At 44.9% G+C, this 576,716-nt stretch overlaps 1 protein-coding gene across 1 annotated transcript; it reads left to right on the top strand.

Annotated features, from left to right (window-relative positions):
* The first annotated feature begins 96,199 nt into the window (after positions 1 to 96,199).
* AR (androgen receptor) lies at positions 96,200 to 571,374 on the top strand. The gene is made up of 8 exons (XM_029607286.1): positions 96,200 to 97,746; positions 332,868 to 333,019; positions 442,128 to 442,244; positions 517,202 to 517,498; positions 523,639 to 523,783; positions 544,534 to 544,664; positions 553,243 to 553,400; positions 565,183 to 571,374. The coding sequence occupies exons 1-8, from the start codon at positions 96,659 to 96,661 to the stop codon at positions 565,336 to 565,338; spliced, it is 2,244 nt and encodes a 747-aa protein (XP_029463146.1). The 5' UTR covers positions 96,200 to 96,658; the 3' UTR covers positions 565,339 to 571,374.
* The last annotated feature ends 5,342 nt before the right edge of the window (positions 571,375 to 576,716 follow it).

The raw sequence follows: 576,716 nt of genomic DNA, 5'->3' as shown, positions 1-576,716 counted from the left end.
CTCTGGAATGGGTATCTCCCCAACATCCTCTTCAGTAAACACCGAAGCAAACAAATTGTTTAATCTTTCTGTGATGGTCTTATCTTCTCTAAGTGTCCCTTTAACCCCTCAATCATCTAAAGGTCCAACTGACTCCCTCACAGGCTTTCTATTTCGGATATGTTTTAAAATGTTTTTACTGTGAGTTTTTGCCTCTACGGCCAACTTCTTTTCAAATTCTCTCTTAGCCTGTCTTCTTAATGTCTCACATTTCACTTGCCAACGCTTATGCTTTATCCTATTTTCTTCTGTTGGATCCTTCTTCCAATTTTTGAATAAACATCTTTTGGCTAAAATAGCCTCTTTCACCTCACCTTTTAACCATGCCAGTAATCGTTTTGCCTTCTTTCCACCTTTCTTAATGTGTGGAATACATCTGGACTGTACTTCTAGGATGGTATTTTTTAACAATGTCCACGCTTCTTGCATACTTTTTACCTTTGTAGCTACTCCTTTCAGTTTTTTTCTATTTTTTCTCATTTTATCAAAGTTTCCCTTTTGAAAGTTTAGCACTAGAGCCGTGGATTTGCTTACTGTCCCTCTTCCAGTCATTATGCGATGGAGAAGGTACAGAGAAGGGCTACCAAAATGATAAGGGGAATGGAACAGTTCCCCTATGAGGAAAGACTAAAGAGGTTAGGACTTTTCAGCTTGGAGAAGAGACGGCTGAGGGGGGATATGATAGAGGTGTTTAAAATCATGAGAGGTCTAGAATGGGTAGATGTGAATTGGCTATTTACTCTTTCGGATAATAAAAAGACTAGGGGGCACTCCATGAAGTTAGCATATGGCACATTTAAAACTAATCGGAGAAAGTTCTTTTTTACTCAACACACAATTAAACTCTGGAATTTGTTGCCAGAGGATGCGGTTAGTGCAGTTAGTATAGCTGTGTTTAAAAAAGGATTGGATAAGTTCTTGGAGGAGAAATCCATTACCTGCTATTAAGTTCACTTAGGGGTAGATTTTATAATTTTGCGCGAGCACGTACTTTTGTTCACGCACCAGGCGCGAACAAAAGTACGCTGGATTTTATAAGATACGCGCGTATCTTATAAAATCCGGGGTCAGCGCGCACAAGGGGGTGCACATTTGTGCAACCTGCGCGCGCCGAGCCCAGCGCGTGCTGCCTTTTCCCTCCGAGGCCGCTCCGATTTCAGAGCGGCCTCGGAGGGAACTTTCCTTCGCCCTCCCCCCACCTTCCCCTCCCTTCCCCTACCTAACCCACCCCCCCCCCCCCCCGGCCCTATCTAAAGCCCCCCTTACCTTTGTTGGCAGATTTACGCCTGCTGAAAGCAGACGTAAATCTGCGTGCGCCAGTAGGCTGCTGGCGCGCCATCACCCGACCCGGGGACTGGTCCGGAGGCCTTGACCATGCCCCCGGGCCGGTGCCACACCCTCGGGCCCGCCCCCTAAACGCCACGTCACGCCCCCGAAACGCCACATCATTCCGCAACGCCCCCCCGACACGCCCCCGACATGCCCCTTTTACGAAGCCCTGGGACTTACGCACGTCCCGGGGCTCTGTGCGCGCCGGCGGCCTATGCAAAATAAGCGCGCCGGCGCACGAGTACCCTGCACGCATAAATCTGGCCAGATTTACGCGCGCAGGGCATTTAAAATCCGCCCCTTACAGAATAGCCACTGCCATTAGCAACGGTAACATGGAATAGACTTAGTTTTTGGGTACTTGCCAGGTTCTTATGGCCTGGATTGGCCACTGTTGGAGACAAGATGCTGGGCTTGATGGACCCTTGGTCTGACCCAGTATGGCATGTTCTTATTAATTTAATTTGATCATATTATGATCACTATTGCCAAGTGGCCCCACCACCGTTACCCTCTCTAACCAAATCCTGTGCTCCACTGAGAATTAGATCTAAAATTGCTCCCCTCTCTCATCGGTTCCTGAACCAATTGCTCCATAAAACTATCATTTATTCTATCCAGGAACTTATCTCTCTAGCATGTCCGGATGATACATTTACCCAGTCAATACTGGAGTAATTGAAATCTCACATTATTACTGCACTACCAATTTGGTTAGCTTCCCTAATTTCTCTTAGCATTTCACTATCCGTCTCACCATCTTGGCCAGGTGGACGGTAGTATACTCCTATCACTATACTCTTCCCCAACACACATGGGATTTCTACCCATAAAGATTCAATTGTGCATTTAGGCCTGGATTTTCTAAGGTCACAGACCTTAGAGAATCCCGCGGTAATGGGAGGCGGGGGGCGAAGTGGGGGGGCGGGCCTGTGAAAGTCGTCAGCGATCGCACCACCGTGGTGTTATCGCTGCCGGCTTTCGCACCCAATAGCGCCTCTGTGAAAGGTGGCGCTATTGGGCGCGCTACTGACGGAGATAAGGTTTCCTACTTTTTCGCCATCAGCGGTCGTCGCAGTGTCCGCCCTGACACCGCCCCAACTCCTCCCCTTCCAGTGCGGACTCTGCCCCAATTTAGCTATGACACGCGAAAAGGGACTTTTTGCAAGTGAAAAGTCCCTTTTCGCATGCGATCCCTTTAGAAAATGACCCCCTTAGTCTCATACAGGATGCTTATCCTGTTGGACTCTATGCCATCTTGGACATAAAGCACCACACCGCCTCCTGGATGCTCCTCTCTGTCATTGTAATATAATTTGTAGCCTGGTATAGCACTGTCCCATTGATTATCCTTCTTCCACCATGTCTCTGAGTTGCCAATTAAGTCTATGTCTTCATTCACTGCTATACATTCTAATTCTCCCATCTTCTTAGACTTCTGCCATTAGCATACAAACATTTCAAATTGTGTTTTTTGTTTGTATTTTCATTCTGCTTTTTAATTGATAGGGATACATTGGAAATTTTTAGCTCAGGCGACTATTAGTTACAGACACTTAGACTACTTTTCTTATTATTGGAACCTCACTGTTTGGATGCCCTAATTCTAATGCATCATTAGTATCCTCTAAAGATACCTCCCTCCGAACCATGCGCTGCTGAGTGACTGTCGGCTTTCCCCTTTGGTCTAGTTTAAAAGCTGCTCTGTCTCCTTTTTAAAGATTAGTGCCAGCAGTCTGGTTCCACCCTGGTTAAGGTGGAGCCCATCCCTTTGGAAAAGACTCCCCCTTCCCCAAAAGGTTCCCCAGTTCCTTACAAAACTGAATCCCTCTTCCTTGCACCTTCGTCTCATCCACGCATTGAGACTCCGGAGCTCTGCCTGCCTCTGGGGACCTGCGTGTGGAACAGGGAGCATTTCAGAGAATGCTACCCTGGAGGTTCTGGATTTCAGCTTTCTACCAAAGAGCTTAAATTTGGCTTCCAGAACCTCCTCCGACATTTTCCTATGTCGTTGGTGCCCACATGTACCACGACAGCCAGCTCCTCCCCAGCACTGTCTAAAATCCTATCTAGGTGATGCGTGAGGTCCGCCACCTTCGCACCAGGTAGGCATGTTACCAGGCGATCCTCATGCCCACCAGCCATCCGGCTGACTACATTCCTAATAATCGAATCACCAACTATGATGGCCAATCTAGCCTTTCCCTCTGGGGAAGTAGCCGTTGGTGTGAAAGGTCAATGCACCACCTGGAGAGCAGGTCCTTGCTTCAAGATCCTTTCCTGCTGCACCAGGTTGATGGTCTCCGATCATGAGACCTTCTTCCTCCAAGGCAGCACCAGGGTTGCCAGTCTAAAGTTGGGACTTAGCTACTATGTCCCTGAAGGTCTCATCTATATACCTCTCTGTCTGCCTCAGCTCCTCCAGGTCTGCCACTCTAGCCTCCAGTCGGTCTAAAGACTCAAATATTGGAAGTTTTACTTGACACATGCAGGGCCTTTGAGATGCTTTTTAGCACAGGACATGGTTCTTTTTATTTGCCAAAATCCAGTGATAATTTTCTAAAAAAGGTAGAAAGTCAACAGCAGCCTCCACCTTTCTCTCCAGCAGCAATGGGAAAAGGAAACCAGTTCTAAAAGGTTCCAGATCAATGATAAAAGGATCCAAGTTGGTGACCTAGCATAAAACCACCATATTCTGCTGGTTTTATGGCATTGAGTAAGGCTGCAAATATAGCGAAAACCTCTCTTAGTCCCTGAGGAAGACGGGATAGTCGAAACACTGCCAGTGTCGGGCTGATGGCTCCAATTTCGCTATTATGAACAGCTTGTATAAGAGAAGACAACTTCTAACTAAATAGAGTTAAGTACAAAATAATATCAAAATTGGCAAAACATGGTGACCGCACAAGAGAGTGCTATCTGAAAAAGACCATTATTATTTTTTAAAAAACACCTTCGGTGGAGGGATATGAGTCAAGGATAAAAAACTATGTTGCTGAAATATAGAAAAATTAAAAATAAAAACGGTATCCGTACCAATAAAGGCTATCACCTATTTATGGTAGAGCCTAATCAGTAATACCGGACATCCGTGTACATAAGAGAATATAGTGTCTTCTGTTTGTTGATATTTTGTTAAATTAAGAGAGGACTCATTTTTGGGTTTTGTCAGTTTTTGGTATAAAACCACTACTGCCAAAATCAGAGAATATCTCTTGGCCATAAATGTTTCTGGTCCTGAGTTTTGTCGAATTGAGCTCGGGAAAGTAGGGTATTAACATACCTGGGAACTTTTGACTTCCAGTCACCCTGAGATTACCATGGATTAGCGAGGGTTGGGGTGGGGAACGGGAGGAGGGCAACTGCACAGTGGGACCAGATGCTCACAAATTTGCTAATGTTCACACTTACTTTCACTGCTCATTCTCTCACATTCTCACATCCATTTACACCTTTACTTCTGCCAATCTCCCACCAACACACACACACACACACACTCACTCACTTACTCACTCACATCTCTCCCTCTTCCATACACACATGCCCACTAGGGATGTGCAGAAGGTACGGATTCATCCGATTCGGAATTCGTATTCGTCAGGGAGGAAATACGTTGCATTCGTTCAATGGCAGCCCCGATCCGTTGATACATTTCATTCGTTTTCCAGTTCCCATTAAAGTCAATGGGTGAAGTATTTGCAGCCTATTTTTGGCTGCAGAATTGGGGTTTTCTTATCAATTTTGATGAAACTTCTGGGGAGCAATCATCAGAACAAGAAAAGAGCTCCAAGGTACTTAGACTGTGGCATAGTGGCACCAAAGTGGCATGAATAGCCTAAGGTACTTTAAAGGGGCAAAGGGGTACCAGGAGTGGCAAGAGTGCTTTAATAGAGATGCAAAGCAGCAGTGAGAGTGTCAAAAACAAACCACATTTTCAAAATAGAGCACCGATAACAGATGCATGAACCCTCGAAGGCAACGCGACATGCAAAGCGGCAAGACAAGTGGCATCAACATCCTACAGCACAATGAAGGGGGAACTTAGCAAGCAGAAAGACTAGCACCAACACACTGAGCAACCATGATAGTGGCAAGAACACCACGAGGAGTTGAGTGAGTCATCCGATGTATGGCAGCAAGGCAGCGTGGCAGAGGATAGATACAGGCTGGCTATACCCGGGGAGAGTTCCCTTTCCTTTGCGCAGGAAAGGGCTCCCTAGAATGGGTTTGCCCCTAGAATGGGGTGTTTCCATTGGCATCTAGTGAGCTCTCGCTGGTCTTTTAAAATCTGGTGGAGTTAGCAGATACACAAACGAGAATTTTCAAGGCCGAGACGGAGGAGGTTTCCATGTAAACAGCAGTTCAACATAGGTCAGAGGGTAGATATAGGCTGGCTACACCCGGGGAGAGTTCCCTTTCCTTTGAGCTGGAGAGGGCTCCCTGGAATGGGTTGGCCCCTAGAGTGGGGTGTTTATGTTGGCGTCTAGTGAGCTCTCGCTGGTCTTTTAAAATCTGGTGGAGTTAGCAGATGTACAAATGAGAATTTTCAAGGCCAAGGCGGAGGAGGTTTCCATGTAAACAGCGGTTCAACATGGGTCAGAGAGTAGATACAGGCTGGCTACACCCAGGGAGAGTTCCCTTTCCTTTGAGCAAGAAAGGGCTCCCTGGAATGAGTTGGCCCCTAGAGTGAAGCACAAGCCTTCAAAGCGTGGCGACGTGGAGCAGAGTGCCATGTGAATAGAGGCTCAACATGGGTCAACAGAAGCTAAGAGATAGGCTGGCAGTGGCTACACCGGGGAGAGTTCCCTTTCCTTTGAGCAGGAAAGGGCTTCCTTGGAATGGGTTGGCCCCTAGAGTGGAGCATGAGCCTTCAAAGCGTGGTGAAGTGGAGGAGGCCTCACTGTGAACAGCGGTTCAACATGGGTCAACAGGTACTAAGAGATAGGCTGCTACACCCGGGAAGAGTTCCCTTTCCTTTGAGCAGGAAAGGGCTCCCCAGAATGGGTTGGCCCCTAGAGTGGAGCACGAGCCTTCAAAGTGTGGCGACATGGAGCCGGGTCTCACTGTGAGCATGGTCTCACTGTGTTTGCCACAGTCTAAGTACTTTGGAGCTCTTTTCTCGTTCTGAACATGGGTCAACAGGTGCTAAGAGATAGGCTGCTACATCCGGGGAGAGTTCCCTTTCCTTTGAGCAGGAAAGGGCTCCCTGGAAAGAGTTGGCCCCTAGAGTGTATAATGGTACAAATTGTTAGGATTTAATCATTTGCAAACAGATCATGACATCATAAGCAAGACGGAGGACATTCTCTTCTCTGCCCTGAAACTAAAGAAAACTGTTTGTTTTATTTAAGGATCCATGCTGTAAAGGATTGCTAGTTTGAATTTCCAGAGACTGAGGTTTCCTTTTGCAACGAGGGTTCAGCCATTAGGACTGGACATAAGGCCTGGACGAACAGGCACAGAAATCGAGGATAGAGGTCAAACCCACATAGGGATATAAGGCCTGGACAGACAGGCACAGCATTCGAGGACAGAGGTCAAACCCACGTAGGGACATAAAGCCTGGATGGACAGGCACAACAATTGAGGACAGAGCTCAAACCCACGTAGGAACATAAGGCCTGGACGGACAGGCACAGCAATCGAGGACAGTGGTCAAACCCTTGTAGGGACATAAGGCCTGGACGGACAGGCACAGCAATCGAGGATAGAGGTCAAGCCCATGTAGGGGCATAAGGCCTGGATGGACAGGCACAGCCATTGAGGATAGAGATCAAGCCCACCTAGGGACATAAGGCCTGGACGGACAGGCACAGTGTTATGGTTAATGGTTTTTGGGTGGATCCTTGGTCACTGTGGCAGCTGACCACGCCCACAGGGGGCAGTCCTGTGAGGACAGACAAACACAGATTTGAATCTTTTATTAGACAGTTTAAGTGACCACCAGTGGTGGCAGTAGTGAGTAGTGGTTGTAGAGCCCGGCTGGGAGCGTCTCACACAGAACGCTGGAGCAGCGGATCCTCTGCACGTCAGTGCTGTAGTGGAAAGAGACTGAGAGTTATGAGCACACAATAAGATTAACATTCAGAGTCCCAATGTAGAAATAGGAGAGGCTCCGAGACAGGGAGAGCAGACCCTTGAGGAGCGAGTATCTGGTCCCTTAGAGCAGAGAGACTCGGTAGCGTTGTACTCACTTAACAATAACAGAGATTCCACTAGACGAGAGGTCTGGCACCGGAGTAGAGAGCAGGCCCTCGAGGAGCGAGTACCTGATTCCAGTGAAGCAGTACTGTGGAGAGAGATGGTATCTGTACTCACTAATGGTAACTGTAAGTTAGTTCTTCCAAGTAGAAGGGAAGAGGTTGCAGGCAGCGACAAGGGAACATGGGCCCTCGAGGAGCGAGTACCGGTTTCCTGATAGCACCTGAAAGAAGCAGAGAGGCCCCCGAGGAGCGGGTACCCCATTAGAGACCCCGAAGGGTAGTAAGAGTTCCAGATAGCGCTGGATTGGCAGAGTAGCTTAGGAACGGAGATCGAATCCCATCCGTACAAATCCTGTTGCTAACTCAACGAGCTAGCAAATACTGTAGACAGATATACCCGGAAGTCGTGATGTCAGAACAGGGGGACACCCCTGAGGTTCTCGACAACGTAGAGTTAAAGATGAGAACAGCGTGTGCACTCACGCCCTAGAGGTACCTTGAAGGAGAATGGCGGGAGGCAGCACCAAAGCCGGTCCGGGGACGCCGGAGAGAACGGCAAGCAGACGCCGCGGCAGCCATCAGTCCAAGGTGAGTGGGAGGAGCCGAGAGTAGAGAGAGGTAGGCGGGGTGAAGCCGTCAAAGACCGACGGACGCAACACACAGCATTCGAGGACAGAGGTCAAACCCACGTAAAGACATAAGGCCTGGGCGAACAGGCACAGCATTCAAGGACAGATGTCAAGCCCACGTAGGGACATAAGGCCTGGGCGGACAGGCACAGCATTCAAGGACAGATGTCAAACCCACGTAGGGATATAAGGCCTGGATGGACAAGCACAGCAATCGAGGATAGAGGTCAAGCTTACATAGGGACATAAGGCCTGGACAGACAGGCACAGCATTCGAGGACAGAGGTCAAACCCACGTAGGGACATAAGGCCTGGACGGACAGGCACAGCAATCGAGGACAGAGGTCAAACCCTTGTAGGAACATAAGGTCTGGACGGACAGGCACAGCAATTGAGGACAGAAGTCAAGCCTACATAGGGACATAAGGCCTGGACGGACAGGCACAGCATTCAAGAACAGAGGTCAAACCCAAGTAGGGACATAAGGCCTGGACGGACAGGCACAGCAATCGAGGACAGAGGTCAAACCCTTGTAGGAACATAAGGCCTACAACGGACAGGCACATCATTTGAGGATTTCCTTTGTGCAGGTATGTTATGGTTTGACCTGTCACTTCTTCCTGAACTGGTTCACTGCCAGGAAAATGGCATTTTTTCATTTCTGAAAGATAATTCAACAGAGGATGCTTTTAGAGCAATAGAGACTGCCATTTGTGAAGCAAGAACTGAGCTGGAGATTATTTTTCAGTACCCAGTGGACAGTGAATGGACAGGCACAGCATTTCAGGTCAGGTACCTGTGCTGCAGTGCTTATATTATCTGGAGCATAGGAGGCAGTTGGAGCTGTTGCAAGGCTTTCAATTGCTTTTATTCATCTTGCCATTCACAGGGAAAATTTGGAAACCCAAGCAAAGGCAGGTTTACTTTCAAAAACACTAGCATTTCCATCAACTCTGGTGCCAGCTTTGAGCGGTGAAGGCTCATGATATCCCCTGTCATTGAAAAGACACGTTCACTGGGCACACTGGTTGGTGGACATGACAGTATTGCTGAGCCACTTTGGCTAGGTGTGGCCAGACAGTGGACTTGTGTGCCCAATATGCCACCGGATCTGTCTGCATGTTCTCTGTGGATTCTGAGAGATACCGTGTCACTGACAGCTATGCTGGTGTCTCCTTTGCTTGGGTGAGTTGAGAGTCGCTCATGCCAGTTGCTTTCTCTCTAGCCCGTAGCACAAAAGATGAATCTTTATGGGCAACATGCCTTTGGCATTCTGAAATGGAGGAGGAGGAGGTACTAGTTGTCACTGACAGAGTGCTGCTCCTGCTTGGGCTAGCACAACTCTCTGAAGTGCCCGCTGTTTCCTCCTCTGCTTCAAGCCTAATCTGTCTCTGCCTATGACGCTCCTGTTCATAGACCTTTGCTAACAGCAGGTCCTTCACCAATAGGAGACAATCATATTTTAGGGCGAGTTTCCCTTTCACATGGGGATCACAGACTGTGGCGAGCATGTATGTGATCTCTTCTGTTAAAGGCCGTAATCTCTCTTCCACCTGCTGCTGCAAAACGTCCAGACAATGCAGCACCTCAACTGTCATTCCCTCTTCCTGTTTAAAGGCCTCCAAATTTTCATCCAGGAAATTAACTATAGGGATGATGTCAGCCAAGGTGGCACTTCTGGAACTCAGCTCCTCCATGACATCCTTAAAGGGCTGCAGGATTTTTACCAGCTGACTCATGACTAACCAATCATGATGCCCTAGGGGATTCTGCACACCTATGTCCATTGAACCAGAAAGTTCATGAAGGGGTGTCTGTAGCTCCACTAACCTCTGCAGCATCTTAAAGGTGGAATTCCACCGGGTGGCAATGTCTTGAATGAGACACTTGTGAGGCATCTCCAAATCAGTCTGCTTTTGTCGGAGAACCTGCCCTGCCTTCACACTTCTGTGGAAGTGCGCTGCTATGTTCCTGCACTTGTGTATTAAGTCCTGCAGGTATCCATTCTCTTGGTGCTTGGACTCCAACCCCAGTGCTGACTTTACTACCAGGTGCAGAGTGTGCGCAAAACATCAGATGTTCTTAAAGCGCCCCTTGGTTATTGCCTTAACCATGTTTGCACCATTGTCTGTGACAAAGAACCCTGCCTGAGGATTCCTTTCTCTCTGGTGTAGTTGCCAGCCCTCCAGCATCTGTCTGATGCATGCTAGAATATTGGCTGCGGTATGGGCCTGGTCCGTCAGGTGGGTGTGCAGTAAAGCCCACCTCCACCCTGATTCTTGTTCAGTAATAGAGCTGCTACCTGCCCCTGCCTCACCCAGGTCCCACCAGTATGCTGTCAGGGAAAGGTAAGAGTGTGCAGCATTCATGGCGGTCCAGATATTGCAGGTGAAATGCACACTCCCCTCTGCCTTAGCTAGCAGCGCTTGGATGTGACTGCAACACTGCTTGTACAGGCTGGGGATGACCTTTCTGCTAAATGTGGTTCTGGAGGGGACTTTGTAATTTGGAACTACGACCTTCAGAAAATGCTTGAAACCCACATTCTCCACTATCTGCAAGGGCTGGTCATCAAGGACAATCATTTCCCCAATGCTCCTGGTTACAACTTTTGAGGCTGCCTGCCTCCTACCCCGGGATAGCATTACCGCACTCCACCCCATTTCCTCCATGGTGGGTTGTCGCTTCTGCCACATGTCAGGGGGTTGATGGCCTGCCACCTGACTGCTAGAAGGGGCTAAGGCATGGGGTGACTCTGCTCCTTTTCAACCACTTTACGCTGCTTAGAAGGGGTTTCCGGACTGGCACTGCCACCATCCCCAGATGGCAGTACTGTTGTTGGGTGTTGCCTCTTCATATGATGCGTCATGCCAAAATTAGATAGATGTCCCATTTGCTTGCCTCTGCTAATAGCCCTGCCACAGTAATTACACCGAGCAAAATGCAGGTCCTCCGTCACTTTAAACTGGCTCCAGATCGCAGATGTCTTTCGTGATCCTCCCTTCTGTATAGCCTTGGGGGTGGATGCTGGCACTGGAGCTGAAGTAGTGGGTGCACCCTGAGAAGCAATGGCAGAGGCCTCAGTCACACTCTGTGCCTGCGCTGACTGCTCTTCCTCCTCCTCATCATCATCAGTTTCATCTCTCCCCTGCTGCACTGAAGTGGAGGCTAAGACAGGACTAACTAATCCTCCTAAAACTTCGTCAGCTATTACTTCTTCCATTTCTGATGAGAATCCCACACAAGATGATTCTTCATTGGAATCAGAAGCAAACAGTGCCTGCGCTACATTGTCAACGCTAAGTTGAGACTTCTGTCCCACTGCTGCTTTTGGGTGTTCCCATTTTGTCTTGCATGACTCAGCCTCCCCTTCCCTCACCTCCAAAGCTACAGCGATGCATCATGTTTAGATTTCATTTTTTTCTGGATGGAACTGCCTGCCCCTCCAAAGAGTTTAGATTGCAACAGATCCCTTTTTAACTTTAATGGGGGACTGGCACTAGTGTCTTTTGAAGTGCCTCCTCTGCCAGTTCCAATCACTCGACCACATCTAGCTTTCCCTGACATTATGGATTTAATGTCACTGCCTAGTGCCTACTGGCTACCCACGGGCACAGTGCCTTGATATGCACTAATGTAATGTATGTGCACACACCGAGCTTGTAACTACAAAAGAGGCCCACTGGGGATTTGGCTTCAGAAAGCAGCGCTCTCCCAATATACTTGAGTCTGCTAAACTGCCTGCCCACGGGCACAGTGCCTTGATATGCACTAATGTAATCTGTGTGCACACATCGAGCTTGTAACTACAAAAGAGGCCCACTGGGGATTTGGCTTCTCAGACACCCACTGTCCCAATATACTTGAGTCTGCAAAACTACCCAGTGCCTACTGGCACTGATGCCCAGTGCACAGAGAAACTGAGTGAGTTCAATTAAACAAATGTAGTTAACAAAAAAGCTGAAATTGTTGGCACAGCAGGAAAATTGATGAAATATATTTTTCAATGGAAATTCTAGCAAACTAGCTAGAAATTGAATATATCTCTCCCACCCACAACACCCAAATGGTGCTTGCAACCTACCCCAGGGAGTGAATTAAACAACAAAATGCCACTGCTAGCAGCTTCTCTCCCTGGCACAGAGAGCCTGTCTCAGATCAACTAAAAAAAGTGCTTAAAAAAAAAACAGGGCTAGCTGGCACTGCAGCCAAATGAAGAACAAATATCTTTTTCTATCTAAGTAACTAGCCTAGCTAGCAATTGAATACAGATTTGAGAACTCAGACTAGCTCTGAGTGCAGCCACGTTCCGCAGAGACAGACCACCTCCCGGCCTCCCCAGATCACCCCTGCAAAGAAAGTGCATGCACGCCGCATGCTTAAATATATATAGTGCTGGGTCATCAGGAAAAGCATCACCGACCACTGAGTGAGAGCGTGATTGGCTGCATTGCAAAACTTCTTATCGCTGGTCTCCTTGCCAACCTTGCCAATTGTGGTCTCCTTGCCAACCTGTCTGACCCACTCTGACAGGGCTGTGAGGTCACTGATGTCTCACAGGAAAGGGCAGGTTTTTGGCTATGGATACACCTAAATGGCGTTCTCCAATTTCAAATGGCGGCTAAGAAAATTGCGCGGCGCCAAACGTATGGAACGGATGATATGTTATATTAGTGGGGAATCGCGATACGTTTCGCGACCCCACGAATACAATGAATATGGACATATACGTTGCGGATTGCCAATACGTTGCAAACGAATGCATACCCCTAATGCCCACTCACTTTCACACCCATGCTCACTTGCACTCAGCTCTCTCCTACTCACCTACATACACTCTCAGATTTCTTCTTCCTACACAAATACACACTCACTCACTCTCACAGACATGCTCATTCATTCTTTCTCCCCCCTTTCAAAACACACTAGCAACAGCAGACTCTTAACTTGGGCTCCTGGAGCAGCAGCAGCCTCTTCCTTCTCCTCCCGTGCTGTGGAAGTGGACGCCGCCTGTTTCTTACTCCTCATTTCATGCACGGGCAGGAAATTGCAATGTCGATTGACCAAGGCAAACAGGATGGGGCGGGCAAGTGACTGGATACAGGAAACAGGCTGTGCAGGAGCAGGTGGTGTCACGAGGAAGTGAAGTTAAGAGTTGAAAAGGTCCGGAGATGGTAGAAATCACTGTCGAGTTCCTCCTTATTCAGCCGTGCAAGACCAATGACGTTCCTTTCTTCTTTCCGGGTCCAAGCAGATTGGTTTTGCTGCAGCACCCGGAGATTTCCGGTATTGGCCCGGAGACCCGGTAATTCTTTCAGAATTCTGGAGTCTCTGGGCCAAATCCGGAGAGTTCCCAGGTATGTTGATTATCATTCATATATTCGTAATCATTGTTTTAATCACCAATCCATCACTATTATTCAATTCTCTATTATGCAATCTATATTATCAGTATCAGTATTTAATATTAATCATCAATTCATCAGGCAGACCAATGAAACCCTGCCCAACCCACCCACCCTGAGTTGAAAGTGTGCTCTTACTGTGGTGTATATATAGTCATCGTGTTTGCCTTATAGTTTTCTCACTCTCTCTCTCTCTCTCTCTCTCTCATTCTCTCATTGAAGCTGTTGAGTGCTTTGCAGCAAAATGGCAGCTGCTCAGAGTGAGTACGCTCATTCTCCCCTGCACACTTCCCTGAAAGCTGAGCGGCCTCATGGCATGCATGAATTTGCAGTCTTGCTTTCATTATGGAAATCAGAATTACAAGTGCATGTATGCAGGGACATAAAATCAGGAATGGATTGGTGTTAGGGTGAAACCCAAGCAGGGACTTAAACCAGGATCAGTCCCAGAGTTCAGGCAGGAGTGCTAACCCTCAGATTATCTGGGGTCCTGGTAGGGCCGGTGGGTGGACTAGGCACACTAGGCAATCGCCTAGGGTGCTGGAAGCAGGAGAGGGCAGAGTTTTTAAATGCAGAGATGCGGCGTGAAGGTTTGTGGTCACGGCATGCATGGTAGGTGTTCGAGATGCTTTCTCTATGTATAACAGTGTGGCCTTTTATTTTCAGTATGTGGCTATTGTGAGCATGTGGTACCTAGAGAGAGAGAGAGAGAGAGAGAAAGAGATTTAAATAGTAGACAACCAAGTGAACAGTGACTTCATTGCCTAGGACGCCAGCAAACCCCAGCACCGGCCCTGGGTCCTGGAGCAAGGAAAAGCATCAGAGAAGAAGTGTGTTCAGGTAGTCCCCAGAGCCACACCTCTAGGTATCAGGTATTCTCTGGGGTCCAGCCAAAAAAATGTTGCAGAGGAACAAGAAGTTGTTTGCAGCAACCCAAAGACTGACTCACCCTCTTGCTATTGGATTTGCTACACGTTGCCAAACCTTGAGTCTCCAGACTCTTTATGCCAAAACTTTGATTCCAGTCTGCCACTGCAGTTTTATAGTTTAAGCCTTTCAGTTCCTTCCTGCAGTTTTACCAGTTCCAGTGCTTACTAGTTCACTGATTTATAATGGTTCTAGTTGCATGAATCACAAGCTATTAAAAAATAATCCAAGTGAGCAACAATTATCGCCCCCTTATCATAAACCTCCAAAAAGGAATCAGAGAGGGGGGCTGAGGACAGAATCCACTTTCAGAGATTCTCACTCCCCCAGCTCTCAGAAATATTCCATTTAGAACAATCATTCCCCATTCAGAATCAATGTGAACGTGCTAGCAAACAGCAGCAGCCTAATTGCCATGTTCAAAATTACAATACCAATATTCATAGGCCTCCTATGTACACTTTGTAACCAAGACACTTAAAAGGCCAAAAAGTATGCTTCCACTGGCAAGATATGTTAATCAGCTGGGATCCACAGCTCATTTTCTCACAGGCGCCTGACTGAGTATAGTACACTTACCTCGCATGCAAATCCTCTTCTTCCCCGATACAGTCATAGTCTTCCTGCAAAGAGAAACATTTAAAACAAAAACAACATGGACAATTCTTAGGGCCCTTCATTTTCAGTTTAAACTGATTTTCACCCTAATTTTAGGATGATTAAAGGACCGCCACACTCTCCCCCGGGTCCGGGTCATCGCCATCGACTCCTGATGCTGCCGAAGCTTTCCCTCTCAGCCATGCGGCAGGGCGCCTCGCTTCATGGCAGGACGCTGCCGACGTGCAGCGTGGTCCCTTACCCCACCCCCACCCCCCACCCCCAGGCGCGCACGCACCCAATGTTGCCATATTTAAAGGGCCTGTGGTGGGAAATCCCCCACAGCGCCCATTGTTGACCTCACAGGCTCAGACCTATAAAAAGGCCTTCGCTCTCCTTTCCTCGCTGCCTCCCCAACAGGTCCTCCCTACTATTCAGTATTGCGTGTCGCTCCAGCGCCCTTGTCTTCAGTTCGTCAGTTTTTCAGCATCTCCTCACTTCACACCAGTTCTTCTCTTTGCCTTCCTGCCTGCCTATCAGTCCCACCTTTCCCTTCGGACAGATTCCTGATATTGACCTCAGTCTAACTTCTGGACACGCTTGACTGCCGCCTGCCACCAACTTCTGCCTGCCTCTGGATACGCTGACCGCCACTTGCCACTGGCCATCACCTGCCACTGGATACATCTGACCTTCGACCTCTCTGACCCAACTGCCTTGATGGGCTTCTCCATCCTCAGCAGAGGCCCCCCCACCTAAGACCTGCCAGCCCGGGCACCCAAAGGCTCAACCCGAGGGGAACGTGGGCTGGTAAAGGTGAAGCTCCAGTTGGGCCTCTGCCTTGTCCGGCTCTGCCTGCTGATGGTGGCCTAAGGGTCCACGTGCACAACACTAGCGAAGTGACAGAGTGAGCAAGGGAGGTTGGGGGAGTGAGAGAACAAGTAGAGGAGAGGTTGGAAGGGATGAGAGACCAAGCAAGAGAAACTGGTGAGAGAGAGAGAGAGAGAGAGCAAGGAAGGTGTGAGAGAGAATATGGGCTGGAAGGGTGAGAGCAGGGGACCTTGGGGGATGGGTGAGAGACCAGGCAAGGGGAGATAACAAGAGAAGCTGGGGGAGAGAAAGAAAGAACAGAAGGTTGGAGAGGTGAGAGCAAGCAAAGGGGCTGGAGTTGAGATAGTGAGCACTTAATGAGAAAGAGAGAGGGCAAAAGTGACAGAAGAATAACTCTAATATGAGGGAGGCACTTCATCTTTTGATCCAGATGGAAGTTCTGGACCTGGCAGGCCTATCTGTCCTATTAGAGGCAAGTGAAACAACCTCATCATTTTTCTTACTATATGAAATTTAATTTTTGGATGTTTCATCCAGCATTAGATGGCTTACTGCATTTTTTTTTAGAATTTAGGTAAAATAAGTCCTTTCCCCAAAGAGCTTATAATAAAAGTGGGTACCTGAGGCAACAGGAGGTAAAGAGAACAATTTTCAAAAGATTTTATTTTTGCCCTGCCAAAAAGGTGTGGACCTGCGGGTCAGGCAAGCTGGCAGAGGTGCTGGTATTTCATTTTGAAATCCCTGAATGTGAATCATGGTGCTAACTGGGGTGTCTGCAGGTGCTATAATGCCCGTAGCCAAGGAGTTTCACTTTGAAAATGTGCTTGCAAGCCCATAGGGTACAATGTGCCTGTGGGTTGTTAAAAAAACGTGCCCAAGGTATGTCAGTGAGGGAGGTGAGATTTGAACCCTGGCTTCCCTGATTCTCAACCCACTGCTTGAATCACTAGACCACTCTGTTTAAAATTAGCATGCATGTCTAATTTTACTTTGTACTTGAGGTGCCAGGGTTATAGCTGCTCCTCTTTCCCCCTCCTCAGTTTTCCTGGGGGAGGGAGGGTCACTGTTACTTGCACAGGGCGGCATTATCCCTAAAGCTGGCCCTGCATGCCCTTCACTTTTTCCATAAGTTTTCTACTACAAAACCAGGTGGAAGCAGGGTATGACTGTGCAAGGTCGTCTGGAAGTTGGGTCCCCGTGCTTGCCAACTCTCTGGGCTCTCTCTCTCTCATTTGTTTCCCTCACTTGCTAGGGCGAAGCTGTTTATTCAGCTTCACTGCCACCTTCATGCACTCCTATAATTTTAATATATTGTTCCAACTCCGGCGGCTTTTGTTAACTCAGAGAACGTGGAATGCCAAAAAAGATCCTCTAAAGATTAAAGAGTAGGAAAAAGTCAATTTTTACAAGCAGACAAAAATAACTTACCCTTCAAAGCAATCTGAAATCTATTCCTTAGCGTTCTGCTGCTCTCATATCAATTTTGACAAGTTTCACAAATATCATTGGCCAGCTCATTATCAGAATTGATCCAGCTTTTTCAAAACCAATTTTTGGATGGATTTCTCCTGACCCTTTCCTTCAGACTTCTCATCTCTTGCTTAGTATCTGCCGTGTTAATATCTGAATGCGGGGGCCTAATTTCTCATCACTGGCTGCATCTGATTTTGAATTCTCTGTTCAGGCCTGCACCTTTTCCAGCCTCGCCAATGCTGAACCGCACTAAGGGAGGAATTTCAAAGCATTGTTCACGTTAAGAGGCCCCTATGCAATGCATATTGTCAAGGCCACAAATTACGCAAGTATACGTGTACGTGCAGGAGTAAAAAAAAAAAGGGCGGGGGGCAGAGTTGGGGGTGTCGGCATTTTGGGGCGGGGGCCAAACTTTACCCATGTAAATCCGTATTTTGAATCCGACGGCCGCAGCGTGCATCAGGCTGTTAGCTGCGTAAGTTTACTTCTGGTGTAAGTCTGCGTAAATTTCTGTTTAGGCCTAAAATGACTGGGTGAGCGATTCTGGGTTAACTGGGGGGGGGGGGGGGGGAGTGCAAGTTGAAGAACCAGAGAGGTCCATGGATGACCTCCAGAAGGGCTGGGCAAACTGGTGGACTCATTGGTGAAACTGGGAATGGCCTTCACGCGATCATGTTTTAAAATCCGCTTACCTGGGCGCGTTAAAGCCGACAAAGTCCTAAGGAAGATACGCAAAGTACGTTAGCTCGAGTAACCGCCTAAAATTAGGAGCAGACATGTGCGGTAGGCAGATTTTAAATCGTACGCGCACAACTGCACGGATGATTTAAAATTCCAGGGTATGTGCGCTCGGGCACCTGTGGGCTTGTTTTAAAGTTACCGCTAAGGGCACTGTCCCGTCTTGCTTTGGTGTCATTTGCTGCTTGTGAGTATAAAAACTGTAATCAGTGATCTTGCAATTTGTTTCTCCCTTGCCCCACCCAAAGGCCCCCTCCCTACCAGGGAACTGCTTTGAATGTACAGCACTGGCAGCTCCTTCCTTCTTTTCACTTGGATTGTGCTACATCATATGGAGCTGGCAGGAAACCCTTGGCTGTTCCTTTACTTGGCAGTTTCTGTATTATAAAGGCTGTAAACCACTCACAATGGTGGGTGGGCAGGCTACACATATTTTAAATAAATAAATAAGCCTGATCTTGGCAGAGAGGTTTTCCCTACTAAATAGAGCGGTTGACATTCAACAATACTTCAGGCTTCCCTTACTCAGTATTAAAGACTTGGAATTTGGCTTAAGTTCCAGTAAAGTTTGATATTAATATAAGACAGTACACCATAAAAATGATAATAGAAGGGGGAACAGGACAGCTCAAGGGACTGGCATGAGATTACAGGGCATTTCAACTCCAGATCACAGGTTCATATTCGATTCAGGTTGCTCATGACCAAAACTCATTCAGAAATGGAATGAGTTGGTGAATTCAGTCCAGCCCCCAGTGGCCATTGGTACATATCATTAAAGAAAATCTCAATTTGTCATCACTGTTGCTAGCTTTAGTAGAGACCAAAGACTGAGAGATTTGGAGACTACACTAGGCTCTCTCGTCTCTAGATGAGCTGTATTGAAAGGGCTGTGTGGTGGGCTGCCTCGTCTAAACCTGCTCTATGCTGCTGGGGTAGTATCTGTATGTGTGAAGCTTGCTGTGCTGCTACCTGTGCCGTACCTGTTCTGTGAATAAAGGGTTGAATTCAGTTTTCAGTACAGTTAACCCATCATCTTTTACAAGTATTACATTACAGCAAAAGTAATAATTTGATAGACTTCCTTTCAGAGTCTGGGCACTCCCACCCTGTGTATCTGGGCACTTTCACCCCGTGTATCTGAAAGTGTTGTTACTATCACACCCCCTCCAACATTAATAAGATTAGTCTGTTCTTAGCTTGTGGAGCCCTGTGGGTGTGAGGGAGACTTGCTATATTTTATGCAGTGCATTTATTTACTTTATATATTTAAAATCATTTATATTCCATCAATCTACAACTCTTGGTGGATCACATAATTATGTACACAATCTTTTACCTCAAATACATACACAATTACATCTTAAAATGACAAAATAAGCAACATATCAATTAAAATCAGAAGTAACATCTTATAAATAAAACAAATAAACAACCAAACAATAAAAAATAGACAAAAAATCTACATACCTGTTCTCTGCCTCCCCAGATAATAGTCATAATATGTTTACTTTCAAACTATTTACCAAAAACTAATATATAAAAATGGGTTTTAAGTTTTATTCTAAAATGGACTAAATCCTGTTCTTCCCTGATATCGGAAGGAAGATTATTGTGATTATTCCAAAGAATACACCCTGAGACCTTAAACATCCGACTTTGAGATTCTGTTAAACATATTACTCTCATAGAGGAATTTATGTAAGTAACACAAATTAATTTTTTCTTGGTGTTAATCCTGATAGGATTCCCTGTCTTTTAGATTAGATTTGGGGGTCAAATTCCCATTGCCAGAATAAGCAGCAAACAAAAACAAATCTAATGAGTTGGTGCCCTAAAATTATGGAAGGTTTAGGAGTTATGTCTGTACATGTCTCTCCTCAGTTGTACATTGCTGCCACATTGTTCAGCATAGGCAGATAGTTATCCTGCAATCTCAATATATAGCCCTGGTGTTCAAACCTCCATCTCCGTACAACCTAATCCTTAAAGAATGTACTGTATTTCCCTTAAGACAGCAGGACTAGACAGACCAGGAAATATTGGCATGAGCAGAAGAGGCTAGAGCCCATGGCAGGGTCAGATTTAGGATTTGGGTGCTCATAGGCAAGACTGGAGAGTGGAGGGTGGGAGACCCTGGAGATCAGATAGTAGGTGATGTCCCTCTACCCCTCCAGGGTTACAGAGTACAATAGCAGTGCCCCTTTGAAGTGGACAACTGGAGCAGGCTCCTCCTTGGCACTCCTTTTTGGCCTTTTAAGGTAGTAGAAGAGGACTGGAAGGTTCATCTGCATACTGCTCCCAGCATCCCCCGGGAGAGGACTCCAGAGGACACAGTGAGCGATCCAGGCTTTGAACTCCACAGCCCCAGCTTCCAGAGGCCCCACACCCTTTGCAGTAGAAGAGGACCGGAACAACTTAATGGTGGTTGAAGAAGATTGGTAAGTACAGCTTTGGGAAATCTTAGGACTTAAAAAGGTTTGGAGAGAGGTGAAATAGTGGGATATATTCTTTAGAGCTTGTGTGTATCTGAGATAATAAGCAAACCAGAGGGAGTTAATTTTAGTGTCTGTCTTTCCTACCCACCCACCCCTAGCACAACCCTTGATTTTTAGGTAAGAGACACTTTCTCATTAAAAACCAATCTGGCTCTTATCTAAATCATACTATTACACCAGCCCTTATTGAGAGTTTAATCATCCCCTTGTAGGACACTAGCAAATTAATAGTAAATACACCTGTAAATTTAAAGGACTCTAATTCTAACTCCCATAGTAACCTAAACTTAACTGGGAACTCAACAAAAGTAAGATGAAGGCAGCAGTCCAGCAACAAGAGGGGGGCTTTCCAGTCTTTTGCAATTAGTGTCACATGTATGGTTTTTTACATGCCGGTGAGATTGTATGTGTGTACCCGGTGCAAAGAGCTCCTGGCTCTCAGAAAATGAGACCAATCGCTGAAGGCTAGAGTGGCAGAACTGGAGGAGATGAGGCAGACAGAGAGGTACATTGATGAGACCTTCAGGGACATAGTAGCCAAGTCCCAAATCCAGTCTGGCAGCCTCCATGCTACCTTGGAACAGAAAGGTCTCCCGGCTGGAGAACATCACCCTGGTGTAGCAGGAAGTGATCCTGTAGCAAGGACCTGCTGTACAGGTGATGCGTTGTCCTCTTGCACTGAGGACAAGTCTCCCAGGGCTACTGCCCAGGAGGGAAGGGTTAAGTCAGCCATCATAGTTGGTGATTCGATTATTAGAAATGTAGATAGCTGGGTTTCTGGTGGATGTGAGGACGTGAGGACCGCCTCGTAACTTGCTGGCCTGGTGCGAAGGTGGTGAAGCTCACATGTCAACTAGATAGAATTTTAGACAGTGCTGGGGAGGAACCGGCTGTCATGGTACATGTGGGCACCAATGACGAAGGAAAATGTGGGAGAGACATTCTGGAAGCCAAATTTAGGATTTAAGGTAGAAAGCTGAAATCCATAATCTTCAGAGTGGCATTCTCTGAAATGCTCCCTGTTTCACATGCAGATCCCCAGAGGCAGGCAGAGCTCCAGAGTCTCAATGTGTGTATGAGACGATTGTGCATTCCATTTTGTAAGGAACTGGGGAACCTTTTGGGGAAGGGAGAGACTTTTCCGAAAGGATGGGCTCCATCTTAACCAGAGTGGAACCAGGCTGCTAGTGCTAAAGTTTAAAAAGGAGATAGAGCAACTTTTAAACTAGAACAAGGGGGAAAGTCGACAGTCACTCAGCAGTGCATGGTTCGGAGGAATATATCTTTCAAGGATACTAATGAAACAGGAGTGTTGGGGCATCTCAACAGAGGTTCCAATAAAAGCAAACATAGTCCTTGTGCCTAAAAGTAAAGAATTACCTGACCTAAAGAATTCCAAATTATCCCTATCAACTGAAAAGCAGGCTGTTAATACAAAAAACACACTTTGAAATGTCTGTATGCCAATGCCAGAAGTCTAAGAAGTAAGATGGGAGAGTTAGAGTGTATAGCAGCAAATGATGAGATTGACATAATTGGCATCTCAGAGACCTGGTGGAAGGAGGATAACTAATGGGACACTGCTATATCAGGGTACAAATTATATTGCAATGATAGGGAAGATCACCTTAATGAAGGTGTGGCACTTTATGTCCAGGAGGTTATAGAGTCCAACAGGATAAAGATCATACAAGAGACTAAATGCTCAGTAGAATCTATATGGATAGAAATCCCATATATGTTGGGTATGAGTATAGTGATAGGAGTATACTACCATCCACCTGGAAAAAATGATCAGACAGATGATAAAATGCTAAGAGAAATCAGGGAAGCTAACCAATTTGGCAGTGCAGTAATAATGGGAGATTTCAATTACCCCAATATTGACTGGGTAAATGTAACATCAGGACATGCTAGAGACATAAAGTTCCTGGATGGAATAAATGACTGCTTCATGGAACAATTAGTTCAGGAACCAATGAGAGAGGGATTTATTTTAGATTTAATTTTTAGTGGAACGTAGGATTTGGTGAGAGAGGTAACGGAGGTGGGGCCACTTGGCAATAGTGATCATAACATGATCAAATTAGAACTAATGACAGGAAGGGGGACAATAAGTAAATCTGCAGCTCTAACACTAAATTTTCAAAAGGGAAACCGATAAAATGAGGAAAATATTTAGAAAAAAACTGAAAGGTGCAGCTGCAAAGGTTAAAGGTGTTCAACAGGTGTGGACATTGTTTAAAATTACAATCTTAGAAGTGCAGTCCAGATGTATTCCATGCATTAAAGGTAGAAGGAAGGCAAAACGATTACTGGCTGCATTTTTCATTGTAACGAACCTTGTAATTAATTACCTACCTATATCAAAATATTTAATTGTTAATTTTATGATTCTAAATTGTATACACTTGTGAATAGTTGATCCCAGGATCTTAAATTGTACCTTCTTGTAAAAGGTTGTCACTTATCCCTTGGCCCCAACTCCCTTTACGTTCCCTTCCCCCTTCTCCCTTCCACGTTCTCGCCTCCCCTCCCCCACCATCCCTTTATACATTAGTTCCATGTTCTATGTAAAGCCTGTTCCTGATTTCTGTTCCTTGTCAACCGATGTGATGTTCCCAATGATCATCGGTATATAAAAGCTGTTAAATAAATAAATAAATAAATAAATAAATAAATAAATAAAAGATGAGGTGAAAGAGGCTATTTTATCCAAAAAACAGCCTTCAAAAATTTGAAAAAGGATCCATCTGAAGAAAATAGGAAAAAGCATAAGCATTGTCAAGTTAAGTGTAAAACATTGATGAAGCAGACTAAGAAAGAATTTGAAATGAAGTTGGGCGTAGAGGCAAACCTCATAATAAACTTTTATAAAAATATATCCAAAGCAAGGAACCTGTGAGGGAGTTGGTTGGACTGTTAGATGACCGAGGGGTTAAAGGGGCTCTTAGGAAAGATAAGGCCATTGCAGAAAGACTAAATTTATTCTTTGCTTCTGTGTTTACTAATGAGGATGTTGCGGAGATACTGGTTCTGAAGATAGTTTTTAAGGGTGATGAGTCAGATGAACTGAAGCAAATCACTTGAACCTGGAAGATATAGTAGGCCAGATTGACAAACTAAAGAGTAGCAAATAACCTGGACCATATGGTATGCATCCCAGGGTTATGAAGGAACTCAAAAATTTCAGATCTCTTATAACCTATCATTAAAATGAAGGCTGGAGGGTAGCCAATGTAACCCTAGGAGCGATCTGGGAAACTAAAGACCAATCAGCCTGACTTCAGTGCCAGGAAAAATAATGGAAACTATTCTAAAGATCAAAATCACAGAGCATATAGAAAGACATGGTTTAATGGAACACAGTCAACATGGATTTACCCAAGGGAAGTCTTGCCTCACAAATCTGCTTCATTTTTTTTAAAGGGGTTAATAAACACGTGGATAAAGGTAAACCAGTAGATGTAGTGTATTTGGATTTTCAGAAAGTGTTTGACAAAGTCCTTCATGAACGGCTTCTAAGAAAACTAAAAAGACATGGGATAGGAGGCGATGTCCTTTCGTGTATTACAAACTGGTTAAAAGACAGGAAACACAGAGTAGGATTAAATGTTCAATTTTCTCAGTGGAAAAGGGTAAACAGTAGAGTGCCTGAGGGATCTGTACTTGGACCAGTGCTTTTCAATATATTTATAAAGGATCTGGAAAGGAAAATGATGCGTGAGGTAATCAAATTTGCAGGTGATACAAAATTATTCAGAGTAGTTAAATCACAAACGGATTGTGATAAATTGTAGGAGGACCTTGTGAGACTGGAAGATTGGGCATCCAAATGGCAGATGAAATTTAATGTGGACAAGTGCAAGGTGTTACATATAGGGAAAAACAACCCATGCTATAATTACACAATGTTAAGTTCCATATTAGGAGTTACCACCCAGGTAAAAGATCTAGGCATCATAGTGGATAATATATTGAAATTGTCAGCTCAATGTGCTGCAGCAGTCAAAAAAGCAAACAGAATGTTAGGAATTATTAGGAAGGGAATGGTTAATAAAATGGAAAATGTCATAACTGTTACGTAGTGGTATGTTTAGTGTGACCATGGGCCTCAGCCCGACCCCAGACGGATCCAGGACCGAACCGAGGGTTGACGGCGTATTCCAGCATGGCTGACGGTCTTACCCTCTGCCAGGCCTGCAAGCTCCCAAGGTCAACAACAGGATGATGTTGGAATGTGAATGGTCCTCCGACCATTCCGAGCCCTTTCGGACCTGCCGCTTGGATCGGCATGGAGCAGCAGGCCTGGCCTGAGGTCGAGGGCAGACGGAGGCCTTGACACGAAGACATGACACCAAGGTTGATGCGACGGCATCACAGACGAGGGTTAAAGCGAAGACATGACACCAGGGCTGATGCAGCGGCATCAGAGACGAGGGACTTGACGAAGTCCAGACGAGACGAGAAGCTGGAAGGAAGTCATTGGCATTGTCTCTCAGGGTGCCCTACCCAGCTCACCTTCATGGGCGGACCCAATGGGCTGGTCACGGACCACCCTGTCCCACTGCGCGCCCTACACAGCCCGAGGAGGCTGGTCATGGACCACGCTGAGAACGGGACGAGCGCAGGGAAGAATCCAGTCGAAGTGGGACTCCGACGACGAAGCCAGATGTCGCCCGAAGCACCACAAGGGCTGGCAGGACATGACGGCTCAGGAGCACAGGACACCAGTCCACTGCCGGCATCTCCCATGACGAAGCTGCGTCACCCGGAGATCCACAGCCGGCAGAACAGAAGGCTCCGGAGCACTGACGACACAGGAGCAAACCACCAAGGAAGCAGGAACATCAGGAAGCGGAGGATCAAGACGAGACACCAGGACACCTGGACGAGGACCTCAGCACGAAGACATGATTCAAGACACAGATGAGACGAGGAGCTTCACGAAGAAGACAAAGGCCTGTCGGAGCACTGGACAGCCGGAGCTTCCAGAGACGAAGTAACTCCGATGCAAGGCAAGGCTGACTGGAAGTTGAAGTCTTTTTATAGGGCTGCAGACCGGCGACTTCCTGGGAGGAGTTTGGATGGCCCACACCTAGCTGGCCCTATAACTGCTGCGGGCCGGCCCCTAGGGAGAAGGGCGTGGCTCAAGGCAGGAAGTCCATGCAAACACAAGCAGCCTCAGGCAGGCCCCAAGAACACCGAGGCCTCCCAGGCCCTGGAGCAAATCCTGGACAGTTCGCAGGCGAGACCCCGGCTTCGGAGCGGCTACCAGGAAGAGGTAAGGAGCCTCCTGTAGCACCGCTACAGGAGGGTTCATAACAATAATGCTCTGTATTGCTCCATGGTGAGACCATACCTTGAGTATTGTGTACAATTCTGGTCACCACATCTCAAAAAGGAGAAGGTACAGGAGAAGGTACAGAGAAGGGCAACCAAAATGATAAAGGTGATGGAACAGCTCCCCTATGAGAAAAGGCTAATCAGATTAGGGCTGTTCAGCCTGGAGAAGAGACAGCTGAGGGGGGATATGATAGAGATTAGAGATGTGAATTGGTTCCGGAATCATTTCCGGTATCGTGTTCGTAGAACCGCGGGAAATGAAGACTGCTTTTTTTTTCGGCTGTCCTGAGCCAAACCCCGCCCCCCCCCCCCCCTGACCCTTTAAATCTAATTATTTAGAATCCCCCAACCTCCCGACTCCCCCCCCCCCACCAAACCTTCCTAAAGTACCTGGTAGTCCAGCGGGGGTCCCGGAGCGATCTCCCGCTCTCAGGCTATCGGCTGCCAGTAAACAAAATGGCGCCGATGGCCCTTTGCCCTTACCATGTGACAGGGGCTATCGGTGCATTTGGCCGGCCCCTGTCTTAAAAAATGGCATGGGCCATCCATTGCTCCTACCTGCTGGACCACCAGGTACTTTAGGAAAGTTTTGGGGGGGTCGGTAGGGTGGGGGATTCTAAATAATTAGATTTAAAGGGTCGGGTGGGTTTGGGGTTTTTTTTCTGTGTGCCCTTTCTTCCCCCCCCCCCCCCCAAAACGATAAGAAAACCACACGAAAATTTTGTGGGGTTTTCCTATCGCTTTCGGGGACTCCTCAATACTTGATGGATTAGAAAATATCGTACGATATTTTCATCCATCAGAAAAACGATACACATCCCTAATAGAGATCTTTAAAATCATGAGAGGTCTAGAACCGAAAGATACGAATCAGTTATTTACTCTTTCGGATAATAGAAGGACTAGGGGGCAGTCCATGAAGTCAGCAAGTAGCACATTTAAAACTAATTGGAGAAAATTATTTTTCACTCAATGTACAATTAAGCTCTAGACGTTTTGCCAGAGGATGTGGTTAGTGCAGTTAGTGTAGCTGGGTTTAAAAAAGGTTTGGTTAAGTTCTTGGAGGAGAAGTCCATTAGCTGCTATTAATCAAGCTGACTTAGGGAATAGCCACTGCTATTACTGGCATCAGTAGCATGGGATCTTCTTAGTGTTTGGGTATTTGCCAGGTTCTTGTGGCCTGGTTTGGCCTCTGTTGGAAACAGGATGCTGGGCTTGATGGACCCTTGGTCTGACCCAGTATGGCAACTTCTTATGTTCTTATAGGTATTTTGTGCCTTCAAAAATTTGGCAACCTAGGCAATTACCTACGTTGCCCAGGGCTTAATTTTTGGGGAAAGGGGGGGGAACAGAGTTCCAGTTCTTCTTTTCAGGCTTAAGATTCAGCGCAGCAGGGGTGCTTCCCCTCCAGGTAGCTTGCAGAGAAGAAGAGAAGAGGGGCTGAGCCTGGAGCACACACAGAGAAGAGAACATCCACTCTGCTCCCTAATCCAGCCCCCTCCTCTCTTGTTCCCCCCTCCACCCACTTCTCCTCCTGTATTGCAGGGGACAGAGGGAGAAGCAGACACTGTGGAGCAAAGAACAGACACAAAAAAAAAAGATTTGACATACTTCAAGTTTGAAAGTTGTGAGCAGGAGTGCCAATTCTCGAGGCTTTCACCCTGGTCTTGATCAATGGCATTACTACTCACAACTTTCAAACTTATGCTAATTCATCCTCTTTTTGTGTCCATTACTGAGGGCTTCATTTCTGGCAGATCAGCCCAGAATGGCATTCTGCCACTTTTTTTTCTGGAACCCGAGAAAGTGGAGCAGCGCCGGCATTGAATATCAGTTCTGGCTACCCTGAGAAAACAGAACCGAGCCGGTAGCTGCATAGATTATTAATGGGCCCCCCCCCCCCCCAGATCTTGGAGGAAGCAGAGAAGAACAATGAGCTCTGGAGTTCCTTATGCTGAAAGAAGGACAGCGACATGGCTTTGATTTGTGTGTATGAGAGAGAGAGTTCACACCTGGCCCTGGTCCCGCCCCTTTGCCCAGGATATATCTGGCCCTGCCCTCGACCATTTTACCCTCTCCTGTTCCACTTCCTTTCTGTCTACAAATCAAGCCCTGATGTTACCTATGCCTAAAACCCAGGCCTGATTTGTGGATGTGTTGGGTGAAGGATGCTATGGTTATTATGGATTCCCTAAAAATCATGACATAAAATGTCCCTGAACAAGAGGTTTCCCCATCCTCAGCGTTTCCTCTTTGTATTTAGCTTTTACTGTATGTGGGAGGAGATGCCCAAGAAGGGGGTGAAGTGGTCGAGCAATCAATCTTGCTCAGCTGCTGTACAGGCCGAGGTGCATGATGCGATGCGGGAAGTTCATTAACTGCACAATAATATTATATAAAGGGGATTTCTCTTTATCTCTGAAGACCAGCATGGGTTATGTGACTGTGCTCGGATTCTTCCAGAGCCTTATGGAGAGGCGTAAAAGCCTTTGGCTGCTCACATGCAGAAGTTGCTCTGCAGCCCCCACTGCTCCCCTCAGTTTCTTTTTGTCTGCTGGAACTGCTGGACTCATTTTCTTCTCCATGGGCCCCAGAGAATTGAAGAATAGATCTTTTTTCTCAATGTTATTCTGCCTTTGGCCATAAAAAAACATCCTCGTTCATTCTCTAGTTACATTTTTGGCACTTTTTGAGAATGATTTTCAGTGCTGCTCATCTGATAATCACCCTCCCTCTCCATGGCTGAAAGTACATGTGTAGTTCCTCAAGGCGTGGTTTTAGTCAAAATTTGAGGGGGGTGGGGGTGGTGTTCTCAGGGTGTAATCAGAAAATGGCTTTTTCAGGTATATGCACATTATTTTCCATAGAAACTCCAGCCACACCAAAAGCAGGTACAACATCCACAGATACTTTGTACTGAAGTAAGTTTCACAGGGAAACTGCACAAATTTGATGCAAATTCCACCACTAAAATGTAACCTCAGACGTTGTTCCAAAATGGATGGTTTCAACATTGCCCCCCTAAGTTTCCTTTTCATCTTTGATGAACCCACTGAGCTGGAGGTTAAGTGCTGAACCAGAGACTCTCTGGGGCTGAAATGCTGGACCGTAGTCCCTCTGAGGCAGGGCCGTTGGGCCCAAGTCCCTCTGAGACAAAGCTGTCATACCGGAGTCCCTTTGGGGCAGAACTGCAGGCTTAGAGTCTCTCTGGCACTGAAGTGTTGGAGCAGAGTCTCTCTTTTGCTGAGGAGCTGGACCAAAGTCTTTCTGGAGCTGAAGTGTTGGGTCAGAATTTCTCTTGCACTGAACTGTTGGGTCAGAGTCTCTCTGGCTCTGAACTGTAGGACTGGACTCCTCCTGGAACGGAGCTGTAGGAGTGGACTCCTCCTGGAGTCTGCCCAGCAACCTTCCTCTTTCTCCCCCCCCCCCTCCCCCCATCTTAGGCTATGGGAATCCTCTTCCATCCAGACCAATAATCTTGCTACCTCCCTCCAGCCCATCAGCCATGGTTTCCAGTTCTGAATTCATGTTGTACAGCACAACACATAGCATCCCCTCATGATCATAGCCATGACAGTGCAAACAGCATGGTTCCAAAAGGTCCCCACTACTTCAAGCATCTAAGCCCATTATAATTATTTATTTAATTAAAATATTTTTAGCCCCCTTATACCACAAGTGAGATAAGTGGATTACAACACACAAAAAATAAAATACAAAAAATATGATCACAATCATAATAATGTATTAATTTCTTAATTTATAAATCACTTTCCAGATCTTACAATAAGATCTTCCATAGCGATGTATAACAAAAACAAAATACAATGAATACATATATAAACAAACAATATAACTATATACTAAAACCAGTCTAAAACAAAATTCACATTCATGCTGCTGGTCTTAAATAAAAATAAAACTTGGAACTCGGAAATCATCAACCAGGTCTTCCACTTACGATGAAACCACATTAAATTAGTTTCTTCCCTGATAGACAAAGGCAGGTTATTCCATAGTCATGGAAAATGACCTATTTTGCAACTTCACATACTAAAAAGTTCTCGGGGATGGAATTTGCAGTCGATGACAGTATTGTGAACTTATTTTCCTGGTTGATGATTTCCAAATGAGCCTCAAAGACAAATGAGGAGGACCAATGCCATACAAGATCTTAAATGTGAGTACCAGTAATTTAAATTTACATCTTAACCTCACTGGTAACCAATACAATTTAGTTCACAGAGAAGTAGCAGATTCCATCTTGAACAACCATTAACCATTCAGGCTACCATATTCTGAATCACCTTCTTGTCAAACTTCCTGGAAGACTCCATTATATAATGTTACTATAATCCAGCACTGCAATGACTAAAGATAACGCACAAATTTCAAAGCAGCAAAAGTAAAAAATGTTTTTTATTTATTTATTTATTTATTAACTTTTCTAAACCGAAGTTCCTGTATGACATACAAATCACCCCGGTTTACATAAAACTGTAACATCGCTCAAAGGCAGTACATAGAACAAGTAATACAAGAACTGGTACAACGGAAACTCAAACTAAATATTCTGTAATATATTATGAATCAGTCCCGGGGACTGCCAATAAACATAACTGGAAGAGTATGTACAGTGATACAAGAAAACAGGTAAAATAAGCGGGTAGTAGTTACATACGTATTAGTTACATATGTTGGAGTATAGGATGAGTAAATACTTTGGGTGAATATCGACCAAGGGGCAACATAAGAGGAAGATAAGAAGCAACATAAGAAACCAATCCTGATTTAGAGAGCATGAGAGGGCTTTGATAGTGGGAGTCCGTGAGGAGTTTTGGTGACCCCTTGTAAGTTGATTAACATGTCAGTGCGAGAAGACCATAATTAGAGTTCGATCTTGGCTTGGAAAACTGGGTCTGAATAAGGTGTAGAAGAGCTTGGCTGAAGGGGATCAGGATACTATGCACAACTTTAGGAAATAACAATGTATATTGAAACATAGAAACATACATAGAAATGACGGCAGAAGAAGACCAAACGGCCCATCCAGTCTGCCCAGCAAGTTCTGCTTTTTTTTTTTTCTCATACTTATCTGTTACTCTTGGCTCTTAGTAACCTTTTGATTCTATTTCCCTTCTACCCCCACCATTAATGTAGAGAGCAGTATTGGAACTGCCTCTAAGTGAAATATCTAGCTTAATTAGTTAGGGGTAGTAACCGCCGCAATAAGCAAGCTATTCCCATGTTTATTTGTTTACCAAGACTAAATAATTCAGACCTTGTTGGTTGTTTTCTGTATATAGATCTACTTTTCTTCATTCCCCCTGCCGTTGAAGCAGAGAGTTATGCTGGATATGCATTGAAAGTGAAGTATCTGACTTTCTCTCCTGCCGTTGAAGCAGAGAGTTATGCTGAATATGCATTGAAAGTTAACTATGAGACTTTCTCCCCTGCCGTTGAAGCAGATAGCTATGCTGGATATGCGTGATGTATCAGTCTTTCTCCCCTGCCGTTGAAGCAGAGAGCTATGCTGGATATGCGTGATGTGTCTTTCTCCCATGCCGTTGAAGTAGAGAGCTATGCTGGATGCATTGAAAGTGAAGTACCAGGCTTATTTGGTTTGGGGTAGTAACCACCGTAACAAGCAAGCTACTCCCCACTTTTTTTTTGTGAATGCAAATCTTTTTCCACGTTTCCTCTTGCCGTTGAAGCTTAGAGCAATGTTGGAGTCACATTAACCATGTGTATGTTTATTGAATAAGGGTATTATCTCTAGGCAGTAGCCGTCATTCCCACGAGCCACCCACTCTTCATTCACGTCCTCTAGACTTTATGGATCCACAGTGTTGGACATGCCAGTTCCTCAACCAAGGCTGTGTTAAGTGTCAGGGAAAGCTTGGATGACAAGCCAAGTTTTTAGGGTTTTTTTTGAAAGTCAAAGGGTATGGTTCTGATCGTAGGTCTGGGGGAGCACATTCCATTGATGGGGGCCTGCTGTAGATAGGGCGCGCTTCCTTAGGGCTGTTTTCGCTGGAGGGGCATACAGTGTGCCTTTGTCTCACCAGTCATAAATGCCCATAAGCTGTTCATAGAACAGAGTTGATGTGGCTTTCCATTGACCAACTTGAATCTAATCTAACTCCTAATGACCTCACTTCATCAGTGGGAGTCACTGAAAGACCATCAATGGTGATCACATTTTTCTCCAATTTACTACCAATCTGCAGATTCTCTGTTTTTTATAGAGTTCAGAACCAAAACATTTTCCCTCAATCATATGCTAACAGCAATCATATAGTTTTCAAAATTAGAAATAGAAGGTGCTGTATTCTGATCTTAAGGAACATCAATTTGAATGTCATTGTGACCCACCCCGAACACTGGAGGGGTGGGATATAAATACTCTAAAATAAATAACTAAATAAAAAGAGAGAAACCAAAAAAACAAATACCTCCCAAAGGGGCCAAATAAACATTAAACAAAAGAAGTGAAAGGGAAGAACTCATAAATAAAACATGAGCCTAAGAATATAGTGCCTAGATATCTAATCCTTTACTATTTCCCCAAATGCCTCTTGAAATAACAGGGCCTTCACTTGTTTCCTAAAAATAGCAATATCAGTAATAGCCTGTAAAGCAGATGGTAGTCAATTCCAAATTATATAGACTGAGGAGAATTATTATTAATTGTATTTAATATATAGCCTTGAGTGGAACCAGAGGGCCATGGCAGCTCAGGATCTTTTATACATGAGCTGTGAAAGGCTTTCATGCCTTTACAGAAAGCTCTGGAAGAATCCATTCATATGATGCCAAGGGCAGTCATGTAACCCATATATGTCTGACTGGTGAACTGCTGGGTTTTTTTTTTTTGTATCTCCTGCTCCTTTGTACTTCAAGATCAGTCAGAACCAGGACTGGGATCTGGTGCCATGAGCCTCCATTTGCAGTTTATTTCCCCTGTTTCATATTCTCACCTCCCCAGCCAACTCAACTGGTCTGGTCATTACAGTGACACTCCTGGGCCATGTACCAGGGCTCCTTACAGAGCCCTTCAATTGTGGGATCTGAATTCTGTCACATAGTGTTCACACTTAAGCAATGACCATGCCCCACAGGAGCTGTGAAGGTTCTCTCTGCAGCATCCCTAGTCACTCCATGGAGTGGAAAACCCGACTTGTGGATTAAACTGGGGACCATCTGCATGGCATTGGCCAGCCCTTGAACAGCTGGCAAGAGAACACTTGTTACAGTAAGCAACTTTGCTTTTTCTTTATAAGAATCCCCAAAACATAACAGAATCATTGTCCTCCTCAAGCAAGCATACATTTGGGTTCAAGTCCCAGCTCTGGCTTCTTAGTCTGACCGGGTCTTGGCATTGTTGCTGAGGTGCAAATCGTAGTTGCCAGCAAAGGAGAGGTTGAGTAAACACCGCTGTAAAGCAACACCTGCTGACGACTCAAAGGCCATTGCAAGAGCACTTGAGGGAGCTGCATCCCTCTCCCTCAGACACAAGACCTAAAGTAGGATCTGGCCTTATTATAAGACACCATGTTTCAGACAACAGATAAAATGCTGGAGGCAACAACTGATGACTCTGATGAGGGCTGGATGGAAAAGTATACAGAGAGAAAACCTCTCTGAGAGATTAAGCAGAAAAAAACAACACAAGGGTTTTCTCACTGGAAAGAAAAATGCAGACCATTATGTGATGTATCACAGATTCAAGAGAAACTGACTGCTGTGTACATCATGAGCAGAAAAATGATGGATGCAATTGTAAACAGCTTTTCTTGGCTTCTTCTCCACTCAAGATCATGAAAGATTGACAAAAGACATCACATTTTGAGAAATTATTTCCCAAGTAATAGAGAGTGCTTGGCAACCGTCTGGGTGATAAAGACATTCAGTAGCAGTCACCCGAATTGGTTTGTACTTCACTCTGGTTCCGAACCACTGCACTCCTGTCCCCTGCAGAATTAGCAGACAGCAGATCATGGATGCTTGTGCTTCCAGAAAGTATTGCTCTTCTAGGCCATGTATGGGCATCCCAGCAGGCTGCCCAAAAACACTGATATGGTGAAAAGTAGGCCTGAGCTACTTTTGCAACTAAGGGTGAGTGACAGTATTTGGTACAATATATGTGAGCGAGCATGCAAAGGGCCTTGAACAAGGCGCAAAACCATTAAAGGTGGATTTTAAAAGGCCGGCACGTGCCAAAACCAAGAGATACGCAAACATGCCGGGCTGGTTTGCTCTGAGAGGATTTTAAAAGCCACCCCGAGTATATGCATATCTCTCCCTGTGTTCCAAAAAAGGGGTGGGGTGTGGGTGTGGTCTGGGCAGTGTATGGGCATGGGCGTTCCTGGATTTCAACTTCAAATTAGTGCATAAATACTTACGCACACAGGCGCGCGCCGGGGGACCCCTGCCAAGGAAGTTTACTTCTGCTGTAGAGGACGTGTAAGTAATAAAATAAAGATAAATAGATCAGCGGGGTTTTAAGGGTCGGGGGCTAACAGGGGAGAAGGGAGGCTATTAAACTAGGGGGCTTTGGAAGTCCTATCCCTTACCTGGAAGAACTAGGAACAAACTGGAAAACTGGTTATGACGTCAGCGCGTGTTTTAAAATCTCCCCCACTTATGCGCTAGAAGTGACATTTGCGTACAAAGGTGCGCGTCCACTTGAAATTTTGCGCACATGAGTGCAATCAGGCTGTTTTATAAAATGCACACATATAACACACGTATATTATAAAATGGCCACGTCTCTGGGCACGGGCTGACAAAGGTGCGCACATGGGCGCCTGCGCGCCTGTTTGAAAGTTACCGCCTTAACCTGTAGGTACTGTACTATTGGGGCTTGTGTGGGGGGCTACACTATGACAAGCAACACTATTTTATTTCACCTCCCAGCTCCATTAAACCTCCCTAACATTTCTTGAATCAATGACTATTTTTTTTACCACTGTGCATTCTTGCCTTGGGTGCCACATATGACCTTACAAAGTCTGTGGTAGACAGTGAAATACTACTGCAATGAAGGCGTGGCACACAAGGCAATAAATGACTATGCTTTGTTGCCAGGCAGCTTTGTTACCAGGCAAGGTGCCGTTGGCAGGACTACCCGGAACTTCAGCCTGTTAAATGAATGCATGCATTGCTTTGCTCTTGTGTCCTGAGATCTGACCTTTTGGAGATGACCCAATGGCTCCATGGTTAGTGCCCTGCTTGCACTGCCAAGGGAGATACCTGAGCAGAGGGATGAGAGAAGCAAGGTGTTCTGCTTGCTCAGCCTCAGGAAGCTGAAATCGGGGAATGGGGTAGGGAAACCAGTAAAAATCATTTCAAGCCCCGTGGGAGAAATTAAAACACTCTCTCTCCTTCCTCTCATTTATCACCCTCAGGCGTTTATCTGGGGTGGCGCTATGTCGGACTGGGACAGTACAAATACTGATAGTCTCTCTCTGACGAAGGCTAGGATCAGGTTTCCATGCTGAGGGCTGGGATCGGCATCTTCCTGTGCTCAACACTGCATCAGGGTCTCCATGGGCTGAGAATTGGGATTGGGGTCTTCCTCTGTTGAAGGTTGGGATCCAGTTCTCGGGTGGGATTGAGGACTGGGGTATCCCTGAGCTGAAGGCTAGGTTTGGAATCTCCAAATGCTGAGTTCTGGGAATGATAGTCCATGTGCTCAGGACTGGGATTTGGGTCTTCCTATGCTAGAATCAGGTCTCTCTGTGCTCAAGGTTGGGATGCTCTCTGTTATGAAAGTTAGGTTCAGCACATGGAGAATTAGGATTTCTTTGCATGTGGAGCTTGAAAGAGGCTACTCAGGGCTGGGATTAGGGTTTCCCTGTGCTCAGGGCCAGGATCGGGGGTCTCCCTCTGCTGAGGACTGGGATCAGAGTTGCACTTTGCTGAAGGCTTGAATCAGGACCAGATATAGGTATAGGCAACAGAGACAACTGCCTAGGGGGGCCAAATTTTGAAGGCACCAAATACAGTATCTGGGCTGAAGGAGAGCCTGCTCCCACTTGCTTTAGGGCCATGTGTCAGTGTTACTTCAAAGGGGCGGTACTATGGCACGCTGCATCCTCCCTGCTCTCCAGGCAGTTTCCCCTCCCCCTGCTTTCCAATCCTGCCCATAGGTACCACCTCCCCAGACTTTGAAAGATTGAGGAAGCGGTGTGCCCAAAGACAAATGGTATGTAATGGCAATTTACAAATCTAACCCTATAAGAATAACTTAAAAGAGTTCTGAATTACTGGTGTGGCAGGTAAGTTTACACATTTTTCTACTTTTTTCCTGCCTTTGCCCCACTGCCGTTCTGCTTTCCCACCCCCAACCTAGCCCCTTGTAGTCCCCTTTTTTTACCCCTACTCCTTTTAATGGCCTCATCAACTGGGCCCTAGCATCCTCATTTGGTCAGCCCCTCTAGAATCTACCCCCTGGCACCTTGACCCACCCTTTATTGTCCCTCTCCTCAAGGGTCCCAGTGGCCCCTGTAGCCACCTAGGCAAAAAAAAGAGGATCATGTGGGGGGGGAAGAAGGGCAGCAGGCAATGGGCAGCCATGGTGACACTATCCTAATAGTGACAGAGACTTTGCATCAAGAGGAAGCTCGAGGAGCTGATGTTCCACTCCACTGCATTTCCTCATCAGGTGGTTCTGACTGTTGAAACTCATAGATGAAGAGACAGAACTAGATCCAAAACATGTGCTCTCACTTGTCACAACTTCTTCCCAATAAAAGCAGAAAGGTCTGTGATCTGCAGCAATGGCTTGTATCAGCCTCTCAATTTTCTTTTTGCATTTTTTTCTAAAGTTAATTAACAAGATGAAACATTTCTAACCCAAACCTGGCCGTTTTGCCTCACCTTGGTGGTGTGAAAATGAATGGAGACTCTTCTGAAAGAAAGGACAGCACTATCTACAATCCAGGGGGTTGCTGGACCCGAGGCAGCATGGATTCACCAGGGGAAGAGGCCTGTCAGACAAATCTGATTTTTTTTTTTATTGGGTGACTAGAGAATTGGATTAAGGAAGACCGTGATTTATTTGAATTTCAGCAAAGCTTTTGATAGAGTCCCGCATAGCAGGCTTGTGAATAAAATGAGAAACTTGAGAGCCGGCGCCAAGGTGGAGGAGTGAATTACAAACTGGTTGACTGACAGGAGACAGCATGTAATGGTAAATGCAACCTACCCTGAAGACAGATCGGTGTTAAGCGAAGTGCTACAAAGTTAGGTTTTGGGACTGGTTCTGTTCAATATTTTTGTGAGCGACATTGTGGAAGGGATAGAAAGTAAAATTTGTCAATTTGCAGATGATACTAAGATCTGCAACAGAGTGGTCACACCTGAATGAGTAGAAAGAATGAAAAGTGATTTAAGAGTGGTTGAAGATTTGGCAGCTGGGATTCAGTGCCAGGAAGTGTAGATTCATGCATCTAGGGTGCAATAATCCAAAAGAGCTGTGTGTGATGGGGGGTGAGAGACTGATGTGCACAGACCAAGAGAGGGATCTTAGGGTGATAGTGTCTAGAGATGTGAATCGTGTCCTCGATCGTCTTAACGATCGATTTCGGCTGGGAGGGGGAGGGAATTGTATCGACCCTTTAAATTAAATCCCCCACCCTCCCGAACCCCCCCCCCAAATGCCGCAAATCGTTTTCCGTACGGAAAATGGCGCCGGCAGGAGATCGACTGCAGGAGGTCGTTCAGCCGGGGTTCCGGACCCCGGCTGAACGACCTCCTGCAGTCGATCTCCTGCCGGCGCCATTTTCCGTACGGAAAACGATTTGCGGCAGGAAATCGCTCCTGGACCCCCGCTGGACCCCCAGGGACTTTTGGCCAGCTTGGGGGGGCCTCCTGACCCCCACAAGACTTGCCAAAAGTCCAGCAGGGGTCCGGAACGACCTCCTGCAGTCGAATCGTGTTGGTCTATGGCCGCCGCCATTTTGCAAAATGGCGGCGCAGAATGGCGCCGGCTGAAGACAACACGATTCAATTGCAGGAGACCGTTCCGGACCGCCGCTGGACCCCCAGGTAATTTAAGGCATTTGGGGGGGTTTGGGAGGGTGGGGGATTTAATTTAAAGGGTCGGGGGTGGGTTTTAGGGTGTTTTAGTGTGCCGGTTTTCCTGCCCTCCCCCTTCCCCCGATTTACGATTTTTTGAAGATAAATCGGGGGAATTGGTATTGTATCGTGGCCCTAACGATTTCTGACGATTTAAAATATATCGGACGATATTTTAAATCGTCAAAAAACGATTCACATCCCTAATCGTGTCTGCTGATCTGAAGGCGGCAAAGCAATGGGACAAGGCGATAGCTAAAGCTAGAAGAATGCTGGGCTGCATTGAGAGAGGAATAACCTGAAAGAAAAAGGAGGTGATGATGCCCTTGTACAGGTCCTTGGTGAGGCCTCACCTGGAGTACTGTGTTCAGTTCTGGAGCCTGTATCTCAAAAAAATAGAGACAGAAAGGAGGCAGTCCAGAAAAGGGTGACCAAAATGGTGTGGGGTCTCTATCAAATGACTTATGAGGAGAGGCTGAAGGATCTAAATATGTACACCCTGGAAGAGAAGAGGTGCAGGGGAAATATTATACAGACCTTCAGGAAGAAGGACCTGGAACGCTGAGGCAACTTGCTCTACTAAACAGTAGTCGACCTATTGCTGAGGCAAGGAGGTTCTGCTGAGCTGGCCTTTTATAGGCCCTTGTTGGTGGTCATCATTGGGCACCGCTGGCATTTTCCCACCGTGGGCCCTTTAAGAGGAACAACACTGGGTGAACGCACACCCTAGGAGGGCCTGGAGGAAGTAGTGGCGTTGGAGGCAGGTTGAGCGCGGCGACCTGCTGCGCATCTGTTCGGGGACCTGCCCTAGCATCGTAGATTGTTGCTTAGGGTTCAGGGCTGGAGGTAAGTCCAGCGATCCGCCATCCTGCCCCATGGACTGCCAAACACAACATACGGAAAAAATGAGGAGGACTAAAAGAGTAAACAAATTCAAAGGGGCATGGGATAAACACTGCGGATCCGTAAAAGCTATAGTTGGAAATGAAGGAAAAGGTGCATAAGGGTAACCTACACAGAGCGACAGTTACTTCCATAAGAAACTTGCTGGGCAGACTGGGTGAAACATTTAGTCTTTTTCTGCCATCATTAATATGTTACTACTCTATCTCTTTATTCTGAATTTCTCTTCTAAGTGTGGGGAGAGCAGAGTAACAGATTACAATCTGTGCAGCAAGTGGGGACATGATAACAACTCTAGGGTGTCTTAGCGCCAGTGCTAGTTTTTTTGCTGCCTTGCATGAACAATTATTGTGCAGGGTCAGTCCGTGGTAGAAGCTGTGAAATCTCGCTGCTCCTGTCATGAGACTGGCCCTGCAGCAGCAGGTGATGACTTCAGTCAAACACCGCTTCTGCTGCTCCTGCTGCCGGCTCACGCAGGAGCTCAGCATGTTGCTAAACTAGATTGGGCAGGGTTTTGGGTTACCACTGGACAATATGATACCTAAAACTGGGATGCTAAGCCTCCCTTTTGGGGTGACACTTGCCACCCAGTAGCGACTCCTATGCAGCCTTTTCTCTACTTTGGCCGCTGGTAGAATGGGGTCATCCGGGCAATCCTGCAGCTTCTGCTCCACTTTTCTGGTGGCCTCAGGCCACCTCCCCCTCAGAGCCGTTGCCCTGTGCAAGTGCATGGCTTGCACGGTGGGTTGCACCAGCCCTGGCCTTAATGTATGTATAACTCAATAGTCCAATACAAATGCGTACAACATACAAAATCTAATATAAATGAAACGTATACATATAAAACTTCAATGTCTTTTTTGTATCTTCAGCATCTTTTATATAGCTTTTTTTTATAGAAGAAGGACCATCATACCATGCTGAGGTATTTGAACTTGAAATTAGTTCTATGGTTATACCAGCCTAGGGTCACTTATAATCATCGGTCCTAAATGTCCAAATAGGGAAGTACAGAGCACTTTTCCACTGGATTGCTTAAAGGAAGTACACTTTTTGTTTTCTAAATTAAGCTTTAAATACGTGTGATAATTGCAAAAAAATGTGATTATTCACGGACATTTGAGTCCGATGAATATAAGTGACCTAGGCTGGTATAACCATAGAACTAATTTCAAGTTCAAATACCGCAGGGTGATATGATGGTCCTTCCTTTATGAAAAAAAAAAAAGCTATATAAAAGATACAAAAGACATTGAAGTTTTATATGCATATTTAATGTATGCATGCCAGGACTGAACACAACCCAGCCTCCACCAAACACCCCCCGCACCGCAGTCTTTCATCCTGCCACAGCCCTCCACAACCTCTCCCTCCCCTGCCGATTTTCATTCTAACCTAGTCCTCCATCCCTTCCCCCCAATTCCATCTGCCCATCCATCATCTCATCGCTCCATCTCTCAATGCCCCACCTTCCATTCCATCCCAGCCCTCTCAATCTTTTTTTTACCATTTTATTTTTAAAAATTATTCATCTTTACACTAGATACATTTTAAAGAAATATGAAACAGAAAACACAATGAAGAACTTGTAAATAATCTAATAAAAAAGAAAGTTTCCTTTTGAAGAGATCCAAGAAAAATAAAAATAAATAACAAGGAATTAGCTTTGTATGGCCAGCAATCTGTTCTATTTTTTGACCTGACCCAGTTGCCTGATTTTCTTTCGAAAGGCCAGCAATTGTTGCAGGCAATTTCCACTGACTCCTTAATGGAGAATTGATTGGCACGGAATAGCTTTGTCTTTTGTATGTTTTTCTGAGAAATTGCTTGACTCTTCTTTACATTTATGTGGCTGTTTTTTTAGGGAAGTTTAACCAGCTTGTCTATTTTTTTTTTTTTTTTGCTAATTTCCTCTCCATGCTTCATCCTATCCCAGCCCTCCACCTCCACCCCCCTCTTTCATCCTGTCCCTCCCCTTCCTTGTTTTGTCTTCCTCTCTTATTCCTCCTCCCAAGCCTCCATTTCCTTCTTTCATACCCAGCACTCCATCTCCATCTCCCTCTCCCTTATTCCTTTTCTCAGCATGCCAGATTCCTCTCTTGCCCTCATGCACTCTCCATTTCCTCTTTCTCTTGTGATAACACTAATAATCTGCAGTCTCGGGAGCTCAGGGACCTGGGGCAGACAATCACACTGCCTTCTCCAGGCCTACCAGTCTCCTCTGCCAGTACTCCCCCCCAGCTGCCCTCTTATGCTGCTCCAACAGCCAGGATGGTGGCCTCTCCCTAACCTCCAAACTAGGCCCTCTACCCGTGCACGATTTTTACACTCACTGCTCTAAAAGGCAGCTCACAGACCCTCTATACTTATTCATTAGTAGAATGCATTGTATAATTTTTCTGTAAATCTACCTGGTCTGAATTTTAAATAGACAAAACAGGAAGTCTCCTAACATTGGGTTGCTGTGCATAAAAACATCAAGGAGCTGATTCAGATTCAGATAACTTTATTGGCAAAACAATTTATCACACGTTGCCAAAATAATATATATAGTAACATAGTAAATGAGGTTACCCCTTCTCTTCAATTCTATCCTTTAGCCAGTAGGGGATGCTCTGGGTTTTATCCCATGCCCTTTTGGATCCCATTAATATTGTCGTCTTCATTATCTCTTCAGAAAGAGCATGCCATACATCCACCACCCTTTCCGTGAAGAAATATTTCCTAATGTATCCGAGTTTTTCTCATGATTAAAATATAAGGGTAGGAAAGAAGGGAAAAAATTGCAAAATGGTAATAAGTCAAGTAAAAGTACAAGTTATGGAAATTACAGCATTAGGGACAGGTCTCAGGCTCTGGTGCTGGTACGTATCGTATTTACTGAGGCTTTTCTCCCGTCTGTGTGTATGGGGGGAAATACCTTGGTAATTCAGGCTGTAAGTTTGCTATTAGTATGTAGATAAATTTATTCAAGAAATAGACATTGCTTTTGCAGTCTGCAGTCAATCACTGCCCAAAAGGACTCAGAAGTTACATGGACTGAGAATTGAGGCTTTGGGAAAAATTGATTACTTCTGTCTCCTTTTCTTATATGCAGACTTCAGCTGTAAGTCGAAGAGGTAGAATGGTTACTGTATAACGGAGGCTAGAAATAGTTCTGAATATTTTTCTATCTCACATGTGCAACTTTGCCCTGCTGACCGCATGGAAAAGAAACCAAGCCAAGACCATACATAGCTGTGACAGCTCTGGTCAAGCCAAGTCTGGGATTGATCTTGAAATGGGCACAGAGGCTTACACAATGGGCTCCTGAATTTACTTGCTATGTTAGACTCTCTTTCTCAGCAGTACTTCCATTTTGGCAGATGATAAGGATGCATTTCATGTCTTTATGTGCTACCCCTGGTGAGGGATGAAAAGTGTAGTTAAAGACCACATAATGAGAAATCAGAGCTTATTGTTCTGTAAAGTAGTGGTCAATGGGCCCAATCTAATAAAACAGGAGTAAAAAAGTCAGATAAATTTTAGCTTACATTTTCTGTACTCACACACTAAAAAAAGGAGTCAACTCTTGATTCAGTAAGCTAATGGTATAATAATGAATCAGGAGTTAAAAACTGCACAGAAACCAAATATGTGCACATACAAAATGTGCTCAGTGCACATAAAACACGGCATACATATAAATCATGGTTTATTTGTGAAAAATGTTTTCTGCACATAAATTATGATTTATGTACATAATTTATATTTTATGCAAACATGATTTGTGCACGTAAACAATGGAAAAGGTGCAATAGACAAGCACAAAGTGCTTCTCTTGGCACAGACAATTATTAGCACTTTTCCCAAAGAATAGAAAGCATTCTATTTGCTTTCTTGGCAAATTCAATGGAGAAATTACCACCTACCTGATAATTTCCTTTCCTCTAACGAAGGCAGGCCAATCCCCATAAGTGGGTTATACACCTCTACCAGCAGATGGAGACGGAGTGAAAACTGATGTCATGGACATATAGCCCTGCCCCGACATCAGTCTGCCAATATTCTCTAAAAAAGCCAAACTGTGGACAAACTGATTATACTTGAAAATGATTATTACAATCAACCACTCATGTTTCCAATCAATAGAGAACACTGAGCTCAGACAAAACAATGAACATTTATTAAACTGAGGGTCTGGATAAATCACTTATCAATCCACCAACGAATAGCAGAAACAACACTCTGCATCTCCTGCACCTAAAGGGTGAACCAAAGGCAAAAATCAGCAGCCGAGGACAGGTCAAGGATTGACCTGCCTTTATTAAAGGAATTTATCAGGTGAGTAGTAATTTCTCCTTCCTCTACTCTTGGGCAGGCCAATCCTCACAAGTGGGATGTACCAAAGCTACTCCCAAACAGAGCGAGAGACTGCCCGCGGTCCAGTCAATACCGCCTGCGCAAATGCGGCATCCTCCAAGCCTGAACATCCAAGCAGTAATGCTTGGAAAAAGTGTGTAAAGACAACCATGTCACCACTTGGCAAATCTCGACAAGAGGCAATAATCAAATCTCCACCCATCATACTGCCTGAGCCCTTGTGGAATGCAGTCTAATCTGCTTTGGCAAAGGAATCTCAGCATCAGGAGCGGATTGGCCTATCGGGGGATCGGGCTTCCCCCGGTGGGCCGGTCGCTCCGATCACATGATTTTTTTTTTTTTTTTTTTAAATAGTGACAGCTGCGGCCCGAAGAGAAACCTGTGGGCAAGGGCCGGTGGAAGCACTAGGCCTGGAAAACAAAAACACAATAGATGCCTCAGTCTTATTCCAGTATTTATTAGAACAGAGATGTGCTCAATAATTGCCCGACTCAGGCCGAGTTTCGCAGCTCGTTGGCCGCTGCCTCAGGGGCTTGAACACTTCAAATTCTAGGTGGAACTTCACACAATAAGTTTCATCATTCAATGTGAAACTGAGTGCGGTTCACCACCCGAAACATTGATCATACAATTGCTGTACGTCTGATGAAACTTATTGTGTGAAGTTCCACCGAGAATTTGAAGTGTTCAAGCCCCTGAGGCAGCGGCCAACGAGCTGCGAAACTCGACCTGAGCCGGGCAATTATTGAGCACATCTCTGTTCTAATAAATACTGGAATAAGACTGAGGCATCTATTGTGTTTTTGTTCTCCTGACGGCTATCATAGATCGCCTACCTCTTTGTTTTTTTAGCACTAGGCCTGGGCCTGGGCCGCCGTGAGCAGTGGTATCCCGAGGGGAGCCAATGCCCCCGGGCGCAGGGAGGCTCATGCAGCGCAGCGATAGGCAGGGCCATGGTGAGGCTCACGTCAACACGGCCCGAAGAAAAAGATCGCGTTTAAACGCGCTGATGCTCCTCCTCCTTCCTGCCTGGGCGGCCCCGGAAGTAAACGTTGCCGGAGCCGCGTGGGCAGGAAGGAGGAGGCGCATCAGCGCGTGCAGAAGAGGAGCAGCGCTTACAGGTCGCCGCGAGTCGCAGCGGCCCGAGAAGAGGAAAAGGCCCGGTAGCAGGGCCGCTGCAGAGCCCATCCTGCGGCGACCCGCGAAAAGGAGGCCCAGAGGTGAGAGAGAGGCTGAGGGTCTGTAGAGTGTGTATGTGTGTGTGTGTGTGCGTGTATGAGATGAGTTGAGAGATTGTGTGTGAGAGTGAAGACCTGAATGTTTGCAGAGACAGCATGTGAGAGCCTGTGTGCGTGTGAGAGAGAGAGCATGTGACAGTGAGAGCCTGTGTGTATGAATGATTGTATGAGAGAGAGCATGTGACAGTGAGAGCCTTTGCTTGAGCAAGACAGCATGTTGGAGTGAGAGAGAGCCTGGGTGTGTGAGAGTCAGACAGCATGTGCCAGTGAGAGACTGTGTGTATGAATGATTGTATGAGAAAGAGCATGTGACAGTGAGAGCCTGTGTGTGTTTGTGTGAGAGAGAGAAATGCATGTGAGAATGAGAACCTGACTGTGTGTTTGAGGGAAGAAGATGGAGAGAAAAGAAATAGAAAAAAAGACAATATAAAAGGAATTGGCAAAAAAAATAAGAAAGGGAAGGTGGAAAAAAAGTCTGTGACCAACCAATTAGAAAACTAAGATCAGACAGCAAAGGTAAAAAAAACAAAAAACTTTTTAGTGATTGGCATATGTTATCTTTGGGAATGAGCAAGAATAGCACTTTCTCTATGCGGATCTCACAATGTACGAGATCAGCATGGAGAAAGTGGAAGCCCACGGGGCCTGTACAGAGGAGGCAGCAGAATGGGCTTCAGTGTCACTAGCAGCAATCGGCACCTCCCCAATAGCCATGTGGCAGCAGTGACGGTGGCAGCAGAGGAATGAGAGAGGTTCCAAGGATGCTGGCAAAAGAGAGGGGGATCTGCCTTTAGTGTGTGCATGTATATGAATGGGACTCTGCCTGGGGGTGTATGTGTGTGAATGCATGGGTGCCTGCCTGGGGGTCTGTATGTGTGAGAATGAATGTGTGCATGCCTGGGGGATGGGGAGGGAGTGGTGTGAAAATGAATGGGAGCCTGCCTGGGGGTCAGTGTGTGTGTGTGAGAATGACTGGGAACTTGCCTGGGTGTGTGTGTTTGTGTGTATGTGAGGGAGCCAGTGAGTGTGAGAGCATGAGTGTATGAGAAAATCCAAGGGAGTAAGAGTTTGTGTGTGTGGGGGTGTGTGTGGAGGGGGAGAGAGTGTCTTAGAGCCTGAGAGTGTGTCAGTGTCAGTGAGAGCGAGAGGTTATGGTGGATATAAGAGCATGAATGTGTATGTATGTGACAGTCTATGTGTGAGAGAGAATGGACATGTGAGTATGTATGAGAGAGAGAGGATAACCTCCTAATCCTCAACAATATCAGGGTGACTGGAAATCAAGAGCTCCCACAGAAGTTGCAGCAGGGGCTTTTTAAAATCCTTATTAGTTTTAATTATTGAATATTATTTGATGTCTGCTCTTTTTGAAATATTTTATTGGTGTTATATACAAATTTTTGAAAATTTCCCTGAATTAAATTACTGGAGGTTCTATTCATCAGCAGTTTTGAAATATATATTTTTAGTATGATTTTCCTATTGTGATGTTTTATAGTTCTTGATTTTATTGTTTGATGTTTTATGAGGAATGATGGTATTTTCTGTTTTTCCATTGCTGCATTACAGTCTAACTTGTTGTGATTTCCAGTTCAGTTTGTCTGTGCATTTCTGTGTATATTTTATGGTCCCTTTATTTTGTATTTGGTGACTCACCAAATTGTATGTGTAATTGGGTACCCATGGGCCAGTATGGAAAAAAAATCCCCCGGGCCACTATTTTCCCACAGTCCGCCCCTGCTCAGCATCCACATAAGCGGCTGTAATGACTTCCTTAACCCAATGGACTATAGTTGCCTAAGTCGCTGGCTCACCCTGTTTACCTCCACCATGGAGCATAGTCGATCAGACTTCCAGATAGATTCGGTAACCTCCAAATACCACAATAGATGCTACTTGACATCCAAGGTATGCAAAAAACAATACTCACTTTCTTCTCTGTCCCTCTCCAACGTGGGCAGGGAAATAGACTGATTCAAATGAAAGTCAGAATCCTCTTTCGGGAAGCTGCACCATTCCCAGGGTCACACACAGAAAAGGCTCATGGCAAGAAAGAGCCTGCCATAAGGAGAGGCTCCATAGCGGCTGAAAAGAAATTCAGGACCAGATTAAGGTCTCATAGAGGAACCAGTAGTCACAAGAGAAGATGAAGATGCTTAACTCTCTTTAAGAACCGGGACCCATCTGGATAGGAAGATAAAGGCCTACTGTTGACTCACCCCCTATAACAAGCGAGAGTTGCCATTTGAACCTTCAAGGTGTTAAGGGCCAAACCTTTACACAATCCTTCCTATAAAAATTCCAAAATTAATGAAATTCCCACTTTGAGAGGCTGAGAACCTCGCTCCTCACACCAGGCCTCGAAAACTCTCCAAACTCTAATGTAAGCCAGAGACATAGAAAACTTCCTGGCCCGAAGCAAAGTGGAAATCACTGCAGTAGAGTAACCATGCTTCAACAACTGAGCCTCTCAAGGGCCAAACTGTAAGACAAAATCAACCCAGATCTTCATGGAAAATGGGTCCCTGCCACAACAAATCTTTCTGAAGCAGCAGTCTGAGGGGACTGCCCACCAGCAGTCTCTGCAGATCGGCATACCACAGCCTCCAGGGCCAATCCGGAGCCACCAAAAGTACGGTGTCGTCCTGACTTGCAATATTCCAAATGATCCTGCCTATCAGATGCCAGGGCAGGAAGACATACAACATCCTGCCTTGTGGCCACACCTGAACAAGAGCATTGATGCTCAGTGCCTTTGGATCCCTTCTGCGACTGAAGAACTGTGAAACTTTCATGTTGCCAGAAGTTGCCAGCAAGTCTAGGTATGGGCATCCCCAGTGCTCCACTATGAGCTGAAAAGCTTCCTCTGCTAACTCCTACTCTCCTGGGTCCAGGATCTATCTGCTGAGTAAATCAGCCCTTACATTGTTCTTTCCGGCAATGTGGGAGGCAGATATGTCTATCAGATGTTGCTCTACTCATACCATTAGTGATTCTATCTCCTCCGACACCTGTTGGCTTCTGGTTCTGCCCTGGTGATTGATGTAGGTCACTGTCATCACATTGTCCAACATTATTCTGACTGCCTGAGCCTCCAGATGCTTGGCGAATCACAAGCACACCAGCCATACTGCCCGTGCTTCCAATCAATTGATGCTCCACTGCCTTTTCTCAGCAGTCCAGCAACCTTGCACCAGTAACTCCTGATAGTGAGTCCCCCAACCCAGGAAGCTTGTATTTGTCATGAGCACCAACCAATCTGGCATTTCCAAGGAAACTTCCTTCCTGAGATGATCCACCTGCAACTAACACTGCAATTGGACACTCCAATGGTAAGTGAAGTCTCACTGCATAGTCCTGCAACTGCAGACTCCACCAGGAAAGCAATGCATGCTGAAGAGGCTGTATATGCACCCTTGCCCAAGGAACAACCTCCAATGTGGCTGCCATCAAACCCAGGACCTGGAGATAAGACCACACCATCAGGCGAATAGTCCTTTTCAGCGCTTGAATTTGAGCAATCAACTTCTGAATGCGACTTTCTGGCAGAAAAACTATGCCCTGCTTTGTATTGAAAAGAATGCCAAGATACTCCAGTGTCTGAGACAGCTGCAAGTTGCTCTTGGATAGGTTCACCAACCAGCCTAGATCCTCCAGTAGGGAGACCACCCTGCAAGAAGCCCAATAGCTTTCCTCCATGCTCTTGGCTTGACTCAACCAGTCATCCAGATACGGGTGAACTAGGATGCCGTCCTTACACAAGATTGCCACTACCGCACCATGACTTTGGAGAAGGTCCTGGGCGCAGTGGCCAGCCTGAACAGCAGGGCCTGATTAACAAATAAGCACCGACTCCACGCCTCTTCGACTTCTCAAAGGTCCACCTAAGTCCCAGCGGCCTGGGTCCCTAGGGGCTCCTCCCGGGGGGACCACGGGCTTCCAGCGGCGAAGATCTGGCCAGCTCTTACTTTAACTCCGCCTCGCCACCCGACGGGGGGAACCCGAGGAGCCATCTTCTCAGGTCGTACCAACTCCCCATCGGTCCAAGGGTTCACATCTCGCCTGGTCATAACACTCCCCGCTGCTGGGATTTAAATATTGTAAGCTAAGTTCTTAAGAGTTCACGAAATGCACTGTTTGCGATATGAATTTTATTTCTAATTTTATTTCTAATTAATTTTCACATTTAGGTAGATTAGCATAGCCTTTAATGTTTCTCTATTATTGAGGTTTAAACATGCTATGCCATTCACATACACACTATAGGTGTTCTAACACATTTAATATATGTGCTTTGTTTCACTGTTGTGAGGGATTTTTCACATTTTTATTTTTACTCATTAGTTCACTTATTTATATTTATTCACGTTTTAAATAAACACTTTAATCAATATTAGTCGGTTATTATGAATACAATTCATTGATTTTTTAATATGGAGCATAAATTACTCTTGCTGCAGTATATGACCAATGCGTTTTTTGAATTTAGGAACCAATAGACGCATTGTATTTACAAGATTATGTTTCACTTTAAAAGTAACAAGGTCAGTCTATACACAAGTACAGTCAAGTTGATTTAAATACATTTTCATATAAATGACAATTCATATTGAAATTAATTTTTATTCATTTATAATTTTTATTCATGTACATTCTTACAGATTTAATACTTTTGCGGATTACGTATGCACAAATACAATTGACAAACAAGCGTACGGCTTGTTCAGCCACCTTGAGTCCATAAATGTATATCTAAGGTAAAAAACCTTCTCAGTAAATCATATTGATAATTGCATTATTATACAGAATCATTTTTTATTTCATAAGTTAAATGTAAATTGATTTTTTGACTTGGGCAAATTGCAACCGTGAAGATTTTTAATACTGTTTCATCTCATATGTCACCATTTTCAAAATGCTACTAATTAAAATTTTAAATTTTTTATTAAATTTTTTAAAGAAATTTTGTTTTGTAGTTTAATATTCATGTTTTATATTTTGGAGTAATTAGTATTTATTATTATTTTTATTGAAATATTGTTTTGTATGATTTAATTTTAGCCCCTGAGGCAGCCGTTGTGAGAACGGCGAAACTCAGCCAGAGTCGGGCTGTATTATTTTAGATACGTCTCCACTTCAATAAAGGAATTGAAAAAGACCAAGGCATCTATTCTTCGAGGAATGGCGGGCAGTGGCTTGAGGGAGCACAACATCCCATCAGAGATCCTACTGACCATAAGAACCTCGAAGACCTCAGCCGAGGCCAACAGTTGAACCCTCGCCAGGCCGCTAGTCGCTGTTCTTCAGCCACTTTAATTTCATCCTTTGATACAGAGAAGCCTCCAAGAACGCCAATGTCGACGCCCTGTCCAGGGCCTACAAGACAGACGATGTCCCTACCACACCTCAATACATTCTCAACCCTGCAAAGATCCTCCTGACCGCTACCCAGACGGTGCCACAAGGGAAGACGGTGGTACTCTTCTGTCTTTGACAGAAGGTTCTGGCATGGGTCCACAATTCTCTCACTGCCGGGCATCCTGGAAGGGCACTTACATTGGTGCTGCTACGGCGATATTATTGGTGGCCGCAGATGGAGCAAGATGCCCGGGTCTACGTCTCCTGCCCAACTTGTGCTCAGCAGAAATCCTTGCCTGGGTGCTCCTGGGGCCTCCTACAGCCTTTGCCCATGCCCAAGGAACCATGGACCCACATATCAACTGACTTTATAGTAGAGCTTCCCCCGTCGAATGGCAACCATGTCATCTGGGTGGTCATCAACAGATTTTCCAAGATGGCACATTTCATCACACACCCCAGGCTTCCCTTGGCTCCCGAGTTGGCTCAATTATTCACACAGCATATCTTCCGCCTCCATGGGCTGCCCCAACATATAGCCTCCGACCGAGGGACTCAGTTCATGGCCAGGTACTGGCACTCATTGTGCAAGAAGTTTGGGGTGCAACTTGACTTCACTTCAGCATACCACCCCCAGGGAAATGGGCAAGCCGAACACACCAACCAGACCCTGATGATCTTCCTCTGCTCGTTTGTCAATGACAGACAGGACGACTGGTCCTCCCTGCTACCATGGGCAGAGTTCTCACACAACTTGCACACCCATTCGGCGACTGGTTCTTCACCCTTCCAACTAGTCTATGGGCGACAACTGGTCCCAGCGCTACCTATGCCGCTCTCAGTGCCCTCTTCCATGGCTCAACTCACCGCGCAACAACTCCATTCCCTCTGGAACAGTACTCAAGATAACCTCCAGTGGATAGCCGAAGCAGCCAAGAAGGGGGCTGACACCGCCACCCAGCTCCTCTCTATCAGGTTGGAGATTGAGTATAGCTGAGTAGCCGCCACATCCACCTCCGGGTACCCTCAATGAGGTTGGCTCCCAAGTACATTGACCCCTTTGCTGCTACAGAGCGTCTAGGACCGGTTACCTACCGCCTACGCCTACCCTCAACTTGAAGATCCACAACACGTTTCACGTCTCCCTCCTGAAACTGCTAGTTTTATCCTGGCCCCATCGCAAGCTGCCAGAGCCACCGGATGTCGCATCTGAAGAAGACCAGATATACCAGGTGAAGGAGCTTCTGGATGTGAGATGCCATCACGGATGCTGGGAATACCTGATCGCCTGGGAAGGATTTGGACCTGAGGAGAATACCTGGGAACCCACCTCGAACATCCTTGAGAAGGTGCTCCTCCAGCAATTCCACACAGCTCACCCCTGTAAGCCTGGTCCTTTTAAAAGGGGGAGTAAAGGTTGGGATAGTTAGGATCCCCAGCCACTGCCGCCTGTAGCCGGGTCCCCTTACCTCCCCTGGGAGGCTCCCAGGTCTGGCTCTCCCCCATCGCTGGCCAACGCGGCTGCTGCCAACCACTACCGATGTGGCCTGCCCTCGCGGTGCGGCACGCCGCCATCCCAGCCTCTGTACTCTCTCCCCTAGGCGCACATGCATGCCATCATGCTTAATTTAAAGGGCCCACGGCGGAAAAGTTCCCCGCAGCCTATGAAGATGATGTCAGCCAGGGCGGATATATATACCCGGCCCTGACTCCAGCACTGAGTGCATAATCTGCGTTGTTCCTGATCCTGCATTCCAGCCTTGCCTTCCTGATCCTGCATTCCAATCCAGTCTCCTGTTCCTGTGCTCCTGCCTCGGTTCCGTTCCTACTCCTGCCCTTGAACTGACTTCTCAGTTTTGGACTTCTGCCTAGTACTTCATCTACGCTTGACCTCCGCCTGCCCTGACCTCTAGCTTGTTTTTTCATCCTGCCTGCCTACTGCCTGTTCTGACCTCTGGCCTGTTCCTGGTTTCGTCTGTCTGCTGCCTTGACCTTGCCTACCCGACGCCTTGCTGTCTTCACCTTGGACTCCTCGATGTGAGAGACTCGTACCTAAGTCCTGCCGGCCCCGACGCCCAAGGGCTCAACCTGCGGGGAATGTGGGCTGATAAAGGTGAAGCTCCAGTTGAGTCTTCTCCTCCTCACCCCCTCTCGACGATGAGGACCACCAGGGGCCTTCCCTTGGTGGCGGTATCAACCTCGTCTCGGCTCAAGGGTCCACATAAGCAACAAAGTTATTAGGTAATACATTTAAAATAAGAGAAAATATTTTTTTAATGCAATGCATAATTAAGCTCTGGAATTCTTTACCAGAAGATGTGGTGAAAGCTATTAATGCAGCTACATTTAAAAAAGGTTTGGACAAGTTCCTGGAGGAAATGTCCATTAACCATTATTAAGGTAGATTTGCATCCACTGTATATTCTTAGGATAAGCAACTTTAATCTATCTACCCCTTGGGATCCTGCCAGTACTTGTGACATGGCTTGGTCACTGCTGGAAACAGAATACCGGGCTTGATGGACCTTTGGTCTGACCCAGTATGACAAGTCATATGTTCTTATGGTCTCAAGCTGGATTACAAAAATGTAAATGAGCAGAGGCATCTGAACAGCTCACAATTAAAATCAGAATTTGCCATTAAAGTATGTTGCAGAGTGCCCTATAGAAGCCCTCAAAGCACTTTAATAGGCCAGTCCCAGCAGTCTGGGCCCGGTCCACCTTAACACAGGGCATTCTAGGTATAGGGTGTCTCTTCTGAGCAGGAATAAAGGGTGCGCTCAAAAGGAGAGCAAGTCAGGCCCTGGGGAGAAGGAAAAGGCAGCTCCTTATAACATAACTGACCTACTGAAATTGTTTTGCTGATGTACTGCAAGGTAAGCAGACTTGAATTATGTTTGATGTGTGAAGAATAAAGTTGTGCAAGAGGAAACTGGAGTCCAGACTGTGAATCTGTCCTCCAGCCAGCCCTAGACTGAGCATATTCTGGGACATATGGTGTCAGGTCAGGAATTTTCTTTTTATAAATTAAAGTTTATTGCTTCAAAAATATTTCAAGATAACAACATAGCAGTATTATCCCAATCCATATACATGTGGAGCAATGAGATTTTCAGTACAATATATACTCCATCAACCCTTTCCCTTCACACCTTCTTCATCCACAAAACATACAGTACAAATTATGGAAACATTTTTACTGATTATCAATCCTGATTGCATAGCTTAAAATGTAAAATCATATTAAAGCTAATAATTATTCTCAATAGATAACCTTTTGATAGTATTGTAGACCATTTCCTTCCCTCGTATATAATGAATATGCATCAACCCAGGCTCACTTATAACCTTTATACTTAAATTGAACTTTAAATAAAATAACAGAAGGATTTAAGCAACCACTCCTTCTAAGAGCAAGTTGCCTGCCATCGCACAGTATACCTGTCTTATTATGATACCTATTTATTACCAATATATATTTTATCTTTTAGTTTCTGTGAAACTAAAATTGTTTGTATTTTGTCAATTTTTGTTTTATTATGTATGTATACTTTGTACATCGCCTAGGCCTACTAGTGTTAGACGATTAATAAATTTTAATAAATGAAATGAAATGGGTCCCAGATCCGTTCAAATTTCAAAAGGATGCAATTTTTTATGGCAGTCAACTTATTCAAAATATTAATTTTCTCAATTCTTTACACTACAGCCCCCAAAGGAGGAGTATCTACAGACCTCTATAGGAATGCTATTTCACATCTGGCTGCAATTAAAATTTGGGTTTTGAGACTATTCTTCAAACATCGAAATGAAGAATTCTTGCATTTAAAAGTGAGAATTTACCCTGATGTGACTAAACAAACACAGAAGAGGAGATAACAGTTCCTTTTATTAAGACCCAGAGTCCTTTAGATAGGGGCTTCATTTGTCCTGAAATATCCCTGTAAATGTATTGTAAAATATAAGGGTCATACATATGTTTTCTTTTCACCTCCTCAATTAACCTTTTTCTTATGTGATAAAGTAACTGTGTAGTTTAATGGGGTTGCTCTTTCCTCTAGGTCAGTGAGTGCCCTATTAAGTAAGGTATACTCTCTGGTTTGGCTGCCTTTCCTAAATTCTATTGTGATTCCTTTCTTTATTAAAGTTTTGCTAATTGGATCCTATATTGTGGACTTGTAGAATTGAAGAAATATGTATTTAATTTCCACTTTAAAAGATATAAGTATGCTTATTATTGTTCTTCTTTTCTTTTTCTGATCAAGATTGTTTTCTTGAAAATTTGTAACAAATTTATAGAAATAAAGAATTAAAAAATGTGGTGGATCAAGGGCCAATGAGAAACATCATCTAAATTGCTAGGAATATTCAATAAAGCACTCGTATGTTATAAAATCCATTGGCCATGTATACATGCGCGCTAGATTTTAAAATCTGTGCAGGCATGTGCGGGCGGTGCACACAGGATGGGGTGAATTTTAGTTAATTATGTGCGGCGACGCAATCAGGCCTTCCCAGTTCCCTCCCAGTCCGCTCCAATTAAGGAATGGACTGGGAGGAAACTTTCCTATCCCTAACACTACTCTTCCTACCTCTTCCCCTCTCCACCCCGACCCCTAACCTAATCCTAATTATCCCCATTTTATTTGTTTTTTTACTTACTGCCCCATCGGAGCAGAAGCAACTTCGCTAATGGCTGCTGTCCCGGCCAGCCTCTGTCCCGCCCCTCCCCGCCCAGACCATGCCCCTCGGCCTGCCCCTTTTTCAGGGCACAGCACTTGTGAGTGTACCGGGATTTATGCGCGTGGCTGGGCCTTTTTGAAAATGCGCGCAGCACACGCAGAGCCTGGCAATTCTCATAAGTCCCGATTTTTACGCCTGTGGCTCTTTAAAGATTCGCCCATAAGTACGCCATTGCTTCCAAACTCTCAGAGTGGTATTAGTTGGCAAAGATAAAATATTAATTTGTCTCCATGTCAACCTTGGTTGCCAAATCATTATCCATAAATGCATGCGTCCCACCAAACACTATTCCATCTTTACCCACTGCTTTTGTTCCCCCCCCCTTATTCCAATCCAAGATAGCTCTAAATTGAGCCACAGCATAGTACCACCCTACATGCGGAACACATAATCCTCCTCTCAATTTAGGTTGATACATTTCTAGATACCCTAGGTAGTTCCCTTTTCCAAATGAATGCAAATATTCTCTTTTGCCACTCTTAATAATAGCATTCGAGAGGCGTATTGGCAACATTTGAAAAAGATAACATAATCTCGGGAGAATATTCCTTTTCGTTGCCACAATCTGCCCCATCCAAGATAAAGAATATCTCCTCCACTCTTTCAAATCCCAGAATATAGTCTGTATTATTGAGGAATAGTTTAATTCAGTTTATCCAAATTTTATGGTGAACTTTATAGCAAAGATCCCTCTATTACACACATTGATACCCAGATATTTAATTTTCTTTTTGCCCATTTAAAAGAAAAATAGTTTTGCAATGGAAGGATCTGAGCTTCTAAAATGGTAGAATTGAGAAGCTCAGATTTTTCCAAATTTAGCTTAAACCCAGAAGCAGTACTGAACTGACTCATCTCATCCACTGCCATTTGTAAAGAAAGATTGGGGAACATCAGCGTAAATAAAATATCCACAAAAAGCGATAATTTGTAAGTGTAAACCCCCATGTGAATGCCCCATATAACTGAAGAACTGTGTATTCTGATCCCCAAAGAAATAAAGCGAACAGCAATGGTGAAAGCGGACATCCCTGCCTGGTAACATGCTGAATTAAAAACGGAGCAGAATATCCCCCATTGACTTTCATATATGCTGTAGGATAGGGATGGGCAATTCTGGTCCTCCAGAACCAGTTGGGTTTTCAGGATATCCCTAATGAATATGCATGAAATAGATTTGCATACAACTGAGACAGAGTGCCGAAATTGCCCACCCCTGATCTAGGGGTATTGTATAGTTGGCGAAGCCAAATTAGAAAATAAGACCCAAAATTCATTTTCTCCAAGACAAAACCAAAAGGACCATTGGACCATATCAAAGGCCTTTTTGGCAACCACTAAAAGCAACATTGCAGGGATTTTATTCTTTTTCACCCACCAAATAATGTTAACAATCTTATACACATTATCTGCAGCCATTCTACCAGGGAAAAAACTTGCTTGATCAGAATGAATTGTTTGTCTTTACTTTTGTTAATCAATTTCTCAATACTTTAGCAAGTATTTTCAAATCAATATTAAGTAATGAGATAGGTCTGTAAGAACCACATAATGTGGGGTTGTGCCCTGATTTAGCAAGAACAGAAATGTCTGCTAAATTTGTTTCAGGTAATAGAGTATTGTCATCTCTTAAAGAATTAAAGATCAAGATTGGGAGCCATATTTACCTTAAGATCTTTAATAAGCTGTTATATTTCAAAAATGATATTTCCTTGTCAACAAACTCCTTATCCATATCTGATATTCTGGGGATATTAATAGATCTTAAGTCTATAGCTCAGTCTTGAATAGAGGGATCTTTGCTATAAAGTTCACCATAAAATTGGGAAAACTGCTGCCAGATACTAGCACAGGATATAGCAAAATTACTTACCTTGTAATAGGTGTTATCCCAGGACAGCAGGATGTAGTCCTCACATATGGGTGACATCGGTAATGGAGCCCTATACGGAAAACCTTCTGTCAAAGTTTCTATGAAACTTTTGACTGGCACCCAGAGTGCCTACTGAGCATGCCCAGCATGCCATGATATTCCTGGCCACAGGGGTCTCCCTTCAGTCTGTTTTGTAGCAATTAGTGTTAGCCAAAAAATAAAATAATAAAACGTATCGTACCCAACTCCATGGGGAGGTGGGTGGGTTTTGTGAGGACTACATCCTGCTGTCCTGGGATAACACCTATTACAAGGTAAGCAATTTTGCTTTATCCCAGGACAAGCAGGTTGCTAGTCCTCACATATGGGTGATTAGCAAGCTAGAGGCTGAGTCATTTTGTAGTGAAAACAACGGTGAAGTGTTGTTGAAAATGAGTCAGCCGAAAATCACAGCAGGTTGGATGTAGTAGGAGTTGGGATTAAGTTGGAAACAAGTTCTTTAAGACAGATTGTCCATAGGCTGAATCTTGTCTACCTTCTTTGTCTAAACAGTAGTGAGCTGCAAAGGTATGAAGAGAACTCCATGTTGCCGCCTTACAAATGTCAAGAATAGGTACAGAGCAAAGGTGTGCTACTGAGGATGACATTGCTCTGACTGAATGTGCTTTTACTCGCCCTTGAAGAGTAAGGCCTGCTTTCTCATAACAAAACTGTATGCAATCTGCTATCCATTTTGACAAAGTATGTTTACCCACTGCTTTACCTGGTTTGTTTGGATCATAAGATACAAAAAGTTGATTGGATTTCCTTTGGACTGCAGTGCGGTTTAAGTAGAAAGACAGTGCACGCTTACAGTCCAAGGTATGTAAGGCTCTTTCTCCCTGGTGGGAATGAGGCCTTGGAAAGAATGTTGGTAAAACTATGGATTGGTTCAAGTGGAATTCCGTGACTACCTTAGGAAGGAATTTGGGATGAGTACGGAGGACCACTCTGTCATGTAGGAACTTTGTAAAAGGTTCGTATGTGACAAGTGCTTGTAGTTCACTGATTCTTCTAGCTGATGTAATGGCTATGAGGAATACAGTTTTCCATGTAAGAAATTTTAGGTCACAGGTATCTATGGGTTCGAATGGAGAACGCATGAGCCTGGTTAATATTACGTTTAGGTCCCATTGTATGCTTGGGGGATGAAAAGGAGGTTTAAGGTGAGTTAAACCTTTCATAAATCTACTGATGAGAGGCTGTGTAGAGATAGGTGCGTCTCCCAGCTTGTTATGGTAAGCTGAGATTGCACTCAAATGTACTCTTACAGATGGTCTGAAGACCAGAATCTGAAAGATGGTATAGGTAATCTAGTAGTGAGGTAGTGGGGCAAGTGAAAGGATCAACAGATTTCTGAGTGCACCACAAAGTAAACCGTTTCCATTTGTAGGAATAATTCTTTCTAGTGGAAGGTTTATGTGACGCTATAAGCACTTGAGATATAGTGGTTGGGAGGTTGAGTGGTTGTAAAATCAAGCTTTCAACATCCATGCTGTCAGGGATAAGGATTGAAGGTTGAGATGGCGCAACCGACCCTGTTCCTGAGTTATGAGATTGGGAGCTACTCCCAGGCGAATGGGATTCCTGACTGAGAGGTCTAGCAGTATGGGAAACCATACTTGTCGAGGCCAGTATGGGGCTATGAGAATCATGAGCCCTTTGCTTGTTTCAGTTTCACTAGAGTCTTGGTTATGAGCGGTATCGGTGGATACGCATATAGTAGGCCTGAGTTCCAATGGCAAGCAAAGGCGTCCTTTGGTAGGCTGTTCTCCTGCCGTAGCAGCGAGCAGTAATTGTTCACTTTGTAGTTCAGATGAGATGCAAAGAGATCTATTGTTGGTTGACCCCAGCGTTGAAAGATCTTGGTTGCTATCGCTGGATCCAAGGACCACTCGTGTGGTTGGAACTGACGACTGAGGCGATCGGCTATTACGTTGTGGATGCCTGCTAGGTAAGTGGCCCGTAGAAGAATGGAATGCGCTAGGGCCCAGTCCCAAATTTGTGCTGCTTCTTGGCAAAGGAGGTAGGAACCTGTTCCCCCTTGTTTGTTGATATACCACATGGCTACTGTGTTGTCTGTTTGGATCAGAACTGTCTTGTGTGAAAGGCAGTCCTTGAACGCATGCAGCGCATAACGTATAGCTCGAAGCTCTAGGAAATTTATCTGAAAAGAGGCTTCGGTCTTTGTCCACGTCCCCTGGGTCTTTAGATGACCAATGTGCGCTCCCCAACCTAAAGTGGACGCATCTGTAGTTAGTGTTACTTGTGGAACTGGTTGCTGGAAAGGTAGACCTTTGAGCAAATTGTTCATTGATGTCCACCAAAGGAGGGAAGAACACAGTTCTTGAGTTATTTGAATTTGAGAGGACAACGGTTGAATGGCTTGAATCCATTGTGTTTTGAGTATCCATTGCATTAGTCGCATGGTCAATCTGGCCATGGGAGTGACGTGAACTGTGGAGGCCATGTGACCGAGGAGGGTGAGGCACTGATGAGCTGTGACTCGAGATTGAGTTCGGAGAGAGTGTGCCATGAGAATGAGTGTATGGGCACGGTCTCTTGGAAGAAATGCTTTTGCTATGATGGTGTTTAAATCTGCACCGATGAATTGAAGAAGGTGAGATGGTGTGAAATGGGATTTCTGATAATTTATGAGAAACCCCAAGGAGTGAAGCAAGTTGACTGTGAGCTTGAGGGAATTGAGTGCTCCTTCTTTTGTCTGACTCCGGATGAGCCAATCGTCCAGATAAGGGAATACATGCACCTTTTGTTTGTGGAGGTGTGCCACCGCCACCGCCAGACACTTTGTGAATACTCGAGGTGCTGAGGCTAGGCCGAATGGGAGCACTCGGTATTGAAAATGTTGTCCTTCGACCAGAAATCGCAAGTATTGGCAATGAGGAGGAAAGATGGGAATGTGAGCGTAGGCGTCTTGAAGATCCAGAGCAGAGCCAATCCCCTTTTTGAAGAAGAGGTAGCATGGTGCCTAATGATACCATCCGGAATTTTTCTTTTTTGAGAAATTTGTTGAGATTTCTGAGGTCTAGAATAGGACATAGGCCTCCTGTTTTCTTTGGAATGAGGAAATAGTGGGAGTAGAATCCTCTGCCCTGCTGAGGCCCAGGAACTGGTTCTATGGCCCTGGCTCTCAGAAGGGTGGATAATTCTGTTTTTAGAAGTTTGGAGTGGTGGTTCACTGTCCAAGAGGAGATTGGTGGAGTGTCTTTTGGTACAGTGAGAAAATCCGATCGGTACCCGTGAGCTGCAATGGAAAGTACCCATTGGTCTGTAGTTATGGAGGTCCAGGCGTGATGAAAAAAGGCTATGCGACCTGCTACTGGTAGGTGTGGGTGTGGATTGACGGTTCTGCTCTCTGAGTATCTTTCAAAACCCCGATGTTGATGCAGTCTGAGGAGGGGGTTGAAGCCTGGAAGGTCTTTGCCTAGACTGGGGACGCTGAACTGGGCGAGATGGTCTTGCACGGCTGGTTGGAGGATAGTAGCGTCATTGGCGGTAATATGGACGCCTTGTATCCCATCTGGGAAGTCTCCTAGAAGGGGGTTGAGACTCCTGAGGTATTAAAGAGAGCTGCTTTAGAGTTTCTATATGCTCTTTTAACGTGCCGACTGCTTCTTTCACCTTGTCCCCAAAAAGATTGTCTCCAAGACAAGGAAGGTCGGCCAGTCTCTCTTGTACCTCTGGCCTCAAATCTGATGCCTTGAGCCAGGCCCATCGACGAGCTGTAATACCTGAAGCTGACAGACGAGATGCTGTTTCAAAACTGTCATAAGTTGCCCTAACCTCATGCTTGCCTGCTTCTAGGCCTTTATACACCAGTTGGATAAAGGCTTCCTGGTGCTGATCAGGGAGTGTCTGGGTAAGCTCCTGGACCTGCTTCCAGAGATTACGTTGGTACTGGTTCATGAAGAGTTGATAAGCTGCAATTCGAGATACCAACATAGATCCCTGAAATACCTTACGTCCTAAGTTATCAAGGAATCTATTATCTTTTCCTGGTTGCGTGGAGGAGTGAGTTTTCACTCTTTTAGCTTTTTTATGAGCGGACTCAACTACCACCGATTGGTGAGGTAGCTGAGCCTTTTGGAATCCAGGAATTGGTTGAACCAGGTACGTCGCATCTGATCTCTTGTTGACCGAAGCAAGTGATCCAGGATGTTCCCACATTCGGTACATGAGTTCCTGTAGTACTTCATGCACTGGCACAGCCAAAATCTCCTTTGGAGGATCTATGAATTGTAGAACCTCCAGTGTTCTTTGTCTGGAATCTATCTCAGACTGTAGTTGGAAAGGGATAGTCTCCGCCATGTCCTTTACAAAGTTGGAAAATGATAAGTCTTCCGGAGGAGACTTTCTACGGTCCTCAGGAGGTGATGGTTCAGAAAGCATATCTTCCTCTGAAGAGATATCTGTGTCAGTATCTGTGCCCGTATCCCTTGGGTGGAACACTGGTGGTGGCCTTGCAGGCATCGATGGTGGAGCTTTTGGAATTATTGGGAATGGAGGAGACTGTGGCTGGTGAGGCCTAGGAACTCCTGAAGGTCCTGGAATGGGTTCTTCGTCGATGTCTTGCGGCTTCCTGGACATGGCATCGATTAAAGTATCCAGTTTCTGCATCAGAGGGTGGAAAAAAGATACCTCTGAGGCCGGCATCGACGGAGTCATCGGTGGAATCGACACCGGAATCGAAAGCGGTACCGATGGCATCAGTGGCGGAATCGATGGTGACATCAGCATTGACGGTACTGGCTCCGATGGCACCGGAGCTGGTGTCGATGGCAAAGTCGGTGCCGATGGCTGTAATGGCATCGTATCGATGAGTGCTTGTCGAACCGCTTGATGGATATATCCATCAAGTTCAGCCCGCATAGCTGATGGAATCAGAGCAGCTATGGGGGAGGCGGTGATGGCGATGCCTGTACCTCCTCAGAGCCCTGAGGAGGTACGGTACCCTGCACTGGTATCGGTGGGGATCGCCCTGGAATCATAGGCCTCGGAGACTCTGCGCTCAGCCGAGCTTTCTTAGCGGAGGAGGCCGATTCCATCGATGACGTGGCGGGCACCGGCTCGATGGCGTGCGGGCGTCGATGTCGATGCCGATGCTTTTCCTTCGACTTCTCACTGCCCGATGTGGATGCCTTGGACGATGGCGAGGGGGAGGGAGTAGAAGCATCTCCGGCCTCACCTGGAAGTCGTTTTTTAAGGATTACCTGACGTATCGACCCAGAAGGAGAAGGACTGGGCGGACATCGATACTGTTGGGAGCAATTGAATCTTAAGATGGTGCTCCATCTTCTCCATCCGGAGTCGACGTCCCTTTGATGTCATCTCGGCGCACAAATTACAGGACTTGACGTCGTGTTTTTCGCCGAGGCAGAGCACACATTCCTGGTGCGGGTCCGTTATGGACATATTTCTAGTACAATTCGGGCATTTCTTAAAACCCGAGGCCATTTTAGTCGGAAGCCGTTGACGACTATGGCGCGAAAAAATGGTACGGAGCCTTATTGTCCAATTCAAAATACTCCTGTTTAACTATGTTTAATTGCATTGATATACTGTCTATGTCTAATAACTTTAATTTATCCCTTACTCTTAACAATTTAGCAAAGATAGAAGGGGAACACGTGTGTTTATGCGCTTTCTCTAATTCAGCCAATTTGCCTAGAAAATTCATTTTCTTTTCCATTTTTTCTTTTCTTTTTTTTGTAGGAAGCCCTGGATATTAATCGACTCCTGAGAACTGCCTTCAAACGTGCCTAAAGAAGTAGAGGAGCAATATCATCACTATCATTGTTCATAATATAATCATTGATATCATCTGACAACTGATTGCGAAAATCTTCATCTGTTAATAAAGTGACGTTAAGTTTCCAATATCGACAGCCTTTGTCTAGTTCTTCCAGTTGCAGATCCATCCTAATAGGAGCATAGTCAGACCATGTAATCAAACCTATCTCCACAATTACAACTTGATTAACCAAAATCTTTTATACCACAAACATATCGATATGGGAATAAGAATTGTGAGGATGGGATTAAAATGTGTAATCACGGGCTGATCACCTCACTTGTTGTTCTCATTTCCAAATCATTTATAAATATATTAAAAGGCATCAGACCGAGAACAGATCCCTGGGGCTCTCCACCTTTTTCTACTGGGAAAATTTACCATTTAACCCTACTCTCTTTTCTATTTTTTAACCAGCTGGCAATCCACAACAGGTCACTGCCCTCTATCCCATGACTTTCTAATTTCCTAAGAAGTCTCTCATAAGGGACTTTGTCAAATACGTTCAGGAAATCTAGTTACACCCTATCAACTGGCTCACCTTTATTCACATGTTTATCTACGCCTTCAAAAAAATGTAGCAAATTTGTGAGGCAAGACTTCCCTTGGCTAAATCCATGTTGGCTTTGTCCCATTAAACTATGCTTATCTATATGTTCAGCAATTTTGTTCTTTATGATAGTTTCTACCTATCTGCCTAGCACAGATCAATACAATCAGACTCACTGGTATGTAATTTCCTGGATCACCCCTTGATCCCTTTTTAAAAATTGACATTACATTGGCAACCTTCCAGTCTTCAGGTACCATACATGATGTTATTGATAGTTTACAAATTTACAATAGCAGGTCCACAATTTCATTTCTCAGTTCTTTCAGTACTCTGGGCCATGTGATTTGCTACTCTTTAGTTTGTCAATTTGCCCTAGTATATCTTCCAGGTTCACTGATATTTGTTTCAGTTCCTCTGAATCATCACCTTTGAATTTCATTTCTGGCATGGGTATATCTCTGAATGCCAAAAGTGCTCACAATGTATGAAAGAAGCTTTTTTTTAAAGTTGACCAGTCATAATAGGCTTCATCGTAGGAGCAAGATTGCTTTATGACTCCGCCTTATTTTTAATCATTGGTCAGATATCAGTGACAATATATATTTTCAAATTTGCTCAGTGAACATAACTTATCTTAAAAATCACTGCTGTTTCCATAGCTCTGAAGCCTTTGGTTCTTAACACGCCCGACATGGGTCCATGTTTTGAACGATGCCGTTCTTTGTCAAGGGCTTAATAACAGCATCTACGAAGTAGAAAGAATATATTATCTTAAAGTTTTATGTCGGGCGTGTTAAGAACCAAAGGCTTCAGAGCTATGCAAACAGCGGTGATTTTTAAGATAAGTTTTATTCACTGAGTAAATTTGAAAATTAAAAATATATATATATATTGTCACTGATATATGACCAATGATTAAAAATAAGGCAGAGTCATAAAGTAATCTTGCTCCTACGATGAAGCCTATTATCACTGGCCAACTTTAAAAAAAAGCATCTTTCATACATTGTGAGCACTTTTGGCATTCAGTTTGTTGCATTAGAATCTGCCATAGCGCTTAAATTCAGACACTGAGGATCACGTGATTTATAGATAGGTATATCTCTTACATCTTCCTCAGTAAATACTGAAGCAAAGAATTCATTTAGTCTCTCTGCTATGGCTTTGTCATCCCTAAGTGCTCCTTTTACCCTTTGATCATCTAATGGTCCAACGGACTCATTTGCAGGCTTTTTACCTCAAATGACCCTGAAAAATTTTTTATTATAAGCTTTTGCTTCCATAGCAAGCTTCTTTTCAAATTTTCTTTTTGCCTTTCTTATCAGTGCTTTGCATCTGACTTGCCAATGCTTATGCTGCTTCCTTCATTTGGATCCCCTTTCCATTTTTGAAAGATATTCTTTTAGATATTATAGCCTCTCTCACCTCACCTCACCTCACCTTTCAACCATGCCAGTAGTCGTTTAGCCTTCTTTCCACCTTTTCTAATGCGTGGAATACATCTGTTCTGGGCTTCCAAGATGGTATTGTTAGACAACATCCATGCCTGAGCTAAACTCTTAACTTTTGCAGTTACTAGGGATGTGAATCGTTTTTGAACGATTAAAATTATCGTCAGATAATTTTAAAATCGTCCAAAATCATTAGATACGCGATACAATACAAATGCCCCCGATTTATCGTCAGGGGCATTTGTATTGTATCGTTAAATAGGGCGCGGGAAAACCGGCACACCAAAAAAACCCTAAAACCCACCCGAACCTTTAAAACAAATCCCCCACCCTCCAAAATGTTTTAAATTACCTGGGGTCCAGTGGGGGGGTCCCGATGCGATCTCCTCCCGCTCTCTGGCCACCGCTGCGTTGAGAAATGCCCGTCGCCCGTATGACATAGTGAAGGCAAAGGTAGCGCCGGCGCCATTTTGAAGATTGGCAATATGGCCCGCGTGCAGGAGTTGGCTCCCAGACCCCCGCTGGACTTTTGGCAAGTCTTGTGGGGGTCAGGAGGCCCCCCCCCCAAGCTGGCCAAAAGTCCCTGGGGGTCCAGCGGGGGTCCGGGGGCGATCTCCCGCATGCGTGTCGTCGGGAGCCAGGAAACAAAATGGCACCGGCGCTACCTTTGCCCTGTCACATGATAAGGGCAAAGGGCCACCGGCGCCATTTCTCAATGCAGCGGTGGCCAGAGAGCGGGAGGAGATCGCGTCGGGACCCCCCCACTGGAACCCAGGTAATTTAAAACATTTTTGGAGGGTGGGGGATTTGTTTTAAAGGTTCGGGTGGGTTTTAGGGTTTTTTTTGCTTTGTGCAGGTTTTCCCGCCCTCCCCTGATTTACGATTTTTAACGATTTTTAGAAAAAAAAGCCTCGACAATCAGATTTCCCTCCCCCCCAGCCAAAATCGATCGTTAAGACGATCGATTACACGATTCACACCTCTAGCAGTTACTCCTTTCAGTTTTTTCCTAACCATTTTCCTCATTTTATTTATTTATTTATTTATTTAAAATTTTTATATACCGGCATTCATGTTGCAAACACATCATGCCAGTTTACATATAACAGGGGTGTACAGTGAACAATTCAATAACCTATTTGTGTAGAAGGAAGCAGTTACAAATAACAAGGTAATAGAACTGGGAGGAGAGAAGAAAAGGGAGAGAATAACATTAGGTATAGGTATTTACATTAGTAATAACATTTTTACATGTGGAAGTGGTAGAATCTGGCTGAATAGAATTAATCGGTGTCCGGGAAAGCTTTTTTAAACAGCCAGGTCTTGAGTCTCTTCCTGAAGGTTGGGAGGCTGGGCTCCTGTCTAAGGTCCGGTGGGATGGAGTTCCGTAGAAGGGGGCCGGCTGTTGAAAAGGCCCGATCTCTCAAGGTAATGTGTTTGGTAGTTTTGGCTGGGGGCACTTGAAGAGATCCTCTGAGTGTGTCTCTTGTTGGTCTGGAGGAGTTATAAATTTGGAATGGGACTTGTAAGTCGAGTGGGGTGAGTTGATGGATGGTTTTGTATTTTATGGAAAGAGATTTGTAGAGGATTCTAAAGTGAACAGGCAACCAGTGGAGATCTTTTAGGATTGGAGATATATGGTCCCTCCTCCTGGAGTTTGTCAGTAATCTTGCCGCAGCGTTTTGTAACATCTGGAGGGGTCTAGTATAGGAGGAAGGTAGGCCCAGAAGGATAGAGTTACAGTAATCGATCTTAGAAAAAATGATGGCTTGTAGAATGGTTCTGAAGTCCTGAGTGTGGAAGAGTGGTCTAATTCTTTTCAGAACTTGGAGTTTGTGGAAACAGTCCTTGGTGGTTCTGTTGATGGAAGCTTTAAGGTTCATCCGGTTATCAATTAATACTCCTAGATCTCTCACCTGTGTAGTAGTTGGGATAGTTGGAGGATTAGAGATGGCATTGTTATCTGGGGAGATGAGAAGCAGTTCTGTTTTAGAGGAGTTTAAAACTAGGTTTAGGTTAGCCAGGAGATGTTTAATTTCGAAGAGGCAGTTTTCCCAGTGAACCAATGTTTTTGTGTAGGATTCTTTAATGGGTATCACGATCTGGATGTCGTCGGCGTAGAGGAAATGTTTGAGGTTAAGGTTGGAGAGGAGTTGGCAGATAGGTAAAAGATAAATGTTAAAGAGTGTAGGTGACAGTGAGGAGCCCTGAGGGACTCCTATGGACGCGTCCATTCGTGAAGATTCTTTGTTTTGTATCTTAACCTTGAAGCCTCTGTTGGAGAGAAAAGATTTAAACCATGAGAGAGCGGTGCCTGAGATACCTATAGAAGCCAGAATGGAAGTGAGAATGGAATGATTGACCGTATCAAAGGCGGCTGATAGGTCCAGTAGAATTAAGAGGAAGGATTGGCCTTTGTCAAGGCCCATTAATATGAAGTCAGACATGGAGATGAGGAGGGATTCTGTGTTCAGTGATTTGCAAAATCCGTATTGTGATTGGAATAGGATTTTGTTTTCTTCTATGTATTCGGAGAGTTGAGTATTGACAACTTTTTCTAGAATCTTGGCTATGAATGGGAGATTGGCGATAGGACGGAAGTTGTTGGGGTCTTTAGGATCCAAGTTGGGTTTCTTGAGTAGAGGTTTGATGGAGGCCAATTTGAGGTCGTCAGGATATAGTCCTTGGGAGAGTGAGCAGTTTATGATGTCCGACAATGTTTTAGCGATGGAGTCAGGGATGGCCAGGAGCAGTTTGGTGGGGATAGTATCCAAAGGATGGGAGGAAGGTTTCATTCTTCTTATAAGAGTTTGTATCTCTAAGATAGAGATGGGTTCAAGTGTTTCCAGACCATTGTTGTTGAGGGATGACTGTTGAAGAGACTGGTAAAGAGCAGGGTCGGTGGGATTAGAAGGCAGATGAGTTAGAAGGCTGTTGACTTTGTTGTGAAAATGAAGAGCAAGTTCTTCAGCTTTGGATTGTGCTAGGTCGTTGGGAATCTCCTGTGGGATGATTTGGGTGAGATTGGAGACATAGGCGAAGAGGGCTTTTGCGTCGAAGATTAAGTGGTGAATCTTGGATGCATAGTAGTCCCTTTTGGATTTAGAGGTAGTTGACTTGTATTGATGGAGGGTGGCTTTGTAGATGGATCGTGTATTGGTGCTTGGGGATTTGCGCCAGTCGCTCTCTTTCTGTCTTAGATTTTGTTTTAGCTTTCTTAGTTCTTCCGTGAACCATGGTTGTCTTTTGGAGGCGTTTGGGAGTGATTTTTTGGTTGCTAGCGGACATAGCTTGTCGGCTATGGAATCTGTGATGGCTTTCCAAGAGCGGAGAGCTGTGTTCGGGTTTGAGAGATCAATGGATGTTGAATGTTAAATGGATGTTGAATGTTAAATGGATGTTGAATGTTAAATGGATGTTACATGGATGTTGAATGTTAAATGGATGTTAAATGGATGTTAAATGGATGTTGAATGTTAAATGGATGTTGAAAGTTAAATGCTGTCATAGTAGATTTTTTTTTTCATTCCCTCCAGTTATTAAGTGAAATTTGATAATGTTGTGATCACTATTTCCTAGGGATGTGAATCGTGTCCTCGATCGTCTTAACGATCGATTTCGGCTGGGAGGGGGAGGGAATCGTATTGTTGCCGTTTGGGGGGGTAAAATATCGTGAAAAATCGTGAAAATCGTTAAAAAAATCGAAAAAATCGAAAAATCGAAAAACCGGCACATTAAAACCCCCTAAAACCCACCCCCGACCCTTTAAATTAAATCCCCCACCCCCAAATAACTTAAATAACCTGCGGGTCCAGCGGCGGTCCGGAACGGCAGCGGTCCGGAACGGGCTCCTGCTCCTGCATCTTGTCGTCTTCGGCCGGCGCCATTTTCCAAAATGGCGCCGAAAAATGGCGGCGGCCATAGACGAAAAAGATTGGACGGCAGGAGGTCCTTCCGGACCCCCGCTGGACTTTTGGCAAGTCTCGTGGGGGTCAGGAGGCCCCCCACAAGCTGGCCAAAAGTTCCTGGAGGTCCAGCGGGGGTCAGGGAGCGATTTCCCGCCGCGAATCGTTTTCGTACGGAAAATGGCGCCGGCAGGAGATCGACTGCAGGAGGTCGTTCAGCGAGGCGCCGGAACCCTCGCTGAACGACCTCCTGCAGTCGATCTCCTGCCGGCGCCATTTTCCGTACGAAAACGATTCGCAGCGGGAAATCGCTCCCTGACCCCCGCTGGACCTCCAGGAACTTTTGGCCAGCTTGTGGGGGGCCTCCTGACCCCCATGAGACTTGCCAAAAGTCCAGCGGGGGTCCAGAAGGACCTCCTGCCGTCCAATCTTTTTCGTCTATGGCCGCCGCCATTTTTCGGTGCCATTTTGGAAAATGGCGCCGGCCGAAGACGACAAGATGCAGGAGCAGGAGCCCGTTCCGGACCGCTGCCGTTCCGGACCGCCGCTGGACCCGCAGGTTATTTAAGTTATTTGGGGGGGGTTCGGGAGGGTGGGGGATTTAATTTAAAGGGTCGGGGGTGGGTTTTAGGGGGTTTTAGTGTGCCGGCTCACGATTCTAACGATTTATAATGATAAATCGTTAGAATCTGTATTGTATTGTGTTCCATAATGGTTTAAGACGATATTAAAATTATCGGACGATAATTTTAATCGTCCTAAAACGATTCACATCCCTACTATTTCCAAGTTGCTTCTGCACTGTTACCTTTCACACCAAATAGTGTGTTCCACTAAGGACTAGGTCTAAAATAGTTTCCCGTCATGTTGATTCTTGTACCAGCTGCTCCATGAAGCAGTCATTTATTTCATCTAGGAACTTTACTTTTCTAGAATGTCCTGATGTAACATTCAGTCAGTCAGTACTGGGGTAATTATTACTGTGCTGCTGATTTTGTTAGCTTTCCTAATTTCTTTTAACATTTCATTGTCTGTTAGATCATCCTGGTCAGGTGGTCGTCATTACTATTTTGTTCCCTTTTTCACCTGGAATTCCTATCCATAAAGGTTCAACATTATATTTTGTTTCCTGCAGAACTTTTTATCCTGTTTGACTCAATGCTCTCTTTAATACAAAGTGCCACCCCTCCTCCAATTTGATCCATCCTATTATTACCCTGGTATCACAGTGTCCCATTGGTTATCTTCCTTCCACCAAGTCTCTGAGACACCAGTTATATCTACCTTTTCATCCAGTGCTATACACTCTAACTCTCCCATCTTATTTTTTAGACTTCTAGCATTTGTATATAGACAATTCAAATTATGTTTCTTGTTTGTATTAACAACCTGCTCATCAGTTGACAGGGGTAATTTGGAATTTTTCTGCACTTTACTTAAATGTATCTGATCCCCTTTGGCATTTATTGCAACCTCTCTACTGGGATGCCCTAATTTCCCTGTTCTTTTAATATCCTTCAAAGATACATCATTCCAAACCATACACTCCTGAGCGACTATCAGCTTTCCTCCCTCATCTAGTTTAAAAGCTGCACTATCTCTATTTTAGAGGTTAGTGCCAGCAGCCTGGTTCCAGTCTGGTTAAGGTGAAGCTCATCTTTTCGGAAAAGGGCCCCCCTTTCCCCAAAATGAAGCCCAGCTCCTAACAAATTTAAAACCCTCTTGCTTGCACCATCGGCTCATCCACGCATTGAGACAATGGTGCATTGATCATATATCAATAAGATCCCATTGTTTTATTAATAATTTAAGTTTAGCTCTAGGCTTATTCATTAGCATCCCCCCTCCAGCTGAATTATCTAACATAGGAAAACGGATTATATTAAAATCCCCTCCTACTATTAAATGACCCCCCCCCCCCCCTTGGTTTCAAGTACCTCATCTATAGTTGCAAAGAAAACATCATGTTCTGAATTAGTGCATAAATATTGAGCAGAGTATATACTATATCTTCCACCTCAAATTGTACCAGCAAATATTTCCCCTTAGGATCCACATAACTCATCCTGATTTGGCATATAAAATCTTTTAACAAATAATATTCTATCCCCTACATACTTTTCTTCTTTAGTAGCAACTGCAAAATACATATGAGAAAAATTATGTCAGTTCAACAAGTACTCATATCTATGGTATGATTCAAATGAGTTTCCTGAAGCATTGTGATAGATGCATAGGAGCTTTGTATTTCTGTTTTAAATAACTGTCGCTTTCTTGTGATATTTAAGCCTTTCACAATTATGGATAAAATTCCCAACTTGGGAGGTAATTTTCTAAAAGGATCACACACGAAAAGGGACTTTTCACGTGTGATACCTAGATTGGGGCGGAGTCCGCACTGGAAGGGGAGGAGTCGGGGCGGTGTTGGGGCGGACTCCGCGACGACTTCGCTGACGGCAAAAGGTAAGACTCCTTATTGCCGCCAGTAGCGCGCCCAATAGCACCACCTTTCACGGTGGCGCTATTGGGTGCGAAAGCTGACAGCAATAACACCAAGGTGGTGCGATCGCTGCCGGCTTTCGCAGGCCCGCCCCCCGCTTCGCCCCCCGGTACCGCGCAATTGTCAAAGGCCTGCGATGTTAGAAAATCCAGGCCTTAGCCATGGTTAAATAAAAATAAAACCAGAGCCCTAATCTCTTCCAAATGTCCAGTCCTTCCCATTGTTTAGCATTATATCAATTATTGAAACTATATGCCTTTAAATCCAGTCCCCATAGAACTAGGAATTGTTTTACCAGCATTCTTACATTCCTTCTTAGTGCTCTAAACCTCAAATAAATTCCCCTCCCCCTCCTCCCTCCCCCAATCCCTCTTGTAAACGTCTGCTATTACTCCACAGAACTGCAGAAGCATTAGGAGGTGTGAACATAACCGATTACAGCTCAAGCTTCCCCAAACATCATATCCAAGATAAATACTATAGAATAAACACCACATCTTAATAGGAAAAAGATCAGGCCATATTGTTATCGAGCCAGCAAAACTTCATAACAACTCAAGATTGAATATTACATCTTAGTCTATGTCCTTATTTCTCAACCAGCATTGTCCTTAGGGAGATTGGATTCCCCCGACTGCCTTCTCAGCCTTCGACCCCCTTTCTCCATCCTTTGCCAGCGGGGAATCATCCTTTGAAGCTGTTGAATTTATAGACTGTTGGGTTACACTTGTAATGGCGATGACAGTTTTTTTCAAAATGGCCACCACCTCCTCGATCAAATTCACTTTGGACGTAGTTCCTTGGATCGTCATGGCCAGCACAAAAGAATACAGCCATCAGTAGTAGATTCCTTCTTTGCAAGGCACTGATGTTATGTCCTTAAATTCCATCCATTTTTCGAATAGTGACCGGTGACAGGTCAGCAAATATAGCTACATTACTTGATTCCCAAGCCCATTAAATTTGCTTTTTTGCTGCCGCAAAAACTTGCTCTTTAATAGCATAGCACTGGAAACATACAATAATGTCTCTGGGCTTGTTTGCAATTTTTTGTCCCAAAGATTGATGCACTGTCTCCAATTCCACTTTCCGGATTCCAGTTTGCTTTTCCACTGTACAATTTTGTTTCAGCAAAAACTCACAAATTTTTGGAATCACCTCCATGCAATTCTCATATTCCTCAACTTCAGGAATTCCGCAAAAGCGCAGATTGCAGCAACGCACTCTATTTTCCATATCTTACATTTTCTCACTCAGCTCAGAATTCTCGGTCACTAGTTTATTATAGTGTGTCTGCAACGGCTTAATGCTGCCTGCTTAAACCTCCAAACTCACATCACAGTCCTCAACCCGACGGCTGATATCTGTCATCTCATCCCTTAATTTGGACATCATATTCTATATCTCTTTTTTGTTATCTTTCATGGTTTTACATAGATCACAAAACCAGTCTGAATTTGGCCTGGGTTGGAATATTACTTACAGCCGCCACTCAAGCTACAGTCCCCTGCTCACTCTCCTTTTCCAGAAGAAGTGCGCTCACACCCTCCTCCATTTCTTTGAGTGTGTCAGACTCCGCAATAGCCTTTACATAAGAAAATTGCTTGAAATCTGGTGCTTTTTTTTTGGATGTCATCTTTGCAATAAAGGATTTCTGAGGTTATGGTCATATGGCCAAATAAAGGATGTGGAAGATATCAACAGGATGAAGCTGGATGGGAATAGGAGCTCAGTTCTTATGCTGCCATCTCAGCTGGTGACATCACATCCTCCAGGTCGGGGATTTTCTGCACTAAGCGACTGCACAGGCAGATGTCCAAGCCTCCTAAAAGTGTCTATAAAGAAAGGAATTTGTAGAAAGTAACTGTACAGACAGGATTATAGACACTGCTCTGGCAGGAACTCTACTTCACTGAAGGAAGAGAGAAATTACTTTTGGAAAAAGTGTTTGCTCTTGTTGAGACCTTGACGTGGGTGTGGACCCTTGGCCTGAGTTGGGATTGATGCCACCTGGGAGGAAGACCAGCCACAGGTTCCCATCGTCAGGAGGTGAGGCCAGCAGGTGACAGGGGCCGGCTGGCTGAGGCTTCACCACTACTAACCCCGTTCCCCGCAGGCTGAGCCCTTGGACTCCAGGAGCCGGCTGGACTTAGGTGGGCCCCTGTGATGAAGTTCCGACGAGTGATGATCCGAGTCCTGGGCAAGCTGCGAGCAGGAGGCATGAGGTCCAGTCCGAAGGTCCTACGCAGGCGATGAGCAAGAAGCGTGAGGTCTAATCCAAAGCCCAGGGCAGGCAGCAAGCAAGAAACATCCGAAGTCAGAGGCAGGTGGCGAGCAAAAACCGTGAAGTCCAATCTGAAGTCAGGGCAGGCGGTGAGCAAGAAGCGTGAAGTCCAATCCGAAGTCAGGGCAGGCGGCAAGCAAGAAGCATGCAGTCCAATCCGAAGTCAGGGGCAGGCTGTGAGAAAGAATCATGAAGTCCAATCCAAAGTCAAGCCAGGGGAATCCGTCCGAGGGAGAAGGAACAGAAGCGGAAACGAGGCTGGAAGGCAGGAGCAGGCACTGGGAAGACAGGAACAGTCACTGGGACGACAGGAACAGGCACTGGGTCGAACAGAACCAGGAACGCAGGAACAAGCATGGCCCCACAAGGGATACCCTGAACAGACCTGTTGCCAAGTCATCAGGGGGACATCCGCTGAAGGTTTTTATGAGGAAGAGCCCCTGACGTCAGCGAGGAGGGCTGACAGCAACTTCCTGACGAGGGCTCTTTAAATCTTTGCTGAAGGAGCATGTGCGCTCCTAAGGCAGGAAACAGCTGGGGGCAGCGCCGATGGCTTCCTGCACGCCGGAGGCCCTGTGCCGGCATCGGCAGCAAAGGGGGCTTTCCGGCTTCTGGGAACCACACCAGCCCAGGCCGTGAGTACAACAGCTCTAAGCACTGCACAGAGAAACACTAGTGCAAAAGCACACTGAAGAGAATTTTTTTGAGAAAGTATTTGCCGTAAGCAGCAGAAGGATGGTTTTTTGGATAAAATAGCCTCTTTCTCCTCACCTTTTAACCATGCTGGTAATTGTTTTGCCTTCCTTCCAACTTTCTTAATGCGTGGAATACATCTGTTCTGCGTGTCTAGGATTGCATTTTTAAACAATGTCCATGCCTAATGAACAATTTTAACCTTTGCAGCTGCATCTTTCAGTTTCTATTTTCCTTTTTTTTTTTAATCAAAGTTTCCCTTTTGAAAATGTAGTGTTAGTGCTATAGATTTACTTATTGTCCCCCTTCCAGTTATTAATTTAAATTTGATCACATTATGATCACTATTGCCAAGTGGCCCCACTACAGTTACCTCTCTCACCAAATCCTGCATTTCACTAAGAATTAAATCTAAAACAGCTCCCTCTCTCATTGGTTCCTGAGACAATTGCTCCATGAAGCAGTTGTTTATTACTTCCAGGAACTTTATGTCTCTAGCATCCTGATGTTACATTTACTCAGTCAATATTGGGGTAATTGAAATCTAGATGCAAAAGAAGAAGCAGCAACCATACACATAGGTAAGTCACACAAAACGCTGGTGCAGGATAAATGTTAAATCACCATTTAGTGATGTACTTTAATAGATTCCAAAATCACAAAGTGAGAATGTTTATATCGGCAACTCCATAGCTTCAAAATCAAACCATGTAAAAGAGGTCCCCCGACACGGACCCGTGTTTCGCCAGGCTGCGTCGGGGGGGACCAAGGGTACAGTCAAATCTAAATGTAAAAACAAATCTATATTAGAATGGTGATAATGGTGGCTACATAGTAACAAACGTAACAAACATGTACATACCTTTAAACAGATACCCGGAGCGCGCAGGCTCTCACAGGTGTCAGCTATTTAAACATAGAAAACGGCGCGAATGCAGCGACTCACGCGAGAACTGTGAAAGGTAACAGGTGTCAGCGGATCCGTCCCGTTAATGTCCCCATGGCAACCTAGTAAAACAGGTTCCATTCAATCTCCTTATTCAGACCTTGCGGAGCCACTGTATTTAGTGTAAAAATCCACTTCTGCTCACGGCGCCCGAGGAACATAGAGAAGTCACCCCCCGAGCCGGGCGTGAAACCACCTCAATAACCGTGAAGCTGAAATCAGAAATAGAGTGGCCGCAATTGATCCAATGGGAGACCAGGGGTTCATCTACTCTATGTAGGCGGATGTTCGAACAATGTTCAATCATGCGGGTTTTTAACATCCGTGTTGTTTTACCTACATAGAGTAGAGGGCAAGGACATTTAACAATATATACCACGCCTTTGGTGAGACAGTCAGAAGTAGAACGGAGTTTAAACAGTTGCCCAGTAGTGGGATGCGTAAACCCGACCATTTGTTCAGTATGTCTGCACATAGTACAATGCCCACATGGGCCATGTCCCCCCGATCTTTCGGGTAGAACGTCATATGAGTAGGAATGCACTAGTCTATCCCTTAAGTTCCGACCACGCTTATATGTAAAGCACAGGGAACTATGTAAAAGTTCTGTCAGTGCTAAGGCAGACCAATGTCGTCTCATACTGTATACTTCCTTTCTCGATTATGGGGAGCGCTATTGCGTCCATGATGAGACGACATTGGTCTGCCTTAGCACTGACAGAACTTTTACATAGTTCCCTGCACTTTACATATAAGCGTGGTCGGAACTTAAGGGATAGACTAGTGCATTCCTACTCATATGACGTTCTACCCGAAAGATCGGGGGGACATGGCCCATGTGGGCATTGTACTATGTGCAGACATACTGAACAAATGGTCGGGTTTACGCATCCCACTACTGGGCAACTGTTTAAACTCCGTTCTACTTCTGACTGTCTCACCAAAGGCGTGGTATATATTGTTAAATGTCCTTGCCCTCTACTCTATGTAGGTAAAACAACACGGATGTTAAAAACCCGCATGATTGAACATTGTTCGAACATCCGCCTACATAGAGTAGATGAACCCCTGGTCTCCCATTGGATCAATTGCGGCCACTCTATTTCTGATTTCAGCTTCACGGTTATTGAGGTGGTTTCACGCCCGGCTCGGGGGGGTGACTTCTCTATGTTCCTCGGGCGCCGTGAGCAGAAGTGGATTTTTACACTAAATACAGTGGCTCCGCAAGGTCTGAATAAGGAGATTGAATGGAACCTGTTTTACTAGGTTGCCATGGGGACATTAACGGGACGGATCCGCTGACACCTGTTACCTTTCACAGTTCTCGCGTGAGTCGCTGCATTCGCGCCGTTTTCTATGTTTAAATAGCTGACACCTGTGAGAGCCTGCGCGCTCCGGGTATCTGTTTAAAGGTATGTACATGTTTGTTACGTTTGTTACTATGTAGCCACCATTATCACCATTCTAATATAGATTTGTTTTTACATTTAGATTTGACTGTACCCTTGGTCCCCCCCGACGCAGCCTGGCGAAACACGGGTCCGTGTCGGGGGACCTCTTTTACATGGTTTGATTTTGAAGCTATGGAGTTGCCGATATAAACATTCTCACTTTGTGATTTTGGAATCTATTAAAGTACATCACTAAATGGTGATTTAACATTTATCCTGCACCAGCGTTTTGGGTAATTGAAATCTCCCATTATTACTGCACTGCCAAATTGGTTAGCTTCCCTGATTTCTCTTAGCATTTCATCATCTGTCTGACCATTTTGTCCAGGTGGACGGTAGTATATTCCTATCACTATACTCCAAAAGGAGTCAAGGAAATAAATAACAATTCATCTCCTCTTTTGGGTGGGAAGGGGGGACTCAGTATGTTATACTTGTGGATTGTAATTTGCATCTTACTTCAATTATGTAAGAACTGAGTGTTGGTTATGCTGAAGTAATTGCTATATGCATTACTGAAAATAAAATTGCAATTTAAAAAAAAAAAAATAGAATAAAATGCAATGATCATAGTACAGATCCCTGAGGCACTCCACTGTTTACCTTTCTCCACTGAGAAAACTGATCATTTAGTCCTATTCTCCATTTCCTATCTTTTAGCCAGTTTGCTATCCACAGGAGGACATTACTTCGTATTCTATGACTTTTTAATCTTCCCAAGAGTATCTCTTAGGAGACTTTGTCAAACATCTTCTGAAAATTCAAATGCACTTTATCCAACATCTCCCCATTAACCACATGATTCATCATCCAAGTATACAACCATGCAGGTGTACAGCAGATCATGAAAGTTCTTGTTGACCATTTTTCTGAAAACCGCCAGGGCATTGCATAATGTCCATCATGAGTGTTAAATGGGGTTTCCCATTCATCACCAGCTATGATGCGAATATGGTTGTATGCACCCCTGAGGTCAATTTTGTGAATATCCTGGTGCTCTGTAGGTGATTGAAGAGTTCAGGGACAAAGCAAGGCAGAGACAGGAATGCTGGGAGCAGGAACACAGCAACTCACACTCTCTGAAGAGCAGGACCTGTCGCCTGAAGAGCAGGCGAATTGGAAGCAGAGAGGCAGGGTTTAAATACCTGCCTAGCCTGATGTCATCAGCCCGGGCTGCGGGGAATTTTCCCACTGCTGGCCCTTTAAATCCTGTGACTTGGCATGCGCGCATGCCTAGAGAGGAGACCAAGAGGAGCTGGAGTCGGCGGCGTTCGGGGCGCCACAAGAGCAGGCCACAGATGGGGTCGGTGGCCAGGAGCAGTGGCAGCAGAGCCGGGCCTCCGGACTGGCTCAAGTGAGGGCACCTGGCCGTGGTCCAGCGCGGCTGGGATTCCTAACAAGGGCAACCAAAATGATAAAATGGATGGAACAATTCCTCTATGAAGAAAGGCTAAAGAGGTTAGGACTCTTCAGCTTGGAGAAGAGAAGGCTGAGGGGAGATATGATAGAGGTTTATAAAATAATGAGTGGAATAGAATGAGTAAACGTTAATTGGTTGTTTACTCTTTTGAAAAGTTCAAAGACCAGGGACACACAATGAAGTTACTAGTTAATACATTTAAAACTAATAAGAGAAAATATAGGCCTGATTTTAAACTCCCCTGCACGTAAAAAAATGGGGGTTACGCGCGTGGCTGGGCCTTGTGCGGGCTGCGCAAATTTTAGAAGCAGCCCAGCTGCATGCATAAACCCTGTTATGTGCACAAGAGCCAGGCCTCTATGAAGGGGCAATCTCGGAAGTGGGGTGGGATGGAGCTGGAGGCCGCCGGTACACCAGCTCAGGAGCAGACGTAAGTGTAAAAACAAGAAACCCCTAGGCATAAGAGCAGAACCGTGGCGGCGGGATGATGACTTGTCTGCGGGGATCCATTCCCCATGGGCACAAGAGAAGAATCACGGCAGCGCATTGAAGATCTGCCCATGAGGCATCCTCGCCTCCCCCCTTCGTGGGCTGAAGAGGAGAACGATGATCGGACGGCTTGGTGAAGACCAGGCTGAAGAAGGTCACAGGAGGCGAGGGAGGCACGCTGTGAAAGGGAAGGGAGGAGAGGTGAGAATGTCTCACTCCCTTACCTCTCTCCTCATCCCTTACCTTTCCATCTGCCTCACTTGCTCAGCTTCCCTTTCCTCTTACTGAGAAGGGAGGGGAGGAAAAGGGAACTGAGCTAAATAAGTGGAAGAGAAGGGAGGGGATTGTGAGAGGGAAGGGGATTAGTTAGAGGGAAGGAATGGAAAGGGAAAAGGGAATGGAGGAGGAGGGAGAGGGGAGAGAGGAATTGAAATGGAGGAGGGAGAGGGAAGGAAAGGAAGGAGTGGTGAGAGAGAAGTAAAGGGGTGAGTGGATGAGAGGGAAGGGGGAAAGGGAAGGGGAGTGAGCAAGAGGGAAGGGGCAGGAACAAGGTAGGTAGTAAGAGAATGACTGAGACTGCTGGGGATGGAGGGGCAGTGAAGGGTGAGTGTGAAACTGCTGGGGATGGGGGCAGTGAGGGTCAAGTGTGAGGCTCATTTTTCTTGTACATATGAGTATAGGCATGTGTGTGTGTGTGTGAGAGTATATTGGGGGGGGGGCTGGGTTAGTGTGTGGGTGCCTAAGAGAGAGACCTTGTATGAGTGGAAGCCTGAAAGCGAGAACCTGTGTGTGTAAGAGAGGGATAGCATCGCCCCTCCTTCAAGACTGAGAGCCTATTGGGTATATTTGTGTGTAAGAGAAGGTGGCGCGAGCTTGTCTTGTGCCGCCGAGGTTAACATGGGCACAAGCAGCAGGGAGAGCAGGCAGGGAGGGGGAGGGGGGCTCGGTAACTGATGGCAATGGCAACAATTTTAAATTGCTGCATTGCCATTGGTTGCCCTGTTGGTAAGCTGGGGTTTTCAGCGTGGGTAGAGGCAGTCAGGAATCAAGCAAAGCAGGGGCAGATTTTTGCTTTTGCTCCGGTGGTGATTGCTGGCTGCCTTGGTGTTTTTTCGGTCAGTTTCGAATTTTTTCTGGTGGCACGGTTCTCGGCTGTGTTAGGCAACATGAGGAGAGCTCGAGCCAAGTCGTCGCCCCCCCACGGGGTGGCCTCCGATCAACTGCGGGCGGCTGCTGGCAGCGAGGCACGGGTCACGAGTCCAGCCCACCCCCCCCCCCCCCCCCCGGCCAGCAGCGGTAAGTTTGATCAGGCCTGGGGCCCTGTCGAGTGCGGTAGCTGCAGCCTGTGGCCGGCCTCCGGCCCTACCGGCTCGGATCCCTGCGGGGCCTTGCCCTTCCACCCCCTCCGATTCGGAGGACAGTGGCCCTGAGCCGGCCGGTGCCCAGCTTTCCCCACCATCTGCCTCATACGACTGCCCCCCCGCTTACCTCTTCACCGCTAAGGGCGTAGGCCGAGATTTCGCTTAATGCATCAGGCCGTGAATTTGAGTGCCCGCCGGGTCCACCGTCGGGCCCCCTACTGGAACACTGTGTTCTCGACAATTTTGGGGAGCCTCCGGCCGTCCAAGGGGAACCGGTGCCCCTTGTGCTCGCTCCCGCGCTCAGCCGGCGACATGGATCATGTGGTAAGCACAGGCTCGCCCCCCCCCCTGCGGCTGCTGCTACAGAGACGCACTTGAATCAGGCCCCGTGTAGCAGTGGGTGGAGCCGAGCGCAAGGGGGAGGAGAAATGCCCTTTTTAGGCGAGCAACAGCTCTCGGTGTGCCCTGCTCCCCCCACGGGCAGCGATCCCGGAAGCCAGCGCGTAGGGAGGGCAGGAAGGAAAAGCAGCCGGCCTGAAGACAGGCAATGGGGGTGGGAGAGTATAGAACACACTGTGCAGGGGAGGGTTCCCCCCTCCCCGGTCCTACGATTACTGCTTCAGCCAGGCAGGGGGTGCTGGGAGGTCCCACAGCTGCCTTGATTGCAGACATCCTGGGGCACTACTTGGGTTCTCGGCTCGGAGTTAGCTCCCAGGCTGTATTTGGTGTGAGCGGAGGGAGCGTGGAGGGTATTGGGGTTGGCAGCAGGAAGTGGGAGGCCAATTTGGGGAGGTTTTTCCAGCTGCTGATTGGTAAAGAGACAAGGCCTGGGGGGTGGGAAGGGAGCGGCATGCTCCGCATGCAGCGTTTCAGGGTACAGGACCGTGCCTTAGCGGTTTTGCAAATAGGCAGGGGGCGGATGGGGTAGTGGGACCTTTTCCAGATGTGGAGGATGTGGTGGTCCCAGGGACGTCGCGGCAAGAGGCTTGGAGAGATCAGGAGTTCCAGGCGAGGCGGGAGGACACGAGGACCAGATGGACGGTTTCGAAGGGACGTGCAGTGGAATCAATGAGCATCGGTGCAGCGGGAATTCCAGAAAGCGGAGCATCAGGAGTGGGAACAGGTATGATCACTCGGGGTGAAGTTTGCGAAAGTAGAAGGTATGCCAGGAAGAAAAAGAGGTCACGGGTCAGTAGTTCTTCCAGCTCGTCTTCATCTTCTTCAAGCTCGAGTGATTTAGGTCCGGGACAGCGCACAGTTTTACTAGAGGGTCCCAGGCATGACATGGGGCACCCGGCATTGGCTTCCTTAACTGAATTGTGGAAAGAGGTGCCTAAACACCTAGTTAAGCGCATTTGCAGGCGTAAATTTGTAAATATATTCAAGTTATTAGAGGGTAGATGGGCTGGACGGAAGGACAAAAAGAAGGCCAAAAGAATAAAAGAGACGGGGCTGGCCCAAAAATTTCAAAGAATATAGTTAATTGGGTTTGGGGTTTCTTACGCTTGGCCAGCGTGATTAGTGATTTTGATCCCACCCAATTTGGGGCTTTGCTGTCATTCGCTGACAGCATTCTTCATTCAAGGATTACGAAGGTTGGGCTTGGCTCAACTACGACGAAAAGTTCCGTGACAAAATGGCAGGGAATAGATTTATGTCCTAGGGCATGCAGGACATTCATCTGTGGCTTACTCAGATGACGAATAAAAGAGTCAGTGCTGGCAAAAGCGTAGGGGCGGGGGGAGGTGCGAGCAGTAGCACAGCAGGCTATGGTGTCGGAGGGAGTAAGGGTGGTTCCTTTCATGGATCAGGAATTATTCGCAAGATCGAACCAGGAAGCAAAGCCACAGGGGGTGGGTCTGACATCTGTTGGAGGTTTAACAAGCTTACGTGTTTGTTTCCCCGAGTGTAAATTCCGGCACACATGTGCCTCATGCGGAGGTGCACATCTGGCCACGAAGTGCTCGCAAGGTGTTATAAATCTGTTGCTCAGAGTTAGCAATCTGTTATCGAGCTCCTCCTGTAGAGGGAGGAGTCAGCAATCTGTTATGGATCTCCTCCTGGAGAGGGAGGAGTTAACAATCTGTTATCAATCCCTGCTGTTAGGAGTAGCAATCTGTAGAAACTGCTCCCCAGGGGCGGAGTTAGAATCTGTAATAAATCATCCCGCCAAGGGGAGGAGTTGGCAATCTGTTATAAGTCCGCCAGGGAGTTAGCAATCTGTTATGGATCACCCTGTCAAGGGGAAGAGCTAACAATTGTAATACTCCATAGGCGGAGTTAATGATCTGTGGTGGGTTGGCTTCACACAGAGTGGCAGTCTGCATAATACCACGCTAGTAGTGTAAGGAATGAACATTTATTTATTTATTCATTTAAATTCTTTTACTATACCGATACTCAAGACGAGGTCTTATCGTACCGGTTTACAATAGAACAGGGGAAACCAATTAACAACTAAGTAGAAGGTAAAGTTACATTAAACAGGGAGCGATTTAAAGTAAATTTAAAGTAAATTGGTGAATCCCTGGGCTGATGGCAGATGACAGCGCCCCCTGGAGGATATCCTGAGAGGGACCACCGGCTAGGCTGGAATATGGAGACAAACACAGATAGTTCTTTATTAGACAGGAAGTAGAACCACCAGAGGTGGCAGTAGTGAGCTGATGTGCCCAGCAGAGCTGAAGTCCCTCAGATACTGGAATTGCGGTCTCTGGGTTGCTGAGCTGTAGAGAGAGACTATAGGTAGTAAGTAGACAGGGTATGCTGGATACATAACCAGTAGTAGATGATACATTCACAATTGTAGATATCTGTAATGGCTTCTATGCAACAGAGAGTCTTCAGTATATTCAGGAACAGGAGCCGTAGGCGAGTACTGGTTCCTATATGCAGTCTGGAATGAGAACTCACAATATCTGCGTATGAGATGGCTTCTGGAATGGAAGAGAGTCTTTGGAGGGTTTTAGGAACATAGGCCCTTGTGGAGCAAGTACCGGTTCCTATCTGCAATCTATAATAGTAATTCACAAGATATAGGTATATGATAGCTTCAGATATAGGAGAGAGTTGAGAAGGGATTTAGGAACATGGGCCCTCGTGGAGCGAGTACCGTTCCTATCTGCAATCTGCAATAATGACTCATGATCTCCATACCTGCGATAACGTCATATTTATTTATTTATTTATTTATTTCTATACCGACATTCCTGTAAAAGTACAAATCATATCGGTTTACAATGAGACTTCAATTTCGCTCTAAGGCGGTACATGGAACAATGAGGCCAGTTAACAGTAGAAACACTAAACGTAACCTAAAACTCTAAGAGACTCATTTTAACATAATCTAAAACTCATGAAACTCATAGTAACAGAAAATACAGTAAATAATATAAATAAATCAATATAATTGATGTGCATAAATAAGCTCAGGGGACAGAGGTACAGAGGAGAAGGTAGAAGGGGGGAAAGAGAAGGCAAGGAAGAGGAATGCAGTGTCTAGCCGGAGAGAGGGATTGGGAGAGTTAGGAGAAAGGCGAGGGGGTAGAGTGACTAGTTGTAGGATTCGCTTGGGAGAGATCGGTTGAGGGAGGGGGGCGATTAGGTGTCTTGAAAGGCTTGGCTAAAAAGCCATGTTTTCAGTCTCTTTTTGAAGACAGTGGGGCAGGGTTCTCGTCTCAGGTTGGGGGGTAATGCATTCCATTGGTGTGGACCAGCTGTTGAGATGGCGCGTTTTCTGAGTGATGTTTTGGCTTGTGGGGCGTACAAGGTGTCTTGGTAGGCAGATCTGATTGGTCTGGATGAAGTATGTGGTTTTAGTTGGGAGGCAGTGTGGAGAGTGGTGAGGTTGTGAATAGCTTTGTGGATGATTGTGAGTACCTTGAAGAGGATTCTGAATTTAATGGGGAGCCAGTGTAAACTCTGAAGGGTAGGGGTGATGTGTTCCCTTTTTTTGGTATTGGTGAGGAGCCTGGCTGCAGAATTCTGAACCATCTGAAGGGGTTTTGTGTGGTTAGCTGGTAGACCGAGGAGCAGGGAGTTGCAATAGTCCAGTTTTGAGAATATGATTGATTGAAGTACCAGTCTGAAGTCTTGGAAGTGAAGGAGAGGTTTTAGGTTTCTGAGGACTTGAAGTTTAAAGAAGCACTCCTTAGTGGTGGAGTTCACGAACTTTCTAAGGTTGAGCTGGTTGTCCAGAGTGACGCCTAAGTCTCTGACATAAGGGGAGTGATTGAACGTTGGTATGGTTGGATGAGAGGTGGTCGGTAAGGTAAGGTGGGTGTCAATGTTGTCTTGGGAGATGATGAGGATCTCCGTCTTGTTGGTGTTCAAAACTAAGTTGAGAGACGTGAGTAGGTGGTTAATTGCTTGTAGACAGTTGTTCCAGTGATTAATGGATTTTTGCAGTGATTCTGTGATAGGAATGATTATCTGGACGTCATCTGCATAAAGGTAATGGGAAAGATTAAGTTTAGAAAGAAGGTGGCATAGCGGAAGTAGGTAGATATTGAAGAGAGTGGGTGATAGGGAGGATCCCTGAGGGACACCCATGTTGGAATGGACAGCTGGGGATTCTTTGTTGTTAATCTTGACTTTATAGCGTCTGTTGGACAAGAAGGAGATGAACCAACTGAGTGCTGATCCCTTGATGCCAATATCTGTTAGTCGTTCTAGGAGAATAGCATGGTTCACCGTATCGAAGGCAGCAGATATATCGAGAAGTACTAGTAGGTAAGATTGATCTTTTTCCATGTTTATAAGGATGTTGTCGGCCAGGGAAATCAGAAGGGTTTCTGTGCTAAATGTCTTCCAAAATCCATGTTGTGCGGGGGACAGGATGTGATTTTCCTCAAGGTAGTCCGATAGCTGTTTTTGACGATTTTCTCCTTAATTTTAGCCATCATGGGGAGATTGGCTATTGGGCGGAAGTTAGCTGGGTCAGTGGGGGACAGGTTGGTTTTTTTTAGTATAGGTTTGAGGATTGCAAGCTTTATTTGGTCTGGAACTAGGCCTTGGGTTAATGAGAGGTTAATAATATCAGCGATAGGTTTTGAGATAGTGTTTGAGATGTTACAGAGAAGGTTGGTGGGAATAGGATCGGCAGGGTGAGTCGCTGGTTTCAGCTTTTTGATAATGTTTTCAATTCCATCGCTGATGTTGGTTCGAAGCATTCTAGCATTGAGTTTTGATGAGGCGGGAGGGTGATGGTGCGGGGAGAGGGGGAAGCGGGAAGAGCGGTGAGTGTGGCAGTAAGGTCAGAGATTTTTTTCTCGAAGTAGATTGAAAGTTCAGTGGCTTTGTCGAGGGCTAGGTTATCGGGGATGATGGGGGGAGAAGGTTTGGTGAGTGCAGAAACATAAGAGAATAAGGCTTTAGAGTCGAAGATGAAGTGGTGAATTTTCTTGGCGAAGAAGTCTTTCTTTGTTTTGAGGATGGAGGTTCTGTAGGAGTTAAGAAGAGTTTTTTAGGCTGCTAATGTTGCAGTGGACGGTGTTTTCCTCCAGCAATGTTCTTTCTTTCTAAGGTCTTGTTTGAGAGCCTTAAGTTCAGGGGTGAACCATGGTTTCCTGCTTTGAGACGGGTAGCGTAGAACTTTGGTGGAAGTGGGACATGTTTGCTCAGCGACTTTTGAGGTGACGTTGAACCATGATGTGATGGCTGTGTCTGCGTCTGAAAGTTTGAGGCGGGGTAGTTCTTTGGCAAGGTGTGCGTTGAGGACTTCCGATGAGCATGGTTTTCTGAATTGTATGGTAGTTTTCGGGAAGGAGAGAGGAGGGAGGTCCTTAATCTCTAGCTTAGTGGAGATGAGTTGATGGTCCGACCATGGGACAGGTAGGCTTGTGGGGTTGGCAGAGAGAGAGATACCATCGTTAATGAAGATAAGGTCTAAGGTATGTCCGGCTTTGTGTGTAGGGCTGTTCACAATTTGAGAGAAACCTAGATAATTAAGAGAGGATAGGAGTGTTTCGCAGTTTTGTGATCGAGGCGAGGCGTCAACGTGCAGGTTGAAGTCGCCTAGAATGATGGCAGGTTTGGATGTGTTCATGTGTTTTGCTACGAGTTCAATGATAGGGGAGGGGTTGGATTCAAGGGTGCCAGGAGGGGCATAGACTAAACAGACTTGAAGGTGGTTAGATTTGAAGAAGGCAGTTTCTATGTTGTAGTAAGTGTTGGTGGCTTGAAGGGCAAGACCGAAGGCTTTTTTAGCTGCTAAGAGGAGGCCTCCTCCTCTTTTTTTGGGTCTGGGTATGGAGATCGTAGAGATGTGTGGGGAGTTGGTTGGTTGGTGATCACCGTGTCCGAGGGTGATCACCAACCAACCAACTCCAAAGACTCCCTTCTGTCTTAGACAGAAGGGAGTCTTTGGAGATTAGGAACATAGGCCCTCGTGGAGTGAGTACCAGTTCCTATCTGTAATGGAACTCACAATGTTCACGTCTGCGATCGCTTCCAGGTAGTAAGGAGTCTTCTAAGCATTCAGGGACGTAGGCCCTTGTGAAGCGAGTACCGGATCCCGTCTTAGCAATCTGAAATCAAGAAGAGAGAGTGGGGCCCCCAAGGAGCGGGTACTCCTAGGTAAGTTGGTGGAGGCGCAGCGGAGAAAGAATTCCTCTTGCTAACTCGATTCGTGATTGCAAGCAAAGACCTTTTAAGCTGGAAGCGGGTGACGTCACTACGGGGGGACGTCCTCGAGGTTCGCGCCCTTGCCGGTACAAACTCTGGAGCACGCGCGTGCGCCCTTACGTCATCAGGAACTTGGCGGATCCGCAGCATCAGGCCAGCCCGGGGATTCCAGGAAGTATGGCAAGGAGAAGCCGCGGCAGCATCTGTCCGTCAGACCCGAAGGGAGTCGCCACTAAGGTAGAGGGGGTGGAGTGAGGGGGAGAATAGGCACGAACGCAACACAAGGACAGAATACTGCCCTTAACAAGGGTGGTAAACTATGAAGCCCTCTATCATAAGGCGGATTCACCGATACAGCTCTCCGCCTTAAAGGAGAGGTTGCGGTGTTATCCGGATTCAGCGGCGGCTGCGTTGTTGAGTGTTGGGTTTAGCGTTGGGTTTCATATCCCATGCGAGGGTCCGGGGGGAGAGCGAGGAATTCTAGATCAGCTTATAGAATGTTGGATGTAGCGAGGGAAAAGTTACATGCGGAAATTCAATTAGGGAGGGTGGCGGGGCCTTTCGATGCTCGGCCTTTTAATAGGATGCATTTGTCGCCATTGGAGGTCATCCCAAAGAAGGTGCCGGGCACATTTAGGTTGATCCTGAATTTATCATATCCGGAGGGATCGTCTGTAAATGACTTTATTCCGTGACGAGAGTGTACGGTGAAATATGCTTCCTTCGATTAGGCGATAGCTTTGGTGCGTAGTGCTGGGCCTGGGGCATTGCTAGCCAAAGCGGATATAGAATCCGCTTTCGGGCTATTACCAATTAACCCTTTGAGCTTCCCTCTACTGGGTTTCTATTTTGAAGGAGGCTATTTTGTGGATCGTTGTTTGCACATGGGTTGTGCGATTTCGTGCGCGCTCTTTTGAGGCCTTTAGCACTTTTATCCAATGGGCCACTATGCAGTACAACAGTTGTGAAGCCATGTTACACTACTTGGACGATTTCTTTTTTGTGGGACCAAAAGGGTCAAGTGTCTGTCAGCATCAGTTAACAGGTTTCCTGGAGGTAGCTAGGTTCTTAGGAGTGCCCATTGCGCAGGAAAAAATGGAAGGGCCAGTTACTAAGCTTACTTTCTTAGGAATTGAACTGGATTCGGTAGCAATGGTGTCAAGGTTGCCGTCTGAGAAGGTAGTTCAGTTGAGAGAATTGGTGAGGCTGGTCCGAGGATCGGTTAAAGTGACTCTGAAGCAGATGCAATCCTTGATTGGTTCCCTTAATTTTGCATGCCGGGTTATTCCGATGGGTCGGGCGTTCATCCGCAGACTGTCAGCCAGAACTGTTTGGGTAAAGGCCAGTCATCATTTTAAATCTGCTGCGACGCCGGCGACCCCTCTCTTTCGCCGCCCTCCCAGCCCAGCAATAGACCTCGCCTCACCTCGCCACTCCTTCCGCCGGGGCTCGCGCGTTCGGCACAGCCCATTCGGGGCAAGAGCCCGCTCACCCCTGAGGGTGAGCCGCGCGGAACAGAGCCACCTCCCAGCGAAGGGAAATTAAATTAATAAGAAATAGCCCCGAGGCTATTGAAGAGAGCAGGAAGCACGAAACAGCGGTGAGTTTCGCCGCGCCCACACTACTACAGCCGGCCAATAAGGAGCCGACTCAGGCCCTTTAAATCTGCTGCGACGCCGGTGACCCCTCTCTTTCGCCGCCCTCCCAGCCCAGCAATAGACCTCGCCTCACCTCGCCACTCCTTCCGCCAGGGCTCGCGCGATCGGCGCAGCCCATTCGGGGCAAGAGCCCGCTCACCCCCGAGGGTGAGCTGCGCGGAACAGAGCCACCTCCCAGCGAAGGGAAATTAAATTAATAAGAAATAGCCCCGAGGCTATTGAAGAGAGCAGGAAGCAGGAAACAGTGGTGAGTTTCGCCGCACCCACACTACTACAGCCGGCCAATAAGGAGCCAACTCAGGCACTTTAAATCTGCTGCGACGCCAGTGGCGTCGCGTGCCCGAATGAGCGTGACCTAAGGGGCTTGCCCCTTAGTGCGCCCCTTTGTGAGCCCCCAAGACTTAAACCTCCTTGCTGGCCACCACTCCCTGACAACAACACCTCCAAACCTACACTCAGTATTCTCCAGCCTCCTTCTTGTCATTCAGCCCCACCCAGCCTCTGCCAGCTTTCATCTAGCAGTCCTACACTCAACGCTGCACCTATCCAGCACTCGCCTTTCATCACTCTCCAACATCTACCATCATCAACCCACTCCTAGCTTTCCTCAGGCATTCTTCCAACACTCATCCAGTCGCGGCCAACACCTACAAGCACCCCCATTCTCCCATCATCTTCCAGACCGACTAATTCTCAATGCTCCCAAGCAACCCACAACATGCTCAACCCACGCTTCATCAGAAGGACACGCTCCCAATACCCATCCTGCTCCTAACGTTCCACCACCAGAATCTCACCGCTCCAGCTTAAACTCCAATCAACCACATTAGACAAACCTCTTTCAACTCTCTCTAACAATTCTCTATACACAAGAACTTCCCAGCTATCTCATCCAATCACCAACAATCACCTCCAAGAACAACTCAAAACAGGAGTCCCAAAGACCACTATATTCAGCTCATACACACAACAATCCTCCTTTCCTGCACAACCGTGGAGGCACTATGCAAACCTACCCCATCCCTATCATTCATCATCACCACACTCACCACTCGAGGCTTTTACAACGAACCCTGAGCCATACTAAGAGATCACTCATCCCAATCATGATTTCACCCCTCACCCAGCTATTAGGACTCACAATATTCACTCTGTCACTCTTCAACGCTCAGTCCCTTACACATCCTCAATGACTATCTGCTGGATTCCAAACCAGACATCTGTGCCATCACAGAAACCTGGTTAAAAAGTTCTGACACTCCCCTGATAAACCAACTACCAATACACCTCTACGACCTCTTCTCAATCCCAAGACACAAAAAAAGAGGAGGAGGGCTTCTCCTAGCCACCAAGAAAGAACTCCATCTCAACCAGCAACCAGTCAAGACCTCCTCAAAAAAACTGGAACTAGGACTGTTCACGTCAAAACATATTCAAATTCTTCTAGTTTACGCTCCACCAGGATTACTTGACACCGATGCATCCCCACTCATAGAAACCATCGCCAAACACATCAACACAGACTCACCGGCCATGATATTGGGGGACTTCAATCTACATGTTGACACCTCACCACTCTCTCCCAACTGTGAAACCTTCCTCTCCACACTCAGGGCTATGGGCTTTGAACAAATCATCAATAAACCAACCCATAAAGGAGGACACACGCTCGACCTCATTTTCATAAACTCAAATTTGTCATACAATAACTTCCCAGATTGCACCCCCGTCCCCTGGTCAGACCACTCCCTGATATCTACTACCTTCACGACTCAAGTAAACCCCGTTAAACCTCAACCACACTCTACCATCCAATTCCGGAAACCATGTGCCTCCGACACCCTTAGTGTACAGCTGTCTAAAGAACTCCCTAACCTGGATATCTCCAACCCCAACTCAGCCATTCTCTCTTGAAGCAGTATCACGGAGTCAATAGCCAATAAACTCTGCCCTAAAACAACGAAAATCATCAATTGGTCACAAAAAAGGAAACAACCCTGGTTCTCCCCAGAACTTAAACAGATGAAACTAGACCTCAGACACAAGGAAGGTGCATGGCGTAAGAACCCCAACACCACAACACTATCCGATTATAAACGCACCCTCCATCTCTACAAGAACTCTCTTCTACAGACAAAAAAAGATTTTTATGCAAGCAGAATCCACGATATACAATATGATGCCAGGGCTTTGTTCTCCTACGTATCCCAACTCACAAAACCCTCTGCTCCAACCATCCCAGACGAACAGGCTCAATCCAAAGCCAATGAACTAGCACGTTTCTTTCAGGATAAAATTACAAACACACTAGCACTTCTCCCCACCAACCCAATACCCCCTGCCCTAAACCCCAACTCTACCCATTGCCTTGGAGCCACCCTCAACTCCTTCGAGCCCACTACCCCCTTGGAGATAGAATCCACCCTCAAGAAATTGAAACCTTCCAGCCATCCGACGGACCACATTCCAACTAAACTTCTGCTCCTCATCCCAAGCACTATCTCCAGATCACTAGCTAACATCATAAACTGCTCCCTAGCCCATGGAATCTACCCGGATGAGCTAAAAACGGCGTCCCTCAAACCCCTCTTGAAGAAACCCAACTTGGACACAAAAGAACTCTCCAATTTCAGACCTATATCCAACCTCCCTTTTCTAGCGAAGCTCACAGAGAAAGTAGTGAACACACAACTCTCTGACTACCTTGAGGAACATAAAATACTATACTCTTCCCAGTACGGCTTCCGGAAATCATCCAGGATAGAAACCCTTCTCATCTCCCTATCAGACCACATTCTTATGGGCCTTGACAAAGGGCTTTCTTACCTACTGGTCCTCCTAGATATCTCTGCGGCTTTCGATAGGGTGAACCACGCCATCCTTCTAAACCGTCTCTCAGACATCGGATTATCTGGACTCGCCATAAGATGGTTCGACTCTTTTCTCAACAACAGAAGCTGCAAGGTCAGAGTTAATAACAAAGAATCCCCAAGTTACAAGTCAACACTAGGCGTCCCCCAAGGCTCTTCTTTATCCCCTACCCTTTTCAATATCTACTTACTGCTCCTTTGTCATTTGCTCACAAACCTAAATTTAATACACTACCTCTATGCAGATGACGTGCAGATCTTGATCCCCATAAAAGATTCTCTTCCAAAAATGCTTACCTACTGGGAAAATTGCCTTAAGTCCATCAACAGCCTCCTCACCAGCCTGAACCTGGTTCTCAATGCAGCCAAGACAGAAATCCTTCTTATCTCCCCTGACCACCCGGCCAACACCGATCAAACAGTCCCTGACCCACAGATATCTCAAGCAAGAGATTTAGGAGTAATCCTAGATAATCATCTAAATCTAAAGAAATCAATCAACAACATCACTAAGGATTGTTTCTATAAGCTTCAAGTTCTGAAAAGACTCAAACCCCTTCTTCACTTCCAGGACTACAGAACCATCCTTCAGTCAACGTTATTCTCAAAAACTGACTACTGTAATGCTTTACTCCTGGGGCTCCCTATCTCCGCCACCAAACCACTACAGATGCTCCAGAATGCAGCAGCCAGAATCTTAACCAACACCAACCGGCGAGCTCACATCACCCCATTCTCCGAAACCTACACTGGCTGCCAATAAAATACAGAATCCTACATAAAACACTCACTATGATCCACAAAACCATCCACAGTCAGCTCACACTAGACCTTCAGATCCCTTTCAAACTCTACTCTTCTGCAAGACCCATCAGAGAAGCATATAAAGGAACCCTACTAGTCCCACCTACTAAATCCACCCGCCTAACTTCCACCAAAGAACGTGCATTCTCCATAACGGGCCCAGTCCTTTGGAACAAATTGCCGACTGACCTAAGACTGGAACCCTGCTTTCTTACTTTCCGAAGAAAACTTAAGACTTGGCTTTTCCTCCAAGCCTTCCCCTAATTCCAAAAGTGTCATTTCAGACTCAGCTCAATTGACGGGACGTTCGCACCAATACCAGTACCCTTCATATGTATTTTACCACTAGTTTTTTTCTGTCTTTCTACTTCCAGGCTACTATAGCCCCCAAGTTCATTCTCCTTGTTATATGTAACTTTGCTTCGGCGTTCTTGTTTGGTTAACCAGTTAATCCCCAAGTTCCATGTAAACCGGTCTGTTATGAATCCCTTCATGAAGACCGGTATAGAAATATGTTAAATAAATAAATAAATAAATTTGAGTTACGCAAGAGGTGAAGGATGAGCTGGGGGTTTGAGAGGGTTTTTTAGATTCGTTTAATGGAGTATGCATGATGCAGGAGGCAGAGATATCGAACGAGGACTTGGAATTGTATTCCAATGCTGCTGGAGCGACTGGTTTCGGCTTGTATTTCCAGGGGCAGTGATGCGTGGAGCGGTGGCCAGGGGAGTGGGTGTCCGAGGGGCTGACAAGAAATATTACATTCTTGGAGCTTTTCCCTATAATAGTAGCTTTAACGATTTGGGGGAATGGGTTGCAGAACAAGAAAGTAGTGTGGTGGTGTGATAATTTAGGGGTGGTTCAGGTGGTCAACAGACAGTCAGCAAGGTGTTCAAGGGTGTCGGTTCTGCTGAGGGAGATGGTCTTCCTATGTATGCGATGGAGTGTAACTATCACAGTGAGGCATGTGACTGGTAACATGAACTTGATTGCCGATGCTCTTTCTCGTTTCATGTGGGACGTCTTCAGGGCTGAGTCTCCTCAGGCAAGTTTGCAAGGAGAGTCTTTCCCAGAGCACTTTTGGCAACTTGGCAGGATGACACGTGGAACTTGATCCGACAATCCCTGGCACCGGCTACTTGGAGATTGTATCTGGCAGGCAGAGGAGCGGTGTCTCGTTTTTTGCAGACTTTGGGGTGGAAAGGGAGGGGGGTAGTGCAAGAGGGTGATGTGGTACAGTTTATCTTGTGGGCAAAGGGGTCGGGTTACTTGTTGGCATCTGTGCGATACAAATTAGCGGGTTTTGCATTTTTTCAGAAACTGGGGGGCTGGGGAAACCCGATTAGCAGTTTTTTGTACGATGAGTTTTAGGGGGATGGGATTGAGGGTATGTGGGGCAAGGGGATAAACGGAGACCTATCTGGTATTTAGACCTGTTGAAAATAGCGGAGCACTTGGCGGTGGTGTGCCGGTCTAGGTACGAGGTCTTGCTGTTTCAAGCTGTGTTCTCCTTGGCTTTTTTGGAGCCTTGAGGGTCAGCGAAGGGGCGCCAGATCAAAGGTGAGCAAGGATGGGATAGGGTTGAGGGCCCAAGATGTTTGGGTTTATGAGCACCATGTGACTTTGTGTATTCAGAAATCCAAGACGGTCAAAAACGAAAAGGGTTTTGGATTTCTTTGGTACAGGCGCGTGACGAGCTTGCATGTCAGGTGCGGGGCACACAAGCTTTCGTGCGGATAAGGCCGGAAATTGGGGGTTTCTTTTTAGTTCACGAGGATGGTTTACCGTTAACCATTTTTCAATTTGCTCGTGTGGAGGGATTAGGGTGGGAAGCGGGGACGTACTCACCGCATTCCTTTCAAATAGGAGCAGCAACCTCGGCGGCGGAGTTAGGGTGGTCTGCTCAGCGGATTCAAACAATAGGACGCTGGAAGTCAGCGGCTTTCCGGTCGTATGGGCGGAAGTGACAAATTGGGGTGGGGGTGGGGCTCTTACTGTGTTGGCTAATCCAGTTCTTTGCTTAGCAGACATGGAAGTGGTTACATCTAACCGAGAATGTACCTGGGTCGTGGGCCATTCTTTTGTTCACCGTGCACAGCGAAGAGCCGCGAAAAAGCCTTATGGTGAACATCTGAATTTGAATACCAGCCGGTGGATTATGCGTTGGTTTGGAAAAGGGGGCATGCATTGGGGGGAGTTGCTCTCTTTCCTCCAAGGGCGGGTTAAAATTTGGGCTGCTCCACGGCTAATGATTATTCATTTGGGGGGAAACGACATTGGTAATGTGTCATGCCATGAATTGGTAGCGATCATATGAAAGGATTTGGCAAGTATTATAAACAGAATCCCAGGTACGAAGGTGGGCTGGTCCGACACCGTACGGAGCCCTTATGGCGCAAAGGTGTCAAAAAATTGAATCGCCAAATTGGCAAATGGTTGATTCAACAGGACGGTTTTTGGGTAAGGCACAATTGGTCGTGGGAGGTATTGGGGGGTTTATTCTTGGGCGACGGAGAACAACTTTCGGACATTGTTATGGATTTATTCAAGAATGCCCTGGAGGAAGGATTTGAGCAACAAATGCATTAGATGGATGGCTGCAGTGGGGGAACAAAGGCAACCGGGTTGTCTTTGTTTGTGGCGGAAAACCCAAGCCCTAAGTTGTAATGTGTTGTATTGGATTGTGAAGGACATTGCAGGGGGGGAATGCTCGTGTAGTTTGGGGCTACTACAAGGGAAGGCCTAAGAGCAAGGGGGGGGGGGGCGATGCTCAGGCCGCACACTTACCCTCACTGGTGCCATGGCGGGGTAAGAGATGGGGGCGTGTCGGTAGTCTTACCACTGGAACGCGGTGGTAAGTGAAGAGGGGCACGATGTAATAAACTGCGGCCTTGTTTTAAAGCCATATTGATGTTGCTGTGTTTCTGAACAGGGGGGGGGGGGGGGGGGTAAATGGGGAGCGAGCTGCTGGTCTTGCTTCCCTATGTTGGAGAGAGATGTTAGGTTCAATATTAGGAGTTATCACCCAAGAAAAGGACTTGGGCATCATAGTAGAAAATACTTTGAAATCATCTGTGGCATCGGTCAAAAATGCAAACAGAATGTTAGGAATTATTAGGAGAATGGGAGCTTTTTATGAGAAAAGAGAGCATATGAGAGCAAGACAGTATGTGTGTAAGGCAGGAAGAAAAGAAGATAGGATGAGAGAAGAAACACAAGGAGAAGAGTGACCCTGGAGAATTAGGAAAAGGCTGTTAAGGGAAAAGTGGAAAAAGGAGACCAGGACCAACTGATTAGAAGAATGAAAAGATCAGACAAAGATAAAATATTTTTTTTTAGCAGTTCGAATATGCCATCTTTGAGAATATGCATTTCTTATGTATTTGTATTTTGCTCTTTCTTTAGAGTTCCACTGTTCAGAGTCTGGTTTCTTAGGCTTTCTATTTTGGTTTTGTTTGCATGTTTTGGTTTCTAATTTGTAGTCCCTTATTTCTCTATTAGATAAGGGTCAGTCTGTGTTCTGCCAGTGTGTGACTGAGGGGCAGTAGTTCTTTAACGTGTAGGGATTTGTACCAGTCCGGCTTGTTCTCTTTGCCATAAGATGGTTAATTAGTGTTCTGGGGCCTGGTGTAATATTTGTATTGCTGCCTCTTATAAAAAAGAATGCTATTTGATTCCTGAGCATTAGCGCTGTGATTGTATGGAATGGCAAGGTTCTATGTGTATTTTTTTTTTTTTTGCAGGGGTTTGTGTTACCTCACAGATTCATCATTTTGCTATAATTTTTGCATGAATAGCATCTGTGATAAAAAAGGGGGCATGGTTAGGATAATTTGAATTACCACAATGCGTGCTGTTTTAGCGCTTGGCATAGGTATTTTACCACAACACACATTAAATAAGTCTCATATTAGTCAACTATTTATACCACTGTAGGAGGGTCAACTAGTAACTCAAGGTGAAGTTTTGGTGGTGGTCTAGGATTTGGAGGCCAGTTTTACATGCACAGTCAGCGATAGGAACAGCACAGTACACATCAGGGAAGATTTGATGTGATTTGGAATGAGGAAAGGTACATAAAGATGAGATTTCTACAATGTACTCTTGCCCTAGTTTAATGCACTCTCTACCTGGGTGCTATCCCAGGGATTAGCAGCATGGGATCTATCTACCCTTTGGGATTTTGCCAGGTACTTGTGACCTGGATTACCCACTGTTGGAAACAGGATACTGGGCTTGATGGACCCTAGTTTTGACCCAGTATGGCAGTTCTTATGAAGAGTAGCCAAACAGGACTCCAAAACCTTGCTTATCAAAATGATGCTGTGTGTCAAAATTAAGTACTCTTGCCAAAGAGAAAGTGCAAGCAACTGGTTTCACTCTGACAGCAGTGATTGGTACTGTCAATTAAGGATCGTTTTAAATGAGCAGACCACACAGACCCCGTCTCACACAGGGTTTTATAATGCGAAGCTATAAAACAAAATGGTTGTTGGCCGGTTAGTAGTACATCTCGCCCTGTCTCTAAAATACACAGAGTACTGTCTGACAAGTCATTTTCTTTAAAGTGTCTTCATTAGTGGAATTCGTATTAAGGCTGCATTAGTCTGTCGGGTACGCCGCCTGGGATCTTAAGAAAGCGGGAGAGAAGGGGATCTGCCGGCGCTTGCTCGCACTGTACCGGCACCTGGGGCCCACAGCCTGTCAGTGCGATCCGGAGGTCTGCACATAGATGTGTGCACGTTATCAATGCCAGCGTTCCTCTCCGCGGGATGAGAGTTCCGTAGCCGCGCCTGCGGATCCGGGGACGGGACCGGGAGGCGGTGTCTGCCTCTCTTGTCTCCCCCTCCCCCGAGAGCTGAGCCTGCGCCGGGCACTTGGGCGGAGGAGGAGGCGGCGGCAAAGGGCTGCAGCCACCGCCTTCCGCCCGCCCCCTCCGTCTGAACTTTTACACTAAGTGCTCGGTGAGGGAAGGAAGCAGTGGCTCAGCGAAGTGGCGTTAGGGCGCTGAGTTTTCCGCCTGACACCGTTCCTTCCTTCGGACTCCGGCTGGGGGTTACACTGAGCTGCCGCCGCAGCAGCAGCATGGCGGGGCTGGCGTAGGAGCGACGCGTTCCTGGCGGAGGGGAAATTGGACGATTAAAAAAAAAAAGAGAGAGAGAGAGAGAAAAAGAAGCCCAGAGCCGGAAAGTTTTCTGTTAGCGAGCGGCTGCGGCGGCGCGATGGAGATCCAGATCGGGCTGGGCGGAGTGTACGGGCAGCCGCCGGCCAAGATGATCCGCGGAGCCTTCGAGAACCTGTTCCAGAGCGTGCGCGAGGCGCTGCAACAGAGCCCCGCGAGCTTGCCTACCCCCTCCTCCTCCTCCTCCCCTTCCCTCGCGCACTTACTCCCGCCCGCGTGGTCGGCGCCGCAGCAGCACGCGGATGCGACCCCTCCGCGGCGCGAGACCGGGCCGGGGGAGGCGCGAGGCAGCCCGGCGGCAACCTCCACAGTCACTTCCTCTTCTTCCTCTGCCCCGTTCGGGGGCGAAAGACGCCCGGGCGGCGGGCAGGAGACAACGGGCGCACACGGCTTCTCCAGCGAGCTGAAGGAGATCCTGGGCGACGGCGAACCTGACAAGCCGGCGGCCACGGCGGGAGATGAGGCGGCAGCCGAGGAGTCCGAGGCGGCCCCCAGCATTTCGGAGAGCGCTAAGGAGCTGTGCAAAGCTATGTCCGTGTCCATGGGGCTGAGCGTGGAGGCGCTGGAGCAGCTGCGCGGGGACTGCATGTTTGGGGCCCCCGAGCATCACGATGCCTACAAGCGGGCCCGGCAGCTGGACAGCAGCTGCCCCGAGGAGGAGTCCGTCGGCTCCTTCCCGCCGCCACTGGCCCTCGACCTGACCCCTGGCCTGCCTCTCTACAAAGCCCCCGCTGGCCTGGACGAGCCCCCGGCCAAGGATCTGTACGGCTTCCCGCTGCCTCTGGTTCCTCCAGGCCGTATCAAGCTGGAGAGTGCCCTGGAGTATGGCGGGTCCGCTTGGAGTGGGGGTGGTGGGGGCCCGTGCCGCTACGGAGACTTCTCCAACGTGGCCCACTGTGGACCGGCCCCCAGCTGGCATCCGCTCTTCAGCGATGAGCCGCAGCCTTATGGCCCGGGGGCCAGCGACTCCTTTGGCTACTCCCGGAGCCAAGGAACGCAGGAGAGCAGCGAAATGGCCCCCGATCCCTGGTACCCGTTGAGCAGGATGCAGTACCCCGGACCCGGCTGTGTGAAGAGCGAGCTGAACCCTTGGATGGAGAGCTACGGCGGTCCCTACGGAGACATGCGGTGAGTCGCCTCTTATGGTTACTAATCTATGCTCCTGGTTTCTGCCTTGCTCCCCGTTGAGGTTTGGTTCTCATTTGGGAGAAGGGAACGGGCCACAACCAGAAAACTTGGGATATGTTTCTGTAAAGTCGCAGATGTCTTGGATCTCTTTGACTCTGGGAGTGTCAGCCCCAGTAACATAGTAAATGACATGCCCAACTGCGCATACTAATTTCCACACAGGACCTTACATCCACTCCCTTTTCTCCCATGTTCCTCTCCCAGCCTGTTAGGTTGGGCTATTGCCGCTCCCCGCAAGTTATCCCCCTCCCGCCTTGGAAGCACAAGGCAGTTAAATCACTGTTTTGAACTGAACCGGTATTGGCGCCAGTATTGTGCTAAGTTAGCAGAGCCCAGCCACAGTCTGCTATGCCATGGGACCTTTTTACTGTGCCAGCCACACAGAGGACTACTTCGTCTTCTCTGGGTCAGGATGGAGACCCAGGGTTGGCTTGTGACGCTGAATACTTAAAAAGGCTTGCAACTGTTCTTTCGCTCGGTAGTTGCTTAGCATCCTTCATTCGTATCCTCCTGGTTGCGGATTTTTTTGTTTGTTTGTTCTGTTCAGAAGGAAATGTGGCTATTAGTACACCCTGCAAAAAAAAAATGACGATGAAACTAGTTTGATTCTGAGACTAGTCCTGGCAGAATCTCTTTCATGTATTAACTTTTAGTAGTGACATATTCTATGTTAAGGGCAACTGCCTGTTACAATTTTTGTGGTCATTACTGTACTCAGCTTAGTATTGTTATGTTATAGGCAGATAAATATTTTAATTGCACAAGTTGTTTTGAACTTTGTGGTTTTGATCATTGATGCATTAAAACTAAATTAGCAAAGTACAGCAAACCAGTTCAGATCTTCTTTACCATTGACTCTGACTAAGCAAGTTGCTTTACCTCCTTGTCTATCAGTTCTACATCCACCCCTTCACTGTCTGTGATCCTGGATAAGTGTCTCAGCATTTCTAGTTGTAATTAAATGAGCATATTCATTGTCTCTTTGTAAGTTTTCCTGCTGTCTGGGTACCAGGATGTGTTGTAAAGGTGAAACTGTGTATCTGCAGGTAGCTGAATGTATTAAATTATAAGACCGTAAAATCCAGATTGGAGAGTTCAGTGAATTAATGTGTGGTTTGGTTTAAATTGTGTTAATAGGGGAAAATGGTACTATTAATATTGGGCTACTATTTTTTTGTGGGGGTGGGGTTTTGGTTTCTACCCGATTAATGAGCAGGCAAGTGTAGCCAGATGTATGAGAATTTGATTCCTTATTTTAAAAAAATTGCTTTGCCCATTTGCATTCTAGTAAACTTGTACAGAGTATGTCTCATCCTTGTAGAAGGTAGCCATAATCTAGGGTGGATTTTGCCACCTTTCATGATAATATATGTGAGATGATAAAAATGGAAAACAGCTGGAAGACTGGCTGGACAGGTGAATCTACTTTACTTCCCCCCCCCCCCCAAAAAAAAAAAAAACAAAACAAAACCCAGGAGGCTGGATACCCAGAAAAGATATTTGTGGATCTGAGTGGTTCGGAAGCAGGAAGGATGGCCATTCAGGAATATAAAATTATACCTTGTTTATTGTTGATGTTAGAATGGTCTTTTCAGATCTCAGAGAGGCCACACCTTGCAAGTCTAGCAGCTTAGATTACATTTTTTTAATGTGACCTGACTGTTTTTATTTTTTTTAGATAGCATTCTAGGTCCTAGGACCTTGAACCCTGGACCCTGTTTAATTAAGGATTGTAACGGAAATATCTCAAACCAATCTGTCATTTTTAGCATAGTGTCTGAATTAGCTCCCAATCCCATGCTTGTGTTCTTTTAAAGGTGTTTAAATTATTGGGGAAAAATTTCAACTTTGTGCATATTTTTTATTTCTTTTCATTCCTTACTTGTTGTCAAGTTATCTGTTGCAGCTTCTGATTCTGGTTATGGTCCTCTCTAAGATCCCTACCTGTGGTTCTGGAAATAGCAGTCCTAGACAAGTGAGGGCAAGCTTCTGGCTTAAAGGAGACTGAATGACAGAAATCCTTTCTGAAAGAATTTCTTTAACAAGAAGGGATGAGAACTGAGATTTCCAAATGTTGATCTTGTTGCAATCTTGGAATAAAGACCAGTAGGCAAATTGTATATGATAGCATTTTATTAGATTAACTTAATACATATGTGACTAATTTTTGGGCATTATACACATCAGATATTTGAAATAGGTGCTTTTTGAAAATCACATGCTTCTTTGCTTTTCTATCTGTTACACATTTAGGGAAGGCTGGTGGTGCTTCCTGACCCTTAGCACAGGCTGTAGTTTAAATTAAAATAACATTCAGGGAAGGAGTGTATTGTTTTATGGACTTTGGAGAATGTTTGGAAGTGAGATACAGGCACTCTAGCTTCAGCCACTAGCTTTGCTCAGGGCATTGTTTAGTTAGGAGATGAACATTTAACAATGATGGTGCATAACTAATATTGGTGTTAAGGGTGTAAAAATATGGATATGATTTTCAATTAAACTTACATTCTAGGCAGGAAACTCAGTTGGCTTATCTGAATAGTGACTTTATTTTTGTGGTGAGTTTTTTTTCTTCTGAGGTCCCTCTTAAGATTTACCTTTTCTCGTTAGTGAAGGTTGTGTGGGGGCGTGTGTAAAATACCTGACAACACTGAAAACTAAAGTTTATCCACAAAACAGGTACAGTATGGATAGCAGAGTGAGCTCCCTTGCTCCCACATATTTTATTTTTTTATTTAAAAAACTTTTATATACCGGTATTAGTATGCATACATCATACCGGTTTACAATGTAACTTTAAAGGTAGAAATTACAATGAACAGGGAGGGCGAACAAGGAGGAGTATACAAAGAGCAGGAGGTGGAGGAATTAAAGCAATAAATAAAAACTGCAACGGACTATTTACAGGAATATACAAGGCGTAGGCAAGATACTTGCAGAAGTCGGTGTACTGTCCCAACATAGTCCCAACATAGTCCCAACACTGTCCCAACATAGTCGGTGTATTGTCCCAACATAGAAAAGGTACGGTAGTGTTAAGGTACACATGTAGTCTCATCTTCAGAACAGGCAGCAGCAGTGCAAACCACACAAGTATATATACATTGCCTCAGGTCCAGCACAGAACAGGTACAGTACGAGCAGTAGCTGTGCAAGCTACCTTTTCCCTCATCCTAGCAATGTACATTGGCCTCTTTGTGATGAAATCACTTCTTGGATAAGAGGGTATTGTCATTTCTGTGGGTGTTCAGTCCTGATTGCCTCTGATGAGACTGCCAGTTAATGTGCCAATGAGTGACAGCTGGTATGGTGGTCAGTGAGTGGTGCTTGTTTGCTAGGAACTGGACAGAGACCACCCAGTCAATTTATGAACATAAAGTGGTATTTTTGGCCATTAGAATAGGCTGTCTTAGAACCTTGTGACCTGGAGATGAATGGTTCTGTATCCCTGCTCCATCCATTCCTTGAGTTCCAGCATATTTAATTTGATCAGTCTATTCCAGAGAAAAATGTTCTTGTTATGGGGAATGTTTTAGCGGGCATTTCTCTATTCACACAACTTTCACATGTTTTGTGATGTTCTTCTTCTAAAAGCAAAAGGAGTAGTACTAGGGTTTCAAAACAATGTGTTGTGTAGGTGCTATGTAGGTGTTGCCAGTTGGTTAAGCTTTACTCTGTAGAAAGAAAAGCACTCATCAGTCTTGGTTTTTTTTTCTGCTTCAGAAAATGATTTTAATAGTAGATAAAGGTTAAAAATGAGATACAAGGGGAAAAGTTAAATAGATGTTGAATACTGCAGAGCTCTTTATAATATACCTATTTAAAAGATAGGGGCTCCCCCTAGGTATTGCACTGCTGTTTGTGTAGATTTACCACCCTTTTGAAGAAATGGAAAAGTTAATGGAAAAGGTTTTTTTTTTTTTTTTTTGTGAAAGCTTGAATTTACCAGATTTAATGGAGTTGTTTTGCAAATTCATTTTCCAGCAAGTACTTGATGTTTGTGCTTCAGATGTATTGCTGTGATACCTGAGGGTTCAGTTTAGAAGTGATATCTTGCATAGACATAAAATGAAGAAAATAAATTTGAATAGAGGTCCCTAATTGCTGTTAGTCTAGTTGTGACAATTTTGAACATCTAAATTAACTTGTCAGGGCACTGGTGCCAGTTAAGAGTAACCCCCCAGGGCAGGAGTGGGCTGGAACTGGAACAACTGGCTTCTTCAAGAGAAGGCTGGGCAGGATTAGATCTTCTGCCTGCCACCAGAACCTAGCCTCCCCCTTGGGTTGAGCTCTCAGGTTCTGGTGGCCAGCAGGAATTGAACAGAAGATGCACACAGGGTACAAAAGGACATCCACTGGAGCAGTGCTGATCATGGAAAAGGAGGGGATGCATCACAGGACAGAGACAGGCTAATAACAAAACACAAAGGTAAAGGTCAAAGTAGTAGGGCCACACACACACAGGGTAACCCAGTATAAGACAACCACAAGACAGAGTAACACACAGAACAGGAAGGTCGCGGTAAAAAGAGACAAACCTAAACAAGGGTTAAGGCAAGGTTCTATGATGGCCACGGCAAAAGAGTAAGGAGACTCTCAAGATGAGGCAGGGAGTAACCCCGTGAGGCAGGCTTAAAAAAAAAAGCATGGCAGTGCTGTGACATGGAGTCTGAGGCCTCAGCCTGTGCAGCTCAGGCAGAGGGTCCCTGCTGGCAGGATGACTGCAGCCAGGATCCTCAATTTATGTCTGTTACTTGTTCTTCTCTGGTACATACCCACCTGTTGGCCAAAGAGAACAAGGGCAGTTTTCAGGAAAAAAACCTTTCATCCTGCAAGGATCTATATCACTGTTGTCCCTCATTCCAACTGCTTCCATAGCAATACTGCAAAACGAGACAACTGAGACTAGTTAATTCATAAACCACATCACATGTACACATCAACCCCAAACCCTGTCAATTTTTATCTTCCAGAGTTATGGTCAAGGCCGTAGGAGACTTAACAGAATAATCATTAGCCAGATACTTAGTTTCTTAAGAACATAAGAACATGCCATACCGGGTCAGACCGAGGGTCCATCAAGCCCAGCATCCTGTTTCCAACAGTGACCAATCCAGGTTACAAGTACCTGGCAAATGCCCAAACATTAAATACTGTAGATCCCATACTACTAATGCCAGTAATAGCAGAGGCAACATGAAACAACCTTTCATATTAGGACAAATTACCTAGCAAATCCTATGACCATGACTAGCCACTGTCGGGATGCCGGGCTTGATGGACTGTTGGCATGACCGAGCATGGTATTCCTTCCATTCTTATGTTATGCCCTGGTATAATACATGCTAGTGGACATTTAACTGAAGAATTCCATTATTTGCTTTTTTTTTTTTTTTAAATGAACCTATCCACCTTTAAAAAGTTTGAACAAATTTGTAAACTCTTACACTACTAGCTTAAAGGCATTTTCTAACAGCAAGTTCCATAGCTTAATTATGCATTCACTGAAAAAAAAAATCTTGAACTTGTTTTAAATCTGCTACCTGTTAGTTTCAGGAAGTGTTCAGCCTACTCTTTTCCTTATTAACCTGTTCCATATCCTGCAAAATTTTATAAACCTTTCATATCTCTTCTTCAAGCTGAAAACCCTAAACTGTTTAGCCCTTCTTCATAATAGAGCAGATCCATCCTTGTAATCATTTTTGTTCTCTGTCCTTTTTCTGTTACCTTTTTTTAAGCACAGGTATGGCTGCACAGTGGATAAAAGTGACGACAATGGGAATCGGATCATCCGATTCCCATTGTCGTCACTGTTACACAGCTCACTGGATCGGCTACCGCTTTGTTTTTTGTGCACAGTGGATAAATACAGAGGAGTTGGTCCCATTTTTTTTTTTCTATTCCTTCAAAATAATTCATAACTTTGTCTGCTGCTGCACACTGAGCTGAAGATTTCAGTGTTGCCCACAATGACCCCACAGTTCTTTTACTAGGTGATATCTCCTAATATAGAACCCAGCATTGTGTACATAGTTTAGAATTATTTTTCGTTATGTGCCTTTGCGGATCTGCCATTTAGATGCCTAATCCCTCAGTCTCACAATGTTATGCTGCATTTTCTCACAGTCGGCTTTTTTTTTTTTAAATACTTTGAATAATTGTCATTTGCAGATTTTTATCACGTAGTCATTGATCCTTTTTCTTGATAATTTATAAAGGTTAAAAATGATCTCAGTACAGATCCTGGAGGCACTCTAGTATTCACTTTTTCCATTGGGGAAAACCGACCATTTAATCCTGTTTCCTATCTTTTCACCAGTTACCAGTCTACAATAGGGCATTGGCTCCTGTGCCATGACATTTTGTAATTTCCTGGGGAGTCTGTCATGTTGGATTTTCTCAGATGCCTTTTAAAAATCCAGATACACTATATTGACCAGCTCACCCTTATTCATGTTTTACACATTCAAAGAAGTCTGTTAGGCTTGCTAAAACCATGTTGGCTTTTCCTCATTAAACTGTCTATCCTGCTCAGTAATTTTTCTTATATATATTCTTCCATTTTGTCTAGCACCAACATTAGGTTTCCTGGATCACTCAGGAGCCCTTTGCAAAAATTGGCATTATATTACCCTCAAGACTTCAGGTATCTTGGCAGATTTTAATATGTTAAGGATTAGCAGGAGTAGATCTGCAGCCTCATAAGAACTCTGGAATGAATACCATCAGGTTCTGGTGATTTGATGCAATGCAGCCTGTCAACTTTTTCTAATAGATGCTCCACTGATTTGCTTCACTTCCTAATATCCTCTTCAGTGAAGAATGAAATGAAGCCATTACTGAAAAACTAAATGAATGCTTTGTCGTCTTTGAGTGCCCCTTTTTAAACCCTGGACATATAGTGGCTCAATTTATTTTTCCAGTAGGCTTCTTGCTTTTAATATACTTAGAAGAAATGTTTTTTACATTTTTTGGGTCCCTGGAAAGCTTATTCAAAATTTTTTTTTGTCAGCTTTATTAATGCTTTACATTTACCTTGCTAATGCCTATCCTGTTTCCTATTTGGGCCTGCTTTCCATTCTATTTTTTAAAATATGCCTTTTTAACTTTAATAGCCTCTCCCACAGCAACAGTTCATGATGCCCCAAGTCATTTGGGCTTCCTTCAGCCTGTTTTTTTAATATATGGAATATGTGTTTTTGGTCTTTCAAGGTAGTTTAAAAAAAAATTCTATGCACTGGTGCCCTCAGGTGGCCTAGAGTTGCAGAACTCCCCTACCAAATGCTGAAACCGGTGAAGCCCATTTGCTATTATGTGATGTATATTGACTGGCCAATAAAACCTTTAAAGATCTGTCACAGAGGTATCTACTTTCTCAGGAAGGGCGTGCAGTGAATCTCCAGAAACATTGGGTATGAATTGCGCGCACACACACGCGCACGTGCACACACACTAGCCAGCCACAGGCGCACAGGCACTCACACTAGCCAGCCACAGACGCGCGCGCGCACACACACGCGCACATGCACACACACTAGCCAGCCACAGGCGCACAGACATGCACACTAGCCAGCCACAGGCGCGCACACAGGCACTCGCACTAGCCAGCCACACACACACTCACACACACACACTAGCCAGCCACAGGCAGGCACGCACACACACACACACTAGCCAGCCACAGGCAGGCACGCACGCACGCACACACACACACACACACACACACTAGCCAGCCACAGGCACGCACGCACACACACACACGCACGCACGCACACACACACTAGCAGCCCAGGCATGCAGCTAGCCAGCCACAGGCACGCACTTACAAACACACACACACACTAGCCAGCCACAGGTACGCGCACGCACACGCGCACTAGCCAGCCACAGGCACGCACTTACAAACACACACACACACTAGCCAGCCACAGGTACGCGCACGCACACGCGCACTAGCCAGCCACAGGCACGCACGCACGCACACACACACTAGCCAGCCACAGGCACGCACACACACACACACACACACACTAGCTAGCCACAGGCACACACGCACACTAGCCAGCCACAGGCGCACGCACGCACACACACACGCACACACACACACGCACACTAGCCAGCCACAGGCACATGCCCGGGGGGGGGGGTGGGTGGAGAGGCATGTGCACTCACGAGGATGAAGAGACACACCTTCACGCTCACGCACCCACACGCGGATGAAGAGGTGCGTGCACGCACATGGATGGGTGATGAAGAGACACAGCCAGCCACGCACACGCCCCCCTGCCGGAGATGAATAGCCAGCCACGCACACGCCCGGGATGAAGAAACGCGCACACATACGCTCAGAGAGGAGGGATGAAGAGGTGCGCCCATAGGGGGATGGAGAGACGTGCACACGCATGCACAGAGAGATGTAGAGGCACAAGCACACCTGGGGATGAAGAGCCATGCTCAGATAGAGGGGGATGAAGAGACACAGCCAGCCATGCACACGCCCCCCTACTCCCTGCCGGGGATGAATAGCTAGCCACACACACATTCCCCCCCCTCCCCAGGGATGAATAGCCAGCCATGTACACGCCCGGGATGAGGAGAGGTGCGCGCACACAGAGGAGGGGGGGGGATAAAGAGGCACGCCCACATCCACAGGGGGATGGAGAGACGCGCACGCACCCATACCCATGCATGCACTGAGGGATGTAGAGGCGTGTGCACACGGGGATGAAGAGACTCACCTGCATGCTCACGCACCCACACGGGGATGAAGAGCCACGCGCATATGCACAGACAGGGAGATGAAGAGACGCACGCATGCACGAGCACACGCAAAGGGGGATGAAGAGACGCACCCACCCACGAGCACAAGCAAAGGGGGATGAAGAGACTCACCCACCCGCGAAGACACGTAAAGGGGGATGAAGAGACGCACCCACTTGTGCGCACACGGGGATGAAGAGACGCCGCGAGCACACACCCAAATACACATGGGGATGAAGAGACACACCCGCACGCTCACGTACCCTCACGGGGATGAAGAGGTGCGTGCATGCACAGATAGAGGGGGAAGAGACACACCCCGGCACGCACAGATAGAGGGGGAAGAGACACACCCCGGCACGCACACACACACGGGGATAAAGAGACACACAGACATACACACTGGGGGGATGAAGAGACAAACACCCCCGCGTGCGCACTCAGGGGAATGAAATGCCACATAGACACACACACACTGGGGGGATGAAAAGCCAGCCACATAGACACACGGGATGATAAACCAAACAAACACACAGAGGTGGATGAAAATCCACACACACACGGGTATGAAAAGTCACACACGCATACAGGGGGATGAAAAGCCGTGCGCACACGCACGCACGCACGCATGCACATGGGGATGAAAAACCATGTGTGCACATGCACTCTCGGTCTGAAAAGCCAGATGCACAGGGGTTGAAAAACTACACACACTCAGGGGGATGAAAAGCCACACACACACACACTTACATAGGGGGATGAAAAGCCACACACACAATTACATAGGGAGATGAAAAGCCACACACACACAAACTTACATAGGGGGATGAAAAGCCACACACACACACACTTATATAGGGGGATGAAAAGCCACACACACACACACTTACATAGGGGGATGAAAAGCCACACACACACGCACTTACATAGGGGGATGAAAAGCCACACACACACACTTACATAGGGGGATGAAAAGCCACACACACACAAACTTACATAGGGGGATGAAAACACACACACACACACACAAACTTATATAGGGGGATGAAAAGCCACACACACACACTTACATAGGGGGATGAAAAGCCACACACACACACACACACACACACAAACTTATATAGGGGGATGAAAAGCCACACACACACACTTACATAGGGGGATGAAAAGCCACACACACACAAACTTACATAGGGGGATGAAAAGACACACACACACACAAACTTATATAGGGGGATGAAAAGCCACACACACACATAGGGGGATGAAAAGCCACACACACACGCACTTACATAGGGGATGAAAAGCCACACACACACACAAACTTACATAGGGGGATGAAAAGACACACACACACACACACAAACTTACATAGGGGGATGAAAAGACACACACACACACTTACATAGGGGGATGAAAAGCCACACACACACACACACACAAACTTACATAGGGGGATGAAAAGCCACACACACACGCACTTACATAGGGGGATGAAAAGCCACACACACACACTTACATAGGGGGATGAAAAGCCACACACACACAAACTTACATAGGGGGATGAAAAGACACACACACACACACACAAACTTATATAGGGGGATGAAAAGCCACACACACACACTTACATAGGGGGATGAAAAGCCACACACACACACACACACACACACACAAACTTACATAGGGGGATGAAAAGACACACACACAAACTTTCATAGGGGGATGAAAAGACACACACACACACAAACTTACATAGGGGGATGAAAAGCCACACACACACACTTACATAGGGGGATGAAAAGCCACACACACACACACTTGCATAGGGGGATGAAAAGCCACACACACACACACACAAACTTACATAGGGGGATGAAAAGCCACACACACACACTTACATAGGGGGATGAAAAGCCACACACACACGCACTTACATAGGGGGATGAAATGCCACACACACACACACACACACAAACTTACATAGGGGGATGAAAAGCCACACACACACACTTACACAGGGGGATGAAAAGCCACACACACACGCACTTACATAGGGGGATGAAAAGCCACACACACACACACACACACACACATAAACTTACATAGGGGGATGAAAAGCCACACACACACAAACTTACATAGGGGGATGAAAAGCCACATACACACACACAAACTTACATAAGGGGATGAAAAGCCACACACACACTTACATAGGGGGATGAAAAGCCACACACACACACTCTCACACTTACATAGGGGGATGAAAAGCCACACACACACAATTACATAGGGGGATGAAAAGCCACACACACACACACACACACAATTACATAGGGGGATGAAAAGCCACACAAACGCAATTACATAGGGGAATGAAAAGCCACACACACACACACACAGCCACACACACACACTTACACAGGGGGATGAAAAGCAACACACACACACACACACTCACTTACATAGGGGGATGAAAAGCCACACACACAATTACATAGGGGGATGAAAAGCCACACACACACTTACATAGGGAGATGAAAAGCCACACACACACAAACTTACATAGGGGGATGAAAAGCTACACACACACAAACTTACATAGGGGGATGAAAAGCCACACACACACACAAACTTACATAGGGGGATGAAAAGACACACACACACACACACACACACAAACTTATATAGGGGGATGAAAAGCCACACACACACACACACAAACTTACATAGGGGGATGAAAAGCCACACACACACACTTACATAGGGGGATGAAAAGCCACACACACACACGCACTTACATAGGGGGATGAAATGCCACACACACACACACACACATATAGGGGATGAAAAGCCACACACACACAATATAATAGGGGGATGAAAAGCCACACACACACACACACACACATAAACTTACATAGGGGGATGAAAAGCCACACACACACAAACTTACATAGGGGGATGAAAAGCCACATACACACACACAAACTTACATAAGGGGATGAAAAGCCACACACACACTTACATAGGGGGATGAAAAGCCACACACACACACTCTCACACTTACATAGGGGGATGAAAAGCCACACACACACACACACAATTACATAGGGGGATGAAAAGCCACACAAACGCAATTACATATGGGGATGAAAAGCCACACACACAATTACATAGGGAGATGAAAAGCCACACACACCTACATAGGGGGATGAAAAGCCACACACACACAATTACATAGGGGATGAAAAGCCACACACACACACACACACTTACATAGGGGGATGAAAAGCCACACACACACACACACTTACATAGGGAGATGAAAAACCACACACACACACACACGCACTTACATAGGGGGATGAAAAGCCACACACACTTACATAGGGGGATGAAAAGACACACACACACACAAACCTACATAGGGGGATGAAAAGCCACACACACTTACATAGGGGGATGAAAAGCCACACACACACACTTACATAGGGGGATGAAAAGCCCCCCCCCTCACACACACACACACACACTCTTACATAGGGGGATGAAAAGCCACACACACACACACACACTTACATAGGGGGATGAAAAGCCACACACACACACTTACATAGGGGGATGAAAAGCCCCCCCCCCTCACACACACACACACACACTCTTACATAGGGGGATGAAAAGCCACACACACACACACACTTACATAGGGGGATGAAAAGCCACACACACACACACATAGGGGGATGAAAAGCCACACACACATAAACTTACATAGGAGGATGAAAAGACACACACACACACACATACACAAACTTACATAGGGGGATGAAAAGCCACACACACTCTCACACTTACATAGGGGGATGAAAAGCCACACACACACACTCTCACACTTACATAGGGGGATGGAAAGCCACACACACAATTACATAGGGAGATGAAAAGGCACACACACACACACACACACACAGGGGGATGAAAAGCCACACACACACACAATTACATAGGGGGATGAAAAGCCACACACACACACACACACACACACACACTCACTCACTTACATGGGATGAAAAGCCACACACACACAATTACATAGGGGGATGAAAAGCCACACACACACACACTCTCTCACACACTTACATGGGATGAAAAGCCACACACACACAATTACATAGGGGGACAAAAATCCACACACACACACACACTTACATAGGGGGATGAAAAGCCACACACACACTTACATAGGTGGATGAAAAGCCACACACACACACTCTTACATAAGGGGATGAAAAGCCAGACACTCACACAGGGGGTTGAAAAGCCAGCCGTATAGACACACAGATACACACAGGGGATGTAAAGGCAAACAAACACACAGAGGTGAATGAAAATCCACATGCGCACACACATGCATGCAGTTGATGTAAAGCTGCATGTACACACACGGGGATGAAAAGACACACGCACATCGGGTGAAAAGCCACAAACACACGTGCATACAGACATGGGGTAAAAAACTACACACACGCAGCAGGATGAAAAGCCACACATTTAGACAAACCCAGGGGGATGAAAGTCCACATGCCTGCCCGCAAACACACACACGCACATAGGGGCGAGAAAAAGCCACGCTCGCATACACAAGGGGATGAAAAGCCACATACATGCGTACGCATACACACCGGACATGAAAAGCCCCACTTGCATATGTACACACTCAGGGATGAAAAGCCACATACGCACATGCCAAGGGGATGAAAAGCCACACAACACGCACACACACGAGGTGAAAAGCCATACACACACACACAGGGGGATGAAAAGCTACACATGCGCACATGCACACAGAGAGATGAAATGCCACATGCACTCACACATATGAGATTTAAAGCCACCTTCTCCCCACACACCCCCACCCACCCTCCTCTGCCTACTTTTATCCATCCAGAAATGAGATGGCTTAAATGTGTTCCAGCTTTCAGAAAGATCTCAACCTATCCCAACAGAATTTTAGAAACCTCTTAATATCCAATTGGTATTGGAGCCCTTTACAGTGTAGGCAAAACAATTTGCAGATTCTGCAGAAAAGTCCAATTGGCATTAGGTATCAAGTTGTCACCTTTCTAAGGATGTTCCTTTCTTTAGCTGATTTTTGTTTACATTTTGTTTTTTAAATAAAATGAACAGTATATAAGTTCAGTAGTAATGGCACATTTATGGCTCTGTAGTTCATTATTATAGCCTTTGAACCTAAGTTTTAGGTAATTAGGAGTAGGAAGGATTTTTATTTCATTATCTGTAAAACATGTAGAAACTCATTCTCAGTTAATCGAGGGTAGAAGTAAAGCAACCCTGCACTTCGGACTTTCAGCCTGCCACCTTGTTGGCATTCCTAATACCTCTGTTCATTTTTCTCCTGATTTTATTTCTGATACTTTTATTGTCTTTTGGAATATAAGGGTGTGCACACCTTGTTTTTACTCAAATCTTTCTTCCTTTTCCCTGAGTTTGTATTATGGATGTTTGGGGTGAGTTTACATGTTTTAGTGTGATACCTGTATGAGTTTCTGATAATGGTTACAACAGCAGTGTCCTGGTTTACTACTGCTATTTCTATGCACACTCCCAGCCTGACAGTATGATTTCACATTTTGGTTCTGTGCTTCTCACAGTCACATTAGGAAATGACTGGTTTCTGAGTCCTGTATTAATCCAGGAGTAAGTATTACTACCCAGGTAAGGAGTTTCACTCTTTATTTTATTTATTTGTCAAGTTTTATATACCGTCGTTCGGTTTTGCCATCACAACAGTTTACATGTTTCGACTGATAAAGAAATACAAGTTTGGTTCCCTTAGAAAGGTTATTGTAGGTACATATAGGAGTCATAGGTGCAATTCAATGTCATAGATGTTATTGAACATAAGCGTGATAGTGCCATATGTTGGTGAACAGGACAAGGCAGTGTGGTACATGTTCTGGTTGTGAGAAGACGCTGTTGGTTTTGGATTAACATAGGGTTGTGAGTGGTTTTGCATTATCAAGGGATGTGACTTATTATAGGGTTGCGAGAGGTAAAATATAGAAGGTTTGGGTTACAGGGGGATGTTAATTGTTGTTTCGGTAAGCTTTGGTGAAAAGCCAGGTTTTTAGTTCTTTCTTGAAGGTTTTTAAGTTCGGTTGTGTTCTTAATTCAGTTGGGAGCGAGTTCCAGAGTTTGGGACTTCCGAGTGTTATGGCTCTATCAAGAGTTGAGGTGAGTTGTTTGGTCGTACTGATGGGATTTTCAAGAGACCTTTGTTTGTTGAGCGTAGGTTTCGTTGCGGGGTGTGGAGTTTTATCGTTGTCCTTAACTAGTCTGATTGCTCTTCATGTATTATTTTGTGTATTAAGGTCAGTATTTTATACTCGATTCAGAATTTTATTGGGAGCCAATGTAGTGATATCAGAATTGGGGTGATATGTTCTTGTTTTTTGGTTCCTGTGAGGATTCTGGCGGCTGCGTTTTGCAAGATTTGTAGTGGGCGGATGGTGGAGAGTGGTAAACCGAGTAATAATGAGTTGCAGTAGTTCAGGTTGGAGAAAATGAGTAGTTGTAGGACAGTTCTGAAGTCGTCTGGGGTTAGGAAAGGTTTTAGTCGTCTAAGTGTTAGTAGCTTGTGGTATTCTTCCTTAATTTTTGTACTGATGTGGTTCTTGAATGATAATTCACTGTCAAGAATAGTTATTAGTAACTAATACTAGACCAAAGTTTGTATGCTTGTAGCTTTGAGAAAGAATGTTGGCATTTAAAACTGTAGTATTGTTTAGATCTTAAGCTTGTCTGTCTTAGTCGTTTTGCTTTCTCTTAAGTCTTATTTCTAATCTGTTGTACTGTATGCCTTTTTCAATCTTCTGTGAAATCTGCTTTTCAGCTGTCTGTCATACTTTGGGCCTGATGCAATACCGTGCACGATTGGAATTAGCACATCTAAATCACCACGTAACTAATAGCGCTCATTACATGTAAATTCCATGTATATGAGGCTATTAGCTAATCTCCGCGATGCAAAACATTTCCCGCATGGCCAATGTGCCTATTGCAATGCTGCAAATTTTACGCCAGCCTGGGGCTGATGGAAAGGCATGCCACGTTCAAGGGCGCAATGAAAAAAAAAAAGCCTGCCTTTTGCGATTCCTCCTAATAGTATTATAGTGATACTAATTAGGAGGAATCAAATAAAGCAGATTTAGTTAACAAAAACAGTTTTTGGAAAAAAAAAATGTTGGTGGTCCAATAGACATACATGGTCCAGGCCGTGTATCTTATGTACCTATGCCGGTAGCGGGAGAAAACGGACGCTCGTAGATTGAGCATATGTTTTCTCAACCCACTTGACAGCCACCTCTTCTGTGCACGGGATGCACAAATTTTCCCTAGCGCTTTTTTTTTTGCGTGAAGCCTAATTTAAATATTGGATTACGTGCTCAGGACAGGTGGCTGGGCGTGCATTAGGAAAAAGAGCATGCAACCCCGAGTGCTCGTTTTATGCGCACAAATCTTGTATCTGCCTCTTTGTTTTTCAGTGTGACACCCGCATGGGGCTCTAGCAAAGATCCACTTTAAGTGTCCATGCTGTATTCATACTTTATACACATCAGGCTGCATGGAATTTTGCTGAGTGTCCACACCCCAACATACTTAGTCATAATGGAGGAAACAACTATATTAATTTTCAAACACGTTAAAGACTCAAATCCCCCCCAGGAAAAAAATCACAATTACATTTAAAAGGAAGGTCCATAATTTATTTGATTTTGTGTGTTTTAACTGCCTGCTGAAGTATAAAATATTTTTCATCCCTTGCTATTGCTTCAGTTGTGAACAAAAAACCAGTTACCATTAAATTCTGGGGTATTTTCTGATGTGCACTGAGCAGGGAGATATGGTAGGCTGACAAACCATCACTGAGCACGGGAACAACAGGTGTATAAGCAGGATAAGATTCATAGATGTTGGCATTGCTAAGATGGAGCACTGCTGTTTGCTTGCTTCAAAAGTATTGAAAATAGTTTGACAGTGCTGAGGCATTAGTGCCAGTCTCACATTGCTGCTTTGTTATGAGTTTTAAATGTGATGTACACTTCAACAGAAAACTGGCAGATAAAATGGGAGTCACCACAGGGATGCACAATATTTGCAAGTGGCTTTTGAGGTGGTACTTGAATCAGAATGCAGAAGGGTGGGGAGAAGAATGGAAAACTTTCCTTTTTGGTTATACTCGTCCAAGAGTCTGAAATGTCTTAGCGTCCAGTCAGATGAATCCAGAACAAGTGGGTTATGCACCTCTACCAGCAGATGGAGACAGCAAACTGACATCATACCCCTGTAATGAAATCAGCCTGCCAGTATTCTCGGTCTCCAGCAGATGTTGGACATGTATCTCTCTACTGGGGATTGCTTCATTTTGTAAAAGGAGAATTAAGGATATTACATTGTCCCACTTTCCTGCGGTGATACCAAAAAGGTCCCTCCCCCAGTTGAGATTCCTGAGGTGATTTCCGTGGTCCCTCAGATGAGTGCCTTGGTCTAGTAGCTGGTTTTTCAGCTGGTCTGGACTTAGCTGTTTAAGTGGCTGAAAGGCAGCGGATGCAGGAAGCTGAGCGCAGTGGTGACAGCATATGCCCTCTCCCTTCACAGCCGGAGACAATCTCTGTACTCAGGTAAGGCTGAGCTCAGGTAAGTTTAAAAAAAAAAAAAAAAAAGATATATAATATATTTACAGAGACGTAAAAAGAAGCTTTTGTAGCGAAGGGCTTCCTCCTTTTTTCTTGGTCTCCGTGCTCAGCGCGCCATTCTGACATTCGTCCTTCTCCGTGGGAGGTCAAGGGACATGGGCAGCCTGGTGAGTTGAGCTGCCTCTGTAGGCTAGGCCCTGCTCTGAGGCTTTTTCACCGCACGCCGCGTGGTAGGCCGCAACGGCATTTCACGTGCTTTTCTACTGCCCTCTACGGGTTTGTCAGTTCGGCCTATGCGTCCAGGTTGTGCACCCAGTCTTTGGACGCTTAGTCAGGCCTTGTATTCCATGTGTCCAAGTTAATCGGCGCCTTAAGTGGCTGCATGCTTACCTGTGCGCCCAAGTTACATTGTGCGCTTAGTTTTGGGACGCACACGTTTTAAGAACATAAAAATTGCTATGCTGGGTCAGATCAAGGGTCCATCAAGCCCAAAATCCTGTTTCCAACAGTGGCCAATCCAAGTCACAAGTACCTGGCAAGTACCCAAACATTAAATAAAACTCAAGCTACTATTGCTTAATAATTAATAGCAGGTGTGAGATCCCTAAGTGTTGGACGCCTGCCTAGGTTGGATGTTTAGTGTTTTTGGATGTACAAAACAAAAACCAGCTAGATGCATGTCTCCTGCTGCTGCTTAAGCACACTGTTGGCCATAATAGTACCTATGCCTAAGAAACCTAAGTGTCTTTGTCTTTCACTGCCTGTCATATTCAGGCATCTCAGCCAGAGGTGCCCGCTAACTTGTGCCAGTGCTGTTTGGAGGCTGAGGGAGAATTGCTTTCTTCTGATTTCACTAAGCCTCATTCTTCCCAGCAGGATATAGGCCTGGGTACAGATTGCTTAGGTGGAGCGCCTGATTTTGAAAATCCCCTGTGGTTCCTCAGCAGGGGATGGTAGCTCAGTGTGTACGCCTCAAGTACCTTGTGGATTGGATGCTTCTACCTTTTTGTGGGTAGAGTTTTTCCAGGGCTTGCAAACCTTTCTCCAGGTGCTGTCTTCAACCCTGTCTAAAAGTCCTAGAGCAGAGTCACAGGTAGGAACCTTGCCGGGACCTACTGTTAAGCGCTGGAGTACTGCTAGTGCAGCAGCAGGACTTCATGATGGAGGTCTGGATGGTACAAAGGATGATGACTATCTTAACTCCCTCGAGGATGGTGAAATTCCTCCAGGATTGGAGCCATATAGAACTATGCTACGGTTCTTTCGTAAAGATAAGGGTGAGCTGCCAGCTCTGATTTCCCAGACCTTGAAAATGCTCAGAGTTCTTGGAGCAGACGCTGTGACAGAGCCGAAGAAAAATCCCATTTTGGTTTCCTTGCGTAAGACCTCTTGCTTTTTCCCTATGATGGAAGCCATTCAAGAATTAATTGATCTTGAGTGGGGTGCCCCAGAGGCTAATTTTAAAGGGGGTCAGGTTTTGGAAAGCCTGTACCCTTTGGATCCAGTGGCAAGAGAGCGTTTATGTTTTCCAAAGGTGGATGCACTTGTGTGTGCAGTCTCCAAGTGGATCACTGTTCCCGTGGAAGGAAGAGTGGTCTTGAAGGATGCTCATGATAGAAGGAAGAAAAGTGGATCTATATACAGACAACAACCAACAAGGACTGAATTACATAGTCTGGGTAAACAAATAAGCATGGGTGTATCTTGCTTATTGCGGCGGTTACTACTCCTAACTAATTAAGCTAGATATTTCACTTAGATGCAGCTCCATCACTGCTCTCTACATTAATGGGTGGGGGTGGAAGGGAAATAGAACCAAAAGGTTACTAAGAGCCATGAGTAACAGATAAGTATGAGAGAAAAAAAAAGTGCAAAACTTGCTGGGCAGACTGGATGGGCCATTTGGTCTTCTGCCATCATTTCTATGTTTCTATGGATTGAGACTATCCTTAAGCAAGCATTTGATGCAGTGGCAATGTCCTTGCAGATTACTTTTTGTTGTTCCCTGGTGGCTCGATCTTGTTTACTTCTCTCCCAGGAGGTCGATGACTCTGGGGTGAACTCCAGGGCAGTTATGGAGCCAGCTGCTGCCTTTTTGGCAGATGCGGCTGTAATTTGGTCTGCTCTTGAGCCAGAGGAGTGGTTTCCATTGTAGTGGCCAGGCATCAGTTATGGCTGAGAAATTGGTCAGCCAATGTAACCTCCAAGGTTAACCTTACCAAATTGCCCTTTAAAGGCTCACTTTTATTTGGGAGCGAGTTGGAAAAATTGGCCAGTAAGTGGGGCGAATCCCTGGTTCCTCATTTGCCAGAGGATAAGAAGCAGACACCACTCGCTTTTAACACGAGAGGTCATAATAGAGGATCCAGGTGTTTTATAGAGGAACGACCCTTCAGAGAACGTGACCTTTTGGTAGGTCTCAGTCCTTTCGTCCCTGACATCCGAGAAGAGGCGCAGGTTCGGGTAGTGGAACCTCCCAATGAAGGTTTGCCAACCCATGCCCGGGAACAGGAGATAGGAGGATGCCTCTCTCTCTTTTATCTGAGGTGGGTTCTGGAGATGATACGAGAAGGATATGTGCTGGAGTTTCGCAGTGTTCCTCAGGACGTGTTCTTGGTGTCTCCCTGTCATTCGCCACAGAAGAAGCAGGCAGTGGAAGCTACACTGGCAAGGCTCCTCAGTCTTAGGGCTGTGGTACCAGTGCCCAAGTCTCAAGAAAATACGGGTTGTTAATCCATTTATTTCATTGTGCCCAAGAAGGGAGGTCTCCTTTCGTCCCATCCTGGATCTCAAAGGTGTCAGTCATCTGCAGGTGATGCATTTTTGCAAGGAAATATTGTGCTCTGTAATAATGGCTATGCAGTTGGAGTTTGTGACCTCCTTGGATCTGTCCGAGGCATACCTTCATATGCCCATCTGACTAGAGCATCACTTTCTGTGGTTCACAGTTCTGGGCCGCCATTATCAGTTTTGGACTCTTCCCTTTGGTCTGGCCACCGCCCCAAGGACCTTTTCCAAGATAATGGTGGTAATGGCATCAGAATTGAGAAAAGATGGGATCCTCGTACACCCATGTTTGGACGACTTGCTGATTTGAGCCAAGTCGCTGGAAGAGAGCTGCAGAGTGACTTGCAAGATGATCTCCCTGTTGCAGGAGCTTGCGACTTCTCGCAGTGTGAAAGTTCTGCGATTCTTCAGTCGCAGGAGAGATCCAAAGTCATTGGGGATCGATGCCTTAATGCAGGAGTGGTCGGAAGACAAGTTGCTATATTCCTTTCCTCCATGGCCCATGTTGGGCAGATTGATCCGAAGGATCGATCTCCACAGAGGGGTGGTGCTCTTGGTTGCTCCGAATTGGCCCAGGAGGCCGTAGTATGCGGATTTGTGGCAGTGGCTCCTGGAGGACTTTTCCCTCTGACTTCCGGCTCCCAGAAACCTGCTAAGTCAAGGTCCGGTTCTTCACGAAGATCCAACTCGGTTTTGTCTTATGGTATGGCCCCTGAGAGGCCGCGATTGCTGAAATGTGGATACTCGATAGCAGTGATTTCCACTTTGCTTAGGGCTAGAAAGTTCACCACTTTCTTGGCCTATGTGCAAGTTTGGCAAGTGTTGGAGGCCTGGTATGAGGATCGAGATACTCTTCCTCATTCGGCCAAGATCACGCTCATTTTGGAATTTTTGCAGGATGGCTTGAATAAAGGTTTGGACCTTAATTCCTTAAAGGTACAAATAGCAATGTTCACCTGTTTCAGGGGTCAGGTGAATGGAGGCTCCTTGTTGGCTCATCCTGATGTGGCCCGTTTCCTGAAAGGAGTGAAACATCTTTGTCCTCTTTTGTAGTTTCCAGTACCCTTATGCAGTCTAAATTTGGTTTTGGATTTCTTAGTGGGCCCTATGTTTAGACTGATTCATAGCCTGCCCTTGGTTGCTGACCTTGAAAACTGTGATTCTTGTGGCAATTTGTTCTGTGGAGAGTTTCCAAGCTGTAGGTCTTGTTTTGCTGGGAGCCTTTCCTCTGGGTGACTCCAGGGCGATACAGCTGTATACTATTCCTTCCTTTTCACTGAAGATGGTCACTGAGTTTCTCTTGAATCAGTCCATCTCTCTGCCATCCCTGGACAGCGAAGAAGCCACAGAAGAGTCTGTTGCGTTCCCTGGATGTCAAGAGACATATCCAGTATCTGGCGGTTACTGAGCCGTTAAGGAAAACAGATCGCCTATTTGTTCTTCACGGCGGTACTAGACAAGGAGAACTGGCCTCGCAGACTACAATAGCCCACTGGATTAAGGGGGGTAGTCACGGCAGTGTACATTGATGCTGGCAAGCCGTTACCTAGTCAGGTTAGGGCTCATTCCACTAGGGCTAAGGCAGTGTCATGGGCAGAAGTTAGAATGTTGTCTCCCATCGATGTTTGAGCTGTGATGTGGTCCTCCTTACATACCTTTTCCAGGTATTATCATCTGGATGTACAGGCCCGGGAAGATGCAGTCTTTGCATGTGCAGTTTTGACAGGACTGCGGGCAGCCTCCCACCCTATATGGGAGTAGCTTGGGTATATCTCACTTGTTCTGGTTTCATCTGACTGGGCGCTAAGAAATGAGAAATTACTACTTGCCTGATAATTTCCTTTTCTTTAGAACAGTTAGATGAATCCAGCTTCCCTCCCTTGGCTGCCGAATGTTTATAGTGTGGTCCTCCTGTGTGACTACCTATTACAGGATTTACTGGTAAGTGTTAAACTAATGTTATTACATTTTATCTGAGCTCAGTGTTGCCTGTTGGCCGAATATTGATTTGGTTATCTGTTTTTAATCAAGTTTTTTGCTAGTCTGTCCACATTTGCTTTTGAAGAGAATACTGGCAGGCTGATGTCACTGTGACATCTGTTTAATCCATCTCCATCTTCTGGTAGACGTGCATAACCCACTTGTTCTAGATTAATCTGACTGTCCTAAAGAAAAGGAAATTATCAAGTAAGTAGTAATGTGAAAAGTTGTGGTTTTACTATAATTACTGTACGAAACCTGGAAAGTTGAAGTTAATTACTTTGGTTTGAGGTTTATTCATTTTTTGGTGTCCTAGGGGAATACCTCAGATAGGCCTCAGACAGGCAATGCAAAGCAAATGTATGGTGGTTTGTTTTTTTTTGTTTTGTGGGAGATTTTAATCTTCTAATAGGGTCATTTTCCAACTCGCGTTATGGCGTTTTCGCATGCATTAAGGTGTTTTTCTCATGGCGCGAAGGCCTGTTCCAAACTTTGGTATATAAAAACACACAAATAAAATAAATAAAAAATAATTTTTAAAAGGGGAGGGATTGGGGCAGAGTCGGGGGTGGGAATTTTGTAAAAGTGGGAATATCACACAGTTTTAACGCCGAAAAAAGCTACACCTTTTTCGTTTGCGTCAAGCTGTAATGCGATATGCCCATAACGCAAATTGCGATTTTTTTTCGCAAATTGGGGTAGATTTTAAAACAATGCGCGTTCGCATACTTTTGTTGGCGCACCAGTCGCCAACAAAAGTACGCTGGATTTTAGTAGATATGCGCGTAGCCGCGCGTATCTGCTAAAATCCAGGATCGGCACGCGCAAGACTGCCGATTTTGTGCAGCCGGCGCGTGCCAAGCCGCGCAGCCTGCCTCCATTCCCTCCGAGGCCGCTCCGAAATCGGAGCGGCCTCGGAGGGAACTTGCTTTCGCCCTCCCCTCACCTTCCCCTCCCTTCCTCTATCTAACCCACCCCCCCCGGCCCTATCTAAACCCCCCCTTACCTTTGTCCGGGGATTTACGACTCCCGGAGGGAGAAGTAAATCCCCGCGCGCCAGCGGGCCGCTAGTGCGCCGAGACGTGACCTGGGGGCGGTTCCGGAGGGCGCGGCCACGCCCCCGGACCGCCCCGGGCCGAAACCATGCCCCCGGGCCCGCCCCCGAAACGCCGCATCCCGCCCCCAAAACGCCGCGCCGATCGGCCCCGCCCCGACACGCCCCCGACACGCCCCCTCGAAAAACCCCGGGACTTACGCGAGTCCCGGGGCTCTGCGCGCGCTGGCAGGCCTATGGAAAATAGGCGCGCAAGGCCCTGCTCGCGTAAATCCGCCCGGATTTACGCGAGCAGGGCTCTTAAAATCCGCCCCTTTCTGTTTTGGGCATTTTTAGGCTGGAGAAGGGCCTGAGAATGTGGGAGGGGATTGGGGGAAGGGCCTGAGATGTGGGAGGGGATTGAGGGAAGGGCTTGAGATGAGGGGGGAGAGAGAGAGAGAGAGCGCGCCTCTGGGGGTGGCACCATAGTAAGCAGCTATTTATGTTTGATGTTACCCAAGTAGAGAGTCCATCAAGCTAGGTTGAGAGAACATTGTACAAATCTCATTGTTGTGTGAATTTCCACACTCCAAAAGACATCAAATCTTCACAAGAGTGCACTGTTCTGTTCGTGCATCTCACTTTGCATGTCAAAGTGGCCCCGAACTCCTACACTACTACCTAAACCTCACCTCGAGTTCCTAGGTGGGCCTCCTATGGAGGTATAAATACCTAACTACTACAAGGACCTTCAAGATAGAGTTTCTCTCTCCCCCCAGTGGTTGCAGGTAGACATGCAATAATTGTGGTATTACTGCAAAGTGTGAAAAGCTAATGCACAATGGGAAGCTCTAAGTAAAACACGCCCCTCTTCCTATTGCTTGTGATATTTTGATAAATCTAGCCCTAAGTTTGGCCAGAGTTCAACTTTGTATTCCCACACTTCCCGAGGGGGGGGGGGGGGCTCAGGTGGCAAAGCATTAACCCTCAATATTGAGCAAGTTCTCAGTTTCAGCCAAAAGACTGTGGTGGAAACCTTACCCCGCCTCCCCTCAGATCAATGCTCATAATCTTAGCCAAAAAGAAGTCACGAAGCAATCTTTGGACAGTACTTTGAACTCTTGCTCTCCTGTGTGACATTTGCTGATTAATATTTGTTTTTCTGCTGCTGATTATTGAGAAATATGTCCTTGAGGAGGTTTCCATAGACTATTTGAGCTCCATACCCCATGTGTATCTGTGTGGATAGGCTGAGGAGAGAGCAAAGTTATTTAATGTTTTCAAAATCTGGCTTGGGAGCTGACCTTGCTGTTCAGATAAAATGGTAATATATGTTAATACTTCTTAGTAGAGGCAGAATGCTGGGAGGAATCCTATTTATTAAATGAACTGTACTGCAGTATCAAAGTTCAGCATTTCATTGGGTTTCTTTACAGTGAATTCCAGGTACTTCTGAAAATCATTGATGTACCAAACTTTGCAGTTCCTGATTGCTAAAGAGAAGCCCAAAAAAAAAGACCCAACAAAAAAACCAAAATGTTTTTCTTTTTCAGCTAGCTCTGTTGGAAATTGCAAGTGGGCGGAGAATGAACTTATTTAACTTTATGTATAATAATTTTTAACAATTTATTGGCTCCCCCCCTCCCCTCTGCTTTTGGAATTCGAAAACCATTTTTGAAGGGCCTATTGTGACAGCTTTCCAGAGATATGTTAGCGCTAAGGAGAATAACTCCTACTTACCGGTAGTTTTGCCTAGCAGTTTTCTGCTGCTTCTTTAGGTTTCTAGCTCGATTGGCATTGGCCTCTGCTGTGTTATGGCACTATGAGCCTTCAATCACAACTATCCAGGGATTCCCCCAACTATCCAGGGATTCCCCCTCATATCTAGCCTTATTGCCCTTATAATATTTTAGTTAGGGCCTCAGAATGTAGCTCTCTCCAGATCAGAGTATGAGTGCACCTTGAGTCTGACCCTTAGGTGCTACCATTGCACAAGAGCTGGGGCAACTACCTCCCCACCCCCTAACCCCCCACCTAGTCTTTGCTGGCTAGAGAAGCCAGAACTGAGCTGGGAAATTGATCCCTGATTTGCTGCATGGCAGTCCTGCTGAGCCGGTGAGCTAGCCCACAATTATTTTGTGGTTCTTTCAGGTTTGCTCTCTCTGAAGTTACAAATTTTGTAGCTGGTGTTGCTCCAAAATGTAAAAAGATAATTAAAAGTAGTTTAAGTAAAACCGGTACAGTATGTTTTTCATTGCTTAAAATTAATTTGAGAACATTATTAGGTAGTGGGGTGTGATTGTGTTTTATAATTTTCGGCAAACACAACTTAAGCAGGTGAAATTGCATGTTACTCTCAATGAAAAACTGTATACATATACAAAACCAATGAGAGAGATGCACAAAAAAATACAAAAATACAAAACATATACAAATTTTATTACAGCAGCTTCATAGACAAATGAAGCAACACTTATATATAAACAACCAAAGAACAGGAATACAATTTGTGCAACATATAAACATGAATCAACTTCCCATTCATGCTTCATTCATAGATTAAAAATCGAGATATGTAAACAATATCCCAATATCTAAAATACTATCCACATTTTGCTGTAATAAATTTTTACGTTTTGTATTTTTGTAATTTTTGTGTATATCTCTCATTGGTTTTGTATATGTATACAGTTTTATAATTTTTGGCACCATGTTTTTCCATCCTTTTCTTTTGGGCTTTAAGGCCCATTTAGAACCAGCCTCTTCTGGGTTAAGGCACTATGAGCCTTCATTCAGAACTTCCAGATGCCCATCCTAACCCCCTCTCCTGCACTGTCATTGGCCAGGATTCATTGGCAAGCTTGCCCACTGAGATTGGCCACTAGGGTGTCATCGTTGTGCAATGACTGGGACTCCCTCCTCTAGGAGCTGTGAACATTGCCTCTGTAGCATTCCCAGCCTCCATGACTTAGAGGGGATTTAATTCTAGTAAGTATCCATAAACTGAATTTAAAAAAGTAAAACTTTTGTCTAATTATAGTTTTTCTTTTCCGTGTTTGGGATGTTTTAAGTAGCAAATGGTGAAGTGTGCAGAAGGATTTGAGTAATAAGATGAAGATCTAATCAGTTTCCAGACATGAGGAAGGAGCTTGCTCTATCCTCATGCTGCACAGAAAGTGTAGTTTGCAGGGTGTGGGCTTTCTAAATGTTGGTTCCTTTGACAATGTCCATAAGATCTGAAATATCTGTACACTCAGCTAGCCTAATGGCTTAATAATTAGCAAGAGATCTTGATGCAAGATCTGAGCAGTCTGCTGATTCCTAGATCAGTGATTCTCAACTTCTTTTGTGTTGCTGCATTGGATTCACTTTGTTATGGCATATCATAATTTAGCCAGATAAGTGGTTGAATATATGAAATTTGTAATTTAGCAGGATAACTTGAGTTATCTATATGACTTTTGAAAATTGACCTCAGAGCTCGATGCTTAGTGCCTGCATGGTGGCCCACCAATGCTAAATAGTTCAATATTTATGTGATTGTGTTGAGAAGATAAAACTACTATGGATGGAGAACAGAGGGATTATCAGCAGGCCCTTCAAAATTACAGAGGAGAGTGAACTTCATCTTCTCCACTCCATATACGAATCATTTGATACTGAAGCCAGATCCTTTGCATCGACCATTGGAGCCCATTGAATAGCTTGGTTAAGAGCCATTAGTCTGCAAGAGGAAGTACATGACAAGTTAGCCGATGTGCCATATAAATGTAGTGATCGTAGATCTAAGACTGGATATCCTTCTTTTTAACCCAAAAAGATAACATTTGTAATGGGTATAAGATCTTGAGCAAGAGATCCATTTTTTACCAAAGCACACCTGCCTGTAAGCAGTAATGACAAATTTTTTTTCTACTTTTTGAGACAATATTTTCCATTGTCTTCTATATATTTTAAAGAATAGGTATTAGAATTGGTAGATAGATGGGTAATATATAAGTATTTTATATTTAGTCATTTTAAAGATAAGGGGCCCTGCCATTTTTCCTTTAAGCTATTAGCTAAAGGAATTGCTTTCAATTTTTTCATAGTTAAATCTTAAGGCCCGAAAAGACTCCAAAGCTTCCTATTAATTTAATACTACCTAGCGACTCCTTTTTGTATTTCCAATATAAAGAAGCATATCATCCTCAAATAAACTTAATTTTAGCTCCTTTACTCCTATCCCAATCCCTTGAAAAGACATTCCCCTCAGGTTTAATTCCAAAGGTTCATTTATTATGAAGCAGGAGACAAATGGTAGCTTTGTTTACTGCTTCCAAATAAGTTAAACCCCTGAATTAATTGATCATTTGCAAGAATTCTTGCCTTTGGAGAAGAGTTTATATCTTCGGTATAAGCTAAATTTGTACTGCTCTAATACCAGATGATATATTTCCAAGTTATCTTGTCAAACACTTTTTCCAGAATAGCCAACATTCTTTTCATAGGTGCTCGCTTAGATGAAGAACTGACAGAACTTTTAAAATGTTAGCTCTCAAGTACCTTCTTTTTACAAAACCAGTCTATTTGCTAGCATGGCAGACCAGATCTTGATTTTCTGATTTAAGATGGAGATGGTCAGTATGATGCTGGATTATCTGAGTCTTTTCCCAAGCTTAGAGATCAACATTATGGTTACCAAGTTCTGTTCCTTTTCAAAATAGCCTAGCTTCTTGAAACATCTATTGCAAATGAGATAATATAGAATCACACAATCTTCTGTAGTACTTTGGCCCAAATGGTTTTGGGTGAGGTGTCTTTCTTATTTCTGTTTCATTTATAGGGGAGTCCAACATTTGCATTGATTTTCAGTCAGTTGTGGACAAGTGCAAAGTGATGCATATAGGGAAGAGCAACCCAAATTATAGCTACACAGTGTAAGGTTCCACATTGGGAGATACCACCCAGGAACAGGGTCTAGACATCATCGTGGATTTGTTGAAATCCTCTGCTCAGTGTGTGGCGGTGGCCAAGAAAGCAAATAGAATGCTAGGAATAATTTGGAAAGGAATGGAGAATAAAACAGAATATCATCATGCCTCTGTATTGCTCCATGTTGCGATTGTACCTTGAGTATTGTGTGCAGTTTTTTTGATTACCGCATCTCAAAATATATTTCATGGAATTAGAAAAGGTGCAGAGAAAGGTCAACCAAAATAACAAGGATGGAACAATTCCCCTATCAGGAAAGGCTAAAAAAGTTAAGACTCTCCAGCTTGGAGAAAAGACGGCTGAGAGGAGATATGATAGAGGTCTATAAAATGAGCATAGTGGAATGGGTATACATGAATCTATTTACTAGTATAAACATTCAGTGAAGTTATTAGGTGATACATTTAAGATAAACCGAATATATTTGTTTAGAGCATAATTTAACTCTGGAATTTGTTGCTGAAACATGTACTGAAAGCTGTTAGTGTAGCTGGGTTTAAAAAAAGTTTGGATGAGGGGCCAAAATGGTGTCCTGAGTAGACATGCTGTTTGGAGCTCTTGCTAGCCAACAGTTCCCCCCCCCCCTGTTTTACCTGTTTCGTTTGGAACTATGGTCAAACGATGAGGAAAGTTGAAGGCGATCCCTCTCCTCACTCTTGGCACCCTTGCCTGAGACAGGCGGCTATGCAAGAGTTCTTGCAGGCTCCTTCTTCAGCGGTGGCAGATCCCTGTGCTGCTGATATTGAGAGAGCAATTCCACAGCTGGGACAGGATGCTGAGGTGTTTCCTAAGCCCCGACTCTAGATCTCCCCCTGCTTCTCCTTCAGCCACATTGACATCTGTGGGGTGTAACCCGGGTTATGTTGGAGTTGACCCGGATGAATTCATGAGAGGGTTGCAGACTCCGAGGGAGATTGCGGAAGCAGAAGGATTTCAGAGCATCATGACTTCACCAGCAATGGTTTCCTTGGGAGTTTCTCTGTTTGATAAGAGCTCACCTGCAGAAATTACTCTTTCTGCTCCTCAGAGCCTCCTGAGTTTTTTTGCCTCTGATGAGACCTGGTGCTAAACTTTCTCCCATTATTCTAAATAGCATATGGCTACTTCTATCATCAATGGAATGGTCATTAGCTTCTTTAACTGTTTCTAATATCATTATTCTTTCGTACATGCAATCACAAGAGGCTGTTGTACATGCTAAGGATATCCAAGATCTTAAAGGCACCTAAAATTTTTTCCAAAGTTCAAGCCTCTTTACTTCAAGATAAGGTTATTACTACTCGAAGGATTAAGAATTTGGAGAATTCTGTGAGAGCTGCAAATTTGCGAGATCAGTTTTCCTGTTCCCAAGATCTCTCCTTTGGAATTATTTAAAGCATATATGCGGGAGGTTTTAGGCATCTCTAATGAGTCTTGTCCATCTATTCCGAAAGCATACTATCTCCCTCAGAGGATTAATTCTATTACTACTGACCCAAATTTTTTGAGTGCATCAATACTAGTGGACTTGGATATCTCTGCCTTTTTGGAATCGGCTGTAGTGGATGAAGAGCATAGGGCCAGTCTGTAGGTGTCTTTTGCTTCTATTACTGAACGTGATTTGGTTCTTAAACTTTATTTTCATGCAGTTCACTTGCCTTTCGTGGTATTTAGTGTGGGTATTACCGTACTTCTCCAGGGCGATCAAAGTGAGGAGGAACAAATTATTGACTATGCATAATTATTTAATTTGGGTGCACATTTCCTACTTCAATTTTCATGTCGTCCAGAAAAATATGTATTTTTTTAGCCTTCTCAGCTTTGTCTTTCTTAGATTCTAGAATACCTAGTTCAGTAGGCCCTAATGCATTCTCCTGAATGGGATTAGTGTGAGTTGGGGTTATATCTAAATATTAAGGTTGATGGGGAAGTCTATTCATTATAATTTTCATTGTTTATTATTTTCTTTATTACACTCCCTTGTTTCTGGCCCCCCCCCCCCCATTCTCTTTTTATATTGGTACAGTTGTAGGCTATATTGTCAATCTGTATTTCTGATTTTGTATTAATTTCTGTTTACTATTTCTGTCGCATACATGGTGTATATTTCTCCACAAGTTATTGTTGTATATAATACTTTAAAATATAAATAGATTAAAAAAAATTAAGAAAGGGTAGGACAAGTTTCAGTAAGTCCATAAACCATTATAAAGGTGGACTTGTGGAAATCTGTTGGCCTTTTGGGATCCTGCCAAGTACTTGTATCCTGGATTGGCCACTGTAAGAAACAGCATACTGGGCTTGATGGACCTTTAGTCTGAGCCAGTGTGGCAAATTTTATGTTCTTATGTGGCAACACAAGACATTGAGAGAATTCCTCTCCTGATTCAATATAATATGAGCCTTTAGAGTACAGCTTTATTATAATCTTCAAACCTTAGGTATCTCTAGAGCATTCATAATCTGCTGTCCCTGATAGACAATCAGAGTTATTAAACTTTTCATTTTTTAACCAACCAAGACAAGTTTTCCTGCTTTACTTCTCCAATGATGCAATTTGTTCTATAGAAATTGCAAGTTTCTTGTATCCTTAATATATAATTAAGGATTAATTATATATTAATCCTTAATTATATATTAAGGATTAATATATAATCCTGAGGGATCTTAGGGGCATCCCTGCCCCTAACAGATCCCTCAGTTATAACTTTACGATCCCTCATAAGATAACTCCCTCTCTTAGTTGCTACCATCTTGGATTTTCAACTTCATGCCTTGACTTACATATCTTCAATAAAGTACACTTTGTATATAGTTTTATAATCATATATGCTACTTCCTCCCCAATGCATCTATTGTAAATAGTTCCTTGCAATCTTTGCAACTCCTCCTTTCCCTCCCCCATGCAACCCTTTCAACTCTTCATTCCCCTCCCTATATGCAATATACAACCCCTCTCCCCTCTATACATTCCGTCCATATTCATCCCCCTCTACCCCCTTTCTTTTTTTCCCCCCCACTCCATCCCCCAATCATTTCTCTCAATACCATCTCAGTTATCCAACAACCTTTATTTAAGTCTCTCTATTTAAGCCTCGTTCATTATATAGTTTATTTAATTTTATTTTATTCACTGTTTTCCTACAAGTTCTATGTAAAGCCTCTGTTTTGCTGACTTTGAAGTTATAATGTAAACCGAAAAACCACAAATAAATAAATAAATAAATAAAGTTTATGCTTAATTTTAGTCATTTTTTGTCATTTATGTTATTTACTCATGTAATTTTTATGTCAATCTATTTTCTTATGTCTTACCTTATTTTGCAGAGCTTGGTATGTTATAATATGACCTCACAGCACTGCTTTTGATGCATTCCCAAAAGTTATGAGAACAACCTTTTTTAGATTCATTATTGGACTTATATTCCTTCTATGCATCCCTCAAATATGTAAAGCACATTTTATTAAATAAAGGAGGGTTCATTCTCGAACTTTGTTCCCCATGTACGTTCTTGAAAAATTCCATTTCCTCTATTTACTTTTTGCTATCTTAAAAAAGCAAAACTTAGATAATAAAGATAGTCCAGCTAGAATATAGACACTATGAACTGCAGAATAAAATGTATAGTTTTATTCATCAGTGTGTTTGAAGATGCCAAGCATCAAACAAGTTTAGTTCCTTACACAGGAAACATACACATCAGAATCTTTTGATTCTCTTGGTTGTCTTTGATGGATTTCAATCAATATGTGGATTGTCAATTATATTAAAATCACCCCCATCACTAGCTTGTAGTCGTGCCAGCTGCAGTGCTCATCCCATGATCAGGGTATTTTACCTCCAGCTGGGATTCAGGATGCTGCCATCACAAAAGCAACTCTGCTGCCCCTTAGGCATGCACGCCCACAGCTTGTAGGGCCCACAGCGCTCTGGATGTCAGCACTCTAAGGTATTAAACACTAGCGTTCCAACTCTCTGTCTCAGCAATAGGTCCTTTGCCATGCACTTTTCTGCAGTGTGAGTTCTGAGTTGCTTCTTGTTCTGCCTAGTTCCTGTGTCTCCCTCCTTGTTGTGCTCCAGCCTTCCTGGCTTGTGCCAACGTAACCCCCGCCTATCTTCCTGTGCATCCTATGCCTTGTCTTCTCGACTCCCTTCTGACCCTGGGCCGGATCCTGACTATCTTGCCTGCCTCAACCTTAGCCTGGACATTGACCACTCCTTGCCTGCCGTTTGCCATGACACTAGTTTGGACTTTGACCATGCTCTTGCCACCTGTCCTGTTCTCAGCCCAGATTCCGATTCTCCTGCTCTGCTTTTAGTCTGCAGCCTGCAAATGGAAGAGAGAGCTGCCTTGCAGTACTCCCTCCTCATGCTGGTCCAAGCCTCATTAGTTTGCTTAGGCTATGGACCCGCTGATGTATCCCTGCTAGGATTATTGTGAGACCTTGCCCAAGCCGTCCAGCAGCAAAACCAAAACCAGATCATACACATTCAATTATCGTTCACTCTCCAAGCAGACACTATACAATAACTCCAACTACATTCTTTGATCTAAATGTCTGCACTACTTTTACTTTTGATCTAAATGTTTGCACTACTTTTACTTTTGTAAAGACTATTTCTGATCCATGGATCTATCCTAAAATTCAGACTCCCAAGTTATTTACATCTCCTGTTATATATTCCCCAAATTATATATAATTGTATCATTATATATTCTTCACCTGTTAAGTACGTCTCCATTGTATTATTTGATTTTAATTGTTTACTGGTTTTAATTTATATCTGTTATGTTCCATTCTAAATTCATTTGATTGTAAAGCTTGTTGCTGAATTATTGTTCATTGTAAACCGAGGTGATGTTTTTAACGTGCCGCGGTATATAAAAAAATCCTTAAATAAATAAATTAAATAAATCATGCAAACATTTCAGGACCTCTCAACTAGGCTGGATCATCTGCAGATCCAGGTTATGCCACGTTTCTCCTTTGCCTCCTCCCCCTCCAGGGCCTTCAGGACTGGCACCACCACCATCTGCTTCTCTTCTCTTGTCCTTGCCACCTCTGTATGATGGAACCCCCAAAACCTGTCGAGGGTTCCTCAGTCAATGCAAAATCCATTTTGAACTACAACCTGCCAATTTTGCTTCCCAGAGAGCCAAAGTTGCATTCATCATCTTGTTGCTCACAGGCTCCACACTGGTGTGGGCGTCTCCCATATGAAAAAGAAGGGACTCTTGCACCACTTCTTTCTAACTTTTCCTGGCTGCATTCTGGAGGGTATTTGAGTCTGCTTGAGACTCCTTTGCTGCCGTTGAACTTCTTCACCTCCGACAGGGTGCCATGACTGTGGGGTAATATGCAGTGCAATTCTGCATGCTTGCTGCAGAATTAGATTTGAATGAGGAGGCACAATGGCTGTCTTCCACCAGGGCTTGTCCAAATGCATTAAGAATGAGTTGACTGCCCGTGACACCTGGGCCCACCTGGGTGACATAATCTTTGTGTTTGCATATGGACACCCGGTTCCAAGAGAGATCCTGGGATAGAGTCCACCAGATGCCTAGTGAAGTTAGCCCCGCTATTACACAAACCGCTATAGCCCCCAGGTCTCTTCTTACCACGAGCCATCTCTGAGGAGGATCCTATGCAGTTTGGAAGAGCTAAACTATTTGAAGAGCATGAGCGCTGCTGCAGAATGAATGTGTGTCTCTATTGTGCTGCCAAAGACAGCACAGCTGGGGAGAAGCTGGGGAGGCTCTCCTAGGCTCTATTTCCCTTACTTCCTCCCTGAAGACAATTGACTTCCAAGTCCAACTCAATACTGGCACTGTAAGATTCTGCATAGAGGTCTTTATTGATTATAAAGGAAGCCTTGATTGAGAGAATTCAGATTCCTGTGGAACCTTTGGACAGGGCCCTCTGCATATCATCCATTTATGGGGAGGAACTACCCGGACTCCTCCTGTCCATTACTCAACTATATCCCTACAGATTGGGCTGCTGCATTGGCAGGTTATTTCCTTCTTGGTACTCAGAAAATTCATTAACCCCATTGTCTTGGGTCTGCCATGGCTCCAATTGCACTGTCCCCAGATTGATTGATTGCACCGGGGACATCTTGGCCTGGGGTCCTTATTGCAGTCAACAATGTCTATGTCCATTTCCGGTCTTAACCCAATTAGCAACTTTGGATATCTCGCCACCTCCTTGTCTACCTAAAACGTACATGTCTTTTGCTGACACATTCTCTGAAGAACAGGCAGAAACCCTCCACACTGCCCTTACGACTGCACCATCAATCTGATCCCAGGTGCTGAACCTCCTTGGGGAGGGTCTATCCTTTCTCCATTCCTACGACAGAGGCCATGTCCCATGACATCAAAAAAACTTTGGAGAGAGGATTCATCCAACCTTCCACCTTGCCCTCTAGAGTGGGATACTTCTTCATCAGGAAAAAGGATGGTTCACTGCAACTCTGCATAGATTAGATGAACAATATTGCCATTAAAAACAAATACCTATTACCTCTAACTTCTGAAATTTCGATCACCTGCAGGGTGAGTAAGATCAAACTGAGACCTATTGAGGACCTATGGAGTTTTCACCCTTGGGAAGATAGGGAATTGGAACTCTCTATACATAGCCTGTGTTACCATTTTACCGGCTCTGGAGGGGGTTTTCCTGCCCTCACAAGGATTTGCTGTCCACTGGGAAACCTCATTTGTCCATGCCCTGGAGGATGAGTGTCTCCCCTGCCATGGTAGTAAGAGAGCCTTGCACAGATAGAAGGAGGTGAACACGGGAAAAAAAGACCTGCTGTGGGGATAAGAATTGTTCTGAACTGTGGCATTACTTCATATGATTCACCTTCAGTAAAGTATCAACACAGAGTCTCCTGTGAACTATTGCATTGACAGCATTCACAACAGTCACAGTGGTAAAGAATTTATACCTCCCCCAGGGAAATGAAATACAAGGTCACCCTTGCCACTTAAGGCCTTGGAGGAGGAATTTTTTCCCTTCACCAACAGACCCTGGGGAAAGATACTTGTGTGAAAGCTAGTGCCAGTGGGCCCAGCCCGGCCCAGCCCTGAATTAACCATTAAGCAAAATAAGCACATGCTTAGGGTAATAAAAGGCAGGGGGCCACCACAGAGTTTGTTTCCCCTAGATATCATGCTCTTAATTCATTCACTGCCACACTTGACTTTAGTCAAACTTTTTGTAATTGTTCTTATCTGCCGTGTTCGACTTTAATCTGCACGTTCAAGGGTCTTCTAAAGTCTTTCCGTGGAAGCTTTAGAATGTCTAGCTGAAGACCAGTCACTGAAGGATGATACTAGAAGAGAGACAGACAATATTGCAAATAAGATGCAAGAGCTAGAATTTGTTTTTATGTTGATCATGTGGGATGAGACTTTGCAAAAGTGTCATAGAACAAATTAAGTTCTTCAAAGTGAGGATGTGAATTTAAAAATGTGCAGATTTGTATGGGTCATTAGCTGACCAACTACACATTTTAAGAAATAACTTTAAAAGATTTGAAGTACTTGTTATGTTTACAATGCAGCTCAAACTTGCAAACATATCAGAAAGTACTCAATGATTGAGATGTACGAGAAGTAGATCTGAATACCAGAGATAAATTTTGTATCACCACCTTTTACACAATTATTCACAAACTAGAAATCCAGATGAGAAGAAGAGGAGAGGTGTACAAAGAAATGGCAGACAGATTTTCTTTTCTAAGTAATGTGCAAAATGTCATTTCATCTACTGAAACTAAAAGGTACTCTTAGTGTTCTCAAAAGCTAATTGATGCTTAACCATAGGACTTGGACACTAATCTCTCTGCTGAGCTTCAGCAGTTTCACTTATATGTGTGCCATAAGTTCAGTGCAACAAAATCTTTAAAAACCAGAATCAGTCATGCTGAACGTTATAACATAATTTTAGAAGACAAAATTGTGTGCGTTTACAAATGTATACATTGCTTTGCGTATATTTTTAACATTAATGGTCACAAATTGCACAGCTGAGCTATCATTTTCTCAGCTCACGCATATTAAAATCTCAATAGAACAACTATGCGACAAGACAGGCTGGATGCCCTGTCTCTGCTTTTACGCTAGATTAGTTTTGAGGACTTGATCAAAGACTTTGCAGTAAAAAAAAAAAAAAATGGAGAAAACTTTTAAAAGTATAAATAAAGTTATAAGTAAGCAACAGTAAGAGTTATGGAGAAATTACTACTTACCTGTCAATTTCCTTTTCTTTAAAGAAGGCATGCCACTTCATATGAGCGGGCAATGCACCTCCACCAGCAGATGGAGACTGAGCAAAAGCTGATGCCACAGACATACAGCTGTGCCCTGATATAAGCCCGCCAACACCCTCTGGAAAAGCCAAACTGTGGATAAACTAATTAAATTTGAACATAACAATTATATCAAACAACCACTCATGCTCCCAACCAAACTGGAACGCTGTCAGCCCAAAAGAATTAACATTCACTAAACATAGGGGCTGGAAATGACACTTACCAGTTCTTCAAAAAACAAACAAGAATAACATTCTATGAAGTCCGCATATAAGGACGAACAAAAATTTAAGTCGGTAGCCGAGGGCGGGTTGTGGATTAGCCTACCTGACTTAGAGGAAAGGAAATTATCAAGTAAATAGTAATTTCTCATTCCTCTGCACTCAGGCAGGCCAATCCACATGAGTGGGATGTACCAAAGTTTATCAAAGCTATTCCTGAACAGGGTAGGTGGCTGCCCGTGGTCCTGGCAACACCATACATGCTAAGGTGGCATCTTTCGGAGTCCAAATGTCCAAGTGGTAATACGTGGTGAAAGTGTGGAAGGAGGACTATGTTGCTGCTTGGCAAACCTCAATACGCAACAATAACCAAAGGACCACCCCTGATACTGCCAGACCCCAGTGAAATATATCCTACCTTATTTAGGCAATGGAACACTGGCATTCACATAGATGGCCAAGATGATATCTCTTACCCAACAGGCTCTAATGCCTACATCACTAGTTTACCTTGTCTGTCTCCTCCATAGAGCATAAATAATCGCTCTGATTGTCTGAAGGATCCAGTAAAGACCCAGTACTGGAACTGAGGCATGCAATAGATGAGTCATGCTATCTCTATCCCTGTGTGGGCAAGGACATAGACTGATTCAATGGATTCTCTAAAACCATATTCGGCAAAAAGAAGAGGTACCATTCTAATCTGTATTGCCCCCGGTGTCATTCGCAGAAGTGGCAAGGAGGAGCCTGCGGCTCCAAAACTGTTTGCTCTAAACAGCCAAGAAACAGACTAGGTTAAGGATCATATGAAGAATTGGTAGCTGTAAGGAAGGACAGAAATGCCTAACCCCTTCAAAAACCTGGACACACCTGGATGGGAGGCAATGTCACACCATTAACTCGTACTCTACAATACACGAGAGCTGCAAATTGCAACTTCGGAGTGCTAAGGGTCAAACTTTCCTATAAAAAATGCCAATATTGGTAGAATGTCAACTGTAAGAGGAGGAGAACCTTGCTCCTCACAGCAGCCCTTGAAAAGCCTCTGAATTCTTACGTAAGTTAGAGATACAGAAAATTTCCTGGCCCGGAGCAAAGTGGAATTCACTTCAGTAGCCAAGCCCTCTCAAGGGCCAAAACATAAGACAGTACTGACCCAATCATTTTGCAGCATAGACCCCTGATGCAATAGATCCTTCCTGAGTGGAAGAATGTATTTGAATGATTTAGGCTATCAATGGCCATAGCGATAAGGCATACCACATCCCGTTCCGCAGCCAGACCTAGATGGGAGCACTGTTACTTAGCCGATAGTTCCCAATGCATGCAAATTTTGTGTCAATGAAGACATTTATGATTTATGGTTTTATTTTTTTCTATACCATCACATTGGCATAGCCTTCACAATGGTTTACAATCAAAATACAATAAGGAAAATACAATCATACATTCAATAAATAGTAATAACAGTTAAAATATTTTAAAAGAAAAGAGCAGAAATTTATAATTTAGCTGTTAAAATAGAAATTAAAACTAAAAAACTTACTACATTACTATTCCTAAAAACAGTTGCTAAAAACATATGTAATATTAGACATCAATATTAATATCAAGATAAAAACTAAGTGATGATAAAAGAATTAACTATTACCCTCTGATTCAGAAATCTCTCCCAGAGGCCGGGCACCCAACGCACACTTTTTAATGCGTGAAATTTAACTCCAGTTCCGGAGGTGAAATAAAGTTAACTCGCACACAAGGGCTCATGAGGAACATTAAAAAATAGGGTCCTCTGGGTTGCAATAAATGTGTCCTCCTCCTTAGTATTATTCTGACTCTTAAATTTATTGCATGCAGTGAGAAAAATATTCGTAATTTGTATCGATGAAAAAGAATTGCACTTTTCTTATGGCTACACAATTTAGACAACCCTAGTGAAGGGTGCCTGATATGATAAACTTCAGCAACTCAGCAAAATTACCATAAGGAAGCCTGATCAAAACAAACGCTCGTATTGAGTACCCATTGCAATTGTGGAGCCGATGCACTAAACTCCTTTGAGTGCTACAAATGCAGAATTCCCCTTTGCGCACCCTTTTTTATGCTGCCCCGATTTCCCCCTCATTTAAATACTGCATCGGGCACCCAGGGGATGTGGCTGCCCGTGCGTTGGGACAACGGGCGTTCAATACGAGTGCTTCTTTCAAGCATGTGTTTTACTGCATCAGCCTGAGAGGGTGGCTAAAGGATGGAAGAGAAGATAAGGGGTAATCTGCCTTCAGCAGAAGGCAGGGGTAATCTGCACGGAGTTGCAGTCACTGCCATTAACAGAAGGCATGAGGGTAACCTGCATGGAGCGGCAGTTGCTGCCCTTAAAAGAAGGCAGGGAGTAACCTGCACGGAGCAGGAGTCACTGCTCTTAAAAGAAGACATGGTGGTAACCTGCACAGACCTTGCAAGACTGGATGTTTGGGCTTCCAAATGGCAGATGAAATTTAACGTGGACAAGTGCAAAGTGATGCATTTATGGAAAATCAACCCTTGATATAGTTATACAAAGTTAGGTTCTGTCTTAGGAGTTACCACCCAGGGAAGAGATCTAGGTGTCATAGTGGATAATACATTGAAATAGTCAGCTCAGTGTGCTGTGGCAATCAAAAAAGCAAACAGAATGTTAGTAATTATTAAGAAGGGAATGGCAAATAAAACAGTGGATATCATAAAGCCTCTATATCGCTCCATGGTGGGACTGCATCTTGAATACTGTGTGCAGTTCTGGTCGCTGCGGCTCAGAAAAGATATAGTTGCACTGGAGAAAGTTAAGAGAAGGGTGTCCAAAATGATAAGGGGCATGGAATGGCTGCCCTATGAGGAAAGGCATAAAAAGTTAGGACTGATCCGTTTAGAGAAGCGACGACTGAGGGGGGGTATGAAATCATGAAAGGACTTGAACAAATTAATGTAAATCGGTTATTTACTCTCTCAGATAATAGAAGGACTAGGGGGCACTCCATGAAGCTAGCAAGTAGCTCATTTAAAACAAATCCAAGAAAATTCTTTTTTTTACTCAGCACATAGTTAAGCTCTGGAATTCGTTGCCAGAGGATGTGGTTACAGCAGTTAGTGTAACTGGGTTTAAAAAAGGTTAGATAAGTTCCTAGAGGTAAAATTCATAAACGGCTATTCATTAATAAGCAATAGTAGCTTGTGATTTATTTAATGTTTGGGTACTTGCCAGGTATTTGTGACTTGGATTGGCCACTGTTGGAAACAGGATACTGGGCTTGATGGACCCTTGGTCTAACCCAGTATGGCATATGTTATGTTCTCTGGGATCACTTCTGCAATTGAACAACATGGCACTTCTGCAATGTCAGAGGTCACCCATAAGTCCAGAAACAGGCGACTGCAGTGCACTATTATGAGTTGATAGGCTTTGTCTGCCAACTCTTTCACATGGTTTCAAGTCCTGCCTGTTGAGGAAGTTGGCCCTTACACTGTCCTTCCCGACAATGTGGGCAGCAGATATGTCCTGGAGATGTTCATCTGCCCACCCTACGAGCGCATCTACCTCCACTGACCTCTCATGGCTTCTGATTTCACCTTAATGATTGATGTAGGCCAGAGCCATTCGGCGAACCGTGCATACTTCTGAGCAAAGGCCACTATTACTCTTCATCCCAGAAGGCTCACAACTATTGTGCGTGCTAGCCAGACTGGGGTCTCTCAGGAAACCCCCTTCTTGAGAAAATCCGCACAGGCACCACTGCAATTGGCCTGTACCTGCGGTTCCCACCAGTAGAGCAATGTTTCCTGAAGGGACCGCATATCTGCCCCTGCCCAGGGGACAATTTCCAGTGTGGCTGCCAGACAGTTCCACACCACTGGGTGAATAGGCTGCATCCAGGCACTAACTTGAGCAATTAAGTTCAAAACGCGACTCACTGGCAGAAAGAAAATTCTGCCCTGTTCCATATTAAATTGTATGCCAAGTCATTCTTGTGTCCGAGGCAGTGGAAAAGTGATCTTTGCCAAGTACACCATCCAGCCTGGTTCCTGAAGCAAGAAGAACACCTTGCGATGAAAATAAGCAACCCTTTTCTGCTTGCTTGGCTGAGATCAACTAGCCATCCCAATACAGACTAACTAAAATGTCCTTCTTGCGCAGAGAACCCTGAAAGAAAGGTCATAGGTGCAACAGTCAGTGGAAGGGCAGTGCCTGAAACTGATACTGACTACCCAGAATGGCACACTGCAAGAAACATGGATGCCCCTGGGGAATGGGATATGTAGACATGTCTTCATCCAAACAAGAGACAAAAGAAATTCCTCTGTTTGCACTTCCATCATTGTGGAAGGTAGCATTTCCATATGGAAATGAGGCCTCGTCAAATAAGAACATAAGAAATTGCCATGCTGGGTCAGACCAAGGGTCCATCAAGCCCAGCATCCTGTTTCCAACAGAGGCCAAAACCAGGCCACAAGAACCTGGCAATTACCCAAACACTAAGAAGATCCCATGCTACTGATGCAATTAATAGCAGTGGCTGTTCCCTAAGTAAAATTGATTAATAGCCATTAATGGACTTCTCCTCCAAGAACTTATCCAAACCTTTTTTGAACCCAGCTACACTAACTGCACTAACCACATCCTTTGGCAACAAATTCCAGAGCTTTATTGTGCGTTGAGTGAAAAAGAATTTTCTCCGATTAGTCTTAAATGTGCTACTTGCTAACTTCATGGAATGGCCCTAGTCCTTCTATTATTAGAAAGTGAAAATAACCGAGTCACATCTACTCATTCAAGACCTCTCATGATCTTAAAGACCTCTATCATATCCCCCCTCAGGCATCTCTTCTCCAAGCTGATCAGCCCTAACCTCTTCAGCCTTTCCTCATAGGGAAGCTGTTCCATCCCCTTTATCATTTTGGTTGCCCTTCTCTGTACCTTCTCCATCGCAACTATATCTTTTTTGAGATGCGGCGACCAGAATTGTACACAGTATTCAAGGTGTGGTCTCACCATGGAGCGATATAGAGGCATTATGACATGTTCCTTTCTATTAACCAATCCCTTCCTAATAATTCCTAACATTCTATTTGCTTTTTTGACTGCTGCAGCACACTGAGCTGACGATTTTAAAGTATTATCCACTATGATGCCTAGATCTTTTTCCTGGGTGGTAGCTCCTAATATGGAACCTAACATCGTGTAACTACAGCAACGGTTATTTTTCCCTATATGCAACACCTTGCACTTGTCCACATTAAATTTCCTCTGCCATTTGGATGCTCAATCTTCAAGTCTTGCAAGGTCCTCCTGCAATGTATCACAGTCTGCTTGTGATTTAACTACTCTGAATAATTTTGTATCATCTGCAAATGTGATAACCTCACTCGTCGTATTCCTTTCCAGATCATTTATATATATATTGAAAAGCACCGGTCCAAGTACAGATCCCTGAGGCACTCCACTGTTTACCCTTTTCCACTGAGAAAATTGACCATTTAATCCTACTCTCTGTTTCCTGTCTTTTAACCAGCTTGTAATCCACGAAAGGACATCGCCTCCTATCCCATGACTTTTTAGTTTTCGTAGAAGCCTCTCATGAGGGACTTTGTCAAACGCCTTCTGAAAATCCAAATACACTACATCTACCGGTTCACCTTTATCCACATGTTTATTAACCCCTTCAAAAAAATGAAACAGATTTGTTAGGCAAGACTTCCCTTGGGTAAATCCATGTTGACTATGTTCCATTAAATCATGTCTTTCTATATGCTTTACAATTTTGTTCTTGAGAATAGTTTCCACTATTTTTCCCGGCACTGAAGTCAGGCTCACTGGTCTATACCCGGATCGCCCCTGGAGCCTTTTTTAAATATTGGGGTTACATTGGCCACCCTCCAGTCTTCAGGTACAATGGATGATTTTAATGATAGGTTACAAAATTTAACTAATAGATCAGAAATGTCTATTGACTGCACTGAAATCAGTGAGCTCTCGGAACAGGAATAACTGCCATCAATCCACCCACCCCTATAAGGTAGTTTCCACTGCCACTCTCTTCTGTAGAGAGTTGCATGAGATGCCATAAAGGTACTCGGAGAAACTCTGAGAAGCTTCAGAGGATACTCATCTCTCACCAGTTTGAGGACCCGCTGGTCCGTTTTAATCAGACCTCATCTCCATCGTGAAGATCCAGGTGCTCCATCCTCAGAGCCTGCCTCCTTATGAGACGGTCTAGGCCCAGAGGTCTAAGATCCTTTGAGTAAGGATGAAACTGCCAGAAATTCCTGGAGCAGCCCTTCGCCCCAAAAGGATACGAGGCCGCTGCCTTGTCCTCTTCTAACAAGGACCTAGGAGTCCTCTTGGCTGTTTTGCCATTTTGTTCAATCCCCTTCCAAGGAAGGAAAATTTTGAAGGGTAACCTTGGGGAAACTATTTGGAAACAGTGATTATCAACCAATGTCGCAACTACAACATCTAGCTGCAATCACAGAAGCCGTCCGCACCAAAGCACAACCAGCATCGGCTAAGAATGTGGCCTCTGGACCATTAAGGATCCGCCATCGGACCCTGCTCTTTGTGTCTCTGAGAGAGATGCAAATCAGTTTGAGATATGCAAACCAGTTTGATCTACCAGACAGCAGTAAGAACAATCTGCAATACAGGACCAGTCTCAAAGTGTTGCGAATCTGCTAGGGAGTTAGCAATCTGTTACGAATCGGCTCCTGTAGAAGAAGGAGTCAGCAATCTGTTACGAATCGGCTCCTGTAGAAGGAGGAGTCAGCAATCTGTTATGAACTGGCTCCTGTTGAAGGAGGAGTTAGCAATCTGTTATGCTTTATTCCTCAAGAAGGGAGGAGTTAGCAATCTGTTATGAATCTGTTGCTGAAGACTCCTGATGGGGAAGGAGTAGCAATCTGTTACCAGCGGGGTGCTTGGAGAGGCACTCAGCTGTAGAGGAATGTAGATAGGTGGATCCTTGGGCCGATGACAGATGACTGCGTCCCCAGGAGGATATCCTGAGAGGGACCACCGGCTAGGCTTGGGTATGGAGATAGACACAGATAATTCTTTTATTAGACAGGTTAGTAGAACCACCAGAGGTGGCAGCAATGAGCTAATATTCCTGGCAGGGCTGACGTCCCTCATGTACTGGAACAGCAATCCCAGGGTAGCTGAGCTGTAGAGAAACTATAGATAGTGAGTAGACAGGGTATGCTGTGTTCATAGCCAGAACTGGATGACAAAACTCACATAAGGTCTTAAGGAAGCTCAGTAGCTGGAAAGGGTTAGGCCCTCGAGGAGCGAGTACCTGGTTCCAGGGAAAGCTCTGAGAGAGCGATGGTAACTCACAAATGTCTGTATCTGCAATAACTTCCAGGCAGTAGAGAATATTCAGAGTGTTCAGGAACATGGGCCCTCGAGGAGCGAATACCGGTTCCTATCTGCAATATGAAATAAAGAAAAGAGAATGAGGCCCCTGAGGAGCGGGTACCCCTGGTAAGTCCGAGGAGGCAAAGTAGCTAGGGAGAAAAGCCGAAGCAATCCCCTTGCTAACTCGATTCGTTAGCGAATACTGAGACCTTTTATATTGGAAGCGGATGACGTCATCCCAGGGGGACGCCCCCGAGGTTCGCGCCCTTGCTGGTACATCAATCGGAGCACGCTCCCTACATCATCAGGCAACATGGCGGATCCACAGCGTTGTGCCGGTTCGGGGACGCCGGAGGGAGACAGCAAGAAGACGCCGCGGCAGCTAACCGTCCATCAGACCCGGACGGAGTCGCCACAGAGGTAAAGAGGGCGGAGTGAGGGCGTTGAGCAGTGATGGACGCAACACAAAGGTCCTTAAGGATAGGTTTAATCTTCTACCCCAGTTTACTTTCTAGAGCTGCTTCTCTTTTCACAGTTCTGCAAATAAATATATAGAAACGCAACAATAATATTGGTGCTCAAAAATTGTTGGTTTAAAAAAATTGTTGCTCACATGAAAAACACTTTGCATGCACATAGTCACTCCTTGGAAGGAACATTGTTCTTAAAAGTAACATTTTTCAAACAGCCCATTTTACACTGTGTATAAAATAAAACATGCATTTGCAAAAAGATTTTCTGTATTTCTTCAAAATAGGAAAATCACAAATAGTAGAGCATTCAGGCTTCCAGTCAGTTATTTTTCTTTACACGCATTAATTTGAAAGTATCTACACCACCTCTAAGCGTTGAGAGTAAACAATGTTCAGCGTCTATGTTGTTTGTACATATTCAGCATAAAATTCCATTTAAGCGCGCACAGCACAGTAGAATTACTCCATTAGTGTTGATGATTTTAGTGTTCCTTTAATGCAGTTATACAAACTGAGGATTCTAATCTGCATCATAGCACATATCCAAGTCAACATTCTCCAGAAACTAGAATCACTCATATTCATCAAATCCTTGAAGAGATTCACACATACATGATAAGCACTGGATCTCCTTATCTGCTATATTATTCCCATAAGTGAAATATCAAAATAAAGTGCATGAAAAATGTAATTGAACAGAGGGGGCCCTATGTTTGTGTTTTTAAACATCCCTAAAACTCATTTAAAAAACCAAAGATAATTCATTTCAGAGGAAATGAGATTTTCCATAAATTGCTTCACCTCATCTTTATTGTTAAAGATCCTTGTGCTTCCAGCATGAAATATTTTAATTTAGCTGGGGGATTGCAAGGAGAAAGTAATGCCTTTATAATATAACTCTGTAGTAAGGCATCCTTTCTCTACAGCTAGCTGAAAAATCCAGAAAAAGTAGCTTATGATTTTCATATTTCAACTCCTTTTTAATCTGAACAATTAACAGCTTAACTTTGTCTACGTAATTATGGACTTTCACAATTACTTGCCTCTGTTTCTCAGACTTGGTGTTCCAAGTCAATGCTCTCTCTCTCAATGACAAGCTTCTCTTTCTTCTCGATTATTCCCAAGGCCTCTGGCAACCATTTCTCACAAAACTTGTATTGAATGTTCTTCTCTTGCACTTTGGCAATCCCATAATACAAATGTTATTTCACTTACTGTGATTTTCTTACTCCTTTATTTTCTATTATAATTGTAGATTCTTCCTCTGTAGCTCAAGTACATTTGCATTTTGAGCACGATTTTCCAAATGGGGGTGACAAGTGCTTCAAATGGCAAAGCTCTTCAGGTGCCAGCAGCAGCATTAGTAGTAGAAGTCAGCATGGGGCACCCTCTAACATGAGTTTCTGTGATAATAGGAAAGCCATAATGAGGCGGGATCAGAGCTGCTGCAGGGCCTGTGATCTTGCACCAACTTGCAGGCCCCATGTTGACTTTAATTATTAGAATTGTTGACACTTGCAGATGGTCAGGCTTGGAACTAGCCATGTGGGAATCAGAAGGCTGAGTGTTCATGGGCCGAGGGAGATTGCCACTACTCTTCTCACCTCACCCACCACTGAACTTACTTTTTAAAGAGAAAAATGTTGCCCCTGTCATCAGCCTGCCGTTTCTTTCCAACAGTTCTCATCCAGCTTTGGCCTGGGGCCCAAAGGAAACTGTTTTTGCTGATCCTGGCTGGGGAGTTGTTCGGAGGAGGGACTGTTTCAAAGGAGGGAACAAATGCAGGAGGGGTTCGAGGATTGGATCAGGTAGAGAAGGATTGGCTCTGGAGGGTGAGCGAGGGGGAATGGCATAAGATTGGCTGGGGGGCATGTGAGAGAAGAATTGGATTGGAGGTGGCGATGCTTGGAATTGAGAGAGGGAATGGGATGAGGCAGGGGAAGACAGGAATAGTTGGGATGTAAAATGCGCTGGAAGGGAACAGAGACAGCTGGGTGATGTAAAAGGGCATCAGTTGGAGGGGTGGAAGTTGAGGGGGGAGGGTCTACTGGAGTATAGGAAGGGTGCAAGTAAATTCATTGTTGGTAGGGGATTGTACCCCTGCAAATTTGTTTTGGTCAGTCTTTGGGGGTCATGTGAATTTTCAGATGTTAAAATGGGGTCACATTGGTTAAAAGTTTGGGGAGCCCTGATTTAAAGACGTCATTTGATCTTCTTGCTGTGAAATTCTCTGCTCCATTGCCATGAGCACCATTGTATCATTTAATTCATCTTACAAAGACTTGCAATTTGTTGTTTCCTACTGCTGCAGCTTTCATTAAGTCATGCAACATATTTTCAGACAAACCATAAGCAATAGCATTAGTCTCAGACACAATTTTGACTAGTTCTTTCAACTTATTACCTAACTCTCTTTGGTTTAGACCACATTTCAATATTCTTCCAAATTACAAAGTTGTTCATAGATGTCTAGAGGTTTCATATGCAATGCAGAAGTTCAAAACTGAGCAATGTTAACAGAATTAATAACTGCTGGATCCGATAGAGCTCCTTAAAAGACATATGTTCTCTGCTGTGTCATCACCAGAAATCTCATTTCCATATTTCTTAATGAAGATAATATATTCCTACTAATGTCGTTTGGTAATGTGTCACTTTTAGTATGCAGTACTGGGTGTTGCATAACCTTTGTTTCCCCCCCAGCGCGCCACTGAATTATCCCTCTAATACAGTTTTTGTACCATTTTGTAGGCTATTCAATTTGGAATTTAACAGTACCTTACACATTACTTAAATGTATTATTTATGGCCGGAATGTATGATAGCAAAAAACAGCATCAGATTGACATTATTTAAGTGTATTGCATTTTATGAGGCGTGTGGTGATGGCACAATCTTGGGTAATTGCCAGGTTCTTGTGTCCTGGATTTGGCCTCTGTTGGAAACAGGATGCTGGGCTTGATGGACCCTTGGTCTGACCCAGCATGGCAATTTCTTATGTTCTTATGTTCTTAATCTTTATTACCAAATTGCCGAAAAATTAGGTCACAGTGAAAGCTGGATTCAGAGGACATGGGGCAAGACTGCTGATGAGTGTTTTATGGAATTTGGTGACTATCGACTGCTAAAATTGTTCTCAAGGAAGCCAGAATATTAATTAGAATTCTAGCAACAATCAGATAAAAAGCTGTTACCAGGTGGCATGAACTATTTTGGATGAGAGGAGGAAAAGTTGATAGAGGAACAGTTTATTGTTATTGAGTCAGGGCTGGTATACACACGTTTCACGTTATTTCGAAACCATTGAAAACCAAAACCCATATCCAAGACAAACTCTGGCTGGCAAACTGGTTATGAAACTAGTATGAAGAGGATTTCCTTCTTTTAGCACCTTACAACAAATTTTTCATTTAATCGGTTCAAAAGCCAAATTTTCAAGATGATCGTTTGGTCTAAAACTTTGAATTAAATTAGCGACTAGGAACACTGTCACCAAATTGTCAAACCCTGCTTACATTGGTCTTTCGTCATGTTCACAGAGAAGAAAATATTGTTGGTAGTCAAAGAGCGTGGGGAATTTTGGGATGGCACTTATTTTCAGAATACGATTTTAACCAAACATGTTATCCCATTTTTGAATGATTTGGAAACCGTTCTAGTAGTAGGTGAAGCTACTTTTGTCCATGATAAAGTGCCATGCATGCACGCCAACACTATGTCACAGGGGCTACCGGTGCCATCCATTGATCCTACCATGTGACAGGGGCCGACCAATGGTACCAGTAGCCCCTGTGACATAGTAAGGGCAAAGGCTATCTGCGCCATTTTGAATACTGGCAGCTGACGGCCCAAGTGCAGGAGATTGCTCCGGACCCCCGCTGGACCACCAGGGACTTTTGGCAAGTCTTGGGGGGGGGGGTCAGGAGGGTGATGGGGAATGGGGACAAAAAAAAATTGGTTGTAGTTAGTTTTTTTTTTTTTTTTTTTTAATATTCGCCCCATAAGACGCACAGACATTTTCCCCCCACTTTTTGGAGAAAAAAGTGCGTCTTATGGAGCGAAAAATACGGTGCTTCTTTAGAAAAATAGTAGCCTTCTTTGCTGTTTTCTTTATTTACTTTCCTAACAAAAAGATTAGTTGCCCTTATAATATTTCTTTTTAGTTTTACCCACTGCTCTTCTACTTCCCATAGATTTTCCCTTCCAGCTAACGACTCCTTGAGGTATTCTCCCATTTTAACAAAGTTAGTTTTCCTGAAATCTAGGACCCTCACCTTTGAATGAACCTTCATCTCCTATGCTCTAATACTGAACCACACCATCTGGTGATCACTGGAATTGCTCGGGTTTCTCATACTGTCGTCTCAATTGGAATTTATAGGAGTGGTCTGGAAACGTTGTAGGCAAAAGCCTTCCTCAAGAGAGGATTCACATTGATATCTGCAGTGGAGAGAATAAGAATGTCAGCAGACATCAGCATGGAACATGTTCAAATTTTGGCCTCATGGTGTCAACAGTCCATTTTACTCTCTTGGCATATCTTCACATGAGAAAAGCCCAGTGGATCCCCAGATTGCAGTGGAATCGAGCCACTTTATATTCAAGACATTTTCTGGGGGAGCGGGTAACATTTTAAATATATAATACACAGCCTCTGAAGCATTCTTTATCCTAGTCGCTGACTCATTGCAATTTGGTTACAGGGATTCTCTTCCAGGGTCCTCCAGTACAATTTTTTCTAACCATAGATGCAACCTACTTGGACTGGAGAGCATTTGTAATGGGTTTCTACTCTCAGGGCCTTTCCTCTGTCCTGGAAAAGCTTCATCAGATTAACTACTTAGAGCTTTCAGAGATCTTTTAGTCAACAAAGCTGCCCAGACAACCAAGTAGTAATTTTATATATAAACAAGCAGGGAAGAATTGGATCATACCTCCTATGTCAGGAAGCTGTCCAGAAGTGGGATTGGGCCATTACTCAAGGCATAGTCCTCAGAACCACATACTTGGCAGATGAGGAGAATGTCCTAGCAGACACTGTCAGGTCCTGGATCTCCATGAGTGGTCCCTGGACTTGGGGGGGGGGGGGGGATTGTAAGCCAGATATTTTGTGAGTGGAACACATCTGTAGAAGATGTATTTGCATCCCTCTGAATGGGTAGGTTCCAGATGAGGGATCTCAGACAAACCAGCCTGAATTTGAGGTCATGCTGTACTGTACACATTCCCTCCAAATCTTCTAGTGGCAATGTCCTTATTGAAATTCAGAAGAGACAAGGAAACTATGATCCTCATAGTTCCCTATTGGCCAAGACAGATTTTGTTTTCACTCCTGAGAGAAATGGCCATCAGGAAGTCAGTCAGACTGGGGAATTCCCCAATTGTCATCACTCATGATCTGGGGCTGTTGTGCCATCCTAACCATGTAAAATATAAACCCATTTCCGTACAGTTCTATTGATTGTTCTTATGCGGGGTTTGCTTCACTTGAAGCTGTCCTGTCAAATCTCCTGCTGAGTCATGGCAGCTCATTGTGCTTTGACTCAGTTGATGAAGAATCGTTAAAGCCCATAGATTTCTGTGAGCTGAAGTTCCTGACCTGGAAGATCATATTTTTTATGCCAGTCACTTCAGTTTGGAGAAGAGACGACTAAGGGGCAATATGATAGACGTCTCAAAATCATGAAAGGACTTGAACAAGTTAATGTAAATCAGTTATTTACTCTCTCAGATAATAGAAGGACCAGGGGGCACTCCATGAAGTTAGCAAGTAGCGCATTTAAAACAGCGCATAGTTAAGCTCTGGAATTCATTGCCAGAAGATGTGATTACAGCAGTTAGTGTAACTGGGTTTAAAAAAGGTTTGGATAAGTTCCTAGAGAAAAATCCATAAACTGGTAGTATGGTAATTAATAAACAATAGTAGTTTGTGATTTATCTAATGTTTGGGTACTTGTGAATTGGATTGGCCACTGTTCTGGGCTTGATGGACCCTTGGTCTGACCCAGTATGGCATTTCTTATGTTGAGCTTGCAGAGTCAGTGAGTTCCTAGTGACTTACCCACTTTAACATAAGAACATGTCATACTGGGTCAGACCATGAGTCCATCAAGCCCAGCATCCTGTTTCCGACAGTGGCCAATCCAGGCCATAAGAACCTGGCAAGTACCCAAAAACTAAGTCTATCCCATGCTACTGATGCTAGTAATAGCAGTGGCTATTTTCTAGGTCAACTTGATTAATATCGCACATTTTTATTTATTTTAGCGTAAAGAGGTTTTGCGTGTACATCCTAAATTTCTGCCTAAGGTAGTATCAGATTTCCACCTTAACCACCTAGGTGTCATTCTTGACAACCACCTCTCCTTCAAACCTTACATCAAATCTATCCTCAGCAATTGCTACTTCAAGCTACAAACTCTAAAAAAAACAACTCAAACCTCTTCTTTACTTCTCTGATTTCCATACTGTACTCCAGTCTATCATATTTTCCAAAATAGATTACTGTAACGCCCTCCTACTTGGCCTCCCTTCTTCCTACATCAAACCTTTACAACTTCTTCAAAATGCCACTGCACGTATCCTCACAAATGCCAACAAGAAGAACCATATCACTCCCACTCTAATTGATCTCCACTGGCTTCCTATACAATCCCGTATCCTATACAAAACCCTTACCCTTATTCACAAAAGTATTAATAATGAGCATTACCACTGGATAAACCCCCCCTTCCTTCCTCGCACCTCCACAAGACCTACTCGCACTGCTCTCCATGGAACCCTCTGTACCCCCTCTATAAAATCTGTAAGACTTATCACTACCACAGAGCCCTTTCATTTGCTGGCCCCACCCTCTGGAATTCCTTGCCCCCAAACCTACGCACGGAAACCTCCACACCCAAATTCAAGAAAAACTGAAAACCTGGCTCTTCCTACAAGCCTACCCATCGCTATCCTCTCATGCTAAATCCTCCCCTTCTGTTACTTACTGTTAAAAATACCTCCTCACAATTGTCTGACCTCCTTTTCTTCCCTAATTTCTTTCTCAATTTCAGAATCAGTAATTGTAACGAACTTACTTGTTGAACTCTGTACATAGCCCTCCTTTAATAATTTTATCCCCATCTCCTAATGTAAACTACCCATAATCGAAGTTACCTGTTAAAGTATTTGGTTTATTGATATATTCTTGTTGACTGTTCCTTCTGTTCATTGTAAAGGCTATGCCTATTTTTATACGTTGGTTATAAGTTATTTGTAAACCGATGCGATGTGAAAACAGATGTCGGTATATAAAATCATTAAAATAAATAAATAAATAACCAGTTAATTGTTCTTACAATATTCTTTTGCAAGCCACATACCTACAAAGGTAAAAACGTTTGGACTGCAAAAGAGCCTTGACATTCTATCTGGACTGGATTCAAGCTGTTAGAAAGTTCACTTTTTTTTTTTTTGACAAAAACAAACCTGGAATTGCCATTGCCAAGTATGCCCTTTCTTATTGGGTAGCAGATTGCATCTCCTGTTATGCCCAGGCAGGTCTGAATTTGGTGGGGTACTTCAAGGCTCGTAGTGCCAGAGCTATGGCAGCATTGGTAACCCACATGAGAACAGCCTCCATGGAGGAGATATGCAAGGCTGTAACAGGGTGATCTTTCCACACATTAACATAGCCTTATTGCTTGGATAGGGATTCACAATATGACAGTATGTTTGGCCAGTCTGTCCTGAGGGCAGAATCCACCTTCATCCTTGCTAGAGCCTATTGTTTGGTTCCAGGCTGCTACTATATTTACCCCACCCTTTTTTTTTTTTTTTAGTTCGGGGTAGTCTAGCTAGGGATTCCCATGTGTGAGGAGTTCTGTCCTTGTCCTTGGAGAAAGAGTTGCTTACATGTGTTCTTCATGGATAGCAAAATGTCAGTTCTTATAAATCTACCCACCTTCTCTTGGCAATTTATTATATTCTTGCCATACTGGGTCAGACCAGGGGCCCATCAAGCCCAGCATCCTGTTTCCAACAGTGGCCAATTCAGGCAACAAATACGTGGCAAGTACCCCAAATTAAGTATATCCCATACTACTTACTGATGCTAGTAATAGCTGTGGCTTTTTTTCCAAGTCAACTTGATTAATAGCAGGTAATGGACTTCTCCTCCAAGAACTTACCCAAACCTTTTTTAAACCCAGCTACACTAACTGCACTAACCACAGCCCCTGGCAACAAATTCCAGAGTTTAATTGTGCATTGAGTGAAAAAGAATTTTCTCCGATTAGTTTTAAATGTGCTACAAGCTAACTTCATGGAGTGCCCCCTAGTCCTTCTATTTTACGGAAGAGTAAATAACCAATTCACATTTACCTGTTCTAGACCTCTCATGATTTTAAATACCTCTATTGTATCCCTCCTCAGCCGTCTCTTCTTCAAGCTGAACAGCCCTAACCTCTTTAGTCTTTCCTCATAGGGAAGCTGTTCCATCCCCTTTATCATTTTGGTCACCCTTCTCTGTACCTTCTCCATCGCAACTACATCTTTTTTGAGATGCGGCGACCAGAATTGTACACAGTATTCAAGGTGTGATCTCACCATGGAGCGCTACAGAGGCATTATGACATTTTCCGTTTTATTCACCATTCCCTTCCTAATAATTCCTAACATTGTTTTTTTGAGTTTTTTTGACTGCCGCAGCACACTGATCCGACTATTTCAATGTATTATCCACTATGATGCCTAGATCTCGTTCCTGGGTGGTAGCTCCTAATATGCAACCTAACATCGTGTAACTATAGCATGGATTATTTTTCCCTATATGCATCTCCTTGCACTTATCCATATTTCATTTCATCTGCCATTTGGATGCCCAATTTTCCAGTCTCACAAGGTCCTCCTGCAATTTATCACAATCTGCTTGTGATTTAACTACTCTGAATAATTTTGTATCATCTGCAAATTTGATAACTTTACTTGTCGTATTCCTTTCCAGATCATTTATAAATATATTGAAAAGCATGGGTCCCAGTACAGATCCCTGAGGCACTCCACTGTTTACCCTTTTCCACTGAGAAAATTGACCATTTAATCTTACTCTCGTTTCCTGTCTTTTAACCAGTTTGTAATCCACGAAAAGACATAGAAACATAGAAGTGACGGCAGAAGACCAAACAGCCCATCCAGTCTGCCCAGCAAACTTTCGCACTTTTTTTTTTCTCTCTCATACTTATCTGTTACTCTTGGCTCTTAGTAACCTTTTTTATTCTATTTCCCTTCCACCCCCGCTATTAATATAGAGAGCAGTGTTGGAACTGCATCTAAGTGAAATAGCTTAATTAGTTAAGGGTATTAACCACCACAATAAGCAAGCTACACCCATTCTTATCTGTTTATCCAGACTATGTAATTCAGTCCTTGTTGGTTGTTGCCTGAATATAGATCCACGTTTCTTCATTCCCCCCTGCCGTTGAAGCAGAGAGCCATGCTGGCTATGCATTGAAAGTGAAGTATCAGTCTTGCTCCCCTGCCGTTGAAGCAGAGAGTTATGCTGGATATGCGTGAAGTGTCAAACTTTCTCCCTTGCCGTTGAAGCAGAGAGCTATGCTGGCTTTGCATTGAAAGTGAAGTATCAGTCTTGCTCCCCTGCCGTTGAAGCAGAGGGCTATGCTGGATATGCGTGAAGTGTCAAACTTTCTCCCCTGCTGTTGAAGTTACTTTTCCTAGAAGCTGCTCACGAAGAACTTTATCAAATGCCTTCTGAAAATCCAAATACACTACATCTACTGGTTCACCTTTATCTACATGTTTATTAACCCCTTCAAAAAAGTGAAGCAGATTTGTGAGGCAAGACTTGCCTTGGGTAAAGCCATGCTGACTTTGTTCCATTAAACTATGTCTTTCTATATGTTCTGTGATTTTGAACTTTAGAACACTTTCCACTATTTTTCCTGCACTGAAGTCAGGCTAACTGGTCTGTAGTTTCCCCGGATGACCCCGGAGCCCTTTTTAAATATTGGGGTTCGATTTGCTATCCTCCAGTCTTCAGGTACAAAGGATGATTTTAATAATAGGTTACAAATTTTAACTTGGAGTTGATTCTCAAATTCTAAGCTAAATTATTGACTGAAGGGGCTCCATGTGGGCAGACTTCCATGCTGGGCTGCATCTGCTTGATGTCAGCCATGTGCGAGGAGGACTGACATCCTGCTGTCCTTGCAACACTGGTTACAGGTAAGCAATTCTGTTCTTCAGTCAACGTGTAAGATTGCGGTTAAGGCTAGTTGTACAACTGTCTTTAACAAAAAAAAAATTGATAAATTTCTGGAAGACAGATCCATAAATAATTATTAGCTATTATTAGCCAGATAGACTTTGGTTTCTCTAACTCTAAATTCTTGGAGAGCACCCTGAAGCAAACTTTTTCATATTGGGATTTACTGGGTACTTCTAGGAGACCTGGACTGGCACTGTCAGAGACAGGATACGGACCTTGATGGACCATTGGCCTGACCCAGCATGGCATTTCTTATGTTCTTATGATCATGATGGGAAATCCATAGGGTGGGCCAGACTGCTGATGTGGTACCAGAGCAATGAGAGTATTGGGTCACTCACTACTAGTGGTGCCATTTTGATGGTCTCTGGATAGCTCTGTATATCTCTGTCTCAGGATATAGCTGTTTCAAATCTTTCATCAGATTATAATTATTGATATATAATGGACCCCTTATTTACCTCTACTGCTATTTGCCTCTTAACTCACCATGCAAGGATTTCTGTAGTGGCCACCTTAGGGATTTATTGTGCTCTAACAGGCTTGGCAGATGGAATACAAAATTTGTTATAGCAGAAGTTTACTCTTATAAAGAAATTCTGCCCAAGAATTAAGACTTGGTAATGAAACTTCAGTTTGTTATCACTAGAGTTTATTATAAAAGGGATTGGTGCAGAAAGTATTAAGGCACATGAGAGTGATCTGTAACCCCTAAAATATTTTCACATTTTAGTGGGGATTTAGAGAAGTGGGAGCTGCTCGGCCCAGTGGCGCCAGTTAAAATATACTGGGAGGGAGGGGGGTGAAAATTGTCTGGCAAAAAACTTTTTTTAATGGTTTTTCAGTGCTGCTTAACTGATTATCTCTGAAAATATTCTGTGCGCTCTGACGGAGCGCACTGTTAACCCGCCATTGGACGCGCGTTTTCCCTTACCCCTTAGTAAGGGGCGGAAAACGCGCGTCCAACCCGCCGAACCTAATAGCGCCCTCGGCATGCAAATGCATGTTGAGGGCCCTATTAGGTATTCAAGCCGCACATTTTACTTTCAGAAATTAGCGCCTACCCAAAGGTAGGCGCTGATTTCTTCGGGCACCGGGAAAGTGCACAGAAAAGCAGTAAAAACTGCTTTTCTGTGCACCCTCCGACTTAATATCATGGAAATATTAAGTCGGAGGTCCTGAAGAGTAAAAAAAAGTTTAAAAAAAAAAAAAAATTTGAAGTCGGCCGGCAGCAGTCGGGTCGAAAACCAGGCGCTCAATTTTGCCGGCGTCCGGTTTCCGAGCCCGTGGCTGTCAGCGGGCTCAAGAACAGACGCCAGCAAAATTGAGCGTCGGCTGTCAAACCCGCTGACAGCCGCCACTCCTGTCAAAAAGCGCCTCCTTTTGCCCATTTCTACCGCTGGGCCTCATTTGAATACTGTATCGCGCGCACCGGGAGAGCGGGCATTCGCCCACTCTCCCGCGGACTTTACTGAATCGGCCTGATAGTCAGTTACATTTTTAAGTTAGCAGCTACCTGTTGCTGGTTAAATTTAGGTAAATATATTTAGTGAGAAGTTTATCCTGCTCAATATCTAGGAAAAGTTATCAGACTCTTTAGCTAGATAACTTGTCCCCTTGCCAGCTTGTTCACGGTTGATAGCCAAGTAGTAGTCTATTTGCAGTATGAAATATTATTTTTTAATAAGTTATATATTGTTGTGTTAATTTTTGTTATAATGTATTTTAATGATGTAATTTTAATCTTATTGTAATTCACCTAGCACGGGATCCTGGTATAGGCAGAAAATAAATTGTTTTAAATAAATAAATGTAATGTGTGTATTTGCTGGTTATCATCTCTTGACAGTTTTGGCAGCTCAGAGAGAATAGAGTATATATGTGTTTACTTTTATCAGATTATTGATTTTTTTTTTAATGTTGGCACTGTAGTTTAGTATAACATAACCCAGACACTGAGACTAATTGCAAGCCATGGCCAAGCTCCAAGACTGGATGATCCATCATACTGCACCTCCACTCTACAGCCAGAGACCAGCTCCAGCAAGCATGGTGGCATCTGTCAAGGCATCCCACACCTCCCAGGAGTGCAGCAAGGGTATCTTTTTTTATTCAACTGTAGCTCAGAACCTATTCAAACACTGTGTAATAGCAATCACAGGCCAGGTCTGTGCTGTTTGGCTGTCTTGCATATTTATTTTTTGAAGTGAAATTGCAATATCTGTGTTTTTATATAGCTCTAGCCTTTTGGTTAAGATTATAGTTGAAACGGAGTGGTTTTATGCTGGCTTTCTCTGCCATATTCTAAGTCAGGGGGTCTCCAAACTAAAGGTCATGGGCTGGACTTGGCCTGCTGAATTTCTTTTTATGGCTCACCACACTTTTTCTTCTCATAGTTGTTGCATCCCGTGGAGGAAGAAGTTTTTTCCCCACATGCAGTGGCAGCAGAAAAGCTGGTGCAGTTTCCCAGCCCCTAATAGTGGGAGCAGAAGAGACTGCCCAGTGGTGACAGGCTGGTTGGTTTTTCCAGGCCCCACCAGTGGAAGAAGAGTTGGCTGGACCCATGCTGCTGAGAGCCACTGATGAGGAGGCCAGGTCCTGCCAACAGGAGATGAAGACATGTGAAGGGAGTGAGTGAAAATGGAAGGAATGGGTGAGAGAAGGCAAAGTGAGAGAGGCTGTTTTAGCTAAAAAAAACCCAAAAAACTTCCTTCAAAAATTGGAAGAAGGATCCATTTGAAGAAAATAGGAAAAAACATAAGCATTGGCAAGTTAAATGTGAAGCATTGATAAGATAGGCTAAGAGAATTTGAAAAGAAGTTTGCCATAGAAGAAAAATTCATAATAAAAACGTGTTAAAATATATCACAAATGGGAAGCTTGCGAGGGAGTCAGTTGGACCATTAGATATTGAGAGGTTAAAGAGGCCCTTAGGGAAGATGAGGCAATCGCAGAAAGACTAAATGAATTCTTTGCTTTGTGTTTACAAATTAAGATGTTGGGGGGATACTGTTCTAGAGATGGTTTTTTAAGGATGATGATTCAGATGAACTGAACCAAATTATGGTGAATCTGAAAGATATAATAAGCCAGATTGACAAACTGAAAAGTAGCAAATGGCCCGGGCCAGATAGCATACATCCCAGGGTTCTGAAAAAAACTCAAAAATGAAATTTTAGATTTATTATTAGTAACTTGTAACTTATTGCTAAAATTGTTCATGGTACCTGAAGACTGGAAAGTAGCCAATGTAAACTGATATTTAAAAAGGGATCCAGAGGTGATCTGGGAAAACATAGAATGGTGAGCTTGACTTTAGTCAGCAAATGAAATGGAAGGATATAAACATTATAAATGTCCATCAGAGGTTAACTGCAATTTTTATTCAATGAATTAGAGGGAGAATCCGCATACAGCTCAAAATTTCTATAAAGATAGGTCTCCCATCTACCTGTCTTTATAGAAATTTTGAGCTGTATGTGGACACCCCTCTAATTCACTGAATAAAAATTGCAATAAACCTCGAACTATATGGACATTTATAATGTTTATATTCTTCCACTTTATTTGCTGATTATCTCTTGATGGTGTTGGATACCTTGCCTATTTCTGCGAGCCTGACTTCAGTGCCAGGAAAAATTGTGGAAACTATTCTAAAGAATAGAATCACAGAACATGGGGCACAGTCAACATGAATTTATCTAAGGGGAAGCCTTGCCTCACACATTGATACATTTTTTTTTGAAGGGGGTTAATAAACATATGGATAAAGGTGAGCTGGTATATGCAGTGTATTTGGATTTTCAGAAGGTGTTTGACAAAGTCCCCCATGAGAGGTTTCAAGAAAATGTAAAAGTCATGGGATAGGACTGGTTAATGTCCTTTTGTGGATTGCAAACTGGTTAAAAGACAGAAAACACAGAAATGGTTAGTTTTCTTAGTGGAAAAAGGTAAACAGTGGAATGCCTCAGGAATTTGTACTTGGACCAATGCTTTTTAATGTGTTCTTAAATGATCTGAAAAGGGGAACAACGAATGAGGTGATTAAATTTGCAGATGATACAAAATTATTCAGAGTAGTTCAGTCACAAGTAGATAGTGATAAATTGCAGGAGGACTTTGAAAACTGGAAGATTGGGTGTCCAAATGGTAGATGAAATTTAATGTGGACATAAGGGGAAAAATAACCCATGCTATAGTTAGACAATGTCAGGTTGCATGTTAGGAGTTTCCACCCAGGAAAAAGATCTAGGTGTCATAGTGGACAATACATTGAAATCGTAGGCTCGATGTGCTAACAGAATGTTAGGAATTATTTAGGAAGGGGATAGTGAATAAAACAGAGAATATCATAATACCTCTGTCATTCCATGGTGAGACTGCATCTTGAGTACTGTATGCAGTTCTGGTTGTTGCATCTCAAAAAAGATATAGATGCACTGGAGAAGGTGCAGAGTAGGGTGATCAAAATAATGGGTGTGGAATGGCTCCCCTATGAAGAAAGACTAAAGAGGTTAAGGCTGTTCAGCCTGGAGAAGAGATGACTGAGGCCTGGAGAAGAGATGACTGAGGGGGAATATGATGGTCTACAAAATCATGAGAGGACTAGAATAGGTAAATGTGAATCAGTTGTTTACTCTTCCAGGTAATAGGACTAAGGGGGCACACCATGAAGTTAGCAAGTAACGCAAAACAAATCAGAGAAAATTCTTTTTCACTCAATGAGCAATTATGCTCTGGAATTCGTTGCCGAAGGATGTGATAAAGGCAGTTGTCCAAACCTTTTTAAAGCTATGCTAAGTTACTGGAGGAGAAGTCTATAAACTGCTATTAGTCAAGTTGACTTAGAAAATAGCCACTGCTTATTATCGGCATTAGTAGCATGGGATCTACTTAATGTTTCGGTACTTGTCAGGTACTTGTAACTAGGGATGTGCAGAAAAATAAATTTGTTTGATTCGTTCATTTGGTTCATTAGAACCCAGATTTGTTTCATTAGTTTCAATACAAAAAATGTTTTTTGTTTATTCATTTAATTTGTTTTCCATTAAAACATATGGGTGAATTGTTACAGTCTATAATAGGCTCTAGAATAGTGAGTTTTTATCAATTCTACTGAAACTTGGGAGAAGAAATTATCAAAAGGGGGAAAGAGCTGCACTGTACTTTAGAATGTGGCAAAGTGGCATCAAAAAAGTGTCATAAAGTGGCCTAAGGCTCCGCAAATGGGTATGAGGTTTATGGGATTGCCAGGAGTTCTCTAATGCAACATAAGTGAACCAAAGAAAAAGTAGTAGGAGGAAAAACACCTCAAGGTTTAGAATGAGAATGGCAGCCCAGTAATAGTGTTGTGAGCAGTTGATGGCATCACGACAGGCAAAGTGGCATCAAACGTAGCATCAAGTCTCTAAGGCACCATGAAGGGGGAGTGAAGCAGAAAATGTGGCAGAAAAAATCCCAAAGTACAGATGAAGGGACCAAGAATCAGAAAGAGTTGTATCACTGATGTTTTGCAAACACCACTGAGACCTGATTCCACTGACCTCCCCTGCCTGCTTTGCCTCAACAACTTTTTGGAGCGAAACAGGCAGGAGAGATAAGTGGGATCGTACCTCAATGGAATGAAGCAAGCAGGGGAAATCAGTGGAGTTATGCCTCAGTTGTGGTATTTGGCAAACACTACCACTGAGGCCTGATTCCACTGACCTCCCCTGCATGCTTCACCTCAACAACTGCTTGGAGCAAAACAGGGGAAGTCAGTAGAATCATGCCTCAGTGGTGGCATTTGCAGCAAAGGAGGCAGAAGAACTCAATGGAGTCTTGCCTCTGAGGTTGCTTTTGGTAAAAGGAAGCAGAGGATCTCTGCAGAGTCATGCCTCAGAGGTGGAACAAGCATGCAGCGGAACACGGTGGAGTCATGACCTCCGAGGAGGGAGAGCCGCTCCGGTGTTCTTCGGGGCACTCTCTGCCCCTCTTCTTGCTCCTTTCGTCCCCGTGGGTGCTGGGCGCCTGAAGTAGGGTTTAAAACATCAATGGAAACAACACTCACAACCATTGACAAAACGTCTTATCATTAACATCCGAGATGAGGAAGGACATAACTTGGTGGCTCCTCGACTCCACCCTTTCCAAAGGAGCATTGTTCAGCCTCCCTCCTCACAACGCAGTATTGACCACCAATGCGTCCCGCAAAGGCTGGGGAGTGCATCTCAAAGTTTTCGAAACACAAGGTTTATGGACATTATCAGAACAGGCCTTGCAGATAAATTTATTGGAACTCAGAGCGATTCGAAATGCACTCCAAGTATTTCAAAACCACCTGAAGGATTGCAGAGTCATGATCTACATGGACAATCAGGTGGCGATGTTTTATATAAACAAGCAAGGAGGGTCCGGTTCATGGTCCCTGTGCAAAGAAACCCTGATAACCTTCGAGCACACTCATCGACATTCCATACATTTACAAGCAACTTACGTACCGGAGTAGCAAATACAAGAGCGGACAAACTGTTGCATATTTCATCCACACGAATGGTCCCTCAATCCACACATAGCCCAAGGAATATTCATACAATGGGGGACACCGTCGATTGATCTCTTTGCCACGGAGATAAACACTCAAGTTTCCTGCTTCTGCTCAATAAGACCCAGCCAGCTCAGAATCGCTCAGGATGCCTTCCTCATTCCGTGGACAAAAGGCCTCCTGTATGCCTTTCCTCCCATACCACTCATTACCAGGACAATTCAAAAGTGCATAGCAGACAGGGTTCAACTGATCCTCGTAGCCCCAGCCTGGCCCAGGAGCCGTGGTACAGCTACCTTCTACGTCTGTCGATCAAGGACCTAATTCGACTACCCAATCAACCAGATCTGCTGGTCCAAGAACAAGGGACACTCCTGCTTCCGCTACACTCGTGTCTCCATTTGACAGCATGGAGATTGAGCGGCTCCTCCTAACGGAGCAAGGAGTTTCCACTTCAACCCAGTTTATATTGTTGGAGTCCAGGAAACTATCAACTAGAAGGAATTATAGTTATAAATGGAAACGCTACTCTACCTGGTGTATTTCCAAGGGCATTGCACCATTGGACTGTTCACCAGAACTGCTCATGGATTACCTACATACCCTGTACACGTCTGACCTAGCAACATCATCTATAAAAGTTCATTTCAGTGCCATTGGGGCATATCATAGGGCAGTTAACAATCACCCTATCTCCAACCACCCCTTGCTTTCTTGTTTTGTTAAAGGGCTAACTCACCTTCGCCCGCCAATCTCTAAACCTCCAGTTCCATGGAACCTCAACCTAGTTTTGGAACAGCTAATGCTTTTCCCGTTTGAACCTATGGACTCTGCACACATGAAATACCTTACATGGAAAGTAGTATTCCTTGTAGCAGTAACGTCTGCATGCCAAGTCAGTGAATTACCAGCATTAGTTCACTATGCTCCATATTTATAGTTTTATCATCATAAAGTAGTTCTCAGGACTCACCCATCCTTCCTTCCAAAGGTGGTTTCTCAGTTTCATCTGAATCAAGCCATAGAACCTCCAATCTTTTTCCCTAAACCTCATGCTAATGATAGAGAAAAATTACTACATACGCTGGACTGCAAAAGAGCGTTAGCATACTATAAAGACAGAACACACTCCAACTCCCGTGTGTCTCAATTCATTTCTTTCGACCCGAAAGCACCTGGCCTATCGATGGCTGGACGCACCATCTCAAGTTGGATAGCACAGTGCATCAAATTCTGCTACGAGAAACAGAAGCTACCTCTACATTCTGTTCCAAAGGCTCACCAGGTTAGGGCAGTGGCTGCATCATTAGCGCATCTCAAGAATGTACAACCTGTAGACATTTGTAAGGCAGCCACATAGTTATCGCTTCACACCTTCATGTCTCACTACTGCCTTGACCAACAAGCAGCCACTGATGCGAAGATAGGGTAAGCAGTCTTGCAGTGTCTATCCTCCTGTCCACAGTGACTGCCATATTACATAGATCACGTGGCCATATAGCCATCACAAATAACATGATTGGGAGCTTGGGACTCCCATGACAGCATGGCTAATTCAGCCCTGCTATCGACGGGAAAAAGCAAGTTTGCTTACTGTAAACGGTGTTTCCGTAGATAGCAGGATGAATTAGCCATGCTGACCCTCCCTGCTCCCTGGCAGTCGACAGTCTACTCGACTACATTAAAGCTTAATTAATTACAGAGGAGAATCTGTTACTTTCCTGTGCGGGAACACACGCGCAGCCGCAGAGAGCAAAAACTCCATCCTCTGCTTGGTAAAGCTCCGTCTCCCGGGCCCTCAATGACAGCTCCCGTGACAGCATGACTAATTCATCCTGCTGTCTACGGAAATACCGTTTACGGTAAGCAAACTTGCTTTTATTGAAGAACTGGGTCAGACCAAGGGTCCATCACGCCCAGCATCCTTTTTCCAACAGTGGCCAATCCAGGCCATAAGAACCTGGCAAGTACCCAAAAACTAAGTCTATTCCATGTTACCATTGCTAATGGCAGTGGCTATTCTCTAAGTGAACTTAATAGCAGGTAATGGACTTTTCCTCCAACAACTTATCCAATCCTTTTTTAAACACAGCTATACTAACTGCACTAACCACATCCTCTGGCAACAAATTCCAGAGTTTAATTGTGCGTTGAGTAAAAAAGATCTTTCTCCGATTAGTTTTAAATGTGCCTCATGCTATCTTCATAGAGTGCCCCCTAGTCTTTCTATTATCCGAAAGAGTAAATAACCGATTCACATCTACCCGTTCTAGACCTCTCATGATTTTAAACATCTCTATCATATCCCCCCTCAGCCGTCTCTTCTCCAAGCTGAAAAGTCCTAACCTCTTTAGTCTTTCCTCATAGGGGAGCTGTTCCATTCCCCTTATCATTTTGGTAGCCCTTCTCTGTACCCTCTCCATCGCAATTATATCTTTTTTGAGATGCAGCGACCAGAATTGTACACAGTATTCAAGGTGCGGTCTCAACATGGAGTGATACAGAGGCATTATGATATTTTCCATTTTATTCACCATGCCCTTTCTAATAATTCCCAACATTCTGTTTGCTTTTTTGACTGCCGCAGCACACTGAACCGACGGTTCAATGTGTTATCCACTATGACGCCTAGATCTCTTTCTTGGGTTGTAGCACCTAATAAGGAACCCAACATTGTGTAATTATAGCATGGGTTATTTTTCCCTATATGCATCACCTTGCACTTATCCACATTAAATTTCATCTGCCATTTGGATGCCCAATTTTCAGTCTCACAAGGTCTTCCTGCAATTTATCACATTCTGCTTGTGATTTAACTACTCTGAACAATTTTGTGTCATCTGCAAATTTGATTATCTCACTCGTCGTATTTCTTTCCAGATCATTTATAAATATATTGAAAAGTAAGGGTCCCAATACAGATCCCTGAGGCACTCCACTGGCCACTCCATTCCTCTGAGAAAATTGTCCATTTAATCCTAATCTCTGTTTCCTGTCTTTTAGCCAGTTTGCAATCCACAAAAGGACATCACCACCTATTCCATGACTTTTTACTTGTCCTAGAAGCCTCTCATGAGGAACTTTGTCAAACGCCTTCTGAAAATTCAATTATACTACATCTACCGGTTCACCTTTATCCACATGTCTATTAACTCCTTCAAAAAAGTGAAGCAGGTTTGTGAGGCAAGACTTGCCTTGGGTAAAGCCACGCTGACTTTGTTCCATTAAACCATGTCTTTCTATATGTTCTGTGATTTTGATGTTTAGAACACTTTCCACTATTTTTCCTGGCACTGAAGTCAGGCTAACTTGTCTGTAGTTTCCCGGATCGCCCTGGAGCCCTTTTTAAATATTGGGGTTACATTTGCTATCCTCCAGTCTTCAGGTACAAAGGATGATTTTAATGATAGGTTACACATTTTTACTAATAAGTCTGAAATTTCATTTTTTAGTTCCTTCAGAACTCTGGGGTGTATACCATCCGGTCCAGGTGATTTACTACTCTTCAGTTTGTCAATCAGGTCTACCACATTTTCTAGGTTCACCGTGATTTGATTCAGTCCATCTGAATCATTACCCATGAAAACCTTCTCCATTACGGGTACCTCCTCAACATCCTCTTCAGTAAACACCGAAGCAAAGAAATCATTTAATCTTTCAGCGATGGCCTTATCTTCTCTAAGTGCCCCTTTAACCCCTCGATCATCTAACGGTCCAACTGACTCCCTCACAGGCTTTTTGTTTCGGATATATTTAAAAAAGTTTTTACTGTGAGTTTTTGCCTCTACAGCCAACTTCTTTTCAAATTCTCTCTTAGCCTGTCTTATCAATGTCTTACATTTAATTTGCAAACGTTTATGCTTTATCCTATTTTCTTCTTTTGGATCTTTCTTCCAATATTTGAATGAAGATCTTTTGGCTAAAATAGCTTCTTTCACCTCCCATTTTAACCATGCTGGTACTCGTTTTGCCTTCTTTCCACCTTTCTTAATGTGTGGAATACATCTGGACTGTGCTTCTAGAATGGTATTTTTTAACAATGACCATGCCTCTTGGACATTTTTTACTTTTGTAGATGCTCCTTTCAGTTTTTTTCTAACAATTTTTCTCATTTTATCAAAGTTTCCCTTTTGAAAGTTTAGCACGAGAGCCGTGGATTTGCACACTGTTCTTTTTCTAGTCATTAAATCAAATTTGATCATATTATGATCACTATTGCCAAGCGGCCCCACCACCGTTACCTCTCTCACCAAGTCCTGTGCTCCACTGAGAATTAGATCTAAAATTGCTCCCTCTCTCGTCGGTTCCTGAACCAATTGCTCCATAAAACTATCATTTATTCTATCCAGGAACTTTATCTCTCTAGCATGTCCAGATGATACATTTACCCAGTCAATATTGGAGTAATTGAAATCTCCCATTATTACTGCACTACTAATTTGGTTAGCTTCCCTAATTTCTCTTAGCATTTCACTGTCCGTCTCACCATCCTGACCAGGTGGACGGTAGTATACTCCTATCACTATAGTCTTCCCCAACACACAAGGGAATTCTACCCATAAAGATTCAATTTTGTATTTAGTCTCATGCAGGATGTTTATCCTGTTGGACTCTATGCCATCCTGGACTTAAAGTACCACACCTCCTCCCGGGTGCTCCTCTCTGTCATTGCGATATAATTTGTACCCCGGTAGTACACTGTCCCATTGGTTATCCTCTTTCCACCATGTCTCTGAGATGCCAATTAAGTCTATGTCATCATTCACTGCTATACATTCTAATTCTCCCATCTTACTTCTTAGACTTCTGGCATTAGCATACAAACATTTCAAAGTTTGTTTTTTGTTTGTATTTTCATTCTGCTTTTTAATTGATAGGGATTAGTTAGAATATTTTAGCTCAGGTGAGATTTTAGTTATAGGCACTTGAACTACTTTTCTTATTATTATTGGAACCTCACTGTCGGGATGCCCTAATTCTAATGCATCATTAGTATCCTTTGAAGATACCTCTCTCCGAACCATGTACTGCTGAGCGACTGTCGGCTTTCCCCTTTGTTCTAGTTTAAAAGCTGCTCTATCTCCTTTTTAAAGGTTAGCTCCAGCAGTCTGGTTCCACCCTGGTTAAGGTGGAGCCCATCCCTTCGGAAGAGACTCCCCCTTCCCCAAAAGGTTCCCCAGTTCCTAACAAAATTGAATCCCTCTTCCTTGCACCATCGTCCCATCCATGCATTGAGACTCCGGAGCTCTGCCTGCCTCTGGTGACCTGCGCGTGGAACAGGGAGCATTTCAGAGAATGCTACCCTGGAGGTTCTGGATTTAAGTTTTCTACCTAATCCAAACAGTCTAACTTCAGTTAGTCAGCCAGAGTGACTCACTGCTCTCTTGATTAACAAATGTTAGTACCTATTCAAACCAAGTCACACTACCTCAACACCTTTCAAAGGTGAGTAACTGGACTGAACTTTTCAACCTTTTTACTTAGGCATACACTGCTCCTGGCTACTTTTTTTTTGTTTTGTTTTTTGTTTTTTTGTTTTAAATACAAACACCCAGTTCTGCTTACTAGCTGTCTTACAGACTTTTAAAAATAAACACACTACCTACTGCTTTCTATCTGCCTTATTGACTATTTAAAAATACAAACAGTCTAACTTGTTTATTCACTGTCTTACTGACTATTAAAAGCACAAACACACACACACAGGGGCGGATTTTAAAAGGAGCGCGAATAGCCTACTTTTGTTTGCGCTCCAGGCGCAAACAAAAGTACGCTGGATTTTAGTAGATACGCGCGGAGCCGCGCGTATCCACTAAAATCCTGGATCGGCGCGCGCAAGGCTATCGATTTTGTATAGCCGGCGCGCGCCGAGCCGCGCTGCCTACCCCCGTTCCCTCCGAGGCCGCTCCGAAATCGGAGCGGCCTTGGAGGGAACTTTCTTTTGCCCTCCCCTCACCTTCCCCTCCCTTCCCCTACCTAACCCACCCGCCCGGCCCTGTCTAAGCCCCCCCCCTTACCTTTGTTGGGGGATTTACGCCTCCCGGAGGGAGACGTAAATCCCCGCGCGCCAGCGGGCCGCTAGCGCGCCGGGACGCGATCTGGGGGCGGGTCCGGAGGGCGCGGCCACGCCCCCGGGCCCGCCCCCGGAACGCTCCCGACACGCCCCGAAAACGCCGCGCGGTTCGGACCCGCCCCCCGACACGCCCCCCCCGACACGTCCCCTCCGAAAACCCCGGGACTTACGCGAGTCCTGGGGCTCTGCGCACGCCGGTAGGCCTATGTAAAATAGGCTTACCGGCGCGCAGGGCCCTGCTCGCGTAAATCCGCCCGGTTTTGGGCGGATTTACGCGAGCAGGGCTCTGAAAATCCGCCCCACACTGAATAATATTCCCAAATAGTTAACTTTGCCTCAATACTATTAAGAAAGACAATGTCCCAAGCAAAAACTTACTGATTCCTTCAGCCACCAGCAAGGTGATCCTCTCCTCTCAGTGTTCCCACTGGAATACCTCTAACTTCAGTCAGCCAGAGTGACTCACTGCTCTCTTGATTAACAAATGTTAGTACCTATTCAAACCAAGTCACACTACCTCAACACCTTTCAAAGGCGAGTAACTGGACTGAACTTTTCAACCTTTTTACTTAGGCATACACTGCTCCTGGCTACTTTTTTTTTTCCTAGTGGCTTTTACTTCTGCTTGCAGAGTCAGTGAGTTGCAGGCCCTAGTGACCTACCCTCCTCCTTACATGAGGTTCTTCCATGACAGGGTGGTTGTGCGCACTCATCCTAAGTTCCTGCCTAAGGTGGTGACTGATTTTCACCTAAATCAGTCCATCGTGTTGCCCACGTTTTTCCCGAGACCACACTCCCATCCAGGTGAGCGGGCTCTGCAAACCTTGGACTGCAAGTGCGCTCTTGCTTTTTATTTAGAGCATACCGCAGCCCACAGGCAGTCCACCCAACTCTTTGTCTCCTTTGACAAAAATACTCATAGTTGCAGTGGGCAAGCAGACCCTGTTCAATTGGTTGGCGGACTTTAACGATTTCTGTTATGAGCAAGCGGCCTTCTGCTCAGAGGCCGAGTAAAAGTGCACTCAGTAAGGGCCATGGCAGCGTCAGTAGTACACTTCCGGCAGTCCCTATTGCCGAAATCTGTAAGGCCACAACGAGGAGTTTCTTCCACACCTTCGCAGCCCATTACTGTCTGGACAAGGATGGTCGACAAGACAGCGTCTTTGGCCAGTCTGTCCTCCTCAACGTATTCCCAGTATGAGAACCCAACTCTCCCTACCTAGGGCCCAGTATGAGGTTCATTCTGCCTCGTTGTTGCCAACAGCACCCCTGTTGTTGTGGCCGTTGCACATTATTGGGTGTCTGTTGGCCCAGTGTGTTCTGGGGGCAGCCTGCAGCTTGACATTCACCCATCTGTGAGGACTACTATCCTGCTTGTCCTAGGAGAAAGCAGAGTTGCTTATCTGTAACAGGTGTTCTCCAGGACTGCAGGATATTAGTCCTCAGGAAACCCGCCCACCACCCCTCGGAGCTGGGTTCGTCTGTGTTTTGTTGTTTTATTTTTTCGCTCATATTTTTCTGTTTTGACACGAGACTGAAGGAGGGACCCCATGTGGCTAAGGGATTGGTGGCATGCTGGGCATGCTCAGTGTGCCAGTCAAAGTTTCTAGAAACTTCGACAAAAGTATTCTGTGTCGGGCTCCATCTGATTATGTCAACCATCTGTGAGGACTAACATTCTATGACACCCACCTGTGAGGACTAACATCCTATGTTAGCTTAGCTGGTTAGAGCATGGTGCTAATAACGCCAAGATTGTGGATTCAACCCCCATACTGACCAATTTCTTCCTCCTCCTTAAATTCTTATGTTCTTAACACCTGTTACAGGTAAGCAACTCTGCTTTATCCACTATGATGCCTAGATCTCTTTCCTGGGTGGTATCTCCTAATATAGAACATACTATTATGTAACTACAGCAAGGGTTATTTTTCCCTATGTGCATCACTTTGCACTTGTCCACATTAAATTTCATCTGCTATTTGGAAGCCCAATCTTCCAGTCTCACAAAGTCCTCCTGCAATTCATCACAATCTGCTTGAGATTTAACTACTCTGCTTAATTTTGTGTCATCTGTAGATTTGATCACCTCACTCGTACGCCTTTCCAGATCATTTATAAATATAGTAAAAAGCACCGGTCCCAGTACAGATCCCTGAGGCACTCCATTGTTTACCTTTTTCCTCTGTGAAAACTGCCCATTTAATCCTACTCTCGTTTTCCTGTCTTTTAACCAACTTGAAATGCACAAAAGGATATCACCTCCTATCCCATGACTTTTTAGTTTTCTTAGAAGCCAGTCATGCAGGACTTTGTCAAACACCTTCTGAAAATCCAAATACACCACATCTACTAGTTCACCTTTGTCCACACTTATTCACCCCTTCAAAAAATGTAAGAGATTTGTGAGGCAAGACTTCCCTTGGGTAAATCCATGCTGTGTCCCGTCAAACTGTCTATCTAAATTTTTGTGATTTTATTCTTTATAACCGTTTCCACGATTTTTCCCAGCACTGAAGTCAGGCTCACCGGTCTTTAGCTTCCCAGATCACACCTGCATCCCTTTTTAAATATAGGGGTTACATTGGTCATCTTCCAATCTTCAGGTACATCGGATGATTTTAATGATAGGTTACAAATTTTTACTAATAGCTCTGAAATTACATTTTTTAGTTCTTTCAGAACCCTACCATCCAGTCCAGGTATTTTCTACTCTTCAGTTAGGCAATCATTCAGTTGATCTGAATCATCACCTATGAAAACCATCTCCGGAATGGGTATCTCTCCAATATCCTCTTCAGTAATCACTGAAGCAAAGAAATTTTTCCGTGATGGCCTTATCTTCTGTAAGTGCCCCTTTAACCCCATGATCATTCAGCAGTTCAACCGACTCCCTTAAAGGCTTTCTGCTTCAGACATATTTTTAAAAGTTTTTATTGTGAGTTTTTGCCTCTATGGCCAACTTCTTTTCAAATTTTCTCTTAGCCTGTCTTATCAATGTCTTACATTTAATTTATGCTTTATCCTATTTTCTTCTGATGGATCCTTCTTCCAGTTTTTGAATGAAGATCTTTAGCCTAAAATAGCCTCTTTCACCTCACCTTTTAACCATGCTGGTAGTCGTTGCCTTTCTTCCACCTTTCTTAATAAGTGGAATGCACCTGGTCTGTGCTTCTAGAATGGTATTTTTTTTTAACAGTGTCCACGCCTGTTGCACACTTTTTATCTTTGTAGCTGCACCTTTCAGTTTTTTTCTATTTTTCTCATTTTATCAGTTTCCCTATTGAAAGTTTAGTGCTAGAGCTGAGGATTTACATACTGCTTTCCTTCCAGTTTTTAATTCATATTTGATCATATTATGATCACTATTGCCAAGCAACACCACCACAGTTACCTCTCTCCCCAAATCCTGCACTCCACTGAGAATTAGATCTAAAATTGCTCCGTCTCTCGTCTGTCCCTGAACCAGTTGTTCCATAAAACTATCTTTTATTCCATCCAGGAACTTTATCTCTCTAGCATGCCCTGATGTTTCACTTACCCAGTCAATATTGGGGTAATTGAAATCTCCCATTATTACTGCACTACCAGTTTGGTTACCTTCCCTAATTTCTCTTAGCATTTCACTGTCCGTCTCACCATTTTGGCCAGGTGGGCGGTGTATACTATCACTATTTTCTTCCCCAACACACAAGGGATTTCTACCCATAAAGATTCAGTTGTACATTTACTCTTATGCAGGATCTTCATCCTGTTGGACTCTATGCCATTGCGGACATAAAGCATCACCCCGCCACCAAAATGCTCCTCTCTGAGATTGCAATATAATTTGTATCCCGATATAGCACTATCCCATTGGTTATCCTCTTTACACCATGTATCTGAGATGCCAGTTAAATCTATGTCATCATTCACTGCAATACACTCTAATTCTCCCAACTTACTTCTTAGACTTCTGGCATTAGCATACAAACATTTCAAAGTGAGTTTTTTGTTTGTATTTACATTCTGTTTTTCAGTTGGCAGGGATAAATTGGAATCTTTTAGCTCAGGTGAGTTTCTAATTATAGGCACTTGAACTACTTTTCTTATTATTGGAATTCCCTAACTCTAATGCTTCATTAGTATCCTTTGAAGATACCTCCCTCTGAACCATGCGCTGCTGAGCGACTGTCGGCTTACCCCTTTGTTCTAGTTGAAAAACTGCTCTATCTCCTTTTTAAAGGTTAGAGTCAGCAGCCTGGTTCCACCCTGGTTAAGGTGGAGCACATCCCTTCGGAAAAGACTCTCCCTTCCCAAAAAGGTTCCCCAGTTCCTTACAAATGGAATCCCTCTTCCTTGCACCATCATCTCGTCCACGCATTGATATTCTGTAGCTCTGCCTGCCTCTGGGGACCTGTGCGAGGAGCAGGGAACATTTCAGAGAATGCCACCCTGGAGGTTCTGGATTTCATCTTTCTACCTAAGAGCCTAAATTTGGCTTCCAGAATTTCTCTCCCACATTTTCCTATGTTGTTGGTGCCCACATGTACCTCGACAGCCGGCTCCTCCCCAACACTGTCTAAAATCCTATCTAGGTTACGTGTGAGGTCTGCCACCTTCGCACCAGGTAGGCAGGTAACCAGGCGATCCTCACGCTCACCAGCCACCCAGCTGTCTTCATTCCTAATAATTGAATCACCAACTATGATGGCCAACCTAAGCCTTCCCTCCTTGGCAGAAGTCCTGGGAGACATATCCTCAGTGCGAGAGGACTCTGCACCACCTGGAGAGCAGGTCCTTGTTACAGCGTCATTTCCTGTTGCACCAGGTTGATGCTCTAAGATCATGAGATCTTCCTCCTCCAGGGCAGCACCGGGGATGCCAGACTAGAGTTGGGACTTAGCTACTATGTCCCTAAAGGTCTCATCTATATACCTCTCTGTCTGCCTCAGCTCCTCCAGTTCTGCCACTGTAGCCTCCAGAGCTCCGACTTGTTCTCTGAAAGACAGGATCTCTTTGCGGCAGATGCACACATACAACTTCTCACCGGCGGGTAAAAAAACATAAATGTGACACTTGATGCAAAAGACTGGGAGGCCCCCCTCTTGCTGCTGGACTGCTGCCTTCATCTTAAATTTGTTCAGTTCCTAGTTAAGTTTTAGGTTGCTATGACTGTAAGATTGTATATGATTTAAATGTATTAGTGTATTCACTATATATCTGGTAGTGACCTACAAGGGAATGATCAAACACTTGATTAGGTGTGGGGAATTTCTGAGATTAAGTTAAAAGGCTGATTTTTTATTTTAGTTTTTAAGTGTGAAAGTGACACCTGCTTATAAATGAAAGGATGAGCTAGGGGTGGGTGGGAGGGTTGGGAAATACAAATGCATAAACTTCAGTTTGTTTCCTGTCTTTCTGACTACCTATTTAAAACAAAACACTCAAACTTCAGTTTGTTGCCTGACTTTCTACCTATTTAAAACAAAACACAAGAACACACTAAATAATATACCCCAATAGTTTACTTCTACCCAATATTTTTAAGTTTTAAAAAATTCTCCAAGCAGTACTTACTGATTCTTTCCAGCCACCAGCAAGGTGATCCTCTCCTCTCAGTGCTCAATATTAGCTGCTTATCTATGCTTTCTAACACAGGCCGATTCAGTAAAGTCCGGTGCGCGCAATTCTGTATTTAAATTAGGTGACGCGGTAAAAACGGGGAAAAGGAGCGCGGCGGCTGTCAGCGGGTTTGACAGCCGATGCTCAATTTTGCCAGCGTCGGTTCTCGAGCCCGCTGACAGCCACAGGCTCGGAAACCGGATGCCGGCAAAATTGAGCGTCCGGTTTTCGGCCCGACAGCCGTGGGCCGAATTCAAATTTATTTATTTATTTTTACTTTTTTTACTTTTCGGGACCTCCAACTTAATATCGCTATGATATTAAGTCGGAGGGTGAACAGAAAAGCAGTTTTTACTGCTTTTCTGTGCCCTTTCCTGGCGCTGGAAGAAATTAGCGTCGACCTTTCTGAAAGTAAAAAGTGCGGCTTGGCTGCACATTTTACTTTCTGTATCCCGCGCGCATACCTAATAGGGCCATCAACATGCATTTGCATGTTGAGGGCGCTATTAGGTGCCACGAGTTGGACGCGTGTTTTCCTCCCCTTACTGAATAAGGGGTAAGGGAAAACGCGCGTCTAATAGCAGGCTAACAGTGTTTAACAGTGCTAACAGTGTTTAAAACCTAATAAGCTTAAAAAAATACAGTATTTATAGTTTTCCAATAATCCAGTCATGTTAAGTAGATTACAATTTTAACATAACATAAGAACCTTATAAGGCTTGCCATACTAGGTCAGTCAGACAAAGGGTCCATCAAGCCCAGTATCCTGTTTCCAACAGTGACCAAGCCAGGTCAAAATGGCAGGATCCCAAGGGATAGATAGATTCCAAGCTGCTTATCCCAAGAATAAGCAGTGGATTTCTGCAACTCTCCTTTAATAATTGTTAATGGACTTTTCCTCCAGGAACTTGTCCAATCCTTTTTTAAATTCAGCTACATCCTCTGGCAACGAATTCCAGAGCTTAATTATGTATTGAGTAAAACAATATTTTCCCTTATTAGTTTTAAATGTATTACCCAGTAACTTCATTGTGTGTCCCCGGGTCTTTGTTATTTTTGAAATAGTAAACAACTTGTTCCATTCCACTCATTATTTTATAGACATCATATCTCCCCTCAGCCGTCTCTTCTCCAAGCTGTAGAATCCTAACCTCTTTAGCTCTTCTTCATTAGGGGAATTGTTCCATCCCCTTTATTATCTTAATTGCCCTTCTCTATATCTTTTTTAATTCTGCTATGTCTTTCTTGAGATGTGGTGACCAGAACTGAACAAAATACTCAAGATGAGGTTGCACCATGTAACAATACAGAGGCATTATGATATTCTCTGTTTTATTCTCCATTCCTTTCCTAATGATCCCTAGCTTTCTATTTGCTTTCTTGGCTGCTGCGGCACACTAAGCAGAAGATTTCACTGTATTTTCAGTGATGATACCTAGATTCTTTTCTTGAGTGGTGACTCCTAATGTGGGTAATTTCCCTGTTCTCACAGGGTTCACAATCTGATTTTGTACCTGAGGCAATGAAGGGTAAAGTGACTTGGCCAAGGTCACAAAGAACGGCAGTGGGATTTAAAGCCTGGTTTCCTTGGTTCATAGCCTGCTGATCCAACCACTAGGCTACTTCTCCACTTTTGCTGTAATGTTGGCATATCAGTACCTTGGACTGTAAAAATCAGGGTGCAGTGTTGGCTGTCGTATGAATACAATTCCTCTTTTACCCCCACCGTTGCAGTGGAGAGCGATCTTACAATTATGTCAAAATCATGAAAGCTAATTGGTTAAGGGTAGTAACTGCTGCTCCATGCATGTTACACCCATGCAACCTTTTCTTCAATTTGATGCTATAACATTTAAGGATCCACGGTATTTATCCCATGCCTTTTTGAATTTGTTTACTGTCTTTATCCTAACCACTTCTTCTGGAAGGGCATCCCAGGCATTCATCACCCTCTCCATGAAGAAATATTTCCTGATGCTGGTTCTGAGTCACCCCCCAGAGTTTCATTTCACAACCCTTAGTTCTATCAGTAGAACTTCCTCGTGTGGTAGGTCATATGGTGGCAGTCATTTCACTTAGTGTTGCGATGGATGTGGACCCTTGGCCGAGGTGGGGTTGATGCTACGCATAGGAGGGATCCTACGGATCCCCACCGATGGCAGGCAGAGAGGGCTGACGGACAGAGGCCAGCTGACGCTTCATCAATACCAGCCCTCGTTCCCCGCGGGTTGAGTCTTTGGGTGCCGGGGCTGGCTGGACTTAGGTGGCCTCTGTCAGTTGTCGTCGATGGGTGGATCGAGGTCAGCCCAGCGGCAGCAACTAGTAGTCCCAGAGACCCGGGTGCCAATAGGAACACAGTCTGACAGAGGGCGTCCGAGCAAGAGAAGGCCGAAGCCTGAGTGAACCATTTCCAGGACAAAGTCTGAAGAGGCGACTTTAAGCAAGCTGGGTTCAGGGTTGGCGGCAGTCTGAAAGCAGTGGCAAGCAAGGCTGAGGTCTAGACAAGGAGAGAGTCAAAGGATGATCAGACGAAGCAGAAGTCCAGGGCTGGAGAGAGGCAACTGAGTAGTCAAGCAATGCAGAGGTCCGGAGCTGGAGAGAGGCAATGGAGTAGTCAGGCAATGCAGAGGTCAAACCAGGTTAGCAATTCAAAGGAGAGATGAAGAAACAGGAACGAAGGCAATCAGGATCGGGAGCCAGGAACTGAAGAGGCAACGAGTACTCGACTAGCGAGGGGACCTGTTGCAAAGGCAATTTGAGAGAGTGGAGCCCGGGCTTATATACTGGAGCTCTGCCGACATCATCATCCGAGGTTGCGGCCAGGTTCCCGCTGCGGGTCCTATGTAAGGAATAGCTTTGCACACGCACCTAGGGAGGGGCGTGGTGCTGGTCGGGATGGTGTCTTTACCCAGGCCACGCGGAGAGGCCCAATGCAGAACATCAAGAACTACAGCAGAGCCAGAGGCCCCAGGGGGCGGCCCGAGGATGCAGCCGGCGGCCCACAGCCGCCAGAGACGAGGAACCAGATGCTGGATCACTTTGAGAGAGGCAAGGGGGCCGAACCGCTGATCTGCTGCGGCCGGTGCGCGTAACAGTACACCCCCCCCCCCCCCCCGGAGGTCTGGGTTTGCCCGGATGGGCACGATGAAACTGGAGGAGGAGTTTCTTATCCAGGATGGCTCCCACGAATTTTCTTCAGGGCCATAACCCTTCCAGGAAAGGAGGTATTCCCACTAGCGACGCCTATGGTGGACATCAAGGACTTCGTGGACCTTATAAGTGGTGTCGGTCTCCGCGACCAGCGGAGGTTCAGGAACCTTTCGTAAAGGCCAGGTTTAGGAGTGAAACGTGAAACATATTGTGGATTCCCAATGTAGGTGGCAGCCGGAGTTGATAGGTTACCGGTCCGACACGACGAATGATTGGAAAAGGTCCAATATACCTTGGTGCAAACCTCTAAGAAGGTATCTTGAGTCAAATATAACGGGTGCTTAACCAGACTTTCTGGCTAGGAAAGAACTCAGGAGCTGAGTGTCGATGGCTGTCAGCAGATCTCTTGGCCCGGGAAGCGGCCTGGCATAAGCGAAGATTCGTCTGGTTCCAAAGTGCTTTGAGGGCATTGGCAGTAGCTTGCACAGCAGGTGAAGGCAATGACAATAGTATGGGTAGCGGTGGTCGCGGTTGTTTCCCATAAACAATGGAAAAGGGCGACATACCTGTGGCAGCGGCGATGTGGGTGTTGTGGGAGAACTCCACCCAAGGAAGAAGCTCCGACTAATTGTCCTGATGATCATTTATATATGACTATTGTTAACCAAGCAGACTTGGGGCAGATTTTATAATCTGCGCGTGCGGGGTACCTTTGTGAGCGCTACCCGGTGCGAACAAATGTACACCCGATTTTATAACATGTGCGCGCAGCCGCGTTCATGTTATAAAATCCGGGGTTGGCGCGCGCAAGGGGGTGCACACTTGTGCACCTTGCGCGCGCCAAGCCCTAGGGGAGCCCTAATGGCTTTCCCCGTTCCCTCAGAGGCCGCCCCCAGACCGGCACCCCGCCCCTTCCCACCCCTTTTTCAAAGCCCCAGGACATAGGTGCATCCCGGGGCTTGCGCGTGTAGCCGAGCCTATGCAAAATAGGCTCGGCGCGCAGGAGCAGGTTTTCGGGATTACGCGCGTATCCCTTTGAAAATCTGACCCTTAGAGAATAGCCACTACTTATTTCTGGCATTAGAAGCATGAGATTTATTTACTCTTTGGGTACTTACCAGGTTCTTGTGACCTGGATTGGCCATTGTTAGAAATCGGATGCTGGGCTTGATGGACCCTCAGTATGACCCAGTCTGGCAGTTTCTTATGCCCTTAAAGATGAGGAGGGTTGCTTATAGAGGGACAGGAGATGTGAGAGAGGGACTGAGAGAATTGCTGTGAGAGGAGGAGAGACAATGCTGGCTGAGAGATAGGAAGATTGGTTGTAAACAGGGCCGGTGCAAGGGGATTTGGCACCCTAGGCGAGCCTTCTCCCTTGCGCCGCCACCCCCCTGGTCTTGGCCCCGATTCCTACCTCATTCTCGATCACGCCCGCATATACATTTTTTACAATTTCCCAAACACCAATAAAATATTTCAAAACAGCACATATATCAAATAACACCCAATAATTAAAACTAATAAGGATTTTAAAAAAGCCCCTGCTGTCCATGCATGGAAACTCTTGATTTCCAGTCAATAACTGTCACATACATATACATTCATGCTCTTATACCCACCATAACCTCTCGCTCTCACAGACACTGACACACACTCAGGTGTAAGACACTCTCTCCCCCAACACACACTCCCCCACACACACACTCTTACACCCCTGGATTTTCTCATACACACTCATGCTCTCACTGGCTCCCTCACATACACACAAACACACACACCCAGGCAAGCTCCCAATCATATTCTCACTGACCCCCAGGCAGGCTCCCATTCATTTTCACACCACTCCCTCCCCATCCCCCAGGCATGCACACATTCATTCTCACACACACAGACCCTCAGGCAGGCACCAATTCATTCACACACACACATGCATCACACACAGGCAGGCACCTATTCTCACACATACAAACCCCAGGAAGACACCCATTCATTCTCATACACAGACACACCCTCAGGCAGGCACCCATGCATTCACACACATACACCCCCAGGCAGACTCCCATTCATACACATGCACACACTAAAGGCAGACCCCCTCTCTTTATTTTGCCAGCAACCTCAGAGCCTCTCTCATTCCTCTGCTGCCACTGTCACTGCTGCCGCATGGCTATTGGGGAGGCACTGATTGCTGCTACTGGCACTGAAGCCCATTCTGCTGCCTCCTCTCTGCAGGTCCCGTGGGCTTCCACTTCCTCCATGCTGATCTCCTACATTGTGAGATCCGCATAGAGAAAGTGCTACTCTTGCACATTCCCAAAGATTACATGTGCCAATCAGTAAAAAGTAATTTTTTTTTTTTTACTTTGCTGTCTGATCTTAGTTTTCTAATCGGTTGGTCACAGGATTTTTTTTCCACCTTTCCTTTCTTATTTTTTTTTTTGCCAATTCCTTTTATATTGTCTTTTTTTTCTCTTTTCTCTCCGTCTTCTTCCCTCAAAATCAGTCAGGTTCTCATTCTCACATGCTTTCTCTCTCTCTCTCTCACACACACACAGGCTCTCACTGTCACATGCTCTCTCTCATACAATCATTCATACACACAGTCTCTCACTGGCACATGCTGTCTGACTCAGACACACAGGCTCTCTCTCACTCCCACATGCTGCCTTGCTCAAGCACAGGCTCTCACTGTCACATGCTCGCTCTCTCACACGCACAGAGGCTCTCACATGCTGTCTCTGCAAACATTCAGGTCCTCACTCCCACACACAGTCTCTCAACTCACTCTCACACACAATCTCTCAACTCATCTCATACATGCGCACACACACACACACACACACCCTCAGCCTCTCTCTCTCACCTCTGGGCCTCCTCTTCACGGGTTGCCGCAGGATGGGCTCTGCAGCGGCCCTGGTTTTCTCGGGCCGCCCGCAATGTGGGATTCAAGGCGGCCCGTAAGCGCTGCTCCTCTTCTGCACGCGGCTGATGCTCCTCCTCCTTCCGGCACGCGGTTAATGCTCTTCTTCCTTCCGGCACGCGGCTGATGCTCCTCCCCCTTCCTGCCCGCGTGGCTCCGGCAACATTTTTCTTCCGGGGCGCGGGTCAGGAAGGAGGAGGAGTATTTGCAGGCTTAGAGCGACCTTTTTTTTCCGGGCCGTGGTGATGTGAGGTACACCATGGCCCTGCCGATCTTCGGCAGCCGTATGATCCTTCTTATCGGCCACCAGCGGCTCGGCGCCCCCTAATACTAGGCGCCCTAGGCGATCGCCTAGTTCGCCTACTGCTTCCACCGGCCCTGGTTGTAAAAGAGCTGGAAAAGGAACTGGGGGGGGGGGAAGAAGGTATGTGGCAAAAAGGGCTGTTAGTGAAACGGAGGAGAAGAGTAGACAGCGGGCTGTGAGGTTGTGAAAGGCTGGAAGAGGAGCTAAGATGAGTAAGAGAGGGAATATGAACTGAGAAGGATATAGACTGGGGAAGAGGACCTAAGTTTTGATGATAGGAGATGCTGGAGTGAGAGGTTATGTAAAGGGACCTTAAGAGGGAGAAGAAGGTATAGAGGTCTGGAACAGAGGAGAGGTCATGAAGAAGGAATCATGGTGGTGTGCCATAAGGCTTCATTCTGTCCTCAGTGCTCTTCAATATTTACCTGGTTCTTCTAGGCAGACTAATCAGAGATTTACAAATTCCATACCACACCTATGCTGATTATATTCGGCTACTGGCTCTGACCCTTACCAGGCAGTCACTAATCTAAATAACTGCCCCAAAATGATCTCAAGCTGGCTTCACCTAAAAAAGCTAAAACTTGCCCTTCCCAAATGGAGCCTCATGGCTTTGCACACCACTTGCATCCTATGGCTGTTTAAGTTCCCATTGACTCAGATTTAACTGTTTGCTATGTGTGCTCCACCATTCTGCAGTCGTATACTACGTCAGCTTCTCCTCATTGCACTGTACATCAGCCTAAATTGACTTCTCCTCCCTCCCCTATCATCTATCAATTATGCATTGAGCCACTTTATTTTACAGAGGCCTCTCTCCCCTTACCTAGTTTTTGACCAGCTTGATACTATCTTATTAATGTACCTTATACCTACCTTCACTTGCCTGTTTTCATGATTGTACCCTCTGCTCAGCAAAACTCTCTATGTTGTAAATTGTGGTTCTCAGTCAGCAAGCAGGGCTGAATTAGCCATGACATATGGGTGATATCATCTGATGGCACCAAAGGGACTCTTTGCTCCTAGCTCTTAGAGCTCTTTCTCTCTCTCTCTCTTTGAGTTGCCTTGCTGCCTGAACAGCCCCTCGACAGTACTTTTCAGTGCTACCAAAGAAGGAAAAAGTTAATGCAATAGCCATGGTGCCTGGCTTCAATAAAACTGCTTCTAGTGGCTTCAAGGACTGTGTATAGAAGGAAGGTCTATCACTGATGGCCATGACATTTATCATTGTTTGGGGCCAGACCATGAAGCAGTTAACTGCTATAACTGGCCAGATGTTACTGTGGTCCCAGAGGAGAAGGGTTTGGAAGTTGAGAGCACTTTGTAGGTCAGTAAAAAGCCAGTTTTGTTCCTCCTCTTGGAGCAAGACCTGCTCGGGCTTTCTCCATTTCGAGTTGAGCAGGATCTCCTTGAGCAAAACTCCCTCCTTCTCTGACACCAGATCTCAGATCTGCCACTTTGCTGGGTTCAAGGTGTGAAAGTGCAATGATCAAAGGTTTGTAAGTCTTTCACAGGCTCTGCAAGCTTTATTGAAGCATAAGATGGTGCCATATGTCGGAACTAGTGACTCAGTTGGTGCTCTTGAAGCTAAGGAAGTGTAAAAAAAAAAAAAAAAAAAAAAATCCCACTAACTTCACACGCAGTCACAGCAACATTTTATTATACTTCACAACAATATCTTATCTAATCATTTTGCTACACATCTACATTTTATAATATTATACATATTTATTAATTGATACAGCTGGTTAAAATGCTTATAGTCGTTCTACAATTCTTCCCCTTTCATATCCAAGTTATTTTTCCATGTTTTTTGTAACTTTCTCACATCCAAAATATTGTTATAATATTTGTTAAGTTTCATACTATATTTGTTCTTGTATTGGGAAATGTTCTTTACTTTGTTACTCTCTGCCTTTACTCACATTGTTAATTGTAAACCGGGTTGATGTGATTCCTATCATGAAACTCGGTATAATAAAAATAACAAATAAATAAATAAATAAAATAAATAAGGTTAGGATCAGCCCTGTTGAGGCATTGATCCTCAAAGAAAACAATGTGCCAGGCCCCAAAGCCACCGATGCTGCTACTCTTAATGCCACTGAGGTAAGTGCTCTCAGGTATCACATCCCCATCAACACATTGGGCCTCGATTCAGCTGACACAGCTGTTTGCGCCATTGACATGTTCATTGACCCTACATGTCATGGTGCAGTTGGAGTATCATTCCTCTGCTCTGTCCATGCACTCAATGCATTTGAGGCGGGAATGATTGGTAAGAGACCCTCAGGGTGATACACCTCACTTAATCGCTCTCCATATCGATGTCCTTATGGTCATCTCATCTCCTCAAGCAAGGACTTTGCCTAGAGACACCAGATCCAATATACTCTTTACTGCTTCTGATCTCCCAGGAGGTAGCTCCCTCTTGGATTCCATTGGAAGCTTGTCAAAAGACAAACCTATATTGGTTTCAGAAGAGGATGTCTCTTCCCCATCTCCTTGTTAGAGGACATACCCCATAAACCAGGTGGTGGAATTGGTGAAGATTTTCTTTGTCTTGCTGGCAGCCAGTGACAGGACATCCTTCATCTTCCCCTGTCCAGAGTATTGGATTTGTTCCCTCAAAATTGTGGAGTCTGGTTACCATTTTGCATTCCTTCTGCTTTCCAGTGCCTCACCATTGTTTGGCCTTTAATCCAGATCTATAGCACTCAACCTAAATCTGTATTGAGAAGTCACTTCTCAGTCAGCAGGCAATAAAAACTGCTCCTCCCAAAGACTATGGCAAAGGGATAAACCCTACTTTATCTCCAAGATGTCAGGAAGATTGAGACCCATCCTGGATTTACAAAGTTTGAACAAGAGCCTATTACGGGAGAAGTTCAAAATGACCACTATCCACTCCATACTGCCCTTCATTCTTGTGGGAGACTGGAGGTGTGCTCTGAATCTGAAAGTTGCAAATGCTCTCATATCTATACATCACTCCCATTGGTAATACCTTTGTTTCATAGTGGATTCTTCTCACTGCCAATACAATGTTCTCCCTTTGGGGAATTCAGCATCCCTGAAGCTCTTTACAAAATGCTTAGCAGTAGCAATGCCACATCTTTGTCACCAGGAAATTTCTCTTCTTACCTGGACTGGTTAGTGACAGAGCCTTCCCACGCAGGGATATTGGACTCCTGGCAGAAGATGATTCAGAGCCTTCAATCACTATGGTTAATTAGCAGATTTGCTAAATGTAACCTCGTTCATACCCTGGAGGAGAGAGCATTCTTCCCATTAGAGCAAGCATTCTGCCTTCAAGCCGTGATCCAGAACCAATGGGAGCACTGAGAGGAGAGTTTCATCTTGCTGGTGGCTGAAGAGGATCAGTAAATATTGCTTTGGGAAATTTTAGAACTTAAAGTTTTGGGGAGTGGTAAACTATTGAGGTATATTCTTTTCTGTGTGTGTGTGAGTGGAAAAAAAAATCTAAACAAGCCAAAAGGTAGGTAAAGGCTTAGAGTTTGTGTGTGTGTGTGTGTGTGTGTGTATCTTGCCAAAAGGTAGGTAAAGGTTTAGTTTGTGTTTCTTATAAAAAGCAAGCCAAAAGGTAGGTAATAGCCTAGAGTTGTGTATACCTAAATAGAAAGGTTGAAAAAGGTCACTTACTCATCTTAAAAAGGTGCTAGAGTAGTGTGATTGATTTGAGTAGGTGCCAATATTTGTTAAACAGAATAGCAGTGAGTCACTCAGGCTAACTAATTGAAGTGTAAATCACTTCAATTAGTTATGTATTAACATGCCTTAGAAGCTCAATATATATTGTAGGGGAAGATCTCAGTAACCCAATTACCATAAGCTTCCCTAATACTCCACCCCACAATTATCCTCCCTTAGACTCTATCTAAACCCTATCTAAAACATCTTCCCAAGCAATGATGTTATGTTATAATAGAAATGTTCTCCTCTAGCTCTTATACAAATTACCTCGTTACAAAGTAATAAGTTATAATATACAAGTTACCTCGTTACAATGTAAATTGTTATTATATAAATATATTATAAATGTTACAATATATATACATCTTTTCAGCTCTTACACAAGTTACCATGTTACAATGTAAAATAAGCAGATCTTGCCTTACTCGTTCAGTTATATGTAAACCGATATGATATCTCAATCGAATGTCGGTATATAAAAACAAATAAATAAATATTGCTTTGGGACATTTTTGAACTTAAAAAGCTTTGAGGAGAGGTAAAATGGGGTATATTTTTATTGTGTGTATTCTTGTTAAAAAAAAAAAAAAAGCCAAAAGGTAGGTAAAAGCATAGTTTGTGTTTGTCTTTCCCTCTTACCCACCCCTAGCTCATCCTTTGATTTGTAGGCAGGAGACACTTTCACATTAAAAATCATTTGGCCTTTTATCTAAAACACAGGATTGCCTCTGAATCAAGAGTTTAATTATCACATTGCAGGTCACTGCCAGATTAATAGTGAGTATACCAATATATTTAAAAGGCTCTTATTTATTTATTCCTACTCCCTTAGCAACCTAAACTTAACTAAGAACTCAATAAAATTAAGATGAAGGCAGCAATCCATCAGCAAGAGGGGGGCCTTCCAGGCTTCTGCATCAAATGTCACACACATGATTTTTTACCCACCAGTGAGAGGTTGTATGTGTGCAGCTGGTGCAAAGAGCTGGCTCTCAGAGAATGAGTCTGATCTCTGGAGGCTAGAGTGGAAGACCTGGAGGAGGTGAGGCAGACAGAGGTTTATAGATGAGACCTTCAGGGACATAGTAGCCAAGTCCCAACCCCAGTCTAGTAGACCTGGTGCTGCCTTGGAGGAGGTCTCTTGGTTATTTATTGCAATTTTTTAAAATTATACATTCAAGTAAATCCTTGAAAGAAAGAAAATTACAATGACATTAACAGAAGCAAAATAGAGTATTAAACTCCTTCTATTAGATAGTAGAAAAAGAAAAATATTATAATGTCAAAGTTTTCCAAGTCCTCTAGTCTGGGAGAACCCTTACACCAAGGACTCTTAATTGAGGAAACAAAAAAGCTGAAAAGCTAGATAATGTGGAATGATTACATAGTAAAGAAAGAACATCCCAACCTTAAGAGGTTATACAGTATCAGGTAAAGATACATCAGTCGGAGAGGAAATTCTATCAGAGATAAATTTGGAAAGTTGAGAATGCTGAAAAAACATATATGTAATCACGATATTTAATAAGACATTTACATGGGATTTTTAGAAGAAATACAGCCCTCATCTGTAAGACTCTTGGTCTCATTATATGAAACTGTTTCCTCCTTTTTTGAGTGTCTTTAGCCAAATCTGGGAACACTTGCTCTTTCAATTTCAGAAATAACTCCTTACGAATTCCTGAAGTACATTCTCAATATCCAGTCTCTATCCCCTTCAGAAAAATGTAGTAGATTTGTGAGGCAAGACTTCCCTTGGGTAAATCCATGCTGGCTGTGTTCCATTAAACCATGTCTGTCAATATGCTCTGTGGTTTTGTTTAGAATAGTTTCCACTATTTCTCCTAGGACAGGTAGGATGGTAGTCATCACACATGGGTAACATCACCAGGTGGAGCCTGGCACGGAAAACTTCTGTCAAAGTTTCTAAAACTTTGACTGGCACCCTGAGCATGCCCAGCATGCCACTATCCACACGGCTATGCGGAGTACCCCTTCAGTCTCTTTCTTTCCGTGGTACTATCGCCTCACGGTTGTTGCCTCTGTTCTGTTTTTCAGAGTTTTCTTCTAGTTTTTGTGTTTTTTCATTGCTTCCATGCAGGGTCCCTCTTCCCTAGTCCACCTAGTTAGTAGGGCGGCATGGTAAGTTTTTCTACCTTCTTTGCGTTGGTTCTGGGGTTTTTTGGAGTCGGTATCTGCCCTGCACTGACCGATTCCGGCCCGAAGCATGGCTTCCTTCGGTTATCGTCAGTGCCCCCAGTGCCCGTGACCTTGACTTGGAATGATCCGCATGGTTTGTATTCTTTGCCTGGGTGCATCACACGATGTCTGGGGTTGCTGGATTTGCGATCAGATAACCCTGAAAGGTCTTCGGGCACGTTTGGATAAAATGGAAAAGCTTTTCGGCTCTAGGAAATTGGGGCTGTTGATGCTGCAGGGTTGGGAGGAGCCCTTGGACACCGAGCCGTTGGTGTCCATCCCCTCCAGGTCCCTTTCTGGAGAGGGTTGCCAGGGATAGACTGTTGTTGGTGTCCTTGAGTTCCAGGACGTCGGATTCTTCGCCCTCCTCAGTGCCAGGGAAAGACTGGGCTGACCACTGTGGGATATCGAGGAAGCACCATCACCAATCGCCATTGGTGCATGGTACCGGTTCCGGGAAGGCACCAGCATTGGCTGTGTTGCCCCCTGAAGCGGTCCTGTGGAGACGAGACTTTGCCCTCAATCGAGCCCCTTTCAGTCTCCCCCCCGACCCAGGTTATGCTTTCCACAGATGCTTCTACCTTGGGTTGGGATGCGCATGTGGACGGCCTCCACACACAAGGTCTGTGTTCCGCTCAGGAAATTCAATGCTAGATCAATATCCTGGAGCTGCGGGCATTCATATACGTGCTCTGTGCATTCCTGGTAGAGACCGACAACCAAGTGGTGATGTGGTACATCAGCAAGCAGGGAGGTACAGGATCATTCCTCCTGTGTCAGGAGACTCTCCAGATTTGGTCCTGGGCTCAGCCCCAGGGCATGTTGCTCCGGGCCATATACCTGGCTGGGATGGAGAATGTGGTGGCGGACCAGCTGAGTTGAACATTCCAACCCCACGAGTGGTCCCTGGATCAAGCAGTGGTGGATTGCATCTTCCGCCTCTGGGGAATCCCAGACATAAACCTCTTTGCCACCCACTGCAACAACAAGGTGAGCAAATTCTGCTCCTTGTACAGGGGGGATGGAAAGCCAGCCTTGGATGCCTTTGCCCGCCATTGGGGCAGAGGCCTTCTGTACACATATCCCCAGCTTCCTCTGGTGACGAACTCTCGTGAAGCAGGATTGGGGTGGGGGGGGGGGGGGACCAGGATTCTCATTGCCCCTTGTTGGCCGAGACAAGTATGGTTTCCCCTCCTGCAGGACCTCTCTGTCAGAGAACCGATCAGTCTGGGGACCTTCCCCGACCTGATCTCACAGGATCAGAGCAGGCTGCGCCATCCCAATCTCAGGGTGTTGTCTCTGATGGCCTGGATGTTGAAAGACTAGTCTTGTAGCCCCTTTACCTCTCTGACAGCCTGTCTTGGGTCCTTGTAGCTTCCAGGAAATCTTCCAGCAAGGAAGTCTTGTAACCTGAAGAGGAAGAGGTTTTCCATCTGGTGTGAGAGTCACGGGTTGGATCCATTTTCTTGTCCCACTCCGAGGTTGCTTGACTACTTACTGCAGCTTCAGTCACTGGTCTGAAGACCAACTTGGTCAGAGTATATCTGAGTGCCATTGGGGCCTACCACCAATGTGTTGACGGTTCACCTGTCTCTGTGCAGCCCATAGTGGGCCAATTCATGCAAAACTTGCTTCAGCTGTGGCCTCCTGAGGTGTTGGCTTGGCTCAACACGACCCTTTCGAGCCATTGCGTTCCTGTGATCTGAAGTACCTAACCTGGAAGATGGTCATCTTGGTTGTAGTTACTTCGGCGCTCAGGTTAAATGAGCTTCAGGCATTGGTGATGTATCTGCTCTACTTCTTTCATGATAGAGCAGTCCTCCGTACTCACCCTAAGTTCCTGTCTAAGATGGTGCCTGATTTTCATCTTAACAAGTCAATTGTCCTGGCCACCTTTTTTCCCAAGCCTCATTTGCACTAGGGCAAATGGGCTCTGCACAGTTTGGATAGCAAGAGGGCCTTAGCTTTCTACCTCAAGCAGACAGCAGGCCACAGGCAATCTGCGCAGCTCTTCATCTCTTTTGAAAGAATAGATTGTGAGTTGCGGTTACCAAGCAAACACTGTCAAACTGGCTGGCGGATTGTATTTCCTTCTGCTATGTGCAGGCGGGCCTTCAGCTTGGAGGCCATGTCAAGGTTCACTCTGTCAGAGCCATGGCGGCTTCGGTGGCCTACTTGTGAGCGGTTCCCATAGTTGAGATCTGCAAGGCTGCAACGTGGACCTTTCTCCATACATTCGCTGCCCATTACTGTTTGGACAAGAATGACTGACATGACAGCAGCTTCGGCCAATCTGTTCTGCGGAATCTTTCAGCTGAAAAATCCAAATCTTCCTGCCTAGGACCCTTTTTTCGGGTTCAGGCTGACTACCTCTGTTCACAGCACCGCAGTTGTGCCAGTTGGCACCAGGTTAGGTGCCTGTGAGTATAATAAAATTCAGGAGCAGCCTGTAGCTACATATTCACCCATTTGTGAGGACTATCATCCTGCTTGTCCTAGGAGAAAGCAGAGTTGCTTACCTGTAACAGATGTTCTCCTAGGACAGCAGGATGGTAGTCCTCACGAAACCTCCCCCCACCCCATGGAGTTGAGTTTCTCCTATGTTTGTTATTTTATTTTTTCGTAATTCAATGTTACGAGACTGAAGAGGGACCCCACTGGGATGCATGGATAGTGGCATGCTGGGCATGCTCAGTGTGGCAGTCAAAGTTTTTAGAAACTTGGACAAAGGTTTTCCGTGCTGGGCTCCATCTTATGATGTCACCCCTGAGTGAAGACTAACTTCCTGCAGTCTTAGGAGAACACCTGTTATAGGTAAGCAACTTTGCTTTCTCCTGCTCTACACCTAAACTTCTTGACTATCTGCTACACCTGTCGGAGGCTGGCTTAAAGACCAGTTCCGTCAGGGTGCACCTGAGTGCCACTGGGGCCTACCACCAGGGGTGGATGGTTCGCCCATCTCTATGCAGCCCTTAGTGGGGCATTTCATGCGAGGTCTGCTTTAGTTAAAGTCTCCTTTGCGTCGTCCTGCTGTGTCCTGGACCTTAATGTGGTGTTGGCCCATCTCATGAAGGATCCTTTCGAGCCACTGCACACTTGTGACCTGAAATAGCTGACCTGGAAGATCCTGTTTTTGGTTGCAGTCACTTTGGCGCACAGGGTCAGTGAGCTTCAAGCGCCCAAAATTCCTGCCTAAGATGGTGACCGATTTCCATCGGAACCAGTCAATTGTTCTATCCACCATTTTGCCCAGGCCTCATTTGCACCAGGGCGAACGGGCTCTATACAGTTTGGATTGCAAGAGAGCCTTGGCTTTCTACCTGGAGCGGACAGCAGGCCACAGGCGGCCACCGCAACTCTTCATCTTGTTTGATAAGAACAGATTGGGAGTTGTGGTTGCCAAGCAAACCCTATCTAACTGGCTGGTGGATTGCATCTCCTGCTATGCACAAGCGGGACTGCAACTTGAGGGCCATGTCACGGCTCATTCTGACAGAGCCATGGCGGCTTCGGTGGCCCACTTGAGAGCAGTCCTCGTGACTGAGATCTGCAAGGCTGTGACGTGGAGCTCCCTCCACACTTTCGCTGATCACTACTATTTGGACAGGGATGGTCAACACAATAGCAGCTTTGGCCAGTCTGTCTTCCTGAATCATTTTCAGCTGTAGAACCCAACTCTTCCTGCCTGGGGCCCTTTTTACAGGTTCAGGCCATTTCCCGCTGTTACCAACAGCACCTATGTTGTTGTGCCCGTTGGCACCTGGTTGGGTGCCTGTTGGTCTTGCTTTTTGTTCGGGACCAGCCTGTAGCTAGAGATTCACCCATGTGTGAGGACTACCATCCTGCTTGTCCTAGGAAAAAGCAGAGTTGCTTACCTGTAAAAGATGTTCTCCTAGGACAGCAGGATCTTAGTCCTCATGAAATCCACCTGCCACCCTGCTATTTCCCAAAAAACACATGGATACTCTCACTGCTGAGAGTGTGAGGTACGATATAATGTGAACAGGTACCCCCCCTGCATAAAAGAAAATATATCACCTTAGAACCATTCATAACAAACTAAATAATTAGTAGTAACTGAGGACACGATCCCGTTAATTCCATGGTATTCTGCGATCACCAAATTCTTCTCCAAAATTAGTCTCATATCATAACCTGATTGTCCACAAGATAGAAGTCTGTCACTTTAGGAGGGCTGAGCAAAAAATAAATTAAAAAAAAACAAAAAGGAAAAACACAAAAACTGTCTCATAGAGCGAAGATTGGCACGCTTGCCTCCAGTGCGAGCACTCACCTGTCCTTGTAAGTTAAGCCTCTTTACAAAGTCTCACACAGTCAATTTTTCCTGTCCTCTGGAAATAGCTACACAAACGGTAGTGTTGTGTTCAGGGACAGTGTGCGCATGTTATAAAACCGGGCGTAGATTTGTTCGTGCCGGGTTGCGCGAACAAATCTACGCCCGCGCATAAGTTTTAAAATCTTCCCTTTTGCACTTATCAGAAATTTGTAAGGAATAGTCTTGAAATATTTGGATGGTCCTATCTTGATGATATAGATCTTTACATTTCGGGGCGGATTTTAAAAGCCCTGCATGCGTAAATCCGGCCGGATTTACGCGCACCTATTTTGCATAGGCCGCCGGCGCGCGCAGAGCTCTGGGACGCGCGTAAGTCCCGGGGCTTTCTAAAAGGGGCGGGGAGGAGGCGTGTCGGGGGCGTTCCCGAAACAATGCGGCGTTTCGGGGGCGTGCCGCGGAGTTTCGGGGGCGGGCCCAGGGGCGTGGCGCCGGCCCGGAGGCGTGGTTGAGGCCTCCGGACCAGCCCCCCGGTCGGGTGAAGGCGCGCCAGCAGCCCGCTGGCGCACGCAGATTTACATCTGCTTTTAGCAGGCGTAAATCTGCCAACAAAGGTAAGAGGGGGGGGTTTAGATAGGGCCCGGGGGGTGGGTTAGGTAGGGGAAGGGAGGGGAAGGTGGGGGGAGGGCGAAGGAAAGTTCCCTCCGAGGCCGTTCCGAGGCCGCTGCCTGTTCCCTCCTGAGGCCGCTCCGAAATTGGAGCGGCCTCAGAGGGAACAGGCAGCGCACGCAGGTTGCACAAATGTGCACCCCCTTGCGCGCGCCGACCCCGGATTTTATAAGATACGCGCGTATCTTATAAAATCCAGCGTACTTTTGTTCGCGCCTGGTGCGCGAACAAAAGTACGCAATCGCGCAATTTTTTAAAATCTACCCCTTACTGAACATTTGCATAATTGCTTGCTTATGGGCAAAGTTCAGACTTTTTGCTGATTATGTGAGGCCTTCTCTATATCCCTTCATTTATCTAAATGGGCTCTCTAAATCACCAACCTGGTTTGCAGATCCGCCATGTTGAGAAACTCAGGGAGCCATTTCTTTAAAAACCCCAGGAGATTACTATTTTTGATAGTTTCCAGCAAGCCCACGATCCTTATGTTGTTCCTGCGAGATCTATTTTCTACATCTTCAAGTTTCCCTTCCTGCGCTTTATTCAATTTCTCCAGCGCCATTATTTTCCTGTTGCCATCACGGACTTGTCCTCTTTCACTGAGAGCCTACCTTCTTGCTGTATTCTCGGGCCAGATTCCGATATTGAGTTTTTAAGATCAGAGATCTTCTCTGATATCGAGCTCAATTTGTCATTAAGAGCTGCAGCAACCGCCGAGGTTAATTCAGTGATGTTTTCACTGGATAGAACAGGCCCTGTCACACTTCCTGTGCTGGTGGCCATTTTGTCCTCCAGCCCCTTTACTTTGTCTTTTTTCCTGGTTTTTAGAGGTGTATTCCCTGGTGACTTATTCATAAATCTGTTGATAGACATATGGCAAGCTCACCGATAGTTTCTGTATATTTTTTCCAACAAAAGGCGGTGGATTTAGGCAGATTGCAATGGGGAGATACCTGGAGGCTTGTGACACACGTCTGCTTGGCTTCACCACATCACGTGACCTCTACAGATTATTTTTAATATTACTTGTTCTTTACAGGATGGTATTTTTCCTGATGCATATAAAAAACAATCAAGCGACCTGTATTAAATCATGGAACTTTACCTATAGATGTTTGTGTTAGCTGCAGGCCTATATCCAACTTACCAACCCTGTGTAAAATTTTAGAAAAAATAGTTCTTCAGCAATTGAGAATTGTTTGTGGAAGATCATAATATTTTAAGTTCACATCAATGTGTTTTTTTGCCAAGAACATAGTATGGAAACAGTTTTGGTGTTAGTATCTGACTACTTGCTTTGCAAAATGGATACTAGCAAAGCCGTAGTAATATGTTACTGCAGCATTTGATACAGCCAGTCACTCCTTATTGTTAGCCAGGTTAAAGGCCATAGGCCTTTAACCTGGCTAACATATGGCATCAGCTAAAATGAAGGGTCCCTCAAGAATCTGTGTTGTCAGCCATTTTATTTAAAATTTATATTCCTTTTTCTGTTTTAGATAAGTATGCATTCATAAAATTTATGCAGAGAATGTACAGCTTCTCTTTCCTGTTCAAAATGATATAACCGTACAGCAAATTTCTCAGTGTCTATATCATACAATGAATGGATGTCTTCCGCTTAGATGGTTTTAAATATCAAGAAGACCGAAGCCATGTGGATTTCTTACTTTCCACTTCCTGCAATATACTTGGTAATGAAAATTGATGGCACCTTCATTCCATTTGCTGATTCAGTTCACAATTAAGGATTTTACTTTGATACAGAGAAAACTTTTGTCCCACACATATGTAATCACACAATATAGGCTTCTGTATGGGACTGTGTTTGAAGTTTTTCACCAGCTTGGTATAGGGATATGCAGGATAAGTACTTTTGCTAAATTAATTGTTCTTTGGAAGAAAAAAAGTGACAATTTAAAGACTTCTGTATGGGACTGTGTTTGAAGTTTTTCACCAGCTTGGTATAAATTGAACAAAAAACATGAAAAAATGCGCTGAAAGTCAGTTTGATAATTGAAAAAAATGTTGAAAAAAATACAAAGTAAATGGACCAAAACCCATAAGAGTGAGTCTGGTTAAAATACCTTGACCCTGTGAGGAGTGGTCCCACAAATATAGTTTGTAGCTATTCCTTTATAGTTATAAGAAAATACTGGGTTTACCAATATTTTGGGGTATTGTCCTCACATATGTAAACCATTCAATTAGGATTTTATAAGTTAAGGTTATTACGTTACCTGAGAGATTTATTTTTTATTTTTATTTTATATTTTTAATTGCTTCCCTAATTAAAAATTGTTCGAAGTGATGTACAGTACATAACACAATATTAAATACATCTTACAGTAGTATCTACAAAATCATTATATACCTAACTGATGATTTTAGAACTTTGATCCAAGCTTTCTTTTTAACTGCAATTGATTATGGGAATTTATTATTAATTAGATTGCCAAAATGCTGTTTAAGAGCAGTTCAACTGCTTCAAAATGCTGCTACTCATCTTATGTGCGTACTCAATGAGAGGAGTATATAGCTCCAGTTTTGGCCTAGCTACACTGGCTCATAAGAGAGCAGCATATACAATTTAAAATTTTTGCTCTCATTTATAAAATCGTTAAAGGCATCAGTATGATAGAGGTCTACAAGATCATGAAAGGACTTGAACAGGTAAATGTGAATCAGTTATTTACTCTTTCAGGTAATAGGACTAGTGAGCACTTCATGAAATTTGCAAGGAGCACATTTAAAACAAATCAGAGAAAATTCTTTTTCACTCAACGCACAGTTAGGAACATAAGAAATTGCCATGCTGGGTCAGACCAAGGGTCCATCAAGCCCAGCATCCTGGCCAAACCAGACCACAAGAACCTGGTAATTACCCAAACACTAAGATGATCCCATGCTACTGATGCAGTTAATAGCAGTGGCTATTCCCTAAGTAAACTTGATTAATAGCCGTTAATGGACTTCTCCTCCAAGAACTTATCCAAACATTTTTTGAACCCAGCTACACTAACTGCACTAACCACATTCTTTGGCAACACATTCCAGAGCTTTATTGTGGTTGAGTGAAAAAGAATTTTCTCCGATTAGTCTTAAATGTGCAACTTGCTAACTTCATGGAATGCCCCCTAGTCCTATTATTCGAAAGTGGAAATAACCGATTCACATCTACTCATTCAAAACTGCTCATGAGCTTAAAGACCTCTATCATATCCCCCCTCAGCCGTCTCTTCTCCAAGCTGAACAGTCCTAACCTCTTCAGCCTTTCCTCATAGGGGAGCTGCTCCATCCCCTTTATAATTTTGGTTGCCCTTCTCTGTACCTTCTCCATCACAACTATTTCTCACAGGACAAGCAGGATGGTTGTCCTCACAAATGGGTGACATCGAGGATGGAGCCCACCACGGATAACTTCTGTCAAAGTTTAAACAGAACTTTGACTGGCCCCTACTGGGCATGCCCAGCAAGGCACTGACCCTGCAGCCAGCAGGGGTCTCCCTTCAGTCTTCTTTTTTCCGCGCAGCAGTTGCCACGCGGTGAAAGGAGCTCTCTTACCACGTTCCTTACAGGAATTTGGTATTTTTCTTTCCGAAGAAAATTTGCCCCTCAGGGGTCTCCCTTCGACAAATTTTTGTCACCTCCGCGGAAACCGGTAAGTTTTTTGCCTTTTTTCTTCGACTACCGTCGAATTTGGCCCTCGAGGCCTGTTGGCAATTACCGAGCCCGCGACTAAATTTGGCCTTAAGCCATGGCGACGGGGTTCCGTCGATGCCCGGATTGTACCCGGACTATGTCAATAACAGACCCCCATAGGGTTTGTGTTTTGTGTTTGGGTAGTGAGCATGATGTCCTGACTTGCACCAAATGTGCCTTAATGACACCTAAGGGTCGCAAAGCCAGGATGGAGAAGATGGGGCTCCTCTTCCATGCACCCACCCCAACGCCATCGATAGCATCGACGTCATCGGAACCGGCACCGTCGAAGTTGCACCACCATCGTCAACCCTCCGGTGACCGTCCACCATCTATGACTTCTCGACCGTCGACTCCTGTCCCCTCCCCGGATGGGCGAGGAGACCGGAAGGACAAGCATCGCCATCGACGGCACAAGTCTCGGCCTGTCGAGGATCCACAGTCATCGACCTCTGAACAAGGCGAGCCACCGACTAAGAGGCCTCGTTCAGACTTGGCACCGTCCACGTCTCGTTCGCAGGCATCGAGGAAACCCTCACCCTCTCGGGGTGTGGGAGCCGTGATCCCACCGGTTACGGTGGTCCCTCCGGCTCTGCCTCAGCCTCCCTCTCCCGTCGAGCCGGGTATTGTTACCCCTGGTCTCCGGGCAGAACTGGACCGGCTGGTCCAGGAGGCCATCGAGAAAGCGATGCAAAGATTCCAACCTCCATTGGCACCGTCTCCGGCACCGCCACCGGCATCGACCCCGGCACCGACTCCGCCACCGAGGAAGGAACCGACCACCGAACCTTTGGTGGAAGCGCTGGCACCGCTACTACAACGTATGGAGGCACTTGTACATGCCCTCCCATCGATGATTCCAGTAGCACCGACAGCGCCATCGTCTCCGACTGGATTTTCATCGGCGGGAGAAACACCGTTCCTGATTCCCCCTTCCGGGGTGGTCCCATCGGTGCCTTCTCGTATATCTCCACCGATTTATCCTTTGGCTCCATCGGTTCCAAGACCGGCACCGACTCCATCGGCAGCACCGAAACCCTCGATGCCGTTCCCAGTACCGATTGTACCACCGGTTCCTCCAAGGTTTCCTTCGATGCCTTCGGATCCTCAACCAGGTCCATCGGGGCTTCAACCCCCAAGTGATCCCTATGATACCTGGGGTGATGATACATCTTCTGACACAGATTTACCATCACCGCCTTCTCCTACAGAGAGTAGAAAAAGGTCTCCTCCAGAGGATCTCTCCTTTATTAATTTTGTAAAGGAGATGTCCGAAATTGTACCTTTTCAGCTGCAATCTGAGACCGATGACAGACACCAGATGATGGAACTGCTTCAATTTTTGGACGCTCCAAAAATCATCGCTTCCATCCCCATTCACCAGGTGTTTCTCGATCTCTTAAAGAAAAACTGGGAATCTCCTTCATCTGTATCACCAGTTAACAAGAAGGCTGACTCCACATACCTTGTCCAGTCAGCACCAGGCTTTCAAAAGCCTCAACTGGATCATCGCTCTGTTGTGGTGGAGTCCGCACAAAGAAAAGCCAAGCGTCTCAAGCCACACTCCTCCACTCCGCCGGTCAAGGACAATAAATTCCTAGACAGTGTGGGACGGAAAGTGTACCATGGAGCTATGCTGATTTCTCGCATAGCCTCATATCAACTCTACATGACGCAATATAACAGAGCCATCCTTAAACAGATGCAAGATTTTGCTGACACATTACCTGACCAATACCAGCCACAGCTTCAGGCCCTTCTTAACAAAGGGTTTGAAGCGGGGAAGCACGAGATCAGAACAGCTTATGACATCTTCGATGCCTCCACAAAGGTTTCAGCTACTGCCATCTCGGCCAGACGTTGGGCTTGGTTAAAGTCATCCAACCTTCGCCCAGAGGTCCAGGATCGTTTAGTGGATTTACCCTGCTTAGGGGACAATTTGTTTGGAGAACAAATTCAGCAAATAGTAGCTGAATTGAAAGATCACCACGAGACGTTGAAACAACTTTCTTCTGTTCCGTCTGAGGTTTCCTCCAAACAACCACTTAAGAAGGACTCAAAGAAGTCGTTCTTTCGGCCACGCCGTTACTACCCTCCATCGGCCAGGCCTCGTCCAGCTCGATCCTCTACTAGGCCTCAGCCGCGTCAGCCTAGGAAACAAAGGCCTACTGTAGCCCCTCCTCCTGGGCCTGCGGCTGGCCTTTGACTCCCCTGTAGGGAACACATGCCAAACCCCTCTTCCAGACATTCCTGTAGGAGGTCGACTGTACCATTTTCTACAACCTTGGTTGCAGATCACCTCAGATCAGTGGGTGCTAACAATTATCGCACAGGGTTACCACCTCAACTTCATAACTCTTCCGGCAGACTCCCCGCCTCTTCAAGCGTGGAGTCTATCCACCCATTTGGCTCAATTACAACAGGAAGTGTCTCTTCTTCTGCAATCAAATGCTATAGAACCCGTTCCTCCCTCTCAACGAGGCAAGGGATTCTATTCCAGATACTTCCTAATACCAAAGAAATCAGGGGGACTACGTCCCATTTTGGACCTTCGAGCCCTCAACAAATACCTTCAAAAAGAGAAGTTCAAAATGGTAACCCTAGGCGCGCTGCTCCCTCTGCTACAAAGAGGGGATTGGCTGTGCTCTCTCGACCTCAAGGACGCTTATACCCACATTGCGATCACACAATCCCATCGCAAATATCTGCGGTTTCTCGTAGGCCACGACCATTATCAATACCGTGTCCTACCTTTCGGTCTGGCTTCTGCCCCACGAGTCTTTACCAAATGTCTCGTAGTGGTAGCAGCATTCTTAAGGAAGGAAGGTGTCCACGTCTACCCCTACCTGGACGATTGGCTAATCAGGGCCTCCACCCAACAGATAGCTCAATCCTCCCTAAAATTGACAATTCAAACACTCCTTTCCTTAGGGTTTCTTGTCAATTACGAGAAATCTTGCTTAGTCCCGTCTCAAACCTTATTCTTCATTGGAGCAGACTTGGACACCTTACAGGCAAAGGCTTACCTTCCTCTTCAGAGGGTCCACACCCTAATGTCCCTGGCTCGCCAGCTCCAGTCTCAGAACACTGCCACGGCTCGCCAGTTCCTCATTCTCCTAGGACACATGGCATCCTCGGTTCAAGTCACTCCCATGACCCGACTAGCCATGAGAGTAACACAATGGACTACGACACCAATGGATTCAAGCTTTTCAGCCTCTGTCCTCCATAGTCACAGTCACACAAGCGCTGTGCCTATCCTTAACCTGGTGGACGACTCAGGTCAACCTCCTTCAGGGCTTACCTTTTCTTCCACCGGATCCGCAAGTAATCCTAACCACCGACGCTTCTCACATCGGTTGGGGAGCCCATGTGGACGACTTTCAAACCCAAGGGTTGTGGTCCAAAGAGGAGGCCGAACACCAGATCAATTTCCTGGAACTTCGAGCAATCCGCTATGCGCTCCGCACTTTCAAAGATCATCTCTTTCATCAGATAATCTTAATCCAGACGGACAACCAAGTGGCCATGTGGTACATAAACAAGCAGGGAGGCACAGGCTCCTTCCTTCTGTGTCAGGAAGCTGCGCAGATCTGGGCGGAAGCCCTCTCCCACTCCATGTACCTCAGGGCCACTTACCTGCCGGGAGTAGACAATGTATTGGCAGACCAGCTGAGCCGTGTCTTCCACCCACACGAGTGGTCACTCGATCCTCTGGTAGCGACCTCTCTGTTTCACAAGTGGGGTTCTCCCCGCATAGACCTCTTTGCATCCCCTCAGAACCACAAAGTGGACGATTACTGCTCTCTCATTCGGAGCCAGCACTCTCGGCCGAGGGATGCATTCTCCCTCAAGTGGACAACCGGTCTGCTCTATGCATTCCCTCCACTTCCTCTTGTGTCAAAGACTCTCGTGAAGCTACGCCAGGACGGAGGAACCATGATCCTGATAGCACCTTACTGGCCACGCCAAGTATGGTTTCCAATACTCCAGGATCTCTCCATCCGCAGGCACATTCCTCTGGGAAAGGACCCGCATCTGCTCACTCAAAACGACGGATGCCTCCTCCATCCCAACCTCCAAGCCTTGTCCCTGACGGCATGGATGTTGAAAGGTTAGTCCTTCAACCATTTAACCTTTCAGATTCCGTTTCTCGGGTCCTGATAGCTTCACGAAAGCCTTCCACAAGAAAGTCTTACTCATACAAATGGAAAAGGTACACATCATGGTGCACTTCTCAGTCCCTTGATCCCCTTTCCTGTCCAATCTCCAAATTCTTGGACTATTTATGGCATCTCTCTGAATCAGGTCTTAAAACCTCTTCTATCAGAATGCATGTCAGTGCGGTAGCCGCCTTCCATAAGGGTATTGGGGGTAATCCTATTTCAGTGCAACCCCTAGTAACACGCTTTCTTAAGGGCTTACTCCATCTAAAGCCACCCTTGCGTCCTCCGGCCCCATCCTGGGACCTTAACCTGGTTCTAGGTCGTCTAATGAAACCTCCTTTCGAACCTCTGCACTCCTGTGACTTGAAATATCTCACTTGGAAAGTGTTATTCCTTTTGGCTGTTACTTCAGCTCGCAGGGTTAGTGAATTACAGGCCCTAGTTACCTATCCGCCTTACACTAAGCTCCTGCAGGACCGGGCGGTACTCCGCACTCACCCTAAATTTTTACCTAAGGTAGTTTCGGAGTTTCATATCAATCAATCTATCGTACTACCTATCTTTTTTCCCAGGCCCCACTCAAACTCTGGAGAGCAGACCCTGCATACCCTAGACTGTAAACGGGCTCTAGCTTTTTACCTAGACCGTACAGTTTCCCACAGGAAGAGCACTCAATTATTCGTCTCTTTCCATCCTAATAAGTTGGGACAACCTGTGGGTAAGCAGGCTCTTTCTTCCTGGTTGGTGGACTGCATTTCTTTTTGCTATCAGCAAGCTGGCATTCCTTTTCAAGACCGTGTTAAAGCACACTCTGTGAGGGCCATGGCGACGTCAGTGGCACACCTTCGATCGGTGCCGCTTCCTGACATCTGCAAAGCTGCAACCTGGAGTTCTCTCCATACTTTTGCAGCCCATTATTGTTTGGACAAGGCTGGAAGACAGGACTCCATCTTCGGCCAGTCTGTCTTGCGTAACCTTTTTCCAACCTGATGTACCAACACCCTTCCACCTACCCGGTAGGGTGCGGATGCCCTTTCCCAAATTTCTCCTCAGTTGTTGTGCCTGCTGCACACCGTTGGGTACATTTGGTGCAGGTCGGGACATCCTCAGCTCGGTACTCACCCATTTGTGAGGACAACCATCCTGCTTGTCCTGTGAGAAAGCAAATGTTGCTTACCTGATGTAACAGGTGTTCTCACAGGACAGCAGGATGTTAGTCCTCACGAAACCTGCCCGCCTCCCCGCGGTGTTGGGTTCGTTTTATTTTTACTTTCTAGGCACTGCCTGTAGCTTTGAAAATCAGACTGAAGGGAGACCCCTGCTGGCTGCAGGGTCAGTGCCTTGCTGGGCATGCCCAGTAGGGGCCAGTCAAAGTTCTGTTTAAACTTTGACAGAAGTTTTCCGTGGTGGGCTCCATCCTCGATGTCACCCATTTGTGAGGACTAACATCCTGCTGTCCTGTGAGAACACCTGTTACATCAGGTAAGCAACATTTGCTATCCTTTTTGAGATGCGGCGACCAGAATTGTACACAGTATTCAAGGTGCGGTCTCACCATGGAGCGATTATAGAGGCATTATAACATTTTCCGTTTTATTAACCATTCCCTTCCTAATAATTCCTAACATTCTGTTTGCTTTTTTGACTGCTGCAGCACACTGAGCCGACGATTTTAAAGTATTATTCACTATGATGCCTAGATCTTTCTCCTGGGAGGTAGCTCCTAATATGGAACCTAACATCATGTAGCTACAGCAAGGGTTATTTTTCCCTATATGCAACACCTTGCACTTGTCCACATTAAATTTCATCTGCCATTTGGATGCCCAATCTTCCAGTCTTGCAAGGTCCTCCTGTAATGTATCACAATCCGTTTGTGATTTAACTATTCTGAATAATTTTGTATCATCCGCAAATTTGATAACCTCACTCATATTCCTTTCCAGATCATTTATATATATATATATATATATATATATATATATATATATATATATATTATAAAAGCACCGGCCCAAGTACAGATCCCTGAGGCACTCCACTGTTTACCCTTTTCCACTGAGAAAATTGACCATTTAATCCTTCTCTCTGTTTCCTGTCTTTTAACCAGTTTGTAATCCACGAAAGGACATCGCCTCCTATTCCATGATTTTTTAGTTTTCTTAGAAGCCTCTCATGAGGGACTTTGTCAAACGCCTTCTGAAAATCCAAATACACTACATCTATTGGTTCACCTTTATCCACATGTTTGTTAACCCCTTCAAAAAATGAAGCAGATTTGTTAGGCAAGACTTCCCTTGGGTAAATCCATGTTGACCGTGTTCCATTAAAGGCACTGGAATTCGTTGCCAGAGGATGTGGCTAAGGCAGTTAGTGTAGCTGGGTTTAAAAAAGGTTTGGTTAAGTTCCTGGAGGAAAATTCCATAAACTACTATTAATCAATAAGGAATAGCTACTGCTTGTTAGCAACATTAGTAGCTTGGGATCTTTTTAATGTTTGGGTTCTAGCCAGGTTCTTGTGACTTGGATTGGCCATTGTTAGAAACAGGATATTGGGCTTGATGGACCCTTGGTCTGACCCAGTATGGCATATTTTATATTCTTATATCCTTTATATCTATCTGATATTTTATCATTATATCAGCCTTCTCATTCTTTACGATCAGCAAGTGACTTATTGTTAACTATTCCATTGCAAAAAGAGAGTTGATTAGTAAAAACCTGATCCCGAGCCTTTTCCAAAATAGGTCCTACATTATGGACTGCATTGCTGAGAGAACTGCCTCTCATTGACTATATTAAATTGTTCTGCAAACAAAAGCTTATTTATTCCGAGAGACCAATATGCCAGAGTGTTTTTTATTTTGTGTATATTAATTGTGACGTCATTTTAAATGCATGATTTTAATTCTTGTTTTTTAATTAAATGTATTAATTTGTTTTATTTTTCTGTTTAAAAACGTTTGTGAAATTGTAAACCGCTTAGTACAATATGTTTGTTTGCTTTAGATTGTCTAAAATATTTTTAATAAATAAGAGACATGGACTCTCTCCCAGAAATCGTAAGAATTTGGGCGTGGGCTTGCAGCCGCAAACCCTTAAGAACATAAGAACATGCTATACTGGGTCAGACCAAGGGTCCATCAAGCCCAGCATCCTGTTTCCAACAGTGGCCAATCCAGGCCATAAGAACCTGGCAAGTACCCAAAAACTAAGTCAACTTAATTAATAGCAGGTAATGGGCTTCTCCTCCAAGAACTTATCCAATCCTTTTTTAAACACAGCTATACTAACTGCACTAACCACATCTTCTGGCAACAAATAATTGTGCGTTGAGTGAAAAAGAACTTTCTCTGATTAGTTTTAAATGTGCCACATGCTAACTTCATGGAGTGCCCCCTAGTCTTTCTATTATCCGAAAGAGTAAAAAACTGATTCACATCTACCCGTTCTAGACCTCTCATGATTTTAAACACCTCTATCATATCCCCCCTCAGCCGTCTCTTCTCCAGTTGAAAAGTCCTAACCTCTTTAGTCTTTCCTCATAGGGGAGCTATTTCATTTCCCTTATCATTTTGGTAGCTCTTCTCTGTACCTTCTCCATCGCAATTATATCTTTTTTGAGATGCGGTGACCAGAATTGTACACAGTATTCAAGGTGTGGTCTCACCATGGAGCGATACAGAGGCATTATGACATTTTCCGTTTTATTCACCATCCCCTCTCTAATAATTCCCAACATTCTGTTTGCTTTTTTGACTGCCACAGCACACTGAACCGACGATTTCAATGTGTTATCCACTTCCTACAAACTTTCCCTGGATCTCCAACATGTTGGTGGATCACCTCAGCAGAGTTTGTCCCCACGAATAATTTTTAGATGAATCTGTGGTAGACAGGTTGTTTGGTCTCTGGGGTTACCTATTGATCAAATTTTGTTCTCATCAGAAGACAATAGGAAAGTAGAAACATTCTCCATTCTACACAAGTAGGATGCAGATCTGCATTCCACCATTATTCCAGCATGGCCCAGACAAGTGTGGCTCTCCTACCTTGTCTAGTTGTCAGTTAGCCTGCCGATCCCTCTGGGATCCGACTTTAACTCAGGAGGAGGCTGTCTGTGCCGTCCGTACCTTTCCTCTCGAAACCTGACAGTGTGGATGGGGAGTGCATGTTTTCCCCTATCTGCATGATTGGCTGGTCAAGACTGCCTCTCAGGCAGGGGCAGAACGGTCCCTGCGCTTGACCAGCTGGGTGTTGGAGTCACTAGGGTTTGTCATCAATTACTCAGTCCCGTCTCAGTCCGTCACCTCAATTGGACTTCATAAGAGCCCTTCTAGACACGGCTTGGGCAAAAGCCTTTCTTCCATGCTCCAGGACACTCATCTTGGTGTCCATAGCGGAGGTGACTCAACAGAGCCAGCAGGTGTTAGCTCAGCACATGTTGAGGCAGTTGGGCCACATGGCTGCAACCATCCATATTACTCCCTTGGCATGTTTACACATGCGCAGAGCCCAGTGGACCTTGAGATCGCAGTGGCGCCAGACCACACAGGTCCTCCAGGCTCGCATCTGCATCACTCCATCTCTCCAGGATTCCTTGTCCTGGTGGCAGGTTCTCTCAAATTTGGAGCAGGGAATATCTTTCCAAATTCCCCGCACCCAAATTGTCCTTACCATGGATGCGTCCAACCTGGGGTGGGATGCTCATGTAGAAGGACTCCTCACCCAGGGTATGTGGTCCATCCAGGAAGCACAATATCAAATCAACTTTCTGGCGCTCCGGTCGATCAGGTATGCTCTGTGGGCTTTCAGAGATCGGCTGTCCAACAAAATCATCCTGATTCAGACAGACAACCAAGTTGCAATGTGGTATGTCAACAAGCAGGGAGGCACAGGGTCACACCTCCTGTGTCAAGAAGTAGTCCAGATCTGGTCCTGGGCCCTGTCCCATTGGATGGTGCTTAGGGCCATGTATCTGGCCGGAACGGAGAACATGATAGTGGACAGGCTGAGTTGAGCCTTCAGGCCCCACGAATGGTCCCTGGACCAGGGGGTGGCGAATCGGATCTTCTGTCTCTGGGGAAGTCCAGACGTGGATTTGTTCACGTTCCCCTGCAACAGGAAGGTGATTCAGTTTTGCTCCCTTTACAGGTCGAATGGTAAAACAGCCTTGGATGCTTTTGCCCGCCATTTGGGCAAGGACTTTCTGTACGCGTATCCTCTGATTCCTCTAGTAACGAAGACTCTCTTGAAGCTTCAACAGGAACGAGGGCTATTTATTTTATTTATTTATTTAACAGTTTTTTATACCGACCTTCATAGTAAATTTACCATATCAGATCGGTTTACAATTTAACAAAGGGAAAAACAAGAGTAACAAATTCACGTAAACGAAAGATAACAATAAGTAGGAATAAGTCAAAAAGTTACAATCAACAAGGGGAGAGAACTTGGAAGCTTGCAACAAGCTGGAAGGAAGATAGGCCGGTAAAATAATATTACCATAGAGTGTACAATTTAAAACTTAAGGACGGTGTTTTAACCTTAATGTCTCTGATTGGCTATGATTCTCATAGTCCCTCATTGGCCAAGACAGGTCTGGTTTCCACTCCTTTGGGAGTTGTCCTTCTGGATACCAGTCTGGTGACCTCACCAGACTTCATCATGCAGAATCAAGGCAGGCTGCAGCATCCCAACCTCCAGGCCTCATCGCTCACAAGCCTGGCTGTTGAGAGGTTAATTCTGCAAGTGCTTGATTTCTCAGAACATGTGTCTCGTGTCCTGGTAGCTTTTAGAAAGCCTTCCACTAGAAAATCCTATGGACTGAAGTGGAGGAGGTTTTTCGTGTGGTATGAGCAAAAGGCTCTAGACTCTTACTCCTGTCCCACACAAAAGCTGCTTGATTACCTTCTGCACCTATCGGAGGCTGGCCTAAAAACCAACTCTATTAGAGTTCATCTCAGTGCAGCTGGCACATACCACCAAGGTGTAAATGGTACGCCCATCTCTGTACATCCTATTCCTCAATGTGGTGCTAGCTCAGGTGATGAAAGCTCCTTTTGAGCTGCTGCATACCTGTGATCTGAAGTACCTGACCTGGAAGGTCAAATTTTTGGTGGCGGACACTTCAGCGCACAGGGTCAGTGAGCTCCAGGCCTTAGTGACTTATCCACCTTATACCAAATTTTATCATGATAGGGTGGTCTTGCGTACACACCCTAAGTTCCCGCCTAAGGTGGTGATGGATTTCCATCATAACCAGTTAATCGTCCTGTCAACATTCTTCCCCAGGTCCCATTCTCACCAAGTCAAACGAGCACTGCACAGTTTGGATTGCAAGAGAGCCTTAGCCTTCTACCTGGAGCGGACAGAAGCCCATAGACAGTCCACCCAACTTTTCATTTCTTTTGACAGGAATAGATTGGGAATTGCTGTTGCCAAACAGACACTAGCCAATTGACTAGCAGATTGCATATCCTTCTGTTATGCCCAGGCAGGACTGCATCTTGGGGGGTCATGTCTAGGCTCATTCTGTCAGCCATGGCAACGCTGGTGGCCCACTTGCGAGCAGTTTCTGTGGAGGAGATCTGCAAGGCTGAGACATGGCGTTCTCTTCACACATTCACATCACACTATTGTATGGATAGGGATGGTCGATGTGACAGTAGGTTTGGCCAGTCTCTCTTTCAGAATCTCTTTGAGGTGTAGAACCCAACTCTCCCTGCCTAGGGCAGGCTGTCTCTCCCTCCCACACTGTGGTTCTGGTTGGTGCTTGTTAGTCCCCTTTTGTGTTGGGGAGATATTTGGGTTTTGGAAACTTCATAACACAGAAACTCTTCTTACTTCTCTTTCAGATACCATGTTAAGAGGGCTGGACTATGGCAACTCTTATCTTTTAATTTTACTTGATATTATGGCCGCATTTGACACTATCAACTATGATTCAATGATAACCAGACTTGAAGAAATTGGTCTCAAAGAAACTACTTTAACTTGGTTCAAATCATATTTTGCAAAACGATTTTTCAAAGTCAAAATAGGGCCTGCAGAATCTGTTAAAGTTCCCCTCATCTCTGGTGTTCCACGGGGTTCTTCCCTTTCTCCGACTTTGTTCAACATTTACATGGCACTGCTTTGTAAACTTCTGACAGGTCTAGCACTAGTCCACTATATTTATGCTGACAATGTCCAGATTCTTTTACCAATCAAAGATTCAATACACAATACTGTTAAACTTTGGTATATTTATTTTAGTGCCATTAAACAACTTCTTACCCAAATGTCTTTAGCCTTAAATGACTCTAAAACGGAAATCTTGCTTATATGTAACAAAATTACAGAAAAAAATTCATCTACTATTACCTCATGCCTTCCCTCCTATCGAGAAGCTAGAGATTTAGGCTGTATTCTAGACAGTGAGCTTAACCTAAAAGCCTTCATAAGAGCCACTGTCAAAGAGGGCTTCTATAAACTCCAAATATTGAAGAAATTAAAACCACTGCTTCATAAGAGTGATTTCCGGACGGTTCTATAAGCATTATTATCAAAACTTGACTATTGCAATGCTCTCCTTCTTGGATTGCCTTTAGCAGCAATCCGCCCTTTGCAGCTTCTGCAAAATGCAGTGGCATGCCTACTTACCAATTCTATGAAATTCGATTATATTACCCCCTTACTGGCAGATCTACGTTGGTTACCAATCCACGCCCGAATTCAGTATAAATATTTAACATTAATTCAAAAAACAATCTACGGAGAGAACACTGTTAAATGCATCCTTGCGTATACATACGCCCGCTCATAACTTAAGATCTTCAGGCAAGGCACTTCTCTCAATACCCTCTCCAAAATCTACTCATTTAAACTCAGTTAGGGAAAGGGCCCTTTTGCTGGCTGGGCCTAAACTCTGGAACCCTTTACCGCTGGATATCCGACAAGAAGCAAATACACAATCTTTCAAAAAAATGTTAAAAACATGGCTGTTTGAGCAGACCTATATTCAGCATATTTGTCTTTTTTATCGACTCTCCCATTATTTTATTATTTATTTATTTATTTATTTATTTGAATGTTTTTATATACCGAAGTTTGGTGTCAGCCTTCACTCCGGTTTACAATTGCAACAACAATTTACATTAAAACATCAGAGAACTAATTAACATTAGGAAACATTGGAAATTGCTAGAGAACATTGTTAACGGAGAAACATTGAATGACATTGTGTAGCAATGGGTAGCACTGAGTAACCTTTAGGTTGATTGATAAATAATATATAAGTAAAAATAATAAATAATGATATATAAATAGTAATATATAATAATCATTAATATTGAGTAACATTGAGGGTAGAGTGATAAGACTGGCAGTATGTTATGAGCCGTTTAGTTATGAGTGATAGTTATCAAATAGGTTTTCCCGGATAGGTTTAGGAATACGTTGAGGTTGATATACATGTGGCGGGTATATATACATGTATATATATATATATATATATGTGGTGGGTATATATACATATATATATATATATATATATATATGTGTGGCGGGTATATATACATGTATATATATATATATGTAGCTAGACAAGAAATGCTTACCTTCAGCGATTTATCTTACTTAGGTATTTTTAAAAAAAGTTTTTGTATTTAATTATTTTGTAATTTGCTTTCTTAGTTTAATACCGGTATTTTCAGCAATTTTAGTGGGTAATTTTATTGTTTTGGATAATTTACAAGTTTTTTAATATGTTAAACTCTTTTATATGATTTATTTTACCATTTTAGTTTTTTTTTTTTTCCAAAATAATTTTTATTGCAAGGAGGATGGCTTACACACACAGAAGTCCGTAACACAATACCAAACAGTATCAAGCATGTAAAAGAGTCCAAACAAGACCAATACAAAACCACGGAAGACCTGGCAGCAAGCGCACTCCTCTGCCAACTTTTCAGTTTTTTTACCCTCCCTCCCTTCCAAAGCACCACCCCACAATTACACCTTCATTCATACTCCAGTCATTCACCAATCACTCACCAGTCATTCATCACTTCCCTCCTCCCCCTGAAGCCTCCACTTAAGACCAGGCGAGTTTATAGCCAGTGGCGATCAATCCAGCTTGCACATCACTAGGCAGCAGTGTATAACAGGCTTGTCAGCAAGCACAATAAAGCCTGTCTGGTCTCCTCGTACCACTAAGAAAGTCCAGAAATTCCATTTGTAGCAAAAGTAGCATTCTACTAGTCCAGGCTGCAAATGTAGGTGTCGCCGTCTGATCAGTCCAGTCAGCCAGGATGGTTTGGCAGGTAAGCATAACAGCAAGACGCTCAAAATTCCTCTTGGAGCCACTGGCTGGCCAGTAAAACAGGACCGGCAACGGGCATGGGCATATCCGTGCATTTAGTGATCGTTTGTAACACAGAACCCCAGAAGGATGTCAGCTTAGAGCAGGTGAACAATCAGTGATACAGCACCCCATCCGTGGCTCCACATTTGCTGCACAAAGGAGAAGGAGCTAGCTTCATTTTATACCGGCGCACATCATCATAATAAAAGCAGTGGAGAATTTTAAATTGAACTTCTCGTAATCCCAGATCAGGTAGCCACATATAAAGCACCTTGAAGCAGGTTTTCAGATGGGCTGGGGTGACCTCTGTAGCCAGCATAGTCGACCAGCGGGTTGCCAAAGAGTCCAGTCAGGCAGCTGAACGAGACTGTTTTCCTAGCTTTTTCCAGCCGGTAATTGTATTTGCCACCCAGGCAGTATCAAATAGTTTTGTAGCGTAGTTGGATTCTGCCGCTAGCGCCCCAGGGGTCCAGGAAAAAGAATGCAGGTAGTGACGGACCTGTAGGTAGGCCAAAAATTGTCTAGCAGGTAGGTGATAAGTACGTGTCAAGGTGGCATAGTCCAATAATACATGAGAGACAGGATCAAGTAGATGGTAAGCAAACATCACCCCACAATTGGCCCAAGACTGATAAACAGCTCTGCTCTCAAACCCTGGCAGGAAGCTAGCATTGCCCAAAAAAGATATCAGAAGAGAGGCCACCCCTTGTAGACCTTCACGGCGGCACCACCATCTCCAGGCCCTAATACAAGGTGTTAATAAGACCATAGGGAAGGTGAGGGTACTGCGGAGCCCGGGGTGCAACTGAATAATACTAAGAGGGGAACTAGGGCGGGACATGCTCTCCAACATCCCTTGCGCGCAGTAATGGTAGGTGCCCGTGAGCCATTCGCCTATGAACCACATCTGGCAGGCCACATTATATAGTCTGAAGTCAGGCATATTCAACCCTCCCTGCTCTTGAGGGCCTTCTAAAGTATTATAAGCCATGTGGGCTCGCCGTCCTTTCCAAAGGAAATGGTGGATATGAGCTCGCAGATGTCTAATATCCCCAGCTTTTAGCCAACAGGGAAGTATATGGAGGAGATATAAAAGCTTGGTAACTAACACCATTTTTATCAGGGCACAGCGGCCAAACAGCGTCAGTGGGAGTGGGCTCAACACTCTCAGTTGCTCCTCCACAAGGGTTATACAGGGGGAGATATTCAAATTATATATCTGTTCCAGCCTTCTCGGAATCCAGACGCCCAAATACTTCGATTTGTCTGGAGCCCATTGGAAGGGAAAGTGGCCATTCCAAGTAGCAGGCAGGTAGTTATTGAGGGCCAGAGCTTCAGATTTGGCAAAGTTTATTTTTAACCCAGCCACTAAGCGGAATTGTTCGAAGAGGCTGATAATAGCAGAGACACTGGTACGGGGCTTCCCCACAAAAAGTAAAATGTCATCTGCAAACATGGCCGTCTTTAGTGGGTATCCTCCCACACTGATCCCAGTAAATTGCGATGCCTTCCGCAGGGCGATAGCCAAGGGCTCTAGGGCAGGGGTCAGGAACCTTTTTGGCTGAGAGAGCCATAAACGCCACATATTTTAAAATGTAATTCCATGAGAGCCATACAATATGTTTAAAACTAAATACAAGTAAATGTGTGCATTTTATGTAAGATCACACTTTTAAAGTACAATAAGTCTCTGAAAATATTACACCAGGCCTTAAGACACCAATACATCTCCTATTAGGAAAACGGACCAAGTCAGGCTGCTATAGAGTCCTACACAGAAACTACACGCCAGCAGAAAACCTCACCTGAATCACGTGCTGTCCCTCACCTAACATAGAATAAAGAGACCAAAACGCATAACAAGAAGCATGCAGAAAAAAATGAATTGGAAACTGCAACAAGCCAGAGTCTCTGTATGCAGTGTAACAAAGGAAAAAAGAAACATCACCCATCCTTATAAAACAAATTAAGAAATATAAAATCATCAGCAGTAAAACTGTACTAACAAAAAGAACATATTTCGAAACAGCTGATGAGTGGAATATCCAATAATTAAAAACGCATATAAAACATTTCCAGATACCAACAAAATATTTCAAAATAGCAGACACAAAGACCCAGTAATGAAAAATAATAAGGATACAAAAATTTTTTTGCTCTGCATACCTGGGAACGTTTGATATCCAGGTGTCCTGAGATTGTTCTGAATTAGCAGGAGGCGGGGTGGTTTGCTTGGAACTTTCTCCTCTCTCAGTCACATACCAGCGCTCTCACTCACACTGGCTCTCAATGACACACCTATACACACATGCTCTCAGTACTCACATATACACATGTTTTTTCTCTCTCACTTATATAGGCTCTTAATTACACATTTACACACATGCTGTCTATCTTTTCACGCTTACACACACACACAGGCTTTCAATCACATAAATACATGCTGTCTTTTTCTCTCACACACAGACTCTCATTCACATGCTTACAAACATGTCCTCTCTTTCTCTCATTTACACACAGGCTCTCAATCACATACTCACATGCTCCCTCACCTAAATCAGCTCTCAATCAGACACACATGGTCTCTCTCTCTCTCATTTAAACACAGGCTCTCAATCACATAAACCAGCTCTCAATCACACACAGACACACATGATCTCTCTCTTACTTATACACACAGGCTCTTAATCATACATACACATGATCTCTCTCACACACAGGATCTCAATCATACACACATACTCTTTCACACAAACAGGTTTTCAATCACAAACTTTCACATACAGGTTTCCAATGGTAAACTTACATTCATGCTCTCTCTCACAGACATACTCTCTTTCACATGTATAGGCTCTCAATCATTCACATACATGCGATCTCTCACACACACACACACAGGCCCGGCCCTGCCCCCGCGGCCCGGAAGAGGAAGTGGAGAGTATCGGGTGCCTGCACGGCAAGAAGAAGTCACGCTAGTGCGCTCGGCATCGGCCCGAAGAAAAGAAGACTGCAGCGCGGCTCGGAGGAAAATGAAGAGCTTCAACCGCGGCCGATGGGACTCCGCCTCCGCGAGGGCTGAAAATGAAGAGGTTAGCGTTGGGAGGAGGCTGCTGCTGCTGCCGCGAGTTCCCGGGGTGGGGGAGAGAGAGAGTGAATGAGCGATTCACTCTCTCTCTCCCCCACCCCCACCCCGGGAACTCGCGGCAGCAGCAGCCTCCTCCCAACGCTAACCTCTTCATTTTCAGCCCTCGCGGAGGCGGAGTCCCATCGGCCGCGGTTGAAGCTCTTCATTTTCCTCCGAGCCGCGCTGCAGTCTTCTTTTCTTCGGGCCGATGCCGAGCGCACTAGCGTGACTTCTTCTTGCCGCGCAGGCACCCGATACTCTCCACTTCCTCTTCCGGGCCGTGGGGGGGGGGGGGGGGAAGAAGAGAGCATGCCGGTGCCGCTGACTCCAGCTGTCCTGCCGCGTTCCGCCCGGGCTGACAGCATTTTAAGCCCGGGCGGAGGAGGACCGGGGAGCAGCTGGGTCAGCGGGAAAGTGTGGCGACTGTCTGCGAGCCAGATGCAGCCCTCAAAAGAGCCATATCTGGCTCGCGAGCCATGGGTTCCCGACCCCTGCTCTAGGGCCATAACGAACAGCAGTGGGGAAAGGGGGCAGCCTTGCCTGACCCCACAATATTTATTTATTTATTTATTTAAGGGTTTTTTATATACCGAGGCACGTTTGCAAAACATCACCTCGGTTCACAATGTAACATAACTTAGCAACTAACTTTACAATAAAAACATTAACAGGGAGAGGGTTAACAAGGGCAGGAGATGATAAAACGAGAATTATATACATATGTACAAGTTAGATTTAACAAGATAGTTAAACAAAGCAGTCAGGATAATTAGGAGGGTGAAGTAATGAAGGGAAGGGGACGGGGGGGAAGGAAGTGGGGAGTATACCCACAGTGGGTGGGAGGTAGGGAGGGAGAATAGAGAGGGTGAGTGTCAGAAGGGCAGTTATGTCGGGGGAAGGAGTCCGGGGGGAAGGAGTCCGTAGGTGACCCATTGAGCAAAATAGTGGCGCTGGGATTACTGTACAGAGTCTGGAGCCACTTAAGGAAATCTCCAGAGAGGTTATATTTCTGCAGTGCCCAAAACAGGTACTCCCAGGAAAGGAGGTCAAAAGCCTTTTCGGCGTCTAAGCTGAGTATCAAGGCTTCTGCTTTTGGTTTATAAGCAGCTAAAAGACGCTGATCATTTCGCACTCCTTGCCGCCCCTTTACAAAGCCCGTTTGATCCTCGTAAATAATAGTGGGCAGAACCATATTCAATCGGGACGCCAAAATGGCAGCCAAGATTTTTATATCTACATTGAGTAAAGATATTGGGCGGTAAGAGCCCACTTCCAGGGGGTCTTTACCCGGTTTAGGGAGAACAACAATAACCGATTGATAGAAGAGGCCGCAATGCAATTGTCCAGTAGCATCCCAGTATAAAATTTTTGTAATGGGGATAAAACAGAAAATTTCAGAATTTTATAAAATTCGGATTCTAAACCATCCTGACCCGCTGCTTTACCCAATTTGAGCGTCTGGATCACAGAATAGATTTTGTTCTCAGATATAGGGGAATTTAAGGCCAACACTTGTTCTCTGGATATTTGGGGCCACTCAATGTCACGAAAGAGAACTTCTGCAGTGTCAGAGTTCATAGGTTTAGGGCCGTACAGGGCTGTGTAGTATTCGAGAAAGCGGGCTGCAGTATCTGCAGATGCAGTGTCTATGCCCCTAATGTGTATTCTCCCGCCTTTTTTATCTCCCTGGTGCGGCTGTTAGCTGATTTTTCCGACTATCGGCTGATCGTGAGCAGAGACTGTCCCGAATACCAACTACAGCTGCACGAGTTCCTCGAGGGCGTATGAGATGCGACAGAAGGTGACTGGCTCTGTTACCATGTTTATATAATTGGTAGCGATAGTACCATTGTGATTTAGACGCCCTCTGGTGTAATAGAGCATTTAAAGCTTCCTGGGTTCGATCTACTTGGGCTTTGGCCTCAGCTGTTAAGTCCACCATATGCTGCCGCTGTGCAGCTTTGAGAACAGCAGTTAGCTGCAATATTTCAGCATTACACTTTTTGTTACATTTAGCAACATAGGCGATGGTAGCACCTCGCATGACCGCTTTCCCTGCCTCCCACACCATCGCAGGGGTAACATCTGCCATAACATTTAGTTCTAAATACTCTTTCCAGGACCTTTGTAAATATTTATGGAATTCTTTATCCAAGTATAAATCTGGGCGTAGGCGCCACGAGAATGGGGGGCGGGTAGGCGCGCCGCATTGCAATGTCACTGTCACCGGGGCATGATTGGAAATAGTAATCGTTCCGATGGAAGCATCCGTCACAGTGGGGAAACACTGATCGGATACTAAAAAGTAATCAAGCCGCGAGTATGTCTGGTGGGGGTTAGAAAAAAATGTGAATTCAACATCATCAGGATGCAACACCCGCCAGACATCTAAAAGCTGCAATTCGTGGCACAACAGATTGGGTCCCATCTTCAGATCTTTGGTCGAAGCCGGCTTAGGAGGGCGGTTGTCAAGCAGCTTGTTAGCAACCATATTAAAGTCTCTGCCCACGACCAGCCGATAGTCGGAAAAATCAGCCGCACCAGGGAGATAAAAAAAGGTGGGAGAATACACATTAGGGGCATAGACATTGCAAAGCGCCAACTTCTGTTGATGTAACTGATCTACCACAATAACATATCTCCCCTCAGGATCCTGCAGAATGTGCTCATGTTGGAACGGCAGATTTTTATGAATGAGGATGGCCACCCCACATTTTCTAGAGGTGAAAGAGGAATAGTGGCACTGACCCATCCAATCACGCTGTAACTTAGCATGTTCAGTATCGGCTAAGTGCGTTTCTTGCAGAAATGCCATTTGTGTGTGCATACGCTTAAACATAGTAAATATCTTTTTCCGTTTGATTGGGGAGTGGAGGCCATCCACATTCAAGGAGACTATTTTAACCCGTGTCATTACATACACTTATTAGAGAGCACTCGACAATGAGACAATCTTTTCCACCCTCCAAGGCCCCCCAGCCTGGGCCTCTGAGATCCTATTACCATCGCCCGGTAGCAACCCAAATGATATGTTCGTCCGTACCATGTGGAGGTTCCCCATGCATACGTCCCCTTCCCCCCCATTCTCTCAAAAACACACACACCAGTCATATCAAACATACCAGCAAGCATTCCAAGCATCCACTTCTCCCCCCTCCCTATCTGCATTACCCTCCTCACCCACTCCAAGAGGCATATGGCGCCCCCCCCCCCCCCCAATCCCATGAAGAATTACTGGGCAAGGGGGCATCTACCTCCAGCACCGCTCCCTCCCCGAGGGTACGTTAAACTACCTCGCAAACAACACAACACATTTATCCCCAATCAAGGGGGCAACTAGCCCTTACCCCCACTTCCCAAAAAATCCACTCAAGGTTATACATTGAGTGCCCCATAGGACAGAAAACCAAGATGCGTGTCCAAAGGTCACAAGAATTAACTCCCAGCAAGTTCAGGTTGAATAAGTGTTAACTTAGGAGATTCTGTTCATGCGTGGAAGGCATCAGTGTTACTTGAGAGGTTCCACTTCTCAGGGCTGTTAGAAACAAAGGGTGCAAACATTCCTTTGAAGGCAAAGGCCTCAATCGTGGAGGTATCAACTGAAAAGCAACTGTGGCCTTTTAAACTAGGCCCAAACCCAGTCCATTTTCTACGTGTCTGCGAAGGATACGTTTCAGCCGTTCTCAGCTCCGTTTCACGGTAGATTGGAGTTAAAACGATCCGCTTCTTCCTTAGACGTGAGGAATAAGACCTTGTTGTCGAGCTGTATACGCAGCTTTGCCGGGTAGAGCAGTTCGAACCGGATACCTCGTTTGTGTAATTCCATGCAGGCAGACGCTAACACCTTTCACTGGGCCGCGGTGCTTGCAGAGAAGTCATTAAACAGCAAAATTCTGCAACTCTGTATTCCAACGTAGCTTGCTGTCAGTAGGCCCACAATAGCCGCGTTTTGTGTTCCCAATTCAAGATATGTGCCATAACCGGACGTGGTCTGGTATTTCTTTCTCGCAATAGGCCCAAGCGGTGCACACGTTTGCATTGTAATTTCTCAGCATCCAGAGTTAAGCCCACTTTGGCCGGAAGCCATTTCTCTACAAAATCTCTTAGCTCTTCCTCTTTTACCGTTTCAGGTAGGCCGACAATCTTTATATTGTTACGACGCCGATGGTGGTCCTGCTCCTCCAATTTGGAGAGTAGCTCGCGCTGCTGAATTCTCAGGTCTGCAACTTGCTGCTCTGCCGCAACCAGGCGATCGGTGTGGTCCGAGAGAGTATTGTTGACCACTTCCAACCGCTTGGAGTGACCCTCCAGGGCCACCTTGGTATCTCTCATAGAGGTCTGCAATTTAATAAGCCGGCCATCTAATCTAGCTTCCAAAGCCTCTGTGACTCTCTGGGAGAGTTGCTGCAGAGCATCCTCCGTGAAGGAGGCAAGCATTTTCTCCCCCGCAGGAGCCTCCGCCATTTTTGGCACATGTGGCCGTCGGCAGCTTCGGTCCGGTGGGCAACGGGCACCCCGATTTCGCATGCCCCGCGCCCACCACCATGGAGCAGCACGAAAGCTCTGCACTCAGCAAGCAGGCCTGTGGGTTAGCAGAAACACGAGAGTGACCGCCCGGTTCAGCCGCGTGTCACCGCCGCCATCTTGAAGCAGTGCTGGCTGCAGGCACGGCGAGAGAGAGAGTGAAAATGGACCGCGATCCTGGCCCCCCGCTCGATTCCAGCCCAACACGAACAGCGACAACCCGCTAAGGACTCGGGCCCCCCGTCTGGCAGGTGAAATTCAGGCGGCTATAAAAGGTAATTTTTACTCGGTACGGGAGCAGGGGTACGAAGCTCTATCCCAGAACTTCTGTCTCGCTGCTTGTCATCGCTGGAAGTACCACCATTTTAGTTTTTTAATTTTGATATAGTTAATTTAAATTGCTTTATTGGACCAAGATTAATGCTTGGTCCTTATTTCCAATGTAAACCGACATGAAGTGAAAAACAAATGTTCGGTATATAAAAATGTCAAATAAATAAAATATTTGTAGCTAGGGATTTGTAGCTAGGGATTTGTAGCTAGGACTACCATCTTGCTTGTCCTAGGGGGAAAGCAACGTTGCTCACCTGTAACAGATGTTCTCCTAGGTCAGCAAGATCTTAGTCCTTATGAAACCCACCTGCCACCCCGAGGAGTTGGATTTCTCCTAATTTTAATATTTTATATTTATTGTAATTCTATAGTATGAGACTGAAGAGGGACCTCGTGTGGACGCGTGGTATAGGGCATGCTGGGCATGCTCAGTGTGCCAGTCAAAGTTTCTAGAAACTGTGACATAAGTTTTCCATGCAGGGCTCCATCTGATGATGTCATCCGTGTGTGAGGACTAACAGCCTGCTGTCCTAGGAGAACACCTTTTAAGGGTTAGCAATTCTGCTTTACTAAAGGATGGGTAAGGAAAAAGTGGTTGTGGTTGTGTGTGCGATGCTGTAGGCTTAAAATCTTTAAAAAAAAAATAATAAATTGCTTCCCCCCTTGGCTACTATGATATTGGTGGGGGGGGGGGGGGGGCTGCTGTCAGGGCTTGAATGGAGGGGAACATCATTACTCCTTGTTCACAAAATTTGAAAATAGTTCTCTGTTATATCCTGCAGGAAATGGCAATCTGAGGGCAGGAAGCACCACATACAGCTGTGGCCCTGGTGCTGTGGGGAGATGTTGAGCTGCCAGGGCTTGGGGCTTTCAGGTGGCAGTGTGTCTGGCGTGGACTCTGCAGACGTGTGGGGACTGGCTTCGCCTGGAATTTGAGTGGTGGGAGAAGGACTGCAGGGAATTGGCGGCTCAAGCTGTTTCAGGATAAAAAGACATGCTTGGGCTCAAGGAGGCCAGAGAAGAGAAGGGACTGAAGCCTGTGGAGGAGGGAGAATCAGCTTGCCAGTGAAGGGGAAACCTAATGTGCTGAGGGAGGGGAGAGGGGTGGAGAACATGAAGAATGGGTGAACCAGACTTGCAACGGATGGGGGGGGGGGGGGAGGACAGCCTGCTGTAGAGTGGAGGGAGGGGAACAGAGAAGGATGGATCAAGGGGAAATGGGGAACCGAACAGACTAAGGGAGGTTGTAGGGATTGGAACAAGCAGAAAGGAATTAAACTCCTTGCCCCCCCCCCACCCCAAATATGAGTCAAAATATGCCTGTGCGGGAGGGGAATAATTTAAAACCCTGCAGAGGGAGTGAGGCGAGTGGGCGGAAAAGATAAGATGAAGAGAGGAGGAAGAAGAGATTAGAATGTGAGAGGAAAGGGGGTGCTTGAGAAAGTGTTGGGTACAAGTGAGGGTGGAAGGGGGGGACTGTGATATAGATGGGCTGAGAGGGAGGAGAGGAAGTAAATTTGATGGATTGGGGAGAAGGACTGGTGGGACTTTGTGTGCTTCCCTAGCTTTGATTTGGCCGCTTGAGTCTTCCCCATGTCCATATTACCTGCTTCTCTCTGGAAGGGGTTGATTTTCAAATCACTTCACGTGTATAAATTCTATTTTACGCATACAAATGTGACTTTGAAAAACAAACTGGAGGTTTCTGCAGGTAAAACTACATGCATAGCCTTATTAAATGTGTACTTTTACCTGCACTTGAAGTAGACATTCCGGGGAGTTAATATTTTGTCTTGTAGCATTCACTATTTTATGTTTTTTTGTTTTTTTTATGAATGTCCTTATTGTAATCTGCTTGAAATGGTCTGTGACAAGTGCAGAAAATAAGTTTTAATAAATTGAAATTAGAGCAGGGAAAGAATGTACATGCATATTTTCGAAAGTATTAGTGTAAATCTACATGCAAAAAGTTTTATACCTACTTCAGGCAGGGTGTAAGTTTCTGAATGTATGTCTGTGTACATACGGGACAGTCTATGAATTGTGAAAGCGAATTTGTCTGCTTTGAAAATTCGACTAAATTCTGTGGATAAAAAGTACCCGCAGACTTTAGCCCTTTGCAGCCTATCTGCAAGTTACCCTTTTAAATATAGGCTGGTCACATAACCCGCTGTGTTTTATAGGAGTTTGATTTGCAGGCGGGGGCTGTGACTTGTTTTATGTTCAGCACCCCAATCATTTTCAAAAGTTGGCTCCTGTGCTTTGGATAAAAATGGAAAGGAGCTCAAAGAATAAAGCTGTGGTTCACAAACCTGTCCTGAGAGACCCCTAATCAGTTGGGTTTTCAGGGTAGCCGCAATGAAAATATATGAGTGAAATTTGCATGCATTGACTCCTTAATGGCTGGGGGGTCCCCCAGGACAGGTTTCTAAGCAACTGGAAGTATATCTGGAGTACAGCGACGCTCCTACCTTGCAGTTGGCAAGCTACTGAAAATTGCCCCCATAATGACTTTAGAATTTTTTCCTCTCCCCTCCTGATCAAAAGCAAAAGGTGGTGGTGAATTATTTGCATGTCCTTGGACTCCAGTTTAATCATAAACTTTGTGTGACTGGAAAGGTACATCATGCTGACAGTGCTATGCTGGTCATCGTGGTGTGAATGGTATTCTCTATACATGTGTAAAAAAGAATAAGACAGAGAGTGAAAGTTTTTAGTTTAAAGAGTCCTCCCTCCACTCCACAGACTTTAAAATAATCAGTTCTGCCAAGGGTCTGTTCATTCATAAGAATTCTTATTTTCCCAAGGTTAGGCTTACTGAAAGTATTTGAACTTCAGTTTATGGTCAGTTTTGCAGGCATTTTTATCTCTTTTTAGACGTTCTGCTTTTAGTAATTTTAACCATGTATTGGTGCAGTATGTCATATCATCACTATACCAATAAGCCCCAAATTGCTGCTGCTCCTCCCTCCCCTCTGTTTCTTTGTGTCAGAGGCTTCTGCTGTGCAGTCCTGCCCCTTTCTTCTCTGTGCCTCTGTGAGTATGAAGCTGGCCCCATTTTAAAGAAAGCAACAACCGTTTGGTGACAAGAGGCCAGAATTGTTGTTCCTGACATTTTGCATTTGTTCAGGACCCCTTTCTATTTCTTTTAGCATGCTGCAAAGGCAAAACACTTTTGTGCAATTCGCTAGTTGCCTCCTACTCACTGCAGGTTTCAGTTCTGACATAAGCAGGAAAACATATATCAGTTCCACTCTTAAGTTCCGGTTTAGATAGGTTGGGGGGGGGGGGGGGGGGGAGGGGAGAAAGTGTACTTTGCTTATTGTGTCAAATGTGTGGTGTGTTTTTTGTCATGTTTTGGACAGTGTAACAGTTGTTCTTGACGAATACAATGAGCTTTTGCTTTCAGACAGGAATATACTGTAGGCAGTATTATATGCTGACGCACCTGTTGTAATATTAACTCACTAAGATGAAAGCCATAGAAATTAAACTTGGGTGAGTAGAGGGTAAACATGTAAGGTTTTGTGCTACTTATTAACAGCTAAACTGGGTCAGATTTCAGGCTCATCTTGCCAAGCATCATGTCTGTGATGGTCATAGCTGCCACCCCAAAAAAAATGGTTTACCACAACTTTGCCACCCCAGTTTCAGACATTGGGCAGAGGTATGTTACTCCTGCCTGAACCAAAGCTGTGCAAAGTAGAGTGGAGGAATATCCTATTGGTTAGAGCAGCAGGCCAGGGAAGCCAGGGTTTAAATCCTACTGCTGCTCCTTGTGACATTGGGCAAGTCTCTTCACGCTCACAAGTTTTCTGAATGTCTTACCTGGATGGCCAGCGGACATCAAGAGGAGCAATGAGGACAGCAGCAGGGATCAAGAGAAAAGAGTTAGCCCTCAAGGGAGAAGAGTAAAATTGGTGGGAGAGACAGAAAATCTCTAAGGGAGTGGTAGGGATTGTAAAGCTGAATAGTTGGTGTGGATGGGCAGACTAGATGGTCTTTCTGCCATCATGTTTCTATAGCCTGGTAGGGACTGGGGAGAGAGAAACTGGTGGGGGACTGATGAGTGAGACTGATGGGGGCTGGTGGAGGTGGGGAACAAAGAAATTTGTGGGAACTGAGAGGGCTAGGATGAAAGAGAAACAGATGGGGGACTGATGGAAGTAAGAAGGGGAAGAGCATCTGGGTGGTGAGGGGTTTAAAGTGGGGGAGAGCCTCTGTAGGGAGTATGAGGGAGGGGAGAGCCCCTTTAGGGAAGGAAGCAGAGTGAGAGAGAGTGTGAAGAGGTAGAGTCTTTGAAGAGAAGAAGAGAACGAGAAGGAAGAATGCCTAGAGGGAAGGATTTAGAGATGATGTGGAGGACCTGGAGGTGCAGGGAAGATGTTCAGAGGCAGTGTGAAAAGATATGACTGTGATGGGGATGATAGAGGAAAGGGAGTGAACGTTTGTGCAAATGGGATTGGGTTGGAAGTTAGAAGGGAATGAGAAGCTGTGTAAGAAATAAGGATATTTTGTATCTATTGTATCACGATTTTATATTGTAAATCATGTTGGGCAATTTATTGAAATCTGTAAAGCGATTTAGAAATGTTTTAAAATAAATAAATGAGACCAAGGCGAAAGACATTAGATGCCAGAAGGGAATGAGTGACAAAGGAAATTGGGCTAATATGGAAATGAGTCAGAGGAAGGTAGTAGAGGGCTGGGGAGGGGGTATGTAAAGGTGGTGGACATAGGGGACTAGAGAGTGGGTAAAAGACAAGGGGAATGGAAGGCTAGGGAAGGAGGGACAGGAAATGCGGAGTGGGAGGGCTGGGGACAGCATAAGAGGTGAAAGAGACTATGGACTGGAGGGGCTTCATGCATGTAGTATGAGAGTCTGTGCTTTAAGAGCATGAACATATGTATTTTCTGCTGGTAATTCCCATAGCCCAATCGCAAAATCAGACTCACTTTTCAAAACAAAAAATGTTTCTATACTAAACATTTTTAATGTAAGCAGGTTGTTGCATAGCTGATGCTGGGCTCGTTTATATTCGTGAACATGATTGCATACAAACAGAACATGGTGTTGTCCACCATGCCATGATATGTTCCACTGGGACTGCAGTAATTCATTGTTAGATTCTGTGAAAATGATTGGTTTAAATTGCTTCAAAGAAATTGAGTTGTGCTATACCTAAACATTACAGCACCCCTTGAGTCCCTTGACCTTCAATTTTGCGCCTCACCACTTGCTTAGTGTAATAGCTGGATAATGCTTGCCCTGTGTAGCATTCTCATGTTATTGCTGCACTACAGACTGGCCATGACTTATTCATACTGCTCGTTCTTTGGGAGTTTGGTGCCAGGTTGGCAGCCCTGAAGCCTAGAGTCCTTCAGGTCTTTTCCATATAAAGTCTGTAATGAATAGAAATAGCAGGCAGAGTGGAGCTATAAAATGGGATTTAAAATGTTGCTGGAATCTTGACAAGTGAAACCAGAAAGTTCGGGTAAATTGTGTCCTCTGGCTACAATCCCAAAATGCTTCAGGGGTTTAGAGTGTAGCATTTCCTTTGCAGATGTTCAGTGGTAACACTAGAAACAAGCACATTGGACTGGACTCAGATAGGAATGCAGTGCACAAAACAGGCACTTACTTGGGGTATGTTTCCAAAGTGATTGCTCAATAACAAGCAAATCTCATAGCACACCGTAGATCCAGGAAAATGGTAACACAGGGCTAAAGCTGCACCAGTCTACCCTGAAGGAGTAGCCTAGTGATTAGAGCTGCAGACAGAGAATGGGGGAAGCAGGCATTCAAATCCTGCTTCTCTTATGCTGTTTGTGATCCTGAGCAAATCCCTTCACCCTTCATCAGATTAGATACAGTGGCTTGCAAAAGTATATGACCCCCTAAAAAGTTAGCAGCTTTGTGTGGATTACAAATAACACTTACACAGTATGTTTATTGCAAGCCAGTGAGCTTTTAAAATACATTTTAAAAGTCACAATTCATCATTTCTCTACATTTTTTTGTAAAATACAATTAAAAACTGAAAATGCTTCTTCAGACTAGTACTTAGTAGAACCACCTTTTGCTGCAATAACAGCTTTAAGTCTGTTCTGTTGGGATAAGTTTCTACCAGCTTTGCGTACTGTTTGGTAGTGATTTTTGCTCATTCTTCCTGGCAGATTTGCTCCAGGTTGTTCAGGTTGCTTGACTGATGCTTATGGACTATACTTTTCAAATAGTGCCACAGATTCTCGATTGGATTGAGATCTGGACTTTGACTTGGCTATTATAGAACATTCACTTTTTTGTTGTTCAGCTACCTCTTGTGTTTTCTTTGGCCTTGGTGCATGGGATCATTGTCCTGTGAAAGGTGAACTTTCTCTTTTTAGCAGACTGAAGCAGGTTTGTCTTGCAGTATCCTCCTGTATGTTGCACCCTCCATCCATCCATCCTTCAATTTTAACAAGATGCCCAGGACCCTCGCTGAGGAAAAGCATCCCCACAACATGATGCTGTTCACCCCCCCTACTTTACTGTTGGGATGGTGTTTGCTGAGGAATGGGGAGTGTTAGGTTTGTGCAATGCTCAGTGTTTTGAATTTTGGGCCAAAAAGCTCCATTTTTGTCTCATCTAATGAGAAAAACCTTATCCCACATTTTAGCTAGGTCACTGATGCTTTCTGGCAAACTCCAAATGAGCTTTGATGTGTTTTTTCTTCAGTAATGGCTTTCTAGCCACCCTCCTATGCAGAGCTCGTGATATGGTTGACTAATGCACTTCCACTCCAGTCTCAGCCATTGAACTCTATAGTTCCTTCAAAGTGATTATTCGCCTATCCGTGGCTTCCTTCTCAAGACTCCTCCTTGCTCTGATGCTGAGTTTTAAGGAATAGCCTTGTCTAGGCAGTGTCTGGGTGGTAGGATGCACCTTCCATTTCCTCACAATTGATCCAGCAATGCTCAGTGGGATATTCAAGCACTTAGATATTATTTTGTAGCTTTTTCCTATCTTGTGTATGTCTATAACTTTATCTTTATTTCCTTAGAATGCTCGTTGGCCTTCATTTTCAAAGCTTTCCTTCAGATTCACAGTACTGGAATTATCCAGAAAAGCTGACCTTTTTTTAATGATTCACAGGTAGAGGCCAATTGTAAGCTAATTGTTAGAGCAATATCTTTCATCTGTGTATACTTAAGCAAGCAGCATTTTTCAGTTTTTAATTTTAGTTTACAGAGAATGCAGAGAAATAATGAATTGTGACTTTGAAAACTGAATTTAGGAGCATACTGGTTTGCAATAAACATACTGCATGAACAATCCGTGTAATTGTCATTTGTAATCCACACAAATCTGACATTTTAGGGTGTCGAATACTTTTGCAAGCCGCCTTGGGCAGGGAACTATCTATTGTACCAAACTGTAACTTACATTCGGGCCGATACAGTACAGTGCGCTCCGACGGAGCGCACTGTTAACCCTTGATTGGACGCGCGTTTTCGACGCGCTAGCATTACCCCTTATTCAGTAAGGGGTCGAAAACGCGCATCCAACCCCCCTGAACCTAATAGCGCCCGCAACATGCAAATGCATGTTGATGGCCCTATTAGGTATTCCCGCGCGGTTCAGTAAGTAAAATGTGCAGCCAAGCCGCACAAGCTCCTGCTTGGGCTAGCACAACTCTCTGAAGTGCCCGCTGTTTCCTCCTCTGCTTCATGCCTAATCTGTCTCTGCCTATGGCGCTCTTGTTCACGGACTTTTAGTAACAGCAGGTCCTTCACAAATGTGAGACAATTGGACTTTAAGGCGAGTTTCCCTTTCACACGGGGATCACAGACTGTAGTGTCTGTTAAAGGCCTTAATCTTGCTTGCACCTGCTTCTGCAAAAAGTCCAGACAATGCAGCACCTCTGCTGTCATTCCCTCTTCCTGTTTAAAGCCCTCCAAACTTCCCTCCAGAAAATTAACTATAGGGATGATGTCAGCCAAGGTGTCACTTCTGGAACTCAGCTCCTCTGTGGCATCCTTGAAGGGCTGCAGGATTTTTACCAGCTGACTCATGACTAACCAGTGTTGATGCCCTAGGGGATTCTGCACACCTATGTCCATTGCTGGAGAAAGTTCATGAAGGGGTGTCTGCTGCTCCACTAACCTCTGCAGCATCATATAGGTGGAATGCCACTGGGTGGAAATGTCTTGAATGAGACGCTTGTGAGGCATCTCCAAATCAGTCTGCTTTTGTTAGAGAACCTGCCCCGCCTTCTCACTTCTGAGGAAGTGCGCTGCTATGTTCCTGCACTTGTGTATTAACGTATGCAGGTATTCATTCTCTTGGTGATTGGACTCCAACCCCAGAGCTGACTTCACTACCAGGTGCAGTGTGTGCAAAACATCGGCTGTTCTGAAAGCGCCTGTCACTTTGTCTGTGAAAAGAACCCTGCCTGAAGATTCCTGTCTCGCTGGTGTAGCTGCCAGCCCGCCAGCATCTGTCTGATGCATGCTAGAATATCGGCTGAGGTATGGGCCTCGTCCGTCAGGTGGGTGTGCAGTAAAGCCCACCTCCACCCTGATACTTGTTTACTAATAGATGCTGCGCCTGCCCCCTGTCCTCAGCCAGGTCCCACCAGTGTGTTGTCAGGGAGAAGTAAGAGTGTGTGCGGCATTCATGGCAGTCCAGATATCGCGGTGAATAGGCACAATCCCCTGTGCCATAGCTAGAAGTCGCTTGGATGCGACTGCGACATGGTTGTACAGGCTGGGGATGACCTTTCTGCTAAATGTGGTTCTGGAGGGGACTTTGTAATTTGGAATTAAGACCTTCAGCAAATGCTTGAAACCCACATTCTCCACTATCTGCAAGGGCTGGTCATCAAGGGCAATCATTTCCCCGATGTTCCTGGTTACAACTTTTGAGGTTGTCTGCCTCCTACCCTGGGATAGCGTTACCGAACACCACCCCATTTCCTCCATGGTGGGTTGTCACTTCTGCCACATAACAGGGGGCTGCTGGCCTGCCACCTGATTGCTAGAAGGGGTTGAGGGCCTGGGGTGACTCTGCTCCTTTTCAACCACTTTACGCTGCCTGGAAAAAGGGGTCCCCTGACTGGTACTGCCACCATCCCCAGATGGCAGTACTGTTGGGTGTTGCCTCTGCATATGATGCATCATGCCAAAATTAGTTAGATGTCCATTTGCTTGCCTCTGCTAATAGCCCTGGCACAGTAATTACATTGAGCAAAATGCGGGTCCTCCGTCACTTTAAAGTGGCTCCAGATCGCAGATTTCTTTCGTGATCCCTTCTCTATAGCCTTCGGGGTGGATGCTGGCACTGGAGCTGAAGTAGTGGGTGTACCCTGAGAAGCAATGCCAGGAACATCAATCACACTCTGTGCCTGTGCTGACTGCTCTTCCTCCTCTTCATCATCATCAGTTTCATCTCTCCCCTGCAGCACTAAAGTGGAGGCTAAGACAGGACTAACTAATCCTCCTAAACCTTCTTCAGCTATTACTTCTTTCATTTCTGATAATGAGAATCCCACACAAGATGAGTCTTCATCGGAATCAGAAGCAAACAGTGCCTACGCTACATTTTCAATGCTAAGTCAAGTCTGCTCTCGCACTGCTGCTTTTGGATGTCACCATTTTGTCTTGCATGACTCAGCCTCTCCTTCCCTCACCTCCAAAACTACAGGGTCAGAAACAGGTGGTGGCGATGCATCATCTTTCATTTTCTTTTTTTCTTGGATGGAACTGCCTGCTTCTCCAGAGATTTTAGATTGGAACAGGTCCCTTTTTAACTTTAATGGGGGACTGGCACTGCCTTTTGAAGTGCTTCCTCTGCCAGTCCCAATCACTCGACCACGTCTAGCTTTCCCTGACATTATGGATTTAATGTCACTTCCTACTAGGGATTTCAATTAAAAGAATTATTTCCAAAAGAGGCCCATTGGGGATTTGGTTTCAGAGAGCACCTCTGTCCCAATATATGTGAGTCTGCAAAACTGCCTACAGACCGCTGTATGTGCTTGTGCACGCACCAAACTTGTAACTACAAAAGAGGCCCACTGGAGATTTGGCTTCAGAAAGCACCGTTGTCCCAATATATGTGAGTCTGCAAAACTGCCCAGTGCACTGACTTCTTGGGTTAAAAGAGCACAAAGAGAGTCTGAGTTCAATAAAATAAAACTGCAATTAAATAAAAAGCATGGCTTGCTTGGCACAGCAGCAAAAATGAAGGAATATCTTTTTCAATGGAAAATTCTATCAAACTAGCTAGAAATTGAATATATTTCCCATCCACAACACCCAAATCCTGTTTGCAACCTACCCCAGGGGGTAAAATATAAAAATATGCAGCAAAATGCCACTTCTAGCAGCTTGTCTCAGTGGGACAGACAGAGAGACAGTCTGAGATCAATAATAAAAAAAAGTGCGGTCAAATAAAGCATGGCTAGCTAGCCGCAATGCAGCAAAATCGAAGAAATAAATATCTTTTTCAATGGAAAATTCTATCAAATTAGCTAGCAATTAAATACAGATTTTAGACACTCAGACTATCTCTAAGTAAAGCCACCATCCCAGGACCACCTCCCCTGACCAACCCCCCAAAGAAAGAGCACAGCACGCCGCATGCTTAAGGTATAAATAGTGCTGTGTCATCAGGAATAGCGTCACAGAGCACTGAGTGAGAGCGGCGATTGGCTGCATTAGAAAAATGCTTAGCTCTGATAGTTTGCATTCTTGTCTCCTTGCCAACCTGTCTGACCCACTGTATTGACAGGGCTGTGAGGTCACTTCTGACTCACAGGAAAGGGCTGGTTTTTGTCATGGATACTCCCACATGGCCTTCTCCTATTTCAAACAGCCACTAAGAAATCACTGCGAGCCAAAAGAATGAAACTAATATGATATGTTTTATTCGTGGGGGATCACAATGCATTTTGCGAACTCACGAATACAACGAATAGGAACTTGTGCGTTGCGGATTGCCCATGCGTTGAAAATAAATGCACATCCCTAACAACCACTGTTTCTCACAGGACAAGCAGGATGGTTGTCCTCACAAATGGGTGACATCGAGGATGGAGCCCACCACGGAAAAACTTCTGTCAAAGTTTAACAAAACTTTGACTGGCCCCTACTGGGCATGCCCAGCAAGGCACTGACCCTGCAGCCAGCAGGGGTCTCCCTTCAGTCTTCTTTTTTCCGCGCAGCAGTTGCCACGCGGTGAAAGGAGCTCTTCTTACCACGTTCCTGACAGGAATTCGGTTTTTCTTTCCGAAGAAAAATTTGCCCCTCAGGGGTCTCCCTTCGACAAATTTTTGTCACCTTCGCGGACTCCGGTAAGTTTTTTGCCGTTTTTCATCGACTGCCGTCGATTTTGGCCCTTGAGGCCTGTTGGCACTTACCAATCCCGCGGCTAAATTTGGCCCTAGGCCATGGCGACCGGGTTCCGTTGTTGTCCGGACTGTACCCGGACTATGTCAATCATAGACCCCCATAGGGTTTGTGTTTTGTGTTTGGGTAGTGAGCATGATGTCCTGACTTGCACCAAATGTGCCTTAATGACACCTAAGGGTCGCAAAGCCAGGATGGAGAAGATGGGGCTCCTCTTCCATGCACCCACCCCAACGCCATCGATAGCATCGACGTCATCGGAACCGGCACCGTCGAAGTTGCACCACCATCGTCAACCCTCCGGTGACCGTCCACCATCGATGACTTCTCGGCCGTCGACTCCTGTCCCCTCCCCGGATGGGCGAGGAGACCGAAAGGACAAGCATCGCCATCGACGGCACAAGTCTCGGCCTGTCGAGGATCCACAGTCATCGACCTCTGAACAAGCCGAGCCACAGACTAAGAGGCCTCGATCAGACTTGGCACCGTCCACGTCTCGTTCGCAGGCATCGAGGAAACCCTCACCCTCTCGGGGTGTGGGAGCCGTGATCCCACCGGTTACGGTGGTCCCTCCGGCTCTGCCTCAGCCTCCCTCTCCCGTCGAGCCGGGTATTGTTACCCCTGGTCTCCGGGCAGAACTGGACCAGCTGGTCCAGGAGGCCATCGAGAAAGCGATGCAAAGGTTCCAACCTCCACCGGCACCGTCTCCGGCACTGATTCCGGCACCGCCTCCGGCATCGACTCCGGCACCGACTCCGCCACCGAGGAGGGAACCGTCCACCGAGCCTCTGGTGGAAGCGCTAGCACCGCTACTACACCGCATGGAGGCATTTGTACATGCCCTTCCATCGATGATTCCAGTAGCACCGACAGCGCCACCGTCTCCGACAGGATTCTCATCGGCAGGAGAAACACCGTTCCTGATTCCCCCTTCCGGGGTGGTCCCATCGGTGCCTTCTCGTATATCTCCACCGATTTATCCTTCGGCTCCATCGATTCCAAGACCGGCACCGATTCCATCGGCAGCACCGAAGCCCTCGATGCCATTCCCAGTACCGCTTGCAGCACCGGTTCCTTCAAGGTTTCCTTCGATGCCTTCGGATCCTCAACCAGGTCCGTCAGGGCTTCAACCCCCAAGTGATCCCTACGATACCTGGGGTGATGATACATCTTCTGACACAGATTTACCATCACCACCTTCTCCTACGGAGAGTAGAAAAAGATCTCCTCCAGAGGATCTCTCCTTTATTAATTTTGTTAAGGAGATGTCAGAACTTGTACCTTTTCAGCTGCAATCTGAGACCGATGACAGACACCAGATGATGGAACTGCTCCAATTTTTGGATGCTCCAAAAATCATCGCTTCCATCCCCATTCACCAGGTGTTTCTGGATCTCTTAAAGAAAAACTGGGAGTCTCCTTCATCTGTGTCACCAGTTAACAAGAAAGCTGACTCCACATACCTCGTCCAGTCAGCACCAGGCTTTCAAAAGCCTCAACTGGATCATCGCTCTGTTGTGGTTGAGTCCGCTCAAAGAAAGGCCAAGCGTCTAAAGCCACACTCTTCCACTCCACCTGTCAAGGACAATAAATTCCTGGATAGTGTGGGACGGAAAGTGTACCATGGAGCTATGTTGATTTCTCGCATAGCTTCATATCAACTTTACATGACTCAATATAACAGAGCCATCCTTAAACAGATGCAAGATTACGCTGACACATTACCGGACCAGTACCAGCCACAGCTTCAAGCCCTTCTTAACAAAGGGTTTGAGGCGGGGAAGCACGAGATCAGAACGGCTTACGATATCTTCGATGCTTCCACAAAAGTTTCAGCTACTGCCATCTCGGCCAGACGTTGGGCCTGGTTAAAGTCATCCAACCTTCGCCCAGAGGTCCAGGATCGTTTAGCGGATTTACCCTGCTTAGGGGACAATTTGTTTGGAGAACAAATTCAGCAAATTGTCGCTGAATTAAAAGATCACCACGAGACGTTGAAACAACTTTCCTCTGTTCCGTCTGAGGTTTCCTCCAAACAACCACTTAAGAAGGACTCTAAAAAGTCGTTCTTTCGGCCACGTCGTTACTATCCTCCATCGGCTAGGCCTCGTCCAGCTCGATCCTCTACCAGACCTCAGCCACGTCAGCCTAGGAAACAAAGGCCTACTGTAGCCCCTCCTCCTGGGCCTGCGGCTGGCCTTTGACTCCCCTGTAGGGAGCACATGCCAAGCCCCTCTTCCAGACATCCCTGTAGGAGGTCGACTGTACCATTTTTTACAAGCTTGGTTGCAGATCACCTCAGATCAGTGGGTACTAGCAATTATCGCACAGGGTTACCACCTCAACTTCATAACTCTTCCGACAGACTCCCCGCCTCTTCAAGCGTGGAGTCTAACCACCCATTTGGCTCAATTACAACAGGAAGTATCTCTTCTTCTGCAATCAAATGCTATAGAACCCGTCCCTCCCTCTCAACGAGGGAAGGGATTCTATTCCAGATACTTCCTAATACCAAAGAAATCAGGGGGACTACGTCCCATTTTGGACCTTCGAGCCCTCAACAAATACCTTCAAAAAGAGAAGTTCAAAATGGTAACCCTTGGCGCGCTGCTCCCTCTGCTACAAAGGGGGGATTGGCTGTGTTCTCTCGACCTCAAGGACGCTTATACTCACATTGCGATCACACGATCCCATCGCAAGTATCTGCGATTTCTGGTAGGCCGCGACCATTATCAATACCGGGTATTGCCTTTCGGTCTGGCATCTGCTCCACGAGTCTTTACCAAATGTCTCGTAGTGGTAGCAGCATTCCTACGGAAGGAAGGTGTCCACGTCTACCCCTACCTGGACGATTGGCTAATCAGGGCCTCCACCCAACAGATTGCCCAATCCTCCCTAAAATTGACAATTCAAACACTCCTTTCCTTAGGGTTTCTTGTCAATTACGAGAAATCTTGCTTAGTCCCATCTCAGACCTTATCCTTCATTGGGGCAGACTTGGACACCTTACAGGCAAAGGCTTACCTTCCTCATCAAAGGGTTCACACCCTAATATCCCTAGCTCGCCAGCTCCAGTCTCAAAACACTGCCACGGCTCGCCAATTCCTCATTCTCCTAGGTCACATGGCATCCTCGGTCCAAGTCACTCCCATGACCCGACTAGCCATGAGAGTAACACAATGGACTCTACGACACCAATGGACTCAAGCTTTTCAGCCTCTGTCCTCCATAGTCACTGTTACACAAGCGATGCGCCTGTCTTTAACCTGGTGGACGACTCAGGTCAACCTCCTTCAGGGCTTACCTTTTCTCCCACCGGATCCGCAAGTAATCCTAACCACCGACGCTTCTCACATAGGTTGGGGAGCACATGTGGACGACTTCCAAACCCAAGGGTTATGGTCAAAAGAGGAAGCAGAACACCAGATAAATTTCCTGGAACTTCGAGCAATCCGCTATGCGCTCCGAACTTTCAAAGATCATCTATTCCATCAGATAATCTTAATCCAGACGGACAACCAAGTGGCCATGTGGTACATAAACAAGCAGGGAGGCACAGGATCCTTCCTTCTGTGTCAGGAAGCTGCGCAGATTTGGGCGGAAGCCCTCTCCCACTCTATGTACCTCAGGGCCACTTACCTGCCGGGAGTAGACAATGTATTAGCAGACCAGCTGAGCCGTGTCTTCCAACCACACGAGTGGTCACTCAACCCTCTCGTAGCGACCTCTCTGTTTCGAAAGTGGGGTTTTCCCCGCATAGACCTCTTTGCGTCCCCTCAGAACCACAAAGTGGACAATTACTGCTCTCTCATCCGGAGCCAGCACTCTCGGCCGAGGGATGCGTTCTCCCTCAAGTGGACAACCGGTCTGCTCTATGCATTCCCTCCACTTCCTCTTGTGTCAAAGACTCTCGTGAAGCTACGCCAGGACGGAGGAACCATGATCCTGATAGCACCTTACTGGCCACGCCAAGTATGGTTTCCAATACTCCAGGATCTCTCCATCCGCAGGCACATTCCTCTGGGAATGGACCCGCATCTGCTCACTCAAAACGACGGATGCCTCCTCCATCCCAACCTCCAAGCCTTGTCCCTGACGGCATGGATGTTGAAAGGTTAGTTCTTCAACCCTTTAACCTTTCAGATTCCGTTTCTCGTGTCCTGATAGCTTCACGAAAGCCTTCCACAAGAAGATCTTACCCATACAAATGGAAAAGGTACACATCATGGTGCACTTCTCGGTCCCTTGATCCCCTTTCCTGTCCAATCTCGAAATTCTTGGACTATTTATGGCATCTCTCTGAATCAGGTCTTAAAACCTCTTCTATAAGAATGCATGTCAGTGCGGTAGCCGCCTTCCTTAAAGGTATTGGGGGTAGTCCTATTTCAGTACAACCCCTGGTAACACGCTTTCTTAAGGGCTTGCTCCATCTGAAGCCACCCTTGCGTCCTCCGGCCCCATCCTGGGACCTTAACCTGGTTCTTGGTCGTCTAATGAAACCACCTTTCGAACCTCTGCACTCCTGTGACTTGAAATATCTCACTTGGAAAGTGTTGTTCCTTTTGGCTGTTACTTCAGCTCGCAGGGTTAGTGAATTACAGGCCCTAGTTACCTATCCGCCTTACACTAAGCTCCTGCAGGACCGGGCGGTACTTCGCACTCACCCTAAATTTTTACCTAAGGTAGTTTCGGAGTTTCATATAAATCAATCCATTATACTACCTATCTTTTTTCCCAGGCCCCACTCCAACTCTGGAGAACAGACCCTGCATACCCAGACTGTAAACGGGCTCTAGCTTTTTACCTAGACCGTACAGTTTCTCACAGGAAGAGCACTCAATTATTCGTCTCTTTCCATCCTAACAAGTTAGGACAACCTGTGGGTAAGCAGGCTCTTTCCTCCTGGTTGGCGGACTGCATTGCTTTCTGCTATGAGCAAGCTGGCATCCCCTTTCAAGACCGTGTTAAAGCACACTCTGTGAGGGCCATGGCGACGTCAGTGGCACACCTTCGATCGGTGCCGCTTCCGGACATCTGCAAAGCTGCAACCTGGAGTTCCCTCCATACATTTGCAGCCCATTATTGTTTGGACAAAGCTGGAAGACAGGACTCCATCTTCGGCCAATCTGTCTTGCGTAACCTTTTTCCAACATGATGTACCAACACCCTTCCACCTGCCCGATAGGGTGCGGATGCCCTTTCCCAAATTCCACCCCAGTTGTTGTGCCTCTTGCACACCGTTGGGTGCATTTGGTGCAAGTCAGGACATCCTCAGCTCGGTACTCACCCATTTGTGAGGACAACCATCCTGCTTGTCCTGTGAGAAAGCAAATGTTGCTTACCTGATGTAACAGGTGTTCTCACAGGACAGCAGGATGTTAGTCCTCACGAAACCCGCCCGCCACCCCGCGGTGTTGGGTTCGTTTTCTTTTTACTTTTTAGGCACTGCCTGTAGCTTTGAAAATCAGACTGAAGGGAGACCCCTGCTGGCTGCAGGGTCAGTGCCTTGCTGGGCATGCCCAGTAGGGGCCAGTCAAAGTTTTGTTAAACTTTGACAGAAGTTTTTCCGCGGTGGGCTCCATCCTCGATGTCACCCATTTGTGAGGACTAACATCCTGCTGTGCTGTGAGAACACCTGTTACATCAGGTAAGCAACATTTGCTATACCAAAATATCAATATCACACTAAGATGTTGGAAAATACAAGTGATTATACACCTATTAACAAAATGAGGCACTAAGACAATTTGTACTGGGCCTCATAATAAGCACTACTTGTATAAATACCTTCATTGCTTTATATATAATCATTGGTTCCATCTGTCTATCAAATTTTTTTTAATTTATATTTTATTCATTTTCAATTAATCAAAAAGATATACTTTGAACAGAAAACAGTAACATATTTCTTTACATACATCCATTTTCTTTAAGTAATTATTAACTCAAAAATGTTAGACCACAATTTGTAAATTTGAGAGAGGTGGAGAAAGAAACTATTGGGAGAACATTATATAATGAAAAACACAATAGTAAAGGCATAACTGGTTCTATCTTTACCCCAAAAAACATATTTAGACTTACATTTACTCCCCTTGGTCCTCTATAGGAGAGGAGGTTATATATATGCCCTTTTCCTAGAGTCTATAAATACTCTTAGCTGTTCCGGGGCAAAAAAATATATAAACATCTTTATTATAAGAAACTATACATTTGCATGGATATTTTAAAAGTAATTTGGCCCCTATTGTATTTAGTTCCTGTCTCATAGAGAGAGAGGCTTTCCTCCTTTCCTGGGTTACCTTCGACAAGTCTGGAAAAACCTGAACTCATTGACCCATGAAATCCTCTCCCATATGCTGAAAATAATGCTTCATTAACAAACTTACATCAGCTTCTATAACCAATGAAATAAGTAAAGTCGACCTTTCATATATTTCTATTGAGGATTCCAGAATATCAGTTAAATTATTCGTCTAACTGTGGCTGGTTCCTCTCTCTAGCTCTATTATAAGGAAGAAAATAGACTTTATTAATAGATGGTAAATGTTCTGATTGAATTTTTAAAGTTTCCATCATATACTTCCTCAGGGTAACTTGAGGTTGATCCCCTATAACTTTAGGGAAGTTTAAAATCCTTACGTTTAATCTTCTTAGTCTGTTTTCTAGAGCCTCCATTTTTCTATTCATCACTTGCTTATCATGGATTAAAGTTTGACATAATTTTTGCGTCGACTTCACTTCTTCTTGAATCACATTTATTTTGTTTGTATTTTCCTTTATCATACCATCATGTTCATGAGTTACTTTGTCCAGTTTCCCCGACATTGAATTTAACTGCTTTGTAAACCCCTGAAAAGTAAGGTCATACGAAGCTGCTAACTCCCAAAGGGAGTTGAGGGTAACCAAGTCCGGCTAGGGGCAGCCTTTGATCGCTGTTCCTCCCTGCAAGCCCAGCATTTCTTCCTCTGCCATGAGCCCCCCATGTACTTCCATAAAAGGCGACTCACCCCTCTCACCGAGGTCAGGCAGGAATGGGGCCACAACTCCCAGCAATTCCAGGTCTTCCCCAGTATCTGCACTCTCTGGACGTCTCCTTGCAGGATCCATTCCCTTCGGTCTTTCGGCGGTGCACTTTGGTTCCGCTTTCAACACCATGGTCTCCTCCGAGGGTAACAGTCCTGGTGCAACCGTCTGTCGCAAGTCCGGGGGACTCAGAGATGTTTCCCCAGAGGCATTCGTTGCTCCCAACCGCGAATCCTCAGTGGGGGTTTTGCTTTCCCTTATAGGGTAAAGTGCGGCGAGTTCAGGGATTGTACGTTGCCCTGGTATGGTCAGGGTTATGGAGGGAAATACCCTCATGCGTCCTTTTCTCTTAGGGGGCATTCTTGAAAGGAAAATTTCAGTTTCAGAGGAAAACCACGAGCAACTCAACCCGCCGGCGTTATCCTGCCTCCATCTTGGCTCCGCCCCCCCCCCCCCCCATGTCCATCTATTTTTATACTTTTATGTTTTTGCAAATAAAATGTATTCAAAAGAGCTTCTTTGTTATAATCTCAAAGAAAGTCCTGACACGCTCCATTTTTCGAGGAGATTAGAATTTCATAAAGTTTTCAAATGGAAGACTATGAAAAGAAGAATAAAGTGTAATTAAAATAGAATCCCAGTGTATAGCACAACACACAAAACAACTGTACATGCCATCTTTGCCACCCCTGCAAGTTTGAGCACCAAGTTCAAGGCTCACCCCAGAAGTTCAAACCCCATTTTATTGACCCATACATTTTTTTAAAAAGATAGCACCTCCAATTAAAATATGTGATGAACTATGATATCATCCGTGGTAAATTTCTAAATCAGTGAATATCAATTAATCTCTGCATTTAGATCCTTTGGTGAAATAGTATTCAGTTGATATATCCAATATTGTTCCTGATAGTTGAGTCTCGTCTGACAATCATCCCCCTGCATGGAAGGACTAACTTGCTCGATCACCCACCATTTCAGGCCCATAAATGAATATAATTTCCGGAAACAATGTTGGAAAATGGGTGCCTGCAATTTTTCTGTTTTAATACATCTTTTGTGGTGAATCATGCGGGTATGGATTATTCTTTGTCCATCCCACACATAAAAGATTATATGGGCACCATATTTCAAATTGATGACCCACGTGAGTATCTTGCCAGACTGGTGCAGAGATGATAGTATCACACGTTGAACAAGTTCCACATGCCTTATGACCTTTTGTTAATGGACTTCGATTGTCTGCAATAATGGGTAAAATGGAGTTAATAATTATATCTTTCACATTTTTACTACGTGTAAAAGCTACCGTGAAAGATTGAATGCAAACGTAATATATGCCAATGTTTTTGAATGGTTGATACTTGATAGCTCAGTGAAAGGGCCATTGAGAAGGCCAGTGAAATTAATAAATGCATATTAAATGCTAGTACAGCTCTCTGCCATACCAGCATTTAATACTGAAGCCATCGGAGAAAGGACAAAACTTCTCCTCCCACTACTTAGCTGTTGGGGGTTGGGGAATGGGGGAGGAAGGTTCAGAGTATGGGTGAAATTGGGAGGAAAGATCGAGGCTGCTTTGCTGGTACATTACACTTATTGGGGCTGCTTGGACAGTATGTTAAAATTTATTGGGGGGGGGGTCAGTGGGGCCAGCTGCACAGCCACTTGTGGGGGTTTAAAAAATTTTTTTTTTTGCAGGGAGGCAGTTCTCTGGTTAACTTTAGGACTGCTTTTTTGCTGACCAGAGTTAGCCAGAGAACTTTACCTGGCTAGCGATGATATTCAGAGCTGGCCGGGTAAATCTGAACTACACTCCGGAATGCCCACATCCTGCCTTTTTTTTTTTTTTATCCAGCTGTTTTTAGCCGTATAATGACTTATTGCTGCTAAAACATAACCAGTCGGCCGATACTTTAAAGTGCACGTTTTCCATACGCGTCCACTACCCCTTATACCAGTGATGGCTAACCTATGACACGCGTGTCAGAGGTGACACGCCGAGATGTTTTTGCTGACACGCGCAGCATTTCATGGACTATCGGGAATTTTTTTTTTTTTTTTTATCGGCTGCACTGAGCCTTTTTTTTTTTTTGGCTGCGCCGACCCTTTAAAATTAGGTTTTTAGTATCCCCCCACCCTCCGGACCTCTCCAACCCACCTCCCCAATGCCCCTGGGCGCAGGGAGGCTCATTCGGCGCAGCGATAGGCAGGGCCGTGGTGAGGCTCACGTCACCACGGCCCGAAGAAACATCGCATTTAAACGTGCTGATGCTCCTCCTCCTTCCTGCCTGTACGGCCCCGGAAGTAAACGTTGCCGGAGCCGCGTGGGCAGGAAGGAGGTGAAGCATCAGCGCATGCAGAAGAGGACCAGCACTTGTGCTTACGGGCCGCCTTGAATTCCAAGTCACAGCGGCCCGAGAAGAGGAAGAGGCCCGGTAGCAGGGCCACCGCAGCCCGAGAAGATCAGGGCTGCTGCAGGGCCCATCCTGCGGCGACCCGCGAAGAGGAGGCCCAGAGGTGAGAGAGAGGCTGAGGGTCTGTAGAGTGTGTGTGTGTGTGTGCGTGTATGAGATGAGTTGAGAGATTGTGTTTGAGAGTGAGGACCTGAATGTTTTCAAGAGACAGCATGTGCTTGAGCAGACAGCATGTGGGGGGAGAGAGAGAGAGAGAGAGCCTGTGTGTGAGAGTCAGACAGCATGTGCCAGTGAGAGACTGTGTGTGTGTATGAATGATTGTATGAGAGAGCATGTGAGAGCCTGTGTGTGTGTGAGAGAGAAATGCATGTGAGAATGAGACCCTGACTGTGTGTTTGAGGGAAGAAGATGGAGAGAAAAGAAACAGAAAAAAAGACAATATAAAAGGAATTGGCAAAAAATAATAAGAAGGGAAGGTAGAAAAAAAAAGCCTGTGACCAGCCAATTAGAAAACTAAGATCAGACAGCAAAGGCAAAAAAAAATATATAGATTACTTTTTAGTGATTGGCACATGTAATCTTTGGGAATGTGCAAGAATAGCACTTTCTCTACGGATCTCACAATGTACGAGATCAGCATGGAGAAAGTGGAAGCCCACAGGGCCTGCACAGAGGAGGCAGCAGAATGGACTTCAGTGTCAGTAGCAGCAATCGGCACCTCCCCAATAGCCATGTGGCAGCAGTGACAGTGGCAGCAGAGGAATGAGAGAGGTTCCGAGGTTGCTGGCAAAAGAGAGGGTGGTCTGCATTTAGTGTGTGCATGTGTCTGAATGGGACTCTGCCTGGGGGGTGTATGTGTGTGAATGCATGGGTGCCTGCCTGGGGGGTCTGTGTGTGTGAGAATGAATGTGTGCATGCCTGGGGGATGGGGAGGGAGTGGTGTGAAAATGAATGGGAGCCAATAAAAGAAACAGACTGACAGATGAAGTTTGTAACTCTTGCCTGGGCTTGAAGTGTACGAAATACCAACCTTCAATTGAAGATTTAGCCAATGAAATTCAGCAATAAAAAAGGCACTAACAGGGTAAGGTAAAGAATTATTTGTTTTTGCTTATTAATAAATACAGTACATATATTAAAATTATAACTGTTATTAATTAGAGCTACAAATATCACAAAATTATGGATTTTTCTAGAAAGTGACACGCCCACCCGAGTTATGCTCGGGTTTTTTATGAATTTTGACACACTGAGCTCAAAAGGTTGGCCATCACTGCCTTATACAGTAAGGAGTTCAACTAGTCGAAAATGCGCATCCAATGTCCTTGACACTAATAGTGCTCATCACATGCAAATGCATGTTGATGAGGCTATTAGATATTCACCCGGGATACTGAAAAAAAATGTGCGGCCGATCTGCACATTTTATGCTCAGAAATTAACGCCTGCCCAAGGCCGGATAGTAGAAGGACTGGGGGGCACTCCATGAAGTTAGCATGTGGCAAATTTAAAACTAATCGGAGAAAGTTCTTTTTCACTCAACGCACAATTGAACTCTGGAATTTGTTGCCAGAGGATGTGGTTAGTGCAGTTGTGTTAGTGGGTTTTAAAGGGGGATTGGATGAGTTCTTGGAGGAGAAGTCCATTACCTGCTATTAATTAAGTTGACTTAGAAATTAGCCGCTTGCTATTACTAGCAATGGTAACATGGAATAGATTTAGTGTTTGGGTATTTGCCAGGTTCTTATGGCCTGGATTGGTCACTGTTGGAAACAGGATGCTGGGCTTGATGGACCCTTGGTCTGACCCAGTATGGTATGTTCTTGTGTTATGTTCTTGATTTCTGAGCAGCCCAAAAATACAGCTTTCCTGTCGTGTAGCCAGATGGACTCAGAACAAATGGGTATAGTGTGCTCGTGCTAGCAGTTGGAGACAGATCTGACGTCAGCACGGGTACATATACCCCCACAGGAAGTGAAGCTCTTCAGTAATTTCCGTCTCCAAAGCAGTTTGGAGAGCCTGCACGCTCGCTGAGCGTGTTTCCAATCTACTTCTACTTTTCTACTTCTATTACTAAAATCTTTACTGGAACATCGAGCCCCGCGCTCCTGCGGTGATACCACTGGTCCCTCCCCCAGTTGAGCTTCCCGGGGTGAGTTCCGTGCTCCCTCGGAGGTTTAGGCCTCGGTCCGGTGGCCGAATCGCGGCAAGGACCAAGCCTGTGGGCTAAGAGGCGCCTCGGTCCCGGCGTGGACCTGGGAGGCAGCGGGTGCATTCCTCAAGCGCGGTGGTGACGGTACTTCCCCTCTCCCCCGCAGCCGGAGACCGCCCGGGTTCTAGCTGGGAAGCGCCGAGGATCAGGTAAGGCGCACAACTTTTACTTTTGGTCTCCGAAGTCAAGGATCGGCGGCGTTTTGCCTGTATGCGGCACGCCGCGGGTGGTCGCCATTTTGTTGGCCCAGTTCAGGTATTGAGCGCCCATGATAGGCGCCTGTATTGAGCGCATACTGCTGACTGCATATTATTGAGCGCATATTCTGTTTAGCGTATATTGCTGACCGCATATTATTGAGCGAATATTCTGTTTAGCGTATATTGCTGACCGCATATTATTGAGCGCATATTGTATTAAACGTATATAGCTGCCGCTTAGTATTGAGCGCATATTGTGTTAGCGTATATAGCTGCCGCTTAGCATTGAGCGCATATTGTATTGAGCGCACATTGTATTGAGCGCCTATTGTATTAAGCGCATATTGCTGCCGCATATTACTTTAGCGCAATGGACCAATCGAATGTCCCGGTGTCCCAGGCGGCGGCGCCTCCTGATTCTGGCGTGAAAGCTCACGGCCTCTGCTCAGCATGCCAGCTCAGAGCCACGCACAGCGAGGAACCAGACTCCCTTTGTGCCCAATGTGAGGAGGCAGTGGGAGCCTCGGCCAGGACCAGTCTCAACCAAGGTTTGTGGATAGTTCTCCAGGGGCCACCCCGGATCTCGCAGGCAGTCTCGAACAGCCGGGAATCCTGGGGGATCTGGTACCTAGGCGACTTGAGACCACCTCCATTTCATGGGTGGATCTCTTTAAGGGGATCCATGCCTTTGTACAGATGCAATCAGCTTCCCATTCAGGCCCTGCTGTTACAGGGGCTGCTGCTCCTGCTGCTGCTCCAGTGGAACCTGTCCCTGGACCTTCGCGCCCTTATCGTGCACCGCCTCCGGGCAGTCCGGTTCAGGTGGACCCTGATGTCTCGGAGACCGACTCAGAACCCTCCGAGGAGGGGGAACTTCCCTCGGGGATGGAGCCATATCGAACCATGAGGCGGTTCTTTCCCATGGAAGATCTCTCCGACCTAATATCTCAGTGCCCTGGCGGAGTAGTTGGATATTTCGGGGCCCAGCTCTGCGGTGCCACCTGCACAGAACCCTCTGCTGGAAGGTCTTCGTCCTTCAGCCCGCCATTTTCCCCTCTTGCAAGCTGCACAGCAACTGATAGATCTGGAATGGGCTGCACCGGCGGCCTCATTCAAAGGGGGGCGGGGCCTGATAGGCATGTACCCCCTGGATCCGGCTATCAAGGAGATGCTGGCGTGCCCTCAGGTGGACGCCTTGGTTAGCGCTGTGGTCAAACGCACTACCATTCCAGTTGGAGGGGGGGGCGGCCCTCAGGGAGGCTCATGACAGGCGACTGGACGCCATCCTGAAACAGATATTTGAGGTGGCAGCTCTGTCTTTTGCGAATCGCAACTTGCTGCACAGTGGTGACGCGCTCCTGTTTGTCACAGGTTAGGAACAATGCTCCGGCAGCGGACATGGAGTCCTCTCTCTCGTTCCTCACGGATGCCGCATTCCGACTTAGTCCGTTACAACAGCTAAGGGATCTCATCTTCTGTGGCTGCCAGGAGGCAGCTCTGGATACGGAATTGGTCTTGCTGATGCTCCTTCGAAAACACGCCTCACCAGAATGCCCTTTAAGGGGTCCTTCCTGTTCGGCAGCGACCTTGATAAACTGGCCAGCACATGGGGTGCTTCTCCCATACCTTGACTGCCAGAAGACAGGTTCAAAAGGAACCAGCGCGCCTTTCCAAGGCCTTCCAGAGGCAGAAGTTCTCCACGCTTCAATCCCTATAGGGGCCGCTACCAGGCACCTCGTCCTCAGGCCAGGAACCAGTCCTTTCGGCCCAAGCAGCAGAAGAGAGGAGCCGGCTCGGGCTCAGGTCCCGGCCGCGCCTCCCAATGAGATTCAGCCGATCCATCTGGGGGACGGGGCCATAGGGGGCAGGTTAACCCTCTTCTACCCCAGATGGGTCGAGATTACATCGGACCAGTGGGTCCTCGCCATCATCCGAGAGGGTTACTTTCTGGACTTCCATCATCTCCCTCCGGACAGGTTTGTGGAAATCCTCGTGTCGATCACAAGAAGGCAGCATTGGAAGCTACCCTGGCGAGGCTCCTGTCCCTGAAAGCCATAGTCCCGGTACCTGCACGGGAAATGAATTCTGGGCATTATTCCATTTATTTCATGGTACCCAAGAAAGGGGGCACCTTTCGGCCCGTCCTGGACCTCAAGTCCATCAACCAATACTTAAGGGTCCCGAGGTTTCGCATGGAAACTCTGCGCTCAGTCAAGAACGCAGTACAGCCAGGAGAATTCCTCACGGCCTTAGATCTATCAGAAACCTACCTGCATATCCCGATTCATCAGGATCATCAGCGCTACCTACGCTTCAAGGTGCTAGGACGCCACTTCCAGTTTCGGGCTTTGCCCTTCGGGCTGGCCACATCGCCGCGGACCTTCACCAAGGTGATTGTAGTGGTAGCAGCGGCGCTCAGATGGGAAGGAATCCTTGTCCATCCCTACCTAGACGATTGGCTGATCAGGGCGAAATCGCGAGAGGAGAGCCATCGGGCAACCAACAGAGTGATCGCCCTTCTGGAAAGCCTGGGATGGGTAGTCAACCTCAGAAAGAGTTGCCTACAGCCTTCCCAATCTTTGGAATATCTGGGAGTCCAGTTCGACACCCAGGCAGACACAGTCAGTCTCACCACCAAGAGAAGATTAAAACTTCAGACGCGTCTCCGGTCCTTGATGGGAGCCAGTCGACCCACAGCTTGGGATTACCTGCAGGTTCTCGGTCTCATGGCATCCACCCTGGAAGTGGTACCCTGGGCGAGGGCCCATATGAGACCGCTACAACGCTCCCTGCTCTCTCGATGGAGCCCCCGCTTCCGACATTACTCTATGCATCTACCTTTACCAGCCAGAGTGCGGACTCAGCTACGGTGGTGGTTGCAGTCCAACCACACGAGCAGGGGGTCCAAGATGTCCTCCCCCACGTGGACTGTGCTCACCACAGATGCCAGCCTGAGCGGATGGGGAGCACACTGCGAAGAACTCACAGCCCAAGGGCGGTGGAACATCAACCGACTAGAGGCACGGGCAGTCCGGTTAGCCTGCCTGAAATTTGTTCACAGACTGAGGAACAGAGCAGTCAGAGTGATGTCAGACAACGCCACCATGGTGGCATACATCAACCGACAGGGCGGAACCAGAAGGCAACAGGTGTCCCTCGAGATAGCCCTGCTGATGGCTTGGGCAGAGGCGAATCTTCAGGACATCTCCGCCGTCCACATTGCCGGAAGGGACAACACCACGGCAGACTTCCTCAGCAGAGAAGCCTAAATCCGGGGAGAGTGGCAGCTGTCCCCCACAGCTTTCCAGATGATTGTGGATCACTGGGGGGATTCCGGACATGGACCTACTAGCGGACAGGTCCAATGCTCAAGTACCCAGATACTTCAGCCGCAGGCGAGATCCGTTCTCTCAGGGGATCGACGCCCTGGTTCAGCCGTGGCCTCCAGGGGCCCTGCTATACGCCTTTCCTCCATGGCCCCTGCTGGGTGCCCTTATCCACAAGATTCGGAAGTACCGGGGCCTAGTTCTTCTGGTGGCACCAGACTGGCCAAGAAGACCCTGGTACGCGGACATGAGAAGACTACTGGCAGGGGAGCCCCTTCCCCTGCCTCCGCTCAGGGACCTGCTCCGTCAAGGTCCCATCCTTCAAGAGGATCCGGCTCAATTCTCTCTTACGGTCTGGCCATTGAGAGGGCTAGACTGAAGAAGAGAGGTTACTCGGAGCCAGTGATAGACACACTCCTCCGAGCCCGCAAGTTCTCCACATCCCTCACCTATGTCAGGATTTGGAGAGTGTTTGAAGCCTGGTGCGATGCTCATGGCACCAATCCCCATGCGACTACCATCCCTATGGTTCTGGATTTCCTGCAGGATGGGCTTCAGAAGGGTCTCTCCCTCAGCTCCATCAAGGTTCAGGTGGCTGCGCTGTCTTGCTATGTTCCCAGGAGGGATGGCAAGACCATTGCCAAGCATCCAGATGTTTCTCACTTCCTGAAAGGAGTCAAGCACATTCGTCCACCACTGAAGTGGCCAGTGCCTTTGTGGAACCTCAATTTAGTTTTGGATTTCCTCGCGGGATCCACCTTCCGACCCCTTCGGGGCCTGTCTTTACGTTCTCTCACTTTGAAGATGGTGTTCTTGCTGGCTGTATGTTCAGCACGCCGCATCTCGGAGCTACAAGCACTGTCTTGCCGGGATCCTTTTCTCAGACTCACTCCTGAGGCTATCCATCTTCACACAGTTCCATCCTTCTTGCCTAAGGTAGTCTCACGATTTCACCTCAACCAGACCATATCCTTGCCAACTACGGCAGGCCTGAAGAAATCAGAAGAAGGGCGTTTGCTACGCCATCTCGACATTGGCAGATTGCTGCCCAGATATCTGGAAATGACAGAAACAGTTCGAAAGACTGACCATCTGTTCATCCTTCACAGCGGGAAGAAACAAGGAGAAGCGGCCTCTCGGCCCACCATCGCCCGCTGGATTAAAGAAGTCATCAGAGCGGCCTACGTGGAGGCCGGGAAGTCACCGCCTCTACAAGTCAAGGCTCATTCTACCAGAGCTCAAGCAGCATCTTGGGCGGAATCTAGGATGCTGTCGCCTGCAGAAATATGTAAAGCGGCGACGTGGTCCTCCCTCCACACCTTCTCCAGGTTCTACCGTCTGGATGTCCGGGCCAGGGAGGACACAGAATTCACAAGGGCAGTTTTACACGGTCCTCAGGCAGCCTCCCGCCCAGTCCGGGAGTAAAGCTTTTGTACATCCCATTTGTTCTGAGTCCATCTGGCTACACGACAGGAAATGTTGAGATTACTTACCTGATTATCTCGTTTTCCTTAGTGTAGACAGATGGACTCAGAATCCCACCCAGCTGCCTGTATACATTGGTTTCACCGATTCAAGGTAAGCCTTATCACTTCTTACATGAGTGCGTCCACTCTACCAGGGGTCGACGCCTTCCGGTTGGGAATGCTGGCGGTCTCCAGCTACTATCAATCGGTCAGGGGAATCCTGTTTTCACTATTTCATTGAGCGTCAGTACACATATATCCATAACAGCTTTTGCAAGGAAGATTACTGAAGAGCTTCACTTCCTGTGGGGGTATATGTACCCGTGCTGACGTCAGATCCGTCTCCAACTGCTAGCACGAGCACACTATACCCATTTGTTCTGAGTCCATCTGTCTACACTAAGGAAAACGAGATTATCAGGTAAGTAATCTCAACATTTTCTGTATATTCTCCGACTTAAAATCCTAGCGATACCAAGTCTGAAGAACCAAAAAAGTTAAAAAAATAAAAAATGTGCCGGATAGTCAGGTTAGGAAAATGGATGCTCAGTTTTACCAGCGGCCATTTACCAGCGTCAATTTTCCTAACCCATGGCTGTCAGCAGGTTCGGAAAACCAACATTCGGAAAATTTAGCTTCTACACCAGCTGCTGCAAAGGGAGCTAAGACATGACTAATATTGACACGGACAGAATCTCACATTTATACAAGCTTGTAGTTGGTCCCAGTGTCCCACAGCACCATAAGGGGCTCCAGAGCAGTTTTCTTTATTGTAAAGCCTGGGAGCTTGTGTCGGCTCTCATTGGCCCTAAGTTTGATTCCCTAATTACACAGTCCTCCCGCTTTTTCTGGAGGCTTGCTGATGGCAACAGTGTAGGGAGAGGAATGTTCAGCAGAAAAAGGAGGTGATATTGTCCCTGTATAGGTCCTTGATGAGACCGTACTTGGAATACTGTGTACAATTCTGGAGACCGCACTTTCAAAAGGATATAAACAGGATGGAGTCAGTCCAGAGGGTGGCTACTAAAATGGTCAGTGGTCTTCGTCGTAAAGCATATGGGGATAGACTTAAAGATCTAAACATGTATACTCTAGAGCAGGGGTCAGGAACCTTTTTGGCTGAGAGAGCCATAAACGCCACATATTTTAAAATGTAATTCCATGAGAGCCATACAATATGTTTAAAACTAAATACAAGTAAATGTGTGCATTTTATGTAAGATCACACTTTTAAAGTACAATAAGTCTCTGAAAATATTACACCAGGCCTTAAGACACCAATACATCTCCTATTAGGAAAACGGACCAAGTCAGGCTGCTATAGAGTCCTACACAGAAACTACACGCCAGCAGAAAACCTCACCTGAATCACGTGCTGTCCCTCACCTAACATAGAATAAAGAGACCAAAACGCATAACAAGAAGCATGCAGACAAAAAACTGAATTGGAAACTGCAACAAGCCAGAGTCTCTGTATGCAGTGTAACAAAGGAAAAAAGAAACATCACACATCCTTATAAAACAAATCAAGAAATATAAAATCATCAGCAGTAAAACTGTACTAACAAAAAGAACATATTTCGAAACAGCTGATGAGTGGAATATCCAATAATTAAAACTCATATAAAACATTTCCAGATACCAACAAAATATTTCAAAATAGCAGACACAAAGATCCAGTAATGAAAATAATAAGGATACAAAATTTTTTTGCTCTGCATACCTGGGAACGTTTGATATCCAGGTGTCCTGAGATTGTTCTGAATTAGCAGGAGGTGGGGGTGGTTGCTTGGAACTTTCTCCTCTCTCAGTCACATACCAGCGCTCTCTCTCACACTGGCTCTCAATGACACACCTATACACACATGCTCTCAGTCACTCACATATACAAATGTTTTTTCTCTCTCACTTATATAGGCTCTTAATTACACATTTACACACATGCTGTCTATCTTTTCACGCTTACACACACACACACAGGCTTTCAATCACATAAAATACATGCTGTCTTTTTCTCTCACACACAGACTCTCATTCACATGCTTACAAACATGTCCTCTCTTTCTCTCATTTACACACAGGCTCTCAATCACATACTCACATGCTCCCTCACCTAAATCAGCTCTCAATCACACACAGACACACATGGTCTCTCTCTCTCATTTAAACACAGGCTCTCAATCACATACTCACATGCTCCCTCATCTAAATCAGCTCTCAATCACACAGACACACATGGTCTCTCTCTCTCATTTAAACACAGGCTCTCAATCACATACTCACATGCTCCATCACCTAAACCAGCTGTCATCAGACACAGACACACATGATCTCTCTCTTACTTATACACACAGGCTCTTAATCATACATACACATGATCTCTCTCACACACAAAGGATCTCAATCATACACACATACTCTTTCAAACAAACAGGTTTTCAATTACAAACTTACACATACAGGTTCCCAATGGTAAACTTACATTCATGCTCTCTCTCTCACAGGCAGGATCTCAATCACAGACATACTCTCTTTCACATACATGCAATCTCTCACTCACACACACAGGATCTCAAACACACATGCTTGCTCGCTCATTCACTCTCTCTCTCTCCCCCTTCCCCCTCCCCCCCGGGAACTCGCGGCAGCAGCAGCCTCCTCCCAACGCTAACCTCCTTCATTTTCAGCCCTCGCGGAGGCGAAGGCGGAGTCCCATCGGCCGCGGTTTGAAGATTTTCATTTTCCTCCGAGCCGCGCTGCAGTCTTCTTCCCGTCGGACCTAGCGTGCCTGCGCGGGTCTTCCCGCGCAGGCACCCGATGCTCTCCACTTTCCTCTTCCGGGCCGCGGGAAGAAGAGAGCACCGCTGGTGTGGTCTCTTCTTCCCGCGCAGGCACCCGATGCTCTCCACTTCCTCTTCCGGGCCGCGGGGGGGGGGGGGGGAGGAGAAGAGAGCACGCCGGTGCCCGCTGACTCCAGCTGTCCTGCCGCGTTCCGCCCGGGCTGACAGCATTTTAAGCCCGGGCGGCGGAGGACCGGGGAGCAGCTGGGTCAGCGGGGAACCGCGAAGTATGGCGACACTTGTCTGCGAGCCAGATGCAGCCCTCAAAAGAGCCATATCTGGCTCGGGAGCCATGGGTTCCCGACCCCTGCTCTAGAGGAAGACGAGATAGGGGAGATATGATAGAGACATTCAGATATCTCAAAGGTTTCCATTACAAGAGGTGAACCTTTTTCAATGGAAAAGAGGTTCTAGAACAAGGGGGTAATGAGATGATGAAAGGGGGTAGACTCAGGAGAAATCTTAGGAAATATTCTTTACATAGAGGGTGGTGGATGTGTGGAACAGCCTCCCAGTGGAAATGACGGGGACAAAAACAGTATCTGAATTCAAGAAAGCAAGGGATAAATACAAGGGATCTCTAAGGAAGTGATGAGAATTATAATGCTAATTTAATTAGATTTATGGGCAGACCAAATGGACCATATGGTCTTTTTCTGCCGTCATGTTTCTGTATTTCTCTGATTAACTGGGAAGACGCTGCTTGGTGAGGATGGGGTGGGGAGAAGGTGGTGAAGGCTGACTGATGGGAGAATTGGGTGGAGGTTGAGGATGGGATTGCGGGGAACGTATTGGGGGGCAACAGTAATACTTGAAAGTTAATAAGTATTGAACATTGCTGAGATGTCCTGAGCAGCAGGATCAACTATATCATCATCCCTTCCCCCCCCCCCCCACCCCCACTTTGGCCAGCTGCTTCATTGGAGGGAGATTCTCCTTCCCCAGTCTGCAGGCTGCTTTTTCCAGCGACTATCTTGGATCTCATGCAAAGGTTTTTTTTGCCAAAGTGACCCCTGCTTGAAAAATGATCACTGGCCTAGAATCTTAGCCAACATATGTTTCTCCATGACTGCTGTCATTTCCTTGTGGAACTGTTTTCTGAACTGAGATACCATAATCACATCTTCTGTTAAACACATACACGTGATTATGGTGCCTTAGTTATTAATGGTTACTAGATGACCAGCACAGGACCATGAATAGATGAATGAGAGAAACCAGCACTTCAATTATGCTGGTTCGTCCAGAGTCCACAGTGAATTTCATAGCTTGGAGTTCAGGGACATTAAAGTTTCCTTTTTGAAGGACTAAAATCAAAAAAAGGCACAAAATGAGATAGTTCCAATTCTTACTGCATAACAGTCAGAGAAGAGCAGGATCCAGGAGAGACACAGGGGAGAGGGGAGCTCCTCTAGTATTACAATAGAGAGATGAGAGGGAACAGAGCTGCTCAGAAAATTAGAAGAGTCTCCCTGTGTCCCTATAAACTCTAGAGCCCTGCTGCCTGTCCCACCACACTATAACACTAAAGGAGTCTCATTATGTCCCTGTAATGTTACAGTATGGAGATTGGAAGAGTGCAGAGTCCAGGAGACTATAGGGAATTCCTTTATTGTTTTATTATGTTTATTTACACATTATTATTTTTATTTGTGTTTGCACAGAAAAGAATTTGCTGCATTTCAGTTGCTGCATTCAGTTTGCTGCATTTCAGTTCCTTCTGGTTCAGGATATTGCACCACCTATCGCTGTCTTGGACTATTGACTCTTCACAGTTGCTTTCTGCACAGTGCAGGTCAAGGGTCTTGCTGAAAAGGGCCTAAGGCAGGAGAATGCTCACATCCTCCTGTCGGAATGGTAATAAGATGCAGGGGCTGTTGCTCTAGTCTTGAGTTTTTCTGTGTGAGTGAGGGCCTGCTTCTAACTCAGAAACAAATTAGGTGACAGCAGATAAGGACCCAGTTGTCCCATTTAGTAGGCCCAATGTTCCTTTCTACTCTGTTCAAGCTAAGTCACTCTACAATCTTGAACAGATGCAGAAGAACACTTCTTATCCAAACAAGTTTTGTCGTCATCTTGCACCTTTCATGAAGGATAAATGCAAGCTGAGCCTTGCTGTCGGAGGCAGAGGCTGCTGCTTCCTTTCTTTTTTTTCTGAGAGAGGGAGAGTCTGCTGCTATTTCTCTCTCCCTGGTATTTTTTGCTATCAAGTGTCTTAGTGTCAAGTAAAGTTTGACATTCTAAGGACAATTTACTTGACAGAGGCGCATGGGTGCATTACTGCACAGAGCATCAGCTGTTGCCGGGAAACAGATCCCTGATATTACTATGATTCTGCTGGAGACTGGTTAGGGTAGACTCTTTTTTTTTTTCCCCTGAAATCATGGCCATGTTATTCTTTTTTTTTCCAAGTGTTCACAGAATGTACCAACAGGTTATCAGAAGCAGCCGCAGCTTGTGGGTCAATTTGCTTGGAAGCAGGTCTAACGTTATATGGCCTCGTGGGGCCATATAACTTTATACTTAACCAGACAGATTAAAAAATTAATCTATCTGGTTGTTAGGTTCCCATTAAAAAAAATACCCAAATCGCGGCCTGTCCCCCACCCCACTCCCACCCGAGTTGCAAAGGCCCTATGGGGCCGAATGTGCCAACCCCCCCCCCCCCCCCCCCCCCCAAAACAGGCCATTTATTGTTAAAAAATACATTTTTGTTTGCTGGGATAACTTCCTCCCCCTCCCCCACCATTGCTCCAACTTCCCCTTAGATGTAAAAATTGCCATTGCACAGGCACGATTCCTGCCCCCAGTGCCCACCTTAACCCTTTCCCTTCTCTCCCCTGCCACCCTCTGCTCCATAACTTTATTTAAAGTTGCTGTCCAGGATCATGGTAGGAGGCTACCATGCTCCGGGCCTGGTGCTTCTAATGACGCCTCTGCAATTGCTAGGTTACAATTTAAATTTAAAAATAGGATAATTGTCAATAGAAGCTCTGCCTAGAACTATTTTCTTCATTTTTCCAATATTTAATGCTAGCTTGTTTGTATACATCCATTCTTGAGAATTTTATGTAAACAATTTCATATAAACTCCATGGTTTTGCCTAACATTCAGGTCGATCCAGTATCGTCCGCTCGAGGATTGCCCGTCTGTAACGTGCTCGTAGCGCACAATTCGGGCGCGCAAGGCAATTCGGCGATACAGTCTCCAGTTTCACGCGTCCGTATCGCTTCTGAAAACAGACGCATAACCCTTTCCACACCCGGCATGTAAATGAACGAAAAAAGCTGTATAATGAAGGAATTAGCTATTCCCCTGCGATACTGTAACGGGCGCTGATATTATCTCCTCCGTAACCCGCTGTTCTGCCGCGGCCTTAACGTGCTAGTTTACCGCCTCCCCCTAGTAGGAGTTAGTGTAGTGTAGTGTAGGGTAAAAACATTGCTTACCCGCCCTGGTCCCGTCCGGTCTCCTGCAGCCCCGTCCGGTCCGGACGGGGCTGCAGGAGACCGGACGGGACCAGGGCAAAAAAAAACAAACGAAAAAGTAGCAAGGCTCGGGCCTGCTATGGTAAGTTTAAAAAGTGTAAAAAACAAAAAACCTGTGTGTTATATAAAAAAATAAAACAATTTTAAATACCTGTCGGAGGGCCGTGGGTCCCGGTGGGCGGCGGGCAGCCATCAGCGGCATCTGGTAGTCCCTTCTCCCTTCCTCCCTCCCTCCCCTGCCTGGATGAGCGCCAAAATCGCACGGGCGGGTCGGCAGCGGGGGGGGGGGGGGGGGGCCGGCGGGGGGGGGGGCAGCGGGGTCCGGGGGGGCAGCGGCAGCGGGGTCCGGGGTGGCAGCGAGATCCGGGGAGCCAGCAGCGGCAGCATGTTCGATCGGGTAGGCAGCTAGGTGGCAAAGTAAAGATGGCCGCCTGCACGGGAAAATCGTGCAATTGGCCGCTGAAGACGTGACGTCACGACGTTTGGCGTCACGGGGTGTGATGTCACGTCTTCAGCGGCCAATTGCACGATTTTCCCCGTGCAGGCGGCCATCTTTACTTTGCCACCTAGCTGCCTACCCGATCGAACATGCTGCCGCTGCTGGCTCCCCGGATCTCGCTGCCACCCCCGGACCCCGCTGCCGCTGCCCCCCCCGGACCCTGCTGCCGCCCACCCACCGCTCCCGGATCCTGCTGCCGCCCCCCCCCCCGCTGCCGACCCGCCCGTGCGATTTTGGCGCTCATCCAGGCAGGGGAGGGAGGGAGGAAGGGAGAAGGGACTACCGGATGCCGCTGATGGCTGCCCGCCGCCCACCGGGACCCACGGCCCTCCGACAGGTATTTAAAATTGTTTTATTTTTTTATATAACACACAGGTTTTTTGTTTTTTACACTTTTTAAACTTTTTTACACTTCCTGGTGCCTGTCATTTCAAATGTCATTTGAAATGACAGGTACCAGCGCACCCAGGTTACTGTATAGGCGCTGTTACAGCGCCTATACAGTAAAATGGGTTGCGCGGGCATAACCCTTCCCTAACGCTTCACAGCCGCGGCATGCATTTGCATGCGATTAGAGGAGAGTATCGGGGAGTTAGTGAAGAGAACTGTGCGTGCGGGGAGGAAGGGTGCGCCTGACACTACCTCACTGTTTTTTTACCGCGGCCTTACTGGATCGACCTGATTATCTGCATACAGTCTGTAGCCTGCTCCCAGAGCAGTGAGTAGGCTACAGATTGGTCGAAGATAGATATTGAATAGAAGGGCCAATGAGGCTGATCCTTGAGGGCCACCAGTCAATATTGGGTACCAATCAGAAGTTTGATTGCCCACTTTCTATTGATATGTCCGATTTGATAAGGATGCAAACCAGTATAGCACGAGTTGGAAATCGCAATACATCTAAGAGGCGACAGTAATACTTGAAAGTTAATAAGTATTGAACATTGCTGAGATGTCCAGAACTAAGACATAGTCGCTGGATATATCAAAACCATGCATAAACATATCCATCATGGCGTCTTGGTATTATGTTTAGGTGAAAGCCAAATTGACAAGGATTGAAAATGTCAATATCATCCAGAAAGTGTTGTAACTGCTTCAGAACTGATTTCTCAACTATTTTTGACTCACATGAAAGAGACAAGATGAGACAATAGTTAATTATGTCGAGTATATCCAATTTTGAATTTTTTATGATTGGAGTGACTGTAGTCTTTTTAAAAATTCTGGAACAATGCAGTCTTCTAAAGAGGCATTTACTAAACTTGTAAAGAAAGTTGCAAAATCATTATGTAGAGCTTTAAAAATTACTGTACTACAGGGGTTCAGGACACGAGGAATTATTTAAATTCTGAATGATTTAAATTTTCTGTTTTGGAGATGTACTCAGATTTATCCCCTAGATGAATACTTTCTTCTACAGGAAGGGTCTGTGTGTCCAAGGAAAATGTATCACTAATTTTTTGTATTTTGGGGGATAAAAATCATTGCAAAGGTTTCTCTACTTATTATCAATAGGAGAGGATTGTAATTTTGTGTAAGATGGCATACAATATTATATAACTGTTTGGTTGAGTTGCCAGCAGATTGTATTATATTTTGTAATACTTTTTTTTTTTTTTTTTTTTTTTGCTTTCTCAGTTGTTGCTCTATAGTTTTTGAAGCATGTGAGGTAAAAATCACTATCTAAAGATGTCAGATGTTTTTGCCATTTTCTCTCTGCTTTTCTCAGTTTGTTTCATTTGTCTAGACTCTTCGTTGTACCAGGGAGCAAGCTGAGTGCGTCGTAATATGACTTTTTAAAGGTGCAAATTGGTCCGTGGCAGTAGGTAATGTGTTTTGCCATATAGTCACTAAATCGGTCACAGTACTTTGGGCTAGCTAAGCTGGGTAGCACAAGTTCTTTCAATTGATCATAAAATATATGCCATAAATTATATTCCCTTATCACAGCTTTTTTGCTTATTGGACAAGGCAGTCGAAAAAAATCATTCTAGGTCGGACCATGATATTTTATCAATTTGTACATTGGGGATGCCTTGTGATCTAAAAGCTTCACTTAGAAACACTAAATTGTGTGTCCCCTCCTTTGTGTGTAGATTCATGAATAATTTTTTCCAGTCCTAAAGCCAATATTGATAACAGGTGTTAGGTAATGGCACTTTAATTATGTGAATCTTAAAATCACTTAGCACCAAGGGATTCAGTTTTATTTTTGCAGCTATTAAAGTTTCTGTAACTGGTGAAAATGTATGTCACAAAATCAGGGGAAATATAACGTAAACATATAAGCCAGTTAGTGTTGGAGAGCGGTAGCATTTTGTGTACCTGATTCATCATTAATTCAATATATTTTAATTTTAAAACGCTTTTGAGCGCAATTAATAATCCACTGCTTTTGGCTAAAATAGCCTTTATCATCTTAATATTTAATCATATTGGCAATCATTTGGTCTTCCTTCCACTTTTTTAAATTTGTAGAATACATCTGGACTGCGCTTCTAAGATAGTATCTTTTAACAGTGTCCACACCTGTTGTACACTCTTAACCTTTTTAGTGCACCTTTCTTTTTTTTTTTTTTTTTTTTAACTATTTTTCTCATTTTATCAAAGGTTCCCTTTTGAAAGTTTAGTGCTGTGGATTGACATTGTCCCCTTTGAGTCATTAATTCAAATTTGATTGTTATGATCACTATTGCCAAGCGGCCCCACCACTGTTACCTCTCTCACCAAATCCTGCACGTCACTAAGAAATCTAAAATAGTTCCCTCTCTCATTGGTTCCTGAACCAATTACAACATAAAGCTGTCATTTATTCCATCCAGGAACTTTAATTCTCTAACGTGTCCTCCTGATATGTTTACCCTAGCAATACTGGGGTAATTGAAATCTCCCTTTATTACTGTACTACCAATTTGGTTAGTTTCCCTAATTTTTCTTAACATTTCATTGTCTGTTGCATCATTTTGGCCAGATGGACGGTAGTATACTATCGCTATACTCTTCCCAAACATACATAGAATTTCTACCCATAAAGATTCTATTGTGCATTTACGGGGGAATTTTAAATCTCCGGCGCATGCAAATACCGGAGATACGCACGTGGCTGGGCTGAGTGCTCGCCGAGCACATTTTCAAAACAGCCCGGCCATTACGCCCTGTCCTGGTGAAGCTCGCGCTGGCAGCCAGCCGGCAAGCAGAACTTACTGCTGCTCCATTGAGCAGGAATGTTCCAAAACAAAATTTCGGGAAGGAAGGTGGGGTCTAGGGATCGGGGAGGAAGGATAGGAAGGGGGTTAGGGAAGTTCCCTCCCAGTCAATTGGAGCGGACTGGGAGGGAATTGGGGAAGGCCCAAATGTGTCGCCGTGCACTTTTTAACAAAATATCCCCCTTGCGCATGTGAGTGGAAACCCAGGCACACATGTGCATGCGATATAAAATCGGGCGCACATCGGACTTTATAACATTCACGTGGCGACTTGCGCATGTTATAAAATTGGCACATCCATGTGTGCGTGCCGGGAACCATGCTCACATGAATGCCCGTGCAGCCCTTTTAAAATTCACCCTTTAGTCTCGTGCAGGATCCTTATCCTTTTGGACTCTATGCCATGGTTATCCTCCTTCCATGTCTCTGAGATGTCAAGCCTTTCTCATCATTCACTGCTCTACACTCTTAACTCTCCCATCTTACTTCTTACACTTCTGGCACTGGCATACAGACATTTCAAAGTGTGTTTTTTTTTGTTTGTTTGTTTTAGCACCTTGCTTTTTAGTTGATAGGGATAATTTGGAATCTTAGTTAAGGTGATTCTTTACTTATAGGCACATGGTCTTCTTTTGATTTTATTGGAACCTCTCTGTTGGGCTGCCCTAACTCTCCTGCTTCATTAATCTCCTTCGAAGATTCCTCCTTCCGAACCACGAACTGCTGAGTGACTGTCGACTTTCCCCTTTGTTTAGCTTGAAAGCTGCTCTATTTCCTTTTTAAAGGTTAGCATCAGCAAAAGGAGTCCCAGTTCCATACAAAACTGAATTCCTCTTCCTTGAACCATCGTCTCATCCACACATTGAGACTCCGGAGCTTTCCCTGCCTCTGGGGACCTGCACATGGAACAGGGAGCATTTCAGATAATGCTACCCTGGAGATTCTGGATTTCAGCTTTCTACCTAAGAGCCTAAATTTGGCTTTCAGAATCTCCTTCCCACATGTATCACAACGCCTGGCTCCTCCCCAAGACTGCCTAAAATCTTATCTAGGTCAGCGGTTCTCAACTGGTGTGTCACGGACGCCCCAGTGTGTCGCCAAGCACCGGCAGGTGTGTCGCGGCTCCCAGTGTTCCACTGCCCCGCTTGTGCTTCCCTTCTCCCTAGGGGCGGGGCTGAAGAATGGAGAGACGCTGCGCGCCACTGCTGGAGGCTAGGCCGGCAGGGCCGAAGAGTAGAGAGATCTGTGCGCCACCACTGGCGGAGCCGAAGAATGGAGAGACGTGCACCACTGCTGGCGGCTGAAGAGTGGAGAGACCTGTGCACCACCGCCGGAGGCCAGGCTAGCGGGGCCGAAGAGCGGAGAGACCCTGCGTACCACGGGAGGCGGCTGGAAAGACGTTGCACACCGCCGGAGGTCAGGCCAGAGGCGGCTGAGAAGCGGAGGCCAGGCTTATTGGGCCAAACAATGAGAAGAGGCTCCATGTGAGCTTGTGTATGTGTGGTAGAATGGGTGCCTGGGTGCATGAGTGAGAGCTTGTGTGTGTGTGTGTGTGTGGTAGAATGGGTGCCTGGGTGCATGAGGGAGAACTTGTGTGTGTGTGTGTGGTAGAATGGGTGCCTGGGTGCATGAGTGAGACGTGTGTGTGTGGTAGAATGGGTGCCTGGGTGGGAGCTTTGTGTGTGTGTGTGTTAGAATGGGTGCCTGGGTGCGTGAGTGGCAGCTTTGTGTGTGTGTGTGTGTTAGAATGCATGCCTGGGTGCATGAGTGGCAGATTTGTGTGTGAGTGTGTGTGTGGTAGAATGGGTGCCTGGGTGAGATCTTGTGTGTGTGTGGTAGAATGGGTCCCTGGGTGCATGAGTAAGAGCGTGTGTGTGTGTGGTAGAATGGGTGCCTGGGTGCATGAGTGAGAGCGTGTGTGTGTGGTAGAATGGGTGCATGAGTGAGAGCTTGTGTGTGTGTGTGGTAGAATGGGTGCCTGGGTGCATGAGGGAGAACTTGTGTGTGTGTGGTAGAATGGGTGCCTGGGTGCATGAGTGAGAGCTTGTGTGTGTGTGTGTGTGTGTGTTAGAATGGGTGCCTGGGTGCATGAGTGAGAGCGTGTGTGTGTGTGTTAGAATGGGTGCCTGGGTGCGTGAGTGGCAGCTTTGTATGTGTGTGTGTGTTAGAATGCATGCCTGGGTGCATGAGTGGCAGATTTGTGTGTGTGTGTGATAGAATGGGTGCCTGGGTGCATGAGTGAGAGCTTGTGTGTGTGTGTGGTACAATGGGTGCATGAGTGGCAGTGTGTGTGTGTGTGGTTATAAGTGACAGAGTATGTAAGTGACAGAGCATGTGTGTGATTGAGAGAGACTGGTCAGGGAGGTGACTGGGGTGTGTGTGTGTGTGTGTGTGAGACAGAGACTGGTCAGGGAGGTGACTGGTGTGTGTGTGTGAGGAAGAGATACTAGTTAGGGAAGTTACTGGTCTGTGTGAGACAGAGAATGGTTGTGACTGGTTGTGGGCCCTAAGGAAGAGGACTGTGAGGACAGAGCTTCAGCAGCCACTGCTGCTTCTGGTGAGTGCTATTGGCCTGCAAGGGAAAGGAGTAGGAGAGTTGCTGGAGAGGGTAAGTAAAGGCAGCTTTTTAAGTTTATTTTTCTTGATTGACTGACATTTTAATTATTGGGTATTATGTGATGTGTCTGCTGTTTTGAAATATTTTATTGATATTTGGACAATTTTTAATAATTTTTATGAGTTTTTAATGGTTGGATGTTATTCTGTTCATCAGCTGTTTTGTAACATTTATTAGTATAGTTTAACAATTATTTCTAAGTAGGTCTCTATAGCAGCTTGGCTTGCTCTGTTTTCCTAATAGGAGGTGTATTAGTGTTTAGGGCCTGGTTAAATATTTGTAGTGGTAAATTACTGCCTTTTCATAAGGAGGAGTATTGTGCTTGCCAGTAAAGAGAGTTTGTTTTGCTTTTACTGAGATGTCATCAGATCCAGAATATCTTTTTTTGTATGGTGAGCTGTACGGGTAATGCCCTAGTTCTGCTCTGCACCCAATTTTGGGGGTCGAGGGGGTTCCTGAGGATGCAGAATGTATTATTTACATTTTGCCCCGTGATGGTCACATGTTCAGTGTGTCACGCATGTGAAAACCATCTCTCAGGTGTGTCCCGGCCAAAAAAAGGTTGAGAACCACTGTGTGGTCCACCACTTTCGCACCAGGCAGGCGTGATCCTGATGCTCACCAGCCACCCAGCTATCTACATTCCAAATAATCAAATCACCAGCTATGATTGTTGACCTAACTCTTCCCTCCTGGGCAGTAGATCTAGAAGGCAAATCCTTGGTGTAAGAGGACAATGCATCACCTGGAGAGCAGGTCCTTGCTACAGGACAACTTCCTGCACCAGGTTGTTGCTCTCTGACAAGGAGACCACCTTCCTCCAAGGCAGCACCAGGGCTGCCAGATTGGATTTGGGACTTGGCTGTTATGTCCCTGAAGGTCTCATCTATAAACCTATCTGCCTTAGCTCCTCTAGGTCTGCCATTCTAGCCTCCATAGATTGGACTCATTCTCTGAGAGCCAGGAGCTCTTTGAACTGGGTGCACACATACAACCTCTCACCAGCAGATAAAAAATTATGTGACATTCGATGCAGAAGACTGGAAGGACCACCTCTTGCTGCTGGATTGCTGCCTTCATCTTAATTTTGTTGAGTTCTTATGAGGTTTAGATTGCTAAGGGAGTAGGAATGTGTGAATAAGAGTCCTTTAAATTTATTGATATATTCACTTTTAATCTGGTAGTGACCTGCAACCTTTTCTGTTGGAAAGGAAACTGTACAGCTAGGAGGTCACAATATAAAACTCCAGGTGGGCTGACTTAGAACCAACATCAGGAAATATTTCTTCATGGAGAGGGTGATGGATGCCTGGAGTGCCCTACCAAACGAGGTGGTGAGGATGAGAATATTAAATTAATTTAAAAGAGCATGAGATAAACATTGCGGGTTCCTAAAGGCTTGAAGTTGATGACGAAAAAAAGGGGTAACCTATATTAACATTAGGTGTAACATTTCTGCATGGGAGTAACCTGAACAGAACAGCAACTACTACCCTTAAAAGAGCGCATGGGGATAACCTGCAAAGAGCGGCAAGTACTACCTTTAACAGAACACTTGGGTGTAACCTGTACAGCATGGCAGTTACTGCCATGGGCCCACTTGCTGAGCAGACTGGATGGACCATTTGGTCTTTATCTGCTGTCATTACTATGCCACTGTGCAAGAAGCCAGACTGCATGCAACCCAAAACTGGTGCACTAGAAACCACATGCTTTTCCTCCTACATAAGCTGGGCCCCAGTCATGTTTCTTGTGGGGCGGAGGGGTTGTTATACTACATAACACCCCTCCCTCATAAGAATAATGCTGGGGACTCAGCAGTTGCAACATAATACCTTGTCTCTCAAAAAACAATACAGACTCTGCAGCTCCACATAATACTCACCCATCCCACGCACAAAAAAAAAGGCTGTGGCCCCAACAAAATATTCACCGTGAAAATAAAGCCAGTCTTCTCGCCTCTGTACCCTCTTCCTTCCCCCCTGCCTTTGTAGCTGTACCTTTCAGGTTTTTTCTATTTTCCTCATTTTATCAAAATCTCCCTTTTGAAAGTTTAATGCTAGAGTTGTGGATTTACTTAATGTCCTCTCAGTTATTCAGTCAAATTTGATTGTGCCATGATCACTGTTGCCGAGCAGCCTCACCACAGTTAGCTCTCGCACTAAATCCTGTGTTCCACTAAAAATGAGGTCTAAAATGTATCCCCCTCTTGTTGGACTGACTGTTCCATGTAGGAGTCATTTATTTCATCTAAAAATGTTACCTCCCTAACACGTCCTGATAATACATTTACCCAGTCAATATTGGGGTAATTGAAATCTCCCATTATTACTGTGCTGCCAAATTTATTAGCTTCTCTAATCTCTGTCAGCATTTCATAGTCCGTCTGTTCATTTGGTTCATTTTGGTCAAGTGGAAAGCAGTATTCTCCCACTGCTACAAAGAGTATTCCTTCCTCACAATAGACTGGACTGGGGCTGGCGGAGGAGTTGCCTTGTGTTTCCTGATTTGTGCAGTGATCAAGAGCTGCTTTTTTACAATAGAAGAATCCTTGCCAAATGTTTGGGAGGGCCATGGTCCCTGTGGCCTACCTCATTCTAACACTTATGTTTTGCATGAAGAAATTTAGAGTTTTTAAAAAAATGATAGTTTAAATTTTATGGGAATGATATCTAATTGAGTTATTCCATCTAACTTTTCTATTTTTTAAGTATAAAAATGTTCTAAAAATCACTGCCATAAAATTAATGGGAACTATGTCAATGCCAAGAAGTGCAGAGTCATGCATATGGGGTGTGGAAATCCAAAAGAACTGTATTCGATTGGGGGGGGGGGGGGGGGGGCTGGTGTGCACGGAGCAGGAGAGAGACCTTGGGGTGATAGTGTCTAACGATCTGAAGTCCGCAAAACAATGTGACAAGGCGATAGTTAAAGCCAGAAGAATGCTGGGCTGCATAGACAGAGGAATATCGAATAAGAAAAGGGAAGTGATTATCCCCTTGTACAGGTCCTTGGTGGAGCCTCACCTGGAGTAGTGTGCTCAGTTCTGGAGACCGTATCTCCGAAGGGGCAGAAACAGGATGGAGGCGGTCCAGAGAAGGGTGACCAAAAAGGTGGAGGGTCTTCATGGAATGACTTATGAGTAGAGATTGAAGAATCTAAATATGTACACCCTGGAGGAAAGGAGGAGCCAAGGTGATATGATAGACTTTCAGACAATGACAAACCTTTTCCATTGGAAAAAAAATCAGCAGAACCAGGAATCACGATTTGAAACTCCAGGGAGGAAGTCTCAGAACCAATGTCAAGAAGTATTTCTTCACAGAGAGGGTGGTGAATATCTGGAATGCCCTTCCGGAGGAAGTGGTGAAGACCAAAACTGTGAAGGACTTCAAAGGGGCATGGGATAAATACTGTGGATCCATAAAGTCTAGAGGATGTGAATGAAGAGAAGAGGCATGGGGGTAGCTTGCGGGAATGACAGCTACTACCTGGAGATTAATACCCTTATTCAATAAACATTCTCACTATTAATGCGACTCCAGCATTGCTCTATGCTTCAACGGCAAGAGGAAATGTGGTAAAAAGAATTTGCATTCACAAAAAACCAGGGAGTAGCTTGCTTATTGCGGTGGTTACTACCCAAACCAATTAAGTCTTGATACTTCACTTTCAATGCATATCCAGCATAGCTCTCTGCTTCAACGGCAGGGGGGAAAGAGAAAAAGACATTTTATATTCAGGCAACAACCAACAAGGACTGAATTACTTACAGGCCGATACAGTAAAGTCCGCGGGATGCAGTATTTAAATTAGGTCCGGCGATAGATCCGGGCAAAAGGAGCGGCGGCTGTCAGCGGGTTTGCCAGCCGACGCTCAATTTTGCTGGCGTCGGTTCTCGAGCCCGCTGACAGCCATGGGCTCGGAAACTGGATGCCGGCAAAATTGAGCGTCCGGTTTTCGGCCCGACAGCCGCGGGCCGAATTCAAATTTTTTTTTTTTAAACTTTTTTTTTACTCTTCGGGACCTCCGACTTAATATCACCATGATATTAAGTCGGAGGGTGCACAGAAAAGCAGTTTTTACTGCTTTTCTGTGCACTTTCCCGGTGCTGGAAGAAATTAAGGTCGGCGCTAATTTCTGAAAGCAAAATGTGCGGCTTGGCTGCACATTTTACTTTCTGTATCCCGTGCGCATACCTAATAGGGCCCTCAACATGTATTTGCATGTTGAGGGCGCTATTAGGTGCCGCGGGTTGGACGCGCGTTTTTCTCCCCTTACTGAATAAGGGCCGATACAGTACAGTGCGCTCCGACGGAGCGCACTGTACTGTATCGGCCTGATGGTCTGGGTAAACAAATAAATATGGGTGTAGCTTGCTTGTTACGGCGGTTACTACCCCGAATCAATTAAGCCTGATACTTCACTTGGAATACATATCAGCGCAACTCACTGCTTCAACGGCAGGGGGGAATAAAGAAAAGAGGAATTATATTCAGACAACAGCCAACAAGGACTGAATGGCACAGGCTGGGTAAACAAATAAGCATGGGAGTAGCTTGCTTATTGCAGCAGTTACTACCCCTAACCAATTAAGCTAGATACTTTACTTAGATGCAGTTCCAGCACTGCTCTCCACATCAGTGGCGGGGGTGGGAAGGTAACTAGAACCAAAAAGTTACTAATAAGGGCCAAGAGTAACAGATAAGTATGAGAAAAAAAAAGTGTGAAAGCTTGCTGGGCAGACTGGATGGGCCGTTTGGTCGTCTTCTGCCATCATTTCTATGTTTCTATGTTTATGTGGCTACAACAGTGATGGGAGCTGAGCAGCCATGGCAGTGTTCTGTCCTAGACTTTACACTGGCCTGGAGCTCTAGTGAACAGTTATGTCATGAATAAAGATTTAACAGAGTTGGGGGTGTTTTTTTTTGGGGTGGGGGGGGAATTTGGTTTATTTGAGGAGCATAAGGATGGGTCTTTGGTGATTTTATTAATTGTATGTTGTACTACAACACCTTTGGTTATAAGACATGGAGGAAATGTTATGAATACATTGTACATATGTATTTTGGTGAGTGTGGTTGGAATGAATGAATCATGTATGTATTCTGGTAAATGGGTGTTTATGGGTGTGTCTGTGGGTGGATTGAATGAATTGTATGTATGTGTTTGGGTGAGTGGATGATTGAGGAATATCTTATGGGCAGAGGGGAGGCTGTTAGTACAGCATGTATGGCAACCCCTCCCTCCTGTTTTCTCTGAATCTCTTCATGCAGGCTATAACATATTTTCTTTTTTAGTTGAATATTTACCATATATCTGCTTTTACAGCAGTTTCTATTCTGCTATTCTCCACTATTTGACTTTGTGCTGCCATGAACATTTTATATGGATTGATCCTCTGGAGTTTTGTCCCTTCCACCCACCCACAAATTCATGTCTTTTTCTTTGAGAGGGTTTTGCTTTGTTGTCTGATATACCGACTTGGCATCAAGATAAAAGCACAGTCTATTATGACGAGTGACTTCCTCAACCCAGGATGGGCGATCTCGCACTGTTGAATTGGTATCTGAGCCTGTCCCACATGCAGACTTTAAACAGATCAGCTAGTGCAAGAGGAAGGAGCACTAGAATTGCCAGTAATAATGTTGTGAAGAATAACATGGACTTGACCAACATTACTCAAATAATGATTTTATTTATGAAATTGTAACCGAACCTTATTGGCATCTGTTAGAATGTACGATATCCTACATTTACTTACCTTAGTCAATGTGCCTATTTGTAAACCGTTGCGATGGTATATAACTTAGCGACGGTATAGAAAAGTTGTTAAATAAATAAATAAATAACAATGAACTATAAAGTATTTTGGAATCCCCATGTTTTAATGACATAAGGAAAAAGAAAGGGTTCTAATTTGGCAGAAATTATTTTATTTTTTATTTATTTAGATTTTTATTCCACTTTTCACACTTTTTTCAGTGCTTCAAAGTAGATTACATTCAGGTACTGTAGGTATTTCCCCTATCCCCAGAGGGCTTACAATCTAAGTTTGTACCTGAGGCAATGGAGGGTAAAGTGACTTGCCCAAGGTCACAAGGAGCGACAGCAGGACTCGAACCCTGGTCTCCTGGTTCATAGTCCACTAAGGATTACCAGTTGGTTTCAGGATAGACTGAACAGGCTGAGCTAGTCTTTGTTTCCCCCTTGACAACTGTTGATTTGTTATCCTGCTTAAAAAAAAATAAATACCAGAACTGGAAAAAAATGGAAAGCTCATTAAGGTTTTTCCATCCTTGTTGAGTTCTGCTTTCATTTACTTTCACATTAAGAACTCAAAGTAAGTTTAAAATGGTTGTTTCTTGTCATCCCCCTTTAGAAGACGGCCCTGACCTTGTCTTTCCTGCTGTGAGTCCATGGGCTGGAATCCTGCTGCTGTGAGAGTTGTGTCTGCCTCAGTTTCTTATCTTCATTCTTTGGGTTTTGAGGTTTCCAGTGACACTTGCCACATTTTTTTTCTAGCTTGCATGAAATAGAAATGTGCAGAAAGGCCTCGTTCTCAGATGTTGCTTGAAAAAGGCCAGCGTGTTCCTGGAAAGATAACACAGGCATTGCTTGCAGTTTTAGCTGTTTGCTCATTTGTTTAGGGGATGGGAGGGGGACAGCTACAGTGCTCATTTCCAGAACTGGATCTTCCATTTCATGGGCTGGCTAAGACTGGGCATGCTCTGGAGGCAGTACTCACATTCCCTGGGGAAGGAGAGATTACACCAGTCTTTGCATAATGACACCTAGTGGCCAGATTTAGGGCCCATGATTGCAGGGTTTAGAGGATTGTTGCTTCAATGACTGAATTAAGTAAATTGGGAGAGGGATAAAAAAAAAAACCAGCTATTCCATCTAACTTTTCCAGTTTTTAAGTATAAAAATGTTCTAAAAATCGCTGCCATAAAAGTAATGGGAATTATGTGGCTACAGCAGTGATGGGAGCTGAGCAGTCATGGCAGTGTTCTGGCCTAGACTTACACTAGCCTGGTGCACTAGTGAACAGTCATGTCATGAATGAAGATTTAATGAGATTTTTTTTTTTTTTTTTTTTTGCAGTTGAGTTTATTTGAGTAGGATGAGAATGGGTCTTTGGTGATTTTATTGATTGTATGTGGTAAGGCGGGTGAGATATGAGGATGTCTCTATCATATCCCTTAGATTTTTGCCTGCCCCATGTGCTTTATACTGAAGACCATTGTCCATTTTAGTAACTGATCTCTGGGCAGACTTTATTCAGTTTATATCCTTTTGAAGGTCTCCAGAATTGTACATGGTACTTCAAATGAGGTTTCTCCAAAGACTTACACAGAAGTAATAGCACCTCCTTTTTCCTGTTAGCTATTCCTTGCCCTATGCACCCAAGCATCCTTCAGGTTTTTGTCACCTTACCTGTTTCAAAACTTTAAGATCATCAGATATGATCACTCTGAAAGTCATGTGATGCAGCTGTAATGAGTGGTTGTGTTCCTGGCTAGCTCCTGTCCTACCTTAGCATTTTAGGTATTTTTTACTTCTTTTTTCTGCTTTGAGTGACTTTTAAATTATTTGAGGTTCTTTATATACCGCCATTCGTTTAGTAACATCATGACGGTTCACATACAACAAAAGTTTCAGCAGCAGTGCTAGAACAATTAGAAAATAGCAACAGTGCTTTACAATTAACGTTCAACTAAAGAAGGACCATTAGAAAAATATAACAATGCTAAACTAGAGCAACTGAAAGAAGGTATATGGCAATGTAAAACAGTAGTAATAGTAATAAAATAATTACAATAGGTTGATGCATGGATTATATACAAATAGTACAAAAAGTACAATATTTATAAAGGGTAATAGGGTAGTAGGGTATAGGGTAAAAGGGTAATAGGGTAGGAGGGTAGCAGGAGGGGAACTTAGGTAGCATAGAGGGATAATACATATTAACAAAGCTTAAATGATAGACAAAGCCCCGAAGAAGTCGCTACCTATGTTGTGGGGCGAACAAGCACTGGGGCCAAAGAGCTCATATAGAAAATGAAAGAAAAAACCAAAACCGACTACCTATATGGATACCATGTCGGAAGATGGGGAGATGATACTGCCTGCCAAATTTGTTGAAGCGATGAAGACAGTGATGCAGCAAATCAGAGATAAAATTCATACCAGTCTGGGTGCTAAATTGGAGAATGTGGTAGATAGGATGGCTCAGCTAGTGTGTATGGTTGATGAAACAAATGCCAGGCTCTAGACAGCATTACTGAGAGGGTGGAAGAGTCGTTGCTTACTGGAACCAGGCAGTGTCTTGAAGTACTGGAGTGAGCACGTAAGAGAATGATAGCCAAGCTGGATGAAATTGAAAACAGGAGCTGGCGTAATAACCTGCGCATTATTGAGATACCGGAGAAAATAAAAGGTGGGGATCCTGTTGGTTACCTGGCTAAGTGGGTGCCTCAGGTGCTGGAACTGGAATGTAAACATTGTGCCTGAAGATAGACCAAGTGCATTGGGCTATGTGCCGGCTCCAGAGGATAATAATTGTCCCATGACTCTTGTTTTTAAATGGCATTATAGTGGAGACAAGAGTGAAATCTTAGAGGTCAGTAGGCGGAAGAAGAAAATCTTTTGTCTAGGTCAGCGAGTGTACATCTTTCAAGATTTCTTGATGGAAGTCCAAAAACAGTGCCAAACCTACAGAGAAGAGAAACAGGAATTGCAAAATGTGGTCTGTCATATGCTGCCTTGTACCCAGCAGACCTGCGGGTGCAGTATGAGGGCTCTGTGTCCATTTATAATGTTTCAAAGATGGTGATGCAGTTTGTCAGAGGGCTTCCTGGCAGAGGTGGAAGCTATGGGCAACCCTGAGTTGTCCTAATTCATATCCTTTATCAGCATTATGTAGGGAGTAAGGAATTGAGTGGGGCGCTGTGTGAAATGGTTGGGAAAGGGAGGAAGAGAATATGTTGACAGAATCTTTGGGTGGATGGGAGTGGATAGAGAAAAGATAAAGATGGTAATTGATGAAAGGGCATGGGGGGTGGTGTGGGAGGTTAAATCGTTAATGTTTTCCTTATTGCCATCTAGCTAAGATTATGCGTGTAGCAGTCTCATGCTGGGCTTAAGAGGTCTGCGCAGCTGGGCCTTTTCTGGTGTAGTGCAGGTGGGAAATTGGACATTGACCAGAGAACGTCTGCATGACACACTTCCAAGATGACGTCAATGTGTTTTATCTGCAAGCAGAGAGAGTAAGATTATGCAGAGGGATGTTATTGTGCTGTTGTAGAATGTTTTGGCGGTGGAGGGATGCCCTTATGCTGTTGCTTGCTGATGACTGTAAAGTGCCTTACTAGACATGGGGTATTTCCTAGCGTGTAGCAGATGGACTCATTACAAATGGGTATAGTGTGCTCGTGCTAGCAGTTGGAGACGGATCTGACGTCAGCACATGGTACATATACCCCTGCAGGAAGTGCAGCAGCTCAGTAATTTCCGTCTCCAAAGCAGTTTGGAGCTACCTTACGCTCGCTGAGCGTTTCTCCAAATTCTTAGAAGAAATCCTACCTGAAGACGAGCCCCGCACTCCTGCGGTAATACCCTTGGGTCCCTCCCCCAGCTGAGTTTCCCGAGGTGATTTCCGTGGTCCCTCGGAGGTAAGCGCCTCGGTCCGGTGGCCGGTTCGCGGCAGGGACCTAGCCTCCCCGAGTGAGAAGGGCTCGGGCGCGGCATAGAGGCAGCCTCGGTCCCGGTGAGGACTTAGCCCCCGAGCGAGAAGAGTTCGGGTGCGGCTTAGAGGCAGCGGGTGCACTTCCTCGAGCGCGGCGGTGACTGTACTTACCCTCTCCCCCCGCAGCTGGAGACCGCCCGGGTCGCAGCCGGGAAGCGCCGAAGATCAGGTAAGGCGTATATCTTTACTGGTCTCCGAAGAGCGAGGATTAGCAGAGTCTGCCTACGTGGCAGCCCGCCAAGGAGGTTGCCGTTTTGCCTGCCTGCTCGCCATCACCAGCTGCCTGGGTTCGCCGCCTCGATCTAAGCGAGGCGACGGGCGCGTATGATAGGCGCCCGAAATTATTTGGGCGCACATTGCTAAGCGCATGTTGATAGGCGCACGCTGATAAGCGCACGTTCATAGGCGCACGTTCATAGGCGCCCGCTGATAGGCACACGTTGACAGGCGCACGTTGTTAGGCGCACGTTCATTGCTGGTTCCTTCAAGGAGGAAGCTCCATGAAGGCTGACAGGGACACCCAGGCCTGCAGCCCTTCATCGAATGCCTCTGGTGCCTATGTCTCTGGACGAAGGCCGAGCACCTAGGGCCTCATCCCCTGTGGACTACAGTGAGGATGAGGCTCCGTATGACCTCTGGGGGAATGACACTGCAGATTCTTCCTCCACGGACTCGGAGGGACTCCCCTCAGAGCCGCCTTTTCCAGAAGAGCAAAGGAAATCTCTGCCTGAGGAGGTAACCGCAGTTTTTGTATGTGTGATGGCCAAGGCCATCCCTTTTCAGTTGTTGATGGAGGAGGATACCAGGCACAAGATGCTAGAAATCCTTCAATTTGTGGAGGCTCTTAAGGAGATCATGGTGGTCCCGATGCATGACATCCTTAAAGAGCTGCTGCTGAGAATCTGGGAACACCCCCTCACAGTATCTCCCGTGAACAGGAAGGCGGATGGAGTTTACCTCGTCCAGAAGGCTACTGGATTCGAGAAGCATCAGCTGTCGGCTGTGGTGGTCAAATCCACTCTCAGGAGTGCCAAGCAGTCTTGGACGCATGCATCGGCGCCCTCAGGGAAGGATCACAACGTGATGAATGCTCTTGGGAGGAAAATATTCCAGGGAGCCATGTTTATTGCATGCATTGCCTCCTACCAGCTGTACATGAGCCAGTACTCGTGGAACCTCTGGAAGTAAGTGCAGGAGGCGACCGAGCATCTGCCTCAACAGCAACAAGACACCTTCATATCGCTGATGAAGAAGGGCCTGGAGTGCGGAAAGTACAAGGTTTGTACAATCTATGATGTTTTCGAAATGTTATCAAGTCTCTGCAGCGAGAATTGGCGCTCGCAGGATGGCATGACTGCAGGCCTCGGATCTCCAACCGAAGATACAGGAAAGACTTGCTGACTTGCTGTGTATGGGAGAGAATCTCTTCAGATAAGGTGATGGATGCAGTAGCCCAGTTGCGGGACCATCAGGACACCCTCCAACAACTCTCCGCTAGCACTTCAGACCTGCCGACCTCAGGAAGGAAGTTGACGAGACAGGATCAGAGGAAGTCTTTCAACGCCAGAGGAAGTACTACCCTCCAGCCACTCACTCCCGTTCACAGAGAATAACCTCCTGCGGCCATCCCAGGCAGCAGAAAGCTCCCAAACCGCAGCCGGTACCCCAGTCAAGTCAAGGGACAGGGTGTTGACTGGATTGTAGGGAACATAAACCAGCCTCCTGTATCCAAGATACTGGATTCCCCAGTCAGGGGCAAGCTACGGTTCTTTATGGATTAGTGGCCCAATATAACCTCAGACCAATGGGTTCTGAACATTGTACATCAAGGGTACCAATTAAAACTATTGGGTGTCCTGCCGAATTGTCCTCCGTGCCCATTTTGGGGGCCAATAGTGCATCAGGAGGTACTGATATGGGAGCCCTCCACTCTCTTAATGGCCAGAACGGTCAAATCTGTCCCACCAAGGCAAAAAGGACAGGGATTCTACGGTTGGTACTTCCTGATTCCAAAAAGAACAGGGGGACTCCGTCCCTTCCTAGACCTGAGGGTCTTGAACAAGTTTCTAAAAAGAGAAAAGTTCAAGATGGTTTCCCTGGACACTCTGATTCCCCTCTTGTAAAAAGGGGACTGGCTATGCTACCTCGATCTGAAGGGTGCATACACTCACATCAAGATCTTCCCAAGTCACAGGAAGCATCTCAGATTTGTGGTGGGAAAACAGCACTTCCAGTACAGAGTGTTGCCATTTGGGCTCGCGTGGGTCCATTGTCTTCACAAAATGCCTGGCTGTGGTGGGGCGCACCTCCGCAGGCTGGGAGTGCGGATGAGGCTCCGTATGACCTCTGGGGGGATGACACTGCAGATTCTTCCTCCAAGGACTCGGAGGGACTCCCCTCAGAGCCCCCTTTTCCAGAAGAGCGAAGGAAATCTCTGCCTGAGGAGGTAACCACAGTTTTTGTATGGGCGATGGCCAAGGCCATCCCTTTTCAGTTGTTGATGGAGGAGGATACCAGGCACAAGATGCTAGAAATCCTTCAATTTGTGGAGGCTCTTAAGGAGATCATGGTGGTCCCGATGCATGACATCCTTAAAGAGCTGCTGCTGAGAATCTGGGAACACCCCCTCACAGTATCTCCCGTGAACAGGAAGGCGGATGGAGTTTACCTCGTCCAGAAGACTACTGGATTCGAGAAGCATCAGCTGTCGGCTGTGGTGGTCAAATCCACTCTCAAGAGTGCCACGCGAGCCCAAATGGCAACACTCTGTACTGGAAGTGCTGTTTTCCCTTACCTGGACCATTGGCTGGTCAAGAGCACATTTCAGGCAGGAGCCACTCGATCCATGTGCTTGACCATCTGGGTGTTGGACTCACTTGGGTTTGTCATCAACCATCCAAAGTCCCATCTCAGCCTGTCACCTCGATTGGACTTCATAGGATCCCTCCTAAACACGGCTTGGGCAAAAGCCTTCCTGCCACGATCCAGGGTGGTCATCTTGACGTTCACCGCGGCAGTGATTCAACAGAGCTAGCAGATATCAGCTTGGCAGATGTTGAGGCTGTTAGGCCACACGGTTGCAACCGTCCATGCTACTTCCTTGGCACATTTGCACCAGGCCATGCAAAGCCTCCAGGATTGCAACCGAATCACTCTGTCTCTCCAGGACTCTTTGTCCTGGTGGCGGGTACTCTCAAATTTGGAATGGGGAATATCCTTCCAGAATCCCCCTACCTAAATTGTCCTTACCACAGATGCTTCCGCCCTGAGGTGGGGAGCTTATGTAGAAGGGCTCTGCATCTAGGGCCTCTGATCCATCCAGGAAGCACATTGTCAAATCAATTTCCTGGATCTCTGGGCAATCAGTTATGAGCTATGGGCTTTCAGATATCGGCTGTCCAGCAAAGTTTTCCTGGTCCAAACAGACAACCAGGTAGGTATGTGGTATGTCAAACAAGCAGGGAGGCATAGGGTTGTACCTCCTGTGTCAGGAAGCGGTCCAGATCTGGTCCTGGGCCTAGTCCCACAGGATGGTGCTCGGGGCCTTGTATCTGGCAGGAACAGAAAATGTGATAGCAGACAGACTGAGCTATGCCTTCAGAACCCACGAGTGGTCTCTGGACCAAGGCGTAGCGAATCAGGTCTTCCACCTATGGGGAGCCCAGATGTGGATCTCATCGTGTCCCCCTGCAACAGAAAGGTGACTCAGTTTTACTCACTATACAGAACAGACAGCAAACCAGCCTCGGATGCCTTTGCCCGCCATTGGGGCAAGGGTCTTCTGTACGCATATCCTCCGATTCCCTTAGTGGCAAAGACTCTCTTAAAGCTTCGCGAGGACAGAGGGACTATGATTCTCATAGCTCCTCACTGGCCGAGATAGGTCTGGTTTCCACCCCTTCAGGAGTTATCCATTCAGAAACCGATCGGTCTGGGGTCTTCCCCAGAGCTCATCACTCAAAACTGAGGCAGGTTGTGGCATCCCAACCTCTAGACTCTGTTGTTCACAGCCTGGATGTTGAGAGGTTAATTCTGCAACCTCTTGATCTCTCTGAGGATGTGTCTCCGGTCCTGGTGGTTTCCAGAAAGCCTTCCACTAGAAAGTCCTATGAACTGAAGTGGAGGAGGTTTTCCATTTGGTGTGAGCAGAAGGCCTTAGATCCGTTCTCCTGCCTCACACAAAAACTGCTTGATTGCCTTCTACACCTGTCGGAGGCTGGCTTTAAAACCAACTCGGAGTTCATCTGAGTGCAATTGGCACATACCACTATGGTGTAGATGGTATGCCCATCTCTGTACAGCCTATAGTTTTATATTTCATGCAGAGCCTGCTTCAACTGAAGCCTCCCTTAAGGCCTCCCGCTGTGTCTTGGGCCCTCAGCATGGTGCTATCTCAGATGATGTAAGCTCCTTTTGAGCTGCTGTGCTCCTGTGACCTGAAGTACCTGACCTGGAAGGTCATAATTTTGGTGGCAGTCACTTCAGCGCACAGGGTCAGCGAGCTCCAAGCCTTAGTGACTTATCTTACACTAAGTTTTTTTATGACAGGCTGGTCTTGCGTAAGCACCCTAAGTTCCTGCCTAAGGTGGTGACTGATTTCCATCTTAACCAGTCAATCATCCTGCCAACATTCTTTCCCAGGCCCCATTTGCACCAAGGCAAACTAGCAGTGTACAGTTTGGACCGCATGAGAAGCTTAGCCTTCTATATGGAGTGGACAGAAGCCCATAGACAGTCCACCCAGCTTTTTATTTCTTTTGATAGGAATAGTTTGGGAGTTGCCATTGCCAAACAGACAATATCCAATTGGCTAGTAGATTGCATCTCCTTCTGTTATACCCAGGCGGGGCTGCATCTTGGGGGTCATATCAAGGCTCATTCTGTCAGAGCCATGGCAATGTCGGTGGCCCTCTTGCGAGCAGTTCCCATGTTAGGGATGGCCGACATATCAGTAGGTTTGGCCAGTCTGTCCTCAGGAATCTCTTCAAGGTGTAGAACCCAACTCTCCCTGCCTAGGACCCCTTGTTTGGGTTCAGTCTGTCTTCTCCTCTGTTACCAACAGTATTGTGGTTATTATGCCCGTTGGTACCTGATTGGTGCTTGTTGGTCCCCTTTTGTGTTGGGGAGCAGCCTGTAGCTAGGGATTCACCCATGTGTGTTGGACTACTATCCTGCTTATCCTAGGAGAAAGCAGATTTGCTTACCTGTAACAGGTGTTCTCCTATTACAGCAGGATGTGAGTCCTCATGAAACCCACCCGCCACCCCGCGGTGTAGGGTTTCTCCTATTTTTTTTATTTTATCTTTATCGTAATTCTAAGTTATGAGATTAAAGAGGTTCCCTGCATGGATGCGTGTTATAGGGCATGTTGGGCATGCTCAGTTTGCATAGTCAAAGTTCCAAAAAGTTTGCCATAAATTTTCCTTGCCGGGCTCTATTCAATGATGTCACCCATGTATGAGGACTAAGATCCTGCTGTCCTAGGAGTATACCTGTTATAGGTAAGCAACTCTGCTGAATCCAGTCCCCCCCCCCTCCCCTCGCCATCGAAGCAAGGAGCAATGTTGCATTAAAAGCATCAAAGTTTATTGGTTAAAGTTAGTAATCTCCATGTCTTATGCTAAGGGTAGTAACTGCTGACCAACAAGTTATCCCCTTGCACGCATTTCTTCATTTCTGTCCTTTAGCCTTTAGAGATCCACAGTGTTTATTCCATGCCCCTTTGAATTCTTTGACTGTTTCCATCTTTTCCACCTCTTCCAGCAAGGAATTCCAGGCATCCACCACCCTGTTTTTGAAGGAATATTTCCTGATGTTGATTCTGAGTTCTCCCCCCACCCCCCCTGGAGTTTCATATCATGACCCCTAGTTCTACTGTTTGCTTTCCAGTGGAAAAAGGTTTGAGGATCATGCATCATTAAAACCTTTCACCATTTTGGTCGCCTTTCTCTGGACCGCCTCTGTCCTGACTCTATCCTTTTTGAGATATGGTTTCCAGAACTGAGGCCTCACCAAGGACCTGTGCAAGGGCATCATCACCTCCTTTTTCTTACTGGTTATTCCTCTCTATGCAGCACAGCATTCTTCTGGCTTTAGCTATTGCCTTGTCACATTGCTTTGCCACCTTCAGATTACTAGACATGTACATGCACATCAGTCTTTCACTGCCCATCACATACAGGTCTTTTGGATTACCGCACCCCAGATACATGACTCAACTTCTTGGCATTGAATCCTAGCTGCCATGAATTCGACCAAGCTTTAAGTTGCTTTTCATTCTCTCTCATCAGATACCATCATCCCCAGATCATGCTTTTGATTTGTGCTTAGAAGAATTTTACACCCATATTGTACAGACTGCTCCTTTTAGGTTTGAAGTTGCAGATTTTGTTGACTATATGATCAGGTTCTTTGATGGCTTTTTATCAGCTTTTTAAGCTCTTAGGTTAGCCTGATTTGAAATATCCTGTTTTATTTTAGCTTTCTGTTTTGACTTGTCATATACGTGTGTTCCTTTGTAATCTACCATGTACTGTGGATATGAGTGGAATAGAAATCTTTTAAATAAATCTGCAAAAAGACAAACCTTCCCTGATCATCCTAATCACTTATGAAAATGTTGAAAAGAACAAGTTCAAGGACTGAGCATCTGGGACAGCATTAGTAATGCCCCTCTCCAAGGAATGAACTTCATTTACCACTACCGTTTATCACCTCCCACCCAACTGGTTTCTAACCCAGTTAGTCACTCTAAGGCAGATACCAAGGGCGCTCAGTTTATTTAAAACTTACCTGTGTGGAACTGCAAAGGCCTTACTGAAATCCAAGTGTACTACATCTAGCGCTCTCCCCTGATCTAACTCACTGGTCACCCAATGAAATAAATTGATCAGATTTGTATGACAAGACCTGCCTCTGGTGAAACCATGCTGCCTCAGATCTTGTAATCTATTGGATTCTAGAAACTGCACTAACTGCTGTATTTGCAGCGATTCCATTAATTTACTCAGCACAGAGGTCAGACTAACCGGTCTGTAGTTCTCAGCCTCCTCTTTACTTTCAGTTTTGTGAAGAGGACTTATAATCGACTGTGTCCAGTCCTCCCAGAATTGCTTCCAACTCTAAAGAAGCATTGAAAAGGTGTTAATTGCTAAGTCAGATTAGAGGCACTGCCTCATGAACACAAAGGTACAATACCAAATTTAGTAGAAACAAATTTATTATTGCATATCAATAAGCAATACATGTACATTTGAGAGAGACAGAGACGCAGCTCTCTCTGTAAAGAACTACTACTCTGTGTCTCCCTGTATGTCAGCGAGTGCTGACATACAGGGAGACACAGAGTAGTAAAACATACAATAGTAAAACATACAATAGTCCCTAATAGGGGATCCATGAGAATAACACGTATTAAGTTTCTTGTGTCAAAACAAGATAAACCGCCACCATAAGTTGTTGTGTGATAGCTGTTTTCCATCTGCAAATATAAAAACCTCTTTGTTCCATTTCCTAAGGTAATAATGTATAAGAGAGAAAACCTAACCATATATGTTGATTTAAATTATATTATGTTGCAAATTAGTACTACAAAGGTCAGCCAGTGGACCTGCCAGAACTTCAAGTTCCCGTAATATCCTAGGACAGGGTTAGGCAACTCTAGTTCAGGAGTACCTCAAACAGGCCTGGTTTTCAGGATATCCATAGTGAATAAGTATGAAATAAATTTGCATGCACTGTCTCATTGAATGCAAATATATCTCATGCATATCCTGAAAACTATACCTGTATGTGGCACACAAGAAATGGAGCTGCCCACCCCCAGCTTAGGATGTATCCCATCTGGCTTCATCACCTTATCTACTTTTAGATTAGGAAGCTCCTCACGGTCTTCTCAAAATCGTTAGAGATTTACTCTACTTCCAGTTCTATGCATGTCCATTTTCTGTGTCATGCTTCCGGCCCTTCCTCACTGAACATTTGATGCTAAAAATGTAGTTTTACTCATTTAGGTTGCAAAAACCAAGGAAGAGGTTGGGGGTGAAATTCTTTTAAGCACAAAAAAGTCAGATCTGGGCATGATCATATCTGATGATCTTAAAGTGGACAAATAGGTGGATAAAGCAACAAAAAAAGCCAGAAAAATGCTTGAATGCATAAGGAAGAGGAATGGTCAGCAGAAAAAGGGAGGTGATATTGCCCATGTATAGGATCCTGATGAGACTTCATTTGGAATATTGTGTACAATTTTGGAGATTGTACCTTCAAAAGGATATAAATTGGTTGGAGTCAGTCCATAAAGTGGCTACTAAAATGGTCAGTGGTCTTCATTCTAAAGCATATGGGGCAGATTTAAAGATCTAAACATGTATACCCTAGAACAGCAGTTCTCAACTGGTGTGTCGCCACACTTCATGGTCCCCAGCTGCTCCCCCCTGCCCCAGCGAGATGCAAACTCTTCCTCTGCCTGGACTTGAAATGCTGATAGCCCGGGTGGAACGCAGCAGGAGAGCTGGAAGAAGCATCCAGCGCTACTAGCAGCATGGTCTCTACTTCCTGCCCTTGTGGCCCAGAGGAGGAAGTGATGTGCAGTGGCTGCACATGTGGGAAGAAAAGATCATGCTAAGGTACATGTGCGTGCAGCATTGGCCTAAAGGAGAAAAGCAGCATGGTCCGGAGCAACGTCAGCCACCGCGGCTCTTTCGGGGGGGGGGGAGAGCGAGCGAGCGAGCAAGCATATGTGTTTGAGACCCTGTGTGTGTGTGAGAGACAGCATGTATGTAAGTGTGTGTGATTGAGAACCTTTATGTGAAAAAGAGAGAGCGTGTGTGAGAGAGAGCATCTGTATATGTGTGTGATTGAGCACCTATGTAAGTGAGAGAGAGAGACCTTTGTGTGTGACTGAGGAGAAAGTTGCTAGCAATCCACCCCCTATCACCTCCTCCCCTCCTGCTAATTCACAACAATCTCAGGGCACTTGCAAATCCAATGATCCCAGTTACAGAGAGCAGAGCAGTTTTATATCCTTATTATTTTTAATTATTGGATCTTTGTGTCTACTGTCATGAAAATGTTTTTTGTGTCTATACATTTTTTTATATGTTTTTAATTATTGAGTATTCCATTCATCATCTGTTCTTTTTATTATTTTCCCATAGATAATCAGGCTGAATTAGCCATGTTCTCTGGGATGTCCTCATGGCGGTCTGATGGGGAATCTTCTCAAAGTATACAGAACCGTGTTCTGTGCGCCTGTGCAGCCGTTCCTATGCGATTACCCTCCCCCTTTCAGTTTTCGTTTATCCCACGCAGCTCACAGTCGCATTTCTCTTCTCTCAAACCTTTTTTCTGTTTTCTCACATCTACACACTATAGTGTATCCCCAAAAAAGCCCTTTTAAGTGCTACTATGCCTCCAAAGGCTCCCAGATTCGAGTTCTGCCAATGTGGCAAAATAAAGTCTGTCACTGACGGACATAATTATTGCTATGTTTGCTTAGGACTGGGCCATGACCAGACCTCCTGCCTCAACTGCAGCAGGATGTCTCCATGGGCCCAGAGGCAAAGGACAAAAAAATGAAGAAGTTGAGGGGTGACCCATCTGGTTTATATGCCCCGACACAATCATTACTGGTGGAAAAGAAGAAAAAATCCATGACAGGTAGAACATCTTCTTCTCTGGAACCTCAGTCAAAATGTAAGTATGCTGAGGATCCCAACAAGGATAAAAAACATTTTTTAATTATATTATATTGTTCCGGAAATTCTTGGATCTTTTCATTTCTTTATGCCAATATTTACAGTAAAGGTTGTGTATGTTTCTTGATTGTAAGAAAGTTATTTCCTTCTTTTTTTTTCTTTTGTTAACACTTACTGTAATCAGTTTTCTGTATGTAAAAATATATGAAAAATTGAGAAATGAAGAATTAAAAAAAAATGGTTTGGGAGATAAAACCTGAAAAGCCCTGCTATCTCCAGGAAACTCTCAGGGGTAGCATTGGAGACAAAACCTGCTAAGGAAGACAAAGACCACGGCAAAGCGCTCGACTCACTGAGTCGATCGATGCACTTGGCGCAAGATGCGTCTGATCGCCTGACGCATGAACCGTCCAGCCGGTCGAAGCACTCAGCATCTACATCCGACGCATGAAGTGTCGATGCGTCCAGGGCAAGGAGAATCGACTCGCCCAACACAAGAACCGCCGACTCGATTGACGCATGAAGTGTCGAGTCGATCGCGCACGGTGCACGGAAACATTTGAAGCAAGAATTGCATTAACGCTCAAACAAAAATGCAATGCATCGACCGATGCATGACGCATCACCAACACTTCATATATCCAAGAATGGAACTTCATCAACACAGTCGAAGCATCATAAACCCAGGGACCAACCCACAGGTGCTAATCAAGCACAATGGCGGCCAGACCCGCAAATCGTATTTACTGAAGAGGAATTGGATGCAGGTTCTGATGTGGACATAGTCCGCCTTACTGACAAGTCTTCCTCTTCCTCATCATCATCATCAAGGGATACTGTATACTCAGGTTTATCACAAGTATGAAGGTTTATCACAACTATGAAGGTTTATCACAAGTATGAAGGTTTATCACAACTATGAAGGTCGGTATATAAAACTGTTAAATAATAAATAAATAAATAAGTAGCAAAACACAAAAGAGAACAACCTCAATTGCAGGAACTTTTGGTAAAGAGACATTTAACATAGTTTTGGAAAGACTCATACACCCACCATTTGAAGTTACCGCTACACTCATTTTAATGAAATTCCTCACGTGGAAAGTATTATTTCTAGTAGCTATCACATCAGCATGAAGGGCAGGGTGAGTTACAAGTCTTGGTTCCCTACTCTCCATATTTGCAATTCTACCATGATAAAGTTACCCTACGAACCAACCCAGCTTTTCTCCCGAAAATAGTCTTCGCGTTTCATCTAAACCAAACAATCACTTTACGAATTTTTTTCCCCCAAAGCCACATGCTATGGAAAGAGAAAAAACACTTCATACCTTGGACTGCAAAAGGGCTTTGGCTTATTATATTCAAAGAGCACAATTCACAAACCGTAGTTCACAATTGTTTATCTCCTTCAACCCAAATGTGCCAGGTTTTCTGGTCTCTAAATGTACATTAGCAACTTGGTTATTCCACTGTATTAACTTCTGTTATTCATTGCATAAAGACAGACTCTCAGAAGGAGTAAAGGCACATCAAATCTGAGCCACGGCAACCTCCATTGCTCACCTGAAAGATGTACCAATTTTAGAGATCTGCAGGGCAGCCACACCTTCATTTCACACTGCTATCAGTCGGATGCAGCACTAGGAGAAGCAGTATTATGCTTCACAACCAATACCTAAGGTGTCCACAAACTCTATTAATTCCTTTGCACATAGTCACCCAGTTTATACAAAAAGGAGAATCACTCTGAATTTACAGCTAGGGACTCCCAGAGAGCATGGCTAATTCGCCCTGCTTATCTATGGGAAAAAAACAAGTTTGCTTACTGGTGTTGTCCATAAATAGCAGGATGAATTGGCCATGGGTTCCCACTCTCCTCCCTGAACAGCTTATACCTTGACTCTATCTCTGTCCTATTCTTTCTCTGTTTGTTGCACGTTTATGCTTTCTTTAACTGAACGGGGGAGGGTAATCGCACAGGAACGGCCACGCGCAGAGCACAGCTCTGTATACTTTGAGAAGATTCTGTGTTGGTCCGCCAGGAGGACATCCCAGAGAGCATGGATAATTCAACCTGCTATCTATGGAAAACACTGTTTGCGGTAAGCAAACTTGCTTTTATTGTTTTACTGCTATTGATTTTATATTTCTTGATTTGTTTTATGAGGACTGGTGTTTCTCTTTTTCCTTTGCTGCACTGCATTACAGAGTCTCTGGCTGCTTGTGGTTTCCAGCTCAATTTTTGACTGCATGTGTTGCGATTCCGGTCGCCAGACTGGCGACCGGCTCCCTACCCTTTCGCCGGCTTCCCCGGTCCTGCCGCGCTCCTCCGAGCCCTGGGCCTGCCCGACAGCATGGCAATGGCATCTGCCTCGTGGAGACGCCGCTGAGCCTCGTTTCCAGCTCCTCCCCCCGCCGGGGAACGCGCGCGCAGGGACGCTCTTTGTAGGTCCAGCACCTGGAAGTGCTGAACCGCCCATTTCCTGACGTCAGACGCTGGCTCTCTATTTAAACCAGCCTCACTCACTCACTCTTTGCCTTGCAACGAGGTCGCTCCTGTGAGTACTTAGTTGCTTCCCTGCTGGATCCTGCTTGTTCCTGTTGTGCCTTGGTTCCTGTTTGCTCCTGTGTTCCTCGTCGTGCTCCGTTCCTGCTTGTTCCAGTTCCGTCTGTTCCTGCTTGTTCCCCTGTGTCTTCGCTCCTACATCTCCAGCATCTTGACTTGTCTTCAGCCCGCCTCGACCACTGGACCTCTGCTCGACTCCTCTTGTCTTCTGCCAGCCTCGACCACCGGACTTCTGCTCGACTCCTCTTGCCTTCAGCCCGCCTCGACCACTGGACCTCTGCTCGACTCTTCTTGTCTGCTGCCAGCCACGACCACTGGAGTTCTGCTCGACTCTTCGGACTTCTACCTTCTCCAGATCTCCTAAGTCCCAGCGACCCGGACCCCTACGGGCTCCTCCTGGGGGGGTCTCGGGTTTCCAGGGCGAACACTTCCTTCTCTACGCCAGATCTCTTCCGCCTCCCGGCTCCTTTTCCATCGACCGGAGTCCTCTCTCCAGTCAGCCGGCCCAAGGGTCCACAAACAGACTTTCTTCTCAACAGTTTGCAAGGCCATGGACCGGCGGACGCTTCTGGCCTGCAAACCATTCCGGGAATGGCCCAAAGAATTCAACAACAACAGCAGTGTCTAGAGCTGTTGGCTGCTACAGTCGACCGCTTGGCAAGTCACCTGGATGCCAGGCCTCCAGAGGCAGCACAGCCTCCACCGCCGGCGCCAGCACTACAGCCTTCCGTGCCGACTCAACTTCCAGCCCCTACGCGTTATTCTGGTGACGCCAAGACGTGCAGGGCCTTTTTGAACCAATGCTTTATCCGCTTCTCCCTGCTGCCGGGGCAGTTTCCCTCTGATGCCGTCAAGGTGGCCTACATTTTGTCCCTACTTGATGGCAAGGCAATGCTGTGGGCATCACCTATGTGGGAGCACCAGGACTCCATGCTGCAAGACCTGAATAGGTTTGTGGCTCATTTCAAACAAACCTTCGACGAGCCTGCTCGCCAGACTACCGCCACTACAGAGATCCTACAGTTGAAACAAGGGCCTCGTTCATTGGCGGACTACGCGATCGAATTCCGCACCTTAGCTATGGAATTGGGCTGGCAAGACGACTGCTTGCGGGGCATATTCTTGGAGGGTCTCGCCGGTCGCATAAAAGACGAGTTAATGACTCGAGATGTTCCTCCCACTTTGAACGAGGTGATAGACTTGGCTGGGAAGATTGACCGGCGCTTGCAGCAGCGTGCCAAGGAGGGTCGAGTGCTCCGTCGGCCCGTCTCCTTAGCACCCACATTCTCAAGACCTCTGGCCTCGTCTCATAAAACTTCATCCACCTCTGCTCCTTCGGAAGAGCCCATGCAGATTGGGCGGACGCCTTTAACTGAGGAAGAGAGGAGGCGTCGGCGCACCCTAGGACTATGTCTGTACTGCGGTACCAAGGGTCATCTCCTGGCTCAATGTCCTGAAAGACCGGAAAACGCTCGAGCCTAGGGAGGAGAGAGGAGATCTCCCTAGGTTGTCTTAATCCTGCTCCTCAATGTACCGTACCTGTGACCCTGGAGTACCTGGGGGGTTCCTTTCAGACTCTAGCCTTTATTGACTCCGGGGCTGGGGGAAACTTTATTTTGAAAGATCTAGTGTATCAGCTCGGACTTCCTACAGTACCCAGAAACCCTCCGCTGCGTGTCACCTCAATCCGAGGCACACCACTTCCGGGTGACATCTCTGAGATCACTAGACCTCTCACTCTTCGGACTGGGACTCTCCATACTGAAAGTATTTCCTTCCTGTTACTGGAGAAGTCAGTTCATCCCATAGTTTTAGGTCTTCCATGGCTACAGCAGCACGCACCGGTGATTCATTGGGATTCCTTACAGATCGCCCAGTGGAGCGCTTACTGCTTTCGGAACTGCTTGAACTTACTTCCAAGACCCACAGTTCCGTTCTGCCAGACGGTTTTGGAACTCCCTTTTCCGTATCAAGACTTCTCAGATGTATTTTCTAAACAAAAAGCAGAACTCCTTCCAGCTCATCGACCTTTCGATTGTGCTATTGACCTTCTTCCAGGTACCTCTCCGCCGCGCGGCAGAGTCTACCCTCTGTCGTTGCCTGAGACTCGGGCGATGTCGGACTATATCTCGGAGAACCTTGCTAAAGGTTTCATTCGCCCCTCTCATTCGCCGGCTGGAGCTGGCTTCTTTTTTGTAGCTAAGAAAGATGGTACCCTCAGGCCATGCATTGATTACCGAGGGTTAAATACCATCACTAAGAAAGACCGATATCCGCTTCCCTTGATACCAGAACTACTTGACAGACTACAGGGAGCGAAGATCTTCACGAAACTCGACCTACGTGGAGCTTACAATCTAGTCCGTATTCGTCTGGGGGACGAGTGGAAAACGGCGTTTAACACTCGGGACGGTCATTATGAGTACCTAGTAATGCCCTTTGGGTTATGTAACTCTCCAGCCGTTTTTCAGAACCTGATGAATGAGGTACTCCGAGAGATGCTCCACTCCTTCATCATCGTATACCTCGACGATGTCTTGATCTACTCGCCAGACCTTCCTACACATCGTTGTCACGTCAGGCGCGTATTACAAGTGTTAAGAGACAATCACCTATACGCCAAACTGGAGAAGTGTCAGTTTGAGTGTGACTCACTTCCCTTCCTAGGATACATCGTTTCATCCGCAGGCTTCCAAATGGATCCAGAAAAGGTCTCCGCTATTACCAACTGGCCTCGTCCTTCAGGCGTGAAGGCTCTCCAAAGATTTCTTGGATTTGCCAACTTTTATAGGCACTTCATACCACACTACTCTCGGAAGGTGGCTCCTCTCACCGCACTTACCCGCAAGGGAGCTAACGCTCACGACTGGCCTGCTGATGCTTGTCTAGCTTTTGAAGAGTTAAAACAAGCGTTCTTACAAGCCTCCTGCTTACGCCATCCAAACCCACAGTACCCCTTCATTGTGGAGGTAGACGCTTCCAGTCTAGCAGTCGGAGCCGTCCTTAGTCAGCACGATGCCTCTGGCAAGTTAATGCCTTGCTCCTACTTCTCCAAGAAATTCTCCCCTGCTGAGTGCAACTACGGCATCGGAGACAAGGAACTCCTTGCCATTAAGCTTGCCTTCGAAGAATGGCGGCAGTGGCTAGAGGGAGCTATTCACCCTGTAACCGTATATACGGACCATAAAAATCTACAGTATTTAGCTCCAGCTCAACGGCTGAACCCTCGTCAGGCGAGATGGTCACTTTTCTTCAGTCGCTTTGATTTTTCCCTCAAGTACCGACCTGCGGAGAAAAATGCCCGAGCAGACGCCCTATCTCGCACCACCCAATTTGAGGAGGAGGAAGCGCTACAACACATTGTGGATCCTGCATGTATTCATTTAAATCTCACCCCGCTTGATTCTACGACTAAGACTACCATACCCAAGAGACTTCGTAAAAAGGTTTTGGCCTGGGGACACGACTCCCTAACGGGGGGCCATGCGGGAATACGAAGGACACTAGACCTTATAACTCGCTTTTATTGGTGGCCTGGACTTCGGCGAGACGTTACTCTCTACATTAGCTTCTGTCCCACATGTGCTCTGCAAAAACCTCTGACTGGTCCCCAAAGGGGGTTGCTACAGCCATTACCCGTTCCTACGGAACCATGGACACATATTGCCACAGACTTTATGATATAACTTCCACCGTCTCAAGGCAAGACTGTAGTTTGGGTCACTGTGGACCGATTTTCTAAAATGGCTCACTTTGTGCCCTTAGCCAAACTCCCATCTGCTTCTGAACTAGCTTCTCTGTTCACTCACCATGTATTCCGCATCCATGGTTTGCCTCAAGACATTGTCTCCGATCGTGGTCCTCAATTTACCGCTACATATTGGAGAGCTCTGTGTAAAAAGTTCAAAATTCAATTAAGCTTTTCTACTGCCTTCCACCCACAGAGCAACGGCCAAACAGAACGAATGAACCGATCTTTGAAGTTATTCTTGCGAGCTTTCATCAACCACAGACAGGACAATTGGGTGGACCTCTTACCTTGGGCAGAGTTCGCCTACAACAATCAAAATCACACTACAACCGGAAGATCACCCTTCCAGGTTGTATACGGTAAACAACTTAAACCACCCTTACCACTTCCAGTACCTGTCTCCTCACCTGCCGCCCAGTCTGTCGCTCACCAACTGAGCAAGCTTTGGGTTTCCACTCAACATCGACTTCAAAAAGCCACATCCTCTTCTAAACGGTATGTTGACCGACATCGAAAACCAGCACCCCAGTTTCTCCCGGGGGACAAAGTATGGCTCAGTACTAAGAATCTCCATCTTAGACAACCTTCTAAGAAGCTAGCACCTAAGTTTTGCGGTCCCTTTCGTATAGCGGAGAGAGTGGGCTTGGTATCTTACCGCTTACGGCTGCCCAGCACCCTACGCATTCATGATGTCTTCCACGTCTCGCTACTGAAGCCACTCATACTCTCAAGATTCCATCCTAACCCAGGCCAGTCCACTCCAGCACCCACGGCCGAGGATCCTACTTTTCAAGTACGAGAAATACTGGATGCACGGTTTCTCAACAGACGTTGGGAGTACTTGCTTGCATGGGAAGGATGTGGAGACGAAGACAATACTTGGGAACCTGCTCGCAACATTTTGGACAAGTCCCTCCTGCGACACTTCCACTTGGACCATCCGGACAAACCTGGTCCTTTGAAGAGGGGGCGTAAAGGAGGGGGTACTGTTGCAATTCCGGTCGCCAGACTGGCGACCGGCTCCCTACACTTTCGCCGGCTTCCCCGGTCCTGCCGCGCTCCTCCGAGCCCCGGGCCTGCCCGACAGCATGGCAATGGCGTCTGCCTCGTTTCCAGCTCCTCCCCCCGCTGGGGAATGCGCGCGCGAGGGGACGCTCTTTGTAGGTCCAGCACCCGGAAATGCTGAACCGCCCATTTCCTGACGTCAGACGCTGGCTCTCTATTTAAACCAGCCTCACTCACTCACTCTTTGCCTTGCAACGAGGTCGCTCCTGTGAGTACTTAGTTGCTTCCCTGGTGGATCCTGCTTGTTCCTGTTGTGCCTTGGTTCCTGTTTGCTCCTGTGTTCCTCGTCGTGCTCCGTTCCTGCTTGTTCCAGTTCCGTCTGTTCCTGCTTGTTCCCCTGTGTCTTCGCTCCTGCATCTCCAGCATCTTGACTTGTCTTCAGCCCGCCTCGACCACTGGACCTCTGCTCGACTCCTCTTGTCTTCTGCCAGCCTCGACCACCGGACTTCTGCTCGACTCCTCTTGCCTTCAGCCCGCCTCGACCACTGGACCTCTGCTCGACTCTTCTTGTCTGCTGCCAGCCACGACCACTGGACTTCTGCTCGACTCTTCGGACTTCTACCTTCTCCAGATCTCCTAAGTCCCAGCGACCCGGACCCCTACGGGCTCCTCCTGGGGGGGTCTCGGGTTTCCAGGGCGAACACTTCCTTCTCTACGCCAGATCTCTTCCGCCTCCCGGCTCCTTTTCCATCGACCGGAGTCCTCTCTCCAGTCAGCCGGCCCAAGGGTCCACAAACAGACTTTCTTCTCAACAGCATGTTTCTATTTATGCTTTATAGTCTCTTTATTCTTTGATAGGTGAGGGATTGTATATATGACAGGTGACGTATTCTGCTAGCATGTAGTTTATGTATAGGGCGCTATAGCAGCCTGGCTTGTTCTATTTTCCTAATAGGAGGAGTACTGGCGTTTTAAGGCCTGGTGTAATATTTTCAGTGTTGCCTTTTCTTAGGTAAAGCGGTTACTGTTTTAGTGCTGAAAGTTGGTGCTGTTCTGGTATAGGAGGTTTACTATGTATGTGATTTCTTTTCAGAAAGAGAACTCTTATCTTTCCCTTGTGTCATTCTTAACAATAAAAGTAATAGGGGCCTTTTTTTTTTTAAATTTCCATTGTGGATTGTAATGAGCAGGTCACACGTGAGCATTGTCCATCAGATGTTTCATGATGGGAAAAATGTTGAGAACCACTACCCTAGAGGAAAGGCGAGATAGCGGAGATGGAACAGCTCTCCTATGAGGAAAGGCTAAAGAGGTTAGGGCTGTTCAGCTTGGAGAAGAGACGGCTGTGGGGATATGATAGAGGTCTTTAAAATCATGAGATGTCTAGATCGGGTAAATGTGAATCGGTTATTTACTCTTTCGGATAATAGAAGGACTAGGGGGCACTCCATGAAGTTAGCAAGTAGCACATTTAAAACTAATTGGAGAAAATTCTTTTTCACTCAATTCACAATTAAGCTCTGGAATTTGTTGCCAGAGGATGTGGTTAGTGCAGTTAGTGTAGCTGGGTTTAAAAAAGATTTGGATAAGTTCTTGGAGGAGAAATGCATTAACTGCTATTAATCAAGTTAACTTAGAGAATGGCCTCTGCTATTACTGGTATCAGTAGCATGGGATCTACTTAGTGTTTGGGTACTTGCCAGGTACTTGTAGCCTGGATTGGCCACTGTTGGAAACAGGATGCTGGGATTGATGGACCCTTGGTCTAACCCAGTATGACAATTTCTTATGTTCTTATATGACAGACATTTAAATATCTCCAAGGTTTGCATGCAGAGGAGATGGGCCTTGGGAAAGGAAACTCTAGAATTTGAGGAGTCATGGGATGAAGGGGTAAAAGGGAGTAAGTTACTCCTGGGGGAATTCTGCACAAAAAATTTACAATTCTGCATACTTTATATTAGTCAAAATAACACAATATACATGACAGTCTTTAAGTAATTAATTTAAAATGTAATACAGAAAAAAGCTATTACTTAAAGATGCAGAGTTTTAAATATTTTGAACAGAATTTCTCTAGTTCACTGTAAGTGTGTCTCTTCCACCCTCTTTCCCTATTCCCCTGACCAGTCTCCTTTCACTTTGCCCTCTCAGGCCCCAACTCCTTTACCTGCCACTATCTCTCCCTTCCCCCTCTAGGCTCAAACCCTTCCATTCTATTTCCACTCCCAGAGTTTGACCCCTCTTTCAGTACTGCCCCTCGCACAGGTTCCCTCTCTCTCTCTTTCTCTCTCTCTCACACACTAGTCCTGGGGGAATTCTGCGCTACTGTGGAGCGCAGAATTGCATAGCATTCCCCCTGTGCAGAAAATGGCAGAGGAGACCCCGGCATGCCACGAATGGGAGCCCACGAAGGTGAAGGCCCCGGCGCACCATTCGCGGCGAAGATTAAGTCCCCCATGTGCCGCAGGATGTGCGCCTTTTGCGGTGAAGCTGAAGGCCCCCGTGTGCCGCGAACTGAGTATGCTCCGCTCATGGAGAAGATGAAGGCCCCAGTGAGAGTGAATGTGTGTGTTGGGGAGGGGAGGGGTGTGGGGGAGGGGAGGGTGAGAGAGAGCAGGGGGGTGAGCAGGAGGGTGTGAGAGAGAGAGCATGGGAAATGAGAGAGTGGGGGGGGGGGGATGCTTGAGTGTTGGTGCCAGAGAGAGGGAGCCTATATGAGGAGATTGTGAAGGAGTCTGTAAATATGTGAAGAGATTGGGAGCACTTGTGTATGAAAAAGGGATTGTGTGTATGTGAGGGTGCTGGCCTGTGTGAAGGGATTGTGTATGTTTGAGACAGAGCCTGTGTGAAGGGGTGCATGAGAGAGAGACATAGGTAACCTGTGTGAGGGATGAATGTGTGAGAGAGAAAGGGAGCTTGTGTGGGTGTTTATGCAAGAGAGAAGGGACCCTGTATGAAGGGATGTGTGTGTGTGAGAGAGTAAGGGAGCCTGTATAAGGGTGTGTGTATGTGTACGTGAGAGAGGGAGGGGCAGAGGAAGCCTGTGTGAGGGGCAGTACTGAGAAGGGGGTAAAACTCTGGGACTGGAGATAGAGTGGAAGGGGTTGAGCCTACAGGTGGAGGGGAGAGATACTGGCAGGTGGAGGAGTTGGGGCCTGAGAGGGCAAAGTGGCCAGGGGGGAGTAGGGAGAGGGAGTGGAAGGGACACTCTGGTGAAATTCTAGGGAAATTCTGCTCAAAATATTTAAAATTCTGCATCTCTAAGTAATACCTTTTTTCTATATTAATTGAAAATGTAAATTGTGTTATTTTGACCAATATAAAGTTTGCAGAATTTTAAGTTTTTGTGCGCAGACTTTTACAATTTTTTGCGCAGAATTCCTCCAAGAGGAATACACACAGGTTCCCTCTCTCTGTTTTGCACATAAACAGGCTCCCTCTCTCTCTCTCTCAAAGCCCCCCCTTATACAGGCTCCCTCTCTCTCACGCACACACACACACCCCTTCATACAGGCTCCCGCTCTCTCTCGTGCACACACAACCAACACAAGCTCCCTTTCTCTTTTACGTATATACCCTTACCTAGGCTACCTATATCTCTCACACACCTCTACACATAGGCTCTCTCTCTCTCTCACTCACACACACATCCCTTCACACAGGCTATCTTTCTCACATACAGACACCCTCACACAGACTCCCCCTGTCACAAACAAGCTCCCTCACATACAATCTTTTTCACACACATCAGCTCCCAATCTCTCACACACATACACACTCCTTCACAATCTCCTCACATAGGCTCCCTCTCTCTGGCACCCACACCCTCTCTCTCACCTCCCAGCTCACAGTCTTACACACACACACACACACACTCTCACTCACTCACTCCCTCCATCGTAGCCACAAGCAGGATGGCCTCCATTCGCGGCACAGTGGGGCCTGCCAAATTCTGTGCAGAAGCTGCGCAGGACCAACCTCCTAGTGAAGGTGGTGGAGACAGAGTATCTGAATTCAAGAAAGCATGGGATAAACACCGGGAATGATGTGAATTGTAAAGATAAATTAGTTAGGTGGATAGGCAGATTAGATAGGCCATATAGGCTTTTTCTGCTGTCCTGTTTCTGTGTTTCTTTAGTAGGGCACTGTTTTGTAAGGAAATGTCTGGTTCCATCTCTGAACAGGTTAACTTACAATTTGCAAGGCTCCAGTGATGATGTTGCGAACAAGGTTAAAGGTTAACTTAACTTTGACACAGTGAAGCAAATAACATATCTGAGCTTCTGGTTTAACTGATCCCCAACACAATTAGCTGCTTTCTGCATGGCATGTGCCCCACAGTAAACACTTACAGATCAACTATGTAGCAAAAGCATTCAGTGTTACCCTGTGTGCTGGGGTTCAGGGGAATTCTTCTCCCTCCCCCCCACTCCCCCCAGCACTATTCAGAGACTTCACAGTATAAGATAAAAGGTCACAGCCTGTAACAGACAAGGCAGAAGGAGAAAAACACAGAGACGTGACTCTCAGCTTTTCTACAGGTAGGATTGTATTACTTAAGGAATGTTATATTTGCATTATTATTATTCCTACTACCTATATGTATATCCTTTCTTCTTGCATTGTTTTCATAATTGAGCGCATATAATAAATATTTATTGTCCTGGGATCTACTGTCGTACTGACTTGGTTTGTGAGTGTGGTGTGAAATGTCCCATGTACCGGATTCTATCAGATAGGAAGTCTGCAGCGTCCTGGCCCTTGTATTCTTGTGTCCTTGTCGCACCCACACATAGCTTATGATGGAAAATGTGTGTGCATGTTTGAAGGAAGCTTACGCTGCTGCTGCCCATGCTGTACTTGTTTTGTGCTGGAATAGTACGTGTGCATGAGTGAGAAGCTTGCAGCACGCAGTCAAGGCCTTCAAGGGACTCGCTGAAATCCCCAACCCTAATTGCATTTCTTTTCCAGTTTTGTGGGGTGTTGTGTGTGTGTCAGCCCCTGCAGGCTAGCAAATCTCTGTGACTCAGCCTGCGCAGGCATAATGAAGGCAGTGACTGTTAGCATCATCGGCCTACGCAGGCCGACAGGATATTCTGACTTAGCCTGTGTGGGTCCAATGGAGGCAGCGATTTGAGAAGATGAAGCCTAGGAAGTAATCAGATTGCGGTGGAAAGGGAAGACAAGTTGCTGAAGGATAAATCAATGAGACACACCTGAGATGTCTGCCTGATAACTTTCCTAAATAAAGTTAATCACAGATATCTTAGGTGTCCTTGAATTATCTTTCAACATCTTGTCTTCCTTTCCCACCACAATTTTGATTTCAGAACTTATTACTGATTTAAAATATTTTGATTTGGGGAGTCAGACTCTGAACCCAAGTCACCATCAGCAAGATGGAGGGGCATGGTAGACAAACGGAAGGTGGCACAAGACATGTTGAGTGGGCCCTGTTCACCATAGCATGGGAGCAATTATGGCTGGATGAGATGGGGATGTGAAAGAGGAGAGGAGGAGGATAAGGTTAGAAAACGGTTGGATGAGGGAGTGGAGAAGTGAGAGGGGAAATTTTGTTGTAGGGGAGACTAGGGGAAAGGGAGAGCCAGAGACAATGGGGAGGGGGGTGCATGGGCTACTTGCACTCCACTCTCTGAATCGCTCATCACACCCACACCCACACACACACACACACACAGACACACACATCATGAGCATTGCCATACTGGGTCAGACCAAGGGTCCATTAAGCCCAGTTTCTTGTTTCCAATCCAGATCACTAGTACCTGGCAGGATCCCGAACAGTAGATATATCTTATGCTGCTAATGCCCAGGGATAAATCGTGGCTTTTCACAAGTCTCTCCGGTTAATAATGGTTTCTGGACTTCTCCTCCATGTCATAAAAAGCTACACTTTATTACATCCTCCGGCAATGAATTCCAGAACTTAATTGTGTGTTGAGTGAAAATTTTTTTCTCCGATTTGTTTTAAATGTGCTATTTACTGATTTCATGGCATGTCCCGTAGTTTTTGTATTATTTGAAAGAAGAAATAACCAATTCATATTTTCTCGTTCTGTTCCCCTCGCTCTCTATATCAGAAGGTGGAGGGAGAGAGAAGGAAGGTGGTTATGACTGGAGGATGTGGAGGGAAGAGGAAAGGGAAGGAATGGTGATTATGTCAGTGGCGTGGGGTGAAAAGGAAAGGGACAGTATGATTATGCCAAAGAATTAGGAGGAGAGGAAAGGGGATTGGGATGGTGATTATGCCAGGGTTGTAAGGGAAAAGAAGAAAGATGATTATGTCAAAGGGTGGGAGTGGGGAGGAAAGGGAAGCTAATTATATCACAGGAGTGGGGAGGAAAATGGAAGGAAGGTGATTATGCCTGGAGAGTGTGGGGAGAGGGGAGCGAAGGCGATTATGCCAGTAGGATGAGAGGGGAAAGGGAATAGAAGGTGATTATAATGTGGTGGGAGAGATTAGGGATGGGACGGTGATTGTATAAGGCAGAGGTTCCCAAACCTGTCCTGGGGGATCCCCAGCCAATTGGGTTTCCAGGATCTCATGCATATTCATTGCGTATATCCTGAAAACATGACTGGCAGGATAGTTTTGGGAGCCACTGTACTAGGAGAAGGGGGAGCAGGAAAGGAAGGTGACGTGCATTTACTGAATCCCCTCCTTTGAATGTAGTTGCACACTACTCCTGTCCGTGCTATAATTGTTCTGTGCTAGGTCAGTGTGTGTGTGTGTGTGTGTGTGTGTGACGGAAACGTACTTTGCTTCCTGTGCTATACTGATTTTACTATTGCTAATGTTGATTTTTAAACTACATTTAAAAATTGGATTTAGAAGACCATCATTGGAGTAGATGGTATACAAATGACCCTGTTCGATCAGCCATGAAGTTACTCATGTGGTTATTAAGAATTACTGCCTAGGCAATGGTCCATTCATACAATGAATCCTAAAATCATTTCAAAGTAATAAAATATAACTGCTCATTTGTGATTTTGAGGATTATTAAGTGTTAGAGTGAAGCAGCAAGTGGTGCTAATGGTCTTTTGTCTCCCAAATTGTTCTGAGTCCTAAGTGGAAGTCCCCTGTTCTGCTAGGGAGGGAGGAGAGAGGAAGTTAATGCCTGAAGAATAGGAAATGGTGCCATGTGTCCCAGGCACTGACAACATTATTACCTTTTGCTTTCTTGGCTTCTGAGGCTCCTGTAGTAAAGGCATCTGCAGTTGTCTGGTGGTTTTTGTTTGGATTGAATTAAGCCCAAGAGCCTCGTAATCATGGCGTCAGCCAGCAGTGCTATAGTTAGGCAGGGAGTGTTGGCCCTTATTTCTGTAACCAATGCATTTCTAAGACTGCCTCTTGTTTTCTTCAGTGGAAATTTCATTTGTATCTTTATAGCAAAAACTTAGAGGAGTAGTAATTTTAGAACTGACTGGAAACCAGAAGAGCTTCACTTCCTGAAAACGAATCCTTTCTTTGTCACTGGCCATCCATGTGGCCTTGGGGCAGTTACTTTATTTCCCAGTGCCTTAATTCTGATCCTCACTTTCTTCTTTATTCATTCTCTACTGACGGTTCTTACAGCATTTACTGTTAACAACCTGAAGATTTATTTCAGTTTTGAAATAAAGATTCAGAGCAGGAATAATCCATGAGTCCAAATATACACAGGCCTCGTTAAGTTCATCATGCTTGGTCTGGTTGTCTGTATATTTTAAAGAGGTGACTTAACGCTTAATAAGTAAACTGTTTTTGGTCAAAAGGAAGTTGTAAAACTACATGGAGGACATGGGATGAATCTCCAAGGGGAGTAGACTTAGGAGTAACATCAGAAAATGTTTCTTCATAGAAAGTGCAGTGGATGATTGGAATGATTTCCCAGTGTAGGCAGAAACAGTAACAGAATTCAGGAAAGGCTGGGATAAGTACAGAGGAGTGACGAGAAAGCTAGAGGTCTAGGGCATGCACCAGAAAGTATATTGGGAAGACTAAATGGACCTTACAGTCTTTATCTGCCATTTTAGTCATCATGCTAAACCTGCCTCTCTAAGGGGGTGCTGTAATAAGTAATGCTAAAGCTGCTGTGGGCTTTTGTGCATACTTGCATGGGTTTCTGCACGCATTTTTCCCATGCTAGCCTTAGGCGGGTATGTAATCATGTATTCAGTGTGCAAAAAATGTGTGCAGAAATCTGCTTTTCCCATTGATAGCAGGGCTGAATTAGCCATGCTGTCATGAGAACTGTCCTTCAGGGCCCAGGAGGCGGAGCTTCAGTAGTAGAAAAAGAGCTTTGCTCAGCAGAAGATATTCTCCTCCATCTCTTCTTTCCGCACGCGGGATCGCATGCGGGGCTTCGTGTTTCTTCTCAGACACAAGCAACATGTCAACTCCAAGGCCCCTCTGGGTTTAAAAAAAAATGTAACTGTGGAAAGATCATGTCCATCACTGATGGACATGATCGATGTTATCGGTGCCTGGGGCCTAATCATATTCAAGCCTCATGCCCTTGTTGCGGCCGGATGTCGCTGTGAGCTCAGCGGCAGCAAGCTCAAAAGACTCAGCAGTTAAAATTAGCGGCAGAGGAGTCTCATGGCCCACCATCGGAGGCCCATTCCTCGCCAGGGCCATTAAAGGAATCAGTCCCGAAGGTAAGAAGATCAGCGTCCATCGATCTCTACACCTTCAGGACTGGAGGTTATGAGGGCCGCAGGCTGGATGAAAAACGGCGCCAAAAGGCCTCTAAAAAGAGCAGGGACCCGTCTCTGCCTCGGTCAACCGCGTCTGAGGGGCGTCTCGTAGACAAAAAATGGTCGAAGACGGGGGACGCTGCATCGCATAAGACACACGACGTGACTAAGTTACACCGAAGCTTGCTACAGTCGAAGTCGGTGGTGACAGTGGCGAAAACAACGCCATCGACACCCCGATTGATGCAAGATGCGTCGAAATCAACTCCGATAGCGTCGACATCGACACATGCGTCGGGAGCGATGCCAAATTCATCAAAATCTTGACTGGAACATCAGGATTGACGCACATCCCAAGGGAAGCGTCAGGATCGACGCATAAGGGGTCAAGTACGACGCACACAGCGTCGAGATCGACGCACAAAGCGTCGGGAGCAATGCACGGAGCACCGTCAATGGCGCACAGGACATCCGGATCACATGAAACGTCAGCCCTGACGCAAACAGCGTCGAGATCGTTACAGCATGCATCGGGGTTGACGCAAGGAACAATACCCTTGACACATGAGCTCTCGAGCGCGAAAGATTTCTTTGAGGAGTAGTCATTCTTCCAGAGAACTAATGCCATCGGGTGAGGAAAGAGGACAGAACACGGCACATTCTTCTTCACAGTCGTCCTGCTCATCTGTCAGAGTCTGTTCAGATATATCATCCAGACATGTCCTGACTGACGAATTTTCACATGAACCTCAACAGAAAAAGAGGAGAGAAGAGTTAACTCATGAGTTACAATCTCGACCTTCTCAACCAACCAGAAGTCGGACACACACCCCATCTCAGGAGTTAAAAACCGGCTCCAAGCCAAAGATGCCGACACAGACGAAGGAAATATTTATGTAACTTAGCACTCTCTGACTTTTTGGAGTCATACAATCGTCGTTTGACATACCGACTTCAACAACAGGAAGTGACATCACACGTTTTTCCTCGTCCTCCTCCCAAGGGGAGGTGACAGCAATACCTACAAAGGAGCCAACCCCTCCACAAGCAGTAGTTCCACAAATTGAACAGGAACCTGTGTACGTTACGGAACCGAATTCCCCTCAAACATTACCTTCATCATCCACGGGATTCCCATCTGATCCTCCAGACGAACCCCCTGAACCATACTCTCCTCCAGAGGATCTATCCTACCCAAAATTCCTGGAAAAAGTTGGATCGATGTTAAATCTTGAGATCCAAAAACTGCCAGATCCAAGGGCAGACACCTTGGATTTACTCAAAATATTTGACGTGCCAGCTGAACCAACATCTTTACCTTCACATAAGGTCTTAGACTCAGTCCTTGAAAAGTAGTGGGAAACGCCATTTTCCATTCCAGCTGTATCCAGGAAAACAGATTTAAAATTCAGAATGAGGCATTCTCCCTGTTATTTGATCCAACAACTTCCACACTCCTCGCTGGTGGTAGTCGGCGATGCAGAGAGCCAAAAGATCCAAGCTACACGCATCTGTCCCACCGGGTAGGGATCAAAAGCTCCTCGATGAATTTGCAAGAAAATCTTTTCAGGGAGCAATGTTGACTGCGCCCTTTCAACAACATCAATTTTATATTGTTCAGTATTTGTTTGAGTGTGTGCAGCAGCTGAAGAACAATACACCAGGATCGGAACATCTTAATACCGACTCTAATCATCATCTCAGTGATATGGAAGAAGGTATTCAACACCTGCTGCGGACAATTTATGAGTCTTTTGAAACTTCATCTCGCATCTCAGCATCGGCAATAGCGGCGAGAAGACTCGCATGGCTTCGCTCAAGCGCCATTCGTGAGGATCTACATTCAAAACTTGCAAATCTATCTTGCAAAGTGGATAATCTCTTTGGGGATAAATTTCAAGAGACTGTAGCTAATTTAAAAGAACAAGCAGTAGCGGTCCAGTCCCTGATTCAGCCATCAACATTCTCTTCACAGAGAAAATACTATAATCCCCTATGCAAACAGTCCTATCAGCGTAGGCCAGTGCGTCAGTACCAATCATATCGACCTCAACCTTATAATCAACCACAATGTGCTCAACAACAACAGTAAAAGCAAGCACAGCAACGAAGAGGTCGACTATGAGGACAATGCCCACAGAGTCAACAAACCACGTCTTCAATCCTCTTTTTAAAGATACCGCCACTACTACCATATTGTATCCACCGGGCAGGATTTCAACCCGCTTATTAGAATGGAAGAACATAACAGACCAGTGGGTTCTGGAAGTAGTGGAAAAGGGATACCAGCTACAATTTGCTACAAAACCTCAGCTCCCTCATCCTGTTTGCAAAGTAAAACATCCACAACAACCCCTACTACTGAAGGAAATACTATCCCTTCAGAAACAACGAGCAATTCACTTGATTCCACTGCATGCTCGACACAGGGGTTTTTATTCACCATACTTTCTCATTCCAAAGAAGACAGGAGGTCACTGACCAATTTTAGATCTCCGGGAGCTCAACAAACACTTAAACAAGGAAAAGTTCAAGATGGTATCATTAAAGAATATTCTACCACTTCTACAACCCAAGGACTGGAAGTGTTCCATAGATCTGAAGGATGCGTATACGCACATATCAATCAACCCCTCTTCGTGGTGCTATCCTTCCAATTTCAGGGCGAACATTATCAATACAGAGTCCTCCCATTTGGTCTCTCAGCAGCCCCCGGGGTTTTTACGAAATGCATGGCAATAGTGGTGGCACATCTATGGAAACTAAGCATCCTTATCTTCCCATATCTGAATGATTGGCTGTTAGTAGCATCGCAACCCGAGATGCTCCTACACCATCTACATCAGACGATCCTGTGCTTGGACCGACTGGGAATACTAGTCAATTTTCAAAAATCCATTCTCGAACCAACGCAGATTCTTCAATTCATTGGAGCACGTTTGGATACCATAAAGACAAGGGCGTTTCTACCTCCCGACAGGACCTTAGAGATGCGCCGTGTGCTACAATCTCTCTGCTTAACCCCACATCTGACAGCACGACAAGTTCTCACAGTCTTGGGACATATGGCAGCAGCCATCTATACAGTTCCTAACACAAGATTGCACATGCGCCGATTGCAGTGGGGATTGAAGAGGCAGTGGAGACAACATTCGCAACCTCTCGCAACCAAGATATCCCTCACCGCAGAAATGACAAAGGACTTGGACTGGTGGTTGAAAAGACAAACATTGACGAAAGGAGCTTTGTTCAACCCACCTCAACACATTGCAGTCTTGACCACCGATGCCTCTCGCAAGGGCTGGGGGGCACCCTTGGATCATTTGCAGACTCAAGGTTTATGGTCCACACAAGAACAACACCTGCAAATCAACTTATTGGAGCTAAGAGCAATCAAGAATGCGATTTGTATGTTCCTTCCTCATCTTCAAGGTCGAAGGATTATGGTCTATACCGACAGTCAGGTAGCCATGTTTTATATAAACAAACAAGGAGGGTCCGGTTCCTGGATACTGTGCAAGGAGACGATTCAGATTCTGGAGCATGCTCATCAGCACTGTATACAGGTACAAGCAACCTATCTACCAGTAGTGGTGAACACTCGAGCGGACAGACTAAGTCGAATATTCTACCCTCACGAATGGGAATTGAATCAACAAGTGGCATTGACCATATTCAGGAAATGGGGAATGTCCTCAATAGATCTGTTCTCTACAGAACACAACGCAAATGTTCCTCGCTTCTGCTCTGTCTGGAGCAGCAATCACAGAGTGGCGCAAGACGCGTTTCTGATTCCGTGGACGGAACCTCTCATGTATGATTTTCCCCATTTCCACTCATCACGAAAACCATACAAAAGTGCATACAAGATGTAGCACAGATGATTTTAATAGCACCAGCTTGGCCCAGACAACCATGGTACACTTACCTTCTAAATCTTTCCATAGAAGAACCATTCACACTACCACTTCAATTAGACCTTCTAACGCAAGAAGAAGGAACTCTATTGCATCTGATGCAAGCATCCCTTCACTTGACGGCGTGGAGGTTGAACGGCTCCTATTAAATGAGCAGGGCATATCAATAGCAGTTCAGGAAATACTTTTACATTCCAGAAAACCGTCCACGACATGTAATTACAGTTTCAAGTGGAAACGATATGCCAACTGGTGTCTAGCTAATGGGTTCCAACCCATAGATTGTTCTCCGGAGACTTTGCTGGACTATCTCCATACCCTGTATACAGCAGGACTGGCTACCTCATCCATTCGAGTGCATCTCAGTGCTATATCAGCATATCATAGACCGCACAAAGGGCAACCCATTTCGGTACACCCGATGGTTTCCAGATTTTTCAGAGGTCTCATACGCTTACAACCTCCAATTTCCAAACCGCTGATATCCTGGGATCTAAACATTGTCCTGGAGCAACTCATGTTACCTCCATTCGAACCAATTGAATCTGCTCACATAAAGTATCTCACGTGGAAAGTGTTTTTTGCCAAAAGTGGTATCTCAGTTCCATTTAAACCAATCCATAGAGTTACCGATATTTTTTCCTAAACCACATCGGAATGATCGAGAAAAACTACTACATATCTTGGACTGTAAAAGAGCGTTGGCATATTACAAGTCTAGAACACGCTCTACATCCAGATCATCGCAATTATTCGTCTCATTTAATCCAAATGCACCAGCACTTCCGGTGGCAAAAAGGACTATTTCCAGTTGGATTGCTCAGTGTATCCAATTCTGTTACCAAAAGTGAAAGATAATCCTGACATCTACTCGGAACGCACATCAAGTACGAGCGATGGCAACCTCTGTAGCATATCTCCATTGCGTGCAGCCTATTGACATTTGTAAAGCAGCAACATGGTCATCTTTACACACTTTTATCCCAGGACAAGCAGGATGCTAGTCCTCACATATGGGTGACGTCACTGACGGAGCCCTATCGCGGGAAAAACTTCTGTCAAAGTTTCTAGAAACTTTTCACTGGCACTGTGAGGCCACTGAGCATGCCCAGCACAGGGGGTCTCACTCTAGTCTTCGTTTTTCTGCGCTGCCATCAGCATCACGGTCATCACGGTTATCGGAGCCCTCTGAGACTTACTCTCAGCTACTGACTAAAAAAGTCATTTTTTCACAATCTCTCCCTCATGGGATCTCACTCCTATTTCTTCTTCACCGGCTGAAGTAATTTAGCGTTTATTTTTCAAAACCGCTAAATCAAAATTTCTCATTCATAGACGGCCGTCGATATCACTATGGCATTGGGGTTCAAAAAATGCCCGACCTGTAATCGAACAATGTCGATTCCAGGGTGAAAAGCACGACATTTCCTCCTGTCAGCAATGCTAGGAGATGACTCCAAAAGGACAGAAATTACAACAAGAAAAGATAGAACAACTCTTTCGTCTTCAATTAATTCCTTCACCATCGACTTCATCGAAATCATCACCGGTAGGAGCTACTAAGAAAATTTTGCTAAAAAAGCGCCGACTGGATGGTTCGGGAGACCAACCCTCTCCGACACAGTCGACAGTATTGATACGTTCGGCTATGGAGGTAAGGCCTAGACATAAACATCGTCATCGGCACGCCTCGACATCATCGACCGTACCCTCCCAGGAGGAACTGAGTGAAAAACGGCCTAAACGCAAAGATACCTCGCTGTCACCTAGGCCTCCCTCGGTAGAACCGGCTCCACCGCAGGTAATAACATCGCCTACTCCACCGGTGTCGAGCGTTACCCCAGTACCACAGGACTTGACATTATTCATCAAAGAAGCGGTACTGCAGGCCATAAAAGAACATCTACCGGTGACTACACCGATGGCGGGCGATACCGCCGATGCCAGTGACGTCTTCCTTACCTCTGACGTCACCGATGCCGGTACAACCGGTACCGATGACCGATTTCATTCCGGTGACGGCGCCCATGCCGGGTACATTCCCGATGCCACGGACATCAGGCACTCCTACTCTGTCGATACCGATATCGATGCCTCCTCTTTTTTCAGAGTTAACATTGATGCTAACTACATCCTCGGTTCCAATATCATTGCCTATTGTCACTTCTGCACCATCGCACAAAAAAATTGGAACATCGACGATGCCATCGAAGCACTCATCCAAATCTTCGATATCATCGATGCCCCACACTTCATCGACGATGCCGCTTCCTCCTGAGCCCTCAGGATCATCTGAAGCAGCATTGTACTCTATTATACAGAAGAAATACCAAGATTTATTGGACTCTTTACCCTCAAATCCTCAAGAAGAGGATTCTTCTCCTCTGGATCCATTACCAGGGCCCTCTGGTATAATTCCTCCTCCAAAACCTGTGCTAAAACCTCAACACACTCCAGATTATGACACATGGAGTGATACTGCATCAGACACTTCTTCTGAAACTTTTATGTCTGATCCTTCACCACCACACCCTAGAAAGCAATCCTTTCCAGAGGATCTTACCTTTTCTACCTTTGTGCAAGACATGGCTGACTCTATACCTTTTAAATTGTAGTCAGAACAGGATCTCCGCCACCAAACTCTAGAGGTCTTACAATTTGTTGACCCACCTAAACAAGTAATGGCAATACCTATACATGATGTCCTCCTACAATTACACCGACTTTGGGAACATCCTTGCTCTGTTCCCTCAGTAAAAAAAAGGATGGACACCACATACTTGGTACAAGCCACGCCTGGCTATCAAAAATCACAACTACCCATAACTCGGTAGTTGTGGAATCGGCACAGAAAAAGGCTAAGAGAACAAGAGATCACTCATCCAATCCTCCTGGAAAGGACAACAGGTTCTTAGATTCCCTAGGCCGCAAGGTATTTCAGGGTGCGATGCTAAATTCTAGGATTTCATCCTATCAATTATATATCACCCAATACCAGAGAAACCTTTGGAAGCAAATGGAAGAATTTCTACCATCTCTTCCACAAGAATATAGAGAACCTGCACAAACCATCATAAATAAAGCTTTTGAAGCTGGTAAACATGAAGTAAGAGCTGCATATGATGCTTTCGAGACAGCTTCAAGGGTGGCAGCCTCAGGTATTAGTGCCAGAAGGTGGGCCTGGCTTAAGGCCCCAGACCTTAGGCCAGAGGTCCAAGATAAATTGGTGGACCTCCCCTGTACAGGGGACAATTTATTCGGTACAAAAGTATAAGAAGCAGTGTCTCAGTTGAAGGAACATAATGAGACCTTACGACAACTTTCCACCCTTTCACAGGACCCCACTACCCATACCACCCATAGACCTCAAAGGAGAGACGTGAGACGACCCTATTATCATCAAAAACGATATTACCCTCCTGCGTTTAGGCCCAGGCAGTCCAGGACACAGCAAAGACAATCACGTCAGCAAAGAACAGCTAGGCCCCAACCTGCTCCTCAGGCAGGATCTGCGGTGGGCTTTTGAAAATTCATCCAGGGAACTCAGCCACTCCATAAACCCTCGGCCAGATCTCCCAGTAGGAGGCAGATTTTCCAAATTTTACCACAACTGGGTTACAATAACAACAGATCAATGAGTTCTGTCCATAATATCTCGAGGATACCAACTCAACTTTCTCTCAATTCCCACAGAATTTCCACCAACTCAGCTTCATCTCAACAAGCATCACATGCTTCAACTACAAGTAGAATTGTCCACCCTCCTGAAATCCAGGGCTGTAGAACCGGTGCCCCGGTCTCAGCAGGGCAGAGGATTCTATTCCCGGTATTTCCTCATTCCAAAGAAAACCGGGGGCCTATGTCCCATCCTCGATCTCAGAAATCTCAACAAATTTCTCAAGAAAGAGAAGTTCAGGATGGTTTCTCTAGGCACCATGCTTCCACTTCTTCAAACAGGAGATTGGCTTTGTTCTCTGGATCTTCAAGACGTTTACGCTCACATTCCAATACTCCCTCCTCATCGCAAGTATCTGCGCTTCATGGTGGGTCAGCAGCATTTCCAATACAGAGTTCTGCCATTCGGACTTGCCTCTGCTCCCAGAGTATTAACAAAATGTCTGGCAGTAATAGCAGCACACTTGCACAAACAAAGTGTCCATGTGTTTCCATATCTAGACGACTGGCTCATCAGAAGTCAGTCTCTACAAGGAGCTATAACTTCTCTCAATCAAACAATTACTGTTCTACATTCAATGGGTTTTCTCATCAATTATCAAAAATCCCATCTTACTCCATCTCGTCTCCTTCAATTCATAGGAGCAGAATTGAACACCATCCTTGCAAAGGCCTTTCTACCCGAAGATCGAGCAGAAACACCATCCCTATTGGCAAACTCGATTCACTCAAAGAAACAAGCAACAGCTCATCAGTTTCTCACCTTACTAGGCCACACGGCCTCCACAGTTCATGTCACTCCTATGGCAAGACTAGCCATGCGAGTAACCCAATGGACTTTAAAATCACAATGGATCCAAGCCATTCAACCACACTCTCCAATTCAAGTAACCCACCAGCTACATTCATCTCTACTTTGGTGGGCGAACAAAGACAATTTGCGCAAGGGCCTACCCTTCCAGTAACCAGTCCCACAAATAACATTAACTACAGATGCATCCACCTTGGGTTGGGGAGCTCACATAGACACTCTCCAAACTCAGGGAACTTGGACAAAACTTGAAGCAACATTTCAAATCAATTTCCTGGAGCTTCGAGCTATACGCTATGCGCTGCATGTGTTCAAGGACTGCCTTTCACACAAAACTGTTCTGATCCAAACGGACAACACAGGAGCCATGTGGTACATCAACAAACAGGGAGGTACGGGTTCGTATCTCCTTTGTCAAGAAGCTGCACAGATTTGGGGCTGGGCCCTCAACCACTCAGTGTTTCTCCGGGCAACTTATCTGCCAGGCATTCACAACGTAGTGGCAGATCGACTCAGTCGTCAGTTCCAACCACACGAATGGACCCTGGATCCCTTAGTAGCGACCAGAATATTTCAACGTTGGGGACAACCAACAATAGACCTCTTTGCGTCACATCTGAATCACAAAGTGGAAAAATTCTGTTCTTTACCCAAACAGAAGAACCAGCCAACCAGGGACGCCTTTGCTCGCCCTTGGAACTCAGGCCTACTATACGAGTATCCTCCAATACCGCTCATAACCAAAACTCTAGTGAAGCTGCAAAAGGACAAGGGGTCCATGATACTCATAGCTCCGTATTGGCCTCGACAGGTATGGTTTCCCACACTTTTAGACCTCTCAGTCCGGGATCCAATTCGTCTGGGAATAGCTCCCACTCTGATAACTCAGGATCAGGGTTGGTTGCAGCATCCCAACCTTCAATCCCTATCCCTGATAGCATGGATGTTGAAAGCTTGATTTTACAACCACTCAATCTTTCAACCAATGTATCTCAAGTGCTTATAGCTTCACGTAAACCTTCAACACAAAAGAATTACTCTTCCAAATGGAAGAGATTCACTTTGTGGTGCAGACAAAAGAATATTAATCCTTTCACTTGCCCCACTACTTCTCTACTAGACTACTTATACCATCTTTCAGAATCTGGTCTCCAGACTTCATCTGTCAGAGTACATTTAAGTGCAATCTCAGCTTACCATAACAAGATGGGAGATGCACCTATATCCTCACAACCTCTTGTCAGTAGGTTTATGAGAGGTTTAACTCAACTTAAGCCACCAATTCGGCCGCCTGTCACGGAATGGGACCTGAATCTGGTTTTAACAAGACTCATGCGTTCTTCTTTCGAACCCATAGATTCCTGTGATCTTAAATTTCTCACATGGAAGACTATCTTCCTCATAGCCATTACCTCAGCTAGAAGGGTTAGTGAGTTACAAGCACTTGTCACGTACTCACCCTATACAAAGTTCCTTCATGACAGAGTGGTTCTCCGTACACATCCAAAATTCCTTCCCAAGGTAGTTACGGAATTCCACTTGAACCAATCCATAGTTCTATCCACATTCTTTCCAAGGCCTCATTCTCACCATGGAGAACGAGCCTTACATACTTTGGACTGTAAACGTGCACTATCTTTCTATTTAACCGCACTGCAGACCACAGGAAATCCAATAGGCTTTTTGTTTCCTATGATCCAAACAAACCGGGTAAAGCAGTGGGTAAACATACTCCTTCCAATTGGCTAGCAGATTGCTTGTCCTGGGATAAAGCAAAATTGCTTACCTTGTAATAGGTGTTATCCCAGGACAGCAGGATGTAGTGCTCACAGAACCCACCTGCCACCCCGTGGAGTTGGGCCTCATACCTTTATTATTTTATTTTTTGCTAAAGCTCATTGCTACAATACGAGACTAGAGTGAGACCCCTGTGGCAGAGAATATCATGGCATGCTGGGCATGCTCAGTGGCCTCACAGTGCCCGTCAAAAGTTTCTAGAAACTTTGACAGAAGTTTTTCCCGCGATAGGGCTCCGTCAGTGACGTCACCCATATGTGAGGACTACATCCTGCTGTCCTGGGATAACACCTATTACAACATAAGAACATAAGAAATTGCCATGCTGGGTCAGACCAAGGGTCCATCAAGCCCAGCATCCTGTTTCCAACACAGGCCAAAACCAGGCCACAAGAACCTGGCAATTACCCAAACACTAAGAAGATCCCATGCTACTGATGCAATTAATAGCAGTGGCTATTCCCTAAGTAAAATTGATTAATAGCCATTAATGGACTTCTCCTCCAAGAACTTATCCAAACCTTTTTTGAACCCAGCTACACTAACTGCACTAACCACATCCTCTGGCAACAAATTCCAGAGCTTTATTGTGCTTTGAGTGAAAAAGAATTTTCTCTGATTAGTCTTAAATGTGCTACTTGCTAACTTCATGGAATGCCCCCTAGTCCTTCTATTATTCGAAAGTGAAAATAACCGAGTCACATCTACTCGTTCAAGACCTCTCATGATCTTAAAGACCTCTATCATATCCCCCCTCAGCCATCTCTTCTCCAAGCTGAACAGCCCTAATCTCTTCAGCCTTTCCTCATAGGGAAGCTGTTCCATCCCCTTTATCATTTTGGTTGCCCTTCTCTGTACCTTCTCCATCACAACTATATCTTTTTTGAGATGCGGCGACCAGAATTGTACACAGTATTCAAGGTGTGGTCTCACCATGGAGCGATATAGAGGCATTATGACATTTTCCGTTCTATTAACCATTCCCTTCCTAATAATTCCTAACATTCTATTTGCTTTTTTGACTGCTGCAGCACACTGAGCTGACGATTTTAAAGTATTATCCATATCCACTATGATGCCTAGATCTTTTTCCTGGGTGGTAGCTACTAATATGGAACTTAACATCGTGTAACTACAGCAACGGTTATATTTCCCTATATGCAACACCTTGCACTTGTCCACATTAAATTTCATCTGCCATTTGGATGCCCAATCTTCAAGTCTTGCAAGGTCCTCCTGCAATGTATCACAGTCTGCTTGTGATTTAACTACTCTGAATAATTTTGTATCATCTGCAAATTTGATAACCTCATTCGTCGTATTCCTTTCCAGATCATTTATATATATATTGCAAAGCACCGGTCCAAGTACAGATCCCTGAGGCACTCCACTGTTTACCCTTTTCCACTGAGAAAATTGACCATTTAATCCTACTCTCTGTTTCCTGTCTTTTTACCAGCTTGTAATCCACGAAAGGACATCGCCTCCTATCCCATGACTTTTTAGTTTTCGTAGAAGCCTCTCATGAGGGACTTTGGTAAGCAATTTTGCTTTATGTCTCATTATTGTTTAGATCACAAGCGGCAGCTGGTGCAACAGTAGGCAAAGTCGTCCTATACTCTGTCATTCATTAATCCTAGACTACACTATCCACCACCAATATCACGCTAAAAAAAAAAAAAAAGGAGTTAACTAGCTCACTATGAGTCAGTGAATATCACTTGAAATGATGAATCGGATGGTGTTCAGCGTGATAGGGAGCTTGGGACTCCCATGACAGCATGGCTAATTCATCCCTGCTATCAACGGGGAAAAAGCAAGTTTGCTTACCGTAAATGGTGTTTCCGTAGATAGCAGGATGAATTAGCCATGCTGACCCGCCCACCTCCCTGGATAGTCAGTCAACGAATCCTGCTTAATCACAGACTGAGGAGAATATCTTCTGCTGCGCGGGAAGGCATGCGCAGCTGCACAGAGCAAAACTCTGTATTCTACTATTTTTTATTTTTATTTATTTAAGTTTTTTTATATACCAACATTCAGGACAATAGTCCCATCATGCTGGTTCACAAGAAACAGGGGTGCAATAATAATAAAACTTTACAATTTGAACAATAGTGCAGAAAAGCAGTTACATATAACAAGGAAATCAATAACTTGGAGTGAGAAGGAAAATGAAGATCAGATAATTATATATATGTATAAATAGCATTGAATAAATAACATTTATTAACGTTATTACTAGCGAAGCGTGTTGATTGATGGGAGTTAAATAATGTTGGAGTTAGGAAATGCCTGCGTGAACAGCCACGTCTTGAGTTTTTTCTTGAATGTTGAGATGCTGGGTTCCATTCTAAGATCCGGGGGAATGGAGTTCCATAAAGTTGGACCGGCTGTGGAGAATGCCCGATCTCTAAGCGTGATGTGTCTGGTAGTTTTGGCTGGAGGTACTTGAAGTGATCCTTTGTAAGCATCTCTTGTCGGTCTTGTTGAATGGTGTAATCGGAGGGGGATATGGAGATCGATTGGAGCTAATTGATGGATGTTTTTGAAAATGGTGAGAATGGCCTTGTAGATTATTCTGAAGTGTATGGGCAGCCAATGAAGGTCCATCAGGATAGGGGTTATGTGTTCTCTTCTCCTGGTGTTAGTGAGTATACGGGCGGAGGCATTTTGGACCATTTGCAATGGTTTGGTGTGTGATGAGGGGAGACCAAGCATGATGGTGTTACAATAGTCCAGCTTTGCGAAAATGATTGATTGTAGAATCGTTCTAAAGTCATGTGTGTGGAAGAGAGGTCGTATTCTTTTCAGCACTTGGAGCTTATAAAAGCAGTCTCTGGTGGTTTTGTTGATGTTGGCTTTCAGGTTTAGGTGATTGTCAATTAGAACTCCTAGGTCTCTTACTTGTGTAGTATTTGGTACGGTAGGATGGGTGAGTGTGAGGGAGCTGTTTTCTGGTGTGATGAGTAGAAGTTCCGTTTTTGATGAATTTAGTATCAGGTTGAGACTTGTGAGAAGCTGTTTGATATTTTGGAGGCAGGTTTCCCAGTGAGACAGTGTTTTTGCGAGTGACTCTTCGATGGGGATCAAGACCTGGATATCGTCTGCATAGAGGAAGTGTTTGAGATACTACTGAAGATCCTCTTCCGGGGCCCTGAAGGACAGTTCCCATGACAGCATGGCTAATTCATCCTGCTATCTACGGAAACACCATTTACGGTAAGCAAACTTGCTTTAATAGCACATGGCCGGTTTAGCGCTAGTGTATGCAAATGAGACAAATTAACTATTACTATGCAGTAAGGCATTGCATTGGTTTGTGTGGCTTTTGTACGTGGGTTATTTAGCGCCTGGGTCAGGGCAGTAATTAAGTTGAAGTGCATGTCTGGAGATCGGTTTTGCTGGCATTAGTGGTTCTCTGTGCAGCTCTGGGGTAATCGTGGATTACCTTCACTTTTTCCAAATGTTTTTCATTCTGCCAACAAAATCTCTGCTGCATCTCCTGTGCCTGCTGGCCTCCTCCGGAACAGCTGCCATGTGGTCGGAGACAGAACACGAAAGGGATAGACCTTGCTCTACTCACCTTCAGTTCCACTCCCGGACCACTAATTTGTTCATGGTTTTATTGAAAGGGGAAGGCTTCCCCCCCCCCCCCCTTTGAAAATCTCTCATGGGTCATCACATTAATGTGGTTTTTGGCACCAGTCTGTGCAGTTTATTATATAGGGCTGTGAGCGCAATGTGTGCTCTTTTCCGCATGGGTTTCACATAGGTGCGGATTTTCTGCGCACATCTCATTTACATACCACGGCCTTTATTACATCCCCTGGAGGCGCCTGCTTTTGTTGTGCATACTAAACAAAAACAAAAAATGCGCAGGCAACTAGTGCCGATTTCACCACGGGTACATCGGCCCCTAAGAATATTGTTTCTTTACGTAAATCAAGCTCTTTTGATTTTGAACTATTTTCAGTTAGTTTTGGTTTTTTTTCATGTGATTTGGTTTCATGTAATACTACTATTTTGCAATCAAATGTTAGAAAGTAGGGAAAGCATACAGAGACATGGCTTTGAGAATGCTTTCCAACATAGATTTGTAGAAGGGGTACAGTATGTGTCGGTGTGTGGCGGAGGGGAGTTACGGTGTTAAATTTTAGGGAATGGGGGAATGGATGTTTGTGAAGGGTATAGGTGGAGTGGCTGGAGTTGTGCATGGGGGTATGTGTCTGCATTCTTGTATGCATGGTGAGTATTGAATTGTGTAGGGGTGTGGGTTGTGGGTATAGAAGTTTGGTGAATGTGAGTCGAGGAGGACATGGTTGTAGATTTGTGTGGAAAGGTATGGGGAGTAGGGGGGCAGGTGGGTGCAGTTATGTGCATGTGTGAGTGGTGTGTATAGGTTTGTTTGTGGGTGGAGAGAGGGTGAGTGCATGTAGATTGTGGGTATGGAGGAGTGCACAGAGGTGGTGGGTTTGGCAGTGTTGTAGGTGATGGTATAGAAATGTGAGGGAGATTATGGCCTTGTGTATTGTTATTATTTGTGATAATTGTGGGTGGATCCTTGGGCCGGTGGCAGATGACCACGCCCCCGGGGGAAGATCCCGAGAGGGGCCACCAGTCAGGCTCAGAGTTGGGAGACAGACACAAACTAGATCTTTTATTAAACTGTATAGTGAACCACCAGAGGTGGCAGTAGTGAGCTGGAAGAGCCCGGCTGGGCTGTAGTCCCTCAGGCACTGGAACAGCGATCCCTGGAGGCTGAGCTGTAGAGAAAATGAGATAGTGAGTAGACAGAGTATGCAGAATTCAGGAACAGAACCTTGATGGTAACACTCACACAATAGTCTCTTGAAACAGCCCAGAGGCTGGAATGGAGTAGGCCCTCGAGGAGAGAGTACCTGGTTCCAGGGAAAGCTCTGAGAGAGAGATGGTAATTCAGTGGTGTTGTAGGCAGCGGTGACTTCCTGGCAGAAGTTGTATTCGGTAGCAGGTCCGGGAACGTGGGCCCTCGAGGAGCGAGTACCGGTTCCAGACTGCGACCTGAAAAGCAAGAGAGAGAGCAAGGCCCCCGAGGAGCGGGTACCCCTGGTAAAGTCCGAGGAGGCAGAGTAGCAAGGTATGCGGAGAGCGAATCCCATCTGCAGCAATACCTGGAGGGAAGCCCTTGCTAACTCGAATAGCTAGCAAAAAACGAAGACCTTAAGTATCCTGTGAGGATGACGTCATCCTAGGGGGACACCCCTGAGGTTCGCGCCACAGCTGGTACTTGAGTTGGGGCCACGCCGCGCGCACGCGTGCACCCTTAGGCTTCAGAAGAACATGGCAGAAGGCAGTGTCTAGCCAGTCCGGGAACGCTGGAGGAGGTCGGCAAGATGATGCCACAGCAGCCAAATTTCCATCAACCAAAGAGGGAGTCGCAAAAGAGGTAAGGTGGGCGGAGTGGAGATGTCGGGCAGCGACGGTCGCAACATGTATGAGGGATGGGTGGCAAGTGAATGGGAATGTATGTTTGTATAGATGTAGGGGTGGGTGTGTGGGAAGGACTTATGTGTGATTTGGAAGTGTGAAGGAGGTGGCTTTGAAAGCACCTCTTTGTGCTCTCATTTGCCAGTTGCTTCAGTTATTGTTCACTGTCCCAGTCTGTCTCTACATCGACTTTGATGTAGCATACATCTGAGGAACCCTTTTCCATGTGTGTACTTGTACATGTCGAAACAGCCAGTAACGAAGGTAAGAAAAAAAGGAAAGCCATGAGGCATATCTGTTGTGATTTCTGTTTCATCAGATCAACAGGTACTGGACTAAGATTTGCAGATCCCTCCTATCTGCTGCTGCAGAACTTGCTAACTGCCACAGAATCCTTCCTTTTTATGTTTTCCAACATACAGAATATTTTCCTTTAATGTGAAAGGCCTTAATACTTTTAGGAAGCAACAGCTCCTTTTTCAGGAGATGGCTTCTTATAAAGCTTCTAACTAATGTGTTTTTATAGGAAACACACCTGAGGAAGTGGCACAAATGCCTCCTTTCCCTTAGGGATTACCCTCATATGTTTTTAGCAGCTAGCTCTAAAGATGCCAAATATGCTGGTGTAGGTATTCTCATTTCTAGTTTTTTCGAGCATGAGGTCCTCTGCCAAATATCTGACTCCCGTGGCCGATATATATTGGTGAAACTTAGAGTGGGTAAAGAAGTTGTCACTTTAGTCAACTTGTATGCACCAAATACTGATCAAAATTCATTTTTGAAAGCGTTTCATGATATTTTACTTTCTCATGTGGAGGGATTGTTAGTTGTTGGCGGGGAATTTAATCTCACACGCAGCCCCTCATTAGATAATGCTCATCAAACTTCCTCCCCCGCACAGGGGATGAGAAAGACATTATCTTCTATAATGGCCCAATGGGGTTTGGTGGACAGTGTGCAGCAGAGGTAGCTTCATCCTTGCTCTTACAGTTAAGCAGTAGTATTTCGAGGGTGGGAATAAGGCAAGTCGCTATTTAGCACAGCGTTTGAAATCACACCACACCCAGGATTCCATAGCTAAAATTCAAGTTACAACTGGGAAAATAGTTACTAAGTTTGCTGATATCAGGAACTCTTTTTCTCAGTTTTATGCTTCTCTTTATAGCACAGATGGGGGCATAGAGGATAGTGATATTGATTTTTATCTTGATCCAACATCTACTATTGATAAATGCCAATATTTGGACAGCCCAATTAGCACAGTTGAGGATTTGCAAGTGATTAAGTTCTTTAAAAGTGGGTAAATCTCCAGGACTGGATGGGTTTTCTAGCGGGTATTATAAACAATTTTCCCATCTCTTGGTTTCCCATTTGACTGATATGTTTAATTTTATAAGAGATGGGGGCTCCTTTCCAGTTAATTCCAGTGTAGCTGGAATTTCTGTTCTGGTGAAACCTGGTAGAAATTCTACCCTCTGTGGGTCCTCTAGGCCAATCTCTTTAATTAATCTAGATTTAAAGATATTGGCTAGAGCATTAGCTATGTGTTTAAATAATTTTATGCCCCAGTCCATAATGACCAAGCTGGTTTTATTCCCAATCGATTGGCAGCAGACAATGGCCGAAAATTATGGATATTCTCTAGTGGTTGCGAAAGGAACTTGTTCCCACTATATTATTATCCACTAATGCTGAGAAAGCATTTGACCTGGTGCACTGGTCTTTTCTATTTAAGACCTTAGAAAAGATGCAGTTTGGTCCCTACTTTCTTCAATGGATTGGGAAGCTGTATGACTCAGAGTTAGTCAACGGAGAGTAGGGGGCATGTTTTAAGAACATAAGAACATGCCATACTGGTCAGACTAATGGTCCATCAAGCCCAGCATCCTGTTTCCAACAGTGGCCAATCCAGGCCATAAGAACCTGGCAAGTACCCCGAAACTAAGTCTATTCCATGTTACTGTTGCTAGTTATAGCAGTGGCTATTTTCTAAGTCAACTTAATTAATAGCAGGTAATGGACTTCGAGAACGTATCCAATCCTTTTTTAAACCCAGCTACACTAACTGCACTAACCACATCCCCTAGCAACAAATTCCAGAATTGAATTGTGCATTGAGTGAAAAAGAACTTTCTCGGATTAGTTTTAAATGTGCTACATGCTAACTTCATGGAGTACCCCTTTGTCTTTCTATTATCCGATGCCCCCTTGTCTTTCTATTATTATAATATTGGGCGTGGGACAAGACAAGGTTGTCCTCTTGTCTCCATTACTGTTTGCCCTTTTCTTGGAATCCTTTACTAGGATGCGCTTGTCCAGTCAGATTGTGGGAGTCAGCATGGGTAATCATTGTTCGAAGCTCTCGATATTTAATGATGACATTTTGTTTACCCTAACTGATCTGGACACCTCTTTAACAGGCGTTGTGGTGGAATTGGGGGCGGTTCAGCACAGTTTCTGGCTTCAAGGTTAACCTTGAAAAATCTGAGATCTTAAATGAAAATTTACCTCTGTCTGTCATTGGTAAATTGCGACAGTTTCCTTTCAAATGGGCAAAATGCTTTCTAAAATATTTAGGAGTTTACATAGGTTCTTCTGTAACAGATTTGTTTGCCCTGAATTATGTTCCAATGATAAAATATATTGGTAAAGAAGAGAAGTGGAAAAGAGAAAACTTTTCCTGGCTGGGCCATATAGCTATTGTTAAAATGAATATTCTCCCCCGTTTTCTTTACCTATTCCTCACCCTTTCTATTTTCTTATTGCTGCTATGTTGCGCAGCTGACAGAAGAAGATTTTTTTATTTTATATGGAGACTGAAACCTCCACGGGTCTCTTGAGTGGTCTTGTATCAGCCAAGAGTACGGGGAGGCTTAGGGGTACCTAACTTATTATGGTATTTTGCTGCATCTCAACACAAAGCATTGTTGGATATGCATAGCAAATATCCTCTCAAGCAATGGGTCCTGCTGGAACAAGCAATGATTGGGGTGATGCCTCTTAGTGCTCTACTTGGCATGGACTGAATTGCAATCCATATACTTTACACACAACTATGCGGTATGGTGCCAATAGAATACCAAATTAGTTGGTTCTCATTCCTATTTCTACCTCATACACTTATTTCACAATATATCTTTCCCCATGTGCATCTTACTTAAAGCTTTTGGGGTATGGAAGGCTCATGGTATTCACAGGATAGATCACCTATTTACTCAAGGGATCCTCCTGATACCTACTGCAATATCTGACACACATAAGTTAGAGATGGTGGACTTTCTTGAATATGCCCAAATTTGGCACTTTCTAGAAGCACAACATAGAGCCTCCTCCATCCGGCAGAGCAAGTTGTTGTTTGAAACTTACTGTGATCAAGTTGATAAAATGAAGGGTTTGATTGCTAAAATATACTATCTTCTTAATGGACATGTAACGGATACCCTTCCACATCTTAAAGCATGGGTATTGGATCTGGGCACTGTTTGAGCACTGAGGAGTGGGATTCAGTCTATCTTTGTGCAAGCAAATGTTCCATTTCTGCTGCTCTTCAGGAAAACTGTTTTAAATTATTGTTCCGCTGTTACCTTACCCCTGCCAGATTACACCGCATTTTCCCCTCCATTAGTGATTTATCCTGGAGAAATTGTGGGGATATGGGCACCTTCGTACATATCTGGTGGCAGTGTAAAGGGATTTTACCCTTTTGGCATGAACTTACTGATTGGTTATCCAACCTTCTGGGAGTGGGGAATATTCTTGATGTTCGCTATGTTTTACTTTCCTTGCCAATTCTGGTTGCAACTAAACATCAGCAGTGATTTTGCCAGCAGGTATTTATTACTGGTGTTCTTCTGGAAGCATATTGAAGTACCTTCTTTCCAGCGAGTTATGCATCGCTTGTCTCTTCATTATCACTTGGCTTACCTAACAGTCTTACGCCATAATATTTTTGTCTTCCTTAGAAAAACTTAGGATCCTTTTGTTCTCATGGGCTGACTGATCAATAGTGATCAAATGTGTATATTTTATATTCTTTGATTTATTCCTATTTTCTTTATTCTTTTTTTTACTTTGATGGCCTTTCTATCTCTTGTTTGACAGCCTTAGTATGATCCTGCTCTCTATTGCTTGACAATTGTATGTTGCTTTACACTCCGCACAAAGTGACCTAGGCAACCTTGCTAATTGTATGTTGTTTTTATACTGTCAGCGTTTATTTTCTGGTAGGTCTGTAATGTCATGTATTAGTTTTTCATTGAAGAATATTGTAGGGTTGGGGAGGGGGTGAGGGTTTCACTGTATAGAAAATTACAGATGTTTGCTTGTATTGTCCACCTTTGTAACTTTTCTTGTTGCATATGTCCAATAAAAACTTTGAATTATAAAAATATATATATCCATGGGCCAGAAGTGATGTTGCTACCGTGGGCTGAGCAGAAGCCTACCTCATGCCTCCGGAAGCCCTCCGGGCATTCACTGGTCCCTTATTCAGACAGGGCCTTATGTTTGCCCACTCCTATTTTATACATATAAACACACATGTTCACTTGACACATGTTCACACAAACATGTAAGCTACAGCCACTGCATTACTGTGACTAGGAAAATATAATTGCTTTGATTGGCACAAGGTAGGTGACAAGGTAAGCAAAGAATAAAGGGAATTAACATGGAAAATGGTACCAGAGAAAAACAATGGTGTAAGGTAGATAATGGGATAGCAAATAAGCCCTTGTGTATTATAATTAAATTAGCATTCTAGTCTAAACAAAAAATGTCTTTGCAATCCAATTCCCAGCGCGGCCCATCATAACTTGTTTCAGCGCTGTTTCAGACAAACATTACTGCAGTAGTATTATGTGTTGGATAACTTTCTAGCTCTGTTAAATCTTTTATTTCTTTGGCTGGAAAAGTCTTTGAGTGGCTAAAGAAAGTAGAATAATGACTGTTTTATGATTAAAAACTGGTTCTCTGAGGACAAGCAAGATGGCAGTCCTCACACATGGGTGATATCGATGGAGCCCGGCACTGAAAATTTATGTCAAAGTTTCTGGAACTTTGACTGAGCCATACTGAGCAGACCAATGCATACAATATGCCATGTGGCCATGCAGGGTCCCTTTGGTCTTTATTTTTCTGCAGAGCCCAGTGGTCACATTTTTTTCTCTGAGCCTTCTCTGGTCACATTTTTTCTCTGAGCCTTCTCAGATTTTTCTGAATTTTCAAGTCCTGGTCATCATGGGGTAGAATCTCTAGATTGTTTTTTTTTGTTGTTTTTCTAAGTTTCCTTTCATGGTTGATTCCCCCTGGGTGACAGTGCCATCAATGCCGCCATCCATAGACAGGTCAGCTGCCAAAGAGTTTGATTTAGCCTCCCTTTTATTTTGAACCAACATGTCTGGGTTCCAGCATTGCGCCCATTGCATGAGGACCATATCTATTTCTGATCCCCATGATAGATATATTGTCTGCCTGGAAGCATTATATGATGTCCGGGGTTGCCACAAGTGCGCTCAAGTGATCCCAAAGGACGCTAGTCCTATCTGGTGATCATGGAATGTCTCTTTGGACACTGGAAGACCGATCCATCGGCATTGACATCAAAGGACCACAGAGTCACATCAATGAACATCTGGTCATCAGCATCAGAATGGGCCATCGGTTCCCTTGATGACTGTGGCTGTTAAGGATCCTAGTGATAGGCCATTTCCTGCTCATCCCAGTTGAAGAAGGAATCGGGTTCTTTATCTTCAGCCTCGTCTCTGAGAAAGAGACGTGCTGAGCATAGAGGCATGCTGAAGAGGCATTGGCATTGGTCTCTATTGATGCATAGTGCCGGGAGTGGGGATGGTCCGGCTTTGGCTGAAAAACCCCCGAAGCGACCTTGTGGTGAGGTGAGCTCACTGGTTCACGTAGACACCTTGCCCTAATGAAGAAGACACTACATGTTGATTGGAGCAGTCTGTAGCATTATTTTCTTCCTGTGCACCTATTAACCCTTTTATCATTTTATTATTTATTTGATACATATTCCGCTTTTTCAGGCACTTCAAAGCGGATTACATTTAGGTACTGTAGGTATTTCCCTGTCTCCAGAGGGCTCACAATCTTAAGTTTGTACCTGAGGGTGAAGTGGCTTGCCCAAGGTCACGAGGAATGGCAGTGGGATTTAAACCCTGGCTTACTTGGTTCACAGCCCACTGTTCTAATCCCTAGGCTACTCCTCTATTATCACATGCTGTCTCCTTACCTCCCGTAGATTTTGCTGCTTCCTATGCATATTCTACCCCTCTTCCTAGCATACACAAGTGTTGATCTCCCCAACCCTCTCTTCTTTTCACAGAATGTTGTACCCTAGTTCTCTGCCTGATCCTAAGCCATGTGTGTGCACATAATTTCCAGTTTGCCAATATACAGCAAGTTGTAAAATATAAAATTGTCATCTCTGCTTGGAATCCATTGTGCAAAAGGGGTTCATGGCTGGCAAGCATGAAGTGTGAGCGACCTATGATGTATTTGAGACAGCAGCAAGGGTATTGGCGACTGGTAATAATGCTCGGTGCTGGGCCTGGCTTAAGGCCTCTGACCTCCGCCCTGAAGTCCAGGAGAAGCTTGCCGACCTCCCGTTCACAGGGGAAAACCTGTTCAGAGATAAGGTCCGGGACTCAGTGGCCCAGCTAAAGGACCACCACGAAACCCTCCGACAACTGTCCGCCAGCCCCTCGGACCCCTCAGTGAGGCGTCAGGCGCCGCATCGAGACCCCAGGAAACCTTTCTATAGGCAGTGCTGGGCACTATCCTCTGGCCTCGCGAGCTCGTACGGCTCAGGCTACCCCAAAAGGGCATCCACTCCAGCAGTGGGAGCCTCGAGCCCAGCCCGCGCCTCAGCCCGGCCCTGCGGCAGAATTTTGACTGGCACAGAGAGAGCAGCAGCCTAACCTCCGTGCCCACCGATCCTGAGCCACTGGTTGGGGGCCGATTATGCCTGTTTGCAAGCTGCTGGACCCCCATCACCACCGACCGATGGGTGTTAACCATTGTGAAACAAAGCTATCGCCTAAATCTTCTCAGCATCCCGCCAGACTACCCTCCCTCACCGGGGTGGGGCTTTGTGGAGCATGCGATGACCCTCAAGTTGGAACTCTTGGCCCTGTTGCGGTCAAAAGCCATCAAACCGGTTCCTCGCGCCCAACGAGGCGGGGGTTCTACTCCAGCTACTTTCTCATTCCAAAGAGAACAAACAGCCTCCGTCCCATCCTCGACCTCCAAGCCTTAAACAAGCTCCTGATGCGAGAGCGGTTCAAGATGGTCTCATTGGGCACCTTAATCCCACTTCTTCATCAGGGGGATTGGCTCTGCTCTCTCGATTTGCAGGAAGCCTATGCGCACATCACTATATTTCCACCTCATCGGAAATTCCTGCGCTTCGTGGAGGCTAGTGGCATTTTCAATACAGGGTTCTACCCTTTGGCCTTGCCTGAGGCCGTCCCAGCAGCTCAGCTTCATTGGAGCGGACCTGGACACCACAGTGGCCAATGCATTCCTCCTCAACGATCGGGTGGCAATCCTGGCGGGGCTGGCCCGGTCCATTCGTCTCCGACGGAAGGCCTCTGCCTGCCTGCTTTTGCGACTGCTTGGCCACATGGCAGCGTTGGTGCATGTCACCCCAATGGCTCACCTGGGCATGAGGATGACACAGTGGACCTAGTGTTCTCAGTGGTGCCAAGCTTCTCAGGACCTCTCCGTACTGGTCCGGATCACCGAGCTGCTTCAGGACTCCCTTGCCTGGTGGGCACAGGAAGCCAACCTGAGCAAGGGGCTTCCATTTCATTCCCCTCCTGCTCAGGTGATCCTTACCACCAATGCCTCCATTGGCTGGGATGCACATGTGGACGGCCTCTGTACACAGGGTGTGTGGTCGAGGGCCGAGTCAAGGCGCCAAATAAATTTCCTGGAACTCCGGGTGATGCGGTATATCCTCTGCTTTCCAGCACCGCCTGTCCCACAAGGTTGTCCTGATACAGAAGGAGAACCAAGTGGCCATGTGGTACGTGAACAAACAAGGGGGCACAGGCCATTACTTGCTCTGTCAGGAAGCAGCGCAAATTTGGGCCTGGGCCATGCTCCTGCGAGCGGTATACCTGGCAGGGACGGAGAATGTGATAGCGGACCACCTCAGTCGGACGTTCCATCCCCAAGAATGGTCCCTCTACCCCTTAGTGGTGGACAAGATCTTCCGCAGGTGGGGTCGACCAGAGGTGGATCACTTCTCGTCCCCTCAGAACCACAAAGTGAGTTGTTTCTGCTCCCTGTATAGGGCAGACAAAGAACCAGCTGTGGATGCCTTCGCCCAATCCTGGAGCGTGGGTCTCCTGTATGCATACCCTCCAATCCCGCTCATAGGCAAGACCCTCGTGGAGCTCCAACAGGACGGAGGCTCCATGATCATGATAGCCCTGCACTGGCCACGACAGGTCTGGTTTTCGATCCTGCGTGACTTGTCAGTCTAGGAGCCCATGCGCCTGGGCACCTCTCCCAACCTCATCACACAGGATCAGGGCAGGCTGCGCAACTCGAACCTCCGGTCATTGGCCCTCATGGCCTGGTTGTTGAAAGGCTAGTTTTATGGTCCCTCGACCTTTCAATGTCTCACAAGTCCTGGTAGCTTCTCGTAAGCCTTCCACACAGAAGTCCTACCAGTTGAAGTGGAGGAGGTTCTCGGTCTGATGTACGGAGCAGGGTCTCGACCCTTTCACCTGTCCCACGCCTCGGCTCCTGGACTACTTCGACCTGAGTCCACCTGAATGCCATCAGCGCCTACCACCGAGGGGTGGGTGAGACGCCGATTTCGGTGCAACCACTGGTGGGGCGCTGCATGAGAGGCTTACTTCAATTGAAGCCTCCACTGCGTCGTCCTGTTGTGGCCTGGGACCTCAACATGGTGTTAGCACAGCTTATGCAGTCTCCATTTGAATCTATGCGCTCTTGCAAATTTAAACACCTCACCTGGAAGGTTGTGTTCCTGGTGGCAATTACTTCCGCCTGCAGGGTCAGTGAGCTGCAGGCCCTGGTGACCAATCCACCTTATACGAGGTTCTTCCAAGACAGGGTCATGCTCTGCACTCACCCTAAGTTCCTGCCTAAGGTGGTGACTGACTTCTATCTGAATCAGTCAGATAGGTACTGCCCACCTTCTTTCCGAGGCCACACTCCCACCAAGGTGAGTGGGTTCTGCACACCTTGGACTGCAAATGTGCTCTCGCATTTTACCTGGAGCGCTCTGCAGCCCACAAGCGGTCTACTCAACTCTTCATCTCCTTTGACAAAAATAGACTTGGGGTTGCGATGGGCAAGCAGACCCTGTACAATTGGTTGGCAGACTGCATCGCTTTCTGCTATGAACAGGCGGGCCTTCCGCTCGGAGGCCGAGTAACAGCGCACTCGGTTAGGGCCATGGCAGCATCGGTGGCTCACTTCCGTGCGGTCCCTATTGCTGAAATCTGCAAGGCTGCGACGTGGAGTTCCCTCCACATGTTAGCAACCCACTACTGCCCGAACAAGGATGGTCAACAGGACAGCGTCTTCGGCCAGTCTGCCCTCTGTACCTGTTCCAAGAGTGAAAATCCAACTCTCTCTGCCTAGGGCCCAATATGTGGTTCATGCTGCCTCCCGTTATTGCCAACAACACCCCTATTGTTGTGCTTGTTGCACGTTATTGGGTGTCTGTTGGCTCTATATGTTCCGGGGGCAGCCTGCAGCTTGGTATTCACCCATCTGTGAGGACTACCATCCTGCTTGTCCTGGGAGAAAGCAGAGTTGCTTACCTGTAATAGGTGTTCTCCCAGGACGACAGGATGTTAGTCCTCAGGAAACCCACTCGCCACCCTGCGGAGTTGGGTTCATCTGTATTTTATTTTTCGCTCGTCTTTTGTGCTTTGATACGAGACTGAAGGGGACCCCGTGTGGCTGCGGGGATAGTGGCATGCTGGGCTGTTTCTGATGATGTCACCCATCTGTGAGGACTAACATCCTCCTGTCCTGGGAAAACACCTGTTACAGTTAAGCAACTCTGCTTTGTTTGCCAATCTCAGATTTCGCTGTGGAATATAAAGATGGAGGGAAACATTCAGCCATTAAGTGTTCTTTGTTAATGGATTTATGTAGTAAACATAAAATTTTAAACTGGAACCAGAATTTGACAGTGTAGGGAAATCAATGTTGGTGTGATGTGGTCAAATTTACTGCCCCTCATTAGTACCCTAGCAATCGTATTTTGAAGAGGCTGTAAAGGCCTAATAGCACTTAATGGTAACCCAAAGAGCAAAACATTACAGTAATCCAAATTAGAAAAGATCATAGTTTGAAGAACAGTGCAAAAATCATCAAACTGAAGTAAGGGCTTTAAACGTTTGAGAATATGAAGCTTGTTATAATCATCTCTGATTTTAGTACTAATATATTTCTTCATATTTAATTCCCCATCAATAATTACTCCTAAGTCGCGAACATGGGTGGTCAACTCAGTATTTATATTATCAGTCACTAATAAAACTCAGTATTTATATTATCAGTCACTAATAAAATACTTGTGCTGAGAGGTAATTTGCAGTTCAGAAGTATAATTTCAGTTTTTTGACTATTCAGAACTAATTTCATTGGGGCTAGAAGCTGCTGAATTGTGGGTAAATAAAGTTTAACAAGCATCAAAGCCTTTTCAATACAGCCTTCAATAGGTACTAAAAACTATACATCATCAGCATACATATAATAATTAATGCGCAGCCCAGCTAATAATTGACACAAAGGCAACATGTAAACATTAAAAAGCTTTGCCGATAAGGCTGATCCCTGTGTAATACCGGACTCCATATTAATTTTGTCTGAGAAGAAATCTCCAATTCTAACTTGAAAGGTTCAGTCTAGTTTTACCACCAAGACCGATTTCAGCTAACCTATGAACCAGGGTGACATGATCAACAGTGTCATAGGCAGCAGATAAATCAAAGTCAGTAAATAAGATTGTCCAGAGTCAAAACCCCTCAGGACTGTGTCCGTCAAAGCTAATAGCAAGGTCTCAGTACTGAAATATTTTTTTCTGAAGCCAAATTATGCTGGGAAAAGAATATGATTCTCTTCAAGATAATTATCTAATTGTGATTGAACTACTCTCTCAACAATATTTGCTAATAGTGGTAAATTTGAAATAGGTCTATAGTTACTAAAGGTCTTAAGATCACCATTTTTATTCTTTAGTGTTGGCCTAATAGTTGCACATTTCAGATCTGCAGGTACTTCCCTTTTAGCAAGTGAAGATTAACTATTTTGGAAATACATGGGGTAACTATATTGCTAATAAGTTTCAGTGGTTTCGCTGGAATAGCGTCTAATGGTTGAGCAGCTGGATTCAGTTTCTTTAAAATTAAGTCAATTTCTAGTGACGGAGGGCTGTCAAAATCTATCCAATCAGTTACATCTAATGGTTGCTTGACTATAGTTTGATTACAATTTGAAGAGAAAGAATTATATAACTTTTGGCTTTAAAGAAAAATGCTAACTTATTACATGTTTCTTGGGAGTTATCAAGTGTCTGCTCTTCTGACTTTGAACTTGTCAGATTTTTAACCATAGTAAAGAATGCCTTAGGGCTGAACTTTGAGTCATGAATTTTTTTTTAGTGTAATATTCACGTTTTGTACTGTTTATCAAATTTCTATATTTAGTCAACAGAGCTCTGTAAATCCCTAAGTTATTATTGGAGGGTTTCTTTCTGCAAGTTCTTTCTTTCTGCCTTAGTTTTCTTTTGAGTTCCCTTATTTCTTGTGTGTACCAGGGAGAGTTTGGCCTATTATTCTTCAATGGTTTTGTTATAATTGGGTTAATAACATCGGCAATAGTTTTAGTAATGTTGATCCAGGTGGACACTGCAATATTAATGCAATCATATTCTTCATTATTCAGTGCTTGTGGTAGCTTATCTAGCATTTCTTCTATAGAGAATGGTTTAAGATAGGAAAACAAGTGTTGGTTCATTCTATTAGAATTGATTTAGCGGTAAACAGAATGGTAGCATAAATTAATTTATGGTCTGACCAATGTACTGGCTTTATGACCGTACAGCTTGGTTAACAATATCATTGTTCACAAAGATCAAATCCAGGGTGTGCCCTGCTTTGTGTGTCAGCTCTTGTATAATTTGCAACCAGCCTAAGGCTGAAAAGTGTATCAAGAAAGGTATCACACACCGGTGACCATGGAAGCATATCTACATGGAGATTGAAATCGCCAAGAAAAATTCCTGGTATATCATTAACAAAATTATTAGCCAGTAGCTCAATGAAGGGGGAGCTGTTATACTCCAGTAAGCCTGGAGGACAATATGCTACACAGACCTGTAAATATTTAGATTTAAATTAAGCTACCTGAAAAGGCGGAGCAATGGAACAATGAATTTGCATAAGGTTTAAACTTTTCTTAGCGATTACCATTATACCACCACCTTTCTGTTCCTTACAAGGTATGGAAAAAACCCTGATTTCCTGATGAGAAAATTGATTAGTTAAAACTGAATCTCTTGCCTTAAGCCAAGTTTCAGTGATACAGCAAAGTGTAGGAGCATATTCATCTAGTAAGTCCATAATGACTGGTAGGTTTTTAACAACCGACTGTGCATTAATCAATGACACAGATAAGGTGGCGATATTGCCCCTATATAGATCCTTGATAAGATCTCATTTCGAATACTTTGTAAATATCTGGAGACTGCACTTTAAAAAAGATGTAAACCAGATGGAGTCATTCAAGAGAGTGGCTACTAAAATGATCAATGGACTTTATTATAAAACATGTGGGGACAGATTAAAGAACTAAACATGTATACTTTAGAGTAGGGGATTGCAACTCTGGTACTGGAGTGCCAAAAACAGGTCTGATTTTCAGAATATCCACAATTAATGTGTGTGGAGGTAGTGCATGCAAATATACTTCATAAATATTCATTGTGGATATCCTGAAAATCAGACCTGTTTGTGAGCACTCTAGGACCAGTTACCTAACCCTGCCTTAGACGAAAGGTGGGTTAAGGGAGATATGATAGACCAGGGCTTCCCAAACTTGCCCTGGGGATCTCACAGCTAGTCAGGTTTTCAGGCAATCCATAATGAATATGCATGAGCTAAATTTGCATATACTGAATCTCCATGATATGCACATTTAACTCATGCATATTGATTGTGAATATGCTGAAAACCTGAATAGCTGTGGGGTCCCCAGGACAGGTTTGGGAAGCTCTGTAATAGATATTTAAATTCCTCCAAGGTATCAATACATAGGACTAGCAAATCGCATAGACCAGATGGTTTACACTCCAGAGTTCTGAAAGAACTCAAAAGTACAATTGCAAATCTATTACTATTAATGTGTAACCTATCAATAAAATTGTCTTTTGTACCTGACAGAAGACTGGAGGGTGGCCAATGTGACACCAGGGCTCCAGGGGTGATTATGAAACTATATACCGGTGACTTCAGTGCCAGGAAAGATTGTAGAAACTAAAATCACAGAATATATAGAAGGGCATGATTTAATGAGACACAGTTAGCATGGATTTACATAAGGGAAGTCTTGCCTCACCAATCTGCTACATTTATTTATTTATTTCTTATGTACCACACAACAGATACCACATCTGGCCAGAGCCTTTTTTGAAGAGGTTATGAATAATGAATATAGGGGTGGATTTTAAGACGTGCGCGCGCTACCCGGCGCGCACACATGTACGTCCAATTTTATAACTTGCACGCGCAAGTTATAAAATCGGGGGTCAGCATGCACAAGGGGATGCACAGTAGTGCACCTTGTGCATGCTGACGCCCACGGGCTTCCCCCATTCCCTCACCCCTAACCTAACCTTCCCACCCTTCCCCCCTTAGCCCTACTCTATACCCCCCCAAAAATTCTTGTCCAATCTTTTACACCTGCCTAGAGGCAGACGCAGGTTGCGCACACCAACAGCCTGCCAGCACGCGATCCTTCAACACAGCAGCAAATGGCCGCTGTGTCTGAGGCCTCTGGCCCCCCGCCCCGGACCGCCCCGGACCGCCCTGCCCCCGGACCTCCCCTTTTTGCAAGCCCCGGGATTTATACGCGTCGCTGGGCCTTTTGAAAATAGGCCCAGTGTGCGTAAGCCTGGTATGTGCGTAAATCCTCCAGATTTACACGCCTAACCTTTTGAAAAGCTGCCCCATAATGTATTTGGATTTTCAGAGGGTGATTAAGTCCTCCTCCTTGAGAGACTCCTGAGAAAAATAAAAAGTCAAGGGTTAGGAGGCAGTGTCCTATTGTAGATTGCAAAATGGTCAGTTTTCTTAGTGGAAAAAGAAACAGTGGAGTGCCTCAGGAATCTGTACTGGGACCTGTGCCTTTTAATATATTTGGAAATGATTTGGAAAAGGGAATTAATTAAGTGATCAGATTTGCAAATGAGACAAAATTATTATGAGTAATGAAATCACAAGCAGATTGTGAGAAATTACAGGAAGACTGTGAGTCTGGGGGATTGGGCATCCAAATAGGAGATGAAATTTAATGTGAACAAGTACAAGGGATGCACATAGGGAAAAATAACCCACACTGTAGTTACATGATGTTAGGTTCCAAATTAGGAGTTACAACCCAGGAAAAGTATCTTACTACCATATGTAATACTTTTAAATCTTTGACTCAGTCTTTGGTGGTGGACAAAAAAGCAAACAAGGTTAGGAATTATTAGGAAAGGAATGGAGAATAAAATGGAGAATATCATAATACCTCTGTATCATTTCATGTCAAGACTGCACCTAGAATACTGTGTGCATTCTGGCCACTGCATCTCAAAAAAAGATACATCTGAACTGGAAAAGGTACAGAGAAGGGGGACTAAAATGATTAAGGGGATGGGAACGGCTTCCCTATGAGGAAAACCTATAGAGGTTCCACTTGGAGAAGAGACGGCTGAGGGCGGAACTAATGGTTGACGGACAGAAGACAATGTGTGATGGTAAATGGTACTTTCTCTGAAGAGAGAGCGGTTTTAAGTGGTGTACCGCAAGGATCGGTGTTGGGACCGGTCCTGTTCAATATCTTTGTGAGCGACATTGCGGACGGGATAGAAGGTAAGGTTTGTCTTTTTGCGGATGACACTGAGATCTGCAACAGAGTGGACACGCCGGAAGGAGTGGAGAGAATGAGACGGGATTTAAGGAAACTGGAAGAGTGGTCGAAGATATGGCAGCTGAGATTCAATGCCAAGAAGTGCAAAGTCATGCATATGGGGAGTGGAAATCCGAATGAACTGTATTTGATGGGGGGGGAAAGGCTGATGTGCACGGAGCAGGAGAGGGACCTTGGGGTGATAGTGTCTAATGATATGAAGTCTGCGAAACAATGCGACAAGGCTGCAAGGGAAGTGATTATCCCCTTGTACAGGTCCTTGGTGAGGCCTCACCTGGAGTACTGTGTTCAGTTCTGGAGACCGTATCTACAAAGAGACAAAGACAAGATGGAAGCGGTACAGAGAAGGGCGACCAGGAAGGTGGAGGATCTTCATCGGATGACGTACGAGGAGAGATTGAAGAATCTAAATATGTACACCCTGGAGGAAAGGAGGAGCAGGGGTGATATGATTCAGACTTTCAGATACTTGAAAAACTTTAATGATCCAAAGACAACGACAAACCTTTTCCGTAGGAAAAAAATCAGCAGAACCAGAGGTTACGAGCTGAGGCTCCGGGGAGGAAAACTAAGAACCAATGTCAGGAAGTATTTCTTCACGGAAAGGGTGGTGGATGCCTGGAATGCCCTTCCGGAGGAAGTGGTGAAGTCTAAAACTGTGAAGGACTTCAAAGGGGCGTGGGATAAACACTGTGGATCCATCAAGTCTAGTGGGCATAAATAGAGAGGAGGCAGCAAACACTGCACGGAGCAGCAGTAGCCACTGGGGCATTCACGGAGCGGGATGCCTGTGGCCAGTAGTTGGTGTTCCACTTTCATGCAACAAAACACTGCACGGAGCGGCAGTAGCCACAGAGGCATTCACGGAGCGGGATGCCGGTGGCCAGTGGTTGGTGTTCCACCTTCACGGAGCGGAAGGATGGAGGGCTGCCATCTCAAAAAATAAATAAATAAATAAACAAGCAAACAAAACAGGGGTGGGTAAGGGGCAGGGGTGTGGCCTGCTGGTTGCGGCGGTTGCTACCCCTGATTGAGCTGGATGATCACTAGGATGGCGCTGCTCTCTGCATTGGTGGAGGGGTGGAAGGGAATTGGGGCCGGAGGGTGCTGGAAGCCAATAGAGACGGGTGGGAGGGAGAAAAAAGGGGGGAAAAAAATGGATAAACTGCGTAGCTTGCTGGGCAGACTGGATGGGCCGTTGGTCTTCTTCTGCCGTCACTTCTATGTTTCTATAAAACATTGCGTGGAATAGAATGGGTAAATGTGAATTGGTTATTTACTCTTTCAAATAATATAAAAACTAGGTCACTCCATAAGGTTAGTAAGTAGCGCATTAAAAAAAATTAGATAATTTTTTGTTCACTCAATGCATAGTTAAGCATAACTGGGTTTAAAAAAGATTTGGACACATTTTTGGAAGATGAAGTCCATAAACTCTTATTAACCACTACTTATCGCTGGGTGTTAACAGCATGAAATCTATCTACTGTTTGGGATCCTGCCAGGTACTTGTGACTTGGATTGGCCACTGTTGGAAACAGGATACTGGGCTCAATTATGTTTATATAAGGTACAACAACAAGAAGTATTGTAACCCCTCTGTATAAAGATCAGTACTATCCCACACTAACAGAGGTCATAAACAATTAACCCAGCAAAAATTGAACGTTTAAACCACAAAATTATTACAAAGAATTGGTACAAAATCCTTAATTTTAATATATTCTAATCAATCCACATTATTGCAAAGCTTCAATATAACACAGCACATTAGATGTATATTGTTACCCCATCAAACCAACACCTGTCATGCAGCCTTAAAAGTCACAATCACACCTCACATGCATACACATCCATACCAACACACATATTTTAAAAAAATATACAGCATCCCAGTTAACTATATAAAAACAGTTACATAAGAAGAATCAATTTCCCCAACAAGGACCCTTGTTTCACCCATAAGGGCTTCTTCAGGGTGAAGATACTTCACACTATCTTCACCCCATGGGCATTTTCAAGGGTAACAATTTGCTTCACCATATAAACTCAAAAGTCCACACTATAAATATTCAAACAAACAAATAGTAAATTAATATAAATCAAATACATAATTATACAATACATTTGAATTAACTCAACTTCCAATATCAATTACATTTCAACTTTAAAGAAAAATTAACTTGCTTGCATTCACATTTCACATAAAGGTGCTGCCGCAAGTATGCCATATCAATCTTCTTAACTTTAAATAAAGAAATGCCAAATCATACTGATTAATTGTTCCAACAACTAAAGCGTTTGATTCCTCCAGTGTGCATTCATTTCACATTATCTGCCCATTCCAGTCGCCAGTATTTAAAGCGAACCTGCAGAAACAAATATAAATATATATACAAATTCTTCAAGCTACACCACTACCCAACAATATCCAGCAACTATTCCAAATACATAGAGAACCTTACCTTATAATACTATGATACCCATAAAGCAGAACACCTTCTGAAACAGGATTAACGGATGTACATACACCAAACACTAGTTGGACGCTGCTGTCCGTCTAAACATCTACAAACATAGACATCTTTAAATACTTTGAACAGCCAATCAAAAACAATGCCTCCTCAAACTTTCAACCTTCCAATCAAAAGTGATGTATTCAATCCACATATAAAACAAGATCACTAAACAAAAAACCTTACTGCTCTACACAAGGCACTACTACATCTCACTTCAGCCACCAGCAATACCACATTACCCTGACATATTCAACCAATTAATTCCCAAACAATCTTAGAGGACACAGTGTTTCAACTAAAAATAAACTGTTTTTCCAACCGCCATAATACTGTCCACTATCATTGCCATTATTACCCTGTGCTTGACACATAATAAAAAATCTAAGATCCTCAATCAGATGAGCACATACCTTCCAGTGATCTACAACGGCCAATGAACAATGTTGAAATCTTTTTCTACGTCAACTACCAGCAATACTGCCAGTAAATTATCTTTCTGTGCCTGCCAAATCAGTTCTAAAACCTGCCTAATGTTATCTGAAGCTAATCTCCCAGGAACAAATCCTGATTTATCTCTGTGAATAAGAAAAGAAGCCACCATCCCTAATCTAACCTCTAGTACTTACTAAAATTTTCAAAACTTTACTAATCAGAGAAATTGATCTGCCTGACCCACATAATGTGGGATCCCGCCCCCCTTTCGCCAGGATGGTTATCCCAGCTAAGTTAGCATCCGATGAGATTGCGCCCCCCCCCCCCCCCCATCTTCAGAGAATTAAACATGTCCACTAGCGACTGGATTATTACAGGGTGAAAAGTTTTATAAAAGTTGTTGGTGAATCCATCTTACCCTGGAGATTTCTCCATTTTTAGTCCCTGAATGACTTGATAAACCTTGCTATGGGAAATTTCACTATTCAGTATTTCCCTAGCCTCCTCTGGCAAACTAAGCAGTTCTACGTCCTTCAGGTATTGTTCAATGTCCTGTTCCTTCACTTTTTTATCCGAGTCTTATAAATCTTTTGCTAATTTCCCCCAATTCATACAAGAATTTGCCCATACTATCATTGATCTTAGAGTTAGTGTAGCTGTGTTTAAAAAAGGATTGGATAAGTTCTTGGAGGAGAAGTCCATTACCTGCTATTAATTAAGTTGACTTTAGAAAATGGCCACTGCTATTACTAGCAACAGTAACATGGGATAGACTTCATTTTTGGGAACTTGCCAGGTTCTTATGGCCTGGATTGGCCACTGTTGGAAACAGGATGCTGGGCTTGATGGACCCTTGGTCTGACCCAGTATGGCATGTTCTTATGTTCTTATTTGTAGCCCTCTCCTTCAATTTCTTTGCTAGTAGTCGTCCCACTTTTTTCTAAGTTCAAAATGCCTTTGCTTCAACAAATCTATTTGATATGCTATTTTGGCCAGGTCAAGTACCTGCAGCTCCTTCTTTGCTGCCTCTAGCTCCACCAATCTATGTGGATCCAGCGACTTCTTGTGGCTTAGTTCCAATTTAGCTATACCTTGCATAATATGCAACCTTTTACCCGCCTTACTTTTTTGAGATAAGTGGACCAAGATATCAACTTGCCTCACACTACTGCTTTCAGACATTCCCATATCGTTCCTAAAATAAGTATTTGCGCACCTCGGCCATAAGGGAGTCAGTAAAGGTTTTATCATATAGTAATCTATCATTTAATTGCCAATAGTGCTTACCTTTGCGCCTACTCTTCATCCTTAAAGTTAACTAGACTGGAGCATGGACCAACCAAGTTATTTTACCCACTTCAGCATCGTCTATATAATCAACCAAAGATTTATCAATTAAAAAGTAGTCCAGTCGCGAATAAGACTGGTGCATATGAGATACACAACAACCAGTTCCACACAGTCCTTGGAGGCAAGTAAACAAAGAACTGTTCCAAAATTCGAAGAATGCTGGATGCCTCATGCCAGTGCTTCCTTGGATGAATTCAATCCACCAGAATACGTCCACAGCCTTCTGCTTCCCTTTTCCACTCACTGCCACTTCGGGGTTTCACCACTCATCTTCTCTTTTTCTGATGCTCTCACAGAGGTTTGGAAGATGGAATAGCCATACCTGCTGTTTTTAGTATTTCCACTGCTGCAGGCACTGTTGCCACACCCCAGACCCCGGCAATGCTGAAACTCAGGCCAAACAGAAATAATCACCTGTATCTGATATTATTACTTTGCAGCTGCGCCACAAGGTCCCGAAACTCTCTTCTCTTGAGAATAGTAGAAACCACTAGATCCTGATATATTTCAACTGGGTAGCCCCTCCACATCAATGGCCCTGACTTCCTCACTGCCACCGCGATTCTCTCTTTTTGAGAAAAACTATGGAAGCAAGCGATAATGTCTCTTGGGAGATTATTATGTGCGGATCCCAGTGCCCTGTGTGCCATTTCCAGCTATATTACAGGTACTTCTGCTGGCTACTCATCCAGACTCAGAACCACTAAGCATATGATGGAGAACAACTGATGGCAGTCACCGAACTCCATCCCGTTCTGGGACACCTCTGAACCTTAGATTCACTCTGTGGGACCTGTTCTTCATATCCTCAATATATGCAGGTAAGTCCTCATTTGTTTGCAGTGGCTTATTAGGCGCGGCCCGGTTGTCTAGGAGCAGCTCAGACTCCTCAACTCGTCTCTCCAGGTCTGTGATATCGCTTTGCATTTCTGCCACCAGGTCACCAATTTCTTTTTTAAGGCTGGCCATATCAGTTCGGAGGGCTCCAAACCACCCCGGAAACTCTGCTCTGGTCAGTGCATCGTCTCCTGCACAGTCATCCAGATCGTGGCCTATCTCTGTTGTCACATGGTCCTCCCCTGTGCCACCATCACCATCCAGCATGTTGATCGAGGAAGCACTCGTGTGGGGAAATTGCTTCAAGTCAACTTTCCTTTTGTGGAATGTCATCCTACTGCCGCTTGCCTGAAAGCAGCATCTAAAATTGTAATGCCAGTGCATTCTTAGCGCTCTATGTGAGGGGATTCTTTTAAATCAGGTTGGGAGCCTCTGATTTAGGTAGCCATTACAGCTGATGATGCCACTTCCTCCATCCAAACCTTTTTAAAACCCAGTTACACTACCTGCCTTAACCACATCCTCTGGTAATGAATTCCAGAACTTAACTGTCCATTGAATGAAAAATTATTTTCATTGATTTGTTTTAAATGTGTTACTTTCTAGCTTCATGGAGTTCCCCCTAGTCCTTGTATTATACGGAAGAGTTAATAACTGTTTCATATTTACCCATTCAAGTCCTTTCATGAGTTTGTAGATCTCTATCATATCCTCCCTCAGCCATCTCTTCTCCAAGCTGAACAGCCTTAACCTCTTTAGCCTTTTCTTATAGGTAAGCCATTCTTGCCCTTTATCATTTTGGTCGCCCTTCTCTGTACTTTCTCCAGTGCAACTATATCTTTATTGAGATGCGGAGATCAGAATTGTACACAATATTCAAGGTGCGATCTAACCATTGAGTGATAGAGGAATTATGAAATCCTCTGTTTTATTTGCCATTCCCTTCTTAATAATTCCTAACATTTTCTTTGCTTTTTTGACTGCCACAGCTCACTGAGTTGACTGTTTCAATGTAATATCAACTATGACACCCATATCTTTTTCCTAGGTGGTAACTCCTAAAATGGAACCTAGCATCGTGTAACTACAGCATGGGTTATGTTAGTACCTTGTACTTGTCCACATTATATTTCGTCTGCCATATGGACGCTCAATCTTCCATTCTCGCAAGGTCCTCCTGCAATTTATCACAATCCGCTTGCGATTTAACTACTCTGAATAATTTTGTCTCATCTGCAAATTTGATCACTTCACTTGTCATACCTCTTTCTAAATAATTTATAAATATATTAAAAAGCACCAGTCCAAGTACAGATCCCTGAAGCACTCCACTGTTTACCTTTTCGACTGTGAAAAGACCATTTAATCCTCTTTGTTAAGTTTGCAAGCCACAAAAAGACATCTCCCCCATCCCATAACTTTTTAATTTTCTTAGAAGCCTCTCATGAAGGGACTTTGTCAAAAGCCTTCTGAAAATCCAAATAAACCACATCTACTGGTTCACCCTTATCCACATGCTTATTTCCCCCTTCAAAAAAATGTAGCAGATTTGTGAGGCAAGACTTCCCTTGCGTAAATCCATGCTAGCTGTGTCCCATTAAATCAAGACAGACACAGTCAAATTTTAAGCTTTCTCCTACCTTTTAGCTAGCTTTTTATAACAAACATTCAAACTCTAAGTCTGTAGACAATAATAACATACTGTACCCTTCACAACACGGCTTCCGAAAACACTACAGTACTGAGACATTACTTCTCTCACTAACAGACAACATACTAAGAGGTTTTGATAACAGTAAACATTACATCCTTATAATGCTCGACTTATCTGTAGCCTTTGATACAGTATACCACAAAATACTACTAAAAGGACTTGAAGAAATTGGATTATGTGACAAAACAATAAACTGGTTCAGATCCTACCTAAACAACAGATTCTTTCAAGTCCAAATAAAAAAACACATTATCAGAAAAATTTAAACTTGAAACAGGAGTACCTCAGGGTTCAGCGCTGTCTGCTACCCTCTTTAACATATATATGCTACCCTTATGTTATCTACTGGCAGGCCTAGGGATAATGCATTACATTTACGCAGACGACATTCAATTAATTCTACCAATAGACGACACAATTGAGAAAACATTAAGTCTAACTAACATGTACCTAGACATAATTAAACAACTACTAAACCAAATGGAACTGGTTATCAACATTGACAAAACTGAATTCCTTCACCTTGAGAGAAAACATACTGAAATCATTCAAACACCGATAACCCTAAGAAATAACCAAAAAATTGAGCTAGCCGAAAACGTAAGGAATCTGGGAGTAATAATGGACCCAGAAATCAACCTGAAGCAACACATATCTATAAAAGTAAGAGAAGGCTACGCAAAACTTATGGTCCTCAGAAGATTGAAACCATTACTCACACCTGCCCACTTCAGAACAGTATTGCAAACACTTATCTTTTCCAGCACTGACTACTGCAATGCACTCTTACTAGGACTCCCAAGCACATCGATAAGACCACTCCAGATACTTCAAAATACTGCAGCCAGAATACTGACGGGAAAAAAGAGGAGGGACCATATAACCGAAACTCCAGCAGACTTACATTGGTTACCTATCGAATACAGGATAAAATACAAGGCCTTATGCACCATACACAAACTAATATATGATAAAGAAGCAGACTGGTTAAACACAGCCTTACGAGTACACGTTCCACAAAAAAACCTCCGCTCAGCAAACAAAGCACTACTAACAATCCCTTCAGTAAAGTCAGCAAAATTAACCCAAGTGAGAGAAAGGGCTTTATCATTGGCTGGGCCCATACTATGGAACACGATGCCCCCTGAACTCAGATTACAGAATAATCTCAAAACTTTTAAGAAAAATTTAAAAACATGGCTCTTTAAAAAAGCCTTCACTAAAGAGTGTGGAGGGTAGGAGAATGAAAGTACAGGGTAATGCAGATGAGAATGAATTTACTCAATCCTACATTTAAGAAGTAATATCTCAAAGAGATAGTAACTCAATAATATACCTGGACTTGACCAACATTACTCAAATAATGATTTTATTTATGAAATTGTAACCGAACTTTATTGGCATCTGTTAGAATGTATGATAACCTACATTTACTTACCTTAGTCTATGTGCCTATCTGTAAACCGTTGCGATGGTATATAACTTAGCGACGGTATAGAAAAGTTTTAAAATAAATAAATAAATACCTATCTTTTGTCTTGCCTTTTTTTTTTTTTATTTATAACAAACACACACACTAGAGAATATACCTCAATAGTTTACCTCTCCCCAAAACTTTAAGTTCTAAAACAGGGGTGGCCAACTTCAGTCCTCGAGAGCCATAAACAGGCCAGGTTTTCAGGATATTCACAGTGAGTATGCATGAAATAGACTTGCATACAGTGGAGGCAGTACATACAAATCTATCTCATGTATCTTCATTGTGGATATCCTGAAAACCAGGCCTGTTTGTGGCTCTTGAGGAGTTCGCCACCTAAAATTTCCCAAAACAGTAGTTACTGATCCTCTTCAGCCACTAACAAGACGATCTTCTCCTCTCAGTGCTCCCATTGGATTGTATGACAGTAATGTGGGTTTATGTTCAAATTCTAATTTATTTTCCTCTCTTGGTGTTCCTATACCTGTGGTATTACTGGGGATGTGCTCAGACTGAAGGAGGAGGAGCAGCAGAAAGGATCCTAGGAAGAAGGAACAATCATTGAGGCATGTCCAAAGAAAACCGGTGTTAATCTACCAAGCCAGCAGATGTCACTCTATCATATAGGGTCCAGCCTAGCAAGAGTCTAACCTAAAGATAATTATTAGCATCTGTGGATTTGGTTTAATGTACTTTCTCAGCTACACTCTCTCCCTTTTTATTTTCTCTCTCCCCTCCAGGTGTTCTTACTCTGTCTAGTCTCACCGTGTCTCATCCCGCCCCCTTCCGTCTTACTCTTTCTTTCCCAGACCAGTGGTTTGTTCAAGTGTTCCAAGGCTGTATGCTCAGAGCAAAAAGGGAGGGGAAAACATTGCAAACACAAATTCTGAAAGAAGGTTGTTTGCTCAGTGACAGCTACCTTTGATCCCTGGCACTGATTTACAAGGCTCTGTCAAAGCCAAGAAATATGTTGCTTTTTAGCCCAAATGTTTTGCCAAAAGGCAAAATAACAGAATTTAAAACTGTTGCATGATAGAATTCCATGTTGAAGGGGATGTACAATCTGCCCACTTTCTGCACTTTATACACTGCAATTTTCTTTTTCCCTGCAGAGTTTTGTTTGTTATTTTAAGTTGCATTATTTCTAAGCCTCAGGATCAGCATGCTTACAGTCAATTTTGATGTCTTCTCTCCGCTGGTGCCAGTATATATATTTATTTTTATTTTTTTTTATTTTATTTATTTAATTTTATATACCGGCAACCGTTTGCACATCGTGCCGGTTTACAAGTAACTTACAACAAAAGATATATAGGCGTAGCCTTTACAGAGAACGGTGTATAACATAAACGCAGTAACAGAATAAATAACTAAATAACTAAAGGGAGGGATGGAGGGGGGTAGTCGAGACAAATGGGGGGGCAGGGGGAGGGTGCAAACAGACACAGGGGGATGAGATATGAATTGGGATTCGAGGGAGAAATATGAACACTTGTTATATACAAAATTGTATATAACAATAAAATTGTTATAAAATTGTTATAAAATTGTTATAAAATTGTATATATATATATATATATATATCATATATATATATATATATATATATGATATATATATATATATATATATATCATATATATCATATATCATATATCATATATATATCAAGGTGTACCTCTCTGTGATGTCAGGGTGAGATTCTCTCTGCATTGCTCATCAGAAGGTTGTGCTGTTGCTGGTAGAAGTGATATTTTTAGTCATGTGATGTTTGCTAGGGGTAATAATCTTACAGTACATTTTCAAAGTGAAATGTCAGCAACTATAACCAATACAGTTCATGTACATGAACCCGTCACAGACCTGAGATTTTTTTTTTAATCCAAAAAACCCTTTGCAACAGGACATAGAGGAAAGAACAAGTAATGATGTACTCTCCAAAATCCCAAACATAGAATCACAGGCCATGTTCCACTCTCCAGTGAATCACGTTTATTTATCTCTCACTTTTTCAGATCTGTTTTTCAAAACAGCAGTTAGGTAGAGAGTGCATCCAGCTAGGTCAAGAGTACATTGTACAAATCTTATCTTTTTATTCCTTTCATCACTCCTAATCACATCAAATCTTCACTGTGGTCTACTGTGCTTTTCATACCTCTAACTGGACATGTAAAACTGCCCCCCAAAACCTAGGCCACCACCAAAACCTCACCCCGAGTTCAGAATGGCCCCTCTTACAGTGGTATAAAAAGTTGCCTAATATGTGTGCCTCCCCCAGAGGCTCTTTCTCCCTCTCCTTCCCTCCCCTCTCATAGTGGCAGGAAACAAAAGTGTAGTTATTTCCCAGGAAAAAAAGTGTAGTTATTTCTGGTGTTATATCGTGCGATAGCATGCGTTACGCTAATGTACACAGCATTAAATACCCCTTATTTTCATAAACTCCTCCCAAACTCCTCCCTTTTGACTACATTTTGAAAATTTGTATACGCCTCTCACGATGCGTTATTTATTGCATGCGTTATGGCATTATAGCAGGCGTTAGGGTCCTAATGCCCGCAATAAGCCACCAACGGAATTTGATGAATGACCCTGCAAGTTTGCTATTCCTTTAAATAATTTTACAGTTAAAGGATAATATTTTGTTGCTAGATGAAGCACCATACATGTCATGCTGTTCCCGGCTTTCTGATTATACTTGTGTAGGCTACATTTCCCTAGTAGGCTATATGAGGTCAGGAAGGGGAAGAGTTCCTCCTCTAGAATTATAGTGCCATTATTAGTTCCTGAAATGTGGTTTCCCATGCTCTGGTTAGTTACATGGTTTGATGCCTGTTTCGCTGAAAAGCTTTCAGTAGTTGGAAATGTCCAAGGGACATTTAAAAGGAAATTGAATCAAGGCCTTAATTTTCTTTTCAAATGCATTGGATTAGAGACAGCCTTCGGTCCCATCCAGTAACTCTGAACCCCTGTTAAACTACATGTAGCCACTAAGAATTTGTCAGACCTTATATTTAAATACTATTGAACTATATAGACATGTGTCTTATGATTGACACATTGTATCTGCCGTTAGCCTAACTATAACTCACTTTCAGTTCTCTTGGTGGAAAAGTGTGTCATAAATAAAACGATGATGATGAGGAGGAGGAATATATTTCACAGCATTTAAATGTGGTCAGTTTTTGTATTCAAGATGAGAGATAATTGGCAACTCTCAATCTTCTAGAAGTATCTCGACTTCCATAATCTGCTCCTCTGACAACATAGAAACCTAGAGTATGATGGAAGGCAGATCTCAGGGCCCTCGCAACATTTCTGAATCTGACTTTACTCTTGCTTGTCTTCACCAAGGATTTCTTATGCAATCACATGTTCTCAAAATTCCAATGCCAAGTTTTCCCACAGGATATGTTCCAGGCTTCCACCACCCTCATGTCACTTCCTCATGTAGTCTTTAATATCATATCACTGCTTATATAACGTGTTATGGTCACATGCCTTGCTTCCTCTGGAATTCTTCTATGCGTAGCCTGTTGGCTTTTCTGTCTACGGAGGCCAGTGCGTTTGGGTGTGTCATATATGTACAGCAATTCAGGTATGGAAACCTACCTTAAGATGTTAGAATCTTTTATTTAAAGTTAGTTTGTTTGTTTTTTTTTAAAGTTGAGCTTCAGTAACGCTAGATATTGAAGTACCTAACTAGAGGAAGGGGAGATGTGGTAAGATAGAGATCCATATTCAGCTGCTGAATGGCTCAGCTAGTTAGCCCATATATTCAGTGGCACGCCTCTAAATATATCTGGCTATCTTAAAGTTAGCCAGATAAATTATCCAGCTACCTCAGCTCCTCCCAGTTATGCCCCTGAAACGCCCCTGACTTATCCAACCAAATTTTAGCCGGATAAAAAGTTACCTGGCTAGAATTTAGCCGGATAAGTACCCACATATTGATTTAGCTGGATAACTTCTGAATTACCTGGCTAAATGCTTCTGAACATGGACCTCATAATGACTGTTTTTAAGCAGTGGTGCTGATACGTTCGTTACCCTGTGAACTCTTGAGATTGGTCGTTTTCCTGCTTTTGTGCTTCTCTGTGTTCTTCTTACCTATGCTGGCTTCTCTTTGTTTCTCCTGCAGGTTGGAAACTGGGAGGGAGCATGGCTTGCCCATAGACTATTACTTCCCTCCACAGAAGACCTGCTTGATCTGTGGCGACGAAGCCTCTGGCTGCCACTACGGGGCCCTCACCTGTGGCAGCTGCAAAGTCTTTTTCAAAAGAGCAGCAGAAGGTAAATTACTTTTCCTTTTTCAGACACCAGTTAGAATGAGACAGACTGGTATCTCTCGGTAGTGTCTCCAGGTGCACTGTGACAGGAGTGAATCTCACTTATGTTGGATTATGATCTCAGTCTCTCAAATAGCACTTGCCTCAGTAGTTGCATTGTATCAACAAAAGCTTCCTTCTGGAGTCATAAGATTAAATATGTAGAGACAACTTGTCAAGGCACACTTGGAAGTTCATTTTAATCAGGCCCATGGCACCTAATACAATTGAGTCTATGTCTATAACTTTGTCACATTTTCTTGGTCTCACATTGTATGATTTGGTATTTGAGGATCTTATGTCTTTCCTTATATTGTACAGAATAGATACTTGGAGCTGACACTTCTATTAGCAATTAGCACAGTAAAGGAGAAAAGCAATGAGCTTTTCTCCTTTACCGTGATGTCTGGTTTACTAGCATTGAGCTTTCATTAGTTGGAATGGAAAAGTCCCAGGTGATCACAATTTCTTCATTTTCCACCATCTTCTCAGGGTTGTGATCCCAGTGCTTTTCTGGTATAGCAAAGTTAGGTTTGCACTATTTCGAGTGGATGAGCTATGCAGGTATAGCCTTCTTATGAAGCTTTTCTAGAAAAGCGATCTAGAAATGAAATGAAATTAAACTAAACTGCTCCAGAGATCAAATCCTCCTCCTCTGGAAGCAAACCACCATCTAAATTCTTCATGGAATAGCTACTGTAATCTGAACAGGCATGGAAGCATAGGAATTGCTGGCAGGCTGTGACCTCCAGGCCCATTTCCTGTAACTGCTGTGATACGGTAGATCCTTCTTGACCTCTGATTTTACCATCTTGTAGAGATACATCAGAAAATTGTTACTTATCTGTTGTTTTCAGCTCCACTGTTAGAATATCATCTTGCAATAGAATTTGCTGTGATTTGGAGTAGTCTTGAAAGTATTTTTTTTTTCTTACTAGGAGTTTTTTGTAACTCCCAATTGTTAAGTCTCTGAATGGATGAAGGTAATTGGGTTGTATAGATCTTTTGTCAGTGGTGCCTAATGAATATTAGCTTTGATTTTTTTTTTAGATTGAATCGTTAACAGCATAAATGCATTCCTTTAAAACTTTTTCACAGAGAAAAAAACAGTTGACTGTGTATATTAGTGTTAAATGAGAAATTTCCAAATCTTGAAGCATAGTTAGTGCATTGGTTCTTAACTCTGTCACTATCAACAGGTCTGACTTTTTCAGGCTGTCACATAATGAATATTTTATGAGGAAGAACCTTCATTTTCAGTTTTTATTTATCTTTCTTTAGGATTTCAATGTGATAACAAAACTAATTAAATGGAAAAATGACACTACCACTGATAATTATTTTCCAGTATTTTATAACACAGTAATTTTTCCACTATTTTTTATCACATTTAAATTCACTGGCAAAATAAAATAAAAACTGGAAACAAAGATCGCTATATATGAGATTTATCTGCGTGCGCTGGGTCTTACAAGTAAGCCAATTTACCTGTTTTGATTACTTTGAAAACCAGACCTACTGTGTTGCCTGAGGGGGTGAGGAGAGGGAGAAGGTCTTCAACCTTGTGTTGTAAACCATTGTGATTATTAACAGAATGAGAGTATATAAATATAATAAATAAAACCATTTAGCAGATGGCTACAAGCTTCTAGGGGCATACTGAGCCAGTCTTGGTACTGTTCCTTTACATCTATGAAATCTAACTACTTTTCTTCAGGGAATCCAACCTACAAGTTCCTAAATACAAGGTACTATAACCAGGCCTGGCTCATTCTGTCCCTGATAACATGGAGCCATCTGGTCCAGCGGTTCAACTATTGGCAAAGCAATAATTCTGATAAATAAGAAAAATACATTCAAATAATTTTAAAAGTAACTTGATGCCCAGGTTGTGAATGATTCCTTTCATCATATATATATATATATATATATATATTTCTCACAGGACAAGCAGGATGGTAGTCCTCACATATGGGTGACATCACAGGATGGAGCCCAATCAAGGAACACTTTGGTCAAAGTTTCTAGAACTTTGACTGGCACTTACTGGGCATGCCCAGCATGGCACTAAACCTGCAGCCAGCAGGGGTCCCCCTTCAGTCTTCTTTTTTCCACGCAGCAGTAGCTACGCGGGTTAAGGAGCTCCACAGAGATTCCTGACAGGAATTTTCCTCAAGGAATTACTAAAAACTTTCATACCCCATAGGGGTCCCTCCTTCGAATTTTTGACTCCGCGGTACTCTGGTAAGTTTTAACCCATTTTTGGTCGATTCCCGTCGAGTTTGGCCCTTGTGGCCTACTGGCCCTCGACCGTACTGCGGCTAAATTTTTCAAAGGCCATGGCGTCGGGGTTCCGTCGGTGCCCGGACTGTACTCACACCATGTCCATAACAGAACCACATAAAGTCTGTGTAATGTGTCTCGAGTGCGAACATGATGTCCTGACTTGCACCAAATGTGCCTTAATGACACCAAAAGGTTGCAGTGCCAGAATGGAGAAAATGGAACTTCTCTTCCGTTCTCAAACTCCGACGCCGTCTATTGCATCGACATCGTCTGAACCGGCACCGTCCACTTCGTGCCAGTATTGGCCACCGGCCGGTGACCGTCCGGCGTCGATGACTTCTCGGCCTTCGACTACCTCTACTCCCCCTCAGGACTGAGGGGATCGTAGAGAAAAACATCGGCATCGACACCGCAAGTCTCGGACCATCGAGGAAGGAAAATCTTCAACCTCACCATTGTCCGAGCCGCCATCGAAGAAACCCTGTCCAGAAAAGGCACCGACCCTTTCTGCAACCGGGTCACTGAGGCAACTCTCACCTGGACGGGTATCGGGAGTCGCAACTCCGCCTTTAACGGCAGTCCTTCTGGCTATGCCTCTGCCTCCTTCTTCCCTTCTGGAGCTGGGGCTGCTTGCTCCAGGTCTCCGTGAAGAACTGGACTGGATGGTTAAGGAGGCCATCGATAAGGCGATGCACAGACTCCAAGGTCCCCCGGCGCCGAAATCGGTGCCGGTTGCGGAACCGACCATCGATCCCATTCCGGCAGCATTGGCACCGCTGCTCTCGAAGATGGAAGTGCTCATAGCCGCTTTTCCACCGATGGATCCTGGGTCACCGATGGCTCCGGTGCCTTCCCCGCTTACCCTGTTATCGGGAGGGGAATCACCATTCCACATTCCTCCATCAGGAGTCCTTCCGATGCCTCAACCATAGATGCCGATGCACCCATCGGCGCCACCGATCCATCCATTGATGCCCTCAATGCCTGCACTGGTGCCCTCAATGCCTTCATCGGTGCCTCCAGTACGTCCCTCGATGCCTTCAGATCCTAGACCAGGACCTTCAGGAATACCATCGTCCTGTTCTTCTCAGGTTCCTACAGGGACAGGTGCTGATCCCTATGACACCTGGACTGACGATTCATCTCAGGACACCGATGATTTACCATCGCCACCTTCTCCTACTGAAAGTAGGAAGCGTTCTCCTCCAGAGGACTTGTCCTTCATAAATTTTGTGAAGGAAATGTCTGAATTGGTTCCCTTCCAATTACAGACTGAGCAAGATGATAGGCATCAAATGATGGAGCTGTTACAATACCTGGATGCTCCCAAGGAAATAATCTCCATCCCTATTCACCAGGTTCTTTTGGATCTCCTCAAAAAAACTGGGAACACCCTGGTTCTGTTGCTCCAGTCAACAGAAAAGCTGATACCCCTTATTTGGTCCAGTCAGCCCCAGTATTCCAGAAACCTCAGCTGGATCACCAATCTGTGGTTGTAGAATCTGCCCAAAAGAGGGCAAAAAGATCAAAACCCCACTCTTCCTTTCCCCCAGGTAAAGAACAGAAGTTCCTGGATGCCACTGGACGGCGTGTCTTCCAGGGATCAATGCTTATCTCTCAGATCGCCTCCTACCAGCTTTATATGACCCAGTACAACAGGGTCTTATTCAAGCAGATACAGGACTTTGCAGAGTCCCTGCCTCAGCAATTCCAGGAACAGCTTCAAACCCTGGTACACAAGGGTTTCGAGGCAGGGAAGCATGAAATAAGATCCTCTTATGATATCTTCGACACCGCTTCCAGGGTATCTGCAACTGCAATTTCGGCAAGAAGATGGGCCTGGCTCAAGTCTTCGGATTTGCGCCCTGAAGTACAAGACAGATTATCTGATCTGCCCTGCATAGGAGACAATCTGTTTGGCGAACAGATTCAGCGGATGGTGGCGGAATTCAAGGACCATCGTGAGACCTTTCGCCAGCTCTCTCTGATGCCCTCTGAGTATTCCTCCAAACAGCCTTTCAGGAAGGATACTAAAAAGTCATTCTTCTGTCCAAAGAATTACTATCCACCACCATCTAGAACTCGTTCCACGAGACCTTTCCAAAAGGCCCAGTCTCGTCCACGTTGTAAACAAAAGCCACAAGCAGCTCCTCAGCCGGGCCCTGCTTCTGGTTTTTGACTCCTGCATAGAGAGCAGCAGCCAGTTTCCACTGCCTCAGGTACCAGTGGGAGGTCGATTGTGTCATTTCAACAACAGGTGGCATACAATCACCTCAGACTAGTGGATCCTTGCCATAATTTCTCAGGGTTATCACCTGAAGTTTCTCTCCATCCCACCGGACTCCCCACCTCTACCAACGTGGAGAACATCCGACCACTCACTACTCCTGGAGCAGGAGGTCTCCATCCTCCTCCAGTCCAGAGCAATAGAGCCAGTGCCCTACTCCCAACAAGGCCTAGGATTCTATTCCTGGTACTTTCTAATCCCCAAAAAATCAGGCGGCGTTCGTCCAATTCTGGACCTATGTGCCCTCAACAAGTACCTCCACCAAGAAAAGTTCAAGATGGTAACCTTGGGTTCCCTCCTTCCTCTTCTGCAAAAAGGAGACTGGCTCTGCTCTCTCGATCTCCAAGACGCGTACACACTCATTGCGGTAACTCCATCTCATCGCAGGTTCCTGAGATTTCTGGTAGGCCCCAAGCACTATCAGTACCAAGTGCTCCCATTCGGCCTGGCATCTGCACCACGAGTCTTCACCAAGTGCCTCGTAGTAGTAGCAGCCTTCCTCAGGACTCAAGGTGTTCACGTCTACCCCTATCTAGACGATTGGTTGATCAGGGCTCCCACTCAGCAAGCTGCTCTGTCGTCCCTACGTCTTACTTTACACACTCTGATTTCGCTAGGATTTCTCGTCAACTACGCGAAATCCTGCTTAGTCCCATCTCAAACTTTATCATTCTTAGGGGCAGACTTGGACACCTTGCAGGCAAAGGCATTTCTGCCTTGACAGTGAGCTCTCACTCTCATCTCTCTCGAACACCAGCTACAGTCTCAGCACCACACGACTGCACGCCACTTCCTCATCCTGCTGGGACACATGGCGTCCTCAGTACAGGTTACCCCAATGGCCCGCTTGGCCATGAGAGTCATGCAGTGGACTCTGACGTCACAATGGACTCAGTCCGTCCAACCTCTATCGACCACTGTCCACATCACCGACTCACTTCGTCAGTCTCTAGCCTGATGGCAAAATCAGATCAATCTCCTCCAAGGCCTACCCTTCCAGGCTCCAGACTCTCAAATAATTCTCACCACCGATGCTTCCAGCCTCGGCTGGGGACCCCATGTCGCTGATTTGCAGACACAAGGAACTTGGTCTTCAGAGGAAGCCAAACACCAAATCAATTTCCTGGAGCTGCGAGCAATCAGATATGCTCTCAGGGTCTTTCAGGATCGCCTTTCCAATCAGGTCATCCTGATTCAGACGGACAAACAGGTGGCCATGTGGTACATCAACAAACAGGGAGGGACGGGCTCCTACCAACTGTGTCAGGAAGCTGCACAGATATGGGCAGAGTCCCTCTCCCATTCAATGTACCTCAGGGCCACCTACTTGCCGGGAGTGGACAATGTGTTGGCGGACAAGCTAAGGCTCGCTTTCCATCCGCACGAGTGGTCCCTCAACCCCATGGTAGCGAACTCAATATTCCAACGTAGGGGTTATCCTCGCATAGACCTCTTTGTGTCACCTCAAAACCGCAAAGTAGAGAACTTTTGCTCTCTCACTCGCAGCCAACACTCTCAGCCAAGATTTGCAACCGGAAGTGGGCAACCGGTCTCCTATATGCATTCCCTCCACTTCCACTTCTATCAAAGACTCTCGTGAAGTTACGTCAGGACAAAGGATGCATGATCCTGATAGCACCTCACTGGCCTCGCCAAGTGTGCTTTCCAATACTTCAGGATCTCTCCATTTGCAGGCACATTCCCTCAAAACGACGGGTGCCTATGCCACCCCAGTCTTCAAGCTTTGACCCTGACAGCCTGGATGTTGAAAGGTTAATTCTTCAGCCACTTAACTTTTTGGAGCCAGTTTCCCGTGTCCTTATTGCTTCACGGAAGCCTTCCAAGAGAAAGACTTACCTCTACAAATGGAACAGGTTTAAGTCATGGTGTTCTTCTCAATCCCTTGATCCCTTTACCTGTTCCACCACAAAGTTTCTAGACTATCTCTGGCACTTCTCAGAATCAAGTCTAAAAATTTCCTCCATCAGAATGCATGTCAGTGCTGTGGTCGCCTTCCATAAAGGTGTCGGGGACGTTCCTATTTCAGTACAACCCCTTGTAACACGTTTTCTGAAAGGCTTGCTTCACCTCAAACCTCCACTGCGTCCTTTGGCCCCTTCTTGGGACCTCAATCTGGGTTTGAGTCGGCTCATGAAACCACCATTCGAGCCTCTCCAATCCTGTGATCTTCGCTATCTCACATGGAAAAGTGATTTTTCTTTTGGCAATCACATCTGCTCACAGAGTTAGTGAGTTACAGGCCCTAGTTACCTATCCGCCTTACACTAAACTTCTGCAGGACCGGGCAGTACTCTGCACTTACCCTAAGTTCTTACCTAAGGTAGTGTCGGAGTTTCACATTAATCAATCCATTATACTACCTACCTTATTTCCCAGGCCCCACTCCAATCCAGGAGAACAGGCTCTGCATACCTTTGATTGTAAATGGGCTCTAGAATTCTATCTAGACCGTACAACTGCCCACAGGAAAAGCACTCAATTGTTTGTCTCTTTCCATTCCATCAAATTGGGGCAGCATGTGGGTAAGCAGACTCTCTCCTCCTGGTTAGCGGACTGCGTATCCTTTTGCTATCAGCAAGCAGGCATTCCGCTTCAAGACTGTGTTAAAGCGCACTCTGTCAGGCCCATGGCGACTTCAGTAGCACACCTACACTCTATGCCGCTTCCTGACATTTGCAGGGCTGCTACCTGGAGTTCTCTCCATACCTTTACAGCCCATTATTGCTTAGACAAGATTCCATCTTCGGCCAATCTGACTTGCGCAACCTTTTTACAACTTGACGTGCCAACACCCTTCCGCCTGCCCATTAGGGTTCAGGATGCCCTCTACCAAATTCCACCCCAGTCCTTGTGCCTATTGCATATCTTGGGTACATTTGGTGCATTTCTTGGACATCCTCAGCTTGGTACGCACACATATGTGAGGATTACCATCCTGCTTGTCCTGTGAGAAAGCAAATGTTGCTTACCTGTAACAGGTGTTCTCACAGGACAGCAGGATGTTAGTCCTCACGAAACCCGCCCGCCACCCCATGATGTTGGGTTCGTTATGTTTTGTTATTTTATTTTTCGGAACTTCCTGTAGCTTTAAACAAGACTGAAGGGGGACCCCTGCTGGCTGCAGGTTTAGTGCCATGCTGGGCATGCCCAGTAGGTGCCAGTCAAAGTTATAGAAACTTTGACAAAAGTGTTCCGTGATTGGGCTCCATCCTGTGATGTTACCCGTATGTGAGGACTAACATCCTGCTGTCCTGTGAGAACACCTGGTACAGGTTTTTTAAATATATATATATATATTTTTTTTTATACCGACATTCGATCTGAGATATCACATCAGTTTACATTCAGGTACTATAGGCGTTTCCCTATCCCCAGAGGGCTCACAATCTAAGTTTGTACCTGAGGCAATGGAGGGTTAAGTGACTTGCCCAAGGTCACAAGGAGCGACAGTGAGACTCAAACCCTGGTCTCCTGGTTCATAGTCCACTGCTCTAACCACTAGGCTATTCCTCCTCTACAAAAAAATAGTTTAGGCTATATTTTATTCATGGGCATTATATATGTCACACTAAAATTGCACAGTTGATCTTTTTCTTGCAAGATTTAGACTTCCATGAAAAAGAAAGAAGGTTCTCCCCACTTCCAGAATATGCATGCAGAATGAAGGCTTCCACCTTCCAGGACATGCATGCAGTACAAGGTTCCCCTAAGTGGTATGTGCTTGCAGGTTTTGCTCTTCTTTCATATGTTCAGTGTGTGGTTTCTCTGTCAGAGAGAAGCTGTAGGATGATTGCTCAGGATAAGCTATAACCTCCATATACTGAGTAAGCACTTCACTTACAGAGAACAAGGCAAGAGGTAAACAGATCTGTGAATTTAATAGGAATGGAAATTGGCACTTTTTTTGCAGCTGAAAACTGCAAAACCTATTAATTTTCTGCAGGTTAATCCTGTTTGTTTATAGGTTATCTTTAAAATGTATTGTATTTTCTGAAAATTTGATCCATGAAAAGAACCACTTTTGTTCTTAAAAAAAAAACCAACCCACAAGCCAGGGAATAGATTTGTAACTGCACCGAAGAAGGTGTATGTGGATTTATAAGTCTCTACAGCATTTTACTACTGTTACTAATATTTAGCATTTCTAAAGTGCTACTAGACATACCAGTGCTATACAGATACACATAAGATACAATCCCTGCTCCATGAAGCGTACAATCTGGTCAAGACAAACATACATGACAAACAAGAGTCTATGGGAGTGTGTGTATTGTAGAGAAGATGCAGGCTAAGGCCAGCTAATTTTTATTTTATTTTCAGGTTTTATTTACATTCTGAAAAAACTAAGAAATAAACAGATTCCTATTTCACATGCTGTAGTTAAAAAGTTATTTCAGTATTCCAAAAGTGCAGATAAAAAGCGTGTGAATGGACCGGTATTTCAAGGTTGTCTGCTCAACAGAGCCTGTAATATGTGGAAATACAAATACAGCTGGAGCTGAACTATAGCAGCTTTCGAATGCTTGGGACACTAGAGCAGCTTTTAATTCTTGAAGGATCATAAACATGTTTATGTGTTATTTTATACAAAACATTTTTCTTTTTTCCCTTTCATGGAAATATTCATTTACTAAAATCATGGCTTGGTCTTGAAAATGAACAGTGAACTCTTCGTTTTAGTATGGAAGAATACAGATGTGCACTAGTTTTTGGTAGTGACTTTAATGTCAGCAGAGGGTATGGTTTCTCCTATGACAAGCAGGATGGTAGTCCACACACAGGGGTGACATCATCAGATGGAGCCCAGCACGGAAAACTAGAAACTTTGACTGGCACACCGAGCATGCCTGGCATGCTACTATCCATGCGTCTACACGGGGTCCCTCTTCAGTCTTGAAACATAGAGTTACGAAAAAATAAAATAAACATAGGAGAAACCCAACTCCGCAGGGTGGTGGGTGGGTTTTGTGAGGACTAACATCCTGCTGTCCTAGGAGAACACCTATTACAGGTAAGCAACTCTGCTTTCTCCTAGGATAAGCAGGTTAGTAGCCCTCACACATGGATGAATCCCTAGCTTCATGCTGTCCCTGAGCAACAAACAAAAACAAGACACCTAACCAGTTGCCAACAGGCACAACAACAGTGATGCTATTGGTAACAGAGGGAAGCAGCCTGAACCCAAAAAACGAGCTGTAGGTAGGAAGAGTTGGGTTTTACAGCTAAAAGAGATTGTGGAAGATAGACTAGTCGAAGCTGCATTGGCCATCCCTGTCCAGACAGTAGTGAGCAGCGAATGTATGGAGAGAGCTCCATATCACAGCCTTACAGATCTCGTCCATAGGCTCTCAAGTGGGCCACCAAGGCCGCCATGGCTCTGACAGAATGAGCCTTGACATGCCCCCCCCCCCCCCCAGCTGCAATCCCGCCTGCATATAGCAGAAAAAGATGCAATCTGCCAGCCAGTTGGACAAGGACTGCTTGCCTACCGCAACTCCCAGTCAGTTTCTGTCAAAAGAGAGAAAATTGCGTGGATTTCCTATTACCTACCATCTGCTCCAGATAGAAGGCTAAGGCTTTCTTACAATCCAGGCTGTGGAGGACCCTTTTGCCCTGGTGCAAATGAGGCTTTGGAAAAAAGATGGGTAAGACGATGGACTGGTTCAGATGGAAATCTGTCACCACCTTCAGCAAGAACTTAGGGTGGTTCTGCGCACACATCCTATCATGAAAGAACTTCGTGTAAGGTGGGTATGACACCAATGCTTGAAGTTCTCTGACTGCGTGTCGAGGTGACCGCCACTAGGAAGAAGGCCTTCCAGGTCAAGAATATTAGGTCACAGGAGTGCAGAGGCTCCGAAGTAGCCTTTATAAGCTGGGCCAGGACTACATTGAGGTCCCAGGACACTGTGGGGGGCCTCAGAGGAGGCTTCAGTTGAAGCAGACCCATATGAAGCACCCACAATAGGGAATACTGAGACAGGCGCATCATCCATGTCTTGGTGGTAAGCCCCAATAGCACTAAGAAGCACCCTGACTGAGTTGGTTTTTAGGCCAGACTCAGAGAGATGTAGCAGGTTGTCCAGAAGCTTAGGGGTGGAACAAGAAAACGGGTCTAAACTGAGACTCTCACACCTAGTGGAGAACCTCTTCCACTTTAGGCCATAAGACTTCCGAGTAGACACCCTCCTGGACTCCATCAGGAACCGGGACACCACATCCGAGAGGTCCAAGGGCTGTAAAATCAGCCTTTCAACATCCACGCTGTGAGGGATAAGGCTCGTAGGTTGGGATGACGCAGCCTGCCCCGATCCTCAGTGATAAGGTCTGGGGAGACCCCCAGACTGATCGGCTTCCTCAGGGTGAGATCTTGCAGGAGCGGGAACCAGATCTGCTGCGGCCAATGAGAAGCGATGAGGATCATGGTCCCCTGGTCCCACTGGAGCTTCAGGAGGATCTTTGACACTAGTGGAAGCAGAGGATATGCATACAGGAGGCCCCTATCCCAATGGTGTGCAAAGGCCTCTGATGCTGGCTTACCATTTTCCCTGATCAGGGAGCAGAAAGGAGATACCTTCTTGTTGCAGGGAGAGGTGAACAGATCCACGTCCGGGGTTCCCCAAAGACGGAAGATCCGATCAGGAACCTCCTGCTTCAGGGACCATTCCTGGGGCGGAGCAAGCAACTCAGGCCATCCACCATCATATTCTCCTCCCTGGAAGGTACATGGTATGGAGCAGGATGACTTAGGACAGAGCCCATGGCTAGATATGGACTGCATCCTGGCAGAGGAGGAACAATCTCGTGCCTCCCTGTTTGTTAAGATACTACATTGCCACCTGGTTGTTGGTCCAGATGAGGACCACCTTGTTGGCTAGGTGATCCCAAATTGTCCAAAGCGCATATCGGATTGCCTGAAGTTCCAGGAAGTTTATTGAATGTTGTGCTTCCTGAGCAGACCACTGACCTTGGGTGTGGAGACCCTCCACATGGGCACCCCACCTGAGGTGAGCATAACTTGAGCAGAAGAGGTCTGGAAGGGTACCCCTGTCTCCAAGTTGGTTAGGGTCTCCCATCCATGACTAGGAGACCTGGAGCGGTTGAGTAATCTGGATGCACACTTAAAGGTCCTGGGTGGCCTGACACCACTGGGATTGGAGGGCCCACTGAGCCCTGCGCATGTGCAGATGAGCGAAGGGACTGACACGTACAGTCACCGCCATGTGTCCTAACAGCCACAGCATACTATGTGCTGAGACTTGGCGACTCCGAGAGATCACTCCTATCAAGGCCACTAAGGTGAGCACCCAGTCCCAGGGTAAAAATGCCCAAGCCTGCGCCGTGTCAAACCTGGCCCCAATGAAGTCCAACTGCAGTGACGGGACCAGTTGAGACTTTGGGTATTTGACCAAGGCAAACAATACTCGAATGGTGGAGGGTAGGGACCACAGCGCTCCCTCCTGGGTGACAGTCTTTGATGAGCCAGTTGTCCAGGAAGAGAAACACCTGCACACGCAACCTCTGTAAGTAAGTGCCCACCACCGCTAGGCACTTGGTGAAAACGCGGGGCGCAGACGCGAGACCGAATGGCAACACTCTGAACTGGAAGTAGTTCTCGCCCACCACGAACTGCAGGTACTTCTTGTGAGCACGGAAAATTTCGATGTGGGCATAGGTTTCCTTTAGATCGAGGGAGCATAGCCAGTCCCCCCTCTGCAGGAGAGGTATCAGGGTGCCGAGAGAGACCATTTTGAACTTTTCCCATTTCAGGAATTTGTTCAAGGCCCACAAGTCCAGGTCCCCTGTTCTCTTTGGACTCAGGAAATATCTGGAGTAGAAGCTGTTCCCTTGTTGCCCTGGGGGGACGGGTTCGACTGCCCTGGCCATTACAAGGGTGGAGAGCTCCTTAAAAAGTGTTTCTTGATCCGCCGAGAAGCCCTAAGTGGGACACGGGAGAGAGTCTGGTGGGACACCCTGGAAATGTAAATTATACATCCGACGGACGATGGACAGGACTCACTGATCCGATGTGATGGACGGCTAATTGTCCGCAAAGAACCATAGCCAACCTCTGACTGGAGGGCCCGCCGTCAAGGGCACCGGTGACTGTCTTACACTCCCTTGCATCCAGTCAAAATCCCGTGGCAGGACTTTGCTGGGGCGCTGGCTGAGGCCTAGGAACTCGTGTTACCCAGGGCAAGATCAAGGGCTGGCCCGCTGAGACCTCACTCTGGCCGCCGGAGGGTAGTACTAGGCCCTTGCCATGAGCACTTCTTGCCTGAGGGCTGTTGGTCCAAGGTGCTGGCCAACAGATGCTAGAGGGTCTCATGATGATCCTTCAGCTGTGCTACTGCCTCCTTAATCTTGTCACCGAAGAGATTTTCTCCAATAAGGGCAGGTCTGCAATCTGTTCTTGAACCTCCGGACAGAGGTTGGAAGCAAGGAGCCAAGCCATGCAGTGGGTACTGATACTGGTCGCTGCTACCCTTGCCGCTTTCTCAAAGACATCATAGATGGACTAGACCTCATGCTTGTCGCACTTCAATCCTTGTTGGACCAGGAAGTCTTCCTGAAGATGCTGAGGCATAACCAGATCCTGGACTTGCTTCCAGAGATTCCTGGAATATTGGCTCATATATAGCCGATAGCAGGCAATACAAGTGACCAGTATGGAGCCCTGAAAGTCTTTCCTTCCTAGGGCGTCCAGGGCCCTATGTTCTCTGCCTGGAGGAACAGAAGTGTGAGTTCAAGAATGCTTTGCCTTTTTGAGGGCGGACTTCACCATCACAGACTGGTGCAGGAGCTGACGCCTCTCAAACCCCTTGATGGAGTGAATCTGGTACACCGCAACAATTTTCCTGTTCACTGGGAATACTGAGATGGGGTGTTCCCAGAGCTGAACAAACAAGCCCTTAAAAATTTCATAGATTAGGACAGCCACCACCTCCTTAGGTGCATCCACAAACTGGAGGATCTCCAGCATCTATTTTCGGGAGTTGTTCTCCATCAGGAGCTGGAACAGGACCAATTCTGCCATGGCCCATGCAAAGCCCGCAAATGTCAGGTCCTCGGGAGGGGATCGATGCCTCTTCTCTGGAGGAGATGGCTCAGAAGGCAGGTCCTCTGAGTCCTCTGCACAGGGACAGAACTGAAAAACACACCATGTGGAAGTTTTCCTACAAAAAAGAGTGCGAGCTTCACATCTGCGAGATGACAGCTCCGCGGAAAAGAAGAAACTGAATAGGGACCTCTCGTGGATAGTGGTATGCTGAGCATGGTCAGTGTACCAGTCAAAGTTTCCCGTGCCGGGCTCCATTTGATGATATTACCCATGTGTGAGGACTAACATCCTGCTGTCCTAGGAGAACACTTGTTTCAGGTAAGCAGCTCTGCTTTCTCTTGAGTTGTTTGTTTTTGGTTTTTTTGCGTCTTACCCCTTTAAAAATAAGAGCAGTCCTGCCATCGCTTGTGGTGTTTTCAGTATAGGTACAACCCTCAGTCAGGGTTGCCAACTGGCTCCAGATTTTCAGCACAGGTAATTCCGGTCCTGCTTTTACTCCCCTGCATGCAGGTACTTATAGTCTTGATTTTCTGAGGGAATGCAATAAGTAAGAATAAGTCCCATCATGCAGTGGGGTAATACAAGGACCGGTTCAACCTGTTAAAATCCGGAGCCAATTGGCAACCCTCGTGAGCCCCTCAGGTTTTTGTCCATACTGCTGTATGGATGTTTATCTCTCTCTCTCTCTCTTGCTGTTGAAGATTTTTATCTAATCTTTGCTGCCCCCCCAATGTTTTCTGCCTTGGCAGCGCCCACAACAGCACTTTTTAGTGCTGCTAAAAAAAGAAGAAATGAGAGGCCATGCCCAGGTCCAAGAAACCTATAGTCAACAGCCGCAAGGACTGCATCTGTGGATGAAAGACGTCCATCATAACTGGATATTAAAGGTGTCTGGGACCATACCATGATTCCTCTTAACTGCTACAACTGTGGTCGGATGTCACTTAGATTGAAAAATCCAGCCTATAATGCAGCCCAGTTCCGAGGCTTTCGCAGCTCCTCTTTATATGTAAGTTCCATGTGTGGCAAGTCAAGCAAAGGCTCCAAAAAGCACTAAGCATCGGCCGATATGGCTCCACCAGGGCATGATAAATGGACGAGGCTCCTCAACACCACAGGCATAGGAGCCCAGTGTAGTGATGAGACCCAATGACTTCTGCCACTAGGCTGGGGACATTGGCATCAGCAACCCCTGTGCTTTTGCAATGAAGGATAAGAATCCGGTATCAGGATTTAGTGCAGAAGGGTTCAATGTCACCAATGCACTCTGCACCATTAGTGTATAGGGTGCCATCAATGCCACCAGAGTATTAGGGACACCGGGCATTGGAGACCTCAACACATTCAGTGTAGGGGCCATGCAAAACTAGGAGGTGATACTCTTTTTATCCAGGAAGATTCCTATGGTTCCCTTTCATCCTTACTATCCCGATCCAACACCTGTAGGTCCTCCTTCAATGGCATTGAGGAGAAGTGTGCAGATCAGGAGATTTAGAGATCCTGGATCTTTATCTGTTCTGACTTGCTGGTAGTCCCGCCATCACGGTAGGCTTTGGATATCCAGAGCAAAGATCTCATGGTGTCTGAAAGAGGTAGTTTCCCCAGCACCACTACAGGGGACTTAACCTCTGAACCAGATTGATGGAGCTGCTTAAAGATTTCCTTGCATCTGTCACAGTGGAGGCCAGAGAATTTAAACTCTGAGTGGTTTATTTCCTCAACGGGGAGTCCCAGCCATAACTACCTCAGTGCAGCAATTCCCTGCTCTGGAGATTAGCCCCAGGGGTCAGCTCCTTTGGTAGCCTCAGAGGATCATCACCTCTCAGAAGATGAAGGATAGAGGTTGTCTAGCTTTCAGGTCCTGCAGAAGACTTCACGCCAGAGACCATCAAGGACCCTGCTTTGGTCATCTTGGTCCTCTTCAAGATCGTGGGCATGTGTCCCACCCTCATCAACTTTGAGGAAGGCGTGACAGGCAAACCTTCAGACCTTCCCCCGTAACATTGCTAGTCTCCAGAAGACCTGTCCTACTTGAAATTCCTGGACAAGCTAGGGAAAACACTTAACATTCATGTATGAAGGAATAAATATCTTCGCACAAATATATTTAACATCCTCCACGTCTTGGAGACTTTCTCAGAGCTGGCAACATTTCTGGTTTGTAAAATTCTTCAGCACCTCCAAACCAAAACGTGGGAAAGTCAAGCACTGTGTGCTCCAATGGTGAGAAAATTGGACCTGAAGGTACAGGATGCAGCAATCACCAATTCCTCCCCATCAATAGATGATGGTGGTATCAGCAATGAAGAAGGCAAAGACCACCAGATTCTAATTGAATACTCCTCCAGAAAAGGACTCAAAGCTGCTTGATTCATTTCAAAAGATAATTGTCCAAAGAGCAATGTTTGCTCTGATAGCCAACTGCCAGCTTTATGTGTTCCAAACTTATTGTTATGCTAGGGAACGCTAGGAAAGCGATCCCAACTTGAGGGGATTGTGTGCCCATGGGCCTCGGCACAATCCCAGTAGACTCCAAGACAGCACCGAGGGTTGGCGAGGTGTGTCCCAGCATGGGTGAAGACAAAGTTTGACCCTCTGCTGGACCTGCATGCTTCTGGAAATCCAACAACATTATGTTGGTTAGTGAACAGTCCTCCGACCGTTCCCAGCCCTTTCAGACCTGCTGCTGGGTATCTGCAAGAAGCAGCAGGCCGGACTGAGGATGAGGGCAGATGGAGGCCTTGTGACACAGAAGACTCAAGACATGGACGAGAAGACTCTGGATGTGGACTAGGAGCTTGGAAGACTGGACGAGACAAGGAACTTGGAAGACTCTCGACGAGACAAGGCACTTTCTCAGGGCGCCCTACAGAGCCCACCGATGTGGTTGGACCCAATGGGCTGGTCACGGACCACCCTGTCCCACTGCGCGCCCTACACAACCTGGAGAGGCTAGTCACGGACCACGCGGAGAGCGAGACAAGCGCAGGAAGGGAATCCAGCTGAGACGAAACTCCAATGACTAAAACAGGAACCGACAAGATGGATTTACCCCAACCAGGTGTCAACTGGAGAACCAAAGGAGCTGAAGGATCAAGAGGACTCGAAACAAGTGAAGAAGGAACGAAACCTCGGAAAATCAGGAAGTGGAACATCAGGAAGCCTGGAAAATCAGGAAGTGGAACATCAGGAAGCCTGGAGCATCAGGAAGTGAAACATCAGGAAGCCTGGACTAGGGACCTCGGAACATGAAGACGTGGAACATCAGGAAACCACGAAGACTCAGGAAGCAAGACGAGACATGGAGCTCCAACGAAGAACAAGGAACGAAGACCTGACCGGAGCGCTGGAAGACGAGACTTCCAGGAGCAGAAAACTCCAAGGCAAGGCTGAAGTGGAGAAGAAGCTCTTAAATAGGGCTGGCACAGGAAACCAGGTGGAGCTGACTTCCAGTGGGGCCAGGAGGACCCCACCTATGCTGCCCCTTTAAGAAGAGGAAGAAGACGTGGGCCTGCCCCAGGAAGGGGGCAGGACCTTGGAGAGCGGCCATGCTGCCGCAGAGACGCAGGCAGGAGCAGGGAGAGCCTGATGTTGGCGTCCCTGCCGCGGGAGACAGGCAGGGGCGGCACTAGGCCGCTAGCACAGTCGGGGCAGGTGTAGGCGGCTCCCAGCCGCTGAAGGCAAGCTGGCTCGCGGTTCCCAGCCTTGAGTGAAGGCCCCGAACACGGTGGTCCAGGCCGCGGGAGTATGGCAGCAGCGGCGGCCTTCTGGCCGCTGAAGTTAAGCAAGGTCCGCGGCTCCTGCTGCGATGAAGGCCCAGTGTCGGCGGTGTCCAGCCACATCAAGGAACAGGCAGCGCAGCAAGTGAGAGGCCTGCTCACGGAGGACCGCTCTGCGAGCAGGAATCATAACACTTATTTATTTAAAAATCTTCTATTCCACACTTATACATATGTTTGAAGTGGACCATAATGAAATACATACCTAATGTGAAAATGGCATTTACATAATCACATAGATGAGACAAAAACAGTAGTAACATTAAATGCCTGTGAGGAATTAGCTGAGAGAGAGAGATTGCTGGATACTTACTTAAATACATTGTAAGGCCAATGTACTTGCCTTCCCTTAATACCAAACTAAACAGTTTCTGAACCAAATGCCTGATTAAACAAATATATTTTTAAAGTCTCCTTAAATGTCCATAAGCATGTGATTGAGCACAGTTCAGGTCCATTAGCAGGGACCTGCTACAGAAAAACTCTATTTCTTGTTTCATCTAGGTGAGCCAAGTTAAGAGAAGGAACATCTAGTAGATGTTTTTTTGCTGATCTAAGTGAACGAGACGGCTTGCATATGTGCAGAACTGCATTGATCCATGGAGTCAAGTCATCATATAGAAATTTATGAACTAGGGCTGCCAAATTAAACTGTATCTGCCAGTATACAGATAACCAGTGCAACAATTTAAGAATAGGTGTTATATTGTCCTGCATTCTGGCATGTCAGAATTTGGACAGCAGCATTTTAAACAATCTGCATCATTCGAATAGTACATACCAGGAGACCCTGCATTGTTGCGCATCCCAGCCACGTGGGTGCCGCGACCGTCCCCGCTCACCTCGCACTACCCTCAACCAGCACTGGTCTAGCACTGATGCTACTTCCAGCCATCCCCGTCGCTCACCACGGCCCTCTCCGGCTTCCTTCACGCCGCAGGCCTCGCAGTGGAGCTCCCGCCGGGGCTCCGTGTCTTCGGCCGCCTCGGCCATGCCCCTAGGCGTGCACGCGCGGCCGACGTCTTGCTATTTAAAGGGCCAAGCGTGGGAAACCCGATCTGGACGCAAAGTGATGACATCACTTAGCTTGACTAGAAATAGCGAGGCCCTGTCCCCAGGACCTCGCCTTGGCAATCGGGTCAACACCGTGGTGTTCTTAGTTTGCCTAACCCTGTGTTCCAGCGTCTCCTTATTCCAGCGTCTCCTTGTTCCTGAGTCTCCGTGTGTTCCTGTATCCTACTCAGGTAGTACCTTCTCGGACTGATCTCTGGTACTGACCTCTGCCTGCCTGACCATTCTCCTGTCTGCTGCCTGGAACTGACCTCTGCCTGCCTGACCATTCTCCTGTCTGCTGCCTGGAGCTGACCTCTGCCTGCCTGAGCATTCTCTTGTCTGCCGCCTGGAACTGACCTCTGCCTACTGAGCATTCTCTTGTCTGCCGCCTGGAACTGACCTTCAATTGCCTTAACTATGCTAGAACTGACCTTGGTATTGACCCCTGCTTTGGCTGACCACTTCTGGACTGATACTCTGGCTCTGACCCTTGCGCTTCACTCGGACACTCTCTTCTAGCCTACTGAAGCTACCAGACCAACCTGCTTGGAATCCACCCATGGCCTTCACCTGACTAGACCCGCAGGCGCTGCCTGCCTCACCCGGAGAACCTTCCTGAACTGTTACCTCCCTGAGGTCGGAGCTTCCAGTTCAGGTCTGGTCCATCACCTCCACAGCCATGCACCCTTGCTCGTGGTGGGCATTCCCCTCCGCTACCTCTCTGGGAGACCATCCGAGGCCCACCTAAGTCCAGGCGGTCTGGGTACCCAAGGGCTCAATCTGTAGAAACCCCGGACTGTTATTGGCGAAGCTCCAGCTAGCCTCTGGCTCCTTGTGTGCTCTGCCTCCTAGTGGCAGGCGTTCTCTGGGTCCGACCAGAGGGCCGTACCAATCCTGCACCAGGCCAAGGGTCCACCTCCAGTGCAACAGGTTGCCAGCTCCAGCTCCTGCTCCAGTGTCTGTGTTCCGGCCTTTTCTCCTTGATCCAGTCTTCCTCTTCCCTTTGGAGGGATCTCCTTGGCTTTGACCCGGACCTGAACCTGACTATGAGCCTTGCCACCTGCCTCTGACCAGTCACCTGGACCTGCTTCCCAACCTCGCCATCTGCTTCAACCTTAGCTGGGTCTCTCCAATAGCCACTGTCCAGTGTACCACCCTCTGGCCTACCCTTTGGGATCATCCACACGGAGGCCCACCTAAGTCCAGCCGGCCCTGGCACCCAAGGGCTGATATTGGTGAAACTCCAGCTGACCTCCGCTTCCCGTCCGGCCTTGCCTCCCGATGGTGGTGACCTGTAGGTGTCTCCCCCATAGGTGGCACCAACACCACCTCTGGCCAAGGGTCCACCTCCGCAACAGGTTGTCAAGGCGATGGACCCAGTGGAGGCTTCCGCCATCTAGGCCATCTCGTGCCTGGCTCTCAAGATTCAGGAGTAGCAGTGGTTCCTCGAGGTGTTGGCAGCTTCCATCGAACGACTTAACGTCCTACTGGATTCTCATCCGGCTCCAGCAGGTTCCTCACCAGCCTCGTCCAGCTCATCACTGCTGGCTGCCTCAGTCAGGGCCTCAGTCTCGCTACCAGCCCCTTCACGTTTCAATGGAGATTCAAAGCTAAGCAGGCGCTTCATTAATCAATGTTATATGCAGTATGCCCTCCAGCCTGCCATATTCCTGGGTGACGTGACAAAGATCACATTCATCCTCTCACGTTTGGAAGGCAAGGTGTTGGCATGGGCTTCACCACTCTGGGAGCAGGCTGACTCCCTTCTTCAAGAGTTGTCTCGCTTTGTGTCCGTTTTCCGAAGGTCCTTTGATGATCCAGGATGGCAGGCTATCGCCAGTTCTGATCTCCTGCACCTTTGGCAGGTGCACTGGTCGCCCAATGACACCACCATAGAATTCCGCACCCTCGCGGCAGAACTTGGTTGGCAGGAAGACTGTCTTCGATCCATCTATCTGGATGGTCTCCTGTCTCAGCTCAAGGATGAGCTTGCTGCTCGAGAGCTCCCAACTTCTCTCAAAGGCCTCATTGACCTCAGCTGGATCTCTCTGATAGCCGCTGTCCTCCGGTGTACCACCCTCTGGCCTACCCTTCGGGATCGTCCACACGGAGGCCCACCTAAGTCCAGCTGGCACCGGCACCCAAGGGCTCAACCTACAGGGAACGAGGGCTGGTATTGGCAAAGCTCCAGCTGGCCTCCACTTCCCGTCCGGCCTCGCCTCCCGACGGTGGGGACCTGTGGGAGTCTTCCCCACAGATGGCGCCAACACCACCTCGGGCCAAGGGTCTACCTCCGCAACAGTGTGAAGTCATCCTTTCAATGGTATTTGAGGCCAAAATTCTCACTATAAGTACTGTAAGTAATACTGGTTTCAGATGCCTCCTCCATGGGCTGGTGATTACATAAGGGGCCCCATCGAACTCAAGAGACATATGGTCTTTGGCAGAGCAGAGAATTCCAAGATGCTTATCAGATAAGCATCTTGGAACTCAGAGCAATTTAACACACTATAGGTGTTTATTCATCTGCTGTGGGAAAGCAGATTCTAATCCAGACACACAATCAATAGGTATCTGGATTCTTTGTCAGGAAACCCTAAAAATCTGGCCATGATGTTTCTGTTATGGGGCTCATCTTCAGGTGACATACCTCCCGGGGATTGTCAGCACTCAGGCACATGTCCTTATTTGGATTGTTCAGCCTCACAAGTGTTCACTGGACTAAGATGTGACAAACATCCTGTTTGTCCTAATGGGGGTGGCCGACCATGGATCTGTTTGTGTCAGAGATAAATTAGAAAGTGAAGAGCTGCTGTTTCATTCTTCCAAATAAATTCAAATTTGTGCTGGATGATTTTCTGCTCAGATGAGATGTTGATTTTCTGTATGCCTTTCCACTGCTATCCTTAGTAGCTAGAACAATTCACAAGGTAATTCAGGATCGAGCAGAGATGATCTTCATTGCACCAACTTGGCCCAGACAGGTATGGTTCTCTTACTTAGTTCAACTTCCAGTGCATCCTCCAAGTCTGTTGGAAACCTCACTGTTGCTCTAAATCCAGGAGTAAGGTCAGCTGCAGCATCCAACCTACTTCATCTCAACCTGAATGCATGGAGATTGAGTTCTTGTTAATCTTTCCTTGGGCACCAACCAGGAAGTAGAGGATATCTTGACTTTTGCAAGAAAAAGTCAACCAGATCATATGTATTTAAGTGGAAAAGTTTTTTCTCGACTGGATCCTTGTGCTTGCCACCCCAGGTATCTTCTTCAATACCTATTCTCCCTATCTTCCTCAAGTCTTTGTTCATCTTTGGTAAGAGTACACATGAGTGCAATTGCTACATATCAACATTGTGCATAGATGGAAAGCTAATCTCTGTTCACCCATTGATCTTGAGGTTCATAAAAGGAATGTGGCGTATGAATCCCCACAAATTGGCAGGCCACTTGGTAGCATGAACACATAGGAATACAAGCAATTACTAGAAGGACAAGGGAAAAACACAGCAGAGAATACCTTGCAGCCGGAACAGGCAACATGGTAGCATGAGCAGATCGGAAAGCAAGCAGTTACTGGAAAGATAAACTGTCTGCATTGGTAGTAGTTAAATCACAAGCGGATTGGGATAAATTGCAGGAGGACCTTGTGAGACTGGAAGACTGGGCATCCAAATGGCAACTTAAATTTAATGTGGAAAGTGCAAAGTGATGCAAATAGGGAAAAATAACCCATGCTGTAGTTGCGCAATGTTAGGTTCCTTATTAGGAGTTATCATCAGGAAAAAAATCTAGGCATCATAGTGGATAATACATTGAAACTGTCAGCTCAGTGTGCAGGGGCAGTGGAAAAAAATGAATGGTAGGAATTATTAGGAAGGGAATGATGATTAAAAAATGGAGACTGTTATAATGCCTCTGTATTTCTCCATGGTGAGACTTCACCTTGAATACTGTGTGCAATTCTGGTTATCGCATCTCAAAAAAGATATAGTTGCACTGGAGAAGGTACAGAGAAAGCAGACCAAAATAATGAAGGGGCTGGAATGGCTCCCCTATGAAGAAAGGCTAAAGAAGTTAGGACTGTTCAGCTTGGCAAAGAGACGACAGAGGGGGGATATGATTGAAGTCTTTAAAATCATGAGAGGTCTATAATGGGTAAATGTGAATCGGTTATTTACTCTTTCGGATAATAGAAGGACTAGGAGGCACTCCATGAAGTTAGCATGTAGCACATTTAAAACTAAGAGGAGAAAATTATTTTTTACTCAACGCACAATTAATCTCTGGAATTTGTTGCCAGAGGATGTGGTCAGTGCAGTTAGTGTAGCTGGGTTTAAAAAAGGTTTTGATAAGTTCCTGGAGAAGTCCATTAACTGCTATTAATCAAGTTGACTTAGGGAATAGCCACTGCCATTACTGGTATCAGTAGCATGAGATCTACTTAATGCTTGGGTACTTGCCAGATACTTGTAACTTGGATTGGCCACTGTTGGAAACAGGATGCTGGGCTTGATGGATCCTCGGTCTGACCCAGTATGGCAACTTCTTATGTTCTTACCTTTTACTCAGGGTCTTCGCACCATTTTCAAAATGAAAGTATGTACGTACTTTCATTTTGAAGTTTGCCATGGTTGAAAGCACCTGCATCATGCCTTTTTCTGCCTGTCCTTATTTCATGGAAAATAACACACAGATTTGAAAATGCAATGTGTGTGTCATTTTCCTTCACCTAAATACTCCACAGGAATGCCTCCTCTCAATGCAGCTAGAAAGTATATGCATTGTGTCGACGTTTAGCCATATTGACGGGGAGCAATTTTTAGATGGCAAATTTACTCATATAAATGGCTTTGAAAATCACTCCTAGCATTTTATAATATGGCAGCCTCCTGATTGATCTCAGGTAGAGCAGCTTTGAACAACGTCCTCTCCTCCCACGCAGCCTACTTTTTAATGCAGCTAAGTAGGATGTGTAAGAATTGTTCCAAAACTAACCTGGGCTACATCTTCACGTATGCATTCGACAGGTTGAAGCCATTGCCAGCAGACATCCCGCAGTTCTGTGCTAGTACCCAGGATCTGACTGTTGTGGTGAAACACAGATCCTGGAACCACCTATAATAGGCTTCAGGCATGATGCTTACATTGATCCTATCTGTCAAGTAGGGCGCCAATCTCTAAGCCTACTGACCCTTTCTGTCAGGTGGGGATTTTGGCTACATGCTCAAATGTCACTATGAAAGTTTGTGTCATCCTCAGGACACAGAATAATCAATAGGCCTTTCATACATGTTGACACTCCTGTGCTCCCAAATAAGGCAGATGGCCAATCCGATATGCAGCTGAACTTGTTACAGCAGCTGAGCTAGCTGGTGAAGAAGTTGCTGTTGGATTTGTTGAAGACGTTGCTGCTTGGCACCCATTTCAGCAGTTGCATAGCATCCATTGTGGTGTCTTCCCTTAGAGGAAGAGAGGGCGATAATACTCTTCATGTGCAGGTAGAGAATAAGAACATAACATGCCAAACTGGGTCAGACCAAGGGTCCATCAAGCCCAGCATCCTGTCTCTAACAGTGGCCAATCCAGGTCATAAGAACCTGGCAAGTACCCAAATGGAGAAAAAGATACATCAAACTCTTCCCCATTTTTATTTATTTAATTGATTGATTGATTTATAATCTGTTCAGGGAACAAAAAGGAGATAATGCCATGAGGCCAGGAAAGGCCACATGGATACCTGGACAGACAGGAAAACAAGCAGTTACTAGAAGGATAAAGGAGACACAGAGCAGAGAATACCATGCGGCCAGAACAAGCCACATGGTAGCATGATCAGATAGGAATACAAGCAGTTACTGGAAGAACAGGGGAGAAAGAGAGGAGAGAATGCCATGCAGCTGGAACAGGCCACATTACAATTACTAGGAGAAGTGAAAAACAGAACAGAGAATACCATGTGGCCGTAACAGGCCACACTGTAGCATAAAAAGATAGGAATACAAGAAGTTACTGGCAGAACAGGGGAGAAAAAGAGCTAATCTAACCAATGAACTATAAAGTAACACAAAAAAAAAATGAGGAACAAAATAAACGCTAGCAACCATCAAATAAAACTGTGAAAGAAAAGGTAATTGAAAGTAATGTAAACTTAAGAATTTACAAACAAATAATATAAAAATAAAAACATTTAACAAGCAGTGCATATTGGGAAAAAAAGAACAAAAATTAAATAAGCAATTTCCTTATTTGTGGAAAATCCAGCAATCTAGAACTCCAGGAATGTAAAATACCAGGAAACACAGCAACAGTCCACACCAGCTAGTACAAAGCATAGGGGCTTTTGGACTCCCTGCAGCTTTTTATATACCCTGCAGGCTTATGACCTCACATTACATTGCCATATTCCATTGACAGATTAGGTGTGTGTCCATAACGCACGCACATTGTGGATGCGTGATGCAGTACAGACGCTCTATGCAGTAAACCACAGAGCGCTGTGGACTCGACTTTTTTCAATATCGTGCACTTTCTTTTTTGTGCCTTTTTCATTTGAATTTGATTTGAATACTGCGTCAGGCACTCAAGGAAAGTGCCGGCGTGCACATTAAAAAAAACAAAACGGGTGCCCATTTTGGACACACATTTTAACACTCAGTTTATTGCATCGGCCCCACAGTCTGGTATAGGTCAGTCTGGCAGAGGTCAGAGAGGGAGAGGGAAGAGCAATTTGGGAGGATCAGAGATCTCTTTTTCGTATGTAAGAGGAGAGAAGTTGGGAGAGGCGCTTATTTATTCACACTTAAAACAAAGAGAGTTTTGAAAATTATCCTACTTTTGACTGGGAACCAGGGGAGGTGGTGGAGTATTCGTTTTATGTGGCTGATTTACTTTGACTCCTACCGAAATTCTAGCAGCAGTACTTTGAAAGAGCTGGACAAATTTCATATTGTATTATATGATGCCATTAAATAGGGAGGTGCAGTAGTCAGTTCAGCTGGTCATTACCAGATGAACTGACTACTGCACCTCCTGGATTACCATAGGAAGGTTGTATTTGAGGTAGTTGCACAGTTTGTTTTAATTAGATTGTAAGCTCTACTTAGCAGGGACTGTCTCTTATGCTTTTGTACTGCGCTATAAAGTGATAAGTTGTAGTAAGGAGAGTGTAGCCTGCCAGACAGAACCAACTACTTGAGTATGTGTGTTTCTGCAGAAACTACTAAATATTACTTGTAATCCCTTCTCAGGTAAGGTGAAGGGGGGCACACTTTCCATTCCTGCAGAATACTGGTCCACTTAAGCAGGGTGAGGAAAGGAAAACAACATTGAGTCCTGTGGAATGGGGGCTGGAATACCCATACAAAGCCGTCCAGCAGAGTTCATAATGCACAATAATAAGTCCACACCAAAAAAGTATGCTCCAGACAGGAAAAAGTGTATTGAAAAAGTTGACTAAGTCTCAAACAATGCAAGAACTCTGAAGTTCAGAAAAAATACAATTGTTAGAAAACACCTTACAGTTCTTCCAGAATTTCAAAACCCAATGGTACAAAGTTCTTATGCTTAAAATCAATAGGAGGAAATGTGGGGTTCTTTGGAATTGATGAACTTACCACTTCTGAGACCCAGTGGGCAAGTATAAAATTCTTCTTGAAATTCCTCAAAGTACTTCAAACAGGATGGCCCCTAAAACAAACCTTCTATTTGCTTCTAGTGGTTGGAAGTTCACTTTGTAAAATAATTCTTCCTCTTCCACAGTCTGCTGTTGGAACCCTTTGCTACCCTGCTTGGCTTCAAGAAAAACACGAAACACCACCTTCAGCTCCTCTCATCAGAGCTTCCTCCACTGCCTTATATATTCCCAGATTTTGACCATCCCTTTTGGAGAGAGAGCCCTCTTATCACTCACATTACACATTAACATCCCTAGATCCTCCCATTGGTAGAAAAATTTCATTTTAAAGAATAGTGCATCCTCTAGTGGCCTAGCAAAGGTTACATGCTCTACTTATAGCCTGCCAGACAGATCCAGCTACTTGTTAGTTCAGTCACACAGCTTGCCGGATACAACCCTAACATTAGCAATACAGCTATATTGAACTTCCAAGAAAATAGTAGTAACTGGCACAAAGCAGCATGGTTACAACTCTAACATCAGCTGTATGTATTAAACTTCCAGAAAGATTGGGGTAACCTGCATGGAGAGGCCATGGTTATATCCATAATGACAATGAGCATGATTGGGACAGAAAGAGCAGGGTTGAGAGGTTGGTGAAATGACTTGAGAGGATCTAGTGTTGTTTTAATTATGGGAATTTATATGCTTACCTACCCAAAGTAATAGAAATTAGAGGAAAACAATTTGGCAGACTGGCTGGGTCATTTGGTCTTTATCTGTTATAGTTTACTCTGTTACAGTAACCCAGCTGCATGGTTGCCTACATTCTGCTAGAATGCCTAACATTTCTTATTACATATGTTGGTATTCATTCTGGCAGCCCCAACATGTGTTGTAAATTGTTTGAACAGGGCACTTTAAACACTTAAACATGTGCCATTAGGTCGCCCTTCCACTGGGCCACCTTTTTGCAACTAAAAATACTCCGTGTATGTTGCATGCCTTATTAATGTGGTATCCTTGTGTCTGTGGAGAAGCGCCTTAAGGGGTAGATTTTAAAACCTGCGCACGGGCGTACATGATCCTTGTGTCTGTGGAGAAGCGCCTTAAGGGGTAGATTTTAAAACCTGCGCGCAGGCGTACATGTGCGTGCTACTTGGTTGTGCACACATGTACGCCCAATTTTATAACATGCGAGCGCATGTTATAAAATTGGGGGTCGGCGTGCGCAAGGGAGTGCACAATTGTGTACCTTGTGTGTGCCGAGCCCGCGCCGAGTCGCGCTGCCTTCCTCCATTCCCTCCCAGGCCTCGGAGGGAACTTCCCTTCCCCCCTACCTTTTTCAGCTTTTTTCTTTTATTTCAAAACTTACTTCAGCCCTGGGGCTGAAGTAAGTTGCACACGCCAGCTGAGTGCCGGTGCGCGATCCCCGGAACAGGAGCAAATGGCCGCTGTGTTGGAGACTTCTGGCCCCGCCCCAGCCCCGCCCCTGGACCGCCCCTTTGGTAAAGCCCTGGGACTTCGCGCCCCGGGGCTTTACGCGCGTCGCTGGGCCTTTATAAAACAGCCCCCGGTGCACGTAAGGCACTCTACGCACGTAAATCCACAGGATTTACGTGGGTAGAGCTTTTAAAATCTGGCCCTAAGCGTGTTTGGCGCTTAACAGAAGTCTGTTACCATTTTTAGCCTTCACTGCCTGCTTCAGGAGGGTATTTCATGACCTCACCTCGCATGCCAGAAAAAATATTTCTTGACGTTTCTCCTGAGTCTGCCTTCTCGGAGATGCATATTATAACTACCTTTTCTAGAACTTCCTTTCCATTGAAAATGGTTTTCTTCTTGTGCATTAATACCTTCTAGGTATTTGAATGTTTCTATCATATCTCCCCTGCCTCTCCTCTCCTCTTCTCTAGGCTATACATAGGTAAATCCCTAAGTCTCATCTCAGAGGGCTTTTGATGCAGACTCTGCACCATTCTGGTAGCCCTTCTCTGGATTGCCTCCATCTGGTTTGTTCTTCTAGAGGTGCGGCCTCCAGAACAGGACGCAATACTCCCAGTGAGATCTCAATAACCTGTATAGCAGCATAATCGCTTCCTTTTTTTTCTATTGGTTATGCATCTACCTATGCACTCTAGCTAGCATTTCTCCAGCTCTAGCTACTCTTTTACTGCCTCGAAATCTTCGGACATAATTATTTTCAGGTCTCTCTTCTTTTTTATTGAACATCAGTAATGTATCCCCCAACATACTATGTTGCCCCCTGTCATTTCTGCACGCAAAATGCATAACTTGCTTTTTTAGTACTGAAACTGAGCTGCTAAGCAGCTGACTACTTCTCAAGCTTTCTTAAATCACTTCTCATATGTCTTGTGCATATTCACTGAAGGTTCTGAGCTGTAGGCTCAGTAGGACAGGTTTGGGAATCACTGGTGTTACATTCCAGGGAGCAGAAGATAACGATCCAAGAATCAATCATAAGTCCTCTGCTGGGCCAATTTCCAAGCTGTACGTTTTTTGATCAGCCATCAATTTCTACCTATGTTTCTAGCCAGTTTCCTAGGTAAAACCCTATAGGCCTTTTGCTGATTTTGTTTCTCTTTTCCCGATTTGCATAAACAATGAAATTGTATATATATGCTGACGATTCGTGTACCTGCATATGTATGTTGCCCAGCCCTCTATCTCAGCAGCTGTAGGTGTGTGCGCTCCCTAAATTGTCTGTTTTCATCTGTGCTGATATACTACCAATTGGTTAGGCAAGTTATTGAAACAGGATGTTCTGTTGAGATCTGTTAGCTGCTACCTAATCTCATCGTCTGTTGCTTTCATTGCCCTTGAAGTCGATAAAAGCAAAGCGAGGAGGAGAGACAATGAGAGAGGCTGTGAATTAGTCATGTTCAATGGATTTAACAAAATATCATAGGTAATATGGCCACCTGATTATATTACTAGCTTTGACTGTCAAGGATGTTTTGTACCTTCTAAACAGATGTTCTATGAAGGAGAATCAGTTAGCTTTAAACTGTTTTCTTCAGTCACCACAATAGTTGTTTTGTTTTATTTTTTTTGGGGGGGGGGGGGGAGGGGAGGTGCAGTTGTTGGACATGTCCAAGTATGCGTGGGACCACTAATAATTTTAGAACTCTAACTCTGCTTTCATCAGAACCAAAGATGAACTCCCATTACTGAAGATCATAAAAAAATAATTGTTTCTTTTGATGTTGGAATCTGTATCTTTGAAATACTGTATGTTTTATATCATGCTTGTATCGGTCTGTCATCAGCATGTGATTTCTTTTACTAGGCAAGTTAGCTAGGCCCATTATATTTTGTGTATAAAAGAGCATTGCTAGCCTAGAGCTGTATCTGTGGTACTGTAATGGACTGAGACCAGTGTTGCCTGGTGTGGGAATTCTAGGAGGACCCCTGCCCCTAGGGTTATAGTCAGTTGAGAGAGGAGGAAAGAAACATTCAGAGAAAAGTGGCATGCGGCAGGTGGTTCCTCTTTGTTTCTAGCCTCATTGTTTGTTTGTGTTGTTTTGTTTTTTTTTTTAATGGACTGATTTGTAAAACAAAATGAAAAGTAAAAATGTTTACTTTGTACTTTTTTAGACGGTGTCAAGAAGTTTATCGTTTGAGGGTCTTGAATGAACACAGTTGATTTGGATGTTTAAGAGGACAGTTTTATCTCCCAGGCTGAAAATTGCACCCTTCACAGTGGCTAATTATAAATGCATTTTCATAATATAGTTATATTTAGCAGCTGTGTTTTTAGGGGGTAGACACAGGAGAACTGTCTGTGTGTGTGTGTCTGTGTGTGTGTGTGTGTGTGTGTGTGTGTGTGTGTGTGTTAAAAATTATATATAGGTTTTTATCCCAGAGCAGCAGCAAAGTAAGTAGTTGCTCTTGGAATATTGGCTAATGGTATGTGTGGATATACGTAGAAGCATCTGTGTACTTTGCTGCTAGGCAGCTTACTTAGAATTGACCCTTATATATCTTTGTACCTGTTCATATAATTGTCTGCATTTATTTTGAAAACTTTCATGGAAGATGCTTCAGTGAAATCCAGTAGTGGACTATTCTAAAAATTTGCCATGCAGATTGAAAAAAAAAAATACTAATTTATGGGTGATCATTTTAAACCTCTTCCTCTGGGACTACCAGTTCTGTTTGTCTTCAGCAGTCCTTCACATAGACCTAGGTGTGGCACTTTTAAATACTTATACGCTGTTAAAATATTCCTTTTGATCTCCCTTTTCCCAGAGATTATCTCAAATCTTTCTATTCTCTCTAGACATGTTAAATATTCAATTCTTCTTATGATCTTTGCTGCTTTTCTTGGAACTTTCCAGTACCGAAATGCCAAACCTGTGATCCATGTTGCAGAGGAAGCATTTTCCAAGCCTTATGCAGAAGTAATATTGCCTGCTGTTATTCTACTGATTGCCTTTTTTTTTTTTTCTCTAACACCCTGGAACTTTCGGAGCCTCACCAGTCATACTTATTGTATTGATTTTCATTTGTTGATTCTCTGGCTACCCTGTCTTTTTCTGACTCGTGCTCCTGAAACTTAATTTCCCAATTTATAAGTTACTTTTAGTTCCCAAAGTGTATGTTAATACTTGTCTGTATTGAGTCACACTTGCCATTTTGTAGCCTTATTCTTGGTTTTATCCAAATTCTCCTATAACTCTTCAGTATCTACTGGATTATTTTCTATGCCACAAATTTTAGTGTTATAAGCATAAAATGTCTGCACTACCCTTCACCCTTTTATGTAGATTATTGGTAAAGTTAATGAAAAAGGTTCCTGTACATCTGTGCAGGTCAGCTTACACTGCTCACTCCCACTCACCCATTTTCTCATTCTTCTATGTTTTGCCCTCTTTCTAGTCAAAATGTTTTCTTTTCTGGTTCTGTGTTTGGCATAAAACCAAGCCCTTTGCCAAAACCAAGATGTAAGCATTTCTCCATGGACAAGCAGGGCGTAATCTGCCATACAAGTGAATGATGTTCTTCCGCACCAACTCAGAGCATGTGCTCTCAGAGCTCAGGAAGACTTAGAAATCTTTCAGATGTTCCTGTACAGCCACCCCGCACAAGTCTCCTTAGTTTTTTCTCTTTCACTGGAGCATGAGGACCTGCTACTCTCCTCGTCTCAAGGTTCACCTATAATTTTCAAATTTTTCAAATTGTCATTTGTGATTTCTTTTCAGTTACATTCTTATTTTCCTCCCTAGAGTCTTCTAAAAAAAAAAAAAAAAAAATTAGACTAATCGTAGCTAGTTTCTCTTTGTCGTTTCAGGTTAGAGGACTTTCAAACATTGTTCCAAGTGCGACTTCAAAAATGTACAGTTTACATTTCAATGAATGCTTCTTGTGCTACTTCCAGGGGCCCTTACCTACAGGTATCTTAAGCTAAAGCATTACTTAAGTTGCCCAATTCCTGAGACGAAAAAGAGGAAAATGTCTGAGGGTGTAGTACCAGAGTTCTTTTATGATCAGTGACCCAAATCTCCAAAGATTTATGAGAAACCAGCACTTCATCTCTAGTGCAGAAGCACCATGATGCCACTTCGGAAAGCTCCCACACTGTGACTCTGACAAGCAAGATGATGACACCGTTCATATCTGGTGCAGGAACACTCTGAGCCATCAAGGAAAATTCTATGGGTACAGAATGTCTCTGTGCCAATTCCAGTTGGCACCAAAGTTGGCACCAAAGAAACAGTCCCTGTTTCTGCTGCAGAGAGAGACATTCTCCCAATACTAGTCCAGGAGTCTTAACTCCTCATTGGTAGTGGTTCTGCCTTCTGTTCTGGAGCATCAGCTATTTGTAAAGAAAATTCGATTAGACTTTGTTCATATCTACTTCAAAAATATCTCTTCAACTCCACCCCTTCCATCTCAGTTAGTTTCTATCATGAAGCCCTTTGCCACAGTCATCCATACCACGCTTCTAAATAAGGCAGGAAATAACACAGGGAACATCTAGTTCTTTTTCCGTGAAGGACAGACCAATTTCAAAGGACCTGCTATTGGTCTCTGACTCCCAGAATGAACCACAGGAAGATTCCTAATCTTATGTTTCTTTCCCCTACCAATCTAACAAGAAATCTATGGGCTACCTTCTGACCCCTCCCAGGAACCAGCCAGGATCACATCCCTGCCAGAAGATATGACAAATCCATTAGTCCTCTAAAAGATTGCCATTCAAGTTTTCTGCTCCCTACTTGGGAGAATGTAGAACCGGGTTTGAATGCATCAAAGAAATCAGATTTATCTTCTGATGGTCTGATTCTCACCTGCCTTTTTGCTGGACTGTCAGCTAGATGTTAAGACTAGAGCAATCTTATTATTTACTTTTGCTTTGGAACCAGATAAGAATTGAACAATGAAGATGTTTCTCGTGGGTGTTTCGAGTGTTCCATTGGGGACTATTGGGGTCAGCGTGTGGCAGTAACATCAAGATCCAAGCACTAGTATAAGAAAGCTAAGTAAAATTACTACAAAAGAGTTTTAAGTCCATACAAAAAAATTTGATATAAACAAGAAAAACATTTTACTGGATATAGGACTGATGACTAAGAGTGATGTGGGCATGGCAACATCTTAGTTGCTCAGTGAGCTTTGCGATGTATCAGCGTATGATATGAAGGTCCTTTAAATGGTCATCAGTTATAGATAAAGTGACTATTTAATAAGTGGTTATAATATGGTTTGAGAAACTTAAAAGTGCAAAGGGTGGAATTTGGTGTTTAGAGTTTGTATTTAAAAACAATTTCATGGGTCAGAAAATTGCATTATTTTCTGATGAAGTTAGGGTATACAACAAAGGTGTAAGTTATTTCTGTCAAAGAAAGAAAGGGTGATTGCATTGGGTGCCAAACTTTTGTTAAAATTCTCCTGTAAGTGTAGCAAAATTGGGGGAGGTTACATTTTTATGTTATGACCCAGAACAACTGGAGGAATTCCTTCAAAATAGAACCTTACCTGATAATTCTATCCAATAGGTAATATTTTTTGCAGGGTCATGTATCCACTGATTTGACATCTCTTTGCACATTTGTGATTCTAGACAACTGGTGGTATCCGTATTGTATACACCACCTACGTTCTGATTTTTTAATATCAAGCAATTCCTTCAAGTAAGTAAAGGCCTCCACTCATTTGTCACTTCATATTCTTCAATCTGTTGGGTTCATAATCAACTTCCAGAAATGCAACCTATCCCAAAAGTTGGGCTTCTTTGGATATCATAGCAGGAAAAGCCTTCTTACCATGTCAGAGAATGGACATGCTGGTTCAATCTATTCTCCATCTCGCCACACAAACAAGAACTTCCACACTGCTTCAGAAGAAACGTTGGGACAAATAGCAGCCACTGTTCACATTATCCCCTTTGCCTGTCTCCACATGAGATGAGCACAAATTAACAGAGGAAGCAACATTCGCAGGTAGATACTGCTTTCAAAAACCCTCTTTTACACAACCTCCTTTGTAGCCAGACCTTTCAGTCCCCTTGTTAGCAAGAAACACTAACCACAGATGTAGCCAATCAAGGTTGGGGGGGGCACAGCTCAACAATCTTTACTCCTAAGGGACCTGGAGATGCCAAGAAGAAAGTTGCCTAAAATTGAGAGATTTTCAATGCTTTGAAAGTATTCCAGCCATGGTTGAGGGGAAAGGTAGTACAGATTCAAATAGTCAAGTTGCAATACACTTCATCAGGGATGGCCAAGTCTGGTGCTCAAGAGCTACAAACAAGTCTGGTTTTCAGGATATCCACAATGAATATGCATGAGAAAGATTTGCATGCACCACCTCCATTGTATGCAAAATATATCGCATGCATATTCATTGTGGATATCCTGAAAACCTGGCCTGTTTGTGGCACTCAAGGACCAGAGTTGGCTACCCCTGTACTATTCAACAAACAGAGGGATGGGATCATACAAATTCTGGGATTGGGGAATTGCACGTGCCGTATTTCTGTCATTCACCTCACAAGCAAACAATCTTATTGCAGACTTTTAAGTCATTGTCTTCAGCCACACAAATGGTCTCTGAATGACAGCATAGCTCAATGTTTTTTTCACCTCTTGGAATCCCCCATGGATAGATCTCTTTGCAGTGCTGTTCAACTGCAAGCTCCTCTGTACTGCTCAAAAAGACCAGTAGTAGACTATTTAGCAATTGATACATTCTCCATCTAGTGGAATCAGAGACTCCTTCATGCATTTCTTCCAATTCTGCTTATAGCCAGAATGATACACAAGCTAAGAGACAAAGGTTAGATGATCTTGATTAGTTCCCCTTTGGCCTCACCAGATATGGTTTCCTTGGCTGCATAACCTTTCCATTCGGCATCCAGTTTGTCTAGAATTCTCACCAACGTTGATCACATGGATTTACAGGATGCTTCTCCATACCAACATTCCATCTCTAGCCCTTATGGCTTAGATGTTGAAAGCAGACTACCGGTAGTTCCTAACTTGAAGTTATCTCCAGATATTTCTGAAGTCATTTGGAACGTAGAAGACCACCTGCAAGTAAATCTTACAGTTGAAAATGGAAGACATTTTCTATTTGATGCAAAAAGAAGAAAGAGAATCTATTCCTCTGTTCAACCTGAGTGGTGCTTCAGTACCTCTTCAACCTGTCAAACTTTGGCCTAAAAATTAATTCTGTTAATCCATTTGAATGCTATAGCTGCCCGCCATAATTCTAAGAGATTATCAGTGTTGCAGTATCGCATAGTTGCTAAATTTATGAAGGACATCCTTCACCTTCATCCACCAGTTAAGGATCTAGTGGTATTTAAACATTGTCCTTGCATAGCTCATGAGGCTTTCCTTTGAGCCCTTGGCTTCTGCAGACTTAGATACTCTCATGGGAGTGTATACTTCCTACTAGTAGTGATCTGTGCACCCAGAGTAAGTAAAATGCAAGTTCTGGTAACATACTATCCATACACGCAAATCTAAAAAATAAGTGTTGAGAACACACCTTGAATTTCTGTTTAAAGTGGTTCTCAATTCCATTTGAATCAGCCCATTATTGTACCAACATACTTTTCAAAGTTGAATGCTACAAAAGCTGAACAATCTCTTCACACCCTGGACTGTAGACAAACTCTAGTATTCTACTTGGACAGAACTAAATCTTTCAGTTATTTATTTCCTCTAACCCAGTCAAATAAGGTTTCTCTGTTATTAAATAGACTTTGTCCTCATGAATATCTTAATATAAGTCATACTGTTATACTAAGTTAGGTTATCAACTTAATCATAAGATTAAAGCACATCAGGTTAGAGCTACTGTAGCTTACACAGCTTTATTCTACTTCCATCTGCAAGGCAGCTACTTGACCCTCTATTCACACCTTCACTATACAGAACTGCGTCAAAGAAACTTCTCAAAGTAATATCAGTTTCGGTCAGGCAGTGCTAAAATATTTGATCAACTAGATCAGGGTTTCCCAAATCTGTTCTGAGGAACCACAGCCAGTCGAGTTTTCAGGATATCCCCTATCAGCCTCAACTGGATGTATTTCCAATCCTAATATTCTGTTAAACTCTACTTCTATTGCATCCCAAAGCATGGGAGTCCCCAGTTGTGTAACAGATTATGTCCTGCTTGTCTATGTAGAACATAAGAATTGCTTATACTGGGCAAGACCAAAGGTCTATCAAGCCCAGTATCCTGTTTCCAGAAAGTGTGGACAATCCAGGTAGTATACTCTTACCGCTATACTCTTCCACAGCACACATGGAATTTCCACCCATAAAAATTCTACTGTGCAGTTTTTCTCCTTCAGGATCTTTATCCCATTGGACTCTGTCATCCCTAACATAAAATGCTAACCTCCCACTAAGTTGATTCACCGTATCATTGCGATATAATTTGTACCCTGGTATAGCATTGTTCCAATTATTATCCTCCTCCTACCAGGTCTCTGAGATTCCAGTTTTGTCTTCTTCTTCATGCAATGCTTACATTCTAAGTCTCCCACATTACTTTTTAGACTTCTGGCATTAGCATACAGACATTTAAAGGTACATTTTTTATTTGTAAATATAACTTTTCTAGCAGTTAACATGGAAAATCTGGAATCTTTTAACTCTGTCTGTTCCTTACTGTATAGCCACATGGACTACTTTTGCTTTTATTGAAACCTCTCTATCAGGATGATTTAACCTTCTGCCATTTTAGTATACTAATGTAAAAGCTGCTCTGTCTCCTTTTAAAGGTTAGTGCCAGCAACCTAGTTCCATCCTGGTTAAAGTGGAGCCCATCCTTTGGAAGAGGCTACCCCTTCCCAACTATGTTTCCCAGGTCCTAACAAAACTAAAGCCTTCTTCCCTGCAACATAGTTTCAATCACGAATTGAAAATCCGGAGCTCTGCTTGCTTCTGGGTTCCTATGCGTGGAACAGGGACCATTTTAGAGAGTTGTATCCTGAAGATTCTGGATTTCAACTTTCTACCTAATATGTTTGGCTTCCAGAACCGCCTCCCATACCCTCCTATGTCATTGGTGCCCACACGTACCATAACAGCCAGCTCCTCTCCAGCACTGTCTAAAATTTTATCTAGGTGATGCGTGAGGTCCAACGTCTTCACCCCAAGCAGGCAAGTTGCCAGGTGATTCTCACGTCCAACTACCCAGCTATCTACATTCCTAATGGTTGAATCACCAACTACAATGGCCAACTTAACCTTTCCCTCCTAGGCACAAGCCCTTGAAAACCCATCCTATGTCCAAGAGGATAATAGATCATCTGGAGAGCAGGTCCTTGCTACAGAATCACTTTCTGCTACATCAAGATGATGCTCTCCATCCAGTTGACCTTGCTCCTCCAAGGCAGCACAGGGTCTGTCAGTCTGGAGATGGGACTTGGCTACTGTGTTCCCAAAAGTCTCCTTTGTATAACTCTCTGCCTGCCTCAGCTTCTCCAGATCTGCTACTCTAGCGTCCAAGCAAGTTGCTTACTTGTTAAAGGTGTTCTCCTGAGACAGCAGGACAAATCAACCACACAATTCCACATTTCTTTCCTAGAGTTGAAGTATAGTTTGTAAGGAAACTGAGAAGACTCTCATGGAGTAGCTGCATGGGAACACTGGCACATGCTTAGAAAACACTTCTAGGTTTTTCTGAGCTCTGTGAGAGCACAGTCCAAGTTGACTACATTGAATGATGTCACCTACTTGGTGTGGATGACTTGTCCTGCTGTCTATGGAGAACACCTGTTAATAAGAAAGCAACTTGGCTTTCTGTGCTATTGCTGCCATCTGACTGTATGTAAATGACAGGAGAAACCCATTGAGCTGGCTTTTGTCACAGTCTGATTTTCTAAACCAATGCTGCATATTTGCATGATGCATGTAGTAACATTATGATTCTGCAGGTCATATTTTCCTGGATATCAAAAACTTCTTGAGGTGGGGGGGTCCTTGAATCACCTTTCCCTTCTTTTCTCAAGCACTCTCCCAAGGCTTGTCTGCATGCTGCCTTATAAATCATATGTTTCAGTCTTTGGGGTTTCTTGGAGTAGTTTTATAAGTTTACATTTGCTTTTAAGAATGCTGCCTGAATGCATTATATTTGTATGTGGAGATGGGAATACAGCTGGTCATATATGAATGAACACAACAAATCCACTTTAAACGGTATCATTTCCTTTTTCTTTTGTCAGGATATTGGCCTAGCGACAGGGTTTGCATTAAGTTTTGCATTTTGTTTGTTTCTAGGTTATAAAATAAAATCTCTATACACTAAAAAGTGTAATTGAATATTTACATAAATCTTCATGTAATCTTGGCCTTTAAATATAATGCTGTAATTCTTGTCGGATATTCTGCAGATAAAAGCCTGAAGAGATTTGAATAAGTGCCAGTAAGGGACAGCCACATCTATTTAGAAGCTAAGAGTGAGTGAAACTTCAGGCACGCTTCCAAGCATTGTTCATCTGTAATGTTTTGGTGGGCCCCTTCATCTGCTTCCAAATGGAGCCCAACTTGAAAACGTTTTATCAGGAATTTTTTACAGCAGAGAGCTGTGATTTGCCTATGGGATTGTAGAAGAATTAAGATATTTGTTGACAAATGACTAGGCAGTCCTCCCTCATTTGGTTCATTTGTTCTTGTAAAATGGTTAAGAAAATTGTTGTCAGAATCCTTTAGTAAATAGTTTTTTGACACACACTGAAATGAAAGGCAAGGCAGCTTTAACACTTTTAGGGACATCACCATGACACTATTTTCTACTGCAGTGTTTTTCAAACTCAGGATTGTGACCCAGGCTGCACACCTGCCCCATTAGTAGAGACCTTTGTTTTCAGATTTAATTTTATTTTTCCTGGGAATTTCAGTGTTATAATAAAAAAAAATAATCCATGGAAATATGATTTTGTTATAACAAACAGGAGAAAAATCAATGGAAAGTCATTTTTCCACTTATATTTTTTGTTATAACATTGAAATTCCTAGGAAAAATAAAACAAAATGAAGGTCTCTACCCATCGCTTCCAGATGTTTTGGGAAGAAGAGAGCAACAACAGCATGTGGCAGCCTTTTACTGCCAACTCTGTGTTCCGTGTGGCTCACAGGAAGGTCGAATCGTATGATAAGCATACTCTCATGTTGTGGTCATAATGACTAGAACAAAATGACTAGAACTATGTGGCTGAAAGTGTCAGAGTGGTGTGGAATCAACTAAGAGACAGACTGAAAAATGGAAGCTAGGGTGGTGGTGAAAAAGGAGGTAGTAATGAGCAGTGGGAGTAAGAATAAGCAAGGGGAGCTTGGGAAAGGGGAGAGTGTGAGAATGAGTAAGGGACGTTGGGGCAAGGGGGTGAGTGTGAGCAGAGTGAGTGAGAATAATAAGCAAGAGCTGGGGATGAGTATTTTCCTTTTCTACTGAGTCCAAAGAGCAACATTTTTTCTTCCATTAGGTCCCAAGGAGAAAATCACTGTTTAAGTGCCACAAATCCAAATAATTTGTATTAAGTAATAACGCTGCACCAAGTGTGTATAGTTTTGTTTATTTATATAATTTATATTCCGCTGAATCACAAATCTCAATGGATTACAAATAACATATAAAAATATTTAACAAAAGGACTATTTATTCTGCTTTCTGCTGAATATAACATGTCTCATATCTCAACTATGGCCCAAATTCTGGAGAAAAGTGCACATTACTTTGTCAGTTTCATAGATCTGTTTTCCCTTCATAAACCAGGCTCAGTCTTACTGGAAACTGAAGGGTAAACCATATTTTCATCTTAGTTTCACACAGATAAGAGAGAGAAGGCTTTTTGGTTGGCAGGTACAGATGCTGAATAATCTTGAAATACTAGAATGTTGTGGCTCTTGTAAGATAATTGACCTTTTTAGGTCATGAGATATGAAAAAGGAGGCAGAATATAAAGAAAATATTTCCATGGCTAGAGACAAACCTTATATATTTGCAGTCTTAAAGATTGAGATGTTAGTTATTCTTATGTATCTTGGGATAACAAACAGTCAGCAAACAAATCCATGTTTGTGGTGGGAGAAGTCAGTGTGTTCATAATACCCAAACACTCAGAACTTGAAGGCATGCTTTCACATGAGGTGGAGTGTTTCTTTTGAATAGATATTTGCCTCCCCACTTCCCACCTGTTCGCATATTGAGCAACTAGCAACAGTTTTCTTCCTTTATAAAACTTATTTTTATTTTCAATTTGAAATGAAAGTTAAGTTCTCACAGGACAAGCAGGATGGTAGTCCTCACATATGGGTGACATCACAGGATGGAGCCCTGTACGGAAAACTTTTCTGTCAAAGTTTCTACAAAGCTTTGACTGATACAGGCACACTGAGTGCACTGAGCATGCTCAGCCTGCAATTATCCTTGTGAACCACAGGTATCTCCCTCAGTCTTCTATTTTTCCGCTCTGTAGTAAGCATAGCGTTTAGGAACTCTGTGAGAAATTCTAACACTTTTTCCATACGGAAACACTTAAACATTTACTTCACAAATACTTTTTACTGCACGGGTCTCCCTTCATGTACGTTTATTCGATGCTCAGTGAGTACTATGCCCTGTTTTTTGGTCGGTTCCTGTCACCTCCCTGGCTTGCCAACCGACTGCGGCCTTCCCTCTCGCTATGTTTGTTAGCCACACATAGCCTGCGAGTGTCCCTCTGTGACACTCTGCCTGGTTATTAGTGCTAGTGGGACAGGGACTTCCATGGTTTCTGTTGCCGCCAGGGCCCATGTTGAGTTCAGGTCCTTCGATTTCCTTGGTACCCTTGCGCAGTCGATGCCCCCATCGCTACCGTTGGTACCCCTTTTTAGACCGTCCTGGATTCTTTGATGCCATCGGTACCCCTCCCCCGCAGTACACTGATGCCATCGATCCCTGCATCATTCTATCAGTGCCGTCCATATTTTTCATCCATGGCACTGATTTTTCCTTGGGTTTCATCGGTGCCATCATCACCCGGATGGATGCCATTGACCCATGCTTTGTGTCGTTGGTGCCAGCCATGCCCGGGTCGATGCCATCATCGCCCAGGGCACTTCCATCGATGCCAGGGTCATTTCCATCGATGCCATTGTTTATTTTATCAATGTCATCGATGCCCAGGACATTTCCATCAATGCCATTGTCCATGGCATCGATGCCAGGTCGATTCCATCGATGGGCATCGATGCCGGGTCGATTCCATCGATGGGCATCGATGCCGGGTCGATTCCATCGATGGGCATCGATGCCCGGGTCGATTCCGTCGATGCCCATGTCGGTGGCATCGATGCCATCGACGCCATTGGTGCCCAAGTCGATCCAATCGATGCCGTCAACATCCGTGGCCATGCCGTCGATGCCCGTGGCCATGCCACCGATGCCGTCAGCGCCCACCTCCATACATCGATGCCCTCAACAGCCACGTCGTTTCCATTGGTGTCTTCGACGTTCCTATCGATGCAGTCATCGACTCCATCGATGCCAATATCATTTTTCCGATGCCAACAATGTTTTTTCGATTATTCAATGCCACATCGTTTCCATAGATACCTAAGCCGATGCTGTCAGTGCTTCCGTCACTGTCATCAGTGCTCTGCCTGGATCATCAACATTTTTTCATATATATTTTTAACGATACCCTCGAGGCCGCTTCGGCTGCCATCGACACCGTCAAAACCGACATAGCACCTCCACGTAATGCCATCGCCTAAACATAGTGCTCCATGCTTTGGGTTCTTATTAAAGCCCTGTATTAGCCTACGACATTACATAGTGCCAGGAGCAGTGCAGGCATGCTGATAGTCCGTCATCAGTCTCCATCCAAGACAGCAAGGGCATCCATCTCGGCGCTGGGGAAAGACCGGGCTGAGCACCGTGACACGCGTCATCACCAACACAGTGACCGTCCGCCACCAATGCCTTCCAGCACATCGGTGCTTTCCTTCTCGGTGCTGGAGAATGCCCGGGCCGAGCAACATCACCACTGCCATCGCCACTGTTCCGCACAGTGCTGGCAGTCCTTGGTGCTCCAGAAACACCATAACGAGTTCCGAAGAATTCTGCACTGGCGTCACGAGACATTGAGCTGCTGCGACGAGGGCTGGGTTCATGAGCTGTTAATTGGCTCCCCTGTTCCCGAGGCATGCCCCACCGACATCGGTGGGGGATTGTGGCCCTCCACAAAAAACTATCGTGGTAGCGCCAGCCACGCTCAGCCTGTCTCCTCTATACCTGCGCCACCATACCAGGCATCAGAGTTGAGACGGGCGACTACTCCCTCGATGACTCCTGAAATCCACGGAGCCAGCAATCTTCGGCGATCCACGTCGGATGGTAAGTACCCGCTTCTGCGGCATTCCCATTGAGATGTGTTCTCTAATTCGGGCCACATGGTTCGAAAAGTTCTAGGTCACGTACCTTTCAAGAACTGTATTAGTGTCACATATCGCTATGCCAGCTATATCAGCCACAATACCAAGAGAACCTCTCTATCATTTCTTTGGGATTGCATCAGGACATCCTCCCATTTTCAGCAAAGGGGCTCTGTACTGATTAATAATCTGGCTTCTGGTTCCTAATTCAGAGCCAAAGTTCCAGATGCATTCGCTGATCTGCTAAACACGAGATCCAGCAAATACTACCTCAAGTGCAAGTCCACCTCGAAGCCTGACGACAGGTCTCGATGTCTCCTTGTACAGCACACAGAAATACAGGTACTACTTTACCGCTCACGCTCCAGATTACATCAGCCCCTCCAGTTGAACACCTCCTGGTCTCCCAACTGGCCAGATATCAGAGCAGCCACCCCACTTTGTACCAAGATTCCCGGTACTCTCCTCCAGACGCTACAAAGCGCAGGGGAGGGGGAAGGGGGGTTGGGGAGTTTTAATTACACTATTCTTTCAACAGAAAGTAGTTACTCTCCGCCCATCCTGGACCTCAGAAATACCAACTTTCTTCAGAAGGTACAGGTAAAATAGTATCTCTCGACACCATGCTTCCGTATCGCAGTAAGTACATTACCTCTAATCTTTCTATGTGCTTCATGGTGAGTCAATTACAATCCCAAGCTCTGCCGGTTGCACCAGCTTCGGCAACTAGGGTATTTCATTGAATCACTATCGGTGACTGCAGTTTCTCTACAGAGTGCAACATCATTCACGCTTTCCTTGCATAGACAGCTACATAACCACAGTCAGTCCACGCAAGGAGTTCTAACTTCTTCATGACTCACTATAAATTTGCTATCTGGGATTATGCTGTTGTTGGTAGTTGATTATTTATTGTCCATTTATTTGTACTCAATTGAGTTTTTTATGATTTGCTTTTAGCCCCTGAGGCAGCCATTCTGTCAATGGCGAAACTCGGCCAGAGTTGGGCTGTAAGAATATATACGTCTCCACTACAATAAAGTTTTGAAAAAGACCGTGGCGTCTAACCCTTGTTTTCTTCCTAACGGCTTTCTTAGACCACCTACCTTCGTGCTTTTTGGGACCTTCCCTATTATGAACACTTTGACAGTAATTTTCAAAGCGGCACGCGGGCATACATTGGCGCATGTGAGTCAGCATGTGCCCAGGGACGTGGCGCTTTTATAACTTGTGCGCATGTTATAAAATAGCCTGAGCACTCGCACATGGACCTAACGGGATTTAAGTGGCTAGGCATGCACCTAGCCGCTTAAATCCCGTTTCTACCATGTAAGTCAGGATGTTTTAAAACCGGTGCATGTCCATGCCATGACAGGTTTCACCAGTTCACACAGTGTTGAGCTAAGTCCTCCAAATCCCCCTTATTTAATAGCATGTGCTCACCCCAGTTACCCCAGACCCTTTAAACCCCTCCAAAATGACTTTTTTTTTTTTTTACACAACACACCTCCTCCATAGTAGAAGTAAACTTACATAGCTGTGGACCTGGGTGTGTGCCAGAGTACGTAAGTATTTATGTGCACATCTCTTGGCCATGCCCCCTTTTGAAATTGAGATGTGACCACAGCAGAAGATATGCACACATCTGGGCAGCTTATAAAATTAGGTGGGAGCGCATGAGCCCGACTTGTGTGCACATCTCCCGATTTTGGTGCACACTTGGCTTTTAAAATTGATACCCTTTTTTGTTACACAACCAATAGCTGCCACTCTTCACACCCTTGACAACCCCACTCATGCTCTCACTTGCCATGCATCTCTTTCACAACCACTTCAAACAGGAAACAAGATATTAGTAGTTTTAGAACTCCCATTCAGAGAGTCATTTACCTTCCTTGGATGTTCTTTGGCACTCAGTGGGAATATTAAAAAGAAAATGTCTCCAAAGCTCTCAGATATGTTTTGTTATACTTTCTGCTTTTCTCTCATTGCATCTAACCTTATTAATTGCATCCTGCATGTCACCAGTTGTATCCAGAGGGCATAATCCAGTTGGTAACACTTTAATCCAATGTAGTAGAACACAATGCTTAGCCAGTAATAAGGCTATTTGGATAAATGTTTTGAGCCCATTAGGCATAGTTTTAAACTGTTCACTATTTTGTAACGAAAGCATGTTTCATTGTAATGACAGACCCAATTGGTTATTTGCTTAATACTTTAAAGAACTTTTTCCCCAAAGTTGAATATTTTATAACATTGCAAACAATTATGGTACCCAAAGTTCCATTCTCTATCTTACTCTTCATAGAGAGAGAGAGAGCGAGAGAAAGAGATGTCTGCCCATCTCGAAAGCAAGCCTTAATTGAATCTATAAAACTGTGATGCAGACTCTTAAATTGCATCTGGTTGAATTTAGAATCAATAGGTACCTTGTAAGAACTTAATATCTGAAGAGATTTCCTGGCTCAGTTCTGTTTCCCAAAGTAGCTTGGGTCCCTTGCTTATTTGTTACCATTTAAACAGGGTATTCCCAGAATTTCCTGTTGCCTTAATCTTCTAAAGATTCTGGTTGAAATAGAGCTGGTACCCGAGATTGTCATTTGTTAATGTAGTGTCTTGTCTGTAAATATGTATAGAAATGTTTACTAGGTAGATCAGATTTGCTTCTCACTTGTTTAGATGACCAAATACTTGCTTTGTTTAGTTATATTTTTCATCCTTTTTGCTTTATAAACTTGAAACAAGTTTTCTATCCCTGCAAGAAAGTCAGAATTACCAACTAATGGTAAAAAGGATGACTCTTTATTTTTTATTTTTACTATCTGGGATTACTGTCGCTGCCATAAATCCCTTATACAACACTTCTGGACACCACAGTCACAATGACCTTCCTGTCCAGCAACCGCGCAGCATTCTAATAAATTCCTACATGTCCCTGCGCGCATATTCCATAACTTCAGCCCCTCAATTCTTTCATTGTTGGGCCATGGGGTTTTTTCACTATGCACTTTCCTCATAGATCCAAAATTGCTATGGGTTAGGTTCAGTGAAATTTTATTATCAGTGGGTCTAAGTTGTTCAACTGCTTTCGTCCCTCATCCATATTGCAGATCTAGAACTAAAACCTATTCTGCTCCTGCTAATGCTTGTCTTTTGGTTCCTGGTTGAGTGTTCCCCCATGGTTAGATGAGAAGGACTTGAGAAGGATTCCGTTTGATCCCCTGCTGGAATTACCACAGCATACGTCTCCAGAGGATCTCTGTTATTCTTACTGTGCCCCCCACCCCTTGGTCTGAACTATGAATTACCCCTATGCTTGGGGTGGGAAGTATATGATTTATCTTAAGTTTCATAGCCTGAGTGGGGGATGAGACTGGGTCCCCAGTCACTCTGATATCACAATTCTGTGTCCTTTCTAAACTACCTCTCGCTTGTGGAACCACAGACTAGATTAAAATCATCACACCAGAATAAAACAATAATTCTGGTGTGGTGTGATGTGATTTTGTGTAAATAGACAGTAAAATCCCACCAAAACATTAAATGGGAAAAGTACAGTAGTGAAATATAATAGAAACTGGCAGCTTCTTATTTTATGTCAAGCAATGCAAAAATAACACTGGATATGACCTGCTAACCAGGACAACCAACATACTCATATGGACAGTAAAAAATTAGGGAATGCTAATAGAGAAAAGTGTGTGGGGGGGAGGGGAGATGGTGAAGTATACAACTTTCAAAAATTGTCTTTGCCCTGCGTACTCAAAAAAAAAAGAAAAAAGAGGGGGAACAAATCCACCCCAGTGTCACCAGTTTGTAAAGGTGTACATCCTGTCCCAATCACAAAATTGTGTGGAAAAAAAAGCAATCAAGAAAATGAAGAAGTCCCTCTTGATGGTTGAGCTTACTAGATGACAAACCACATAGATGACTACTGCAGTGGGTAGAAGGTCTCTCTCCTGGGCAGCTTCCCCAAATGGTTTACTTGGTACTAACAGAAAGCTGGCCTGGTTTGAGTCTCTTACAGAAAGATCACAGTCCACCAGTTTTTCTTTCTCAGCAAGGGTTTATGCTTGACTTTGAGGACTGAATTTGGGGACAAAAGGAAATAAACCTCCCTCCTCTGCTAAAATACTCTTTGTGCAAAGTTTAGATTACTTAACTCAGTCTCTTAGGAGGGTGATCCAGGCATGTGCTCCTGGGCCTGGATATCTCTGGAAAGGAAGTCTCTCAGCTCTTGGCTCCTCTGTCCCTTGTTGGGATTTTACATGTAACTTGGCATTGAGGCAAGAATAGCTGTCTGTCTATTTCCTCAGAGTGAAGACTTCTGGCTCTCTCTCTCTAATTAGCTCTTCCAGAGAGAAGATCTGATTGCAGGGCTGCCAGATGCACTTTTCTTTTCCTGGCTCAAACTCCTGGCAATCCTCGCCCCGCACACGCAAACAGAGCCAGTTAAATTGCACTTTTTCTGCCTTAAATGGTCTCCCTGCATTCCTTTAGCTTCCTCCTCTGCTAGCTATGTAGTGCTGTTCTCTGGTCAGGCTATTTATTTATTTATTTCAGTTCTTTTAATATACCGATGCTCAAGACAAGTCTTATCGTACCGGTTTACAATAAACTAGGGGAGAACCAATTAACACAGCAGGCGTAGAAAGTTACAATAAAACAGGGAATGTAGAACTTGGTCATTAGAAAATGAGGGATAGGTTAAACAGTAAAAACAATGAGCAGAGAGCAGTTGATTAGATAATAGAGCATGTATGTTCATTTAGTGGTTCAGATTTCAAAAGTTAATTGAATGATCAGTTACTGGCATAATAAGATAATTGTATGAACAGATTCTGGCAGAACAGTTCCTTAGTGAGAGGATGGAATAGTATGAGTGCTCGATGCTGGTTCTTACAGAACATTTGTCATTCACTGGGGAGCATACGGAGGTTTTTGAAATATTTTTATATCCTTCACCTTAGCTGCAGCAGATTGCGTCTCTATAGAGTTGAAAACAACTTTTTGACAGGTCCAAAACACACAATTCAGATCTAGACACAGCTCTGTCCACATTGTAAGGCTCCAACACATGATAAGCTCATGGGGGAAGGAACCTGGTTTATAGTAGCTTGCTACATTGCTTTTTGAACAAGCTGGCAAAAAGTCTATCAACCCGAGAAAAGAGCAGGACCTGAGAACAGATATTTTCAGTTTGTTGCAATTTCTAATGCAGAATCCACATCCATTCTGGTTCATATTCTACTCAAAGAGATCCAGATGAGAATGTGTCATACCTTCTAGTAGCCAGAAAAATTGACTTGTAGAATCCAGTCCTCTCCAGGGTTTGGTGTAATCTAGCCTCTGCACTACTCGGTAATGTTGGAATCTGCTTTGAAACGGGCAAGGTGCTCGCAGCAACACTAGTGCATCCCCCAGAAAGGATCTAAAGTCTTTGGATGCTTTTGGGAAGAAGATCTTCCAGGGTGCTATGCTTAGTGCAAGAATTGCAGCTCACCAACTATTTATGTTACAGTATTTGCATGAGTGCATGCTGAAGCTGAAACCTTTGCAAAAGTCACTGTTCAAGTAGAGTTTCCATAACTTGAGCAGCAGGACAGGGTTAAGACTTGAATGAATCCTGAAGTACCCTCCTTTATTTTTTGCCAGAAATTAATACACTGTTGGACTTCTTTTTTTCATTTGCTGTCCTAAGTGTAAGGCTCCCTCGCTTCTTCGTCCTCCATACTCACATACAAGGAGCCACACCCCTTTGTATGCATGCTTTGGAGGTAATTTTCAAAGCATTTACTTGCATAAATATGCTTTTTGAAAATTGCCCTAGGGTTATATACAAAAGTACATGTGGAAGCCAGTTCACAAATACTTTTACGTAACTTGAAAGAGGTGTTTGCAGGGGTTGGAGTTAGGACAAGGGTAATCATTTACGCATGTACTTTTGATTTTCAGGAGCATATGCATAAATATTCTAGTGAACATTTACACCTGCTTCCTAGTAGATTTAAATGTTCACTTCTGTGTCACGCAAAAGTACATGCTAATTTTCAAAGTGTGTATGTCCACTTTGAAAATTCGAGCTGAAGTTTGCGTGTATTTAATAACGTCAGCCCTAAGTGCACACTTATAAAATTAGACCCCCTACGCCTGCTTGGTATGTAGTGTAATTGGGTTGAAGTTAGAATAGTTATGCTTCATATTTGTCATTCATTGATTGTTACCTATAACCAATTAAGAATGCATTGTTCCAAGCAGGTTAATCAATGAGAGGTGTGGGTTGGAAATTCCTTTAATACAGTCAAGAGCATATAAAGCTTAGTATAAAAAAGTCTTATGTGGGTATATTTAAGAAACAAGTTGGTGATGAGTTTTTCATTAGGAATAGGGGGGAGGGGGAAATCAATTGCCATCCTGCATCCTTCCAGTTTTTTTCTTTAATTCCAGTTTTGGTAGGTCAGTGGAACAATGGTCTTTGGAGGAGGAAATAATTAGAGAGAGAATAATTGTTCTGATTAGGATTTGGGTCATTTAGGCTATAAAGGGCTGGGATTTGTGTAAATGCTAGATCAGTTAAAAATAAAGTGGAGGTATTGCATCATAAGTACCAGCTCTGTAGGTGCAGTGGATGCTTGAGCACCCCTAGTATTGAACAACTTCTTCACTGTGGCTAGGAAAGGGTAATTTGGTTGAGTTTAGCATCTCCAGTCATTTAAAAAAAATTGGCTCCCATGTATTTCATGATTTAATTTTAAATTGAGGTGTCAATATGCACTGTGTAACAGAGTTGCAACTTCATAATCATGATCTATTTATTCTAAATCACTTGTGTCCTAAGGTTTTTAAGTTTGTTAGTGGATCATGGTTAGGGAAGAAAGAAGAGAGGGGTACTATTAGTTTATCTTATGATATGTTCCTCAGTTTTACGATCAGTTGCAGGGAGTGAATATTTGTTATATTGCATAGGGAAAACAAATTGAAAGTTTTGATTTACCAGGATCTATCAAGGAATAAGGGGCAAATCAATGCACTGCTGGATTTGATAGATGAAGTTGCATTGGGAGATTTTAAAATGACCACTGAATTTGTTCAACAAGTGGAGAATCTCCCATTTATGGAGACTATTCTCCATGCATTTTTGTCAGACTAAGGTACACACATAGCAGGGCACTCATTAGACTTATTTTTTCAGGGTAAAGTACAACTAGATGATTTATTAATTACAATGGTACGCTGGTTAGACCATTTTCTGATCCTGCTAGATGTGGTGTGCCAAATAGAGGGTAGTGTTTCAATAAAGGTTACTAGACAAGTCTGACTGTTTAAGGATATTGATCCAGTTAAGTTTGTGGAAGCTGTAGGGCCTGTTCCATATCAGTTCATGAAATGGGCATAAATGAGGTAACAGCTACCTGCTTTTTTGAAGTAGGAAAGATGTTGGATTTTATTGCCCCTTTAAATAAAATGGAGATGGGAGGTAAAAAGCAAACTCCATGGTGTAATGATGATTTGCTGTCTTTGAAACAGGCTAGGAGACAAATGGAGCAATGTTAGAAAATGAGGCGATCTTTGCATGTATATGTTGAGTAGAAGGAGCTGACCACTAAATACAAGACTATTAGGCTGACAAAACAGGCCTCTATTAGAACATAAGAACTTAAGAAGTTGACATGCTGGGTCAGATTGAGGATTCATCAAGCCCAGCATCCTGTTTCCAACAATGGCCAATCCAAGTTATAGGCACCTGGCAAGTACCCAAACATCAAGTAGATCCCATGCTACTAATGCCAGTAATAGCAGTGGCTATTCCCTAAGTCAGCTTGATTAATAGCAGTTAATGGACTTCTCCTCCAGGAACTTATCCAAACCTTTTTTAAACCCAGCTAGACTAACTGCCCTGCCCTCATCCTCTGGCCTTAAATTTCAGAGCTTAATTGTGCATTAAGTGAAAAAACTTTTCTCGTAGGACAAGCAGGATGGTAGTCCTCACACATGGGTGACATCATCAGATGGAGTCCAGCCTGGAAAACTTCTGTCAAAGTTTCTAGAACTTCGACTAAGCACATTGAGCATGCCCAGCATGCTACTATCCATGCGGGGTCCCCCTTCAGTCTCTTCTTTTCCGCAGAGCTGTTTGCCTCGCGGGTTTTTGGAGCTCTGTCCTTTAGAGTCTTTTTCTTGGTACTTTTCTGCACTGGGTCCCCCTTCCCCCGTCAGTGCTTCAGGGCTGCATGGTAAGTTTTTTGTACCTTCTTTATGGTCGATTCCCAACTGTTCCGTTCTCAGTGTCTGCCGGTCATCGATTGCACACTGGCTCTTTTTCATGGCATCTTTGGGTTTTTGCCGCAGACCATGTCTATCACGGATCCGCATGACGTTTTCATCCTCTTCCTGGGGGCGTCGCACGACGTCAGGGGATATCGTCTTTGTGAACAAATGACCCCCGAGAATTGTTGGACTCGTCTTGATAAAATGGAAAAACTCTTCGAGTCTAAAAAAAAACTGACCCTTCAACTCTGGCATCGGACACATCTATGTCCAAGGATCGTGGGAAACCGATGGAGCTGCTTCCCTCGATGCTGACTCCCCTTCCAGTGCTCTTACATGAGAGCAGTGCCAAAAATAGGCCTTCTTCAGCAACGTCGCGCTCCAGGACTTCAGGATCATCTCCATCCTTGGCGCTGGGGAAAGACCAGGCCAAGCACCGTGGGAAACCTTGGAAGCATCTGCACTGGTCACCATCATCACACGGTGCCATTCTTGGGGCAGCACTGGGGTCCATCATACTGCCCCCAAAGTGAACCCGCAGAGAGAAGGCATCGACCTCCATCGTACCCAGGAGTCCTAGGTGTTCCCCACCAACATTGGTGTCAGGTACCAAGCCCCACATGTCTTCACCAAGTGCTTGGTAGTCATGGGTGTACACCTTTGTCAACTAGGGGTGCACGTCTTCCCCTACTTGGACAATTGGCTGGTCAAGGCGGCCACATGCAAAAGGGCACTTCATTCCCTCAATCTGACCAAAAGGGTGCTGGAATCTCTCGGGTTTGTCATCAACTACCCAAAATCCCATCTTGTTCCGTTGACTCAGTTGGATTTCATCAGGGCCCGCCTGGGTATGACCCAAGGATAGTGGGTCATTAACAAGCGCTTGCTCTATTGTCTCTGACTAGTTTGGTCCGCTGCAGCTGCCAGCCTGACTTATGCTTCGGTTGTTGGGTCACATGGCTGCCTCTGTCCATGTCACCCCCTTGGCCCGCTTGCACATACGGAGAGTCCAATGGACTCTGGTTGCAGTGAAGCCAGGCCTCCCAGAACCTCAGGGTGCGGTGCACATCATACCACCTCTCTAGGTCTCCTTGTCCTGGTGGGAAATTCTCCCCAACCTGGAGCGGGAGGGGGGTGTCCCTTTCAGACCCCTCCGTGCCAGGTTGCTTCCACCCTGGGCTGAGGGGGCGCATGCGGACAGCCTCTGCACATAAGGTCGCTGGTTGGCCCAGGAGGCTTCATGCCAGATAAACTTCCTGGAACTTCGGGCGATCAGGTATGTGCTCTGGGCGTTCTGGGATTGCCTATCCAGTCGAGTGGTACTGGTCCAGACAGACAACCAGGTTGTGATGTGGTGTGTCAACAAGCAAGGATGTACCGGATTGCTCCTCCTCTGCCAGGAGGCTTTCCAAATTTTGTCCTGGGCTCAGTCCCAGGGAATTCTGCTCTGGGCTGTGTACCAAGCAGGGTCAGATAATGCGGTAGCAGATCACCTGAGTTGAGCGTTCCACCCTCACGAGTGGTCCCTGGACCAGGCGGTGACAAATTGCCTTTTCCGCCTCTGGGGAACCAGACATAGATTTCTTTACCTCCCCCTACAACAACAAAGTGAGCAATTTCTGCTCCCTTCACTGGAGAACTGGAAGACCAGCCTCAGATGCCTTTGCCCGCCATTGGGGCAAGGGCCTTCTGTATGCATATCCTCCGCTTCCGCTGGTGTTGAAGACTCTTCTGAGGCTCTGGCAGGGATGGGGAGACCATGATTCTTGTGGCTCCCTGCTGGCCGAGACAGGTTTGGTTCCCAATCCTTCAGGACCTCTCTGCCAGGGTTCCAATCAGTCTAGGGACCTCCCCCGACCTGATCACACAGGATTGAGGCAGGCTGCGCCATCCCAGCCTCCGGGCACCATCTCTGATGGTCTGGATGTTGAGAGGTTAGACCTGCAGTCTCTTGACCTCTCTGAGGACATATCTCGGGTCCTGGTAGCTTCTCGAAAGCCATCCACCAGGAAATCATACACTTTGAAGTGGAGGAGGTTCTCCATTTGGTGTGAGAGCCATGGCTTGGATCCATTCTCTTGTCCTACTCAGAAGTTGTTGGACTACTTGCTATCTCTTTTTGATGCTGGTCTGAAAACCAACTCGTTCAGAGTGCTATCGGGGTCTACCACCACGCGGTGGATGGTTCACCAATTTCCATGCATCCTGTGGTAAGCCAGTTTATGTGGGGTTTGCTTCAGCTGAAACCTCCCCTGCAGCCTCCTGTTGAGTCCTGGGATATTAATTTAGTTCTGGCTCGTCTCATGTGAGATCCCTTCAAGCCAATGCATTCCTGCGAGTTGAAATACCTAATATGGAAGGTTATCTTCCTAACTGCAGTTACTTCTGCACACAGAGTCAGTGAGCTTTAGGTGTTGGTAACATATCCACCTTACACAAAATTTTTCCATGACAGGATGGTGCTTCGCACCCACCCTAAGTTCCTGCCTAAAGTGGAGACTGATTTTCATCTCAACCAATCAATTGTCCTGTTTACCTGTTTTTCCCATGCCATATTCTCACCATGGTGAATGGGCTCTATGCAGCCTGAACTGCAAAAGACCCTTGGCTTTCTATCTGGAGAGAACAGCAGGCCACCGACAGTCCACACAACTCCTCGTCTCCTTCATTGGGAGTTACGGTTACCAAGCACACGATATCCAACTGGTTGGCGGATTGTATTTCCTTCTGCTATGCACAGGTGGGCCTTCAGCTTGGAGGCCACGTCAAGGCTCATTCCATCCGTGCCATGGTGGCTTCGGTAGCCACTGCAGTATCTGCATGCGGTTCCTGTGACCAACATCTGCAAGGCTGCGAAGTGGAGTTCCCTCCACATGTTCGCGGCCCATTACTGTTTGGATAGGGATGGCTATAGGGACAGCAGCTTTGGTCAAGCTGTCCTGTGGAACCGCTTTCAGTAACTAACAACCCAACTCCTCCTGCCTAGAGCCCACGTTTTAGGGGCAGGCTTCTCCCTAGGTTTTCCATACCACTGCAGTTGTTGCGCCCATTAGTGCCAGGTTTGGTGTCTGTGGATCTATTTAAATTTGGGAGCAGCCTGCAGCTTGGAATTCACCCATGTGTGAGGATTACCATCCTGCTTGTCCTAGGAGAAAGCAGAGTTGCTTAACTGTAACAGGTGTTCTCCTAGGTCAGCAGGATGATAGTCCTCAGGAAACCCACCTGCCACCCCGCGGAGTTGGTTTCTACTAGGTTTCTTATTTTTTTTTTTTGTAATTCTGTTACTAGACTGAAGGGGGACCCCACGTGGATAGTGGCATGCTGGGAATACTCACTGTGCCTAGTCAAAGTTCTAGAAACTTTGACAGAAGTTTTCCTTGCCGGGCTCCATTTGATGATGTCATCCATGTGTGAGGACTAACATCTTGCTGTCCTAGGAGAACACCTGTTACAGGTAAGCAACTCTGCTTTACCCAAGCAGTGTAGCAATCTACCTCCTTGTGTTCTTCGCTCCTTCCAATGGAATGCCGGGGGAGGGGAAGAAAAGCTAAGGCATTCATGATATATCTTAGTGTTTCTCACAGGACAAGCAGGATGGTAGTCCTCACAAATGGGTGACATCGAGGATGGAGCCCTGTACGGAAAACTTTTCTGTCAAAGTTTCAACAAGCTTTGACTGACACTGGCACACTGGGTGCACTGAGCATGCCCAGCCTGCAATTATCCCTGTGAGCCACAGGTGTCTCCCTCAGTCTTCTTTTTCCGCTCTGCAGTCAGCATAGCGGTTGGAGCTCTGTGAGGATTTTTAACTAATTACCTCATGGAAACACTTAACTTTTCACTTCAAAAAACACTTTTCCCTGCACAGGTCTCCCTCCGCGTACGTTTTTACGACGCTCGGTGAGTACTAATTCTTATTTTTCGGTCGGTTCCTGTCACTATCTTAAGGCTGTTAACTGACTGAAGCCTTCCCTTCCCCCATTTTTCAGTTAGCTTTAAACAGCTTGCGAGTATCTCTGTGACACTCTGCTTGCTTATGCTAGTGGGGTAGGGATTTTTTCCTTAACTTTAGGACCTCTGTAGCTTCAAGTCCTTCGTTCCCTGGTACCCTCACGCAGTCGATACCCTATCGCTACAAACCGGGACCCTCCTAAACCGCCCTGGGCTTTTATATGTCATCAGCGCCCCTCCCCCCACGATGCCCTGATGCCTTTATCCATGTTTTTTGCTTTTCAGTGCTACCAGGCTTTTTCCTCCTACGCACTGTTTTTTTTCCTTGGGCTTCCTCGGTGCCGTCCCTACCCGGATGCATGCCATTGACGCACACGCTGTTAGTCACTGCCATGCATACTCGGGTCGCCGCCACCAGCCTGCCCGAGACACTTTTTAACGATCCCAGGGTCACTTCATCGATGCCACCCCCCCTTTTGGGGATGCCATCGATGCCCCATCCTCCCCACCGATGTCCAGCCCTTTTCCATCGGTGGGCATCGGTGCCACATCGCTTCGTCGGTGGGCATCGATGCCGGATGGTCCCCATCGGTGGACATCGGTGCCGGATGGTCCCCATCGATGGACATCGGTGCCGGATGGCTTGTCTGTCGATGGCATTGGTGCCGGATGGCCGTCCATCGATGGCATCGGTGCCAGGTCCTTTTGCATCGATGGACACCGATGCCCAGGTGTTTCATCCATGGGCATCTATGTTAGAATGCATCCATCGAGGGCAGTCGATGCCAGGCTGCTCCCATCGGTGAAATTCGATGCCCAGGTGGGTCCCATCGGTGGGTAATCCATTGCCGGCTCGATTCCGTGGATGGGCGTTGATGCCAACGCCAGCCTTATGGCTGGCATCGATGCCCATGCCGATTCCAGGACTGGCGTGATGCCGGGATGGAATTCATCGACTGGGAGATCCATGCCATCGATTCCATACGTGTCCATATCGATGCCACCGACACACGTGTCTGGGGCACCGATGCCATGTACACTTGGAAATCTGAGTCTGTCCAAATCGATACCGTCAACGTCTGTGGCCCTATAGTTGATTGCCCGTGGCCATGCCACAAACGGCATAAATGCCCGCCTCCATGCATCGATGCCCTCGACAACCTCCGTTTTCCTTCGGTGTCCTTGACGCCCTATTGATTCGACTTCGACTCAGTCGATGCCGGTATCTTTTCAATAACGGCAATGTTTTTCGATTATTCGATTCCACATCGTTTCAAAGATACCTATGCCACTGCTGTCAGTGCCCGTCACTGTCATCATTCTCCTGGCCAGTCATCGACGATTTTTCATACCCATTTTGATGATATCCTCGAAGCCCCTTAGGTTGCCTTCAATATCGTCAATACCGACATAGCACCGCCACATAATACCCTCGCCTCCTCACATTGCTCCACGCTTTGGGTTCTTTTTTAAGCCCCGTATTAGCTTAAGACACTCCATTGTGTCAGGAGCAGAGCAGGCGTGCTGACAGTTCGTCATCGATCGCCTTCCAGGACGACGAGGGCTTCCATCTCGGCGCTGGGGAAAGACCGGGCCGAGCACCGTGGCACCCATCATCGCCGACATTGTAATCGTCCGCCGCTGACGCCATCCAGCACATCGGTGCCATCCTTCTCCAGGCTGGACAACGCTCGGGCAGAGCGACATCACCACTGCCATCAGCACTGTTCCTACAGTTTTGGCAGTCCTTGGTGATCCAGAACTTCTGGATCCAGGTCCGACAGCTTCTGCATTGGCGTCACGACACATCGAGCCGCTGTGACGAGGGAAGGGAACATGAGTTCCGTTAGGGCTCCTCTGTTCCTGGCGTGCCCCACCGTCAAGTGGTGTGGGACTATGGCCATCTGTTACACTTAGCAGTCTAAACGCCACTCACGCCTGGCCTGTCTCCTCTGTACCTGTGCCACCATACCGGGTTTCAGAGCGAGATGGACGTTTACGTCCCCGGCCTTACCCTCGAGGACTCCGGAGACCGTCGGAGTCAACAATCTTCACCGGCTCGTCTTGCGGCGATCCACGTCAGATGGTAAGTACCCGCTTCGGCGGCATTCCCATAGAGTTGTGTTCTCCCATTCGGACCGTGGTCGAAAAGTTCTGGGTCATGTGCCTTTTAGAACTGTATTAGTGTCACATATCGCTATGTTAGCTATGTTAGCCACAATATCAGGAGAACCCCTCTATCTCTCTTGGGATTGCAGCAGGGCTTCTTCTCTTGTCAGTAACAAGCCCCTGTGCCGACCAATGCTCTGACTCTGGTTCCCTCCCAACCAAGGTCCAGCTGCATTGGCTGATCTGCTAAACATGAGATTCAGCAACCATTGCCCCATGTACAAGTCCACCTTGAGGCCTGGCCACAGGTCTCAGTGTCTCCTTGTACAGCATACAGAAAATGCGGGTACCACTTTACCGTTCACACACCTGCAGGAGCCTACATGATATCCTCCATTGGGGACACCTCCTGGTCTCCCATCTGGTCAGATATCAGAGCGGCCACCCCACCTTGTACCAAAGTCCCCGGTACACTCCCCCAGGCGCTACGAAGTGCAGAGGGGAGAAGGAGGGGGGTTGGGTAGTTTAATTGCACTATTCTTTCTTTTTAACAGAAAATAGTTACTCTCCGCACATCCTGGACCTAAGAAAATCCAACTTTCTTTAGACGTCACAGGTACAATGGTATCTTGGTTACCATCACTCCATACTGCAGTAAGTACATTATTTTAATGTTTCTATGTGCTTTATGGTGAGTCAACATACAACCCCAAGCTCTGCCGCTGGCACCAGCTTCGGTAAGTGAACGTCTCTTGCATCACTGTTGGTGAATGCTGTTTTCTCTGCGGAGGTAACATCATTCACTTTCCTTGCATAGACTACTGCTAACCACTTTCAGTACATGCAAGGAGCTCTCACTTTTTTCAGGACTCACTATACATTTACTAACTGGGATTACTGTCACTGCCATAAATCCCTTCTGTAACACTTCTGGACACCACAGTCTTAAGACCCTCTTGTCCAGCATGCGCACAGACATTCTGATACATTGTTATATTCCCTGCGCATATTTTCCATAACCTCAGCCTTTCAACTTTTCATGGTTGGGCTATGGGGTTTCTTCCCACTATGCATTTTTCTCATAATTCAAAAACTGCTATGGGTTATATTCAGTGACATTCTATACTCAATGACCTAAGTGGTTTCATTGCTTTCGTCCCTGATTCTTATCCCAGTTCGAACTAGGACCTAGTCTCCTTCGACTCATGCTCGCAATTCCTTAGGGTTATAAAGTTTCTCCTGAAAGCTGTCAACCCATTATGCATCTATTGCACTCCAGCATAGTTTCTCATAAACTTCCTGGACGTTGCACCCATGAGTTATGCCCTTATGCCTTCCAATACTGCTTTTGCAACAATTCTTTGTGCATACAGACAGACAGCATAGGGACAATGTGCTTTCCAACTCATAAGCACGCATTACCTCTTAGCTGCTCTGCTAGACAGCTGCGCAGCTCTACCCTTGGCCCTTGTTCACTTCATGCGTCCTTGGGCCACATATCTAAGAGATTTAATGAACGCTCTATCAGACCTTCTCCACGTAGGTTCTATCCTCTCGAATGGTCTCAATTACATGTGTACAGGGCAAATCTTTTAACGCTGAGTTTAACTAAACTTTCCTCGGCGTCTGCATCATTCCATACGATGCACAGGTTCTGCTCCCTGCACATGTTTCCTATGCGTTCCCTTAGATGCCTTTTCTTCCATCAAAGGCCTCTTCAATATATCTCTTCTGCTGCCTCTCGTAGCCAGCATTCTTCTAATGTTGAACTGGGATGGGGTTCAGTATTCTTTTCCCCACTCCCTGACTGAGATCAGTATGCTTTCCCATACTTCTCAATCCATCATATCAGTAACCTTTTATTCTCTCACCAGTCAGTCCCAAATCATAGACTTACTGATGTTCTTAGGTTCTGGTAGCGTCACAAAACCTTCTAAACATAAATCTTGCCGTTTAATATGGCAGGCTTTACCTCCTGACGCTAAAAAAAAAAAAAAAAAAAGAGGTATTACCCCTTTTACTTTTCCACCATTTTTTCTTACTCCCTCGGATTCTGTTCTCCAGACATCTTCCACATAGATACACCTTTCTCTTAGGAGGTGTATCGTTTTGGGAGTTGGGTTCCCGTTTTCGGTAATCCTCTCTGAGTCGGCTTACCATGGATTATCCACTGATCAAGCCGCCTCTATTTCTCTAATCACGGAATGAACATATATATTCTCCTTATAAGTCTCATACATTCTACGTTTGAGCCTTTCCATTCCTCTCTTCCACAGTTTGGCAAGGGAACTTCTTTCCCTCTTAATGTCATTCCTGCCAGCAGGGTCCGTGAGTTATGCACTCTTTCCATACTCACCTGACTCCGTTCCTCTGCCACTGAGTAGTTCTACGCATTCAACTTTCTATCCTTTTCAGGTAGATGTTGTATCTCCTTTCCTCAGGAAATACTCTATTAATTTTTCCTAACCTCTCTCTCTCGCCCTAGGGAGAGACTGGGTTTTCCACATTCCTGGACAGTAATGCTGCGCTTACATTCTATCTACATTGCACTGCATTCCATGTGAATTCCACTTGACTCTTTCCTTCATGCAAGGGTCAAGCTGCTACTTCCAGTGGCCACACAGACCTAATCCTTCTGATTAAGTGGTCTATATTTCCTTTCCTACCAACAAGCAGACATTTCACTACAACACTGTGGGTATCCACATACTGTTGTGTCCGTCTTAGCCTTAACAGCTTCCCTTTGGTTACTGCTGCTTGTACTTTTTTATCAGGTTGCAGCCTGGAGTCCTCTCCATACCTTCGCAGCCTATTATTGCTTACATTTGACTAGCCGGCATGCTCCATGTTTGGCCAGTCCGCCTACTCTTACTTTTTTCAATTCACTACCCAACATCCTTCCACGAACCCATTATGGTGTTGCGGATGCCCTCCGTTCCCATTTCCACCTCAGTCGTTACGCCTTTGCGCATCTGCGGTGTATCTGGTGCATTCCCGGGCATCCTCAGCTCGGTACTCACCCATTTGTGAGGACTACCATCCTGCTTGTCCTGTGAGAAAGCAAATGTTGCTTACCTGATGTAACAGGTGTTCTCACAGGACAGCAGGATGTTAGTCCTCACGAAACCCGCCCGCCACCCCGCGGAGTTGGGTCTGTATACTTTTATTTTAGTTTCGCTTGCGCTTTTTAGCTATAAGACGAGACTGAGGGAGACACCTGTGGCTCACAGGGATAATTGCAGGCTGGGCATGCTCAGTGCACCCAGTGTGCCAGTGTCAGTCAAAGCTTGTTGAAACTTTGACAGAAAAGTTTTCCGTACAGGGCTCCATCCTCGATGTCACCCATTTGTGAGGACTAACATCCTGCTGTCCTGTGAGAACACCTGTTACATCAGGTAAGCAACATTTGCTATACCTATAGAGAGAGAGACACCACTTTTTCCCTATATTTTCACCAAGCTCTAGCCAATACTGCTTTTAGCTTTTCTCACTTCACTAAGTTGCCCAAAGTGTCTTCCTGCTCGCCTGCACTATCCTGTAGATAGGATGGCTAACCCTTCCTTGGACAGGGTGTAGTATCGGTGAGCTTAAGGCCTAATGTATCTCCCTGCTCGGGGGTTTGAGCTAGAAATCCCATTCAGGGATTGTCTTTTATCCCCTGAAACTCTTGATGTTGCCCTGCTGGTCAGCTATGTCTGGCACGTAAGGTCTGTCACCAAACCCTGCCATTGTTGCTGATTATTCTTCCAAACGTTGCTTGGTTTTCTGCCAGTTATGCCTATTAGCTAAACATGAGCACACTTCTGCAGAGACATTCTGTCCTTCGGATGTCAGAGGACCACAGTTTCTTTGTGGGGAGTTCTCTGGCCGCAGTTGGTTTTTCAGTTGTCTTGTAAAACTGAAGGAAACTGTGTGGTCTTCATCCAAGACTCCTCCTCTTGTTTACATCTCTAGAATTTTTTCTATATCCAGGAGGTTCTAGACCTACTGTTGTTATCAGGGTTTACTGATCCGAACCCCTGCTTGCAATGTTTTCCGTGATACGAAGTAAGTTTCTTGCTAGCACTCGTATTACTCACCTACCTTAGGTGCCTCTGCTACGCATCAGAGTTTTTGTGTCTCAGTCTTTACTATGGTTTTCTCTTTGTAGAACTCAGCTCTTTTCCCGCTTAAACCCATTTGTGGGTTGGCTGCCTCGCAGGCAAAAGGGAGAGAGAGGTGGAGCTTTCAGCACATTGCGGTTTGCAGCTTTGTCCTTCTTGGACAGCCTATAGCTTGGGATTCACCCATGAGGTGAGGACAACCATCCTGCTTTTCTTCGGAGAAAGCAGAGTTGCTTACTTGTAACAGTTGTTCTCCAAGGACAGCAGGATGTTAGTCCTTTCAAAACCTACCCGCCTCCCCTGGGAGTTGGTTTCTCCATGTATTAGCTATATTATGGACTGAGGGACTCTGCCTAGGGGGCAGCGTGATGATTACAGCTGCACATGCTCAGTAGGGCATGTTTGAAAGTTCTAGATTCTTTGAGATCAAAGTTCCTTGCCGGGCTTCATCTGATGATATCACCCATGTATGAGGACTATCATCCTGCTGTCCTCTGAGAACGCTTGTTACAGGTAAGCAACTGTGCTTTATCCGAAAGAATAAAAAACAGATTCACATTTACCCATTCTAGACCTCTCATGATTTTATAGATCTCTGTCATATCCCCCCTCAGCCATTTAATCTCTTTAGCCTTTCCTCATCCCCTTTATCATTTTGGCTGCCGTTCTCTGTACCTTCTCTTTTTTGAGATGCGTCAACCAAAATTGTACACAGTAGTCAAGGTGTGTTCTCACCGTAGAGCGATACAGAGGCATTATGAATTTTTCCCTTTTATTCAGCATTCCATTCCTAATAATTCCTAACATTCAGGGTCATTTATCAAATTGCTATAAGGGGTTTTCGCATGCGTTAAGCCCCTTTAACGCATGTGAAAACACCTTTAATGCCTGCGAAAACACCATAACGCATGGTGCAATGCAAGTCAGAAAAAAGGGAGGAATTTGGAGCGTGATTTGTGACCGAGTGGGCTGGGTTCACAGTTTTGAGAAGCCGTATCGCACAGCTTTAACTATACCTTTTTCATTTGCGTAAAGCCGTGCGATAGGGCTTTATTGCACTTTGCGATGTTTTTGCAAATGTTGTTTTTAGTAGTTTTAAGCTCCTGGAGAGCCAGCCTAGCTGTCATGACCCTTCTACAACCATGGGGGGGAGGGGGGAGATAGAGACTAGCCATAATGCCCTCATCCTAGGTAGGTATTTATATCTCTTTAGGAGGCCCACCTAGTAACTCGAGGTGAGGTTTAGGTATTAGTATAGGGGTTAGGGGCCACTTTGACATTCAAAATGAGACGTACGAACAGACCAGTGTTCTCTTGTGAAGATTTGATGAGCTTCGGAGTGAGGAAACTCACCCAAAGATGAGATTTGTGCAATGTTCTCTCAACCTACATCAAGCTAGGTAAGTTTAATAATAATTTTTTATTTATATTCTGCCTTTTGTGACTTTTCAAGGCAGATTACATTCAGGTACTGTAGATTTTTCCCTATCCTCAGAGGGTTTATAATCTTAAGAGCCCTATATACTAAACATTTTCCCATAGACACAAAATGGGAGAAAACCTTTGGTAAACAACCACCTAAGTTTGTATGAGAGGCAATAGAGGGTGCAGTGATTTTCGGTTAGTGGGATTTGAAACCTGGCTTCCCTGGTTCACAGCCTGCTCCTCTACTCCAGTTGTGAGATTGATTCATGCTCTGCAGTATTAATAAAAGCAGTGATGCAGGCTGTTGGAAAGAATACAATTGATATTAAATGGATCTCTTAGGGATTTTTTTCCTTGATCTTTTGAAAAAGGCAGTAGTTAAACCCCTGATAAAAACAAAAAAAATCCTTAGATCCAGGTGAAGAAAATAATTACCACCAAGTGTCTAACTTGCTGTTTTTATGTAAAATACCGAAAAGGGTGGTATCAGCTCAGTTGATGATTGTGGGGATAAGAGATAAGTATTTGGGTATCAATCAGGATTTCAGAAATGTTGTACAGAAACCTCCATACTACTAATTTGGATGAGTTATGTCTAGAATAGGCAGAAGCTATGAGATGGTTGTGATTTTTCTGGGCTTGTCTGTTGCCTTCAACATGATCAACCATGATTGTTTGGTTGACTGCTTAAATGAGATTGGGATCCAAGGACAGGTACATAATGGTTTTCTTCTTTCCTTACTATACAGTCCCAACTGTTCATTGGGAAATTTGCTTCACAGTCGTGGGATATGGCATATAGTGTGCCTCAAGGGGCTGTGCTTTCCCCTTATTTAACTTTTATAGAACATCATTATGTAGAATATTGAAATTGGTAGGTTTTTGACACCATATGTTTGCAGATGACATTCAGATCTGTTGAAAATTTAGCCAAGATTATGGGTTAGAATCAATGGCAAAATGGCTTTTTGGTCAGAATTTAAACCTCAACATTGGAAAATCGGAAGACGTAGGTAGGACAGGTGGCAGACCTGAAGAATTTCATCTGAAGGTAAGCAATGATGTAATATCCATTTTTGAGACTGTCTATAATCTGGATGTCTGGTTTGTTAAAGAATTGTAATTTAATGCTCAGATTTCATCTGTAGTGAAGGCATCTTTTTACTGTTTATCCCAGGACAAGCAGGATGCTAGTCCTCACATATGGGTGACATCAGTAATGGAGCCCTATGTACGGAAAACTTCTTTAAAAGTTTCTATGAAACTTTTGACTGGCACCGGAGTGCCTACTGAGCATGCCCAGCATGCTATGATATTTCCTGCCACAGGGGTCTCTCTTCAGTCTTCTTTTTTCCGCGAAGCGGTTAGCCTCGCGGTTTGATTGGAGTCTGAGGTGAATTTTTCATCTCCAAAAAAATTCGGAAAATTTCAAAAAATATTACCTTCACCGCAGGGGTTTTCCCATTTGTTACCGGCGGTAACTTTTTTCTCTTTCGATTCCCGGCTGGGAACGATAAAATTCGGGTTTTCGCTGTCGACGGCCGTCCGGCGCCATGGCCTCCGGGTTTAAAAAGTGCCCGAATTGCTCTAGAACAATGTCGATTACCGACCCGCATTTTGAATGTGTTCTTTGCCTAGGCAAGGATCACAACATTCAGGCATGTTCATCCTGTGCTGAAATGACCAGTAAGGGTCGGCGACTTAGGGCCGAGAAGATGGAGCAGCTTTTTTCAGTTCAGCTGCTTCCAAGACCGTCCACTTCGGCTCAGTCTTCGCCATCAGCCTCGGTTCGGCAACTGCTATTAAAAAAGAAACTTCCGGCTGCGGGAGACGCTTCCACTCCATCCCCGTCGATTTCATCGAAGGCATCCACTTCAGGAAGCGACAAACAGCCTGAGAAGCATCGCCATCGACATCGACGACGGCGGGAGTCGGTGTCCGGAGACACTACCACAGGTATGGCCTCTCCGGCAAAGAAAACCCGGACGGAAGCAGAGGCTCCAAGGCCTACTGATGGGCGATCCCCACCGATATCGGTGCCGGGTTCCGAACCTCCTCAGGGCCCTGAGGAAGAATCGGCATCGCCAACACCGCCTCCCTCCACAGCTGCTCTGTTTTCACCAGCTGTGCGAGTGGAACTTGACTCCCTCATACGTCAAGCGGTGCAACAGGCTCTCCGAGACGCAATTCCACCATCGATGCCGATTCCACAACCATCGATGCCCATCTCTGCACCAACGATTCCGGGGTCATCGACGATGCCGCGGGAACCGACATCGATTCCAACCCCGGTGCATTCACCGATACCACATACACCCCCTCCGATTCCGTCTTCGGTGCCACCGATGCCCATGCCGGTGCCCTCACCAGGAAGGCCGATTCCAGCACCGATTACTCAGGAGGATGTTCCCATTCTGCACCCAGTTTTCAACAAATTGGACACACTACTGGGGATCTTGACAAGACAAGTACCACAGGATCCACTTCCAGGCCCTTCAGGGGTACCGGGGCCCCCTAGGCCACACTCACCTGTAAAGGCATCAGTTCCTTACCTCAGGCCACAGGATGAACCGGATGATTCCAATTCTGAATATTCTTCAGAGGAAGATTTATTCTCGGAACCATCTCCAACTGAGGATCACAGAAAGTCTCCACCGGAAGACCTCTCCTTTACAAATTTTGTTAGGGAAATGGCTGATACCATTCCATTCCCTATACAAACAGAGGTGGATCAGAGACAAAAGACTTTGGAAGTCTTACAGTTTGTAGACCCTCCAAAGGAGATGTTGGCAATCCCAGTTCATGAAGTCTTACAGGAACTTCAACACAGAATCTGGGAGCATCCAAGTTCTGTCTCACCGGTTAACAAACGAGCTGAAGCCACGTACTTGGTACAACCAACTCCAGGATTCCAAAGGACACAACTGCCCCACCAATCAGTGGTGGTAGAATCCGCCCAAAAGAAGGCAAAGAGACAAAAATCTCATGCTTCAGTGCCGCCTGGGAAAGAGAGTAGGTTGTTAGACAACCTAGGCAGAAAAGTTTTCCAGGGTTCCATGCTGGTATCAAAAATTACATCTTACCAGCTGTACATGAACCAATACCAAAGGAACCTTTGGAAACAGGTTCAAGAACTTTCTCTTGCCCTTCCGGATCAATACCAAGAGGCATTTCAAACACTTGTACATAAAGGCCTTGACTCTGGCAAACACGAAGTCAGAGCAACTTACGACTGCTTTGAGACAGCAGCAAGGTTGTCAGCATCGGCTATAGCGGCAAGACGATGGGCATGGCTGAAAGCCTCGGATCTTCGCCCAGAAGTCCAAGATCATTTGTCTGATCTACCATGCTTAGGGGATAATCTCTTCGGAGACAAGATAAAAGAAGCTGTAGCGACACTTAAAGACCACTCGGAGACGTTAAAGCAATTGTCGTCTCAGCCTCAGGAGTCACAGGCCTCTTCTAAAAAGTTTCCAAGAAGAGACACTCGACGGCCTTACTATCGCCAACGTAGATACTACCCCCCAGCAGGTAGACAAAGACCTAGCCGCCCAGCACAACGCCAGCAGCCTAGGCAAAGGCAGCCGAGGGCTCAGCCACCTCCACAAACGACAGCCACTTCTGGTTTCTGAACATCCCCAGAGAGCAGCAGCATAAATCCGTTCCCAGAAACACCTGTAGGAGGCCGCATTCAACACTTCCTCAGCAATTGGGCCTCCATCACCACCGACCAGTGGGTGTTATCCATCACAACTCATGGTTACAGGTTGGATTTCTCAACTACCCCTATAGAGAATCCACCACTTCACTCTCACTCAATAAATCAACACTCCATAATTCTTCAAACAGAATTATCCACCCTTCTGAGAGCCAGGGCCATAGAACCAGTTCCTGGTGCTCAAAAGGGCAGAGGATTCTACTCTCGATATTTCCTCATTCCAAAGAAAACAGGAGGCCTTCGTCCTATCCTAGACCTCAGGAATCTCAACAAATTTCTCAAAAAAGAAAAATTCAGAATGGTATCCCTAGGCTCCATTCTACCTCTTCTTCAAAGGGGAGATTGGCTCTGCTCTCTGGATCTTCAAGATGCCTACGCTCACATCCCCATCTACCCTCCTCATCGCCAGTACCTGCGATTTCGGGTACTAGATCAACACTTTCAATACAGAGTGCTGCCATTCGGCCTCGCATCAGCACCAAGAGTATTCACGAAATGCATGGCTGCAGCAGTGGCACACCTACACAAACAAAAAGTGCACGTGTTTCCTTATCTGGACGATTGGCTGATCAAAAGTCATTCAAAAGAAGGTGCTGTCACTTCCCTCAAGCTCACCATCCAAGTCCTTCATTCCTTGGGGTTTCTCATCAACTACCAGAAATCCCATCTGTCACCAACTCATCTACTACAGTTCATAGGTGCAGAGCTAAACACTACGCTAGCGACTGCTTTTCTACCAAGAGACCGTGCTCAGACACTTGTCCTCTTAACTCACGATCTCCGCAACCGTTTCAAGGTGACAGCTCACCAGTGCCTCATTCTTCTAGGGCACATGGCTTCCACGGTTCATGTAACTCCCATGGCCAGACTGACCATGCGACTTCTACAATGGACACTCAAGACACAGTGGATACAAGCCACTCAACCAATGTCCACTCCTATTTACATCACACCAGAGCTCAAAGCTGCACTTCTCTGGTGGACGTTAATGCCCAACCTGCTCAAAGGTCTACCTTTTCAGCAACCAGTTCCACAAGTGACGTTGACTACAGATGCATCCACCTTAGGGTGGGGAGCGCATATTGGTCATCTAAAGACACAGGGCAAGTGGACACGACTCGAAGCCACTTTTCAGATAAACTTCCTAGAGCTTCGAGCTATACGCTATGCGCTGCATGCATTCAAAGACTGCCTATCACACAAGACTGTTTTAATCCAAACGGACAACACGGTAGCCATGTGGTACATCAACAAACAAGGAGGGACAGGTTCGTACCTTCTTTGTCAAGAAGCAGCACAAATTTGGGACTGGGCCCTGACACATTCAATTCTTCTACGGGCCACCTACCTAGCGGGCATCCACAACACAGTGGCGGATCGCCTCAGTCGTCAGTTCCAACCACATGAATGGTCCTTGGATCCAACAATAGCATCCAAGATCTTCCAGCGCTGGGGACAACCGACGGTAGATCTCTTTGCATCCCAGCTCAACTACAAGGTGAACAATTACTGCTCTCTACTCCGACAGCAGAACAGCCTACCAAAGGACGCATTTGCTCGCCATTGGAACTCAGGCCTGTTATACGCGTATCCTCCGATACCTCTCATAACCAAAACACTAGTGAAGTTACAACAGGACAAGGGGACTATGATACTCATAGCCCCATATTGGCCTCGACAAGTATGGTTCCCCACACTGCTAGATCTCTCAGTCAGGGATCCCATTCGCCTGGGAGTAGCTCCCAATCTCATAACTCAGGAACAGGGTCAGTTGCGCCATCCCAACCTTCAATCCCTGTCCCTGACAGCATGGATGTTGAAAGCTTGATCTTACAGCCATTCAACCTCCCATCCGCTATATCTCAAGTACTTATAGCCGCACGTAAACCTTCCACTAGAAAGAATTATTCCTACAAATGGAAACGGTTTACGCTGTGGTGCACTCAGCAGGATTTAGATCCTTTCACTTGTCCCACTACATCGCTACTTGATTACCTTTACCATCTTTCAAACTCTGGTCTAAAGACATCATCTGTAAGGGTACACTTAAGTGCAATCTCAGCTTACCATAATAAGCTGGACGACGCTCCTATCTCCACACAGCCTCTCGTCAGTACATTCATGAGAGGCCTAACTCACATTAAACCTCCAGTTCATTCCCCAAGCATACAATGGGATCTGAACGTAGTACTCACTAGACTTATGCGTTCTCCCTTTGAACCCATAAGTAACTGTGACCTTAAATACCTTACTTGGAAAACGGTATTTCTCATAGCCATCACTTCGGCCAGAAGGGTCAGTGAATTACAAGCACTAGTCACATACGAACCTTTTACAAAGTTCTTACATGACAGGGTAGTCCTCCGGACACATCCAAAGTTCCTTCCTAAGATTGTCACGGAATTTCACTTAAATCAATCCATAGTTTTACCTACATTCTTTCCTAGGCCTCATTCCCATCAAGGTGAAAGAGCCCTACATACGTTGGACTGTAAGCGTGCGCTCTCCTTCTATTTAAACCGCACTACAGCCCAAAGAAAATCCAGTCAACTGTTTGTATCCTATGATCCAAACAAACCAGGCAAAGCAGTGGGTAAGCATACTCTGTCAAAATGGCTAGCAGATTGCATACAATTTTGTTATGAAAAAGCAGGCCTTACTCTTCAAGGGCGAGTAAACGCACACTCAGTCAGAGCAATATCAGCCTCAGTAGCACACCTTCGCTCTGTGCCTATTCTGGACATTTGTAAAGCAGCAACATGGAGTTCGCTTCACACCTTTGCAGCTCACTACTGTTTAGACAAGGAAGGAAGACAAGATTCAGCATATGGACAATCCGTCTTAAAGAACTTGTTTCCAGTATAATCCCAACTCCTTCTACATCCAACCTGCTGTGATTTCGGCTGATTCATTTCAACAACAATACCTCACGGTTACTTCAGCACAAAATGACTCAGCCTCTAGCTTGCTAATCACCCATATGTGAGGACTAGCATCCTGCTTGTCCTGGGATAAAGCAAAATTGCTTACCTTGTAATAGGTGTTATCCCAGGACAGCAGGATGTAGTCCTCACGAAACCCACCCGCCACCCCGCGGAGTTGGGTCCGATACGTTTATTATTTTATTTTTGGCTAACGCTAATTGCTACAAAACAAGACTGAAGAGAGACCCCTGTGGCAGGAAATATCATAGCATGCTGGGCATGCTCAGTAGGCACTCCGGTGCCAGTCAAAAGTTTCATAGAAACTTTTAAAGAAGTTTTCCGTACATAGGGCTCCATTACTGATGTCACCCATATGTGAGGACTACATCCTGCTGTCCTGGGATAACACCTATTACAAGGTAAGCAATTTTGCTTTATGCCTGATCTGTTACATCAGTGGTCTTTACAGAATATATAGAAAGATATGCATCCACCAGTCTTTCCATGAATAAATATTCTTGGCTTTCTCTCTCTTCTCTTTCAGGGTATATATACTAAAGTCCTTGAGTCTCATCTCATATGGCTTTCCGTACTGACCCCATACTATTTTGGTTGCCTTTCTCTGGAGCGCTTCCATTCTGTCCTTACCTTTTTTGAGATAAGGTCTCCAGAACTGAACACAGTATTCTAGGTGAGGTCTCACAAAGGGGCATTATCACCTCCTTTTGCTTGCTGGTTATGCTTTTTTCCATGCATCCCTCTGGCCTTAATCGCTGCCTTGTCACTTTCAGATCATGAGATACTATCATACGGAGTTCTCTCTCTCTCTCAGTTCGTGCACAATTTCTTTCACCCTCCAGTGCATACAACTCTTTCAGATTACCATATTCCAAATGCATGACTGTACTTTTTGGCATTAATTCCTCCTACCAAACCTTCAACCACTTCTCAAGCTTTCCTAGGTCATATCTCATTCTCTCTATTCCTTCAGGTATGTCCAGTCTGTTTCAGATCTTTGTGCCATCTGCAAAAAGACATCGAACAGAACTGGTCCCAGAGCTGATCTTTGACGAACTCCAATTATTACTTTTCTTTCTTCAGAATGGGTTCCATTTACCACGACTCGCTGACAAGTGTCAGTCAGCCAATTTATAATCCATTCCATCACCTTGGGACTCACTCCCGGGTTCTCATTTTATGTAAGAACTTCCTTTGTGGGCCCATATCAAAAACCTTGCTGAAATCCAAGTAAACTACATTAAGCACTCTTCTTTGATCCAATTCTCTAGTCATTCTGGTAAATCCATGTTGTCTTGAATCCTGTAACCCATTGGATTGCATATGCTTCATTATTCTTTCCTTTAGCAGTCTCTCCAGTAATTTTCCTACTACTGAGGCCTGTAGTTTACAACTTGCTCCCTGCTGCGACTTATGTGTTAAGTACTCTACTAACTTATAAGCTAAGTAAGTTTCTAGCTTCATAAGAGACAAAATATTCCAAAGCAACCGATGATTAAGCTCTTTGCACGCAGAAGCATTTAAGCTCTCAAGGGTTACCTGGGACATATCCAGGAACCTCGTGCAGTATGATGGTTGCTGGATTAACACAGTAAATTTGTTCCATAAGTCCAACATCCAGTGAGAAATAAGTATATATTGGTTTATAATTGGTTTTTCTCACACTAAGAGGTTTTTCTCAAATATGGTATTGCCACTTATGTGAAGCAGGACCACAACCACCCTTTTCCAGTCCTGTGGCACTACCCCCATCTCCCAAGGATCTATTGAACAGGTCCTTCAGCAGAGCCGCCAGCACATCTCTGAGCTCCCTAAGTATCCTGGGATGTATCTCATCCAGCCCCATTGCCTTGTACACTTTGTTTTCCTAGTTCCACCCAAACTCTCTCTTCTGTAAATGGGGATCTGTACCTTTGCTAGCTAGTAACTGTCCTTCTCCATTGTCTTCCTTTTTGAAAACTGAACTGAAGTATTTGTTTAATATTTCTGCTATTTCTTCATCTTACTCCACACCTTGCTTCTTGTCTCCTTTCAGTCTTACAATGCCACCTCTGGTCATCTTCCTTTCGCTGATATATCTGAAAAAATGTTTTGTCATCACGCTTTACCTCTTAAGCTATCTTTTTTTCCACTCAGGCTTTCACAATCCTGATTTCTTTCCTCATTTTCTTCAACTTCACCAGATATTCTTCATGACATAGAAAAATAGCTTCAGATTTTTCAAAATATTTTCAGCCCTGCAAATTTCCCAGATTGAAGCATAATTCAAATAATTTTATCTAATGGTTCTAAACAGCTGCTGATAAAATAGTAAAATATTGTTAGCAAAAATGCTCACCCTATGTTCTTGTTGTCCTATTTCAATTCCCTTGATTTCTGAGAGTAATCTAATTTTTGATGCTACAGGTTCAGTTGTTAAAATAGAGAGAAGAGGGAGATGGTGGATAGCTTTAACAGGTACCACTTATGAGCTCAAAATCAGAGGAGACCTGGCCATTTATTGCAATTCTAGCTTAAGGGAGATTTATAAAGTAGATTAATTCAATTTTAAAAAGTATCTTGAATCCCATTTTCCAAAATCCAGAACATATACATCCTTTGTGCCCTATCATACTGGCAGCGGAACATGGTGGACCCCGTAGCTATGGCCAAACCAACTTATTGCCTGGGAGGCGGGGGGCAGGGAAAGACATAGTTTTGTTTTTCCCCACCCCTGCTCCACAACCAAAATAGTGTTCTGCGGCATCTGATTTATTGAAAGACTTTTTGGCATCTAGGGTAATTATTATACCCTTTTTATTTTCTCTGTTTTTTAGAGAGTAGTTTGCTAGTAGCTTCCTGACATTGCTGATGCCATGGCAATTTTTAACAAAACCTGTTTACCTGGGTGTTACCAGTGCTGGAACTATTTCATTCAGCTACCTAGCCAGAAATGAAGCAAGAATTTTCATGTTAACATGAATTAGTGAGAGTGGGTGGTATGACACAGGGACACCAAGATACTTGCCTTTGTTGGCTTTGTAATATATAACGATACTTGGTTTCCTTTTTCCCACCTACACAGACATGTCATAATGCATGATATAAAAATGTGCAGCTTTGCCTTTCTGGAAGACATATGAAACTAATGTACATTCTCTGTTAAAACCTGTCCGGATATGTCTGGTAGCTGGAGAATGGTATGTTAGGAAGAAGCGAACCTGATGAGGGCTGGTCGAAGGTTGCAGATCAAGTGGGGAGTACCCAAGTGAGAAGAGGATTCAATGACGATCCTAATGAAGTAGCCAAGACCGGTAAAACAGGAGCAGTTTCAGGATCAGGAAGCCAGGAGAAAAGCATAGAACAGAACACCAGAACAGGACTGCAGGGCTGGATGCAGAGCAGGAACAAGGCCAAATGAGCAAAGGTTCTCAAGGACATATCCCCAGGATTCTATTATAATAGCAAAAATATATCTTTATTACTTTCCTTGTATACTAGCACCAAAAGGAACATGCTCTGTGTCGAATGTGAGAACTTCCGAGGGTATGGCAACCAAAGGGGTACATATCCTCTGGCTTTTCTGTGACTCTGCTTCTATAGATCCTCTGCAGCTTCCCAGTGTTTGCCTGCTACAGACGCCAGTTCAAGCCCCGTCACTTCCTGACACTATCCCCATTCCTGCAGGTGACCTCTGAGCACCACATTGATTTTCAGGATCTAGGGTTAACCCCTAGAAAGTATTGTTCACTACAGTCAACATCCTTGGTGCCCCAGTGTACTGCAGAAGCAGAGAACTTAGAGTGAGATCTAGAACAAGAGTTGGTTCTATTGTTGTTAGGACCAAATGGGTACCTATTATGGCCCTAATACTGATGAATGGCCCTGAGTCATAGGACCCAAGGCTAGCCCTCTTTGTAAAGCCAGATGCAGATCAGAATCCCCTTTGGGCATGGTTTCAGCTAGATTATCTGGGTTCATGGGCAAAGGAAGTAGAATCACTTGAATAGCAACTGGCCTGTCAACTGGGCCCAGATACAAGAGAGTACCCTCCCTGGATTGTATGTTCTAGGGTCATAGTAACAGGAACTAGGATCATTGAAAATATGACAGAGTCCCAAGATTAGGAGATTGCCCATTTACTGGGGACAGACACAAGTAAGCACCCTCCTCAAGTCTAGGTTCAGGTAAGAAATTAGGAATTGCTAGAGCTGATCCCAACAGGTCTGGATCCAGAGTTGCAGGAGGTGGATCCACCAGCACTGGATCGAGTTGTAGGAGCTGGAGTCAGAAGTACTTCACCTTCTAAAGATTCTAAAGGTCTCTAGAAGGGTGTTTTTTATTTATTTATTTATTTTATTTTTTTTAGATTGCTATAGGCTCCAACATGTCTTTGGATAGGGTGACTGGAAATTCAGAAGGTTCTGTAGGCAAGGACCATGAAGCGTACTTTAGGTACCAATGAAAGCAAAGGCTCAGGATCCATGGGAATGAGAAATGGCCATCTTGAAGCAGGAGCTGTGAAGCATCTCTTTTAGGTGCAAATACAGAATTAACATTTGCAAAAAACAAGGTTGAGAGCATTTTCAATTGCAGCACTAGCGATATGGAATGCTTACCACATGGTCTTCATCAAGAGTGGGATTATTTATTATTTTGGAAACAAATTAAGGCAGATTTATTTATGCAGGTGTTTATTGAGTAATAATCCTGATGTTAAATAGCAGTGTGTGATATTTCTGCTATTTTGTATTTTAAGTTTAAATATTTTTAATTATTTTTAATGTCTATGTATATTATACTGTAGCCTGCAGTGAGTTTATTGGAATAGTGGGATATAAATGTTGTAATAATAAATGGGCTACAGAATCTGTGGGTGACTGACCATTTGGGAAGACACTTTCCATGGGCAAGCTTCTAAATTAACTTAGAAGCTACGAAGCAGGGATCAGTTCCCTCTCTTATGAGGGGGCAGGTCCTAAATCATGGGTTCCACAGGACCTTGCTTTTCCACCAAAGACAGGAATTAGAGAGTGATCTTTAGTGACACTGCTTCTGAAGTCCTTTCTGAAACAAGGGGAACACGATCTGGTTTTTCCCCTGAAGATCTAAAGTGGAGAGTATCACCCACAGACATAGGTTCTGTTGTACTGTCCGGGATCATGAAAATTAGTCTCTTCCTCTATGGGAGACAGATCCGGATACCGTCCTAAGTTTAGACATGGTATTTCGAGGAAGGGGAATAGAAGGGAAGGGGAATAGAAGCTGATCCTTTATCTGGTCCAGGCACAAGTGAGCACCACTTTGGTGCACAAGTTTAGGCAAGAAAAAAAATAAGGCTAGGCTTGACATTAGTTACATAGGTAGGAATTCCTCCAGGTCAGGTCCTGCAAAAGCTCGAGCCAAGCCTTGCACAAATCCCAGCAAAGGACAAACTCAGTTTAAAGCTTCTCTGTATAGTAGGTTAAACAGTAGAGCCATCTAGGCCTCATCACCTGAGTCAAATGGAAATTCCAAAGGGAGGCGATAGCACTCAAGGAATTCCCTTTTGGATATTATTAAATTGTTCTGGGAATAACATTTGAGGTTCTGCAAGCCATGGACAGCCAGGGATAACTGTTCAGTTTGCCCCAGTTTAGGCTCCTCTAGGACAGTGGTTCTCAGCCTTCATTCTATTGGGACAGACCTAACAGATGGTTCTCACATGTGTACCCTGAACACATGACCATCACAGGGCTAAATGTAAACACACTCTGCATCCACAGGAACCCCTCCCAACAATGGGTTGCAGAGTAGAACTAGGACATTCCCTATACATACAACTCACCAAACAGAAAAGATTGTGAACCCTGGAAACACCACAGTATCTGATTGTAATCCGCTTTGAAGTGCTGAAAAGCAAAATATAAATCAAATCAAATAAATATATTATATTGCTGTCACTGGTGTCATCTCAGTAACAGCAACACAAACATCCTCTACTATCAGGTATAATAGCCCTACTTATGAAAAGGCAGCAGTTCACCACCAAATAAACCTGATGGTGGTAAAATACCTCACCTTGGTCTCACACACACACACACACACACAATCAACCTTCACCAAATATAAAAAGACCAGAAACTACAAATATGAAGACAGAACGTTGAATGGAAACCTAAAAAAAAGCCTCTCCGCATGCAGTGCAAAACTGGAGAAATGGAAACAAATATTAGTTTTACAGATCCCTCTAGCATAGAAACTTAACTAATGATTTGGAAAACAGAAAGGAAAACTGCAGGTGATACGTTCTTAATGGAGTCCTAAATTCTGTGACTGGTTTTGGACAGATGCACAACTTTCATGAGGACAATGCAACATAGCTAAAGAGGATGATGTCTGAACATAGTTTGTTTATTTTGAAAACATTTTCTTTACTTTGTGAATGGAGTGTAATTTTTAAAAGCTAGTCACAAAAAAAGGGGTCACTTGTTTGCTGCCCCCTATTTCTGTGTATTTAAGTGGACTAGCATAATGAATACAGTACTTTTATATTTCGTTGAAATCAATTTCTACTTTCTCTGACTCAGATAAATGAGATTTTATTCTGAGACAGGTGCATAAAATTCTTTCTCACAGGACAGCAGGATGTTAGTCCTCACATATGGGTGACATCACAGGATGGAGCCCATGTCAAAGTTTCTCTAACTTTGACTGGCACCTACTGGGCATGCCCAGGATGGCACTAACCCTGCAACCAGCAGGGGTCCCCCTTCAGTCTTCTTTTTTCCGCGCAGCAGTAGCCATGCAGGTTAAGGAGCTCTACAGAGATTCCTGACAGGAATTTTCCTAACGAAATTACTTCATAATTTAATACCCCACAGGGGTCCCCCTATTGAATTTTCACTTACACGATGGTCCGGTAAGTTTTTTACCTGGTTCCGGTCGATTCCCATCTGGTTCGGCCCTCGCGGCCTACTGGCCGTCAACCGCACCGCGGCTAAATTTTTTGAGAGGCCATGGCGTCAGGGTTCCGTCGATGCCCCGACTGCACTCACACAATGTCCATTACAGACCCTCACAAGGTCTGTGTAATGTGCTTAGAGAGCGAACATGATGTCGTTACTTGCACCAAATGTGCCTTAATGACACCAAAAGGTCGCAAGGCTAGAATGGAGAAGATGGAACTTCTCTTTTGGTCACAAACCCCGACTCCATCCATAGCCTCGACATCGCTCGAGCTGACAGCGTCTACGTTGCGCCAGTATCGTGCACCGACCGGTGTCCGTCCAGCATCGACGACTCCGCGGCCGTCGACCCCGTCTGTTCCTCCTCAGGAAAAGAACCGAGGAGATCGTCGAGAAAAACATCGCCATCGACTCTGTAGGTCTCAGACCATCGACGCAGGCCAGCCCTCGATGTTGCCATCGTCTGAGCCGCCGCTGAAGAAAGCCAGTCCAGAAAAGGTACCGTCCCTTTCTGTGTCCGGGTCACCAAGGCAACCCTCACCTGGACAGGTGATAGGAGCCGCGATTCCACCTCCAACGGTGATCCCTCTGGCTACACCTCCGCCTCCTCCTCCGGTACTGGGGCTGCATGCTCCACATGTCCGAGAGGAATTGGATCAGATGATTCAAGAGGCCATCGGCAGAGCGATGCAAGGATTCAAGATTCCTCCGATGCCGGTGCCGATTCCTGAACCGGCTACCAATCCAATTCCTGTAGCGCTGGCACCACTACTGACGAGGATGGACGTGCTGCTCGCCGCTTTTCCTCCGATGGATCCGGGGGCACTGATGGGCCCGGTGCTCTCCTCCCCAATTCCTCTCTCATCGACTGAAGGAGAAACACCATTATTCCTTCCTCCATCGGGAGTCCTACCAATGCCTCAGCCATCGATGTCACCGATGGCATCTTTGCTACCATTGGTACCTCCGATCCGTCCATCGATGCCCTCTGTGCCGCCATCGATGCCTCCGGTGACTCCCTCGATGCCCTCTGTGCCTAAACCAGGACCTTCAGGAATACCAACATTCCTTCCCTCTGAGGATCCTAGGGGTGCTGGTGATGAAACCTATGATCCATGGACCGATGACGCATCCCAGGATACCGATGACTTACCATCACCACCCTCTCCTGCTGAAAGCAGAAAGCGTTCTCCTCCAGAGGACTTGTCCTTCATTAATTTTGTGAAGGAAATGTCTGAATTGGTTCCATTCCAGCTTTAGACAGAACAGGATGATAGACACCAGATGATGGAACTTCTGCAATTTCTGGATGCTCCTAAAGAAATCACCTCTATCCCTATCCATGAAGTCCTCTTGGATCTTCTAAAGAGGAATTGGGAGCACCCTGGTTCGGTGGCACCAGTCAACCAAAAAGCAGACACCACATAACTAGTCCAGTCAACTCCAGGTTTCCAAAAAACTCAATTGGATCACCATTCAGTGGTGGTTGAGTCAGCCCAAAAGAAGGCCCGACGTTCCAAGCCTCACTCTTCTTTCCCTCCAGGGAAAGAGCAAAAGTTCCTGGATACCATAGGTCGGCGTGCTTTCATGGATCAATGCTTATATCCCGCATTGCCTCTTACCAACTCTATATGACCCAGTACAACAGGGTCCTCTTTAAGCAAATACAGGACTTTGCTGAGTCCCTACCTCAGCAGTTTCAAGAGCAATTACATGCCCTGGCTCAAAAAGGATTAGAAGCGGGCAAACATGAAATCAGAACAGCATATGATATTTTTGACACTGCTTACAAAGTATCAGCAGCAGCTATTTCTGTGAGGAGGTGGGCTTAGCTAAAGTCTTCGGACCTACGACCTGAGGTCCAGGACAGACTATCCGACTTGCCTTGCACTGGTGACAACATTTTTGGTGAACAGATACAGCAAGCAGTGACACAGCTCAAAGATCACCATGAGATTCTTCGCCAACTCTCCTTGTTGCCTTCTGAATATCCTGCTAAGCAAACATTCAGAAAGGATTCCAAAAGGTCTTTCTACCACCAAAGGAAATCATATCCTCCTCTGTCCAAAGGTCGCTCTACTAAGGCTTACCAGAAAGGCCAGTCCAGGCAACCTCGTAGGCAAAAAACACAGACAACCCCTCAGCCAGGTCCAGCATCTGGTTTTTGACTCTTTCCTAGAGAGCAGAATTCAGCCTCCACTATTACATGTACCAGTGGGAGGTCGATTGTGCCACTTCAGCAACATCTAGCTCACATTCACCTCAGACCATAGTTACTCAAGGTTATCACCTCAACTTTCTCTCCATTCCGCCGGACTCCCCACCTCAGCTGACATGGGGAACATCCGATCACTCACCACTCCTGGATCAGGAAGTCTCCCTCCTCCTGCGATCCAGAGCAATCAAACTAGTGCCCTACTCCCAACAGGGCCTAGGATTCTATTCTCGGTACTTTCTAATCCCAAAAAAGTTAGGTGGCGTTCGCCCGATACTGGACCTTCGCGCCTTAAACAAGAACCTTCAAAGAGAAAAGTTCAAGATGGTAACCTTCGGTTCCCTCCTTCCCTTTCTGCAAAGGGAAGACTGGCTGTGCTCTCTAGACCTCCAGGACGCTTACACACACACATCGCAATAACTCTGTCTCATCGCAAATTTCTGCGATTCCTGGTAGGCCCAAAGCACTATCAATACCGAGTGCTATCATTCGGCCTGGCATTTGCACCACAAGTCTTCACCAAGTGCCTCGTAGTAGTAGCAGCATTCCTCAGGACTCAAGGTGTCCACGTCTACCCCTACTTCGACGATTGGTTAATCAGGGCTCCCACCCAGCAAGCTGCTCTGATGTCCCTATGTCTCACCTTGCATACCCTGATCTCCCTAGGGTTTCTCATCAATTACCCAAAATCTAACTTAGTCCCATCACAAACCCTGTCGTTCATAGGAGCAGACTTGGACACCTTCAAAGCAAAAGCATTTCTTCCTCAAACGAGCTCTCACTCTCACTTCTCTTGCCCATCAACTGCATTCTCGACAATGCTCAACTGCACGTCACTTCCTAGTTTTGCTGGGACACATGGCGTCCTCGGTACATGTCACTCCAATGGCTCGTCTTGCCATGAGAGTCATGCAGTGGACTCTAAGGTCACAGTGGATTCAATCATCTCAACCATTGTCAGCCGTTGTCCACATCACCAACCCACTTCGCCTGTCTCTGGCTTGGTGGAAAAGTCAATCCAATCTCCTCAAAGGCCTTCCTTTCCAGGCTCCACATCCTCAAATAACCCTTACAACCGATGCCTTCAACCTCGGCTGGGGAGCTCATGTTGCCAATCTACAAACTCAAGGGACCTGGTCTCCAGAGGAAGCCAAACACCAAATAAATTTCCTGGAGCTACGAGCAATCAGATATGCTCTCAGGGTGTTTCAGGATCGCCTTTCCATCCAGGTCATCCTGATTTAGACAGACAACCAGGTGGCCATGTGGTACATCAACAAACAAGGAGGAACGGGCTCCCAACTCCTGTGTCAGGAAGCTGCGCAGATATGGGCAAAGGCCCTTTCCCACTCGATGTACCTCAAGGCCACCTACTTGCCGGGAGTGGACAATGTGTTGGCAGACAAGCTGAGTCGCACCTTTCAGCCGCACGAGTGGTCCCTCAACCCCATATTAGCGGACTCAATATTCCAACGGGGTTACCCTCACATAGACCTCTTTGCATCACCTCAAAACCGCAAAGTAGAGCTCTCACTCGCAGCCAACACTCACTATCAAGAGATGCGTTCTCCCTCTCATGGGCCACCGATCTCCTATATGCATTCCCTCCACTTCCACTTCTCTCACAGACTCTCGTGAACTTACGTCAGGACAAGGGGAGCATGATCCTGATAGCCCTTCACTGGCCATGCCAAGTGTAGTTTCTGATTCTTCAGGACCTCTCCATTTGCAGGCACATTCCCCTGGGGAAGGACCCACTTCTGATCACTCAGAACGATGGGTGCCTACGCCACCCCAATCTTCAGGTCTTGTCCCTGACTGCCTGGATGTTGAAAGGTTAATTCTTCAGCCACTCAATCTTTCGGAGCCAGTTTCCCGTGTCTTGATTGCTTCACAAAAGCCTTCCATGAGAAAATCTTATTATTACAAATGGAACAGGTTTAAGTTATGTTATTCTTCCCTGCCCCATGATCCTTTCACTTGTTCCACCACGGAATTTCTAGACTATCTCTGGCACCTGTCAGAATCAGGTCTAAAAACTTCTTCCATCAGGGTGCATGTCATTGCGGTAGCTGCCTTCCATAAAGGTGTTGGGGATGTTCCCATTTCAGTACAACCCCTTGTAACACGTTTTCTGAAGGGTTTGCTCCACCTCAAACCTCCACTGCACCCTCCGGCCCCTTCTTGGGATCTCAACCTTGTTTTGGGTCGGCTCATGAAACCACCATTTGAGCCTCTCCAATCCTGTGATATTCACTATCTCACATGGAAAGCGATTTTTCCTTTGGCAATCACATCTGCTCGCAGAGTTAATGAGTTACAGGCCTTAGTCACCTATCCACCTTACACTAAACTTCTGCACGACCGGGTAGTACTCCGCACTCACCTGAAGTTTTTGCCCAAGGTAGTATCGGAGTTTCACATTAATCAATCCATTATACTACCCACATTCTTTCCCAGGCCCCTTCCAATCAGGAGAACAGGCTCTGCATACCCCTGACTGTAAACGGGCTCTAGCATTCTATAGACCGTACAGCTACCCACAGAAAATCCACTCCAACTGTTTGTTTCTTTCCTTCCATCAATTGGGTCAGCCTGTGGGTAAGCAGACTCTCTCCTCCCTGGTTAGCGGACTGCATCTCCTTTTGCTATCAGCAAGCAGGCATTCCACTTCAAGACTGTGTTTAAAGCCCCACACTCTGTCAGGGCCATGGCAACTTCAGTAGCGCAACTACGCTCGGTACCGCTGCCCGATATTTGTAGGGTCTGCTACCTGGAGTTCTCTTCATACCTTTACAGCCCATTCATTGTTTAGATAAGGCTGGAAGACAAAGATTCCATCTTCGGCCGTCTGTCTTGCACAACCTATTTGCAACTTGATGTACCAACACCCTTCCGCCTACCATTAGGGTTCAGGATGCCCTCTACCCAAATTCATCCCCAGTCCTTGTGCTATTGCACCTCTTGGTACATTTGGTGCATTTCTCTGATATCCTCAGCTCGGTACTCCCCCATATGTGAGGACTATCATCCTGCTTGTCCTGTGAGAAAGCAAATGTTGCTTACCTGTAACAGGTGTTCTCACAGGACAGCAGAATGTTAGTCCTTACGAAACCCGTCCGCCACCCCGTGATGTTGGGTTCATTACGTTTTGTTATTTTATTTTTCAGCACTTCCTGTAGCTTTAAACAAGACTGAAGGGGGACCCCTGCTGGTTGCAGGGTTAGTGCCATCCTAGGCATGCCCAGTAGGTGCCAGTCAAAGTTCTAGAAACTTTGACAAAAGTGTTCCGTGATTGGGCTCCATCCTGTGATGTCACCCATATGTGAGGACTAGCATCCTGCTGTCCTGTGAGAACACCTGTTACAGGTAAACAACTTCTGCTTTCTGTAACACTATATGCTTTAAGAATGGCAATCCCGACTTCTTTTTACTATCTGCTGCGGCTATGAGAACTTTGTTCATGGACAAAGAGAGAGAGAGTTTTTGGTTCTCTCCAGAAATGAAAGCCATGCTTTGTAAAATCATAGCTAAGTTTGTCTGTTACCTCAGATTAATTCTCATGACTAATTAATGCATGTCTTTCTAATGCAGCTTTTGAATATATGCATGCAAAGTAAAAGGAGTCAATCAAAATTGATCGGTTCTATGTAGTCACTGTTGTATCATCTTCTAAAAATATTCTCCATTACTGATTGACTCCAGAATACTCAGACAGAAGAACTTGGGCATCCCTTAGCAGAAATTTGGAAGCAGTTTGTCACTAGCAGCAGTCATTTACTTGTGTGTCCAAAGCAACTCCAGAGGCTTTTACAGCTACACCAAGTAATAAGAATGTTCTATCTAAATTACCTAGGGAGATTAAAATGCCCCTGGACTTTATATTCTTTTATAAGCTAGATTTGTGTGCTTTTCAGATTTAGGTTTTCAAAATTAAATTAATATCTAGAGCACTTTCCTAGACAAAGCAGGAAACTTTTCTGTAAATGTGGAAGATGTGAAGATGTTAGCAAATAAAGACCTTTTGGTCTGCCTATTTGCTGCCTGTGTTTAGTCATTTGTGTCCCCTACCCCTGCGAAGTTCACTGTACTCAGTACTAATAAAAGGAGCTTGCATTCTCATTCCCAGGACAGTACTCAGACAAGGCTATTTAAATTTTAGCTTGATGTAGGGTGGAGAAATAATTCAAAACATACTCCTCTCGGTCCTTTGAGGAAAACCTTCTAAAGGGTTCCTTTTGTATCAGAATAGAGAGGTTTCTAGTTTTGAAGGATGTATTTTATGCCCCTTTTCACAATTGCCAGCAAACTACTTTAGATACATGCATCTTTTCTATAGTTACAAATTACTACAGAATAGATCCAAGAGAGAATTCAGTTTGTATAGACCTAAGGGAGGTTTACTATATTAGTCCTATTCATCTTAGACATCAAAAATGTATTAAGGCTTACAGTTAATGGTCTCTAATTTCAATATATGTCCATGCCATTCAGATTAGCAACAACTCTCAGAACATATGCTAAAGTAATGGGAGTAGTTACAACCTTTTTAAGAGGTAATAAAAGAAGTCAACATCACTCCCTGTCTAGACAATTAGGCTTCTGAAAACTCCAGGGAGACAATAGGAGAGGATATACATTTAACTATAACATCAGGGATGTGAGTACATTTTGATAATATGGGTAGCCAGGACTGACTTTTCTCCCAGCACCCACCCTCTCACAAGTCAATAACAAGCAATGCAATCAATAACATGAACGAGACTTAGGCAAGAGTGGGATCCAACAGGCTGCAACTTTATTGTACAACAGTTAGGTGCCCGAGCCAGGACTTTACATCTGCTTCCCTGTGCACCCGCCAGCAAGGTGCGCAGATATTAACATTGCACTATACCCACGACCCCCGCCACCAACCGCAAGGGGTTGTGACCACCATCTCCCACCACCTGCAGCAAGGAGCCTCCCACAGGACAACTGCACCAAATTGTCCTGCCATCAACTCATTGCCTCTCAATCGGCTCGGGCAACCCGCCACCCCCAGTTGCGACAACACCGACTCAAATGAACGACATGAACATAATAACTTAACTTAAACAATATGAATATAATCACTTAACATAACAAGTGCCATGAGGGTGGGTGGGTGGGATGCGAGCCCGGGGAGCGTCGACAGGCAAAGAGGGGGCTGCCGGTGCTCCCTGGAAACCTAATCGGCTGGGTTCCAGCCGATTGGCTCCCTTCTCCCTTGGGAACAAATTAGAGCTCCTGGCCCGCTCCCCGAGGACCGGATTTGTCCTCGGGGATGGCGGCCAATGAGCGGACACACTGGCGCGGGTACGTGCGCATAGCAGCCCGCTTTCCCAGCTCCAATCCCCCTCCCCCCCCCGGGTGCCAGCGCGACGGGTGCCTGGCACCCATATTATGCCTGGGCACCCAGATACTCTGTCGGGGTGCCCTTTTCGAACACTTCTTATCAAGTTTTACAATAAATCATTTGGGAAGTGAGAATGAGGAGCATGAGGAAGAGTTCTAATGGAAAAGAATTTCCAGATGCAGATAGAATTTCAGAATATGGCTTCTCGTGGCCACTCTTTCCCTAGGCTTAGTGTCACCTAAGACCTTTTTCAGTCTGTAATTGAATCCTAGTCCTCAGAGTCTGAAAATGTACATGAAAAGCTACAGTTCCCATGCACAGAAAAAGAATCATCCCTCTGACAGACAAAAAAGAAAAATACTTAGTCTATTGTCTAGAAGAGCCAATTTATTCTTTCAATCATAGATGCAGGGCTAATATAAGAACATGTAACCTCATCCCGGGGAGCTGCCTGAACTCCGATGAGGCCATAAAAGGTTTTGTTTGTCTCTTTGGAGCTGGAATCACTCCTGGCTAGCTGATATACAATCAACAACAAACCTTTTCCGTTGGAAAGAAATCAGTAGACTTAGGGGTCATGAAACTCCAGGGAGGACAACTCAGAACCAACATCAGGAAATATTTCTTCATGGAGAAGGGTGGTGGATGCCTGGAATGCCCTTCCAGAAGTGGTGGTGAAAACAATAACAGTGAAAGAATTCAAAGGGGCATGGGGATAAACACTGTGGATCCCTAAAGGCTAAAGGATGGAAATGAAGTAAAGAGTGCATGGGGGTAACTTGCTGGCATGGCGGTTACTACCCTTAACCAATAAGCCTTCATAATGTTGATGTAACACCATCATTGCTCTCTGCTTCAACAGCAGGGAGAAAAGAAGAAAAGGGGAATTAGATTCAGACAGCAACCAACGAGGACATTGAATTTTATGGTCTGGGAAAACAAGTAAGCATGGGGGTAACTTGCTAAGGTCACTTACTACCCTTAACCAATAAGCCTGAAGCTTTTGATGCAACTCCAACATTGCTCTCTGCTTCAGCTGCAAGAGGTGACGGGGACTTGGACTCAAATAGCAACCAACAAGGGCCCTGACTTTCATAGTATGGGAAACTGATAAGTACGTGGGTGACTTGTGTGGCGCAGCAGATACTACCATAAGCTTGCTGGGCAGACTGGATGGACTGTTTGGTCTTTTTGTGCCGTCATTTCCATGTTTCTGTGATACAGTCTCTTATCCCCAGGGCCTGGATCCTTTGGTGGGGAGAGAGGGAAGAAAATCTCTTTCAGGGCCTGGAGTGAAAGGGGTGACTTCTTGTAAATTCCTTTCCCTGAGAGAGGGGCAATTATCCTTCACTGTGTGTACTTTTAAGTGCCCAAAAAATATACCAAAGCCTCTTATGTCCAAAATTAAAGTTTTTACTGATGGGTAATCATGTGAAATACGGCACAAAAAAACTCAGTCCTCAGTATCACAGAATTTCTCTTTGCTTACAGTCCTTTCCCTCTATCTGTGCATGGATCTCAGTTACCAGGGCCAGAAAAAAAGCTTCTAGCCTCCAGTGCTTGGCTAAACGGAGTATCTTGGTTTGGGGAGGATAATCCCTTCCTGAATTGGTAAAAGGTAAGAATACTTTCTCTGCACAGGCGGTCCAAATCCTCTCTCTCTCCACAGGGGGAAAGACTGGATGGGTGTCCTCGGTGGTCTCAATTGGCTTTTTACTCATAGTTCTTTTTCTTTATCAAATCCCTATTGGGAAGGATCCTCTCAGGAACAAGAAGCTCCAGATGTTCCAATGGGAAAGAAGAGAGGCAGCAATACTCCCTCCCAAATCTTCTAATCAAGTCTCTTATCCCAAAAAAACGGATCCAAGCACCAGAAGTTCTCTGCTGCAGGTTACTAACCTCTGACCTTCAGGAGGTTGCAGAGGGGAGGATCTTCCCTATCTGGGGTCCTCCAAGGAGAGGGTTCCCTGTGCCTTCTCCCCAAGCAACACCCAGGGGTGTCTCAGTCTTTTTACAAAGGAAAATCTCTGAAGTCCCAAAACAATCTGGGATACAAACCCAGTCAGCGAGTGGACAAAGGGCAGATCCCAGACCTTGCCCAGGAACTGCAGATAGGTGGTACCTGAGTCCAAGGGTAGGCCCAAAATCCAATGGAAGCAAAAGTTTCACATTCCTCCTCTAACTTCAAAACCAAACTACACTGTCCCCAGTCACTCTGTAGAGAGTTGCTTATAAATTCTTTCAAGGGGGACAGCTATTCCATCTCCTTCAAAGGGAGGGGCTGCATATGACGGATACCTCCCCCTAATTACTGATCTCTCTCCCACATTTTCCTGTCGTTTGTGCCCACATGTACCACAACAGCCGGCTCCTCCCCAGCACGTTCTAAATCCTATCTAGGTGACGCGTGAGGTCCGCCACCTTCGCACCAGGTAGGCATGTTACCAGGTTATCCTCATGCCCTCCAGCCACCCAAGCTGTCTACATTCCTAATAATCGAATCACTAACTATGACAGCCCGATCCTACCCTTCCCTCCTGGGCAGTAGGCCTTGGAGACAACATCCTTGGTGCGAAAGGACAATGCACCACCTGGAGAGCAGGTTCCTTGCTGAAGATCCTTTCCTGCTGCACCAAGTTGATGCTCTCTGATCATGAGACCTTCTTCCTCCAAGGCAGCACCAGGGCTGCCAGTCTGAAGTTGGGACTTGGCTACTATGTCCCTGAAGGTCTCATCTATATACCTCTCTGTCTGCCTCAGCTCCTCCAGGTCTGTCACTAGCCTCCAGAGATCAAACTCGTTCTCTGAGAGACAGGAGCTCTTTGCATCGCATGCACATGTACAATTTCTCACCGGTGGGTAAAAAATCATAAATGTGACACTCGATGCAAAAGACTGGGAAGCCCTCCTCTTGCTGCTGGACTGCTGCCTTCATCTCAAATTTGTTCAGTTCCTAGTTAAGTTTTAGATTGCTATGGGAGTAGGATTGTGTCTAATTAACGTCCTTTAAATGTATTAGTGAATTCACTATATGTCTGGTAGTGGCCTACAAGGGAATGATCAAACTCTTAAAAATGTTTTTTTTTTTTGTTTTTGTTTTTTTGTGAAGGTGGCACCTGCCTATAAATTAAAGGTTGAGCTAGGGGTGGGTGGGCGAGGGGTAGAAGGGTTGGTAAATACAGTCTAACTTCAGTTTATTTCCTGCCTTACTGACTATTAAAAGCACAAACACACACAAACACACTAAATAATATTCCCAAATAGTTAACTTCGTCCCAATACTTTTAAAAAAGAAAATTTCCCAAGCAAAAACTTACTGATTCCTTTCAGCCACCAGTAAGGTGATCCTCTCCTCTCAGTGCATAGTCTCATCTCATGCATAGTCATTGTGGATATCCTGAAAACCCAACTGGCTGTGTGTCCCCAGGACAGGTTTGGGAAGCCCTGCCTATAAAGAATTCGGGACCCAGAAGGTTTAGAAAGGCCCTGGGGAACAGGCAGGGAAAACCAGATGATTATATTTGATTGTTTTTGGAACTGCAAGGAAGGTCTGTTGAGGTAAGTAGCCTTTGGAAACTGTTTACTTTCTGTTTTTGTAAATAAATTGTATATGAGGGAAACAGCCAGCGTCTACCTCCTTTATCTCCCTGGATGTTTCCCAAACCATGAGTGCCCAATTTACCACAAGCATCATGAGTCCTGGTTTACAATTATCTGTGTTTCTTCCATTTTGTTAGCCACTATGCATGCACTTTTAACCCGAGGTGTTCCCGGGAGATGTTTTGGGCAGAATACGAAAGTAATGTGCGTAGATTATAATTTCAACTGCATTTTTTTCCTTGAAAAATCTACCTGTAAAGAAAGCACGTTCAAGTATCCTAAGAAAGCGTTGTATGCAAGTAAAAGTATCCACAGATTTTGTCCTGATATGGTCAGTTTGAAATTTACTCCCGAGTTGTAATTTTCTTTTATAATCCTCCATTTGATCTCTAAGCCACTTGCTCACTTTATTTTCTTTCTGTAAAAATAGTCCTTTTCATGTCATGAGCAAGGAAATTTAGTTGCACAAACCTGCATGTCACACATGTCATAAAGGATATTCATTCATTGAAAATATCTCTTGAAAACTGACTGTCCGCGGCGGCCCCCCCCCCCCCCCCCCCCCCCATCCCTGGAACCATGTGCGCAAAGGTACACACACAGTGCACCTTCTTTTACCCATGGGAAAAGGATGGGGTTAAGGCAGACCAACTGGAGTATGCCCTGGGATTTCATTTTGAAATCCTCATGCATTGTTTGCACTTGCAGAGGCAGGCAGCAGAAAAAAATTCTCCATGGCACTGGCCATCATGAGATTTTCAAAAGGAAATTCCCTATATAAAGCCACTTGCAGGCCCTTTGCAGGTACAAAGTGCCCTTGAGCATTGCAAACTACCCAGGGGGAAAAGGATGCTGAAAATAACACACCCCAAGATAATACCTATAGTACCTGAATGTAATCCACTTTGAAGCGCTGAAAAAAGTGCAAAAAGTGGACTATAAATCTAAATTAAAAAAATAAAAATCTGGCATATTCCTCCTCCATTCCACCAAAGGACACAAGATTCTCATTAATCAAAATCTAGCTCTACCCTCCTTGTTAGGAAGCGCTAGGAGAGCGGTTTTCCGCTTTCCAGGGGATTGTGTGGTTCTTGGATCACGGCTCGACCCCAGAGGAACTCCGAAGAGCTGCCGAGGCAGGCGAGGCATGCCCAAGCATGGGCTGGACAGGCGTAAGGCTGGACTTGAAGATAGACAATGGAATCCTGACCTCGAGCAAGCTGGACTGAAGACAAGGATGACTGAAAGGTACTGATCCTCCACCAGACCCTGCATGCTTCGGGAAGACCAACAATGCAATGGTGGTCTTTTGAACAGTCCTCCGACCACTCCAAGCCCTTTCGGACCTGCGCTGGGTAACGACAAGAAGCGGCAGGCCGAATGGAGGCCAGGGGCAAACGAAGACCGTAACATGGAGATTCAGATGAAGACTCAGGCGAAGATATGAGTACTTGGATGAAGACAAGGAGTCAGGAGCGAGGCTCTGAAGACAAGGAGTCAGGGTCAAGAGCTGGGTTGAGACTGTGATGCAGCACGCCCTACACAGCCCACCCGCGGGGCTGGTCCCGGACCACACTGGAACAGATGTAGACTCTAGACGAGATAGTGGAATAACTGAGAAGAGCATGTTGCAGAAAACTGTAGAGGCCTGCCCCGGGGGAGCGCCCTTACACAGCCGCCAGTGGCTGGTTTGCGGACCATGCTGGTACGGTACAGGTTTCTGGCAGAGTCTTTAGCATGGACGGAGCAGGCTCAAGGAACTCCGTAGACCAGAGACAAGGATTCCAGCAGAAGTGTCCCAGAGGCTTGTGCTGCGGTAGTGAGGAAGGCAATGTGCCACAAGGCGCCCTACTCAGCACACCCATGGGGTGGGCACGGACCACGACATGTCATGCCAGGAAGGTGGTAATGACGGAACCAAGGGGTTCAGGACATCTGGACTGGATCACGGACATCAGGAACGGAGGGACAGACATCTGGACTGGAACATGGATTTTCCAGGAACTGGAAGACGGACATCAAGACTGACCGTGGACATCAGGAGCGGAAGACGGACATCTGGACTGGATCAAGGATATCAGGACAAGGCAAGGAGCTCCCACGAAGAACAGGAAACACAGGATCTTGAAGAAGCGATGGAACAACGAAGACTCTTGGAGCGGACAGGAAGATCCAGGAGAGGTCTAGCTCCTTGCGAAGGCAAAGCTGGACTGAACGCTGACCCCTTTGTAGGGCTGAAGAGCACTACGCCCGGAGAGGAGCTTGCAGGGGTCCACACCTGGCTGGCCCCATAAGAATGGAGGAGAGGCACGCGCCCGTGCCTAGGAAGAAGCTGGAGAAGGAAGAGAGGACACGCTGGTGGCGTCTCAGGCCACGTGGGAGGCCCAAGCTGGAGAGGAACTAACTGCAGGAGCGGCTCCATGCCACGAGGAGGAAGCAGGAAGAGCAGGAAGGCTGTCCAGGTAAGGACCCCCAGCAGCAGCTAAGGATGGCTTCTTGCCTCCCAAGGACCCCGAAGAGGAGCAAAGCAGGCTGCAGCAGCGGCTCCACTGCCAGGAAGAAGGACGCCGAAGGCCCGGCACCAGCAGGAGCAGGCAAGGGCAAGGATGGCCCTCCCTGCGTCTAAGGACACCGGCAGCGCAAAGACAGAAGCAGGAGCGGCTCCAGCCGCATCGGGGAGGAGCAGGAGTAGCAGAGGCGGTCTCAGCCACGTGGGAAGGCTCCCAGCGGCTCAGCCCTGCCGTGCAGGGCAGAAGACTGCCGCGGTCTCCGGACCACGGAGGACGGCGGCGGACTGCCGCGTTTGGGGGAGCAGTGTCAGGGGCCTGCCCGCGCTCGTCACGGGCAGGTTCACAACACTCCTAATGTCACAATATGTACTCGAAGAAAGAACAATTGTAACACAATTTTTAGATTCATGTGCTCATTGTGGATGTGTTAGAACAGGGCTGGCCAACTCCAATCTTTAAGAGCTGCAAACAGTTCTGCCATGAATATGCATGAAATAGATTTACATCCACTACCTCCATTGAATACAAAATATATCTCATGCATTTTCATAATGTATATCCTGAAAATTGGGCCTGTTTGAGCTGTTTAGGATCGGAGTTGGCCACCCCTGTGTTAAAATATACATTTACCGAGTTCAAAATATGTTCAAGCATCCTGCAGTGCACTTAAAGAGGAGGCTATAACATAAGCAGTCTTGCTGGCCCAGTAAACAGAGGGCTTGTGAGAGGATTATGCAAGAAATGGAGGGGTTTGGGTAGGCCTAGAGTGACCCCTGAGTAGAAAAAGCAAGCTCAATTCAGTATTGAGTAGAATACCTAGTAACAAACTTGGACATATGTAACTGGAGAAGAGCTTGGAGAAGAGACGACTGAGGGGGGATATGATAGAGGTGATATGATAGAGGTGTTTAAAATCATGAGAGGTCTAGAATGGGTAGATGTGAATCGGTTATTTACTCTTTCGGATAGTAGAAGGACTAGGGGACACTCCATGAAGTTAGCATGGGGCACATTTAAAACTAATCGGAGAAAGTTCTTTTTTACTCAACGCACAATTAAACTCTGGAATTTGTTGCCAGAGAATGTGGTTCGTGCAGTTAGTATAGCTGTGTTTAAAAAAGGATTGGATAAGTTCTTGGAGGAGAAGTCCATTACCTGCTATTAAGTTCACTTAGAGAATAGCCACTGCCATTAGCAATGGTTACATGGAATAGACTTAGTTTTTGGGTACTTGCCAGGTTCTTATGGCCTGGATTGGCCACTGTTGGAAACAGGATGCTGGGCTTGATGGACCCTTGGTCTGACCCAGTATGGCATTTTCTTATGTTCTTATGTTCTTATGGGTTTGTCTGGCAAGCTACAAGGGCAATACATGAAGTCCTTGTAGAAAATGCAGGCAGGAGGAGCCACATTTGTCTGGCAGGTTACATGTTCCTCATGTTGTTTAGGTCTATGAAGCAGGTCCACAGCTATTTAGCCAAACATTGCCAGCAGTAAGGAAGAAATGAAAAGAATGATGTGGATAACATTTGACTGTTTTAATTGCCAAACCATTGTTGTTGCTTACCCTGCCAGGAGGGCGGAGTTAGCAATCTATTGTAGTTCTGCTTCTCAAGACGGGAGGAGCTAGCAATCTGTCATGCTTCACTCCTCAAGAAGGGAGGAGTTAACAATCTGTGAGCGGTCACTCTGCCAGGAGGGCGGAGCTAGCAATCTGTTGTCAATCACCCTGTCAGGAGGCGGAATTATCAATCTGTAAGAGTGTCTGCTAGGAGATAACAATCTGTTATGGGTTAGGACTGCTGCGTAGCAATCTGTAGTAGAAGCTGCTATGGAATTGCTCCCCAGAGAGGAGAGATCAGCAGCCATCTAAGATCTATTCTTCCAGAGAGGAGGAAATAGTATCTGTTATGGATCTCCACACAGAGTGGCAACCTGATAATGAGGTTCCCCTGAAGGGAGGAGTTGGCCCTCTGTATGGTTCCTGCCAAGAAGTAGCAATTGGTTATGATACAGTTCCTGAAAAGAAGATATTAGCAACAGTTGTACTCAGCACTTGAAGTGTGAGAGATGAGCACTCTAATGTCGAATGGTGAATCCTTGGGTCGATGGCAGATGACAGCGCCCTCAAGAGGATATCAAGAGAGGGACCACCGACTAGGCTGGAGTATGGAGACAGACACAGAGAGTTCTTTATTAGACAGGTAGTAGAACCACCAGAGCTGGCAGTAGTGAGCTGATGTGCCTGGCAGGGCTGAAGTCCCTCAGATCCTGGAACTGCAATCTCCGGGTTAGCTGAGCTGTAGAGAGAGACTCATAGTGAGTAGACAGGGTATGCTAGATACATAACCAGAAGTAGGTGATACACTCACATAGATATTAATAAAGCTCAGTAGCTGGAGAGAGTTAGGCCCTCGAGGAGCGAGTACCTCGTTCCAGGAACAGCTGTGAGAGAGCGATGGTAACTCACAGTTAATTATCTCTGTAATGGTTTCTAGGCAAACTTTAATAAGAACTCACAATATCTGTATATGAAATAACTTCTGAAATAGAAGAGAGTCTTCGGAAGGTTTTAGGAACATAGGCCCTCGAGGAGCAAGTACCGGTTCCTATCTGCAATCTGTAATAACTCACGATCTCCGTACCTGCGATAGCGTCTTAGACAGAAGAGAATCTTCAGAGTTCTAGGGACATGGGTCCTCGAGGAGCGAGTACCAGTTCCTATATGCAACTGGAAAAGAATCTCACACTGTTCACGTCTGCGGTCGCCTCCAAGCAGTAGGGAGTCTTCTGAGCTTTCAGGGACGTTGACCCTCGAGCGAGTACCGGATCCCGTTTTAGCAATCTGAAAACAAGAGGAGAGAGCGGGGCCCCCGAGGAGCGGGTACCCCTGGTAAGTTCGAAAAGGCAGAGCAGTGGAGAATGAAGCGGGTCGAGATGATCCCCGCAATCAATCCCTTGCTAACTCGATTCGTAAGCATAAGCAAAGACTTTTTATGTTGGAAGCGGATACGTCACTACGGGGGGACGCCCCAAGGTTCGCGCCCTTGCTGGTACAAACTTCGGAGCGCGCGCGCCCTACGTCATCAAGAACATAGTGGATCCGCAGTGTCAAGCCAGCCCGGGGACTCCGGGAAGAAATGGCAAGGAGAAGCCGCAGCAGCAACTGTCCATCAGACCCGAAGGGAGTCGCCTCAGAGGTAAAGAGGGTGGAGCGAGGGCAAGAACAGGCACAAACGCAACAACCATGAAGAGGTAATGAGTTAAATATTGATTTCAGTGTTTTTAATAAAGCTTTGGCCATTGTTTTTTTCCATCAATAAGCAGGACTGAATTAGCTATAACTTGGGTAACAACATCCAGTGGCACCAAACGGACCTCCCTCAAAGCTAGTTGAGCTGTTGCTTTATTGAATGTGAGAGAATTCCCACTCGAGCATTACCTCATGAGCCTTTTTTTGTCTGAGCACTAGCACAGACATGTACCTCTTCTCTTTTAGTTTTTTCTTACAAACAGCACTTTTCAGTGCTATCTTTTAAAAAAAAAACTTACTTCAGAATGTCCTTCAAGAGAAAAGTCTCAGTAAATGAGTTTAACGTTTAAACTTTATTAATAAATAATATTAATACAAATAAAAGAGAATGTCACATGTGGTTTCTGATGCATCCACTTCAAAATACAGTAAATACATTTTTAAAATTGTATCACATTACAATTGAAAATAACACAGAATCCTAATAAGATCAATAACCAATGCCACTACCTTCTCCCACCCCTTCAGTCTTTCTCAAATCAACTTCTTAAAGTACTTGACAAAATAATTTACAAATCAGGAAAGGAAGAACAAAAGAATATTAAGGTTAATCTGATATTCCAAGAGATAAAACAAATGTGGCCAGGTCAATTGAAATTAATGTCCTCACTGGTGTAGATCATTTAATACTATGCACTCTGGTTGGCAGTATCTGGATATACACATTCCAAATCTCTATAAATTTATGCTTGCTCTTAAAAGATGGTCCAGTTGCCATTTTTTCCATTATCATTACATTAAGAACATGCCATACTGGGTCAGACCAAGGTTCCATCAAGCCCAGCATCCTGTCTCCAACAGTGGCCAATCCAGGTCATAAGAACCTGGCAAGTACCCCAAAACCTGGCAAGTACCCCATGTTACTGTTGCTAGTAATAGCAGTGGCGATTTTCTAAGTCAGCTTAATTAGTAGCAGGTAATGGACATGTTCATTCGCTGCCTTACTGACTATTAAAATCACAAACACACTAAATATTCCCCAATAGTTAACTTCTCCCCAATACTTAAAAAAAAAAAAAATTTCACAAGCAGACCTTACTGATTCCTTTCAGCCATCAGCAAGGTGATCCTCTCCTCTCAGTGCTCCCACTGGATCATGAAAAGCATTCCTCCATTTCGAAACAGAAGAAGCCTCACTTGATTTCCATACTGCAAGACTACTTGTTTTTTCCCCAACCAGACATGCCTTCCAAATAAGAGACCTATTATCCCTATGCTGGTTGTGAAAAGACAGATTCATATAAAAGTCTGGAGCAAAAGAAATGTTTTGCCCACTAATAAGTTCAAGAAAATCTTTACTTCCCCAAACTTTACCTATTTCAAAATACTTGACCTAAAATCCCCCTGAATATCTTACATTTAGGATTATTATCCATAGCCAAATAGCCAGATTGAAAGGCCTGAACCAGAGATACATGTAAACTTCTTTTGAAAACGTTTAGTATGTTTGCCATAGTCCTACCTTAGAGACAATAGTTTTAATGTTTGGAACTAGCCCATAACTGGATATCTGAAGTGTCAGTGGTAAGTCTCTTCCATTTATCAAACAAAAGGCCAAAGAATGAGAAAGGCCATATGGCTAATATGGATTTATTGAATTAGAGATCTTCACCATTTCATATTCCTCGATTTGAAAAAACTCCAGCTGAACACAAGAGACTCCCATTAAATAAGTCTCCCAGACTGACTACATAGTGCCTTAGCTGCAGATAAGTGATCTTTTGCTGTCAAATCATATGTCTGCTGAAGGGCCTGAAAGGATAGCATCTTCCCATCCTCATTCAGCACTTGCTAAATTTGAGTGGTACCTTTGGATGCTCAAGCACTACAAATTCTGTAATGATATCCTGGCAGAAATTTCTATTTACTTTGAATGGGTAAATAGGGGGAAACTTCTGAGGAATGATCCATCTGTTCACAAAGACTCTTCCAAACCTTTCGCAAAGTTAAGAGAAATTCACTACCTTTGAAAGAACTCTGTATAACTACGTATTTTGCATATAATAGAAAATGTAAGTGGAGTGGGGACATTAAATCCAGTGAAGTGTAATGAGATGTATCCCAAAGCCAATCCTTAAAATGGCATAATTGGCACGCCTGATTATGTTTCTCTAAATCTGTAATCCTATAGTGCCAGCATCCCAAGTCCCCATAAGAGAGCTATGTTAAACCGTGGTTTACGTCCCTGGCACAAAAGGTTAGAGAGAGAACTTTGTGTAATACCTTAAGATCTTTTTTTAAGAATACGTAAGGGCAGTAATTTCGGAAAGAGATTCATTTTGACCTTGAGAAGGAACCAAATAAGAATTCTTGCATCAAAACTGATAATAAATTACATGATTGGTGATGTGAACTAACATGTCATCTGCAAAGACAGCAATTTTGAACTCTGAGCACCCCATTTTAACTCCTTGGACTTCCTTCATGAAACGAATCCTTCTCAGCAATGATTCAAGAGAAAGAAAAAAAATAATGGAGATAGAAGGCAACTTTGATGGGTTCCTCTTTGCAAACTAAATTCCTCCGTCCACCCACTATTAATCAAGAGGGTAGCTCTAGGATTAGAGTATAATAACTATATCATTTTCAAAAAGGTTCTGGTAATACCTATTTTCTCATATACTACATCAAAACTGATAAACAGAGGCGATAAGGAGGCGATAAGGAGGCTAGGATTTTCCATGTGTTAGAAACTGAATGACAGTAACACACAAAGCCCACATGATTGCCCAATATCAAATCTAGGAGCATAAGGGCTAACCATTCAGCCATAATATTTGCAAGCAGTTTCATATCAAAATTGAGAAATGATGTAAGCCAACATGACTTCAGTTTGTATAAATCTTTAACTGATTTAGGTATCAATGTAATTGGAGCCTTATTACTGCCACAATAAAAAGTTCTTTCATTTATGGATTTCTCATACATGGCTGCTAAAGGTGCCTATCTGACCAGTTAGCAATTCATAAAACCTCTTCCCCAATACCGTCTGGCCCGGGCGTATTATAACATTTTTCCTATTGGATCCTAAATTAAATTTTCTGGCACATATACAGGCCAATTCAGTAAAGATCGCGGGAGAACAGGCACTCTGTGTTGAGCACCCGCTCTCCCAATTTGCGCCCAGCCACCTCTCCTGGGCGCACGATCCAATATTTAAATGAGGGGTTGCGCTAAAAGGAGGTACTAGGAACGATTACGTGCCCCTAGCACCTGCTTGGCCTAGGAGAGGTAGCTCTGTCAGCGGGTTCAGGAAACCGAAGCTCAATTTTACAAGCGTCGGTTTTCTGAAACCGCTGTCAGCGATTGGTTAGGAAAATGGACGCCGGCAAAATTGAGCATCTGTTCTCCTAACCGGACTGGCAGGCACACTTTAAAAAAATATTTTTTTTATACATTTTTGGTTCCTCCGACTTAATATCGCTAGGATATTAAGTCGGAGGGTGTACACAAAAGCAGAATTTTCTGCTTTTCTGCACACTTTTCCAGGCAAGCATTAATTTATGAGCATAAAATGTGCAGGTTTCTGAATCCTGGGTGACTGACTAATAAACCCCATCAACATGCTTTTGCATGTGATGAGCGCTATTAGTTTTCAGGGGGTTTGGCTGTGCATTTTTGAGGCGCTAAACCCCTTACAGTATAAGGGGTAATAGACCCCCCTCGAAAACACGCGGCCAAACCCCTGTTAAACAGTGCGCATGGCCCAGCACACTTTACTGGATTGGACAGTTTATCTAGCTTGCTGCGTATTGGTTAGTTGAGGCAAATATGGTTCATTCAAATATTGCTGAATTGAGTCCAGCTGCACAGTCTCTTTAGTATACAAATTTTTAAAAATACACCATGTATTTGCTTCTTGGAATTGACTATTATACCGTTGTGATCTTTAACCACAGCTATAAACGTTTGTCCCTCTCTCTTCCTAATCAGAGAAGCCAGCAGCTTATTCATTTTATTTATTTATTTATTTATTATTTTTATATACCGACATTCGATCTCAATTGAGATATCACACCGGTTTACATTCAGGTACTGTAGGTATTTCCCTATCCCCAGAGGGCTTACAATCTAAGTTTTGTACCTGTATGGGAATAATATGAGACTGCGTTAATTTGTCATCACGTGTGCTCTCAGAGAGTGAACAAAGTGTCTTGCATAAGGGGCTCTCTTTTGTCCCGACGATCAAAGGCGATGTTTTTGAAGTTTTTATACATCTACATCGTTTTTTTCGACTGCTTAGACTTAAATTGTTCTTCATGGATACTGCACCTGCCACTGATATGTCTGTTGTCCGTTCCAAGTCTCGGTGGATCCCCCCGGGCCCCATTGATGTTACCTTGGGGGCGTTTGAACGCCTAGTAAGTAAGGATGTGCAAAATATTTTTTCCCAGAAATATTTTGTTCACTACAACTTGTCAAGAGATGAGTCTCTCGCGTTAGCAACTTTAGCAAAAGATCACTCAATCACAATTAAACCTGCAGACAAGGGGGGAGGGATTGTGGTCCAGGACCGAACTGATTACGATATTGAAGTACTCCGACAATTGAGTGACCAGGAGTTTTATAGACTATTACCATCAGACCCTACAGAGGCTTTAAAGGACACTATTAAACAAGTGGTCCAGGAGGCAGCTGACCGGCATATGATTACTACTAAAGAATTTAAATTTTTGACCACAGCTTTTCCTATTATGCCACAATTTTATACATTACCCAAAATTCATAAAACCTTAGTGCACCCACCCAGCCGTCCTATCGTTTCGGCATTGGCTCCCTCCTAGAACCCTTATCCCAATTTGTTGACTGTTTTTTGAAACCTTTTGTGTCACAGATCCAGTTATACGTGAGGGATTCCATACATCTGATTTCTCTCCTCTCTGAGCTGGCTTTTCCTCCCCAACCATTCTTTCTTGTCACGCTGGATGTGGTCTCTTTGTATTCGAATATACCCCAGGATGAGGCCCTTCAGGTTATTTCACGTACCTTGGATCAGCGTCCCAGACCACACCGCGTGTCAACTTCGTTTCTAACTAGGTTGTCAGAATTAGCGCTTACAAATAATTTTTTTCAATTTCAGAATACATATTTTCAACAGATTAAAGGCACAGCCATGGGGGCGACCATGGTCCCTAGCTTGGCTTGCCTGTTTATGGACCATTTTGAGAACCAATTCATTTACCCTTCGGAATGGTTTAGATTCATTTATGTTTGGCGCCGTTACATTGATGATGTTTTCTTAATTTGGACGGGGACAGATATACAATTCTACTGTTTTCTTGATTGGCTTAACTCTCTGAACTCACACATTCAATTTAATTTTTGTATTCACCCTCGGGCAATAGCCTTTTTGGACATTATGATCACTGCGGGGGATGACAGGTTTGAAACCACGCTTTACCGTAAGGAAACTGATTGGAATACACTCTTGCAGTATCAGAGCTGTCATCCCCGTGCGTTACGTGACAATATTCCCACGGGACAGTTTTTACGCTTGCGTCGCCTGTGCTCCTCTCGCTTAGAATTTTTAGCGCAAGCACATATTATGTTGAACCGTTTTCTGGAGCGCGGCTATCCCTATAGGGTGGTTAAAAGAGCTTTTAAAAGGGCATTGTACACTAACAGAGATTGGCTGTTTCTACCAGCTTCGAACTCTGAGGACGATACTAACAATTGTATATTACCCTTTTCGATTATGGGGGGAGCCATTGCCTCGATGATAAGACGACACTGGGCAGCCCTTGCACTCACGGACCTTTTACATAGCCCGCTGCGCTTTACTTTTAAGCGCGGCAAAAACTTGCGTGACCGGCTGGTCCATTCATCTTCACCTGTTGACTTAGGGGTAGATTTTAAAAGAAGCGCGATCAGCCTACTTTTGCTTGCGCATCAGACTCAAGCAAAAGTACGCTGGATTTTAGTAGATACGCGCGGAGCCGCGCGTATCCACTAAAATCCCTGGATCGGCGCGCGCAAGGCTATTGATTTTGTATAGCCGGCGCGCGCCGAGCCGCGCTGCCTAACCCGTTCCCTCCAAGGCCGCTCCGAAATCGGAGCGGCCTCGGAGGGAACTTTCCTTTGCCCTCCCCTCACCTTCCCCTCCCTTCCCCTACCTAACCCACCCGCCCGGCCCTGTCTAAACCATCCCCTTACCTTTGTCGGGGGATTTACGCCTCCCGGAGGGAGACGTAAATCCCCGCGCGCCTGCGGCCTCCTGCGCGCCGGGCCGCGACCTGGGGGCGGGTACGGAGGGCGCGGCCACGCCCCCGGACCGCCCCGGGCCGTAGCCACGCCCCGTACCCGCCCCCAAAACGCTCCCGACACGCCCCCGAAACGCCGCGACGACCGGGCCCGCCCCCGACACGCCCCCGACACGCCCCCCTCCGAAAACCCCGGGACGTACGCGAGTCCCGGGGTCTGCGCGCGCCGGTAGGCCTATGTAAAATAGGCTTACCGGCGCGCAGGGCCCTGCTCGCGTAAATCCGGGCGGATTTACGCGAGCAGGGCTCTTAAAATCCGCCCCTTAGTGTACAGCCAGGGTACACATGGTCCATGTGGCCACTGCACTATGTGCAGCCACACGGAAAGAACATCATCCTTTGTACATCCCATCACCGGGCGCCTGTTTCAACTACGGGCGGTATCAGATTGCCTCACTAAAGGCGTGGTGTATATTGTGAAGTGTCCTTGTCCTCTACTCTATGTGGGAAAAACCACGCGCATGTTAAAAACTCGAATGATAGAACATTGTTCTAACATTCGCTTACACAGAGTAGATGAGCCCCTAGTCTCCCATTGGATTGAATGTGGCCATACCATCTCTGAGCTCTACTTCACGGTCATCGAGGTGGTGGGCCGCCCTCTCCGGGGCGGTGACTACCCCTCGGTCCTGGGTCGTAGGGAGCAGAGATGGATCTTTATGCTTAACACGGTGGTCCCTGAGGGTCTTAATAGAGAAATTGAGTGGAATCTTTTCTATTGAGTTTCGCTTGTGGCCACTGCAGGGACGGATCTGCCGAGACCTGGTGGTTTTGACAGCTCTCGCGAGAGCTGCCGCGTTCGCGCCTTTTCCTATGTTTAAATAGCCCACATCTGTGAGAGCCTGCGCGCTCCGGGTATCACTTCAGAGGTATGTACATGTTTAAAAAGGTTTTCACTATGTAGCCACTGTCACCATTATTCTGATTCAGATTTGTTTTTACTCTTTAGATTTGAATGTACCCTGGGTCCCTCCCGATGCAGCCTAGCGAAACACGGGACCGTGTCGGGGGACCTGTTTAAAACCCTCATATTTGAATTCATGGAGTTGCCATTATAAACAGTATTATTCTTTGCCATTTGGAATTGCTATTAAAATACACCATAGAATTGGTGGTTTAACATTTATCCTGCACCAGCGTTTTGTGTTACTTGCGAATGTGCAAGGTTCATGCTTCTTCCTCATTTGAATAATATTTTATTCCCATATTGATGTAATTTGAATTTATAAGTGTATCCCCACCCTGGTGTGTGTGTCCTGCATAGGTGAGACCATGAAAGAATTTATAAGTTCTTTGGGGCAGGAACTTTGACTAGCTCTCCACTGTACCCCTTTCCCCAGGATGTGGATTCTTTTGGTTGGGGGGGAGGGGGGAAAGGTTTCCTTTCAGGTTCCAGTGCAGGGGTGACTTACTTTCCTTCTGGTTATCCCTGGGAGAGGGGTAATCTCCCTTCTCTGTGAGTGTTGTGTGCCCAAATACTGGGTTGGTGTCTGAACTGGGTGCACTGGGTTGGTGTCTGAACTTAAGTTCTTTATTGATATTGTTGCAGATGTCACAATAAGTATGTCTCCACAGTCTTTTCTCTGTTACAGTTTTTACCTCTGTCTCTGCAGGAATCTTTCAAGCAGGCAAGGGATCCATCCACCCTCCATTACAGGAGGTCCCAATGGGCAGGGTAACCCTTAAGCTGGTTTGGAAAACCTCTTCCAAGATGGCTAAAATCCTGTCCTTGCATAGAGAATAGACGTTCTCTCTCCACAGGGGCAGAAGACTCTGGATAAGTGTCTTCAAAGATCTATGCATTTATTTTACTCACCAATTCCTTAGGTTTATCTCAAACTCTCCTCTGGAACCCTAGATGCATGTATTGTATCCTGCTCCAATTCAGGAAGGGGAAGGGGCAGCCAAAACAACCTTTCTCCTGGATGTTTCAACTTAATGTTCTTTTCACTTAACCAAAGATAAGTGCAAGGTGATGCATATAGGGAAAAATAACCCTTGCTGTAGTTACACGATGTTAGGTTTCCATATTAGGAGCTACCGCCCAGAAAGAGATCTAGGCATCACAGTGGATAGTACTTTGAAATCATCGGCTCAGTGTGCAGTCAAAAAAGCAAACAGAATGTTAGGAATTATTAGGAAGGGAATAGTGAATAAAACGGAAAATGTCATAATGTCTCTGTATCGCTCCATGGTGAGACCGCACCTTGAATACTATGTACAATTCTGGTCGCTGCATTTCAAGAAAGATATAGTTGCAATGGAGAAGGTACAGAGAAGGGCGATCAAAATGATAAAGGGGATGGAACTGCTCCCCTATGAGGAAAGACTAAAGATGTTAGGGCTGTTCAACTTGGAGAAGAGACGGCTGAGGGGGCATATGATAGAGGTCTTTAAAATCATGTGAGGTCTAGAATGGGTAAATGTGAATCAGTTATTTACTCTTTCAGATAATAGAAGGACTAAGGGGCACTCCATGAAGTTAGCATGTAGCACATTTAAAACTAATCAGAGAAAATTCTTTTTCTCTCAACGTACAATTAAACTCTGGAATTTGTTGCCAGGGGATGTGGTTAATGCAGTTAGTGTAGATGGGTTTAGAAAAGGTTTGGATACGTTCTTGGAGGAGAAGTCCATTCCTGCTATTAATCAAGTTGACTTAGAAAATAGACACTGCTATTACTAGCATCAGTAGCGTGGGATATACTTAGTTTTGGGGTATTTGCCAGGTACTTGTAGCCTGGATTGGCCACTGTTGGAAACAAGGTACGGCTTGTCTGACACAGTATGGCAATTTCTTATGTTCTTATGTTCTGAACATCAAAGTTACTCCTTGTAGCGGATCACCACCTCAGATTGGCAGGTCTTTCCTGTCCCTGGGAATCCCAAACACAGGGTTCCCTGTTCCCTGAATCCAGGAAAGGCCCAAGTGTCCAGCAAGGCACCTGTCAAGAAAATCTCAAAATCCCAAAAATAACCCGTAAGGGTTTGCAAACCAACTAGGGAGTAGACTGGCAGGAACACCCTCCCAACCCTGGTCAGGAGTCCCAGGCTGGGTTAGTCTGTTTCCTCTGACTGGGCCTGAAAAGCTCATAAAGGTAAACTTCTCACCTCCTCCTAACTCTCCAAAACTTATAAGGGACTGCCTCCAGACTCTCAGGAGAGAGCTGTTATAAAGCTTCTCAGGGGGATGGCCATTTCTAAGCCTTTCTTAAAGGGGAATGACTGAATTTGAATGAATCCTCCCCCCATTCACTAACCTGTTCTATCTGGTATCTCCCAGGGCTTACTGTTAACCAACAGGATGGTCAGGTTACATAATAAAACATAGAGTGGAACCACCTCCCCGGCGATAGTTATCTCTGTTAAATGTGAACCGGAGTGATATGTATTGTATACAGGAACTTCCGGTATATAAAAACCAAAAATAAATAAATAAATATTTAAAAATGCGTTCAGCACTATTTAGCTGGATAAGTGGGACTTATGCAGCTAATTAGTGGCTGCTGAATATATGCCTATATTCTGCCGCCGCCACCTAGCTGTATAAGTTCCTTATATGGCTAAAAATTACATTTACAAAAAGTTGGCGCGTACTGGGTGGATTGGGGGCAGAGTGAGTTAGCCGTATAACTTATATGGCTAACTACTGATCTTTGGATTTAGCCAGACAAATTTCCATCTAAGTTTTGACATCCCATAGAGCAGGTCTGAAATTACCCAGGTAGATTTATCCGGTTAAATGCGTATATATATATATATATATGCGTACACAACAGCTTTGCCGTGCTGCTGAATATACATCATAACTTATCCAGACACATTCTAACTGGATAAGTTACTTAAATGGCCAGCTTTGAATATTGAACCTAGATTTTTTAGCTTTCTGATGGAGGGAGCAAAATAATATACCTGTTCTGTGTGTTTAGTGGTTAAAAGTAGCCTGTACTTGTGAACATCTTGTTCTAGTCTCAAAATATTATAGATATTTCTTAAAATTTTTCATAGACGACATCATTTTGCCTTTCATGATAGCCTTTGCCGTTTCCCAAAAAAGCAATGGGATTGACCTGTGTTCAGAATTGAGCTCCTGAAATTCCTCCCATTTTTAACTAATGATTTCTTTAGAAAGGAGTATTCTCGTGCATATGGGCTGGAAACTTCTAGATCTGTGTACCATCCCAGTGTTCATTCCAATTCAAATCCACCCATATCATTGCATGAGCTGATATTTCCATAGGGCCTATAGCTACTGCCATCTCTTTGGAAAAGCATTTTTTTGAAAGCAAAGAAAGACGTGAATATAGCCACATTCCTGGGGATGGAGGGTGCACCAAACATCTAGAAGCTGTAGATAACTACACACTAGCAAAATGCCTTTGATTTGGGAAATATGTTCATTTCTAGAACGCCTGGATTTCTCTTGAGTAGGATCATGAATAGTGTTGAAATCAACCCCAAATATCAAGGTATCATTTTCAAAGGGAGTTTATTTCCCTATCAAGATCAGAAAAAAACTGTGATCATAATTATTGGGCGCATTGAAATTATATAGCATCAGAGGTGTTATGCCCGTCGGTCGCAGACGGCTGCGACTGCTGTTGCTCACCTCTTGCTTTCCCTGCTTTGACTTCGTTGGGTGAACTGGCCGTCACCGCCAGCTATCGCCGGCCTACTCACTCCTGTTCCTGGGCCTCCCTGGTCGGCGTGGACGCTGCCGACTGCCATCTTGCCCTCGGAGTTTCTTAGGCGCGCGTGCGCACTCTCAGGCCAGTCTTAAGCACGTCATGGCGGGAACCTTGGGGGCATCATCCCCCCCCCCCCCCGATGACGTCAATCCTCACGGACTCTTAAGCCAGCTGGCCCTTTCTGCCTACGACTTGGCAACGAGTTCCCTCATTGCTGAATCCGCTTCGCTCACTATGGACTTTCGTTCCAGCTCCTGCTTCTTCGGCGTGAGACGTCCCGGGTACCCGCTCCTCAGGGGCCCTTCCTCATCTAAAACAGGTAGATGTGAATCGGTTATTTACTCTTTCGTAGTAGAAAGCCTAGGGGGCACTCCATGAAGTTAGCATGGGGCACATTTAAAACTAATCGGAGAAAGTTCTTTTTTACACAACGCACAATTAAACTCTGGAATTTGTTGCCAGAGGATGTGGTTAGTGCAGTTAGTATAGCTGTGTTTAAAAAAGGATTGGATAAGTTCTTGGAGAAGAAGTCCATTACCTGCTATTAAGTTCACTTAGAGAATAGCCACTGCCATTAGCCATGGTAACATGGAATAGACTTAGTTTTTGGGTACTTGCCAGGTTCTTATGGCCTGGATTGGCCACTGTTGGAAACAGGATGCTGGGCTTGATGGACCCTTCGTCTGACCCAGTATGGCATTTTGTTATATTCTTATGTTCTGGCTATCCGCTGCTCAGAGGGCCTTATGCTTTGGACTGCTGCCTGCCCCGTTCCCCAGGTCTTCACCTGGAACCATCGCTACTGTGAGTACTCTGTCTGCGGACCTCTACTGTATCATCTCTAGTGAGGAATCCTCTTCGGTGTACCCCGCCCTGCGGATCACTACTGTATTATCTCTAGTGAGGAACCCTCATCGATGTACCTCGCTCTGCAGACCTGCTGTTTCATCTCTACTGAGGAACCCTCGTCTGTGTACCCCGCTCCGCGGACCACTACCGTATCATCTCTACTGAGGAGCCTCATTGGTGTACCCCGCTCTGCAGACCATTGCCATATCATCTCTACTGAGGTATCCTCCTTGGGTATTCCCCACTTCTAAGACTGTAGTAATCTATCTGTGTCTGACGTCAGCTGAGACCTCACCTCCTGACGGTGAGGCTCATAGGGCTCCTCCCTGTGGGCAGTACCATCTCTCACCTCGGCCCAGGGCCCACATATCTACAAATCCTAACAAGAGTTCTCCAAACAGGATCAGTAATAATACATTCAGTTATAAAGGATATCTGTTTGCTAGATAGAATGGCAACACCTACTTTCTTAGTGCCAGAAGATGCCCACATTAATTCTCCCACCCATCATCGTTTCATGTTCTAAATTACTTAAATGGGTCTACTGTAACATGACAATTCCCACTTTCTGTCTATGCAGCGCATGAAATATATTATGCCTCTTGACTGGGGAACCTAGACTAGCAAAGTTCCAGGATATAATCCTTAAGAGGTCCTTACCTAATCTGAAGAACACATTGATTCTCCAGCTGTGACAAAGGCTAGAAATAGGGAGAAACCCCCCCAAACCTAGGGTTCCCCCTAAACCAAAAAAGCCCATTTTTCCCCTCTTGAAGGAACATTCTCGAGCATCTATAAGCACTACTTACCTGCATAGACCGACTTCCCCCTCCCTACTATACTATATTCTATCTTCCCCCATACCTCCCATTGATTCCTCCCCAATTCTCTTTCCCCAATTCTCTCCCCCTTGCTAACTGTCCTATCCACCCTAACTCACTAATCCTTTTTCAGCCAACACCCTTTCCCAAAAGGGATTCAAATCCCAGTGCAGTCCTTGTGATCTTGGGCAAATCACTTTTCTCCCCATTGCTTCAGGTACAAACTTAGATTGTGAACCCTCTGGGGACAGGGAAATGCCTAGAGTACCTGAATATAATATGCTTTAAAGTGCCTGAAAAGCAGAATATAAATACAAATCAGCTTCTTCCTGTGACAGACTATCCAGATGTGGGACTGGACCATTTCTCAGGGGATGGTTTCAGAGCTGTGTATCTGTCAGGTGTGAAGAATCTCCTGGTAGATAGATTGAGACAGATTCTGGAGCTCCATGAATGTTCCCTGGACCTAGGGGTAGCAAACCAGATATTCTGTGATAGGGCACGCACTTGGTAGATCTGTTTGTGTCCCCTCTGAACAAGAAGATTCTGCTCTTCTGTTCAGGAAAAAGTAAATAAGGCAAGCTAGTTTAGGATGCCTTTGTCCTCACTTGGGGCAGTGGTCTGGTGTACACACATCCTCCAATTCTGCTAGTAGCAAAGGATCTCGCTGTGGTTCTGACCCAGCTGTTGAAAATTCCTTTTGAACCACTGCATGCCTGTGATGTGATGTACCTGACCTGGAAAGTTGTATTTTTGGTGGTGGTCTTTTGGGCACACAGGGTCAGTGAGATCCAAGCTCTAATAACATCACCAATAGGATGTTTCTGTGCACCCATCCTAAGCTTCTGCCTAAGGTGGTATTGGAATTACATCTTAACCAGTCTATCATCCTTCCAACATTCTTTTCCAGGCCTCATGTCTACCAAGGTGAACAAGCACTGCACGGTTTGGACTTCAAAAGAGCCTTGGCCTTCTACCTAGAGTGGCATGAAGGCTATAGAAAGTTCAATCAGCTTTTTCTTTCTTTTGCCCTTGCCAAACAATTTATCTAGTTGACTATAGAATGCATCTTTTTCGGTTATGCCAAGATGGGTCTAAATCTGGTGGGTCATGTCAAGGCTTACTCTGTCTGAGCCATGGCAGTATTGGTGACTCTCCTAAGATCAGTCTCCATGCATTACTGTTTGGCCAAGAACTCCCAACATGACAGTAGGTTTGGCCAGCCTGTCCTGCGGAATCTCTTTGAGACTTAGAACCTAGCCTCCCTAGAGCCTGTTGTTTTTGTTCCAGGTTGTCCTTCATAAGAAAATAAAAGAAAAAAGGCCTTTTGCCAACAAAAATGTTTTGTTACTGTGCTCGTTGACACTGTTTTGTTTCCCCTTTTTTCATTCAGAGCAGTATGTAGCTAGGGATTCCCCACTTGCAAGGACTGCCATCCTGCTTCTCCTTGAAGAAAATGGTTGAGTTCCTATAACAGGTGTTCTCCATTAATAGCAGGATATCAGTCCTCATGAAAATTGCCCACCTACCCTTGGAGATGGCTTCTCCCTATGTTGCTAAAGACTGAAGGATCCCCCACATGGATACATAGTATTAATGGCATGTTGAGCATGTCTAATGAGGTACAGTTAAACTTCTAGAAACTTTGGCATAAAAATTCCAGACTGGGTTCCATCAGATAGTTACTCACTTGTGAGGACTGACATCCTGTTGTCCTCGGAGAACACATTACAAATAAGCAACTCTGTTTTATTGGTGCAGTATGCAGTCCTTTAGGAATTCACTTGCTTCATTATCAGTACAGAGCTTTTGCAGTGTGTTTCAGCACTTCTAAATATATAATCTAGAGATGTGAAATGAACATATTACATAATGTATTAACACTAAATGATGATACTACCTTAGTGTACACTGCATCCACACTAGATAGCGCACCCCTGTAGTTGACACTGGATACAGTTTGGTTTATGACACTTCTGTAGTATACACTTTGTCCATACTAGATAAAGATACCTTGGTAGCGTACACAGTGTCCATGCTGAATGATGACACTCCCATAGGGCACACTGCATCTGCCCCCTAGGGCAGTGGTTCTCAACCTTTTTTCTGTCTGGACACACCTGACAGATGGTTCTCACATGCGTGACACACTGAACACATGACTGTCATGGGGCTAAATGTAAACATATACTTTGTATCTACAGGATCCACCCTGACCCCCCAACAATGGCTACAGAACAGAACTAGGACATTCCCTGTTCAATTTACCATACAAAAAAGATATTTCTGGTGTCATCTCAGTAACAGAAACATAAACACTCTCTCCTACCAGGTGCAATAGCCCTCCTTATGAAAAAACAGTAATTTACCACCAATGCATGTTCTATTGAGAAAACACAACAAATAATATTGATACAAATGCGTACATGCTAGTAAAATACTTCACCTCGGTCACACACATAGAATCGACCTTCACCAAGTACAGAAAGACCACAAATTACAATTATGGAAACAGAAACTGGGATGGAAACCCAAAAAAGCCACTCTGCATTCTGTGCGAAACAGAAATATAGCACCTAACAGACTTCCAGGATCTGCAATAATGTACACAAACTAATGCGCACAAAGTTACATCTGCATTATGGAACTCAAACAGTAATAACCCTACCTATGAAAAGGCAGCACTGCAAAAATTACCCCAGGCCCTAAACACCAATACACCTCCTATTAGGAAAACAGAACAAGCCAAGCTGCTATAGATCCCTACCAAGAAACTACAAGCTTGCAGAACACCCTTAGCTGGGTCACACATGCAGAACACAGACCGACCCTCACCAAATACAGAATAAAGTGACTATAAAGCTAATGTTTTTGTTTTTGCGTTGTTGCGCTGCATACAGAGTTTGGCTTCTTGATGTTTCCAGTTCAGTTTTTGTCTCCACATTTCTATTTATACATTCCTCAAGAAATACAAAATAATTCTAAAACTAGAGTATAATAAATGTTTCAAAACAACTGATAAATGGAATAACATCCAATCATTAAAACTTTCCAAATTAAAAATTCTCCAAACACCAATAAAATATTTCTAAATGCAGACACATCACATAATACCCAATAATTTAAATGACAGTCATTTCTAGACTTCTAATAGCAAATCTTAGCCTCTGAGCTCCCTCACCACCCCAATCTAGTGTTACTTTCATCCCATACGTAAACATAGAAATGTGATAGCAGAAAAAGTCCATACTGCCTGTGTAGTCTGCTCTTCCATGTCAATTAATTCAGCTTTCAATCCCTACCACTGCCTCAGAGATCCTTATGTTTATCCCATGCTTTCTTGAATTTTCTTGAATTACTTGAATTTTCTTGAATTACTGTTCTAGTCTCCACCACCTCTACAGGGAGGCTGTTCCATGTATCCACTACCTTCTCTGTAAAGAAATATTTCCTTAGATTACTCCTGAGTCTACCGCCTTTCACCCTCATCCCTTGACCCCTTGTTCTAGAGCCATTTATCCATTTCGAGGCGTGTTTTCCAAATGTCCCCAGGAATCCTCAATATATTCGCCATGATTATTCAGTGGACTGGTTAATTTACATATATTGGTTATCCTACTTGGGAGTCCTGCTCTAAAGAATTAGACATTGTTCCTGAAACTGTTAATGATCTTCATTTGCTTTTGTCTTCCGCTCAGGATGATAACTTCTGCCACAGCCTACACCTTATGGTAATAACATGGGGCTAAATACCCACTTCAGATGCTGCCTTTGTCATTCCAGAAATGTTTGCTTCTTCATGTAGGAGTGCTTATGTTCCTGTTGCACTTTTGTGACATTAGCGCTGATGAGCTGCAAGTTAGACTGCAGGGCCAATAGTGGATGAGAGTTGGTGATGTATTCACCCAATGTCATCATCTGTGTATTGACTGCCTTTCTACTTGCCTTTTCTGTCTTTCCCTGTACTTGTTTTTAATTCTAAGTGTTTCACCTTTCTAGGTAAACAGAAATATCTGTGTGCCAGCAGGAATGATTGCACTATTGACAAATTTAGGAGGAAAAACTGCCCATCGTGCCGGCTTAGGAAGTGTTACGAGGCTGGTATGACTCTGGGAGGTACGTTACTCTTCTATATAATGTTATATATATGTATATGCATACATACCACACACATACATACAGATCTATATGTACAATAACTCTACAGTACTTGAATGTAATCTGCTTTGAATATAAATTAAATACAAAGAATCTGTACAGATATATATATATATATATATATATATATATCTTATGGTTCTTCTTTAGATAAAGATTCTTTCTGTGGGAGACGAGTCATGATACATGGGTGATATTATCCGATGGCACCAAATGGATGTATCTCTCTGTAAAATTTTACTGCTGTGCATGCATTCCCCTGTGCATGCTGCCTCATAAGCCACTTGGACGTTTTTGCTGAGCTTCAACAAAGATGTGTGCCCTCTCTCTTTTTTTGGCACCTTGTACTTCAAAGTTTTTCCTTCCAATTCACTTCGAGTTGCCTCGCTTCCTCAGCAGTCCCTCAATAGCACTTTTCAGTGCTACCAAAGAAAAAAGAATAAGGATCAAGTCTGGCCCTAAGAAGGCCACATACAGTGACTTAAAGGATCTTGTATGTGGCCAGAAGATGTCTATCACAGACAGCCGCGATATTCGTTACAGATGCTTGAGACCAGACCACGACTCAGTCTATTGCTATGACTGTGGCCAGATGTCACAGAAGTCTTAGAGGAACAGAGCCTGGAAGATGAAGGAACTTTGCAGATCAGTGAAAAATTGGAGTCATTCTTCATGTCAAAGCAAGGCCTTTTCTGGCTCCCTCCATGTCGAGTCGAACAGGAGCTCCTTGGGCATGCCCCCCCCCAATTGCAGCACCAATTCTTGGATCCGCCATAGTTCAGAGGTCGAGCAACAATGAAAGCGTTGAGAGCTGGGGTCATCGTGCACAAGAATTAGCAGAGCCACGCATTGGAGCTGTTGGTACAGTCAGTACCACCAAAGCTTAAGTCTGTCCTGAGGCAGGCATCTCTCCGGGCCTCAACCCCATCAATGCACAGAACCTCTGCTCCTTCATCTCCGTTGACAAATCGGGCCTTGGTCCCATCAGTATATTCAACAAGAATAGACTTTGACAGGGAGGGCTGGAAATAAATCATTGTATTTACCTCCCTCTGTGTTAATGTCCTTATCTCCATCCCACCTCCTTGATTGTGGACTCCTTTTACAGACTCCATATCTGATACATTCTGTTGTGCTTCTTGTCTTTGTGACTGCCAATGCAGTTAATCCAGGAGAAGGATCACTCTTGTAATTCAGTAAGGATGTCTCTTCCCCAACTCCAGGTCAGAGAACACAACAGTCCATAGATCAGGTAACTGAATTGGTAAAGGCTTAACCCTGCTTCATCGTTAGCAAGCGATAAGGAGGGCCCCCTTTAGCTTCTGTCCAGAATGTTGGATTTGTTCCCTCAAGGGGGAGTCCTTCTCACTTCCACATCTCGTGAGATCCATCAGAGGTAATGGGATCTAGCTCTCAACCATCCCTCTCTGTGGAGGAATCTAGCCAGTCTGAGGAGGGAGCACAGAAATTCTGGAGTGTGCTCTGGGAATATGCCCTGTTGAGACAACAGAGGTCCTCACTCCAATCGCCTTCTATCTATTGTTACAGTCTTTTAATATTTTTTTAAGTTTATGCTGATGAGGTTCAACTTTATTTTGAAGTTGGGGGACGATTTTAAACTCTAAATTTGTGTCTCTGCCGTGGGTATTTGACTGAAGAATAATTCTCTGACTCTCAATTTGGGTAAAACAGAAGCTCTGTGGTTCTCTAGGAAACCAAAGCCCCAGGATCTCTCTGTTATTCCTATTAATGGAATAAATATTGAATTCAGGGAGAAGGTCCAGAATTTGGGATTTATTATAGCTCAGTTATACTCTGTTTTATCAGGGGGCTATTTTAAACTGAGACAACTGCGCCAATTGAAACCGTTTTTAGAACAAAGTGATTTTCGAACGATTGTACAAGCATTCTTATTGATGAGTGTTGATTATGGGAATTCATTGTATATGGGTGTTCCTAAGGTCAGGTTACGAGCTCTTCACCTCCTTCAAAATTCTGCTGCCTAGTTGATTTTGAAGACCTCTTATCGTGAGCATCCTTTGCTTTTTTAGCTTTATTGGCTTCCGGTGGAGCAAAGGATAAAATTTAAAACTAACCATTATTTTTTTTATATATTTATGTTTATTGACATCAGCAGTGTTAATAAACAGGAAACATCCCTCATTTACAATGTTGCCTGAGATAAACAATTGTAAGTGAATACCATAAAAACATGAAAAATGTAGGATTGCTAACAATTTTTGTAAGTTAAATTCCCCCCCCCCCCCCCCCCCCGGGCTGAGCAATACATAAGGTATATTCAGGTAAGGTGGGCTGGGTAGACACATACACCGATTCAATGTTTGACAGAACTACACACCAAAAGATGAAAAGGAACTGGATAAGAAGGAAAGAAAAATAAACAGATAGGACAAAACTGCAAGAAAAGGACACCAGAAAGCCCCTACCAATGAAGAAAAGGCTTCCAAATCCGCATGTGAGAAGCCACTGTGTCCCTCTTAACGGCCGTTAAGTAAGTCCAGTAATGAATATTCCATAACTGTCAGAGAAACAATGTTGATGGGGCAGCCTCTTTTTTCCAATGAGCTGCTACTTCCTGCCGAGCAGCACAGAGTACTGAATTTACCAGGGGCCGTATGGCAAAAGCCTAGGCAGATGGGTATTGTGAAAGAAGATAAAGACCAGAATCAAAGTTGATATTTACAGAAGTCAGGTCATTAAGTACTGATGCAATCCACTTCCAAAAAGGAAGCAACTTAGGACAAGTCCACTAAATGTGATAAAATGACCCAACCACTCCACATAATCTCCAACACTTATCAGAATAAGTGGAGTAGAACTTACATAGCTTAAGCGGAGTGAGATACCATCCAAACAGGATTTTATAATTAGTCTCCATTATATTAGCAGAAATAGAACTTTTTGCTATAGCGGTATAACACGCCTCCCACTGACCAGGAGTGCCCCCAGTCAGCTTCCCAACCCAACACATGTTTGAATGGAGGAGAATGCTTGGGAAACAACATAGCATAGAATTTGGAGATCAAACCCTAAGGGTGGTGTGCTGAAAACATAAATCTTCAAAGTTGGTGAAGGCCCGAGCCTCTTGACCACTGATAAATGTACTAGAAAAACAATGTGACAGTTGGAGAAAGCAGTAGTATTCAGAGTCGGGTAGATTATACTGCAATTGCATATCTTCAAAAGGTAACATTTTTGAATCATCAAATAATTGGCCACAACACCACAACCTCCTCTGGCTCCACTGGCAAAAAATACCCATAGAGCCAGAAAGACAGTGCGCCCCCTATAAAGGCCCAAAGGTAACATTGGAGAAAAGAATTCATGACCCATCAACATTGTTTTCCATTGATGCCAGATCTTCAAGGTCAGCTTAGAGAAGGGATTAGCCCTAGTATAGCCCCTTGCCAACTCTGACGAGCCCCATATCCTGTGTATAAGGAACCCTGGACAAGATTAGCCTGCTCTATATAAACCCACTGTTTATTAACATACCTAAAGGACCATTCATAAACAGCTCTCAAATGTGCAGCCCCATAGAAGAAGGCAAAACTGGGTTAATTAGTAATGTGTTAAAAAGACGCTGGAGCTGGGGAATGAGCAAATCGTTAAATTTCTTATAGAAAAGACCCATAAAGCAATCCAAGCTGGCTCGACAGCGAGCTCTCACTCTCATTTCTTTCACACACCAGCTACAGTCTCAGCACTGCACGACTGCATACCACTTCCTCATCCTGCTGGGGCACATGGTGTCCTCAGCACAGGTTACTCCAATTGCCCGCTTGGCCATGAGAGTCATGCAGTGGACTCTAAGGACACAATGGACTCAGTCCGTCCAACCTCTATTGACCACTGTCCACATCACCGACTCACTTTGTCAGTCTCTAGCCTGGTGGCAAAATCAGATCAATCTCCTCCAAGGCCTGCCAGGATCCAGACCCTCAAATAATTCTCACCACCGATGCTTCCAACCTCAGCTGGGGAGCTCATGTCGCCGATTTGCAGATACAAGGAACTTGGTCTCCAGAGGAAGCCAAACACCAAATCAATTTCCTGGAGCTGCGAGCAATCAGATATGCTCTCAGGGTGTTTCAGGATCACCTTTCCAATCAGGTCATCCTGATTCAGACGGACAACCAGGTGGCCATCAACAAACAAGGAGGAATGGGCTCCTACCTACTGTGTCAGGAAGCTGCACAGATATGGGCGGAGGCCCTCTCCCATTAGATGTACCTCAAGGCCACCTACTTGCCGGGAGTGAACAATGTGTGGTGGACAAGCTGAGTCGCGCTTTCCATCCGCACAAGTGGTCCCTCAACCCCACAGTAGTGGACTCAATATTCCAACGTTGGGGTTATCCTCGCATAGACCTCTTTGTGTCACCTCAAAACCGCAAAGTAGAGAACGTTTGCTTTCTCACTCACAGCCAACACTCTCAGCCAAGAGATGCGTTCTCCCTCTCATGGGCAACTGGTCTCCTGTATTCATTCCCTCCACTTCCACTTCTTTCAAAGACTCTCGTGAAGTTACGTCAGGACAAGGGAAGCATGATCCTGATAGCACCTCACTGGCCTCGCCAAGTGTGGTTTCCAATACTTCAGGATCTCTCCATTCGCAGGCATATTCCCTTGGGAAAGGACCCGCTTCTGATCACTCAGAACGGCGGGTGCCTCCGCCACCCCAATCTTCAAGATTTGTCCCTGACGGCCTGGATGTCTTAACCTTTCGGAGCCAGTTTCCCGTGTCCTGATTGCTTCACGGAAGCCTTCCACGAGAAAGTCTTACCTCTACAAATGGAAAAGGTTTAAGTCATGGTATTCTTCTCAATCCCTTGATCCCTTTACCTGTTCCACCACGAAGTTTCTAGATTATCTCTGGCACTTGTCAGAATCAGGTCTAAAAACTTCCTCCATTAGAATGCATATCAGTGCGGTGGCCGCCTTCCATAAAGGTATCGGGGACGTTCCTATTTCTGTACAACCCCTCGTAACACGTTTTCTGAAAGGCTTGCTTCACCTCAAGCCTCCACTGCATCCTCCGGCCCCTTCTTGGGACCTCAGTCTGGTTTTGAATCGGCTCATGAAACCACCATTCGAGCCTCTCCAATCCTGTGATCTTCGCTTTCTCACATGGAAAGTTATTTTTCTTTTGGCAATAACATCTGCTCGCAGAGTTAGTGAATTACAGGCCCTAGTTACCTATCCGCCTTACACTAAACTTCTGCAGGACCGGGCAGTACTCCGCACTCACCTTAAGTTCTTACCTAAGGTAGTATCGGAGTTTCACATTAATCAGTCCATTATACTACCTAGCTTCTTTCCCAGGCCCCACTCCAATCCAGGAGAACAGGCTCTGCATACCCTTGACTGTAAACGTGCTCTAGCGTTATATCTAGACTGTACAGCTGCCCACAGGGAAAGCACTCAATTGTTTGTCTCTTTCTATTCCATCAAATTGTGGCAGCCTGTGGGTAAGCAGACTCTCTCCTCCTGGTTAGCGGACTGCATATCTTTTTGCTATCAGCAAGCAGGCATTCCACTTCAAGACCGTGTTAAAGCATACTTTGTGAGGGCCATGGCGACTTCAGTAGCACACCTATGCTCGGTGCCGCTTCCTGACATTTGCAGGGCTGCTACCTGGAGTTCTCTCCATACCTTTACAGCCCATTATTGCTTAGACAAGGCCAGAAGACAAGATTTCATCTTTGGCCAGTCTGTCTTGCGCAATCTTTTCGCAACTTGACGTACCAACACCCTTCCGCCTGCCTGTTAGGGTTCAGGATGCCCTCTACCAAATTTCACCCCGCTCGTAGTGCCTACTGCACATCTGGGTACATTTGGTGCATTTCTCTGATATCCTCAGCTCGGTACTCACCCATATGTGAGGACTATCATCCTGCTTGTCCTGTGAGAAAGCAAATGTTGCTTACCTGTAACAGGTGTTCTCACAGGACAGCAGAATGTTAGTCCTTACGAAACCCGCCCGCCACCCCGTGATGTTGGGTTTATTACGTTTTGTTATTTTATTTTTCGGCACTTCCTGTAGCTTTAAACAAGACTGAAGGGGGACCCCTGCTGGCTGCAGGTTTAGTGCCATGCTGGGTATGCCCAGTTGGTGCCAGTCAAAGTTCTAGAAACTTTGACAAAAGTGTTCCGTGATTGGGCTCCATCCTGTGATGTCACTCATATGTGAGGACTAACATCCTGTTGTCCTGCGAGAACACTTGTTACAGGTAAGCAACATTTGCTATATGGCAATGGGCATAATGTATGTTTGTATTATATGTTCAGCATAGACTTGTGTGTACATATGTGCATGTCTCTGGTTATATGTATATATGGTTTATGTATGTGGCTGTGTATTTCACATGGGGGTGTGCAGCAGAAAAAAATTCATTTAGTTTTAGAATTCATTTTGTGGGGACCTCAATTAGTTTCTTTAGTTTCAAAACCAAAAAAAATGAATTTTTAGTTTGATTCTTTTTTCGTTTGCCATTAAAATCAGTGGGGGAAGCATTACAGCCTATATTGGGCTCCAGTTGTCTTAAAACGTATGGGAAGAAATCGAAATAGAGGAAAGACCCCAACCCTTATCAAACTACATTGTTACCAATTCAGCAAAGAATTGAGTTTAAATCGTTGTGTATATTATTTAAATCTATAAATAATAAACAAACTGAATGGTTGAAAGCTTTACTACACCTGCATACACCACAAAGAAACCTTTGCTCTTCAAATAAATGTTTATTATCTATACCATCAATTAAAACTGCACATCTAGCAGAAGTCAGAGAGCGAGCCATTTCGGTAGCAGGGCCAAAATTGTGGAACTCATTACCTGAGGAACTTAGACTGCAAAAAGATTTAAATATCTTTAAAAAACGCTTTTATTCAGAAATGCATATGATTTGGAAGCTGGGTAAACAATTCAGTGTGTCTGTGTAATCCTTTTACTGGTTATTTCTTATTGTTTTAAAGCTGTAACATCTTGCTTTGCTTTGTTATTTTGATTGTTTTGTATTATGTTGGTCATAAATTATTTTATGCTTTTGTTGTATTATGATTCTGCTTTTACGCTTTTATTGTTTTATTTTTACGCTTTTATTGTAATATTGAGTCTTATTGTGTTCTTATATAGTGTTTACTATATAATAGATTGTACACTGTCTAGATTGTTCCAGATTGACGATATATAAAACAAACACATAAATAAATAAACTCCAAGGTACCTAGAAAGACGGTAGATACTGGATAGTAGCACCGAAAGTGGCATGAATAGCCTAAGACTCCGTAAAGGGGCAAAGGAATACCAGCATAGGCAGGATTTCACCAGGTCACTGTGAAAGGAGCAAAGAAGTGGGAAGAATATCTCAAAGCTCCAAAACATGGCATCAGCGACATGAATCCTTGATTGCATCTCAAGTGGCAAAATGGTACCAAAAGTAGCATCAGCATTCTAAGATAGCATGAAGGAGGAACGAAGCAGAGAATGTGGCAAAAAAACACCCAAAGGCAGGCACTGCTATAGGCAAGCAGCACAAAGAATGGTGTCAAGACACCAAAGCAACATGAGAGGTGCAAAGCAGCCCGCCAAGCTAGTGAGAACAATTCATGTTAGGTCTGGGGTACGACAGCATGGCACAGGCAAAGAGAAGCCCAAGATGTAAGGTCTGGGCATGAAAGCAAGGCTGAGTGGCACAAAGACTCCCAAAGTGCAGGGTGGAATTTGGATGTTTTTGTGAAATGGGCTTTCCAAATGAAAAAAAATCACATTTAGTATATTGAAATGTTTTACAATGATAGGGGCTGGGGTTTATAGATAAAAATTTCCCATATCCTGTAGCTGAACTGTAGTTGTTGCATTTCCTGATTTTGTGGTTTTGCATGAGTTCTTTCACTATTTTATTTAAAAACATTTACATTCTGCTTAGAATGGGAACCAATGCTGCTACTCTAAACTTTTATGACATTCAGTACAGTAAATGGTTTCTCTTGAGCATCTTTTGTCTTATGCCAATATTTCGCCTCTGAATGAGAACTTTTTTGAACAAAGCATCCCAGTGTAATCAGTCATCAAACATAGTGGAAGAACCAAGCTGAGATTGTGGAGGAGCAGGAGAACAGGTGGTGTGCCTTGGTAGTGAATCCTGTATCGTTTTTTTTTTTGTTTGTTTGTTTGTTTTTTACTGTTTTCAAATGTTTGTTCTGGGGACAAAACACCCCAATATAACAAAGCAAGAAGAAAGCAAGTGTGAGTGAGATGTGCACATCAAGGCTCCAAAAGAGGGCATCAATAACATTATAGCAGGTTGGCATGTGAAAGCAAGTTCTTTATGGTAGTGTGGGAGCTGGGTTGGTAGTTAGGTATGAAGCAACAAGTCCATGAAAGGAGAAATTTTTCTTTTGTCTTTCTTTCACATTTTTATTTTGTAGACAAAACACCCAAGTGAAAACAAGCAAAAAACAAACCAGGGTGTGAAAACCAGGCTGGGATCATTGCCGAGGTGTTAGAACAAAACAAAGAACTGTAAAATAGCTGGAAGGAAAGAGACATTTTTTTTCAAAATGTTTTTATCTCTGGGGAAAAACAAACACCCCAGTACAACAAAGAAACAAGCAAATAATACAGAAGCACCAAAACCCCCATGCTCATACATATTAATAGGCAGGCATATAGCAGGTAGGCAGAGCAGTAGCATCAAGCCCCCATGGTGGTATAAGGAGCATGAATAGCAAAGTCACCGGGTGGATATCAGACCTCACACAAGTAAGTAAATCAACAGTGCAAAAAGTGTGAGAATTATATTTGAAATTCAGTATATCAATCCATAGCAAGGGTGCTGTTCATATAATGAAAATCCTTTTTTCATAAATTATGGATTTTAATATAAATCCATCAGGTATCCAGTTAAATAAAATACCACAACCTGTAATTCAAACTTTTTATTTCCCCTCTATGCTCAATAAATGGTCCATATTTCAAATATTGTGGTCCCCCAACATGGTCATGTTTCACCTGCCGGCTTCTTTGGGAGGGACTCATCTAGAGAGACCGTTATAGCTTATAAACTGCACAGTGATTTTCATTATATGAACAGCATCCAATCTATGGATTGATATACTGAATTTCAAATATAATTCTCACACTTTTTGTTCTGTTAGTATAAACGGCATGGCAGTTAGGAGTGTGCCAGTAAGATCCCCATGCTGGTAAAAGGGGCATAGCAGCTAAACATGAGGTAGCAAGTCCCCTATGCTTGTACTAGAGGTATATTCTAGTTAAAGTTTGTTAGACCATATAAATACCAGGGATTATATAATAGAAAATCCTTGGACTAGTCGGTTAGATGGTCCGTTTTAATAATTTTTTTAGTTCTTTTTGCATTGCATTAAAGTCAAACAGTGGTGCTTGTGAATATAGACAAGCAATAGCGCCTGTTGATCTTGTAATAAACTTAGCTGTGCAAATCCAATTTTTACAATGATCCCGACATGAAGTCTGTCTGCATCAGGGGGTAATCTCAGGTTTCCTATATTCTAAAGCACCTCCATGAAGTAACCTCTATTGTTCTAACAGTCCCATGGTGTCTGAACCTATTACACACGTAATATTCTTAAAAGAAGTAGGAGCCAGAAATGACATTAAAAAACCACATGATGGTACTTCTGGCCACATTAATCACAAATACTGATATTACATTAGATTAAATTAAATTAGCGAAAACCACTCAAGTTGCTCGTTTAGACCATGAAGATCTACTGTATCCAAAGTGTCAATCCAATATTGTCCTCATTTGTTCAATGTGGCTGAAAAGTCCACTCCCCTACGGGGAACTGCTACTTGTTCAAGAACCACCCATAGAAGATCTTGAAAAGAATGTTTGTCCACATAATGTGTCATTACAGGGACACTAAGGGGTTGATTTTAAAAGGTTGTGCGTGGGCGTACATGTGCGCGCGCTACCCGCGTGCGCACATGTACGCCCGATTTTATAACATGCGTATGCATGTTATATAATCCGGGGTCGGCATGCACAAGGGGGTGCACAATTGTGCATCTTGCGCGCCGAACCCGCTACGAACTGCCCTGCCTTCCCCCGTTCCCTACCCCACCTTCCCTTCCCTGCCCTTTTCCCCCTACCTTTTTCTTTTTTTCTTTCTTGTTTCCAAACTTACTTCAGCCCGCCGGCCAACTGCCGGCGCACGATCCGAAGCACAGCAGCAAATGGCCACAGTTCCTGGAGCCTCTGGCCCCACCCTGCCCCCGGACCACCCCGACCCTGCCCCATCCCTTTTTGCAAGCCCCGGGACTTTACGTGCATCGCCGGGCCTTTTTAAAATATCCAAATTAAAAATAATGGCTATAAATCACCTCCAGAGTTTGTAGCCAAACCACTCTGAGTTATATACAAACTGCTCCTCAAATGTAGAAACATAATTGTTGGCGACATCAGATGCCATAGTTGCCGTGTGATTTATAAATAAAAATCACCCAAAAACATGAAATAATTGTTGGTTAGTGCAATCTCTGCTAGTTTAGTCAAAAAGGTCACTGGAATTCTTTGGGGACTAATTCGTTGAGTAAATAAGGATTCAAGAAACGATAGTGCCTCCCTCTGAGGTATATTGGTGTATAAGGATTATAAATCCAACATTACCAAAATATGCTCCTCTGTGATTTCTGTTACCTCCTGAAGTAATGTCAGTATATAGGTAGTGTTCTTTATATACAATCTGGCTCAAGTCACAATATCTTTCAAAAAATGAGCCATGAATATAGAAATAGGTTCTAGAACCGAACCTTGAACGAATACTATAGGGTGCCCTGGCAGACAATTTAATGTCTTTTGGATTTTTGGGACTGTGTACAAAACGGGTATGTGTGAATGTGTCACTTTGAGGAATCAATGTTCCTTAGAAGTCAAGAATCCTGTTTCTATCCCCTGTGTAACTGAGTCAATATGATTTATATCAGCCATGAGGTCTTTGTCCAGTTTTTTTTTATAATATTGGTCATTTGCCAACTGTTGCTCTATTTCTCGAACATACTGGGCTCTATTTTGTATAATGACAGCTCTGCCCGCTTCTCTACCACTTCCTGATTGTTAGCCAAGTTCCTTATGACTTAGAAATCAGAAACATGGCAAAAAAAAAGGCCATATGGCCCATCCAGTCTGCCCATCTGTCCAATTAATTTAGCATTATAATTCTCATTATCCTCTGTATTTTTCCCCATGCTTTCTTGATTTCAGATACTGTTTTTTGCCTCCACCACCTCCACTAGGAGTCTGTTCCATGCACCTACCACCCGCTCTGCAAAGAAATATTTCCTAAGATTACTCCTACTCCATTTCAACTAGAGTGTCCCTTTCAACTAGAGTGTCCTTTCTATTATAAAAGGTCCTTTCCTGTGCTTGGAAACCTTTGAGATATTTGAATGTCTCTATCATATCTCCCCTATCTCACCTTTCCTCTAGGGTATACATGTTTAGATCTTTGTCTATCCCCATATGCTTAAAGATCTAAATTCTTCCCTTGTTAGATTTACAAAGTGATGATGTTTAGATTGTTGATTTTCTAATTCCATGTATGTAGCAACATAGGGGTCTAAAGGGCCTGGTGCTAACCATTTAGATTTAGGATGGACTAGTGAGGTGTCCCTCTCATTGGTGTCATGTTGAAAAAATTCATTTTTCTGCAAGGTCTGGAAAACCCCATAGAGGTCCAGAAACATTGAAACAGGTTGTATATGATCGTCAGAATGAAAAATCAACCTTTATCTAGAACTTTGATCAAATCTGGATATATTACCTGTTCTGTTAGGTTCCCTACCGATAAGAACATAAGAAAATGCCATACTGGGTCAGACCAAGGGTCCATCAAGCCCAGCATCCTGTTTCCAACAGTGGCCAATCCAGGCCAAAAGAACCTGGCATGTACCCAAAAACTAAGTCTATTCCATGTAACCATTGCTAATGGCAGTGGCTATTCTCTAAGTGAACTTAATAGCAGGTAATGGACTTCTCCTCCAAGAACTTATCCAATCCTTTTTTAAACACAGCTATATTAACTGCACTAACCACATCCTCCGGCAACAAATTCCAGAGTCTAATTGTGCGTTGAGTAAAAAAGAACTTTCTCCAATTAGTTTTAAATGTGCCCCATGCTAACTTCATGGAGTGCCCCCTAGTCTTTCTACTATCCGAAAGAGTAAATAACCGATTCACATCTACCCGTTCTAGACCTCTCATGATTTTAAGCACATGTATCATATCCCCCCTCAGTCGTCTCTTCTCCAAGCTGAAAAGTCCTAACCTCTTTAGTCTTTCCTCATAGGGGAGTTGTTCCATTCCCCTTATCATTTTGGTAGCCCTTCTCTGTACCTTCTCCATCGCAATTATATCTCTTTTGAGATGCGGCGACCAGAATTGTACACAGTATTCAAGGTGCGGTCTTACCATGGAGCGATACAGAGGCATTATGACATTTTCCGTTTTATTCACCATTCCCTTTCTAATAATTCCCAACATTCTGTTTGCTTTTTTGACTGCCGCAGCACACTGTACCGACGATTTCAATGTGTTATCCACTATGACACCTAGATCTCTTTCTTGGATTGTAGCACCTAATATGGAACCCAACATTGTGTAATTATAGCATGGGTTATTTTTCCCTATATGCATCACCTTGCACTTATCCACATTAAATTTCATCTGCCATTTGGATGCCCAATTTTCCAGTCTCACAAGGTCTTCCTGCAATTTATCACAATCTGCTTGTGATTTAACTACTCTGAACAATTTTGTGTCATCTGCAAATTTGATTATCTCACTCGTCGTATTTCTTTCCAGATCATTTATAAATATATTGAAAAGTAAGGGTCCCAATACAGATCCCTGAGGCACTCCACTGTCCACTCCCTTCCACTGAGAAAATTGCCCATTTAATCCTACTCTCTGTTTCCTGTCTTTTAGAGAAATAGTGGATGCCCTGCAAAGGGCTTTGTTCAAACAAATGGTAATGGAATCCACGAGAGAGGGAGCTATACTCGATTTAGTGCTCACTAATAGAGATAATGTCTCTGATGTCCAGGTGGGCATCCACCTCAGCACCAGTGATCATCAAATGGTATGGTTTCATATCACACACAGGATATGTAGAAGAAGCATGAAGACCCGAATTTTGCAGTTCAAAAACACGGACTTTGATGAAATGGGGAAGTACCTGGAGGAAGAACTAAAAGGATGGGAGAACAAGAGAGATGTGAATCAACAGTGGACCAAACTAAAAGGAGCAATTATCAAGGCAACTAATCTATATGTTAGAAAAGTAAAGAAAAGCAAAAGAAAAATGTAAGCTATATGGTTCTCAAAGGAGGTGGCTGACAAAATAAAACTAAAAGAACAGCATTCAAAAAAATATAAAGGATCCCAAAGGGAGGAGCAAAAAGAAGAATATCTGGTACAATTGAGGGAGACGAAGAAAGTAATCAAAATGGCAAAAGTCAAGCGGAAGAAAGGATTGCCAAAGAGGTAAAGAGAGATGTCAAAACATTTTTCAGATACATCAGACAAAGGAGAAAAGTTCAAAGTGGTATAGTGAAATTGAAAGGTGAAAAGGATCAATGTGTAGAGAGGACGAAGAAATGGCAGAAATACTAAACAAATACTTCAGTTCGGTGTTCACTAAAGAGGACCTAGGAGAAGGACCATTGCTAGTTAACAAGAAACTTGAGGAGAGTGGAGTAGATGTAACTCCATTTACAGTGGAGAATGTGTGGGAGGAGCTTTGAAAACTGAAAGTGGACAAAGCCATGGGGCCTGATGAGGCTCATCCCAGGATACTGAGGGAGCTCAGAGATGGGCTGGCGGGTCCGCTGCGTGACCTGTTCAATGGATCACTAGAAATGGGAGTGGTGCCGAGTGATTGGAGAAGAGCGGTGGTGGTCCTGCTTCACAAGAGTGGGAGCAGAGAGGAGGCTGGAAACTACAGGCCGGTTAGCCTCACCTCGGTGGTGGGAAAAGAGATGGAGTCACTGCTGAAAGAAAGAATAGTGAATTATCTACAGTCTGAAGAATTGCTGGACCAGAGGCAGCTTGGATTCACCAGGGGAAGGTCCTGTCAGACAAATCTGATTGACTTTTTCGACTGGGTGACTAGGGAATTAGATCAAGGAAGAATGCTCGATGTCATCTACTTGGATTTCAGCAAGACCTTTGATACAGTCCCGCACAGGAGGTTGGTGAATAAAATGAGAAGCTTAGGAGTGAGTTCCGAGGTGGGGGCCTGGATTGCAAACTGGTTGATGGACAGATGACAATGTGTGATGGTAAATGGAACTTACTCTGAGGAGAGAGCTGTATTAAGTGGAGTGCCACACGGATCGGTGTTGGGACCGGTTCTGTTCAATATCTATGTGAGCGACATAACGGACAAGATAGAAGATAACACTAAGATGACACTAAGATCTGCAACAGAGTGGACACGCTGGAAGGAGTGGTGAGAATGAGACGGGATTTAAGGAAGCTGGAAGAGTGGTCGAAGATATGGCAGCTGAGATTCAATGCCAAGAAGTGCAATCATGCACATGGGGTGTGGAAATCCAAAAGAACTGTATTGGATGGGGGGTGAAAGGCTGATGTGCACGGAGCAGGAGAGAGACCTAGGGGTGATAGTGTCTAACGATCTGAAGTCTGCAAAACAATGTGACAAGGCGATAGCTAAAACCAGAAGAATGCTGGGTTGCATAGAGAGAGGAATATTGAGTAAGAAAAGGGAAGTGATTATCCCCTTGTACAGGTCCTTGGTGAGGCCTCACCTGGAGTACTGTGCTCAGTTCTGGAGACCGTATCTCCGAAGGGACAGAGACAGGATGGAGGCGGTCCAGAGAAGGGCGACCAAAAAGGTGGAGGGTCTTCATCGAATGACTTATGAGGAGAGATTGAAGAATCTAAACATGTACACCCTGGAGGAAAGGAGGAGCAGAGGTGATATGATACAGACTCTCAGATACTTGAAAGGTTTTAATGATCCAAAGATAACTACAAACCTTTTCTTTGGAAAAAGATCAGCAGAACTAGAGGTCATGATTTAAAACTCCAGGGAGGAAGACTCAGAACCAATGTCAGGAAATATTTCTTCATGGAGAGGGTGGTGGATGCCTGGAATGCCCTTCCAGAGGAAGTGGTGAAGACTTGAACTGTGAAGGACTTCAAAGGGGTGTGGGATAAACACTGTGGATCCATAAAGTCTAGAGGATGCAAAGGAAGAGAGGGTGGCTCACGGGAATGACGCCTACTACCTGGAGACAATACCCTTATTCAATAAACATGCACACGGTTAATGCGACGCCAACATTGCTCTAAGCTACAACGGCAAGAGGAAATGTGGAAAAAAGGATTTGTATTCACAAAATAAGTGGAGAGTAGCTTGCTTGTTACGGTGGTTACTACCCCAAACCAAATAAGCCTGATACTTCACTTTCAATGCATATCCAGCATAGCTCTTTGCTTCAACAGCAGGGGAGAAAGACTGATACTTCATGCATATCCAGCATAGCTCTCTGCTTCAACGGCAGGGGAGAAAGTCTGATACTTCACTTTCAATGCATATCCAACAAAGCTCTGTGCTGCAATGGCAGGGGGGAATGAAGTAAAGTGGATCCATATACAGATAATAACTAACAAGGTCCAAATTACATAGTCTGGGTAAACAAATAAGCATGGGTGTAGCTTGCTTATAGGAAGCTAGATATTTCACTTAGATGCTCTCTACATTAATTAATCTCATCATTAATTGTTCTTTAACCCAAGGAAAGGTCCCAGAACAACTGAAAATAGCCATTCTTAAACCACTACTAAAAAAACCTAACTTGCCAACAACAGACCCTGCTAACTTCCGCCCGATAGCCAACCTGCCTTTAATCTCACGAGTAATGGAGAGATTTGTTAACAAACAACTGTCTGATTACCTGGAGGAGAATAACATCCTCTCCCCCTTACAGTTTGGATTCAGGAAATCACAAAACACAGAAGCCCTATTAACTTCACTATCTGACACTATCCTCCTCAACCTTGAAAAAAAACAATCGTACCTCCTCGCTCTTCTTGACTTATCCGCCGCATTTGACACCGTAAATCATGAAATCCTCCTCGAGCGGCTTTCGGACATAGGAATCCAAGGAGAAGCCCACAGTTGGTTTCAATCATTCCTAGAAAACAGATACTACAAAGTCAAGATAAATAATGTAGAATCACCTCCTATCAAATCAACCAGAGGAGTACCTCAAGGTTCTTCACTCTCTCCTACCCTTTTTAACATCTACCTGCTTCCGCTCTGCCACCTACTCTCCAGCCTCAAGCTAAAACACTATATCTTCGCCGATGACATTCAGATACTTCTTCCCATCACAGAATCACTCCAAAAAACCTGGGCGCATTGGAACAATTGCCTATTATCCATCAAATCCTTGTTATCCAGCCTCAACCTTATACTCAACACTAATAAAACAGAAATCCTCATCATCTCGCCCGATGAAAACCACACACTCTTCAACGTCCAAAACTCAACACAATCCATAAATCCACCTATCAACCACTCACCTTCAGTCAGAGACTTAGGGGTGCACATCGACAATCAATTCAACCTTAAATCTTTCATCCACAACACAACTAAGGAATGTTACTTCAAACTACAAGTATTAAAAAATCTTAAACCACTCCTTCACTTCAATGACTTCCGCTTAGTAGTCCAGTCTTTAATACTGTCCAAGTTAGACTACTGCAATTCCCTTCTGTTAGGTCTTCCGCTATCATCCATAAAACCTTTACAGATGGTACAAAACGCCGCGGCAAGGCTACTCACCAACTCCAACAGAAGAGACCACATCACTCCAATTCTGCACTACCTCCACTGGCTTCCCATAAAAGCTAGAATCACCTTCAAGACACTATCAATGATCCACAATGATATTATGGGAAGCGCCCACCTAAATCTTACCTCGCAACTCCGCCTTCACACATCAAAAAGACCTATCAGATATAACTACAAAGGTTCTCTACACACTCCCCCGATTAAAACCTCGCTAGCTAAACGAGCACTCTCCACAGCCGGGCCCACCCTTTGGAACTCACGTCCGCCAGATCTTCGACTCGAAACTTGCCATTTAACCTTCAAGAAAAACCTTAAAACATGGCTCTTCCGGCAAGCCTTTCCAGAATCGCAGGAACACTTCGACACAGGTCAAAGAACAAAATAGCGCAATTTAAAGTCCACCACCAACCTAATACCCTCAGGACCATCAGGACCTTATTGATTGTTCAAAGTAACCCTACACGTTCTCTGTTCAATACTATGTTTATGGTTTAATGTAACGACCTTACTTATTGTTTAAGGTTACTCTGTTCAATATTATGTTTATTGTTTAATGTAACACCCCCCGGCGATAGTTATGTTATTTGGAAACCGACTTGATTTGATATATATATATCAAGAAAGTCGGTATATAAAAACCCTAAATAAATAAATAAATAAATAATGGAGGGGGGGAAGGGAAACAGAACCAAAAGGTTACTAAGGGCCAAAAATAACAGATAAGTATGAGACAAAAAAAAGTGCGAAAGTTTGCTGGGCAGACTGGATGGGCCGTTTGGTTTTCTTCTGTCATCATTTCTATGTTTCATTTCTATATGTCCGAAATGGCCATAATGCAATTCGCGATAAATTTTTGAAATTGCATTTTGGCTAAATTTTCCTCTCCAGTATACCTTCATTATCTTCTGATTCAAACAAGCTAAGAAAAGACTCTTTGTCTGAATCAGTGGAGGAAAATATTGCCTTCACTTCATCATCTCTAGTGAAGAAAGAAGAGCATGCCGCTGTTTTTGACATTCCTGTTCTCCTGTCCATTTCACTTTGCTGCTACTTTCTGCCTGCAAATATTCTGCCACCTTTTCCTTCTTTTCGAAAACAGAATGGAGTGAAACATGCTCAGTGTCATCTGCACTCTGCAGTAGCACATGCTCATCTTCATGTGTCAGTTTCTTTGGGATAGAGCTGGCTTCTGCTGCCTTATTAGTCCCCCAAAAATCCTGCTTCAACTTAGGTGCAGAACTACTTTTTTGGTTGTTGCTGGCACTGCCAATCTGGCCAATTTTGGAAACATTTTCTTTACCTTCTCTGCCTTTCCCTATCCCTGACATGATTGATTTTGTCACTTGGGGTGTGGATATTAAAATGATGTAATATTTCCTTAACCAAAAAACCCCTCAACTCCACAAGCCTGCATCAACTGCAGGATCCAAGACAATGTTAAATTCTCCATCTAAAATAAGGGCAGAGCCAGGAAATTAGTTAGCAATAGTCACTATTTGGGTAAAGAAACTGTGACTATACACTTTGGGGTAGATTTTCAAAGGGTTACGCTTGTAAGATATGTGTGTAACCCCCGAAAACCTACCCCTGCGCACCGAGCCTATTTTGCATAGGATCGGTGGCGCATACAAGCCTCGGGAAGCGAGTATGTCCCGGGGCTTTCCAAAATGGGCGGGGCCAGGGGCATGGCTGTAGTCTGGGGGCGGTCCTGAGTGCTCCGGCACAGCGCGCCAGCAGCCAGTCGGCGCGCGCAAGTTATGCCTGCCTCCTACATCTCTAACACTAAATTTTAAAAAGGGAAACTTTAATAAAATGAGGAAAAGAGAAAGAAACTGAAAGTTGCAGCTGCAAAAGTTAAGTGTACAACAGGCATGGACATTGTTTAAAAATACAATCTTACAAGCACAGTCCAGATGTATTCCACGCATTAAGAAAGGTAGAAGGAAGGCAAAACGATTACCGGCATGGTTAAAAGGTGAGGTGAAAAAGACTATTTTAGCCAAAAAAAAAAGCTTCAAAAATTTGAAGAAAGATCCATCTGAAGAAAATAGGAAAAAGCATAAGCATTGTGAAGTTTAATGTAAAACATTGATGATAAGGAAGGCTAAGAGAGAATTTGAAATGAAGTTGGCCATAGAGACTAACTCATAATAACAACTTTTAAAAATATATCCAAAGCAAGAAACCTGTGACGGCATCAGTTGGACTATTAGATGATCGAGGGGTTAAAAGGGCTCTTAGGGAAGATAAGGCCATTGCAGAAAGACTAAATGAATTCTTGCTTCTGTGTTTACTAATGAGGATGTTGTGGAGATGAAGGTTCCGGAGATGGTTTTCAAGGGAGATGAGTCAGATGAACTGAAACAAATCACTGTGAACCTGGAAGATGTAGAGGGCCAGATTGACAAACTAAAGAGTAATAAATCACTTGGACTGGATGATATGCACCCCAGGGTTCTGAAGGAACTATAAAATGAAGTTTCAGATCTATTAGTTAAAATTTGTTAACCCATCATTAAAATCATCCATTGTACCTGAAAACTGGAGGGTGGCCAATGCAACCCCAATATTTAAAAAGGGCTCCAGGGGCGATCCGGGAAACTATAGACCGGTTAGCCTGACTTCAGTGCCGGGAAAAATAGTGGAAACTGTTCTAAAGATCAAAATCATAGAGCATATAGAAAGACATGGTTTAATGGAACACAGTCAACATGGATTTACCCAAGGCAAGTCTTGTCTCACAAATCTGTTTCATTTTTTTGAAGGAGTTAATAAACATGTGGATAAAGGTGAAACGGTAGATGTAGTGTATTTGGATTTTCAGAAGGCATTTGACAAAGTCCCTCATGAGAGGCTTCTAAGAAAACTAAAAAGTCATGGGATAGGAGGTGATGTCCTTTTGTGGATTGCAAGTTGATTAAAAGACAGAAACAGAGAGTAGGATTAAATGGTCAGTTTTCATAGTGGAAAAAGGTAAATTGTGGAGTGCCACAAGGATCTGTACTTGGACCGGTGCTTTTTAATATATTTATAAATGATCTGGAAAGGGGTACAATGAGTGAGGTGATCAAATTTGTGGATGAAACAAAATTATGCAGAGTAATTAAATCTCAAGCGAATTGTGATCAATTGCAGGAGGACTGAAAGATTGGGCATCCAAATGGCAGATGACATTTAATGTGGACAAGTGCAAGGTGATGCATATAGGGAAAAATAACCCTTGCTGTAGTTATACAATGTTAGGTTCCATATTAGGAGCTACCACCCAGGAAAAAGATCTAGGCATCATAGTGGATAATACATTGAGATGCGGCGACCAGTCCGCTCCAATTAAGTAGAGGACTGGGAGGGAACTTTCCTATCCCCTTTGCCTCCCTTTTCCCCTCTCTTCTCTGACCCCTAAAATCCGTTTTCCTACCTTTTATTTTTATTTTGAAACTTACTTCATCTGAATAGGTAAAGTAAGTTCCGGCTGCTGGCGCATGCTTCCCTGGGACAGGGCCTAATGGCCGCTGTCCCAGTCGGCCTCCGCTCCACCCCCGCCCCTTTCAAGGAGCCCAGCACTTCCATGCGAACCAGGGCTGTTTTTAAAATGCGTTCGGCACTTGCACGGCCCCGGTTTTTATGCGCACTGGCTTTTAAAATTTGGGCTTTAGGGAATAGCCACTGCTGTTACTGGCATGAGTAGCATGGGATCTACTTAGTTTTTAGGTACTTGCCAGGTACTTGTAGCCTGGATTGGCCACTGTTGGAAACAGGATGCTGGGCTTGATGGACCCTTGGTGTGACCCAATATGACAATTTCTTATGTTCTTAGGGACTAAATTCCTGGTTGTGTACCAGTGTTAAGTGGCTGCCAGCCTGTATAATTCAGAGTTATAAGTGGATCAGATTGTTCACTTCCTTTGTGTCAGCTATGAAGTGTGCAGGCCAGCACAAAAGACCAGATCACTCAGATCCAGGCAAGAAGTTTTGTTTTTTATTTTCGATGGGAAAAGATGCATACTTCAAAATAAGATAAATACAGCTTCAAAGCACAGCTAAGTGTATTGGGAACTGAATCAGGAGAAGATATTCATCACGGTCTCAGTAATTGACAGGGCACTAATGATTCTGAATCACGTGACACTGTGTGCACACATGCAGTGCACATGCAGTAGCAAAACTGTAGAGAGAACATTACAATGCACTCCTTCTCCACCAGGAAGCCAAACTCTTTCCAGCATGGGGTAGGGATAGGGGCACTTTTAAGCAATAGAGGAATAAAGTCCTACTAGTCACAATGAATGCCAGACTTTGTACGGTCATGCTGACCTGTGCCGTGTGGCCGCTATTATTTATTACATATGTTTTTAATGTTACTTTGAAACTTAATTGTAAAAATGTGTACTGTATATGAAGAGGAGGTAGGATGCATAATGTGGTAAGGATAGTCTGCAAAGAAAATGTCATTTTTATTAGGAAAAGGGATGTCATTTTTAAACTGGGGAGAGTAGGTGCAAGTCCACATGTGTGATTGTAAGATATCATGCATCACATTGCCTGCATCTCCTAGCATGTTACTGCAAGGACATATGAAGAAATGTGGAGCCACAGTAGACATTCTCCAGAAATGTGAGATTTTTAATGCACTTCCCTTCTAAGATACCTAGCCTGTGATGCCAGGATTCACACTGCACCCCTAGTCCTTTAGTATATACTCAGTTGTGTGATAATTATTCATGCTTCAGCCAGTATAACTGATGATCATAATATTTGGTAGACTGGCCACCTACATGGCAGCCACTTAAATATTAATAAGAAATCTTCAAAACAGTGGTTTTGTTTGCTAGGGTGTATATTACTACATGTCTCACACACTTTCCAAATATTTCACTCTATGGAGAATACAGTTGTCTTTAAGAAACATGCAAAGCTGGATCTCCTCAGTGGAAGAGAATTTTGACACATGGTGAAACATTAAAAAGAACAGGGGGGTCACGTGGGGGGATGCGCTGAGGTAGACATGTTTTCCCTCAGCTCTGGGTGCCCTGCCCCAATATCTACCGGCATCATTGGCTACCGGTTCTTAAACGCTGATTTTACCTCATCAATCGATTCAGCTCATGTCGATTGTCCACTATATGAGCAAACCTTCACCTCCGATGGCTGCTAGAGGCAGGAAAAAAGAGAAAGAGAAAGGGAAGGCCGCCGAGCCTAAGATGGCGGCGGGAGGCGGCAAACCTAGTCAGACAACGGGAATGCCACTTACGGTGGATGTCTTCAAAGAAACCCTAGATGCAGCAGTGGATGATAAGCTCGCCGGAATCGCTCAGAATCTAACCGAGGTAAAGTCGGCGTTAGCGGACCTGGGTCCTCGGATCGATCTTCTTGAAGAACGGGTGGCGGGGTTGGAAGACCGGGAGACGGCACTTACCACTAAAGCCGGCACTCAAGCGACGGCTTTAAAGGAGTGCCGCGACAAGCTTGACGAACTCGAAAACAGACTCTGCTGGGACAATTTACGCTTTTTGGGCCTGCCTGAAGCTATTGACGAAAAGGGCCTAGGCGTCTTTCTGGAGGAATGGCTCCCGGAGGCGGTTGGACTGCCGGCCCTGACGGGGGAGCTGTGGGTCAAAAGAGCGCACAGATTGGGGACCCGCCGACTTTCTGACACTCGACCCCGTATAGCCATCGCAAAAATCTTAAATTCGGAGATCAAACAACGCATTTGGATGGCGTACAGAATATGTCCGGAGCTCCTCTATCAGGAACAGAAAATTTGCATTGCCCAAGACTATTCTGTATTGGTATCGCAGCAACGGCCAAAATTTTCCCCGGTGTGTTCCAAACTGTTTGAGAAGAAGATCAAGTTTGCCCTCCATTATCCTGCCACATTGAAAATCTGGAGAGATGGCAAACCACATAGCTTCTCAGATCCCAAGGCAGCTTCAAAATTCTTTCAATCCTCTGAAGCTTGACTAACCACGAGTTCATCCATTCCAGTGTGCTGCATTATAATCTGGATGGCACATGGTTTCCATATTGTCTTGTCATTCTCGGTCTCCTGGCCATTCTTGGACTCCTTGCCCCTTGGGAAACATCTGGCCTAACCGCACTGGGTTGCAGATATAAGGAGACCTCTTCTGGAAGGACATGCTGGAACTTTAATGATTGTGGGAACTGTAAAGTTCTAGTTTTGTTTTTTGTTTTTTTAAGATGTCTGAAAGGTTATCCCGCTTTGTGACTTGCGGACACAACCTACCATCTTTTATGGTTCATGAAGGGTTCCTGGATCCCCGGCATTTGTGAACTACTCTGTTGCTTTTGGGTGGATTTATCTATTGGTACAGCCACGAATATGTCCCTAATTAAAAATGTGGCCTTAGATAGGAACTGGGAGCAAGGCACCCAAGCGCCCTACTAACGTGCCTTCTTGACCCGACTCTTCCTACACGAAGAAACAGGCCCTATATATCTTAGTGATTGGTGGGTAAGGGGGGGAGGGAGAGGGGGAGGACTTGGGGGGGGGGGGGGGGGGATTGGGGAGGAGTGCATGGTTTTGGGGTAGTAGAGATATGTGTGTTTGTGAGTATGTGGATGTGTGGTGAAGTGGGTGAACTGGGTCTGGACATGAAGAATTGGATGGATAACAGATGGGTCTTGCCAGTAAGGCTCGGCAGGGTGGGGCAGCTGGGACCCTACCCTCTGAGAAATTACTATTCCTACCTGTTCTGCCTACTTCCAGCTCTTTTGATTCCTGGCTAAGTTAGTGTCTTGGAATGTTCATGGGCTGGGATCTCCAATTAAACATAAGAAAGTCTTGACCCATTTAAAAATGCTAAAGAGCGACATTGTATGTTTGCAGAAAACCCATCTGAGTGCGAGGGAAAGCCTCAAGCTAAAGCGAGATTGGGTAGAAAACTGCATATTTGCGGAAGCTCAGAGCAGGAAAGTGGGGGTGGCTATACTCATTAGTAAACATGCTGATTTTGTTTTGAACAAATCTGTTGTAGATGATGAGGGCAGATATGCTATTGTGATTGGGACATGGCAGGGAACGCCAGTTACAGTATGCAATGTGTATACCCCCACAACAAATCCCCAATGATATCTCACTCACTTTCAGAATGTGGTAGTGACTCACAGAATGGGATTACTATTGGTGGCAGGAGATCTTAACTGTGTTGTTGACCGCACATTAGACAGATCTACTATGCGAAGACCTGGAGGGGGGTCCAGAGGGGAAGGAGTTGGCCCATTCACTGAATATTTGAAACTCTTAGATGTATGGTGAACCCTTTACCCCACAGAGCGGGATTATACTTTTTATTCAAACCCACATCACTCTTTTTCTAGGATAGATTATATATTGCTGGCGGAGGAAGGATTCTCGAGGATTCAAAAATCAGATATAGAGTCTCAGGTGATTTCTGATCACTCCCCTATCTCTATTTCTCTCACTCTGGGTCTACGGAGACCTGGCTCTGCTCTCTGGAGGTTTCCGTATGACCTTAAAGGAGATTAGGATTTTCAGAAATACCTACGGGACAAATGGTTGGATTATAAAGCAAATAACAGTCAACATGTGGAAGACCCTATCTTGTATTGGGAGGCCACTAAAGCAGTGTTAAGGGGGGAAATTATCAGCAATACGGGGGCCAGGTCTAAAAGAATGAATCGGGAGCTCTTACGGCTGGATGCTCTCACCAAACAGACCCGAAAACAGTGGCTACAAAACCCAGGGGAGGAAAACAAAAAAGAGTATTTTAGTGCCCTTAACACGACATTACATGTTAGAACAAGTAAAGCGTTACAGGTGTCCTAGCATAACTATTTTAAATTTGGGAATAAAATAGGAAGACTCCTAGCGAATTTAATTAGAGCGCAGAAGCCTAAAGCTGTCGTGGCCAATATGTGTACTTGCCAAGGTAAACTGGTGTCTAATGTTTCTGATATTTGTGAAGTTTTTCGCATGTTCTGTGCTACCCTGTATAAGGCTGACCCGGAACCGCCTACTGGCATCGAGCAAGACTTTTTTTTCTGACATCTCTTTGCCTAGCCTCTCTGTGGCTCAACGAGATTTTTTGAACCGCCCTATACAAACATACGAGGTAACTCAAATCATAAACTCTATGCCTTCTGGTAAATCTCCAGGACCAGATGGATTCTCTTATGATTTTTATAAGCTGTTGGGAGTCCACACAGCTGTCCCATTAACTAATTTCTATACTATGGGCTTGGCCACAAAATCCTTTCCTAAGGAATTTAATAGTGCCCAAATAATAGTTCTCCCTAAAGCTGGAAAAGATGTGGAAAAACCGGAATCTTATAGATCTATATCCTTGCTAAACAGTGATTTAAAAATTCTTGCTAAGATACTGGCAGAAAGGCTAAATTGTATTCTCCCCCAATTGATTTCACCACAACAGGTAGGATTTGTCAAGGGCCATAAAGCTATGGGTCATATCTTGAAATTGCTCACAGCTATGAACTTTTGCCAACAACAAGACAGGCCAGCGATTGCCATGGGCTTTGATTCTGAAAAAGCCTTTGACAGAGTGGCATGGCCATATATGTTTTCTGTACTGTCTAGATATGGTTTTGACGGTGCATTCCTGAATTACATTTGACTTTTATATGATACTCCTACCTCCCGGGTCATTGTTAATAACACCTGTTCAGAGAAAGTGTTAATTCAGAGAGGGGTGCGCCAAGGCTGTCCTATGTCCCCACTTCCTTATATCCTCACAATTGACCCACTCCTTCGGAAAATCCAAGCGGACAACAACATTCGAGGGTTTGAGTCAGCTGGTCATTCGTTTTAAAATAGCGGCTTTTGCCGATGATGTTTTGTTTTTTTTGACTAGCCCATTTATCTCCCTGCAGCCCATTTAACCCGCAGGGTTAAAAATCAATAGAGGCAAATCTGAGGCGCTAAACGTCACGTCTACGGTCCAATCACGCTGGCAAGGAGCCTTTCCCCTTTGGTGGGCTAATAAAGAGTTTAAATACTTAGGGGTCCGAATACCAGCACATCTAGACGATATCTACCGTTTAAATATCACACCTAAGATTCTGTATACTTGGGACACACTAAAGCGATGGCATAACCTGCCACTCTCGCTGATAGGCAAAATTCACCTTTCTCAAATGGTAATCCTGCCAAAATGGCTTTATATATTACAAATGCTGCCCATCTGCATCTCTACATTAGATGTTCAGATTATCCATAAAGCCCTTCGGAATTTTCTGTGGGGAGGACGTAGAGCTCGGATCCATTTACAGATGTTACAACAAACACTAGCCACAGGGGGTTGGGATGCCTGGACTTAGTATCCTATAAACATGGCTTGTAATCTACGCCTGTTCAGGGACTGGATTTTTCACACCTCTGTTTACCTACCCTTTCAAACTTTTATAGCGTGGTATGGGGTCTCGTCTCTAAATGGCCTCCTCCACATGCCATCGCACACCTCCCACCCCCTCTAAAAAGCCATCTCTTAGTAGTGACATGCAGAACTACGTGGTACCGTGTATGTCGTCTATTTCAGCAATCTCCAGGGATCACCCCTCTGTCTCAGCTGGTTGATAACCCATATTTTTCACCTGGAACTGGCATATCCCCCTTTACACGGTGGCGCACGATAGGCCTTGGATATCTTCACCAATTAATTCACCCAATCCAGGGGGTGATATACACATTTTCTGATCTCCAGCTCTAATACGCTATACCTAGAGTAGACTTCTACGCTTTTTTGCAAATTAGGCACTTTATGCAGCAACACACTTTACACTGGCAAGGCGCCCAAAGAACTAGGTCACTTATAGATCTTTTTTGCTGGACCTCTTAAAAAAAAAACCCCCATCTGTATCCACCTATTATAGGGAGTTACGGACCAGGGGCTGTGACACTAGACCACTAAAAGCTTTATTTGTGAAATGGAATCTTTGGCCATCGTTTACCTTGCCCTATCAAGATTTTTTGAAGGCTTTCTCCAAGATACCTTTACTAACGGTCAACGAAGATTTACATGAAACCCAATTTAAATTTTTATGGCAAGGGTACGTTATCCCTGAACAGGCTTTTCGTTTTGGCCTTACTGAATCCCCAATTTGCAAAAAATGTGGACAACTCCCAGGTTGTTATTACCATGTTTTTTGGGAATGTCCCAACATTCAAAGTTTCTGGCGGGACGTGCTGCTGTTCTGTGCTTCTCTCTGGCAGTGTCCCCTACCCTTGGATCCCCGCCTGTGGTTGTTTGGATCCAGTCTCCCACTGACAATGCCTAAAAAAACTCGCTTAATGCGGTTTCTTGCTAAGGCGTCAGTGATTGGAAAGAAGGTTATTTTAACCAAATGGCTAGATGGGGCCGCGCCAGATGTAGACCACTGGTTTCAGCAAATGTTGACCCTTTGCACACACAAAATGTATTTTTTAAAGCACCAGAGCACCAATCCCGGGTTGGGGGATGATGAGATTTGGGCCCTGTTTTTGACATATCTTCGACCCTCGACTTCCCTCAAGCACCAAGGGGCTGTTTAAAAATCGATTAGTACATAATGATACGTCTCCGAGGCTACAACTGCCGCATACCTACTGCCTGGACCTACGGGTCCCAGGCCGGGTAACGAAAAAATGATTACTGAGTGCTTTCTTTAAGATCATTTCCTGTTCGTCTGTCCACACCTCAAGTTCTACTCACACTTATCGATATGCTCATCCTATGGCTACGCTCACGCTCTTAGACATGTTCTAGTTATGGTATGTTCTCTTTAAAGTTCTCTTTAAAGTTATCACTTCATAGTATTGTTATATACTCACCTTATTTACTGTCTGTTTGATGCCTGCCATGCACGAATAAAGGGGGGGGGGGGGGAAGAAAGGGGGAACTGGGGGAAGGGGATATTCAGGACCATATAACCTAATCTTCTATGCTTTGTATTCTCTATTCTGACTGTTTTTATTGCACTGCTGTTAATAATATTGTATCTTTATTTTAAACTTGTGATTTCCTCTGTTCATTCTGGGTCTATTACCTCTTGGCTGCCAGATTGTTAGTTTTCTTTACTTGTAAAACCAATGTTACATTTGAAGGGAGGGTGCAATGAACAAATGTCGGCTTGTGTTCTACTTTGTATGTTCCTGTAAAACTTTAATAAATATAATATCAAAAAAAAGAGCAAATGTTGTGAACTTCTTGCTGCAGGCAGTATTCTCACTTAAAAAATGAATGCAATATATTTCAAAAACACTCGCGATTCCATTTCTGTAGTGCAAGCCTTCCCCAGGAAAGCTAATGTGACAGGCACATGGTCAGAGCCAGAGCGAAACTGTGAAAAAGGGTGGTATTAAAAACAGGGAGGATTTTCTGAAGCTCCTGCAGTATCTCCTGCAGTATCCATTTCTAGGGTGTGCCCACCCAGCAGGACTTGCTGCTGCAGTCTGTGCCTGCATGTTGGATGGTTTATTTTTATTTACTTATTTTCATATTTGTATACTGCTTCCCATGTACCTGGGGGTGAGATATTCCTAGGCAACCAGCTTAGAAGGTGAGGGTTAAAACTGAGATTTCAGCAGGAGGTTGGGCCAAATCAGTGAGGATGTAGTGAGGCCCGATATTACATTTTTTAAGTTTCAGGTAAGAGCATTATTCAATCCTTTTAAATATTCCTCCTTGTTCCCCCATCACACTAGCACATGACCATCATTCTAACCAAATCTGATATTGTAGGTTGTTTTCCAACAGTTAATTGCTCTCCCTGCATTTGCCTACTCAGTTTCTAAAACATACCAGTACTTCCCCATTTATTTTGATGTGCATATACTCAATAATTAGTACCCAAGTCATGATTTGTCAGATATCAAATCACCAATTGAGCGCTTCTACACAGAAACCTAGAATATGCTAGTAGATGGCCCCAAGATCCATCTAGTGTGTCTACTTTCCCTTCTGCAATATTGCAGACCTGCATGGTCTCCAGCTTTACCCTTGCTTCTTCACCAATCAGGATCCTGCACTTCCCTTTCTGTGAAGAAATGATTCCTTACATAAGAACATAAGATATGCCATACTGAGTCAGACCAAGGGTCCATCAAGCCCAGTATCCTATTTCCAACAGTGGCCAATCAAGTCACAAGTACCTGGCAAGTACCCAAACATTAGACAGATCACAAGCTACTATTGCTTATTAATTACCATCATAGCAGTTTATGCATTTATCCTCTAGGAACTTATCCAAACCTTTTTTAAACCCAGTTACACTAACTGCTGTAACCACATCCTCTGGTAATGAATTCCAGAGATTAACTATGCAGTGAGTGAAAAAAAGAATTTTCTTCAATTTGTTTTAAATGAGCAACTTGCTTGCTTCTAGCTTCATAAGAACATAAGAAGTTGCCATATCCAGTCATTCTGAGGGTCCATCAAGTTCAGAATCCTGTTTCCAATAGTGGCCAATCCAGGTCACAAGTACCCCGCAAACATTAAATAGATCCCATGCTACTAATGCCAGTAAAAAGATTTGGGTATTACCTAAAACAGTTGATTAATAGAAGTTTATGGACTACTTCTCCAGGAACTTGTTCAAACCTTTTCTAAACCAAGCTATACTAACTGCTTTAACCACATCTTCTGGCAATGAATTCAAGAAGTTAAATTGTATGTAAGTGAAAGAATTTTCTCCAATTTGTTTTAAATGTGCTACTTGCTAACTTCATGAGTCGTCCTATTATCTGAAAGAGTAAATAACAGATTCGCATTTACTTGTTCAAGTCCTTTCATGATTTTATAGACCTCTATCATATAACTCAGCCATCTTTTCTCCAAGCTAAATAACCCTAAACTCTTTAGTCTGCCCTCACAGGGGAGTCATTCCATCCACTTTATCATTTTGGTTGCCCTACTCTGTACCTTGACCAGTGCAATTATGTATTTTTAGAAATGCAGCGACCAGAATTGAACCCAGTACTCAAGGTGCGGTCTCACCATGGAGCGAAACTGAGGCATTATGACATTTGATGTTTTATTCACCATTCCCTTCCTAATAATTTCTAACATTCCCTTCCTAATAATTTCTAACATTCTGTTTGCTTTTTTGACTGCTGTAGCACAGTGATCCAGCAATTTCAATGTATTATCCACTATGACGCTTAGATCTTTTTCCTGGGTGATAACTTTACTCTTTGTGTAACTACAGTATGGGTTATTTTTCCCTATATGCATCACTTTGCATGTGTTCACATTAAATTTAATCTACCATTTGGATGCCCATTCTTCCTGTCTCGCAAAGTCATGGGATAGGAGGCGATATCCTTTCGTGGATTACAAACTGGTTAAATGACAGGAAACCGAGAGTAGGATTAATGTTCATTTTTCACAGTGGAAAAAGGTAATCAGTAGAGTGTCTCAGGGATCTGTACTTGGACCGGTGCTTTTTAATATATTTATAAATGATCTGGAAAGGAGTACAATGAGTGAGATGATCAAATTTGCGGATGGCACAAAATTATGCAGAGTAGTTAAATCTCAAGCGGATTGTGATGAATTGTAGGAGGACTGGAAGATTGGGCTTCCAAATGGCAGATGAAATTTAACATGGACAAGTGCAAATTGGTACATATAGGGAAAAATAACCCTTGCTGTAGTTACACAATATTAGCTTCTGTCTTAGGAGTTACCACCCAGGAAAGTGATCTAGGCATCATAGTGGATAATACATTGAAATCGTCAGCCCAGTCTGCTGGGGCGATCAAAAAAGCAAACAGAATGATAGGAATTATTAAGAAGGGAATGGAAAATAAAATGGTGGATGTCATAATGGCTCTGTATAGTCCATGGTGAGAATGCACCTTGAATACTGTGTGCAGTTCTGGTCACCACATCTCAAAAAGGATATAGCTGCACTGGAAAAAGTTCAGGGAAGGGAACCAAAATAAGGGGCATGGAACAGCTGCCCTATGAGGAGAGGCTAAAGAAGCTAGGGCTGTTCAGTTTGGAGAGGAGACAACTAAGAAGGGATATGAAAGAAGTCTACAAAATCATGAAAGGACTTGAACAAGTTAATGTAAATCAGTTATTTAATCTCTCAGATAATAGAAGGACCAGAGGGCAGTCCATGAAGTTAGCAAGTAGCTCATTTAAAACAAATCGAAGAAAATTATTTTTCACTCAGCGCATAGTTAAGCTCTGGAATTCATTGCCAGAGGATGTGGTTACAGCAGTTAGTATAACTGGGTTTAAAAAAGGTTTGGATAAGTTCCTAGAGGAAAAATCCATAAACTATTATGGTAAAAAATAAGCAATAGTAGCATGTGATTTATTTAATGTTTGGGTACTTGCCAGAAATTTAAGATTAGCAAACAAAGCTCTTTTAATGATTCCATCTGTAAAAACAGCAAGACTTACCCAAGTTAGGGAACGTACACTATCTCTGGCTGGTCCCACAATATGGAACTTCAATGCCCCTTGACTTAAGACTCCAGAGTAATCATAAACCTTTCAAAACACAACTCAAAACCTGGCTTTTCAAACAAGCCTTCAAGAAAGAAAATGACACAGGCAAATAAATAAGGCTAAAGCGGACTCAGAGCACCCAAAGCATATTTTCCAGATACTACTGGAAATTAGTGCACTCACTTTTAACAGTAGTCAAACCATCAGGATGAAGTACCATAAAACACTTAACCCCCCAAGGGAATTTCTCCAAAGGTAATTTCCTGAGCACAACCCATATTATTCTTAATTATTGTTTGTTACCGAATCACATTGGCACCATCCATGTAAATTAGGATCTACACTTTCTTTGATATAGGTGCCTTATTGTAAACCGTTATGATGGTAAATAACTTAATGACGGTATATAAAAACTCTTAAATAAATAAATGGTCCACTGGTGAAAACAGGGTACTGGGCTTGATGGACCTTTGGTCTGACCCAATATGGCATATCTTATTTTCATGTGGTCTAAGTCTCAGCTATGCAATCTCCTCTTTAAATGAAAGCTGCTGTTTGGAGAAAATCTGGAACAATTAATAAAGCAGCTGGGGGAGTCGAAGGGAAACAAGCTGCCAGAAGATAAGAGCGGCAGGAAGACTTTTTTGCTGCTCATTCCCGTTTATGGGATGTGAAGTGTCTTCATCCCAACAAGGGTTCTTTGACATTGCAGAAGCAAGAATCTGGAAAGCAGTAGTCCTTTTGGGGTTTCCAAAGACCTTCCATAGATGGAACCAGTCAGGGTACTGGTGGTGGTGAGCCCTGCTAATGAAACCACATTGGTCCATGCTCTCAAAGAAGCGGTTGGGGGTCACCTGACACGACTCTTCAGGGAGTGGACCAAGATAACTTCAGACCAGGTGGTTCTTTCCAGATCATTTATAAACATTTAAAAGCACCAGCCCAGTTACAAATGCCTGAGACACTCCACTGTTTTACCTTTTCCCACTGAGGACACTGACCATTTAATCCTACTCTGTTTTCTGTCTTTTAACCACAGTTTGCAATCCACAAAAGGATATTGCTTCCTATCCCATGACAATTTTCTAAGAAGCCGCTCATGAGGGACTTTGTCATACACTTTCTGAAAATCCAAATATACTACATCTACCAGCTCACTTTTATCCACATGTTTATTAACCCCTTCAAAAAATGTAGCAGAGTTATGAGGCAAGACTTCTCTTGGGTAAATCCATCCTAGCTGTGTCCCATTAACCATGACTATCTATATGTTATGTGGTTTTGTTCTTTAGAATAGTTTCCACAATTTTTCCCAGCACTAAAGTCAGGCTCATTGGTCTACAGTTTCCCAGATCATCCATGGAACCCTTTTTAAATATCTGGGTTATTTTGGCCACTCTCCAATCTTCAGATAATAATGAACGATATTAATGATAGGTTACAAATTACTATTAGTAGGTCCAAGTGATTTGCTACTTTTCAGTTTGTCAGTCTGGCCTCTCACATCTTCCTGTTTCACCGTGACTTGGTTCAGTTCATCTGAATCATCACCCTTGAAAAACCATCTCCAGAATGGGTATTTCCCCAACATCCTCATTAGTAAACACAAAATAAAAGAATAGTCTTTCTAAGATGGCCTTATCTTCCCTAAGTGCATCTTTATATTCCTTGATTATCTAGTGGTCCAACCGACTCCCTCACAGGCTTCTTGCTTCTGTTAAAAAGTTTTTATTATGAGTTTTTGCCTCTAAGGCCAACTTCTTTTCAAATTCTCTCTTATCCTGTCTTATCAATCTTTTACATTGCCACTGCTTATGTTGTTTCCTATTTTCTTCAGCTGCATCCTTCTTCCAATTTTTGAAGGAAGTTCTTTTGGCTAAATTAGCCTCTTTCACTCACCTTTCAATCATGCTGGCAATTGTTTGGTCTTCCTTCTACCTTTCTTAATGCATGGAATACACCTGGATTACGTTTCTAAGATGGTATTTGTAAACAATGTTCACGCCTATTGTACACTCTTAACTTTTGCAGCTGCTTTCAGTTTTTCTATTTTCCTCATTTTATCAAAGTCTCCCTTTTGAAAGTTTAGTCCTAGAGCTGTATATTTACTTGCTGTCCCCTTTACAGTCATTAATTCAAATATGATCATGTTATGATCACTATTGCAAGTGGCTTCACCACCATTTCCTCTCTCACCAAATCCTGCTTTCCACTAAGAATTAGATCTAAAATAGCTCCTTCTCTTGTCAGTTCATGAACCAGTTGCTCCATAAAGCTGTCATTTATTCCATTTATAAATTCTACCTCTTTAGCATGTCCTGATATTACATGTACTCAGTTTACACAGTCAATATTGGGGTAATTGAAATCTTCCATTAGTACTGCACTGACAAATTGGTTAACTTTCCTAATTTCTCTTAGCATTTCACTCTTTGTCTTATCACTTTGGCCAGGTGGATGGTAGTTATTCCTATTGCTATACTCTTCCCCAGCACACATGGGATTTCAACCTATAAGGATAGTACTGTGCATTTAGTCTCTTTTAGAATCTTTATCATGTTGGACTCTGCCATTTCGAACATAAAATGCCCCCTCACCAAGTTGATCCTCCCTATCATTAAGGTATAATGTGTATCCTGGTATAGCATGTGTCCCATTGGTTATCCTCCTTCCACCAGGTCTCTGAGATGTTAATTATGTCTACTTCATCATTCATTGCTATACACGCTAACTCTCCCATTGTACGTCTTAGACATCTGGCATTGGCATACCGTACAGATATTTCAAAGTATGTTTTTTGTTTGTATTAACAACCTGCTTTTCAGATGACAGGGATAATTTGGAATCTTTTAGCTCAGGTGATTCTTATAGGCACATGGACAATTTTTGCTTTTATTGGGATGTCCTAACTCTTGTTTCATTAGTATCCTTCAAAGTTGCTTCACTGTGAACCATGCTCTGCTGAGGGACTGTCAGCTTTCCCCCTTGTTCTAGTTTAAAAACTGCTCTATCTCCTTTTTAAAGGTTATTACCAGCAGCACAGGTGGAGCCTGCCCTTTTGGAAAAGACTCCTCCTTCCCTAAAAAGTTGCCCTATTCCTTACAAAATTGAATCCCTCTTCCCTGCATCATCATCTCATCCATGCATTGAGACACGGAGCTCTGCCTGTCTGTTGGAACTTGCTTATTCAACAGGGAGTATTTCAGAGAATGTCACCCTGGAGGCTCTGAAGTTCAGCTTTCTACCTAAAAGCCTAAATTTGGCTTTCAGAACCTCCCGCCCACATCTTCTTCCTATGTCAGTGCAGATGTGTACCACAACAGCTTGCTCATCCCCAGCACTCTCTAAAATCCTATCTAAGTGAGCCAGGCATTTATGTGAAAAAACGGAAGTCCCCCATCTTGCTGCTGGATTTCTGCCTTCATCTTAATTATGTTGAGCTCTTAGTTAAGTTTAGTTTGCTCTGGTAGTAAGTGTGTAAGAGTCCTTAAATTTATTGGTGTATTTACTATTAATTTGGTAGTAACCCTCAAGGTTTAAGCTGTCATTCTTTTAATATATGATTGGCAGGAATGTTAATCAGCTTTGTGAGCAGATGCGGGCTATTTTTAGTTTTAGTTTTTATCTATTTAAATTTTTGTATTTATGTATTTTGTTTCTGTTTTATAATGTTAAAATTCATGTAATTACTTTGTTAATGATTATACATGTTTTTATTTAAACTGCTCAGAATTTTAGATGATGCAGCATATACATTTTTAAAATAAATCAATTAATAAATTAAACACTTGATAATAAGGACTGAGGCAATCATGGGCTTTTTTTTTCTGTTTTCAAATTTTCACAATTAAACATCATGAATCATTTCTTAATGGGAAATACGGTGCATATTCTGGAATAAAGTATAAAATATAACAAAAATTTCTAATATACAGGAAAAAAAGTTTACCTTCCATATAGATTCCTAAATATAAGAATTGTTGAGGCAAGAAGTAAATTGAACGAAATGAACAATATTTGCTAACATGCATTAATAAGTAGAAAAGATAGGTGAGCAACCATTTTAACTTGGCCGATCACACTACAGGTATTTCAGCGGGGTGACCCAATAAAAAATCCCTCAGCTGTTTAGGGTCAAAGAAAACATAATTGCTCCCTTGGTAACTTATACAGCACTTACATGGAAATTTTAATACATATCGGGCACCTATATTTAGTACCCTCTGTTTCATAATGAGGAATTCCTTCCTACGTTGCTGAGTTATTTTAACTATATCAGGATAAATCCACAATCTTGCACCGTAAAATAAAGCTGTTCTATTCCTAAGGAACTTTTTCAAAACAAAATTGCGATCTGATAGGAACGCAAAAGAAATTAGTAAAGCTTTCCTTTCTTTGACCTCTGTCTCTATGGATAATTCCAAAATATCAGAAATATCCATAACTGGTAAATTATCTTGTGCAGCTTGAGGAGGGCCCTTGGGGCAGATAGTATGCCCTAGTGCACACAGGGAATGCAGTTTCAGGTATTTTTAAGATATCCTTCATATAAGTTTTAAATAAGTCTATTGGAGAAATTAGTCTCACCACTGGGAAATTAATCACTCTCAAATTTAACATTCTGAGACTATTTTCTACTTTCTCCAATCTTCTTTCCATAACACTTTCTGATTTTACAAAGTTATGTTGCAAAGACTCCATCTTAAGACTGTTTTCCTGATCTTGCATCTTGATTTCCATAGTCCCAATCTTTGTAGTATTTCCTTGCGTTTGCATTTTTACTTCAGACATCAAGTGAGCTATCGACTTCAAAGCAATGTCTATTGCCTTTAGTGCATACCACACTTTTCCAAGGGTCACATCCTCGGGTTTTCCAATATTAATTTCCAGTTCGGGGGTTTCTTTAATTGACTCACCCCTCTCCTGTAGTGCTGCCCTTTTGATGTTCCTCGCTGATCTATCCGCGATACGGGTCTCCTGCTCTCCTCCAGTACCCGTCTCCAATACCGCAATAGCCTCATCACTCTGAGGGGTGGACATACTCTCTCCTTCCACCCCTAGGTTCACCGGTATAGGCACCTCCGGCGCAAGATGTAATACGCCTTGGGCCTCCTTGGGTGTAGAGTCAGCTATGCTCTTTGGGCGTACAGGCTTGGACGGCTCGCCAGGGCTCAGTGTCACATCCGGGGTCAAGGGGGAGTCTGCTCATTCCTCAGGCTCCACACCAGCGACCAGCCCAACTGGCGTTCCGATTGTTCCCGCAAAGAAGCCTTCAATCCGCGGCTGGTAAGAATCTAAGCTCGGGGAGCTCGTAACAGTCCCTCGAACTTTCCCCTTACGTTTAGTGTGGGGCATTTTTTATTCGAAATTTGACCAGAAAAAGGAAAAACGCCACGGAGCTCGCTTCTTTGGCGTCCTACCTGGAATCATGTGCTTTTGATAAAAGCCTGATTGATTTTTAATGTGAAAGTGTTTTTTGCCTGTAAGTAAAACAGTGAGGTAAGGGTGGGTGGGTGGGAGGGAGGGAGGTAAAGCCAGACCCTAGAATTAACTACCTTCGGCTTGCTTTTAGTAGTCACACACACACACGCAATCTCATACACACACATGCAATCACACAATTTTACCTCTCCCCTAAACTTTTTAAGTCCTTACATTTCCCAAAGCAATACTTACTGATCCTCTTCAGCCACCAGAAAGATGATAATCTCCTCTGTTTTCCCACAGGATTAGCCCCTAATTCTAGAATTTACTTTTCTCCAAAAGTACTTTTTTTGACAATCTGATAATTCACACAGTGAATGGTACAGGCTTATTTTTCCCTGTCTGTTTTTTAATCAGATGGATGAATATAATTTTGGCATGGACTAAGAGACACTGCTGCTTTAAACAATGACATCCAAGGTGTGTGTGCCATATGGTATATGAGAGCTGTAGTTGATAGGCTTTTGGAGAAGGCGGGCAATTTTCTGAGAGTTGCAAAGATCTCATTATTTAAAAAAAAACCCAAAACTATTATCTGAAATGACTTGGCTCTTATACAGTACCAGGTTGTAGGAAGAAGACTACAAATCATAAGCAGAATCTGCAGAAAGCTTTTTAAGTTGGTGGTGGGCCAAGCAAATCAACCAAGCTCTGCCCCCATTATTTTTTGCATATATTCTTCATGTAAATCATACAGTATGATCATTCATTCCCAGACCTACCAATTAAAAGCTTAATGCTAGAAAACCAGACATAGTGATAAAGGAGAAAATGACAAAAAAACAGCATTACTAAGTGTCTGTTCTGTACTATGTGTGGGGAGAGAAAAGATCCTCAAGCACCAAGATACGTAGTCGGAAACCAAGAAAATGTGGTCTAAAGATACAGAGGAAATCCTAATTGGACACCACTCGCCTGATTAAAAAGATCTTCCAGCCTCACATCAATAGCTTCAAAAGGATGTTTGGCACAATGCAAGTATCAAGAGCACTAACAGTAAATAATAGAGATTAAGATCATACCCAGCATACCCTGGCTTAAGAATGAGGTTCATTCTTGTCATTATATGTGCAAGACAAATCCAATATAAATCCTATATCTCCAGTTCCATAAATACTCTATCCACAGAACCCCCAATACACACATGCGCGCGCACATACACAAAAGGGAGCAGATCAGGATAATTCCGCCATACACCTCACCGTGCAAAAAACAAATTTGAAATCCTGGTGTCATCTGTTTCTCAACCCTCTCCAGAAGGTGCACCTATTCAGTCAGATTTTCAGGATCTCCACAATGAATATGCATGAGATGGATTTGCGTACATATTACAATGTTGCGCTTGGAGGTGGACTCTTGTCCTGGAGCAGTGGAGAATGGCTCCCTGGTAGGGACCAAGAAGCACCTGCCCCCAGGGGGTGGAGCACAGGAGGAGCCAGAGGCTAGGATGAGCTTCACCACTGGAAGCCTGCGGTCCCCCCAGGTGGAGCCCGTAGGAACCCAGGCCGCTTGGACTTAGGTGGGCCTCACAGGGTCTCCTGGAAAGGTAGTAGAGAGGCATGCCCACGAGCAGCAAGGGAAGCGCGGTCGGTCACTGGGCTATAGGCCTGGAGGATCTGGGAAGGCCAGTACAGCGTAGGCGATGATAAGGCAAGGGACAAAGCCAGAATCAAGAGACGTGGTCAATGGCAGCCAGGGTCAGGTTCCATGGATCAATCCGAGGAATGTCAGCCAAGGCAGAGGTCAGATACTGCCTAACTCCGGCGTGAGGCCTGGTGCACAGTGGAAGGCCCGGCGACCGCCGCCACGGGACACTGAGGCCTGGAGGAACTCGCGGCTGCTGCTGGGGAGGCCGACCCGTGACCTGCAGAGGAGCTAGCGAGGGGAGCAGGCCCGTGCGCGGACGGGGCGCGCAACGGTATCCCCCCTTCTAGGCCTCCCTCTATGTGGCCGTGGCTTTTCTGGATGGGTCCTGTGGAATGTCCTGAGGAGTTCTTTATCAAGAATGTTATGGGACGGTTCCCATGAGTTCTCCTCAGTCCCATTACCCTCCCAGGATAAGAGGTATCCCATCTGCCTCGACGCCGACGGACGTCGAGGACCTTTCTTACCTGGAGTGACGAATCTGGTTCGGTAGAGATCTGCGGAGGTGAAGGGTCTCTGCGAGAGGGCCAGGAGAGAACCAATGGCTTCAAAAGAGAGACATGGAATGTGTTGTGGATGCCCATGGCACGAGGTAGTTGAAGTTGATAAGACACTGCTCCCACTCTTCGGAGAACCGGAAATGAGCCGATGAACTTGGGAGCCAGGCTATGAGAAGGGAGTCTCAACCTTATGTGTCGGGTGCTTAACCACACCGTCTGACCAGGACGGAAAAGTGGAGTGGGACATCTGTGGGCATCAGAAGTGCGCTTGGAGTGCTCGGCAGCCTGAATAAGGCGTTCTTTGACTTGATTTCACACCTGGCGGATGGTGTGGGCCATGAATTGCGCGGCTGGAGAAGGAACAGTCAGAGGAACTGGAAGTGGCAGCCGAGGTTGTCGCCCGAATACCATGGAGAATGGTGATACATCGGTGGCAGCAGCGACATGGGTATTATGCGACAACTCAACTCAGGGTAACGAATCGGACCAGTTGTCCTGCTGGTCATTTACGTAGGAACAAAGAAATGTTTTCAAGGTTCGGTTGGTCCTTTCAACATGACCATTGGCCTGTGGGTGATAGGCCAATGTGAAATTCAAGGCAATGTTGAACTTTTTGCAGAGAGTGCCAGTACCTGGCGGCAAACTGCGGTCCTCGGTCGGATATGATTTCCTTTGGGAGTCCTTGGAGACGGAAGATATGTTTTAGAAACAACATGGCTAATTCTGGGGCCGATGGGAGGCCCAGCAGGGGAATAAAGTGACCCATTTTCGAAAAACAGTCGATGATGACCCAGATTACGGTATTGTTCTGGGACGGAGGCAGGTCTGTGATGAAGTCCATTGAGATACTGGACCATGGTTCGGTAGGTGCTGGAAGTGGTTGGAGTAGGCCCCAAGGCCGTCCGGTAGGTGGCTTCTGTTGTGCACAGACGGGACATGAATCTACATAGTTACGAGAGTCTTGTACCTTGTTGGGCCACCAGTAATATCTCTAGGGTCCTGGTACGACCCAGGTGTCCTGCCAACTTGGAATCATGAGCTCATTTCAGAACTCGTTCACGTAACCTATGTGGAATGACAGTTTTCCCAACTGGAACGGTAGTGGTCACGGCATGGGATACGCAGGCAGGATCTATGATGTGTCTGGGAACATCAGGAACATCCTCTGGTTCAAAGGATCTTGATAGTGCATCAGCACGGAGGTTCTTGGAAGCCGGGCGATAACGTAGTTCGAAATTGAACCATTCAAAGAAGAGCACCCATCGGGCTTGTCTGGGCTTCAAGAGTTGAGCTTCTTTAAGGTGCTCAATGTTCTTATGGTCGGTGAAAATGGTAAATTTATGTTGCGCCCCTTCCAACCAGGGGTGCCACTCTTGGAGTGCCAGCTTGACAGCTAGACGTTCTCGGTCACCAATGGTGTAGTGCTACTCTGTAGGAGAGAACTTGTGTGAATAGAATGAACAAGGTATCAATTTACCCTTTGGAGAAAACTGACGTAAGATGGCCCCCGCTCCGATTGCAGAGGCATCGACTTCTACGACGAATGGACTCTTGGGTCTGGATGCTGAAGACAAGTACCAGAACAGAATGCTTCTTTTAACGTCTGAAAGGCGGCTTGGGCTTTGGGAGTCCACACACGAGTGTTAGCCCCTTTCTTGGTCATGGTGGTAAGCGGAGTAGCTAGAGTAGAGTAATTGGCAATGAAGCTCCTGTAATAGTTACCGTAGTAAAGCCAAGGAAATGTTGTAGGGCTCGTAGGCCTACTGGCTGTGGCCAGTCCCGGATCCCCTGGACTTTATCTGGATCCATGGAGAACCCTCAATCGGATATGATGTACCCTAAGAAGGGTAAATGATTTCGCTGAAAGAGGCACTTTTCTAACTTGGCATAAAGATGATTTTCTCTTAGACGTTGGAGGACAATTCTAACATGATCTCGGTGGGATTCAAGGTCTTTAAAAAAGATCAGGATGTCGTCAAGGAATACGACTACGAATGAGTACAAGAGGTCTCGGAGGATTTCGTTCATAAGGCGTTGAAAGACCACTGGGGCATTGCATAACCCAAAGGGCATCACGGTATATTCATAGTGACCATCCCTCGTGTTGACTGCGGTCTTCCAGATATCTTCAGGTTGGATGCGTAACAGATTGTACGCACCCCTCAGATCCAACTTGGTAAAGATCCGTGCCCTTTGAAGGCGGTCAAACAGCTCACTGATAAGGGGCAATGGGTACCGGTCTTTTCGGGTTATGGCGTTGAGCCCTCTGTAGTCAATACAAGGACGTAAACTGCCGTCCTTTTCTTGACAAAGAAAAAGCCTGCTCCGGCGGGAGAATCGAAGGGTCAGATGAACCCTTTTTCTAAGTTCTCTTTAATATACTCAGACATGGCCAAGGTTTCTGGACAAGACAATTGATAAGTTCTGCCCTTGGAGGTGTCGTGCCTGGCAGACGTTCTATAGGGCAATTCAGCTTGCATAGCAGAGGTAGTGTGTCCGCCTTCTGCTTCAAGAAGACGTTTTCAAACTCGGCATACTGGGTAGGCAAACCAGATAGAATGGTAGACTTCAAGACAGAGACGGCTGGAGATACTTGACATAGACATGTCTTCTGGCATTTGGAACCCCACTGCACCAATTGCAGGGAATGCCAATCGAACTGGGGTTCGTGGGACTGGAGCCAGGGCAGCCCCAGGATGACTGGATATGTATAGCATCTTAACACATAGAAGGACATCTCCTCCTCGTGGAGAGTGCCCATGGAAAGACAAACAGGCACTGTTCGATGGGTGATGAGCCCCGGAAGATGTTCTCCTTGGATGGAGGCAATACGAAGGCTCACCTCTAATAACTGAAGAAGAATGTTCAGAAGCTTGACGATGTCATCCATGATGAAGCTGCCACTTGCCTCTGTATCGACAAGAGCAGTGGTGGCGAAGGAGTGGGACCTGATGCCCAGAGAGACTGGAAGCAGGAGTTGAGGGCCGGTGACAGTAGCACCTAAGCTTGGGACCCCCGCCGGGCTCAGGCATTGCAGTTTTTCGGACGTACCGGACAGGACTGCCAAAAATATCTGGAGGCACCACAGTAAAGGCAAAGACTTTCCTTCCTCCGACGAAGATGTTCGGTCGGAGACAGTCACTCACGGTTCACCTCTATGGGTAGAGGTGGTGGTGATGCAGTCTTGGCTGGAGGACTCTGAACATGCGTTGGGCGTGGAGTAGAAGAGCGAGAGGCCTTTACTTCTAGGCGCCGTTGCCGGAGTCGATGGTTGATCTTCCTGGTGAGGGAAATCAGGTCCTCTAGAGAAGTGGGAGTCTCTCGGACAGAGAGTTCATCTTTGAGAGCACTGGAGAGACCATCTAGGAAGATGGCTTGCAGACAATCTTCTTGCCACCCGAGCTCGGTAGCCAGGGTCCTGAATTCCACCATATACTCTGAGAGGGTCCGTGACCCTTGACAGAGGTGGAATAGATTATGGCTGGCTACAGCTTGGCGGCCTGGGTCTCCGAAGGTCTGCTTGAAGAGAGCAACAAACTCAGATAACTTGGAAAGCAGGGGATCAGAGCGTTCCCACAATGGAGAGACCCATGCAAGAGCCTTCCCTTCTAGATGGGAAAGGATGAAGGTCACTTTGGTAATTTCCTTCAGGAACAAGTAGGGTTGCAGTGCAAATTGCATGAAGCACTGGTTGTAGAAGCCACGACAGGAACGTGGGTCCCCGTTGTATCGAGGAGGTGCAGGGAGCGCCAACGATGCTTTGGGTAGCATAGAGGCCGATAGGCCCACGGGATTGGACAGAGCTGTATCTAGTAGCTGGGAACAAAGCTCTTCCACCGAAGAGGCTAACGATTCCAAAGCTTAGTGATGTTCTTTGACTGTTGCGGACAAACCCGATAGGGCCCTGGAGGCGGGAGACTCCGCCAAGTCCAGTGCCTTGGCAACCTGTTGCGCTTGGAGGTGGACCCTTGTCCTGCAGCAGTGGAGAACGGCTCCCTGGTAGGGACCAGGAAGCATCTGCCCCCAGGGAGCGGAACACAGGAGGAGACAGAGGCTAGGATGAGCTTCACCACTGGAAGCCCGAGGTCCCCCCGGGTGGAGCCTGTAGGGACCCGGGCCACTTGGACTTAGGTGGGCCTCGCAGGGTCTCCTGGTGAGGTAGTAGAGAGGGGTGCCCACGAGCAGCAAGGGAGCGCGGTCGGTCACTAGGCTGTAGGCCTGGAGGATCTGGGAAGGCCAGTACAGCATAGGCGATGATAAGGCAAGGGACAAAGCCAGAATCAAGAGACGTGATCAATGGCAGCCGGGTTCAGGTTCCGTGGATCAATCCGAGGAGTTTCAGCCAAGGCAGAGGTCAGATACCAGGAGTCAGTCCGAGATTAGTCAACGAAGCAGGGGTCAGGTTCCAGAGGTCAGACTAGGTCACAAGGCAGGCAGAGGTCAAGATCCAGGCAGCGAGTAGAATGGTCAATGGAGCAGGCCAAGGTCAGTACCAGAGAGACAGTCCGAGGGTACTACCTGGGGAGACAGACAGACAGATGCTGGAACGAAAGGATGCTGGAACAGGAGAGCGCTGGACAGACTGGAATAGTGGCACACTGGAACAGTAGAACGCTGGAACAAGACTGTGAATGCGGAGGCAAACTAGTACATATACAGTGCCGACCCGATTGCCAAGGCAAGGAGTGCAGGCAGGAACTTCCTTATGTAGCACGTTCAATCAGGGCGCGTCGTGGAGCTAGGAGCCGGCCCTGGCTGTACAAGAGGCCGGGCGGTCCACGTGCGTTTAGGGGTGTGGCCAACGCCACCGAGGATGTCGAACTCCGCTCCATGGCGCACCCTGATTGAACGTGCTACATAAGGAAGTTCCTGCCTGCACTTCCTTGCCTTGGCAATCGGGTCAGCACTGTATATGTACTAGTTTGCCTCTGCGTTCACAGTCTTGTTCCAGTGTCCTACTGTTCCAGTCTGTCCAGCGCCCTCCTGTTCCAGCATCCTTCCGTTCCAGCGTCTGTCTGTCCTGTCTCCCCAGGTAGTACCCTCGGACTGTCTCTCTGGTACTGACCTTGGCCTGCTCCATTGACCATTCTGCTCACTGCCTGGATCTTGACCTCTGCCTGCCTTGTGACCTAGTCTGACCTCTGGAACCTGACCCCTGCTTCGATGACTACTCTCGGACTGACTCCTGGTATCTGACCTCTGCCTTGGCTGAAACTCCTCGGATTGATCCATGGAACCTGAACCCGGTTGCCATTGACCACGTCTCTTGATTCTTGCTTTTGTCCCTTGCCTTATCATCGCCTATGCTGTACTGGCCTTCCCAGATCCTCCAGGTCTACATAGAAACATAGAAATGACGGCAGAAGAAGACCAATCGGCCCATCCAGTCTGCCCAGCAAGCTTCACACTTCTTTCCTTTCATACTTATCTGTTTCTCTTGGCTCTTAGCAACCCTTGGTTCTATTTCCCTTTCACCCCCACCATTAATGCAGAGAGCAGTGATGGAGCTGCATCCAAGTGAAATATCAAGCTTGATTAGTTAGGGATAGTAACCGCCGCAACAAGCAAGCTACACCCATACTTATTTGTTTACCCAGACTATGTTATTCAGCCCTTATTGGTTGTTTTTCTTCTCCCCTGCCGTTGAAGCAGAGAGCTATGCTGAAGTATTAGTTTTTCTTCTCCCCTGCCGTTGAAGCAGAGAGCTATGCTGGATATGCGTGAAGTATCAGTTTTTCTTCTCCCCTGCCGTTGAAGCAGAGAGCTATGCTGGATATGCGTGAAGTATCAGTTTTTCTTCTCCCTTGCCGTTGAAGCAGAGAGCTATGCTGGATAAGCGTAAACTATTAGTTTTACTTCTCCCCTGCCGTTGAAGCAGAGAGCTATGCTGGATATGTGTGAAGCATTAATTTTTCTTCTCCCCTGCTGTTGAAGCAGAGAGCTATGCTGGATATGCATTGAAAGTGAAGTATGCATTGAAAGCCACATTAACTATCAACAAATATTGAATAAGCCTAATAATTGGTAATACCTACAGCCTATGAACTCTCCGTTAATTTTACATACTCTTACCCACCCCTGTTTTTTTTTTTTTGTTTGTTTTTTTAATTTGGAGATGGCAGCCCTCCATCCTTCCGCTCCGTGAAGGTGGAACCACCAGCCACTGGCATTCCGCTCCATGAATGCCTCTGTGGCTACTGCCACTCCATGCAGCCAAGTGACCGACCACGCTCCCTTGCTGCTCATGGGCACACCTCTCTACTACCTCTCCAGGAGACCCTGCGAGGCCTACCTAAGTCCAAGCGGTACTGTGCGCAGTGGAAGGCCTGGCGACAGTGGAAGCGATACTGGTGCGCAGTGGAAGGCCCGGCGACCGCCGCCACGGGACACTGAGGCCTGGAGGAGCTAGCGAGGTGAGCAGGCCCGTGCGCGGACGGGGCATGCAACATTCAATGTATGCAAATCTAGTTCATGCATATTCATTAAGGATGTCTTGAAAGTTCGAATGGTTCGGTGTGCCTCCAGGAGAGGGTTAAGAAACACTGATCTAAGTAACTCAATAACTCAAACTCCTTCCACTACCAGACACGTTTTGAAATAAAACAAAATCATGCAAGAAAAGAAAACTACTCAGGGCATATGTAGCTAACATGTCATACTATAGCAACATTAACTTATAGGACTCCCAACAGTGTCAATCCTAGCTATACAAAAAACAGCACTGCAAATATTACACCAGGCCCTTCAACTCCAATACACATTCTGTTGGGAAAATACAGTCAACAAGACTGCTGCAGATTCCTGTGTGCTAACATGATATCTCAGCTCAGTCACACTTTCAGAATACAAAAAGACTTTCCCAAAATACAGAATTAACTGTAAATTACAACTGTATAGGCACACTTAAATGGAAACCCCCAAGCTGCCAGATGCTATGCATTATAAAACTGCCTCTGTATCTGAGCATTGTAGAGTAACAAATGAAATGCCAATTTTTAAGAAGGACTTCAGGGATGATCCAAATGAGCCTCATGTCACTGCTTGGTAAAATAGTGAAAGCTATTATTAAGAACAAAATTACTGTTCATATAAATAAACATGACTAAATGGGAGCATCCAGCATGGATTTTAGCAAGGGAAGGTCATGCTTTACTAACCTATTAGAATTCTTTGAAGGTGTGAATAAACATATGGATAAAAGTGAGCCAGTTGTCATAGAATATTTGGATTTTCAGAAGATATTTGATAAAGTCCTTCATGAGAGACTTCCCAGAAAACTAGGAAGTCATGGGATAGGAGGCAAATGTGGATTGGTAACTGGTTAAAAGATGTGAAGCAGAACATATGACTAAATGGTTAGTTTTCCAATGGTGAAAGCTAAATAGTGGGGTGCACCAGGGATTGATTAATTCATTAATGATCTGGAAAAAGGAACAAGGGAAGTGATTGAATTTTCAGGTGACCCACAAATATTTCAGAGTAGTTAAAACATGAACTGCAGCAGGATCTTGCGAGACTGGGGAACTGGGCATCTTATTGGCAGATGAAATTGAATGTGGACAAATGCAAAATGATGCACATATGGAAAAATAATCTGAGCTATAGGTATGCAATACTGAGCTCCAAATTAGGAGTAACCACTCAGGAGAGGGATCTTAGAATCACTGAGAATACGTTCAAATCCTCAGTTTCCTGTGTTATGCGACTAAAAAAGCAAATAGAATGTTAGAGATTATTTGGAAAAAGAATAAAACTGAATATCATAATGCCTCTGTATAGATCTATGGTGCAACTGCACCTTGCATAGTGTGCAATTTTGATCACCCCATCTCAAGAAGGATATAGTGCAATCAATAGGTGCAGGGAAGGCCAGCAAAAATAATGGTTGGAATAACTCCCTTATGAAGAAAGGCTATACAAGGTTAGGGTTCTTCAGCTTGGACAAGAGAAGGCTGAGAGATAATAGAGTTTTATTAAATCATGTGGACGGGAACAGTAAATAGGGAATGGTTATTTACTCTTTCAGATAGTATTTATTTAAAAGTATTTCTATACCCACATACTCCATAGATAGTACTAGGACTAGGGGGGACACCATGAAATTAGAAGGTAACGTTTAAACAAATTAGAGCATTTTTCCACTCTGTGGAACTGGTTGCCAGAGAAAAGCAATTAGCATAGCTGGGTTTAAAAAGGATTTAGGAAAATTCTTGGAGGATAAATCCTTAAACCATTATTATCCATGCAGACATGGGAAAGCTACTGCTTATCCCTGGTTATGGACAAAAAGGATTCAATCTAGCTAAGCTCCCATCATTATTCATTTGGGGAGTGGGGGTATTATATTGGAGTTGCTGAGCTCCCTTCATTGTTCTTATGGAGAAAATAGTGTTTTGTTACATTGTTCTTATGGAGAAAATAGTGTTTTGTTACATAACACACCCACCCAAAAGAACACGTCCCTCCCCCTTTTGTAGTACTTTGCTTCTGCTAGTCCAGACTGGTGTCTTTGCTCAGGACCTTTGCTTTACCCAGCACAAGTATCCCCTGACTCCCTCTTTCCTGTGCACAGCAGCCAGCTATCCTCCAGCCCTGAGCCCTCCCACAGCCAGTCAAACTCAGTCACCCCCAGCTAGCCTCCAGCCATGGACACTCCAGCCTCAGATACTCCCTTTTCCCAGCAAGCTTACAGCCTCAGGACCAACTCCTACCCCCAGTCTCTTATCTGCTCACAGGCTGGCTTGCTGTCTCTTAGAGAAGTGCTGCTTCTGGCTGCACCATGCAGTTCTCTGCATGTCTCTTGCTGGTGTTGACCAATATTCCAAAGGGGTGCACAGACTAAGCCAACAAAGTAATATGATAGAAAAAGGCAAAGTCAAAAATAATAATTAGAACTAGGTTAAACTATATATTGATCTGGGGTATCAGCAAGCCATATTGTATGCGATTAAACAAACTGGATTGTTCAGTCATTTATTATGAAAAATACTGGTCCTTGGTGAGATTCCTGGACTTCATGATTGTCATAAACTACATTCACAGATGAATATTTTCTAGAAGTTAAGCCCATGATACAGTCAACTCACAAAACATTGACTGATGTCGGGCATTGTATTGAATATCATGTTGTAGCGCTGATATTATTTGCTAACAAAAATCTTTTTAAAATGTATTGGGTGTTTTTCGGGGTAAATGATTGAACAGTCAGCAATTTGTTTAATCGCTTGCAAGATAGCTTGCAGGTAACCCAGTTCAATATTGTTTGACTTAGTTCCAATTGTTTTTTTTTACTTTCCCTTTTTCTAACATCATGCTGGTGTTGAGACATATAGATCAACATGAAAATACAGTCACTTGCCTGTGTGCCTGTATTCTAGCACTGATTTTCATGTGTCGAGATATGCCAAGAGCCACAGCAGCATTTCCAAAACAGCAGAAATTTCATGGGGCCAGAGCCTGGATGTCTCACCCTGTTGCAGTGCCTATGACAAGCCCTAAGGCTAGGAATAAAAACTCCAAGACCATCCCAGGATAATAATAATGCTGGCCTTGGAAGAGAGACAAATCCAGAGAAGGCATCTTAGAACATTTAAGTTATGTGTTTATGTATAGATATATATATCTACACATAAATATAAAATACATTTTTTGGTGATTATATTTAGATCTATTAAGAGTAGTTTCCTTTTCCTTTCTTGTTTTCTGTTTGACAAAAGCTTAGATGTCAACGATGTGACCTTGTGTGGATTTGAGGAAAGATGCTATTTTTAAACTGACACTTTTATGTTTTTGAGAACTTATTTTTCTGATTACTGTTCCAGTGGAGGCTTGAGATAAGAATCATTTCAATGCAGGATTCCAGGAAACTTAGGAGGCAAGCCGGCTTTTCTGTTCTTTGTCATCATTTGTTTTATTGATGGTTGCAGCTATACAAGATGGCCCCAGCATAGAATGGAAGGCAAGAACTTGGTAGATTAGGAATTTATGAATTTATAAGTCATCAATAGAAATAGAAACACAAACACATGGAAAAAATTATAAATGAATTTCTCCTTTACATTCCACACATCAGAGATTTGCTACAGAGAATGATTATGTTGTGCCCGTCGGTCGCAGACAGCTACGACCTCTGTTGCTCACCTCTCTTTTCCCTACACCAGCGATTATTGGAAGAATGGTGGCTTCCGCTTGCAAATGCCATCTTCCCGGCGGCCCTGGAATGGCATGGGCGATCCCGTCCGCCATCTTGAATTGGGGATTATCTAAGGCACAAGCACACGCTTCAGGCCCTCTCTTATACACGTCATGGCGGGAACCTCGGGGGTGTCCCCTCCGCATGACATTACCCGCCAGTGTATTTAAGCTATCCGGCCTATGCTTCCTACGAGTTAGCAAGGACTTCCTTCCTGCTGAATTCCACTCTACTTTGGAGATGCTTCACTATTCTCTACTCTGAACTGTTCCTGAACTTCGGGACTTGGACGCTATAGGTACCCACTCCTCTGGGGCCTTGTCGCGTTCCGGCTATCCACTCCTCAGAGGGCCTTGCTGCCTGGAGAATCCATCTACCCTTGATCGGGACCCAGCCTCGTTCAGCCTTGTGAGTACGCTTCACGTTTGCTACCATCTTGCTGACGGAACCTCCGGTGTACCCCGTGCCTCGGGTCACTACCGTGCTCGCCTCAGCAAACCATCTTCTACACTTCAGAGTGAGTACCTTCATCTACCTAGCTCTGCTGTCCTCCTGCACTTCTCTTACCAACGACTGTGCTGATTCTCGGCGTACCCCGCGCTGCGGGCCACTACCGGATCTACCCTGAGAAGTGTGTCTTCTGGAGGAGGAGTTCCCTGACGTACCCTGTTCCGCGGGCCACTACCAGGGTTATCATCTCTGAGCAACCTTACTACTCTGAACTGTGTCTTCCTTCCCACTCGGTGGGTACTTCACCTACGTTCCAGTCTAATAAAGTCTCATTACTATCTGTGAACGTCTCAGCGGAGGCCATGGCTATCGTGGTGAGTCCCCACAGGGCTCCTTCCTGTGGGTGGAGACAGCTCTCACTACAATCCAGGGTCCACAACCATACCAGAACATAACAGATTAATGGTCGTTTTGCTGGAAGACTCTGGTTTTCCTTTGATTTCTACAATATCATTAAGAATAATAAATACTCTTAATTGGGGGTAAAAAGGTGGGAAAAGAAGTGGTAGATAGCAACTGTAGTACAGAAGTCCCTCTTTATAACAGAGCTTGTAACTGCAACCTGGTCATTCCTCCCAAAGTAATCCTTGTATAAGGTTAACGGATGAGCACGTTTACAGGCTTATGATCAGTAGGCCCATAAACAGAGATCAGAGAAAGGATTTCCCCCCCCATTAGCAGTTTCAACATAACCATTCTACCCAAAGGGTCTTCAGCATGGTCTTTAAATTCAAAATGCATATCCTTGTGCAATAGAATACCAGTTCCCGAATACTTTGCAGTGGGAGTGGCTGCAGCCCAATATTGATAGGGAAATTTAGGGTGCTTCATTAAACCCAAATAACGTTTCCGCAAATGGGTTTCTTGAAGGAAGACCACATCCGCCTTAATACGATCTAATTCCTTAAACAATAAACGACGCTTGCCCGGACTATTAAGCCCCTTGACATTAAGAGAGTAGATTTTAAGGGCAACCATGATAATAAAAACTCCCCTCCAGTTTGCTGTAGTATACAATGAGGAAGCTCCCCAGATGCCAAACTCTGCACCAAGCCATATGTATCACCTTCATGTGAACAGAGAAAATCCCCAATCCCTTCCCCCCTCCCCCCTCCCCCAGGAAACCCTGAAGCACAAACCCTGTGCTTCTATTGAGCATGGAGGAAGTTTCTCGTCACTCCTCATGACCCCTGACGGGTTATGTAAAATAAAAATCACCGCCAGTGTTAGCGCAAAGGCCTTCAAAAAGGAACAGATTTAAAGTCCTGTCTAGATAGATACTCAGTCAGTCTAAAGGATCATTCGAAGGAGCATTCTCAGGATTCCTCTGTAGCCTCTTGCGTCCTTTTGGAGCCCGTTGCCAGCGAGGTTGAGAATTGATTGTAGTCACTATGTGAGCCAGCGCAGAGCCGTTTCCTTTCTGCGCCAGAGGAACATCAACATTAATGCCCACCTCCTTCAGGATCCCGCAAGCTTCCAAAACGTCATAGCTTTATATGTGATGCCCTGGATCTGGAAGGATAGACCACCAGGGAAAAGCCACCAATACCGTATGTTAGCTTCAATAAGCTTAGCCGTGATGCAGCGGAAATCCTGACGCTTTTTTAAAGTGGCGGAAGATAAATCTGCAAAAATGGCGATATCATGGCCTTCCCAGTGCCATGTGCGCTGTCGTCTGGAAATATTGTAAATCTTTTCTTTAAGGGCAAAAGAGTGGAAACACACCACAATGTCCCGGGACCTATTAGCAATTTTAGGACCCAGTGTTCTATGCGCCCTGTCGATAAGAATGTGAGGCAAATCATCCGCAGACTGATTGTCAGCAGCTTCCAAAAGAAAAGTGGCGATTTTTTCCACCACATTAACACAGTCCCCATATTCCTCCATTTCTGGCACTCCTCTTATCCGTAGGTTACTCCTCCGGCTGCGGTTTTCCATATCTTCTACCTTGTCTGCTAGGGCTTGGTAAGTAGATTTCAGCTCCTGGTGACTCGTTTGCATCTGAATCCAGCCCTCCCCCTGAGTGTCTAGCCTAAGCTCTGCCTCATCCACCCGTCTGCCTAATGCAGCAGTCTCCTCTTTCATTTCTGCCAGCAGGTTAGTTATTTCAGCCTTATAATCTTTAATGTCCCTTCTTAGTTCCATGAACCAACCTCTGAGCTCTGTTCGTGAAGGAAATTCAGTCAGGGGGGCAGACCCATCAGGTGCTCCTTCCTCGCTCTCCTCACACTCAGTTATCGGGTCTTCTGGCGCCATTTTGAATTTTTCGCCACTGGTATCGCTGCTATCCCGCGAGTAAGAAAACTTCTTGAGATCAGTTATCTTTCTTTTTGCGGCCATGCCCCAAGCCTCGGGACACTTTGAGAAGGCATACTTAAAAAAATGAAACCGTCATCTCATCCCTTAGACACAATTCCTACTAACCTTCTCATCGCAATAAGAAACTCCATATCAAAACCAATTGCAGACATCATTAACTGCTCTCTCTCCCAGGGTCTAGTTCCTGACCAACTTAAATTAGCCATTCTCAAACCTCTACTTAAAAAACCTAACCTTCCAACCACAGATCCAGCTAACTTCCGCCCAATAGCTAATCTGCCATTGATCGCCAAAATTATGGAAAAGATAGTCAATAAACAACTATCTGAATATTTGGAAGAAAACAACATTCTTGTATCTTCCCAGTATGGCTTTCGGAAATCGTTAAGCACTGAATCTCTCCTTATCTCTCTTACCGATTCTATTCTATCTAATATGGACAAAAAACAACCACATCTTTTGATACTACTAGATCTCTCTGCAGCCTTTGACACTGTCAACCATTCATCTCTATTAAAATGTCTGGCAGATATAGGCATTAAAGGAACAGTCTTCAGCTGGTTCAATCCTTCCTAGCAAATAGACAATTCAAAGTAAAGATTAACAACAAAGAATCACAACCGATCCCTTCCAACCGGGGGGTCCCTCAGGGTTCCTCCCTTTCCCCTACCCTCTTCAACATTTACCTCTTACCTCTATGTCATCTACTTACTAAACTAAACCTAACTCACTATCTCTACGCGGATGACATCCAGATACTCATCCCAATCTCAGAATCCTTACAAAAAACCTTGGCTCACTGGAACAATTGTTTGCAACAGATCAATCATCTTCTCTCCAGCCTTTGCCTCATTCTTAACAACAACAAAACTGAGATCCTAATCATCAATCAAGACATCAACATCAAACTTCTAAACCCAGCTGACCTACTCAACTCATCCACTCCCATATTAAATCACTCACCACATGTTCGAGATCTAGGTATCATGCTAGACAATCAGCTCAATTTTAAAAAATTCATAAGCACAACCACCAAAGACTGTTTTTATAAGTTACAAGTCTTAAAAAAATTGAAGCCTCTTCTTTATTTCAACGATTTTCGGATGGTCCTACAAGCCATTATTCTATCAAAAGTCGACTATTGCAATTCGCTTCTCTTTGGCCTTCCATATTCATCCATCAAACCCCTCCAAATGCTACAGAACTCTGCAGCCAGAATCCTTACCAATACGAATAAAAGAGATCACATCACCCCCATTCTCAAGCTCCTCCACTGGCTGCCTATAAAGCAAAGGATCCTATATAAAGTACTCACCGTAATTCATAAATCCATTCACAATATCTCTCCTCTTCAATTATATAACCAACTACGCCCTCACTCCTCCTCTAGACCCATCAGAGGAGCATATAAAGGCACACTCTATGTACCTTCAACAAAATCCTCGCATCATAAACGTGCCATATCTACAGCAGGCCCCATTCAATGGAATGCGCTCCCACCAGACATTCGGCTTGAGTTCTGCCACTCTTCATTCAAAAAAAAAACTTAAAACCTGGCTCTTTAGCCAAGCTTTTCCAGGACCATGATCATCATTTTTTCCCCTCCAACCAGCAAGAACATATCTTCTTCACAAACCCCCATTTTCCATACCACTACCTACTTCGGTATCTAATCTCTTGCTGCAGGACACTTGAGACTTTCTCACTTATACGTTATAATTTTTATGCTCAATAAGACCTGTCAACTTAATTGTTTAAGTCTTTTTTTTTTTTTTTTTTTTCTCCTTTATCTTTTGGTCATCAATGTTACAACGTTATTGTTAAATTTTGAACTTATGTACACTGTTCCAAGTTTCATAACCTTGTTCTATGTAATGCCTTTTGGCAATTTTCATGTTCTGTTTCAATGTAAACCGATGTGATCTTTATTTCATATAGGAACACCGGTATATAAAAATCTAAAAATAAATAAATAAATAAATAAGGCTAGAGTTCTTATTTTAAGAAAAAACCGCGCGGTTTTTGTCGCTTTTTTTTCGCGTTAATACCCGCGGGGCTCACGGAGCAGAAATTTCACACTGCTCGCATGAGGGGTGACGTCACTTCCTCTCCAGTGTTGTTAGTTTCTGTGTGGGTAGTTTTCAGCCGATGTGTGGTCTGAAAGAGTTTTTGATCCAACCAGGGAATGCTAGTTGCTGTGGGAGGGCTGTTGGTGCATGATACTTTGTCTTTGATAAATATGAGGTCGAGTGTGTGGCCTGATCTCTGAGTCGGAGTGTTGATTATCTGTTTAAATCCAATTGCTGTCATGGTGTCAAGCAGGAGTTTGCATGAGGGTGGCAGGGGAGTTACATCTATGTGTAGGTTGAAGTCCCCTAAGATAATTGCAGATATGTCCATGTTAATGTGGGGTGAAATGGCTTCAATGAAAGAGGATAAATTGAGTTCTAGGCATTTTGGTGGGGCGTTTAACAGCAATATTTGTAGGTTTTTTGCTTTAAAGAGGCCAATTTCTAGGGGGAGTAATAAGTTGATGGGGTGATATGTGAGCTTGAATTTTTTTAGGGCCAGGAAGAGTAGGCCGCCTCCTTTTTTTTTTTTTGGTCTGGGCAATGAGAAGATATTGTATGCTGAATTAGGTAGTTGGTTTATTAGTGCTGTGTCTGAGCTTTTAAGCCAGGACTTGGTGATCCAGAGAATGTCTGGGCGGTTGTCCATTAAGAGGTCATGCAGAATGGGGATTTTCTTGGAGACAGACTGGGCGTTGATCAGAAAAAGTGTTAGGACTGAGAGAAACAGCTGCCTGAAGTTGCCTTCCTGAGTCCCGCTTACAAACACTGCCTTGTGGGCATTAAGGTTTATGGGGATGGCTGTGAGGCGTCGTGGGTGTTGAGGTATGTTGTGTTTCTTGTTCATGATGCAGTTGCAGTTTGATGGTGGTGATTTGTAGTAGGTATCCATGGTATGGATGGAGGATAGAGGTGTTGGGGTTGGTATATGACGTCTTGTGGTACTTACTGCAGCGATGATATCCTCAGAGTGGTGGTGAGTTTTGCTGGGAGGGTCGGGTAGTTCTTTCCGAAGAGGTGCAGTCGCTGCGTGTAGTGGTTGCACCAAGGGGTGCACGGAGGGACGCAATAAGGGGCAGGCCCCTTTGTTGTGCAGTGCCTGCGGCCCATGAGTGGTCTTAGGGGCGGTCCAGGATGAGTGACACAGTGTATGGGCTGGGCCTCACCTTCTGTGGAGGCGGAATGCGGTTTGTCGGTTGGGGCCTACTGGAGGCTGGAGAGAGGCACTCGTGGATGCCGCGGCAGTGCTCCGACTGTGCTCCTGACCCCGATGGGTAAGCGCTGGCTGCACAGAGCAAGCAAGGAGGAGGCAGGAGGGTCGCAGTGGCGCCAGCGGCCCGCATGTGGTCTTAGGGGCGGTCCGGGATGAGTGACGCAGCATATGGGCTGGGCCTTACTTTAAGTGGAGGTGAAACATGGTTCGCCAGTTGGGGCCTGCTGGAGGCCGGAGTGAGGTGCTCGTGGATGCTGCAGCAGTGCTCCGGCTGTGCTCCTGACTCCGATGGGTAAGCGCTGGCTGCGCAGAGCAAGCAAGGAGGAGGCAGGAGGGTCGCAGTGGCGCCAGCGGCCCGCATGTTGTCTTAGGGGTGGTCCGGGATGAGCGACGCAGCGTATAGGCTGGGCCTCACCTTAAGTGGAGGTGGAACGCAGTTTGCTGGTCAGGGCCTGCTGGAGGCCGGAGAGAAGTGAGATGATGTAGCCTCTTGGAATCCCAGGAGCTGAGGGAGAGGGTTGAAGGTGAGATGGCAGGATGGGTTTGTGCTGGGTTTCCTGTTGTTGTCATTTATTTATTTATTTATTTATTTATTTATTTATTTAAGGTTTTTTTATACCGGCATTCATGAACTCGTTCACATCATGTCGGTTTACAGAAAACAGGGGTGCGGATAAAACAGGGGTGCGGATAATTTGGTAGATTCATTTGGGGGCAGCACAAAGGGACACATCAAGGGGCAAGCCCCTTGGTCGTGCTCCTTCGGCGCGCAATGCCTGAGGCCCGAGCCTGGGCTTATGGGTGTCTCGGCGCCCTGGATGATGTTACTGAAGGGCGGGCCTCTCTGCCATGGGGGCAGGGCTGTGCCGGTGAGGATCAGGGCCTCGTCACTGGATCCGGTGGGGTAGGTAGGCGCCGGTGGATTGGGGCGCTGGATGCGGGCGTCGGCGAGGCCTCTGATGGTGAAGATGGTGCAGGCCCGCGCCTGCGCTTATGGGCCTCTTGGCGCCCCGGATGATGTCACTGAAGGACGGGCCTCTCTGCCGTGGGGGCAGGGCTGTGCCGGTGAGGATCAAGGCTTCGTCGCTGGATCCAGTGGGTCGCTGGTTCCGATGGGGTAGGTAGGCACCGGTGGATCGGGGCGCTGGGTGTGGGTGTCGGCGAGGCCGCTGATGGTGCAACCCCATCCTCTTTGTTACAGTTATCCAGGCCTTCTTAATAGGTGATATCAACATATCAGTATGTTGTGTGATAGAGAAAGTGGAAGACAAGTGGAAGGTGCCTGCAGAACATATCGCAGATCCAGGGGAGCCACCAGTGTCTTTTCAGGCAGTATATTAACAAAGTGAGAGTCTCCCAGAAGCCATTCCCGAATGATACATAGGTTAGGTGCTAAGTTGTATTTAGCAAGGTCAGGGACTCCCAAACCTCCCGACCCCCATCTTGTTTTCAACCAGAGCAAGGGAATGTGTGGCTTTTTGCCTCGCTATATTAAATGGCGTAAGGCTCTATCAAAACGTAAGAGGTCTTTATGTTTGATTTGGAGCGACAAGTTCTGCAAAACATAAAGCCATTTGGGAAGAACAATCATTTTAAATAGGTTAATGCGGCCCCCTAGAGAAAGTGGTAAATCCTGCCATGCATGCACCTTGTCCTGGGTAAACTTTAACAGACCAGGTATATTGAGACCGTAGATAGATGGACGCCGAGGTACCAGATGGAGTCCCCAGCCCATTGCAAGGGAAAGGATTCCCCCCATCGCTCTTTAAGAGCCTCTGGGAAGGCCAATGCCTCTGATTTATCCCAATTTAGGCACAGACCCAAGAAGGTACCAAAGGAACGAAATAGGGACAGCAACGAGTTCAACGGTCGTTTGGGGTCCGTAAGAAAAACTAAAATATCATCAGCAAAAGCTGCATATTTAAATAGCTCAGTTTGCTTCCCAGAGCAGAGCTGTATTCTCCTGACCTCCTCGGTCATCTGGATGGATAATAGTAGTGGTTCAAGAGGAGAGGGGAGAGTGAACAGCCTTGTCGGATTCCTCTGGTGACACGAAAGGTGTCCAATTGAAGAACTTTTATTAAAATAGAGGCCTTTGGGTCTTGATAGAGCAGACTGATCACATTATTAAAAAAAACCCTCCCATCCCCATATACTGTAAAAGGTGAAATAAGTACCCCATTCTACCCTGTCAAATGCTTTTTCAGCATCAAAACTGACTACTAAGTAGGGATCTTCCATTCGACTGCAGAGTGCCATAGCAGTCGTCACTAGCCTAATATTGGAGGGCGTATCATTTCCTTACAAAGCCCACTTGACCCGGTCTGATGATGGATGGCAAAATGTCTGCCAGGCACTCTGCTAAAATTTTTTCCTATAGCTTCTGGTCAAAATTTAGCAAGGAGATGGGTTGGTAAGAAGCAGGAAGGAGAGGATCCTTACCAGGTTTGGGAATGAGAGTTATGTGAGCAGTGTTTACATTCTTGGGGTAAGTGCCAACGTGAACCAGAGTGTTAAATACCTGTGAAACAGTCGCCCCAAGAGGGTCTGTTAGGCATTTATAAAATTCTGCGCTATATCCATCTGGGCCCGGGGCCTTGAGTCACTTGGCCTGACGAATAGCCAGTTTGACTTCGTCCTCAGTAATCGGCTTGTTCAACCCTGAACACTGCTCAGAAGTAATTCGGGGGAGATTAAGTTTAGTACAAAACCAGTCACATTGCTCCTGATCCCAACCTTCGGAAGTATAAAGATCTGAATAGTATTTTTGAAAACAGCTTAAGATTGAGGGGGTGTCATTAACCATCCGACCCTTAGAGGAGCGCCCAGCGGGAATATATTGGGGGCCTCGAGAGGACTTTATCAGATTGACCAATAGTCTCCCAGGTTTGTTACCGAACTGATATAATTTAAACTGATAATACAAGAGACTTTTTCTGGCTCTTTGATGAAGAAGCGAATTAATCGTTACTTGTAGTGAGAGGTAGGATTCCTTATTGGCACGTGTGTTGGGAACGTATAAGAGATTGTTTAGCTCGTTGAAGTTGAGTACTTAGGGAGAGTAAGCGTTTATCGAGCATCTTCCTCCGATGAGCCAGATATGAGATGATATCTCCTTGCAGAACAGACTTCGCAGCATACCAGAACAGTATTGGGTCTTTCCTATGATGGGAGTTCAAATTTGAGTAATCCGCCCATTTTTCATGGAGATAGTCCTGTAGGATACATCATCTGCCAGAAAGTAAGGAAAACGCCAAACAACGGAGGAAGAGGCTGAAGTAGATTTTGATAATTCAACCCATACTGGGGCGTGATCAGAGAGAATGATATCATCTGTCCCTGCATCTGTAACTTTAGAAAAAAGGTGACTGCTTACCAAAATATAATCGAGCCTGGAATGTGTGGCATGAGTCCTGGATAAATGGGTGAAGTCTCTGTCTAACGGGTGTAGCATTCGCCAGGCATTTACCAAGTGCAAGGTTTGTTCCAGAAAGGAGACCCCCCCCCCCCTTACTGGACGCACCATCCCGCTGGTTAGGGTGAGATTTATCCAGCTGAGGGTCACGAACCGCATTAAAGTTGCCTCCTTTAACAATATCCTGATCCAGATATGGGAGGAGAGTCTGATAAATGTCCCTAAAAATGGCCGAACTGTAGGTGTTAGGAGCATAAAGATTGCATAAGACAAGAGTAGAGTGGTTTAAGTCCATAACAAGAATGATATATCTGCCCTGTGGATCTTTAATTTCAGTCTTGACGGTAATAGGCAAATGTTTGCGGATCAGGATTGCCATCCCAGCAGATTTAGTGGAGGCCGATGCATAGTGTACTGATCCCACCCAATTTTGATGCAGCTTTGCATGTTCTAGATCAGTAAGATGGATTTCTTGTAAATAGACTAGGTCTGCAGATTGTTTTTTTAAGGTATGAAGAATATTGCTTATATTACTTCAGTTATATGTTCCAAGTTGTGTTCTAAGTTGATCTTAGTTGTTTCATAATTGATTGTACTTTATTTTAGATTATCCGTTTATTATATACGATATGTTCCTTGTAAACCGCCTCCCCGGCGATAGTTATCTCTGTTAAATGTGAACCGGAGTGATATGTATTGTATACAGGAACTTCCGGTATATAAAAACCAAAAATAAATAAATAAATAAGAATCTTGGATCTTTTAACGGGAGAGTTAATGCCGCAGACATTCCAGGAGAGTATATGAGGGTCCCTTGGTTAGCCATCTACAGATACCTGAAGAAGTAGTATGAAAGAACTCGCTGATATGTTGTAGCATAGACTCCCCCCTGGGACTAAATCGCAAGGCATAATACAACAGGACTTCAAAAGTAGAAAAAACATTAGGACACAGCACACACACTACCAACCATTCATACTCCACAATTCCCTTACCCACTGCCCCCCCCCCCTCCCACCCCTAATCCCCAAAGTCCCTGTATCAAAAGCATTAGGGTGAGATCACTACCATACAAATGGATCCCACATCATCAATCCAACCCCAACCACAGAAAAGAACATTGAGTATGAAAAGGAGTACTGCACAAGTCTGCTAAACATAGATGGGCATATTCAGTGTTGCAAAAATGCCCGCCAACAGACAAAAGTTATATCAAGGAAGTAGTCTGAATTAAGGCGCTAGGGCCCCAAAAAAAGGAGAAAGCTGAACATTGCTTTCCCAACAACAGAAATTGTCATTCTGGTAAAGACAATAATGATGAAAGATGCCTTTGAGTCTTGAAGCAATTGAGAAAATAACGACAGCAGTCTTTTCCTTATGGGTGAACTCCATAAGAAAAAGAAACCACAGATTCTGCCAAGAATCACTTGCCTCTGTCACCAGGAAACTCTGGAGAGGCTGCCGATGGTGCATCCAAAGTGTTAATATACTGCTGGAGCTCAGCCTCTGTAAATCAACACGGTCCTCCGGACGCCCTCACACGGATCTGAGCAGGATAAACCATTACTGCCTGCACTCCTAACGCATGCAGTTTGGCGCAAAAAGGAGAGAGGGTATGACGCCGCGCAGCGAGAGCAGCTGAGAAATCTTGAAAAACCAGGATCTTCTTATTGTAGGTGAGGGTCTTCCCGCTGCATAGTGCCTGCAGAATTTAATTTTTATGTGCAAAATTAAAGATTTTTGCGATCACCACTCGCAGTCTCGCCCGCTGGTCTCATTTGGGACCTAACCGGTGCACAGATTTGATTCGCAGGGGGCCATGGGTGTGGGACAGACCGAGCTCCTCCGCAAGCAACGACTCTAGGAATCGGGGAAGATCTTTATCCTCTAAAGACTCAGGAAGACCCACAAACTGGAGGTTACACCGCCGCGAGCAGTTTTCAAGGTCTTCCAGACGCTCTGAGTGCTGGGCTAGTGTAGATTTTAGTGTGGAAATCTCTGCCTGGGAGGAGTGGAGGCCATTTTGGACATCCGACACCCATTGCTCCAGGTCGGTGAAGTGTCACTCGTAGCCCGCAATGGAAGCTGAGAGTTAGTCAGTTGAGTAGAATTTTTTTTAATTTGGGCTCTAAGGCCTCCACAACGGCTGTCTTCATGTTGGCCCAGGCTGTGGTAGGAGTTGGCTCAGCAGGACCAGCATCTTCTTCCAGTGGCACATCCGAAGGCCTAGGCTTTTCTCTATCCTTGTCTTTGTCTTTTTTTGTCATTCGAGAGGACACTGTGGGTACCCAGATGAGAAGCAGGGAAGGATCACAATCCAATAGATGTCTCTGGGCAAAAACCGTGGGATTTGCAGCCATGGATGGGGTTAGATATAGGAATAGGGATCCGAGAAGGGGGATTACATCCGCTCCCTTCACTGTATCATGTGATCTCGCAATTCTCTATTTAAATGAGGCTACGTGCTAATAAGGAGACGCTAGGGACAATAGCGCGTCCCTAGCACCTCCTTATTGGCGTTAGGGTTGGCTATCAGCAGGACTGACAACAGACGCTCAATTTTACCGGCGTCTGTTTTCAAACCCGCTGACAGCCACAGGTTCGGAAAACAGAAGCCAGCAAAATTGAGCATCTGTTTTCTAACCAGGCGACTGGCGGGCAGGTTTTTTTTTTTTTTTGACTTAATATCGCTAGACTTAATAACACCTTGGGCAGGCGTTAATTTTACTTTCAGTATTTCGGGCAACTAACTAATAGGCTCATCAATATGCATTTGCATGTGATGAGCACTATTAGTTTCTGGGGGGTTGGCAGTGCATTTTCCACGCGCTATTACCCCTTATACTGTAAGGGGTAATAGGTGGGAAAACACGCAGCCTATTGCGTGTTAAACTGCGCACTCGGCCGAGCGCACCGTTCTGTATCAGCCTGCTAGTGGTTAGAGAACTGGACTGTTTTCAAAACTCTTCTCTGTTACTGACCTGTATGACCTGGGGTTTCTCCTCCTCATGTCCATCTACCAAAGTAACCTGGGATTGGCCACTGTTGAAAAGAGGATACTGAGCTTGATGGACCTTTGGTCTGATCCAGTATGACAAGTCTTGTGTTCTTAAAGTCATGTTTCTTTCTGCTGCTGAGCCCATTTCAGTGCTCGTAAGTTGGCCTCAGCAGCATCCTGCACTGTGTAGGAGCTGTCTTTAAACAATGGGCAGAGCAGCAGGTATTTTATGGTGTGTACTTCTCCACAGTTGCAGATCTCAAGTCTGGTAATCCTGTTGCACTTGCTTACGGAGGTGATTTAGGTCCTTCCAAGTATTCCTTTCTTTCATCACTCCTGCAGGAAGCTGCTTGCTCACTTGGATGCCCATTCTAATCCCAGCGGTGAGATCTCTATGTTGTGCCTGCCACATCTTCTTGTGGATAGTCACATCTGTGGTGGTAATTACTATTTAGTTATGCAGAAGTTCTGCATCACTTTACACTTATTTCTTTTGCTATGATATGACTCTACAATGGGTGTCTCGTGTCTTCTGTTTGTCCCTTCCTCTCTGTTTGACTGGTCACAATTCTTCATATGTCTGGCAACATTATTTCAGCAAGGATATACAAACTGTTGAAATTAATTGGTTTAAGGCAACCTGTGATAATTCAACAGCTATCAGTTTGGGTAAGTCACTATATCTTCCTGTGCTTTGGTTCTAATCCCAGCTCTGCTACTGACTGTGATCTTGGACAAGTCACCTTGGGCCAGATGTACTAACTAAGCAAAGGGGAAAATCCTTTAGTTTATCTGGCAACATATTGTACATCTCCTTGTGCTTCTGGGACCTAGTTAAAAACAAATTGTTTTCCTTTGTCTGACTTTCCTGGTCAATCAGTTAATTATTGATACTGTATGTGATTATTAGTGTTTGCTGTAGTAGCCAGAATTCTGCTTACTACAAACGCTATTGATGTTTTTCTACAGGATGTTGGGAGCACTTGTCTATCGTTTTTCATTTCTTGGTTTTGTTCCTTTTCCTGATGGGCTTTGCCACAGCTCTTTGGAGTTCAAAACAATTTTATTGCCTATGAGCTGATGATGGCAGCATGTCTGTTTTCTACAACAGAAATGACCCATCAGAGAAGGCTGCTTTTGCCTTTCTTGGAAATGAGGGCTGAGATACTTAGTCATGCTCCCGTACCTTTATTTATCTTTATTTAGGTGTATCCTTGTTTTAGCAAACAGAGAGGCATGAAATGAGTGGGTTCATGGCACACATTTTTTTGTAAACATCAAGCTAGCTGTGCAGAGTTTGGTTTGATTAATTCAGAATTCCAAAATAAGGAAAAAAAATAGGCAGTGATTAGATCACAAAAATTTTAACTTTATACAGCATACCAGTTTTCCCTAAAGGATTAAAAGGCAAATTCAATTTCTCTTGTGTTATGAATTGTAGATAATTTTATTTCATTTATGAACTTTTATACCACAGTTGACAATTGCAAATTTGCATAGCATTAAAAACAACAAATACAAAATTACATATTGCCTTGATTCTGTCATAGAAAGGCGATTAAATCATATTAAGTACATAAGCACTTAATCATCATCTTTGTGCATTTATATCATGTTTTTCCAAAAGGAGTTCAAAGTGTGATACAGTAGATTAGATTAAGTACAGCTACAGTATATAGATTAAATTGTCCGTATAATAGCAATGGAAAGATAAAATGCAAAATGAAAATAGATTCAGCATGTAAGTAGAGTAGCGCAGGACTGTGAGAACCTCCCCCTTCCAAAAGCATCCAGTCAAACAGTCTATTCAATAACATTCTAGGATTGTTAGACTCTTAAAGAGAGCAAGATCAATCCACCCCAGTAACAACAATAAAATCCTCCCAAATTTTCCCAAAAGCATCACAATCGAAGCCAGCCTTCCCAGAGACCTCATCAAAAAGAAAACAGAGAAATAACCATGACTTTACTTTCTTTCTGAAAGCCAGATAGTTCTGCTCTAGTATAATTAAAATCCTTGCTGTGCAGTGGCCATGGTATCCTCTTCCCCTCCTCACCCGTAATACCATCCTCTCCCTCTGAGAAGAAGAGCAGTGTTTGCGTCTTTCTTCTCCTCTGCCAGCTTTAATCAGAAGTCTGAACAGGCTGGGATCAGCTTGTAGAACTGAAGACTGAGAGGGATATGATAGGGATTTATAAACATAAATAACAAGTTTAAAACAAATTTGAGAGGGTATTTGTTCACGCAACATACAATTAAGTTATGGAAATTGTTGCAGTTGGGTGTGATCGAGGCAAATAACATAGCTGAGTTTAAAAGGGGTTTGGGAAACTCTGAAAGAAAAGTCCATAAACAATTATTTGCCAGCTAGACTTGGGCAAAGCCCTGGGAGTGGGTAACAAGAAATGGAATTTGCTGGGTACTTCCTAAAGGTCTGGATTGGCTGGTTTTGAAAACAGAGAATGCTAGGCTCAGTGGGCCCTTGGTTTGACCCAGCATAGTACTACTTAAGTCTGAACATAGAAGGCCCTATAGTCTTGCAGGTCTCACTGGTACCACAGATTTCACTAGCAACAGGAGAGGGAGATAAAGGGTAGTGAGGAGGGGTGGTCGGCACCACAGCGCTAAGCACGAGCTTGCTGGTGAGCAGGGCCCTCATGCCTTCCCCCACCCGCCCTCAAAAGTATGGGGGCCTTGATTTGCTGTAACCTAGGAATGGCTGAAATCACAGGAAGGGAGCATTAGCTCCCGAAAATTCATCAAGAGACATACTGAGTCTAATAAAAATGTATCGCTTTACTTTTTTTTAACTTATTTTTTTTTGTGTAACAGACCCTCCAATCATTATCATTAAGTCGTGAGTGAACCCTTAGTTCAGGTAGAATATAGGTTAGTGAATGGGGGAGGTTACCATTCAAATTTAGCCCCTCCCTTTGAGGATGTTGGAATGGCTGACCCCCTGGAAAGGTTTCTTAAGCAGTTCTCACAGGACAAGCAGGTTGGTAGTCCTCACATACGGGTGACATCACAGGATGGAGCCCAGTTACGGAACACTTCTGTCAAAGTTTCCAGAACTTTTACTGGCCCCTACTGGGCATGCCCAGCATGGCACTAACCCTGCAGCCAGCAGGGGTCCCCCTTCAGTCTTCTTTTTTCTGTGCAGCAGTAGCCTCGCGGTTAAGGAGCTCTGCAGAGATTCCTGACAGGAATTTTCCTCACGAATTACTAAAAGTTAATTTGCCCCACAGGGGTCCCTCCTTCAACTTTTTCAAGCCGCGGTACTCCAGTAAGTTTTTTACCCGTTCTCCGTCGATTACCGTCGAGTTTGGCCATACTGTGGCTCAATTTTTTGCCATGGCGTCTGGGTTCCATTGGTGCCCGGACTGTAATCGCACCATGTCTATCACAGACCCCCATAAAGACTGTGTAATGTGTCTTGGACGAGAGCACGATGTCTTGACCTGCACCAAATGTGCCCTAATGACACCAAAAGGTCGCAAGGCCAGAATGGAGAAGATGGAACTTCTCTTCCATGCTCAAACCCCGACTCCGTCCATTGCATCGACGTCGTCAGAACCGGCTCCGTCAACTTCGCGCCAGCATCGACCACCGGCCGGTGACCATCCGGCATCGACGACATCTCAGCCTTCGACACCCTCTACTCCCCCTCAGGACCGAGGGGATCGTAGAGTCAAACATCGACATCGAAAGTCTCGGACCATTGAGGGAGCGAAATCATCGACCTCACAATTGTCTGAGCCGCCGTCGAAGAAACCCCGTCCAAAAAAGGCACCAACCTTTTCGGTGACCGGGTCACCGTGGCAACCCTCACCCAACAAGGTATCGGGAGCCGCGACTCCACCTTTAACGGTGGTCCCTCCGGCTATGCCTCTGCCTCCTTCTTCTGTTCCGGAGCCGAGGCTGCTTGCTCCAGGTCTCCGAGAAGAACTGGACCGGATGGTTCAGGAGGCCATCGACAAGGCGATGCAACGACTCCAGGTTCCTCCGACACCGGTACCGATTGTGGAACTGCCCAACGACCCGATTCCGGCAGCCATCGATGCTGATACATCCATTGCCACCGGTCCAACCATCGGTGCCGATACGTCTGTTGGCACCACCAAACCATCCATTGATGGCCTCGATGCCTGCGCCGGTGCCTTTGATGCCTTAATCGGTGCCTCCAATTATTCCTTCAATTCCTTCGGAGCCTAGACCAGGACCCTCGGGTATCACACCACCCCGTCACCCTCTAGTTCCTAGAGGGACAGGTGCTGATCCCTATGATACCTGGACTGATGATTCCTCCCCAGACACCGATGATTTGCCTTCACCACCTTCACCCACTGAAAGTAGAAAGCGTTCTCCCCCAGAGGACCTTTCCTTTATAAATTTTGTGAAGGAAATGTCTGAATTGGTTCCCTTACAATTACAGACTGAACAGGATGATAGACATCAGATGATGGAGTTCCTACAATTCCTGGATGCTCCCAAGGAAATAACCACCATCCCTATCCACCAGGTTCTTCTGGATCTCCTCAAGAAGAACTGGGAACATCCTGGCTCCATTGCTCCAGTCCACAGAAAAGCTGACACTACCTATTTGGTGCAGTCAGCTCCGGGTTTTCAGAAAACTCAATTGGATCACCAATCTGTAGTGGTAGAATCTGCACAGAAAAGAGCAAAGAGATCAAAGCCTCACACTTCTTTTCCCCCTGGCAAGGAACAGAAGTTTCTAGATGCCATTGGTCGCCGTGTCTTCCAAGGATCAATGGTCTTCTCCCGAATTGCCGCTTATCAGCTCTATATGACCCAATATAATAGGGTCATTTTTAAGCAGATACAAGATTTCACAGACTCCCTGCCTCAGCAATTTCAAGATCAGTTCCAAACCCTAGTAAACAAGGGTTTTGAGGCAGGCAAGCATGAGATCAGATCATCTTACAATACCTTTGACACTGCTACTAAGGTATCTGCAGCCGCGATTTTGGCAAGGAGATGGGCCTGGCTCAAATCTTCCGACCTTCGCCCTGAGGTACAAGACAGGATATCTGACCTACCCTGTGTAGGAGATAATCTGTTTGGCGAACAGATTCAACGGATGGTGGTGGAACTTAAGGACCATCATGAGACCCTAATACAGCTCTCTCTGATACCTTCTGACTACTCTTCAAAACAGCCCTTCCGAAAGGACTCAAAGAAGTCATTCTTCCTCCCGAAGAAGTCCTACACGATACCAACCAGATCCTGTTTCACGAGACCTTTTCAAAAAGCCCAGTCTCATCAGACACGGAAACAAAAACCGCAAGCAGCTCCTCAACCTGGTCCTGCTTCAGGTTTTTGACTTCTACCTAGAGAGCAGCAGCCAGCTTCCATTGCCTCACATACCAGTGGGAGATCGACTGTGCCACTTCTACAACATATGGCACTCAGTCACCTCAGACCAATGAGTACTGGCGATAATTGCTCAGGGTTACCATCTGAACTTTCTCTCCATGCCACCGGACTCCCCACCTCTCCCGACGTGGAGAACATCCAGTCACTCCATCCTTCTGGATCAGGAAGTCTCCCTCCTTCTCCTGTCCAAGGCAATAGAACCCGTACCCTACTCTCAGCACAGCCTAGGATTCTATTCCCGGTACTTTCTAATCCCCAAACAATTGGGAGGCGTTTGTCCTATTCTGGACCTACGGGCCCTCAACAAGTACCTCCAGCGAGAGAAATTCAAAATGGTAACCTTAGGCTCGCTTCTTCCTCTTCTACAAAGAGGAGACTGGCTCTGCTCTCTGGACCTCCAGGACGCATACACTCATATTGTGATAACTCCATCTCATCGCAAATACCTGAGGTTTCTAGTAGGCCCCAAGCACTATCAGTTCCGAGTGCTTCCATTCGGCCTAGCGTCTGTGCCACGAGTCTTCACAAAATGCCTCGTAGTAGTTGCAACCTTCCTCAGGACTCAAGGTGTTCACGTCTACCCCTATCTAGACGATTGGTTAATCAGGGCTCCCACTCAGCAAGCTGCTCTGTCGTCCCTCAGTCTAACCTTACACACTCTAATCTCTTTAGGATTTCTCGTCAACTATGACAAATCCTACTTAGTCCCATCTCAAACCTTGTCGTTCATTTGGGCAGACTTTGACACCTTGCAGGCAAAGGCTTTTCTGCCTTGACAGCGAGCTCTCACCCTCATGTATCTTGCGCACCAGCTACAGTCTCAGCACTCCGTGACTGCACACCACTTTCTCATCCTCCTGGGACACATGGCGTCCTCAGTTCAGGTCACACCAATGGCCCGTTTGGCCATGAGAGTCATGCAGTGGACTCTAAGGTCTCAATGGACTCAAAGCATTCAGACCCTGTCGACCATTGTCCAAGTAACCGACTCACTCCGTCAGTCACTTGCCTAGTGGAAAAATCAGATTAATCTCCTCCAAGGCTTGCCCTTTCAGATTCCAGACCCTCAATTAACTCTCACCACTGATGCTTCCAACTTCGGCTGGGGAGCCCATGTGGCCAACCTGCAGACACAAGGATCTTGGTCTCCAGAGGAAGCCAAACACCAAATAAATTTCCTGGAGCTTCGAGCAATCAGATATGCTCTCAGGGCATTTCAGGATCACCTCTCAAATCAAGTTATCCTGATCCAGACGGACAACCAGGTGGCATGTGGTACATCAACAAACAGGGAGGCACGGGCTCCTTCCTTCTGTGTCAGGAAGCTGCACAGATAAGGGCGTAAGTTCTCTCCCATTCAATGTACCTCAGGGCCATCTACTTGCCGGGAATGGACAATGTGTTGGCAGACAAGCTGAGTCGCATCTTTCAACCGCACGAGTGGTCTCTCAACCCCTCAGTAGCGAACTCCATCTTCCAACAATGGGGATATCCTCAGATAGACCTCTTTGCATCTCCTCAAAACCGCAAAATAGAGAATTTCTGCTCTCTCATTCGCAGCAAACACTCTCAGCCCAGAGACGCATTCTCCCTCTAGTGGGCATCCGGTCTACTTTATGCATTCCCTCCACTACCTCTTCTCTTCAAGTCTCTCGTGAAGTTACGTCAGGACAAGGGAACCATGATCCTGATAGCACCTCACTGGCCACGCCAAGTGTGGTTTCCAATACTTCAGGATCTCTCCATTCGCAGGCACATTCCCTTAGGAAAGGACCCGCTTCTGATCACTCAAAACGACGGGTGCCTCCGCCACCCCAATCTTCAAGCCTTGTCCCTGACTGCAAGAAAGGTTAATCCTTCAGCCACTTAACCTTTCTGAACCAGTTTCTCGTGTCCTGATTGCTTCACGGAATTCCACGAGAAAATCTTACTCTTACAAATGGAACAGGTTTACTTCATGGTGCTCTTCTCAGTCCCTTGACCCCTTTATTACCTGTCCTATCACGAAGTTTTTGGACTATCTCTGGTACTTATCAGAGTCAGGTCTAAAAACTTCTTCCATCAGAATGCATGTCAGTGTGGTAGCCGTCTTCCATAAAGGTGTCGGGGATGTACCCATATCAGTACAACCCCTTGTAACACGTTTTCTGAAGGGCTTGCTTCACCTCAAGCAAGCATCCTCCGGCCCCTTCTTGGGACCTCAATCTGGTTTTGGGTCGGCTCATGAAATCACCATTCGAGCCTCTTCAATCCTGTGATCTTCGCTATCTCACATGGAAAGTGATTTTCCTTCTGGCAATCACTTCGGCTCGCAGAGTTAGTGAATTACAGGCTCTAGTTACCTATCCGCCTTACACCAAACTTCTGTAGGACCGGGCAGTACTCCGCACTCACCCTAAATTTTTGCCTAAGATAGTTTCAGACTTTCATCTCAATCAATCCATTATACTACCTACCTTTTTTCCCAGGCCCCATTCCAATCCAGGAGTACAGGCTCTGCATACCTTTGACTGTACACGGGCTCTAGCATTCTACCTAGACCGTACAGCTGCCCACAGGGAAAGCACTCAACTGTTTGTCTCCTTCCATCCTAACAAGTTAGGGCAGCCTGTGGATAAGCAGACTCTCTCCTCCTGGTTGGCGAACTGCATATCCTTTTGCTATCAGCAAGCGGGCATTCCATTTCAAGACCTTGTTAAAGCACAATCTGTGAGGGCCATGGCAACTTCAGTAGCACACCTATGATCAGTGCCGCTTCCTGACATTTGCAGGGCTGCCATCTGGAGTTCTCTCCACACCTTTGCAGCCCACTATTGCTTGGACAAGGCCGGAAGACAAGATTCCAACTTCGGCCAATCTGTCCTTCGTAACCTATTTACAACATGACGTACCAACACCCTTCCGCCTGCCCGTTAGGGTTCAGGATGCCCTCCGCCAAATTCCACCCCAGTCCTAGTGCCTTTGCACACCTGGATACATTTGGTGAATACTCTGACATCCTCAGCTCGGTACTCACCCATATGTGAGGACTACCATCCTGCTTGTCCTGTGAGAAAGCAAATGTTGCTTACCTGTAACAGGTGTTCTCACAGGACAGCAGGATGTTAGTCCTCATGAAACCCGCCCGCCGCCCCGCAGTGTTGGGTTCGTAACATTTTCTTATTTTATTTTCGGCACTACCTGTAGCTTTTTAACAAGACTGAAGGGGGACCCCTGCTGGCTGCAGGGTTAGTGCCATGCTGGGCGTGCCCAAAGTTTCCAGAACTTTGACAGAAGTGTTCCATGATTGGGCTCCATCCTGTGATATCACCGTATGTGAGGACTAACATCCTGCTGACCAGTGAGAACACCTGTTACAGGTAAGCAACATTTGCTTTCTCTCCTTAGAGACTGTGGGCAGTCCCTTATGGTTTGCTTAGCGTGAAGAACCTTTTTTATGTATTGTTTTTGGGGTTTTTTCAGACCCAGTCAGAAGAATCAGGCAAACCCTGCCTGAGGATCCTGATCAGGGTTGGGAGGGTATTCCTTCCAATCCACTCATTGGCTGGTTGGGATTTCCCTCTGGGTATTTGTTTTTTGGGGGGTTATACATTTTATTGTGGTAGGAGCCCTGAGAGGCCCTGGGGCATCATCTGGACTTGGAATGCCCTTGGTAGGGAAGACCTGCGCCTTCATACCCTCAATGAGGAAAGAGGTATTGCACTGACCTGTTAAATTCTATTGAAGGAGAAATAACTTCAGTTCTGAGATCCAGGAGGAAGATTTTTGGCTGCCCATTCCTTCTTGTATTGAAGCAGGGCGAGCTGCCTGTTTCCAGGGGGATCCCTCCAATCTGGGATCCAGAGGAGAGAGACAAGAGAATAAATGAAGATCATCATGAAGATCATCAAACTGTAAGAGCAAATTTGAGGCTATTGAGGACACCAAACAGGAGTCTTCACCCCCTGGGGAGAGAGAAATTGGACTCTGCGCAGAGAAGGTTTTATCTTTTTACCAGTGTGGAAAGGGGGTTTTCCCTGCCCAACTAAACGATACCCTGCCCCTTTGGGAATTCCACTTAGCCAAGCCCTGGAGGATGGAGATTTTCTCTTGCTCCAATATTGAAGTTCATGCACGGATAGAGGAAGAATTGTGAGAAAGTGGGAAGACAATTGTGGTGCTGCGGATTGCGTTATTACTGCCATTTTCCAACCTGCTTGCCCATTAGCTAAGAACTTTATTCTGGACACTAACACAGTAACTCCTGCTTGGATTTTTGGGCACACACAGCACACACACACAAGTATAACACTTGCCCCTTCCCAGAGATCATGACGTTCAAGAGAGGCACTCTGGGCCTTGAAAAGGTTCCCTTCCCCCCCATTTAAAAAAAAATCCACCCCGAGGATGAAATGGGGTTTTCAAGCTGGCCTGAGGTCACAGCTCCAAAGAGACAAAAAAAATCTTTTATGGCCCCATTTGAGTGCAGTCCATCTCCTGGGATGTTTAACCTTCATTTCTGTTCTTCCAAGAAGGCAGTGGAGTAACCTGGGCAGAGAGGTGATTATAACTATAAACGGTGGTACAAAAGCATCTGGCTGTCAGGGAGGTTGGGTGACCTATATGAAGGGACCATGATTAAAATCCAAATCAGTGAGAATGGGGAGGCTGGATTTTTTTTTTTTTTTTTTACAACAGTTTCACTAATCTTGGTGGCTTTGAGGATTATTACAAAATTTGGTAATAAGATGTATAACGGGGCCCAGGTGTTTGCTTAAGTGGTGATTTTGTAACGAGTGAAGATGACAAAGCCAGAAATGGTGGAGGCCATAATTGTAGTAGCTTCTGAGCATGATTGGTTGAGATACGGAAGGCAGTGGTAGGAAAAGGGCTGAGAGGGGCAGGTAAAAGACATGCTGGAAGGGGGAGTAGGTGCTGGATTGCATATGGAGATTTATATGTGCATCTACCCGAAGTGGACACATCTCAACTGAGCAGAGTGGATGGGCTGTTTTGATCGTTATCTTCCATCATTTACTCTGTCACTGTTTTCCACCTCTTGCTTCTAATTGCATTGGATCTTTATGAATTCCTTGCTGGCATAGGATAATTTGAGGCAGCAATTTGTTTTATGTGATGTTTGCTGTAAATTATTACCTGAAAGAGAAAACGTGTATTTGAGTAAATTGCTCAATTGTTACATTCCACCTTCCTGTCTCATGTTTATATGCAAAGTAATCATTGCCTAGGAAGTTGCAGTAAGGACATTTTCACCTTCATCTTGCGGCGACGTATTTAATTTTCCATAGCATTGCTTAAAATGAGCAGTGTTGATGTGTACTAGCTCTTTGAGCTGAAGTTGCATGGAGTTTTGCTTTATGCATACCCTGTCCATGTGTTGTCATTCAGCCAGCTTAAAGTAAGTTACTTGTTGGACTGACCCAGTAGCTGGGGCTGGGAATGCTGTGGAGGCAACTGTCACTGCCCCTGTTGGGGAGGGAGTCCCGGGCATTATGCAATGACGACGCCTTGTTGATGGAATTAGGCCCAGGTTTGTTTATTTACATGATTTATATCCTGCACTCTCCAAAGCTTGGGGCAGGGTGCAATTCAGCATACATAAAATCCAAACAAATGTAAGAAAATATATGTAAAAATAAAAACAGATATCAGCCTAAGTACAATTTTTACAAATGTGTCTTATAAAGTTTGCAGGATGGCATCGTACTAGATGGTGGCACATACTAGGCTGAGACTACATTAACCCAGCAGAGTAAAAACACTGATAAACCTCTCCAATCTAGTGGATAACTCAAAGTCCTCTCTGAATAATAACGTTTTTAAAGCCCTCCTAAATACTTGGAATGTCCCTCAGAGTCTGCAGCTGTGCAAGTAACGAGTTCAGTGGCAATGGACTGGTGACTGAGAATGCTCATTTACATTTCAACTAACGAGGCAAGATGCGGCCGAGGTACCTCTAGAAGGTTCCGGTGAGCGTAAATCCGTGGCATTGGCTTGTGAATGAGCATATTAGCTGGGTTTTGGAGGGGGGGGGACCTGGTACATGGCCCCTGGCTGAGCATTGTCGCTGCAATAACTATCTTAGACCAGAGCAAAAATTACTGGATAGTTGCAAATGAAGGCTGCTGGTGTCAGATCTCAGCCCTGGAAAGCTGAAGGAGAAAACTCCTGGCAAAAGCAAGTGTTTTAATTTATCCAAACTTGATTAAATGTTAACTGATTTTTGTACTGCAGTTCATGTCCTCCTTTATCATTAGAATTTGTTTTGCACATGTATGGGTTCAGCCCATTGAATATTTAATATGTTGTGAACATTTGTGCACAGACATTTGGTACCTCAGGTAGAGACAGAATAGCTCGTAGAATTAGTTAAAAGAAACCAACATGGGTAGAGCTTACCAGTATAAGACTAGTAAATAAATGTTTAAAGTTTTTTGGTCTGCTGATGATTTTTTTTCATTTATTGTTTGGGGAAAGGACATCAGGAGCCCCAAAATCATGCATCTTTAAACTGACAGTGCATCGAAGGAACATTTGTTTTCATGCTGCAGTAATCTGAACTGATGAAGGGCGATATGACCATATGCAGTGTGTGAATATCTGTATATATCTGTCTATATCTTTATATCTTTATCGATATAGATATAGCCATATAGATGGAAAGAGAGTGAGCAAGCGCCATACATTAAATTAAAAGAGAGAGACCCTGGGTGAAATGTTCTTCAGAACAGAAATATTGCTTGAGTCTGTGTGAAACTGAAAAGTTAATTTTTGTCATTACCTTATTTGAAGTGCATCACTTCAGGAATCTGCCAGGGTTGAAGTCATACTAATTCTCCACCTTACCATGTCATTCCTGTACCTGCCTACTGACTTCAGTTCACCTGTCAGACTCTGCACCAGTCCTGGTTCTTCAGTTCCCATTTCTAAAGATTTCTGAGCTTCACAATCAGGCCCATGCAATACCGAGCGCGCAGGGTAGTGCACAGGTTAAACCCACTGCTGGACGTGTGTCCATAACCCCTTAGGCAATAAGGGGATTAGCGCCTCCAAACCTGCGCAAGGCTAATAGCGCTTATCACATGTAAATGCCATGTTGATGAGGCTATTAGCTGTTACTCCCTTATGTAAAAAATAAATGTGCGCCCAACACGCACATTTTTACCCTCAAAAATTAGCACTAGCCCCGGAGCTGGCGTTGTCTTGAAGAGCCGACTTAATATCGTGGCGATATTAAGTCAGAGGAACTGAAAAAAGGAATAACAAAAACAAAAAAAAGAATAAATGTCTTGGCAGTCAGGTTAGGAAAATGGGCGCTCAATTCACAAGCGTCCATTTTTCTAACCTGTGACCGTGCACAGGAACTGGTTAGGACACTCGTAAAATTGAGAGTCCGTTTCCCTAACCTGCACCCAGCCACTTCTCCTGGGCGCCCGATGCCGTGGACCCGCTAGGGAAGTACAATTTATCCCTAGCAAATCCTTTTTAGTGCGGCAGCTCATTTGCCTATTGCATTGAGCGCCAGGAAAGGTGATTGTTCGTGGGTTAAAAAAAAAGTGCGTCTAGTTTGGATGTGCGTTTTTAGCGCATCAGTATTCCATCGGCCTGTATGTTGCTTCCATATTGCAGGCTGCTGGGCTACAGTGTGCATTCAAATCAAAGATAAACCAGGATTTATTTTGGTCTGACCCAGTATGGCATATCTTATGTTCTTATTTGCTTAGAAACTGGTGACTTGGTGTTAGGTGGAAGTTCTGAATTTTCCTGCTGAAATAAAACTGTGTGTGGTGGCTGGAGTCTGAGAAGCAAAAAAGATCTTTCCACTAGCAGTCTCTTCTTCTTGCAGCCCGAAAGCTGAAGAAACTGGGGAACCTAAAGATTCAGGAAGAGGGGGAGGCCATGAGCTCTCCCGGAGAAGGTGAAGGCATGCAGGAACAGATGTCCAGGATGACCATGTTACATATGGAGGGATTTGACAGCCAGCCCATCTTCCTCAATGTCCTAGAAGCTATTGAACCTGGCATGGTCTGTGCAGGCCACGATAACAATCAGCCAGACACCTTTGCTACTCTGCTCAGCAGCTTGAATGAACTTGGCGAGAGGCAACTGGTGCATGTGGTGAAGTGGGCAAAGGTCTTACCAGGTAGGACAGCCGTAGTTGAAATGACAATTAAATCCACTAACGTTAATGTATATAACTTTGCACGGATCTGTTTTGAACCTGTCAGCTAGAAAGGATCTCAGCACAGTACAACCTAATCCTTCAATCTTAGGGTTGGAGGGCCTGGCAGCACATATCTGATATCAAGACTACATGAAAGCGTTCAAAGGCTATAATGAATAGTCTGTTACTGTTATAATTATCACACAGATATACTTCACTAAATTGAAATATAGAGAGAGGAATGTTTCCAAGGTCACACAGAGTCGGTCCGGCTAACTTTTGGAGTTAGCCAAATGAACCCCAAGGGTCACATTTTTTTCCCCTTGCTCTCTTGCTAAAGTTTTCCTGGACAGAATTTGCCTGCACAAAAAATTCAAAGCTGGGAGGTGTTCTTGGGATGTGGTTTCATATTGGGCAGCACTGATACTCAGCGCTGACCAGACAACGTTACCCGAATAACCCTGAGTAAATCACAGGCCTAAAGTTATTCAGATCCATTTGTCTGGATTCATCCTGCATGACTATGGGCTGGGAGTTGTAGTCACTGCTTAAGTGTGGATGGTGTATAGCCCCATGCTCTGGACTATCACTACAATTTTCTGACTAGCTAAGGGGAGTATATAGAGTGGGGTAAAAATCCCCAGGTAGTTGTGAATGAAGACTTATGGCACCAGATCCCAGCCCTGGTCCCATCTGAGCCGGAAGCAAAAAGGAGGAGGCAGCCCAGGGGAGCCGGTGATAAAGCTGGATGTAGAACTGAGGCACAGGCAGACGAGTGAGTTACCCAGAACCATGAGTCAGTGCCAGGATTAGAACTGAGGCACTGGGCAATAAACATGGATCATATGGAAGTATAGAGGGAAGGTCCAGTGACCCATTTAGACTAGGGATGTGAATCGTTTTAGGACGATTAAAATTATCGTCCGATAATTTTAATATCGTCTTAAACCGTTATGGAACACAATACAATAGAGATTCTAACGATTTATCGTTATAAATCGTTAGAATCGTGAGCCGGCACACTAAAACCCCCTAAAACCCACCCCCGACCCTTTAAATTAAATCCCCCACCCTCCCGAACCCCCCCCCCAAATGACTTAAATAACCTGCGGGTCCAGCGGCGGTCCGGAACGGCAGCGGTCCGGAACGGGCTCCTGCTACTGAATCTTGTTGTCTTCAGCCGGCGCCATTTTCCAAAATGGCGCCGAAAAATGGCGGCGGCCATAGACGAACACGATTGGACGGCAGGAGGTCCTTCCGGACCCCCGCTGGACTTTTGGCAAGTCTTGTGGGGGTCAGGAGGCCCCCCCCAAGCTGGCCAAAAGTTCCTGGAGGTCCAGCAGGGGTCAGGGAGCGATTTCCCGCCGCGAATCGTTTTCGTACGGAAAATGGCGCCGGCAGGAGATCGACTGCAGGAGGTCGTTCAGCGAGGCGCCGGAACCCTCGCTGAACGACCTCCTGCAGTCGATCTCCTGCCGGCGCCATTTTCCGTACGAAAACGATTCGCGGCGGGAAATCGCTCCCTGACCCCCGCTGGACCTCCAGGAACTTTTGGCCAGCTTGGGGGGGGCCTCCTGACCCCCCCCCAAGACTTGCCAAAAGTCCAGCGGGGGTCCGGAAGGACCTCTTGCCGTCCAATCGTGTTCGTCTATGGCCGCCGCCATTTTTCGGCGCCATTTTGGAAAATGGCGCCGGCTGAAGACAACAAGATTCAGTAGCAGGAGCCCGTTCCGGACCGCTGCCGTTCCGGACCGCCGCTGGACCCGCAGGTTATTTAAGTCATTTGGGGGGGGGTTCGGGAGGGTGGGGGATTTAATTTAAAGGGTCGGGGGTGGGTTTTAGGGGGTTTTAATGTGCCGGTTTTGCGATTTTACGTTTTTTCGATTTTTTACGATTTTTCACGATATTTTACCCCCCCAAACGGCAACAATACGATTCCCTCCCTCTCCCAGCCGAAATCGATCGTTAAGACGATCGAGGACACGATTCACATCTCTAATTTAGACTGCTCAGTTTTATTCTTACTGCATGAGTCAGTGGCAGAGCTGGAAGATGAATCGAGGTGCAGGGAGACGGTGATGTATCCCCGAGGCAACAGACGGTGGCTGGGAGAGCTTGGATTAGAGTGAGATACCGGGAATTGCAGTGATTTGCCCGGATTCACATGCAGTCAGTGGCAGAGCTGGTCCTACAGTATACAGTGCAAACAGCAGTTTTCACAAGGAATCTTACACCTGCCTATGGAATTAGGCAGCTGCGTTCCTGCTCTGAAAATTGTCCCCTAAGTATAGCTGAATATAATTAATGCTTTTAAAGTCCATGTTCTCAGGAATAGTTCAGGTTTTTAGGGGGGGGGAGTATATTGTATGCATGTATTTTAATGTACTGTAGTTGTTCCCTCTAACTCCAGCCACACAAATATTAGAGGCAAAGTTTGTGTAGTTTCTTTTTGATTCAAAGGGTTTCTCCAGCTAACATTTGCAATATGTTGCCCCCCCCCCCCCCCCCTTCCACACACACACACACACACACACACACCTGCTCACCAGCTAAATATGTTGTCCGGGCAAATTGCTGCCAAAACCAAATTTACCCAGCCAAAAAATGTAGCGCTGGTGCATTCCCAGGATGCAGTTTTATTTTGGCTGGGAAGTGCTGATATATTCTGTTACCTGGTTAACTCTGGGTAAACAGGACCAGATATTCAGACGGCGCAGATTCAGGCTGGGTAACTCATCCAGTGACCGCTAAACTGAATCTGAGCTTCACAGCTACTTGCCCAAGCCTTACACAGAGCCAGTGGGATCCGCTGGGATTAGAGCCAAGGTCACATAGGGAATGTGCAGAAGAGCTTGGACAGGGATTAAAACTCGAGTAGCTCAGTGGCACTACATGCAAAAGATCCCCAGTTCAGTCCCCAGATTGGGTCTTCCAAGGCTGGGGGTATTGTCGAGGCAGCAGTCAAAGCTCCTTTGGGGCCCCATGTTCACTATTATGTGCAACGCCTGGTAGCTGGATTTAGAGCCCATGACACAGGGATGTGGAAGGGAGCTCTAGTGCTTACCTCCCAGCCTCAGGACCATCAGCGCAATGACCAGACTAGGAACAGTGGGAGGCTGGATCTGTTAACGGGGAGAGAACTCCCCAGGTACTTTCAAATGAAGGCTCATGGCACCAGAATCCCAGCACTGGTTTCAGCTGAGCTGGAAGAAGAAAAAGGCAGGAAGAACTAAAGGGCCAAAGGGAAAAAAAAAAGTTACACAGAGATTCAGTGATTTACTCCAGGTCACGGGATTAGCAGCGAGAGACAAAGATGAGGAGAGTATCTCCCTCGGTGCTTGCAGGTCCGCAAGTACCTACACTACCTGAATGTAATCTGCTTTGAAGTATCTGAAAGGCAGAATATAAATCAGATAAATACTTTGCACCCATGTGCCTGCAAGGTGATTTTTATAATTGCAGAGTTTCCCTTTAAAAATATGTTGGCCGCCCAGTGCATGCTTTGCAGATGGAAAGTGTGTGGGGTAAATAACACACCAGGATTTCAAAATTAAATTCTGGCCCCGCCTCCTTGCCTACAGAGTGTATGTGTGTGTGTGTGGCAATTTAAAGGAGACTATTTTATGGATAAAGAGTTCCTCCTTAAAAATCCATTCCCACAGTGACTTGAGTCACATAGAGGTAAGGCACATTGGATTTGAATTACATTATGGGATTTCTCCTGACCGATAAAGTATTTCATTGTTTTCTTTTGTAAACTACACCACCTTCTCTGTCACGTGGGGTCAATATTTAAAATTTACCTGAGCAAATCTACCCATTTAAACATTTGGCCTCTTTGAATGGCTACATTTGTGCATTTAAAATAGGAGGTTGCACAAATTTAGCTGGCTATAAATGGGACTGAGTCGAACATGTTCCTGGGTTGGGCTTTCAAATTCAGCCAGTCAGTGCAATGTTGACAGTTTCAAAGCAATTTATGCAGGTAAAAAGCAATCACGAAATCACCCTCCCTCAATGTGAGTAAAGGGGTACAAAGTGTGGACTTTTAGTACCATTGGGCTGAATTTCCAAATGCATTGACACAGTTCTATGCAAGTAAATGGGATTTTGGAAATTGCCTGAGATGTTTGTATGTGTAAAAGCAATTCTGTACATACTTTTATGCACAAACAGAGGTGTTTGGGGTGGGGGGGGAGATAGTATCTATGTTCATAATTTTGATTTTTTTAAAGCATGCAAGAAAATCTACTCACATTTATGCCTGCTAACGAGTTTATGTAAATGTGTGCACATAAAGCTCCACTTTGAAAATTCAGGCTAAAGTCTGCATGTCTGACTTTATCCCTCCCCGACTGCTGAAAATTCCCCTTATTAAGAGGAAACATACACATATAAGTGGCATTTTCAAATCTTTGCGTGTATATTTTGAGTAAAAATCTGCCTGCAGCAAAAGCATGTGCAAGTGACTGTGCATACTTTGTATCCATGGCAAGTTTCAGTGCAAACATATGTGCGTACTTGCGCTTTGAGAATTGCTGCAAAGCCTGTGGGTAAAAAACAGACAAGCAGACCGATACTGTAGTGCGCTCAGATGAGCGCACTATTTTACCCGCAGCTGGACACGCGTTTTCAACGTGCATCCACTGCCCCTTATACAGGAAGGGGTTTAGTGCATCGAAAACATGCGTCCAAACACCCCCCGCCCCCAACACTAATAGCACTCATCACATGCAAATGTATGTAGATGAGGCTATTAGTAATTCACCCAGGATACTGAAAAGAAATGTGCGGCTGATCCGCACATTTTATGCACAGAAATTAACGCCTGCCCAAGGGCAGGCGTTAATTTCTGAGAAGCCCAAAAGAGTGTACAGAAAAGCAGAAAATACTGCTTTTCTGTACACCCTCTGACTTAATATCCAAGTGCTATTAAGTCAGAGGAACCAAAAATGTAAAAAAAAAAAAAGTGCCAGCCTGTCAGGTTAGGAAAATGGACTCTCAGTTTTATCGGCATCCATTTTCCTAACCCTTGGCTGTCAGTGGGTTTGGAAAACCAACGTTGATAAAATTGAGCGTTGATTTCCTGAGCCCGCTGACAGAGCCATGGAGGCGCTAGGGGCGTGTAATCGGCCCTAGCGCCTCCTTTTAGCACAACCCCCTCGTTTAAATACAGGATCGCGCACCCAGGAGAGATGACTGGGCGCATGTTTGAAGAGCTGGCGCTCAACACTGAGCACCCGTTTTGCCGCGGACCTTACAGAATCGGCCTGAATGTCTGAAATTTGTTCTTATTCGGCGCCAGCTGATTAACCCCCTCTGCGAAAATGGCATCCCTAAATCTACCCACACAAATTTAGAGTGGGTAGATTTAGCTGGATATTTAGCGATACAACAATAACCAAGTATCTTATCTACTGACCTAATTTTTTAATTTCAACTCCATTGTGTCTAATAATTGTACACAGAGTATTAACTGAAAAGTTGCAGTGATATCATTTGCACTAGGAATGATGGTAGAATGTGGCACTGCTGGAATATTATAGTGCAGGCAGCCATATCCATTTCATCATGCTGTGGTGAGAGCTTTCTAAATCTGGATCTAGAGGACTTGAGGCAGTCTGCAGATTTGAACCCCACTGTGATTACGCGCACAAAAAACAAAAATCCACAGCAGGATGGAGAAAACAGCCTGCTGTGTAATATTAAATATGCAGTGTTACATTCACAGCCTCGAGTCTAGGGAAAAGGACCAGATTCTGGGGTGCTTTTACATAGAAATAGAGGTCAGAAAATAAGTTTGCAGAGAATACTTTTTTATTTGGCTAACTCAATAAATTGCTGCTTAGCTATCAAGTCTTGAGATTTTATCTTTTCTTGGCAGCAGGTCCAAAATTCTAATGTTTCAACAACACTGATCTGAACGAGATACCGTGGTTAGTTTTACGCATGATACCCAATACAACAATACCTTCGCTGGAAGGAGATTATAGCTAGATTACATGATCTTGGATGCATCAATATAATAATATGGTAGAAGGGAATACTGCAGGCAGATGGGTGGCTTTACCAGGAATGCTCTGATTATAAGTTTGTTTTTTGTATTCTCATGTTTTTAGGATTTTGTAACTTGCACGTGAAAGACCAAATGATGATAATTCAGTACTCCTGGATGGGGCTGATGATTTTTGCTATGGGATGGAGATCGTTTAAAAATGTCAATTCCAGAATGCTGTACTTCGCTCCGGACCTGGTCTTCAATGAGTAAGTGTCTTTAATGCAAGAGCAGTGTAGAAATCATTTTGCCACTTCTAATTGAAACCAGCACAGACGACAGAGGCTACTCTGCTTCAGCCAAAAGACAAAGGAAGAGCAACAGAATTGGGTTACAACAAAATGGCTAGTACAGTATTTCCTGTGGTCATGAGTCTTATTTACTAAGCTGCGATATTTCACCATGGGGGGGGGGATGTTCCCACGATATTTACCCCTCCCTCTGAGAAAATATTGTGGCAACTCAAAGATCAGTCGGTGCCATTTTGAAAAATGGCGTCAAACAGACCAGAGCTAGGGAGCATTTCAGGCCACCACCGGAGTACCAGGGACTTCAAGTAAAAGCATGGAGGGCTAAGGTGGGAGGCAATCCTAGCCCACCAGGGATTTATTTAATGGAAGGGAGAGTGGGGGTCACAAGACCCAAGAGACTAGTTGTCATTTATGGGAGGAGTATTTATTTATTTATTTATTTAACATATTTCTATACCGGTCTTCATGAAGGGATTCATATCAGGCCGGTTTACATGGAACTTAGGGGAATAACTAATTAACCAAACAAGAGAGCCGAAGCAAATAGAGTAGAGTGGGGTTCTACCCCAGGGTGGGGGCTGTTACCGCATGAGATTTGTTTACTTAATTTTTTTTGTGTGTGTTTTTTTTATGCCGGGCTACCTTGATAAGCAGCGTGAGGTGGGTGGGAATCTGCTAAGATCCCTGGGGAATTTTGTCACTTTCGGGGGTGTTATTTTTAGGCCACATGGCCCTTTAAAAAGCATCCCAATTTCTCTGTGATGAGTTAGCTACAACTCCTTGAAAATCGCTAAAATATAAACCTAGCTGTTTTGGCAAGTTAGATGCAAAGCCATTGATAAGGCAAAGAGAGAATTTGAAAAGAAGCTTGCTGTGGAAATACAAACTCATAATGAAAACTTCCTTAGTGTTCGGGCAGGTCAGTCCGAAAGAGTGGGTTATGCACCTCTGCCAGCAGATGGAGACACAGTAAAAGCTGATGTCATGGCCATATAGTCCTGCTCCATCAGCCTGCCTGTATTCTCTATCTCCAGCTGATGGTGGACATGCATTTCCCTTTGGGGAATTGCCTATGAGTAAAAAAAAAAAGAAAAGAATACGTTTGAAAGGAGATATTGGAAAGACAAGATCTCTGTATAGCACCCCTTGCATCCTGAGGTGATACCTTGTGGTCCCTCCCTCAGTAGAGTTCCCTCAGTCCGGTAACCTTGAATGGTGTGGACCTAAATTTTAATTGGCAGTTTCAGGCCAAAAGAGGCTCGATGGAGAAGGCCTTAGCCCTCTCTCCCCGAAGCCAGGACCCATTCCTGTTCTCAGCCAGGAGCGGCTGAGCTCAGGTAAAAGTTTTTTACTTTACAAAAAAACAAAAAAAAAAAGGAAATCAGCAAAAAGAAGAAAGAAAGCAGGCGAAGAGTTTATTTCTTTTGCATTTGACTGTCCCATTCATGTCTCTGGGAAGTTCTGTGAAAGGAGGAGAAAATGAAGACTCTGCAAGTTGAGCAGCTGTTTGGCTAGGCCTCACTCCCAGGCTTCTCCATTTTTTGGCGTGTGGTAGGCTGCGAGGTAATTTTGCGTGCTTTTTGCTGAGGGCCATTGGCACACCCACGCATGTCCATTTGCACATCTGTTCTCGCCTGTGTGTCCCATTTGGGCATTCTTTCTGGACGCAAATCTTGTGCGTCCAACTTAGGTGTTTTCCTTAGTGTCGCTACTGAACACCCAGTTTGGGCATCTAGTTGGACAGGTGCCCTAGGTGTGTGTGCTTGGACGCACATTTTTTTGTAAGTCTGTTTTTGGCGCAGCTGATACATGCGGATACTCTAGGTGCGAGCTTTTGCCAATCTGCACGCTTGCAACCATAGCACCTGCACTGAAGAAGCCTAAGCACTTAGCTATATGTGCATGCTGCATCAGGGCCATTCAGCCAGAGCTATCTTTAAGCCTGTGTCAGCAATGCCTGGATGCTCAGGGAGATTTACCTCCTGATTTTGCCGGTGATGGTCTATCTTCTCGATCTGAGGGGAGTGGGACCAAGGGCGACATGACAGGGGTGTCCCCTCCTTTGATCGATCCATGGACTGAGTCATCAGGGGATACTGTCTCTCAGGACGTCAGGTTCGGGCCTATGGGGTCTGGAATGGACCAATCCTCCTTTTCCTGGAAGGAATTCTTCCAGGGATTGCAGACCTTTCTACAGGGCGGTCTTCTGAATCGGCAGTAACTACTAAAATAGGTCCATGCACTATGAGTGTTCCTCTGCCTGTCTCCATGGATAAGCACCCAAGCGCAGTGCAGTCTGGCAAGGCTCGAATGCAGGTGGATCAAAATGTTACCGATAATGATAGTGCTGGCTCTCCTAATGAGAAAGGGAATATTCCGTCAGATTTGGAGCCATATAGCACTCGTCTCCATTTCTTTCATAGAGATGAGTTGCCAAGCTTGAACTCTCAGACCTTGAAGAACCTCTGAGTGGCTGGGGCTGACTCTATGGAAATGCAGAAGGAAGATCCCATTTGATCCCTCTACACAAGGCTTCTTGTTTCTTTCCCCTCCTAGAGGCAATACAGGAGTTGATTGATCTGGAATGGATTGCGCCAGAGATGTCCTTTAAAGGAGGACATGTATTGGCGGGTTTATACTCCTTGGATCCGCAGGCCAGAGAGCAGTTGTGTTTCCCTAAGGTGGATGCCTTGGTGTATTCTGTCACAAAATGTACCCCCATCCCGGTAGAGGAAGGTGCAGCAGTGAAGGATGCTCAGGATAAAAGGATTGAGGCTATCCTAAAGCAATCCTTTGAGGCAGTGACGATAAACTTATAAATTGCTTCTTGTTGTGCCTTGGTAGCTCGGGATACATTGTGTCTTTGTCAAGAATTTGGTAGCACTGTGTCTGATCCTGGACCTATGGTAGAACAGGGGGCTGCCCTCTTAGCTGATGTGGGCTGTGACTTTGTTTGCACAGCCGCCAGAGGAGCTGCTTCGGTTATTGCGGCCAGGTGGCAGCTGTGGCTGTGCCACTGGTCGGCGAATACTATTTCGAAGTCCAATCTTACCAACCTGCCCTTCAAGGGCTTGCTTTTGTTTGGCAGTGAATTGGAAAAAATGACAAGTAAATGGAGAAAGACCCAGGTCCCTCGATTGCCAGAGGACAAGAAACCTGTTGCCCAATCTTTTCGGGCACGTGGTCGCTCCCGAGACTAGTCATTGTCAGCCTTATAGGGGACATTCTTGCCAGAGGTCCTGTCCTTTTCGCTGGTCTCAGTCCTTTCATCCCCGAAGGTGGAGCCCCTCGGTCTTCCCAATGAAGGTTTGTGGGCTCACCTGTTGGGGCAGGAGATAGGTGGCTTCCTATGACGTTTTATCATAGGTGAGTCCAGATTACTTTGGATCAGTGGGTTCTCGAAGTGGTTCATGATGGGCATTCTCTAGAATTTCTTCGTATTCCTCCAGATGCCACTATGATCTCTCCATGCAACTCTCCTCAGAAGAGGGTAGAAGTGGAAGCAACATTACAAAGACTATTGCACCTGGAAGCAGTGATTCCTGCTCCTGCATTGCAGCAAAATAGGGGCCGTTATTCCATTTGTTTTGTTATGCCCAAGAAGGAAGGTTTGTTTCAGCCAATACTGACATTTATGAATCATGCATTTCAGGATGGAAATGATGCGCTCTCTCTCATAATGGCAGTACCAGCAGGGAGTACCTCACATTTCTGGATCTGACGGTGGCATATCTGCATATTCCCATCCATCAGGAACATCAGTGGTTCCTCCAGTTTGCTAATTTAGATAGTCATTTACTTAATATAATATCAAAATGTATTTGCATAATCAAAGTAAAATGCATAATAAGCAATCTTAAAATATGCAATCATAATATTAAAATACACAATCATTTTACTGAAAAGCTTCCTGAAAATGTGGGCTTCCATTTGTTTTCTAAAAACACAAAAATCATTTCTGAAATGTATGGAAGCAGGCAATTGGTTCCACAAGGTGGGGCCAATAACCGAAAAGGCCCATGACCTTGTAACTTGGAAAAGACTATCTTTGATAAGTGGGACTGCCAAAAAACCTTTGTCTTGAGAGCAAAATGACCTTGTTGGTAAATATGGTTTTAACAATTTAGTCAAATAATTCGGACCATTCATAATGACCGATTTAAAGATGAGAAATAAAAACTTAAATTTAATTCACTGCTTCAATGGAAGCCAATGAAGTTGGTACAGCAGTGGCATAACATGTTTCCAAGGGGCAATGTGCATCACTAACCGGTTGGACGAATTTTGTAAAATCTGCAGTCCATGAACATAGGTATTGAGGAGACCCATGCATAATGCATTACAGTAATCCATTGTGGTAGATTCTAAGTACTGAACAATTATTCAGAAATCACTGCATTCCAGTACATAATGAAATTGCCAAAGCATTCACAATCTAAAATATTCAGTTTTTAGGACTGATTGAATCTGTGGCCTATAAAAAAGAAGTTTATCAAAAAAGAAGCCATGAACCGGATAATGTTACCGTTCACTACTATGGGAAAATTACTTATGTCTGGAGGAATAGCAGACAACCGATGAAAACATAACACAATGATTTAAATAAATTTCAATAACAGTTTATTAGTAAACATTCATGAATTGATGGTAGTGAGACAAACTGAACTATGGTTTAATTCAATGGCCAATAAACATCTCATGGGAAAATACAGTTGGATATCATCCAAGTAAACATAGAACTCTATTCCAAGTTAAGAACATAAGAGTTGCCATACTGGGTCAGACCAAGGGTCCATCAAGCCCAGTATCCTGTTTCCAACAGTGGCTAATCCAAGTCACAAATACCTGGCAAGTACCCAAGCATTAAATAAATCTCAAGCTACTATTACTTATTAATTAATAACAATGTATGGATTTTTCCTCTAGGAACTTATCCAAATCTTTTTTTTAAACCCAGTTACACTAACTGCTGTAACCACATCCTCTGGCAATGAATTCCAGAGCTTAACTATGTGCTGAGTGAAAAAGAATTTTCTTCTATTTGTTTTAAATGAGCTACTTGATAACTTCATGGAGTGCCCCCTAGTCCTTCTATTATCCAAAAGAGTAAATAACCGATTCACATTTACCCATTCTAGACCTCTCATGATTTTAAACACCTCTATCATATCCCCCCTTTGGTCTGACCCAGTATGGCAAATCTTATGTTCTTATTTGTATAGAATTACCTATGCAAGAGCTGCTTTGCATGGATCTGTAAAATGTATACATGCAAATTGCATACAAGCAGCTCATTGTAATAGAGCATGGTTTAATGCCTAAATATCTGACAATAAATGCTGTTTTACACATGTTATAGCTGTATTGCAGTGTAGCAAATGACTCCCTTAGTTAAGTGAGAGCCAGTAAAGTTGGTGGATGGAGATGTGTTTTAAGAGGATTCTGTGTGTGAATTACTGCTGCTGTGTAAGTTTGAGAGACAGAAAATTGCTGGTAATTTGTGCCAGATAGACATTACACCAGATATGGCACAGTATAATACTGATGTGACAAGAAGACATTGGTTCAGCCAGATGGTGTTACATATCCTGCTGGCACTTTTAAAAAATGATTCGCTCCATTTTAAAGACATGAAAATTTTTCCTGAAAATCTTTATAATCTATATAGTCTTACAGCCACTCCTCAGTGTTATAAGCAGAGACCTTTTCTCAGGAGCCTAGAAAGAAAGCAAACAGGAGCACATGCCGAAGGACAGCCAGGCAGAAATGTCTAAAAGAAAAACAGAATTAGTGTCACATGTTCAAAAAAAAAAATCAAGCAGAAAAACCCCTATACATAAAACTTTCCATTTATCATACAGATATGACAATTGGCACTACTGCTCATAAGTCTCAGACTAGAACACAAGAAATGCCTTACTGGGTCAGACCAAAGGTCCATCATCTATCTCACGTTAATTCAACCCCTTTGTGTGACAGATGTAAAAAGTCACGTAACATTCCTTAGACAAAATGAATTATGCTTTCAAAATATACATAGAAACATAATAGCAGAAAAGGACCATATAGCCTATCTAGACTGCCAGCTCACACCAATTATTCAGCATTACAATCCCTGCTACTCCCTCAGGGATTCCCTGTGCTTATCGCATACTGTTGTTGTCTCCACTACCTCTTCTGGGAAGCTGTTCCATATATCCAATACCCTCTCTGTAAAGAAATATTTCCTTGGATTACTTTTGAGTCTATCCCCTTTCACCCTCATCATTCTAGATATTTAAATGTCTCTATCATATCTCCCCTATCTTGCTTTTCCTCTAGGGTATACATGTTTAGATTTTTAAGTCTGCCCCATATGCTTTAGAACAAAGACCACTGACCATTTTAGCAGCCTCCCTCTGCACAGACTCCATCCTGTTTATATCCTTTTGAAGGTGCGGTCTCCAGAACTGTACACAGTATTCCAAGCGAGGTCTCACCAGGGACCTTACAGGGGCAATATCACCTCCCTTTTTCTGCAGGGCATTCCTCTCTCTATGCAGCCTCCAAAACCTATTCATATTTTCAAATAGTGAATTGGTAATGGAGAGTTCCAATATATAATCTAGTTCCAGAAAAATTAGCTCCTGGGTAGGTCATGACACCTTTCATTGAACCGCTCTAAAAATTGTCCTAAGATGTTACTGTGGATGAGCATTCCAGAGCGCGTGGCATGATCCTTGAGATCCAAAGCTCGTGTACTACAATGTGCTTGGATTGTTCTTAGGTGAAGAAGCCTGGATATGTGCCCCTTACCAATACCTGTGCTGTCTGTATTGGAGAAATACAGAATCTCTGCCTGCATCAGAGAGCAGGAGGGGGGAGTACCCACACCCTGCCTTATTGTACTCTAGCAGGGAGTGGTCTAATGGATAGAGCAAATGGGGCTGTGCATCAGGTAAAGCAGAGTTCAAATCTTGCTTCTCTTACTGACACTCCTTGTGATCTTGTATCTCCTGTTGCCTCAGTACCCACATAAATTGTAAAAATTTGGGCAGGTAATCACTATACATGAAATCAAAAATTGCTGTAAGGTGCCTTGAGCATTACATGAAAAAGGTGAACCAAAAATCCAAATTCCCTTTCCTTTGCTGTAATATTGCAGCAGGGCATTTGTACTCCCTGCTTCATATTACAAAATGACTCATGCCTTTCCCTGTAATACTGCCTGGACATGAAAGGACTGTACAAGAATATGTGGGTGGCCTGTTTATTTTTATTCTTCGCTTTATTTTTATTCTTTTTTTTTTTTTTATCGGCTTTATCCTTTTGAGATTTTAAAGGGTACATAAACCCTGTTTAAAGAAAAATCCATGCACTGTAAACTTTTTCCCAAATAGTGCTTGGTTATTTATAACCCTTTGAAAAAGTCCAATCCTTTGCCCAGGTTTCTCTGTTCCATTAGAGATAAAACACAGTTCCCTCTTCCTTCTGCCAGGTTTTATTTCCTCCTTTCTTGTTGTTTTCTAATTTCCATATTTTATTTTATTCAGTCTTTTTTTTTTTTGTATTTGCTATGTCTTTTGCCCTTTTTTTTTTTCCATTTCATCCTTCACACCAGTCAGCACCAGTTGCTTTGCCTCTCGGTATTTGACTGCTCTCAATGAGAACCATCTTCTGCCTAGCCCCTGGTCAGATATCTGTCAGCTCTCTTTAATTTTTGTTCAGGTCAGGTTCTGCATTTGTGATTTGTTGGGCTTTGCATCTTCATTCCACAGAATAAGGTCAGTCTGTCTTTTTCAGCCAATGCCAGTTTGCATCTTTTAATTTTTTGGTTATCTACACTTCTTAGACCACAGTTGCTCGGTCTCTCTCTCCCTCCACCCTCCACCCTTCCCCCACACTCACTGCTCAAGTGGTGTCTCCTCCAAAGGACTGCCACGCCGCCGTATGGTTTCAGCCAACAAAATGTATGAAGTTTCTTCCTATTGTAGGGAGGACTCATTTGGAGGCTTGTCATTGCACAGCAGCGCATCTTCTGAAACAATTTTCCTGTAGTGCTGCTCACTCTCCTGTTTGGAGCATGTGCTTGAGGAAATTTCCTTGCTTTTCCTTGGTTTCTCTTTCTGGCAGAGTGAACAAATTGGCATTCTCATTCCTCACAAGTAGCCACAGTATCAGGATATGGTCTGACAATTTTGTCAGTGATGTATTTGAACAAACAAGGGGGCACAAGGAGTCAATTTAAAATTGTTTTGGGCAGAAAAGTTAACATCTGTTCTGTTTGTAGTTTATTTATTTTAAAATCGTATATCCCGCTACCGCTTTCAGGTTGTTCGACTCAGGTTAATACTACCTTCAAAATATTAAACTTACAGTGTACTTGATTTAAAACATAAAACAAAAGTCATGTTAAAATTCTCAAATCAATACCTAAAAGCATTTTTAAATAGAAATGATTTCAAACTTTTCTGAAACATTTTTACATCTGTCTCCTGCCTCAGCACATTCGGAAGGGCATTCCATAATGTGGGCTCTGTATAAGTAAAAGACCTTCTCCAAATAATTTCCGATCTATGGTCACAAAGTGGAGGAATTTTTAACAATCCAGTTCCTTGTGACTGCAACCTGAATACGGACTTGTATCTCTTCAATTTTTTTTAACTACTACACACGGATAGTATAAAAGTTAGTCCCAATAATTTAAAATGAACAACTTTTCACTGGCAACCAATGCAGTTCCTTTAATATTAGTGTTACCTGTTCAAATCTACTTATCTCACTAATCACTCTAGCTGCCGCATACTAGACTAATTGAAAGGTCTAAAAAATCTTCTCTGGCAAACCCACTCATGTAGTTCATATTTCAGGGAAAGTAAACATTCTGTTAGATTGGTTGAGCAGAACTGCCTTACACTCAGGAGGAAGGGGGTTAAACCAAGATATTTTCCAAATAATTTGTTAAAATTGGGGAACTCTGATACTGGACGTGTGATGACAGTCTTTTTGACCTTCAAGATGCAAAAGTATTGCATAGTAACATAACATAGTAATGAAGGCAGAAAAGGATCAAATGGTCCCAGCAAGCTTCTTATGGTAGTATCTGCCGGGCCATATAGATTACCCTCATGTTTCTCTTAAGGCAGTAACTGCCACTCTGTGCAGTTATTCCCAAGCCTTATGATGTGGGTAGTAATATTTATATTCAAAACCAAGCAACTGTCAAACCCAGCAGGTAGACCCAAGAGAGTGGAATTGCAGTAGTCTACAATGGGAAGGATAGAAGCTTGTACTACTGTGCAAAATCCACTTTGTCTAACGGATGTTTAAGACCTCAGAGTCCGCGAAGTTTGAAAAAGCTTGTCTTCTGTTTTTGACATAAGGACGGAATGATAAGGTAGGGTCAATTAAGACACCTAAATTACAAATGCAGGAGTTAAGTGAGAATGAAATATTCTCTATCACAACTGAAGTGTGTGGGGTCTTAGACAGAGGATGCTGAATCAGCAGACACTGAGTTTTGGAAACATTGAGAAACAGCTTGTTAAAAAATAGTCATCGCTTGATGGTCGACACACACAGATTCACTAGATCAACTGATTCTGTCCAGGAAGAACGAACCCGGACAAAAAACCAGATGTCGTCGGCATACAATTTATACCCCTCGCACAACCCAGCTAGCACTTTGCACAAAGGAGTAAGGTACATGTTAAAGAGCATGGCTGAAAAGGTAGACCCTTGGGGCAAGCCTGTTGTGATTTCAGCCCAATGAGACTGCTTGTAATCGAACTTGACCCGTTAATATTGATGTGGCAAAAAAAGAAGTTCTTATGTTCTTTGCCAGCCTCTCCTCTACCGGAAGAGTTGCCGCCTCCTCCCATTCCATTCAGAAAGCATTCACCACCTCATTAACTGCATGCCATACCTTCCATCGGATCATTCCACAGGGGAATCCTCAAGCAGTTCCATGGGATTACTATCTGATCCCCCCAAAGAACCACCAGAGTGCACATCTCCCCCGGAGGATCTAATTTGCTTTAGGTTTGTGGATAAGATGAGCTCTACACTCAAATTAGAGGTAAGAAAGCAAGACCCACAGGCAGAGGTCATGGGACTATTCAGAATTTTAGACATCCCAGCAGAACCTTTGACTCTACAATCTCACAACATGCACAACACAATGCTGCTAAAAAAAAAAAAAAAATTGGACTCCTCCTTCTCAGGAGCTAGAAAAGTTGACTTAATATTTAGATTTAAAAGAATCCCCTGGATATGGAGTAGTACAACTATCATACAGCTCAGCAGTAGTTGAATTGGTAATGAAAAAAGCAAAAAGTCCAGCTGCATTCCAATATGCTGCTAGCTAAACATCGTAAATTGCTGAACGACTTTGGCAAGAGTGTCTTCCAAGGGACCATTCTAACCGCAAGAATAGAACATCATCAATTCTACATAGTCCAGTACTTATTTTAGTTATTTAATCTAATTTCTATACCATTTATCAAAAAATCTAAACATTTTACATTTCTTACGCACATAAATATTTATGAATGTTTGCAAAATCTGAAGCCATATATCTAGTCAGAGTCTGGCAAGCAGATTAAGCCTCAATCTCTTCATCTCCTTTGCTCAATCTATGGCGTATTTGACACTACTGCCAGAACATCGGTGGACTCCATAGGTGCCAGAAAAATGGCTTGGTTGCAAGCAAGCAGCATAAGGGAGAGCATTCATGAAAAGCTCGCTGACCTCTATACGGAGAAACAGTCACTCAGATAAAGGAGCAGAACATGGCTATCCAGTCATTATCTACACAGAGTGAGCCTGGAAGCAGTAATCGACACTGCTTCTCTCAGTATAAACATCTTTACTATCCCTGTAGACAGTACCAGTCATACCAAACTTACCATCTGCCCGTGTATCAGCAAACCTGGCAACACCCTCAACCTGCTTCAGCAAAGGGGATGCCAGACAAACTGGCGAACATCAAAGACATAACCATAACCACCCACAAAACTGCAACAAGGTTTTTAACCAGTCCATCTCCACAGCCACAAATTCTGGTCAGGGGCAGAACTCAAAAGTTCCTACAAGCCTAGGTGGAAATAACCACGGACCAATGGGTGCTCAAAATAATCCGCACAGTTTACCATCTCAATTTCTCCCACCAACTAAAGTTAACCCATTCTGCACTTCCACCCCCAAATCCTGACCATCTAGCTCTCCTGACTCAAGAGGCACACAAATTATGCCGCCAGAACGTGCAATCCAGGAGATTCCACCCCAGGACTACAACAAGGGATACTACTCACATTACTTCTTTAAGTCAAAGTCAGTTAAAGATTTTGTACATTGAGCATGCGTGGATCTTCCTGTTCGAACGGTGGTTCCAGAACTCTCTTCAGTTGATAAAGCTAGCTTATTTAGTTTGAAGAGGGAAGAGGGGTGGGTTTTGCATGGCTAATTTATCCTGCTATCTACGGAAAACACCATTTACTGTAAGCAAAACTTGCTTTTTCTGACAATAAGCAGGGTGAATTAGCCATACACAATGGGGAGGCCCAAGCTGAGGGTTGCAACGAAAGTATAAAGACTATTCTTCTCTTAGTTTCTTCTTTTCCTCTTTTAGTTTGTTTTTTTTGTTGGTTTTTTTTTTTTATGAACCCAGGGTGAAAAACTAATTAGCCACAAGGCTCTATTCAAGGAATTTATGGGAAAAACTATTTTATGGAAGCCAGACCTGATTACGTGTTAAATCTGTGCCTCCTTGTGGCAATTTTCAGTGGCCAAATAGTTGCAAGTACTTTTATTGTATATACTTCATAGCTATTTTCATAGATAACTAGTGTAAAGCATCCACATAAAATAAAGACCCATGCATTTAAACTTGCTTATTGTGTGGGTGGAAGGTCAGATGGGAAGGGAGTAAAGGGTAGTAGTATGCACACTTTGAAAATACCTAGTACATGCACTATTTTACTCCAACCTAAACATGCCCCCGGAAATCCCTTTTTAATGCAACTAAAGATATAGCAATTTTGCTTACCGTGAATGGTGTTTTCCATAGATAGCAGGATGAATTAGCCATGCTCAATGGGTGTCATCATCAGGCGGCACCACGATGTGGCTGGCTGCACTCTCTCACACACACACACACACACACACCTCGCACCTTTTTTGTTCATGGGCCATCATTCTGCTATAAATATAGCAGAATGATGAATCTAGGCCATTGTTTGCTCTTATATAACCGGCTATAGTAGGTGGAACTGAAGGGTACACTGGGTCCAGTGAAAAAAATGTATATCATCTGCATAGACACTTTATCCCACTCCTAAAGTGGCCAACAGCGAACACATCTGCTAGAGGAAAATATTGAAAAGCACTGAAGAAAGAGCTGAGCCCTATGAAACCCCAGTCATGATAGTTTTCCATAATGAAAACGGAGTCCCAACTTGAATCTGCTCATACCTATCCAACAGGAAAGATTGAATCCCTGTACCACCTGTGGCTAATTCATAACTTTCTAAGACAATGCAAAAGAAGAAATGATGGAGTATCAAACGCTGAGGAGATACCTAACAAAATCACGAACTTAAGAAATTGCCATGCTTGGTCAGACCAAGGGTCCACCAAGCCCAGCATCCTGTTTCCAACAGTGGCCAATCCAGGCCACAAGAACCTGGCAATTACCCAAACACTAAGAAGATCCCATGCTACTGATGCAATTAATAGCAGTGGCTATTCCCTAAGTAAACTTGATTAATAGCAGTTAATGGACTTCTCCTGCAAGAACTTATACAAACCTTTTTTGAACCCAGCTACACTAATTGCACTAACCACATCCTCTGGCAACAAATTCCAGAGCTTAATTGTTCATTGAGTGAAAAAGAATTTTCTCCGATTAGTCTTAAATGTGCTACTTGCTAATTTCATGGAATGCCCCCTTGTCCTTCTATTATCTGAAAGTGTAAATAACCGAGTCACATCTACTCATTCAAGACCTCTCATGATCTTAAAGACCTCTATCATATCCCTCTATCCCAGGGGTCGGGAACCCATGGCTCGCGAGCCAGATATGGCTCTTTTGAGGGCTGCATCTGGCTCGCAGACACGTGTCGCCATACTTCGCGGTTCCCCGCTGACCCAGCTGCTCCCCGGTCCTCCGCCGCCCGGGCTTAAAATGCTGTCAGCCCGGGCGGAACGCGGCAGGACAGCTGGAGTCAGCGGCACCAGCGTGCTCTCTTCTCCTCCCCCCCCCCCCCCGCGGCCCGGAAGAGGAAGTGGAGAGCATCGGGTGCCTGCGCGGGAAGAAGAGACCACACTAGCGTGGTCTCTTCTTCCGCGCAGGCACCCGATGCTCACCACTTCCTCTTCCGGGCCGCGGGGGGGAGGAGAAGAGAGCACGCCGACTGGAGTCATCCGGGTGCCTGCGCGGGAGTCATCGGGTGTCAGCCGGGTGCCAGCGCTGGAGTCATCGGGTGCCTGCGCGGGTCTTCCCGCGCAGGCACCCGATGCTCTCCACTTCCTCTTCCGGGCCGCGGGAAGAAGAGAGCACGCCGGTGCTCTCTTCTTCCCGCGGCCCGGAAGAGGAAGTGGAGAGCATCGGGTGCCTGCGCGGGAAGAAGACTGCAGCGCGGCTCGGAGGAAAATGAAAATCTTCAACTGCGGCCGATGGGACTCCGCCTTCGCCTCCGCGAGGGCTGAAAATGAAGGAGGTTAGCGTTGGGAGGTGGCTGCTGCTGCCGCGAGTTCCCGGGGGGGGGGGGGGGGGGAGAGAGAGAGTGAATGAGCGAGCAAGCATGTGTGTTTGAGATCCTGTGTGTGTGAGTGAGAGATTGCATGTATGTGAATGATTGAGAGCCTGTATATGTGAAAGAGAGTATGTCTGTGATTGAGATCCTGCCTGTGAGAGAGAGAGCATGAATGTAAGTTTACCATTGGGAACCTGTATGTGTAAGTTTGTAATTGAAAACCTGTTTGTTTGAAAGAGTATGTGTGTATGATTGAGATCCTTTGTGTGTGAGAGAGATCATGTGTATGTATGATTTAAGAGCCTGTGTGTATAAGTAAGAGAGAGATCATGTGTGTCTGTGTCTGATTGACAGCTGGTTTAGGTGATGGAGCATGTGAGTATGTGATTGAGAGCCTGTGTTTAAATGAGAGAGAGAGACCATGTGTGTCTGTGTGTGATTGAGAGCTGATTTAGGTGAGGGAGCATGTGAGTATGTGATTGAGAGCCTGTGTGTAAATGAGAGAAAGAGAGGACATGTTTGTAAGCATGTGAATGAGAGTCTGTGTGTGAGAGAAAAAGACAGCATGTATTTATGTGATTGAAAGCCTGTGTGTGTGTAAGCGTGAAAAGATAGACAGCATGTGTGTAAATGTGTAATTAAGAGCCTATATAAGTGAGAGAGAAAAAACATTTGTATATGTGAGTGACTGAGAGCATGTGTGTATAGGTGTGTCATTGAGAGCCAGTGTGAGAGAGAGCGCTGGTATGTGACAGAGAGGAGAAAGTTCCAAGCAAACCACCCCACCTCCTGCTAATTCAGAACAATCTCAGGACACCTGGATATCAAACGTTCCCAGGTATGCAGAGCAAAAAAATTTTTGTATCCTTATTATTTTTCATTACTGGATCTTTGTGTCTGCTATTTTGAAATATTTTGTTGGTATCTGGAAATGTTTTATATGAGTTTTTAATTATTGGATATTCCACTCATCAGCTTTTTCGAAATATGTTCTTTTTGTTAGTACAGTTTTACTGCTGATGATTTTATATTTCTTGATTTGTTTTATAAGGATGTGTGATGTTTCTTTTTTCCTTTGTTACACTGCATACAGAGACTCTGGCTTGTTGCAGTTTCCAATTCAGTTTTTGTCTGCATGCTTCTTGTTATGCGTTTTGGTCTCTTTATTCTATGTTAGGTGAGGGACAGCACGTGATTCAGGTGAGGTTTTCTGCTGGCGTGTAGTTTCTGTGTAGGACTCTATAGCAGCCTGACTTGGTCCGTTTTCCTAATAGGAGATGTATTGGTGTCTTAAGGCCTGGTGTAATATTTTCAGAGACTTATTGTACTTTAAAAGTGTGATCTTACATAAAATGCACACATTTACTTGTATTTAGTTTTAAACATATTGTATGGCTCTCATGGAATTACATTTTAAAATATGTGGCGTTTATGGCTCTCTCAGCCAAAAAGGTTCCTGACCCCTGCTCTATCCCATCCCTCTATCATATCTTCTTCAGCCTTTCCTCATAGGGGAGCTGTTCCATTCCCTTTATCATTTTGGTGCCCTTCTCTGTACTTTCTCCTTCGCAACTATATCTTTTTTGAGACATGGCAACAGGAATTGTATACAGTATTCAAGGTGCGGTCTCACCATGGAGCAATACAGAGGCATTATGACATTTTCCATTTTATTAACCATTCCATTCCTAATAATTCCTAACATTCTGTTTGCTTTTTTGACTGCTGCAGCACACTGAGCCGACAATTTCAAAGTATTATCCACTATGATGCCTAGATCTTTTTCCTGGGTGGTAGCTCCTAATATGGAACCTAACATCATGTAACTACAGCAAGGGTTATTTTTCCCTATATGCAACACCTTGCACTTGTCCACATTAAATTTCATCTGCCATTTGGATGCCCAATCTTCCAGTCTTACAAGCTTCTCCTGTAATATCACAATCCTCTTGTGATATAACTACTCTGAATAATTTTGTATCATCCGCAAATTTGATAACCTCACTCGTCATACTCCTTTCCAGATCATTTATAAATATATTGAAACGCAACGGTCCAAGTACAGATCCCTGAGGCACTCCACTGTTTACCCTTTTCCACTGAGAAAATCGCCTCCTATCCCATGACTTTTTAGTTTTCTTAGAAGTCTTTCATGAGGGACTTTGTCAAACGCCTTCTGAAAATCCAAATACACTACATCCACTGGTTCACCTTTATCCACATGTTTATTAACCCCTTTAAAAAAACGAAGCAGATTTGTTAGGCAAGACTTCCCATGAGTAAATCTATGTTGACTGTGTTCCATTAAACCATGTCTTTCTATATGCTCTACGATTTTGATCTTTAGAATATTTTCTACTATTTTTCCTGGCACTGAAGTCAGGCTCACTGGTCTATAGTTTCCCAGATTGCCCTTGGAGCCCTTTTTAAATATTGGGGTTACATTGGCAACTCTCCAGTCTTCAGGTACAATAGATGATTTTAATGATAGGTTACAATTTTTAACTAATAGATCAGAAATTTCATTTTTGAGTTCCTTAAGTGCCCTAGGATGCATACTATCCGGACCAGGTGATTTGCTACTCTTTAGTTTGTCAGTCTGGCCTACAGCATCTTCCAGGTTCACAGTGATTTGGTTCAGTTCATCTGACTCATCACCCTTGAAAAACACCTCCGGAACTGGTATCTCCCCAACATCCTCATTAGTAAACACAGAAGCAAAGAATTAATTTAGTCTTTCTGCAATGGCCTTATCTTCCCTAAGAGCCCCTTTAACCCCTCCATCATCTAATGGTCCAACTGACTCCCTCACAGGTTTCTTGCTTTCAATATATTTTAAAAAGTTTTTATTATGAGTTTTTGCCTCTATGGCCAAATTCAGTTCAAATTCTCTCTTTGCCTGTCTTATCAATGTTTTACACTTAACTTGACAATGCTTATGCTTTATCCTATTTTCTTCAGATGGATCCTTTTTCCAATTTTTGAAGGATTTTTTTTTTGGCTAAAATAGCCTTTTTCACTACACCTTTTAAACATGCCGGTAATCGTTTTACCTTCCTTCCACCTTTCTTAATGCATGGAATACACCTGGACTGCGCATCTAGGATTGTATTTTTAAACAATGTCCATGCCTTTTAACACTTTTAACCTTTGCAGCTGCACCTTTCAGTTTTTTCTAACTATTTTCCTCATTTTATCAAAGTTTCCCATTTGAAAATTTAGTGTTAAAGCTGTAGATTTACTTATTGTCCCCATTCCAGTTATTAGTTTAAATTTGATCATGTTATGATCACTATTGCCAAGTGGCCCCACCACCGTTACCTCTCTCACCAAATCCTGCTTTCCACTAAGAATTAAATCTAAAATAGCTCCCTCTCTTGTTGGTTCCTGAGCCAATTGCTCCATAAAGCAGTTATTTATTACATCCAGGTGCTTTATGTCTCTAGCAAGTCCTGATGTTACATTTACCCAGTCAATATTGGGGTAATTAAAATCTCCTATTATTATTGCACTGCCAAATTGGTTAGCTTCCCTGATTTCTCTTAGCATTTCATCATCTGTCTCACCATTTTGTCCAGGTGGACGGTAGTATACTCCTATCACTATACTCTTACCCAACACACATGGGATTTCTACCCATATAGATTCTACTGAGCATTTAGTCTCCTGTTTGATCTTTATCCTGTTGGACTCTATACCCTCCCGGACATAAAGTGCCACACACCCACCAAGTTGATCCTCCCTATCATTGCGATATAATTTGTACCCTGATACAGCTCTGTCCCATGGGTTATCCTCCTTCCACCAGGTCTCTGTGATGACAATTATGTCAATCTCATCATTTACTGCAATACACTCTAACTCTCCCATCTTACTTCTTAGACTTCTGGCATTGGCCTTTACTTCATCCAGCTTTAGATATAGAGAATCATGACAACAGAAAAAGTCCGTATGGCCCATCTAGTCTGCCCATCCAGTTAATTTAGCTTTATAATTCTCATCACTTCCTTAGAGATCCCCTATATTTATCGCATGCTTTCTTGAATTCAGATACTGTTTTTGTTCCCACCACTTCCACTGGGAGGCTGTTCCACATATTCACCACCCTCTCTGTAAAGAAATATTTCCCAAGATTTCTCCTGATTCTACCCCCTTCCAACCTCATCTCATGACCCCTTATTCTAGAGCCTCCTTTCCATTGAAAAAGGCTCACCTCCTGTTCTTGGAAATCTTTGAGATATTTGAATGTCTCTATCATACCTCCCCTATCTCGCCTTTCCTCTAGGGTATACCAAGTTTAGATCTTTAAGTCTATTTCCATATGCTTTACAATGAAGACCACTAACCATTCTAGAAGCCAGCTTCTGAACTGACTCGATCCTGTTTGTATCCTTTTGAAGATGTGGTCTCCACATTATTCCAAGTGAGATCTCACCAGGGAGCTATACAAGGGCAATATCATCTTCCTTTTTTCTGTTGATGATTCCTCTCCCTTTGCAACCAAGCATCTTTCTGGCTTTTACCTTTTCCCTGTCCCCCACCCTACTCATAACCAAGTCATATTGTACATATTGTATATAGGCTATATGCCATTTCTATATACCCACATCTAATATTTAATTTTAATTTTATTCATATGTTACAATGTTCCTTATATTTATTGTTTAATCAACTGTTCTCTTGTTACAATGTAAAATAGGGCAGTTCCGGCTCTATTCAACCTGTTTTCTGGAAACCGATGTGATATCTCGATCGAATGTCGGTATACAAAAGAAATAAATAATAATAATAATAATAATAATTGCTACCTGTTTGGCCATCTTAAAATCATCAGATACAATCACCCCCAGATTCTGCTTTTCCTTTGTGCTTAAAATAATTTCATCTTCAATTTGCCCACCAGGAATCCACCAGAGAAATTAGCAATGTTTCAGTACTATGTTCCTTACAGAAACCTGACTGAAAATGATCAAGAATTCCAAACTCCTAAAAAAAAAAAAAAATAATTACTCTTGAAGTTGTGACACAATGGCTTGTTCAGTTATCTTCCCTAGGAAAGGAAGATTTGAAATAGGCCAGTAATTACTAGGATCACGAGCATCCAAAGTTGCTTTCTTCAAGGTTGGACAAAAAACTTTCTTAAGGGAAAGAGGCATACAGCTTTCTAGCAATGACTTAGTGAAAAAACTTCTCCCAGAACATTTCTCAGTGCATAAACAAACTTGCAGGACAGGGAAACAACACACAGCACAGATACTACCATTCATTGCAGACAAAAACTCAACTGCCTGCACAGTTGATGCAGGCAAAAATGTTTCCCATCTAATATAGTAATAGTGGGAGCGAAAGTAGCTGTGTCTCTTTTGGCAACACTCAAAAACTTGGCATGTAGCCCTGACCTTAGTGTCAAAATAACCTCACAATCAATAGGTATCTTAACAGACTCCCTTGGACTGAATTGTAAGAGATTATAAATAGGTGCAAATAATTCACGAGACTAATTCAAGAAAGCCTTTATCTTCCTAGAAAAAAAAGGTTGGGGGAATTTTCCACATCAAATAGCAATTCTATTCTTCGAGTGCTAGTTGATATACATCCTTATCTGGAGATTTAAATGTTCTCCAATTATGCTCAGATCATCTCATAGCTCACTTCACAGGAGAAATCTCTGGAGGAAAACCAGAGGATCTGTTTCTTAGAGGTCTGAGGGACTTGCTTCAGTGGCACAGCCAGGTCTAATACTGTACTTAGGGACACACTAAGGAAGTCTGCCAATGAAGTTGCGCTGTCAGAATTTACTATGGCATTCAAGTGCTGCCAACAATCTTCAAATTTGGTAGCATCCACAAATCCTTGTAGCTGTCTAAGGTTGTGAGGAATGGAAGGTAGACTATGAGAGACCAAATTACAATGAAACCTGATCTGACCAAAGAACAGAGTTAAACCACAATATTAAAAATTCCATTGGAAAAGCAGGTGACTCACAAATAAAGGAGAGATCCAAAATATTTCCCCCTACATGAATGGGAACAGTAAACACAGCCATAGAGCTCAAAGTCTTGTCTTCCAAAGCATATCCTGAATCATCAATGTGCAGGTTAAAATTACCCAAAATTAGCAAATCCTGGTGACTCATTGTCAAAGGCAAAAGAAATGCTTCAATTTCCCTCCCAGAATAGCCAGGTGGATATTAAACAAGGCATAACTTCCAGGTAACTGACTAAAGCTTGAATGCCGCCAACTGAAAAGAGTGATAACATCCATCGAAGAAAGATATACACAAGATCTATAAAACTTATATTTTAGATCCTTTTTGTCTCTCTGTCTGATGGACATTATGACTCCTTTTGAATCATAATATCCATCCTAATATATATTATTTATTTCTAATCAAATATACATTCATTTCTATCTAACCAAAAGTCAAACTCAAACCCAAGCCCTCATAATTCCCTTGTGGCTCCCAGAAAGGCTTGGGAAAGCTGATCCATTAAGCTTGCAGAAAAAAACAATTCAGAAAATCTGTAAAATATCATCTCAGTGCTGAAAGAAAATGCCCTTATCCCCATAAAAAAAATGTATCTGCAAATGAACTCAAGAGATTTGTCAAAGAATGTTAATAATGGTATAGAGCCAGTTACACATTTGTGTTTTAAGCGGAGGCTATCAGAGATGAAGTGCAGCTATGATTCTTCCATCTCTTTTAACAGATGTCACTGGAGGTCACCAACTGGCTCCATTTTTTCCAGGAAAAAGTGACCCAATCCTGGTTTTACTGCATTGCTTTCAGGGGTCTGCAATTCTGATTTTTGTATGTGGGCAAAGGGGCAGGAAAAGGAGTAAGACTGTGAGGCTGAGTATGTGGTGCGGTAAAACCAGCACTGGATCAGCCTCTGCTGAAAACATTGAGCCAAGTGGTAATTGTGAGGTCAGTAGCCCTTTTTAAACTTTATCTGCTGCCTGCCTTGTCCCCAGGTACCGGATGCACAAGTCCAGGATGTACAGCCAGTGTGTGAGGATGCGCCAGATGTCACAGGAGTTTGGATGGCTGCAGATTACTCCTGAGGAATTCCTCTGTATGAAGGCTCTGCTTCTATTCAGTATTAGTGAGTATCTGCCTGGCATTTCCTCTGTATGAAGGCTCTGATTCTATTCAGTATTAGTAAATATCTGCTTTGCAAGGACACAGTAAGTATCTTGGTACAGTCGTTGGTTTCCTTTTGGATGATTTTTTCTTCATTTGTATTTTTGCACTTAGGGTAGGCATAAAAAGAGGCATAGCCGTGTTTGATATTTCAAGCAAGGGAAGATCCACAGCCAAGCCTATGGATTTTAGACTGTTATAGAAATGACAGCAGAAAAAGACCAAACAACCTATCTAGTCTGCCCATCCACAGAAACTAATTCAGCTTTAAAATCCCTACCGTTTCCTCCGAGATCCCCTGTGTTTATCCCATGGTTTTTTTTTATTCACATGCTGTTCTTATCTCCACCACCTCAAAGGGGAGGCTGTTTCCATGCATCCACCACCCACTGTGTAAAGAAATATTTCCTTAGATTACTCCTGAGTTGAACCCCTTTTCACCCTCAGAAATAATCTAAGGAAATATTAATTTATAGAGAAAGGAGTAGATGCATGGAACAGCTTCCCCATGGAAATGGTACAAACAAGGACAGTGCGGAGTAGCCTAGAGGTTAGAGCAGTGGGCTGTGATCCGGGGAGACCAGGCTTCAAGTCCCACCTTGCACACGTCACTTTCTTCTAGGACCACACAGATGGGTGACATCATCAGATGGAACCCAGCATGGAAAACATTTGTCAAAGTTTCTAGCATTTTTTCTCCAATTTCACGTCAAGTCTCCCTTTCTCTGGACGGTGTCCTCTTGGCTCAGCAGGTTAGTTTTACCATTTCCACCCTTTCACAGTTGATTCCCAGTGGCTCGCTTCCCTGTGACCGCCAACCATCGACTGCTCGCCGGCTCATTTTCATGGCATCATCAGGGTTTCGCCAATGCCCCCAGTGCTCGTGGACCATGTCCATCATGGACCCACATGAGGTTTTTATCCTATGCCTGGGGACATCGCATGATGTCTGAGGGTGTGATCTGTGTGATCAGATGACCCCCAAGGGCGTCGTGCTCGACAGAATGGAGAAACTCTTTGGCCCCAAAACGTCCACTCCATCTACGTTGATTTCGGAATCCCCAATGCCCAGGAGTAGGGGGGAACCACTGAATACGCTGTCCCTCTCTACACCCCCAGCAGCTACGTTCAAGGATCAGGGAACCGGTGATTGGCCCTCGCCACTGTCGGTGCTCTCTTGGACATCGGGTTCCTTCACTTCCTAGGTGCCGGGGAAAGACCAGACCAAGCACCATGGGAAACCCCATAAGCATCGCCACCGGTTGCCTTCGGGGCATGGCTCCGGTTCCAGTACAGCACTGGCAGCTGCCATGCCGCCACCAAAGAGGCCCCATGATGAGGAAGCCCCACCCTCTGGCAGACCTTGGAGTCCTAGGCATTCCCCACTGACATCGGTGCTGGGCTCTGAGGACACTTCAGTGATGCCTCGTCCCCCTCCACTAGTCCTGTTTTCACCGGACTTTTAGGAAGAGTTGGACGTGCAGGGTGCGATGCCCCAAGCCTTATGAAGCATTGAGCCACCCCCGGCCCCGATACCGGTGCTGGAGCCCACACTATCACTGTTGTCGCCCCTGCTCGAGCATCTGAATGTCCTACTTGACGCCCTTCAGACACAGCCGGAGCCCATAGAATCATCGGTTCAACCACAGCCACAGATTCCCTCCTTGGGAGCGATTCCCATCATCAGGTCCTCTGAGGAGGAAGACATGCACCAACCGCCGGTGCTTTAGGCCCGAAGCCATAGTTCCTCGAACCTGTGCCCGAGCCATCGGGCCTCCCACAGTCATTGGTACCCCCCCTGCCACCAATGCTGCCGGGTTCCTCGGTACCCAGACTGAGAGGGCTTTATAGGCCTCACCCACGCAGGCCCCTTGGAGACCTAAGTGAGGAGGAGTCCCGTATGATCCATGGGGAGATGACTCTTCTGAGTAACCTTCTGACGACTCTGGTGAACTCCTCTCGGAACCTTCACCACTAGAGGAAAGGCATCAGTCTCCCCCAGAGGACCTCTCCTTTGCGGGGTTTGTCAAGGCCATGACCAAAGCCATTCCCTTCCAATTCCTAACTGAGGAGGATGTACGACATAAGATGCTAGAAGTTCTCTACTTTGTCTATGCACATAAGGAGATAGTAACCGTTCCAGTTCATGACTTATTTAAGGATCTTCTCCTTAGGATGTGGGAACATCGATTTCTCCAGTAAACAAGAAAGCAGACGCCACTTACCTGGCATTAGGTTTTGAGAAATGCCACCTCCCCCACCAATTTGTGGTGGTGGAATCTGCTCTAAAAAAGGCCAAGCATTCCCGCACCCATTCCTCCGCTCCCCCGGGGCAAGAACATCAGGAGCTGAATGCTTTAGGTAGGAAGGTCTTTCAGGGCGCTATGCTCATCGCCCTTATCGCCTCCTGCCAGTTAAAGATGACCCGATACAACCGGAACCTGTGGAAATAGGTCCAAGAGCTTGCAGAACGACTGCCGCAGCAGCAGCAGTAGACATTCTCCAGTGTTGTACAACAGGGCCTGGAAGCCGGAAAACACGAGGTGAGATCCAACTATAATGTTTTTGAAACAGTAGCCAGGGTGGCCGTCGTGGGCATCATTGCCCATAGGATGGCCTGGCTCCGTGCTTCCAGTCTTCGTCCAGAAGTCCAAGAGAAGTTGGTGAACCTCCCTTGTACAGGGGAAAATCTCTTCAAGGATAAGGTGAGGGACACAGTAGCCCAGCTGAAGAATCACCATGAAACTCTTCAAACCTCTGACCCATCTTCCTCTGCCTCTATCAGGAAATCTTTCTCTACCTCTGCCAGGAAGTCTTCCCGACCAAGTTCCAGGAAGTCCTTTTATCGGCAGTGGAAGTAGTATCCTCCAGCCACCCAGACTCGCACATCCCGTGCTGGTTCCAGAGGTTGATCCCGTCAACAGCGAACTCCCAGGGTTCAGCCGGCCCCAGCTATGGGGTTTTGACTGGACGCAAGGGAACATGAGTCAGTGCGTCATACCCCTGGCATATAATCCCCCAGTGGGGGGCAGGCTTCTTGGCTTCGCCCACCGTTGGCCACTCATCATGTTGGACCTGTAGGTCCTTGCCATCATTCACCAGGGGTATCGCCTGAACTTCAGAGAAGTCCCAGCAGACTTGCCCCATGTCCATCATGGGGTTTGTCCATCCTGCAGGATATACTTTTAACAGAACTCTTTGCTCTTGTAGTGGCGGGAGCGGTAGAACCCGTTCCCTGTCGTCAGCAAGGGCGGGGGTTTTATTCGAGGTATTTCCTGATACCAAAGAGAAATGGGGGCCTACACCCCATTCTCTATCTCAGGGCCTTGAACAAATTCCTCCACAGGGAAAAGTTAAGATGGTCTCCCTGGGCACTCTGATATTTTATTTATATATTTATTTTATATACCGTCAATCTGTAGACAATCTAGACAATGTACAATAATTAAATACAAAATTAAAAGAAAAGCATTTTAAAATAATCACATAAAAGAAAAAAAACGATAAAAAATTAAACTCAATTTCATTAAAATAAAGTAAGATAAGCTTCTGACCTGACAGTGTACAATAATCCTATAAAAGAAATAATACACAAAATTAAACTCAAATTCATTAAAATATAATAAAAATAATAACTAAAAGTAATTAAGCCTAACATAAAACATATGATAAAAATGTGATTAATAAGGACACCACTGACTGCTGAATACTGCTTAAACCATTGTCATAAAAAGGCTGACTGCTGTATTAGTCTTTAGTTGTCATAAGCTTTTTTAAATTACCAGGTGTTAAGATTTTTCTTAAATATTCTGATATCTTTTTGGAGTCTGAGGTCATGTGGTAAAAAGTTCCATAATTTAAGGCCTGCCACTGAAATTGCTCTGTGTCTGACTTCAGATAAATGTGCTGTTCTTATAGAAGGCACTGGTGAGAAGACCTTTATTTGCAGACCTGAGATTCCTTTCTGTTGTATGCAAGTGTAAAGAAGCGTTTAACTATTCAGTTCAGTCACAATTTAACAATGTGTGAATAATACACAACATTTATACTCGATTCTTTGTTTTATTGGAAGCCAGTGTAAGTCTATCAAAGTTGGTGTGATATGGTCATATCTATTTCCTCCACACAATACTCTGGCGGTTGCATTTTGTAATACCTGTAAAGGTCTCAAACATTTTTCCAGGTAAACCAAGTAAAAGTGCATTGCAGTAATCAATAGTAGAAAAAAGTAAGGTTTGTAAAATAGTTCTAAAATCATTAAATTCTAATAACAGCTTAAGACGTTTTAAAATGTGTAATTTAAAATAACCATCCTTAATTTTTCGCTTAATATCACTTTTCATTCTAAATTCATGATCAATAAAAATTCCTAGATTGTGAACCTGGTCAGTTGATTCAATCTGCATGAAGTCAGATCTAAAGTGGAAAGTTGTGTCAAGGTTTGATTTTCTACTTAATAATATTTCCGTTTTTTAATGATTTAAAATCTGTTTCATAGCGCTCCTCAGGAGAGGAGACTGGCTCTGTTCCCTCGATCTCAAAGACTCCTACCCTCACATTACCATCCTTCCAAGGCACAGAGGAAGTACCTCCACTTTGTGGTGGGACAAGCCCACTACCCTTACAGAGTACTACCATTTGGCTTGGTGTCAGCTCCTCGAGTCTTCACCAAGTGCCTGGCAGTGGTTGCAGCACACCTCAAACGTCAGGGGGTGCACGTGTTCCCCTACCTAGATGACTAGTTGGTCAAAAGCAACTCCCGCGAAGGAGCGTTGAGCACTTTGGCTGTTACCATGCAGGTGCTGCACTTTATGGGATTTGTCATCAGCTACTCAAAGTCCAACCTCTGCTCATCTCCCCAGCTGGACTTCATAGGAGCCAGGCTGGACACAATTCAGGCAAGGGCGTTTTTGCCCTACGATCGGGCTCTCGCCCTGTCCTCGCTGGCGGACTTGGTGAGCAGCAGTCATCAGGTAACTGCTCGTCTACTACTTCGATTGCTGGGCCACTTGGTACCTTCTGTCCACGTCACCCCCTTGGCCCGCCTCTGCATGTGCAGAACACAATGGACTCTGCGATCGCAGTGGCAACAGGCATCCCAGGACCTCGGAACTCATGTCTACATCACGCAGCCCCTGAGGATTTCGCTGTCCTGGTGGGAGAATCTCTCCAATCTGGAACAGGGGGTTCCTTTCCAACCTGCGCTACCTCAAGTAGTCCTTACACCGATGCCTCCCCCCATGGATGGGGGATGCAGGTGGATGGACTCCACACACAGGGGAACTGGACAGCTCAGGACGCTCAATACCAGATAAACTTCCTGGAGCTTCAGCCAATCCACTATGCTCTTTGGGCATTTCGGGATCAGCTGTTCACAAAGCAGTTCTGATTCGGACAGACAATCAAGTAGCAATGTGAAATATCAACAAGCAGGGAGACACAGGATCGTACCTCTTATGTCAGGAGGCGGTGCAGATCTGGGCTTGGGCTGTGTCGCAGGGCATGTCCCTACAAGCGATGTACCTAGCTGGGGCATTCAACCTACTGGCGGACTACCTGAGTCGCTGTTTCCAGCCTCACAAGTGGTCCTTAAATCCGGCAGTAGCGACCCGGATTTCCCGTTTGTGGGGAACTCCGGATATGGATCTCTTCGCCGCCTCCTACAATTGCAAAGTGAGCATCTTCTGCTCGCTTTTCAGGATGGACAGACGCCCAGCCTCCGACGCCTTTGCCCTCCATTGAGATCTCCTCTACGAGTATCCTCATATTCCACTTCTCATGAGGACTCTCCTGAAGCTCCAAGGGGACCAGGGGACCATGATTCTACTGGCGCCATAATGGCCCAGGCAAGTCTAGTTCCCTCTCTTCCTCACATCAGCATGGGCACTGCGCCCAACTTGATAACTCAGGACCAGGGCATGCTGCGCCATCCAAATCTCCAGGCATTGGCCTTGACGGCTTGGATGTTGGGTGCCTAGTCCTTAAGCCCCTAAACCTGTCTGATAACATGTCCCAGGTGCTGGTGGCCTCCAGGAATCCTTCCATCAGGAAATCTCATAAGTTGAAGTGGAAGAGGTTCTCAGTCTGGTGTGGGGAACAGGGCTTAGATCCATTCACATGCCCAGTGCCAAGATTTCTGGACTACCTGTGGCACCTTTCTGAGACTGGACTCAAAACCACCTCGGTTAGGGTCCACTTGAGTGAGGTCAGTGCTTACCATAGTGGGGTTGCTGGCACACCCATCTCAGTTCATCCCATAGTGAGTCACTTTATGCGGGACCTACTTCAGCCAACGTCCCCTCTGTGGCCCCCCTGTTGTATCCTGGGATCTCAACATCATGTTGGCCTATGCACTTCTGTGAGCTAAAGCTCCTCACCTGGAAAGTTTTTTTCCTGATAGCTGTTACTTCATCTCATAGAGTAAGCAAGCTTCAGGCTTTGGTTATGTACCCGCCTTACACAAAATTCTTTCATGATCATGTGGTCCTGTGTATGCATCCCAAGTTCCTGCCAAAGGTCGTGACTGATCTTCACATTAATCAGTCCATTGTGTTGCCCACCTTTTTTCCGAGGCCCCATTCCCACCAAGGGCTCTACATACGTTAGATTGTAAAAGAGCTCTGGCCACCCAACTGTTCATATCTTTTGACAAGAATAGAATGGGGGTTGTGGTGGGCAAACAGATCTTATCCAACTAGCTAGCAGACTGCATCTCATTCTGCTTTGCACAATCGAGTCTTCATCTAAATGGCCAAGTTAAGGCTCACTCTGTGAGGGCTATGGCGACATTGGTGGCCCACTTACAGGCGGTCACCGTTGTTGAAATCTGCAAGGCTGCGACGTGGAGCTCCCTACACAAGTTCGCCGCCCATTACTTCTCGGACAAAGATGGTCAACAAGATGGTAGATTCGACCAATCTGTCCTGCGCAATCTCTTCCAGACTTAAACCCAACTCTTCCTACCAAAACCCCCCTGGAAGTTCAAACCCAGCTGTTTCCCTACCACCCAACAGTACCACAGTTGTTATTGTGCCCAATGGCACCTTGTTTGGTACGTGTTGGTTTTCGTTTTTGCCGGGAACAGTCTGGAGCTTCATATTCACCCATCTGTGAGGACTACAATCCTGCTTGTCCTAGGAGAAAACGCAGTTGCTTACCTGTAACAGGTGTTCTTCTAGGACATTAGGATGTTAGTCCTCAGGAAACCCGCCTGCCACCCCGCAGAATTGGTTTCTCCTTCGTTTTTGTTATTTTTTTTTTGCTCATATTTTTCTGTTACGAGACTGAAGAGGGATCTTGCATGGACGTAGTGGCATGCTGGGCATACTCAGTGTGCCAGTCAAAGCTTCTAGAAACTTTGACAAAAGATTTCCTTGCTGGGCTTCATCTGATGATGTCACCCATTTGTGAGGACTAACAGGTAAGCAACTGCGCTTTACCCTCCCGTTTCCTCAGGTACAAACTTACCCCGGGATTCCTCATTCCACTATAAATATAGTGGAATGATGGCCCACGGGGAAAAAGGGTTCAGGGGGTGCGAAAGTATGCAGCAATAATGTGGAAAACGTTATTGCCCGCAGCGCTGCTGGGCCATAACTCTACCCAAACCCCTTTCACACTCCTCCCCTTCCTCTGATTTAAATTGTACCGCCGCAAAGCCACGATAACGGCACATCTTAGTTTAAAGAATGACCCTGTTAGATTGTAAACCCTCTGGGAATAGGGAAATATCCACATTACCTGAATGTAATCCGCTTTGAAGTGCCAAAAAGCAGAATATAAAAATCTAAACTAAATAGTTAAATATCTGAATTCAAGAAAACATGGCATAAGTACAGGGATGGAAGTGGTAGGGATGCTAGAACTGAATAGTTGGTGTGGATGGGCAGACTAGATGGGCTGCTTCTATGAGAGTCTAAGATCCATAGGCTAGGCTGCGGTTCTTCCCTTGCTTGAAATATCAAACTTAGATATGCCTTTCGTGCTTGCTTCATCCATGAATTTCTTTGGCATGTTTCGCTCCTGGGCATAATAACTTGTTGCATAATGAGTGAAAATGAACTTTCATATAGTCACAATAGTTGATGACCTCACACTGATGTAATGCTTTCTGCTTCCACAATAGTTTTTATACATTCAAAATAAACTGTGAATTAGTCAAAATTGATTTTTCTTTGTGACAGTGTTCTCAGGAAAGTTTCTTCTAGGGGAGCATTGAGGAGCAGTTGTAGCTTCATTGAGCTGGTTCAGGGATGGATTCAGTGTCTTTCAAGCATTAGACATACTGTATGGTTGGTGGAATGCATCAGAACTTTATGATCCATCATCCTGTCACATGCCTAGTAAATTCTGGTAATATCCCCTTTCTTCAGAGTTAAGAATGCAAAGGTTCTCTCTTCTTTGAGAGTTCAGTTAACACCACCCATCCTTTTCTGCCATTCAGTAGCCTGGGATCTGGTGTATTTATTGGCTTCTGTGTTTACTCTTTTTATTCATGCCTATATTTTACTTTGCATTTCCTCTCCCACCCTCCTTGCTAGTTCCTGTGGAAGGCCTGAAGAGTCAGAAATCCTTTGACGAGCTTCGTTTGAATTACATAAAGGAGCTGGATCGTATTATCAGCTGCAAGAGAAGCAATCCTGCTTCCAGCTCCCGCCGCTTCTACCAACTCACCAAGCTGCTGGACTCTGTGCAGCCGGTAAGAAGCGCTGCCACCTCCAGGAGAGGCTTTTTCCCTATGCAACATGTTATGTGGCAGGCAGTGTTAGATCAGGCTTGTCGGGACAATGCTAACCTGGTTAATGCCAGGTAAACTGAGACACTCAGAGGCGGAACAGGGGATGAATCTGGTAACTCAGTATTGCTGTTGTAATTTTACCATGTAGGTGCCTGGCTTTGATTCCTAAGCCCTGCTTCTGCTTTTCATGCTGATTGGGGTTGGGGATGCTGCGGAGGCAGTGTTTGCAACTCCTGGCAAGGAGTGGTCTTGGCCATGGCTCAACAGTAATGCAAGCATACTGGGTTTGGCAGGACGTGTGGACTGTTGCTGTCATGGCTAGGCTAGATGGGGGGATTTGGGAAGGGATATTTTGTAAAACATTTTGGGGAAAAACCCTGGGTAATTACAAATTGAGGTTCGTGGCACTGCAGCTTAGCAGAAATCAGTTTGGATTGACCTGGAAGCCAAAAAGGAGCAGGAGAAAACTGATGGGCACCCCAAAAGAACTGAGGAATGGGGTCATGAAGAGATTTGTTAAAGATGCTACCGAGTCAGTGTGAGAAATAACTTCTTCCACGCTTGGAGAGGGGATAACTGAGTCAGAATTAGAAATGAGGCACAAGGAAATTAAATGATTTAGCAGGAGTCACTCATAGTCATAGCAGTGTGGATCTGAACACACACATCCCAGAGATATCAGAGATGAATACTTTAATTATTACAGCATTACATCAGATCGAACTTCCACCTGGGAAGAGAAAGGAAGGTTTTCCTGAGGAAGAAATCAAATAACAACTGATCTGCCCTGATAACCTGAGCTCACAGTATTTATTATGGGCTCAAAGGAAGGGAAACCTTCCTTTGTGCAGTTCCCAGTCCCTGAATACTTGCCTTGTTGTTGTTCCAGTTCTTTGTAAATCCATTAGTTGCATTTATACTTAATTTCACAAATTAATTACCACATTGTTTGGTTTTATGGGGGAAACTTAAGAAATACAGCCATAGGAGGGCAGGTAAAGATCTAGTCTCTGCCCGTTTTTCCTACCTAATCAATCCTGCAAATTCTATTTGATCTATGGCTTTATCCTCACCTCCCCCACCATTGAGGATCCTCCATGCATATTCCAGGCTTTCTCCATCAAAAAGCAGGGCTGAATTAGCCATGATGAGTGGGTAACATCATCTAAATTTTTTATTTTTTTTTTTTAATTTAACATCATCTAACTGTGTGAACAGACTCTTCTTTCTTGGTTCATAGAGCTTTTGCTCTGCATGTGCATGTGTGGGAGTTCCTGTGTGGGCGTTGCCTTGTGAGCCCCTCAGTTTTTGTTCTTCCAAGCCACAGCATGGATGTGTACCCTATCTATGTTTTTCTTTATTACGTTCTTAAATATTTTTCAGTATTTCTTAAATTGTTTCAAACTCTTTTGCATCTTTACCTCAGCAGCCCATCCAACAGCACTTTTCAGTGCTATCTCTGCTTAAAAAAAGAAGTGTCTGGCTCTTGGAAGACCGCCCTCAGTTGGTTTCAAAGATTGCTTGTGAGGGAAGAAGATGTCTTTCACCAATGGCCATGACATTTGTTACCAGTGTCTCAGGTCTGACCATGACTCACCTGTTACCATTGCAGCCGATGTCACCGTGGGCCCAGAAATTCAGAGCAGCTGTGCAAGTCAGTATAGAACTGCAGTTGTTCCTCCTCCTCCCCAAATGGCAAGATGAGCAGGAGCTCCTCAAACAGACCGCCCCCCTTCTTTGGAGCACGCCTTAGGACCCCTCCATGTCATCAATGTCGAACAAGCTGTGAAAATACTATTCTTAGGTATCTGTAAGTCCCTTGCGGGAACCGAAGGGCTTGGGGCAGGCCAAGAAGAAAGTGTCATTCCTTGGAGCCAGTGGCGCAATCAGCATTGACAAAGCAGCACCAAGCCTTTGAGCTGGTGGCACCTTCAAAGCACCACTGTAGGCGTATTGAACCGTGGAACCGCATCAAGCCCTGTTGCCTTGACACATCAAGCCTTGGTACTGGTGACACTTCCTTCCTTGACGACATTGACATTTCAGACCTGAGAGCCCTCAATGCCTTGGGCCTTGGAGCATGGTTGACACATTGGGTGGCGTTGCTACCAATATAGCTATTTTTTAAATCCCCAATCCCAGCAACAAGCTTCAGGAGTTTTGGAGGCGCAGAGGATGATATGCTCTATTTGCTTCCTCCTGTCTCAAGGACTATTTCTCCATCGGGGTTTCTAGATCAAGGTCTTTGTCTAGAGGCATCAGATCCTATTTGTTCTGTGGTGCCCTTGACCTCTAAATCCTCTGAATCAGCTATTATGAAGTCCAATAGGCCATTAAGAGGAGCCTGTTCTGGTTTCAAAAGAGGATGTTCCACCAGTACCTGGCCAAAAACACAACAGCCCAAAAACACAACAGATTTGGTAAAGACTTTCTTTGCCTCCCTGGCGGCTAAGGACATGGAGGGCTAGGCCCAATTGACACAGGCCACACTGCATATCAACAATCTCTTGGATGCAGAGAAATGAATGCGCTACCTCATACATTCAGTATATGAGGCATTCAGTACTAGAGATGTGCATTCGTTTATTACGAATTAAGCAATTTCAATGAAATTGCCTAATTCGTTGTGGTTCAGGGGGACCTGAACCACGAAACGGATTTTCCCTGAGCTTCGGGGAAAATTCGTTTTTCGGGTTAATTTTACTTTCTTACACCCCCCCCCCCCCCCACACCATCCCGATCCCTCCCCAAGACTTACTAAAAGTCCCTGGTGGTCCAGCGGGGTCCCGCGAGCGATCTCTCCCTCCATGCTTTCGGGCCTGCTATGACTCAAAATGGCGCCGATAGCCTTGCCCTGGGGCTACCTGTGCCATTGGTCAGCCCCTGTCACATGGTAGGAGCATGTGACAGGGGCTGACCAATGGCACCGGTAGCCCCTGTGACATCGTAAGGGACAAGGTTATCGGCGCCAATTTGAGTCATAGCAGGCCCGACAGCCCGACGGCATGGAGGGAGAGATCGCTCGCAGGACCCCGCTGGACCACCAGGGACTTTTAGTAAGTCTTGGGGAGGGATCGGGATGGTGGAGGGTGTAAGAAAGTAAAATTAAAGGGTTTGGGGTGGTTTTTTTTCTCGATTCGTGATTTTTTTTTCCCGATTCGTGGTTTCTTTGGTTTTTTTAATTCGTTTTTCCGGGTTCGTGTTCCAGTTTCGTTTTTGGCAAAAAACGATCCATGGGAAAACGAGTTTTCCCACGAAGCACCCGAACCGAAACCCGACCCGAGCCAGAAAAACAAAGCTCATCTCTATTCAATACTGCTGTCCACTCATTATCAGCATCCGTTGGAGCATGCTGAATGGTTTGGCTAAAGGCCAGTAGTCTTCATGACAATGTCCATACCAAGTTGGCAGATGTTCCTTGTGCTGGGTATACCTTTGGAGGCACTCAGGGAAATTTCACCTAGATCAAGAATCAGCAGGTGCTGGTCTAGTTGCTGTCAACGAGCTCTGAGCAACAGTCATCAACAAGATCTATATGATGTCCCAAAATGTCTTTCACTTTTAAGCGTTCTTGTTTCTAGAGACACCCTTTCTGGCAATTCCAGGTGAAGAATGCTCCACCTGTGCTGCCACAACTACTAATTTCAGCTCGAAAACGACAGAACAAGCTGCGCCTACAGAAAGTAACGCTACAGGCCCAACCAAACCCTGGGCGCAAGTTTTGACCAGGCTCTAATTTCTTCACGCAGCCCCTTGAATAGGGAGGAGAATTAGTCTCTACTTGAAGGAGTGGTGCAAAATCACCAGAGATTGCTAGGTACTCAAGATTGTGGAATCTGGTTACCTCTTGTATTTCTCCCAGCTTCCAGCACTTCCCTATTGTTCGGCCTTTAATCCAGATCCATCTCACTCCTCTCAGCTACACCTGGAGTGGAGTTGCTTCTCAAACAGCAGATGATAGAATCTGTCCCACCTTACCAACTTGACCAGGGGTTCTACTCCAGCTATATTCTCATCCCCAAGAAATCCTGGAAATTGAGACCCATCCTAAATTTATAAAGTCTGAACAGGAATCTCTTATGAGAGAAACTCAAAATGAACTCCCTCCACACAGTTCTGCCCTTCAAACAAGAGAGTGGATCTGTACCCTGGATATGAGGAATACATGTGCCCACATATTTATTTATTTACCATTTACCACATCGAGGCCACCCTCCCCCGATCAGGGTTTGGGAGTCGCGATTCCGCCTGTAAAGGTGGTCCCTCCGACTGTGCCTCAGCCTCCCTATTCCGTCACGGAGCCAGAGCTAATTGCCCCAGGTCTCCGGGAAGAACTGGACCAGTTGGTCCAGGAGGCCATCGACAAAGCGATGCAACGACTCCAGGTCCCTCCGGCACCGAGAGTGGAACCGGTCACCGACCCGATTCCAGCAGCGCTGGCACCGCTGCTAACCCTGATGGAGGCGCTCATGACTGCCCTTCCACCGGTGATTCCCGAGTCTCCGATGGCTCCGGTGCGCTCCCCGATGGCTGCTTCATCGGGAGGAGAAACACCGTTCCGCATTCCTCCTTCGGGGGTAGTGCCTCAACCATCAATGCCATGCCTTCCCTCGCCACCGATTCACTCATCGGGGGCGATACGCACATCGGCGCCTTCGATGCCTTCGATGCCGGCACCGATGCCCCCCAAGGTGTCCGTGGTGCCCCTCGGTGATTCCTTCGATTTTCTCGGAGCCTCAGCCGGGCCCTTCGGGTATCCAACCACCCTCTTGTCCTACAGGTCAGCCTTCTGATCCTTATGACACTTGGGGTGATGATACCTCCACAGACACCGATGATTTACCTTCACCTCCTTCTCCTGCTGAAAGTAGAAAGCGTTCTCCTCCAGAGGACCTCTCTTTCATTAATTTTGTGAAGGAAATGTCTGAGATGGTCCCTTTTCAACTTCAGACGGAGCAAGATGATAGGCACCAGATGATGGAGCTTCTCCAATTCCTGGATGCTCCCAAAGTGATCACCTCTATTCCCATAATCAAGTTCTTCTTGACTTCCTCAAAAAGAACTGGGAAAATCCTGGATCTATAGCCCCAGTACACAGGAAAGCAGACACTACTTATCTAGTACAGTCAGCCCTGGGCTTTCAAAAGTCTCAGCTTGACCACCACTCAGTTGTGGTAGAGTCAGCTCAGAAGAAAGCGAAAAGAACGAAGCCACACTCCTCTACCCCTCCTGTCAAGGAACACAAGTTCCTAGACAATATTGGTCGACGAGTGTTCCAAGGGGCCATGCTCATCTCTAGAATTGCTTCTTACCAGCTGTACATGACCCAATACAATAGGGTCATCTTTAAGCAAATACAGGACTTCTCTGAAACCCTGCCTGACCAATTCCAAGAACATCTTCAAACCCTTGTCAATAAGGGCTTTGAAGCAGAAAAGCATGAAATAAGAACAGCTTATGATATCTTCAACACCTCCACTAGAGTATCTGCAACTGCCATTTCGGCACGGCGTTGGACCTGGCTCAAGTCCTCGGACCTTCGCCCAGAAGTACAAGACAGGCTGTCCGACCTGCCCTGTATTGGTGACAATCTATTCGGTGAACAGATTCAGCAAATAGTGGCTGAATTGAAGGATCATCATGAGACCCTCAAACAGCTCTCATCGATACCTTCTGACTTCCCGTCTAGACAGCCCTTCAAGAAGGACCCTAAGAAGTCATTCTTCCGGCCAAGGAAGTACTATCCTCCACCGACAAGGACCCAAGTGACGAGGACTTATCATAAATCCCAGCCTCGCAAGCAAAAGTCACAAGCAGTTCCCCACCCGGGGCCTGCTTCAGGCTTTTGACTTTCACTTGGAGAGCAGCAGCCTAATTCCTTTGCCAAGCATACCGGTGGGAGGTCGACTATGCCACTTTCATGGAATGTGGCAAACGATCACAACCGACCAATTGGTGCTGGCAATCATTGCTCAGGGTTACCATCTGAATTTTCTTGCTGTCCCACAGGACTCCCCACCGCTATAAGCGTGGAGACTAGCCAACCACTGTGTCCTTCTGGAGCACGAGGTTTCCCTTCTTCTCCAGTTAAGAGCAATAGAACCCGTTCCTCTTCCGCAACAAGGCCTAGGGTTCTATTCCCGGTACTTTTTGATTCCCAAAAAATCTGGGGGCCTTCATCCAATTCTGGACCTACGTGCCCTCAACAAGTACCTCCAGCGAGAAAAGTTCAAAATGGTAACCTTGGGCTCCCTTCTACCTCTTCTACAAAGAGGAGACTGGCTCTGCTCTCTAGACCTCCAGGACGCATACGCCCACATTGCGATATCTCCAGCTCATCGCAAGTACCTCCGGATTTTAGTAGGCCCAAAGCACTATCAATACCGGGTGCTTCCATTCGGCCTAGCATCAGCACCACGAGTCTTTACCAAATGTCTCGTAGTTGTCGCAGCCTTCCTCAGGAAAGAAGGTGTTCACGTCTACCCCTATCTAGACAACTGGTTAGTCAGGGCCCCAACCCAGCAAGCAGCTCGATCATCCCTGGATTTGACCCTACACACTCTAATCTCTCTAGGATTTCTCATCAATTACGAGAAATCCTATTTAGTTCCATCTCAAACCTTGTCTTTCATTGGGGCAGACTTAGACACCTTACAGGCAAAAGCCTTCCTACCTCAACAACGAGTACAAACCCTCGTGTCTCTCGCTCACCAGTTGCAGTCTCAGTACACAGCAACTGCTCGGCAATTCCTTGTCCTTCTCAGACACATGGCGTCCTCAGTCCATCTCACTCCAATGGCCCGCCTGGCCATGAGAGTCATGCACTGGACTCTACGGTCACAATGGACTCAAGCGACTCAGCCTCTCAACCATTGTCCGCATCACCGACGCACTCCATCTGTCTCTCGCCTGGTGGAAAGATCACAACAATCTCCTCCAGGGACTGCCTTTTCATCTACCAGATCCTCAACTCATTCTCACCACCGATGCTTCCAACCTCGGCTAGGGAGCTCATGTAAACCATCTACAGACACAAGGATCTTGCTCTCAAGAGGAATCCAAACACCAGATAAATTTCCTGGAGCTTCGAGCAATGCGATATGCTCTCAGAACTTTTCAGGATTACCTATCAAATCACGTCATCCTGATTCAGATGGACAACCAGGTGGCCATGTGGTACATAAACAAGCAGGGAGACACAGGTTCCTTCCTTCCTTCTCTGTCAGGAGGCCGCTCAGATTTGGGCGGAAGCACTTTCCCACTCAATATACCTCAGGGCCACCTACTTGCCGGGAGTGGACAATGTCTTAGCGGACAAACTGAGTTGTGTCTTCCAACCACACGAGTGGTCGCTCAATCCCTCGGTAGCGACCTCTCTCTTCCAGCAATGGGGATATCCCCAAATAGACCTCTTTGCGTCCCCTCAGAACCACAAAGTAGACAATTACTGCTCCCTTGTTTGGAGCGAGCGCTCTCAGCCCAGAGATGCATTCTCCCTCTCGTGGGCAGCCGGGCTGCTTTATGCATTCCCTCCACTTCCTCTTCTCTCGAAGACTCTCGTGAAGCTCCGACAGGACAAGGGAACCATGATCCTGATAGCACCTCTCTGGCCACGCCAAGTGTGGTTTCCAATACTCCAGGATCTCTCCATCCGCAGGCACATTCCCTTGGGAAAGGACCCACTTCTGATCACTCAGGATGTCTACGCCATCCCAATCTTCAGGCCTTGTCCCTGACAGCATGGATGTTGAAAGGTTAATTCTTCAGCCGCTTAACCTTTCAGATTCGGTTTCTCGTGTCCTCATTGCTTCAAGGAAGCCTTCCACAAGAAAGTCTTACTCCTATAAATGGAAAAGGTATACATGATGGTGTTCTTCACAGTCCCTTGATCCCTTTTCCTGTCCAATCCCGAGATTTTTGGACTATCTCTGGCATTTATTGGAATCCGGTCTAAAGACTTCCTCAATCAGAATGCATGTCAATGCGGTAGCCGCCTTCCATAAAGCTGTTGGGGATGTCCCTATATCGGTACAACCCCTCGTAACACGTTTTCTTAAATGCTTGCTTCATATCAAGCCACCCTTGCGGGCTCCAGCCCCTTCTTGGGACCTTAATCTGGTTCTTGGTCGGCTCGTGAAACCTCCATTTGAGCCTCTTCACTCCTGTGACCTAAAATATCTCACATGGAAGGTGATTTTCCTTCTAGTTATCACTTCATCTCGCAGGGTTAGTGAATTACAGGCCCTAGTTACCTATCCGCCTTACACTAACTCCTGCAGGACCGGGCAGAACTCCGCACTCATCCTAAATTCTTAACTACGGTAGTTTCGGAGTTTCACATTAATCAATCCATCATACTACCTACCTTCTGTCCCAGGCCCCATTCCAATCCAGGAGAACAGGCTCTGCATACCCTCGACTGTAAACGGGCTCTAGCGTTCTACCTAGACCGTACAGTTGCCCACAGGAAGAACACTCAGCTATTAGTCTCCTTCCATCCCAATATATTAGGGCAGCCTGTGGGTAAGCAGACTCTCTCCTCCTGGTTGGCGGACTGCATATCTTTTTGCTATCAGCAAGCAGGCATTCCTTTCCAAGACCGTGTTAAAGCACACTCTGTAAGGGCCATGGCGACTTCAGTAGCACACCTACGATCGGTGCCGCTTCCTGACATTTGCAGGGCTGCCACCTGGAGCTCACTCCACACCTTCGCAGCCCACTATTGCTTGGACAAAGCCGGAAGACAAGATTCCATCTTCGGCCAATCTGTCCTGCGTAACCTGTTTCCAACGTGACGTACCAACACCCTTCTGCCTGCCCGGTGGGGTTCAGGATGCCCTCTACCAAATTCAACCCCAGTTCTTGTGCCTGTTGCACGCCGTTGGGTACATTTGGTGCATGTTTGGACATCCTCAGCTAGGTACTCACCCATATGTGAGGACTACCATCCTGCTTGTCCTGTGAGAAAGCAAATGTTGCTTACCTGTAACAGGTGTTCTCACAGGACAGCAGGATGTTAGTCCTCACGAAACCCGCCCGCCGCCCCACGGTGTTGGGTTCGTAACACTTTGTTGTTTTATTTTTTTCGGCACTGCCTGTAGCTATAAAATAAGACTGAAGGGGGACCCCTGCTGGCTGCAGGGTTAGTGCCATGCTGGGCATGCCCAGTAGGGGCCAGTCAAAGTTCTGGAAACTTTGACAGAAGTTTTCCGTGATTGGGCTCCATCCTGATGATGTCACCCATATGTGAGGACTAACATCCTGCTGTCCTGTGAGAACACCTGTTACAGGTAAGCAACATTTGCTTTCTCAACCAAACTGACAACCAAATAGCTATGTTTTATGTCAACAAGCAAGGAGGCACAGGATCATGGAATATCTTTCAAAAGAAAATAAGGATTTAGGAATGGGCATATGACCACTAAACTGCCCTGCAAGTGACTATCTTCCAGGACTTCCAATATGTTGGCAAATCACCTCAGCAGAATATTTCATCTTTACAAATCATCCCTACCTCAGTCAGTAGCTGACAGGCTGTTCAACCTTAGGGGACATCCATTGATCAACCTCTCTGCGACAGAGGAAAACAGAAAGTGGAAACATTTTGCCCCATTCTTCCAAGCAAACTCAGATCTGCTCTGATGTTTTTCTGCTCACCTGAAATGCAGATCTCATGTATGCTTTTCCATTGATTTCTTTTAACATCCAGGACTGTGCAAAAAGTGCTCAACGACCGGGCTCACATGATACATATTGCACCGGCATGGCCCAGGCAAGTGTGGTTCTCAAATCTCATTCATTTTTCCATTAGCCCCACGATTCCTAAAGAAGCTAAACTAGCCTTATTGTCACAAGAAGAGGGCCGTCTGTAGCATCAAAACATCCTCTGTCTCAACTTGAAAGAATGGATGTTGAGCACTTTCTGATCATGTCCCTATCCCTACCCAAGAAAGAAGATGTATTGGATCTGCCAAGAAGCCCTTAACCAGAAAGACTTACAGCTTTAAAAGGAAATGGTTTTCATTCTGGTGTTAATGGAGCTTGCGAACCATGAGAACTGCTTCAATACTTACTCTCTTTACTCCTCGGGATTCAGTACTTCATCAGTCAAGGTGCATCTCAATACCTTAGTGACTATCATATTCAAGTGAAAGGTAAACAGATATCCACTCATCTTTACTGTCAAAAATTTGAGAGGTTTATGGCATGCCAAACGACCTGTTCCATGGGACCTTAATGTGGTTCTCTCACAGCTTATGAAGCCATCCTTTAAAATTCTTTGAAGTTTCTCACATGGAAAGTGTTATTCTTTGTAGTGATTGTCAGCTAGGAGAGTTACTAAGCTTCAGGTATTAGAACATTACTCTCCATACATGCAGCTCTACAGTAGACTAGTGCTCCGCACCCATCCCAAATTTCTATCAAAGGTGGTGTCGTCATCTTTTCATAAAAATCAAACCATCATGTTACTCACTTTCTTTTCAAGACTGCACTCACATGAAGGGGAAAAAGCCCTTCATTCATTGAACTGTAAGAGAGTCTTGGCTTACTACCAAAAGAGAACTCAGCTACATCATCAGACATTGCAACTATTCAACTCTTACAATCCCAGCCATCTGAGTGTAGCAGTTGCCTAGCACACTTTGTCCTGTATTACGCATTGTGTGCTTGCTGGCCTGAAGATTATAGAATCCAGGCCCATCAAGTGAGAATCATGGCTACATCAGTAGCTCATCTATGAGCCATACCTAACAAGGATGTCTGGAAAGCTGCAGTTGGGTCATCAGTTCACACCTTCACATCTGAGCAATCTATAGAGAAGTGACGATAAATTTGGACAAGTAGTTTTGCACAGTCTGTTCACCCGGTAGTCCACTTTCCACGGTAGGGTCCAGGTTGCTTTTTCAGAAAATGCTCCGCTGCAGTCCTCTGCTTGGGACTCCCCACATACCATGGCTAATTCAACCCTGCTTGTCAGTGAAGAAAGTAAGTTTTCTTTCCATAAATATTGTTCTCCGTAGACAAGATAAATTAGCCATGACATGTAGGGAGTCCCAAGCAGCGGGGCCCGCTTGCCTCCCTGGGGAATCAACTACTTAACTACAACTTAGCTCTAAAATCAACTAAAGGACTCAAGGCGATGCCAGCTCAGTACAGCAAAAGCTCTGTGAGCTAAGAACAGGACCCAACAGGCACCATCAGATGAAGTTACCCAGTCATGGCTAATTCATCCTGCTGTCTATGAGAACACCATTTTCAATAAGCAAACTTGCTTTATCCCTCACTCTCTCACCACTAAGGATCCACCGTGCTTATCCTGGGCTTTCTTGTAATCTGCTGTCATTTTTGCCCTCACCACTTCTACTAGGAATCTGTTCCATGTATCCAGCAATCTTTCTTTGAAGAAATATTTCTTTGTTACTCCTGAGAATAAACCTTCTCTCGCTTTAGAATTTCCTTTTTAGTAAAAGGTTTGCCTATTGTGCGTTATTTTTACTTTGCACTGTTTGAATGTGGTCACATTTCCATGTGCCCTCCTGTCCTTCAAGGTCTAAGTGTTTTAAAAGATATCCTCACTACGTTTATATCCTGGTAATCTGAGAAGCCTCCTGGTTGTTATACTTGCTACATGTTTGCCTGGGGAGATCTTGCTTGATACCATGAACCCGCTCAGCTGTCTGTGTGTGTGTTGAACCTGCCCTGTTAAATGTAATAATTCTGTTTTGTGCTGTTTTGTTTTCAGATTGCCCGGGAGCTGCACCAGTTTACCTTTGACCTCTTTGTGAAGGCTCAGATGGTCAGTGTGGACTTCCCTGAAATGATGGCAGAGATTGTTTCTGTACAGGTCCCCAAGATTCTCTCCGGCCGTGTCAAGCCCATCTACTTCCACTCCCAGTGATCTCCTATTCCACCCTCCCCAGTGCCTTTTATCCCCAGCCCTCTCATGTCAGTCAACTCTGTACTATAGTGCCTTAGGGAGTTTTGCTCTATAGATATGCAAAGGGAACTCTGTCACACTATGCTGGTGTTTGGCAGCAAAGAGGGGAGAGCAGATTGGGCAGTGTCACCCTAGCTACCTGTAGTAAGAACTGTCCATAGCCCTGTAGTCAAGAATTTCTAGGAAAGGATTTACCACCCATACTCGATGATGCATTTTATTCCACTGAACTCTGCCATGTCCTTGCTTCATCTTCCCTCAATCTCACCATTGCCAGTTGTGTGCTAGACAACTTGATTGGTTGGCGAAAAGTAGTACAATGCACAGAGGAGTCAGGGATGATCAACTACATGTTTAGACGTAGGTACTGCAGTGGAACAAGAGATAGCCACTGTGGAAGCCAATTTGCTACTGGTAATTGATATACTGGATAGGAGCAGAGATGGAAAGAGTTGGCTTATAGCCATTACCTGGACCATGACATCAATGGCAGGAATTTGGTTTTCCACATAGAAAGCACTGTGTGAAACTGGGTAGAATCCTGTTCTTCTCTTAAGCCAAGCATATTGAACTGTGACCTCAGAAGTGACAAGAAGATAAATTCAATCAATGTTTCCTGTCTGATATTTTTTTTCTTCACCTGCTAAAGTGATTGTCAGAAAGATTGTGGTGTTACAGACATCAGATTCTGACATCTCGGCAGGAATCTGCAACATAGAATTGATTTAGAACAGCTGTCTGCAATGGGGTAGAGAATCTAGGAATGCACATGGCTGTCACATGGGTATTATGGAAAGCAGTGTGTATGAAAGAGGTTCCATTGTCTTGAGGTGGCATTCAGTCTGTAGAACATGCTGGAATAGCTCTGGTACAGTGTCACTTTGCAGCATTGATAATTTGCATATTTTAGAAGTCTATGGCATTGGTGGTAAATGCTTTCTTTGCATCTGAATGTCATCTGCTAGACATGAAGTCCTTCTGGATTTTTCAGTTGGCGGTTATATGTAGGCTGTGCCAGGGGCATCTCTCGGGCATGGGTACCAATTGCTGCTTGTAGACAGCCGATCTTTCTTCATACTAACTTTGATTTTTGAAATCTCTATTCATTAGGGATTTGTCTGGGCAGCTTTTAATATATCTGGAAGAAACCTATAATTGAACATCCCCCCCCCCCCCCCAAGTCCAGTTTAGTTTTATCTGGGTAGTTTCATACCTGGATAAAATTTAGCTAGGTAGGGGGGAAGTATGGGGAATGGCCTAAATGTAACAGAACAGATATTCAGTGCTGTCTGCACACATTTAGGAATGCAAATCTGGTCAAGGGAATCACAATCCTAAAATTACTTTTTGCAAGTATATTCAGCAGGAGACTAATTCGGGCAAGTGCAGCTAAATAGCTAAAGATACCAGGGTAATTTTACCTGGTTAATGTTCTGCTCACCTCTTTATATATTACCATTATTAAGATCAGGATAATTCTTATGCTTTGTTAAAAGACCATCAGAGAGCCTTGCTGAGTTCTCTGGCAGTCCTGTTGAAGCCTGGATGTTGAGTGCATTGTGCTTAGTTTTGTGTGAATGTTTTAAAGCAGCAGTACTGCCTGTGCGCCTCAATTTATCAATTTATGTCTTCCTTGTATTCAGTCCTCTTTTAGTATCTCCTTTGTCCAATTATATATCTAATTTTCTGTAGTTTTGTTAATACTGTTATAGGAGGGATTTATGTGGTATAAAAGGTCTGGTCTCCTGTTTGTAAAGTGTCTTTCTCCCCTTCAGGTCACTTATCAGCTTTTTAGGTACAATCAGGGTAATGCTGAGCCCAAACAGGACAGCGGTACCCCTGATTAACTTGGAACGATAGTGATGGGAATGGCTAAGAAGTAGGAGCCTGTTTGTTTTGGCCTAGGGGATGAAAGTGTAATGAAGACTTATGATGATGATACCACTAACTATATTGCATCCGGTGCTTCTGCTTTAAACTGCACACACATATAAACAGCTGAACCATACTTTTGCCATTGGCCACATTAAAGATTATTACATCAGTGCCAGGGTTGACATAGGTGAGCAAGTCTGGTAGGGCGTGAAAGCAGTCCCTATGCTGCGTGTGCATTTTTGTTTCAGGGTGTGCACAAGAGATCTTGGCGGGTGCCTCTGTGGTTGGTTTCAACAGTTACACTCAGTCATAGTTTACCCTTTGCATGCATCCATCTTTGCTCTTGGTAAGAGTCATACATCTCTCCCTTCCCACTGCCTCTGAATGAGGGGAAGGGTCGTCTTTTACAAAGCAATTTAGCTTTGTATTTCCTCATTAACCCAATGATGTTGGTTCAGCTTCTTCTGAGTAGGAGGCTGGGTTACTGTAGCTGCTCTTTGGCATGTCATGGCTGTTTCCTAGATGTGTGTGTGTGTTTGCTGAAATCATTAACACTCAAGAAGTCTGATCAGAATGGTTACCCTCAGCCTCAGATGTAAATTGCAAATAACTGTAACCATAGGCAGACCCCAAAGCCCTTCCCAGGGATAAGGAAGACAGTCTGACCCAGCCAGAGATTCTGAAGCAGGCTGTGTTCTGAGGGCCCAACACCCGTACTCTAGTGCAGGGGTGGCCAATTCCGGTCCTCGAGAGCCACAAACAGGTCTGGTTTTCAGGATATCTACGATGAAAATGCATGAGAGAGAGAGAGGCAGTGCATGCAAATCTATCATGCAAATTCTTTGTGGATATCCTGAAAACCTGACCTGTTTGTGGTTCTTGAAGACCAGAGCTGGTCACCCCTGGCCTAGTGGCTTCCTGGTACAGCCTACTCCTGTCACACTGTTCATTCACTTCTGGTTACACCAAGACAGTTTATTCCCCAGTTTTACATTGAGACAGAACATAGCCAGAGGTCCCTGGATAGAAAAGGGGCTTCCCCCTTGATCGTTTGCAAATGTCTGAACAGTGCTGGAAATCACTGCTGTAGGATTAGTTTTGCTGAGATTTCACCTGGATAGGTAAACCCCTTCATTTCCCTGAGAGCATGCAAGTTCATGGGAGGAAAGAGGAAAAGAAATCCAGCTTTGCACAGATGTCACAACATTTAAACCCAAAGCCAAGTAAATGAGCTTTGACATTATGATTCTAAACATGAGATCACTGTATACAGGGTAAGAGATCCCAGGGAATTCCATATATACACAGATGTTGGTACCTGCCAGCCAGTATTACCAGCAGTTAGCCCAGCTTGAGCGTCACCAGCTATTTTCCTTCCATAGTAACCAAATAGGTAAAAGGAGATTGGAGGATGTATAATAAATCGCACAAGTGAGGCACAAAAACCCTCTTAAGCATTCCAAAACTCTTGTTATGCATTCCAGATGGCAGGAGTGTGTCATGGGTTGGGCCTTTACCTTTGGCAGCAGACAGTGAGAGGGTCTGCTAAAAGCACTGCATGGTAACTGGAGTGATGGGTTCAGGGCTTGGGAAGTTATTGTTTTCACAAAATATAGTATCACATTTCCTATAATTATGTCTACCCAAACTTGTATCAAAGGTGGTGATATAGCAACATTGCCAAGCAGTCACAAGATTGGGCTCTTATCACCATAAGGGTGATAAGGGCCTCATCCTCCCAAATTTTGTTTTCCAGCATTTCTTCCCATCTCAGATGCAAGTCTACCGTTCTTTATTTTGTTTCAGACCAGAGCTAAACCAATCCTTCATTTCCGTGCTGGAACTTGCAATTCTGACTTTTGTAAGAAAAACAGGAATAAGAAGTCTATACATAACCAAATGGAGCCGATTGGTATCTTTTTATAAATCACAAACAAAGTGACCTTTAGCCCTGTGGCAGCTGTAGGAAGGGTGACTGAAACACTCTTGCCATGTCATTTCATCCCAATTTGCTTTCTGTCCAGGGAATGGATCTCACGTCTCACATGACATGTAGAAGTATAAGGAGAAAAGACATAGGCTTAGGGACAATGAAATTAAAACAGCTTCACCCTTCCTAAAAAAAACTTGGGTCCCATTCTTCTATCTGGCCTGTGTAAATATTTTGAATGCCCCTGATGCAACCTCACGAGTGAAGAGCTAATATTGTGATAGAACTGTAGAGCAAAATAAACAACCAAAATTAAGGTAACCCGTAAAAACAAAAAAAGAGGGCAATTTTAATTTTGAAGAGAAAAAAAATCATACTGCTTTTATAGTGGTCAGATATTGTGTTTTCTATTGAGGTATTTGGTTCACTTAAGCTAATGTTTTTTCTTTTGTTTTGCCTTGTTATTTTAGACATCAGAGAAAAAATCAGACTTTTCATGATCATGTTAATGTGCATAGCTGTCATTCTCTCTCTATATCTTACATCATAGTTAACGAATGTGTTGCCCCTTATTAGTCTGTGGGTATGATGGCGGCGTTAAGAGACATAATATCCCTTTTTGTAAGTATCTGCACTGGCCATGGTCCCACTCTCATACCATCTTTTGCAGAATTTATTACGGTGAGGGGAGGTGTCTGGGAGAAAGGGGCTGGTTTTATAACGAGTTTGTCTCAGAAATAAACTGAGCTCATATTTGATACAATGCAGAATAATTTTCTGAAGCAGAGAAGCATGGAAAAAGAAACTACAAAAAAAAGACATGTACATGCATACCTACATACTCTGTGTACTCGTACATGTGTACTGTTTACGGCATAGTAGTACTTCAAGAAAGGACCTGGGAAGTTGCGTTGTGCAACTTCCCAGGTTTCACCTTCAATGATACAATCACGGTCTTTGGACCATGTAGCCTTTCTTTTGGTCTGCCCACTGCCTTGGCTGTATGCTGTCCGGAGGGTCTGCTCATTGCCTCTGCCTAGCCCTGACTTTTCCAAATGCTTCTCACTTCCCTCCTCTGTTCTTACTTTTAAGTTCTTATGTTCTTATTCAGACCCCCAACCTGCATGCCCTAGATTATGTTTTTCTCTTCTTCTATGTCATGCTTTTCTGTTGTAGCATTTAGCTATTTACATTTCAGATAAAATCATTCCAAACATCAAGATAATAGTACTGTGCTCTATTTCCTCATTAAAAACTCCCCTTTCTTTTTTTTTTTTTATTTAAAGTCAGGTGTGGTGCACAGAGAACTAAATAACAAGGCTTTGGCTGTGTCCTGTAGTTGATGTGATCAGTGTTTTAGAGACTTAAACCAATAGACTGACTGACCAGAGCAGATTCTGGAGCCTTAAGGGCCATTTTTCCAGTATAAACACTGAGTGGGGGGGAGGGGGGGGATTTTGACAAAATATGTGGCCCTTTTTTATGTCCAGAAATCGTCTACTCACAAGCAGTCGACTACTCACAAGCAGCCAATCTGTCAATCTCAAGACAAATGACTTCAGCAGTATGCACTGTAAGACAGACTACAATGTGTCATGCACACAGCTAGATAAATTTTCCTTTCAAAGTAAAGAAAGCCCCAAGGATCTGCCCTTTGGCCATAGAAGAAATAATTTACTCTGGTTTTTTTTTTCCTCCATTTCATCTGGCATCAGACAAACTTGCACCTTGCTGATGGTAACATATTAGCCCTTTGGAATTATCTGGGGATTCTCATCCTTTTGAACTTGAACCATGGATGCTATGTCTGAGCCAAAATGGCATCTTCCTGAAGTTGAACCAGTAGGTGAACCCTTTTGGTACAACCCAGTTGCTTATTCCTCTCTCCTTATTTCATCCTGTTGGCATCTCTTACTGCCCCATGCAAAGTTAAAACAGCTTTTACCTTTTCTTATCCAATTTCCTTCTTATCCAGGCCCTGAATTCAGCTTCTCACGTGACACGTGGAAACATAAGGAGAAATGACGCAAGTTAGGCCTAGGGATGAGAAAACACTTGGTCTTCTGAAGAAAAGGAGGGAGTTTTATTCTTAAATCATCTTGAATAGTTTCCTGTTAAAAAAAAAAAAAAAAAAAGTTAAACAATTTCACCATTCCAAGAAAACATGGGTCTTCTTTGCAGCCTACACAACTGTATGGAACTCAAGTTCTCAGTAACTTCAATATAGGCATTAGTTGTAAATTAAATGTGCATGGAAGAAATAACCTAGTAAAGGACTCCCAACAGTTGGAGAATGTGAACATGCTGAGACTTTCTTGAAGAGGCTGCCTTCCTGATTTAAATTTCTTATATTCCTTTTCATTAAACATGTTGGCAGAATGTGTAGTTGCATGTTAGCACTGTAGTAAGAAACTCCCATATAACATGCTCTTGGGCTGTACCTAGCTCAGCATGCTGGGCCTGGGAACACCGTGCCTGCTAAGCTGTGTGCGTGCCCATAGGTCATGAACCCCGCACACAAGAAATCCTGATATTTGCATTATACTGGCTCATATCACACAAATTTAAACTCAGCTTACAAAAAAATTGTACAAAATTAAATTTTTATGCAGGTAGCCTTTCAAAAATTAGAGGAAACAGTGCCTAGGAGAATGTTGTGGTGGCAGTAGTGGAGTAAAAAATATTGGTCCAGGCCTTTTGCAGGGATAAGGAGCTGACAGATTTTGTCAGTAGAAAGAGCCTGTGAATGACTTAAAAAAAAATTTTTATAAAAATTTAAATTTAAAAAAAAAAAAAAGGGGGGGTTGGCAGTTCTTAACTCACAAACCACGAGACAGTAAGTAGAAAAGCAAAAATGGTGCAAAATATCCATTTCTCATGTTGCCTCTGCTGCCCTCTAGTCTTTTTTTTTTTTTTTTTTTTTTTAATTAGTTCATGTACTTTCTACTAATTTTAAAAGCAAATATTGAAAACCTAAATATAAGAGCAAGTTTAATTATTACTATATAAATTGATGCTTCCTTTGATGTGATACCCCAGGAGAATGCAGGTGGCTAGCAATATTTCTGCTAAAATGTTTAAAAATAATTATATTTTAGCTGATTGACTAGTAAGATTCTGTGAGCTATCATGGAGATAGCATCACTTATTTGTCTTGACATCACAAGACCCAGCCAGCAAAATGGTAAGCGCATACAGAGGTGCCAGATGATGAAATCCTTCTCTTTCTGTGCCTAGTGCTGACAGCTTTTCTGAATTAAGAAAAAATAGAAATAGTTTTTGAAGACCATCCTATTCTGACGCTAGTCCTGCACATAATCCACTCTGCATGAAGCCCAACATTTCATACATAATGCAGAGCCCTTTTGCAAAACTTAAACTACTGTGTCACCTTAAACCTGACTGAATTCAGAACTGTCCTCCAATCTTTAATTTTTTTCATCATTAGACTATTGTAATTCCCTTTACACCAGACTACCTCAAAACACAACTCATGCCCTTCAGATCATCCAGAACTGCTGCCTGCATCTTAACTGGTACAAACATTCATGACTTCAAATCCCTTATTCTTTTCTCCCTACACTGGTTCCCGCTCCATTGGCGAATTCAATACGATAGCTTCCATTGTCCACCAACCACAATCTAATTCACTTCATCAGATCTCCATGGACTAGTGCTGCCTTGAAAATATACACCCCCCAGCAGAACTCCCCACTCCTCAACCAACAGCTTCTTGAAATTCTTGCTCCCTGAAACACACAACACAACTCGACTCCACTAGTGAACGAGCCTTTTCAATTGGAGGCCCAACCCTGTGAAATTCACTCCCCATATATTCTTTGCTGCATCGACGACCCAAAAGAATTCAGGAAAGCCCTTAAGACCTTTTCTTTCAATATTGCCTTTAAGGACCTGTTACCTCCTAATTCGAGTTCTTAACACTGCTCATCATGTCATCTCAAATGACTGGTCTACAGCCCCCCAATAAGGTCTGTCCAATCATATGTTAGTTACTGTTATAATGTTTTTGTTTACACTCACTCTTATGTACAGTAAGTTTTTATGTTACCTGCCCCAAACTTTGGAGGGCACAGGATATGTTATTTTAATTAATAATTGATGCTCTTGTGCTTATACAGCAACTACAATATAATCATCTGGCTACAAGAAATATATTTCCAATTGTTTTAGCTATTTCTTATTTTTCTTATAGTTTTCTTTACATGTAATACTGATTACTGAGTTTGTCACTTATCTTGTTTGCAAAATCTGAACAATTTCTGATGGAACTAACCCAGCACCAATTCAGTATTTCAAAATTAAGTCTCTCTGTGGAGGCTGTTAGCTAAGACATGCCTCATAGCAACAAATGATCAGAAATAACTATAACAATTGGAAATATCTTGTAGATTATGCTTTGGACACTGTATAGGCATAAGACCATTATGTGCATGATTAGCTTCAAGATATGATAGTCTTCCAAAAATTATTTCTATTTTTTCTTAAGAACATAAGAATGTAAGACTTGCCATACTGGGTCAGACCAAGGGTCCATCAAGCCCAGTATCCTGTCTCCAACAGTGACCAAGCCAGGTCACAAGTACCTGGCAGGATCCGAGGGGGTAGATAGATTCCAAGCTGCTTATCCCAAGAATAAGAAGTGAATTTCTGCAACTCTCCCTTAATAATTATTAATGGACTTTTCCTCCAGGAACTTATCCAAACTTTTTTTTTTTTTTTTTTTAAATTGAAAGTTTATTATCGCTGTAGCGAACACGACTACATAAACAACAGCATAGTAAACCAGTACAGCCACCTGAAGCAGAGATCAGTATAAGAAGCATAACAGAATAGAAACATACAAGCAACAGGGTGTTTAACATGTTTGACATTGATCCCCCCCCCCTCCGCATGTCAATTAAAGAAATTGGTTGGCACATCGCCACCTCCGCCGCTTTTACTCCAAAACAGTTCCAGGCCATAGGCAAGCAGCTAAATCAACCAATCATGGCTGGATGAATGTCAAAGGTCTCCATGTGATGTAGGGCTGCCATATTGTGTGGAATTTGGGCAGGCGGTGATATTTCAGAGCCGTAAGACGATACAAGGTGCAGGTGCTATCCAGACGGCTGAGTAGCTCTGACGGCGTAGGTGGCAGGGGTCTCTTCCAATGGGATGCAATTTCCATTTTGGCCGCCGTGCATACCTGCTGCACCAGTAGTTGACCTGACGGAGCTAGAGAGTCCTCCGACTATCCAAACTTTTTTTAAATGTAGCTACACTAATAGCTTTCACCACATCCTCTGTCAACAAATTCCAGAGCTTAATTATGCATTGAGTAAAAAACAATTTTCTCTTATTAGTTTTAAATGTATTACCTAGTAACTTCCTTGTGTGTCCCCTGGTCTTTGAATATTTCGAAAGAGTAAGCAACTGATTAACATTTACTCATTCCATTCTACTCATTATTTTATAGACTTCTATCATATCTCCTCAGCTCTCTCTTCTCCAAGCTGAAGAGTCCTAACTTCTTTAGCCTTTCTTCATAGGGAAAATTGTTCTATCCCCTTTATCATTTTCATCTGTACCTTATCTAATTCTGCTATATCTTTTTTGAGAAATGGTGACCAGAACTGCACAGAATATCCAAGATGAGGTCGCATCATAGAGCAAAACAGAGGCATTATGATATTCTCTGTTTTATTCACCATTCCTTTCCTAATATTCCCTGTTTGCTTTCTTGGCTGCTGCTGCACACTGAGCAGAAGATTTCAATGTATTATCAATGATGAGATCTAGATCCTTTTCCTGAATGATGACTCCTAATGTGGCACTTTGTATTATGTAGCTATAATTTGGATTGCTCTTCTCTGTGCATCACTTTACACTTTTCCACTTAAATTTCATTTTCCATTTGCATGCTCAGTCTCCCAGTTTTGTAATTTTGTGTTATCGGCAAATTTGATCACCTCACTTGTTCCCATTTCCAGGTCGTTTATAAATATATTAAAAAGCAGAGGTCCCAGAACAGATCCCTGGTGCCCTCCACTATTGACGTTTTTCTATTGGGAAAATTTACCATTTAGCCCTACTCTCTGTTTTTTGTCTTTTAACCAGTTGGCAATCCACAATAGGACACTGCCCCCTATCCCATGGCATTTTAATTTCCTAAGAAGTCTCTCATGAGGACTTTGTCAAATGCTTTCTGGAAATCCAGATATAGTGTATCAACTGGCTCACCTTTATCCACATGTTTATTTATGCCCTCAAAACAATGAGGCAAATTTGAGAGGCTAAATCCATGTTGGTTTTGTCCCATTAAACTATGCTTATCTCTATGTTTAGCAATTTTGTTCTTTATGATAGTTTCTTCCATTTTGGCTGGCACAGATGTCACACTCGCTAGTTTGTAGTTTCCTGGATTACCCCTTGATCCCTTTTTAAACAATGGCATTAGATTGGCAACCCTCCAGTCTTCAGGTACCATAGATGATGTTACTGATAGTTTACAAATTTCCAATTGCAAGTCCACAATTTCATTTTTCAGTTCTTTCATCACTCTGGGATGTATGCCATCTGGTCCAGGTGATTTGCTACTCTTTAGTTTGTCAATTTGCCCTAATACATCTTCCAAGTTCACTGAGATTTGTTTCAGTTCTTCTGAATCATCACCTTTGAATATCATTTTTGGCATGGGTATATCTCTTACATCTTCCTCAGTGAATACCAAAGCAAAGAATTCATTTAATCTCCCTGCTATAGCTTTGTCATCCCTAAGTGCCTAAGTTTCTTAATTCAGCAAAGCTGTCTGCATTAGGCATAGAAGTAGAAGGATTTCATTGTCTGGCATATTATATTGTTCCTACTCCCAAGATTCTTTTATTTAGTATAAATGTGTACAGATGTCACAGTGAAGCTGAATCATTTTGTGATCAAACTTTTAAAGCTTCAGTACAAAATTAGAATCAATAATGATATATAATTGTGGCCTGAAAGCTCAGTGATGGTGCTGTGCATTGCCAGGCAGAAGACATGGGTTTGATTCCTGAGTCCTGCTTCTATTCCCCAAGCTAGTTGGAACTAGAGATGCTGCAGAGGTAGTATTCACATCCCCTAGAGAGGGAGAGAATAATGGCTACTGCATAATGCTGGCAGCTAGTGGCCATCATTCGGGGTATAGTTATACCAGGTTCCAGAGAAAGCTGTGATTTTCATTTCATTTTTACATTTATAGATGTCTTGCAAACAGTTGCTCCAGAATAGTTTACAACATTAAATAATTTCAATATAAAAATAAAATCAATGCAAAAATTCAAAGTATAGTAATCCAACTTCAAAACCACCACTCTTGCAAATGGTGGGGCAGAGCTACACAGCACAATATAGTGTTTCCAAATACAATAAAATAGCATAATAAATGAATCACATTCCACCCTCCCAACCTAAAACTATCCAAAACACCTTTGTCACCACTTTCCATACCTAGACTATGTATCTACCCAAAGGGTGATCCCCTTCTGTTTGCTCCTTAGGT

This window comes from Rhinatrema bivittatum, chromosome 6, assembly GCF_901001135.1.
Source record: "Rhinatrema bivittatum chromosome 6, aRhiBiv1.1, whole genome shotgun sequence".
NCBI classification, from domain to species: domain Eukaryota; kingdom Metazoa; phylum Chordata; class Amphibia; order Gymnophiona; family Rhinatrematidae; genus Rhinatrema; species Rhinatrema bivittatum.
This window is presented reverse-complemented; position numbering and strand designations above follow the sequence as displayed.

Bases quoted from the DNA above. Each gene is read 5' to 3' on its own strand.
- AR (XM_029607286.1), top strand. From the start codon at position 96,659: ATGGAGATCCAGATCGGGCTGGGCGGAGTGTACGGGCAGCCGCCGGCC. The intron at 523,784-544,533 runs GTAAGTGTCTTT...CCTTGTCCCCAG, and splicing joins CCGGACCTGGTCTTCAATGA to GTACCGGATGCACAAGTCCA. The intron at 553,401-565,182 runs GTAAGAAGCGCT...TTTTGTTTTCAG, and splicing joins TGCTGGACTCTGTGCAGCCG to ATTGCCCGGGAGCTGCACCA.